The sequence below is a fragment of the Copadichromis virginalis genome, linkage group LG23 (genome assembly GCF_057382275.1).
Source record: "Copadichromis virginalis isolate Kocher_CV1m ecotype Utaka linkage group LG23, C_Virginalis_male_GT1.1, whole genome shotgun sequence".
NCBI classification, from domain to species: Eukaryota; Metazoa; Chordata; class Actinopteri; order Cichliformes; family Cichlidae; genus Copadichromis; species Copadichromis virginalis.
The window spans coordinates 6584667-7003414 of record NC_140639.1 but is presented as its reverse complement, the minus strand read 5'-3'; the positions used below and the strand labels follow the sequence as shown (position 1 = coordinate 7003414).

Here is a 418748-nt window from a genome sequence, read left to right as displayed (position 1 = left end):
CCAAAACCAAAAAAAGTCACACAATGATGATAAAGAGGAGAAACATGGTAAATGAGGGGTTCACAAATGTCTGTTTAAAATTTCATGTAAGCCCACTTCCTGAGATATTTCCATCTGTATCTGTGAGCTAGGCTGCTGCACTGGCTCCATGTGCATTTATTAAAATGAACATAGACACTAATCTATTTTTACTCAATCCCACATACTTCATCCTGATGCCTTATGCACTTAGGAGAGCACCATTGTTTAGTATCCCACAGCTGAAAACTGAAAGCTGCACATTCACATGTTAATTTTTGCCCAGCTGTTTAGGAAAATGATTGCATATGTGATTTATTTATGAGGGATATATTCATTTATATCCTTGGTAGGATTCATGTGACTTGGAATTGAGTTCCATAGATGAAGTTTAAAAAGCAGTAATCTTGACATTGCTGGTTTTAGTCTTTTCACTGAATTTTTAAACAATATATATATGTATATATATATATATATATATATATATATATATATATATATATATATATATATATATACACACACATATATATATACACATATATACACACATACATATATATATATATATAGCTGGAGACATGCTTCCAGTTTAGGTGCCTAACCCTTCCATTACCACTGGGACCATTATAGACTAGAACATCTGCTCCAGCTGATCCTTCAGCCCCTGATTCTGGTACTAATGATGCATCTGGATAATGTAGTGAAAATATTACTGTTTTTGGAATAAACCAGGTGTTTGAATCCTGATCAGGGTGTGCATTTAGCAAGTATCCACAGTGCTACTCAAGTATACCTTGGAAAATAAGTAAACATACAGCTAACATCACCCAGTCAGCTTCTTAGAGCACGTGTTTACCCTGAGAACTCAAAGCACATTTTACTACAATCCTCATTCGTCCAAACATGCACAACAGGAACCTTTCTATACACACCTTGTCTGACATTCACACACACACCTACACTATGATCTAGGATATTTTGACATGGAGACTGGAGAAGCAGAGGAGTGACCCACCAACCTCCTCTACCTCCTGAGCCAGATGAGCCTACATGTTGGAGAACCTTGACCATAGTTATGAGCAGTGAGCTGTTTTTATGTGTTCACAATAATGGACAAAGATATCCTGTTTACAGTGGTACATGCTCATTTTTCACATGTCAAATTATCAGGTCAGCATATGTTTAAGTAACCCAGTCAGCCTTCTGAGTGCTCCATGCACACAGGTTCATTTGGTTTTTGGGTTTTTTTTTTATTCTTGACTCTTTATGATGTCAAAGAGAGCCAATACTCATAGTATGACCAGACCTGCTACACATGTGTGGCTGTGAGCACCCTCAAACCTTTTTGTGAGAGACAGGCAGTAAAAGCTGTTTTAAAGCGAAGGAAGTGAAATAGATATTTTTTCTTGACAGGAGCTGCACCAAAGCAGCGTTAAATATAAATAAGGAACCCTTTGAACTGCAAAACACTCAAATATGTTAATGTAACACAGGATTATGTTAAGTACTCAAATGCTCCCTGGACAGCACTGCACATGAAAATATGATTTTGACCTTTTTCAGATTAGTCCTCTTTATGGCCAAGCTGAGCCATTACAGGCTGTAAATAAAATGTAATGTCCACATGTTCGGTCTCTTTATACTTAATCTTTTCTATCCATAGCATCCAGTATGGAGGCAGTCTGTGTGACTGATAGATGACTGTACTCTTGGCTCAGTTACATTAAAGTGATGGACTTGGACACAACCTGAAAATAAAGAGCCTTGGCCTTATAGCCTGAGGGATTGTGCAAATTGGGAGAAGAGTTACAACCATACTGAGCCACAAAAAGAGAAAGGGAGAGTGGAGTTATAGCTATATGCTCGTGAAAAGTGAGTATTTTCAGCTGTTACAAAAAGAAAAACAATTTGTCTTGTCATTATTTAGTCCAGCAATTTCTCCAAAGAAAAACAAAAAGATGTGAAGTAGTGGATCTGAAGGGAAAGGTGAGTGACACCTCTAATGGTAGAGGTAGTCCTCTCCTCAGGTTGGGGATCAGACGGTCTGTCTGGCACTTGACAGCTGACACTGAACACACCCTTATTAAAAAATAAAGATACGCTCACACACTCCACACAGGTGCACTGTCACATCCATGCAGACGAGCATGACACAGAGCGCATGCCGCTCTCACGTGACCGTACGAGACAAGACATCGAATGCCGCGTAGCCTGGACACATGATGTTCCCTCAGCTCACGCACGCATGCAAGCACATGGATGTACACAAGCCCCTTTGGAAGCTGACACCATTTTGAGCAGTCAGGGAGGAAAGTCACATTAATGATTCTGATCACCAGGCTTTACCAAGGCGGTTAGCCGCGAACACGATCCAGCTGGGCCATTTAGACAGAAACCCACGACAGAGGGAGCAGACGGGCCGAGAGAAACCGACACTGATCAAATAGGCTCATTTTTCTCCAGGCCGCTCAGGGCTCGGTGGAGCTTTACTTCAATAATCATACATCAGACTGGAGATAGATAACCATGCTGGACCACAATAGCTCTGAAATGAAAAGATGTAGGTGTCAGAGCTGTAATATTTTACAGCTTGTTATCTGTGTGAACTCTTATTATGAAGCAGCGCCTGCTTGTCTCCTCTGGCCACATGTTACTCGACTGACTTTCCTTTCTTAGAAAAATATCATCTTAAGGGGCTGTGCAATTATCCAACCAACCTTTGATCATTTATTCGCCTTCAACCTACTCGTAGCAGTCCTGACTCCAGGTTGGAAACCAGTTGGGCATTTGTAAATATGCTTTTTTGGGCTATGTTTTTAGATTTCAAGCCTCCCCCCCCCCAACAGCAGTGAAATAAAGGTCACTTGTCTTAAATACTGTTTTAATAAAAGTAACAATCTTATTCTTGTTTTCCTATATTTGATTAAAAAAAAGATTTACACTACTAGAATAACTTGAAATTGGGTTTCTTGGAGAATAAACTTTTTAGGATGAATAACAGATTTATCAGACAGTAGTGTCAGGATGCCTGGGTCGTTGACCCAGGGTTTTTGAGTTTATTATATTATTTATCATTTCTAGTCTTTGGTTTCTTTGAGTTCTGTCTTATGGTTTATGTCTCTGTCTTCTCTAGTTGCTCTGTCTCCCCTTGTCGAGTTCGCGTCTCTGTGTATCCTTAGTTGCTTTATCCCCGTGTCCAGTCAGTGTCTGTCTGCCCTGGTCCCATGTCTCTGTTCCCTCTGTTGCAGTGCCTGCATGTGAGTCTGTGTCTTTAGTTCAGTCTATGTTATGTTTCCTGTTTTACTTTGAAAGTCCGTGTCTCATGTATATGCGTCTGGTTTTGCTTCCTTTGTCTCGTTAGGCCTGATTTGCCCCAGCTGTGTTTCCCTCCTGTTACCCATTCCCTGATTGCTCCCCCTGTGTATTTAAGCCCTGTGTTTCTCTGTGTTGTGGTCTACCCTCATTTATGCTGTGTGTTCTGCCTGCTTGCTCATGTAAGTTTAGTTGGATTTTTGTTACGTTTGCCAGCAATAAAAGCTGAGTTTTGAAATAGTGCGTCTGCACTTTGGGTCCTCCTTACCACCACTCCTGCCTGCACACAGCCCTAACCTGACAAGTAGCTCTGAAGGCAGATGGAAAACAATGAGAGACCACAAACAAAGAAATAGTTACTGTGCTTGTAATTTTCTTTTCATTATTTTTAAATAAAAAGGATTAAATTTACTAATTTAAAGTTTTAAAGGTGTTGGTGTTTATGCTGATCTAACTGGCTCCTGAAAATTAATATTTACCCCTGACATTCTAATATGTTAAAGCTTCCAATGTTGTGTTGTTTTTTTTTTTAAACCAAGATTAAGGTTCTTCATTGATTGCAATAAAAATGCCACCAGGGTGTTTGTAAATCAAAGAACTCTGACTCTCTTGATCTCTGGTTTCATGTTCATACCAGATTGGGTTAATTCCATTTAAGATTGTTGAAAGTGGCATTTTATGCTCCTCACTTCATGTTTTCAGAAGAAACAAAAAATTTACGCTACATTTTAGACTCCTGACAGCAGTCACCTTTGACAAAACACAACCAGCTATTTCTTATATGCATGTTTAAGCTCCTGTTGTGGTTTAAATATGCTACTAGCTCAAATGAGGAAGTCCTGCCCTAAACCCTTAACCTTTGACCTGACATATGTTGGATAGCAATAGTGTTTTTGGGGTGAAACGGTCTTCCGTAAGAAAAATTTCAGGGCATTAGTATTGCTTCGTTTGAATTTGGATAGCTGACAAGATATTTGTACAAACTAAAATATAATTTGGGGTTGTTGTTTTTTTACTAGAAGCAAAGGGGATTTGTAGCTGAGCTGCAGCCAGTTTAACTACAGTTGGATTGATGAAGTCCATACCTCTATGTGACCCCTTAACGAAGGAGCCTTTGACCTAATTTCTCTGACTTTTGAACTATTTCCATCTCTGACACCTGTCGCATAGCTTTGCATAACACTTTTGCTTCACTCATCTCCCATTTGAAAGTGAACTTTTGAATGACACTAATGGGATGTGACAGTCAACATCCTGTCAACTTACTTCCAACTGTAAGACAACAAAACGTGTGGCATGTGGATAAGGGAGTGTGTGACTGCCTGACCAAATTAAAATCTGACTATGCCAGAAAAAATTAATAACTACGCGCGCGCACAATCCAATTTGAATGCATTATGTTGTCAACAAGCCGCTGGGGGAAAAGACAAGGGAGAAATTAGCCAGTGGACCACATGAGATAAGGCCTGTTAAATTTGTGCATGGCTAAGAGGCTGCTGCTTTCAGACAAGATTATGATTGAGTTGTTTTCATTATTATTATTATTATTATTATTATTATTTTTTTTTTTTTATGCGCGCACACACAAAAACACAACGGCACGAGGACTTTGAGTTTCACCGGATGGTCGGACGGTTTGCTCTCTGGACGTCTGGTTTTCTAAAGAGGGCAACACCTGCTGACGTCACCACTACAAATTGCCCATAGCCAACACACACACACACACACACACACACCACAAACTGGACTTTTGTGTGTGCAGAGCTGCAGTATACGCGCGGATGGAGAGTCAGAAAGGGAGGGCGCACAGAGCGAGACAGCATCAGTACAGCGCGGCAGTGAGCCACGGTCACACAGGGCTGAGTGAGCGCAGTGGAAGGACGCACTTTCAGTTGCACTCCTGAGGGAAAAACACGACTTGCCTGCTGGACGGTGGCGCACATCACTCAGACAAACACAGTCAAGGACACATGTGAGCCGAGTGCGTCTCCACGGAGAACATTTCGCGGACTCTGCGTTCAGGATTCAGGGATTTGTTTTAATTTAATTTAATTTTTTTTTTTTGCGTAAGTCATGGTATTTGTTTGGAAACTAAATAAACAATGCTCTCCGATGGAGTCGACTAATTCGCAAAGATGAGACTCGGAGGGGGCGATCGACAACATTCAATGGTTCTTTGGTCTCCTCAGGTGGGACAAAGTCCGATAAGCTGCACAAGTCTCACCCACTGAGCCTGAGAAGCGGTCACCTTCTGAAATGATGTCTGGTGGCGACGTGCGTGGTGCGCCAGCGTGCGTGTGAGTGACTGACCGATAGCCTTTCTGAGAAAGAGAGAAAGAGCCTGGATATAAACAGGAGCCGGGATTTCAGGCAGAGACAGCCAGATACTCACACCCATGCAGGATGCCCGGAGAGCGCCGGAGAGTCCTGGTCCAGCTCAGCCCGAGTTCATGACGCTCTGGGCGGCCTCGTCATGCGTCTCTTGCCCGAGCCCAGTGCCCAGTCCCTCCGACTCCTCTTCCTCTTTATCTTCGTGATGGGGGTGGCCCCTTCACCGGCTCTCACTGCCGGTTGCCCTGACAGATGCGTGTGCGACGACCAGCTGGTGGTCCAGTGCGCTGGCCAGGATCTTACCCAGTTTCCCAATGACCTCCCCCTGGCCACCCGGCAGCTCATAATCTCGAACAACCGCATCGGTGACCTACCGGCGCTGCAGCTCAACTACCTTTCCGATCTGGTCTATCTGGATTGTAGCAACAACTCACTGACAGAAATCTCCGAATCCACTTTCGGGAACTTGAGGAAACTCGCTTATCTGGACTTGTCATTCAACAACCTGCTGCAGATTGAGGACCGGACTTTCGGGCCCCTAGCGTCTCTGGTGATGCTCCGGCTGACGGATAACCCGAGTCTGGGGGAGATCCACCCGGATGCCTTTGCAGAGAACATGGCTCTGCAGGTGCTCGATGTGAGCCGGAACAACCTGACGACCCTCAACATTAGCAGCCTGATCGCTCTGCCTGCTCTGAGGTCTCTGGGGCTCAGCGGCAACCCATGGAGATGCGACTGTGACACAGAGGACCTCTGCCTTTGGCTGCAGATAGAGGGATACAAGTTCCAAGGTGAGGTTGTATGTATACACAAACGGGCATTTATGATGGTTTTAAACACTTAAAAAATGATAATGTATTTTTTACTTTTATATGGAACATAGCACAACACATAAATTGGTCCATATATGCATGTTTATTTTTCAGTTGGCAGCAGTCTTTTGTGAGGTGATCACTGTGCGTTTGGCTGCTCTTTCCTGGAAAAGAAACTACTCTTACTTTTAAGACCTAAAGGTTTCATCATTTGTGGATGGCTTAGCTCCTGATGATGGGCCACTTATTGCTCTCCTTTTATTCTGATATGTATACACACATATTTCCAACCTCCCCCAGGTGTGCACAGATGCACAGTCAGATGCTCTTTCTCTTTCTGAAAAGCACACACTCACAGAGAGAGAGAGAGGCTCCAGAGCTAAGAGTTTGACCTCAGAGTCAAAGTAATCTGAAGATTTTGTTCCCCTGCTGATCTCTGCAACACAGTCCCTCCAAACTGCCCTTCACGTCTCAGTAATACCTTGAGTTTACCCCAACAAATAAGCAGCCTCATGTTGTTCTTACCTGGAAGGCATCAGCACCTCGGCTGTAAAATCCCTTAAACACAGAGGAAGAATGACCCACGAAGAATTTGTGGACTTGTGACTTTCTCAGAGAGGACAAGCTCAGGTGATCTTTGCTCACAAAGGTTAATTGAGCTTAACTGTAAGCAGGTGAATTGGGTTATCGCTCGGGATAATGGATTGCTGTCTTACAGCTGGTGTTCATCCCATCAATGTCACCGCTTTGTTTATCTCAGTCCTGAAGGCAGAGATAATGCTAAGAGGATGATTGTGTCCTTTTGTACCTTTTTTTACTTTTTACTAACCTCCCCTGCTTGCACACACACACACACACACACACACACACACACACACACACACACACACACACACACACACACACACACACACACACACACAGACTTTAATGAACACACATGCAAACAAAGTGCCCACTTGGGTGTACTGGAGCTCACATTGTTGGGCCCCTCAGTCCAGATGGTTAATGATGATGCTCCAAAAAATTGGCCTCCTGTGCTCTTACTAAGGACAACACGTACATGTGTGAAGCGTGTGTGTTTGTCTGTGAGAGAGAGAGTGACTCACCCCACTTGCCCCAAACGCAATTTCATTGTTCTTGACAATGACAATAAATAAATAAATACTAAAAATACTAAATACACTTAGTGTGGAAGCTAGAGGTTAAGGGGGACCCTCAGGCCAGGACCCATAGGAAATTGAAGTATTAAGGGACACAGAGCTTTAGAGGAAGGCCACATAAAGACAACAAGTACCCAAAGTTGTTATCCACCTTTAGACATGCAGTTACTAAGAAAATCAGAACACATTTTCTAACCCGAGAGCTTCTGAACTGTAAGTGAAACAATCCAACACCCACAGCTGAGCCACTCTGCCTTAAAAACACTCACACCTGTAACAGTTAATAATTATGAAGTGACACTCATTCATCATCACACCGCTCTATAAAAGTTAGAAACGTGATCAGTGGAGTTCAGACTTTGTTCATTGAGAAACACATATCGCACATCCTCCATCGCTCAGGCTGACAAATCAAGTATGAACGTGGCATTCATAAACAAACACGTAACCAGTTTAACGAAGTGAACGGGGTCAAGCGAGCACGTGTGTGTGTTAGAGCATGTAGTTGTGTTTCTGTGGTCGTGAATGCCTCCTGATCAGACTGCAGGGCTGTGAGTCTAAAGCACAGAGACTCCAGCTGTCGCTACCTCTCAGTGTGAATATGAATCAGGTGCATGCAAGTGTGTATGCTTGTGAGAGTTCATCTTCAGACAGACACAATAACTAATTCAGGATTGTTTTCAGTTTTGCTGCTGATGATGTTTAAGGTTATAATACCTGGATTCAAACCAAATTTAGTTTGGTTTGATTGTTTTTGTGTTTCTGTTACAGATTTTGTGCTTTTTGTCGTTGTTAGGTATTTACATGCCCGTCATTTTTAAGAAAGTCACCCAGTTTTTCTTTTTGTTTGTGCTGGTTATGTGTGACTGACAAAGGCTGACATGACTTGACTCTGGCAGCCATAATAAAAGAGAGACAACAAGAGAGAGAGCGACAGAGTGATTGAACGAAGAGACACAAAGACAGAGTGGATGCGTTTCTTTAGTAAAGTCACGAAAAAAGCAAAAAGACAAACCGTCAGGAAAGTCTCTGTCACAGAGAACGAGTCTGAGCTAGAGGTGCAAGCAGTCGGGTTTTATGGTTGATGTTGTAAATTTCTTCCTGGTCAAGAAAGACTTCGAAAAAAAATGTTAGATAAAATGATATTTTCAGAAAGGGAAGCTTAATGTAATTGTGAAACAGCTGCTGTTATTAAAAAGGGTCTAAAATTAACCAAGAGAAAAGAAGTAAAGATACTTTTAGTTAATCATGTATAATATTTAGACTCTATATTGAAGGAGTTCTGTCATAATGGCGCTAGGCGTGGGGTTTGGCGCTGGGGGTTTCAGTTACAAGAGAACTGGAAGGAAGAAGACCAACAGCACCACCTGCAGATTTGCACCCCAGGAAATACTAATTTAATAAACCTTAATTATTTTGCAAATTGGTAGTTAAAGCACACAGACTCATTAGTGGCAAGGCAGAAGTGTGACAGATTAATTTCAATAGCTTATTTGACAAATCAGTCGCAGTGAGACACATTTGGTGAGTCGCTGGTTGCAACCCTGAGTGAGCCTTTCTCAGTGTAGATTGTCTCCGCAAGTGGCCCCCAGCTAGTTGTATTAATTAGTTATTTTTGCCTGGAGTGGTACTTTAATATGTTTTTTAGCTTTGTGACTGTAGTTGGCTTCTTTTATAAATATTATAATAAAGTAATATTTTAACAAATTTTGTGGGTTTTTGTGTGGTTTTTAACTTGTTTTCTTTTGTTGGAGCACTTATTTTTGAGTTATCGACTTGTACAAATAAAGTATTGAAATTCATCTGTCACACCTTTGCCTTGCCCGTAACAAGTCTGTGTGCTTTGGTTACTAATTGTTGATATAATTTGGGATTATTAGATTAATGTTTACTGAGCTGAAAAAATCCCCTGGTGGCGTTGTTGGTCTTCTTTCCTGCAGTTGTTTTGTAACTGCCCCCTGCCACAATGACAGACTTATCACTTAACTCAGCAGTTTCCTCAGCTCTGTGAAGCATTTTAGCATCTTTCAGCTATTTTGTTTTACATTCACTGATCACTTTATTAGGTGCACCTTGCTATTACTGCGTTGGACCACCTTACGTTTGCAAATATGCCGTACTTCTTCATGGGATAGATTCAACGAGGTGCTGGAAGCATTCCTGGGAGATTTTGGTCCATTTTGATATGACAGTGTCACACAGTTACTGCAGATTTGTCATGATAGTTGCACATTAATGCTGTCAATCTCCCGTTCCACCACATCCCAAAAGTGCTCTGTTGGATTGACATCTGGAAACTGTGGAGGTCATTTGAATATAGTGCATTGCCATGTTCAACAATCCATTTTGAAATGATTTGAACTTTGTGACATGGTGCATTTTTCTGCAGGAATCAGCCATCAGAACATAGGCACACTGTGGCAATAAAGAGATGGAGAGCAATGACTAGTCAGCAGCAATACTCAGGTAGGCTGTGGCAATGAAAGGATGCTGAGTTGGTACTAAAGGGGGGGGAAAGCGCGCCAAGAAGATTTCCCCAGCACTATTACACCACCAGCAGCCTGAACTGTTGAAACACGTCAAAACTAAGGCACGTGTTCATGTTTAGACTAAACTCTGACCCTACTGTCTGCAGGAGAAATTGAGTTATCAAACCAGGCATTTTCTAATTTTCTATTGCCCAATTTCGGTGAGTCGTGATGTCAATCATAGCCTCAGATTTCTGTTCTTAGATGATAGGCACGCCACCCAGTGTGGTCTTCTGCTGCTTCGAGGTCTGAAGTGCATTCCTCAGTTGTTGCAGGTGGTTATTTAAGATATTGTTCTCATGCTATAAACAGCAGTCTGTTCGTTCTCCTCTCGCTGGATATTTTCTCATTTTCAGGCCATTCTCTCGAAGCCCTAGAGATGGCTGTGTGGGGTAATGCCTGGAGATCAGTTTCAGTTCATTTTGCAGCAGTGAGTTGTAGAGAACCTGATATTTATAGAGCAAATGAATAAATCAGAGCTGAAAGGAAAAACAGTAAATGTCAGACTATCAGTAATCAGGTGGACAAGCGTGCAACTCCAATGTAAAAACAGCCAGTTGTTCGCTAATATGTTAGCCACATTCATCTAACAAAGCCACTTCTGGCATGTGTAAGCTGCACCCAAGAGAAAAAAATAATAAATGCAGTTTTAGGGAGAAACATGATATTCATGGAGAGAAAAATAACCTCAGTTTGTTACTTTGTTGTGTCGTGCACATAAAACGCTGTAGTGCGGAGACATTTGTCAGTCATGGACATAACTTCTTACATTACAGGCAAACTTCTCAGCAATAATAATAACTCATTCACTTTGCTGCACTTCACAGTGTGTCGGGTGTTGATTTTCTGCTTTTGGGACATGTGCTGTCTAATGATGCTGATGTTCACACGCCACGGTTTGCATGAAGTATTACATCCAGCAAAGAGGAAATGGGATTTTTTTCTGTTTATCTGTCAGTTTCACTAAAAGTGGAGTCTGGCTTAACATAGAAATTATTTAGATGTGGATACGGAAACTTTTTTACAGCTGCAAGACAGGGCAAGGTGCGAGAATATCCAAATCTTTGCAACCACGTATCAAACTGAAAAAACATAAAACAGAGCGATCACCTTGCTGCTCTGAAGAAGATATCAGAGAATAACCTGGATCCATGGACTTAATTCAGTTGAAGGTGTGCCGTCTCGGACTAGTCTTGTTTGTCATGGCAATAAATCAACAAGAAAAAGGTACGTTCAGGAAGATTTTTATATAACATTGTCTGTTTGGTCATGCGTTCCAACAACTCTGACTTACCTGTCATGCTCTGATCTCCATTCTCTATTATGAGTTGTCAGTACTCAGGGAATGTACTTTCCCTTGTCATAATAACATTTCAGCTTGTTAAATGCCTTGCTGTACTCACTGTAGGGTGATATTTGACAAGTGTCTCAGCTAAATACACAGACTTTGAGTGGCTTGTCCTGCCTTCGGGCTGGCAGAGCTTGTAGTGTTATGACTCCAGTGTTGGGGAAAGTATTTTCTGGCTGCTCATCAGTCCCCTGGATGGATGGGAGCCCAGAGGCAAAGAGCCAAGGCAGGGGGGCCACGCATGGGGCAAGAGTTAAATATTTATAAAATGAAAAAGACAAACAGAGGTCAGCCAGTTTAAAGATGTCACAGTGAAAGAAAGACATTAGGTTTCTCAGAAATTGCACCTGATTTTGACTTTAATGAAAGCGAATCTTTAATTACTGAAGAAATTAGATGAGATGAGAAGAGAGAGAACAGCTGAAGTAACACAGGAAAAGAAGAGAGGACAAAATGAGAAAGGACAGAAAGGGATAATAAATCGGGCAAAGAGATTAAAATGAACTTTGGGTACAGCAAGGAGAAATAAAACAAAAAAACAAAAACACACAGACTATTGAGGACTTACCAATCATCTATACCCCAGATCTGTCACTCAAACCCATTAAAACATTCATTATGACAAGGAGGCATCGATTCAATTTAATACAGGTAGATGATGCATTATTTATCAGCTGGAACCATTCCTCAGACCCATCTGGTGCAGAGAGGCATATCAAATTCAACTGGTCTCCTTCAATAGTGTAGCCTCTATGTATTTTTATGTCTCTGTGCATTTTACTGTGTGAGCTCGAACGCAGGATTGGTGTGATGCTTGTGTGGGTGTGTTTGTGATGTGATCACCTGAGGCACAGAAGGGAGATAGCACAGGTGTGTGAGTTCATGTGCATGACTGCGTTTACATGCTGCACGTATGTGCACGTGCGTGTGGCAAACCAAGCATGTAAGCCAAGAGAATGAAATTGGAAAAGAGAGCGGAGAGTGTGAAGATGACGGAGCAAAAAATAAAAAAAAACTCAGGGAAATAGGAGGATGTAGAAGATGAGGGAAACGGGGCTGAAGAGGAGAACAAATGCAAACGTGCTAGAGCGGGAATGAAAAGTGGAAGGTGATAAAGAGGGGGGCAGTGACAAGAGGTAGAGGAAAGAGAAGAGAGATGGAGCTGCTGCTATCTGACCTTCACTCTCTCTCTCTTTACTCATTCTCTGCCAAAGGAAGAAGGGATCATATGGAGAAATGATAGATAGGAGGATGGTGGTAATCTGACTAATGCCATATTTGAGAAGAGTGTGAAGGCGTGTGTTATTCAGCCCTAGTGGATGTGATGGAGAAAAGGTCAACTATTCTTAGTCTTCTTTGCCTTCCCCAGTATGATGCATTTAGCTGGCTAAACGGTGAGATATCCGAGCTTCGCCGTGAGGGGAGGGCCCCCAGAATGTCTTATGCTGGATTTTGTAGGCTTGTAATGAGCATGACTGGGAAAATTTGGAGATTTAAATATGTCTAGGCATTTTAGGTAAAGCAGTAAAAATCAAGTCTCTGTTTTCTAAATGGAAATTATAATGTATGCATCGTTCCTTATGTCTTATCTCGTGTAACTGTTATTTAAAGTACAGCAGAGTCTAAAGTCTTGATCCACTCCTCGTTTTTAAATATTTTCCTTTCAATGAGCCAGACTATCTCAAGCAATAGATCTCCAGGCTTTTTGAAGGGTTTTTCTTTCAAAATTGACTGACCAATTTCAGAAGAATGTTTTTTCTTTCCTTTTGCAACTTAACATCAACCTATGAATCATTCAACAATAAAAATGGGCCTACCTCATGAGCCAGTGTTGTGTCTACACAGTAGCAAATAACCTGTATTGAATTGTATCTGTAGGGACTTTATTATTTGCAGCCTGTTGCAAAAATACATTATTTGTTCCTTTTAAAAATACCAAAGAAAACACAAGCATACATTTATATTTTTCCACCAACAAGGTGATCCCGATAGAGCTATGTGAAAGGACCCAGAACGACTCAGATATGGCTGCTCTCAAAACTTTTATTTATTGTGCACTTTATTGTGTCTCTCTGTCACCTCGAACTCTGCTGCTGTCAGCTGCTTCAATCGCCTGCCTCCTTCCTCCGATCCTGCCGGCTACTGAAATAGGGAAGTCATCCACCACAGCTCCATCTTTATGGAGGTGCTTTCCAATACAGAACAAGCCAACTTTAGTAATTTCCATAGACTGTGAATGAAAGGTGGACATAGCCATACAGTGTGTGCAAAGCCCTTTTTCTGAACCCTTGATGTGACCCTTTTGATACCAGATATCTACAGCGCAGTATGGATCTTTAACATGCTTCTTGTCAGTACTGGGGCCCGTGATTTACAAAATTAACATAATTTTATATTCAGAAAGACTTAAAGTTAGTGAGTGGTGCCATAAAATCACTGAAGCAGTGGGGTGGTTTTCTCTTAGACTTCTATACAATGTGATTTAACAGATGTCTACTCTACTAATCATTAGAAAGAATTCAGGTTTTACGCCAAGATGGCGTTACTTTACAGAACCTATGCACACTCTATGATGTTGCCTCTGAGTACAAATCTGAGACATCAAAACAACACTGGTGAATTGCAGTGATGGTTCCGGAACAATTTTATTATCATAATATACAAATAACACAACAAATAACACAGTGATATCTGATAGTAAATCTGCAGGTTTTGCAGTATGGTCTAATTTTCACAAATCCCTGAATGAATGATAGTATGTATTAAGGACATTATTGTCCACTGTAATCTTATTGATTCATAAATAATTCTTCAAATTCTGTTCTTAGTACTCTTCCTCCACCTGGAGGTCAGAGGTCATAAAGGCAACAGAGAAGAATGGGTTGTCAGAGACGTATCATCAGGGTAGCTGATTAAAGGCTTCAGTCAAGGTGTCTGGTTGAATAGTGGCCTCCACTAAGCGTGTAAACACACAGAAATATGTAAAACAGACTTAAGTTAATTCTCTGTGATTGAAGGTATTAGAGGCTGCTCGTATCTACGGCTTCCACATGTACAGGACCAAAACTGTACTAATTACCATGTGCACTGGCGTAATTAATCTGTTTATAAATAGCTCCGCTCCTGTTTCACAGGATAGCATCTCTGCCCCTGCAGGGTAATAGCTCAGAGATCTGATCATACATGTGTGTAATGTGAACATACTGTAAATGCACACATGAGCTTAAAATGCAGACCTGCATCTTAAGGTCCTTTAAACTACAGGCCTCTCTTGTTTTGTGTGCATCCGCTGCTCGTTGCCGTCTTATGCGAGTGAGCATCAGAGACTAGTGAACAAGTTAGAGTGAAGTCAACGAGTCAACAGCATTTTTCAGCAGCATCTCATCCCCACATTAGCAACACCTCCGGGGAAGCAATGAGCCCGCTTTCCTGTCAACACCGAGCCTGGAATCTACCCAGCTGATGATTAGACACTGAGACTGTATCACCCAGGCTCAGTGACTGACACTCACAAACACTCATGACCTCTGATTACAGATGCATATGCACACACATACACTGCTTATAGTCACTGGATTGCTATATTGTGCACTCTTTCAAATAAAACAGGAAGTCTTCGTTCCCATTCACAATTCCTGGAAAGTTCTGCTTGATCTGAGGCTTTTAGAGAGGTGCTTACTCGTGTCTTGGGCTTGTGTGCCTTTATATCCGCTTGTCTATTTTAAAAAGTAAGGTGTTACATGATTGACTGCTTATGTTTATTTCCTCCTGTGATATTTTTATCCTTATAAGCACTGGCCAGGTGTCAGTGAGCTGCAGGGATTTGTGTCCGGTCATTAGCACACTGACATAACACGGTGACATTATGGCATGCACAGCAGACATAATTGGGTAAAAGGTACAAAAAAACAGGCAGGTGTACACCATGCAGGAAACCAAGAACCAGACAGCAATAACATTTTACCGACTGCATATTGCAGAATCTAAGTGTAGGGCAATATGAAACCACCTGGTTCAGGCCACACTACGTCATAATGAGTGTGTATGCCTTGCCCTGCAGCTTGTTTAAGGTGTGTTTGAAAAATGGGGAAACTGCAGTGCAGTGAGCATGCAAACTGTCAATTTTTCGAGGCTGCAGTAACTGTCCTGAAACTGCTGGAATTAGACTGCACTCAAACTACTCTGCAGGAACAAATAGCGCAGGCACACATCTCTTTATCTTTGTGCTCCACACTCGCTCTCTGCTCTCTCCGAGCCTTTCTCATGCACATCCACACAGTCCTTAACCTGAAAATACCCCTGGTTTAGCTCTCGGGGTATTTGTTTCATTTTGCAGAATTGTATAAGAGCTGCACCTACTGAGAAGTTTTAATGAGACAATGAGCAGGTTAACTGCACAGGCAAATGGAAAGAAGAGCAAATGTTAGCACAAGTTTGCAAGTAACACCCTTTTATACACATTTAAGTTTTCAAAAAGGTGTGCTTAAAATGAATTAGCACCTGTACTGAATGGGTACTATAACTGGACATTTAATGAAACAGTCTTCAGATTAGATATTAACCGGAGAGAATGGCTACAATGCCTAAAATGCTGGACTTTAAACAAGAAAATAACAGTTTTAACTACATTCACCAAAAGTACCAGTGCATATCTTATTAAAGACAAAATTCAGTGAAAAATAGCGACTGTGAAAAACAGGGACAACTACTGAAAATGTCAAGGGCATGCTGCCAGAGTGATGGCTGAGTGATGGGATGAGTGAGAAAACAGTGAGTGACAAGGAAACAGACGGTGAAGAGAGACTGAACACAGAGTGAATCATCCAGGCTGCCACCTTTTCCTGTATTCTGCAGTAATACTCACATTATTTTCTCTTATCTGGGATTGGAAGCGGCAGTGAATTATCTCCAAAGCGTAGCCACAAGTGTGCAGGATAAATGTATTTGTGGGCGGGAATTCAGACGTCTTCCTGTTGAACGACACAGAACCAACTGGTAAATGGCCTGTATTTGTATAGTGCTTTACTGGTCCCTAAGGACCCCAAAGCGCTTTACACAACCAGTCATCCACCCATTCACACATTGGTGATGGCAAGCTACATTGTAGCCACAGCCACCCTGGGGCGCACCGACAGAGGCCTTCTCCTGTAATCCGTTCCTATTACCCGTTGTATTCTAAAAGTTATTTCCTTATTACTCCCTTCCCTCCACCTGTGGCTTATCCTTTTTCTCTCCTCGTCTGTGTTTAGCCATTACTCGATCTTATCGTGTTCATCTCCTGCATGCCTCTCATCCATTTGGGGATCCTCTGCATTTTTATTTATCTCATTGTTTACTTATTTGACTCACTGCTCGACTTTGGTAAATCCTGCTCAACTCTGCAGTGCTTTTTGTGGTCATGTTCTTCCAAAATTTGCATTAAATTTACACCTTTCTTGTTTAACATCAGGCTTTGTGTGTGCTTTTGACAGAAGCCCTTACACATGACACCTGCCCAGCTCACACCATGTTACAGTCTAAAACTCTTAACTCTTTAGATTAAATACAACAGGCTACATACACTCGCTGGTCACTTTACACCCATGATGCACATCTCCTATTAGTCTATTGGATTGATATCTGATTATTGTGGGCTAATTTTCATGTTCAGAAACCAGTTTGAGATGATTGAACTTTGTGACATGGAGGGTTTTTCTGCTGGAAGAAGCCACTGGTGCGGTCATAAATAGATCAGGAGTCTCTTTAATTATTTGACTGATTCATTATAATCTGGGTGTTACAAGGGCATACAGCCAGTTTGTGGGAGTCAAAATTCTGGCTAGGTCATAGGGGATCAAATATTTACTTCACTCAATAACCTGCAAATTAATTTTTAACTTTTATGTTTTTTCTTCAAGGGCAGCACGGTGGCACGGTGGTTAGCACTGTTGCCACACAGCAAGAAGGTCCTGAGTTCAATTCCACCATCAGGCCGGGGTCTTTCTGTGTGGAGTTTGCATGTTCTCCCCGTGTCTGCGTGGGTTCCCTCCGGGTACTCCGGCTTCCTCCCACCGTCCAAAGACATGCAGTTTGTGGGGATAGGTTAATTGGATAATCCAAATTGCCACTAGGTGTGAATGTGAGTGCGAATGGTTGTCTGTCCTTGTGTGTTAGCCCTGCGACAGACTGGCGACCTGTCCAGGGTGTACCCCGCCTCTCGCCCTATGACAGCTGGGATAGGCTCCAGCGCCCCCTGCGACCCTGAAAAGGATAAGCGGTAGCGAATGGATGGATGTTTTTTCTTTTGACTTTTTTGGTTGATATTTTGCCTCTCTCCATTAAAATGAAACAGGGGGTCAAAGAATTATTTACCCCACTGTATGTCTTGTGCTAGGATGAACTCATTAAGTTCCTATGCTTGCTCATTTTAATTAAATGCAATACAGTTTTCTTCCATTTAATGCTAATTCACAAGCACTAACTCATGGCACTTTGCAAGTAAAAAACTAAAACTTACCAAGTGTTTATGAAAAAAGTGCAGATCCAGGTTACTATTACTGCCAGTAAATCTTATTGATCTGTATCATATGATCCTTTTGTCAATGGTCAGTTCTCATTTTGTGTTTTAATCAATGAGAAAAGGGCTGCTTTTCATACAAAATCAATTGGAAGACAATAAAGAGAGTCATGTGAATTGAATATGTTTTCCCAAAGTAAGACTTAACTTTTGCTTCTGTCAGGCTGCCTGATTATTGTTAACTTCACAGCTAACACTAAATAACAGGAACATGGTGGATGCATCGTACTTTCATGCTTATCTATTGTTTAAATATTAGAGTTTTCTGTTGAAAGATTGTTTTAGTGTGAGACAGTGTTCTTGTTTGTTCACTTTGCTCAGACGCACACAGAGGAATACAAGTGGAGCACGCTCAATCGGCATACTGCCTTTCATCACACTTTAGAGAAGAACAGGCAGCAGTACCATGCAGCCAAGAACTGTGACCAGAGTTTGAATTGTTACAAGACACATGAAATGTTGACGGAAGAAGAACAAACGAGACCCCAATACCCCGAGGGACCTGTTTGCTGTTGTGAGTCTGCACAGCCTCTGATTGCACCTCACTGTTCCAGCATCCGGTTACGAATGTTACATTGCAAGAGAGAAAAGAAAACACCTCACTGCATATACGCAGGAAAACAAATCCTCACACCAGCCTCGAGGCAAGATTGGCAAGGTAATGAGACAGAGCAGACCAGCTAGCTGTGCCAGAAACAGTGGAAGACGATGACAGAGGGACAGCCACGAACAGTGAAGACACATAAGGAAGTTTAGTGCAGTTTTCCAACATATGAAGACCTTTCAACATAAATAAGGTAACATGGATAAAAGATTAGTGACAAGCAGATTAAAATAATAAAATAAAAACAGAACTGACCTTCCATACTTCCTCCACAGATTATTTTGTCCTGAGCTGTCCTCAGGCTCCTGCTGCAGCCCTTCCAACGATACTAAGAGGCAGAATTTCTCAAGCATGTCTTGGGTCTTCTCCCAGTTAGAAATGCCTGAAAAACCTTACTTAGTAGATATCGGGATCCCAAAGGGTAGTCAGACCTTTATCCATGGAGCTCGGCTGGATGCAGCCCAAACAAGTGGGTCCATCGCCTGTAGATGTGCCATTGTGGCCTGCTGCATTGTGGCTTGGGCAGCAGTTAAAGGAGGCAGCAATGGTGATCTTATCCCTTGGGTTCACAGACAGCCTATTTAAGGCCTATATAGATTTTGTATTGTAATAGTGAATTACTGAATGACATCAAAAATCCTTTGCAACAAACAAAGGCCATGATTCATTTCAATCAGGTGTCGCCTTTAGTGTCTTAGTGGAGAACAATCCTCGAAGAGCCAGTAAAGTCTTGTTTGGGTGGGTTTAAAGAGCCCTGTCCCTGCTTTCTCCAGGACTTTCTGATAACTAATTTCCACAAAGGAGAAATATAAAAGAATTTCTTCATTACATTCAGGAATGCGCCTGTTTTACTTTCACATTTCCAGCAGTAAATTTCATCCGTCGGTCCAATTTTGGCCTATTAACTTACAGACACTCTAAGGTTAATGCCATTTACAAAACTACCAGTGCGGTAAAATACAAACAGCATAATTTCTGTGTCTAATAATAAAGTATATAATCTTGCCCTTTGTGTTGCCCACTGAACAATCGGCATTAACCACTGTATTTGTCCCCTCTCAGTATTCTCTCCCAGCTTTTTAAATCAGGTCTCTTTTTCATGCCGATCACTTCTACGATTACTTCTAAAAGGGAAGCGAGCAGAGACAAGAGAGGGGCGATGTAAAATCTCTGTGCGTCTATTTTCTGATTGACTGTCAAAGATGGATAAAGAAAAAAGGTGTTACATGCAGAATATGTTCCAGTTTATCCTCAGTTGTTTATTTGCCACTGAAAAATTGTGCACCTCTGACAACTAATCCTGTTTTATGGTGTTAAATACTAACTCAGTGACCTCATACTCTCAGCACTCACATGGACAGCTGTTAAAAAGAAAAAACATCAAAGCTATTTGGTTACAGAAGAATACCAATCCATCACTTGACACATGCAGCAGACTTGACACAACATCAGCTCAACTCTTCTTCTCAAAAGTGGGAGAAAGCCCCCGGGGAGGTGATAAGCAACGCTGTATTGATCAAAAACATAAAACCACTGCAGATATATGTGTTGTGAAAGTTCTCCCGAGCAGGTTTGGGAAACCTTTTTCAAAACACCAAGTTTGCTTTGTTTGATTCCACTTTTCTTACCACCAGTATAATGTGTCTCGTGGTTATCTTGGGCAGAATAAAACACTTTAGGTTTGAGGTTCATTTGGGCGTCCTTCTAGTTCTTACTTCAAACTGCTGCTTCTGCAAATCCCTGGCAAGTAGATCATATCCAGTCATTCTGTTCCCATTGCTCATTTCCATGTCCAGACCTTTGGCTTCATTGGTAGATGACTGCAGTTTAATTAACACTGTTAACAGCAATAATACATCAGAGGAATGGAGCGCCAGAGACTTCGCTCATATTCTATGTTCTGTCTATCTTGTGATTCCTATTTAGTGTGTGCATACACTCTTTCTCTGTGCATTTGTTTGCATTTTTCTTCCTCCGTCCCTGTTTTGTGCCGTTATCTTTCTCTCGGTTTTTAAAAGTGCTCATCTCGATTTGTCCGTCTATCTCTTTTTCGGTCTCTCATCTCTCTCGTTTTCCCCCAGCTTGGAATAAAGAAAAAGAAAAAGCAAAACAAACACACAAGCTCGTTCCCTTTATGTAGACAAATGCAATCAAGCATGCAGGGAGGGTGGGAATGAAGAAGCATGGGAATTAGCCGTGCTTCTAAAGTAAGATGAACTGATAGGAAACAGCGCATACTGTTCTTGTTTCTGATTACACTACTAGATGCATGCAGAGCGAGTCCCTCTACCCTCCATCCTCTCTCTTGTTAGCGCTGTGTTCATATTAATTGATATACACGAGGGTACTGTATATGCTAATGCAAATTCACTGTAGCAGAATGAACTGATTCAAGGAGGCTAGGACAAGCACGGACAAAGAGATTGGGACCTATCTGGCTTCAGTAGTTGACCCTAACCTTTGACCTCTCTTTTGTTAAATCTCAAACCCCATAAATACGTCATTTACTGTTTTAAAAGTGTCAGTGTTTCTGCTTTACTGTGTGGATGACAGTTACTCCGGCTGATTATCATTTTCCCATTACGAGCAGCAGATGTTTTGTCAGAGAAAACACTCCTTATCTTCTCACCAGTGCATAGTGATTTGCTGGTGTATAATGATGTACACGAGCGTAGGGGAGCGTTTATGTGCCCCAGGCTTGCAGGAAATCTGTTGTGTCTCTCGGGATCCTTTATCACAAAGGTTATCAGTGCATTTTTAAAAGCTGTTTGTTTGGATCCTGGCGTTTGATGTTTGCATACCTTTTTCTCCTGAGTAATTACATTTTTTCCCCTTTTCTCTCCCGATACTCTGCCCTTCATCCTCAACCACACACTGATTATTCTCTGCCACTGCTCTCTTTTATGATATGTCTTTCCTCATTAATCTCCTCTCTCATTACTCCTCCACTCTCTTTTTTCTTTTTCTTTCTCTCCTCACCTCCAGATGAGGGCCAGACAGTTTGCCACAACCCTCCGGAGCTGGCTGGCCAGCGGTTGGCGGAGGTCGGCATGCAGTTGCGGGCAGATTGCCACCAAGGCCTGGGCTACTGGGACTACCTCTTCTTCATCGCCATCGGCTTTGTCATCTTCTCGGCCGGTACGGTGTCGGCTTGGGTGATGGGCGTGCTAATGGTGCTGTACGAACGCTACAGCAAGCGAAAGAGCGAGGAACTGGACAGCGATGACGAGGACGAAAGGGGAGGGATGGGTGGAGGTGGGGGAGGTGGAGGGGGAGGTGGGAACCAGGGGAATGGTGATCTGAGCAAGCCTGGCATGCAAGTGTGACAGACTGATGTGAAACAACATTGGAAGAGGAAGAAAGAAAAGACAGAGAGGAGCAACTTGAAGTGATGAGAGGAGTCTGAGACCAAAGGCTCTGCTATGAACTAAGATCTGCCTGTCTCTCTTTGTTACAGATTTAGATATTGCAATATGCTCCTTAACATATAAGAAAGTGAGTGTGTATGCGTGCGTGTCTGCGCGCGCGTGTGTGAGTGTGTGTCTGCGAGAGAGAAAGAGAGACAGACAGAGACAGCAATAAGGATGACTATGCCTTCACTTCAGGAGAAACAGAATGACCTCTGAGATTATTGAGAGCAATAACCCCCCCACCACCACCACCCCACACACACACACACACACACACACACACACACACACACACATACAAACAAACATACACACACACTTTGCACAGATAGTCTACGGAGCTGCTGGTTTCTCTGAGTGGGTGGATGTACCTTTATACTATATGTAAAGTACTCTTCAGTAACACCCAGTAAAACAAGACACGTGAGTGACGCATTCAAACACACACACACACACACACACACACACACACACACACACACACACACACACACACACAGTATAATCATACAAAATACATAAGAAGGTACTGGGAGTCACAACGAGAGCTTTGCCTTATCTCCAAAGTTAAAGGGGGATCTAGTTTCGTATTTAAATGTGATTTTCCTGAAAGCCTTAAGGCAACTCACTTGAAATATTCTACAGTCACCGCTGTTTCCTATAGACAGAATATGTCCACAGAGAACAAACACATTTTGGGTCATAACAGATCGAACAATGTCAGAGACTGTCAAAATAATGTGAATGTACAAAAAAAGAACAAAGAGGTGGTCCAACTAAGCTTGCCGTGTTACTCTTAACATTAAAAGGCACCCTGTGGAGCTGTCTAAGTGGTAAATGGTGCTATGGAGCAACATTTTCTTTGGGGCGTTTGTCAGTTTTGCTGTACTGACTGACAGGTTTCTAGTTATCAATGCATGCCGATGTCTTAAGTCGGCAGGTATTTATATAAGTATTTATATAAGCCTAGAGGATAGATGCAAATGAATTTATTTGAATGTAAAAAAACAACTCCCTTTGTTGACAAGAAAACTGCACAGGGTGCCTTTACAAAGCAACTTAACACCAGCTGAAAATCAGACTTTGTGGTTACTATATCCAGACAGTAATGCAAATTTGTTGCACACTTTTTTCCTGAATTCCTGACCAGAGACCTTTTGGAGTGTTGGGACCAAAAATGTCTGCAAGAATCTGAAACACTTGTGACATCTTGAGAATGAGTTTCCACAACATATCCTTGATGTTGACCTAAAGAAAAGAAAAGAAAAGACAGATTAAAAGATGTTAAAGTGAAATCACACAAGCTGTAAAAGACAGAACAGTTTTGACCCTTTTAAAAAGTACTACTCAAACATTCTGGGAAATGTGCTGAATTAATGGTGTTAATTTCACCTATTTATTTAAAGGTAGCTACAGTTTCCCCAGTATTTCACAAAAATCTGATGTTGTCATTTCCTGCTGTTTCTTACTAGAGCGGATGGTTCACTCGACATTTAAAGACGTGCTTTTACGTGCCGTTGCCCCAACGTCTCCAACTCAGATAGGGGCCGTGCAGAACAGTGACTGAGGTGCTTTTCAGCCTGATGTTAAGTTGCTCCCAAAGCTCGTTTCTCTGTAATAACAGATAGGAGAAGTCTACCTATAGTGACACTAAGTGACTGTCAAATCTCATGTTTACTATGTGTATGTCTGACTTCATGTTTCTGTGTGCACAGTACATGGTTTGCCACACCGTGGGTCGCGCTGCAGTAGTTGCTTGCCGTAGTCTCCATCTTGCTATTGTGCTTGTGGGAGAAGTTTGTCTTTCTCTTTGTGGCAGGATGCCTGTTGTGAAAGTTAGACAGTGTTTGTCAGGCTTTCACCCAGGAAGTCTGTAGTTTGAGCCAAGTATTCAATTATTATTTTAAACTTAAAGTCAAAGTTTAATTAGTTGCATTTGAGAAAAGATGCTTTTGGTGGTTAAAGTACACATTGCCACAACATTAGCCACTTCTTAAGCTGTTTTCACACATGCACTGCAGCCCTCAGTTTTAACCCTGTCACATCAATCACTATACGCTAACTTGTGTGTCTGTGTGATGTCCAATTGCACACGTGAGAAAAGCGTAGGCAACTGCATGGTGAATTGACCGCGAGCAAGTTGATCTGCTGCTTCGTGCACGCTCTACCCTCATAGCACCTAAGGCTAATCTGCACAGAGTATTCCTCTGTAGTAAGAATTATTTCCTACATGTAAGAAAAGGCAGCTTTGGACAATGTCCCGACCTGATTCTTTGTGTGCACGTGTGAAAATGGCTTTTGAAAGCCCTGAAGCCAAACTTCTCCCGTGCTCTGTAGTTGTAGAAGTGGGGCAGGTTCATGGTGGCTGCACATGAAGACAGCACCAGGGTGATTGACTCAGTTGTACATCCACGGATGACTCTGCTTTATGTGGCTAGACATATCACTTAGTTGACCCCATATCACGTACGCAGATGGGCTGCAGCCCAGAGGTGTGGACTCGAGTCACATGACTTGGACTCGAGTCAGACTCGAGTCATTAATTTTATGACTTTAGACTTGACTTGAAAAAATGTTCTAAGACTTGTGACTTGACTTGGACTTTTACACCAATGACTTGGGACTTGAATTGGACTTGAACCGGTTTACTTGAAAAGACTTGATATTTTACCCCAAATATAAAATTTAACATGCATAATAGAGATTGAAAATGTGACGTCATTCACGGGTAGAACCGCAAAGGATTCTGGGAACTCGTGGCAAGCGGTACTAGCGCACACAGACTTTCAATTGAAATCAGTTATACAGCGATAAAAAGAAACACAAAAATGTCAAGAAGCTGTTGTATTATTAACTGCAATAGCCGGTCGCATGACAGCCACGGGAAGCCGACGGGTAAAGAGATCGGTTGTTATCGGATTACGTCGTTGAAGAGAAATTGTTCGAGCCATGTTTCCGAAGTAACAAAGACGCGACGGATGGCCTGGATTGCAGCCATTCAAAGATCAAATATAACGTCCCAGAACACTCCAGCTCACAGGTTAGTCTGCTCCAAGCATTTACACGAAGGTCAGTGTTTTTTAGTAGTTAATACGTCATTTTCATAACATAATTGGTGATATAGGTTACAAGCAAGTCTGGCGCTGAACAGAAATTGTCGCGCTATGCTCCTTTATTTATTGTGCATAAATAGTAAATTGTCCTGACACAATATTGCGTTTCGCTTCTGTTATTATGGTACATTGACAAAAACATATACTTTTATTCACAGGAGAAAACAGGTTTTTTGTATCACTAATTGCCCAGTACGATTACAGCATACAGTATTATTGTCACTGCTACATTTCTGTGATGCTACCAGAAATTATTTCCACTACTAATTAATTACCGTTGAGCTCAAAGGTCCTATTAATAAACGGTTAACGAATGTGTATTTATGACGACGATTTGTGAGACTGGTAAACTTATGATACGTACGATGGTCTTTCGTTCTACACGGTGCGTTTCAAGGTCCTGCACCCATCCGTCGGTAAACTGTACCTGGGCTTGTTGCAGTGACCTGAAGTTACTAAACTTCATGAGTGTATGCACTCACTCCAAGAACCGTATGCTTATAAATATGCATATAAATATGCTACGATGAGATAGCTGACTTCATCTAACTAGCAAATGTTGTCCAGGCTACGTTGGTGATGCAGTTTTTTTTTAATGTGTATGATATTTTTGTCATGCGATTTTAAAGCCGGTCCTACAACCGCATCCAAGAATGACATGCAGCTTATCTCAGAACTGTCGGTGAAAATTATTCTTGGAGCTAGGTTTAATTGAGCTGCATTTTAAAGAGGTGCAATTTCACAATTTGTGTATATTTTCTAAGTTCACTATTTTGTCATGTGTTGAGAAAAACACAGATTTAAAAATTACATGGTCTAATATTTACATTTAGCATATAACTGCAACATACTTTTTTTCGTTTTTTTGAATGACTCGAAAGGACTTGAAATTCAAAGTTTCAGACTTGTGACTTGACTCGGACTTTTACACCAGTGACTTGAGACTCGACTCTGACTTGCCTGACATTACTTGAGACTTGACTTGAGACTTGAGGATAAAGACTTGAGACTTACTTGAGACTTGCAAAACAATGACTTGGTCCCACCTCTGCTGCAGCCTATAACCTGACTGTCAGAATAGAAGTGTGCCTCTGGAGCAGTAGTAGTAGTAATATTACTGTTTGTGTTCATGTATGCGTAACTGTATGTGTTTAAGTGGGGTAGAGCGATCATAGAGCATCTCTGTTAGCAGCGTGGATGAGAGATTCATGAGCACAGACAGGTCCAAACCGATTCCTCCTTCATCCTGCTCCGCTTCCACCCTGTCTGTCAGAGACTGGATAGGCGGTTAGTGATAATAAAACTTTAGATAGAGGTGGGGTTGAGCAAGAGCGGGGTCACCATCTGAAGCAGGAATTCATCCTGACTGATGTATTTAGCAGCTGTATTGAAAGACTGATTGATAGCCAGGCTTTTATTGATGTTGTGGGCTAAGTGGATCCAATAGCCCGGGATGAATGGGCACAGTTAAATGATGAATCTCCAGAGGGTTTGGCAGAATGTACACGTGTGCGTCACTGTGTGAGTGTGTGAAAGAGTGCATGTTTATGTTTTTTTTTGTGGCTTGGTTTATGATCATAACAGTATATCCTAATGTGGGTGCAGATGAGCGACAACAGCTTTTTCATTTGTTTATTTATTTTTTTACAATGAGAGGTGAACTTCCAATGAAAATTTGTCACATCTTCACAGACACGCTTCCTCCCTCAGTCAATCACAGGAAGCTGCTCACCCTCCCATTTAAACACACACACATGCGCACACATAAATCTTCCTACATGCACAATAAATCTCAAGGGCATCACTAAAGTCAGAGCAGCAAGCCTGAGAACATTAACACTCCTGCTTTGGTCTCTCTTACCATGCATCACTACATCCTCTTATCCTTCCCCTTCATTCTCAATCCGACACTGTCATCAGCTCTCACATGACGCCAGCACACAAAGACACACGGATACACCTGGATCTATAATTTATCTGCTAAATCTTTAGGCTGTCAGTGCAGATTTTAAAAGGACCTGTGGAAGGCTGGTATCTATGTTTCATCACATTCATAAAAAGGCATGTGACCTACCATGGCATGACCTCGCAACCTATACCTAAACTTGCAGACAGCACTTTCTGTTTGGTGCGTACATCTGTTTTGCTGGGCTGATTGTCAGTTTTATGCTGCTGACAAATATAGAGCTGTTTAGCGGACAGAAAATGTGAGTCCTTTATCAGCACTAGGTCAGAGGAGAGGGGAGTCAGTCAGTGTGCCAAAAGGTGAGGCGCTATACTGGTGTGAAGTCGTCACAGGGCAGAGCACAGGACAGGGTAAAAATATCACTGATCTAAGAGGGCTTCTGTTTTGTGCACACATGTGAGCACCATCAGATTGTGTAATTAGCTGAGAGGCGAATGGAAGTTTAAAATGTTTGGTAGGAAGCTACTTTGGCTTATGAATCTCATCTTAAAGTCACTAATGCATCTAATGAATGAGCATGAGTTTGTGGAAAGGAGTTGGAAACAATTTAATATATTATTACTGATAAAATCACTGCAGTGGACTCTGTTCTGGGTGTAGCTGATCAAAGCAAGCGAGGAAAGAGAGGAGGGGGCTTCTTTGTAACTTCTCCCCTCCTCTCGTCATGTTTTTACACATAATAATAATAATAATAATAATAAACTTTATTTATAAAGCACACTAAAAAACCAAGGGTATACCAAGGTGCTTGACAAAAAATAAAATAGGAAAAAGGAGATGCACACAATTATAAAACCTTGACAATCATAATATATAAAAGTAGTTAACAAGCATAACGGATAAAAATGTACCAACGCACACCAAATGTTAACTAGGTGGAAAAGCAAGATTAAATAAATAAGTCTTCAGCCGTGATTTAAACAGTGGCATAGAGTCAGACACCCGGATAGGGCAGCTACAGCAAACGCACGGTCGCTGCGAGATTTCAGCCGAGAACAAGGTTGCTACAGAAGAAGTTGGGTAGCAGATCTAAGTGAGTGCACTGACAGGAGCGTGTAACCTAAGAAGCTCACTGAGGTAGCTCGGCGCCAAATTATTAATAATTTTGTAAGTGAAAAGTAGTATTTTAAATTGAATACGGTATTTAACTGGCAGCCAGTGCAAGCCAGCAAGAACAGGAGTGATGGAAGAAAACTTCCTGCTACCTGTCAAAAGGCGTGCCGCCGCATTCTGGACAGTCTGCAATCTAACAAGAAGGGAGGAGGAAAGGCCAATGTAAAGAGAATTGCAATAGTCCAACCTGGAAGTCACGAATGCGTGAATAAGTTTTTCCAGGTCATTGTGCGGGATATAGCGCTTTGCCTTAGAAATGAGGCGCAGCTGATTAAAACTAGACCTCACAACAGCAGACACTTGCTTGTCAAATTTAAACGAGCTATCCAGCAATATGCCCAAATTACTGGCATAATCAGAAGGGGAGCTAGCAAAAGGCATCAGAGCAGCACACAATTGGTCGCGGGGGATTTTACTATCGAACACCACGATCTCCGTTTTCTTTTCGTTCAGGACGAGAGAATTACTCTTGAACCAATCTTTAACCTTACGCATGCATTCACGAAAATAGTGAAAAGACATAGGTAGATCGTCAGTAATCTCAAAATAAATCTGTATATCATCAGCATAGCAATGAAAGGCAATATTATACTTCTCAAAAATTGCTCCAAGAGGGAGCAGATATAGTGAAAAGAGAATAGGGCCTAATACAGATCCTTGAGGCACACCACAGCGTACAGGTACCGAGGAAGATGAGAAGTTGCCCAAATTAACCGAGAAAGACCTGTCAGCAAGATAAGATTTAAACCAGTTGAGGGCAGTGCCTCTTATACCCACAGTATGCTCAAGTCTTAGTAGAAGAATGTTATGATCGACCATATCAAAAGCAAAGGAAAGGTCCAATAAAACCAGGACCACAGAGCGTCCAGAGTCAGTGCTTACAAGAAGGTCATTGAGAACTCTAAGCAAGGCCGTTTCAGTGCTATGCCGTGGCTTAAAGGCAGACTGAAATTTCTCTGCAATGTTGTTCGCGTCTAAATACGCCTGAAGCTGAGAAAGAACTTGTCGCTCCAGGATCTTGGACAGAAACGGTAGCTTAGAGATTGGTCTATAGTTCAAAAGATCATAACAATCAAGATTCTTTTTTTTCAGAATAGGCTGGACTACAGCATGCTTAAAGGCCAGTGGGACAGATCCAGAGAGTAGAGAAAAATTCATTAAGAACAGAATGCTCGGTCCAATTACATCAAAGCAGCCCTTAACAATGCGTGATGGGAGAATATCAAACACAGCATTGGTGTTTTTCAGTTAATCAACCAGCTGCTTCAGAGTTGAAAGTAACACGGGCTCAAATTGATGAAAAGTTGAATTTACACTCAGAGGAAAAGACGGGATAAGAGGCAGACGAAGAGGAAAGCTTAAGGGATGAAACCTTATCTAAAGAAAGAATTTAAAAACGCTCACAAAGAGCTTGTGAATACAGTAAAGGCATATCAGGACAGGGATTAACAACAGAATTAAAAATTTTAAATAGCATACGGGGGTTGTGACCATTAGCCAAAATGACTTTGGAAAGAAAAGATGCCTTAGCCATTCTAGCAGCAGTTTGAAACTGTGCGCGGCTAGTCCGTAACATGTCATAAGAAACCTGAAGTTTATCTTTTTTCCACCTCCTCTCATCACGGCGACAAACACGTCGTAAAGCACGTGTAGTGTCATTTAGCCAGCAATGAGAGTAGGTTCTAGGGCGCTTCATTTTGATGGGAGCAACAGAATCAAGAATAGAAGAACAAAAAGATAACAGGATATTAGCACAACCATCAACCGAGCAGAAAGAACAGTCGTCAGGTACAGCCAAATCAGGGGTAGATGAAAATAATGATAACAAAATATCAGCACAACCATCAGATGAGCGAACTGAGCAGCAGTCAGGAATCATAAACGCCAAATCTAAAAAAGACACAGCAAACTTTGACACAGCTTCAGAGCTGAGTACGCGTAGCGGACGAGAAAGAGCTCCAGGCTGCGGTCCAGCGGCAGATAAGCCAATATCAAAGGAAATAGGAAAATGATCTGGAATCCCAGCGTCATTTATATCCTTAATACAGATATCCAGGCCATACGTAAAGACCAAGTCCAAAATATGGCCTTTAACGTGGGTTGGTTCATTTAACCACTGAAGGAGGTTAAAAGAGTCCATTAAAGCAAGAAAGTCTTTAGCAAGCAGGTCGAAACCCAAGAAGTCGGCAAAGTCCGAGATAAAACAAAAATAAAAATATTTGGGTGGTCGATAGACCAACACACACAAAGTGGTCGTGGAAGCAGTCATCTCCAATAACTGAATTTCAAAACTAGCAAAGTTAGGCGAGGAAAGTCGCCGAACATTATATACGTTTTTAAAAACTGAGGCTAAACCACTTCCCCTACCAGAAAGCCTCGGTGAACTAAAAAAGGCACAGTCCAAAGGAAGAAGTTCAGAGAAAGGAATGAGCTCACCAGGGCGAATCCAGGTTTCTGTAAGGAAGAAAACATCAAGGCCGCTAGTAGAGAAGAAGTCATTGTAGCGTGTGAGGATGTATCTCTGTGTGTGGCTGGAAAATTCACAAGTTAATGCCTGAGAAAGCAGCGTTGGTGTGCTGTTTAGAAGTCAGAGGTGCTGTGATGGCTTGCTGTTGAAGCTGCAGATTGCAGATGTCCTCGAAGGCGACAGCACAGTCCCCAGTGTACGTGTGTGTGTGTGTGTGTGGGGGGGGGGGGTCTGATTTAGATTCTGACAGACCTGCTGATATACTGTGTATCATGTTTTTTAGTTCCTTTGCCATTTCTTTTAGATTTTTCTTTAGTTTTGTACATCATGGATCATAAGCAATAAAGAACTTAAGGATGAAATCTGGATGAAAAGTAGTTTTCTAAGATTTTACTTGTTAATACTGGAAAAATGACTTGAATTCTTGTCTTATATGAATAAAAACTACTCAGTTAAAAACTGTAAGATTTTTTTAATACCACAATAGTGGAGATCTTTTGTTTAACAGCGCTGAGTCCTGGATCCAGTGCACCTTTGCTGGATGTTTGCAGTATAACATAGTTCTGTTACTGATTTTCATAGCACCACCACCACATTCTTTATTATTGGCATTTTTATAGCACTCTCAATTTGGTTTACTCGTATTGTTTTTAATATTTCTGGCATATTCTGCCATTTATTAACTGAAATGTCCTGTCTGCTTTTAAAGCATTAAGAGGAAATTGTTTATGCATGTATACCAGTGTTTCCAATAATGTGGCACTGATATCAGCTGGCTTCTTTTTCAAATTCTCTGCAGTCGCTCTTCGGTTGTATTTCACAGAAAGCCCTAACGAAATCCCTACAGCCCCACCTGTGGGTGGTGGGTGCACAGCAGGGCAGATGCATGCAGTTGCTTTGGGTTGCTTGGGAGTAAGGCCCAGCCACCAGACCCTCACCCTCAATTCCCTACCCCATGCCTGGCTCCAGACCGGAACCACAGTGACTCTATTCTGTGCAGCGGGTCACTCTTGAATCCTCACCCAGAACCAGTTTGCCTTGGGAGATCCGACCAGGGGCAGATTGACCCACACAACATATCTCCTGTGATCACTGGACATGCAAATCCCTCCACCACGTTAACGTGATGATTCAAGGAGGGGACTGCATATTTAGAAGGTAGCAAACTGGCAACCATATGTTAGCCTACCATGGTTTGCTATTTTACTTCTTAACTATTATTTAGAAAATTAATAACACGTTGTATTCAAAGTGAAACTAGCAACTGAGACCATTATCTCATCAGGACAGTCAATAAGGTCACAAATCAAGTTAGCAGTATGTTCATTTCCTCATAAAAGTTGGCCCTGCCGGCCATTTAGAGAAAAAAACAGGTTCTCGTCCACATTGGCTTTACTTTTGGAGGCTAAGTCTTTGCTATGCGTATGGTTTATGAATGAGCAATCTGGGAACCCACTGGCTAGTCTGATTAATTAGCATCTGGAGACGATGCCAGCAATTCTGGGCTTATACTGAAGCCAGTAAAGATCTATTCCAAGATTTCCTGTTCCGGGCATCGTTTATGAATGCAGGTAAATTAGAAAAGGATGATGAGAAAAAAAATCAGTGTCAGACAATAGCTGATGGCTTTTTAGATTGCATTTCAGCATGCCATACCTCTTTTAATCTACACAAAAACGGTTCACTTGCATACATATTGGGAAGTTCTTTACCAAAACTCTGCAGATTTGGCATATTCATGCTCAGATATCTGTTTATGGAGATTAATGACAAAGTAGCAACTCAAGCTGTTACTACAATAATAACCACACAAGTTATTAAATCTACTATGAGTGAAATCCCGAAGGTTCTCACTTTAAACTGTGTAGTCGTGCTCTGGTACTGATGCGCAGGTGTGTGCTTTTGCTGCAATTGCCTGTGGGAACTCAGTTTCATAGATAGCTCAGTGAGGTTGGAAAGAGCAATCTTAGATTCAGTCTCTCGCTCTCTCACACACACACTGAGGGAAAAATAGAAATAGTCCATTCTCATAAATCTGAGCAATATTTGGCTCCATTTCCTATATATTAGACACAGTCCGTCTGTCTGTCATGTGTGCCTCTAGAGAATTTAGAGACTGCACGCCACACACATACACACTGCACAGTGGCAATGGGATAGCATCAGGGGCTTAGAGCAGGAAGCAGAGGCTCACAGATGACTTTGATGAATGCACGTATGAATGTTTTTTCTCCCCTCTCTTGCCTGACAACTTTTCTTTCTCCTCTTTATCTGTCCTCACACCCTGCTCCCACCTGCTTGGCTCGGAGCACCCCACCCTTCCACTTTCCCTTTCTTTCCACTCCCTCCTCCCTTCACTTCAGTTGTGCTGCCAACTGCTCAGCCGCTCCACTCACACCACTGGCAGAGAGCGAGCCCTAATCCCTCACACGGCCCTCAAAACTGTGCCTGCTGGATCTCAGAGCTTTGGTGCTTCTAAAAGCTTTCCATGAGAGAGACAGGAAGGATTGCGGGCTGACAAATGGACAAAGAAAGACCGACAGGCTTGCAAACAGACGGACAGAAATGGCAATTTTATACAATACTAAGAACACAAAACCCCAGAAGCACAACAGCAATGCAAGAGCCAAAACATTTTGTGTTCACACAACCATTACTGTGTGCGTTTGCATGCGTGTGGGTGGGTGTGCGCTTTAGTTTGTGTGTTCAGTCTGATCTGATCCCGTTATTTCTCTGAGGGTGAAGTTAGAGTGCAAGCATGAAGCACAGAGACCATCTAATGCAATAAGTCAATATTACAACCCATCACTGCACACACACACACACAGCACAAAATAGCCTTCCAGAAGAAAATGTGAACATTTTGTCTTTGCAGATCCTTTGAGTTTTATTATTCTCCATCATATTCCCTGTACTCACCACTGATGCACAGCTACAGTGGAAAAATTGTAAAAATCAAAGGAGGAATACTAGAATATGACCAGGAGGAGGTGATACATCAAAATCAACAACTGTTTATGCATCACTTTCAGCGCAACCCCACTTTAAGAGTGGGGGAGAATGCACTGTGACTTCACCCACAGGTTTTCCTACAAACACGTGACATAATGCCAACATAACATTCGCTCATAAATTTTATAATTTGCAACATTAATAAGTAATTAAGTTAACTGATGATGACAACATTGCTCTATGGCTGCAAAACAACCAGCGCACATGAAGCCCTTGTTTGCATTTTCATTGTTGTACTGCAATTTTACTGCAGCAAAACAATGACAATAGTTGTTTTATTTTACTAAAATAACTATTTTGCAATCTTGCCATAAAGTGCTTCATGTTATTACTATATAATGTTTCCACTATAATGAAACCAGCTTATCAGTCAATGCATGCAAGCCTAACTAACAAGCTGTTAGCATCTATAGACTGTAGGGGCACATCACACTGCAACACAAGTGGCTGTTCAAGGAGCTGTAACTTCTGTGTTGACTTCATTTTCCAACCAACACATTTATCAACCCAGACATGAGTCCGAATAGCTACAATAACGGGAACGAAACTCAAGTTGAACTGTAATTTTCCATTAACACCGGCCCTCTTACAAGAGGTAGGGTGCTCAGAAGCTTTGAAAAACATGACCTTTCAGTCAGTAGATGGATGTCTTTGAAACAGACCAGCCTATAGGTACTTGAGCAAAAGAGGAGAAAATAATCACCGTCACACTAGATGTCCATTCTAGAAAAAACATTATAGTACAATTAAAAGTTAAAGTGAGGACTCTTTTTTTATATAAATCTGTATTTGTTAGATTAAAAAAATCTTTAGATGAGCAAGAACTAGTCTTAGTTCATGTTTATGCTGTGATTTAAAAGGTTTAAGACTGGGGACTGGCACGATCTTAGGAGTTTCAGGCGTGTCAACCATCTTTTCTAGCACATCAAGATGTGACATAGTTGGGGTAGAGGTCAGAGGTCAAAAGTGGACCAGAGACAGATTTTAGTTTCATAATTATAGAAATGGCACACTTCGTATACACTAGATACACACAATGTGCTCTCACGCTAATAAATAAAAACAAGTACAATACAGAGCAGCAAGTTACCCAAGCCTTTCTGACACACACACACACACACACACACACACACACACACACACACACACACACACACACACACACACCCTGTTGATCGCTGGCCTATCTTGGTTCTCTCACTTGCAGTAGCGCTCTCTTTCTAGTCTCTCTTGGCTTTACACACTCCAAAACACCAACACACACACACACACACACACACACACACACACACACACACACACACACACACACAGACTATTGTACAAATCTTCACAGAACTTGTCTGTACTGTATGACTAGCAGTTCTGGCTATTTAATACTGCAGTAACTTATATTAAGTAACATTTTATCTTTTACTATCAATTAAATCAATAGACTGATGTTTAACCAATGTTTGTGCTTTCATTCCTTTTTTTAACAGTGTGTCTTCTCTGTTTGTCCCTTTCTTGGGTGTCCTATGGTGATGTGGAAAAAAGTACACATCCTATGTCAGCACAATGTGCAGCAGGAGAGCAAATCGTGATTGATTTAGCCTCTGCACCAACACCCTGGCGCTGGAGATGGCAGTGACAGAGAGACTGAGGGTTGGGAGAGAGAGAGAGAAAATACATAGCGTTGTACCTGCAACTTCATTCAAACAATGTCAACACTAAACTATATTTTTGTTTAGTTTATATTTCAACCTCTTCAAATTCCCAGTCAAAATTTTCCATCTCCTGCGTGTCCCCAGTGATTTTCCCTTCTCCTTCTTGCTCTTATTTCTTTCCCACTCTGCCTCACTCTCTTTGTCTTTACCTCCCTCCTTTATCTCCTCTTGTCTTTCTGGCAGGAACAGTGGTTTTATTATCCAACGTCACCTCTGCCAGGTTGGGTCAGATACTGCAGTGGAGCTGTCTTCACTTGGCACTTAACATAGGGAGAGGGAGGAAAAACAGATACACAGCTGAGGGAAGTAGAGGGAGTGACACGCAGGTGGAGAGTTTATCCCTCTGCTGCACAATCTGTAGGTGTGAAGGTTCAGGCTTCCAGCCCAGCAAATTGTGTAAAATGTTTGTGTTTATGCGTGATTGTGTCTGCATAGATGAAGTGTGTCTGAGTAGTGTTTGCTGCTTGATGAACGATGCGTCACTGTGGCTGTGGGCTTTCTGGGAAGAAATGGTTGACCAGACACAGCACGCCAATGCAAAAATGCCAGGCCTGGTCTCTACCGCCGGCTCGGAGGAGCCACAATCGATCCTGACAGCTCAGTGTGTCACCAGGTCACACTGCCACACTGTGGAACAAAAACAAAAAAACTCATTTCAATCAACTAAAGTGCACTTTTCTCTTTTAACCATTTTAAGGAGCAGAAGATTGCAATAAGAATACCTGTTCTGCTTTGTTCTTTCTGTCAATCCAGGTGCATTCTTAGTAGTCCATTACCTCAAGTTTATTTTGTACTTTCTGCTACAGCTACAAAGATTATGCCATCCTAACCAGATAGAAAATGATCTGTAAGAATGACTGTCTGATTTAGTTGCTTTAGACATTCCTTCTGTGCCTTTTTCCCGTCTGATGCAGTCGGGAAGTAAGAAAAATACTCCCCATCTGCACTGAGTAAATGGATGACCACAACTCTTACAACTGTTTCACTTCACAATATCTGCCAGACCAGTCTTTGTTTCAAAATCTAAAAAGTCTTTCATAGCTTAATAATTAAAAAATAATAAGCAGCATATTTGGTATGCTGTAGAGATCATGTCGGTCTAGGGGCTTGGGAATATTTTGGTTTCCTACCAGAGGATCTGTAAGAAAAGGCTACAGTAAGGCAAGTCTACGCATTTTGCTTTGAATGCTGCCTCTGCAACCCAGACCTTGACCCATGAATACATGGATGGATGAAGAATAAGAAAAAATAAAGTTCACAGTTCTCTAAATGCAGCTTATTTGCTCATATTTAAAGATGCATTGCTAGACGTCAGTATTTTGCAGATTGCTGTCAGCTGAGGTTTATTTTCGTATCCTTTCCAATTCACATGCACAATCCAAGCATGTTTTTGTGCTCACTTTATTTTTACATATTTCAACAACACATCAACTTTTAAGGTCCCAGTATAACTACCGCAATGGTCGCTTCGCTCATCTCACAGTCACCAAATCAAGATTTGCATCCCATGGCTGACGCGCCAAGATCGACACATGAGGTGATGTCAAAATCAGCAAGCATAATGGTCTCACTAGCAATAAATCAGGAAATAAAAATGAAAAAAAAACAAAAACTCCAGATATGTGCCAATAAAATATTTTGCAGCATTTTAAGTTTTTACACCTGAATGACCTCAAAAACTCTGGTCACCGTTCATCTTCAGTGAGTGTACGCTGTCAGCCCACTGTGAGCTGTCTATATACCAGATGTCCACATCGACTTATTCTAGAAGAGGCTGTAAAACTTTGTGAATGGAGTCCAGTACGAGACGATGAATCAGTGAAGCTCATTTATATCCGATGACATGGATACTCAGGTGAGTTGTTGATATCTTTAACTTCTCTGTCAGTAAGTGCTGCTGTTTATGCCACTATTAGCCTCAGCTAATTAAACGTTCCTTGAAGTGGATGTGACATTTGTGGACATTTTTGGAAATAAACTCTCATATTATGTGAAAATGTAAACAAACTGTTTATCATGCTTGAGCCTAACATCAGCTGGCATAATGTTAGCTTATAACCAGCTGTTGTTCTTGTTTAACTGGCTTAATATCAACTGTCCCGAGACAGAAGGGTTGCATGTCTAACCTGGTGACAGTACGCAACTGCAATAATATTATATATATGTATCTGATCTCTACTGCACACATATAACAAGATTTGGCAGAAATACCACGTCCATCTCGCTCACCTTATTCAAGATAGAGGAGCAACATGCAAACTTCCACAAACCCACTCATATGTATTTTGAACTGATTAATTACTCAGGTTGGTGATATTGGATCAGGTTTCTGGAAGGTGTAATTACACAATATTCAATATATATATTTGAGTACAGCATTTTCGCTCATAAAATAACCTTAAAAACGACTGAGTGTACCTTTAATATTTCATATTTAAAAAAATAATTACAGCCATTATGTATTGAAACTTTAAACTCATGAGAGAAATATTAAAGAAAGCAGAAACTGAGTCAATATTTAGACTTTGAGAACAAGCTAGTTTTGGGAAACTTATCAGAATGCAATACAGCAGCATGGAAATCACAGAATGTTATGGCCCTTGTATATAAATGCTGGTTTTGTTGTGCTCCTGTTCCCTTATTTCCATCTACGTTTGTCACGGCGGAGTGCGCCGATGTGTGTGGAAACAGGACCCAAAAGCAGATGATGACGAGGAATTGTAATGATTAACAGAAAGGTGAACCTTTAATGCGATGACGGCAGGGAAATGAACCAAGAGACCAAAAACAAACAGGCAAAACACTAAGAAACAAAATACTAAATGGTACTGAGACCAAAACCTAAACTATGACTGTGGTGGAAAAATAATAAACAAAGACCATGACTAAGACTAATAATACATAACAGATGAAAACTAGAACTATGACTGAGGTGAGGTAAACAGGCTAAGACCATGACTAAAACTGTGACCCTGGTGAGATAAACAGACGAACCGACAATGGCATGAAGAAAACAAAAGGCTTAAATACAGACATGAGGTGATCAGGGGAAGTGGGGACACATGGGGGAACAGCTGACAGACATAAACCTAATGACAGGACCAGGAGAGAAAGCTAAATACAATGAACAAAGAACACATGACATTGTCAAAATAAAACAGGAAATACTAACAACTAAACATGACAACACAACTCAACAGACCCAACACGTGATGAATAAATACCAAACCCCAAAACATAGAAAACCCAGGAACAATAACCAATAACTGCCTAAACTAAAGGCAAAATAGGAAATAACACAAACTAATAACATATCAAAAAATACAAAGAAAACTCAGAGTGCTGGGTCGGAGACCCAGCATGTGACAACGTTCCCTTTTCACTGTCCTATTGTTGAATGTCAGGCTACAGTGTTACATTTAATTACATCCCGTTTTGCTTTTTTCTTGTCTTTTTGAGGTTTTTAGCTCCTGCCCCCCACCTGTGTTTATCTTGTCTTATCTTCTGGTTGTTTTGTTAGATTTCCCGTGGTTGCATTGTCAGTGGCTTCCTATTTTGAGTGAATTAGGCTCTTTTTTTTAAATAAATTAATAAATCCACCTTTACTTTTTTTTTCTATTAAGCGTTTCCATTGCTTGGGTCTTCCTTTGCTAGAGGAGACCTCCAACTCTAAGGTATTCACATTTCATTGCATAATCTCACAAGATGTCACTGTTTATGATACAAGAGTCAAAACATCTTTTATCATCATTTATGATAGGTGTCAATTCCATTAAACTACCTTTATGTAAGTTATTACATTAAGACATTATGCACCAGTGTTTCCACTGTGTTTGCCATTTTAATTACACACATCAAACAAGCAGCAGCCGACTGTTTAGTTGACAGTAACTAGATGGCTGTCACCTTCAGCCATTACAGCCAGCTGGGATATGTTGCTCTGGGTTTTTGTTTTGATTTTATCTTGCTCCTGAAGTGTGTTGCAATTATAGTTACAGCCAGTGAGGGTAACCTAGAGGAATACCAGCATTTTACAGGCAAAACTGGCTTTATAAAAACAAAACAATATTAATATTTTTAATTTGAGCTTTGAGTCAGAGCACTATAAAGCTGCAAACAATTAAATGAAAGTAGGGATTTCTGTTTGGAAGGAGCTTTAAATTCACTACAAAAAGCCTGTGGTTGATATCATTGATTTATAATCAGTGGTATACCGCTTTTAGATAAATTTCAGACTCCAACTCTCCCTCCCCCCACCCTCCTCATCTGACTTTCTGACCTCGACCTACTGCCCTGCTGCCCTCCTGCAGACCTGATGGAAAATCTCTCTAAATGCCCTAAACTTGGACCTTTTAGCAGTTTGTAAGAAGTCACATGAAGCAGGATTGTCACACCTGATTTGATTCTTGAAGCTAAACTCAAAGATCTCCTTACATTATGGTGGTTGTCAAAGGGGGAGGGTGGGGGGAGGGGGTGTATCTGTGCTGAGCAGCATCAGAAGGTGAACCAGCCAGATTAAACCTCAGAATAGCAGCTCAGTGTTCCTAGAATAGAGCTCATCTTCCTCCGAGACTAACAGCTCATTACCACAGGAATGCCTCCAAGGACCCACCCCAACCACCTCACCCTGCCTTCATCACCAAACCCCCACCCAACAAAATGACCTGTTGTTGGGTGGAGCATCCGCATTGTGACGTGTTTCTGTATGAATACACCTCCACCTCCCCTTCACCACTATTATCAGTAATCTTAAGTAACTCCCGTTCCTCCTACTTTTGTATTCCGCCTTTCTCTCTATAAGGATAGCTGCCACCCTTATCTCAGACACATGACTCTTCTGTCTTTCACCAGAATCCCCGACAACCACACACACACACACACTCCCCTCCTTTGCCTCCGCTCCCCTCTGTCCCTTTGCAGGGTGGCTCTTGTCGACACCTTTCCTGATTTGGAAGCTTTTGATGAGAATTCCCCACCTCAATCTCTTCTGTTTCCCTACTTAACCCTCCCTGGGGCTCCTTAGATCTGCACACACTGACGCAGACACACACAAAAATGACTGGATCATGCCCAGTGCGTTGGCACGTACTGGAACATGAGCGTGCACACACACTTCGTTATAGCCTTAATGAGGTCTCATCATGTCTTTTACTCTCTCTCTCTCTCTCTGTCCTCTTCCCTCTCCCTCTTCTCTTAGCCCAGTGTCATAATTTTTATTCTGCTGCTCTACTGAGATGTCAAATTAAAACATTAGCTGAGACAACCATTTGAGCTCCTGAAAGACTTTAAATTAACATAACAAACTGGGTACTCTTTTGTCAGACTCACAGACTTTTCAAAGACACAAACAAACTCTGGCAGACTGACTAGCTCTCCCTATGAATGCAAACTATGTTATTTTATGCCTGGTTTGCCCCAACAATGTTTGTGCAAGGACACGCATTAATAAGGGTGTGAGTCTTCAGTGTGTGCATGTGTGCCTAACTGGGCAACCCCAAACCCCATAGATGGCCTCAGTGATATGGATGTTAGAGCAGTAATAAAGGGCATCCTTATAAAGGAAAGGGCCATGATGTGGAGGAGAATGCCTCATCATGAAGAAGTGGTTTTTCATGATTGATATGAATGCCTTGGCATACAAAAAGTACACTACAAGCATCATGGGTCACACCTGCCATCTGCTGCATCTCAGTCTCATTATTTGAACAGCCATGTCTGAGTGTGGACGTTAGTATGTCCTCTAACTTAAGGGTTTTAGAACAGAGTGTGGAGTCAGCATAGGTTGGTCTTATCCACACACTCCAAGGTAAAATATAGTTTTTATTAGTTCGTTTTTAGTTATTCTTTACTGTGGCTGTATGTTTAATTATATTTGTTTCCATGTAGTCTGGGCAAGGTGTCTCGTCTGCCCGTCCTGCTTACATGTGTCCCTGGTCTATCGTGTGTGTCCATGTGTTTCTGTAGCCCGTCATGTCTTGTTCCTTCTTTCCCATATCCCCTGTGTTTAAATCTTCCCCTCTCTCTCGTTCTCCCTCACTCCCTCTTTCTGTCTCTTGTGTCAAGCTTGCGTGTCCCAGTTTATGTCCCTCCATGTTTCCTGTTTTATTTTGAAAGTCTTGTGTCTCCATGTTCAGTGTGTGCAGTTTTGTATCTCCCTGTGGCATCATGTTCATTTGTGTCAGCTCTGTTCCCCATGTGTTTCCACTTCCCTCATTAACCTTCTGCGTATTTAAGTCCTCTGTTTCTCTTTGTTCATTGTTCGGTCGTCTATTTAATCTCGCTTAATGTCTATGGATAGTTTTCATGTCTTCACGCCCCTGTTCATGTTCATACTTTTGTCATAGTTTTCATGTCTAGCTCTAACTGTTTGCAGTTTGGTTTAGCTTTTGTTCTTTGACTTAGTTCCTTAAGTCCTTTTGTTTTCTATGTTTTGCTATCAGCCTAAATAAACATCTCGCTTTTTGTTACACTTCAGTTTTGTTTCCTGTGCGTCTGCTTTTGGGTCTGCTCCTCAAACACACCAGCTGCTCAGCCGTAACAATAAGACTTCCTATTTAGCATGAGACGTGCTTGGGCAGTGTGAATTGACCGTGAATTTATTTAATTTAATGATATTTAATAATTCTAAACATTAAAACATTTTTTTAAATATAGCGAGCACACATAGAAAGATTCAGACAATTGGGGTAACTGGGAATTTTCAGTTAACATATTAGTAATGTAGTGGATTGACATGAATGTTTTGCCAAGAAAATATCCTCCAGAATATTATAACAGCACCAGTGGCCTGAATGGCTGATACAAGGCATGATGACTCCATTTTTTCATGTTGTTTACACCAAATTCTGGCCTTACTATCTGAATATTGCCACAGAAATTGAGATCCTTCAGACCAGGCAGTTTTTTTCCTTTTCCTTTGTTTAATTTTGGTGAGTCTGCCTGGTGTGTTTTTAAGCAGATGTACCCACACTAACAAAGTAGTTGGTGTGTGTGTGTATATACAATTACAATAGTATATGCTCATATTACACATAGCATGATAAGTTTCAAATATTGAGGTCGGCACATGTGCAAGTATGAACTGTGTTCTCTCAACACAGTGGTGGGAGCTGGAAACAGCACCAAAGCCTCAGAAACTATTGCCTGAAGTGTAGGAAGGCTTACAACTACAGATTAAAACAGGAAATGACTTGAACAATAATGAAAAAAAAAATCCAAAATCATGTAAAAGTATAAGCGTCTCAAGCACACTAGCTGAGTGTGTCCACTTTGTATTTTTCATCATTGAGTGGGTCTGCACGAAAAGAAACACCCAACAGGGGTAAGCTGTTTAACCTCAGGGAATGTAACGCATTTATGCTTACCTTGCATTTTTGTCAAAACACAAATAAAAGACAGATTCTTACATGCCCTTTTCTCAGAAACTGCTGGCTTAGCACTTTGCGAAGGCTGGTTTAGTAGCTGGGCTTGTGTGATGGATAGCCTCTTGATCCTGTTCCAGGTAGAGGGGTAGTCCGACTGCTCCCAGGAGACACTGAAAATAGCCAAGTAGAAGCCCACTCAAATGAAACTGCACACTGGAGCTCAGAAGGTAAGAGTGAGATGGACAAACACAGCGCCGTTAGTCCAAGCTCTTGCATATCTGTCAGCACAGAATGGCTGAAACACCAGCGCAACACTCCTAATGTAAAGTTTTCTTATTAACCAGCAGTTTTCTGGTATCAAGGGAATACCGTCATGAACTCAGTACTTTTACTCCAACCCAATTTCCCCTTCTGTCCAAGTCCAAGTGGTGTGTTGATGAGTTTGACTGCAATGTTTATCACTTCCCAGGAGAACAAAGAGTACGCCCACAACAATCCACCTTGAACATGCTTACTGCTAACAACCTCCCTAAAGACGACGCACGTTCACCGCAGAAAGATGACACAATTCAAGAAACACCCAAGAAGATATGGACTATTACATTATTTGCAAATCCGCCTTTATTTACTGTGATTAATGAGAAGGAGTTAATACCTACTTAAAACACAGAGAAAAACATTCACTTTCACTTCATGATCAAGTGATCAGACCTAGGGGTAAAAATCCTGTGACCCAAAAACAAGATATAAAAAAAATTAAAGGAAAAAGGAAAAAGAAAGAAAAAAAAGGAGGGTCAAATATGATACTGGAGGCTGCAGCTAAAAACAGCCCTTTATGGATCAATACAGGAGAGCAGAACAGAAGATGCAAGGAAGAGAAGAAGTAGAAAAAAGAGGCGATGCAACTCTGCATTTCCTGCCATCCACATGAGCCTCCCTCTTTTCTGAAAGATGCCTTTCTATTGATCCAATATATGAACTCGCTCTCTCTTCCTCTCGCTCTGTGTGTGTGTGTCTGTTTTGTGAACCTAAAACCATCTACATAATCACATGGACACATGCCTCCGTGATGTAAATGATTCAATTTTAGGCCTAAAGGCACATATTAAAATTATGAAAAGGTTAAGGTTAGCCAAGTATGATAGTATGGTAAAGGTCAGAATAAACCTCTGGATGAATTCAAATCAGTGCCATCTGAAGTCATGGATACATGACTGTGTGTATGTGTGCATGCATGTAAGAGAGAGAGAGAGAGAGCGAGAGAGAGCAGATGCTTATATCTTTCGACAAGCCTGACTCAGCCAGTCTGAATCTAAAGTATGTTTGGAGTTTGTTTTTTGGCAATGAACTTCACTAGAAACCCAACAGCTTCACAAGCAAATTCAAATTTCTTCCCTACTAGAAATGTAATGTTCAACCGTAAGTGGTATTATTGCAAAGTGGAAGCATAACAACTCAGCTACAAAGTGGCAGATGAAAGTCACAGAGAGGGGTCGCTGAGTGCTGAGGCACATAGTACCAACGCTCTGCTGACTCACTAACTGCAGAGCTCCAAACATCTGGCAATAACATCAGAGCAAAAACTGTGAGCCTCGAGTTCCATGGCATGCATGTCCATGGCTGAACGGCTGCATGTAAGCTTTACATTTCCAAGCACAACATATCGGATAAAGTGGTGCAAAACATGCTGCCACTGGACTCTGGATCAGAGGAAACCTGTTCTGTGGAGTGATGAGTTATGCTTCTCTCTCTGCCAGTCTGATAGACAAGTTTGTGTTTGGTGAATGGCAGGAGAATAGGACCTGCCTGGTTGCAGTGTGCCAGCTGTAAAGCCTGAGGTATGGGGTTGCTCTGAGCCAACACTGCAAAATCAATCTTTATGCCTGCCCTTACTAAGGCAATTTGGATAATTCTGTGCTTCCAAAATTGTGGGAACAGTTTGAGAAAGGCCCTTTTTTTTATTTCCCACTGTGCCTATTGCACAACGCAAGGTTCATAAAGGAATGGTTGGATGAGTTTAGTGTGGAAGAACTTGACCGGCATGCACAGAGCCCTGACACAAACTAGAACAGATTTCAAACCAGATCCTCTCACCCAACATCAGCGTCTAACCTCACAAATGCTCTTCTGGGTGAACGTCCAAACTTCCAAGAGACACACTCCAAAATCTTGCAGAAAGTATTCATAGGACAGTAGAAGTGGATATAGCTGCAAAGGGGGAAACCATCTGCGTATTAATGCCTATGGATTTAGAAAGGGGTGCAATTTAAGCTCCCATAGCTGTAATATGTAGATGGTCCAATACTTTTTACCACAGGTAAGTAGAAGAATGTCTCCCTACAAGGTGGAGACATGAACATGATATGAACTCCTGTCATAAATTTTAAGTCATGTTAAACTTGGCTTGTTGGCCTTTTTACAGAAAAGGAGATGAGTTCTTCTGCGATGAGAGAGATAACTCGTGACTGCAGGCAACAGTGCTAATGGATTTAGGACAGTGAGTGCCTTCGCAGTGGAAAGCATTTGCATGCTGGAGCGAATTGTAGTGTAAGTTACATCTACTGTATTCTTATATTCTCCACCCACCTACTGTTCAGCAAACACACCAAAGGAAATTAAAAAACCCAACAACAAATAAAAAATAACCACAAAAAATACAACAAAAAAACGAGTTGACGGTAACTATTCATCAATCAGGTATAAGATTATGACAACCTGCCTAATACTCTGCAGGCAGGTGGTCCCCCTTTTGCCTGGAGGCATACAGTAGACGCTGCCCCCTTGATGCATCATTAGTTGTCATAACCTTGTCACAAAGGAGAAAATAATTTAAGAAAATCTGGCAAAATATCTTAGTAAAGTGTACTTTACCACCTTAAATGAGATTAATGCATCGATCATTTTAACTCCTAGTTACAATTGCACAAAATTAGATCCCCAATCAATGCTTGAATTTAGTGGCAGATGACGATTTATAACTGATACATAATTGTTACGGCCCTAGCTGGGCCTCCTGATACTGCCCTTGTGTGGGTGTGTGGGGAACGTAACAATAATATACATCGATCAGGTGTATAACATTATGAGCAAAAGAAGTTCCCCCTTTTTCTGCCAAAACAGCCCTGATTCGTCAAAGCATGGACAAAGCGTGGTCTCCATGGACTGGTCTTGTTTGTCCACATATGTTTGATTGGACTGAGAAATGGGGAATTTGGAGTCCGAGTCAACACCTCGAACTCGTTCTTGTGCTCCTCAGTTATTCCTGAACAGAGATGGGCAGTAGCGTGTTACTTGTAACGCGTTACTGTAATCCGATTACTTTTTTTCGAGTAACGAGTAAAGTAAGGGATTACTATTGCAAAAACGGTAATTAGATTACTGTTACTTTACCGTAAGCACGCTGCGTTACTGCGTTACTAAAACTGTGATTTTCTTGCGAGAATGTCTCATGACAATGACGTAAGCGAGCGCGACGTTCGTGACAACAGCTGTGTGCAGATCAACAATGGATAATATATCGAGTGCGGGAGAGAGTATGAGCGTGCAGCGTTTAAAGCGTGGAAGTACTGACCTTACTTTGAGTTTGATTCCATAAAAAGTGACAAAAACATTAGCGTCCGTTGATCACTGCGTGGGAAGAAAACTTCTTTTTACAGCGAAAAAAACCCCTTAACTTCCGAGCAAGCACCGAGTGCGCAACGACGTAACGTGAAATTCAGAGAGAAACTCGCGGATTCTTCAACTGCGGCACACCTGCACCAGGGCAAACCTCCGCCTACGCCACTCCTGCTTTATAGGTGAAAATAGAGCAACAGGACCGCTAGTCTTTGATGTTATTTATTTTCTGCTGTGTTTTACGTGCATCTATTTGACAGAGTGAGTGTAAACACAAAAAAATATTTTATTTTATGTGCTGGAATGTGCAGAAAATAGGTTTAAATGTTAAAGAAATTTCTTCCAGTCAGTGAATGTTGCATATAATTTAATGTTTGCTTGATGCATAAAGTTAAAAGATTAAAACTGATAAAACAAGTTTTAAAAAGAGACTTTTCCATTTGATTACATTTTGTATGATGGATTATGCAGATAAAGTAGAATTGGGCTGAAAGATCTATCGCTTTATTACCGATTCAGGTTGTAAATCGTGTTTTTAAAAAGTAACTCAGTAACTAAGTAACTAAGTATTAATTACTTTTGAAAATAAGTAATCAGTAAAGTAACAGGATTACTTTTTGGGGGAAGTAATCAGTAATTAGTTACTAATCAGTAATTAGTTACTGATTACTTTTTCAAGTAACTTGACCAACACTGTTCCTGAATCATTTTTGATTTGTGGCAGGGTGCATTAGACTGCTGAAAGAGACTAAAAACACAGCTAATATTGTAATAGTAACAAAAAATTTAGTCAGTGAGGTTAATTTTACACTTTAAACATCTCAAAACATTTCCAACGTGTAAAACATGATCATTCTCGCCTGGCCACGCAGTGATCAGTGCTTTCTTGGCTGTAAGAAAGTCCTCAGTGGAGGAAAAGTCAAGAGATAACTGAAGAATACAGAATTTATCTTCTGGAAACCATGAATGTGTGTACATTGTCCTCTCATCTGAAGGTCATGGTCCAATCGGATGATTTTCTGGTCTGCATGTTGACGGGAGATCCCCAAACTGAATTAACTGTGTATGAGTGTTTCCATGAAGTGATTTAAATGGTCACTCTGTTCAAATACAGTATAATCACTTCCAGTCGCTCCACTAACATTGCTAGAAATAGTTTAATAAAATCCACTAGACAACCCACCCAATCAAGTTACTAAATAAATAATCAAGTTACTAAATGATCAAGTAAGCATCTTGTACAAACTCTAGCATAAGCTGACACTGTATCCATAACTTTAAAACTCATTTTCTGTAACTTTCACATCAAAGTCATCTGTAATTTAAATGCTCAAACTGGTAACTACTTTGCAAGGCCTGCCAGCTAAATGTAGGAGTAGGCAGAGTGGTTTCTCTGTGTTGTGTCAGATTCAAGCACTCTCAGAAGTGCTCTCCAGCTGCGTTCAGCACAGGCACTCTATTTATAAAAAGTGCATTGAGGCGTGGGAGGAGAGCATTATGCTGTGTCAATATTTCAGATGGTATAAACCTCGACGATGTGTTACTCAAGTAAGTGAGTAGAGTGGAGATGCCTGTGTGTCTGGCTACACACAAGGACATACACGCACACAGTGGCCTGGCCTATAATCGTCCCTATTTAAATTGCTAATTTCCTCTCTCCCGCAGGTGCCTAACTGTGTTTGAAACTAAATTGCTCGTCATAGCAGGTCAATCTGAGCCTAATGAATTCAGCTGTTCTCCCATTACACTTATTGACGCTGAATGGCGAACGACAGGTGCGCTGAGTACTCAAGAGCTTGAAAGCAAAGCCTGCAGCCTCTTCTTGCCTTCTCAGTGGGTGCAGATGAAGTTCCACATCAGCCTGTGAATATTTAAGCATTTGGCTTGAATAAGATTTGACCAGCGAACATCTCCATTACTGGGGATATTTTACTTAGAGGTGATCATTGGCTCACTGACACCACACAACTAATCAGACTAAGTCACCAATCCCCAGAAGCTCCACATCAGCCCTGTTCTGACTTTAAGGACAAACACTGAACAGGATTTTGCTTTGTGCATATGCATGAAAATCAATTTAATTATGCTGGATTGCAGCCATACAGTGCAGAAGCAATGCTGCTTCAGAATGGAGCTCATTTACATGAAAATAAATCACAATGCACAGGCACATACGCATACTCCTAATTCCCATATATCATGTTGAATGCAAAACACCAGATTTAGCAAAGTGGATGTTAAATATAAATATAAACATGTGATTGTACCACCTAATGCTTTAGGACAATATTTCTGTGGTTTATCAAGTTTTACTTCTAGGTTAAAACACTTGTGCACAATCAAACTCCACACAGGCTTTTCTTTTTGTTTGCAGGTGACTGGCATAATACATTTTAGGTCCAGTATTGTTGCAAAAAGTCTATTACGTACACTTTAGAACTAGAAAAATGTTCCTTCTGCCGATTCAAAACAGTTAATGATAATTATGAATGAGTCCCATCCAATACGACAAACTGGGAGGACACAGGAGGACACCGCAGAAAGATGATCAAACTATTTTCTCTACAGTTCTACCTCCTTCAAAAAATCCTTCACGCATGTAGAAAGAGAGAACAGAAGAAGAGGAAAAGTGAAAGGCAAAGCTGAGGTGAATGATGTAATTTTTTCTCCTTGTGTTTCAGAGAAACGCATTAAGAGGCCTCACTCATACGTGGCAGATTTAGAGTTCATCAGCAGCTGTGATGTAACGCTTAATGCATAGCTATAAATTAGCTGATAAACACATATGTGTATGAGAGCATTAGTAGAGAGCAGAGATGGGCAGTTACTGTAATCCGATTACTTTTTTCGAGTAAAGAGTAAAGTAAGGGATTACTATTGCAAAAACGGTAATTAAATTACTGTTACTTTCCCGTAAGCACGCTGCGTTACTGCGTTACTAAAACCGTGATTTTTTTGCGAGAGTGTCTCATGACAATGACGAGCGCGACGTTCGTGGCAACAGCTGTGTGCAGATCAAAAATGGATAATATAACGAGTGCGGCAGCGAGTATGACGTGCAGCGTTTAACGCGTGGAAGTACTAACCTTACTTTGAGTTTGATTACGTAAAAAGTGACAAAAACATTAGCGTCCACTGATCAATGCGTGGGAACCCTAAACGTCCGAGCAAGCACCAAATAAGCTGCCGCTGGAATGTGAAATTCCAAAACCACATTCCAAAACAGAGAAACTGCCGTACTGCTGCGGCACACCTGCACCAGGGCAAACCTCCACCTGCCCCACTCCTGCTATACAGGTGAAAATAGAGCAACAGGACCGCTGATTCTTTGATTTTATTTATTTTCTGCTGTGTTTTATGTGCATCTATTTGACAGAGTGAGTGTAAACACAAAAAACTATTTTATTTTATATGCTGGTATATGCAGAAAATAGGTTTAAATGTTAAACAAATTTCTTCCAGTCAGAGAATGTTGCATATAATTTAATGTTTGCTTGATGCATAAAGTTAAAAGATTAAAACTAATAAAACAAGTTTTAAAAAGAGACTTTTTCATTTGATTACATTTTATATGATTGATTATGCAGAAAAAGTAGAATTGGGCTGAAAGATCTATCACTTTATTACCCATTTAGGGGATAAATCATGTTTTTAAAAGTAACTAAGTAACTAATTACTTAATCAGTTATTAATTAAGTAGTCAGTAAAGTAACGGGATTACTTTTTGGGAAGTAATCAGTAATTCGTTACTGATTACTTTTTTCAAGTAACTTGACCAACACTGGTAGAGAGCAGCAGACCAAGCAGCATGGAGCTCACTGCAATCAAACAATAGAAAGCGAGGAGAAAGGAGCGAGAACACTCCCCACCACGAATCGAAAAAGTACTGGTGGTTGCCAACTCCACTCCTCAGACTCCTAGTAGACGTGCGTATGGAGAAAATCCTACTTCTTCCTTCAGAAAACTTGACCTCTGATCTTGACCTTGAGGTTGAGGTCACCAGGATTTGAACTCATCTGAGATTGCACCTATAGTATGAATTTCAAAATCCTACATTGTCTCGTTCCCGAATTATTGCATTCACAAATTTGGGTGTCCACCCTGCCCTCCCACCCACCCAGTGGTATGACAACAGCATCAGATATTTACGGTTGAGGGGTAAAAATGGGTGCAGTATAACTTTCCTCACCACAAAAGAGGAATCAATCACTGCTCTTGTTCATGGATGTGAAGTATTATTTGGATTTTCAGACACCTTTCTCCTGGTTTGGTGCCATTTTCCACCAACCATGTCATGTTCAAAGTCACCTTAATTACATTTCTTCCCCATTCTGATGATCGGTTTGAGTTTCAGCAGGTCATCTCCATATAAGGAAAATAGGAAATAATGGCTTTGACTTCATCTTTGCTGGCTTGATATGAAGAGTTTAAAAAAGCCCCGACTCTGACCTTAAAGCAGAACTATAAGACAAGGACAATAAATAATAGCTCGCTCCTCATTCTGTAAATGTCGAATCCATAACCAATAAGATGCTCTCATTTCTTTCTCTCACTTAAAAACACATTTAGGGTTTTTGCTGCAGACTCGATCTGGTATGAGCAGCAGTTCATGCTGATGGCTCACGATAGCTGTTTTGGGGCTGAAGCATAACAGGCATTACTGAGTCTTTCTATTTTATCTCTGCTCCTGTGCCACTAAATTTTATCTCCAGTTTTTATTTTCCATAACTGTTGCTAGTAACCAAAGCAGGTTCATCCAAGATTTATAAAGGCCTCTTTTACTCCCAGAACTGAAGCACTGCTGTGTGTACTCCACAACAGCATAAACGTTCCATCTCAGTAGACACAGGAGAGTATTTTATATTGTAAATGACAACCACCCTCCGTTTCGTTTTCTGCTTCTTTTTTTTGTGAGGCTGCATTCCTCTTTTATGGTTCAAAGGCTGAAATATATCACTGTCTCAAGGAAATGAAGTTAATCTAAAAATGTGGATTATGTAAGGGGAGTCTTAGCTCGAACTAATCCTCTGCTGTCTGCCTGCCACCCTGTTGCGTGATGGCTCGGTTATTGTGGAGATGATGCGGTGTCAGGTGAACGTTGTTATGTTGTTGTCCAAAAGAAACAGAAATATTGCCGTTGCAATATCTTTAGCCTCACATTCAATAAATCTTAGTTGTTGTTGTTGTTGTTGTTGTTTTAAGTTTGCATATACTTGGATTTACATAAAAATAAATGATGGCAATACTTAAGTACATGTGCAAGCAACCCGATGGCATTTAGCACAAATGAAGAGTTTGCACACAGACAGATCAGCCAAATTCTCCCTTTCTGACAAACTAAATGTACACACTGAGATGTTCACTGCACTTTTACAGCTGGGGGAACTGAGCAGGTTTGCTAATGATGCAATGCACCTGATTTATTGATGTTTTAAATAGTACTTGTGCTTATTTTATTTTTTGTTGTGTAAAGAGGGTGGATTTCTAGTCTATTGCAGGTGGTGTCTGATAAGACAATTGGGCAGTTCTCCACTTACCCACCTCCACTCGCTTTCTCTCTCAGTATTCCCTTCTTCCCCTGCTGACCACTCCCTGTCCACAACCATTGGACTGCACAGGCACAGCTAAATAACCAATTGGCTGCAGGGAGAATTCTGATGCAAAAGACTAGTTAATTATGCTAAGCCAAGAAAGTGATAAGGAGGCGGTTTTAAAAATTTTAAACCTCCTAAAACACACAGATACACACCGAGGCAGTGTGGTTTAAAGAGAGGCAGACCTTTTGAGGAATAAAGTGAGACTATTTCGTCAGAATAAGCAAATATGGGATGTGCAGGAAATGGAGAAGAGTTATAATTAGGATCCTCCCCTTTTCTCATAAACTTCAACCTCGGTTATTTAAATGGTCAGTGTTAAATTCTCCCTTTTCTTTCTCAGTTTCAGAATAGCATAATAAACATTAAATTCAAAATTCCACTAAATTCTCTAGATGCCGGTCCTTTCCTCCCCCCACTCGGCTTTCAGTTCCTCCTCTGTTGCTGGTACTCTGCTGCCCTTTCCCCTCTCCTCTTGTTAGCTTATGTCTGTGGGCGGATAACACTGCTTCACTGATCCACAACTCATGAAACACCACTCATTTTTTCCTCCTCTTTTTCATCTCTGCCCAAAACTATCTGAGATTCAGATAATTTGTGCAGCAAACACATTAAATTACAGCCCAGAGTTGTTTTTCCATCTTTGGATTTTAGAGGAGCAGCATCCAGTATACTTTTAGCATCATTCCTCCTTGCAGATATATTCATAACTTATTTTATTTTTGAACTATTTAGAAAACTATGACAGATCTGAGAATCTGGGTGCTTCATGTTCTTGTTGATGGTTTTTGTTCGTGTTGTTGTGAATCATGAAAAGGGTTTTTTTTTTTTTAAACCATTTTACTGTTTCCAACAATCAAATCTGTTAAACTCAGTGAAAGTCCAAAAACTGCCTGTGTAGTTCTGCAAAAACACTGGAAGCATGAGAACCTGCTGGTGCAGTTCTGCCTGCAGTTCTGCCTGCCAACACGATCTGCAATGTGCTTTCCTGCAGGATACTGAACAGACGCGAAGGGAGAGCTTGATCATCAGGAGTATCTCCCTACATCCCGCTTGCTTGTCTTTTTGCTTCATTTCAGACATGCTCTGCTCCATATATGTGTTTTTTGCCAGCTGCAGAGAGGTGAGGCATACTACTCACCTCTAAGGACTCAGAAACCCGAGAGTTGGCTTCTCCCATTTTTTTTCACAAAGAAAATTACCCCTGCACCTCATCAGAATGACTATTCAGAACTAACCAAAGATGGAAGGAAAGAAGAGAAAATATGCTAGAAAAGCATCATTCTGCTAATGATTTCTGTGCTTGCTTCAGTTCTTGGTGTGTAAATTTGTGCCAAATATATCACCCGTGCTAAACATCTGCATCTGCAAATGTAGCATGCAGAATTTGCCTCACTTCAGTACAGCCAAAGATAAGTTACATAACTTTGCTTCACTAACTTTAACAGTAACTTGTCTTCTTGATCAAATTCAGAATTCAGAAAATCAAATGTTAGAAGCTCACAGTATGTTGGGCTGAGAAATGAAGACCCCTCCTAAAAAAAATGACACAGAGAAAGCAAGAAAAGGGGAGAGTGAGGTGGGATGGGATGGAGTAACAGTGGTGGGGGAAAGAGGAGCGATGGAGTATCTGTGGGAGTATAATTAACTCCATGGTCTGGCTCTCTGCAGGCCTGCGGCATACTGCTCTGAAATGCTGATTCAGTACACAGATAGACAGAATAGCACAGGCGGGAGAAAGGGGTGAGGAGAGAGAGGCAATAAGAGCAAAGGAGAGTAAAGGAGTCAGGGATGGGGTGTTGGATTGAGCATTAAAGAGGAAATTAAGCAATAGAGGGCTCAGTGGAGTAAAAAAGTCACCAAAATTGAAAGTAAAACATAGCAGAGAGTACAGCCGTTTAACTAAGAGTGAAAGAGTTGTCTGAGATTCACTGAGCTGTGTGCAAATGTATACTTCATAATCTGAGGCAGGTTATCTGCAGTCAGTACTTGACTTTATGAAGTGCTGAACATTTGCAGATGCTTCAGAAACAGCAGCGCAAACCCTCAGCCTCACGACAACAGCGACACCTAGAGGCGTAAGTGTAAACGTGACCTGGACTGAACCCGTACAGATGCAGTTAACCCCTCAGTGCACATTAGATCCTGTTGTACTCATTTCTCTTAAAAATAAACAGACAGGAGCAGATAAACCTGACAAAGTGAGAATTCTCGGGATCACAGTAGCATGCTGGGTGCTCACTCAACGTCACCGAGGTTAGTCACAGTTAAAGGTAGTCAGTCTGTCACCAGGCAGGTGGGCAGAGGCTGCTCACATCTATAATGCATCAGCTGAGTGTCAGGTAAACTAGAGACAAGGACAAAACAATGGAGCGAATGAATACTGGAGACAGATAACTGGATGGACTTTTTTGTTTGTTTGTTTGTTTTAACAAAATAATAATTTCTGACTTTGTGCTGCAATATTCAGCGTTGATTTTCTGTAAGTAGGTTCATTCAGTTTGAACTATAAACTTAAAGAAAAAGTCCTGTAACAAGTACACTGTTCTGGAAAAAATTACAGATGTGATCAATATTTTTCTCAAAGCCCTGCACAAAGACTGCATGCATGGATGGCATATATACAGGTTTACATCCTTCTTGGATCCAGAAGGAATATATTGTCATATATCATCAATACGTTGTCTTCTGCTTATGCAATTCAGAATTCAGGGTCGTGTGAGGCTGGTGACGATCCCAGCTGACATCACCAGTCTGTCACAGGGCTAAAACAGAAACAGACAACCATTCATGCTCACATTCACACCTAGGGCCAGTTTAGAGTTCCATTACACTAACCCCACGCATCTCTTTGGACTGTGAGAGGAGGCTTTAGTATCCACAGGGAATCCACGCAAGCATGAAAAGAACATAGAGAAAGACATAACACAAGAATTAGCATTGTTAAAGAATCCTTCAGATATTTCTCAGTTTGTTGGGTTAAGTCTCATCTCTGGACAAAAAAAAAGTAATATTCAAGCAACTATAATTTTTTGAGTCATACTGCTCACAGACTAAAGTGATGTTGCCATTTAGTCTCAACTTTTATTGCTTCACTGTTAAATCAAATAAAAACATTATACAGAAAAACAATAGTGTTCTTTTTTTAAATCAAGGCACTTGCATGCAGATTAAACATGCTGATGACACATGGCTTAACTCAATTTTCAACTTGAGTCATTCAAAATGTGAAGCAAAACCTTCCTGTTGCTACTTGGACACACACATTCTCTATTTTCCCGATAGGACACAACAAAAACTAAAGTGCATTACTATGCAAAAGCACATCAGACTGCAAACTCTGCTTTCCTGAACAGAATACTACTCAGCAAACATCCACTCAATAATATCAGCTATTACCTAATAATACAAGACGTAGAGGAAGCTGATATGTTACTGATATTTCCAGTAGTGTTAAACTTTTAAGAAAAAAACAAAACAAAGAATCAAACACATTTTCAACCCTGAAAAAGCAGCTTTCACCAAAAAGCCAAGCCTACATTAAAATCCCAGGTTTGGTCTCAATAAGAAGCTGTTTGATTAAAAAGGTGTTCAACCAAGACTTCATTTAAGTTCTAGATACAGCAGAGGTTTGAATTCAGAAAGGACAGGCGGTGCTTCCACAATTCACCCATGTCCAATTTCTTGACTCTGTGTGTCCGAGGTGGGTTCAGGTTGATTATTGTCACTTGGCAGATAGCCCCAAGCCCTGAGCAGAGCCACACGCTGGGCAGGAGGGGTGGAGAAGTAGTCCCTCTGTTTCTGAGAGTAGGTCTGGATTGGACTGATAATGTTTCGGTAGCTCCAATCCTGATGAGGCAGAATGGTGGAAAAATTCAGTTATACATTAATCTGACATACTGAAACTTCCCAAAGATTGGAAAAGTAAAATGCAGCTTCAAAAACTAACCAATGATATGAAATTTGCCAAATTTGTCAATTTTTAGCGTCATGAAATAGGAAACAGGACAACAACATGGGTCCTTTTCCACATCACCCCTACAGCGCAGTCAATTCTTCTCAGAGAACAAAACCTCCATCACAGAGCACAAAACAGTTGTTGGTGTCTATCTACAGTTTGTGTGTGATGCAGGTTTTATGACTAAAAGATGTTACCTGCCAGTGAAAGTTAAAAGCCTCCAGCAGCTTTATCCTGCCCTCTCTGGATGGCACACAGTCAGGAGGAACAGGCTGCACCAGCTCAGAGCCCACCGTGACATCTCCAAACACCAACAGAGCTCGGATGGCAAACCAGCCCCCAAACCACGGATGCACACACACTCCAAACATTTTCTGAAAGCAAAAGGAACAAAGGATCACAGCACACAAGAAAGGTAAAGACTGCCTTTAAAAAATGTGCCAAGGGAGCAAACAAGAATGTGATTACTTTTTCAGCCCAGGGCTGCTCCGTCACATCAGCCTTTTGGTAGTAAAAAGCTGCTCCCGATACGTGAGCTGCAGTCTGGGCCAAGAACTTGGGCTTCCTGCTGGGCAGTAGCTCATAGTCGTACCTCACATCCACCTTCTCTCCTGGAAAACACTGCAGGGCAGGATGAAGTAAGAAATATGTTTAAACGTGAGAAAAAGTTCATGAATATGATTATAGTTGCAATCTAAATAGAGTTAGCCAGCATGATGATGCTGTGCGACTGTCAGAGGCTTTCCCATAAAGTTTCATGTGCTATAGGCTTCCAGTAACCTTTACACTGTGTTTAAACTGTATGCACACGCAAACTGTAAGCTCACAAGCGCCTTAATCAAAATTATATTTTCAATTCTAAAATATAACTAAAAATATAAATTTTTGAATAAGATGCTAAATTATGGTTATTTTGAATGAAATCAAAAATTACATTTTGGTCACTGAATGTTACCATTAATGTTATGATTCATTTCTGACTTTGTTATTTGTCCAATAAATAACAATGCAATTTTTAATTTAAACAAGTTTTTGAGAGGTTTCTAAAGTATTTTGTTTTCTTGTTTTTATGACAGGTGGTCTAATAAATCAGCATTGTTCAGTCGTGCAAAACAAAACAAAAAAAGTCACATCAGTTTTTAGTAAACACGGTGCAGAGACAGATCATAGTATGGAAGCTTGATTCAGCACTGAAAAAAAGTTGTGTTTTTTTCATCCATAAGTCACCAGAAGTATGTGAAAATTTTGGGTTATTTTTCTCAACTTTGAGTTACTCTCTCAGAGGTGTGAGTTCGTAAGGAGACATTTCAAGATACTTGACTCAAAATGTGATAATGACAGAAAATGTGAGTTATAGATGGCAAAAAAGGATCTGCAGGTCAGGAAAAGGGTGGCCTTTTTGCAGTGGCAGAAACAAGCTTCCACCATAACCTATTAAATTTCAGTGAATCTGATAAGAAACAGGGTGACACAAGGCACATCCTTAGTGGATGACATCTCTTTAGATTTATAGGTATTACCCTGATTGCACAGCCTTGTTCAATAATCCAGGGGGCTCATCAAACACGCGACTTCTCATGTCAAGTACAGCCAGTCTAAGCTAAGTGACTTCAATGACTGCCTGGAAACTAACTGAGACTGAACATATAGAAAAATTTAATGAGAAACAACAAAAATGAAGGAGTGACTTAGACGTTTAGTATGTGAGTATTTTATTTTTTCATTTAATCCAACGTGAAGTTAATTAGAAATATTGGAAATAACAAAACTGCATGGAGAGCCCCATTTTCAGAAGCCAGCACTTCTGCAAAGGCTCTTTGATAATTAAAGAAAAGCTAATTATATTAGCCAAGCTAAAAAATGTCAAAAAGAAGGAATACATGTGGTTAAATAAGTGTCTAGAATTTGAATACTGTCTCAAAATAGCAGCGCTATACAAGACTGGCCTTCAGCAGAAACCTGCACTCCAAGGCAGGATTTCATCTAGCCAGGTAACTTTAGGGTTAACCCCAGATTAAAATCAAAATCAATAGGTATAAAATCACCGCCTTCTGACTAATCAGATCTCAGGAAAATAGCATTACAATACTTGGAAGACACCTGAGACTTCTGTGTATGGGGAATAGGAGGGTCTAAAGTTTTTCAATAGCATTTAAAGCCTTTGTATTTTCCCAGTGGAAATACCCATTGAGGTATACTGTAAGTTGAACTCACTTTGTAATACAGGCCTTAGGATGCTGGAAAAAGTCAGTCATAGTGAAAATGAATACAGACAAAAGAATGCAGGCGTTTGAGAAGAATTATAATTAGGTCACTAACAGTGAATGAACTGCAGATTGAAATTAAATGAAGTGAACCACTGAAACTGATTTTTGCAATCACTACCACCATTATTATAGCCAAGTATTTTTAACCATTTTTAGTGTATTCGCTTTAGTTTTAGTTTAATTTTTGATCAGTTTCAGTGCTACTTTTAGGTTTTCCTTTATTCAGAAATAAGTGGCATTTTTCAGAGGGAAGGAGAAAGATTTAAAAACAGTATGATTTTGGAACACAACTACGCAAACATAGACGTCCTGTTTTCAATACACATGTGCATCTGAGCTCTACACTACAAAGAAAGTTCAGCATACCCAGGGTATCTTTCCGTTGTCTGGACCCACTTAACCTAACAGTGGCGATCAGACTGAGCGGTCGCACGAAGCCGCTTATCAACTCAAAAATTAACTCAGGGTTTATCAATCCAGCTACGAGCATGTTCACATGAAAGGAGTGGTACTGCCAGCATCTGACAAATCACAGACATGGATAAGTGTGCTGGCAGCTGCAGACAAATCAGTGGTATGAGTGTAGACGCTACTGAAAAGCTTCAGACCCGCCAACAGCCTGAGGGATCTTCCAGAAGTGCTATTTTCCAGTCAACTGATTGATCAGTAGGTGGTAATTTTGTCCCTGTTGATCTCTAATTTGAAACATAATCGGCTTCAAAGGAGTTAGGCCTATGGTATATGTTACCATTTACCCTGGTAAGAGTTAGCCTTAAAATTAACTGGATAAGCCAAGATCCTGCATTGTAGTACAGACCTCAGTGGCTTCTCATGTTGGCTTCTCATTAATAAAAAAAAAAATGACTAAAACTAGAAATATTTCCTGTATATTTGTTATTATTATTACTGCTACTATTATTATCATTATTATTATTACTACATTTTCAAAATTTAGTTTTACTTTTTAATTAGTTTAACTAAAATAACCCTGGTCACCACTCCTCCATCCTCACCTGAGAGACAGCAGAGGTGATGCATTGTCTAACACACTGGTCTATGGGGTCATTAAGCCCCTGGTAGCACCTCTGCTCGAGGAAAGGCAGAAAGGCCTCTTCAAACATGGCGGGAGTGCTGAGCACCACCACAGCCAGGGTATCATCTGGATATGACAGGTGCAGGGTGGGAGGTAGCACAGAGTTGTACCAGCCAATCTGCAAACAGAGGGACATGTTAGGGAGTAAGAACCAAATATGTGCAGGTTACTCCATCACAAATCATCTGATTTGGCTGAAAATTTCAATTCAATAAAATAACAGAAAATAAAATAATAAAAGAACAGAAAAAAATGACAATGACACATTCCCTTAAAGGCAAGAACCAGTAATACGTCAGTAAACATGCAGTATTCAACCATCTATCGCTATTTTTACTTGTTGTAGCATGTTTAACAATTAATATTTAAACGTAAATATTTAACTAGGAAATATAAAAGAAATAGTTCTACGATCAGAATGATTTTTTCATACTTTTCAATATAAAACTATACAATTCATTATACCTTTAACGGGTAAACTTCAAATCCCAGATTTGTTAAACTGTCGTTTAACAGTCGTCTTACACTTTCCACGCTTACATTGGAAGCCGCCATTGTTGCATGTCAACGTTGAGCTTTGCATTGTGGGACATGGTGTTCTTTGGCCAATCAACGTCCTCGATGAAAAATCTTAGCTTCGGGGTATATTTGAACAGTTTTTTGTTTGTTTGTTTTTTGCTAACTAGAAAACGTTTAGAATGCAGTGTATTTTACTAAGTGAGTGTACATCGAGGATATCTCTGTAATTTTGAGGCTAAAAATAATTACGGACCTTTTGACTACAAAACCCAGAAGGCATGTGCCTTACGTCATACGCAATCACGTTATTGTTATGGGCTCCTGGATTTAAAAGTGGAGTCGGAAGGTTTTCTGTGAGTATCTCGATTAGCGGTAGGAAAATATGCTTATTTTCTTAATAATGTTTCAGAGACAGCATTAGAAACAATAAAGTTAACTCTATTTACTGTTTTAGAGTCGGAAATTTTTTTTTCCTGGCTACACGAATAAAAACCCGAGAGAAAAAAAAATGTCGCAAATCACGGCTAACGTCTAACGTTAGCGGTATTAACTGTAAAACTTGGCCTTTATCAGTTGATGTGTCTCAACATGTTTGTGTGCTGTGCATTTTGTCTATGTTAGGAAATGCTTGCTCTGCCCAAAGCTTCTCTTTCAAGCTTCTGTTCCTAGCAGCCGGACAGCGATATGCTCTCTAGTTCCTAGCGGACCTGCAGATCAGTTTAATAGGCCCATTACTTTATCGACCTACAAACCGTGGCGTGGGCGAAACATAATATAGGGGGAACGACGTTGATTAACCTGTGTGCAACCCCTGTAATTATAATTAGCACTGTAGCAGTAATGAAATACCTGAAATTGAATCCCGGATTCATCATTTTGTCATAAGGACATTTGTGGCATCTCCTGATCACATGTGGTCCCAGGTGCATAAAGGTTAATTGAATGTGTCGGACTTGTGATTCATGGACTGAAAAACAACAAAAAAAAAAAGATAATTGCACGTTTTTCGTCTTTTTCCAGAAATTAAAGTGACTTATACCTCAGAGAATTGAGGAAATATTCTCATATCTACTGCTTTACTATGAGAGAATATCCATCTTCCTTCTCGTGAATTATTAACAATAATTAGCGTAGGAAAATGTAATAAAAAATTTTTTTATTTGTCTCTCCATCCATCCATCCATTTTCTGCCACTTTTCTGGGTCTGAGTCCCATTGACAGGATTCGAAGAGAAGCCCAAACCCCTCTCTCTGCCCACTTCATCCGGCATGTATAGGGGGACACCAGAGTGTTTGTGTGCTGGGGCCTCCTCCTGGTGAACATGACCTAACACCTCAGTTAGGAGGCATCCTTGTCAGATGCCCAAATCCACTCATCTGGCCTTTTTGATGTTGATGATCATCCCCTTAGAATTTTTTTTATCTATAAAGTAGCCAGAAATGTTAGAAAAATGCACAAACTTCAGCTAAGTCAGGTAATAAGACTTTTTATTTTAACTGCATGTGAACCAGTTGTGTTTACGTTTGTAGTCATTCCCAACAGGCCTGTTTGGAAAACTCCTGCTCTCTTTGTAATCTGAAAATGAGCTAATACGCTGTCATATCGTGACATCCCATGTTACATTTTCCTGTGAAGCAGCTGATCGCTGTAACTAAAAACGTGCAAATGCACAGGGCTGCTGTAATTTAATCCCCCTCAAAGTGTAAGCTCTTAACGCAGCTGATACCTCGCCTACCAGGAATAACACGTGTCTAAGGTTGTGTCATTGTGGTCTAGTGGTTTTTGATGTAGCTTTAACCTATGTCAGGGCAGAAAGCTTCGTGTCAGATGATGCTCCTCGTGGATCAATAATCAGTTAAGCGACAATAATAATAAATATTTGAATTTGACAACTTCCCTTTTTGAATTCTCTTTCTAGTTCGAATGAGACATGAACTGGGACAATCAGCTGAGCTCTATTCTGTCTGTAGCAGATGGCAGTGTTGCAAAGATGAGGGTGAGTACATTTAAATACTTCTATTTGTACGTGTTGATTCATACTGAGGCAGGTTTTTTTTCTGCATCACTCTGAACAGTACTTCTGTGAAGCCAAAACAAAGTTCACATCACACAACGTTCATCAATCGCTGACAATAAAAAAAAAAAAAAAAAAAAAAGGCTGGGTGTTGATATTTACATAAATAAAGGTGCATATTAAAGCACAGTAGCATCTGCAAAACTTGTTAAAAACGTCATTTTATTTTATATATTTCACATGCTTGTCTGCACCCTGTTGTTTGATAAGCTCTGGCATTGACCACAGGAGAACCTTCTCTGATCCCTTGTGATCAGTTCCCATAGCGATCTGTAGATGGCAGCAGTGCTCTATTAAAGTGATTTAAATTAAGATAGCGTAGATAGAAGACTTTGGGAAGTACTCTTTGAATGTAAAAAAAACAAAGCAAAACTTCTGTCTCTAACAGGAGAGGTTGACGCCAACGGGGAAATTCTTCAAAGGAGGCGAAGGTGAGCGTAGCATTTTAAATTTCTCAATATGACTAGAAGGGGAAATTACCCTTAACTTGTCATTGTTTATGTTAAGTTGACTTCCTTTCTTTCAGAGTTAACTAAATACTGTAGGCGCAACAGTTGTTTGAACCATCTAAGTGATTTCCACTCTTCCTTTTCAGATTTGTTTCCAGTGCGCGAGAGAGGTTGTGATTCAGATTCAGACCCCCCTGCTCTTCCTCCTCGAGCACCACTTCTCCGACAGACTTCCCCAACTTTCAGTCCTGGTGTGCAGTGGGCAGACTTGGCTTCTGTCCAGTCACAGCTCCAGATACAGAGCAAGGTGTGTTTATTTGTTTAACACTGAGAACTAAATAGCAATATATTTATGGTATTTAACAGATTGTTTGATTTGAGCAGTGACTCATTTTCTCTTCCCAAAATCTTTTAAAGGCGATTGATTCCCTCACCCAGAGGCTCCATGATTTGGAAAGGGAGAAGCACTCTCAGCAATGTCACATTCAGGTGCTTCAAGGTAACCGTTACTGTGTCATATTACTTTTCTCATAAACACATCTCACTCCACTTTGTCAACTACAAGAAATTAGAGATGGCACGATACCACTTTTTTATGTCCGATACCGATATCATAAATTTGGATATCGGCCGATACCGATATGGCTAAACTTTGCTAGATCCGCCCCTGCACAGTTACCAGCCGTCAGCTACGTAGAAAAGGATCCTGGTGTAGAAAGTAATATTAAATAAATTCTAACAACAGATTATCAAGCTTAAACGTGCTGCTGTTGTTCAGCAGCTGGTTTCCTCTTTCTGGCGCAAAGTGGGCAATAAACAAACAAGAGAGACGGACTCGCGACAGAAAAGCCGATCAGCTGATCATTAATCAGTTTCACGATTGAAGTAGCAGCAGGAGAGGGAGGGAGAGAGAAGAGGCAGTCGCTCCATATATCGGTTGTTAAGCTTAACGCTGGAATGCTTTACAAACATTCAGAGATGAACTTACACACTTGCTTTACTTCTCTCTGAAATGCCGGTTTGGTAGCGAGGCTCCAAACCAGACCGCCGACAGGTCCCACACGCCATAGCCGCTCTGTCACATGATGCATTCTGCTCCGACGTGCTACGGTTATGAGCCGAGTTACGCCATGTCGCAAGTTTTGTGAGGTGATTTTTGATATTTAATGGATCGGATTACATTTTTTATTTCTCTCCGATATCCGATCCAGTAATTTAGGTCAGTATTGGACCGATACGTAATATCGGATCGGTCCATCTCTACAAGAAATGAACTGTTACCAGATTCAGAAGTGTTGAGAGTCATCATCCAAACTGAGGTGTCAGGTCACAAACAATGCGCCCAAAGCATGTAGCATTTTAATGTAAATTAGTTGTTACCACATAGTTTCTGTGTTGCTCTTCTCCATTTTAGACATTACATGTGATGAGCTTCAGATTACTGTACAAACAATCCTTGAATTTTACCGTTTTTACCTATCCTAAGGCATTTATGTTCATATATCCACTGGATATATCCAGTTTAACAAACTGTGGTTGGCTCATTAATTAGTTATGTATCCACGAGGTGAAGGTAGAATCCACCTCACCTTCTCAAGCTTGTTTCTCAAAATCTGAGGTTGAAGAGTTTTAAACACTCTAGAAAAATAAGAAAAGATAAACCGCATGTTGCCACCAGGCTTGTCCAAAAGAAATAAGTCTAGTGTTACCCTGTTATCCAAACTATAAAGGCTCCAGTGCATGCTCGACTTATGGTGTCAGAAAGGGAAAGAGTAGCCTCTGCATTGTCTTCATGATATGGGAAGTGGGGGTAAATGATCTGTAGTTGTTGATCACGGTCAGCTGCCTTGAGCACTGGCACACGGTTGGAACTCTTCTGAACTAAGGTTGAAGATAGTGTGCAGAGGCGCTGCCATCTGAGATACAGTCTTTAAATAGCCTGGGACTTACCACAGCTGCTTTCCTAGAGTGCAGCCTCCTCCGCTCTGCTTTCACCTCATTCACTGTAAAGAACAGCTGAGGAGAAGCTGGTGTAGAAGATGCTGCAGCTGTAGTGTGCTTAGTGAGGATGGTGCTGGAGATGCTGGACCGGCAGAAGTGGCAGAGTGCCAAGTTCAAACCAGTTATAAAACAGGTTAAACTCGTATGCTATGTCCTAGGGGCTGGCTACTCTTCCTCTTGAAGCCAGTCATGGTGTTCATTCTCCCACACATATCTTTGATGTTGCTGCATGGTAGTTTCCCCTCCAGCTTCCTGTTATTGTCTCCCTTTACCTGTTAAAACGTCCTCTCAGGTTGTGCTTCCTTTTTGTGGTTTAGTAGGTACTTGATACTGCTAGCAGATGATTTGCAGCAAACAGTTCTTACTGGCACAGCAACATCCCTGCAGGTTTATGTAGTCAGTTCTCTTTTACATTCTCTATATGTACATATTGGAAAAAACAACAACACTCAGACGGTGTAGCTGAAGTCTAAGATTGTGACTCACACAGATTACTTTGTAGACATAATGACATTATTTGACATTTTGACCACATTTAATATGATGATCAGCTTCTGTAACATTATATAACTGACAGAAATTAGGAAAAGCATAATATGCTTTTCCTAAAAAACTTGGAGGTGCTTAAAGTTTTAGTTTACATTAAATACAGTTTGACCCACTTCCACTCTACTCTAACTTAGCTGTCTCAGGAGAGATGCAGAAAAAGTTAGACAATAGCTAAACACTTGCAGCTACAGGAAGCAAGTGGATTTACAGGAAAATATGGTCTCAATTTTGTGAGCCATCAGCACTTACAGCACCGCTTGAAAGAGATGAGTCCTAGCAAACTTTATTTGTTATTGGCCCGCCTCTATTTTCTCTACTCACTATCCACCCTTTCTCTCTACAGCCTGGGAAAACTGCTAAGTGTATTCAGCCTTAATGGATTCATTCATAATTAAAGATATTGATGAATTATTCTGGTTTGTGTGCAAGGGTAATGGAAGGAGCTGTAAAGTAGAAAAAAAATCAGCTGGTCCTAGATATCTATCTATCTTTTCCAGACGAGGTTCACAGGCTGCATGAGGAGTTGAGAGAGAGGGATAGACAAAGGGAGGAATGGAGGAGAGGACAAAGCCCAGGAGCAGAGAGAAGGATGGAGCAGTGGAGAAGGGAAGTTGGACGTGAACTGAACAGTCTAAGGGGACACATCACCCGAGCCACGTCGCTAGGCAACCTGGAGGAGAGGTGCATTAGGGGTGAAGCTGGGGGAGGTGACTGGAGACTGAAATGATGATAGGTCCAACCCTAAATTGACATTAAAATGTTTACATCTCTTAATAAGAGATGGCTATTACAGAGTTGTGTGAGTGTCATTTACTTTCTCTTTTTCCCAGTTTTAGCTCAAAGCTCCGCCGAGAGGAGCTGGAACAGCTGCGCAGAGAATTGGACCAACTAAAAACACGGCTAAGTGAGTCTCTCTCTCACACACACACACACACACACACACACACACACAGATTCCTTGCATTCATTCAGCGAGACTGCACATGTCCTTTTCCACTGTTGGTCTACAAAGGAAAAGCAAGAACCATCTTGCTTGGAACATCTGCTCTTTCTTTTACCCTTGACAGGGAGGCAGGAGGAGGACATGTTTCTCCAGCAGGCACAGGCCAGTGAGACCAGGAGACTGTATGAACACAGCTGCAAGGTACACATTGTAACTCACAGCCAGTGTTTTCTTGTGGGTTTGTGGTTTTGATTCTTTCAGATGCTTAATCTTTCTCTGTGTGATTTATTCAGACTCTGGAGGAGCTGACAGACAGCTACAGAATTCACAACACTGATCTGACAAAGACAGTCTTACAGTATTCTCACACACAGCAAGAGGTTCGCCAGATCAGGTATATGTGTAACCATGTATAGTCTGTGTGTATCTAGTTTTTTTTGTTTTTTTTTCTTGTCTTGTACTACATATGTTACTATAAATCACTTACACCAGATCAACTGTGTCAGAACTGAAGGATGAGGTCAGAAGTCTTGTTTTCCGAGGATGTGAACCAACATCACTTCTGCCTTCAGCCCACACATCGAGTAAGTGCCATCCTTTCTGTTTCTGTTGAACACAGATGCACAGCATAATAAACCATGTTTGGGGTTTTTTTGCTGTTTGATCTAGGGGCATCACCACTCCCACTCTCTCACAGCCATAAGAGAGTGGTTAAAGTTGAAGAGGCGGACTCTGACTCAGAAGACCTTAGCCTGACCCCGAGCCTGGCGGAGATCAGCTCAGATGATCTCTCGTGGCTGGAAGACCCTGGTAAGGGCCTAGTGCACCCAAAGTCACAGCAATACCACATGTGTGCATGATAGTATTCTTGCAAATCAACCTTTGGTGCAAATACAGCACAAAGACATGTTCTGACAGTTAAACCACCTGTCACATCAACATAAAACGTTGGAAAAGCAGAAAAGGAAAGCAGATGTGCACGACCTGATGGCGGTTTTAACAAGATGAGACTACGTAGTCATTCCCTCTCCCGCCACTCTCCCACACATCTGGCTCAACCGTCAGTCTTATTCAACCCAGTAGGTGTGACTCAGTGCAGAGAGTACACTACAGTCTTTGCCAATTTAGCTTACAGTGAAATAAGCCCTGTTCAGACATGACTCCGTTCCATTGATCTGACAGTATACCTAAATCATGTGATCTGTTGAAGTCAGAGCTGCAGTCTTACTGGTTTGGACCTTGTTTTGGTATAATTGTCAATACAAGTCTGAACTGCACACAGTCATATCAACAGATAATCACTGACAATGCACATCTTTGTGAGTTGCCCACCACACTGGCCTAAACACCAGGTTTTTTTTATGTAGCATGCATAATGCAGTTTTTGTCAGCAATTCTGTTTCTAATTCACAAATACATTTATATATGGTGTATTTTCCCCAAAGAGAAGTCTCCCCCCCCCCCCCCTCCCCCCCAAACACACACGCAGACACGCACAAAACTTCACAAATATGGTTGAACTATATATTTGCTAGGGGTGCAACGATATTCGTATCGATATTGAACCGTTCGATACAGTGCTTTCGGTTCGGTACGCATATATATCGAACAATACAACATTTGTAATTTATTTTATCAACTTTCCTTCTGACGATGCTGTCTGTGTTGAGCGCTCAGTGGATCTGCGTTCGACTACTCCGCCTAGGGTCGACAGTGCAGCCTAGGCGGAGTAGTCGAACGCAGATTCACTGAGTGCTCAACACAGACAGCATCATCAGAAGGAAGAGCGCAGGGCAAGCTAGCGAGACAGAAGTTAAGCTCTCCTTACAACATGGACCTCCCCCACCCTCATTCAGATCTGGCGTTTGGAATTATTTTGGTTTTCATGTGACGTATGACCCTGAAGGTAAGCGAGTCATGGACTAAAGTAAAACAGTATGTTGGATGTGCCATGCAATGCTCAATTACATGGGTGGGAACTAGTGTGTTAGCGCAGTTAGCTCGTTAACGTGTTGGCCGTCTAGCCCCATGCACAGGGCGATCGGCGGTAGCTCGTTAACGGAGATTTGCCGTGTTGTGGCGTTAAGGTCATTTCAACGAGATTAACCTGAAAGCACTAGTGGGAACACAACGAATATGACTGCACATTTACGCCGACATCATCCTAGTGCAAAGACAAGTGGAAGCAGAAAAAAAACAAGCAAGCATGCTACTAACTTTAGCCGAGTCATTTAGACAGCTGTTAGCACATGATTCTCCTTATGCTGCTGAGAATATAGCCCAGAAGAAGCGGATAGTATAGCTTTTATTTTGGAAAGAGACATTTCTCTGTAATAAACTCTCTTTTCCAAAGATGAGTGATTCCTCAATCAGATACAGGGCTCGCAATATCGCTAGCCCAACGTCCCGGGGCTAGCGATTTTTTTCAGTCGGGGTACCAAAATCTATCTCTGCCCTGCCATTCGGCCTATCGTAGGAAGGAAAAATATATGTCAATGCTTTTGCATTCTTTCGGAAATGTAGCTGGGTAATTATGTCTTTGGCATCGGTGAGCCACTGTCAATATGTGACATATTGAAATCGCGTTTGAATTTGCGCTTGTTTTTTTGCTTTCACTTTGCAATCACGCGAACTGTGTATAGAGAGCGACAGCACTGATCTGTGAGTGATGATAATTTGCGCACCAATTCCTCTGACATCGTCTTATTAATCGTTAGCTTACTATGCAAACATGACAAGTGAAATCTCCCGCAGCTTAAACATGTGAGAGGTTGATCGCGCAGAGAATCGCTGAGCTTATGTGAGTCCGTGTGTAAAAGCAGCAGGATATATATTTTAGTTCTGCTGAGCCAAATAAGACAGGTCAGGGTGAAGAAGTGACAGCCAAAGAAAAGCTTACCACAAAACGGAGAAGTTATGACAAATCAGACTATAAGGCAAAAAGAAAGTGCAGCTTTATGGTTTCATGGACAAAATAATTTCTGTGGCTGCAATATGACGAGCTAAATAACCAGGGCTGCACATAAGTGGTCCGCAGGTGCGCATTCGCTGTCAAAATAAAAAACACGCACTAGGGTTAGGGTTAAATTTAAAAACTGTAGGCCTACTTTTGAGTTAAAATATATATTTATAATTTTAATAAATGACAAATTAAAAAGGCATGAACATTTTTTTTGTATCGAAAAAATATCGAACCGTGACACCAAAGAACCGAACCGAACCGTGAATTTTGTGTATCGTTGCACCCCTAATATTTGCTTAATTTTTTTTGTATATATGGCAAATATTGCTTTGTTGCTGTGGTGTGTATGTCTGCTCTGAAGCGATAAGGGATATAACATAAATATAGCCTATACCTGAAAGACTTCGTAAATACACTTTAATAGGCAGCAATAAATAACCCCAATTCCAAAAAAATTGGGACATTGTGTGAAAATGTGGGGGAAAAACTGAATGCAATGATTTGCAAATCTCATAAACCCATGTGTTATTCACAGTAAAACTTGGAAAACATCAAATGGTTAAACTGAGAAAATGTAGCATTTTAAGAGGAAAAAAAAAGGGTCATTTTGAATTTGATGGCATCATTTCTCCTCTGCTTTTACCAACAGTCCATAAACATCTGGGAACTGAGGAGAGGAATGTTGCCTCGTTCTTGTCTGATAATAGTCCGGGCTCTTCTTTGTTGTATTTTTCATTTCATGATGCTCCAAACCTGTATATACCTTTGAGTATTGATGTTGCATAGTGCCAGTGGCATAGGCGGTAATGCACCAGTCAGAGATGCAACATGAGCGCTGATAACAAGCGAGATGGTCCTGGCATCCGTCCTTTCCCAAAAGAATTTCAAATTTGGATTTATGTGGCAATAGAATAATTTTCCATTTTGCCTACGTCCATTTTCCATGAGCTTTGGCCCAGAGAATAAGGTAGTGTTCCTAGATCATGTTCACATGATATGGTTTCTTCTCTTTGACCTGCTTTTATGGATGGCATGGGGAAGTTCATGACAGAATCATGGCCCATTTTAATTCAGTGCCAGCTGAGAGCCCATAGATCATGGACTTTCAATATTGATTTTCTGCCTTTTTCCATGCGCACAAAGATTTCTCCAGATTCTGTGAATCTGTTGATAATATTGTGTACTGTAGATGAGGCAGTCCTTGATATTTTACATTGAGGAATATTAAATTGTTTCATAATTTGTAGACAGTTTTTTTGTCGATCTTTACTCCTGAGAAACTGACCATCTAAGATGCTCTTTTATATGATAATGGTAAATGGCCTGTATTTGTATAGCACTTTTCTAGTCCCTAAGGACCCCAAAGCGCTTTACACAACCAGTCATCCACACATTCACACACTGGTGATGGCAAGCTACATTGTAGCCACAGCCACCCTGGGTCGCACTGACAGAGGTGAGGCTGCCGGACACTGGCGCCACCAGGCCCTCTGACCACCACCAGTAGGCAACAGGTGAAGTGTCTTGCCCAAGGACACAACGACCGAGGGCTCGAACCGGCAACCTTCCGATTACAAGGCGAACTCCCAACTCTTGAGCCACGATTGCCCCTAATATTACTGACCTGTTGCCAGTTAACCTAACTAGTTATAAAATTTACCTCTAATTTCTTTTTTTAGTCCATACACGCCATACATAGTGAGTGTAGCATGTCACTGTCAGGAGGCTGGTGTCCTTCTGTGTTCTTCCGTCTGGAGAAAAAACACTAAAGCTCTCATTTCCTCTCCAACGGTCTCTGCAAAGCCGGTCATTTCTCTGGGAAATTTAGTACTCTGTGTGCCTGTGTGAGCTCATGCACTGCTTGCCCTCAGACTTACTGTAACAGAGGGTTGACGTTCCCGGAAGAGATTACCATCACTGCTCTAAATGTTTCCCAGAGTGATTTGGGACCACGAAGCCAGGATAATTTGACAAGTGTATCTGCACACACTTGCACACGCACTCGTGCCAGTGCATAGTTGTTAAGGGAAAACATTTGAATCTTTTCCAACCCAATCCCAGATGGTACCACAGCAATGCGGTACTCGCGTACACAAAATTAACCGCTCTTCTTTGCTCCTTATGTCTGCCAGCTCTTCATCAGAAGCCCAGAGCACGTCTGAGTATTCAGTCCAGGCGGAGTGACTTTGCTGGTCCTGGATCAGATGTGGATGGTGATGACAACGATGATAATGATGGTGATGATGATCTTGAAGATGATGTGAATGCAGATTTGGGATCTGACCTAAGTCTTGATGAGCTTTGACCTTTATGTGTTGTGAGTTTTTTGGAAAAGGTAAAGGCTGAGGAAGCATTCAGCAAGAAAAAGACAGCAGACAGCGTTGTTGCTTCGTCATTGCCGAGCGTGATGAGAAATTAAATGTTGTGCATAAAATGTGAGATAAAACTTGATAAATTCAAGAATGAGTATTGACTGTACATAAAGGAAAGCGAGTAATTAGATCATTTTACCTATTGCTGTTACAGAGCTGCTTGGATATGAGTTGGGGTTTTTTCTGGGGGGAGCTTTATTTGAATGCAGTTTAACAGTTTTTGTGAGAGTGCCAGAAGTGTTGGACTAAGGATAGATCACTAAGTGTGACGCTATTTTAAATTTCTTTTTTCTTTTTTTAAACTGGTCTCGTTTGAATCGCCCACTCTCCTTCTCGTTTGTTTGTTTAAAGTACTCATCATCGAAGCATTTTTTTTCTCCACTCAGTCTATTTAGTGTTATCAGGTACAGTTTAGGATTGTAAAATCTTCTGTTCCCATATGCGCAGACTGATAGGATGCTGGGAACCACTTGAGGTGACAGTCAGTTGTTTAAATAGTTCTTTGTATGACCTTTGATATAAAACCTTTTTTCTCCCATTATTGTGGAGCTTTGTGTCAGTATAGAAGCACTTTTGTAAGGTGCATTATTTTTGCAGTGTGAGGCACTAAAAGAATACGTTTTAATTGTTGCCACACCCTCTGCCCGCATGTTGCGCGCTACTGGCAGAAAATTATGGGTCCTACTGGAGTTAAGGATAGAACTGCTGCAATTGGTCTGCTAAACCACAAAGTTTGGCTTTAGGCATGACAAAATTAAAAATAGTTATGTTTAGGTTTGTTATGATTACAGATTGTTGGGGTTAGGTGAAACTTTGATGTGGTTAAGGTTTGGGCTGGACTCGCATCTTTGCCCTTAGCGACAGTGGGATGCATAATGAGACATAACTAATCACTTGGATTTGAAGAGCACACCACTGGTTTGCAAGCTTAGAGCACCGTGATATACTCAGATTGAGTTAAGTTGGTATTTTATAACTGGGACTTGGATCATTTTATAGACAGCTCTTGCGTTTAAAGTTCTGGTGAATGTCATGACTCTGTATTAAAAGTAACTGTAAGTCTTCTCTGTGAAACTGTAATGGATTTTTAATGGATTTTTCGTCTTGCATAATGCACTCTTCAGTCCAGAAGGAATCTGATGAGGGATGGGATTTTGGTTCCTGGTAATGTAACTGAAGTGAGGTAGGAGTGAAGTGAGATAAAATAAATAGGAATCAAAAGCCATTACCATTATCAAGGCGCCGGTGCCCGTCAGTCTCCACTTCGATCTCCATATACCCACAACTCAGCAAGGCAGTTGAAGGTCCCTTTATTGCTACAGTGTCTGACATGAATCACACTGCGCCAGGCTACGTGTCAAGCTAAATATTTCAGCTTCCAGACACCCCCCATCAAGGATCCCAGACCACAGTGCAGAGCTGCAGGCAGCTGACAGCCAGGTTAGGTGTTCAGTGGGGTGCATGCATTCAGGCTTCAACAGTATTGACCACATACACATTGTCCACCTCACTAACAAGACAGATTGTCTTAGTAGTCTGTAGTGAGCAATACAATACCTTCTAAAAAACCAGAGCATAGCGTATTTTTCACAATCCACTGTAACACTATCTTTGTATAGCTGTTAATTTTGTTGTGTAAGCCATTTAATGAAGAAAAGACTCATCTATTTGTTATTGTGTCCACATAATGGCTGATGAATCCGACCCTTTTACTGCCATTTTATGGTGTTTGCCAAGTATTGTGTGGTTAGGCTGCAGTAAAGCAGAGGACTGATTCGTTTATTCAAGATGTGTAAAAGAAATGTTTTACGTTTTGTCTCCAAAAATAAAAGTCTGTTTTAAAAGAAGAGACTCGTTTTCTATTGTGATTTATTTGGTGCTGAAGTGAAAAGTTGGATCAACACAGCCAAAAATGCTAATTAGGGAAATGCAGGGGATGGTTTCAAAATATCTTTAATCATAAATCACCAACAATCCAATAATTCACATCTGGCAGCAAAGCCTCAGGAAAAGCATTCGGCATTCGTTTTTACAGAAACCGACAATACAGGACTTAAAAATGATGACTGACTTATACATTAGATCTTTTTAAATGGTTATAGCATAACCATTACTCTCACCAAATAAAGGAATGAGTTTGAGGATTGATGAGAATTAAAAGTGTAGAATTTATGCCAAAGACCACTGAATCTTTTATGGCCTGACACAAATTTTCTTTCATTTTCCTTTTCGGTGGCACAAATACTAAACTACAAACACAGGTGTAGCTCAAACTTATCAGCATGATTTAAACCAGAATTTAACTTGTATCAGTGGACAATGGGTTTTTTTTGGTTTTTTTTTTCTAAATAAAGAGTAGTTAAAATGTGTTTTGTGTCATTGTGGGCGATTCAATTGTCCTGTTTGTCACATTTCCACCCATTATATTTTTTCCCCCACGTGTTTTATATCCATATTCTTTTGCTTGATGCAGATCAGTAGTATCTACAATACACAGGAAAATGAAAAACATTGTGTGGAAAGGCCACTAACGCACATCAGTCTGTCATTGTATGAAAGAGTGCCTTACGGTGAACATGCCTGAGGCTTATCTTCAAACACAGACGACTCCTAGCAGCCACTTGGCCCTCAGAGCGTGTGTTTAAATGGTTACTGGGAATGCATACTTAATCTGGAAATTAGTTTTTGTGGAATATGAAAACAATATACATTAAAAGCTGTTTGTGTACTGTGTAAGGCACTCTCTCCTGGACTTAAAACACTGCACATATCAAAATCAGGCAAAAAAGCCAGCAAAACCATTAAGGTAACAAAAAAAAGAAGTTAAATAAAACCTCCCATGCCTCTTTAACACACTTGCACACACAAACGTTCACCCAGCTATGCTGCCTATGTACACAAAAACCTTATCTTTAATACACAGAAAATTCTTCTACTTATGTTTTTTAATCTCCACTCCTAAAAAAAGTAAAGTGCAACCTTGTTAACAATATAATCAGGTGGTTTGTGTTGTTTATTTCTTCTCTTTAGCTTGCTGGCCTTTATTTCTGCCAGACTTTAACTGGTAAAGCAACATTAAACCAGTGAGCCACAGTAGGAGAGGCTCAGTCGATGGCCATGTCAGATGATCTTCTGCTTTGAAACAACCTATTTTCAATTCTAGAGAAATCAAATATATTACACAACCCCAGCAACCTTAGATGGGCTGAATAATGTAAAGTTTACAGTAATGAACAAATGAATGAATGGATGGATGAAAAATTGGGAACACTTGTGATAACAGACAAATTTAGAAAAAAAATCCAAAAGGCAACATCATGGATATTTTCTTCATTGTCCATTGCAGTTTCAATCGGATCCTTTTGCCAATGATCTGGGTAACTTAAAGCAATCCAGAAATGTGCTTACACCTACCCAGGATTCTTTCTGTTTGGTGCAGATTAAGGAAGAGAGACCAACTTCACCAACCACAGTGGCCTGATTCTGGAATCTGCGAGGGTATTTGGACATCAAACATCCTATTGTGCCTTCATCAGTAGCTGTACATGGACAAAGGTGTGTCCTCCATATCATCCTATAAGAAAAAGAACGATGTAAATGCTTACACCTATGTTTACACAGTCATACTCACACTTTTGCCTTCAGGAATCCCTTGATTTTAAGGCAGCAAATTATAACATTTTAATAGCTTTATTATTGGCTCATATTATTAACACTCCTGTCTGAGGGACTATTGGACTTTGGAAGCCACTAAAGCATTCATGAATCCTTCAGGAAGATGCAAGATAAACTGCTAAAAGGGTGTTATGGGCAGCAGAAGGAGGAGACCTAAGCCCTCGGGTGGGCTGGGGCTGTATACATGCACATAGGCTTAAATCATGGCAGGCTAAAAGTATCAGGGGCAACAGAGACAGGAGGAACAAAGGTGAAGACTGTGCAAAGAAGCCCAAGAGGCCGAATATTGTAGAAGGGTGGAAGATGCACGCCATTGCAGCTCACACTGAGAGACACTGCCAAGTGTCTGGGATTGTGCACAGGAACATCTGTGCCCAGAATGTCCAATGAGGCACATCCCAAAGCGGTTGAGAGCAGGAGAGCAAATGTTCTGTAAGACTTCCAAGTTCTAGACAGACAAGCTGATACTGGCTAACCAGCCAGATATAGTGGTAGTTAACAAGGAACAAAAGATGCCAGTAATCGCAGCAGCAACATCGGAAAGAATGAGCATGAGAAGAATGGAAAATGGAAAAGCCCTGTGGAGGGTAAAGTCCAAAATGGTCCCAGTAGTAATAGCAGCATTAGGGGCTGTAACCACCAAACTCAAAGAGTGGCTACATGAGATTCAAGGCACAACGTGTGGTTTCAGAGACGTAAAGGCCTAGAAATAACCCTCAAACTCCCAGGCCTATATTAGAAGCCTGAGGAAACGCTGTGAGTTTTAACTATATTAGGAAGAGCAGCAGCAGAAGTACATCTCCAGTCAGGCCAAATGAAAACTGTAACTAAGAGTGCATAACACATCTGTGCTTAACAACATCTGACAGGCTGAATATTTTCCAGTGTTGCTTGGATATGATGGGTGAGCTCACCATAGGTAGGTCCTGCAGCCTGCGGAACTCCGGCCCGTTGCCTCTTCGGCGCAGTTTGAGGAAGAGGAGCAGAGTGATGATGATAGCAGCAATGATGAAGGCTGATACCAGACCAGCCAGGAGGGGGTCTAATCCAGGAGAGTTGTGGGCTGTCCCTAGACAAGAAACACCAGAGACACATCAGCTGGGGCCATTTTTCTATTACCACACTGTATGCTGAGTAAACATGCTGGCAATGCAGCGTTTAGGGAGGATTTGACTTTGAAGTTCTGGTTAGAACTATATATAGACACTCCATGAGCCTGCTGAGTGTTCATCATCAAGCTCAGGACAGAAGTGTCAAACAGGATGTTTAAACTTGCCAGAACGATACTTAAGGTGAACAAGTAAAATCAGCAAGTCATTTTATTATTAAGGTATCATTTTAAGACCTTTTCAAACTTAACTAGAGCAGTGTATACAGCACATGAAGTATGTTACCATTTTATCCCAGGTTATTGTTTAATTTCAAAGACTAGCCTGACGTTTTCTTGGTTGTTTCTTTCCGCTAAGTATTTCTGGGCAGGAGGATTTCAGATCTGCGTTTCTGGCATCTCTGTATATGAATGTTGCTATGGAAGACTGTTTTGTAAACTTAGCTGTTTTTTTTTAATATCCTTTGGTCAAAAGTAACAACAACCACAGAGTCATGAATGCTTGCTGCTCCTCTGGCTTATGGAAAGAGGCAATGTGCCAAGCACCTAATAAAACCACACAGAGTGAGACAAGCAGAGAGAATTTTACACTTAAACTGCAGTCAAACAGCCTTGACAACTGAGATGAGTTAATCAGTTATTCATTTCTTTGCACCTATAGTCTGGTAAAAGTACTTTCAACGTGTTCAAATGAATGGTTTCTAAACCCTGTGTGGACTGTATGGACACAGAGAGAGCAACTGTTCATATATAAATCATTTAGTAAATAGAGCGACGGAGACAGACAAAAAGGAGAAAAACAGAAATCTTGAGGCTAGAGTCCCATGACTGCCTCTGTCCCTTTCTCAAACAAACCCATGATTGTGGAGTGCTTGGTGGTGACAGTGCTTGTAGAAGATGTAAACGGGGGGGGGGGGGGGGGGGGGGTTGCGTGGTGTGTGTTTGTGTCTCTGTGTGTACAGCCAAAGACTGGCTTGTGCTGGAAACAAAGAACAGCATCTCCTTTGTTGTTAAGCCAATTCACTTCTGGCTCTGTCAATATCCTGGAAGTGAACAGTCAAGAACAAATTCATATACCAGCACAGAAGGTATTATGCACTTACCGTCCCCGTCCACGTTGAGCTCTGATGGGTTGTTGGTGTGGGAGCTGGTCTGGATGCTAGGCTGGGTGGACTGTCTGTTGGACTGTGAAGTGTTTGACGTTGGCTGGGAAGTGGAGGCCTTTTGGACGGAGGCGGTGCTGGAATTTGTGTTGGACTTGGTGGTGGTGGCGTTAGTGATAGATTCAGGCTTTGTTGGTTCCGATGCTGGGGCAGAAGTAGCAGGGGGTGCTTTGGTCTCATGGTGTGATGCGTTTTGATTTAATGAGGGAGTCGGGGTGACCGGTGCACCTGCAGAAGTGTGCAGTACGTGTGTGGTGCCGATATTAATGGGAACAGCTGTGGTGGGGCTGCTCTGAGAAGGGGAAAGTGTCGTATTTGTGATGTTTTCATTTTTTGCTAATGTGGTCTTAATGGCGTGGTCGGTTACTATGGAAAGAGAGAGAGAGAGACAATGTTATTGTCAAAATGATGTAGTACTATCAGGTAAAAAAATCAAGTCATGCCTTTAGTTTCCTGTGTTTACATTTCTGCCAGCACACCCAATTTAATTTGACCTATTTTACTTTGTAAAATTTAAAAAAAGCAGTGAATCTAGCCTTTATTTATAATAATATTGATTATTTAAAATTACAGAAAATAATCTAAACAGTAACTATTACTATCAATTCACACAGGAAGTGGTTTTATTTATTTTTACGATAAACGGTGAAGAGTTCCAGGTGGTCTAAACATAGAAGATAAGATCAGTTTTTCCAAGCTCAGTATGGACTTAAAAGGCTTGCAGTGATAGCCAAAGAACTAAACCAGTCTCTAGAACCAGTGTGCAAAACAACAGCTTGCCAATAAGAGCCTTACAGTATATAACAACATATGCCTATAATACCTTTTACACAAATAAAATTTATTCATATAAAATCCATATAAACCTGAGGATAAACTTCATCCAAGGGCTTAAGGGTGGAGACAGAGATATGCAGATAAATCCTCTTACTGTAATCCATAATGGTGAAGCATATGGTTTCAATCAGAAAATTAGATCTACTTCTGTTAAAGAAGCAGATCTAATATCTTAACAAGACTGAATGATATTTGAATGTAAGCAAAACACCGGAGATAAATGAATTTGTTTCACATTACTGTAAAGTTGTATTTTTTAAAAATGTTTTGTTTTTTTTTACTGTATTTTCTTTCGAAGAAAAAAAGATTAGAGGACCAGGATTAAGGTCATTTCTTCTGAAAACAGATGGTTCAATTGACTTTCAGCTACTCTGACACCTTTTCGATAGACTGCCATGAAATCCGTTCAGGTATTCATGGTTTTTTCAGAAGCTGTCTCCTGAAACCTTTAGTGACCGCTTGAGGCTGATGAAATGAAATGATCGTGGCTGGTGAAATCTCTTGAGAACTGTGGAATTAAATTTTGTACAGGATAAAATATAATTACTCTGATGATTGTTTAACTTTTATGTGGTGCCATCATCACATATCTGCTAATGTAATGCGGTTCTCATCAGCCTCGGCTGTACTTCTGTGCTGAAAGCATTTTTAATTTAACGTTTACCATAAATCACTCTAAACAAGACTTGCTTTCTATTATATGAAGCAAATGTTATCTATTATACATGCTAAATATCAGTGAATTAATTTACCTTATCACCTTTCAAAGTTATTTCCAATAGAATATTTTTTTCTTAAAATATAACTAAATATACACATGCAAAAGGAAAATGTATTTTCCTTTTCTGTATGCTGCTTTTTTAAAGCTAAAAGTGCTCGGTAAAAGTGATATTTAAAGACAGAAGACTTCATACTTCTGGGTCTATAATAACTAAAACTGGCACCCAAAAGCTTCATGGAGAAACCTTATGATTACTTAAAAAGTGTGGATTTTAAGCTATTTGTAAGATCATATTGTGGCACGTTATATGGAGAAAAGTGCTGAGCAGATGTCTTCTGTCCCACTGTCACAGGTGGACAAAATCAGGCACCTAGCCATGCAGTTTGCTTTTACAAACATTTGTTAAAGAATGAGTTGTTTTAAAGAGCTTTCTGATTTTGAGTGTGGCATTGTAATAGGATGCCACTGTTACAGCTACTCAGTTTGCGAAATGTCTTGCAAAAAGGAAGTGTTTGTACTAGGATTCCACTGTTACAGCTAGTCAGTCTACGAAATGTCTTGCAAAAAGGAAGTGTTTAAGAACTACAACAAGGTGAGAGACCATGTAAATTTACAAAGTGGGATCAAAAAGTGCCGAGGAGCACGGGCATAGAAGTCAGCAGCGCTCTGCTGACTCAGTAGTTCCAGACCTCCTCTGACATTAACATCAGCACAAAAACTGTGCACCAGGAGCTTCATGGCAAGCTACTGTAGGTGGAATAAGAAGGTGGCCTGCGCTATAGGAGCAGATAAGGCCAGTAAGTGCTTTTGAAACTAAAAGGACTTCAATTCCGTTTTAATGGTAGATTATGTAAAACAGCAATTATCTGATCTGCTTTTCTTCAAACTCTGGCAGCAACATCCTGGATAACATGCAGTTTTGTAATTGCTGCGTTCAGTAGGTCAGTATATACTTTAAACAGGAGTAAGAAACAAAAGCTGGAACAATATTTGGGTAAGGAAATTCCAAAAAGTTGATTCTGTTCATCTGGACGTAGCGTTTTCAGTGGGAGAAACATTTCTTCACTCATCCAAGTGACTTCTTCAGTCTCCAACACTAGCTTTAGGCAGTACCTGCCAAAGTGGGTTAAAATGTCTTGATGCGTGCTCAATTAAGAAGCCACTTGGACAAGTGACGAATTCTTTCTCCCGCTGAAGATGAACAGAATCAACTTTCTGGGAAAACCTTGAACAAGCTTTTCAGCTTCAGCTGTGTTTCACGAATGGTAAACAGCAATTTTGTCCAAGAATAATTATTAGCTATTAAATAGATATCAGAATCAAATGTGTCACTTAAGTTTTTTCCCTTCTGATTACGTCTGTGCGGCTAAGATAAGATAAGATAACCTTTATTAGTCCCACACGTGGGAAATTTGTTTTGTCACAGCAGGAAGTGGACAGTGCAAAAGTTATGAGGCAAAAATTAGAATACAATAAGAATAAATACAGTACACAACTGTACAGAATAGAATAAAATAAAATACTATATGCAGAGATACTGACTCATGTAAATGAAAATAATTGCTATTTTTTACAAAAAGTAATTGCGTATTAATAAAAGGTACTCAGCCTACAGATTTACTGATTAGAAGTCTTATGTGTGGACTGTGTGTGTGTGTGTGTGTGTGTGTGTGTGTGTGTGTGTGTGTGTGTGTGTGTGTGTGTGTGTGTGTGAGAAAGGCAAAGAAAGAGCTATCCATGTCTGTCTTGGGGGAGAGGATTTCACTTCTCTTTCTCACCCCCATGTGAAAAGTCGCACAGCATTTAATCACTTCTCACCTCAGTGGCATCTGAATCACCTCTTTCTCAGCTCTTCTCCAACTATATTTTGCCTTTATTCTCCAATTCCTATACAGTTAAGCTAGTCACAGCTTCTTTGCACTGCTCTTCTTCACTGTTTTGCATCATCTTTGCATTTAGTGGCGTTTCCTGTTCTGTACTCTGTTTCTTTAAAGTCTTAACTGAGCTCTCTGTCCCTTCCTGTGTTGTGTTTGTGGAATTACAGTCAACACTTAAACCCTGTCACTAGCCCTGTGGCCCACTTCTGGACGTGGAAAACGGTGATAAGGACTCTGTTAAATATAGCTCCTCAACTCTGAGCCACCTGCTGTTGTGCTTCCTATAAATTCTTCTGAAGTCTAACAAAACTTCCTGTAATGGCAAACGTCAAACAGACAGAAACAATAACCACAACAGCGCATCAGTTTGTTGCAAGTTTGCAATATTAGGCCACTTCCTAAACACTTTAGCCTACCATCATGTTTTGTAAGTGAGCGCAGGAGTAAGAGTTTGGAGGTGCATGCTTACCATTATCTTTCCCTGGTTCGGCTATGATGGTGATCCTTGTATTTTCTGTAGTTGTGCTACTGCTCACATTGACTGTGCCATTGGAACTTGTGTTTGTCGCTGGGCTGCTCCCTGAATGATTGGCAGCATCCGGGCTCAAACTAGACTCATGGTCCAGAACTGGAGTCCCTGTAGTTTGAACAGTACTAGGAGTAGTTTTTGAAGAAGGGGTAGGAGTATGCTCATCAGCTGAAGAAGTAAGGACAGAAGCAAATGTGTCATCTTATTAATATCCTTAAAGTCACAAATTATTTGTTCATTATTCCAAATACATATGTAGCAACAGGTAGTGTTCACACCCCAAAACCATTGTAACAACTCAGGGTCAACACAGGCTAATGTTTAAACAACCGAACAATGGATACTGAAATTAAAACATGCACACATACAGCTGTGCAAACATTTTAAGCAACAACAGTAAGGTATTAACAAGTGATAATGGCATGAATACATTTTTGAATAAATGACATTATTATTCATTCATTTATTGAATAAGTGTGCACGTCTTCTCACTTCTTTTCAATATGTAAACTAAATCAAAAAAATGGAGCAATGTTGGAGTGTATTTCGCTTAATTTTTTACAGTATTAATTCTCTTTTTTCGTAAATAACTTTCTTTATATTGTTTACACGATCGAAATATAAACTGAAAACAAACAAAGTTTCCGCATGACCCCAGTTGTTGGCTTTTGACAGGGAGGTTTTTCAGCTTTCACAACGTCTGCTTACTTGAGATCAGAGATTTGCGGGGGTTGCAACATCCGCTCCAAAACTATTTGTTCATCTCGTTGCAGCAGGTTGCACTTTAAAAATCTTATTATATGTCTGGGATAAAACCCATCAGATGCCCTCTCGTGTTACTGCTGGAATCCAAAAGTCTAAAGAGCCCCAAACGTTTGCATAGTGCTTTATATGTAAATGTATCTGTCCTGAGTAAAGCCTCAAAATCATCACAACAATTATCGAACAGCTTCCCTGGATCAAACAAGGTTTTAGTGTCTGGCTAAAGAATTTGGAAAGAGAATCATCCAGGTAAGGAAATCCCAAAAAGTTGATTCTGTTCATCTGGATGTAGCATTTTCAGTCTCAGTGAGAATGAAAAAGTCATTTGGATGAGTGACGAAACGTTTCTCCCACCGAAAACGCTACATCCAGACGAACAGAGTCGACTTTTTAGGATATCAAGTTGTATTTGTTTTGCAAGTCCAGAGTTTCTTTTGCATCAGGAGCCATAAATTCCCAACCATTTTTCGCATGTGACCTTTTAAAGTAAATCAAAGTAAACCTACTTGTGACCTGTAGAGATGTGATTAGCTTAGCCAGTGTGTGATGTTCCCTTTTGGGAGACATCTTTAGAAGGCTGATATGACAAACCATCCATAATAAAAGTATATCTATTTTTAAAAAGTGTTTTACCAACTCAAGTTTAACCTTGCATCCTTTTATGAACTCTAACCTATAGGTCGTGAATTGCTAACTAAAGTGCACAGTAACAATGCCACACGAAAAAAAAAAAAAATAGACACAGTTTGACTGCCACTTTCAACTACAAGCCATATAAGTTGTGTGAACTAATGAAGACCTTCAGTCTTTTGCACTCTCTTTTCCCCCTCTGTGCTGACACATTTATCTCTACTGTACAAGGCTCCATTTCAGTTTCTCCCCTCCTTTGATGAAGACCAGAGCACTAATGTAATGTAAAGTCATTACCGTTCCATAACACACTGCCCTGATACCTTTCATTACTGCCATAATCAGTCACACAGCTCATCAGTAAACACAGTGAAAGCAAGGCAGTGAGACACAGACAGACCCAGAGAAAGAGAGAGTTGTGTGAACTAAATGATACCAAAACAGACACACTCATAAATAGACAGAGGTGCTTGGCTGTATAATACTGGCCTTGTTCCCTCACTTTAGCTCCATTAGCGAGCTTCCTAGGTCTCGTCTAGTAGGCTATGTCTGTTTTTGTACATGGATTTGTGTGCAGGGTAAAAATCATGAAGAGAGTCACTGTTTCCACCATTGCACACGCCCCTTTTTAGATATTACAAGGGCTTACTCACAATCTTTCAGGCCAATGCAGCATGTACCTGGGGAGATAGCTTTTGCCCATTTGTTGACCCTGCCAGCGAGAGAAACAGCCAAAAGTTTCTCTGTGAACAGATGTCTGCTGCTGCAGCACTGCTAGAAAAATATACTGCGATACAGTCTGTCTGAGACACATCATAAGCTCTGTTTTCTCAGCAAGTGGTTCTGGTGACATTTGAGCCAATACTGCTGAAGTGAGCTTTTTATTAAGTGAAACTGAAAGAGCTAAAAACAAACAGCTATGCACATGCTGCACTCAAACTGCCTACCATGTTTTTGGCTCTCGTTCTCATTCAATAGACCACATGTGAGAGCCTAAACTAACTATAGGTGTTCTGTTATTTTTTATGATAGCGAACTTTACTGGAGCATGCATGTTACACACCGCAGGCAAAAACTTCTGTCCTAAACTAATTTGCACCATAAAAAACCCTCCCAGTAAAACTTAATAATTATCCAGCTCAGGGAATTTATTAGAATTAAAAATTAAGCTCAATGAAATGAAACATAGGGATTTCTTGTAAATGGAAGCTATTAAAAACAGCCTTTTTGAAACCAGGCACCGAGAGAGCTTCAACTTATATCACAGTTCTGCTTCATAAGATGCTCTATCTGTAGTTCTTTTCCTGAGTAAATATGACACCATAGAAATGAAACTTAAACCCAGCTCTGTTATACCGTGTGCATATTATTGCATAGGTATGCTGGCTGAAGCATGATGTCAGTTACTGAAAATATTCTTACTTCTGATCTAATTTTAAATAGTCTGTCTATGTTACTCTTATGGATTTAAAACTTGTGTTTTCCACAGGAGAAAAGATCTGATTGATTGGTTACAAAAGAAGGCTATATGAGTGCAGCATTGCTCATATTCTTTGCTTCTTTGCTATGAAAACTCACAGGGCTTTTTTTTTATGGTGAATGCTAATAACCTGCCATCATCCCCTTCATTGTGTTTAATGCATACAGTACAAACTGAACCTGTTACCACTGAACCGCTTAAAATCTCTTCATAAAGTCTGCATAGTGTACTGCAGAGGCGAGCCAATTAGTAGGAACCCAGTAAAATGACAGTGTGCTGCTGCACATACGGTAATTAGAGGTGTCATTTATCACAATGTACTTTTCCTGCTAATTTACAGCCAATAAATGTTCTCCAGTGGAGCCGTGCTGTTTCCTATTCATTTGAATTTCAGCTCGAGGAGCTGAAGGGACAGTTCAGCCCAATAAAATCTTTTCAAATGTCAACAGTCTCATTGTCCTTTTATGTGAGAGGTGGTGATGGAAGAAAGAAAAGAGAAGGCCGGAGGAAGAGAGAAAAGGTAGGAGGGGGCAAAAAAACAGAAGGTGGGTTAAGAGTGAAAGACAGGATGTGTGAGAGGTGAGTTAATGTAATGCAAGCAGAAAGAGGAAGAAGGGGAGAGGGAGCAAGGGAGGAAGTGATGTGCGAGATAAAATGTGGCTTGCTTGAACAAAAAGTAGAGGCGAAGATGTGGAGTAGAATTTTTAAAATAAATCTGCTCAGTGTAAAAGCGAGTTCTTTGTTGCGTAAAATGAAAACAAAACAACAACACTGACTTCATCATTTAAACCCAGATGAGTTTTGTCATTTTAAAGCCGGACAGACATGACTAATAATGCCACTAATCCCCACTCTAACAACATCACAAGTGTCAGCAGGTGAGTTTGGCGTGAAAGACTATGTTTACTTTTTAGGCGCTGTAAGCATAAAGTTCGGGCATGTAGCATACAGAAATAAACTGCCCCCTACCGTGTACAGCGGATCCCAAGTAAATCGCTAGAAGCGCGCAAAGGGCAATCCAGAGTTTGGTCTCCATCATCTGTGTCCTGTGGCGACGCAGTAATAAAATCACTACACAAGCGTGGTTTCCTCTCCTCTTCTTCGCCCAGGACTCGCTTTTGTCCACAGTCGGACTGCAGACTTTCACAAAACAGTTTAAAAACCCGAGGCCGCTTTAGTGTCCTAACCGCGGCGGAGAAACAGTAGCTCTAACAGTGTGTGCGTGGCTGGAGGGACAAAGTTGAGGGAGGAGTGTGTGGTGTGTTCTCTCTCTCTCTCTCTCTCTCTCCAGAACCAGTGCCACGTGTTCTTGGTTCAAAATAGTCAGCGAGTCTGTGACGCACAGGCGCACAAGGCAACGACGACGCAAACACGAGCCACACAAATCACAAATGTATTAAAGATCTGTTACATTGCTATTTATAGTTAATATTTAAGCTCCATATTACTCACTTCAACGAACTTTAACGTTGTTTTTCTTCTGTCCTGTTTTTTCCTCTCCATTCATACCTAATTTAAAAATAACGTTAACAAATAAATTACTTCCTCAAATGCCTGTGATGCATTAGTAATATTGCACTGGCTATATAATATGTATTACTCCAGTTTTTTCCTCTCTTTTTTAAATAATAGGTTTTCGTAATGTTTGACTTATTGACGCCTTTAAATCTGCAACAAATCAATGTTTAAACTGGGACTATGTTAAATCATTGTCTCACTAAGGATTCAGCTATGCAACATTTTAAAAAAGCTTCACTCGTTCTTTTGGGTTTATAACTTTATGCTAAAGCGGAATAAAAAATAAGAACGTTCTCGCTTCTCGTGATTTTTAAGGCATGATGGAAGTTTTTCTCTCGTCCACATGGGGGCGCTGTTGCTTTAAAGTTGATTCTTATAACAGGCCAAACTGTAAACTGCAACACACTGCTCTAGTTAGACTGATAAACTGAAAGCCATTTGTCTCACACATTTCATGTAGATATAGAATTATACTAAGATATTAAACTGTTTTGGGGGTGGAATGAAGAATAGTAAACATATACACAGAGGGTTGTTCGGGCTGGGTTAGGGCTCTCAACTCTACTGCTGATTCACTGGTTTAAATAAGATTAGACTTGTGAGTCATTGATGTCCTACAACTCCTGATTCAATTTTAACTGCAATTTTCTTCAGTTGAATTGGATGGCTTTGTTTTTATTACTGTTTGCACACTATATATATATGTTTTAAATAGTTGTCTGTTGTCAGTGATGTGTGGTTATCATTTTGTCCAGGAAAAATTTATACGATATGCACTTTAAAAAGGATATATTGGTCTATTATATATTTTATTTGCATATAAAATAATAAACCTAATATGATACCTGGGATAGGCTCCAACCAGCTGCAGCCCTGGAATGGATAAAGGAAGAAAATGAATAGATGGGTGAATGAATGGATTTGCAAGCCAAGTTCAGTAAAAGAAATAAAGCCATTGTTTAAAAAGCACAACTTGCTTGAAAACCTAAAGATTAAGATGTATTTGAAAACACAGGGTGGCATGGTGATGCTGAAGATTGTCTATTGAAATACAGTCCTGGGCCTTTCTGTATGGAGTTTGTATGTTCTATCTGATACCCCAACTTCCCTGCAAAGAAGTGCATGCATTTAGGTTAATTGGTGATTCTGAATTGCCTGGTGTGAGTGTAAATGTTTGGCTCTGCAACAGTATCGGTATATTTAAATTAAGGTAACTGTGGGCTGTTATTATTATTATTATTGTTAGTAGTAGTAGTAGTAGTATTGGTAGTATGTGTAGTATGTGTACATAGATGTGTATTCCATCACTCGCAATCTATTTAGGGAGGAAACTGTCGCATTTAATGTTAATGGCTTCAAAAGGGCAACTCTGGACGATTTACATAATTTAACATTGTGATGACGCAAACAGTTTAGTAAGACTGATAATATATAACTAACTAATAGATTATAATAGCAAAATTCACTCTTTGCAGTAACGTATACATATCCTGTGCATTTAGTATTATGGGAATTTTACAAAACTGTTTCATTTGCCTTGTTCATTGGTTACGCTGCGATTTCGATATTTCCAACAACACGTGAACGTAGCAAAGGCTACTGGTGACGGAGCAGAGGCAGAAGAGCGGCGGGGAGCTGCCAGCATCGTCTCAGACCGTCGCAGGACAGAAAGGTGTGAAAATACTGGTCCACCAGATAGACTGGCGATAACACACTGAGATGAGATTGTTATGATAAAACTGTCACTCTGAAAATACCAGCGTCGCCGTCTCGCTTGGTTGAATTTGACACTAGGGTTGCGTCAAGTTACATTGCTACGTTAGCTAGTTTCGTGCTAGCACAGTGACGCTAGCAATCGCTGTAGTATTCTTACATAGTGGAGGTTAGCGACAGCTAGAAGAGCTAATGTTAGCTTGCCGGTTAGCCCCTCATGTCATCCTTATGACTACAATTAATCATATCGTAAACCTAACCTAAACATGCTCATTGCTGTTGCGGAATTATTATGGAAATTACACACTTTGCGGGGGAAAGTTTAACGAAAGCTGCTGCTGAATGTGTTGCTCCTCTTTGATCATTTGACAGCTCCGTATCAGCGGAGATATGGAGACACCGGGGAGAATAGCAGCCACACCGGACGCCCTGGACTTTACGGTGGAAAACGTGGAGACGGTAAGTTTTTGCATCAGTCAGCTCAAGAGGAAAAGCAGGGGCTGTGTTAAAGATAATACGGGCGAATTAAGGGGGAAAGCAGGACGCTTAAGTGCGCCTTGTAGCCCGCTGTAATTACTTTGGTTAAGACTTTTTCTTACAATGCTGGTTTATTTAGGGGACGTGATGTTGCTGTGTTTACGAGCTGACCTCACCTAATTTAGCCTCGACTAAATGCTATGTTTAGAAAGAATACTGAAGTGGTAACAGGTTGTTCCATGCACATTCTCCTAAGTGCGCTTCAAGGTTTTGTTTATCTTTGTCAGATTGGTTATATTCAGCTAGTGTGTGTGTGTATATGTGTGTGTGTACGTGCGTGTGCATGGCAGTGTTTGCAGCCAGGTCGCTGTGATAAATCTCCCTCCTTGGTGGCCGCTAACAGGGACACAAGGGGATGGGTGGGGAGGCGGTGGAGAGTGTGTGTGAGAGAGAGAAAGGTTCTCCTGGGGTGGATGAGAGCTGATGTGATAAAACTGATAGAGGGATGAGGTGAAGGAGGGAGGGGTCCATGTCGATAACAGTGCCAGTAAAGAAAGAGGAGGGGGTGAGAGGAGGTTGGGGATGCGACAGAAATGATTAGAGGCAGGTTTAAAGGAGAGAGGCAGATTCCTGTGGGGAAAATGCCTGGATAGATAGGTAGTGTGGTGTAATAAAAGCACAAAGAAGAATAACAAACACTGAGCACGGTCCTGTTCTGCCTTGGGATAATCTATTTTCACTTATTCATGTTTCATTTCTGCAAGTGGAGAGTGTATTGTTTTATTGACACACCAGAGGAAAAAGATACTCCATTCCATGGAATTACATTTTCTAAATTTAAAGTTAACACTAACATATATTACATGCACTCCTTAAAATGTGTAATTAATATAACTTGAAGCATGGAGGTAAATTTTTAGATAAAGTAAACTAAGTCCAAACTCATATGCTTAGATATTATCATAACATTGTTCTGTTTTTATTTTGGGTTTGCAATATTGAAGTGAAACCTTGCTTACCAAAAACCCTTCACACATGCAAAAACAATGCCTGATATTTAAAAAAAAAAATGGTGTGAGCCACATGCGCTACATTCAGCTTTCACTGACTCATTTTACTGTCTGAATCAGGTAGTCGTGTCAGGGTACTAATCATTCAGTAAATAATAGTTTTTAAAAAGTGTTTAAGAGCATCTCTGTAATGTCTTTGCAAATAACAAAATGTCATGTGTGGGTAGTGTTTAAGAATTTAAGGTCGTTATTCAGATTGTGTGACAGCTTGCACCAGCATTCAGTCTGTTCCAAGCCGTACAGCACTATCTGTAATCTCATGAACTAATATAGCATGCATACAGCACATAGCATCTGAAGTATAATTTCCCATAAAAGATATCAGCAGTTTTGTATTTATAGTGCAGTGGCATTTCAAAACTAATGAGATATTGTTAGTCTAAGGCTTGACTATATTTAGAAAGTAATACCGGTAGCTGAGATTTTTTTTTCTATTTTCTTATCCTTTCTTGTGAGTTTGGTGATAACATTTTGGTTATGGGATCAGTAGGATGCTAAGAGAATGGAAAGTGTCTTTTCCTGCTTACCTAAAAACATCCTTAGCATGTAAATCTGATATTTAACTTATTGTCTAATATGTTAGTGTCAGCAGTAAATTACCTACTGTACAGTAGCATATGGCTTATGAATAAAAAGATAAATTGTAATTTTATTGGAGCAGTTAAAAAAAGGAGATTGTAGATGCAGAATTTTCCCTTTGCTGCAGTGGGTGTTTGGTAGTGTGTGCTTATATTATAGATGGTGGTGGAGATGATGGTTCCTGGCCCAGTGTTTCTATGTGTTCCATAGAGTGCTCTTTGTTCAGTCTCAGCTCTGTGAAACAAAGTGTCACACTGTCAGGATCTTTGTGTGCATAATAAAAGGGGTTCGAACACTGGCGTACATTTCCGCCCAACTATAATTATCTTTGGAGTCACTATGTGCCAAGAAAGGGAATTTTTAAGAGGAAATTCAGAGCGCCACAGTATGTTTTTAGGATTTTGCCATTTTTTTAGGTCTCCCCTGAGACAAAATACTGCTGTACCACAGGAAAGAAGCCCAACACTGCACTGGATCGGCCCAATTCTTGCTCAAGGGAACTTTAACAGGGTGACTTTCTGTTACCGTAACTACCTGTAATCACCCCACACAGGATGCTGTGCACAGGAGACTGTCAAGGTCCATTTAGTATGGTTTAGCTCCCTGCCTCTCAGCTGGTAAAGCACCTCTGTCATTCAGTAACTGTAGGTAATTTCAGGGTGAGATCTATGTAGCAGCAGGTGCAGTTTTAAGAAGTTTTATCACATTTAAAGGCTGAGGAGACTATTCACCCAGCCAGCTAACATATTATAGAACATAGCAGCACCCTAAAATCTGTCACTGAGAAATTACACATGATGTATTAAATAGTTTTTCAGTAGTGAGAGTGTAAGAGTTTGATATATCTTCTTGTGCTAATCCAATGCCAGTATTAAATGAATAACCTGAATTACTCACTGTGAGAAAGAGACTGGGAATCTTTTTTTTAATGTTTACGTCTAGACATTAATAATTGGTTAATTAGCTCCTGTCATGTAAAGATACAAGTTAAGTGTTCTCACCCTCACCATCTTGGTATTTTGAAACAAAGAGCAGGAGAATCTGACTGTGAAACTAAGAACACCGTGCTTTCTCGCAGCTTGTTATTGGGCCAATTGTTGGCCAAAAAACCTTCCCTGGGTAGTGTTGTTTCTTGACTCTAATAATAACCATAATTTACAAAATTAACATAATGTTTTAATCAACAGTGACAGAAAATTTCTATTTTTTTCACCAGATGCTTCAATTTAGATACCCTTTTTAAAGTTATCAATTGTAATTCATAAGTACTTCTGTGATACTAACTCACTCTCAGAGCTGAAAGGTTTAGTACGTTTGAGTTCACACACACAGAGTTGTGCTGCAATGTTTTACAAACTGATTGTAGCTGACAGAGAGCCTGATTAGGAGTAGGTGCAGAGGAGTGGATCACAGTATCATCTGCATAAAAATGAAACTTTGCTTTAGTGATATTTTAATGGTCGTCAAACATTTCACATTTCTCTAGGGGCCACCGGCATGCAAAGAAGGCTGGCCTTACCTCGATGACACGTAGGCTCACTAGGCGAAATGACGATCCCTGTAAAGTCCAGAATACATGGCTTCCACTCGCCCAATCTTTACTCCGAAGATTTGGGCCAGCTTATGCACTCCATTCAGTCTTGAGTTGCGGTTCCTCACCCCGCAGACAGTTCAACACTTGGGTGATGAGACATAAAAGTAATCATATTCCAAATAAACAAAAAAAGAGGGAAGTGAAGCCTGTAGGTGCTTGAGTATCCTCTTCTTGAAAACCCATCATCTCACACCTGCTCCTGTCATTTCATGAAGGGCAATTTAGTATGCCTGGAGGCCCTTCAGACTAGGGCTGTGCGATATGACCAAAATCTCATATCCCGATATAAGAATTCTATCGTCCGATAACGATATAAATCACAAAAATGTATAATTTTCTGTAAATTCTGTGAATCTCGGGCAGCTCGACTTGCGGGAAGTGTTTCCAGCTGCGCGTCATGTAGCTGGAGTCGAGTGTTTTTACAGATGCATGAAACGATACATTTTTAGACATAAGTTGTAAAGGCCGCCGTTTTCTTTGTATTTATTACACGGCGTGCTGCGGGGAACAGCCTGTTCTAACGTTTGAGTCTAAGGTTTATTTTTTAGCACCTGGCGGCTCTTTTTTTTACTTCTCATCTGTAAATAATCTGCTCTTTCACCTGCTTCAGTTTATTTTGAAAAGTCTCAACAGGATCTTGAGCTTTATTGTGAAAGGTTTATGTGGAACATAAACAAGCGGACATGCGATGCTGTTACCGTCGTTGTTGCTAACCACAACGCATAAAAACAGGCGCTTGTCCGTCTGTAGTGTGGTTATATAAAATATAAGAGAAAGAGAGAACTTTAAGAAATTAATATAGCCACTACAGTGACCATCAAAAGGATGAAAAAATATTGCCGTAAAGAGTTTATTTTGCGACACCACGAAACAAACGATAGCGTAAAATGAAACAATAGACGTTTTTATATCGTCATCCGATATATATCGTTATATCGAACAGCCCTACTTCAGACCCATACCCTTCACATCCTTGTGGCCAAATCCTTGGGTGGGTGGTACTGTGACAGTATTATGGTTGTTTATATCTAAGATAAATGGCAACAATCTTAGAACTGAATCATGGGACGCACCTTTAGTTAGATGAAGTAAAATAATATTAAGGAAGTTGATCACAGTTACACCGAACATTAGCACAAATCACAGAGAGTGAAGTCAACAGGAAAAGCACACTTATGGGGTTTTTTCAGTTGTCATGTCTGTTAACTAACGTCAGCTCTAAATATCAGATAGATGCATTTCTATAGTAAATAAATATTATTATCCTCAATTCAGTATCTAAACCTCAGCAGTCCTCTGAAACTTTTCAGGAAAATAAATGGTTTATGGAACAAGGGACTGCATATGGAGACATTTGGTACAAGAGATTTTTTTAGTGTTCATGTGACTGAGATATAATCACTCTTGGCAACATAGTATTCTTAATTTCTATCTTGGCTGTATGCTGTCAACAGCCACCCGCGCACACAAACTATTGTTCTTTGTTCCCTCATTAATCATCATTCGTCTGCATGTCTCTGACTCTCGCAGTGTTATCATGGGTCAGTGATGTGATCATGCCTTCTGCATACACAACCGTAGCTGTTACAGTGACACTTGTGGACAGATGGCTTGAAAATACACTGAACCTGACCTGCTGTGTGTGAACACAGTGTGCAAAGATATTTCCAAAGTATGTGTGTGGGGGGTTCCTGCTTTTATGCCTTAAAAGCATGCTGGGGAAGAGAGATTTCTTTAGTAAAAAAATAAAAAGACTGCCTTTATTTTAGATCTGCCTGCCTCTATTAGTCCAAATCTGCTGCTATGCACGTTTTGTTATTTTAATAAGATCATTTTTAATTTGTAATGGCTCTCACCTCTTGGATTTGCTTCATATTTGGTATTTAGTAAATTATAGGTGAAGTATTATAGCTATTTGTTTTGGTCGTGAGGATTCAGCTAGATAGTGAATCTGTCTGATGGAGGCATGTTGGGTTTTTTTGTTTTGTTTTGTTTTTTACCTACACGCCCTTTCCCTTCCTACAGTGGTGAGGAGGCTAATGACCTTTGACAGTGTCTGCCAAGAGCTCGGCTTCCTCAGCTGAAGCCAGGTGGTGCAGGCATTTTGCGACCATCTGTAGATACAACTACCTCTATCAACTGCAAGTAAAATTGAGGGCCAGTGTTTTTAAGGATGTGGGTTTTCTTCTTTTCTTCTTGTTTTAAGAACCAGTTAACAGTAGACAATACAGTTGTTTGAGATTTTTGAGATGTCTCGTGTGATTTATAGGAAAAGACAAGCAGTGGTTCTTTGTCAACAGATTAAAGGAGCAAACTGAGCAGACTGTTTAGCATGGTGTGCTTTGATAATAAACCTCGGAAGGACAGAGCAGCTCAGACACAGCGCTGTTCAGGATTAAATAAGGAGAAGTCTGTGATCACACAGTGGAGTTAAAAGCTGCTGTTTATGACTCGAATTACATCAATGGCACAGTGGAACTGACTAAACCGTTTTTTATACACCCAATCTTTTTATGTTTGATCTATGTCTTAATTGGTATATGAGTTAAAGCTGGACCTGAATATTCATCTATTCAGATTTGCATTAACATTTTCCTCTTGGATGAGCAGTTCGCTCTCAGTTATGTATACCCTAGTAACTTCATAGATCTTGTTGTATTATAACTTTAACTAATAGCTGTCCCTGGTACCAGGCTCCTTGCACTCTTGCTTCTGTTAACTTTATTGAAGAGTAGTGTGTTTTCAGTTTTACCTAAATCCAGTAGTTTTGGGCAAATTCGCACATAAATATTTGTGTTGATTGTGAGATTTGTGAAGTCAGACACTTTTCTCTAGTAAAGCAAACTGCAATCCTCCCCTGAATTATCATATTTTATTCAGATAATGAGCACAGAGAAGCAGAGCTACTCCTAGATGGGTCTGTTGCTAGTGTTTGTATACGATCATGTGAGAAGGACAACAAGGTGCTGAGTGAAATGATTACACTCAGTGCTAATCATCAATAAAATGAGATTTAAATGGTTTAAAAAACAGAACATCATTAGAAGAAAGCTGGTCAGTTATTTGTGGCATCTCGCAAATAACTGAGATGCCACAAATAACTGAGTATATGGGAAACATTGCCTATTTTCCATATATGCTTCCCAGGTAATGTTTCCAGGAAAATACTGCCGATAGGTCTATATACATCACAAATGGATGGATTAGCTGATCTATATTAATATTGAAATTATTTTTCCTCTCTCTAAAAATGATAAATGTCCTAAGAATCCAGTTATAGTTGGGGCCAAATTGCAAAGATCCTGCCAAATCACAGCACAACATTCATTTTTCATACATTTTGCCATGGAGATTTTTCTACATCAGTGGTTCTCATATTTTCTAGCATGCTACACTTGAAGTGAAACATAGTTCACACCCCTCAATTTATAAGTTGTTAACAGTAATGCAGGTTGAATTATAGTTAAAGGTTAGCACAAAAGCAGCAGTAAACCGTTGTCCTTATTTTCCCTACAATTTATCAGGCTTAGTTTCTCTCCATGTGTCAACAGTCCTCAATCGTGGTATATGTGGTTTAAAAAAAAAGAGGTTTCATAGCCTGTTATCACTTATGTTTCTCTGAAACTGAAGATAGATGTTAAGTATGAGCTAAGAATAAGTAAAGGCCCCTTACCATACATATGGCTCCTATAGCTCTTGCTATAGCATCTGTACAGCTATGTACAGATGCTACCTGACTGTGCAAACAGTCAGCTCATTAACAGCCAGCAGCCGTGTTCAGAGTAGTATAGTGAGTAGAGACAGATAATTGCAGTGGAGGATGACAGACATTTAGAGAACATCACCTGAAACTCTGCCTCTAGTCAGTATTGACTTTGTATTGATAGTCTTTTTTCAGCTTTAGTTGTATTGTTGTCCTTTGTAACCTGTCATGTTTTTTTGCTGTATTGTTAAACCTTCCCTTTTCTACAACATTATATTTTGGGGTAAAATGTAAATCCTAGAAGAAATGTGAGGAACAGAGGCATGGGAAGAAACCAGATGGACAGTTAAGGCTCGAGGAAGAAAAATAGAGAGATGAACTGTCAGAGAGAAAAGAGGAGAGCATGACTGGTGGTGGAGGAAGTGATGTGAGCAGGCTTCAGGGGTAAAAGACAAGGATCAAAAGCTCACTGAATAGATTTTTTTTGCTTCCCTGAGACACTATGTGCTGGCAGCCAGCTGTTTCAGTTCAGTGAGCATGTATGTGTGCTAGTGCGCTTGTGTGCGAGACAGAGAGGAGGAAATAAAAAGGCATTTTTTGCAGAGTAGTGCCTCCGTATTTTGTCTAGCATTGTCAGGATTAGAGGTGTCTGTTTAATTAACACTGCATTTTATTTTCTTGTATTGCCCTCTCTCACACTCATCCCTTATCTTTTTTTTTTCTTTGGCTCTCTCTGCACTCAAGTACTCAAATTACTCAGAGCTACATTTCACAGAGTCCTGTTTTCAGGTCATTGCTTTCTCAACTCTTCAGATTTTGGAGGTAACCTGTCTATTTGGTGTTTATGTGTTGCCAAGTGAGAAAAGATTCTCATTTCTCAAGGCATCAAGGCCTTTCCAGCATATAAGCGCTCAAAGGAATGCATCTATTCGCAGCAGGTCTGTTTGCGGACACCCACTGTTGTGACTGTGGAGTGTAGTTGCAAACATTTCTCACAAGAAAGTTGTTCAGATCCTTCATGGTTCAAGACTGTATGGATTGGTTTCACTGTTTAGTATTATTCTTCTCTTTTCTTTTTCATAGGCACTCCACCAGTTGTACTATGACCCTAATATAGAAAACAAGAATCTGGCCCAGAAATGGCTAATGCAGGCTCAGGTCTCGCCTCAGGCCTGGCAGTTTTGCTGGGCCCTCCTGAGCCCAGAAAAGGTACATGGTACACAGACTCTCACAAAGACACACATAGATAGAAGAAACTAAGATATTTTCTGTAATTTGCATCCATCTTTTCTTCGTTCACAGGTTCCAGAGATCCAGTACTTTGGCGCTAGTGCACTTCACACCAAGATCTCTCGGTACTGGTCAGATATCCCCACAGACCAGTATGAGTCTCTGAAGAGCCAGCTGTTCTCCCAGATTGCCTGCTTCTCCTCTGGCTCCAAGATGGTGCTCACAAGGCTGTGTGTGGCATTGGCCTCTCTGGCACTCAATACCATGCCTGAGGCCTGGCCTGGCGCAGTGGCAGAGATGGTGCGAGTGTTTCAGGAGGACGGGGGAGGAGTGGACGGACGGGCACGCTGCCTTGCATTGCTAGAGCTGCTCACTGTCCTGCCTGAGGAGTTCCAGACCAGCCGTCTGCCCCAGTACCGGAAAGGACAGGTATCTCTCCAGGCACCCCTTTCTCCTATCTTTGCATCCACTGCAGGTTTCCCTATATTAAATATTTTTTTAAATTTTTAACTCTTTTACTCTGTCCATGCATCTTCAGAGTGTTAATAGTGCTTTATAAGATTTTTTTTGTTGTGGAAATGTGGAAAATTTAAAAAACTTAAACGGCTCACATGCCAGTAGCGACTTCTTGTAGTATTTTATGCAGCCCATGTATTCAACCAGAGTTCATTTTATGCTATGATATGACAACACAAGACTAAGAAAGCTTTAACATTTTTTGCATTTTAGCTACCTCACATTTCTTTCTTTCTTTTATTAAATGTTTTTGAACAACAGTTCTTTCTTTTGACTGGATTTTTTAACTACAGAGATGTTTGTGAGAAAACAATGGTTTATATTCCAAAAAGTATGGTATCCAAGTATTTTATTGCCACCAAAATAAAAGAGACAAATACTAGACCTAAACAAAGCTTTAGCAGTATTAACCCTTTTTATCATTCTCACTCTAGGTTCGGGGAGCCCTGGGACGGGAGTGGGGGTCAGTGTGTCCCTTACTGCAACAACTACTGCGGCGGACAGACAGCCCGGGAGCCGTGAAAGCTCGCGTGCTACGCTGCCTGTCATCGTGGGTGCTGCTAGATGTGCCCCTCAGCGAGAGTGAAGGCCTGGTGCACGACTGCTTTAGTGCCCTGCCCGACCCAGAGCTCTTCGACACAGCAGTAGAGGCAATAGTCAATGCCATCTCGCAACCCGACTCCCAAAGGTGTGTACAAATGTTTGTAAATGTGCATTTATGTTTACCCATTAAAATGGGATTATAACTATAAGACGACATGATAACTATACTGCTACACAAAAGGTTGTGAGGAACTGGTGAAAATACACTGGAGACAAAATGAAAACAGTGAAAGAGAGAGATGAAAAAATCAGTAGCTTAGGGCTGAGAGCAGACAGGGTGGGCACTGGAAGGGCACAAGGGAGGGATGGAAAGAAAGAAGGAAGGAAGGAGGGAGGGATTGATACAGGGCAATCTGACAGCCAGGGGGAGGAGAGCGGCATTTCTCGGTTGGCTGGCGTTGCTATGGTTACAGAGCTGGGGAGAGATGTCATCATGCCCCGGTTGATTCAGACATAGCAGGCACCCATTACCCCTCCCCTTAGAGACAGAAATCTAGAGGGAGGGGGCGATGGGGCGATGCAAAGAGAAGAAAGGATGCTAAGAGACAGGGGAGGGCAAGGGAAGATGTGAGATGTGTGGAAGGATAAAAGGCTTCATCCTCCATACCTCTGCACGGCTGCACAGACAGAGGGTTGGACCTGTGAAGTTACTGTTGACAATTTGTTTTAAACAACCTGACATTATTCCTAGCAGATGGTAGGAGGACAATTAATGGCAGTGGAGTTACAGGTAGAACATCTTCAGTCTCAACATGACACACACAGCATAAAATAAGTATTTCCAGGCTCCTAGAATAGACTGTTACAAATGTTATCCTTCTGATTTCTTCTGATTTCCTTTTTTTCAGTTATGTTTTTGTTTTTTCTTTTTTTAATGTCATGGTTGTCAGCTCCTCCCAGAAGTCATGTCTTATTAGAAGCGTCTCCTGAGACACATGTGGCCGCTGGTTTTGTTGGTCCATTGTTTAATCATAAGGTTAAAGTAACTCCATAAAATAGTATCTGTTCATTAATGAATGAAAGACAAGGAAACAAATAAATCTGTTTTTCCATTATCCCTTAAAATACTGTCAAAGCCCACATTTTTTTCCATCCTTCACAATCGCTTTTTTAATTCTATTTTATCGCTTCTCTCACTCTACCTCTGATTCTTTGTGCTCTTCCTTTCCCCTTTCTCATCTCTCTCATCAGCACTAAGCCCTCCTCCCTGTCTCTTGTTCTCTCTTTCTGTTTAAACACATTACAGTCAACTCATTTAGGGGGATGCTATTGGTCCAGCTGCATCCTGTTGCCAGGCAACCCATTTCCCCTGTCTCAGAGTGTTGCAGTAATTGCAGAGGGGATCAGAGGTGGGGAGAGGGATGTTGGGGGGGGGGGGGAGCTGGAATGAGAGGGAGAGAATGAAGGCGGAGTCAAGAAAGGCAGAACTTGTATAACATCATGGTAGGAGCTAAAGAGAAGAGGAGATAACTATAAGCGAGCGGAGAGGAGATGGCAGCAGGCTGTCTCAGAGGAATCTCCAGAATGTCATCTCAAGTAAAGGAAGTGGGGAAATGCATACAAATTCATTCTTCCCTTTTAATCACATGACATGCACACCAAGCCTTCCTTTTCTGAGCTAAAAGTGCATGACCTGCATTTGCAAAACACCTTATTAAAAATGAATGATCTTCTGAGTGCATTAGTGCAGTCTACCGGTCACATGTACACACACGCGTGCTCGCACAGTCAGTTAGGTTAAGTGCAGTTCTCAGTGCAACTCATAGCATTACTTAGACAGCTGAACACAGGATCTAGGCCAATAGATGTACAGGTATGAGATTATTAGATGGAGGCCATATTCATACACATGTGCTTCACAACAGGGTGGATCTCACTCAAGAAAAGGCTGAGTCAGCATGGGCAGCTTAATAGAGGGCTGGACTTCATACAGGACCATAGAACCATCTGCTTGACTCATAAAAGGGTCCTAAAGAAATTAAAATAATAAATCCTTTCTATGACCGCAGCAAGGGATACATTTAACGTGCAACACAGGAGGTACATTGCAAGGGGGGTCGGGTGGGTCTGGACACTTTTCCTGTGGCTGCTGTTAAATTACCACTGAGAAATATTTAATTAGTCAACATAGACAGGAAATCCATGTAGCTATCACAATTTAAAGATGACTTTTTTTTTGCGTATGTCAAATAGATGTTTTTTGTTATTGTTGTTTTTTTAAAGATTAAAAAAACATTACTGGCAGATACTGATAATGGAAATAATAGTCAGTTGTGGCCTTAGTGTGCTCTAATCTAACCTACAGTTGATTAGGTTGAAATATTTGTTGTTGTTTTTTTATAATTTTGTGTGCTTTTCCAAATGCCGGTATAGTCCCACAACCTTGCTCTGTCATTGATAAATATTCATCGACCTGGACCAACCTCCGTATTGACTTTCTCGTAAAAGATGAAGCACAGGCTGCATGCCACAAAAACCCAGTGGGACACACGTAATATGGTTTACATGTATAGCATTCACTCATGCACATAATCTTCTAGTTGACATTCAGGAGCCCTTCATCTCCAAATGTCACTCTTTTTCTTGCTGTCATTAAAGACGACAGGAGAACTGATGTTGTATGATGTCGTCACATGAGCAGCTGTGAGGGGAGCGTGTGGTGCCGTGTGTCACGTCATACGTGTCTTTTAGCCAGAGTGAGGGAATTATAAATGGCTGAGACAGCAGGAAGAGGACAGAATCAAATTTGACAGCAGTGAAGCTGTGAGAAGAAGCTCTGAATAGATTTTCTGGTGGGATTTTTACGGTGGGTGTGCTAGATCAGAGGTTGGACTAACTTGGACTGAGATTTGATTTGAAATAAACACTTGTCTTGGAAAGGAGCAATAAATACATCAACCTAGCTGTGAGCAGTGTGAGTCAGGTTGATATACACCAGTTGAGAGTCCCTAGCCTTGCATCCTGTGTTTTATCTGCTGTATTAAAAAAAAAAAAAAAAAAAAAAAAATCATTTTTATTAAACTTTGCAGTTTCATAAATACTGATTGTAGATGTTCTTTGTATTCGTTTGTGTTTATGGGTTGCAGATATGTGAACACTTTGTTGAAACTGGTCCCTCAAGTGCTGGCACTCCAGGAGCAGCTCAGAGAGGCTGTTCAGAATGGAGACATGGAAACCTGCCACGGTATCTGCCGGATCGCCGTCACATTGGGAGAAAACCACTCCAGGTGTGTGTTTATTATAGCACAAACACTTAAAAATAAAGTGATCTTGGTCAGTATTGTTGCTATTAATATTTCAAGAAATTACTTGCCCTTGAAATTTTGAAAGTGGCACTACCTTAACCTACCTTCTTAGGTTACAGGAAATACGAGTTATTTAGTTATTTTTTGAAGTGGTCTTTACCTTTTTGTGTTTCCACACATAAAGGTAAGCATGGTTTTGGGGGAAGGGACTTCTGAGTGGCCATGAAAAAAATCTTAAAAAGCACTTTTTGTTAGTTCAATTTAGATAAGACAAACAACACAAACGGTATTTAAAAGTGAATCTAGATTTAAAAAAACAACAACAACAACAACAAAAAAAACCCCTCTAATATTAATATAGAGTCCAGAGCAGCATTGGAATTGAAAAAGTGAGAAGAAGCAGGCTGTGGTGGTTAAGCAGCCTAGAAAGTGAATGAAGAGCAGAAGAGGTATTATACAAAGCACTGAATTGGAGAACTGCTTTTTATTTTCTGATTGGTTACTGCGCATATTCTAACACAGCCAACCCCAACACGGTCATCCTGGAAGGTGCAGCTTGCAGAATTTTCAGAGCCAAAGACCAGGCTTCATCTTCATTCTTTATATACAGGCCTCATCCTATCCTCAGTGGCTGCTTTGTGTGTCTGATTCGGTGCTGTCACGCAGACGTGCATCTCTGACAAAGACAGGGAACAGAAAAGAAAGATGGAGACAGCTGAGACATAACCTCATCACTTTTCTTTCTTTCTTTTTTTAAAATAAATTCCTGGGTGTGAAAACAGCTTCTACAACAATAGCAGACTAATTTCCATTTTCATGGGTCTTCAGTGCAGCAGAGTTGCACGAAAACAATGCTTTTTCAAAGTCTTTACAAAGTTATTGAGAAAAAAACTTCCTCCTACTTTGGAGTTGGGATGGGTACCGGTATCCGGTGCCATTATGGCAAGTGTAGTAGGCGGGCCCTTTTAGAGCAGAGCTACAGATTAAAAATGCCCAAGGTGAAGGGTCAAAGTCTGGCTGTACTTCACAGCAAAAGATGCAAACTCAGCAGCCTGCAACAAGTGCTTTAAGGTGATACTGTGCAAAGGAGGTGACTCCTCGAATCTGATGAAACACCTGGTGACTTATAGCATTTTGTTAAAAGCCGAGAAATGCGCCGTATTTGATAGCTTGCTGCGAGACCTCACATCGTGCACATCTACTGCGCATGGGTTGCCTGTGACCCGGAGTTAGCAACATCCCCCAAAAACCCAAAGAGGAGAGTCCTGGCCCCTAGCCCTGCCAGTGCAGCAGAAATGATGATGGATGATGATGCAGCAGCAGCCGTTCTTCTCTGCGTGAGTAGCTTAATGTTGTTCGTGTGTAATTTACGTTGAGTAGGCTAACCACGTTATTACATTAATGCACGTAAGGTGAACTAGCAAACACCGTCGTAGTTACATGCGGCTGTCTTCTTGTTTGATGGCAGATACTCCCTTCACCCTGGCCAAAAAGGCTAAAATGACCAAAGAAAAAGTGGAAAACAGTTAAACATGAGAGGTTTTTGGACGAAGTTTGTGTTTTTTCCATTGATTAAGCACTGCTTCCAGCCAAGAGTGATGCCATAAATCCCCTATAGCGGCAGAAAAGGCTAACATTGTTATCTTTTTACAAAAAAACAGCTGAACATGAGGTTTTTGGACCAATTTTGTGTTTTCCATTCTTTAAGCACCGGTTCGAGCACCGTTTAAGCACCGGCACCGTTTCAAAAGTACCGGTTTGGTACTGGTACAGATAAAACCTAAACGATACCCATCCCTACTTTGGAGGGGAATAAACCCCCAATTAAATCTTGGTTTTTACTGAGCTCAGTTTGTATGAAATAAATCATGCTTTAAACTGTCTTTACACTGTCAGCGTTTTATGTGTTGTTTAAAGAGAGGAGTAGTCTAGTTTAAATGTGTACTAACTTCACTGTGCACTTGCCAAATCACACCTTTCTTCTATCTCTTTCTTTTTCCCTTTACACTCGTCTCTCCCACTCTCTCCAGGACTCTGTTGGAGCAGGTGGATCACTGGCAGAGCTTCTTGGCTTTAGTCAACATGATCATGTTTTGTACAGGCATCCCCGGCCACTACCCAGTCAATGAGACAACGAGCTCCCTCACACTCACCTTTTGGTACACGTTACAAGTGAGTGATGTTCAAATCAGATCTGTACCTCAAGGTTAGATTCTTACAGTATATAAAATGTGTTTATGGGTAATCCCAGTAAGTCTAGATGTTTCTGCTAGTCATGTCTTTACTGGGCATTCAAAACCATCCCTTCCATTAAGTTTTGCTACCTCTTCCATAGTATCACAAAGCTTGCAATTCACTTTTAACAGACTTCATGAGAACATGAGTCATTCTGCACTTCATATTGCACAAATAAACTCTTCTTCGGGCTGTCATAGGTCTTTGTCTTCATTTTTTAAATTATTAATTGCAGCTCTGAAATCATTGGGTTTTGTCTTCTATATTATCTGTTTCATGGTTGGTTTCTATTTGCAGAGCTTGGGTAATTGTGTTATTATTGTAAAATCTAAACTATTAACCAAAATCAGTTCTTGTTTTTTTGTGAACTTTGTGTGAGTCAGATAGATACCTTGGAAGTATTTCAGTCATTTTATGTAAAAGACCATCGATTTGATTCTTCTTTATCTCTTTCTTCTCAGGATGAGATCATGTCATTTGAGTCAGACAAACAGGCCGTATATCTGCAGGTCTACAGGCCAGTGTATTTCCAGCTGGTGGATGTCCTGCTGCACAAAGCCCAGTTCCCCTCTGATCAGGAGTATGCATCCTGGTCCTCAGATGAAAAAGAGCAGTTCCGAATCTACAGGTGTGTTTGTTTGCTTTTGTGTTTGCGCATTTGTATGCATGGATATGACTCAGTCTATTGTACAAGCCCGTTTGTGCCACTGCTGTTGTGTGCAAGTGTTTCGGTGATGGTCTAAGAGTTTCAGAAATTACTCACTGACAGGATGATTGGTCAACAAATGAGCATGTATTCCTCTAATAGACTCTCACTGAACTGACAGCTGAGAGGGCAAAACCTGTCTTGTAAACAGATCAATGGATAAGGTTTCTAGAGTCCGTGCCCCTAAAATGTCTGTCTGTGCACGTTTGTCCTTCAGAGTGGATATCTCAGACACACTCATGTATGTGTATGAAATGCTGGGATCTGAGCTGCTGAGTAACCTGTATGACAAACTGGGAAGATTGTTGACTAATGCAGAGCAGCCTACATCATGGCAGGTGGGTGAGACATAGACACATAAACAAGCAAAGAAGTAATCTAAGCTATTTTCAGTTTCTTTCAGTGTTGCAAAAGAGCCTGGACTGAAAATGTGTCATGGCAGATATAATTCTTTTTTGAGGCTAGCACCTGTAGACTTATATAACCTAAATAGACGTAAAAGCGAAATGTGTAATCACAAAAACAAAAAACATTTTGATTTCAGTTTTGAATTATTTTTTCTTTCCAATGTTTTATTTATTTATCACTTCTTCTTCTTTTAATCCATTCCTTAAGCTATTATAATTGCGTCACCTTTCTTATTTTGTACACAAATACATTGATACGCTTCTTCTTCCTCCTTCAGCACACAGAAGCTTTGCTGTATGGCTTCCAGTCCATAGCAGAGACGATAGATGTGAATTACTCTGACGTTATCCCAGGCTTGATAGGTCTCATCCCCAGAATCAACATCAACAACGTCCAGTTAGCAGACACAGTGATGTTCACAATAGGTAAGACAATAAAGATAATAAAATGAATATCAAATGTAAATAATGGTAATTCATGTGACTAGACAGTTGTGGTGCATACAGAAAAAACACACAAATAGTTTGTTGATCTGTATCTGAATTCTAGGTGCTCTCGCTGAATGGTTGGCAGACCACCCAGTGATGCTTAGCAGTGTCCTTCCCTTGGTGCTACAAGCTTTAGGAAACCCAGACCTTTCTGTGTCTTCAGTGTCAACCCTCAAGAAAATCTGTAGGGAGTGCAAATATGACCTACCCCAATATGCGACAAACATAGTCGCTGTCTCACAGGTGTGTGGATATTATACGCTTGTGTACTTTCTTCCAAATTGTTCCAGGATTTAAGAAGTTGATAATCTAACTGCTTCCTTCTTCGTTTTTGGAAGCTAAGGTGTTGCAGATTTTTGTAATGTTCTTGTTTTCCAGAAATAAGTACACTTTGAACTGACTTCAGTTGGATTATTTTGGATTACTTTTTTATTGCTATTTTGAGATGTTTTTGTTGAGCTCTCAAAATCATACAGCCTTCTTTCTCTCTCTCTTTTTTTCCATCAAGGAGGTGCTTATCAAGCAGATACACAAGGTCAGTATTTACCGTGTCACGTTCAGTCTCTGTTTCTGTCTCTGTCCTGGCACTCAGTTTAGAAGTGACAATTAAATGAGAAAAGCTGTGAAAGGATTATGTGACATGTTTGCAGCCTGTTGTCTGAAGATTATGTGTTGTGCAACAATCTGTTAGCTATGTCTGTATAGATCTTTGTGATGATTTAAAGCTTGCTTAAACTAAAGCTAAACCTACGATTCCTTCCTCTTGCAGACAAGTCAGTGTATGTGGCTCATGCAGGCTCTTGGCTTTCTGCTCTCTGCTCTCCCCGTGGAAGACATCTTAAGAAACCTTCACTCTCTCATAACCCCCTACATTCAGCAACTGGAGAAACTAGCAGATGAGACGGTACGTATACAAACCAACGTGAAACGGCACACACAAACAGAGCGCAGGCACAGTTGGATTCTGGCCAATAGGAACAGGCCTTGTGTCTGTGTGGTGTCACTGCAGTGGAACATATCTCTGCGGGACCAGATTGGATTTGACCCTGCACCATGGGCTAGTGACTCACATGGAAGTAGCAAAGACACCCTTTCTCTTACTCATGGAAACATCCACAGGATAAAAGCAGAGTTGGGAAAATAAAATTGCCTACACCAATGTACTTACAGTAGGTCATGCTTGTGAGCAAACAGTCAGGCAAAAGAAAATTCATGACTCTGTTTAAATGTTACATCCAATAAACTGTCATACTGGATAGTACAAATATAGAGCTGTTCCTATCTAAAAATAGTCTGATATTTACTGTTTGTGGAACAGAACAGGTTTTCTCCTGATCGCTTGTTTTTGTGTGTGGTATTGTTTGTTTTTATCAGTACAGACCCTGGATGGGCTGAATAGAGATGTCAGTTTAGATGAAGCTTTTCATTTCTGTGTCTGTCTCTGGCCCTGTCTCACCTCCCATCCTTCACAAAATATGCACACACAGTCAAACCATGTCTTACCCATCCTCGTTTCCTCCCCCTCTTATTGTTTTCTGTCTTGCTTTTTGATGTATCGGCATTACATCAGACTAGGAAATCAGGTGGTGTCTGGTGCCGGACAAATAGTGGCACCTAGTGGGGAGACCTTCGGGTTGCATTACGTCAGGGGTGAATGACCATGACATGTGATGGGGGAATAAATAACTGATGGAGGCACTTGGGGGCTGTTGAGAAGCATTTGTCCATGAACTGTAGTTCAGCTGCAGTTGTTGCAGGATTAGCATGGGACTGTCAATGGATTTGAAGGAGACATAAAAGATGTGGCTCTTAGAGGGTGTGGCAACTACATGTTTGTTCTCTTTGTTGCAATTTGGTTGTTACATCTCCACCAAAAATGGCAATTATTAACCACTGCCTGTGAAACTCCTACTAATGTTTTTACCTGTGATGGTGTGTTTGTGCTAAGTGTGTTTGCATGGGTGGGTGTGATGATGCCTTTAAGAAAAGTGGTATGACAACAAGACAAAAAAAAATTTTAATTATTTTTTTCACTTGAAATTGTAATTGAAAATATGATAATTTAACAGTTTAATTGTAAAGATATAAATATGAAAGAACAAATTTAACCTAACCGTAACATTGAGTTTATTATTACTGAATAAATTATTTAGTGTCAAATTTCATTTATTGTTTTTATTTACACTTCACTTCTTACCGCCTTGAATTGTTGATACCTTTGAATCATTCTTAAAACTGTTTCTTCTGTTCGCAATTGTAATTGTGCCAACATGTCTTAGTTTTCAAGATTTGTTTGTGTCTTAAATAATTAAGCAGTTATAGATTTCAAGGCTGACACTAATGCTCTTAGTCAGTCTGGGTCCCGGCATTAGGTTGTAAATGAGCAAATTTCCAATTAGAAGTAATCTGTTTCTCTTTTTTCGTTGTTCCTTCAGCCTAATCCTTCTAATAAGTTAGCAATCATCCACATCCTGGGGCTGCTGTCCAACCTATTCACTACGCTCGACATTAGCAAGCAGGATGACGAGTCAGCGGACGGCTCAGCACCACCTGTCAAAACAGCCCCACCTCCACCAGGACCAAACCCGGTCAGTCACAGCACACAGTCATCACTTTAATTAGAAGTGTTGCGTGAATGAACAGTTTCTATGGCTGTCGTCAATGAGCTGAATCTGTATTTGTCAGATTTGAGCTAATATAAACACAGAGAGTGTACCATTTTACAGATTTATAGCATGATACACTCTAGTTAAGTAGACATGGAAAGCAGTGAGATGCATAGCCCTTGCAGCCGTTTGACTTTAATTCTGTACAACCCAACCCCGTGCTGTCTCCGTCACTGAACACATCAGGATGTCACTGAATAAACTCATGACTGGGGATTTATACTTCTATTTATAACAATAACAATCATAGCCGCACTATATGGACTCACAGATGTCAGCAGATTATGGTTAATGATGTCTGTGTGTTTCAGGTCGTGGTTGTTTTGCAACAAGTTTTTGCTCTCATACAGACGGTACTCAGCAAGTGGCTCAACGACTCACAGGTTGTAGAGGTGAGTTGTTAAGATGTGCAATGCATGCCTTTATATTTTGTCTATATTTTATGTAGCTAATCCTGTAATATCCCTCAGGCGGTGTGTGCCATCTTTGAGAAGTCAGTGAAAACTCTCCTTCATGACTTTGCTCCCATGGTTTCTCAGCTAAGTGAGATGCTTGGGCAGATGTACAGTACCATTCCGCAGGCTTCAGCCCTTGACCTCACCCGACAGGTACACACACATTTTGGTCAGAGATTTAGACATATATGAGTATCTTTTCATTTGCTTTTAAAGCTCTAATGCTTTGTTAAAAGTGGTAGTGTAGGAGTTACAGAGCTATGTGCCAGCAAGTCCAAGGTTAATGAGAATGCTAAATAACATTGTAAGTCATGATCCAGAGTTTTGGTATTTATTCATCACCAGACTTTCTAGTAGGATTTATGTTGCCACATAACTGAAACATGTTTTTATTACTGATTACATTTTCCTTCAGGAGGTTAAGCAAGAACACTATGAACCTATTAAAAGCAGTTACTGACAGTTTAGTGCTATTTATAATGTCAAATAAATGTGTTAGGTTTTTACTCCACAGAAAAAGGTCTGGTGTATTTATTTACAGATGGTATTTAGTCCGATTTTTTTATTATTTGCAGCTTCACAGCATATGTTTTAAGTTAAAGTTTGTAGCCTAAGCAGGAAGGTTTCTGCAGAAGAAACCTAATTTTTCTTTTTTCTTCCTTTTTTTTTTTTTTTTTTTGTCCGTTTCTTTTAAAACTCAAATGCAAGTCCAGTTGAACGTGTGAATGTCTACTTACTAAACAAGTGTCAATTATGCCAATTTCCACAGATAAGAAAAATCCAGAAATACTGGAGGAATTAAAAGTAATAATACAAAGCTTGTTTTTTATCTCTCCACTGGGTAACAGTAAAGAAAGAAAATAGAAGAATATGTGCTTGCCTTCTAAAATGAATCTAAAAAAAATCCCTCCAGTCCCCAGCCACTTTGTTCGGTACACCTGTTCAGCTGCTCATTAACACAAATATCTAATCAGCCATCATGTCAGCAGCTCAGTCAGTTTAAGCAAGTGGACATGATCAACATGACCTGCTGAAGTTCAAACTGAGCATCAGAATAAGGGGTAAAAAGCTGATCTAAGTGGCTTTGATTCTGGTGTGGACAAGCTGGTGCGAGTATTTCAAAAACTGCTGATCTACTGGGATTTTTGCCACACAACTGTCTCTGAGGTTTTCAGAGAATAGTCCAAATGCCTTGTTGATGCCTCAGGTCAGATGGGAATTGCTGGACTGCTTCAAGCTGATAGCAAGGCAACTCAAATTACCACTTGTTACAAGCAAGGTCTGAAGAACATCTCTGAAAGCAGAACACATTGAACCTTGAAGCAGATGAGCGTTTGCAGCAGCAGGTCACACCAGGCATCACTCCTGTCGGCAAAGAATGAGAAACTGAACATAAAATTTATAAAACAGTCTCACAAAAATGTCATGAATATGAACCAAAATCTCTGAGGAATGTTTCCAGCACCTTGTTTAATCTATGCCACAATTAATTAAAGCAGTTCTGACAGGAAAAGGGGGCCGAGCTCAATACTAGTGAAGCCTACCTAATAAAGTGTCTGGTAGTCAGTAATTATCTGGTTAGTTTGTTGCCTGTTTAAAGTCCTTTCTTCATACTGCAGCCTGTTTTCCTTTGAGTAACCCAGTTTTTTATGTGTAAGTAAAAATAGTTTTTAATGTGAGGCCCTGCTGTTTCAGATGGTGCATATCTTTGCCAGTGAGACAGACCACTTCCCACCCATCAAGGCTCTGTTTGAGCTGGTTACTTCGGTAACACTGTCCATCTTCCAGCAAGGTAGGGGGTCCTGCAGGGGCGGGAGTGTCAGTAATATAAACGGTTTCTGTTAAAATCAGGTAGGTTTTTTTCTGAAAAAGACAGAAAAGCTGCACATTATTTGGCTCTAATTTAATAGTTAGTTAATCTTTCCTTTACATTCTGCAGAGGTAGACCTTTAAATCGTGGACGTATAATTTTCACAACATATTGTGATTTATTTTGGGGGTTTTTTTTGTCAGGCACCTAAAAAAAAAAAAAAAAATTGCCTGAATGTGCACATGCTCCTTTTTTGAGTACATGTTTCTAGTCGTATTTGATTTGACAGTTTTTGATTTGGTTTAGCAGAGGTGGTTTTATTTCATGTCCATTGATGCTTCCTGCTAAGAATACTTGTGCAACATAGTAGATTTTGCTAACAGGTCAGCCTGGGAGCATAAAAAAGAAAACAACAAAAAAGGTTACAGGTCATCGGACTCCACAGTCGACCTTTAGACATTCACTCTAATTACTCAATAATGTGAGCGGAGTTGTCTGTCTGCTTGGTGTGTTGACAGAGAGTCATAAAAGCAGACCTTTTTTTCCACTTATGATTCAAGTCATTTTCAGATTATTGCTATCTGCTACTATCTTGTAACAGTTGAGATGTTGTCATGATTCTGTTCAATAGGGGAATTTATTTATTACATTTATTTGTCTTTTACATTTACAAACCAATGTAAGTATTTCATTGAGGAAAAGTTTCCTCATATGCGTAACCCGGGGGCTAGAGTGATTATTAAATATTTGACATAAATGGACATCTTCGAGTCGATATCTCCTCTTTCATTAAACATGGCTTTGAGTATTGTTGCCAAGTCTGTCTGATACTCCCCTTCCCTTTGTGTTGTCCCCTTTTCTTCTCCCCCTTTTCCTGTTTTGACTGATTAAGTAATGGCTGCCTCTCCTCCCTCCTCTAAACTCTTGTTTTCTGAGCAGGTGTCCTGCAGTAGTATTAGTACTGGATACAGTCACAGCAAAAAGACTAGCTTTTTTCAGTTGACATATAACATAGCAGGGAGGGCTTGCTCCATACGACTGCAACCACTGTTGTCCAAGAATTAGTCAGGCTCACTATCACAACCCTTTTGAATAATCCTGAATTGTCTCGGAAGTGTTCCTGTGTGGTAGTGGGCTGGAGGAGGGTATCGAGCAGGAAACTTTGTTTGGAGTCTGGGAACAGCCAAAGCTGGGCGCTCACTACATCTGTTTTCTTTTATCCAGAAAAAGAAAAAGTTGGAGTCCTTCCAACGTCAACCTTTCGCTATTGGATTGATCCCGAAAGTCAAAAATTTCAATGTGGATTCTTCCGCTTTTACAAGAGATGTGTGTTTAACTCTGCATCATATGTTTTCAGAGCCTTGTAGTCTGTGTCCAGCATAAAGGGAGGTCGTGATAAGTGAAGCTGTCCTTAATGTTAAATGTGATTCCTATTGATGCTGTGGGCTCTCATTTGAACCAATGGGGATGTTATTGACTAGTGCTGAATGGACCCTTTACAGTAACCTTCACCTCTGAGGTGCTCGTTTAAATGAGAGGAAATGCTTTGCTTGCTATTTGATGGTGTTGATGTCGGCGGCGCCTCATGAGGAGGAGATAAAAGAGGGTTCATTCTGGTTTGGTGCCTTTTTTTTTCTCCTTGTTTTTTCCTCCTCCAAGCTGTAACAGTAACAGAGGTGCCTCCTGGGTTCCCACTCCAAACACACTTTTGTTCTTTTAGGTTTGTTCTTTTTCTCTCGTTACTTCTTTCCGTTTCTCTCTCCAAACAGACCCATGTCTTTGTCTTCTGCCTGTGTTTTGTTTTTGGTTGGTCTCTTCTTCCAAGACTCTGCCAAAGCTTCATATGCCCCTCCCCCCCTTCTCCCCTTCGTTCCTTACTCACGTGTGAATTATTTCAATGAAATATTTTTGAGTTCTCTTTTATTTCCACATGACTGTTGAATCTATTAAGTTGCTGTTTGTATATTATTCTTATTCTCTTATGATTTCTTAAGTTTCATCTTTATTATATTTTAGGACCCAGGGATCATCCTGATATTGTTGATTCATTTATGCAACTCCAAGCTCAGGTGTGTTTTTGGTTTCTTATTTCATTCACTTTGGGTTTCTCTCTCTTTCTCTTTTTCTAGTTCCGACCTGTTTCTCTGTCCTCTTCTCTCTCTATATAAATATACCCTTTTCTGTTCTTTGTTACATAGGCAAGGCAGTGGAATGTAACACACGAGGGGAATGTTTGAAAACGGGACGTTTGTCTCTCCTCAAACGCTTTTGATTCTAACAGTCTCCTCACCACAAAAACATAGCGCTGTACTCATGTAGAGTTTTTATTTGCCCTGTAGAAATGAGCTTTATCTGTGCAGTGTGCCCAGTACAGTAAGGAAAAACAACCAAAATCCTTATTTTGTAAGTTCAGGTTATATTCAGGTAATCAGCTAATAAAACATTTTTTATGGCCTCTTGCAAAAATGCAGGATTTTCTCTTCTCACTGCCAAGTTACCATCATCACATAACCAGTCTTGTTTCAGTAAGATAACAGGGCATTTTTAAAATGACCCTGGGTTTTTTGGAAGGGTTTTATACCCTCTGATGTCTTAAATTCTCATGACACATGCCATGTAAACCCTTAACCAGTTACTACTTTATAACAAAAGATCAAGAGGACTTGTTTGAAGTCATTTTGCAATAAAATCCACCACCTGACACACTTAAATCGTATTATGTCTTTAACCATTTTCCCTAAAGTCAACACCAGGGTAGATTTCCTCATCTGGAAAAAATAAATCCACAAACTCAGAACCTCAGAGGAAATATTTTAGTTGATGCGGCGCTCATGGGAAGGATGATGCAACAGTATGAGTATCAGCATTGTGGTCTCAGGTGACTGATTAGTCTCTGAGCTGAGTCCTCCTCTGAAGTCATTCCAGCCCAGAGCCAATCAAAGCCCAAATGAATTAATATTCAACTAATATTAATCAGTTCAGACAAATTGGCTGATGGCTCTCCCGTTTTATATTTTTGTCTTTCGTCTTCATTCTTCTTCCTTGGTTTTCTATCTTTGGATAGATCTGACCTTCATCTCTCCCTTTCCCTTTCCCTCTCTCCCTCTCTCCTCTCCTCCATCCTGAATGAGTTCATTATTATGAGATGAGTTGTCTTTCTCTTTATCTGCACATGTTAATTACTTACACACTTCTGTTGCATATTCAATCCAGTCAACCAAAAACAAGGAATGTAATGTTTGGAATACAATTGAGTTCAAGAAACGAGCCCAAAACCACCATTGCTTTTAGTTTGACTTAAGTTTTCAAATGATTTCAAAGTTTGATTTTGTGCAATTTGTTTGTTACACCTGCTGACTTCTGCATTGGAGGATCTCTGTATGAGTTTGCATATAGTTCTTCCTAAACAGACGGAGAGAGAGTATTGCAGCCTGGTAGGCAGATCTGGCTCCTTGCCCGTGTTGCTGTCAGATCTGACTACCAGGCTTAGCGGGTATTGTTGATACCAGAAATTTGAAGGATCTTATGCAGTGGAATGTGGTGAAGCAGTACCGATTGGGTCGGGCCGACAAAAACATACTCTGTTTAATTCCTTTATCTGCTTTTAGGCCCTCAAACGGAAGCCCGATTTGTTCTTGTCTGAGAGCCTCGACGTGAAAGCAGTGTTCCACTGCGGTAAGTTTGCACATGATTTAGACAACCATACACACTGTTGTGTGTTTTGCTACAGTTTCTGTGAATGTGTGCTTGTCAGTACAAAGTACAAATTGTAAATGTTTGACACCAGCCTTCAGTAGTTTCTGTCTCCCACTTCTAGGAGTTCTGTCACTCAAATTTCCTGAGGCTCCGACTGTCAAGTCAACGTGCTTGTTCTTTGTAAGTACACACACACACACACACACACACACACACACACACACACACACACACACACACACACACACAGAGCTTAAACCATACGAGTGTGTTCAGAAGTGAGTCATTTGTCTTTAAATTTGACGATTCTCTCTGTGTTCCTGTCTTAGACTGAACTATTACCCCACTGCTCAGACGTGCCTCCATTAGCCAGAGTGGTGCAGGAGGACGGCAAGCTGTTGGTACAGGCCGTTCTGGAGGTGAGAAGCACCACATTCACACCACAGAAATGTTTCATCATTTCAGTGATCCTGCAGTTTGCTGTGTTATTACACTCCAAACTCTTCTTCCTCATTTACTGCGATTAAGTCCCTGATGTAATTTACCTCCTCTGCTCTCCCCAGGGCATTGGAGGTGGGGCGTCTCGGAGTCTGATGGACCAGTTTGCAGATGTGCTGTTTTGTCTGAACAAGCACTGCTTCTCTCTTCTCGCCGTGTGGTTGAAAGAGGCGCTGCAACCTCCAGGATTCCCATCATCACGGATCACAGCTGAGCAGAAAGATAACTTTTCACACCAGATACTCAGGTAACACCACTGGACACACACATCCATAATGTCATCCTTTTATTTGGTCTCACTGAGATTTAACATATGAAACAAATACAGAAACGCACAGTAAAATCGAGGGAGTGTGAGACTCACATCATATGCGATAACACTTTAAGAACAAGTAACATCACATTGACCAAGAGGACTGTTCTGCATCACCACCAACTCTGACAGTTTCAGGTCCTTCTGTAGATTATTCCAGAAAAAAGAGGTGCCATACTTCAAATTTCAAGTAAAATTCAAATTTTTTTTGTCACATAACATATGCATACACAGTATGACATGAGGTGAAATGCTTATTGCTGTGCCATGCCCGACCATTAAATTACCATTACTTGAGGCATTGTCACATCTGTTGTTCATTTACTCTGGTCCTAACGTGTTCACTGTGATAATTTGTCACTACAAACCACGCGAGACTGTTCAGTATGATCATTGGCTAGATATGTCTGGAGTGTGAGCAACAACAGTAAATACGGATGCTGTGTTCTGAACTGTTGGAGATTTAAGTTAAGTTCACAGTTGCTAGCCCGTACAGACCACAGCACGTATATTGGACCTTGTTACTTCCCAGAATACACGGCATACATGCGTTTTTTGCTCAAACTGGAAATTTACTCCTGGTAGTTTGTTCAGATTGAGGTCAAATCACATTCACACCATAAACGAACCACACAAAACTACCTCCTCCAAAGTGTCTCAGTGCGGTTGGTTTTGTCTGCACCCGAGCGCGATTACTGTGTCACAGCTACACAAAGGAACGGCACCAAGGGGGAAAACAAACCAGAGTTCTGCTCTAAGTTTGGAGACAAATGTTTGTAAAATATGAGACTTTACTGATTATGCTTTAAACACATGTTTGCACACAAAGAAGGAAGCAGCCCAAGGAGCAATTTACATATACTTTATAATTGTTTCTTTTCTGCCTTCTTTTCTTCTCTATTGTTAAACAGAGAGCGAGTGAACAAGAGGAGGGTGAAGGATATAGTGAAGGAGTTTACGCTACTGTGCAGAGGTCTCCATGGTACAGAGTACGCCGCTGAGTACTGAAACTCTACCCTTGAACTTTTACCTAACCATGACCTGTCTTCAGTGCAAAACAGCTGGATGCCACAACTACACAGTTCTCTTGAACCCCTTCAGCGAAGATATCATGAAATGATTGTAATGTAACCGAACCCGCTGCAGAACAAGACATGAAACCATTCCAGTGCAGACGCGCCATTGGATTAATGGACAAACATTAAATCCATGGCTCTAGAGAGGCCATGATTTCTTTTTTCTTTTTTTGTTATAACCTTGATTGTTTCTCTCGCCCACTTGCCTCTCTTCTCTTACTTAAAGGTCTTTTGTTAAGTCAAGCTTTGAGGAGAAGTGCTGCCACACATCTCCTTTTCTCTCTGTCTTGTTCTGCCTTTCTAGATCTTCCTGTGGTTCCTAGATTGTTTCCTGGTGATTAGCATCCATATGAAATGGTAGTGGTATCGTACGTAGCTACTTAACATTATTTTCAAAATGAATCAAATTAATTATATAAATGTATATGTATGCACATATATTAAGACAGTGGTTTTCAGTCCTGCTGCTGCTATAAAGAAAGGAGAAAAGGACCAATCTTAGGGGGAGAGGCGGGGGATTCTGCAGGAAGACTGACGTCGATATAATATTTAGTCCTACTCATGCCCCTTGTGATCTCTGCATTTGCCAAATTATCATGGATCTTTCATTTTTGTGTTTTGTTTTTAAATAAATGCCTTTTATGGGATTTATATGGAGACAGAAAGCTGAAGACCACATTAACTTGGTCAGTCTTGCCCTGCCCATTGTGTACAGGGCTGTACCTCATGTACATATGATTCCACCCAGTCATATTGCAGTCTCCTCAGGTTTGTAGATAGTGGGTAATGCAGTGGTCCCTTAGGTGAAGCAGGGCTGCCTACAGTAACAAAATGAAAGGAAAATAAATTGTAGTTGCTGGAAGAGAACGCGGCCCAAGATGTAAATGAAGAAGGGACTGCTGGGAGGGAATAATAATCCTGACGGTGGACTGCTTAGTCACTGTAATTGTGCAAAAATATTAATCAACTTGTGCATATTAACAGTTATTGCTGAACACTTATGTGTATTTGAGTGTATGCGTGTGTTCATACCTGTATGTATGAGAGGTTGTGCATGAATGTGTGCGCGTGTGTCTGCACAGATTATATCTTTTTCCACTTGTTTAGTGCACTTATATCAGAACTACAGTTCACATGCATCATTTCTGCCGGTTTTTTAAAGAAAGAGCCCAGTCATCCATTCGTATCTTCATACCACTCTTATTCAGCTTACTCTCTTCATTAAAACTGACCATGCACGGCCAAATATTTCACCTATGCTGCTCACCAGCAACCACACCCATCTATTAAACCTCCTTTTCATGTGGAAAATCATTGCTGAGATTCATCCGTCTTATCTGTTATTGACACCAACTACTGCTCTTAACGAACTGCTTGCAAACAAGCTACCCAGAATCCTTTTACCCACCTGGGTCACTGCCTTGGAGAGGACCGAGAAGGATTAGAGAGTTCAGTAACAAATTGCAAGACCGCTGAGAAAGTTTTTTTGAAACCGACATTCTGTGCTCAGCTAATATGCCTGAGACATTATTGGTGAAGTGATGCGAGGGCTGTAAAATACACTGTCTAGTGAATCAGCAGGACCAGCTGACACCTAATAACACTCAGCATTTGAAATGTACTTTGTGGTCTCTGATAAAACTTTATCTCAGTCTAATCCTTCTGTCTTATCCGCGGTGCCTGCAGACATGTAGCATGTATGTGTTTTTGTGGGGAGGGGGTGGGTGGGGGCGAGGTAGGGTAGAGATGCGATTTGTGGAGTGAGATCCGAGGCATGAATCGGCTTTGGAGTGAGCTGTTCTGCTTCAGAGTCTGATATGAACTGTGATGTCGAACGCCGATCCTCTGTCGGTGTTTCGCTCTTACTCTGAGGCGAGGAAATGAACAATGTTTGTCACAGTTTAAAGAACGACTTGTAGGTGGAGGGGAGGGAGGTATGAAATGTACTTGGTTTTTTTTGTACCTTGGCTTTAATTTATTAAATATATCTAAGACTGCAACTCTTGACTTTTTATGTGTGTGTGTGTGGGAGTATTTTTGTTCTTTTCCTTCAACACTTGCATTAAAATGTCTGCAACCTCCTGCATATATTTTCCAATTTTCAAAACATTTTACACAACTAAGAAAATGTCTTCAATTGCTTTGTTTTTTATAGCTTGAGAGAGTGAGCCTATTATGCGAATTTACAACTCCATATTTCTGTTTTTGGACTGCACCAGAGCAGCACTGTATTACTCACAGTTCAAAATAGTAGTTATTTACCTTATTCTGCTCCTGGGTGCAAACCCAGTGTATCCTATCCTCTCTCTTTAATGTCACCTTTAGTTAGAGCCAACTCTTTTCTGATTGGCTGTACCTGGTACATCAAGTTTAAACAGCAGTTGGGGGCTATTTCTTTACTCACAACATGAATTGTGTCCCTGAGATGACTATATTACCTGCACCCACAGCAGCTTTTTGCTTACAGGGTTTATTTGCACATATATTTGAATGGTAGCGTCAGAATTTGGCATAAAGAACATGAAAACATGGATCTACCCTGCCTTGTATCAGGCTTGTGATTGTGTTGTAATGATGTGGGCAATACTTTCTTGGCACACTTTGGGCCCCTTAGTACCAAATGAGCATTATTTTAAGGCCACAGCTGACCTGAGTATTGTACCTATCTTCTGATGGCTGCTTCCAGCAGGCTAGTTTGTGGTGTCACAAAATTTAAATGAACATGAGAGTGAGTCCTCTGTACTCAGATGGCCTCCACAGTCACCAGATCTGCAGCAGCTGTGTGATGTTTACTAGCTTACTGTGGACTGAGATCTCTGAGGAACTTTTTCAGCACCTTGTTGAATTTTTGCCACAAAGACCCGAGGCAGGAAAGATGTGCAGGGTGAGTTTATATGAGAAGAAATAAGGAAAACAGTAATTGGCTCCCTTGAGCTGTATACAATTCTTCAGGATCACCGGGACAGGATGTTAGAAATACTAAGATTAATAGTCGAAGTAAACCCCCAAAGTTTTCCAGCATGAAGATCTAAATGACATGCCCCCCCCCCCCCCCCCCCGTTCTATTAATTTCAGCTTGTTCTGAATCATTTTAAATAAAAAGATTCTTTTCATGTGTTTTAGAAATTTTAAAAGGAAAAGTACAAAATAATTTACAAGTTGCTTCCCTGTTGGCAGTTTTCACATTAAAAGTTCAAAGCCTCCCAAAATTCACTAACATCGCTGAAACTTCTAGTATGTTTGCTGATAATGATAAACAGACTGCCATCAACAGGATTTACAAAGAGGATTTATATAAAATAAAGAAATAACCTGTTTTGAAAGCATTATCCTCCTTTTGTCCTTTTTGCCCACTTAAAATATCTTTATAGGACTGTTGTGCAATTTCTGGTCCTGTTTGGCCAGAACTCGATTGAAAAAGGCATTTTTAATGGCAATGAGACTTTCACAGAATAAATTAAGGATAAATAGAAATCACTTTGCCAAAACAAAACAAAAACAAACAGATTCCAGCTTCTAACTTGTGACAGGAAAGTTCACTGTTGCTCAAAAGTAGTTGATATCATTCATAAGAAATATGGCTGAAATATGGGATAAAATTGACAGATTATAAGCCAAAAAGTAATTTACCACAGTTTAAATACTGGGGATCATCACTGAGCAAATACTGTAAATCACTCTTTGCTACGACACCCACTTGCGCATGCGTCTTGCAGTTTGAGTGGCTCACACGTGGGTGCAGAGGTCCAGCCATCCTTCCATCCATTCAGTCAGTCAGTGTGCAGACCGCAGCTAACCCAGCCGCTTTCAGTCTGTCCTGCAGGAGCAGAAGTCACTCCGGGACTCCAGCAGAGACCAGGTTTGATCCCAGACAGCGTAACTGCTGCTGCACGTAAGTTAGCTAATGTGCTTTCTGCTAACTCTGCTGCCTTTTAGCCGCTTAGCTTCCACACAGGAAACATGGAAAACTCCCCCAGCTCTTTTTAGACACGAGTCACTTATTAAGAAGTTGTATCCCTTATAATGTGTCGTTGTTGTGTTTCAGTCAGTTGACACAGAGGTGTGTGTGTGTGTGTGTGTGTGTGTGTGTGTGTGTGTGTGTGTTTATGTTGAAGGGGGTTGCAGTTTGTAGCGTGTTAAACACTAACAGAAAACTCCTGACCGTGCAGTGTGTGACCTGCAATCAGTGGGCCATTTGTCAGGATCAGGATTGTGTGTGTGATTTTATATTGGACATAGTTCTGCATTTATTATTGTAATGTAGGTTTTATTAAGTGTAAAATTAAGGAAGTTTAATAGAATGTTCACCTGAGCCACAGCAAATATATATAAGGAAATGAATAAATACTTTTGAAACCATGAAATCATAAGTGTTAATGACAAACATCTCTTATCTCTTGAAAATCTGATGACATGAATTATTTTTTAATTAGAATATTTTTAATGAGTGCTAGGGTACTGCTCATTTTTCTTTAGGGGAGCCCGGAATTTCTTATGTGGAGGAAAAAAACTTATTCTCTGCACATATGTCAATACATGTAGAGTACAGATCAAAGAAAACCTTCACATGTTGGTTTTCTAACCTTGCAAAAGTGTTATACATGTTTATAATTCAAACAACTTGAGTCTGGATCTAGACATTTTCCAGATGTTTTACCAAAAACGGATTAACTTTTTTTTGTAATTAAAAATTGGAATAGTTAATGACTTGAATACAACTTTCAAACTTTGTTGTGGTCCCTGGGTTGTATGTTCAACATGCTGATATCGTTGGCTTTCTGTGACGATTTGCAACCTTTTTCTCCTTTTGAATCAAACGTACAGTGGACTGAAAACTTTTAAAAACTACAAATAAATTGAGATCGTGCAGTATTAATAGTTGTTATTTGTTTTGAACTTAATGTACAGTAAATGAAAATTAGATTTCAGTGCGTTTTCTGCTAATGTAAATTCTTAGAATTTCAAATCAAAATAAAGTGATCTGTACCAGCGTTCTTCCTCTTAGCTCCTGTTCCACCTTTGTAGCAAATTTCATGAAATTCACCTCTGTAGTTTGTGTAATCTTGCTGAAAATCCAAAAAAAAGACCTTTAAGAAAAAGCCTAAGTCGGAGTGAGAATTTATCTTGTAACATCCTCTCTGTTCTGTGTGCCTTCGAGGTCCTTGGTACAAAATGTGCAGATTCAGCCTCCCTCCTCTTTCTTTTATCCCTTCATTAAATCGCTGACTCCATGATGATGAAATCCGGGCGCTGTGTGGCCCATAGCATGTTGCAGGACTCCAGTTCTTTTTCCTGTTTGGGTTCAGAATGACGTGTAGCCCAATCCTGCTATAGCGTAATGGTTTGTAATCAAAATATTTAAAGCTCTTAAAGCTTTTGAAAACTGCCATATCTAAACATAGATTACTCTGCTATACTGATAGATGGCTTTCACAGCCTCTCTGAGGTCTTGCGGAGGTGTTGGAATGGGTTGTAGGCTTTTTGCAGTATTACGAGTGGCCTGGTATCTCATTATTGGTTTGTCTTGACCTGAATCGATCTGGAGACTAGGGTCGGCACACTTAATATTGGTCATCAATTTCATACTTTGGACTCTGATTTAATGACTCGTTACTTCAGAAAATGCAGTTAGTAATAGGCTAAATCAATTCTATTGACAAATGATGCCTAAAATTCACCTTCTTTGACCCTCTACAATTGATTTGACTAATGCACTACCCTCTGCCTTTAAACTGGATTTGTGTATCTCTTCATCAGTCATGGCTGTCGTGAGGTTCTACAGTAATGAAGCTCTGAAAAGTCGGGCCTTACAAAGGGCAGCAAAGCTCTACCCACATCTGTTAGTCACGACCGAGCTGTGCTACAATGTGGAACTGACAGGTGAGTGTGTAACAGGCCTTGAAGATGCTAATTATTATGGATGTGGGTAGAATGAGGATTAAAGTCACTGAATTCACCTTAAAGGTTTCTTACTAGTCTACCACTTAAAATGTCACATTTACATCTGTTTATAATGTTTTGTCCTGCTGTGATTTTTCTCCTGCAGGCTGCGAGAGTCTCAGCGATGAGCAGAAGGGGGTTCTACTCTGGTTGTTTCGTCATCCTCTGCACGCAGAGCCGCTGTCTGAGAAACCAAACCTCACAGAGGGCAGTGGGGAGAAACTGGTGGAGATCGGGCCCAGGTACTGCTGCCTGGTTTTTAGAGATAATTCATTTGCATCTCAGTCTTTTTGCTTAGCACAAAACACACAGATGCCATCTGCAGTTGCTTTACCAGGCAATCCCTGCTCTTATTTCGAAAGTTCAGTCACTGCCAAGCAGCTAGCCCTGGCCTTTCCCTGTGAATCCTGACTTGATGAGGTCCTGGCTAGGTAGCAATCAGCTGCTTTACCAGCGAGGATCCGACATCCACCTCCACTGTTTTTGGATTGCAGCTGGGATTGCTAGTCCTTGTTCTTTTTTGAGATCCACAGCACCTCTCTAACTAAAATGGTTCAGATATTGCAGTCCTAGGCAGCAGGTCGCGATTACGAGCTGGAAGAAAGATACAAATCTGTACCTGTGCATTTTCAAATGTTTGTGTTCCAGGTGCTGTATGTTTGTTTTCTTGGCAGTTGGCGATACATTGTGCATTTCTATTTGTACTCTATTCTTTGACCACATATACCCCAACTTTTTTTCTTTCTTTTTTTTCCCTCCTGCCTTAGACATTGTCATTCTGTATGAATAAGATTCCAGTTAGTGAAATGAGAACTTAAGGTTATGAAATACAGGAAACAAAGAAGTCAAACTGGTAAACTGCAAACAAGCCAGGCCGTGAGGGTTCTGGCCAAGACGTTTGTGACTTCCTGTAGCATACATTAAAATAAATACCGTCTGTACTGAACAATGTTAGGCAGGTGTTCACTGTGACTAAGGGTAAGTAATATGGAAATCTTTAAAAGTGCTGAGCAGACTGTAGGCGAGCCTGACTTAAAAGTAAATAGGGAAACATATGGTACAGTTTTAATTAAAATAATTCTTTTAAATCGTTCATATGAGAGAAAGTCTACATTATAAAAAAGTCTTTTATGTTATATTTTCAGGTTGAACTTCTCCACTGCCTGGTCCACTAACGCTGTGTCCATCTGCCAGAGTGCCGGTCTCACTAATGTCACCCGAGTTGAGCTGTCGCGCAGGTTTCTCATCAAGGTGCGAACACACACACACAGAAAAATCTACGCATATATATATACTTTTCTTTTTTTTTTCGCGACTTTACTTTCTGGGTCTAATGTGAACTGTCTCTGCTTCAGCCCAAGACCGAGCAGAGTGTGAGTGAAATCAGTGGAGATGTAAAGAAGCTGATTGAGTGTCTGTATGACAGCATGACGGAGTGCATCTATCAACACCCCATCACCTCCTTCACTGTGGAAACAGAACCTCAGGCGGTGTTCGACGTGGACATCCTGGGGAAGGGTCGCTCAGCCTTGGAGAGCGCTAACGATGAGCTGGGTGAGAATTTATTCATTTTATATTTTTTTACACTTTAATAGAGTTTCCTTACTGGGGCTCTCTTAATTAATGGAGCATTATTGAGCTTCATCCTCTTTTAATCTCTGCTTTTACTTTCCTCAATCAGTCTTTTATTGCATTTAATGAACTGTGACCTGCCTCTCTCTTCTCTTTGTCTGCTCTTCCTTTATGCTGCTTCTCAGTCTTACAGTGGTCTGTGAGTACACTGCTAATAACGTCACATGATGCATGACATTATTACTTAGCTGGTTGAAGTCACAGGACGGCAGTGATGCTGCTGATTATCTTGCACGTGCACGTGTGTGTCTAATGTAAAACCCTAAAGAGATAAAGGCTCAGTCGATTGAAGGACTGAATAAACTGATCTGAGTGATATTTGAAGCCAAGATTTTTGTTTTGTTTGTTTCTGGTTGACTAAAGGTTTTTAGTCCTTGTACCTGACCATTTTCTTTGTTAGTTTGTTTGTTAAGGTTTGTAACACACAGAAAACAAGGGACTGAACCAGTGCTTAGTCCACACATGGCAAAAAACTTACAACATATTATTTTATTTTTTATCTTTAAGTGCTTAGTTACAGGCAGTATGTCATAAAATCCCAGTTTTACAGGCATAAAATGGTATTTTTGTACCCATGTGGTGATTCTTAATGAGCTATTAACTAAAAATTTGGCGTATCTCAGCATGGTGTGTAGTTTGTCCTTAAAAAAATTGAGTAAACTGGAGAACAAATGACTTATTGGCAGACCTAAAAAAAAAAAAAGGTGAATGGTATCTGAAATGGAGTAAAAGCAGAAAACACTGTCAGTCATGGACGGGCCTTCCCGGAGCCCTGACCTCAGCATCACTGAACACTGTGAGATCATCTTGTCATCGGTTTTATAACCGTACCGACTCTATTTTTGTCTTAAATACTATATTAACATTAACATGCAAATAAATTAGAAGTGGCTTGAGACATTACTGTATAAGATAATAAAAGCAGTTAAGTTATTTTCCTAGAAAAAGTTGGATGCAGCGGTTAATCACACTTTAAAATCATTTTTGTTTCCCTAGTGACGCTGATTTTATTTAAGGATCATTGCTAAGTTAAGGTGTGTCGTTTCTAAGTCGTTCTTGGTTTTAATATTTTCTTACTTAAATTATTGCTATTTACCGCTCTTAACGAACCATCTTTAAAATCCATTGCAGTCTGTCCAAAATGCAGCTGCACATCTTTTAACTGTTTCCAAGAAGAGATGTCTTGCATCTTTATTCACTCTCTGTTAGCTTTAGAGTCAATTTTAAAATTCCCGTTTTAGCTTTGAAGCTAAAGCGCTCCAGTATCTCGCACTCGGTGTCTCTCCTTCGGGTTTATGAGCCCGTTGTAACATGATCTTCTATTCGCCGACCTGGAGCTGCAGTCACACTGCGGTGAAAGCTGTAGGCTGACAGAAACAGCCAGTTGCAATTGTTTGACCAGACGACCCTGTGTCCTCTTCAAACTCCCTAATTTTTCCTTTAAATAATATTTAAAGTTCAAGGAAATCTCCTGCAAAAACAAGCTCAATAAATATGTGATGATTTCTGACTTGCCAAAATGATTAAGATTGCAGTTACAGCCCACAGTAAAAATACTTTTTGCAGCCATACGAACAAGTCAGTTCTGTCATCTGTGCGTAACGGCGATTTTCTGTGTAATGACCCAGAACTGTAAAACATTTCATGTGTCTGCACGCTGAGTGATTATTTCCTCCTAATAATGTGAACAGGTTTCAGGCTGACACCAGCCACAGCGACAGAACGTGGCGTGCGTTCTTATGTTCATGCTCTGCTTATTCGCTCAGCTTCATTAACATTCACAAGCAGCTCAAAGAAATGAGAATCATTTCAGTGCACGTACTTTGTAGGCGCCGCCATGCTCGGCTGGTGAATTGAGGAGATAATTAAAAAGAGGTATATGTGGAATTTGTTCTGACTACAGCTGCTTTGAATCCTTGTGAAATCAATTTTACACTCAGTGTTTTGGTGTTTAATAGATGGGACACAAGTTTGTTATGCAGTGTGGATCCTTGGAATACTAATTGTAAAGTGTTCATGCTAAGTACTGCTTAAGTTTAAGTGCAGTGGAAGTGATCAAATTTATGTATAAACGAGCCAAAGCCATCTCAGAGTTGTCGGATTTCTTGTGTTTTGAAGCATGTTTGAATGCATGGGAGTGTGTCGATTGATTTTTGTTTCGCCCGAGGGTTAGATGATATTTTTCCAAGTTTATATATAGAGAACAATTCAGGGGAAGAAATGCTGACCGAAGCGCTGTGCACCTTTTTAGAAGAGCACGTTTTGAATCGATAGTAAATGGATGGAAACTACTCAGTGCTCTTTAAATGATCTGGTGATGCCATGTGGTTGTTTTTTCAGTATTGAGAAACTTTATGTATGCACTTTTGTGGTTGGTGCAGGCTTGGCCTTTGACTCCTGGGATCTGGACTACTACACATCGATGTTCCAGAGGATTGAAAGGAACCCCACCAGTGTGGAATGTTTTGACCTGGCCCAGTCCAATAGGTGGGGTCGTCCGCAGTGAACAGATTGGCGGGACTGCTCTGTGTGTTGTGTGTTTTTGGTATTTATACGCTGCAAGGCTTTCTTTGTCCTTCCCAGTGAGCACAGTCGTCACTGGTTCTTCCGGGGGCGGATGGTGATCGACGGGAAGGAGCAGAAGGAGACTCTTTTCAGCCTCATAATGGACACGCAGCGGCACAGCAACCAGAACAACGTCATCAAGTTCTGCGACAACAGCAGGTAGTAGTGGCGACAGCAGGGGCGAGCACACTCGTGAGCGTGTCTGTCTATTTTGGCTCACTGTAAATTTTCTGTGTGTGTTCAGTGGCATCAAAGGCATGGAGCTTGAGTTCATTTACCCAAAAGACCCATCCCAAGCGAGCCCGTATGAGACTCGGCGCTCACTAAGACATGTCATCTTCACAGCAGAGACGCACAACTTCCCGACTGGTTAGGGCGCAAAAAGTTTTGTACTTATTTAAAATGCAAGTTTCTGTTTTTACCTGAGATTAATCGTGAGCTGGATGGACATTTTAGGTGTATCACCGTTCAGCGGAGCAACAACAGGGACTGGTGGTCGTATCAGAGATGTCCAGAGTGCCGGACGAGGAGGCCACGTCATTGCTGGCACTGCAGGATACTGCTTCGGGAACCTGCACATACCAGGTCCAAGACTCTATGCATCTAATGCATCTAACAAATTTCCCACGTGTGGGACTAATAAAGGTTATCTTATCTACTATTTAAGGGCAAGCTTTAAAACAGCTGTCCCCAACCTTTGTTGCACCATGGACCGGTTTAATGTCAGACAATATTTTCACGGACCGGCCTTTAAGGTGTCACAGATAAATAAAATAAAAATAAAATGATACAACTAAGACAAAAACTGTGGTGTTTTGTAAATACTAAACACGAATTCACTGTCTAACTTTAGTAGCAGCGTCCTCCTGAAATGCAGCAACAACATTGAGAGTAACGTCCTCCTCTCTCCCCCTTAATGCTCTCTGGTTGCTATGGTAACATGTAAATATTTCTTTCAAAATAAGACGCACAACTACAACACGGGAAAAGACCCAAGGAAACAGAGTTGACGATAAAAACCCTGAAAATCATAAATTTCACACCCGAGCATCAACTCTCGCGCCCCGGTACCAAACGACTCATGGACCGGCCCGGGGATGGAGGACCGCTGCTTTAAAACCTACAGGACAACAAATTAAAATCCACATATTAGAGTTGTGATATATTATAATAAGTCTTCACTTCACAGAAGTTTTAAATACCTAAATGTAGTTTTTATCGATGAGTCATTTTGGCACCATGTGAGGCTGCTAAAATGGTTTTGGTTAGAAGTTGATGTTGATCAGTGAGTTGCCAGTTGAGGAAAGTAAAAAGGTGGTTTCATTAAAGTATAATAATTTTCTCTTTTAAAGGTAAAATTGAAGAATTTGACCACATGCATTTAGATAAAGCTAGATGTCATCTGGATAACAGTTAAAAAGAATCTGAAAGTCTTGAATGATTTGCCACACACTTGGCATCTGTACAGAAAATGGATAATGGTCTAATAATGAAACCCTGAGGCACAACATGCCAAATGTAAAATAGATGCATTTTTGTTAATAAGGTATCAGAAAACATGGTTGGACTGTGCTGCACAGAAACTGACCTTGAGTCAACATGTCTTTCCATCTGTAGGATATGATCTCCCATGGGAGTGTAAAGGAGAGGGATGGGAGTATCCCTCCACCTTTGCCCCTCCTCTGCAGGTGGCCATTGAGGCCAGCGATGGAGCGTCGGACTACGGCAACAAGTTTGGAGAACCTGTCCTCTCAGGTAGGACGACCGTACACACTAAACACATAAGTTTAAACAAGAACGCAAATCCAATACTATCTCTGTTGTTGCAGAAAATTCATTTTGTCTCTTTTCCTCAGACTGCTTCCCAAAAACATTGCATCTTTAAATCTGTAACCTGTTTTCTAACATAACTGTACAAATTTATGAATGACTATCGAATTATTTTGGCACTTCTTTAACACATAACCTTCCTTTAGGCTTTGCTCGTTCCTTCGGCATGCGGCTGGCTAATGGGGAGCGACGGGAGTGGATTAAACCGATCATGTTCAGTGGTGGTCTCGGTTCTATCGAAGATCTACACGTGAAGAAAGAAGCGCCAGAGCCTGGTGATGCTTTAACACACTGTGTGAAATGACATTAATCAATTCAGAGGCTATATTTACACACATTGATCAGAGACTCTCTGCTGCTCTGCTGTCCATCAGGAATGGAGGTGGTGAAGATCGGAGGGCCGGTGTACAGGATCGGTGTAGGAGGAGGAGCAGCCTCTTCTGTTCAAGTATGGACACTACAATTAATCAATGACCTCGCGTGACGTGAATGTTTTTCAGTATTTAAGTACATGTAAACTTGTAGGTTCAGGGGGACAACTCCAGCGACAGGGATCTGGGTGCTGTCCAGAGGGGAGATGCTGAGATGGAGCAAAAGATGAACCGTGCTATCAGGGCATGCCTGGAAAGAAGTGGCGGAAATCCAATCTGCAGTATACATGATCAGGGGGCAGGAGGAAATGGTGAGGAAAATGTGGCTTCTTTAAGAGGTTATATAAAGAAAGAGAGAAAAACCAAGGTATTGAACCTATACTCTCATTTCTTTTTTTTAGGTAATGTGCTCAAGGAGCTCAGTGAGCCAGCAGGAGCTGTGATATACTGCAGTAGATTCAAGGTAATCACCACATGAACACAGCTTTCTGTTTGTGTTTTTAAACACATTTCTTGTATTTTCTTTTAAATAGATAAATGTCTGGATTTTTTTTATGCTTTGTGTTGTAGAAAGGTGACCCCACACTGAGTGTGCTGGAGCTTTGGGGGGCTGAGTATCAGGAGAGCAATGCCCTCCTGCTGCAGCCATCAGATCGGTCCTTCCTGGAGAGGGTGTGTCAAAGGGAGAAGTGTCCTGTTGACTTTGTGGGAAACATCACAGGAGACGGCAAGGCACGTTTTAGACTGGCTCGAGTCGATAAATGCACATCTATCATACCGGTCATTTCACCTTGTTGGCTAGGTCATAATGCCACAAGTGTCTCACTGAGTAAATCCACGCTCAGTGAATTACTGATTTCTCACTCAGATTGTTCTGGTCCGTGACGAGGGAGGAAGTGGCGATGAGGCAGACAGCGGGCGTTGTCCTGTGGACTTGCAGCTGGAGTGGGTTCTGGGAAAAATGCCGCAGAAGGAGTTTAAGATGGAGTCACTGGCCCTGAATCATCAAACACTGAGTCTTCCTGCTGGGCTGACTGTCAAAGATGCTCTGCACAGAGTTTTACGTTTGCCTGCTGTGGCGTCCAAACGCTACCTGACCAACAAGGTGTGTGTATATACCCGTCTTACAGTCTCTTGTTTTTAGAAATAACTTGTGCAGACACTGATTCTCTCTGTTGTCTCTCTCTCCCTCCATCAGGTGGACCGGTCTGTGACTGGCTTGGTTGCCCAGCAACAGTGTGTCGGCCCTCTTCACACCCCATTGGCCGATGTGGCTGTTGTTGCTCTATCACCTTTCAGCCTAGGAGGAGCAGCAACAGCCATTGGGGAGCAGCCAATTAAAGGGCTGGTGTGTCCTGCAGCAGGGGCTCGCATGGCTGTGGGTGAGGCTCTGACCAATCTGGTGTTTGCAAGGGTAACAGAACTAAAGGTGAGTAAATATGCAGAAACAAACAAGCTTAATTAATATATCGCAGATATGCAAAAATGTAAAAAGGTGTATTTTTAATCCCAGCATGATGTAATTATTGGAATTTTATTATTATTATTATTATTTTTAAAATCTTGTCAGGATGTGAAGTGCAGTGGTAACTGGATGTGGGCTGCTAAGCTGCCTGGAGAGGGGGCATGCCTGTGGGAAGCCTGCCAAGCCATGTGTGCAGTCATGGGTCAGCTGGGAGTGGCCATCGATGGAGGCAAGGACTCTCTGAGCATGGCTGCTAGAGTTGGAAAAGAGACGGTCAAAGCTCCAGGTACTCTGTGTGTGTGTGTGTGTGTGTGTGTGTGTGTGTGAGAGCTGTCTAAACTTAGCTTTTGCTCTGCTTCTTTTTCAGGTGCTCTTGTTATTTCAGCATATGCTGTTTGCCCTGACATCACTGCTACTGTGACGCCTGATCTCGAGGATCCAGATGGCAAAGGTATAACGCACACACCAAGACTCAAATCTGTCAGTGTTTTAATGGCATAAAAAATAAGTTAATTTTCCTTAGTTTTTTTATTTCTATTTTCATGCTTCTCTAACTCACGCTGCGCACATCGTGATCTCAGTAACAGACAGCTTGCCTCTGACTTTTTGTCCTCTGTCTGCAGGCGTGTTGTTGTGGGTTCCTCTCAGTCCAGGCCATCATCGTCTAGGAGGCTCTGCCCTGGCTCAGTGCTACAGCCAGCTGGGAGACTGCTCTCCTGACCTGGACCAGCCAGAACTATTGACAGCCTGTTTCAACACCACTCAGAAACTCATACACGGTCAGTTTGCACAGGGAAAACATCTCCCTGCCACAGAAAGGGGAAAAAGTTGGCATCGAATTATACTGGGAGCAAAGTTTTCTTCAGTGTGGTTTTTTTTTTTTTTTTTTTTGTCCCCCCCCCCCCCCCCCCCCCTTTCAGTTTTGTTTAAATATTCCTTTAAATTCTTACTGCACAGCCACAGCTCTGCACTGTGACGAGAGAGCCACCTAGTGGCTTGGAAAGCTCCTAAAAAAATAAGAACAACAACATGTAATCTATTTTGTGTCCTTTCAGATCGCCTGCTGAGTGCAGGTCATGACATCAGTGACGGAGGCCTTCTTACCTGCTTGCTAGAGATGGCGTTTGCAGGAAACCGTGGGATTGATGTTGAATTGACTTCACAAGGAGCTGGAGGTTAGAGCCTGAATGTGTTATTTCCCTTTCCTTACCAGTTAATTACACATACATAATGCAAAATAACTGTGTCTTTACAATCTTTTGCCACGTGCAGTCATGGAGCTGTTGTTCAGCGAGGAGCTGGGTTTGGTTCTGGAGGTTTCTCAGTCAGATTTAGAAACTGTGTGTCAAAGATACAGCGATGCAGGCGTCCAGTGCCTTCATATCGGCAGAACATGTGGCTTTGGACCAGAAGCCATGGTGAGATGTTAAACCTGGCACGGACTCGGGTCTTGTGTCTTTGTAAGGGATGACCGCTGTCTTTCATTGCACTTGTCTTCCAGATCAGGGTCCGTGTAGATGGAAAGGAGGTGCTGAGGGAGCTGCTGCCTGACCTCAGAGCAATGTGGGAGGACACGAGTTTCCAGCTGGAGCGTCTCCAAGCCAATGAGCTGTATATTAAACAGGAGGAGGAGGGGCTATCAAAGAGGACACAGCCATACTTTAAACTGACCTTTAACCCCTCTGAAATGCCCACCATCAGCCAACCTGGTATCAGTGACTTATTGTACTCCAGAATTGGAATTAATGGTTGTTTTTATTATGAAGTCAAACACTCTTTGATTATTTAATTGTCTATAAACTATAATTTAGCATAACAGTTGTACATGCTGTCAGAGGGTGTATCCCCACTGGGGAAGTCCTCCAAGAACAACAAACCTTTGAAACATTTTATTCAGTTCGCTAGTGTTTCAAACTGCCAGCAGCAACACTGAACTGATGCAACAGCTAGCCGCTAACTGGTAATGCATTGTCATCCATTGTTGTTTTTCTTTATAAGTCTGTTTTATCTTATGTATTTTCACTTTACATCATTTCCCAGTGTGCTGAATGGAATGAAACCATATTTATTTAGTGGTTGGACAGCACCACTAAATTCTTAATCATTTAAATTCATCAGGTTTAGTCAGATATAATCATTTATTAATACTCTGTGATTTTTTTATTATGTTTTTTTTGTATTTTAAACTGTTCTGCTCTTTTAGCATGTGTTGCTGTGGTCAGAGAGGAGGGCAGTAATGGAGATCGAGAGATGTCTGTCTCTCTGTACATGGCGGGCTTTGAGGTCATTAACAACAGCTTTATGAACCAGATATCTGCTCATCTAAATCTAAACTGTGTTGCATGTGTTCATTATTGAGCTTTGCAATGTAAATGTGTGTGTAGGTTTGGGATGTCACCATGCAGGACCTGTGTACTGGCTCAGTAACCCTGGACCCTTTCAAAGCAGTTGTTTTTGTTGGTGGTTTCAGCTATGCAGACGTCCTGGGATCAGCTAAAGGTAAATGCACTCGCATGCACTCAGACGTAAACCACTGTGAGGTACATATTATTTTTTTCCTGCGTAACAATATTACTTTTTCATAAAGGTTGGGCAGCTACTGTTGCCTACAACTCCAAAGCCAAGGCTGAATTTGATCGTTTCCGACAACGTGAGGATACAGTGAGTCTGGGCGTATGTAATGGTTGTCAGCTGCTCGCCTTGCTGGGCTGGGTGGGAGAGAGCGAGGAAGGAGTGGGTAAGAGGACATTGCAAAGAAATGTTTCTTGAAAATGTGATTGAAATAAAGCAACACAATACCTTAGTAGTGAATTAAAACAGAATTGTTTAGAATAATTTTTAATCCTGATGTTTGTTTGTTTTTCTTGGCTTTTTTATTCTCACCAGAATCTGAAGTGGTGCTGAGTCACAATAAGTCAGGCAGGTTTGAGTCGCGTTTTGTCAGCGTTGGGATCCAGGACTCTCCATCCATCTGGCTGAGAGGCATGGAGGGCTCAGCGCTGGGAGTCTGGGTTGCACATGGAGAAGGTAAAGTCAGATCAGCATGAGAGGTCTACTGCTAAGCAGGATTTGTAGTCAGGTTTAAACGAGCGTGCTTAGTATCATGACAGTGGGTCACAACTTACTAAACTAAATCACAGTGGTAACTTACGCTTAACTTAAACTCACCAGCAGTAAAAACAGTACCAACAAACCAGTTCTGTTCTATTGGAAAATGGTGTCTTAGAACAGCGGTCCCCAACCCCCTGGCCGGTACTGGTCTGAGAGTTGAGACTTAGGTGTGAAATTTGTGGTTTTCAGGGTTTTTATCCTAAAAACCATAAATAATAAACCATAAATCCTTTATCATTATTTTTTATTGTTTTTATCATTAACTTGGTTTCCCTGGGTCTTTTCCTGTGTGTCATGAATGACCCACATGTAAATAAGACTTCTATTATATGCACAATAAAGCAACGGTCCCCAAACCCCAGGCCGCGGACTGGTACCGGGCCACAAGAGTTGAGGCTCGGGTGTAAAATTCATGGTTTTCAGGATTCTTATAGTTTTTATCATTAACTCAGTTTCCCTGGGTCTTTTCCCATGTGTTGTGAATAAATCTTCTTTTGTTGGTACCGGTGCTGGTTTTATTTTGTTGTATTTATCCGCGACACCTTAAAGGCCAGTCCGTGAAAATATTGTTGGACATAAACCGGTCTGTGGCGCAAAAAAGGTTGGGGACCGCTGTCTTAGAAGACACTAGAGTAGGGGTGGGGGAACTCCAGGCCTCAAGGGCCAGTGTCCTGCAGGTTTTAGCAGGTGTCCTTGATCCAGCACAGCTGATTTATATGGCTAATATACATCCTCAACATGTCTTGAAGTTCTCCAGAGGCCTGGTAATAAACTAATCATTTGATTCATGTGTGTTGACCCAGGGTGATATTTAAAACCTGCAGAACACCGGCCCTTGAGGCCTGGAGTTCCCCACCCCTGCACTAGAGGATCCTATGGAGTTCAAATATTCAGAGATGATGATAGATCAGGAGTTGATCAACCAAACATGAACAAGCTTGGCCACAGGGCATCCTAAGCCCAGGATGTTATCAGATCAGATATCATCATGTTGCCTACCAAACATCAAGGGGCTAAAATGATCCATATGTAGCATTTATTCTTACAACAGCTTGCAACTATGTTATGACTAGGGATGGGTACCGGTGACATAAACGGTAGTAACCAGACCGAAAAGCAGCGCACATTTCGGTGCTTTATTTCGGTGCTTTTTTTTTCCTGAGCTGTGATACACTTTAGATTCTAGCCAATCATTTTACGTTTCCGAGGATAGTAGGCGGGTCCAGGTACGTACGTTCTTTTAGAGCAGAGCTACAGATTAAAAACACCCAAGGCAAAGCGGTCAAAAGTCTGGCTGTACTTCATAGCAAAATATGCAAACTCAGCAGCCTGCAACAAGTGCTTTAAGCTGATACTGTGATACTGTGCAAAGGAGGTAACACCTCAAATCCGATGAAACACCTGGCGACGCATAGCGTTTTTTGAAAAGCCGAGAAATGCGCCGTATTTGATAGCTTGCTGCGAGACCTCACACCGTGCACATCTACTGCGGGTGGGTTGCCTGTTATCGGACCCGGAGTTAGCAACATCCCCCAAAAACACGAAGAGGAGAGTCCTGGCCCCTAGCCCTGCCAGTGTAGCAGAAATGATGACGGAGGATGATGCAGCAGCAGCCGTTCTTCTCTGCGTGAGTAGCTTAATGTTGTTCATGTGTAATTTACGTTGAGTAGGCTAACCACGTTATTACATTAATGCATGTAAGGTGAACTAGCAAACATCATCATATCTACATGCGGCTGTCTTCTTGTTTGATGGCAGATACTCCCTTCACCCTGGCCAAAAAGGCTAAAATGACCAAAGAAAGAGTGGAAAACAGTTAAACATGAGAGGTTTTTGGACAAAGTTTGTGTTTTTTCCATTGTTTAAGCACTGCTTCCAGCCAAGAGTGATACCATATATGCCCCGTAGCTGCAGAAAAGGCTAACATTGTTATCTTTTTACAAAAAAAACAGCTGAACATGAGAGGTTTTTGGGCAAAGTTTGTGTTTTCCATTCTTTAAGCACCGGTTTGAGCACCGTTTAAGCACCGGCACCGTTTCAAAAGTACCGGTTTGGCACCGGTATCGGATAAAACCTAAACGATACCCATCCCTAGTTATGACTGCTCAATTTTCAACAGGCATAAAATAGTATTTTGCATCAACAAGGTGATTATCAAGGCACTATTAGCTGGCAAACTTGGCATATCTTCTCATGATGCACTGTCTCTAAAAACTTTGCAGAAACTGTATAAGTACAAAAGACGATGTGGCAGGCTTAAAAGCTATCTGCAGGAAATAGATAGTAGCTGACATTCATGTCCTTAAGAAATAGGGGAGAAAGAAAAGCAGAAACCTGGCATAAGACCTGAGAGATGACATGTTTCTCTTCAGCTGATCTATCTGCTGTTCACTAAACCCTCATCAGAAATAGTCTCGGTGGAAGGTTGGCTGACGAGAAGTCGTTTTTGAGGGAGGGAAATGGAAGTGGGGGAAAAAGCTGAGGTATATCAGATTACACAAGAGCTGGACCGAAAATCTGTCGCATCTGCAAAACTCGTTGGAGGCTGTCGTGGTTCGGCCCTGCTTTTCAGCCATGGTGTTGGGATCTTGTCAGAATGTATGGAATTATGAATATAGGAAAGTATGCACTAAAAGGTGGTCATAGCCAAAATGTTCTAGCTTTATATATTTCCATTAAAACTTTGCACACGTCAATAAATCACTCAGCTATTTATCATTTTTCTAGCAGAATGTACAGAAATGATGAGCCCCCCTCTTTAAACTTGCATAACATCAAAGATTAATCTGGTTGCCTAACAAGTCAGTGAGTCCGTACGCTCTGTAATCAGCACCTGTGTTTAGTATTGATTTTTCCCCTAACCTTTTTCTTTCCCGTAGGTCTTGTGCAATTCCGTAGCTCTCGGGCTCAGGACCTGATTATTTCTGGTGGACTAGCCCCCCTCCGTTACCTTGACGACCAGGGTCATCCCACTGAAGAGTACCCTCTCAACCCTAACGGCTCACCGCAGGGTATCGCAGGACTCTGCTCCAGGGATGGCAGACACCTGGCCATGATGCCCCACCCGGAGCGCTGCACCCTGAGCTGGCAGTGGCCCTGGGCCCCAAGGGACTTCAGACCTTCTCTCACACCTTCACCCTGGCTGCGTATGTTCAAGAACGCAGCTTCTTGGTGCAGCAATCAAGAGTGATATTCCTCCATTAACATGTTTCTAGTGCTGTCAAAGTAGGGTGTCAACTAAAACTGCCATGTCTGTTTACGTTTTGTTGCCCAGCTCTTTACTTACTGGGGTACGCTGGTGTTTATGCATTATTACTGCCTGTTATACTTTATTGACTTATGGATTAAACATGAATTCCATAGGTTTAATCTGCATATTGTACAAAACTGCAGGTCTGCTGTTATTAGTGTTGGTCTGCTGAAACATCCACTACTGAACTTGCTAACAATAAATGATTTAATACTGGAAAAACGTGGTGTTGTGTGACATGATAAAGAACAGCTATATAAATCAATAAATATTGTTTATTTAAACGATAAAAACTTAAATTTATACAATGTCAAGTATTTACATGGATGTCAATAATACAGTACTGACGTGACACATGTTCTGTAGCTTACTGGAACAACACGTTTGTGTACACTGGTACAGATTTTTTTTTTAAAGGGAAAACAAAGACAAGTCAAACACTTAAGGACTCAAGAAGGGTTAAGGATTTGTAACCACATCTGAACCTACAAATTGCATAACATCATATTTTTAGTTAGTTTAGCATGAACTCTGTAAACAGTTCACAAAAACACCTGGAATCTGAATCTACATTTAGGGAGGCTCAGACAACCTCTAACACCTTGACTGTTGCATGCTGTGCAGTTGTCAATATTCTTCTAACCACTAATCCAGCCAGAGGGAAGAAATTCAATAAAAGTCCATGTCTTAACAGCTTGTGCTGCCACGCTCCAGCTGCTCATGCTCTCTAAAGTGAATCTCCCATCACTCCCTGTGAGGTTGTAGCATTTCCAGGTTGTCCTCTCTCTGGTGTTATTTGCTGGTTGATATTGATAACACAGATAAGGAGCAGGATGACCACCACCAGGTCGTCCAGGAGACCTAGCAGTCCACAGAGAGAGGGGTCTGTTTCTAGGGTACTCGATGAAGACACTGCATCCAGAGCAGGGGAGGAGATGGACATCACGGTCCCCACGCAGCACAGGGCAACCCTGAACAGAAACAGCCACACGAGTCCTCCCATGGTGCCCAGGCCACGAACCAGTAACTGCAGAAGCAAGGGGGTGTCACAGAGGTAGTCCGTTACCTGGAGGGGTGAGTATGCAGGAGGACATCAGACAACCAGATACCAAACATTTCAAGTTGGCGCAATCAAAAATGATCCACAAGATTTTTGACTGAGCACTTCGACATGGGTCAGGGGTATTCTGCTGATTTCCTGATGCTGCATTTATTATATTTGTGTCTCTCTTAAAAGCAAGAAATAAATTATTCTAAATGTATAGTCAAAAGTAGTTCCAGTTCTTAAGCATGAACGCTACAGGATATGTTTTCAAAGAAAAAAAACACACAAAGAAGGTCACGTGGCTTCTAGGTGTGTCATTGTGAGCTGTTGAGCTCATACCTCCTTTGTCTATCACTGTTGGTTAAACAGGACAATAACTGCTAGGTTGCATAAGAGGTATTCCCTTTTCTAACTCTTCGAGGAAATAATGAAAGAATTCTTTTCTTCCCTTTCAGATGCCCTGATAGATACCACGGCTTATGATATCTTAGAATAATAATAATAATAAAAGTATTCTTGGCTCTTCGATAGGTGAGTTTGCTGTTGGGGAGTAGCAGTACAATATTGTTACCGATGTTTTAACAGAGTACTGACCCTGCGCGGAGCTCCAGAATAACGTTTGTTGTAGGCTGTGATTTCATCGAGAACTTCTTTTGACTGCTGGTCTGATCGGGTCTCGCTGAACAGGTGGCAGAGCACGCTGACCTGCAAGATTGCAAGCATTTTTATTTCACGTCCACGCTCGTAACACATTTATGATGTACAGTAAAAGAACTAGGAGAATAACGCACCTTCTGTCTGCAAAGAGGACAACTGATTGCATCTAACCATGACCCATGCCTCCAATAGGTGATAAGACAGAGAGCTGCAGAATCAAACACAACTATTTATTTAACTCGTCATTTAATCTATAATAGATAGTATCAAGGTTGGATGAGTGCATTCATGCCATAAATGTTACTCAAAAGCTACAGATATGAACATCTAATTGACCATCTCAGATATGCCCAAAGAAATTCCAGGAGAAACACTTCCTAATAGGAATTTGCAGAATTATCCAGAATTTCAGGTTCTCAGTTCTACTGTTTAGTTTTTTGTTTTTTTTAAAGCAATAAGTTTATGCACAGTCATGGTTCTGGGTCATAACTCTGCATAAACTGGCTTTTGTTGTTATACTTAAGCAATCTTTGGCTGCCACATATAAATATGAGATATTTTTAAAAATTCATATTGGAAACATGAGAGATCACCATCCCAAGTTTTGGATATTCTTCAAAGAATATTATGCGCCTTGAATATGAGAAGCTGTGAACAAAATATCAGTCCTCTACCTGCAAAAATGTGGTGTCTTTAGGTCTCCAAATCTGCTGGTAGAGATTGGACATAATATTTCAGGGATTTCAACAACAGTCATTATATGCTATCCACTCTTGAGACTTTATATTCATAGTGCCATGTTACCAGATATTTACACCAGAAAACTGAAGGATCTAGCTCAAGTTATTTAAAAAAAAACAATCCCTAAATGACAGAACCTGAAATGTATTCCCCATTGAGAAGTCAACCTTTCTCCTGGATTCTTTTTTTCAGGCAAATCTAAGGTAAATGACCCTGTAGCAAAAATTACAAGAGCCCTTCTCAAAAGCAGATTTGTAAAGACCTGAACATTTTTACATGGTTAGCCTAATATACGGATACGAGCTCTGTTTTTTTATTCTATGTATTATACACCTCTCAGGTCAACTCATAGCGCAACTCTCCTTAATGCTCCAAGTGTAGATTATGAATTTGGGTTAATGATGCTGAGGTTTTGCTTTCCTAGTAGCGGGCATAAAACCTCCATCTCGCATCGTCTGTGAACACATACCTTACTGTGTTTGGTCGTTTGCTCCTCTATCTACAAGTGTAATGGGTGGACCGTGGCAAACGTTAATTATTAAAAGCCAAACAGATGGGCCAAACAGATGGGCCTGAAACAGCTACAGCACACTACTTCTACACTGATCAGTGAATAAATCGCATAAACTAAGACACGAAGTGTGAGCCCTAATCACAGATGATTGACCGAACGGGTGTGTGCATAAAATAATTAGAGTCTGAGAAGATTTTGGTCAGTTTGTGTAAATGTGTGCAGGATCTCGTACCGCAGAACAAATGGCCGCAGTTCGTCTGGACTGGGAATCTGGCCGTCTGCAGGCAGACTGGGCAGTGCCAGTCTCGTCTGTTCGAAGACTGACATGCCTGCATGGATTCCTAAAAACAGGAGAGACGAGGAGACATAGAAGAGAAGACATAAGTGAAAAGTAGGAAGAAAAAAAAAGGACAATGACAGAAGAATCGATAAGCGTTTTCTATTCCTATTCCTGGTGTTCATGGATTTCAAGTGAAATAATCTTTGAAAAGCTTATACCGATGTAACGGTGAAACACAGAACACAACACAACAGAAAACTTTTGATTTGAGTCATGCAAGCAGTGACATCAACTTCCTCCACCAGACTGTGCCCCCAATAAAAGCAATAAATTACCTTTTTTATAACCCAGGAAGTGTCTTATAAATAATGTTTTCCCAGTTTCCGTGTAGGAGAAACTGTTTTAAAAATCCAAATTAATGTAACTCTTTAAGTTAAAGCATGAGATTCACCCAAGTGCTTCAGAGATAGTGACAAAGAGAAGTGTAACCCCCACTGAAAACAAGGAAATATAATAAGCCCCTGCATGACATGAGCTTTACTGTGAGTGTATGCGTTTGTGTGAACCACTCACCTTTAGGCAGCTCATATACATTGATGTTGACTGATCAGGTGTGCACAGCAAATACGTGGATTATCCTACAGGCGACCCTGACTCAGTGGAACTTCAGTCTGATCTGAAACACAACATGACATAGCAACATAGATAAACACACCTGTAATGCTAGTTTATCTAAATAATGATTTAATTATTGATGTGTGAGATAAAGAGAACAGAAGCTCAGCTCTTCTCTGTTTGCGGATTACGGCTACTGATGCTCCGACTTCAGCGTTCGGACTGCTAATTTAAATGGTTTGTAAAGCTTAGCCTGCACTAACAGGTGAAATATTTTTTTCAGATGGAAAGATGAAACTGTTAATAACAATATGCTCAAATCAAAGAAGGCTGCAGGTTTATAACAGATTTCATTTGTCAAATAACTTCAGTATCAATTTATGGCTCAGATCACCTAATGGGCTTAACATTAGGTCTGGTCTTTCATACAAATCAAGAAATCTGTAAGAAACACACTCAACAAATTCCCCCAAACCTTCTCTAACAATTTGGTAAAGCACAAAATCATATTTCTATTACAGAAAACATTGGAAAAAAAGACTCACCTGGACTTAAATCTGTTGCACGGGTGTATAGAGGTTAGGCAGATAGATAATCAGTGTCTTCTAGAAGGAAGTGAAGTGCTGCCCAACAGCATCACTGAACAAAATAAATTGAAGCTCCCTGTTAATGATCAACTACATTTTCCAATATCAGCTGGCCTGTGAGTCTTTCTACTTAAAGGGGACAGCATTGTCAGATCAATACATTGGTGCTTTGTACAAAACTCACTTACTTCCCTTTAAAATAGGCAGCTGTCAACCTTTAGTCTCAAAATAAATACAAAAAAACGAGAAAAAAAATCAACATATTTGTTCCTTCAGTCTGGCCAGAGGTAACCGGTTTGGGTCGCATGACCAGATCAAAGCCAGAAAAGATTCCTCCTACGCTTTGTTTAAGTAGGTTATATTTGAACTTGCCAATAATTTACCCAGAGTTTACTTAGCCAAAACCTTGTCCATGCAATGCTTTTTTATATTACTACACCAAGGGTACTTCAACTGATCCTTTGATCCAAATCCAAGTTGCAATGTGAAAGTAAGAAATGTCTAAATCGGTGGATAGTAAAACCATTAAAAACAGAGTACTACATGAACATAGCATTGACTTACTGTGGCAAATATTTGTGGCAAAGCAACCTGTCTGGTAGTGCCAAATGTTGTGACAGCCATCACGTACTTTTCCAAGGCAGCTATTGCAGAAATATCTTGTCAAATATTTGCCCTGGCACTTCACCATACCTTAAACGCTAAAAAAGGGAAGTTCATGTGGATCAAATCCTCTAAAAATAGCCACTATAGGGTCAAGGTCTGAGTGGCAGAAATCAGGAGATAAATGAGGTCCTCATCCAAAGAGAGTTTAATGGGTAAAGTCCAGAGTCAGTTCAAGCACGTACTATTTTATGAGTGTGTCAAATTTTAGCTTTGATTTGTGATCATTAGGTTGCTTGCTGAGTGATGTAACAATCCCTTTATAATAGGTGCTCTTTAAGATTTGTTTGTAATTTTCCATGGTGTGGCTTGGGAAAGCATGTGACACAGAGAAGATTTCATATCAACTAGACACAACCTCATGTGAGGCATAAAATAAATGGGTAACTTGAGAAATTTATAGCCTTCATGGGAAATGATTTACTCGCAGAGAGTAGCTGACATGCTGCCAGGGTTTTAGTGGCTCTTTGGGAACAGTGCAGATTACAGAAATACTTGTATAGCCAATAAAACGTGTCCTAGGGATTATCATTCCAACAGCATTTATCTTAAAGCTCTGCCTAAGAAAATTTGCTGTGCAGGATTTTTAATTTGTTGGGTGTGATAATAAAATATTTTAAAGCAGAGAAGCCAAACATGATATAAACTGCAGTGAATAGATGTTGGCTGAGCAAGCTTGAGCCACATTTATGTTTGGGCCACTATCTCTTGCTCAGTATCACTTTTTACATGGTTTTGGTTGTGGCTTGTTTCAAGCAGCAAATAGTTTGAAATATTTACCTTTGCCTGCAAATCTGATTGTTTTTTTGGGAATTCGATACTGTCTGGTTTCTCCTTAAGTTATCATATCAGTGTATAAAGACTTTAGTCACGATGCTGTAGCCTCGAGCAGGGTTTTTACTACTTAACTGTTAACTGCAGGTGAAATGACGACCTCATTTGGGGGAAATGGATACTGTAACCTTTATAGAACACAATAAATAATACTAAATTAGCCACGCTCCATTTTCTTCTAATAACTTTTTGTTTTCCTGTTCCCTAATATCGGTGGGCAAAGAAAACGACTGAACGGACAAAAAATGTGTTTATTTTGTGCAGATAAGTGAGGCGTACAGGAATTTCAAATCAAGCTGTCTGATTGGCCAGAGTGTGGAGTCACAGCCGTCAATCATCCCCGATCTTAATACCGATTGGTTTCTGCTTAGATACCCTCTCACTTCGCAACAACCCAACCTGTAAGCAAGAAGAAGAAGCTACGCTATTCGCGTACATCTTACGCAAACTTAAGTCAGACAGGTCTTCACTCGTCTTCAAAATACGTATCTGACGTTAGATAGCCACCTTTGGCAGCAGGTGAGGTCAAATGCTGAGGGACAGAGCGGAAGAGCTTTTTTGCCGACAGGTGGAGGAAGAAATATTTTAGCTTTAAGCTAAAAGGCAACAAATGGACGAAAACAAGACGGAGCTGGTCGAAAGCCTCATAATATGGGTGAGTCTATTTGTGAATGTGTCGCCGAAACCGCGGAAGGGATTTAAGTCACCTGTTTGTAGCTGGTGGGGGTGTCAACGAGAGAAAATGAAGGAAATCTGACAATTTGTTCGGACGGTGTAATGGCAGAATAAGGTCGTTATTAGAGAGATTAGCTTCTTGTGCAGCTGTTGTTCGTCTCTGTGACCCCATAGGTAGGAAATGTAGCTGGGGGCGGGGGGTCCTGCAGTCTGCTGAATGTAAAGTTAACACCTAGCAGGTGCAAAGATAACAATCCTCTAGTTTATGTGGTTTGGCAAGACTCGGGCTGCTAATCCAATTAACCAGGGGGGTATTTGCGGAATGTCGCGGTTTGGATTTTTGCTAATGTTATGTAACTGCTTAAATGTAGCAAACAGCAGCAAGTAATAAGGCACTTTGCGCTCACAGAGAACAAACAGTTTTGCTGCCTGTCTTGTGGTTAGTAATAGGATAAGCGCTGAGTTAATGAGATCTCGTCCAGGATCCACGATTGCTGTGTCTGTCAGTAAGCCACTTTGTTGAACCCGTAACTTTGAACAGCAGTGTCACTAAGTAACGGGTCAACTTACCCAATGCCAAAAACAAGAAAATGTGTAAAGGTGTCCCATGAAGGGAGTAAAACTTCCTATAAACTCTTCAAAACCGTGCTTGGTGGTCTTTAAATTTTATCGTGACTATAGCTGCACTGTTCTTGCGGAAGGATATTGATATTAGACTGTGAGAATTAACCGTACACCGTGGCTGCTGCTTGAATTATTTACATCATCATGTAAGCAAGAAAGCCTTTTTCTTTACTTGGGTCTGCGGTGGTTTCTTTGCCACTGTTGTCCTGTGTGTCCCTGTACATCCTGCCCTAAACATTTATCATTTCATCTATGTCCTAGTGCTGCTCGATTATGGGAAACGTTATACTTGGAATTGTTTTAGTCAATATTGAGGGTTTTTTTTTAACTCAGTGGTTTGACTTTGGAAACATTTTGCAAATGTAGAAAAGTAAAAAAACACTGCTATAAATGAGACAAACAAGACTAAAGAAGAACACAAATGAAACGGTGCAAAGTGATGATGTGTCTTATTCTGTCCTCTCATCTTTCCTTATTCTCTGTAGGGGTTTTGAAACAACTACAGTGCAGTGAAAACTATTTGCCACCCTTCTGATTTATTTATTTATTTTTTGGTTGTTTGTTTTTTTTTGTCCCATCATGTTTCAGATCATCACATTTTAATATTAGACAATGATAAGCCCAGTAAAAACAAAGATGCAGTTTTAAATGATGATTTCATTTAAGGGAAAAAAGTTTTCAAACCTACTTGGCTTATCTATGTTGAAAAAGAAATCCCCCCCCCCCCCCCTTCCTTTTAAATCATAATTAACTGTGATTAACCAAATTTTTTTGGAAGCCTGAGTTTAATTTCACTGTTAAATCACAAAAGCACTTAGATGGAACCTGTCTGACAAGGTGAAACAGGCTAAAAGGTCTCAAAAGGTAGCAGCGAACCACAGTGAGACCCATTATTCACAAATGGAGACAACTTGGAACAGTAGTGAACAGTGGTAAGCCTACCAAAATTATCATCAATAATCCATTAATGACTCATCATGAAGGTCACAAAAGAACCAGGAACCTGGAAGACTGCATGTTTCCCTTGCATCAGTCAAGGCTGATCTTTGCAATTAAGAAGGAAATTGAGCAAAAATGCCATCCATGGAGGTTCCAAGGAGAAAACCACTGCTGACCAAAAAGGAAACAAAGGCTTGTCTCACATGTCCAAGACTTTTGGAGAAATATACTGTGGAGTGACAAGACACATTGAACCTTTTCAAATGTTTGCATCCCATTACATCTGGCATAAAACTATCATACCATTTCAAAAACAGTACATCAAGTCGACAGTCAAACGTGGTGGTGGTAGTGTGATGGTTGCTTTGTTGCTTCAGGACCTGGACAACTTGATGGTGACATAAATTCTGCTCCGACAATTAGTTTGTGGCTGAATTCAAACAATTCTGCAAAAAACATTTGGCCAAAATTCCTCCACAGCAGCTGTTCCCAAAGTTAAGAGTGCTGCGGCCCATTTAAAAATGAAAGATTCCAGAGGGGCCTGCCATCATTAAATCTGTACTCTTTACAAAATATGAAATGGTGCTCAATTTCCATGAAAATTTTATAAAAATAAAATAAAATAAGTGGCTATAAATTGCTAATGCTACCAAGTCATATATGCAAAGTATAAAGGCCAACGTTTGACCCACTTGCCACTGCAGCACAAACTTCAATAATAATAAATTTAGGTCAGAGTAATGTTCTGTTACCAGTTTTAAATCACCTTTTTATATAAATAAATACATTTATATAAACATGTTACTGTACATACTTGAGTGAGTAATTTCACACTGAATTTCTGTTATTACTGTAGCCCACCAGGGGGCCCTGGCCCACACTTTAAGAATCACTACTGCACAGCAACCCGAGACACTCGTTGTCACTTAACACAAACACTTGCAGTTCTTGCTGCTAAGGGTGGCGCAACTAGTTATTAGGTTTAAGGGGCAATTACTTTTCAGGTATGTCCAGGTATGTTTAAATAGCTTTGTTCTGTTATTTTTTTTAAAAAAAATCATAATTTGAAGGGTTCTTTCTGTAATAATATTTGTTTGATCTAAAACAGGTAAAATCTTCTTTGCAAATATGCAAAGAAGTAAAAAATAGAAAGGGGGCAAATACTTCACAGCACTGTATGGCATCTCAGAATCTTTGTAATGTTGTAGTTAAAGTCTTTAAAATATATTTGCTGGTGCACTACTACATTATTCCCTTGGTTTATCAGTCATCATAATATTATTTTGTTTTCTGCCTCTCAGCTGCAAACTTTCAACACTCCTGCATCCTGCCAAACAGTGGAGGAGCTGACCACTGGAGCAGCAATGTCACAGGCTCTGCATCAGATGTGAGAGCACATGCTTTATTTATTTCCAGCCAGTAATTCATGTCACACATGCTCCTGCCTACTCCACGTTAGGTCAAACGTGCACTGCTGGAACAGTTGGGATAATGTGCTTGCATTTTTTTTGCTCTCACGCCCTCATTAGTTCCTCTACTATAGAGAGAAAGGGTACTTGTGCTTTAAAGTGCACACAAACAAAAAGAAAACTACTGATCTTATCTTATTACATTTCTGGCCAGCACCACATTGTAGTCATTGACAAGAACCCCTCACAGCAAGAACATTTTGGGTACAAAGTAGAGCTGCTTAATTATGGCAACAATCTTAATCACAATTATGATGAGGATTATTTATCACAAAAAGTTAACTTAAAATGAAGTGCATTTGTTAAACGTTTTAGTTTAACAGAGAGAACAGAGAAAGTGCCCCACTGTAAAGGAAAGGCAAAGTGAAAGCACCATTTCAAACACTTGTTGGAGGTTTTAATTGTAAGTGAATATCAATTTCAGTTATAGCAGTTACAGTTTGCACAGTTATAGCTTTGTGTGATATTTCTGAGAGCGAGAATGGAGTTTGCATGCTCTCACCTATCACATGTCAGATATTTCCAATAAGATAATATCTTACTCATATAATCCACAATCAGTGGGTTAGTTTAGAATTCAAACATTTTCTCCTATTACAGAAACAATTTTGCCACTTTTGCCTGACAGAGTTGTTCTAAAAGTCAAAAGTGTCTCTTCTATGGAAACTCATTTTCACCTAATTAAATTTTTTTCTGGCTCTTCCCCATGTACAACCCACAGCTGAATAAAAGAACTTGCCTGTTGTATCTCATCTAATGCTGGCAGTTGTAGAAATTAAACAGCTTGAGTAGAAAAGGTTGTAGCATTTATTTCAGAAATTTCATGCACATAACATGGATATCTAACAAAGAATGTGAACTGTACACTACTAAACAAGGACTCTTGTGTAGAATAAGTCTTATCATCTCTGTGCTTCAGAGACCCTGCATGGTTCACTGATGGATGGCTCAGTCGTATCAAAACGGATGTTGAAGACAACTGGAGATTAAAGGTACAAAGTACTACCATGCCCCATGTTTGCTTTTTGTTCACTTTGGGTTTTTCTTTTAAATGTTTATTTTTCTTCTAATTTGCTGAACCCTTTGTGTGCTAAATCCTTTGTTTGCTCCACACCTGCAAAACTGTCCTTGACACTGATCTCCAAGCTGCTCCAGGGGTTCTGCTTAAGCGTGCACTCTGACTCTGCGCTCTGACTCTTCTGGTGAAAGTGTGCATGTATGTTTGTCCAAATATGTCTGTAAAGTGTAAGGATGAAAAAAAAAAAAAAAAAAAAGCCATTTTCTCCACATTGATTTGGTTGTGATGCTTTCCCTGCTGCTGCCTTGTCCTCTTTCCTGAATGCTTTTTTTCGTGGACACATCCTTTATTGCAGCGGTCCCCAACCTTTTTTGCACCACGGACCAGTTTATGTCCGACAATATTTTCACAGACCGGCCTTTAAGGTGTCTCGGATAAATACAACAAAATAAAACCAGCACCGGTACCAACAAAAGAAGATTTATTCATAACACATGGGAAAAGACCCAGGAAACCGAGTTAATGATAAAAACTATAAAAATCCTGAAAACCATGAATTTTACACCCGAGCCTCAACTCTCGTGGCCCGGTACCGGTCCGTGGCCTGGGGTTTGGGGATCGTTACTTTATTGTGCATATAATAGAAGTCTTATTTACATGTGGGTCATTCATCTCAAATCTTTTGCCTGAACATTTCAGATTTCTTTTAAAATGTTATGGTCCAAAAATAAAAAATTCTTGTCATTTTCTTGATCAGTCCAGCATGAAAGTTGAATGTAAATAAGATTTTCTTAATATTTGTGAATAAGAATTTCATGTTAAATAGTATTCTTCTTGTTTTATTCATTTTTTTTTTTTGAATTATTGTTAAATACAACTCTATACTCTTCAGAAATTATCGTCTGCAATGTCCCTTTTTTTTTAAATTGTCGTGTCATAAAATATGGGACTTTCCAGAAATGTTTCCTTTTTTCATATTTTAACTGGCAAATATGCAAACATTTTTTATTTATGTGTCTCAAATTACTCATTCATTTTTATAGAGCGGCCAGTGAAAATTTTTGGCTTTTTTAGGCTCAAAATAGTTTTTGAGATATATTCAAGTTCAAAAATTGCCTCAGATTTCAATGTGCAAAAATAAGGCTTTACAGTAGATGGACAGGCCTTTAAAAAAAAAAAAAGAAAAAAAAGGATATTTATAGATAATTATCTACAAGTATTTGCTACATGACCTCAAGGTTGACTGCAATTGCTATATAATTTTATTTTTTAAACCATAAGATTTTCAGGCAAATCAGAGGTGGCTGAGCAGAAATTTGATGATGAGCGATTAAATGACCTAATTTGGTCTTAAGCGTTATCATTAACATTAACTTAATGTACTATGCAACTCAAAATATCTGCCATGAAAAAGGACATTTTCAAATGTGTGATTAAAAAGTTTCTCTCTTTTCTTTTGGTCTGCATGAACGTATATTGTTTTCCATTGTTGTTTGTTCATTTTGATCGATATAAAACAAATATGAGAATATTTTATATCTTTCCTCAGATGAACAACCTGAAAAAGATACTTCAGATGGTGGTTGACTATTATAATGAGGTATGGAGTATGTAATCCTTGTTTATGCAGAGATGTTAAGTCATTGGTAGAGTCGACTACAGAATCTGAAAACCTATAAACAGTTGTTTACGGCTTTTCTACATCTTAGTGAAAAGTTAATGTGCAGCTTTTATTTTCTGTGCACCTTCAGGTCTTATCCCAGGAAATTTCAGATTTTCCCTTGCCAGATGTGTCACTGGTGGCAGAGCATTCAGACCCCACTGAACTGGGGAGACTTCTGCAGCTTATACTGGGCTGTGCAGTCAGATGTGAGCGCAAACAGGGTATGTTGCTGCTTGTGTGTTACACATAATCTCTACACTCATGTAAGACCCAATTAAAGACATTTTGCATGAGCAAAATGTAAAAAAATAAAAATAAAAATGTTGTAACATGTCACTTACAAAGACTGAGTTTATGAGATTAGAAACCAGTGAGGACAGGTGCTGCATTTAGTAGTTTGACAAAATATTACAATGGTGTGTACGTTTGTGTGATTTTAATCTCCCTCATTATATCACCAGAATACATTCAATTCATCATGACCTTGGAGGAGTCTGTGCAGCATGTTGTCATGACAGCCATCCAGGAGGTCAGCCTGTTTTAATATAGCATTACTTGCTCTGACAAATTAGCTGTATTAAAGATACTCAGAAACAGCTTTGCTGAGCATTTCTGCCATTTTAAATAACAGTAACTGTTTCAGCAGCAGAAGCAATAGTGTATGAAGGAGGTTCGAGTATTTGCTTGCATATGGTGAAATAGGTTGAGGCTTTGCAGCTTTTTCAGTTAGTGTATGTAATAAACTCTGCTCCATTTTCCTCTTCAGCTCATGAGTAAAGAGACCAAGACCGCATTTGGAGCAGAGCTGTCCGGGGATTTGGAACAGCAGGTTAGTATTATTATTATATCCCACTCAGTCTGAAAGAAAGTGTGTTGCTAAATGCATTGTTAATGCCCATTTGGTGCGATATGGTGGATATGAATGCATCGGGAGGCAAATCGGGGTTCAGTATCTTGCTCAAGAATACTGTGACATGTGGACCGGAGCAGACTAGGATTGAGCCACCTACCTTCCGATTGGTAGACGACCTGATCTGCCACCTGAGTGACAGCCGCTCCTCTATTTCTTTGCAGTTAAAATGTTCCTTTAGAGCCGCTTGCAACCTCAGCGTTTGGCTCATAGATATTACTTGCACACATACTGACCTCATAATTTAAAACTTTAGTTGTATTTAATAATATGTTTTTTCTAACATGCATAAAGTCTAAAGTAGTTCAGCTTACTCTAATTTGCTTGTGCTAAGTCAAGCAAAGGACCTGTGTATGTAATTTAAATTGTTGGCTTGTTCAGCTTGTCAGTTTATTGACTTGTTCTTGGAGCGTTACTGTACCGTGCAAACTGCACAAGTCAGTAATGTAACTTTTGTCAGGCAGTTGGCATCGCAACTGCTGATAATATTGCCATTTCAAAGGAGTCCACCCAACTTATTTCTGTAACTTGAGCCTTTATTTTCCTTGACGTGTTTGCGGAAGAACGTTGTCACTGTGCAGAGACTACCACAGCTCAAGTACTGACATGAACTGCACATGTGGCGCTGGAGATCTGCATCTTCAATGGGAAAATGAATCGGGGAACATTGATGGGTTTTGTATTGATTTTATGAGTAATGTATTTTATGCTTAGTTCTTGAACTTAGCTTTTTTTTTTTTTTTTTAAGAAAAACTTAGCCATTTAATATTTGCTTTCTCTGATCCATGAGAAAATCACATCAGTGTCTCTTCGATAATTTAACTTCTAAATCCTCATGTGTCCAGCTGAAAAAAGCTCTTGAGGACCTCGCTGCACTTCAGACAGAGAAGGAAGCGCTAACCCAGCGATGTCAAGAGCTGGACCTACAGGTGAGTGCAGACCTGTTACACACAGCCAAGGTGAATTTCTATTGAGAAATATTCTTGAATCTGATTGACTAGCGCTCTTTTGCCTTACTATGCTGATATTCAGGTCTCTATGTCTCCACACATACATGTCTATGTACAGTATAAACAGGAATTGTGTAATGCTTTGCTCCATTGTGTGGAGCTGCTGTGGCAGAATGACCATGAGCTTAGAGTCTGGGCTCAGCTTGTCCTACCGTGCCATTCAGCCCATGCTCTGCCACTGCTACAAGGCCTCATTCATCACTGAACAGGCAGACTAATTTTAGCATAGGGACTGATCAACTGTTCAACTGGACTCTCGACAGATTGATTTGTTCTGTTTCCAGTCTTGCTCTTCTCTGATCGTAGCGAGGTAAGTATAACATGGTTGTCTGTCCCGCGCAACTAAACTCAACTAAACGAGCTGCTTAAATATTTGTACTCTAACTCTGCTAACAGACGGTTCAGTTGGGATTCTGTTTGACACAGGGCACACAATGCTTATTTAATAATTTTTACTGTTTTTCCAGTAATTAACCTAAAGACTTTGCCATATTCTTTTGAGAAAAGGAGCATTACATTATTTTGTAATGTATATGGGTCTTTTGTACTGATGTGCTGTGTTACTAATTATGTGTTGTTTTAAAGATTCAAACTATCAAAATAAATGGCTTTAAGTTAGCCTACAACAGGCCATACAGAGTTACTAAATTTTATTTTACATGGTTTTGTTTGGTGGTAGTAGATAAATTGAAAATGCATTTTGTAAATATTTTACACGCACAGTAAGAGGTTTTGACATCTTACATTGGTAGTAGGCTCCTTATCATTTACCCTTGCGTTTGGAAATGCTGTTGTCATCGAGGCCGCCTGTTGCCATGGGTGTATAGTCTGCAGCATCCTGCCGAAAGGTTGCATCAGTCAAAGAAACATGCACATGAAGGTCAGAATCAAAGGTCTACTAGCAGAACTCTGCACTATAACAAGATCACTGAAATTATTCTGTGCTTGACCTGTGATTTTTAGTCATGTGCCTGATTGGTATTCATAATAAGAAGAATAATAGTGAACATATATCTCAACTTTAGTTGTAGACAAGTTGTAAGGACGTTATGGGATAGGAATTTAAACAGTCATGTGTTATTCTCAAACTAATGTTTCATAAACTGGCAACCAGCTTTGAGGTACTGGTGAGTGAGAATGAAAACTAACCATGCATTAACATGTTTGCTTAAAGTGCACTTTGTCTGTGCTCTGCTTTCAGCATGGATTAACTGCACTGTTTGCTTTAACAGCTGGGAAAGTAAATTCTCATGGCAGTGGTGTATCTTTTGATGCGATGATGTTGTGACATTTTACTTTGCATGAAATAAATGAAGATATTTCATGTCATATTTTTTCCCCCGATGAAACCAGTTCAACTTTAAAACTACTTGTGGGAATGGCTCGCTCACCTTACTTTCCCTGCACAGGTGGCTGTTCTTCAAGAGGAACGGAACAGCTTATTGGCTGAGAATGACGTCCTAACAGACCGAGCTAATCAGCTGGACACATTTGATGACCCAAGCACGCCGTTGGGAAGAAAACACAGTCAGTTACAGCAACAGCTAGAAACACTGCAGGAGGAGAACTTCAGGTTTGTCCTTTCCTCTTGAAATGGCTGATGAACCTCCCTATGGTGAAAACAAAACAATGATGTGTTATGCATTTTCTAGGCTGGAGGCTGCTAAGGATGACTATCGGATCCACTGTGAGGAGCTGGAGAAGCAGCTGATAGAAGTTCAGCACCGAAATGATGAGCTCACCAGCTTGGCAGAAGAATCGCGAGCTCTCAAAGATGAACTGGATGTGCTGAGGTTTGTGTCTGTAATACAATAGATTCATTAAAGTATTAAATTGTTTAGAGGTAAGATCATACAAATTCAGTAAAATAAAAATGCATTTCAGGCTCAGGATTAGAAATTATTGCATCAGTTGGATAACTTAAATTGGTTTGGAGAAAAAGTTAGCGAGGCAAGGCTGAGATTATTTGGACATATGTAGAGGAGGGTTAGTGCTTACAATGAAAAAACGATGTTGAATATGGAGTTGCTAGGTGAAGGGAAAAGTGGATGACCACAAAAAAGATTCATGGATATAGCGACGGAACACACACAGAAGGTTGGTGTGAAGGAAGATGATGCTAGGGATACGCTCAGATGGAGACACATGATCTGTTGTGGTGACTTCTAAAGGGAGTAATCGAAGGACCGTTTACAAGCAGCCACTTTCTGTTGCTTCCTGCTGCAAAACTAGTAGAGGCAGTAAGGCCACACCCTTCAATGAGTGAAACTGGCTGATGTTTGCGTTTCTGACCTTAACAATAAGGGGTGTCATTTTGCTGGCATGAAATCGGCGTAACACCGGTACAGATTATCTCGTTCCAGTAAATGACTAATTCTTAATCGATAATGTTACAGGAAGTGAAACAATGAGATTTCGAATTTCTTTTGTAAGTGTCCTGAGACTAGATAATCAGCAGGTTTTTGAAACTAGAGCTCTTTGATCTCTCACGCAAGCACTGGGAGATCCTTTAAGTTCAACACAAAAGGTGCTTACCTTGGATCAAAATGTTCTACCTTAGCGTTATTTCTGAAGACGCTCTTGTTCACGGTTATAATGGAGACTCAAATGTGTGGTGACAATATTTTACAGTCCTTCATATTCTTGCGTAGGAAAATGTTTGTTTTACGCTATTTAATATGTAACTAATTAAAGAGGTAGTTTTAAAGTATGCAGTGATCTTAATATCTGTATTAAAATGTTGCTTATTCCAGGCACAGTAAATTGAGATATGTGCTGCAGTACTGTACATTTCAGTTTTCCTATGTGCTGTATAGGAACTGCTCAGATCGGGTGGTGATGCTGGAGGCTTCGGTGGAAACGTACAAGCGCAAGCTGGAGAATCTGGGTGATTTAAAGAGGCAGATGAAACTGTTGGAGGAAAACAACATGACTTACATGCAAAACACAGTCAGTCTGGAGGAAGAGCTGCGCAAGGCCAACGCTGCCCGTGCACAGCTCGAGACATACAAGAGACAGGTAAATGACATGCAAAAGCACAGCTCGAACTTTCATCCAAAATCCACACAAATTATAAATCTCACAATATAATCATTTGTTTGTAATACTAACATTTATTGGCATTTTTTGAGCAATAATGTGTCTGGTGGTGGATGAGTTTATATTATTACATTTTCATTTATTTAGGTCCAGGAGCTACACAGGAAGTTGTCTGAGGAGACGAGGCGAGCAGACAACCTGGCGTTTGAGATGAAGAAGTTGGAGGAGAAACATGAAACTGCAACGAAAGAAAAAGAGGTTTAACAGCATTTTTTTTTTAGTTAGCAATAATAAAGTAATAATTTTCTTCTAGCTGTGATAAAACTCCTAACATTGTTAAAAAATTTCTTCACCACCACAAGAGGATCATCATTGAGCGAGATTCTCTGAAGGAAATCAATGAGGAGCTTCGATGCACTCAAGCTCAGCAGCACCAACTCTCCCAAGCAGGTATCCTATAGGAAAGGTCATACCTGACATTAGTTATTGTGGTGTTGCTATGGTAATCTGAAATTTGCATGCTTATTTCATATAGGCATGCTTCCCTCTAGCAGCCCCAGTCATGATAACCTGGCTGCTGAGTTGATGCCCGTTGAGTACAGGTAGTATCTTACTGCTGTTGCTGCACTTAATAAGATTTTTACTTTTCCCACCAAACTGATGTGTGTGACTTATGTGTGTGTTATTGTTCAGAGAAAAGTTCATCCGGCTGCAGCATGAGAATAAGATGTTGAGAGTGCAGCAGGAAGAATATGAGCGTGAGAAGATCGCTTCTCTGCAGGCCCAGCTGGAGGAAGCACACAAGACTCGCAGTGAACTGGACACTGAAAACAGGTTTCTGTCAAGCACTGATAGATGTGATGGAAGCTGTTCTCTCCATACATTTAGTTTGATGTATTTTCATCATTTATCAAATGTATTTGATCTGGATGTTAACCTTTCATTCCTCTACATTCTGGTTAATCTTCAGACTGAGCCGAGAACGGGTCGGTGAGCTGCAGCAGCAGGTTGAGGACCTTCAAAAGGCTTTGCAGAGCCAGGCATCCAAGCCTGATGATGTAAGTTTGCCCAAATGGTCTGGCGTTAGTACAGAGAAAATGCAGAGTTAATGTTAGCCTGGTATATTTGATGCTGGCAAGGAATTACAAAAGAAAATCACTTTATATAAGGTAGGTAGATTGGTATTGGTAGAGAAAGATGTATGCACTGTAATTACAGCCATTTGTATACAATCACATAGCTGGTTTACAGCAAGATGCAAACCTCTGGTTAAATTTAAGAACAGGAAGGCCAAATTAACTTTTCCAGAAAACACCTTAAAGTGCCAGCACAGTTCTTTCAATCACGCCTTGATTGTTAGTTTTTACTTTAGAGTGAGTGTGTCAGGGGAAATCCTTTTATTTATTTTTGCCATCCAGAATGAAATTCCTTTACCACATTTAATCTTGTACTTCTATTTTCTCATTTTCAGTCAAACCTGAAGCGGAAACTTGATGCACACATGTAAGTGCAGCTGGTCTGAGCTTTGACAAATAACTGAGGGGTGCAAAATGAATTTCTATGTTTTCCAGTAGAGGGAGGTAAAGAAGCAGCATTTTTTCTTCCCCTTCAGGGTCCAACTGAACGAGGCCCAGGATGAAATCATGAAGAAGAAAGAGCTGCTGGAGGACCTTCAGCCTGACAACACTCAAACCTGTAAGTTGCACGTTTGCGTCATCATCAACACTAGACACAAAGTGATGGCTTAGTTATAAGTGTTGCTATTTTATTTGAAAGCTCTGAAGGTGGATGAGCTGATGGCTGCTCTTAAGAAGAAGGATGATGACATGAGAGCCATGGAGGAGAGATACAAGATGTATTTGGAGAAAGCTCGCAGTGTGGGTAATATTATTCATGTTTCGTTACTTTGAGTATTGTCTGTGTTAGTATTTCATTTCCTTTGTTCCTACTGTAGGTGATCCGAGCATTGGACCCTAAGCTGAATCCTGCTACTGCTGAGATCCAGGCTCTGAGGAACCAGGTTGCAGACCGAGACAAGCAGATTCTCAGCTTGGAAGTAAATCTGCATTTTAATCTTGTTCAAACTGAAGTTATATGTTTACTACATTTTTCCCTAAACTGAGTCAGTTTGCAGAGAAGAAACAGGTGTATCAGAATATACAGATATCAACAACAGTGTGAGAAAATTTATGTAAGCCATAAATTTCCAGGTTTTTGAATATGGCAGTCTCTAGCTTTTCCATTATAAAGTTCCAGTAATGTTTTCCCTTCTTGCATTTCCGAAACCAGTAAATAAGATTACCTCCCGTTGCCTCACTTTTAGGGCAAAGATCTGAAATTGGTTCATTTATCCTGTGGGGGTCTTTCTGGTGTGAAAGAAGTGATGTGGAAAAGCTTTTGATTGCTATATGAAAACATTACTGCTTACTGCTTGTTTTAAGTTGAAGGGTTGTTTATTTCATTTTATTTTACGTTTTCATTTAAACGGATTGACATTTTTTGGTTATTTGTCTCATAGCGTCAGTGTGAGCAGGCAAAGCTGAGAGAGTATGAGGAAAAACTGATTGTCACGGCGTGGTATAACAAGGTAAAGTAAAATGGTACATTGCCTGCAAGATGGTCAGTTACATATTTACCTACTGCCTCTTCTTCACTCAGTGTCTTCTTTCTGTACTCAGAGTCTGAACTTTCAGAAGCTGGCCATCGAATCACGTCTCGGGGGCTGCACTGCCTCCATGCTGTCTCCCGGTCAGTCCTTTCTGACACAGCAACGGCAAATCTCAAATGCCCCCCGCCGGGCACTTTCAATCAGCGTGCCTGCCACTACCTCCAAGTAGACTGTGTCACAGAGCCAAATGTCTCCCTTTATTCAGCTAAGGAAAAATCTATAAGCATCACTCCCTCCCATAAGTGACCTTAAACACATCTGCTCTCAAGACAGGGAGGGGTCAATGAAATGCTGATTGGGATCAGTGAGCATCGGCTCATCCAATAGGTCACCCACCTGATGATATTTATGCTCTCTTACTGTACATTGAACCTGGATAGAAAGTTAACCTACTGTTAACTCAAGCAGTGCACAATTCACCAACTCTAGAGTAGACTAGAACACATTTCTACCCTGTCTTTGCTTTGCTGTGCAGCTGAATACTTGTTATAATCAGCTCATTTATCTCCTGTCAGGACTAAGAGAAACATAACTGACTGCTTAACAATATTTAATATAGAGTTTGAGCCCACTCGTTTTAACGAATGTGATATTAATGAACACTAAAGCCGAGAACTTGTAACTTTAGACGGTTGTTGAAATACGTCCAAGTTGAACAGTCAAAGTATGCAGTGATGGTGACACGGTCATCAAACAGCAGCATCTGATGAAAAACACAAAGAAACTTTGGAAAATCAGTTCTGTGTCTGGTGCTGGCCACCAACTGCTTTTATGCTTCAGCCACTTAAAGATTTTTACTAAAATGGAAAAAAGCTCATCGTGTAAAGCTGTGAAAATCCTAAACCATTTAAAGTAAATCAAGAATATTTTTCTATATTCCCAGGGAGTGATGTGATCACAGTAAAAACTGCTGGGCCTTCTTGAATCATATTTAGCAGTGACTATCCAAGACTGTAGTCTCTAAATTTGTACAACTGTAATGTAAACATGATTTTAACACCAGCCTTTGATCCAAATGTCAGAATCAGGTTGAACATTTATATAGTACCTTCAAATTGTAACTTGAATTTTTTTTTCTTACTCTAATCAGGTTGTATCGTGAACATATATTCAGGCTCTTTAGTGTCAGCAGAGGTTAACAGCACTATAGAGGAGCAGAATTTGTCTTTCAGGTTGTTGGTTTCTGGCTGCCTGTTGTTACACCTTCTAGTTAAACTGCACTAGTTTCACAACACATAATTAGATTCTATTATAATTTTGTGTAGGAGTATCTAATATTGCTTTGATTTTTCTTTTGAGTGAATGAAGATTATAGATTTCTGATGTTAAAAAGCAGTGACTCCTAAAACTAGGTGGTATCAAGTGTAGCACAGCACAGAGAACTGTGAGTAAATGGATTAAAAATAGTGTAGGGGAAAGGCATTATAAACTTTCTGGGTTGTAAGCAGTTCAAATTTTAATGCTTTTGGATTTCTTGTGAATAAATGCATTTTGTTTTTCTAAACATGTATATTGTATTCTTTTAAGATTCGGGGGTGTACAGCTCTATCCTCATTATCCACACAAACCAAAGGTTTCAGATGATGTGGTCGGTGTGTGCAAATCATCGCTGTGAGCCAAAAGTTCAGGCTCCAGAATAATTCAAATTCGCATTTTGATACTGTATTTTTCACCCTGCTGTTGTGTGTGGATGATGCTAGATCATTCACCTGTAGCTCAGACACACTCAGATAAAATGGTCCCAAATACTTACTGTTCAAGCCTGTTGTTTGTGAATTTATCACCTCAGTTTCTACTTTCAGGTCTTACTGAACACTAGTCCAACCAAAGGCTGATATCAAAGAAATTGCAACAGTCTTCTTTGTTTGCTACACTTTGATAAATAGAGATTTCTTGGCAAGATTGTATAATTCAGCAAGCCTTGGCATAAACCTGGGAGTGTTCCGGTACATGTAGTTTGAGTCATTTTACTCTGTACTCAGTGGTCCCCAACCTTTTTTGCGCCACGGACTGGTTTATGCCCGACAATATTTTCACGGACCGGCCTTTAAGGTCCATCCATCCATTCGCTTATCCTTTTCAGGGTCGCGGGGGGCGCTGGAGCCTATCCCAGCTGTCATAGGGCGAGAGGCGGGGTACACCCTGGACAGGTCGCCAGTCTGTCACAGGGCCAACACACAGGGACAGACAACCATTCGCACTCACACCTAGTGACAATTTGGATTATCCAATTAACCTATCCCCACAGGCTGCATGTCTTTGGACAGTGGGAGGAAGCCGGAGTACCTGGAGGGAACCCACGCAGACACGGGGAGAACATGCAAATTCCACACAGAAAGACCCCGGCCTGATGTTGAATTGAACTCAGGACCTTCTTGCTGTGCGGCAACGGTGCTAACCACCGTGCCACCGTGTCGCGGATAAATACAACAAAATAAAACTAGTACCGGTACCGAAAAAAGATTTATTCATAACACACGTGAAAAGACCCAGAAAAACCGAGTTAACGATAAAAACTGATTGTTGAAACGACCTCCTCGGTTTTGGGGTAATAACTGTACATGTCTCTGAAATGTAGGCCTCGGATATTTTGAATAAACTGTAAAAACAAAATAAAAATCCAATTGGTGATGCAGAAGTTGCATTATTTAAATTTAGGAAGATAAATATTTTGATGACTTTGAACCTGTTTACCTTAAAGGAAATGTTGGTGCAATAACAATATAAATATCAACAATGATTGATAATTTTCACAAGCAAATTAAACAACCGAATGCAATTTAAAACTCACACTTAAGGGTCACGTAACACACAACTGTGTGTCTCATTTAAAGCTAATCTGCATATCAAATTCATCCTGACCTTTAATTATGTAAATAGAATTAGTCACCACAGCAAAACAACTGTAATTAAAAAAAACAGCAGTTGTAGTCTAGTATATCAGTTTGTTCGTAGCTTCCACACATCCAGCACTGACTAAAAAACATTTGGAAACAGTTATTGGCACTTTTGTGGAAAACATAAAAGGTATAGCAACAAGCAGCATAGTTGACTAATGTCTGCACACGTGCCATCTTATATAGCCTTACAAAATAATACTGTGGTTCAACTGGGCACGTGCATGTAGCTGTGTGTGTGTGTGTGTGTGTGCACACATTAGGGAGTATTCCAATGCTTAATAGCACTAGACGTCTGCTCAGCACATCATGGAAGCACTTCCAAACAGCCATGGCAACAATCAGAAAATGTTGCAGCAGATTTGAGCTACCCCCTACTGGACATATTCTCCTTTAAAGAAAAGTTTCAGTTTCAAAGTTAGCGCTGCCTCTTGCTTATTACATCACATTCGAGTCACAAAAATAGTGAAGATGCCAGCTTAAGGCTTTACAATGCACTTTGTTAACCAGTGTGAGGTCTATCTTTTATGTACAGTCTGTAGTCAAAACTCAGTATACGATAAATAATAATAATAATATAGAAAAAGGCATAGTCTCCATCTCACAGCAACACAACAATATTCATATTTGCTTTTTCTGTTGATTTGTTGGGGATGGTTCAGCGCGGCTTAGCGTACACCTTAAAAGGGTAGGGTGTGCGAGTGGCTCCGGTGACTCCTTCTGTACTCAGCTTGACTCCATCCAGAGTGGAAAAATTAAACTTCTGAAACAAACTGACAAAAAACAGGAAGAGTTCCATCCTTGCCAGCCCCTCACCGAGACACGCACGCCTTCCTGGGAAATGAAGGTGACTCTGGTTATCACCCCATCTAACCAATATCATAATTACAGTTTATATGTTAAAATTACCTGCAGAGAAAGGTAAAAATGCTCCCCTCCTCACAAACTTGCCCTCGCTATCTAGGAAATGTTCAGGATTAAAGGTGTCTGGAGTCTCCCATTTATTCTTATCAAACAGCACTGAAGTCAGGTTAGGCATCACAGAGGTCCCCTGCACATAGACGACAGCAGTCACATTCAAAGATGGTATTCAAAGTGCTGGTTTATACAGCTAGGCAATGTTTGTAAGAACAAATATAAGACAAAAAAAAGACCATTTTATCTTGAAAAAAGGACAAAGAACCCTGCCTAAAATCTCATGCAAGGGCTTGTTGACAGTAAACACTTGCTCATTGCTAACACTGTTAAGGGGGTTATAATCTGGGAAACGACACATACTGTTTTGTTAAGGTATAGGCTATATATTTAGCATGTATCATTATTAGCGACCTTGCTCTCTTTCAGAAAAAAATGTTTTCCCATTTTGGCATCTGCAATGCATTTGAAAGCAACATTCAGTTTTAAGTTGCAGTGTGGCTAGTGGAAAAATAGAAATCTCAGTCATTGTTTATTTTGGAAATAGAAAAGTATTTTTGTAAAAAGTGAAATTATTTTTGGCAAATGCAAACCTTGTTTTTGGTCCCCAACGTGATGGTTTACCTGGATGAAACCAACGCAAGAACTTGAACTAAGCAATTTTTAATCTTATGTAGGGGGCTTAAGCTGCTGTGTTCTATGAGCAGACCAGATGCACCTTGGGTATGAAGTAACCACCCAGGATTGTGTCCTTGGCGGCCATCCTGAGTCCATTGAGTGGAACGATGTTTCCCATCCTCTGGATCTCGTGGATGACAGCATCAGTGTAAGGCAGGTTGGGTTTGTCTGCCATGGTGGGCTGACGGGTCTGTCCGATCACTCTGTCTATCTCTTCCTGGACTTTACCTAGGAGTCAAATTATATTAACTTGTTAATTAGCAGGTATCTGTGTCATATAATTATTTTGATCTCTGACCTGGATGGTATTAAAAACTAGTTTTGTTCTGAACTTACACTGGATCTCAGGGTTCATGATGAGATAGATGAGTCCCCACTGCAAAGTCTTTGAAGTGGTTTCACTGCCAGCCAGGAACAAGTCCAGACAGCACAGAACCAGGTTTTCTTCCTCAAAGCCCAAATGACTGTTTCTGTTGTGCTAGCGAGCAAAGCAAGGTATCAAAAATACAAGTTAATGAACAGATTTTATTTATTACTGTTATTATTATTTTGGTTGAACGTAAACAGCATACTTTCTCCTTTATGAGGAAGCTGTCAATGTAATCTCTCGGGTTGTTGGGGTCCAGATCTAACTTATGTTTCTCGATCTCTTCCCTGATAGATGCCACCAAAGATTTGGAGCTGCTAAAGATGCGATTGTGAGGTCCCGGCAGGTGTTTCATCAGTCCTGGGAATGCATCATATAGCTGTTAGGGGAGGAAATTGAAAAAAATTATTCAGTGGTGGGTTACCTTTCAATATTTTCAGGAAGAAAAAAATCCCACTGTGTCTTACTAGAGCCCATATGGAACCTTCCAGATAGGCCATCTCAGTCAGATTGCTCAGCATGATCTGGAAGTTGTGGTCACTGTAGTCAAATCGTCTCCCAAACACTATCTTGCAGATGATGTTGGAGACAGCATTGTTTAAGAACGGCACTGGGTCGAATGGCTCACCTGAAGACAGGAAATGCGTTTAGTCACAGTACACTGTGTGTGTTTTGCTTTCACTCATTGCTGTCTCTTGACCTTTCTCCTTTTCCATCGCGTCCTTCAGATGTTGACTTTCATCACAAATACTCTGCTCTGTCGACTCCTTAGCTAAACCAAAGGTGCGTAAAGTAGTCATGGCAAAACGTCGCTGTCTCCTCCACACCTTCCCATTACTGAAGAAAAGACCCGCTGAAAGGAAAAGAAAGCAAAAATTACTGAGGTGTGGCTCAGAGGTTGACCTGACTGCTTTGTTGCTGAAGTATTGCATTTGTGTATTTTTTTTGTGTGATTCACCTGAGTTCCCTGAATAAATTCTGGTCACCATCGGGCTGTAAGGCCGGTCCACAAAGTTGTCCGCTTGTGTTACTAAAGCTTCCTTCACCATCTTCCACCCGGACACAAACACTGTTTTGTGTCTTCCCAGACGTATGCAGAACACATTCCCATAAAAATCAGCAAGCTGTGGATGCAGCGGCAGACAATAAGTGGCCTGTTGTCTAGCATGTGATTCTGATAAGATGCATAGCACAACCTGTTGTTAACACTATAACTTGGTATCTGCAAGGTATTTGGTATTATTTTATTATTTTTCCAGAGTGAAACATGAACATTTTCTTAACTTTATTATTAATGTTCTCTTTAAACTATTCAAGCAGTGATTCTACTTCAGATAAAAAAGTTTAACTAAAGAGCGTCAGTGTCAGTGGAAATCCTGAGGTTGCCCAAGTGGACTTTTAAGAAATGTGTAAATGCCACAATGATGTCAGCTTACCTTGGTTAGGTAAATATGAGGCTGTTTGGCATCAATGTTGAAGATGTTTCCTAAAATAGGTAGAGCTGGAGGGCCTGGAGGAAAGCCCGGTGGATCCTTATCCTTACGAAAATGAAAATATACCATAAGGAGGCCGGCAAAAATAATAAGCAGCTGCTCCTTTATATCAAGACAAAGAAACAAATCACGCAGCTGCATTGTGAAGCAGAGTAAAACTAAGTGATCAGGACCTCAGCTCCAGGATCCCTTCCTATTTAGAGATGGGCTGGTACACTGCTGACTCACAGCTTGGGTATATATAATGATCTGTGTGTGTGTGTGTGAAAGTTTGTCTGATACTGGGTCAGGCCTCAATTATTACAGATTCTACTAAAAAGTAGCACAAACATTTTTGTTTTATGTGAAATCTTTACATACATACGTGAACGGTTTTCAGTAAACTGATATAAGGGAGAAAAAAAACTTGAATAGTAACACAAATAGTTAAATGTACTGGTGCTTACATATTAAGTATAGCTGAGCATTTAAAGTGCTATCTACTACCAGCCTCATTCACAAAGCACTTTGATTATATACCTGAGCACTTTGTCTAGCATTCACGTGTATGCATACACACAACAATACTTTGACATGCAGACTAGAGGAGCACTGGCTTGTGAAAAAATCAAATGTTAAAATGGGAAAAGAAGCTAGTTGAATATGTAGTTGTGGCTTTGCATATACGGTTTCTTGTGTAACCAGTGAATTAAATCAGGTGTGCGACACAGATTGGCAAACAACTAGTTATGAATACATTTTATTACTAAAAGTGTACATTACAATTTGTCGTTATTGCAATTTAATGATGGAATATCCTTGAATTAAAACACAATATAGTGATTCGGATGCACATGTAAAGAAAATCAGGTAATCTTTGCAGGCAGCAGTGATACAGCAATGACATGAAGATATTAAAATTTAAAAAAAAATCCATCCTTCATTAAAATACTTTTTCTCAGTCTTGACTCTTAGTCGTTGGTTAAATGGCTCAGTGAGATTTATCGAGCCTTGGCGTGAACCTTGAAGGGTTCAGGCACACGTACAATTCCAGAAACTCCCTCTGTGCTCAGCTCCACTCCATCAGGAACAGAGAAAGTGAACTGCTGCAGCAAGCTGACAAAAAACAGGAACAGCTCCATCTTGGCGAGGCTTTCACCAAGACACACACGGTTCCCTGACAAATTTGCAAACACATACACGTGCAGGTTTACAACCTGTGGATGATGTTTTTTTTCTTGTTCAGGTTGTGCTAAAACAAAACACTCATTGTGGGGTTTTACCTGCAGAGAAAGGTAGGAATGCTTCTCTCTTCACAAACTTCCCATCAGCATCCAGGAAGTGTCCTGGGTTGAAGGTGTCTGGAGTCTCCCATTCAGTCTTGTCAAACAGCACAGAGGTGAGTACAGGCAACACACTGGTACCCTAGAAAAAAACCACAAGATAACAACAAGATACACTTTAACAACAACACCTGACAGAGCAAATATGTGAAGCTTAAAATGTATATTGCATGCACCTTGGGTATGTGGTAACCATCCAGGGTTGTATCCTTGGCAGCAACTCTGAGTCCATTGAGAGGAATAATATTTCCCATCCTCTGAATCTCGTGGATGACGGCATCAGTGTAGGGCAGATTTGGTCTGTCAGCCATGGAAGGCTGGCGGGTTTGTCCAATCACGTTATCTATCTCTGCCTGGACTTTCTCTGTGAAAGAGAATTAATAGAGTTCAGAAGAAGCCATATTTCAACACCTGTCTGTTACCATAGCACAATTATGAGTCTCAGTCTGTGCTTTTTTGGTCTGAGTAACTTACTCTTTGTTGTTATTCTTTATTTGTAATATCGTGGTTATTTTGTACACCTTTGTTTTTCTTGCTCATGATGTTTTCTTTTGCCACTAGAGAGCCACTTTACACACGGGACAAACTGTTGGTGGTGAGGACACTCATAATAATGAATGGAACACATTCTGTTCCTCAGAGACAAAGGGGGAGACAACAGGGCTGCTGAGCTGGAGCTAAGCAACCAAACACAAAGATATAAACTTTGCTCCAGCTGTAATCGCTGAGAGTGTGAGGTTCTTGGGCAATAAAAAAGGATGAGCTTAGTGCAGTGATTCAGAATTTAGTGCTATGTGCTTCATAAAAACTTGTCTGAAATGTCAATCAAGCCTTTTATTTGTCACATGCAATGTTTACACCTGCAGTGAAATTGGACCCCCCCCCCGACCATACATACAGTGGGGCAAAAAAGTATTTAGTCAGCCACCGATTGTGCAAGTTCCCCCACCTAAAATGATGACAGAGGTCAGTAATTTGCACCAGAGGTACACTTCAACTGTGAGAGACAGAATGTGAAAAAAAATCCATGAATCCACATGGTAGGATTTGTAAAGAATTTATTCGTAAATCAGGGTGGAAAATAAGTATTTGGTCAATAACAAAAATACAACTCAATACTTTGTAACATAACCTTTGTTGGCAATAACAGAGGTCAAACGTTTACTATAGGTCTTTACCAGGTTTGCACACACAGTAGCTGGTATTTTGGCCCATTCCTCCATGCAGATCTTCTCGAGAGCAGTGATGTTTTGGGGCTGTCGCCGAGCAACACGGACTTTCAACTCCCGCCACAGATTTTCTATGGGGTTGAGGTCTGGAGACTGGCTAGGCCACTCCAGGACTTTCAAATGCTTCTTACGGAGCCACTCCTTTGTTGCCCGGGCGGTGTGTTTTGGATCATTGTCATGTTGGAAGACCCAGCCTCGTTTCATCTTCAAAGTTCCCACTGATGGAAGGAGGTTTTGGCTCAAAATCTCACGATACATGGCCCCATTCATTCTGTCCTTAACACGGATCAGTCGTCCTGTCCCCTTGGCAGAAAAACAGCCCCATAGCATGATGTTTCCACCCCCATGCTTCACAGTAGGTATGGTGTTCTTGGGATGCAACTCAGTATTCTTCTTCCTCCAAACACGACGAGTTGAGTTTATACCAAAAAGTTCTACTTTAGTTTCATCTGACCACATGACATTCTCCCAATCCTCTGCTGTATCATCCATGTGCTCTCTGGCAAACTTCAGACGGGCCTGGACATGCACTGGAGTCTGACTGTTTGAGGCTGTGGACAGGTGTCTTTTATACAGATGATGAGTTCAAACAGGTGCCATTCATACAGGTAACGAGTGGGGGACAGAAAAGCTTCTTACAGAAGACGTTACAGGTCTGTGAGAGCCAGAGATTTTCCTTGTTTGAGGTGACCAAATACTTATTTTCCACCCTGATTTACGACTAAATTCTTTACAAATCCTACCATGTGAATTCATGGATTTTTTTTTCACATTCTGTCTCTCACAGTTGAAGTGTACCTCTGGTGCAAATTACTGACGTCTGTCATCATTTTAAGTGGGGGAACTTGCACAATCGGTGGCTGACTAAATACTTTTTTGCCCCACTGTACATAGCAAAGATATGACGTGGGTAGACAGGTCGGAGACGGGTAGTAATATGGAAAAAACAATGGGCAAGTGGAGGAGGGGAAAAAAGAGACCTGTAGTCATGCTGGACTCCTTATGGGAGGTCAGCATGAGAACAGAAAACAAAATGTGTTATTAGTTGTTAGCGTTAGAAGTATTTTGTCCCATCTCTCTCTCCTCTGCCCAATAGATGGCTGCCCCTCTCCAATTCTGGTTCTTCCCGTTAACAGTGCTTATTCATAAGGGGTCATCTGATTATTGGGGTTTTCTCTCTATTATTGTTTGTCCTTTTTTTTTTTTTTTTTCCGAAAATAAAGCACCATGAGGATACTGAGATGATGATTATTGAACTTAAATGAACCTCGTGCATAGATTAAAAAGGAGTGATAATTGTTTAATCATTTAACTCTATTTAACTTTGCCTGCTAGTACATGCTTCACATCACTTCCAGTTTTTACATTGTCCAAATCAATACTGACATCATTATTCAAGTTCAATCATATTCTCGCTGCCTTCATTGAGCCAATCATCATCCACTCTGTGTGCTTTAAAGCTCTGTACTCTTCTGTCATTCTCCCTTTCAGACTCCACACCTCCACCTGACCTGAGTCACTCTGAGGTAGACTCTGTCCTAACTCCCATCAAAACCAGGATTCTGTTCTGCCTGCCATGATGGGTCATCTGAGTTCAATCACCAAATATAAAATGATTAATTTCTCTGTCTCAATAAATCAAGTCCAGTACTCTCCTTAATGAACTCACACCTTCCTGGTTGACAGTACAACAGCCCCTGCAGAACATTTTGGGTGCAATCTGAGTGACAAGAAGAACGGTGAAGTAAATGCACTGTTGGTGAACAAAAAGTGGTGCAATCGTCAGCATGTTTGTGTGAAGAACTGTTTCTTTGGTCCACATATTGAATTGAAAGCTGCTGGATTGCATCCATACTAGTTCCTGTTATTGTTGTTACTGTTCACATTTACAATCATCTGATCCATTGCGGCATGACTCACGTCACGGCTAATCCAGTATTTTAGTGTGTTTATGATTTTTTCTGAAGACAGTTCTTGATCTGCTGTGTGCAAATGCTGCTAATGCATGCAGGGCCATTGCATTTCCCATCCTTATCAGATGAGATCAGAATTTGGTCCTATTGATACTGATGTAGGTGCCTCTTTTAAACAACATCCTGTACACACTACAAGTTGCTAGAAGATGGATAGTTGAACCTATGGAGATGTTGCAGAGCTACTTGGAGCCTGCAGACTAAAACCACATGGAGAGGACATTAACAGTACAAGGTGAACTGTGTTTTTCATTGTGAACAGTTACTCCTAGGAGCAATACACATTTCTGCACTCAATTTGAACTTGTCCGGTTGTTTGTATTAAACACCTGTAAAATGAACAGTGGCTTGTTTTGGCTGATGTTAGGATTTGTCAAAAGTAAATAATCTCACATTTGGTCTTTTGGCTATTTTAAAGCTCCATATAAGGGCTTATAAGCCACCCACCCTGGACATCAGGATGTCTGATCAAGAAAACCAGAGCCCACAGCAAAGTAGTGGCAGTTGTTTCTGTTCCAGCCAGGAAAAGATCAGCAGAGCACAAAACCAGGTTGGTCTCAGTGAAGCCCAGGTCAGATTCATTGAGCTGCACAGAGATATTGAAAAGTCACATTTGTCAATTAATATTAGAAAATGGTTCAGTTTTACAGTTCAGTTTGTGCAATGCAGTGTCCACATACATTCTCCATCTTGATAAGGAAAGCATCGATGTAGTCTCCGGGATTGTTGGGGTCCAGGTCCTCCTTGTGGCTCTTTATCTCCTGAGCGATGAAATCTTTGACTATGTCGAAATAGCTGAACATTTTGTTATGAGGACCTGGCAAACGCTTCATCACTCCAGGGAATGATTCATAGAGCTTGTTAATAACAAATGATAAGAGACAGTTTTATTCAAAGCATTAAAGCAACGGCCTAGTATTTACAGAGGGGAAATCTGTCAGAGAAAAAGCACAGCATGCATGCTTTTGTCATACTCTGGAAGAAGTAAATTGTTTTTGACTTACCTGACCCCATATGGAGCCCTCCAACTGAAGACTCTCAGACAGATACTTCAGGATGAGCTGGAAGTTGTGGTCACTGTAATCATATCTTTTCCCCATCACCAGCTGGCAAACTATATTAGACACAGCATTGTTGAAGAGACCTGCTGCACTGAAAAGTTTACCTGAAGAAGAAGAAGAAGAAGAGACAATTGTTACAGGTAACTTTTTGCTCCCTTGTGCAGGATTGTGAGCTTATGTTCCACTTAATGTAAAGCACCTTTCTCCTGCTCTATCTCCTCCTGCAGGTATCGGATCTCCTCACAGATACACTGTTCCATGCGTTTTTTCCCCAGGCCGAAGTCTCGTAATGCAGACAAAGCAAAGCGTCTCTGTGCCTTCCATTTCCCACCGTTGCTCTTGAACAGACCCTCTAAATACAAACATGCAGATTTGGGAGTTAATAACTGGGAAACAATTCCTGCACTGAATGAGAGGAAATAGAGAATAATTTCTTAACCTGTGGGTCCCGAGTAAAACCTGTCAGCCAGGGCACTGTATGGTCGATTCACAAAGTTGTCAGCTTGCGTCACCAGAGCCTCTTTTACCATCTTATATCCAGAGATCATTACCATTTTATTGCTGCCGAAGCAGAAACTGAACACGTTCCCATAGACTTCAGCCAGCTACAAAAAGCACAACAAACACAAAGGATGAAATAAATATGTTTGGTTTTATATGTGTAAACTGCTCTGCTCAGAAGCCAGAAATCCACACTCACAGTTTGACTAACAAATTTAAATATTCAAAATCCAAATCAAATCACATCAACTTTTGTTTTCTCATTGTTAAGAGTGATAAACAAAAAATACATTTTCGTCTTCAAAAAAGGAGGAGAACCTTCTTGGATGGGCTGTACCACACAGCAACATTAATAAAGATTTTTAAAAAGTTTTTCTAAAGTGCATGAACGTAGACCACAAGCGGTGTGCATGGTGTTGTGGGATTTCTCTTTAGCGTATTGTCCTTTATTGTATTGTCTTGATGAAAGGCCTTCATGTTACTTAGTTTAGTATGTCTGGTTCACACCTCATTCACGCTGGGAAACAGACGGTGAGAAACTGGTGAATGCCTCCCAGGAGACGGAAGCTCACACAGGAAGACTTGACCCCAGAGTGGGGGAGATTCACACAGGTGATAGAGAGTTTTTCTGTTTAGAGCCAAGGTGTGAACTGCAACTGTAAAAGCCTTTTGCTCTGTGACTGTGTTTAAAAGGGACCTGAACTGTTCATTGTCAGAGACGACTTTCAGTGCCCCCTGACTGATGTCTCTCCTCATGCATGGGAAATAAAGTGTTGGGTTTTAACTGCTCATCGTGTCTGCAGGCTTTGTTAATAAATTTCCACAACAATGGACTTGTTTCTGAAGTATTCTCTCCTCCCTGTGTTTAAGTAGAAATAAGAATTATTTGTGAGTGTAACATGAACATCTCAGTTTCTGTCTTGAAAGTAGAGCATGTAGACACACCAGCACACAACAATATGTCCAAATAAACAAAGCAGTACTATAAACACTCAATGACACTCAATACTTAGAATCCACTTAACATAATACAAGTATGACTTGACAAGTTTACCTTGGTAAAATAAATATGTGGGTGTTTCTTGTCCACAATCTGGAAATTCCCAATAAAGGGTAAAGCAAATGGTCCTGGTGGAAAATTCCTTGGATTCCTGTTTTTGAGGTGGTATGTGATCAGAAGGAAGAAAAAAATAGAGATTAAAACCCCCTCGGTGCTCAGCAAAAAGCTGGAAAACCACATAGTTAAAGAGAGAGACAGCAGCAGCAGCAGCTGAAAGTCTGTAATCTGTCTTTTCCAGGCACAAGGAAGTGGTTTTGTAAGCCTGTCATGCTTGGGGGGGGGTTGTTAGCCAGAAGCTCAATTACCTGAGTCTAAAGGTGATGGTGATACAGCGCTTTCACAACGGCCTGTGTTTAAAGAGCACCGCATTCCCTTGTGTCTACATGATGAAATCTATTCAGAGTCAATGAATGAACCTTTCATCTCATAGAATAGAACAGAATAGAATATCCCCTTATTGTCGTTGTACATGTAACGCACTGATGAAAAAACATAATCTAAGAGATTGATTCTGCAGTTTCATCTATCTATCTATCTATCTATCTATCTATCTATCTATCTATCTATCTATCTATCTATCTATCTATCTATCTATCTATCTATCTATCTATCTATCTATCTATCTATCTATCTATCTATCTATTGTTGGGAAATCAGTTTTACCCCGGTTCCTTTCATTCCTGGGGCCTCCAGAGATGCACCGGACTCAGTAGTCATTTTCACAAAAACTTTATTCATCTCTCTCTCTCTCTCTCTCTCTCTCTCTCTCTCTCTCTCTATATATATATATATATATATATATATATATATATATATATATATATATATATATATATATATATATATATATATATATATATATGGCCCGGATCCGGGCCATCAACACATACGCCCTGCCCGTGATCAGGTACCCTGCTGGGGTAATAAGCTGGCCAAAGGAGGAGATAGAAGCCACTGACATAAAGACAAGAAAGCTCCTTACCATGCATGGAGGGTTTCACCCCAAGTCCAGCACCCTGAGGCTGTACGCTAAGCGGAAGGAAGGGGGCTGGGGACTGGTGAGTGTCAGCACCACAGTCCAGGATGAGACAAGGAACATCCAAGAATACATTGGGAAGATGGCCCCAACTGACTGAGTGCTCAGTGAATACCTCAGGCAGCAGAAACCCAAGAAAGAGGAGGGAGATGAGGAACCATCATGGAAGGACAGGGCCCTGCACGGTATGTACCACCGGCAGATAGAGGAGGTGGCTGATATCCAGAAATCCTACCAGTGGCTGGACAAAGCTGGACTGAAAGACAGCACAGAGGCACTAATCATGGCAGCACAAGAACAAGCTCTGAGCACAAGATCCATAGAGGCTGGGGTCTATCACACCAGGCAAGACCCCAGGTGCAGGCTGTGTAAAGATGCCCCAGAGACAATCCAGCACATAACAGCAGGGTGCAAGATGCTAGCAGGCAAGGCATACATGGAACGCCATAACCAAGTGGCCGGCATAGTGTACAGGAACATCTGTGCTGAGTACAACCTGGAAGTCCCGAGGTCAAAATGGGAGATGCCCCCAAGGGTGGTGGAGAATGACCGAGCTAAGATCCTGTGGGACTTCCAGATACAGACGGACAAAATGGTGGTGGCTAACCAACCGGACATAGTGGTGGTAGACAAACAGAAGACGGCCGTAGTGATCGATGTAGCGGTTCCGAATGACAGCAATATCAGGAAGAAGGAACACGAGAAGCTGGAGAAATACCAAGGGCTCAGAGAAGAGCTCGAGAGGATGTGGAGGGTGAAGGTAACGGTGGTCCCCGTGGTAATCGGAGCACTAGGTGCGGTGACTCCCAAGCTAGGCGAGTGGCTCCAGCAGATCCCGGGAATAACATCGGAGATCTCTGTCCAGAAGAGCGCAGTCCTGGGAACAGCTAAGATACTGCGCAGGACCCTCAAGCTCCCAGGCCTCTGGTAGAGGACCCGAGCTTGAAGGATAAACCGCCCGCAGGGGCGTGCTGGGTGTTTATATATATATATCAGAGGTGTGGACTCGAGTCACATGACTTGGACTCGAGTCAGACTCGAGTCATTAATTTTATGACTTTAGACTTGACTTGAAAAAATGTTCTAAGACTTGTGACTTGACTTGGACTTTTACACCAATGACTTGGGACTTGAATTGGACTTGAACCGGTTTACTTGAAAAGACTTGATATTTCACCCCAAATACAAAATTTAACATGCATATTATATAGAGATTGAAAATGTGACGTAATTCACGGGTAGAACCGCAAAGGATTCTGGGAACTCGTGGCAAGCGGTACTAGCGCACGCAGGCTTTCAATTAAAATCAGTTACACAGCGATAAAAAGAAACACAAAAATGTCAAGAAGCCGTTGTATTATTAACTGCAATAGCCGGTCGCATGACAGCCACGGGAAGCCGACGGGTAAAGAGATCGGTTGTTATCGGATTACGTCGTTGAAGAGAAATTGTTCGAGCCATGTTTCCGAAGTAACAAAGAGGCGACGGATGGCCTGGATTGCAGCCATTCAAAGATCAAATATAACGTCCTAGAACACTCCAGCTCACAGGTTAGTCTGCTCCAAGCATTTACACAAAGGTCAGTCTGCTGTTGTAGTTAATGCGTCATTTTTCTTAACATAATTGGTGATATAGGTTACAAGCAAGTCTGGCGCTGAACAGAAATTGTCGCGCTATGCTCCTTTATTTATTGTGCATAAATAGTAAATTATCCTGACACAATATTGCGTTTCGCTTCTGTTATTATGGTACACTGACAAAAACACATACTTTTATTCACAGGATAAAACAGGTTTTTTGTATCACTAATTGCCCAGTACGATTACAGCATACAATATTATTGTCACTGCTACATTTCTGTGATGCTACCAGAAATTATTTCCACTACTAATTAATTACCGTTGAGCTCAAAGGTTATATTAATAAACGGTTAACGAATGTGTATTTATGACGACGATTTGTGAGACTGGTAAACTTATGATACGTACGATGGTCTTTCGTTCTACATGGTGCATTTCAAGGTCCTGCACCCATCCGTCGGTAAACTGTACCTGGGCTTGTTGCAGTGACCGGAAGTTACTAAACTTCATGAGTGTGTGCACTCACTCCAAGAACCGTATGATTATAAATATGCATATAAATATGCTAAGATGAGATAGCTGACTTCATCTAACTAGCAAATGTTTTCCAGGCTACGTTGGTGATGCAGTTTTTTTTAATGTGTATGATATTTTTGTCATGCGATTTTAAAGCCGGTCCTACAACCGCATCCAAGAATAACATGCAGCTTATCTCAGAACTGTCGGTGAAAATTATTCTTGGAGCTAGGTTTAATTGAGCTGCATTTTAAAGAGGTGCAATTTCACAATTTGTGTATATTTTCTAAGTTCACTATTTTGTATGTGTTGAGAAAAACACAGATTTTAAAATTACATGGTCTAATATTTACATTTAGCATAACTGCAACATTATTTTTTCGTTTTTTTTTTAAAGACTCGAAAGGACTTGAAATTCAAAGTTTCAGACTTGTGACTTGACTTGGACTTTTACACCAGTGACTTGAGACTCGACTCTGACTTGCCTGACATTACTTGAGACTTGACTTGAGACTTGAGGATAAAGACTTGAGACTTACTTGAGACTTGCAAAACAATGACTTGGTCCCACCTCTGATATATATATATATATATATATATAAAAGAATTTATTTAACTTTGTAAATTTGTAAATTGAAACTGTCAGTTATATGAATGAACACTTTTGCATAATCAGATGTGTTTCATAAGGTGTCTTTATTGTAAAGCTAAGAAGTTTTCAGTGTGGAATATGTATGTGGTCTGATTAAATTTGGTCTATTATGTACAGTTGTGTAATTATGCAGAGTTGTCATAGGACAAGAGATGTACCATACCTCTCACAGAGAGCTGTGTTCCAGCAACTCTGCAACCCTGAAATGGATAGGAAGAAGAAAATGGACTGATGGAATAATAAGCTGGACTGCCTTTCCCCCCTGATTCTGTATTATTTAGGCCTCCATGGTCTCCCAGGAAAACAGCTCAGTTGTAACAGTCAGGTTTCACAGTTGTAGAAGCATGAGGGAACCTTTCCCCCCTGTTCTTTAAAGGTTAGTGAATGGTAAAAACAAGCAAACAAGCAAACAATAAAACAAAAAGTGACATTCTGTGAGTATTGCACTCGGATGTATGAATGTCTGTGACAAAGGGGAGGGGACAGCCGATGATCTTCTGCGCTGTGTTGACCGCTCTCTGGAGCCTCTTCCGCTCAGCCTGGGTGCAGTGCTTCCCTTAGGTAGTATCATTTAAAAGGCACAGCATACATTTTCATTGTGATGTCGATGACACCCAGCTTTATTTGTCAATAAAGCCAATTGACACACATCAATTATTTAAATTGTAGAAATGTCTGAAAGGCATAAAGACCTGGATAATTTCCCGCTTTTAAATTCAGATACAACTGAAGTTATTCTACTCGGCTCAAAAGATATGGTATCTAGCCAGATGCTTACTCTAGATCGCATTAGCTTGGCTTCCAGTAACACTGTGAGGAATCTTGGAGTCGTTTTTGACCAGAATATGTTCTTCAGTGGTGACATTAAACCAATATGTAAGACTTTTCTCACAATTGCAAGAAAAATTTAATTCTCTTAAATCAGAAACATCCTTTCTCAGAGTGATGCTGAAAAACTAGTTCATGCACTTATTACTTCTAGGCTGGACTTGTGATTCATTATTGATGTGTGGTCCTAAAAACTCCTAGAAAGCCCTTCAGTTAAATTGATTTTAAAATCCTTCTCATCACATATAAGGGCCCATCGTATCTTAAAGACCTCATAGTTCAATATCACTCCAGTAGAGCACTTTGCTTTCAGACTGCTGGCTTACTTGTGGTTCCTAGGGTATTTAAAAGTAGAATAAGAGGCAGAGCCTTCAGTTTTCAGGCCCCTGTTCTGTGGAACCAACACACAGTTTGGATTTGGGAGGCAGGTATCCTTTCTTTCGAGTTTAAGTTTAAAACTTGAGGTGACTGTTGTCTGATTTGGCGCAGTATAAATAAAATTAAATGTAACTGAATTGAACTGTTAAGGGAGGAAATAAGGAAGTTGTTTTGCTGGTTTAACTCACAATATTCTCTATAAGAACGCACTTTCACTGGAACAATAACCACTGATCTGCATCAGTCATCTGAATCACACTGTGTCTCAGTAATTTAATTAAATGTGTACAAAAACTCTTACTTGTGGCTTTATGCTTGAATGTGGTCATACAAAATAGTTTTATTTGCATCTTACTAGAACCCATATGGACCATCCTAGAGTCATCTGAGTCAGATTCCTCATAATGATCAATGTATGTGTATCTGTGTATGACTTCCATGGCATATACTCTTTCCTTTTGGCCTCTTACCCAGACCAGAGGTATGTGATGTTGCCATGGCAAAATGTTGCTGTCTCCTACACACCTTCCCACTGCTGAAGAAAAGACCCACTGAAAGAAAAAGAAAGCAAACATTACCCAGGTGTGGCTGAGATGATGGTTTTACTTCTTTATTGCTGATGTACTGCATTTGTGTACAGAAGATTTACATGACTGAATCACTCCTTCCTAGTTAGAAATGGGCTGGTACACCGCTGACTTGGAACTGGTGGATATAATAATCTCTGTGTCTGTGAAAAAAGCTTTCAGCCACAAGAAACATATTTTCCAGTAAAAACTTATCAGTCTTCATTTGTTTAGAAGGCTAAACAGTAAAATAAAATAAAAATTGTTCAATCATTCTGGTATTTTAAGATATCCAAACATTTTAATGTGACTGCCCCCCCCCCCAAAAAAAAGAAATCATAATTGTTTTCTTTTTTTTTTTTTTTTTTACCTGAAGTCAATGTAGATTTGTGTCTTATAAAAGATGACAATACCAATAATAATTTCTATTTTTCGCACTGTTGTCCTGAGCCTACATGTAATACAATACATGGATTGATAAATACATGGAGAAAATAGCTTGAATGAGAACAAAAGCACTGGCTTGTAAATAAGTCAGGCGTAACAGACCCCCCCCCCCCCCCCCCCCCTCACTGTTCTAAAACCAACACAGCTTTTTTAACAAATGTTTTTAATAAAATGCATCATGTACATATCTTATAGCATTTATTTCTTAATAATACTGGTACTGAAGGAATATTGTTAAGGGAAGATAACTGGTTCATACTGAATAAAATGTACGGATAAAAAAATGAATCGCTCAATTTTAAAGGCAGCAATCATACAGTGATGACCCCCTACGCATGGTAACAAAAAACAGACATTTATCAAATTACTTTAATGACGGCTAACAGTCTTAGACTGTTACATGTTGGTTAACTGGAAAGATTTTTCAGAATCAGAATCAGAAACTTTATTGTCATTGTCATGAGAACAACGAAATTAAGAATGGTCCCCGATCATTGCATCATCCCTAGCAATATCAAAATATAAATAAAACAATAAAATTCAATAAATAAAATAGATAGAATACTTAAAATACTAATAAGATATAACAGTAAAACATTCACATACATTCCCACACACATGCTTCATAATTCAGCGAGTCTTGGCGTGAACCTTGAAGGGTTCAGGCACACGTGTAATTCCAGAAACTCCCTCTGTGCTCAGCTCCACTCCATCAGGAACAGAGAAAGTGAACTTCTGCAGCAAGCCGACAAAAAACAGGAACAGCTCCATCTTGGCGAGGCTTTCACCAAGACACATACGCTTCCCTGAAGAATTCACAAACACATACACGTGCAGGTTTACAACCTGTGGATGATGTTTTTTTCTTGTTCAGGTTTTGCTAAAACAAAACACTCATTGTGGGGTTTTACCTGCAGAGAAAGGTAGGAATGCTTCTCTCTTCACAAACTTCCCATCAGCATCCAGGAAGTGTCCTGGGTTGAAGGTGTCTGGAGTCTCCCACTCAGTCTTGTCAAACAGCACAGAGGTGAGTACAGGCAACACACTGGTACCCTAGAAAAAATAGACAAGAAAACAAAAAGATGCACTTTAACAACAACACCTGACAGAACCAACATGTGAAGCTTAAAATGTATACTGCATGCACCATAGGTATGTGGTAACCATCCAGAGTTATATCCTTGGCGGCAATTCTGAGTCCATTGAGAGGAACAATATTTCCCATCCTCTGAATCTCGTGGATGACGGCATCGGTGTAGGGCAGATTTGGTCTGTCAGCCATGGAAGGCTGGCGGGTTTGTCCAATCACGTTATCTATCTCTGCCTGGACTTTCTCTGTGAAAGAGAATTAAAGGAGTTCAGCTTTAACTGTGGGAGAAATGTTTACCTTTGCTGGCTTTATGTTTTGGCTACTTTAAAACATATGAAGCCCAGCATGTCACCCACCCTGAATATCAGGATTTCTGATCAAGAAAACCAGAGCCCACAGCAAAGTGGTGGCTGTTGTTTCTGTTCCAGCCAGGAAAAGATCAGCAGAGCACATAACCAGGTTGGTCTCAGTGAAGCCCAGGTCAGATTCATTGAGCTGTTCAGACAAATGAAAAAGTTACAGTACACAGTCACAGTAACTGGTAGAGTGCAGTTTGTGCAATGCAGTGTCCACATACATTCTCCATCTTGATAAGGAAAGCATCAATGTAGTCTCTTGGATTGTTGTGATCCAGGTCCTCCTTGTGGCTCTTTATCTCCTGAGCGATGAAATCTTTGACTATGTCGAAATAGCTGAACATTTTGTTATGAGGACCTGGCAAAAGCTTCATCACTCCAGGGAAAGAGTCGTAGAGCTGGTGATGAGAGGAAGTTAAATTTATAAATGATTAAGACAAATCCCACGCATGCCATACTGCTGTCCCTTTTTCACTTTCTGAAATTCACTTACCTGACCCCATACAGAGCCTTCCAGCTGAAGAGTCTCCGACAGATACTTCAGCATGAGCTGGAAGTTGTGGTCACTGTAATCATATCTTTTCCCCATCACCAGCTGGCAAACTATATTAGACACAGCATTGTTGAAGAGACCTGCTGCACTGAAAAGTTTACCTGAAGAAGAAGAAGAGACAATTGTTACAGGTAAATTTTTTGCTCCCTTGTGCAGGATTGTGAGCTTATGTTCCACTTAATGTAAAGCACCTTTCTCCTGCTCTATCTCCTCCTGCAGGTATCGGATCTCCTCACAGATACACTGCTCCATGCGGTTCTTCCCCAGGCCGAAGTCTCGTAATGTAGACAAAGCAAAGCGTCTCTGTGCCTTCCATTTCCCACCGTTGCTCATGAACAGACCCTCTAAATACAAACATGCAGATGTGGGAGTTAATAACTGGGAAACAATTCCTGCGCTGAATGAGAGGAAATAGAGAATAATTTCTTAACCTGTGGGTCCCGAGTAAAACCTGTCAGCCAGGGCACTGTATGGTCGATCCACAAAGTTGTCAGCTTGCGTCACCAGAGCCTCTTTTACCATCTTGTATCCAGAGATCATTACCATTTTATCCCTGCCGAAGCAGAAACTGAACACGTTCCCATAGACTTCAGCCAGCTACAAAAAACACAAGCATGAACAATATTGTTAGGTCCATAATTTATTGGACAAAGATGCAATTTTTGTAGATTTCCCTCTGTGCACAGCCACAGATCAAATAATCATTATGTGAAGTACAGACTTTAATTTAAGGGGTTTTACAAAAGCTTTGTATTTGTGTTGCTCCTTAGGACGTCCAGCCCATTTTATATTTGATTTGATATACCTTTATTAGTCCCACACGGGGAAATTTCACAAGGCTGCCGACCTATTGCACGCAATGGCGGCTCCATCTTACCCTCCGACCATACATACATTACACAAAACATCACATGGGAAAGACAGGTAAGAGAGGTATAACAATCGAAAATGCACCACATGAGGAAAGATAAGGGGGAAAAAAGCTCCCCCCAGACTGAGCTCCAGCAGGGAGATCAGTTTGAGAACAGAAAAAAACACCTCTGCACATAGCACATGAAAAAACTCTTAATACACCAAAGAAACACATGACAAGCAACAGGGGTGGGTAAAGGGTGCAGCATCGGAAGGGAATAAGCGTCGAAGGCGTTTGGAAAGGGATGGGGGTTTGAGTGTGTGCATATCAGTGTATATGTATGTGTGTGCGTGTCCAGAGTTCAGCTGAGACAGTGTCCTTCGCCCTGCTAGGCCAAGTAAACAGTCTTCCAGCCAACCCAGGTGGCGATATTCAGCCCCTCTTTCTCACTGCCTCAAACTGAATGGGACAATTGTCTGATAAGCCATTTCTTATGCAGGCGAGGCCTGTCCACTTATAACTATATGTTCATATATATATGTATATATATATATATATATATATATATATATATATATATATATATTAGAGAGAGAGAGAGATTGTTTCCGTCCAGCAGTGGAAACAAATCTGTCGGGGATAATTACCTTTGCACACCGCGGTAAAGTGAGCCGTCATTTGTGAGCCGCGGTCAAGCCAGCCGCCTCTTATCCGCTGCATAAATTTCCTTGCGCTTTTACACGAGTCTTTACGGTAGCGCCTTTTCGCTTTATATCCTGATTGAAAGCCTAGACTCGCGCACACGTGCGCGCGCGCGAACAGTCACACACGCGCGCGCGCGCACAAATTACAATGGAACAGCCCAATACAGCCATCGTGACAGTCTGGTTGCATATTCAAAAATTCATTAAAAATCATTCTTAAAAGTTGATGCCAAGCTTTCAACACAATCCTCTTCTCGGACACCTACTTTACCTCTGGGGCAGGTTTTACCCAGATTTACTGTAATATTACTCAGAAATCACAGTAAACTCATATTCAGTGCAATACAGTCAATACACTACAATTATGTTTATTTCAAAAAGTCATCCTGAGTAGTTGATGTCCAACTTTCAACAGATTCCTTCTCTGGGACACCTACTGTGCCTGTGTGCCAGGTTTCAGCCAGATTTACTGTAGAATTTCTCAGAAATTAAAGGGTACTTGTATCCAATGCAGTCAGCCAATACAATATAATTATGTCAATTTTCAGAAATTCATGAAAAATCATCCTGAGTAGTTGAGGTCCAACATGGTTGTTGTTCAATAATAAAATTATTCCTCAAAAATACAACTTGCCTAATAATTCTGCACTCCCTGTAGGTCTGTTGACAGAGCTCTGTACAGGTCTGCTCGAGCTGACCTGAAAAGGGATCCCACCTGTCCAGCAACAACACATGGCATGGAATAACAGACATCATAAACCACAGAGGCAGAACTGTGAAAACAGAAAACCTGAGTGTGCAGCTAGCAGAGGAAATAAACAGCTTCTTCGCCCGCTTTGAAACACCACAACAGCAGCATTCATCTGCCTCAGCCCTGCTCCCATCCTCATCCTCACCTGGTTCCTGCACCGCTCCATTCACTGTAACGGAGCACGATGTCAGATGTGTGTTCCTAGCAGTGAATCCCAGGAAGGTGGCCGGTCCAGACGGAATACGTGGTAAAGTGCTAAGACCATGTGCCCACCAGCTCACCCTCATCTCCACCAGAATCTTCAACCTCTCACTGGATGAAGCAGCCATCCCATCCTGTCTAAAATCAGCCACAATCATCCCAGTACCAAAGAAGTCTCCCATCACCAGCCTGAACTATTATTGCCCTGTGGCCCTCACACCGGTAATCATGAAATGCTTTGAGAGACTAGTCCTTCAGCACACCAAGGATTACCTCCCCCCAGAATTCGACCCCCACCAGTTTGCATACCGTGCAAACAGATTCAAAGAAGATGCCATCACCCTCCACTCAGTGCTGAGTCACCTAGAACAGCGGCAGAGCTACGCCAGAATGCTCTTTGTGGACTACAGCTCACCCTTCCACCACTCGCCCATTGAGAGCCTACTAACTTACTGCATCACAGTATGGTACAGCAGCTGCACTAAGGCGGATAGAGCCACCCTCCCAGCATGTTTGCAATGAGTAGGAGATGCTCTGTATCTCACTGTACAACTGTATAGTGACAAAGGTATTGGGTTCTTTTCTAAAAATTGCTATAAACAGAGGAACCCAAACTGATGAAAAGTGGCAAATATTTTTTTTCAAATGACTATTTTTAGTGGATTTTTGATATAGAAGCAGAATGACAGAATGTTAAAAGAAGTTACTTTTAGTCATTCTAAGCTGGGCATTGTGTTCTCTGGCTGTTCAAAGCCATGGAACTTTAGACTTTCCAAGCAAATAATGATGGCCATACTGATGTTCTTTTCAGTACATTTTACTTTGTGTTCATTTTCATTTTTATGATGTTTCTATTTTACATAATCCCACATAGCAAAATTGGTATGGCCTGGTTCTGTCACACACAATGTGCTTACACATGGCCTGCGTACCGCAAAGAATGACGGCCCTATGGTGGCCCAGATCTGGTTTACCAGAGGTGGCCCACACATGAGCCAGCACAAGGCCAGTTGCAGACACACTGCTGGCCCTGTGCTGGCCCAGAACAGTTTCAGCTCTGGCCCCAGATGTCAGCCTAATGTGTACCTTAGCCATGTAAGCCATGTAATAACAACATGTGCTGGAACATAATAGTGCAAAAGTAACATGACGAAACTCTGTTCAGACAGTGAATGGACTGATTCTTATACAGCACTTTTTTACTCACCCATATTACTCAAAGTGCTCTATACAACATGTCACATTCACCCAATCAGGCCAAATGTGGCATGCCATCACATAAACAGTGCCATCTTACCATGCCAGAAGTCAGCCAGCAGTGCCGGCTTGACACCAGATCCAGGCAAGACCCGTCTGCTATGTGGGATGACTTGTTCTTTCGGCACTTTAGTTGTGGATTATGTTTGGACTGTGTCTCTTGCCCTTTCAGTATTGTTTTCTTGTGCTTCTAAGTGTCCCTTTGTTTCTTTTTAGGTTATGTAGTATGGGTTAGAGATATTTTGTATGTTGTTTTTGTTTAATAAATCCGCCTTTTGGATTATTCCCTGATGTGCCTGAGTTCTGTTATTTAGTGTCACTTTGAAAGGACACACATCCATCATTGACATAGAATTGTTCTTTCAATTTTTGATAAAGATTACAGTGAATTGAGATGTAACTTGGCCCAGAGGTACGGTAGGACGCCCAGAGTAAGAAAGTGTTGAAAGTTGGACCTCAACTATTATGGATGATTTTTAATGAATTTTTGAAATTTCCATAATTGTAGTGTATTGGCTGTATTGAATTGCATATAAATGTCCTTTAATTTCTCAGGAATTTTACAGTGAATCTGGCTGAAACTTGGCACACAGGTACAGTAGGTGTCCTAGAGGAGGGATGTGTTGAACGTTGTACCTCAACTACTATGGTTGATTTTTAATGAATTTCTGAAAATTGACATAATTCTATTGTATTGACTGTATTAGATTGAATACAAGTTTCCTGTAATTTCTGAGGAATTCTAGAGTGAATCTGGATGAAACTTGGCAAACAGGTACAGTAGGTGTCCCAGAGAAGTAATCTGTTGAAAGTTGGACCTCAACTACTCAGGATGATTTTTCATGAATTTCTGAAAATTGACATAATTATATTGTATTGGCTGACTGCACTGGATACAAGTACCCTTTAATTTCTGAGGAATTCTACAGTAAATCTGGCTGAAAATTGGCACACAGGTACAGTAGGTGTCCCAGAGAAGGGATGTGTTGAAAGTTGGACATCAACTACTCAGGATGATTTTTAATGAATTTTTGAAAATTGACATAATTCTATTGTACTGACTGTATTAGATTGAATAAATGTTTCCATTAATTTCTGAGGAATTCTACAGTAAATCTGGATGAAACTTGGCACACAGGTACAGTAGGTGTCCCAGAGAAGTAATCTGTTGAAAGTTGGACATCAACTACTCAGGATGATTTTTCATGAATTTTTGAAAATTGACATAATTATATTGTATTGGCTGTATCGGGCTGTTTCATTGTAATTTGTGTGCGCGCATGTGCGTGCGACTGTTCGCGCGCGTGCACGTGTGCGCAGGGCTTTCAATCGGCACATAAAGCGAAAAGGCGCTACCGTAAAGACTCGTGTAAAAGCGCAAGGAAATTTATGCGGCGGATAAGAGGCGGCTGGCTTGACCGCGGCTCACAAATGACGGCTCACTTTACCGCGGTCCTTTGCACGACACCTGCATTCAGCTGAGACTGAAAAAGGTGTTTCCATGAGTGACCAACGAATTATCCCACAGAAAATTCATCCAGATGAACGGAATCCACTTTTTGATTTCCTTTCCTTTTCGAGCATGCATCGAGACATTCACAAGTGTTTTTTGGTTAAGTATTTTGTTCGCTGTGTGAAAACAAACTAAATTACGTGGAAAAGCTATACAAGCTTATTAACTGAGTTGGGCTACAGTAAAAACGCCCTTAGTTTTCATGGCTCTGATATTCTCTGCATCAATGCATGCAGTTGTCCTTCCTTCCGTGTTTCAGTAAAAAAAAAAAGAGAGAGAAGAGAAATCTGCCTCAAATGCGTATGATATCTTCCACAAGCGTAAACTAAGATTTACAAATGTGTACAATGATTTGGGTGTAACCTTTAAGGACAGACAAGCGCCTGCTTCACTCCACACACAAATCCACAGAAATCTGAAGACACGTTAAACTGTTTTACGGATTTGAAACCCTTTTAAGGCATATTTCCCTCCATAGAACATTGAATAAATATCTCAATTTCAAACACACCAGCACACAAGAGCATACAAACAAACAAAGCTATACTACAAAGTACACTCAATACTAAATGTAACAGAAGTGTGAATCAGTACCTCAGCGAAGTAAAGATGCAAATGTTTCTTGCCAATAAACTGAAGATTCCCGAGGAGAGGTAAAGCAAAAGGTCCAGGCGGAAAATTTCTTGGATTCCTGTTTTTGAAGTAGTATGCGATCAAAAGGATAAAGAAAAATGAAAGTAAAACCCCCTCAGTGCTCAGCACAAAATTGGAAAACCACATCGTTACAGAGAGCGAAGACGTGAGCAGTACACCATCTGTATTATGTGCGTCCTCGCGGATGCCAGAGGGTTTTATAACAACACGCCTGGTTAACTCCTTTTGTTAAGTAGAATTTCAGGACAGACCAGTCGTCACAAAGTTTATATATGAGCTTTATCTGTAAACAAAGGTGAATGTGATGTAGTCAGTAGCGGTCCTAATTGTTTGGCGCCCTGGGCGCCCTCTGGCGCCCCTCCCACACACAGAAAACATATTAAGGATTGTACATTAACATAAAACTGTTGTACACACACACACACATATGAAGAGAGAGAGAGTATGCATAGTATGCAAACGGCTACCAAACAGCCATCATAATTTGTCATACAATGAGAACAGCACAAATCAACAATTGACATTGAATTAATATTAAAATCTGTAACATAATGTATTGTTTGGAGTTTAGTCTGTTACTGTTGCTATTTTTACCATTTCTTCTTGGAGCAACTGTAACTCACATTATTTCCTTAGGGATTAATAAAGTATTCTGATTCTGATTGTTTCAGGATGACGTGCCATTATCCAATGACACACCTGCTTACCTGCATCTTTTGCTCGTTTCTCCTCCTCTTCTTTTCTACTTTTTTCTAAACTGAGCACCTGATGGCTTTGAACTTTTCTTGTCCATCTTCCACGGGTTTTAATTTTGCACTCTAGTATGAACACAAATCCCCCAACTCGAGGATCAGCACAACATAGCCTAACAGACCTACACCTTAGTTCACAGATTCTCTTTGTCTAAGGTTTATTTCTGAGATTTCACACAACCCAGGATTCAAATCATGAATACATAATGGGCTTGGATTTACAACATTATAAATGAAATGTGCTCTATTTGGAAGCAGCAGGGCCCCTCCCCTTTCGACGGGTTGTGTGTGAGACTTTAAATCATCAAACTGTAAATTTTAAATTGTTATTGAGCCCTTTACTCCTAGTCCTACAGTGTATATTTATTTTCTTACTCTTCTTATATTTATTGTTTGTTTACTTGCACTGCTGTAACTAGAGCCTCGTCGTCTCGTCTTTCTACATACTGGACTGTATGTAGCGGAGATGACAATAAAGTTTACTTTGACTTCAGCAGCAAGCAGGCGCAACGAGGGCTCTCGCGCTCACTTTTCGCGTATAGAATTTCGAAAAAACATCGACATTTCTGCAGTTTAACTAATTGGTGTGTGTTATCTGGCTTCATGGACAGACGAGGCCAGTCTTTATTTTGAAAAATTCTGGTCAACATAATTAGCCTTTGACTCAGGACTAAAGTGTCTACCCTAAAACTGGTGTGTTATATTGAAATCTGTGATGAGATATTATGTGACACAATTATGTGTCACTTAATATGTAAATTATGTATAATGTGATTACTTATTATTATTTATTATGAACTGAATGCGAGCAAAACCAAAGAGATGCTTTTGACCTTCTCCAGTAGGCAGAGGGATCTGGCTGCTTCAGTCACCACCACCATCCATGTGGAGGTAGTTGAGGAGTACAAATACTTGGGAACCATCTGAAATTCTCTGCCAACACAGAGGAGATTCTTAGGAGGTGCCACCAACGGCTACACCTCCTTAGGAAACTCAACTCCTTTGGAGTCAGCACACCCATCATGATGACTTTTTACTATGCCTTCCTAGAAAGCATCATGACCTTCTCCATTACCTGCTGGTTCCACTCCCTCAGCCTTCAGAACAGGAACAGACTGCAGCACACTGCATCAGTGTGTTCTAAAATCATTGGCCTGCCTGTCAGAACTCTTGCACACACAGCAAATTCAAAAGTGTTAAATTTTTTGGTGTTAATAGTCTCCTTGCAAAAGTAGAGTTAATTTTACTCTAAGCAGAGTCACATTTTTTTAATGTAACTCTGAGGTGTAAAATGATAGTAGTTAAAATCGAGTGTTAAAAATGAGTGTTTCTCTGTCAAATCTGGAGGTGTTACAATGGAAACATTAACTCTTGACCTCTTAACTCTGAACTCCTAGAGGGGCTATGACACCAACAGAGTAAATTCACAGACTCCGCCCCCAGCACGGCTCCAATCGAAGCTGAAGTGAAGCCGTTTCAGAACATTTTGCTCTACATATTTGAGTTGTTTGCCATGCTTGGTAAGTCATTTTTTCAAAGATTGTTTCAATTATTATTATGAGCTTTTACTTCTGTGGCTCTTTGGAGTTGAGACAAAGCTGTGTGAAAGGCATTAGCCATGTTGCTCGGTGATAGCATAATATTCTGTTTTAGCTAGCTGAAAGGTATTGTCTGCGGGCAAATGCCACAGCCTTGAAAAAAGCTTGCATGTGAATTTTCAGTCAAACTTTTGGTCAAATACACCTAAAACAATGTCTAGAATGTGAAATGTTGGTATAATGGTGCTACTTGAAGCCTGAAAACGATCGCCCATAAAAAAAAAAAACAAAAACGAGCAAACAGCAGTAGCTGACATCCTGACTGGATTCTACGTTAGCATTTAGATCCCTCCAGAGTTTTGTGCACACGGTTTAGGTAAAAATGAAAAAGGAAAATACTTTACACAAGTAATGGCTCAAAGAGGATTCCTTTTTTTTTTACTGTGCTGCAATTGTTTACTGGATTATTTGTGCCATTAATTAGTGTCAACTAATTTTTATTCGATCTCCACACAGGATATGCTTGTGAAGATGGAATATGGGGGAGAGCAGAAGTGCGTTGAAGTTCCACAAAGTGATGAATGAAGGACATGCATATTGTATTGAAGAAATAAGTGATGAGAATGCTGTTATTTGCATTTACCATGTCAGACCTTTTGATAAACAAAATTCTAATGAAAGTGAGAACATGTACACTGTTACATCTTTCAGAAAATGTTTTGAAATTGTGGTGCACAGTTCAGAATAAATGTTTTTCAAAAACCATTGCATCTTTTTAGCAAATGTTTATTTCCAAAAGAAATTTCTAGAAGTTCAGAACAGTAAAATTCCCGCTTTTTGGAATGAATTAGAAGATAACTCTTACGTAGTTAAACTAAAATACTCTTTGAGAGTTAATATATAAACTCTTAACACCGAGTGTTAAATTATCAACTCCAGACAGATTTGGTGTTTAACACTAAATCAGAGTTAACGTACCAACTCTCCAAAAAGAGTTAAATTAACACTCTCTGGTGTGGACCCATATAGACACTTTAATAGTGTTGAAATCAAATCTGACAGTGTTAATTTGGACATGCTGGATTTGCTGTGCAGGTTTTCAGCCAACAGGCCCTTAGACCGGCAGCCAAAATTATTAATGACCCCTCTCACATTCTTCACCCCACATTTCAATGGCTGCCCTATGGGCGGCGCCTCCGCTGCATCTCCTGCAGGACTGAGAGGAGGAGAGCCACCTTTGTCGCCAAAGCCACCCTGTTTTTTAACTCTTACACCCATAAACATAAAGACTCTTTTTTTATACCGCCGACACTTTATTCAGTTTTAGTCACTTACAGTTATTTATTCACTTATTCAGCCACTTTAATTTTAAAACTGTGTATATACTGTATATTCTAAGTTTTTTTAATTTTTTTTTTTATCTCACTGTTTATGCCCTGTCCTTGCAGACACACTGGTGGTCCTGTGCTGGCCCATGTGTGGATTACCTCTGGCAAACGGACTGCGGTATGTGGGTCATGTGTAAGTGGTGTGCAGCCACTGGCCAGTTGCATCACACTGCTGGTCCTGTGCTGGCCCAGACCAGTTTCAACTCTGGCCCCAGATACCAGCCTAATGTGTTCCTTAGTCAAGCCATGTAATAACAACATGCGCCGCAACATAATAGTGCAAAAGTAACATGACAAAACTCTGTTCAGACAGTGAATGGACTGATTCTTATATAGAGCTTTTCTACTCTCCCGAATTACTCATAGTGCTCTATGCAACATGCTACATTCACCCAATCACACACTTTCTCTAAACTGAGTGCTTCCTAACTATACACATTCGCACTCTCAACGTGCAGACTGGAGGACCCAGGGATTGAACTACTAACCTTCCGATCAGTAGGTGATAAATAAATAGTGCCATCATTACCGGAGCTGACCAACATCTGGATACACTCTGCCATGAAACCATTCGGTCAGAAGTGCCAGCTTGATGCCAGATCCGGGCCAGACCTGTTTTCTATGAGCCTGGGCCACATAAACCAAACCATAATCGGGGCAGATATGGCATGCCATCACATAAACAGTGCCATCATTGCCAGGCCTGGTCCATATCTGGATGAAATACCACTTACCATGCCAGAAGTCAGCCAGCAATGCTGGCGTGACACCAGATCCGGGCCAGATCTGTCTGCTACGTGGGTTGGGGATAAATAAAGTCTCTCTGATTCTGATTCTGAATTATACTGAGACACTGCAAAAGGTCATCCATCTCTTTATAAGTTGATTTTGAAGGTAAAATTCAACTGAAATGATGTTTTGCATATGTGAAAAGAGCTGACTACATTTGAAAGTACTATTTTGCGTTAACATTAATTGTAAGGCATAGTACCAAATGTTTGGTTGCATAACATGTGGCTTTAATAAAGTTAATGACACAAATCAGTCAATTATTTTCTGTGAATATGTTATTACCACAAACGTTCATACACATGACATTAACAATAAAAACAAAATAATCAAAACTTTCTTTTTTAATGAAATACATTTTGTATAGAACCTATAAATAGGTTTTGATTGATGACATTAATCATCAAAAATAGACGAAAAAAATGAACAGGTTAGTTTAATAGGCAGCAATTACACAGCAGATGAAGACTGATACTGAAAAATAATATCAACATTATTCCCACAAAATAAAAACAATCCACCCTTAATGAAAATTATCTCACTTAGTCTTGTCTATTACACACTGGCTATATGGAAAATGAGCAAATGTAATTCAGCGAGTCTTGGCGTGAACCTTGAAGGGTTCAGGCACACGTGTAGCTCCGTAAACTCCCTCTGTGCTCAGCTCCACTCCATCAGGAACAGAGAAAGTCAACTTCTGCAGCAAGCCGACAAAAAACAAGAACAGCTCCATCTTGGCGAGGCTTTCGCCAAGACAGACACGCTTCCCTGAAGAATTCACAAACACATACACATGCAAGTTTACAACCTGTGGATGATGTTTTTTTTCTTGTTCAGGTTTTGCTAAAACAAAACACTCATTGTGGGTTTTACCTGCAGAGAAAGGTAGGAATGCTTCTCTCTTCACAAACTTCCCATCAGCATCCAGGAAGTGTCCTGGGTTGAAGGTGTCTGGAGTCTCCCACTCAGTCTTGTCAAACAGCACAGAGGTGAGTACAGGCAACACACTGGTACCCTAGAAAAAAACCCACAAGATAACAAAAAGATGCACTTTAACAACAACACCTGACAGAACAAACATGCAAAGCTTAAAATGTATATTGCATGCACCTTGGGTATGTGGTAACCATCCAGGGTTGTATCCTTGGCAGCAACTCTGAGTGCATTGAGAGGAACAATATTTCCCATCCTCTGAATCTCGTGGATGACGGCATCGGTGTAGGGCAGATTTGGTCTGTCAGCCATGGAAGGCTGGCGGGTTTGTCCAATCACGTTATCTATCTCTGCCTGGACTTTCTCTGTGAAGGAGAATTGAAAGAGTTCAACTTCAACTAGCCCAAGCTTCTATGGAGCTACTGAGTCCCATAAGATGATTGTTTTTAGTTTGTATCTTTTATTTAATACCTGTTAACTCATTGACAAACTTTGGTTGTTGGATGTTAGACATGTCTAACAAATATGTCAAAGTTGTGGAAGGATTGCTGTAAAACTTTGCACTGACGCTAGTAATCTTGCAATTGTTTCATTCAATTTACTTAATGACTTAATATTCAAGTTTTGAACTTTTTTAAAAGTTTTTAAAATGTTTAGGAACAATAACACTGTTTTCCAGAAAAGTTATATAATTGTAGGCCTTTCAACGTTAATGCGTCAATGTGAATTAATCTGTCATTATGATTAATGCAATGACAATTTTTTAACATATTTTACCCATCTGGAGCACAGAATGACTCAAAATCCCCAAAATGTCTCTGTCAACGCATTTCGGGCAGTTTGTCCAAGGTTTGTACATTCTGCGCTCCAGATGGGGGTAAATGTGGTAAAAATTTTAATCACGTTAATCGTGATGATGCGTTTGCATTGACAGAACTAGAAAATAGACTTTATTGATTCTGGGGAACAAATTTCTCTCGCGCCATTTTCAGGTTCGGATTTACATTTTCCCAACTATTAGTTTTAAACACAAATAAAAAGCATTCCATTAGTAGTATATGTGGTCTGCTTTTGCTATTGTTAGCATTTATAGTAAATTGTATTAGAGCTACTAGTGTTATGTTCCAACTATTTTAAAGCTCCGGATGAAGCCCAGTACAATACCCACCCTGGATATCAGGATGTCTGATCAAGAAAACCAGAGCCCACAGCAAAGTGGTGGCTGTTGTTTCTGTTCCAGCCAGGAAAAGATCAGCAGAGCACAAAACCAGGTTGGTCTCAGTGAAGCCCAGGTCAGTTTCTTTGAGCTGTTCAAACAAATTAAAAAGTCACATTAGACACAACACAAATTGCTAATTTGTAGAGTGCAGTTTGTGCAATGCAGTGTCCACATACATTCTCCATTTTGATGAGGAAAGTGTCGATGTAGTCTCTTGGATTGTTGTGATCCAGGTCCTTCTTGTGGCTTTTCACCTCCTGAGTGATGAACTCTCTGACTTTGTCAAAATTGCTGAACAATCTGTTATGTGGACCTGGCAAACGCTTCATCACTCCGGGGAATGATTCATAGAGCTTGAGATTTGATGAGAGGAAGCGTTATTCAAAGGACGATAGAGAGAAGAAATCCAACACCCATGCCACAGTGCTGTCTCTCATTCTTTTTGTGACAGAAGGAAATTATTGTGACATACCTGAGCCCATATGGAGCCCTCCAGGTGAAGAAGCTCAGACAGATTCTTCAGCATGAGCTGGAAGTTGTGGTCACTGTAGTCAAATCTTTTCCCCATCACCAGCTGGCATGCTATATTAGACACGGCATTGTTGAAGAGGCCTGCTGGCCTAAAAAGTTTACCTGAAGACAAATAGACGATTGTTAAGAAAGCACAAATTCTTTGCTTTAGCACTGTTTGTGCAGGATTGTATGCTTATGTTCCACCTAATATAAAACACCTTTCTCCTGCTCTATCTCCTCCTGCAGGTATTGGATCTCCTCACAGATACACTGCTCCATGCGGTTCTTCCCCAGGCCGAAGTCTCGCAATGTAGACAAAGCGAAGCGTCTCTGTGCCTTCCATTTTCCACCGTTGCTCATGAACAGACCATCTCAATACACACAAGCAACTTAAGAACTTAACAACCTATGGAGAATAATTTCAATACTGAATGGTACATCAAATAGTGACTTCCAAACCTGAGTTTGCCGAATAAAACCTGTCGCCCATGGGGCTGTATGGTCGATCCACAAAGTTGTCAGCTTGTGTTACCAGAGCTTCTTTTACCATCTTGTATCCAGAGACGATTACCATTTTATCCCTGCCGAAGCAGAAACTGAACACATTCCCGTAGATTTCAGCCAGCTACAAAAAACACAACAAACATGAAGGATATACCACAACATTTGTAATCTACAGAAAGAAATTAGTGGGAAGTGCTGTAATTAGAGGCTGGAAATCATGGATACTGACTATCAATCAATATTTCATCTTATCATCCATTTTCTAGACGTACATCCAGGATTGGTTGCAAGTTTGTCACAGGGCTAACACAGACAGACAGGCAACCATTCACTTTGAGACTATGAGAAATTTCAATCAACCTAATAGTTAGCGAATGCCTTTTATTAAAGTTAAATCTAAACTTTACACTGTTGAAATTCAAGTGGACTGAAATTTACATAAATTTACATAATTAAAATTCTGGGATCCACAGTTTTTCCACATAATTGTTTGCTTGACCATATTTGAAGAAATTGCTTAGACCTACATCTGCTTATTAGCACTAAGTACCAACTCAGGGCTCGCAAAATCGCTAGCCCGACGTCCCGGGGCTAGCGATTTTTCCAGTCTGGCTACCAAAATCTATCTCTGCCCTGCCCGTTGGGGTATCATAGGAAGGAAAAATATATGTCAATGCTTTTGCATTCTTTCGGAAATGTAGCTGGGTAGTTATGTCATTGGCATCGATGAGCCACTGTCAATATGTGACATATTGAAATCGTTTGAATTTGCGCTTGTTTTTTGCTTCCACTTTGCAATTGCGTGAACTGTGCATAGAGAGCGACAGCACTGATTGGTGTGCGACGATAATTTGTGCACCAATTCCTCTGACATCGTCTTATCAATCGTTAGCTTACTATGCAAACATGACAAGTGAAATCTCCGCAGCAAGCTTAAACATGTGAGAGGTTGATCGCGCAGAGAATCGCTGAGCTTATGTGAGTGCGTGTGTAAAAGCAGCAGGATATATATTTTAGTTCTGCTGAGCCAAATAAGACAGGTCAGGGTGAAGAAGTGACAGCCAAAGAAGGCGGGGGTTTACGACACCAACTCTCTGCCATCTATAATCCAGTTTTGAGATCCCTTCCCAGACACCTTAACGCCCACTCACATCCTGGGCCATCTGACCTCAGGAATTCGCATGATAAGGTGGGGCCAGGTTTCACAATGAACACACCCGAAACTCTGGCTGATTGGGACCCACGCCCAGTTTCACACCTTGGCTCAGGCGATTAGAGGATCATCAGGGGGTCCTTTTGTCCCTCCGTGGGGGGAAACTCCCACTAGGTTTATATCTGGGACTCTCCACCATTTGACCTTAGAACTGAAGAAGCTTCTCAGATGAGAGGTGAAACGTCTTCAAGCAACTTAAAGAAGTCCAGACGCTTTTCTTTGCAAGCTCCTTTGACTACGATGACCTGGATGACTGAGAACCTTCACAGATATACAGCCAAAGAAAAGCTTACCACAAAACGGAAAAGTTATGACAAATCAGACTATAAGGCAAAAAGAAAGTGCAGCTTTATGGTTTCATGGACAAAAGAATATACGTGGCTGCAATATGACGAGCTAAATAACCAGGGGTGCACATAAGTGGTCCACAGGTGCACATTCGCTGTCAAAATAAAAAACGCGCGCAAGATAAGAAGTTGCAACGCGCATTTGCGTACATAAGATTTTCTGGAGGAGGACAGACATTTGTTTAGAACTCTTAAAGATGTCGAAGAAGCTCCTTTAAGCAATTACTTTGGTGTTCCTCCACCTCCAAAGAAATGTCAGAAGGAGTCTGAATCACAAAGAACCGCATATTCTCGGAAAAGTGGTTGCAGGAGGTGAGCTGCCTTCAAACACATGATGAATGCACAGAGATGTAGTGCAGAATGTGCCGTGAAAATCCCACTCTAGTGGACAAAAACAGTGCCTTTTATATGGACGCAAACGCGCGTTGCAACTTCTTATCTGGTGCGCGTCTTTTATTTTGACAGCGAATGCCCACATGCGGACCACTTATGTGCACCCGTGTAAATAACATAATGTTCTGCCGGGTGTGTTGTTGGTTTCCCTCGATTTCTGAGTCGACAAGCGCCTTTGTTACTGGGACCAGTAATTTTAAGAAAGGCCCCCATTAGAACCCATGAGAAATGTAAGAAATGCATTATTGCTCAGTCTGCAATATCTTTCCCAGAACAAACACCAATTGCAAATAACATACTAAAAATAAACCTGAAAAATCTGTTTAGAACAGCGTACTATGTTGCAAAGAGTGAACTACCACTGGCACAATTTAGCAGTCTTTGCAAACTTCAGAAAGCAAATGGCCTATCTTGGTTCCACTTACCTCTTACTCGTGGAAATTTCAAATTCAGGATCTGACACAGACTGATTCATGTTCTACACAGTTCTTACAAGTTCAAAGAAATGTCTGTTCAATTAGAATCAAGTATTTGAGTTGATGATTGTAATTTTTATACAATGTTGTCATTTGTGTTTCAACAATTTTTTGATTAATGTATAATATTGTAACGGAAACAAAACAGGAAACAAAACATCAATCAAAAAATTGCTCTCTTTTTTATTCGGGCTACTTAAATTTATTTTGGGCTACCAAAAACTGAAGAGTCCCTGCCTGAAGGGCTACCAGGGATTTTGAAATTTTGTGAGCCCTGCAGCTATAGTTAGTTGTTCTGATAATCTATTAGAGTTGTTTCTGAAGTATTCTCTCCTTTCTGTATTTCAGTAAAAAACAAAACAAAACAAAACAAAAAATCTTGCTGCAGTACAAAATCAAAATCTCAAAAATCAAAAAGTTTTGATCCTGATGACTGAACAATGCAGACAGAAGCACACAAGTATACATGCAAACAACAAATTGCACTCTATACTTAGAACCCCCCTGATATTATACAAGCATGAACCCGTACCTTGTTGAAATAAATATGTGGGTGTTTCTTTCCCACAATCTGGAAATTCCCAATAAAAGGTAAAGCGAATGGTCCCGGTGGAAAATCTCTTGGATTCTTGTTTCTGAGGTGGTACATGATCAGAAGGAGCAAAAACACAGAGAGTAAAACTCCCTCGTTGCTCAGTAAAAAGTTGGAAAACCACATTGTTAAATTCAAACAAAGCTGATTCTTTCCAATCTGGAGATGTGATTCTTTCTGGTAGAAAGTAGTGGTAGTGGTTTATAAACCTGATGCTTGATAAAATATTCATCTGATGCAAATGTTTGTGATGCACAGTACTAATACTTGTCTGTTCAAAGGTTCTTGTGATATGGTGGTTACATAACAAGCTGGGCTACAAAACACAATCCATTTGCTCAGCTCTGCAGGATGAATTTGTTCAAGGCTGTTGAACTTACATCTACTCAAAGTGTAAATACTGCCCAGTGGTAACAAAAGTCATCTAGTAAATTCATCCTGCAATTTCATATACTTCTGAGTGGAAGTCACATGAACGATGACCAGGAATCATGGTTTTACTGTTTCTTTTGCTATATAGCTAAGATATATTGTCACATTATCAGCACAAATATACATAGTATATATGTAGTATGTTGTCACATGGTTTTCATGGACAAAGAATAAAAAAGGAGTGCCCTTTGTCCTGATCCTGCATAAAACCTTATCTGTGATTAGATTACAGTGCACGTCTCAATTTCTGACTTGCAGGAGCAGGAGGGAAACTTTTTTTTCTGTTCTTCTCAGGTTAGTGATAAAGTGGTTTGTAAATGGACATACGCACGTTCCCTCACATTTGCACACACGACAGGTTATATGTTTTTGTATGAAGAATTTTTTATTGAACTTTTTATCCTGCGATGCACTCTGAGTTCATAGTTAAACACATTTGACCTTCCAAGGGATTCAGAGATTCAGCTGGATATTCATTAAAGTGACTGATTGCTTTCAAATAGTGCAATTATCCAGGGTTCTGCTCATGAATCTGCTTGTTGATATTTGCCTCCACTGAACATTATTTACACTGTGAGTAGATGTAAGGTCACAGAGCCTGATGGGTCTGGATTTGCTTTGCAGACCATTTCACAAACGCTGTTTCTCAAGCACCTTTGAACAGAGAATATTCTATATGAACTTTGTCATGACTGATTTATTCTGAAGGTCTACGTAGCAAAAAAGTCCATGAAGCATGAACAGGCTTATAAAACCGCTGAAAACCACAAACATACGACAAAGAGCGAAGGCAGAATTAAAATTTAAACTTGAATGCACTGTTTAACTGAGTCTATTGAATGAAACTCAAATATATTTAATGAAAGACCAATGTCACAGAGGAACTGGCTCCAATTTCTGTTTTAGAAGTGTCATACATGATGCTAAAAGAAGTGATAACATGAATAAGTTTGCAGAGTAGCAGCACTCCTAAGCAATGCCGTAGCTCCGCAAACGCACATAACGCACACTGCGTAGGGCACCAAATGGCCGGTAGGGCACCAAAAAAATCAGGGTCGTAAAAAAAAAAAAGTAAACCATATTAATACTATAAATATCATATGCATTAATATGGTTAAACAATACAAAAGCAACATAAAACAATTTTCCCGAGAAAAGGGGTGAATCTGCTTTGTGCCCTGTCTCCAGTCTCCTCCTGGTGCCCCCCCACTCCCAGTGGTCTGTTCTATAATTGGTAAACACCTGTTTGAACATGGCCTCGAAACGGCAACAGGAGTCGGGAGCGGAGAAAAGAAAGAAGAAGAGGAAGCGTGATGAAACTCAGGCGTCGCTTGCCGGTAAGGCAATGTTTAAATAATAATAATAAAAAAAGTTCATTATTGTAGCCCTTGCTTGCACGCTCATGTCCGTCAACTCTGTGATAGCTCCTGTTAGTAGTGTTCATACTGTGTTAACAAATGTTGCAAATGATTGATGTTGGGTAGTTTGTTTACGTTGTGGATATGAATATAGAATGGACTACTAAAAGCAACTCATCATGGTCACTCAATTGACGGTTTTCAGATAACGTTAGCAATCGTGAGTCACGATTGCTAACGTTATCGTGATTCGTGAGACTAGCATTTCCCTCCTCAGGTTGCTAGCTGGCTAACGTCATGCATGCTACTGATTAACCTTAACTTTGGGATAGGTCAGTGATGCAGTCAAGTATTATTATCAGATTAGACAAGATTACTTTGTATGTTGCTGCATTTCAGGATATCTATAAAGACGCATATCTTATTTATGCCATTGACGTCTGAACACATAAATAGTGCTCGTCTTTCTTTAGGTTCATAGATCAAGGGCGACATCTGTTGGTGAAACTGTAATATGAAACCTATATCTTCCAGTAATATAGATTTCCTACTTGCGCATTTATATCAAATTATGTACAGCATGTTTATATTGCCATTTGCCATTATGAAAATCTATACATGTAAAATATAGTTAGTAATTTTTAAATGTACCAGTGACTTACTTAATTTATTAGTCTTATAATGCAATCTTTCGTAGGCCTACTGTAGATTCAAAATTGTATTTCTGTAAAATCCCTGAATATTTTCTCTTGTATGCAGGGTCAATGCTTAAATATGTTCAAGGAGGATCTCAAGGACAGGATGAACCATCCAGTAGTAGTGCCATCCCTGGACATCAACCACCAGCCATTGTAGACCCTGCAACAATCCCTAGCCAAGAAGAACAAGAACCATCAACCACCAGTTCAGGTACAGTTCCATACACAAGTACCACTGAGAGTCCTGTCACTGAGAGACTATCAGAAAGTGACACTGTGGAGACATGTGTGCCCCCTTCAACCGATCCTGCTCTTTGGCCAGCTCACATTGTAGATGCTGATCGTGTCACACCACGCCTGCATTTTCTGGTTGTCAGAGTATGCCCTAGACTCTAGGGCATACTCTGACAACGAATTGTAAAAATGTTTAACATAGTTACTTAAGGAATGTGGCTTTTGTGTTCAAATTCTTATTTTTCTTATTTAAGTTTCTTATTTAAATTCTATTGTGAAACTATTTGTAAATATATTAATAATAATACTATTATATTATATATATTATTTTTTTATAAAAAAAATTACACATTATTGCCAGGCTCTTTGTTCTTGTTCCAATGTTCAATTTTTGTTTCAGTATTTATTTGTAACAGTATTTTTAACCTCCTTTAACCTTATTTATTTGTTTAACTGTCATGTTTGTTGTTATTTAATTAAACAAATTCCACTGAGAAATTCAAAAGTATTAATGTTTTTTTTTTTTTTTTTTTCAGTGGCGGGGGGGGCACCATAAAGCATTTGTGCTTAGGGCACCCAAATGGCTAGCAACGGCCCTGCTCCTAAGCAATGAAGACATAATATAATGGAAAATGTACTAGTATTAAACTCCAGGGTTCAGTGCTGTACAATGGATAAAGAAATTTAGTCAGTGTTTCATCACAGATATGCAATTCATTCCATCTTAACCCAGCCATTTTTTAGAACAGCATTGTTATTCCCTCCTTTAAGACAATTAAACTTATTTTAAACTGTGAAACATCTACTAATCATGTTTGTAAAATATGCCATAGAATTGGCAAAATCTATATTTTAATATACCATTAGTCACTGACAAATCAACCTGGGTATTAACATTTAAAAGACATTCTTAAAATCAGCAGAGAGTACGAGGAGTCCAAGTTCCAGCCTTTTATTTTCACACAAAGCTTTCAGTGTTATGTAACCTGACACGGGGGCTTGTTTTCCCAGAACTGCAGGTTCCACCCAAATAACATCAGACATACCAAAGCCCTGTCTGCAGAATCAGTGTGGTTCTCCACAAGGATCATCAATACTTTCACCATGGTTTTTCAAGCTCTTTTTGACTGTCTGAATTTTAGTAGTTGGCTGTTGCTTGCTTTTGTATTGCTGATTTTGTTTGATTTGATAAGAAACCGCAGACCTCGTAACTTTCCACCAGGACCCCGGGCTTTGCCTCTTCTAGGAAATGTTTTCACCGGAGTTGACTTCAAATCAATGATGAAGGTGAGCTTAACAGTCATGTAAAAGTAATGCATGCAACAGTATGCACATGCATTTTTTCCAGCAGAAGTTTGACTTACACACAACAACGTGGTCCACATGAAGTGCAAAAGAAATCACAACTGCAGAATAACAATATTGCAACTTAAAAGATTTTTAGTCATCACTGTCACACTTTCATACTGTGTCAGCAGTTTCAGTGGGGGATTTGGGAACTTCAATCTCTTAATGAAATATTTGTCATTGTCTACATATTGAAGGTATTACTTTGAAAAAAAAATGTTTGTGAAACATTTCTCCTCCTAATTTTTTCTGCTTGCAGCTGGCTGAGACGTACGGTCCTGTGTTCAGTGTGAAGAGAGGCAGTGAGAGGATGGTGTACGTTGCAGGATACAAGATGGTCAAAGAGGCTCTTGTTAATCAGCTGGATAGCTTTATTGATCGACCAGTTCTTCCTCTCTTCCATATTATCTATAAGGGTCTTGGTGAGTATAGGGGCATCAAGGTCTAGGAACTGCCAAACATACCCCCTCCCACCCGCACCACCAAGTGTCATCAGTCTGTCACTTTGACAAAAAGGGCTCATGATGTAACCAAGTATTCTAATTAAATTAAATCTAATCTCTAATTAAATACAATCTGAATATACTTTACTGAAGTATTTGCATTTTACAACTCATATTTTGGAGGGAAATATTACTTTGAAATATTACTCCACTACATGAAACTGTAGTTACTAGTTATTGCATAGATTTGTATTATTATTAAATATGTTTTGAGTATAAAGTATAACAATTATACGATTGTATACTATTAACTTTCCGTCATAAAATAAGCAGAAAGTAGACATAGCTGTAGCATGAAAGTGAAGTCACATTTGTTGTTGGAAAACATTTTACAAAGGACATCATATATATACAGCATATTTTTTGTGGGAAAAACAGAAGTATAACTGAGCAGAAACTAATTGTTAGTTATTCTATATAATATTGTCATAGGCATATCTTTGAGCAATGGCTACCTGTGGAGGAAGCAGAGGAAGTTTGCCAACACTCACCTACGTTACTTTGGAGAGGGCCAGAAGGCACTGGAGAAGTACATTGAAGTGGAGTGCAGCTTCCTTTGTGAAGCTCTCAAAGAGGAGCAAGGCAAGTAGAGTTCGGGAATTCACTCAGTTGGGCTGTTTGTTGTGCACTGAAATCATTTCTATAGCAGGATTTCTCTTGACCTGAGTTAAATTTGACATCTTCACAGGAAGACCATTCAACCCACACTACACCATAACAAATTCAGTGAGCAATGTGATATGCTGTGTGGTCTTTGGGCATCGCTTTGAATACACTGATCCAAATTATCGCAAAATTCTGGAGCTGGACAATGAGGCTATTGTGCTTTCTGGTTCAGCACAAGCACAGGTATTCCTTATGTAAACTATTGTAGTAATAACAAAATAAGCTGTGTTGGTCTATTGCTGTTCTGAGAGACTGTCGTCATCAACAGCTCCTTGATGCCTTTCCTGACTTGATGAAGCACCTGCCAGGGCCTCATCAGACTATCCAAAACAACTATAAGGAGCTTTTGGCATTTGTAAAGAAGGAAATAGAAAAGCACCAGGAGGACTGGAACCCTGAAGACCCTCGTGACTTTATTGATACATATCTGTCAGAGATGGAAAAGGTAATATGAAGGCATTTCTAACAAAGCTTATGAATCCTGTTAGGTCAAGAATTGCATGCTTTTGCATCCTTGAACAAAGTGAACAAAGCCAGCAGTTTCTGCTCAAAATAGATAGTTTAAAATTTAATTTATATTTACAACTAAAGCACATATCATTGTAAAGAAAAGAAACACACACACACACACACACACACACAAAGTTTTTTCTATGTTAATGTGAGAAAAATGTGAGAAAAAAAATGTCAAGACATAAATGCTGCATTACACTTAGTCAGTGCTAATATGACTGGCAAACAGCAAGCCCAGCTTGATAATATATTAACTATATTTTACAAATTATTTTTTCCCTTTATCCCTAGTTTGCAAAGGTACACTATGACATCACAACAGTGTGATTTGTCAGTTGCAACTTTGATGCAGGAACAGCAACAAAATGGGTATATCAGACACACCAAACTGTAATACAAGCAAAAACTGGACTAAAAAAGATTTAGTCCAGTTTCAGTGCATTACTTGCTGATGAAATTTGTTTAGTTCTTCACCAAAATACCACTTTTAATTCCCTAAAGAATTATTATCAGTGTCACTTGAAAATTGATAAAATATCTAAATGCTTATATGAACCAGGAGTTTCAATTAGCCATGGTGGTGAATACTCTGAACATGCTTCTGGAGAGTACACCGGAAAATCCAATTAGTTCCCAAAATGTAAAAAAATTGTGAAAAATGACATAAAGCTTACTTAAAATAACTAAGTTAGGGCAACTTATTCATTATGAGTACAATTTGTCAAGAAAATGTAAAACATACTGTTAAATAATAATATATTTAGTGGTGGTGTAAAATAGCCTAAATCAGCTCATCACTTTGAATAATGTCAGTACTTTTTTGTTACATTAGAAACAAATGGATCCCCAGGCTGGCTTCAACCTTGAAACACTGTCGTTATCCTCCCTTGACCTGCTTGAGGCTGGAACAGAAACAACTGCTACCACCCTGCGCTGGGCCCTTATAGTCATGCTGACCTACCCAGAGATACAGGGTCAGAGTCTAATCAATAACACTTAACATTGATGTATTTCAGTGAAGGACTGAGACTGTTGATGAGAGTTTAACCATGATGAGCAGTGAACTGTCTGTGTTAGTCCTTACTGTGCTTACATTTTCAGAGAAAGTCCAGGCAGAGATAGACAGAGTGATCGGACAGTCTCGCCTGCCCACCTTGGCTGACAGACCCAACCTGCCGTACACTGATGCTGTTGTCCATGAGGTCCAAAGGTTTGGAAATATTGCTCCCCTGGGATTCCCGAGACGTGCCACTAAGGACACTACACTGGGAGGATACTTCATTCCTAAGGTAAGTGACGATTTACCCGACTCACACAGAGATGGTTATTTCTAAACAGCTAATATCAAAAAGATTGTAAAACTTATTTTCAGGGCACAGCTACGACTATGATTCTTGCATCCGTGCTGTTTGACAAGAATGAGTGGGAGACTCCAGATGTCTTCAATCCTGAGCATTTCTTGGATTCACAGGGCCAGTTTCGAAAAAGAGATGCATTCTTGCCATTTGCAGCAGGTCATTTTAAATCTACTTTTTTTTTTGTTCTTTAGCAACAATAATCAGAATTCCCATTTTAGAAAATGAGTGCCACCAAAAACAAATACTTCTGTTTGTCACCCCACAGGTAAACGTATGTGTCTTGGTGAGCCCCTGGCCAAAATGGAGCTGTTCCTTTTCTTTGCATCTCTGCTCCAACGCTTCACCTTCACTCCTATTCCTGGAGAAATGCCCAGCATGGATGGTGTGTTGGGCTTCACCCACACGCCTCAGGAGTTCAGGATGCAGGCAGCGCCTCGCTGATGTCATTCTATCCAAACATAAAGATCAAGAAGCTGAACCTCTTTATGAGCATACTAGAAACCCAAAGAGAAGCAACACCTTTTATTATATATATTCTGACCTGCAACTGAAAAAAAGCAACTTTCTTAATGTAACTCTCTTTAAGTAGTCTTGAGGAATAGTTCTCCAGGCTTCTTAATAACATTCAAAAATCTATTTTTGATGTTGGCTGCCTTTTTAAAAAAATTGTCTAGAAGTTGTCGCAGTGTGCCTAACCCCTTATACTATCTCCTGTCACTGACTTTCAGTCGGGTTCTTAAGTAATTTACCTCAAGAATGACTTCTTGACATTGATTCTTCCACTATTTTGGAAAATCAGCAACCATATAACAAAAACCTTGATTTTGTTCAACAGCTATTTTATATACAGCTAGAGAACAAATATAATCAACAGCATAGTTTAAACTGGAGTGGCCACAGTGTAGTGATTAAGAGATTAAGGGATGGTGATTGCGGCAGGAAGGACATTTTGCGTAACAATTTGTTTTTTAAATTTGCCAAGTCAAATACACAAAACTACACTTTGATATCAAATATACAAAGCTACACTTTGAAGGTCATGGTCTAGTCGTGATCATTCTTTAAATATTTAGCATCTAAAACACATATTTGGTTCCATGAGACATTTCTTTTGAACTGTGTGTAATTATGAACACAAGATCCCATTCGATCATAGACAGAAGACAGGGCAAAATTCAAAAAATTCAAAAAAGTGAAAAATTCACACCTCGTAGATTAGACCAAAAAGTGGAAGATTTGTTTGTAAAAAATTAACTGATCTTCATATAACCTGGCATGCTGCAAATTGCTTTTACATGTGATTATATAGAAGACCCTGTATTTATGGGTATTAATTCAAATGTAGGAGTGCTGCTTTTCTATTTCCTGCTTATGTTTTTAAATGTATTAATCAACACATTAAGAAATTAAACAGTTGCATACTACGTGCTTATGATTGTCATTTTATTGGTGGCTTTCATGGATTTAGTTGTTGTCTAAAAGCCTCCAGTTCATCAACTATGCAAGGGAGAATATGTGTTCCCCTTTTGATTACTTTGATCATTTAAATATATTTTGTTCCCGTTATTATGTTAAATTTTGTTGAAAAGATTGTTTTTCATGTATTTTGGATAGGCAGAGAATTTTTTTGGTTGCGTGTCAGACACAGTAATCAAAGCCCGCCCTCAACCCATCACTGACATTTTGTTTGTTTTCCTGGAATTGCCACATGCACAACAAATGTAGAAAACTAGCTATGTTGAGTTACTAGTTTATTTTATAAGTTGAGTTCCACTTGAAAGCCATTGACTTTAGGTCCTGGATTTTCAGAATTCAGTTCTGCAAGGTTTGTTCAGTCCCGCGCTGACATTAGAACCCCTTATTGTCTTTGTCAGGATGTGTATTTTGTGAAAAAGAAAGTCCACCTTCTTCCCGTTTAGGTATGAGAACAAAGTAAATTTAAAAAAATCACCTGGTTAATAGCAGGTTGTAAAATTAGGCAAATACAACCTCACATGAAAAACAACACATTACATACAGCAGTGACTCATAAGTTATTTAACAAACATTAAGCTAAAATGCAGAAGCAGTTTGGAAAATTTCAAACATCTTTAGTGTTTCCAAATGAATTAAGAAGGTAAAGCTGGTGATCAAATGCACTTAGATGATCATCAGCAAGTATGACTATTTCTTAAAAAAAAAAAAAAAAAAAAAAAAAGCAGTTGTAGTACTTGTAAAGCATGAAATTATAATTTTGATGCTTTTATAATATTAGGTAGTGTCATTCATTGAAAAGAAAATTAGTTGCCATAATCTTGAGTTCCACATGTTTACTCCTGACTAAATTTACTAATATGAATCCAGAATTACTTACTGAGGAATATTCTCCAGCATATTCTGTGATTTATCTACAGCATTGCAACCTTGGATGAAGAGGTTGATTTAAAGATAGTATTAGTCTTTCTTGCTGATAGTGGATCCTGCTCTGTACAAACTCAGGGCCCTGTTACACAGGGCTTACTCATCTGAATCAGAGTCTGAAGACAATGAACAGACAAGGAGGCTCTTTGTCTTTGCTGGCTCCTTTGTGGTGAAATCTTTACACTGTTCCTGCAGGTCGGCCTCAAGGCTGGTCCAAACCTCTTCTCGCGAGAGAGGGTGAGATGTCGGCTGATCACCTGTGCTGACCCTAAACCGAGCAGTCAAAAGAAGAGGAAAAAGACGAAGATTGTTTAATATTATAACAACACCAAGCACTGGTACTGTGGATGTTTGTTTGTGATCACTGACTGGCGTTACTGTACTACAAAGTCATTATTTAACTTTTTAAAAATAAATTGTGATATTTGGATTTACACATACATATTTAATCTAGAAAACTATTTTAGTGAGTTCCAGTTGAAAGCCACTGTCTTCCACTAATTTCCCTATTTGTAAGTCCTGGATTTGCAGGTCTCAGTTATATTATGTACAATGTGAAAGCTACAATGCACAGTTTCAGAGTTTCATTTGTTCTTAAATCTAGTTTAGAAAGCTCTAGACAATGTTGAAGAAAGGCATCTAGCAGATAGTGGTGCTATATGTTTGACATCGCCAAAATAGATTTTGAGACAAGATGGGCACCTTAAAATATCTGTTAAACTACAACATTTTTTATTCATATACATCTGAAAAATTAGATTTTTTAAGACCATTTTGTATACCAGTCTAGTAATTCATTAAAAACTGTAATGTAAAGTGTAATAAATATATTTGCTTTACCAAATTACTTTGTTATTTGCTTCATACTAACAAGCTGTGCACATCACATGAGCTATTTTGCTAGCTTCAATTCTTTAATAGCTTAATTCAGTATGCTAATCTTTTGTCAGAAACCAAAATTAAGATATTGTGGTGGACCACTAGAGGGCTCCACTCATAACCAGTGTTGAGGAAGTGTGTTGCTGTGTTTTGTGGCGCGATGTGTTCAGTTGAAGTTGGGAGAGGAATAAAGAAGAAAGATACAGATACAGAAAGGGTGCTCTTCATAGAGGACTCACGCTCTGGGAGACGTTTTCTCGTGGACTCCGGCTCCCAGAAGAGCCTCCTTCCCCTGACCGTTGCCGACAGGCTAGCAGCAAACTGCGGGCTGCAGCTCATTGCAGCTAATGGCTCTCCCATCACAACGTTTGGGAAAAGGTTGGTGACTGTTTGTTTTCATGGCCAGGATTTCCAGTGGAACTTTGTTGTTGCCGCTAGCTCTGTACCTATCTTAGGTGCTGATTTTCTGTGTGCTCATGGACTGCTTGTCGATGTTGCTAACAGACGTTTAATTGATGATCTCTCATTTTCTTCGCTACCCTGTTTTACTCGTGCAGCCGAGCCCCTGATTCGGGCTAATGTAGTGACCACCAGTAATGCTTTTCAGCGTTTGCTTTTAGAGTTTCCATCGCTCTCTGTCCCTAATTTCTCTAGCATGGTAACGAAGCACGGGGTTGAGCATTATATTCCCACGGTCGGGCCCCCGGTATACACGTGCGCACGCCGCCTCAACCCCGCAAAACTGTCCGTCGCTCGGGAAGAGTTTGCAGCCATGGAGCGCCTTGGCATTGTACAGTGCTCGAACAGTGCATGGGCCTCTCCGCTTCACATGGTGCCCAAATCGGACGGTCGGTGGCGGCCATGCGGAGATTTCCGCCGTTGAAATAATGCCACGGAGAATGACAGTTACCCCATCCCCCACATTCAGGATTTTTCCGCCAATCTCGCCGGGACCTCGACCGTGCGCGCCTAAGACGTTATCCCCTTCGGCTTGTTCGAGTTTTTGCGCATGCCGTTTGGCCTGAAAGGTGCCGCCCAGACCTTTCAGTGGCTGATGGACTCCGTTTTGTGTGGGCTGCCGTTCGTTTTTGTTTACCTGGACGATATTTTGGTGGCCAGCTGCTCGGCGAGCCAGCACGAGTCCCATCTGCGCCAGGTTTTCCAGTGTTTGGCAGCGCACGGCCTGATCATCAACCCTTCCAAGTGCCAGTTTGGGTTGCCTGTTCTGGATTTCCTCCGGCACCGCTGAGGGTGTGGTTCCGTTGCTTGACAGAGTCCAGGCCGTTTCAGTTTTCCAAAGCTTTAAATGACATTCTTCCTTCCTGCATCATTAAGGATGCTCTGACTACTATTGGACCCTGTATCTCAATTTTAATGAACGCTTCATTGTCATCAGGCTGTGTTCCGACTGCCTTCAAACACGCAGTCGTGCAACCTGATATTAATAAAAGCAACTCTGACGGCAACGCTCTTTCAAATTACAGGCCAATTTGTAAACTTAACTTCATGTCTAAGATTTTTAGAAAATATAGTTATCCAGCAACTACAGTCCTTCCTAGAGACGGTGTCAGTGACAAATTTCGATCTGGATTCAAACCTTGTCATAATACCGAGACAGCTTTATTGAGAGTTTTTAACCATTGATTCAGGGCACCCTGTGGCTCAAGTTTTATTAGATCTAACTTCTGCCTTCGATATGGTTGACCATAATATTCTCCTAATAAGGCTGGTGTCACGGACTGCCGGGGCAGACCGTGTGGAGTGAGTAGAGGACCCAAGAGCAGACAGAGGCGAGGGCACAAAACTGGACTTAACAGCAAAGTAACTGAGGGAAAACCTGAACATAGACTGGGAAACTATGACTCTACTGAGATTTAGACTATGACTAAACAATATACAAACTATGACTTACTATGGCTGGGAAACTCTGACAAGGGGTAGGGGAGATAACACTGACACTGAACACAGCAAGACTGAGGACTAAATACACACATGAGGTGATCAGAGGAAGTGGAGACACATGAGGACACAGCTGACACACATAACCTAATGACAGGACAGGGGACGTGAAACTAAATGCAATGAACAAAAAACAGAGGACTCTTTCAAAATAAAACAGGAAACATGATGAGACAGACCAAACAACATGGGCTTGACAACATGAGACGTGGAACGCAAAGGGCAAATGAGACTAAGATCCAGGGGAAGGGGAAATGAGGAGCTCCAATAAACAGAACTAAGGCTGAACAACTTAGGGGTTTAAGAGAGGTGGATGAGCTTAACCCAAACAATAAATGACAAAACACAAAGACTCAAGTTCTAACTAATGCAAAAACAAGAACTTAACATATCCCCATACTAAAAACAGAAATACACAATATATAATGAACTCAAAATGCTGGGTCACAGACCCACCCATGACAGCTGGAAGATGTAGTTGGCCTTAAAGGCAAAGTTCTTTTATGGTTTAAATCGTATCTAGCAGACAGATCCTTCTCTGTCACCATGGGGAAATACTCTTCCTCTTCTGCCCCGGTTAACTGTGGTGTGCCTCAGGGATCCGTATTAAGCCCTACGCTGTTCTCCTTGTACATGCTGCCCTTGGGACTCATCTTTAAAAAACATAACATATTCTACCACTGCTATGCGGTTGATATCCAAAGCTACCTTCCTCTAAACTTGGATGCCCCATCTCCTCTCTTGCCTTTGTTTGACTGTCTGCGAGAGGTTTAAAATTGGCTATCCCAGAATTATCTTGTCTTAAATGAAAGCAAAACAGAAATGATTATTTTTGATAGCCACATTCCCCAGGGCCAGCTAACCAATACACTGGGGTCTTTCACCAGCCACCTCTCTCCTTCTGCCAGAAATCTTTGAGTACTCCTGGATAGTTCTTTTAAATTAGAGAAGAAATCCACTGTGGTAAAAACTAGCTTTTAACAATCATGGCAAATTTTCAAAGCTAAGCCCTATTTACCACATAAAGAACTCAAAAAACTCATCCATGCCTTAATCACTTGCAGATTGGACTGTTGCAACACTCTTTACCTGGGCCTCCAACTCTCCCTCCTTCAGCGCCTGCAATCAGTCCAAAATGCGGCAGCTGGCCTCTTAACCAGCTCTAGAAGACATGAGCACATCACCCCCATACTCCCTAACTTGCACTGGCTTCCTGTCAAATATCACACTGATTTCAAAATCCTTCTGCTCACTTTTAAAATTCTAAAAAACTTGGCCCCTAGCTACCTAACTGATCCCCTTGATCTGTACAACCCAAAGAGAGCACTAAGATCCTCCAGCCAACTGCTTCTAATGCAACTAAGGCCTCGTTTAAAAACCAGAGGTGACCGTGCTTTTGCCATTGGCACCCCTAGACTCTGGAATAATCTTCCAGTTGATATCTGTACATCGGAATCAATTCAATCATTCAAATCACGCTTAAAAACACACCTGTTCAACTTAGCTTTTGAAGCATATAAGTTCTACTTTCATTCTGCCTGCACTACACCATGTAATGTAATTTTAATTGTAACTGTACTATTTGTTAATTGTTCTACCCGCTTGGCGGTTTTATTGTGAAGCACTTTGATGTACACTAGTCTTTTAAATGTGCTATAGAAGGGGATGGATGGCAAGGGAAGTGTACAAAAATGGAAAACAGTTTCAGACAGTAGATGCCCTTCGTGTGGCCATCACCACTTGGAGAAATGTTCCCACTAATCTCATGGAAGCACTAGCGTCAAGCATTCCGCAATGAATTTTTGAAGTGATCAACAATAATAGTGGAACTATTCATTACTGAGTTCATGTTTGAAACTTTAATTTCTGTTTTAGAGGAGTTTATGGGGTTTTTTGAGGTGCGGTCCTAAACTTTTGATCAGCTGTAAAACAGTCTGTTTCTGTTGTTTTCAATAAATTACACGCTCCAAAAATGTTTTGTCTCATTCCCATTTCTTTTTGTTGCATGTTGAAGCTCTACTTGGAACCTTCTTAGGATCCAATCATGCAAAATTTGAGTTTTTGCCATTTTTCAAGTGGACTTAAACTTATTTTTCAAGTGGACTTTTGATCGGGACTGTATAAATCTTTACTACCATTTCAACTTGGTTGTCAGCACCGGAATAATCACTGCCAAGAGTAGAAATAACACTTGATTTTGTGTGGTTCATTCATTTGTCTAATATATTTTTGATTAATTTGTTGGTGATTGTAGAAGAGGTCTATCAATACAAGAAAACTTGTATGATTTCAGTCAGTATTTAAATAAATTCAATAGGACAAATTTTTTTAATGGAGTTTACTGGGGTTATAGTGACTTTATTCATTTATATAAAAAAATAACATTTTGCCACTGAACTTGGACTTAGAGAAAATACTTTCACACTGGCATTGAGGAGACAGAGGTGCAGCAAGCATGTGTAGGCCTTGCTTATAGATAAAAATAAGCAGAGTTTTATCCACACATCAAACATTTTTGTGAATTTAAAAACAAAGGATAATATCTGAAGTCCTTTGTGTTAAGAAAAACTCAAGTGTTTCACAATAAAACAAGAAATAAAAGCATGGCAACAATTAGGATTGTAACATGCATATAGTGTCTCAATATGTAAAATTTTCATTAAATCTTTGGTGGTCCCATAAAGCTTGTAGAGTTTCAGTTTATTCATCGTTGTGTTTGCCCGACATGACATCAGCGAGGCGCTGCCTGCATCCTGAACTCCTCAGGGGAATTGTTGAAACCCATCACACCCTCCAAGCTCGGCATTTTTCCAGGAACAGGTCTGAAGGTGAAGCGTTGGAGCAGAGATGCAAAGAAAAGGAAGAGCTCCATTTTGGCCAGGGGCTCACCGATACACACACGTTTACCTGTGGGAAACAGAAGTTTTTATCCTGCTAACCCTTGATATCAAATGTACTCTTAATGGAAACCTAATTACACGCCATAAAATTACCTGCTAAAAATGGCAAGAAAGCATCTCTTTTTTGAAATTTGCCCTCTGAGTCCAAGAAATGTTCAGGATTGAAGACATCTGGAGTCTCCCACTCATTCTTATCAAACAGCACAGATGAAAGTATTGTAGTAATAGCTGTGCCCTGAAATAGAGTTATTAGATGTTGTTATTAGCTATTTATAAATAATTGACACACTTATGAATTGAATTTCTGGCTCAGTCTGGTAAATAATCCCTTACCTTAGGAATGAAGTATCCTCCCAGTGTAGAATCTTTACTGGCCATTTTTGGTAATCCCAGTGGAACAATATTTCCAACCCTCTGGGTCTCGTGGATAACAGCATCAGTGTAGGGCAGTTTGGGCCTATCGGTCAAGGTGGGCAGGCGAGACTGTCCGACTACTCTGTCTATCTCTGCCTGCACTTTCTCTGAAAGGGGAAACAGTAACAACTAAAAGTCATCACAATATGCCATATTATTAACTGAAGTAAAAGTGGTCCCAAATATTAAAAACAAATGTCAGCAGCAGGTTTGCTATAACAACAATTACCGATGCAGTATTTATATTTAATTGGTGTTGTGTGAAAATGAGGCTCTGAACCAACGATGTCTAATTTTTTGGGGGGGGGGGGAAATGCCTCGATGCCCCTCCGGTCTACACCTCCTTCATTTTCATCTTTGGAGACTACACAAGGAGAGTAGTTGGGAAATTGAAGGGGGATTGATTAATAAGGGACTAACCCTGTATTTCTGGGTAGTTGATCATAAATACTAGAGCCCAGCGTAGAGTGGTCGAAGATGTCTCTGTCCCAGCCTCAATCAGGTCAAGGGTACAAGCCAGAAGTGTTTCAGTATTAAAGCCAGCATGAGGATCCTCTTTTTTCTAATGTAACAGAAAAATACAGACATTATCCACAGTACTGGGCTCATTTAGGTAATTTACATTATTACCAGTTAATCTCATGATCATAAGGATTGTGTTTTTTGATTAATGGATTCATTTGGGTGGCTGAAGTCTCAGAATTTTTTAAAGACTTCTTTTGAATGCCAATAGGGATCTGCTAGTGGCCAGCAATGACATGAACATGATGAATTGTTATGGTTTACATGAACATATGCCCCCATGGCTATTGTTGCTTTTTTTGTTTTTGTTTTTTTAATAAAGTGAACATAACAGGATTCATTTTTGTGTTACCTTCTCCATCTCTGACAGATATGCATCAATGAAATCACGAGGGTCATCTGGGTTCCACTCTTCCTGGTGCTTTTCAATTTCTCTGTTCAAGAAAGTCATGATCTCCCTGTAGTTGGCATGGACAGTCTGGTGAGGTCCTGGCAGGTACTTCATCAAGCCAGGAAAGGCATCATACAGCTGGTGAGGATGATAAACTCTTAGTAAAAGACCAACAAGAATATCATAAGCGATCATCACATTGTAGTTTAAACAACGAGCACCTGTGCCTGAGCTGAACCAGCAAGCAGAAGGGCATCATTGTCCAGCTCCAGAATTCTGCGAAAGCTGGGGTCACTGTATTCAAAGCGATGTCCGAAGACCACAGAGGAGATGATGTTACCCACTGCATTTGTCATGATGTAGTGGGGGTTGAATGGTCTACCTGTGAAGACGTCAAATTCTACTCAAATCAACAGAAATCCTGCTACAAAAATGATTTCAGTGCAGAGCAATCCCTTCAGTCATGTGAATTCCTGCAGCCTACTTGCCTTGCTCCTCCTTGAAAGCTTCACAAAGAAAGTTGCACTCCACTTCAATGCACTTCTCCAGTGACTTTTGGCCTTCTCCAAAGTAACGCAGGTGAGTGTTGGCAAACTTCCTCTGCTTCTTCCACAGGTAACCGTTGCTCATAGATATCCCTTGGAGAATATTATATTAAGTTAATAATAAGGAAGCCTTTGCACGGATGTACATTTTGTAGGGGACTGAGTACAATGTGAGCCAAAACAAAATGAAGTTATCATTAAGGACTATGTGACAGGCAAGGCAAGACCCAGTTGCAAGACTCGGAGACAAAAGGGTAAACTAAAAGAGGCAGCTTTATTGCTGTAGCTTATACACTTGAAAATACAAAAAACTCAGGTGAGAAATAAAACTAGAAACTTAAGGAACTGATGAATTAGGAAACTAATGACATGGAATTCCAGAAGACAGCTAGAGAAGCCGACACCACAGAGAACAGAGGGAGACGCAGACAGTATGCACGCAGGAGGAGATTGGGGTAGAGTGGACACACCTGAAGAACACAGCTGAACAGAATCTGAAGATATGAAAGACTGGTGAGTAAAGGGAACAAAACACAGAGAGATGAACATGGAAAGATTAAGGGAGAAAACAAACAGAGAGGACTAAAGAAAGTATTAACTGGACACAAACAGAACAAACGTGAAGAAACCAGAATTGAAGAACTATAGTATAACTAATAAACCCATCCGCACAGGAAACTAACATACTCAGGAACTAGTTCATAATTATCTTATTATGAAATAATAAATAGGTCCAAAATGAAACTCAAAAACTGGGTCCAAGACCCAGGACTGTAACAGCACTAAAAAATAATTTCATTATATTTTTACATTTGATATGCTTTTTCAGGGTTTGTTTTGAGAATTGGGCCATACAGAGACGTGATATAATGAGGATGTACAGGTATTGATCATTTCTAGTTTGATGACAATCTAATACAGTTTAAGACTTGGGGAAGGAGGTTGGTACAGCAAAAAATATAGGCAATAGCACATGTTTACATGCACGTGTTTTAACTACTCACCTAAGCCCTTTAATATAACATGGAAAAGAGGGATGATTGGTCGATTAACAAAGTTGTCCAGCTGGTTGACAATAGCCTCTTTGACCATTTTATATCCTGCAACAAACACCATCCTCTCACTGCCCCTCCTCAAACTGAACACGGGGCCGTACTTCTGAGCCAGCTGCATTTAGAAATAAATCAAGAGAAATGTTTCACAGTTGGCATTCCTTTAGAAGTAAAGACTTTTTGTCAGATTAAAAACCCTTCAAGTGGTAGACAATAACATAAACACAGTATTGAAAAGAATCTGAGCTGGAGTTACTAATAACTCCCTGAAACTTTTAAATGTTTTTAAAGTTGAAGTCCTGCTATTATCTGTTGTTTTTCCATGTGCGCATTATATTGGCCAGTGTACTACGTGTACACTAAATTGCACTGTAAGGATCTTCTCCTCCTCACCTCATGCATTGTTTTGTAGTCTACTCCAGTGAAGATATTTCCTAGCAGAGGCACAGCCCAGGGTCCTGGTGGAAAGTTGCGAGGCCTCCGGTTTCGTATTACATCACTTAAAATTAACAATACAAAACTGAGAAAAAACCAACTAGTAAAATTCATACAATCGAAGAAAGCTTGAAAAATCATGGTTGAAGTATCAGAAATCTCTCTGCAGAGGGATTTCTGATACTTCAACCATGATTTTGTATCAACCATGATACATCCTAATTTTCAGTCAGTTGCTATAATGCATGCACATTATTTTTTCAAGGTTGTCTAACCATTATTATGTATTATGTAAGAAAACTTTATTGTTTTATATAGCACTTTTCACAGAAAAAACTCAAAGTGCTTCACAGTAAAAGACAAGAAATAAAAGTACAACAACAGTTAGCACTGTGACATGCACATTGTGTCTTACTATGTGAAATGTTCGTAAAATGTTTTACAGAGTATATTTTCTGTGTTTCTAGTATGCTTTTTCTGTATGCTGTGATTTGGTGATCCCATAAAGCTTGTGGAGTTTCAGTTTATTCATCTTTGTGTTTGCATGGCATGACCTCAGCGAGGCACTGCCAGCATCCTGAACTCCTCGGGAGAGTAGGTGAAGCCCATCACACCCTCCAAGCTCGGCATTTCTCCAGGAACAGGAGTCAAAGTGAAGCGTTGGAGCAGAGATGCAAAGAAAAGGAAGAGCTGCATTTTGGCCAGGGGCTCACCGATACACACACGTTTACCTGTGGGAAACAGAAGTATTTATCCTGCTGTTCATTTTGCTATCAAATGTACTCTTAATGGAAACCTAATTACACGCTATAAAATTACCTGCTGAAAATGGCAAGAAGGCATCTCTTCTTCGAAATTTGCCCTCTGAGTCCAGGAAATGTTCAGGATTGAAGACATCTGGAGTCTCCCACTCATTCTTATCAAACAGCACAGATGAAAGTATTGTAGTAATAGCTGTGCCCTGAAACAGTGTTATCAGATGTTGTTATTAGCTATTTATAAATAATTGAAAGACATATGAAATGAATGTTAATTTCTGGCTCAGTCTGGTAAATAATCCCTTACTTTAGGAATGAAGTATCCTCCCAGTGTAGAATCTTTACTGGCCATTTTTGGGAATCCCAATGGAACAATATTTCCAAACCTTTGGGTCTCGTGGATAACAGCATCAGTGTAGGGTAGGTTGGGTCTGTCGGCCAAGGTGGGCAGGCGAGACTGTCCGACCACTCTGTCTATCTCTGCCTGGACTTTTTCTGAAAGGGGAAACAGTAACGACTAAAACAGACAACTTAATAACCATCATAGTCAGACTGGCCTAAAATCTATATTCTTCAGGCTGTTCTCATTTTTCTTGTTTGTGCCTGCCCATCTGTCCCCCCTCATCCTGCTTGTGACCTAAAATCTCATGACAATACACCAATGGTTTACAATTCTTAAAATGCATTTGACAGACAGAAAAAAGGGAGTTCTCTCCTTTGGAGTTACAGTCAAGGATGCAAAGGCGTATCCATTATGAAAGTGGCCCACCTAGAATTTAACCCACAAATTCTTCTTGGAGGAGGAAACCATCCTTTATTTGCTTTCAGCTGTTTAAGATTCTCAAGCTTTTTGACCTTCACTTTTTCTTCATGCGATGTTAAAGGAGAGTTGAAAGCAGGGATTGAAGATATGCAATCTGGGATGTGAGAAAGGGGGATAGAGTAATAAGTTACCAACCCTGTATTTCTGGGTAGTTCATCATAAATACTAGAGCCCAGCGTAGAGTGGTGGAAGCTGTCTCTGTCCCAGCCTCAATCAGATCAAGGGTACAAACCAGAAGCGTTTCAATATTAAAGCCAGCACGAGGATCCTCTTTTTTCTAATGTAACAGAAAAATACAGACATTATCCACAGTACTCGGTTCATTTAGGCAATTTACTTTATTACTAGTTAATCTCATGATCATAAGGATTGTGTTTTTTGATTAACTGATTCATTTGGGTGGCTGAAGTCTCAGAAACTTTTGAAGGACTTCTTTTGAATCTAAACACAGTTCTGGCACATTACAAATGTGACCTATTAGTGGCCGGTATAGACAATTGTCATGGTTTACATGAACACATGCTTATTGTTTCAATTAATTTTTTAAAATCTAACAGAATAGTATTCATATGCTTCACTAGAAATGTTTTTGTGTTACCTTCTCCATCTCTGACAGATATGCATCAATGAAATCACGAGGGTCATCTGGGTTCCACTCTTCCTGGTGCTTTTCAATTTCTCTGTTTAAGAAAGCCACAATCTCCCTGTAGTTGGCATGGACAGTCTGGTGAGGTCCTGGCAGGTACTTCATCAAGCCAGGAAAGGCATCATACAGCTGGTGAGGATGATAAACTCTTAGTAAAAGACCAACAACAACATCGCAAATGATCATCACATGGTAGTTTAAACAACGAGTACCTGCGTCTGAGCTGAACCAGCAAGCACAACGGCATCATTGTCCAGCTCCAGAATTTTGCGAAAGCTGGGGTCACTGTATTCAAAGCGATGTCCGAAGACCACAGAGGAGATGATGTTACCCACTGCATTTGTTACGATGTAGTGGGGGTTGAATGGTCTACCTGTGAAGATGTCAAATTCTACTCAAGTCAAGAGAAATCCTGCTACAAAAATGATTTCAGTGCAGAGCAATCCCTTCAGTCATGTGAATTCCTGCAGCCTACTTGCCTTGCTCCTCCTTGAAAGCTTCACAAAGGAAACTGCACTCCACTTCAATGCACTTCTCCAGTGACTTTTGGCCTTCTCCAAAGTAACGCAGGTGAGTGTTGGCAAACTTCCTCTGCTTCTTCCACAGGTAACCGTTGCTCAGCGCTATACCTATTAGAATATTATATTAAGTTAATAACAAGGAAGTCTCTGCATTAATGTACATCTTGTAGGGCACAGGGTAAAATGTTTTTGGACTGTGAGAGGAAACATGGGAGCTAATAAAGCCCATGCAGATACAGGGAGAACATGCACACTTCACAAAGAAAATCATCAACTACCAAATTCACTGCAGTGAATCAACCCAAGGCGTTCTTGCTGTGTGTAATGTGTCTAATGGAGAACACATTAAAATATGTACCTAAAGTTTCTAGAAAGTAGGTAAAATTTGACTTACTAGTTGCATTTCACCACAGGACTTCTCATTTAATGCTATGCCAATGATATATTGGTGCTTGTCATTTCCAAAAGGCAAAAATTTAATACAGTTTAAGACTTGGGGAAGGAGGTTGGTACACCCAAAAATATATGTGATAGCACATGCTTTCGTGCACGTGTTTTAACTACTCACCAATGCCCTTGAATATAACATGGAAAAGAGGGACAATTGGTCGATCAACAAAGTTGTCCAGGTGGCTGACAAGAGCCTCTTTGACCATTTTATATCCTGCAACAAACACCATCCTCTCACTGCCCCTCCTCAAACTGAACACGGGGCCGTACTTCTGAGCCAGCTGCATTTAGAAATAAATCAAGAGAAATGTTTCACAGTTGGTATTCCTTTAGAAGACCTGAACTCTTCCACGGCATACATTTTTAATTTCTCTTTGATATTTGGGCTGAATGGGACCAGATGAATGTAAAAACAAAGAATTACCAGATTTTTTTTTTTTTTACCTGATTTTTGTTTCTAAGAAAAATGAGAGCCACATATAAGGATATTTGTTTAAAATTTCGATAGAACAGTAGCAGTATAATGTCCTTGTAAGTGGATCTCAGGCCCTTGGAGAGCAAAATTGAGTATTTTGGTCTAAATAACCCAAAATGTGAAGTCCACATATATGGATGCCAGGTCCTAGGAGGTTAAAGTTGAAGTCTTGTTATTATCTGTTGTTATTCATCGTGCACATTATATTTGCCAGCCTACTGTATGTAAACCAAGTTGCACTGTAAGGATCTTCTCCTCCTCACCTCATGCATTGTTTTGTAGTCTACTCCAGTGAAGACATTTCCTAGCAGAGGCACAGCCCAGGGTCCTGGTGGAAAGTTGCGAGGCCTCCGGTTTCGTATTACATCACTTAAAATTAACAATACAAAACTGAGCAAAAACCAACTAGTAAAATTCATACAATCGAAGAAAGCTTGAAAAATCATGGTTGAAGTATCAGAAATCCCTCTGCAGGAGAAGCAGTGCGATCCAGCAAAGAGTGCTGTGGTATGTGTGGTGTTATCATCAGGCTGCAGAGTGCTCAGGAAAAGCGGCCCCAAACATGTTGCATAACACAAATAGACTCTTGGGAACTGTCAGAAGCTGGAATTTGAACTGTTTCAGCTGAGTGATGACTGTGAGCTTGTGTGTTAAACATAGATGCGTAAAAGATATATTATTAGTTTTTTTTTTGGTTGCACAATAACTTATTTTGTGGTGTATTTTCAAAATGCTTCACACTTGAAAAATGTCAGTATTACACAGTTTACAATTATGAAGTGAAAGGTAATGCGGGGGTGGCCATCTGGTAAGATAAACAATTCAGGCAGGAAGTAGTAATGAGGAAAGAGACAAAACTCTTCCAAAGTTCATTCAGGAACAGCTCAACTAACAGCTCAAAGAATACAAAAGCTCTGCTTCAGTGAGTACTGAGACTGAAAACCCAGCAGTGCTCGATGGGGAGTCAACATATGGAGGAAACAGATTAGATGATCCATTAAAGGCTCGGTAATTCTCATATGTTGTATTTGTTCTCCTCCACCCTGCAAATCCATGCACACAGTGTCACATTGTTTACTGTGTCTCCAGAGAGTTCAGGACAAAAATGCTCGGGCAGACATTCTCCGTCTGACTGTGCTCTCTACTTAAAACACTACTCTCTAGTTACACAATCAACAAGTGATGGTGTAAGTTACATAAAACTGTGCATTTGTGCGCATGCGTGTAATTTGAAGCGCTGATGTGAGGAAACTCTTTCTGGATGTGGACAGTAAAAAGCAAACTTCCTTATTCTGATGAGATTAGTCGGATGTGGCACTTCAGTAATGCGATGCTAGAATAGATATCTTTGCTTTACTTTAGTAGTTGCCTGATAAACTATTCCCTTGATTGTATTAAAATGTTGCAAATAAGAGAACTCAGTGTTATTGACTCTAATCATTCAGGTAAATAAATCCTAAAAGCTTGATTCTGTTCATCTGGACGTAATGGGAGAAACGTTTCGTCACTCATTCAAGTGATTTCTTAAGTCTCCGCTGACTGCAGGTTTCCCCAACATTATAAACAGTACATTTGCACAATGACTGAAACTAGCACCACTGAATGAATGGGCTGAACAGAGAACAGAATCAACCTTTTGGGTATTACTGACTTTAAACTCAATCCCCCTGTTATTTTTTTCACATTAAAACCATAATAAATTAAAATTGATCTGCATTTACTAAGTCTATGCATTTGATATGTTTTCTAAGTTCTATTGCAGGGGTGTCAAACTCAATTGCACATGGGGCCAAAACTCAAGGCACACTTTAGGTTGCAGGCTAAACAATATAAACATTTATTGAACACACTAAAACAATGTTTTTTAAACATAAATATGAATAAAAACAGAAAGGAATATTATTCCAGATTAAATAAACTTAAAAAAAACAACAACTTTAACTTTAAATATTTTGCTCTTCATAAAAATATATCCTGTCAAAATTGTGCAAGTTAGAAATATGAACATGCAGCCAAAAACCCCAGAAAAAATAAATGAAAGCATACACAAGGTTGGAGCCGCATGTCGACAGAGCTGGGCATTGCCTCAGGAATGGAACTAATAAACTGTGTGGGCCATTCAGTGTTGTACTTTCCCTTGAGGGTATCATTACACTGCAGCTCCATCTGAATCTGCACAGGTGCAGTTCAGCATCACACATGCCATGTCCATGAACTGACAGATTTCCTTGCTGAGCTCAAAAACTCTATTGAGAATTTTTATACCAACTCAGCCAACAGACCTCAGTACGATAAGGAATGTCGGCAAACTCTGAATCTATTTCCCACATAAAAGACTGAAATTGACGGTGATTTAAACTTTTAGCTCAGATAAAATTTACGGTTTGCGTTAGGGTGATCATTACATGCTCGATTTTTAGGACTTTACCACACAGCCTTTCCTGGTGTATGATCAGTGATATGCTGTTAACTCACCGGTACAGTTCTCCTCCTGCATCTTTACTCGCATCCTGCTGACTAGTCCGCTTTTTTCACCGCACAACACAGGTGTCGTGCCAAAGTAGGTATCCCCGACAGAATTTGTTTCCCCTGTGCTGGGAGCACGCAGGGAGTACTGATGTTTTCATTTTGTGAAAAAGTGAAAAATTTGTATCGTTACATTACCATTCAGTTTGAGGGTTACAACAGAAAATGATATATTTATTGCTCACGGGGTATCAGATGGGATTATTTTAACAAACCATTAACATTTTGGCTGATAACTATTTTTATATTTTTATTCTCCTATAACTTTACTATATAAAGAGCTAAATCCTCCAAAGTTTCAGGAGTAATGCGTCATAATAAGAAGTGTTTGTGAACTAAAAATCAGCAATGTGGGATACTGTTTGTCAGTGATTTACACAGGGGGAACAAATTGTGGCAGGATCAGCCTGATATTATTTGTATCCCACTATAACTTCGTTGTATAAACAATGTGGGATACTGTTTGTCCGTGATTTGGACAGTCCAGCGTGTGCTCCCGACGGAGGGGAAACAAATTCTGTCGGGGATTCCTAGTTTGGCACGACACATGAATGTTCCCAGTTAGCCTAGCGTCCAGCAAGGAGGCTGCAGCACCACATTATGGGATCTGTAGTTTGTATATTAGGAGCACCTCATATTGCCGGGCCATGCATAACTATAATAGTATATCTATATAAAATCATCTCACGGGCCAGATACAAATCGGATTACTCACCCCCTACCCAACCCTGTGGCTAGTCACGTGTTCCATAATGTTGTGCTGTGGACATTTATGTGCTTTTTGTGCAGAGGAGCTTGTTTTGTTTTCTGTTCTCATGCTGTCCTCCCATGGGAGCCCAGCATGAGCAGAGGTCTTTTTTTTTAACTTTCCCATTGTAGTGTATATTTCAGTGTTTTTCTGTAATGCTACCGATCTCCAACCTGTATCCCCATGTGATGTCTTTGTTGTGTGTGCATGGTGGGGGGGGGGATGTCCCATTTCACTGCAAGGCAACCTGCATGTGACGAATAAAGCCTTGATTGATTGATTAAATGTACGCCGGCCCGGATGTGGCCCGCGGGCCTTGACTTTGACACATGTGTGTTAAACTTTGCACTTTGTTCACAGTTCACGGTTCAGTGTGAGGTGGGACACCACAGTCAGTGCTGTTTATCTGATTGTGTTTGTCCTCTGTTTACTTGTAGTGGGACAGATGAAGAGAAGATATGGAGTTGATATACAAGGTTCTCGGCTTGGAGTGGATAGATGGCAAAATTATTTTAATATTTTTGACTGTTTCTCTACTGTTGACAGATTTTCTGAAGAACAGAGTGCCAAAAAACTTTCCTCCTGGACCCCGGGCTCTTCCTTTCATTGGTGACCTTCATCGCATCCAATCTACCAGACTTCACCTGCAGTTAACAGAGGTATGAGTCCATTCCTAAATAAAAAGTTATTATATTATAATAAAATTAAAAAACATTTGAAATTGAAAAAAAAAAACCCTTCTTTCAACCATACAGATTTCACCTGCAGCTCACTGACTAATAATAAAAGCAGAAAAATAATGTGAAAGGAAACAAACATGTGAAATGAATCACTGGAGTGCAAGGAGGCATAATTTACACCGAAGTAGACAGAGTCGTTATTTAGCTTCTATAGAAATACTTTGTATTTGTATTGCATTTAGCTTCCTCCCGTGCCCATGTGGGTAAAGTGAAGGGTTCAATAAACCTAAGAGGTTCATTGAACCCTTCACTGAACTGGTATTTATTGCTCACAAGTTTAGCTATTTAACTGAATATTAACTTAACGGCCTCATTACAGGTAGGCTAACACCTGATATAGTGACATTTTCATAACTATAGGAACTTGTCTTAATGCCAAAGCTGTTCTGAATTCCCCACTCTGCTGAATGCAGAATAAGGATATTTTATTAATCTCAGAAGAAATTAACTGTGGCCTACTAACTTAAAGCAGTTCTGATATTAAGTAAAAAACAACAAAGACCTTTTCTTATATAAATTGCAAAATATGAATATATATAATATATACTACTCCTACTTTCATCTCCGTAATAATAACCACCTTCGTCCCTCACTCACTCCACACAGTACCACCATACTTGTCAATGCTCTTGTCACATCTCGTTTAGATTACTGTAATTCTCTTCTCTATGGTCTACCTCATAAATTCTCCATAAATTGCAGTTAGTTCAAAATATAGCTGCTTGTATTATTTCCAGAACTAGATCCACTGAAGTAGACAGAGTCGTTATTTAGCTTGCATGAGGCTTGAAGCAATTGTATCATGTTTAAGGCTATATTTAGCAAACTTTTTAAATCAAATGGACACCAGTATATCCTGCATTAGAAATGAAACTGAATTAGTCCATTTAAATAAATGGAATAATTGTACATTTACATCAATGGGCAATAATCTTTAATAGTTTTTTAGTTTCTTTCTTTGAGGTTTGGACTGTTGGTTTAACCAAAAAAAAAATCATTATCATTTTCTTGCTTGGAAATTGTTATTTACTTTTTATCTTAGTTTTTTGTTTGTTTGTTTGTTTGTTTTTTACTAAAATTCTACTGAGAAGTGAAATGATTGAGAAGTACTTTGTATTTGTATTGCATTTGGCTTCCTCCCGTGCCCATGGGGGTAAAGTGAAGGGTTCAATAAACCTAAGAGGTTCATTGAACCCTTCACTGAACTGGTATTTATTGCTCACAAGTTTAGCTATTTAACTGAATATTAACTTAACGGCCTCATTACAGGTAGGCTAACACCTGATATAGTGACATTTTCATAACTATAGGAACTTGTCTTAATGCCAAAGCTGTTCTGAATTCCCCACTCTGCTGAATGCAGAATAAGGATATTTTATTAATCTCAGAAGAAATTAACTGTGGCCTACTAGCTTACAGCAGTTCTGATATTAAGTAAAAAACAACAAAAACCTTTTCTTATATAAATTGCAAAATATGAATATATATAATATATACTACTCCTACTTTCATCTCCGTAATAATAACCGCCTTCGTCCCTCACTCACTCCACACAGTACCACCATACTTGTCAATGCTCTTGTCACATCTCGTTTAGATTACTGTAATTCTCTTCTCTATGGTCTACCTCATAAATCCCTCCATAAATTGCAGTTAGTTCAAAATACAGCTGCTTGTATTATTTCCAGAACTCAGAGGTGTGGACTCGAGTCACATGACTTGGACTCGAGTCAGACTCGAGTCATTAATTTTATGACTTTAGACTTGACTTGAAATAATGTTCTAAGACTTGTGACTTGACTTGGACTTTTACACCAATGACTTGGGACTTGAATTGGACTTGAACCGGTTTACTTGAAAAGACTTGATATTTTACCCCAAATATAAAATTTAACATGCATATTATATAGAGATTGAAAATGTGACGTCATTCACGGGTAGAACCGCAAAGGATTCTGGGAACTCGTGGCAAGCGGTACTAGCGCACGCAGGCTTTCAATTGAAACCAGTCACACAGCGATAAAAAGAAACACAAAAATGTCAAGAAGCTGTTGTATTATTAACTGCAATAGCTGGTCGCATGACAGCCACGGGAAGCCGACGGGTAAAGAGATCGGTTGTTATCGGATTACGTCGTTGAAGAGAAATTGTTCGAGCCATGTTTCCGAAGTAACAAAGATGCGACTGGATTGCAGCCATTCAAAGACCAATTATAACGTCCCAGAACACTCCAGCTCACAGGTTAGTCTGCTCCAAGCATTTCCACAAAGGTCAGTCTGCTGTTGTAGTTAATGCGTCATTTTTCTTAACATAATTGGTGATATAGGTTACAAGCAAGTCTGGCGCTGAACAGAAATTGTAGCGCTATGCTCCTTTGTTTATTGTGCATAAATAGTGAATTGTCCTGACACAATATTGTGTTTCGCTTCTGTTATTATGGTACATTGACAAAAACATACTTTTATTCACAGGGTAAAACAGTTGTTTTGTATCACTAATTGTCCAGTGCGATTACAGCATACAATATTATTGTCACTGCTACATTTCTGTGATGCTACCAGAAATTATTTCCACTGCTAATTAATTACCGTTGAGCTCAAAGGTCCTATTAATAAACGGTTAACGAATGTGTATTTATGACGACGATTTGTGAGACTGGTAAACTTATGATACGTACGATGGTCTTTACTTTCTACACGGTGCATTTCAAGGTCCTGCACCCATCCGTCGGTAAACTGTACCTGGGCTTGTTGCAGTGACCGGAAGTTACTAAACTTCATGAGTGTATGCACTCACTCCAAGAACCGTATGATTATAAATATGCATATAAATATGCTACGATGAGATAGCTGACTTCATCTAACTAGCAAATGTTGTCCAGGCTACGTTGGTGATGCAGTTTTTTTTTAAATTATATTTTTTTAAAAATATCATTTATTTATGTATGATATTTTTGTCATGCGATTTTAAAGCCGGTCCTACAACCGCATCCAAGAATAACATGCAGCTTATCTCAGAACTGTCGGTGAAAATTATTCTTGGAGCTAGGTTTAATTGAGCTGCATTTTAAAGAGGTGCAATTTCACAATTTGTGTATATTTTCTAAGTTCACTATTTTGTCATGTGTTGAGAAAAACACAGATTTAAAAATTACATGGTCTAATATTTACATTTAGCATATAACTGCAACATGCTTTTTTTCGGGGTTTTTTTAAAGACTCGAAAGGACTTGAAATTCAAAATTTCAGACTTGTGACTTTACTTGGACTTTTACACCAGTGACTTGAGACTCGACTCTGACTTGCCTGACATTACTTGAGACTTGACTTGAGACTTGAGGATAAAGACTTGAGACTTACTTGAGACTTGCAAAACAATGACTTGGTCCCACCTCTGCCAGAACTAGAGCCACTGAACATATAACACCTGTTCTTAAACAGCTCCATTGGCTTCCAATTCACCTCCGTGTCAATTTCAAGATCCTGCTTCTCACTTACAAAGCGCTTCATAACCTAGCTCCTCCATATCTATCCGATCTTCTCCATACATACTCACCCCCGTACACTCCGCTCTTCTTCAGCTTCCCTTCTGTCAGTTCCACCTGCTCACCTGACTACCATTGGACTCAGAGCCTTTAGCTGTTTTGCCCCAAGACTTTGGAATGCACTTCCACTTGTTCTCCAGACCACACACTGTCTCACCACTTTTAAATCACGTCTCAAAACTCATCTATTTAGAATTGCATACACCTGATCTGTCTTAGTCCATTTTTACCTGCTCAGTTTTTATACTTGCCTTTAGACTTTTATGACTGTTTATGTCTAAATTTTATTTTACCATGTTTATTATATATACATATATTTTGTAGGTTAATTGGTTAATCCAAATTGCCCATAGATGTGAACGTGAGTGCAAATGGTTGTCTGTCTCTGTGTGTTGGCCCTGCGACAGATTGGCGACCTGTCCAGGGTGTACACCGCCTCTCGCCCTATGACAGCTGGGATAGGCTCTGAACGGCGCCTATAAATAAAATGTACTATTATTATTATTATTGTTATTGTTATTGCTATTGTTATTGTTATTATTATTATATATAGCCTCCTCAGAATGTATCATGCTCCAAAAACAACAATATACTGTCTGTGTTCAGTTTGCAGAGAAATATGGAAACATTTTCAGCCTTCGACTCTTTGGTGGTAGGATTGTGGTCGTTCATGGCTACAAACTTGTGAAAGAAGCCCTGGTTCACCAAGGAGAAGACTTCGTGGATCGCCCAACTATGCCCTTATTTGAATCAATTATTGGGAATAAAGGTAGTGTTGGCATTTTCCCTCCAAAATTCCAAAAACTTGATTGAACTGATCACATCAGGTCTAATTTAATTTTTATTTCCAAAAGGTCTTGTGATGTCAAATGGTTATCCCTGGAAGCAACAGAGGAGATTTGTTCTTCACACATTCAGGAACTTTGGTCTGGGGAAGAAGACCCTGGAGTCATCCATCCAGCAGGAGTGCCAGTATCTCACAGAGGCTTTCACAGATCAGCAAGGCACAAAGAAAAAAAAACAATATAGTTACATGTTATCTATGTTTAGTATGTGTGTTTATAAAATTTAAATATAATTCACCATTGCTGACATGTTTATAAGGTTCACAGTACTAAAGCACATGGCCTAAAAGGTTTCCTTAATAATTGTCCCACTTTTCATTACCTGTAGCTCATCACCTGATTTATGCTTTAACAAGGAGTTCTAATCAGAGGCCAAACATTAAAAACAGCACCCACTCTGTTTCTCCACTTGTTGACATGCATTATATCCTGTTCATTTGATTTTAGTTTTATTGATATAGCTCCAATTCTTTGTTAAGATTCACAATTATTTGCTGAAATGTTCTGAAACACTCGGGACATTTCCCTAATCCTTTATACCCAAGGGTGTCAAATAAACTTTGGTATAAAGTTTATTTGACACCCTTGGGTAAGAGTTGGAGGTGCATTTCACTTGCAATTTTCAAGGTCCCCTTTGTTCCCAACTATGTATTTGAATTTGAATTTAATTAATTAATTTTTTTAATTTTATGGATGTTTTTTCTCCTCATTTTGCAGGCAGACCCTTTAATGCTAAGAACCTGATTAATAATGCAGTCTCAAACATCATCTGCTGTTTGGTGTTCGGCAATCGATTTGAGTACACTGACAAGCAATTCCAGTATATTCTCCAGATGTTCAATGACATTGTTCGATTACAGGGAAATTTGACAGTACGGGTGAGTGCATGTTATTCACACACTCATGTACTTCTAGTTCCAGTCTCAAACATGGATGTAAATGTGTGCTTAATCAATTTGCATATCTATCTGCTGTGATGTCCACTTGGCGGTTTTTCACCACTGTGCATTACAAGTGAAATACACTCCAGAAAGGATTATTTACTGAATGTGGATCTACAATACAGCAGTATCAGATTTACCCATCGCCGTAAAAGCCAAACAGAACCAATTCACCCATTCATTTTCTAACATTTCCTGGTTAGATACAGTAAGGGCAACAGTTTAAGCAGAGCTGCTTGTTGCTATTTTAAAACCAATCACACCGTGATGATGAGTGTAAATCCTAATGAATGAAGCCTTAGCTTGACACCCCTGACTTCTAGCCTTAAATTAATTCACAGTTCCAAGCAAACAGCTCAAAAAGACTTTTTAATAAACTTCATTGAGCCTTTTTTACTTTGACACATTTACAAACATTGTGGCAGTGATATGTTTCACACTAAAAACGTTCGAACCATTTTAAAAATGAAGAGAGACGGACAGGTCACAAAGCTGTGTGACTTCACTCTTAACTAAATTGGCCTTTTGTTTTCTTTGTTTTGTTTTGTTTTCTTGGTGCATGCCCAACTTGTGCCCTGTATAGAGGTGCCATCCAATAATAAACACACTTAATATGAAAACAAACAAATGACCTACCTAATTACCTATACATAAACTAATTCAACTAAATAATTATCCCACCTTTAAGTTATTACATTAATACGGTGGCCCTGAGAGGCCAAACGCACTGCAACAACAAAAAGGCTGCAAAAGCAGTAGGGAGGGCCTTTCTTGCAATGATACAGCTGCAGGTTTCAAACCTAAAATTCATGAACACACAGTAATAATGATCTTTATTATTGCTTATGTTAATACGGCCAGTCAATTAGATAATCTGGTTACTGTCTTCCTGCTCTGCAGATGTACAATACAATACCCTGGCTGATGAAGTGGCTGCCTGGATCACACCAGACGATATTTATCTTGACAAAGAAAATAGTTGAATTTGTAGAAATTAGGATCAAAGAACACCAGGAAAACTTTGACCCATCATCACCAAGAGACTACATTGACTCCTTTCTCAAAGAAATGGGAGAGGTTAGTGTTTTAATGTCTATCTCGATTTGCTTTAATAAAAAAAATTAATTCCCCTCTCGCCTCTGCAAGTAGTCTATCCTTCAAGCTCAGGTCCTCTACCAGAGGGCTGGGAGCTTAAGGGTTCTAACTCTAACTCTTCTGGACAGAGGGATCTGCTGGAGCCATTCACCTAACTTGGGAGTCACTGCACCTAGTGCTCCGATTACCACTGGGACCACTGTTACCTTCACTCTCCACCTTCTTCAGCTCTTCTCTGAGCCCCCGGTACTTCTCCAGTATTTGGTGTTCATTCTTTGAGATGTTACTGTCATTGGTACGTTTATCAGTACGTCTTCTGCTACATCTTCTCCTGCTTGTCTACAACTACTATGTCTGGTTGGTTAACCATCACCATTATGTCTGTCTGTATCTGGAAGTCCCACAGGTTCTTAGCTCCGTCATTCTCAACCACCCTAGGGGGTGGTCTGTCCTCAGTGTCTGCAATGTTTCCTTCTGGTAGTGTGATCCCCTCCGTTCTGACAGCCTTACCTCTCTGAGAGGATTTAGGTCTATGCAGAACATCAGTGTGGACAGTGCATCTCCTTGGTAGATCCTGTTGGTCTCTAGTGTTGTTCGCCACATCCCTGTTGAGTTCCTGATGAAGGCTCTTAGGGTCCTGTTGATCTTGCACTGTTACGGTGCACTCGGTGCAGTGACCCCGGAGCAAAGCAAGTGGCTCCAGCAGATACCAGGAACAACATCCAAGATCTCTGCACCTTCATGGGGGCGAGAGGGGAATTTAAAAATTTTTATTCTTTACTTTACAAAACGTTTTGATAAGATGGTTTGTATTTATATTGTGTACATAATCAAATATAACAATTTTCTCTTGTATCATTGATAGAAGGAAGATAAAGATTCTGGGTTTTATCTCGAAAATTTGATGCCTTGCACAATGGACCTGTTTGGTGCTGGAACTGAAACCACAACTACTACTTTACATTGGGGACTTTTATATATGATCCACTACCCTGATATACAAGGTGTGTCAGGGTAATATCTATCAGGGATAAATATTTGTGAGCTTAGTCAACTGTGCACAACACTTATTTTCCTGTTTTCTGTGTGTGCAGAGAAAGTCCAAGCTGAGATAGATGCTGTGGTTGGTTCATCCAGGCAGCCGTCTACAAGTGACAGAGAAAACATGCCGTTCACTGATGCAGTTATTCATGAAATCCAGAGAAGTGGAAATATTGCCCCACTTAACATACTTCGCGTGGCAAACAAGAACACAGCTCTGGATAAGTACTCAATCCCAAAGGTACACAATCAACCAGTAACAAATGTTTGCCAGTTAAAAAAAACCAACTCTGAGATAATCAGATGTGTCAAAGGTACATACTAATAATGGATTGCATTTATATAGCGCTTTTCTAGACACTCAAAGCACTTTACAATTCCACTATTCATCCACCTTTCCCTCATCCACCTGCTGAGCTCAGTGGAAGCTCCGCCATAGCCACCACCAAACAACTGAGTTATTTTTACATTTTACACATCGGCCAGCTTCTGGCCAGTCCACCACCTTTCGTTGTTTATACTGTTACAAAAAAACGAATCAACAAACACACACACAAAAAACCCCATCGGCCCATAAAAACAAAAACTCCCCATTGGCCCACCGGGCAGATGCCTGCTATGCATGATCTGATGGCCAGTCCAGCTATGGCTCCAGGAGGTTTTTAGCGTACATGATGTGATCAGCTGACCTGCTCTTCTCTGTAGATTTACACAATTACACAACAAGTGTAGATGTGTTTTTTCATCTATCCTGGCAGATGTCTATCCCCCTACACTTTATACAGAGTTGCTATAAAGTTTAAATTCAGTGAAGTAATCTAAGCATGATCATCTAAAATGCAAAGTCGCTGCTACACTTGATGTAACCTAAATCTGACTAGGAGCACCACAGCTACTGTGCACCAGTCCAACACTGTAATGCAAACTAACCTGTTTATCCTGGACAAAACTACCCAGTATTTCCATGCAACATTTGAATAGCACAAAGTTAATATAGGTTAGTTTGTTTTGCAGGACATTTTACGACAATGAAAATACATAACTTATCAAAACATATCATACAAAGTTCCAACATGTGGTTAAAATAATGACATTGCATGTAAGCTTTAAATTTTCTGTTTAAGCGTCACTGTGCAGTCTCCAGCTTTAAATCTAACCTCTCTTCCTCATCTCCTGTCGGGTTTTTCTTCCCAAATCTTTATCCATCTCCCAGTGAAGTTAACTCTCATTCTCTTCTCTCCCTGTGAAATCCATCAACTTGACCTTTAGCTATGAACGCACTGTGCGAAAAAGTGCACACAAACAGCTTGTGTGTTTTCTGATGTTTGCTGAGCTAATAGAAACTGTCTGTGAAGGAAACTTAAAGAAGTCCAGACGCTTTTCTTTTCAGGCTACTTAGACTGATAGAAACATTGATTTTTAAATTGCATGCAACTTAAAAAACACTCGCTTCATCCATCCTCCTTATCTGTAGCACTAGCTAGATGCTGAAGTACCACCAACACAACATACAGACACCTGCCTTATTAAAGTTCCGGCCAACTTTAACCCCTGAGTATAAACGTTATAAATGATAACACTGAACGTAAAGTAATGAGCATTTTCTGAACACGTAAGGAGTAGAAAGTACAGATATTTGTTTAAAAATGTAGGGAGTAAAGTACAAAGTTGTCAGAAGAATAAATATTCAAATACAGATACCTGAAAACTAGACCAGGTGACCCTGAATCCCCCCTTAGTTATGCTGCAATAGACATAGGTATGGGGGATTCCCATGATGCATTGAGTTTTTCCTTTCCAGTCTCTTTTCTCACTCACTATGTGTTAATAGACCTACGTCTAGCCTACGTCTATTGCAGCATAACTAAGGGAGGATTCAGGGTCACCTGGTCCAGCCCTAACTATATGCTTTAGCAAAAAGGAAAGTTTTAAGCCTAATCTTAAAAGTAGAGATAGTGTCTGTCTCCCGAATCCAAACTGGAAGCTGGTTCCACAGAAGAGGGGCCTGAAAACTGAAGGCTCTCCCTCCCATTCTTCTTTTAAATACTCTAGGAACAACAAGTAGGCCTGCAGAGCGAGAGCGAAGTGCTCTAATAGGGTGATATGGTACTACAAGGTCATTAAGATAAGATGGGGCCTGATTATTTAAGACCTTGTATGTGAGGAGCAGGATTTTGAATTCAATTCTGGATTTAACAGGAAGCCAATGAAGGGAAGCCAAAACAGGAGCAATATGCTCTCTCTTTCTAGTCCCTGTCAGGACTCTTGCTGCAGCATTTTGGATTAGCTGAAGGCTTTTCAGTAAGTTTTTTGGACATCCTGATAATAATGAATTACAGTCATCCAGCCTGGAAGTAATAAATGCATGAACTAGTTTTTCAGCGTCACTCTGAGACAGGATATTCCAAATTTTAGAGATGTTGCGCAAATGGAAGAAAGCAGTCTTACAAATTTGTTTAATATGTGCATTGAAGGACATATCCTGGTCAAAAATGACTCCAAGGTTCCTCACAGCATTACTGGCGGCCAAGGTAATGCCATCCAGAGTAAGAATCTGGTTAGATACCATATTTCTAAGCTTTTCAGGGCCGAGTACAATAACCTCAGTTTTATCTGAATTAAGAAGCAGAAAGTTAGCGGCCATCCAGGACTTTATGTCTTTAAGACATTCCTGCACTTTAACTAATTGGTGTGTGTTATCTGGCTTCATGGACAGATAGAGCTGCGTGTCATCTGCATAGCAGTGAAAATGTATGCTATGTCTTCTAATGATGCTGCCTAAGGGAAGCATGTATAATGTAAACAGAATTGGTCCTAGCACTGAACCCTGTGGAACTCCATAATTAACCTCAGTGTGTGAAGAGGACTCTCCATTTACATGCACTAATTGGAGTCTATTAGATAGATATGATACAAACCACTGCAGTGCAGTACCTGTAATACCTACAGCATGTTCTAATCGCTCTAATAGGATATAATGGTCAACAGTCGAATGCTGCACTAAGGTCTAGAAGGACAAGCACAGAGATGAGTCCACTGTCAGAGGCCATAAGAAGATCATTTGTAACCTTCACTAAAGCTGTTTCTGTGCTGTGATGAACTCTGAAACCTGACTGAAACTCTTCAAATAAACCATTCCTCTGCAGATGATCTGTTAGCTGTTTGACTAAAGCTGTTTCTTTGAGCAGTTTTGTAGGAATGGGGTCTAAAAGACACGTTGATGGTTTGGAGGAAGTAATTATTGAAGTTAACTCAGAAAGATCAATTGGAGAAAAAGAGTCTAACTTAACATCAATGGTACTAAGAGTAGCTGTAGATAATATTACATCTGTGGGATGATTATTGGTAATTTTTTCTCTAATGATAAAAATTTTATTTGTGAAGAAGTTCATGAAGTCATTACTAGTTAACGTTAAAGGGATGGTTGGCTCAAAAGAGCTCTGACTTTTTGTCAGCCTGGCTACAGTGCTGAAGAGAAACCTGGAGTTGTTCTTATTTTCTTCAATCAGTGATGAATAGTAAGATGTTATGGCTTTGCGGAGGGCTTTCTTATAAAGCAACAAACTATTTCTCCAGGCTAAATGATGATCCTCTAAATTTGTGACACGCCATTTCCTCTCCAGATTACAAGTCATCTGCTTTAGGGTACGTGTTTGAGAATTATACCACGGAGTCAGGTACTTCTGATTAGAGACCTTAGTTTTCACAGGAGCTACAGTATCCAGAGTCGTACGTAGTGAGGAGGTGAAATTATTAATAAGATAATCGACCTCTGTTGGGGTAGCGTTCAGATAGCTGCTCTGCTCTGTGTTGGTACAGGGCATTGAAGATGATAACAGTGGGTAAATTATATTCTTAAACTTAGTTACAGCGCTTTCAGAAAGACATCTGCTTTGATAAAGTCTACTTTATCAAAGTAGATGTCTGTTTTTTTTTGTTTTTTTTTTTGTCTGTAAGTAATGAACAAAGAACAGTTACAACTCAAATACTCAGATACTCAAATACCAAGTGTATTAGGGGGGTCATAGGGGGTCATATGATTGTTGGGTTTTCTCTGTATCTATTATTGTACGATCTACTGTTCAATAAAAAGCGCCTTGAGGCGACCGTTGTTGTGATTTGGCGCTATATAAATAAAATAGAATAGGATAGAATAGAATACAATTGAAAATTCTAGTTACAGTAATAAAGTTAGTTTGTTACTTCCCACCTCTGGAAACACCCTGACACGGGAGCATAAGTAATGAACAAAGAACAGTTACAACTCAAATACTCAGATACTCAAATACCAAGTGTTGATGCTAAAGAACTGTAGCCAATGGGAAGTTCAAATCCTGCAATTTGAACAAATGGTATTTTTCAGGGCACCAAGATCTTGGCTCCATTGCACTCTGTTCTACATGATGAGTCTATGTGGGAAACTCCACATTCCTTCAACCCTCAACACTTTCTGGACCAGGATGGAAAATTTAGGAAGAGGGAGGCCTTCATTCCCTTTTCTGCAGGTTAGTCATCAGTTGCAATCTGTTAGGATGCCTGGGTCGTTGACCCAGGGGTTTTGAGTTTATTATATTATTTATACTTTCTAGTTTTTGGTTTCTTTCAGTTCTGTCTTATGGTTTATGTCTCTGTCTTCTTTAGTTGCTCTGTCTCCCCTATCACCTGCATCCCCTTGTCTAGTTCGCGTCTATGTGTATCCTAGTTCCTATATCCCCGTGTTCAGTCAGTGTTTGTGTCTGCCCTGGTCCCACGTCTCTGTTCCCTTTGTAGTGCCTGCATGTGAGTCTGTGTCCTTGTTCAGTCTGTGTTATGTGTTTCCTGTTTTACTTTGAAGGTCTCTGTCTTTTCTCAGTGTGTTCAGGTTACGCTTCTTTGGTCTCGTCAGTTCTGATTTGCCCCAGCTGTGTTTCCCTCCTGTTACTCATTTCCTGATTGCTCCCTCTGTGTATTTAAGCCCTGTGTTTCTTAGTGTCTGTGTCGCGATCTACCGTTTATTTTGCGGTGTGTTTTGTCAATCCGCCGGTGTTAGTTTATTTTTGACCTTTTTTCCCCAGTTATGTTATGTTTGAGTTCAGCATTAAAGCTGTTTTGGTTTAAGTTCTGTCTCCGGAGTCTGCACCTTGGGTCCTATTCCTGTCTGCACACAGCCACACCTAACACAATCCTTTAAAACTCTGGTAAATGCTGTTTTAGGCAGAAGTTTAAAAAATGCTACATGTTGCTGCTTATGGTCAACTTTTTGTATATGTAACATTTTATTTTGATTATTTGTAGCATAATCATATTTACACTACTCAATACAGTGATAAAGTGGTGAAGTAGATACAGATTAGCAGATACTCTGCTGCTTGTTCCTTGCATTAAATTGTGTGCTTTTAAATGTTCTTGTGCTTTATTTGTTGATCTAAATGAATACATAACTGTTATAAGCTGTGATTAGCGTGGAAACCCTGTAAATTATGTATTTAAAACATGTAGTCTTGTGTATTCTCAGGTAAGCGTGTGTGTCTTGGGGAGCAGCTGGCCAGGATGGAGTTATTCCTGTTTTTCACCTCCCTGCTGCAGAAGTTTTCAGTTACTGCACCTGCTGGAGAGAAACCCAGTCTGGACTTCATTTTGGGAGCCACACGCAGTCCCAAACCTTATCGTCTGTGTGCTGTGCCACGTTAGAGCACGAGTTATCCTCAGCTGAGCATGTCTGTTTCTCTGTGCTTTCAATTACTGTCTTCTGCTATTGTTTTTGATGCAATGCATAAAGAATATCTGCTTTACTGTTCTCTCTGTCTATCTCTAGCGCTCTAGTGTAAGTAATTAATAAGTAATATATATTTTAAATTGAATTTGAACGTATTTTAATTTTGCACGATTTTTCTGAATAAATATGGACTCACAAATAAAATAATCCTGATGCAATAAAATCCACAGACCATTACCTCTCAAGGGAATCACCAAAACGTCGTACTTATGATATTTTCTCTGCACATTGGATTTGTTGAACCTGTAAATAATTTATTTAGAGATTATTACACACATAAAATACTTTTTTCAAATGATCACTTACCAAAAGAATGAAAATCTGAAAATAATAGCAGAAAACCAGCAAATCTTCACACAAGTCCATCTTTGAGATGATGGACTTTTGAAATTTTCTTCTTTTATCTATATAATTTTTTAAATGGTTCTCCGTGAGAGAAGTTAAACAGGTGAGATGCCTTCCTCACCTGTATAACTACTGGTCAGTGCACCTTATTGTCCTTCCTTGTCTATGGAGATTCAGTACAGCATCTTGTAACTATTTTTTCTTACTGATACTTTGTTTATGCTTTTGTTGTTGAATCTCACGTGTAAAGGAGATTTCAATCTCAATAAATTACTTCATAAAAATACCCATTTGCTATTAGAAAAGGATACTTTTTTAAACGAACTGCCTTTGCATTCAGTTATGTGAAAAAGAAACGTTTCACAGGACACTGCAGTACTTTAAAAAACAAAAACTATCTTTAGCAACAGTAACTTTAAATATTTTCATTCTGTATGACTTGTCTCTCACATAGTTGTAGAGAAATGTTGGCCCACTTTTAATAACTCTTTGTCATCTTCCATCCCAGACAGTAAGCAGACAGAAGCAAATCATCATGTCCCACTAGCTACAAGTGCTATGTTGATAATAGAATAGAATAGATCTATGTACAATGAGATTGAAAGAAACTTCTGCCCAGTGGAAACATGCAAAAAAAAAAAAAAGAAAAAAGAAAAGGTAGAAGTGCACAGTTCTCCGGTGCTAAGTACATACTCAAGAATAAATATGGATTTTATATATACAGTAATATATAACATTGCACATGTTACATATTGCAAAGTGATTAGGATTATGACTGGATTCAACTTTATTGTCATTACACAGCTATGAATACAGGGTAACGAAATACAGTTTGCATCTAATAAGAAGTACAAGAGTAGTAAGTGCAATAAGAGCAGATTACATACAGATATGTTAAGCAAATATACAGATGTACTACAGGCAGATGTACGGATATACTAATATATACAGATAAGGGTACTACAGTGGCTTGCAAAGGTATTCACCCCCCTTGAACTTTTCCACATTTTGTCACATTACAGCCACAAACATGAATCAATTTTATTGGAATTCCACGTGAAAGACCAATACAAAGTGGTGTACACCTTATCCCTGACCTGTCTGGTGTGTTCTTTGGACTTCATGGTGTTGTTTCTCCCAATATTCTCTTAGACAACCTCTGAGGCCGTCACAGAGCAGCTGTATTTGTACTGACATTAGATTACACACAGGTGCACTCTGTTTAGTCATTAGCACTCATCAGGCAATGTCTACGGGCAACTGACTGCACTCAGACCAAAGGGGGCTGAAAAATTACCCAAACAAAAATGTTTGGAATCATGTATGATTTTTGTTCTACTTCTCACGTGTACAACACTTTGTATTGGTCTTTCACGTGGAATTCCAGTAAAAATGATTCATGTTTGTGGCTGTAATGTGACAAAATGTGGAAAAGTTCAAGGGGGCCGAATACTTTTGCACGCTACTGTATAAAGGGTGGAATGGTTATGAACAGATTATGTACGGAGAGACGAAGTATACAGATGAACTCTGAGTAGACTATAATAGCTAACAGTGTATGCACTGTACCAGAGAGCATACTATGTCAGTGTCCTAAACTACAGTATTAACCAATATGAGCATACGGTGAATGTTACAAATGAATGTGAATCATGATCATGGTCCCTGAGAGGGATAAGGGGTTATGGATGGAGAATTAGTGTGGATGGAAGCAGAAGGGGACTGAGTTCAGTAGGGTGACAGCTGTGGGGAAGAAGCTGTTCCTAAACCTGCTGGTTTTAGTCTGTAGGGTCCTGTAGAGTCTTCCAGAGGGGAGGAGCTGGAAGAGTTTATTGGCAGGATGAGAGGAGTCCCTGAGAATGAAGTGTGCTCGGCGTAGACATCTCTTCTTGTGGACATCCTCAATGGCAGGAACATGAGGGAAAGAGGAACAGGTGGCAAGACAGCTGGAACTAATTGGGCAAGACAAGGAAGTAAAGCACAATACAATAACATGAGACAAAACCTTCAAAGTAAAAAAAGAAATCCACAGACTAAACCTAGAGGCACAATGCTAACACGGAACAGTGGGAACACAGAACCAAAACCTAAGAACTAACTAAGACACATCAAGAAATCAAAGAGTAATAATACCAAAAAGGAAAAGACTGCGTCGCCGACCCAAGACCGTGACAAAAGAAATAACTGGGAACAACCATATTACAATCCTCTGTAATGCACATTGAACCTTTAGGGCCTTCTAAATCTAACTAATGCAAATAAATCACACTGAGGTTTCTTTACACTGAGAGATTTCTTTGTGTTAAAGTTTGCACTTTGCTCACGGTTCAGCATGAGGTGGGACTGCAGCGCTATCAGTGATTCAGGTTACAAGTTAACCTGTGACCTGTTCTCAGGATGTATCTAGTCAGAGATAGATCATTAGTCATAGTTGTTCTGTGTATATGTTCCTATTAAGTGGATTTAAGATTTATGTCAAGTTTAAAGCTAAGGCATTTGGAGGATTTATTTAATGGTTCCACAATATGACTTACCCCAGACAGGCTGTTGTCACAGAAGAGCAAACATGTCCTCTTGTGTTCAAAGTTGACCATGAAAAGTTGAACCTTGACACACCTGGACATGTCTGCTGTTCACTTGTAGCAGGAGAGTTGAATAGAAGATATGGAGTCGATATACAATCTTCTCTGCTTGGAGTGGATAGATGGCAGGAGTATTTTAATATTTTTGACTGTTTTTCTACTGTTGACAGATATTCTGAAGAACAGAGTGCCAAAAAACTTTCCTCCTGGACCCCGGGCTCTTCCTTTCATTGGTGACCTTCATCGTATCCAGTCTACCAGACTTCACGTGCAGTTGACAGAAGTATGAGTCCTTACCAAAATAAAAAATAAAGGTATTACATTTGAGGTTTCAAAAACCTTCATTCAACCAGACAGATTTCACCTGCAGCTGACTAACTAGTAATAAAACAAGAAAACTAATGTGAAAGGAAACAAACATGTGAAATGAATCACTGGAGTGCAAGGAGGCATAATTTACACTGGAGTAGACAGAGTTGTTATTTAGCTTGCATGAGGCTTGAAGCAACTATATAATGATTAAGGCTTTATTTAGCAACCTTTTACTGGCTTGTGCAAGCCCTACATACAGGGTTAATAACGAGTAAAAATATTAATTTATAAAATGGAATCGTCAACCTAGAAAAACAAATCTAGCACAATTCATAAATTAAATGGGCCCTAAAATATACTGCATTAGAATTGTAATATTTTAGTTTATAGACATAAAATTAGTTAATCTGTAACATTTTAATCAATTACATTCAGCAATGCACTAATTCCAATTTCTCAAAAGTTAATTTTTGAAATATTTGTGTAATGGGTTCTGTGATAGTAATTTGGGTTCTTCTTTTGAAGTTTGGACTGTTTGCTTAACCAAATACGCGTTATATGTATAATGTACTTGTACGTGCTTGTAAATAGTTATTTATTTTTCTTTCTATTCAAATATTTTTAACAAGTGAAATTATCACGACAAAAGGTTAATTATTTTTAGTCGCATTCCTATGTGTATATTTGGCTTCAATCAACCTAACAGGTTGTAGCCTACTATGACTAAATTTTAGCAGTGCTGATATTTAGTAAACAAAAAACAACAAGAAGTATTGATTGTAGAAATGATAAATATAAATAGCCTCCTACGAATGTATCTTGTTCCAAAAACAACAATATGCCGTCTGTGTTCAGTTTGCAGAAAAATATGGAAACATTTTCAGTCTTCGACTCTTTGGTGGTAGGATTGTGGTCGTTCATGGCTACAAACTTGTGAAAGAAGCCCTGGTTCACCAAGGAGAAGACTTCATGGATCGCCCAACTATGCCCTTATTTGAATCAATTATAGGGAATAAAGGTAGTGTTTGATAAAAATGGTTGCATTTTTCCCTCTAAAGATCTAAAGATCAGGTCTACATTATTATTTTTTATTTCCTAAAGGTCTTGTGAAGTCAAATGGTTATCCCTGGAAGCAACAGAGGAGATTTGCTCTTCACACATTCAGAAACTTTGGTCTGGGGAAGAAGACCCTGGAGTCATCCATCCAGCAGGAGTGCCAGTATCTCACAGAGGCTTTTGCAGAACACAAAGGCATACATTCTTTTTTTACAATATAGTGACATGTTATTTATGTTTTTCATGTTTTATAAAATTTAAATATAATTTCTCCCTGCATACCATATGACATTAGAGGATTCGGAGTACTAAAGACTTTTCTTTACCTGTGGCTCATCACCTGATTTATGTTATAACAAGGGGTTCTAATCAGAAGCCAAACAGCAAACAGCACCCACTGTTTCTCCACTTGTTGACATGCATTATATCCTGTTCATTTGATTTTAGCTTTATTGATATAGCGCCAATTCTTTCTTTAGATTAACAATTATTTGTTATGTTTTGAAACAATCTTTCTCTAATCCACCAATGTTTATTTCTAGGCCTCATGAACTGTGTACATTTTGCAATGTTTGAACCACTTGCAATTTTCAAAAATTAGGTCCCATTTGTTCCCAACTGAGCCCTGCCATGTAGCTGGCCCCCATCATCTTCTAAAAAAGATTCTTTATTATTTTAGTATATTTAAAGAGGTGTTTTTCTTCTCATTTTCCAGGCAAACCCTTTAATGCTAAGAACCTGATTAATAATGCAGTCTCAAACATCATCTGCTGTTTGGTGTTCGGCAATCGATTTGAGTACACTGACAAGCAGTACCAGTATGTTCTCCAGACAATAAATGACATTATTCGATTACAGGGAAGTTTGACAGTACGGGTGAGTGAACTTCACTCACACTCTCATGTACTTCTAGTTCCAGTCTCAAGCTTGGATGTAAAATGTGTACCAAATCGATCTGCAGGTCTATCTGCTGATGATGTCCCCTTCAAAATAAGAGAGCAGCTGAAATTGTATAAGTACTATAAGTACAATGCTTGAGAAAATATACTTACTGTTTTTCACCACTTTGTATAACAAGTGAAATATACTCCAGAAAGGATAATTTACTGAATGTGGATCTACAACAAAACAATAACAAGTTCATCCATCACCTGTAAGAGCCCATTAGAACCAATTCAACCATTCATTTTCTAATGCTTCCTGGCCTGAGATAGAGGATGCATCAAATAATGTAAAATGTAACTCAGATTTACATCTAGATATCCTTTCCTGCAAAGATACTGCTGTGCTGTGGAACACGTGAAAATACAGTAATAATGATCTCTATGAATGCTGTTGATACAGCCAGGCAATCAGATAATCTGGTTACTGTCTTCCTGCTCTGCAGATGTACAATACATTACCCTGGCTGATGAGGTGGCTGCCTGGATCACACCAGAAAATATTAACCTTGATAAAGAAAATAGCTGAATTTGTAGAAACTAGGATCAAAGAACACCAGGAAAACCTTGACCCATCATCACCAAGAGACTACATTGACTCCTTTCTCATAGAAATGGGAGAGGTCAGTGTTTTAATGTGCTTGTTTCTTGCTTGTCTTATATAAAAGATGGGTTTATGAGATTTAAAAGTGTCCCATCATTTTTGGTGTGTGTGTGTGTGTGTGTGTGTGTGTGTGTGTGTGTGTGTGTGTGTGTGTGTGTGTGTGTGTGCAAATAATGCACTATGCAAATAATCAAATATCACGATTATCTGTTGATAGAAGGAAGATAAAGATTCTGGGTTTTACCTAGAAAATTTGAAGGCTTGCACCATGGACCTGTTTGGCGCTGGAACTGAAACCACAACTACTACTTTACACTGGGGGCTTTTATATATGATCCACTACCCTGACATACAAGGTGTGTGTATAAGTAATATCTACCAGCAATATATAGTTTGTGAGCTTAGTCAACTGTGCAACACACTTGTTTTCCTGTTTTCTGTGTGTGCAGAGAAAGTCCAGGCTGAAATAGATGCTGTGGTTGGTTCATCCAGGCAGCCGTCTACAAGTGACAGAGAAAACATGCCGTTCACTGATGCAGTTATTCATGAAATCCAGAGAAGTGGAAATATCATCCCACTTAATGTGGTCCACATGGCAAACAAGAACACAACTCTGGATAAATATTCAATCCCAAAGGTATACAATCCACTAGTAACAAATGTGTGTATTTACAAAACAAATTAACCTGATAGAAGACCATAAATAATGAATAAAGAATAATTCTGAGATACTCAAATCGCAGGCTTGATGCTAAAGAACTGTAGCTAATGGGAAGTTCAAATCCTATCATTTAAAGAAATGTTTTTGTTTCAGGGCACCAAGATCTTGGCTACATTGCACTCTGTTCTACACGATGAGTCAATGTGGGAAACTCCACATTCCTTCAACCCTCAACACTTTCTGGATCAGGATGGAAAATTTAGGAAGAGGGAGGCCTTCATTCCCTTTTCTGCAGGTTAGTTATTAGTTACAATCAGAGATGGCAAAAGTACAGACTTTCTTTACTTAGGTAGAAGTAAAGATAATTGTGTTAAAAAATACTTCACTAAAAGTTGAGGTACTGAAGCAACAATTTTCTGTCACGTAAATGATAGAGGGTGATTTTGCCGCCACACCTAAACAGTAATCACAACTCAGTAATTTCTAACACGAGCCTCAGTAGGTTTTCTTAGTGGACAGGCTGTGATCAGCTGACCTGCTGCTCTTTGTGGATGTACACAAGTGAATTTAACAAGATGTCAGCAGTTTCCCGAGCTATCTTGGCCGATGCCTATCAGCTACACAGACACTATACTTTTTATACTATCTTTATACTAGGCCTATACAGTCGGCATGAAGTGGGAATTCAGTGAATGAATCTAAGCATGATCATCTTAAATGCAAATTCATATCTGCTGCACTTGATGTAACCTAAATCTGATCAGGAGCACCACAGCTACTGTGCACCAGTAATTTCACCACATTAATGCAAACTAACCTGTTTATCCTGCACATAACTACCAAGTATTTTCATCAACATTTGAGTAACATAAAGTTAGTATAGCTTAGTTTGTTTTGAAGGACGTTTCACAAAATGAAAAACCATAATTTATCAAAACACATCATACACAATTCCAATATGTGATTAAAATGATGAATGTAAGCTTTGAATTTGCAGTTTAGTAATTTTTTTAACTAACTGTTTAGTAACAGTTTTTGTGTTGGTTCTTCTGTCACCTGACAAACAGGACATACATGACAATAAGAATAAAATGTGCAGCTGCTTCAGTGTTTCTGTCAATTTGTGCAGATCTTGACTCATCAGTAATGTTTGTAGGTTGAGTGCATTTTTACAAAAATTTGTGCAAACTGCACTACAAGGTGGAATATTTGCAAAATCGCGACTACCTCATGATATTTTGTCTCAAAAAGTAACCCTATGAATATGTCAGTGCCATTAGGATGAAATTATTGTGTCACCAACATTTTGACGTTAGACATATAACTTTAACAGCCTGTGTAAACTAATATCCTGGCTTGCTCGAGGCTGCCGTTTTCTCTGACAGTTTCAATCAAAATTAGAAATGCTACTTGGGAGACTGAGATAACTAATAGTGCTGCCTGTTGTGCAGTTAGTTTCCAAAACACGTTATTCATGGTTACATACAATTTTAGGGACGATCTGATTTCCTCGTGTCAGCGTTGTTCCCACATCATCATAATTAATGTTGTTCCCGGTTCAACATTGCAAGTGACCAATCACCTTCTTGTGACGTCATTCCTTTGCGACTTCGAAATACCCGCCTTCGAGTATTTCGAAATACAAGTGAAGAAGCGAGAAACCGCCGCCTGTCCGCCGAATTTGAAGTCAATTCGCCTGTCCGCCGAATTTGAAGTCAATTTAGGATACTTTTCTTTAATAAACGTTAAGCATTATACATATGTTCCTCACTTGGCTTGCTGTTTGTTTGCTAGTGATAGGCTACTTGACGACAGCATTAGCTAACCAGTGTTCGCTAGACCAGCGTTCCCCAACTTTTTGGGTGTTTCGTGGCCCGGGGGTTGGGTCAGGCAAAATTGCAGTAGCTTCCCTGATCATTTTACAAACATAAGTGAAGAGAATCTGGACTAAAAGGCCTAGACTTATGGTTGTGTGCTGATTCTATGAATCAAACTATCACCTGGAAACATAATTAACTGGTCCATAGCTGTGAAACTGGACATGAGTTCTTGATTCTATGGAGATTAACAGTAATCCAGAAATTTACAAATTTGTCCCTAGGACATCGCGTAAATGTTGTCCCTGGGACATCGCGTAAATGTTGTCCCTGGGACATGGCGTAGAAGTTGCCAGAGACATACCATATGAAAGTTTAGCTTCTTTTAGCCCCTGTTTGTTTTATTTATATATATATATATATATATATATTTTTTTTTATATTATATTTAATATTTACATTGTATTGCAAAAAACCCCAAAACAAGTTAAAATGAATTAATGAATATTGACTAATTAAACCTTCGTTATTTTTCCACCAGAAATGGACGATATAATTAGAAGAAGTGTTCTGAATGACGAAAAAAAAAAAAAAAGAACTGGAAAAGATACACAACTTTGTGTGCATGTGTCACAATGCCAGGAGGACCCATTCAGTGTTGTGTTAGAAAAATTGAACTCATTAACCCTTCATGGACATTATAAATGTTTAAATGTTGCCTCAGGTAAAGACAGGAAAAGAGACTATTACAAATTCAACTGCATCAGAGCTGGGAAAAAAAGTCGAAACAGCTACAGAGCAGTGGGCTGTAAGGCCTATGTTTCATTTAAAGTACTCAAATGTTGGAAAGACCACACAGTCATCGTGCAGCATACATATGATAAGCATGATGGGCATGATCCTTCGGACCCAAAAGACGCACATTTCAACAATATTTCCAGTGATTTGAGGAGGAAGATTGAGGAACTGCTTTCCCTTGGAACTAAGCCAGCCATCATACTAACCAAATGTCATAAATGGGCCAAAGAACATGGACACAGAGATCTTCACAACAGAGAGCATTTTGTCACACCACGTGACATTGACAGTGTTAGAACCTGCATGATGAGGAAGAAGCACTTTAACTGTGGAGACAGTCAAAGTGTACATACCTTACTTAATGGAAAACATCAAGAACATGTTCTCTTCTATCAACCATACACATCTGACCAAGAACTAATGATTGTTTTACAGACACCTGTAATGAAATCAAACATGGAGAACTATGCAAAACAGTTAGTATTTGTTGACACCACGCACTGCGTTAACCAGTATTCATTTCCCTTATTCACACTTGTTGTAAGAGATGATCATGGGCATGGAGTCCCTGTGGCCTATGCTATTGTCAGCAACGAAAGTCAGAAAACCCTGGAAACTGTTCTTGGAATAGTTTGTGAGCATTTCCCAACTTCCCCGAGGTAAATAATACATTGACAGCTATTAATTTTGAAATAATTCCTTTTCAAAAAAGTTATAACATGCCAGAATCTAATGCTATAGCTGCAGCATGGGCTGCAAAAAACTTTCCTTTCCAGTTGTTAAAGTTATTCCTATAGGCTGTATGCAGTATTTTATATATCTACTTGTGAGTTGAAATGTTTAATTTGGCATTGAAGTGGTGCTTTGAGATAGCAAAAACATTTTCATACTGTTTAATCTCATTTAGTGTTTTCTTTTTTTCTGTAGAGCATTTATGGTTGACAAAGACTTTGCGGAAATAAATGCTTTGCAGAAGGTTTTTCCAGAGTCAGCTATCATTCTATGCTGGTACCATGTCTTGCAGGTAAACCACATTGTTTTCTTTTCACGTTGTCTAAGGTGCACCTGAAACACATTTTTACAACAGGGTCCTGTTGTTATGATTTGCCTCATTGTGATATTCACCTACTCAGGTTAATGAATATAAAGGGATAAAATGTTGAGTGACTTTGTCCATTCATTTAAGACCACAGTGCACTCATCTTCTGGTGGCTGCTTCCCAAAGCTCTTTTTGACATTTAAAAATATGTTTGCCTGGTTGATTTCTGTAATGCACAGGTCCTCTTGTCCAGTGAGTGACAAAGTTATTTTTGGAAGTCAGCTTTCTTTTATGCTTTTTGTACAGCTGCTCCTCTGTCTCTCTCCAGATTAACTTTTTTTCTCTTACATTCACAGGCTGTTAATCGATGGCTTTCAAAATCAGAGTCCGGGGTCCATGGGCTTTCTAACACCCAAAAGAGAAATGAAATCATTTCTTTCTTTTGTAAGCTGAAAGCTTGCACATCTGTAAGTGTAATTTGTCTATTTCACATTTTGATTTCTTGATTACACTAAGAGCATAATAACTTTCAGTTGCTAAAAAAAGTTACAGAGAGATACAAAATAGCTTTTTGAAACAATTTCTAAAACTGGCTTCTTATCTTGCTTATCAAAACAAGTACTTAAGCTGTGCAGACCATCATTGTGTCACCCACTGTGCAGTAGAACTTGTGAGTGGGATTCTTTCACAGACAGATGCTGAAACCAAATATGCTTATAGGTTTAGTGTTCCTTCTTAGCCATTGTAAGGGAAGAAATAATTGCTTCTTAATACAAAAACACGACATATTATTAATAACTTAAAATTCTTAATGTTATTCAATAAAAGGAAAAGGGCTTCAATACATAATATTAAAGATTTCAATAGGTCTGTTAAATGGATTGAAATATATTCTGTTGCATCCAATTCTCTTAGGAGGACGACTTTAAAGCCACATCAGCAGAGTTCTGCCAGACATTTAAGCAATACCCTTTGGTGTGCCAGTATTTTCAGAAGCACTGGGAAGGCATTGGCCACATGTGGTGTGACTACGGCCGTCACTTCAGTCACGCTCGTTCTGAAACAAACAATGTGATTGAAAGGTATGATTTATTATTTTGACCTCATTCGATTGTATTGCTGAAAAAAAGATATTATGCTTTAATCCAAGAGGCTAAACTGAGTAGGTTCTTCATGTCATTGCCAGAACAGGTTTTAGGCAAATCCTTTAAATTCTAGCAGCGTTTTTTATGTTATCACGACAAAAAACAGAGTAGGTGGATTTGCCTAAATCAGCTAAACCGGCACAGAGCATTCCTTTATAAAAGACGTGTGAAATAGGTATTCCAATTTTTAAAAAAATAATACAGTCTTGGTTAAAACTTTAAATTCCTTCAATTACAGTTACTAATCATTTCAAATAACTGTTTTTCAGATTTTTCCACCGCCTGAAATACCAGTTTTTATCTGGCTACAAGAATAGGCGTCTGGATGATCTGATTGAAGTGCTCCTAGGGAAGGCCGACGACTACTTCTCAGTCATAAAAACCCTGCAAGATGTGGGCCGCATGAAAAACAGGTTTGCTGACACCTTGTCTCAAGTTTCAGACTCTGCTTCAAGACTGATGGAAAGTGGTTGGGCTCTTAAAATTACAGTCAAGAACAGCCATGGAGTTAATGCATATCAAGTCCCATCTGAGTCAAGAGAAGACATAGTGTATGATGTCTGCCCTGTTGAGTCCTACTGCAACTGTACATATGGCTTACGGGGACTTCTTTGCAAGCATCTAGTGTTACTTGCAAAATTAGCAGAGGTTGACAATGACATCTATCCAAACATGGAAACAGACATTTCTACCTTGGCAAGAATTGCAGTGAAAGAAAGGCATTACTTTGTACACTGTGAGGACTTGAAAGTGATAAAAATGCCAAGTTTGTTTGGAAATCTGTGTTTTTTTGCATCGGCTGAAACACTTCAGTGCACTTGTTGTACGTTCTCTCACTATAACACATGTGCTTGCCTGAAGGTGGCTTGTAGCCATTTTAAACAAATGAAAAACTCTCTGAAAAGTCCTCTATCAACTTTGAATGACACTCCTGTAGTTGAAAGCACAGACAAAAAATGCACAGAAGATGCGGTTGGAAAACTAAATGCTGTTTTAGACACAGTTAAACAGTGGGCATTCATTCCAGAGGGTATTACTGCAATGATAGATGAACTGCATACAAATGTCTTAAAAACAAAACAAGAAGTAGGCAAAAGTATATGCCAGTACGAAATAAAGATGATGCACTCAAAATTAGGCCATTGTATTCTAGCAAGAAACGTTCGGCCAGCATCGACATTCCAACAGTCTGTGAAAATGAATGTGAACAGTCGATAACCACTGAAAGAGAGACATCCTCTGGAAAAAATGAAAACCTTTTGAAATACAAAACAAAAAAGAGAAGAGTGTTATTCATTACTTTGGCTTGGTTGCTGTTTTTGATACAAATTCATCTGTGCCCATTGTAATATTTTCATATGTTACTATTTTTATATTGCTATGCATTATAAATAAAGGATTACTTATTACTATTAAAGGTCTGCATTTGTAATTGTTGGTATTATTTATAAAATATGCGCTCTTAAGTTTTTTGCTCCATAAAACGATACCTGTCACTTTTTGGACATAGAGTATCAGCTGTTGAGAACCCCCGGCTCATACAAAATAGAAGTAAAAGGTTTCAACATCCAGCCTTTTTATGATTAAATACAAAGTGTAATAACAGAGTTATTGGGGTGTGATTTTGTTAATAGTTAGTCTTAAGTATAAGTTTAATAGTAATGATGAGTAAGAAAATATAGCCAGAATAATGGAATGAGACTAACACCTGACCTCACACTGAGATTTGGTATGAAGTGGCATGTTTGTGCTAATGCTGACATTGGGGCTCAGAGTTCCTCTGTGTGTATATATTTGTGAACGTTAACTTGGCTAATGTCCAAGGGTTTGACTGCTTTCCTGTTGGATTGTATCACAAAGAACAGGGATAAGAGCACCAGTGGCCGTGCACACCCTCATCTCTCTCCTTCACCCGATCATTAGTGTTGGAAACCGGCATTAGCTCAGAGTAGATTAGACTTCAGTATATGCAAGTGATTTGATTTTATGATTATTTGATTCAGTTTTTTCTGTGTTCAAGCTCAATTACTTTAATAAAATATGTTGAATTCAAACAAATAAATAAACAAATAAACTGTGGACATTACAGTTTGAACAACATAATATCACGTTATTACAATATACATAATTATCACGTTCGTATAATATAATATTTATATTGTACGAACGTGATCCTATATTGTACGAACGTGATAATTATGTATATTGTAATAACGTGATATTATGTTGTTCAAACGTGAAAAGTATATTGTACAAACATGATAGTATATTGTACAAACAGGAAAAGTATCTTGTTAGAACAATAAACCTTTCACGTTATAACGTGATACACTTTTTTTTTCTTTGGCCTGGGTGGCAGCTCTACGCTTCCGTAATAAACAGCACTATATCAATTTAATTGTGAAGAGAAATCCCCACAATACGACACAGTTATGTCTAAAATAGTTTTGTGTAAAAACTGGATCTTGAAACGTCCACTTTAATTACACAGTCCTGGTGTGCAAAGGCAAAATTACGAAAAAAGATTTCACTTTAAACATTTTTGGACATTGTTTAGTTATATTGTGACTTACTCTCACAGAAGATACAGATGCCACAAACAGACTTTGAACAACGCATGTGCTTGTATGCACCACATTTCTGGCACTGCACCTGTGAATTAAAAAAAAAAAAAGAAGAAGAAATAAACAAACAAAAAACAAATGAACAAAGTCCATTATATAAACAATCTATATGGCTAAGGACATGTCATAGTGTACCCGGTCTTTGGCTGCAATCACACACCAGCACTGACTGCACTTCCTAGTTCGATCTGCAAAATATAATTTGTTTAAGTACAAGTTACATTTTCCAATGTTAGAGAAAAAGAAGGCAGCTAATTTTATCTTTACCTATTGAGGAAAATAAGTAGTGGCAAAGTCGGGACCTGAGCTTTGTGATTTCAGTGTTGTACTCCTCCACTTGTGTTTTACCGTCAATGAGAGATTGGGCAAACTAATAATTGACAAAGAAGAAAAAAAAAAAAAAGAACAAAAAGAATTAGATTAACAAAGAAATGTTTGTTTGTTTTTTAACCCCCCCCCCCGAGAAAAAAAAAAAACAGAGCAGCCAAAGCAAAGCATTACTGCTGAAATGGTTCAATCTACAAAAAAAATTGAGATTTTACCATCCTGCCTCTAAGGCTTTAAAAACTGAATAGGCAACAATGTAAACATTACTTATATAGGTTAAAGCTATAGTTTTCAGTACCATTATGACATGCACTCCACATGAGTTCCCATCCTGTTGATGTGGGTGGCTCACATGTGACAAGGTCCACTCTCCAGTGCAGCCTCTTGCTGAAGCAAATGAGCTGAGAGATCGCAGTTATTACAAATAAAAAGCATATAGAGAAATCAATAACCACGTTTGGTAATGATTTCAATTAAATTAAATATGTTATGTTAAATATGTTAATTAATTACCTCCAGTTTTTCAACACCGCACTTTTTCTGACCTCCGACTCGCCAAATGAATTCATATAGACTATGGTCCTCTTGGGTATGTCACAAAACTGTTTTGTAAAAAGATGGATATGGTAGGCTTGGGCCTTGAGCTTTCCTAATGAGGGACACTGAAAAGTATCATGCACTAGAGAGAGTGCAAAATCTGTGCAACTTACAAACAAGGTCCAGTGGCTGCCGTTTTCCAGACAGGCTCCAATCAATTTCTCATACATCTGAAAGATGTTTTTCTGGAAATGAAAAGAATGTGACAAGTATGTTTTTCTGTCAAGAATGACACTGCAAAACTGCGAAATCTTGTCAGATGAGACTTGTAATTAATTCTGCAGATACACAAACATATAGAAAGTGTCATTTTTTGTTTACATTAATTAATTTCTATAGTGTGTACAAAACAAATCAAGACCACAGACTCAACACGCACCACTCAATTTTTGGTGTTCTTTATCAGTTGACCAAGACAGAAATGTTTTAATCTGTGTGCATTGCTTTTGAGCAAGTCTTTACACAGAAAAGGTTTCAGAAAGGTATTTTTCAGGTTCTTCTGACAAGGCTTCAATTTTGGAAAATGCTGTTTGTTTATAGTGGCAACTTATAAACCCTTTGTGATAAGAACATAGTTACCACAGTCCAAGTCATACCTTCAAAAAGTATGCACTTTGTGCTCTTGTGGACCCATCCAAAATTTTTCCAGTGATTTGGCTTGGTATTGGATAAATGTGAGGGAAATTCTATAAAAATAACATAAATACACCTATGTTTTCAAATACATTACAAAAAACGTAAACATGCTATGTCATTATGATCAAACAAGCTTTTCAACATACCTCACACTGCAAATAGATTAGGCCATCTATTACCTTATAAAACAAATAAATAAATACATATAAATAAAAACAGAACTAAGGAATACGATTCATTAAGTAAATTGTACAATAAAGTGTATTTAAAGCAGAATTTAACATTAGTTTTATGACAACATAAAAGGATTTTTATGTCAAGAGGTACCTCATCTGAAATGTTAGTCTGGTCAAACATGGATTTCAAACTATCGGGTTGTTTTTCTTTACTCGAAGAGATCAAATTATTGGTGGGGACAATTCAATAATCGCTCGATGTTGGTAGGGACACGTCCCTTCCGTCCATGCCAAATCTACGCCCTTGCAGTGGTGTTTAACTGATTGTGTTTGTCCTCTGTTCACTTGTAGCAGGACAGATGAAGAGAAGATATGGAGTTGATATACAATCTTCTCGGCTTGGAGTGGATAGATGGCAAAATTATTTTAATATTTTTGACTGTTTCTCTACTGTTGACAGATTTTCTGAAGAACAGAGTGCCAAAAAACTTTCCTCCTGGACCCTGGGCTCTTCCTTTCATTGGTGACCTTCATCGTATCCAATCTACCAGACTCCACCTGCAGTTAACAGAGGTATGAGTCCATTCCTAAATAAAAAGTTATTATATTATAATAAAATTAAAAAACATTTGAAATTGAAAAAAAAAACCCCCTTCTTTCAACCATACAGATTTCACCTGCAGCTCACTGACTAATAATAAAAGCAGAAAAATAATGTGAAAGGAAACAAACATGTGAAATGAATCACTGGAGTGCAAGGAGGCATAATTTACACCGAAGTAGACAGAGTCGTTATTTAGCTAGCATGAGGCTTGAAGGAACTGTATCATGTTTAAGGATATATACTGTGTGTGTGTGTGTATGCATGTGTGTGTATATATATATATATATATATATATATATATATATATATATATATATATATATATATATATATATATGGATGGGTGCAAACTGCATTTCGTTGCTCTGTACATGTGTATTTGCAATGACAATGAAGTTGAATTCTATTCTATTCTATATTTAGCAAACTTTTTAAATCAAATGTACACCAGTATATCCTGCATTAGAAATGAAACTGAATTAGTCCATTTAAATAAATGGAATAATTGTACATTTACGTCAATGGGCAATAATCTTTAATAGTTTTTTAGTTTCTTTCTTTGAGGTTTGGACTGTTGGTTTAACCAAAAAAAAATTATCATTATCATTTTCTTGCTTGGAAATTGTTATTTACTTTTTATCTTAGTTTTTTGTTTGTTTGTTTGTTTGTTTGTTTGTTTTTTACTAAAATTCTACTGAGAAGTGAAATGATTGAGAAATACTTTGTATTTGTATTGCATTTGGCTTCCTCCCGTGCCCATGAGGGTAAAGTGAAGGGTTCAATAAACCCAAGAGGTTCATTGAACCCTTCACTGAACTGGTATTTATTGCTCACAAGTTTAGCTATTTAACTGAATATTAACTTAACGGCCTCATTACAGGTAGGCTAACACCTGATATAGTGACATTTTCATAACTATAGGAACTTGTCTTATTGCCAAAGCTGTTCTGAATTCCCCACTCTGCTGAATGCAGAATAAGGATATTTTATTAATCTCAGAAGAAATTAACTGTGGCCTACTAGCTTACAGCAGTTCTGATATTAAGTAAAAAACAACAAAAACCTTTTCTTATATAAATTGCAAAATATGAATATATATAATATATACTACTCCTACTTTCATCTCCGTAATAATAACCGCCTTCGTCCCTCACTCACTCCACACAGTACCACCATACTTGTCAATGCTCTTGTCACATCTCGTTTAGATTACTGTAATTCTCTTCTCTATGGTCTACCTCATAAATCCCTCCATAAATTGCAGTTAGTTCAAAATACAGCTGCTTGTATTATTTCCAGAACTAGATCCACTGAACATATAACACAGCTCCATTGGCTTCCAATTCACCTCCGTGTCAATTTCAAGATCCTGCTTCTCACTTTCAAAGCGCTTCATAACCTAGCTCCTCCATATCTATCCGATCTTCTCCATACATGCTCCCCCCCGTACACTCCACTCTTCTTCAGCTTCCCTTCTGTCAGTTCCACCTGCTCACCTGACTACCATTGGACTCAGAGCCTTTAGTTGTTTTGCCCCAAGACTTTGGAATGCACTTCCACTTGTTCTCCGGACCACACACTGTCTCACCACTTTTAAATCACGTCTCAAAACTCATCTATTTAGAATTGCATACACCTGATCTGTCTTAGTCCACTTTTACCTGCTCAGTTTTTATACTTGCCTTCATACGTTTATGACTGTTTATGTCGAAATTTTATTTTACCATGTTTATTATATTTCTCTTTTTTGTTTCCTTCTCTTTCTTATGAGGTAATAGATAGCGCTAGAATAATTTATGCATTATGTTTGACGACACAGATTATAAATCATATGATTTTGAAGTAGGTATTGACCCTGAAAGGAATGTGCTTAATACAATTAATGTCACATGTGATTATTTTACAGAGGAGCAATTCAGGGATAAGGTTGATATAGCCAATACATTTTCTTTAATTCATATTAACTGCAGAAGTCTTTATAGAAGTTTTGCTTCGATTGAAGATTTTCTGTATAGTCTGAGAGGCAAGTTTCAAATAATTGCTCTGTCTGAAACATGGTTAGATGAGAATAAGGGTTGTAATTTTTGTATTGAAGGATACGATTTGTACTTTGTGAATAGAATTAAGACAAAGGCAGGAGGGGTGGCACTTTTCGTTAATTGTGATTTGAAATGTAAAAAAGTTGAATGTATGTCTGTTGTTATGGATGATTTAATGGAGTCTGTGACAGTAGAATTGGATATAGAAAAGAGAAGTAATATAATTGTAACGTGTATATATAGGAAACCGGGATCACAGATTGAGTTATTTACAGAAGCAGTAGAAAATTTATTGAGTAAGGTTAAGGGAAATAAGACTGTATGTTTGTGTGGTGATTATAATATTGATCTTTGTAAAGTGACAAATGATAAGGCTTCGTCAGATTTTTTTGAATTATTATATGGTAAAGGATTTTATCCTTTAATTATAAAGCCGAGTAGAATAATGGATAAATCAGAAACACTAATTGATCATATTTTTATTAATAGTTTGGAGAATAATATTGAAAGTGGCCTCATCATAAATGATATAAGCGATCATCTACCAGTCTTTTTTATTTTCGATTTAAATATGAAAAGAAAGAAAGAAGCTAGTTTTGTGAGTTATAGAAGGTTAAGAAATGATGAAGCAATTAATAGGTTTAGACAAGATCTCATGGAAACGGACTGGAAGGAGGTTTATGTTAATGAGGTCAACATTGCATACGGAGTATTTCTAAATATATATTTGGCCTTGTATGATAAACATTGTCCATTGATATCATTTAAGCATAAGAAAAAGAATATAAATATGAAACCTTGGATAACTAAGGGTCTTGCAAATGCGTGTAAAAAGAAAAATAATTTATATAGGGAGTATATAATATATAGAACTAAAAATGCGGAAATGAAATATAAACTATATAAAAATAAGTTGGTATTAATATTGAGGAAAGCTAAGAAAGATTACTATAATAAAGTTTTTCAGGAAAACAAAAATAATATTAAGGGCATTTGGAATATTTTTAAAGAGGTATTGGGTAATAAGAACACACCCATAGTTCGGCCTAATTATTTTATTAATAATAATCAAGTTGTTAAAGATAAGACCGAAGTAGCAAACGAATTCAATTCTTTTTTTGTAAATGTTGGACCTACCTTAGCAAATCTAATCAGGAAAAATGATGATCCAGGAGATGAGGAAGCCTGGATAGGTGATAATAGAATGGTTAATTCCATATTCTTAGCCGATACTACCATAAAAGAAATAGTAGCAATCGTAAAAAATTGTAAAAATAAAAAATCTACTGATTGTGAAGGTATAGACATGGTCATAATTAAAAAGACAATAGATTGTATAAGTACTCCTCTTTGTTATATTTTTAATCTTTCGCTACAGTCAGGAGTATTCCCTGACAGAATGAAAGTGGCAAAAGTAATACCATTATATAAATCAGGAGATAAGCATAGTTTTAACAATTATAGGCCAGTGTCTCTTTTATCACAGTTTTCAAAATTGCTAGAAAAACTCTTTGCACAAAGACTTGATAGTTTTATTGAAAAATATCAACTAATACATGAAAACCAATTTGGATTTCGTAAAAATAGGTCAACGGCATTAGCGTTGTTGACTTTTATTGAAGATATTTCATCTGCAACACATAATAATAAATACACAGTGGGAGTATTTGTTGATTTAAAAAAAGCTTTTGATACGATACAACATTCTATTTTGATTTCTAAATTGTATAACCATGGAGTGAGAGGAGTAGCATTGAATTGGTTAATGAGTTATTTAGAGAATAGGTTGCAATATGTTTATTATTTTGGCAATACTTCTGAAAGACTGAAGATTGTATGTGGTGTTCCTCAAGGTTCTATTTTGGGACCTAAACTCTTTAATTTATATATTAATGATATTTGTGACGTATCTAAAAGGTTAAATTCGATTTTATTTGCAGATGACACAAATTTTTATTGCTCTGGAGAGAATTTGAAAGACTTGGTTGAAATTATGACTTCTGAGATGTTAAGAATAAAAAAATGGTTTGATGTAAATAAATTATCTTTGAATCTGACAAAAACGAAATATATGATATTTGGCAATCGTGTAAAGGAGGATAAAGTCATTATGTTTATAGAGGAAGAATTGATTGAAAGAGTTACTGAATTTCGTTTTTTGGGTGTAATAGTGGATGAGAATTTGACATGGAAATCTCATATTGAACATATTAGAAAGAAAATGGTCAAAAGTATTTATATTCTGGGTAGTATAAGAGATTTATTAAATTATAAAACAATGCGTATTTTATATTTTTCTTTGTTTTTTTCATATATCAACTATTGTGTTGAAGTTTGGGGGAATACATATGAGAATACCATAAAACCTTTAAACCTATTACAGAAGAAAGTTATACGAATAATTCATAATGTTAAATATAGAGAACATACAAACAAATTATTTATAGAATCAAAATTATTAAAATTAGGAGATTTAGTGAAATTACGGACATTATTAATTATGTTTAAGGCTAAAAATAATATTTTGCCTTTTAAGTTACAAAGAGTATTTTTGATGTGTTCAAGGGGAGAAGAGAATAGAAGGAAATTTTATTTTAAACATCAGTTAGCCAGGACTACACAAAGATTAATGAGCACAACGGTTAGGGGTATAAGACTGTGGAATTCACTTCATTATAATTTAAAGAATTGTATAAATCTACAATGTTTTAAAAAGTGTTATATGTTTAAAACGATAACTCAGTATGAAGAATGCGAATGAATGTGATGTTGGTTTGGGATTCGACCGGAGAGAAATGTCAATATTAGTTTGTTCCTGATTTTTGGTGCCCATCGGTGATATAAGTTCGACGGTAGATAGGGGGCAGGGTTTAATAAGAATATTTTCTTCTTCCTGCTCCTTTTCACACATGGTTGTTGTGTTTTGTTGATAGAAGATGTGGTTGTTTTGTTTGATTTGTAGTACCAAGTGTGAAATAAATAAAAATGAAATGAAATGAAATGAAATATATACATATATTTTTTAATGTTTTTTTATGGTATTGTTCACGTGTTATTGTAAGGTGACCTTGATTATTATTATCATTATTATTATTATTATTATTATTATTATTATTATTATTATTATTATTATATATAGCCTCCTCAGAATGTATCTTGCTCCAAAAACAACAATATACTGTCTGTGTTCAGTTTGCAGAGAAATATGGAAACATTTTCAGCCTTCGACTCTTTGGTGGTAGGATTGTGGTCGTTCATGGCTACAAACTTGTGAAAGAAGCCCTGGTTCACCAAGGAGAAGACTTCGTGGATCGCCCAATTATACCCATATTTGAATCAATTATTGGGAATAAAGGTAGTGTTGGCATTTTCCCTCCAAAATTCCAAAAACTTGGTTGAACTGATCACATCAGGTCTAATTTAATTTTTATTTCCAAAAGGTCTTGTGATGTCAAATGGTTATCCCTGGAAGCAACAGAGGAGATTTGTTCTTCACACATTCAGGAACTTTGGTCTGGGGAAGAAGACCCTGGAGTCATCCATCCAGCAGGAGTGCCAGTATCTCACAGAGGCTTTCACAGATCAGCAAGGCACAAAGAAAAAAAAACAATATAGTTACATGTTATCTATGTTTAGTATGTGTGTTTATAAAATTTAAATATAATTCACCATTGCTGACATGTTTATAAGGTTCACAGTACTAAAGCACATGGCCTAAAAGGTTTCCTTAATAATTGTCCCACTTTTCTTTACCTGTAGCTCATCACCTGATTTATGCTTTAACAAGGAGTTCTAATCAGAGGCCAAACATTAAAAACAGCACCCACTCTGTTTCTCCACTTGTTGACATGCATTATATCCTGTTCATTTGATTTTAGTGTTATTGATATAGCTCCAATTCTTTGCTAAGATTCACAATTATTTGCTGAAATGTTCTGAAACACTCGGGACATTTCCCTAATCCTTTACACCAAAGTCTATTTGACACCCTTGGGTAAGAGTTGGAGGTGCATTTCACTTGCAATTTTCAAGGTCCCCTTTGTTCCCAACTATGTATTTGAATTTTAATTTAATTAATTAATTTTTTTAATTTCATGAATGTGTTTTTTCTCCTCATTTTGCAGGCAGACCCTTTAATGCTAAGAACCTGATTAATAATGCAGTCTCAAACATCATCTGCTGTTTGGTGTTCGGCAATCGATTTGAGTACACTGACAAGCAATTCCAGCATATTCTCCAGACAATGAATGACGTTGTTCGATTACATGGAAATTTGACAGTACGGGTGAGTGCATGTTATTCACACATTCATGTACTTCTAGTTACAGTCTCAGGCTTGGATGTAAATGTGTGCTTAATCAATTTGCATATCTATCTGCTGTGATGTCCACTTGGCGGTTTTTCACCACTGTGCATTACAAGTGAAATACACTTGTAATGCACAGTTATTGACACATTTAATTAATTATTTATGTATTTCACATTTTAATTAATTATTGACACATTTAATTAATTAGGGGACATGGGAGAAAAAAAATTAAGACGGACTTTTGCGAGATCTCGCAAAACATTTGCAAGATCTCACAAAACTAACTCGAGATCTCTCAAAACTTTCTCGCGAAAGTTGAATTCCAACAATGGCGGCAGCTACTTAGTTGTAATATTACTCTTTCTGGGTCACAAAATACACTTTTAAGATATTTTGAGGCGTGAATGTAGTTGTGTAAATGTCAGATACCTGCTCGGTTTACAAGACATCACATATTTGCAAAAGTGCTCCGACATTTTTGGAGATCTGACACCCACTAGCTCGAAGCTAACGAGAGGTCTAGACCTACTACAGCCGGGAGGAACACCGCTTTCCCGGCACATCGTGCCTCGACCTCCCAGTCGGCTTCGAGCTGGCGGCCTCCGAAGAATGCGGCTAAAACTTTTGCGAGATCTCGCAATACTTTTACGAGATCCCGAGTTTGTTTTGCGAGATCTCGCAAAAGTCCGTCTTAATTTTTTTTTCTCCCATGTCCCCTGCGGGGCTCCGTAATTATTGACACATTTAATTAATTATTTAATGATATATTTATTTATTTCATTTTGGCAGTCCTGGCGCCTATGGAACGCCAGGACTGCCATAATGAATTAATTAAATGCACCATTAAATAATTAATTAAATGTGTCAATAATTAATTAAAATTGGAATTAATTAATTAAATAAATAGTTATGACACATGTAATTAATTAATTATTGACACATTTAATTAATTATTTAATGATATATTTATTTATTTCATTTTGGCAGTCCTGGCGCCTGGCTCTCATCTTTTTTTTTTTTTTTTTTTGTGTCCCGTTTGGATCTATAGCCATCAGAATTGTTGTCTTGAGGCCAAGAAAGATGCCAAGCGGATTTATTTTACCAAGTGGATCATCATGGCCTTGCCATATTGGTCCATTTGATTGACCTTTATTATAATTATGAATTTATTTTATTTTCAGTTGCAAACGGGACAGACATAACTGTGGGATAGGACAGGGGGAAAGAATGAAAGAAAACCAAAGGGGAGAAGAGACGGTGAGAAGGGGGGGAAGAGAGAAAAAAAACAAAAAAAACAAAAAAAAACTCCTGGGTCACCTGTATGGAGAAAAAAAACCCAGAGGAGACAGCGAACAACAAAGAGCAACATAATAATAGAAAAAAAAAGCACCATCACAATAAACTAGCTAGCCATAGATATCAATAGTTACTAAATAATAAACGATATTGTGCAACACTCAAGATAGACAATGCACAGTGTGCTTTGAGGCAGCAGCCAAGAAAGCTGTAGTCCGCGTCTGTGAATATCCATGTGTACACCTGTGTGCATACCTGTGTGGATCAGCATGCTTGCATTCCAAAGGTTTCTCCATGTAAAGATCTGCTAGGGAGTGTGGGGAGCCACAGCCCTGTCCTTTATGGTATCAAGCAGGTATGGAGGAGATCAAAACTCCAGACATCCAGAGGCCCCCAGAACACAAGAGACCAAGGAAGACCCACAGAGGGGCAGCTGCGCCACTGTCCCAGTAAGAGCTAAGAGCCTGGCTCTCATCTTGAAATAATTTTATCTGTCAGCCTCACCCATCAAACTCAGGGGGCGGGGTTAACGCTGATCGAGTCAAAACCATTGCTTTGGCCTGGTGGCCATTGTTTCTAGCACACAACAACCGGCATGTGGAAGCTAACAGAACTGAACTTTGAAAAACCCTGTTTGTTTGTCACCAAATACCGTTTTAATATTTTTTTAGCCGAGAATGTAGTGGTTTAATCTTCATGTGTCTGGTCGGTTTGTCAAGATAAAGCCTCTTTGCAAAAGTGCTTCGATGATTTCGGAGATGTCTGCCCAGTCTCACGGCAAAGCGTGGGATAGACCCGCTCGCCTCGCAAGCAATCCCACCGACAAAGCGCAGGCCCCGGTACACAGCTGTAGTAACCCCCGCTGACTTCTTTTACTGAGGTTATATTTATCGGTGTTTTATTTCCTGATGTTCTTATGTGTCCTACGCGTTTCAGTCGCCAATTCTGAATTATAACTAACATTAAAAACATGTTTAAGGAGGAGAGAGAGCAAATAAATCTGTTTAACATCTGATCTTTGGGTTTTTGTTCAGTAATCAGCGTGACCTGTGTATAAACGCTTAAAAGAGATAACGTTGGTGTTTCTGTCATGTAGTAACTGCTGGCTTTAACTGTACAAAGGTTGTTCGACACTATGAAACACATACAGACTTCATGATGTTCGGCTAATATTTTTATTGTGAATATTAATCATGAGGGTAAATGGCCCTGTACACCACGGAGCGAGGTCAGCATATCCACGATATCCTCAGCTCCATGAGTTAGCACAGAGTTTCTCAGCTGACTATCTAACTGCCAACTATTCCAGAGACGTGAAAATATACAGCATAAAGAAAAGTGTAAGAGACTCAGCAGCAGATTAGAATAACAATTATACATTTAATAAATCACCAAATGAGTCCAAGAAACGAGCAAACCTGTTCCGACAATTTGAGTTTGTATTCCTTCAGCTGCAGACTCGCTGCTGTTTAAATGTTTGAAAAGGAAGATTAGATATAAAAAAACGTCAAACATAGACTCAGTCTGCCTTCACATTTGATATGAGGCCAGCACGTATAGTGGCTGTGTCCTGTTTTAAGATCATACGTGTAAAATTGTTGTCTGACTTCCGTCGATCCAGCCGCTCAGAGTCCGTGGTTACCATGGTTACTGCATAAGCAGCTATAATGTTAACAGCTGGCACTGAGGAAACCTACCGGCAGCATGGGTGTTTATGTTTTTCATTGCAAAAGAACTGTCTGAATGGTTAAGTTAACTTGGATAAATTATAGTTAAGGAGTATCACAGATAACGCCCACGTGAGCTGTGTGACTGTTCACCACTACACTGAAATCAGTAGGCTATTACTGAAATACATGTGCTATATCATAAACTGTGATATAAATAGGGAGGTCCTATTAACATGTTAAGTTTTAAAGGACACCTTCCTGCCTTTAGTCTCCTTCATGAGCAGTATTAGTTTTCTTCTAACATCCAGAAGTCTGCACGATGCGTTTCATAGTTTGTAACAAGCCTTTGACAGGTAAACATAACATGACCGAAAAAGCAGAAGAAAAAAAAAAAAGAGAGAGAGAGAGTGTTGACATATAAAGAGAAAATGATCTCAATTATGGAGACAGGCAAATGGTTCATTTATGTTTGATGTGTGTTTATTCCTCCCTAAATATCATCGGTGAAGTTTGCCATGCACGTCAGATTTTCCTGCGCATTTTTATACCTCTGCCAACAGAGAGAGAGAAAAAATCACATTCTAACAGACAGCTGGTGCTTAGAATACAGTTGAATAACTATTAAAAAACAGATGATATTTAGATGATAGTTCAGTCTAACACATGTGCCAGTGAACCATTAAACGTCTGTGAAACTATGCAGTTATGAAACGTAACTTTAACCTCAGCCAAACCGATTTGCTCAGTTGTAAATAAAACAGCGAAGTAAACGTGACCTGACAGACAGAACCTGAGTGAATGAAGTCCAGCGTTTAACCACTGAGAGCTAAAACTCAGCTGAGGTTTGAAAGCTGTGTGCCGGTGATTGGACATCAGCCGCTGATAAAGCTGTTCGCCTATAAAGTGCTCTGTAAGGAAACAAGCTCCAGCAGCTCTGCGCTCGGGGAAAACACTATATTTACTTATCTTGTGCAGAAAAATGCGCTGACATTGCTTTATATCAAGCACCGGCTGCCCAGTTAAACTGTGACTATCACCAGGTAACGTAGGCGTGTTTCTTGAATTAGCAGCAGGTGTTAAACAGCTGACAGGTGAGGAGGAGGATGCATGCAGGTAAACTGAGGGTCTGTTGAGCTGATCGCTGGTTTCGTGAGAAAAATGTCAGCTCGTTCTTTATGTTACAGAAGCACAGAGACACAAGACCAGGCGGAAAGAGACGATCGTTCGGTGAAAATGAGAATCTGCGAATGCAACATGTGGAACACGGAGAGTGGAATATGTAAACAAACCGGTTAACGTAACCCCCTGGGTGCACTCTGCATGCTAACTGTTAGCAGAGCTAGTGAAATCTCTGAAAACATCTGAGCACTTTTGAAAACATGTTCTATGTTGACAACCTGACCAGACATATGGCGCGACATTCGCGGCTAAAACACTGTTAAAAGTGTAGCAGATAAAATTATTTCAAGATGAGAGCCAGGCGCCAGGACTGCCAAAATGAAAAAAATAAATATATCATTAAATAATTAATTAAATGTGTCAATAATTAATTAAATGTGTCAATAATTAATTAAAATGTGAAATACATAAATAATTAATTAAATGTGTCATAACTATTTATTTAATTAATTAATTCCAATTTTAATTAATTATTGCCACATTTAATTAAATATTTAATGCTGTATTTAATTAATTCATTGTGGCAGTCCTGGCGCTCCATACAAAAAGACTTTTTAATAAACTTCATTGAGCCTTTTTTACTTTGACACCGAGCTGTTTACAAACATTGTGGCAGTGATATGTTTCACACTAAAATGTTCGAACCATTTTAAAAATGAAGAGAGACGGACAGGTCACAAAGCTGTGTGACTTCACTCTTAACTAAATTGCCCTTTTGTTTTCTTTGTTTTGTTTTGTTTTCTTGGTGCATGCCCAACTTGTGCCCTGTATAGAGGTGCCATCCAATAATAAACACACTTAATATGAAAACAAACAAATGACCTACCTAATTACCTATACATGAACTAATTCAACTAAATAATTATCCCACCTTTAAGTTATTACATTAATATGGTGGCCCTGAGAGGCCAAACGGACTGCAACTTAAGAAAACACCAGCAATAACAAAAAGGCTGCAAAAGCAAACAAAGCACAACGGAAACAGGAAAAAGGAAAACACAAATAGGAAAAATGAAAACTGATTTCCAAAAGCACAAGAGAAGTTGATCTGGGGAGACAATAACCCGATGGACCAGTTGCAGGAACCAAAATATGCTAAGAATTGCGTTGGGAGACGCTTAAAAAAAGTTATTTTAAAAAAAGCATTTAAGCTCTTATAAAGAGAGTAGACCAGAAGTCCAATAACAAAATGCCACTCGGGTTCATACTGGGAGGGCCGTTCTTGCAATGATACAGCTGCAGGTTTCAAACCTAAAATTCATGAACACACAGTAATAATGATCTTTATTATTGCTTATGTTAATACGGCCAGTCAATTATATAATCTGGTTACTGTCTTCCTGCTCTGCAGATGTACAATACAATACCCTGGCTGATGAAGTGGCTGCCTGGATCACACCAGACGATATTTATCTTGACAAAGAAATTAGTTGAATTTGTAGAAACTAGGATCAAAGAACACCAGGAAAACTTTGACCCTTCATCACCAAGAGACTACATTGACTCCTTTCTCAAAGAAATGGGAGAGGTTAGTGTTTTAATGTCTATCTCGATTTGCTTTTATGAAAAAAATTAATTCCCCTCTCGCCTCTGCAAGTAGTCTATCCTTCAAGCTCAGGTCCTCTACCAGAGGGCTGGGAGCTTAAGGGTTCTAACTCTAACTCTTCTGGACAGAGGGATCTGCTGGAGCCATTCACCTAACTTGGGAGTCACTGCACCTAGTGCTCCGATTACCACTGGGACCACTGTTACCTTCACTCTCCACCTTCTTCAGCTCTTCTCTGAGCCCCCGGTACTTCTCCAGTATTTGGTGTTCATTCTTTGAGATGTTACTGTCATTGGTACGTTTATCAGTACGTCTTCTGCTACATCTTCTCCTGCTTGTCTACAACTACTATGTCTGGTTGGTTAACCATCACCATTTTGTCTGTATGTATCTGGAAGTCCCACAGGTTCTTAGCTCCGTCATTCTCAACCACCCTAGGGGGTGGTCTGTCCTCAGTGTCTGCAATGTTTCCTTCTGGTAGTGTGATCCCCTCCGTTCTGACAGCCTTACCTCTCTGAGAGGATTTAGGTCTATGCAGAACATCAGTGGGGACAGTGCATCTCCTTGGTAGATCCTGTTGGTCTCTAGTGTTGTTCGCCACATCCCCGTTGAGTTCCTGATGAAGGCTCTTAGGGTCCTGTTGATCTTGCACTGTTACGGTGCACTCGGTGCAGTGACCCCGGAGCAAAGCAAGTGGCTCCAGCAGATACCAGGAACAACATCCAAGATCTCTGCACCTTCATGGGGGCGAGAGGGGAATTTAAAAAATTTTATTCTTTACTTTACAAAACGTTTTGATAAGATGGTTTGTATTTATATTGTGTACATAATCAAATATAACAATTTTCTCTTGTATCATTGATAGAAGGAAGATAAAGATTCTGGGTTTTATCTCGAAAATTTGATGGCTTGCACAATGGACCTGTTTAGTGCTGGAACTGAAACCACAACTACTACTTTACATTGGGGACTTTTATATATGATTCACTACCCTGATATACAAGGTGTGTCAGGGTAATATCTATCAGGGATAAATATTTGTGAGCTTAGTCAACTGTGCACAACACTTATTTTCCTGTTTTCTGTGTGTGCAGAGAAAGTCCAAGCTGAGATAGATGCTGTGGTTGGTTCATCCAGGCAGCCGTCTACAAGTGACAGAGAAAACCACTGATGCAGTTATTCATGAAATCCAGAGAAGTGGAAATATTGCCCCACTTAACATACTTCGCATGGCAAACAAGAACACAGCTCTGGATAAGTACTCAATCCCAAAGGTACACAATCAACCAGTAACAAATGTGTGCCAGTTAAAAAGAAAAACTCTGAGATAATCAGATGTGTCAAAGGTACATACTAATAATGGATTGCATTTATATAGCGCTTTTCTAGACACTCAAAGCACTTTACAATTCCACTATTATCCACCTTTCCCTCATCCACCTGCTGAGCTCAGTGGAAGCTCCGCCATAGCCACCACCAAACAACTGAGTTATTTTTACATTTTACACATCGGCCAGCTTCTGGCCAGTCCACAGGTTTGTAGCTTGAACCTATTCGCTGGAACGTTGAGGACAATATAATTACACAGCAAGCAAGACACGAAGTAGGCAAAGTTCTTCTTGTTACTCATGCATGAGGGAGACCTGCATGGAGCCAAGTGTCGTTCCACCACTTGACCTCCGTCAGACTCTCAGCCAGGTTCCCCACAGCACTCCTTTTATTGTGGTTACATGAATATGCATAGGGTCATTAACATATAACATCTTACATAGGTATACATGTGAACAAAGAATTGTGTGTGTGTGTGTGTGTGTGTGTGTGTGTGTGTGTGTGTGTGTGTGTGTGTGTGTGTGTGTGTGTGTGTGTGTGTGTGAGGTCAAGATGTGACCCTGTGAAGACTCCCCAAAGCTGGTGCCAGGAGTCTAGCGGGTCCATCTGAACAAAAGGCTCTTATACTTAAAGAGATGTACGTGTGTTTGCTATACCATATATCAACAAAGAGAAGATAGGACCTCTCTTATGTTCCTAGGATGTGGGTGTGCATTCACACCAAGCCTTTGTAGCCTGCTAAAGATCACACATCCTATCACTACACAATTGATTATACACCTCTAAGTGTATATGGTTAAATATTTCTAAGCATAAATGACAATCAACAATACAAAACCTAACATCCACCACCTTTCGTTGTTTATACTGTTACAAAAAAACCGAATCAACAAACACACACAAAAAAGCCCATAAAAACAAAAACTCCCCATTGGCCCACCGGGCAGATGCCTGCTATGCATGATCTGATGGCCAGTCCAGCTATGGCTCCAGGAGGTTTTTAGCGTACATGATGTGATCAGCTGACCTGCTCTTCTCTGTAGATTTACATAATTACACAACAAGTGTAGATGTGTTTTTTCATCCATCCTGGCAGATGTCTATCCCCCTACACTTTATACAGAGTTGCTATAAAGTTTAAATTCAGTGAAGTAATCTAAGCATGATCATCTAAAATGCAAAGTCGCTGCTACACTTGATGTAACCTAAATCAGACCAGGAGCACCACAGCTACTGTGCACCAGTCCAACACAGTGCTTTACTGTAAATTCAGCCCTGTAATGCAAACTAACCTGTTTATCCTGGAAAAAAACTACCCAGTATTTCCATGCAACATTTGAATAGCACAAAGTTAATATAGGTTAGTTTGTTTTGCAGGACATTTTACGACAATGAAAATACATAACTTATCAAAACACATCATACACAGTTCAGAATCAGAATCAGAATCGTGTTTATTGGCCAAGTGTATGTGCAGACACATACAGGGAATTTGGTTCCGGTAGATGGTGGCTCTCAAGCACAGTAATGTAAATCACACACACACACACACACACACACACACACACACACACACACACACACACACACACACACACACACACACACACGTGTCTATATATACACATTACACATACATACACAAAGCTGTGTAAACCAACTATAAATAACGAATCTAAACTTATATACATAAAATACGGAAATGAATGAGGTGGAATGAATACTACAAAATGTACATAAGGTGCAGCTGCAGTCTGGCAGTGGGAGCAGTGTGACAGGTCAACTGTTAAGAAGGGAGATGGCGAGGGGAAAGAAACTGTTCCTGTGTCGGGTGGTCCTGGTCTGCAGGCTTCTGTACCGTCTGCCAGAGGGCAGCAGATCAAAAAGTCTGTGTCCAGGGTGTGAGGGGTCTGTGATGATTTTCCCTGCCCGTTTCCTGGTTCTTGAGAGGTACAGATCCTGGATGGAGGGCAGGGGGGTGCCGATGATCCTTTCTGCTGCCCGTACAGTCCGCTGCAGTCTGCTCCTGTCCTGTTTAGTGGCTGCTCCATACCAGACTGTGATGGAGGAGCACAGGACAGACTCAATGACCGCAGTGTAGAACTGGATCAGCAGCTCCTGTGGAAGACTGTACTTCCCCAGTTGTCTCAGGAAGTACATCCTCTGCTGGGTCTTTTTGAGGATGGAGTTGATGTTGGTCTCCCACTTCAGGTCCTGGAAGATGGTTGTACCCAGGAACTTGAAGGTCTTCACAGTTGACACAGGGCTGTCTGGTATGGTGAGGGGGAGCAGAGTTGAGGGATGTCTCCTGAAGTCCACTGTCATCTCTACAGTCTTAAGAGTGTTCAGCTCCAGATTGTGCTGACTGCACCAGAGTACCAGCCGCTCAACTTCCTGCCGGTATGCAGACTCATCACCATCTTGAATGAGGCCAATGACAGTGGTGTCATCTGCAAACTTTAGGAGTTTGACAGCCGAGTTCTTGGAGGTGCAGTCGTTAGTGTAGAGGGAGAACAGTAGTGGTGAGAGGACACATCCTTGAGGGGCACCAATACTGAGGGACCAGGTTTCAGAGGTGATCTCCCCCAGCCTCACTTGTTGCTTTCTGTCTGTCAGGAAGCTGGTGATCCACTGACAGGTAGCTGGTGACACACTGAGCTGGGAGAGTTTGGAGGAAAGAAGTTCAGGCACAATGGTGTTAAAAGCCGAACTAAAGTCCACAAACAGGACCCTGGCATAAGTTCCTGGGCGGTCAAGATGTTGTAGGATGTAATGCAGCCCCATGTTCACTGCATCATCCACCGACCTGTTTGCCCGGTAGGCAAACTGCATAGGGTCCAGCTGGTGGCCTGTAATGTCTTTCAGATGGGCTAACACCAGTCGTTCGAAGGATTTCATGACCACAGACGTTAAGGCGACAGGTCTGTAGTCATTCAGTCCTGTGATGGTGGGTTTCTTGGGAACAGGGATGATGGTGGAGCGTTTGAAGCAGGAGGGAACTTCACACAGCTCCAGGGATCTGTTGAAGATGCGAGTAAAGATGGGAGCCAGCTGTTCAGCACAGGTTTTGAGGCAGGAGGGTGAGACGCTGTCTGGTCCGGGGGCTTTCCTGGGCTTCTGTTTCTGGAATAGTCGGCTCACATCCTGAGTGTGTATTCTGAGTTTCAGGGAGGAGGAAAGAGGGTTGAGAGGTGTGGTGGAGGTCGTTGAGTCTGGATTGGAGAGGGCGGTGGTGGTCGTTGAGTCTGGATTGGGGAGGGTGGGGGTGGTCGTTGAGTCTTGATTGGGGAGGGTGGGGGTGGTCGTTGAGGCTGGATTGGGGAGGGGGAGGGTGAAGGGGGGAGAGGTGGAAGGTGTGTTGGGGTCAATATCTGAAGCAATGTCCCTGGGGAGGGGAGGGTGGGGCGTGGGAGTCTGTCCGTCTCAAACCTGCAATAGAAAGTGTTTAACTCGTTGGCCAGGTCTTTGTTTGCTTCAATAGTGGGTGGGGGGCGTCTGTAGCTGGTGATTTCCTGCAGGCCCCTCCACACTGACGCAGGGTCGTTGGCTGAGAGCCGTTCTTCCAGCTTCTGGGAGTAGATGCTTTTAGCTGCTTTGATCTCCTTGGTCAGTGTGTTCCTGGCTTGCTTGTACAGGGCCCTGTCACCACTTCTGTAGGCGTCTTCCTTGGCCTTACAAAGATGTTGGAGTTAAGGAGTGAGTTTATTGTTGTTGTATGTGCAAAAGGTCTTTGTTGGCACACACACGTCTTCACAGAAACTGATGCATGATGTCACAGGGTCCGTGAGCTCATCTAGGTTCTCAGATGCAGCTTCAAAAACAGTCCAATCAGTGGAGTCAAAACAGTCCTGCAGTTCCTGCTTTGCTGCGTTAGTCCACTTCTTCACAGTTTTGACTACAGGCTTGGCACGTTTGAGTTTTTACCTATAAACTGGAATAAGATGGACCATGCAGTGATCAGAGTGTCCCAAAGCTGCCCGGGGCACAGAGCGATAGGCATCTTTTAGAGTGGTGTAGCAGTGATCCAGTATGATGTTGTCCCTGGTGGGGCAGTCTATATGCTGTCTGTATTTAGGGAGTTCGTAGGTTAGGTTTGCTCTGTTCCAACATGTGGTTAAAATAATGACATTGCATGTAAGCTTTAAATTTTTTGTTTAAGAGTCACTGTGCAGTCTTCAGCTTTAAATCTAACCTCTATTCTTCCTCTCCTGTCGAGTTTGTCTTCCCAAATCTTTATCTCCCAGTGAAGTTAGCTCTCATTCTCTTCTCTCCCTGTGAAATCCATCAACTTGACCTTTAGCTATGAACGCACTGTGCGACAAAGTGCACACAAACAGCTTGTGTGTTTTCTGATGTTTGCTGAACTAATAGAAACTGTCTGTGAAGGTTTTTTCTCATCCGAGGTGAAACGTCTTCCAGGAAACTTAAAGAAGTCCAGACACTTTTCTTTTCAGGCTACTTAGACTGATAGAAACATTGATTTTTAAATTGCATGCAACTTAAAAAACACTCGCTTCATGCATCCTCCTTATCTGTAGCACTAGCTAGATGCTGAAGTACCGCCAACACAACATACGGATACCTGCCTTATTAAAGTTCCGGCCAACTTTAACCCCTGAGTATAAACGTTATAAATGATAACTCTGAACGTAAAGTAATGAGCATTTTCTGAACACGTAAGGAGTAGAAAGTACAGATATTTGTTTAAAAATGTAGGGAGTAAAGTAAAAAGTTGTCAGAAGAATAAATTTTCAAATACAGATACCTGAAAACTAGACCAGGTGACCCTGAATCCCCCCTTAGTTATGCTGCAATAGACGTAGGCATGGGGGATTCCCATGATGCATTGAGTTTTTCCTTTCCAGTCTCTTTTCTCACTCACTATGTATTAATAGACCTCTCTGCATTGAATCAAACATGTTATTAACCTCTGTCTGTCTTCCACAGCATGTCTTTATCCTGTTTTCCTTCTCTTACCCCAACCAGTCGCAGCAGATGGCCCCGCCCCTCCCTGAGCCTGGTTCTGCCGCAGGTTTCTTCCTGTTAAAAGGGAGTTTTTCCTTCCCACTGTCGCCAAAGTGCTTGCTCATAGGGGGTCATATGATTGTTGGGTTTTCTCTGTATCTATTATTGTACGATCTACTGTTCAATAAAACGCGCCTTGAGGCGACCGTTGTTGTGATTTAGCGCTATATAAATAAAATAGAATAGGATAGAATAGAATAGAATACAATTGAAAATTCTATTTACAGTAATAAAGTTACTTTGTTACTTCCCACCTCTGGAAACAGAGCAAAGAACAGTTACAACTCAAATACTCAGATACTCAAATACCAAGTGTTGATGCTAAAGAACTGTAGCCAACGGGAAGTTCAAATCCTGCAATTTGAACAAATGGTATTTTTCAGGGCACCAAGATCTTGGCTCCATTGCACTCTGTTCTACATGATGAGTCTATGTGGGAAACTCCACATTCCTTCAACCCTCAACACTTTCTGGACCAGGATGGAAAATTTAGGAAGAGGGAGGCCTTCATTCCCTTTTCTGCAGGTTAGTCATCAGTTGCAATCCTTTAAAACTCTGGTAAATGCTGTTTTAGGCAGAAGTTAAAAAAATGCTACATGTTGCTGCTTATGGTCAACTTTTTGTATATGTAATATTTTATTTTGATTATTTGTAGCATAATCATATTTACACTACTCAATACAGTGATAAAGTGGTGAAGTAGATACAGATTAGCAGATACTCTGCTGCTTGTTCCTTGCATTAAATTGTGTGCTTTTAAATGTTCTTGTGCTTTATTTGTTGATCTAAATGAATACATAGCTCTTATAAGCTGTGATTAGCGTGGAAACCCAGTAAATTATGTATTTCAAACATGTAGTCTTGTGTATTCTCAGGTAAGCGTGTGTGTCTTGGGGAGCAGCTGGCCAGGATGGAGTTATTCCTGTTTTTCACCTCCCTGCTGCAGAAGTTTTCAGTTACTGCACCTGCTGGAGAGAAACCCAGTCTGGACTTCATTTTGGGTTTCACACGCAGTCCCAAACCTTATCGTCTGTGTGCTGTGCCACGTTAGAGCACGAGTTATCCTCAGCTGAGCATGTCTGTTTCTCTGCGCTCTCAATGACTGTCTTCTGCTATTGTTTTTGATGCAATGCATAAAGAATATCTGCTTTACTGTTCTCTCTGTCTATCTCTAGCGCTCTAGTGTAAGTAATTAATAAGTAATATATATTTTAAATTGAAATTGAACGTATTTTAATTTTGCATGATTTTTCTGAATAAATATGGACTCACAAATAAAATAATCCTGATGCAATAAAATCCACAGACCATTACAACCTCTCAAGGGAATCACCAAAACGTCGTACTTATGATATTTTCTCTGCACATTGGATTTGTTGAACCTGTAAATAATTTATTTAGAGATTATTACACATATAAAATACTTTTTTAAAATGATCACTTACCAAAAGAATGAAAATCTGAAAATAATAGCAGAAAACCAGCAAATCTTCACACAAGTCCATCTTTGAGATGATGGACTTTTGAAATTCTCTTCTTTTATCTATATAATTTTTTAAATGGTTCTCCGTGAGAGAAGTTAAACAGGTGAGATGCCTTCCTCACCTGCATAACTAGTGGTCAGTGCACCATATTGTCCTTCCTTGTCTATGGAGATTCAGTACAGCATCTTGTAACTATTTTTTCTTACTGATACTTTGTTTATGCTTTTGTTGTTGAATCTCACGTGTAAAGGAGATTTCAATCTCAATAAATTACTTCATAAAAATACCCATTTGCTATTAGAAAAGGATACTTTTTTTAAACGAACTGCCTTTGCATTCAGTTATGTGAAAAAGATACCGGGACCTGGTATGTCAACAGCACCGCCTACAACTGCAAAGCTCTCCAGCGAGTAGTGCGGTGCTCTGAACGGATAATTGGAGGTGAGCTTCCCTCCGTCCAAGACATCTACAGGAAGCGCTGCCTGAGGAAAGCGGGGAGGATCATCAAGGACTCCAGTCACCCCAGCCATAAACTGTTCAGACTGCTTCCATCAGGAAGGAGGTTCTGCAGCATCCGGTCCCGTACCAGCAGACTGAGAGACAGCTTCTTCCATCAGGCCATCAGACTGCTGAACACTTCATAGACACCTCAGCTTCACTACTGGAACTTAAACATTATGCACTACACACTGTACAGTAATGCCACTGTTTTGCACATGTCTCAACTCTGTATATTTTTATATATTTTATTTTTTACTATTTAATTTGTAAAAATGTGTATACACACACACACATACACACACACACGTAGAAAAACATTTAGTATACACATCCAGAAATGCATACACTATTATATATTGTACATATATTTATTAGTTTCAGGTTGGCAATTCTCGTATTTTGCTCGTTTGTGTTGTTGTGTTTTGCACATCTCTGTTGCTTGTGGGGCTCGCACACAAGAATTTCACTCGCATGTGCTGTGCCAGTGTGCCTGCACATGTGATGTGACAATAAAAGTGATTTGATTTGATTTGAAAAGAAACGATTCACAGGACACTGCAGTACTTTAAAAAACAAAAACTATCTTTAGCAACAGTAACTTTAAATATTTTCATTCTGTATGACTTGTCTCTCACATAGTTGTAGAGAAATGTTGGCCCACTTTTAATAACTCTTTGTCATCTTCCATCCCAGACAGTAAGCAGAAAGAAGCAAATCATCATGTCCCACTAGCTACAAGTGCTATGTTGATAATATAATAGAATAGCATAGCATAGAATAGAATAGATCTATGTACAATGAGATTGAAAGAAACTTCTGCCCAGTGGAAACATGTAAAGAACAAAAAGGAAAAGGTAAAAGTGCACAGTTCTCCGGTGCTAAGTACATACTCAAGAATAAATATGGATTTTATATATACAGTAATATATAACATTGCACATGTTACATATTGCAAAGTGATTAGGATTATGACTGGATTCAACTTTATTGTCATTACACAGCTATGAATACAGGGTAACGAAATACAGTTTGCATCTAATAAGAAGTACAAGAATAGTAAGTGCAATAAGAGCAGATTACATACAGATAAGTTAAGCAAATATACAGATGTACTACAGGCAGATGTACGGATATACTAATATATACAGATAAGGGTACTACAGTGGCTTGCAAAAGTATTCACCCCCCTTGAACTTTTCCACATTTTGTCACATTACAGCCACAAACATGAATCAATTTTATTGGAATTCCACGTGAAAGACCAATAGAAAGTGGTGGACACCTTATCCCTGACCTGTCTGGTGTGTTCTCTGGACTTCATGGTGTTGTTTCTCCCAATATTCTCTTAGACAACCTCTGAGGCCGTCACAGAGCAGCTGTATTTGTACTGACATTAGATTACACACAGGTGCACTCTGTTTAGTCATTAGCACTCATCAGGCAATGTCTACGGGCAACTGACTGCACTCAGACCAAAGGGGGCTGAAAAATTACCCAAACAAAAATGTTTGGAATCATGTATGATTTTTGTTCTACTTCTCACGTGTACAACACTTTGTATTGGTCTTTCACGTGGAATTCCAGTAAAAATGATTCATGTTTGTGGCTGTAATGTGACAAAATGTGGAAAAGTTCAAGGGGGCCGAATACTTTTGCACGCCACTGTATAAAGGGTGGAATGGTTATGAACAGATTATGTACGGAGAGACGAAGTATACAGATGAACTCTGAGTAGACTATAATAGCTAACAGTGTATGCACTGTACCAGAGAGCATACTATGTCAGTGTCCTAAACTACAGTATTAACCAATATGAGCATACGGTGAATGTTACAAATGAATGTGAATCATGATCATGGTCCCTGAGAGGGATAAGGGGTTATGGATGGAGAATTAGTGTGGATGGAAGCAGCAGGGGACTGAGTTCAGTAGGGTGACAGCTGTGGGGAAGAAGCTGTTCCTAAACCTGCTGGTTTTAGTCTGTAGGGTCCTGTAGAGTCTTCCAGAGGGGAGGAGCTGGAAGAGTTTATTGGCAGGATGAGAGGAGTCCCTGAGAATGAAGTGTGCTCGGCGTAGACATCTCTTCTTGTGGACATCCTCAATGGCAGGAACATGAGGGAAAGAGGAACAGGTGGCAAGACAGCTGGAACTAATTGGGCAAGACAAGGAAGTAAAGCACAATACAATAACATGAGACAAAACCTTCAAAGTAAAAAAAGAAATCCACAGACTAAACCTAGAGGCACAATGCTAACACGGAACAGTGGGAACACAGAACCAAAACCTAAGAACTAACAAAGACACATCAAGAAATCAAAGAGTAATAATACCAAAATGGAAAAGACTGCGTCGCCGACCCAAGACCGTGACAAAAGAAATAACTGGGAACAACCATATTACAATCCTCTGTAATGCACATTGAACCTTTAGGGCCTTCTAAATCTAACTAATGCAAATAAATCACACTGAGGTTTCTTTACACTGAGAGATTTCTTTGTGTTAAAGTTTGCACTTTGCTCACGGTTCAGCATGAGGTGGGACTGCAGCGCTATCAGTGATTCAGGTTACAAGTTAACCTGTGACCTGTTCTCAGGATGTATCTAGTCAGAGATAGATCATTAGTCATAGTTGTTCTGTGTATATGTTCCTATTAAGTGGATTTAAGATTTATGTCAAGTTTAAAGCTAAGGCATTTGGAGGATTTATTTAATGGTTCCACAATATGACTTACCCCAGACAGGCTGTTGTCACAGAAGAGCAAACATGTCCTCTTGTGTTCAAAGTTGACCATGAAAAGTTGAACCTTGACATACCTGGACATGTTGTCTGCTGTTCACTTGTAGCAGGAGAGTTGAATAGAAGATATGGAGTCGATATACAATCTTCTCTGCTTGGAGTGGATAGATGGCAGGAGTATTTTAATATTTTTGACTGTTTTTCTACTGTTGACAGATATTCTGAAGAACAGAGTGCCAAAAAACTTTCCTCCTGGACCCTGGGCTCTTCCTTTCATTGGTGACCTTCATCGTATCCAGTCTACCAGACTTCACGTGCAGTTGACAGAAGTATGAGTCCTTACCAAAATAAAAAATAAAGGTATTACATTTGAGGTTTCAAAAACCTTCATTCAACCAGACAGATTTCACCTGCAGCTGACTAACTAGTAATAAAACAAGAAAAATAATGTGAAAGGAAACAAACATGTGAAATGAATCACTGGAGTGCAAGGAGGCATAATTTACACTGGAGTAGACAGAGTTGTTATTTAGCTTGCATGAGGCTTGAAGCAACTATATAATGATTAAGGCTTTATTTAGCAAACTTTTACTGGCTTGTGCAAGCCCTACATACAGGGTCAATAACAAGTAAAAATATTAATCAATAAAATGGAATCGTCAACCTGGAAAAACAAATCTAGCACAATTCATAAATTAAATGGACCCTAAAATATACTGCATTAGGATTGTAATATTTTAGTTTATAGACATAAAATTAGTTAATCTGTAACATTTTAATCAATTACATTCAGCAATGCACTAATTCCAATTTCTCAAAAGTTAATTTTTGAAATATTTGTGTAATGGGTTCTGTGATAGTAATTTGGGTTCTTCTTTTGAAGTTTGGACTGTTTGCTTAACCAAATACGCGTTATATGTATAATGTACTTGTACGTGCTTGTAAATAGTTATTTATTTTTCTTTCTATTCAAATATTTTTAACAAGTGAAATTATCACGACAAAAAGGTTAATTATTTTTAGTCGCATTCCTATGTGTATATTTGGCTTCAATCAACCTAACAGGTTGTAGCCTACTATGACTAAATTTTAGCAGTGCTGATATTTAGTAAACAAAAAACAGCAACAAGTATTGATTGTAGAAATGATAAATATAAATAGCCTCCTACGAATGTATCTTGTTCCAAAAACAACAATATGCTGTCTGTGTTCAGTTTGCAGAGAAATATGGAAACATTTTCAGCCATTTTCAGGAGAGAAACTCAGTCTGGACTTCATTTTGGGAGCCACACGCAGTCCCAAACCTTATCGTCTGTGTGCTGTGCCACGTTAGAGCATGAGTTATCCTAAACTGAGCATGTCTGTTTCTCTGCTCTCTCAATGACTGTCTTCTGCTATTATTTTCCGTTGTTTTTAAGTCAACTCCAGTGAAAACATTTCTTGAAAAAGGCTGTTTGGGAACTAAGGATGCTGGTATTTTACAGAATAAAAAAAACAGAACATCCACCAGCTAGCAATATTCACACATGGCTTGGAAAGTAACGATAAAAAGATCTCTACCAAATTTACTTTTTTCATATATTCCACCTCTAAGTTTCAGGATGGCTGCTAGGTTTTGTGTAACAAGCATAGGAACAAATGAAGTGTGGACATAAGCTCCTCAGTGCAGGCTCCAACCATGTTACATAAGACTGAGGACATCTTGGGAATTCCAATGTAAATAACAAGTCAGGAGGTTGAGCTCTTCCAGCTGGTTACTATGGAGCTGATTGTAAATTGAAGCTTCAAACTTCAAAATGTATTTAGCTCCAAACTTCTTAAAAGTCTGCTTTGATATTGCTTTTCAAGTCACAGATATTTGCAGAGTTTTTAATGTAAATCTAAATGTAACATAAACATGTTAAGTATATGTGCCAGTTCTAAATATTATTGGTTAAATCTAAATGTTATGGGAAACAAATTTGCAGTATTAACAACCCATTCATTCCCATTTGAGTGTTTCAATACAGCTGGATGATGCAAAAGACTAAAGTACACAAATAGCAATTTGGGGGGCGCTAGCCAAGAAGTTTGCTCAACTGTCGGCCTCAATGTAATAGCAGGAATACACAAACCTGCAAACAAATTGTTGTATAGAGATTAATTATTGGGCAGCATTTAATGACTGACAAACGACTCTGTTACTTTAACTTCCCCTTGTTCAGTTCAACTTGCTTTCCCCCTTTTTTAAAAAATACATTTTAAACAATTAATCACTATTCTCTTAAGTCAGTGTATAAAAGCGATCCATTTGAATAAAAGGCACACTGATATCTTTGTTAACTGTATCATTTTAAATAATTTTTCTTTAAAGTTCTCCTCATTATTCTTCCCACATTCCAAACCAAATTAGGAGTCGGGTTTCAAGATAAGGTGCCAGTGCCTTTAACCTACTGGGCGGTTTAAACGTTTCACACACTGAGTGTGTTGTTTTCTTTGGCTCTGAATATGTTATGTAATTATGGCAAGAACCCAAAGGTCGACAGAAGAAGAATACCAACTACTGTAAACCATACAGGCCAGTAGAGGTCTGAAATATACTGCTCAAAAACTGATCGTGCTTAAATCACAAATGAGATCTTTGTGAATGAAATATTTAATAAATATATTACGTAATTTTTTGAGAAAAAAAAACAAAGTAGACAGTCAGTGAAAAACAAAGCCATAAGCTTTCTAAATTTAACTAAAAGGTAAAAGTTTTATTTCTCGGGTGTTTTCTTAATTAATAAATGTACGAAAACAATAATCCTACACTGAAAGCACACCGTGTGTCTAAGACCTGAAACAAGCACTGTTACCTGTGTTCCTCCTAAACGTAGCCCTAAATTTTCCTAACTTCATACACTGTTACAACTCCGATTTTTCTTAACCACCTGGTACAGGTGTAACAGTTGTAACAGAGTGTCTTAGAGATGTAGTGTAATTTTACATTGGTTAAGTCTTATTAACCACGCGCTTTTATTTTGAAAGCGTCTTTCCACGTCCTCTGGTAATAAAACAATCATCGTCACATTTGCAGATATAGCCCATCTCAACAAGCGACAGCCTAACTAAGCGAAGACATGGAGACATTATACAGCCTTCTTGGCTCAGAGTGGATAGACGGCAGGAGCATTTTAATCTTTTTGTTTGTTCTTCTGCTTACGACTGAAGTTTTGAAGAACAGAGTGCCAAAAAACTTTCCTCCCGGACCGAGGGCTCTGCCTTTCATTGGAAATCTTCATCGCATAAGACCTGATAGAATTCATCTGCAGTTTGCAGAGGTATACATACTGCTACTGCTACTACTAATTTTTATTAATAAAATGTCATGTTATAAAAATAAAGTGCCCCAGGCATTAAAAGTGGTATTACACCGAATTAAGACACGTAGGATACGGTGAACAAGTGGGTCTTCAACTTAGCTTTAAAAAGCTCCACAGAGCATGCGTTGAAGGAGGTTGTTCTACAAAAATGGGACAAGAAAAGAAAAAGCACGCTCTCCAATAGTTTTTTTTCTGGCTTTAGGAACATGTAGAAGGCCAGAATCCTGACATATGACCTCTTTATTGGACAAGAGTGTAACTATCAATAACCTTACAAATATCAATTTCATTTTGTACAAATCTGGCCTACTGTCTGAAGTTTGTGTGGTTTTCCATCTGAGCAGATGAAGCTTTCTGCACCATCTTTTCAACATCCTAATTTGTTTATGTGCTAAACAGAAATAATTTCCTTTCTTGTTGCTAAAAACTCATTCTGAAGTATGCTTTCACTAACTCAGAGGGTATAACAAACGTGGCAGTTTGTCGTGAAACAACTACTGTAATCTCCACATTTTGACTTTTTCCTCTAAATAGACTTTTTGACTTTTCCCCCAGAAACATAATTTCGCCTTTTTTCAAAGAACAGTATTTTGACTTTTTTCTCAAAATACATTCTTGATCTTATTCTCAAAATGATCAACAGTATTTTTTTTCTTGCCCTAATACTCATAGAACGCAACCATTATCATGAGTTACTAGTGGGCTGGAAAGTAATAAACAAACAGACAGTGCATTTATAAAGCAAGTAAATTGCTTTTAATTGCTTTTGAAATGTGCAATAGAGCACAACAGTCACAGAGTTTAACATTGTCTTAAATATTTTCTTATATAAAATGCCTACCTATGGTATGAATAAAGTTTTTGTTATCTTGTCTTTTTGGTTATTTATTGAGAGAAAGGGACATTGCTGTATGTGAAGCTGTATTTTATTCAGAAGAAGCTGTATTAATATTGGCTTTTTTAAGAGGAAATAGCCAAAATTATGAAGCGGTCACCCAAATTAGGCAGATCCCAACCCAACACTAAACAGAATCTTCTGTTCATGTTCAGTTTGCAGAGAAACATGGAAACATATTCAGCCTTCGATTCTTTGGTCAAAGAACTGTGATCATTAATGGCTACAAGCTTGTCAAAGAAGCCCTAATCCAACGAGGAGAAGACTTCATGGATCGCCCCAGCCTACCAATGTTTGAAGAATTGATTGGGAATAAAGGTGATAATTTTACTTAAAAAGTTTTTTAAAAGTTTTAATAAGACCAGCATCACTAGCCTGTCACCTTTTTAGCAATGTTAAAACTTAAGTCAATATGTTTTTGACTTTGATTTTAAGTTACTTTGCGTCTAACGCAGTTTTGTTTTTCCAAAAGGTCTTGTGGGTTCAAATGGTTATCCATGGAAGCAACAGAGGAGATTTGCTCTTCATACACTCAGAAACTTTGGTCTGGGCAAGAAGACCCTGGAGTTATCCATCCAGCAGGAGTGCCAGTATCTCACAGAGGCTTTTGCAGATCACCAAGGCACACACAGACACACAAACACATTAAACTCACACTTTTTATGATGACACAGTAATAATACTTTTTTTTTTTTATCTTCGTTAATAATAACCATTAATGGTTAATATGGATATATCCTTTTACTTTACCCCAAACTTCTGCATGACAACGTAAACCCACACATTACTACATAAGACTCTAAATCCAACTATTCAAACAGTCATAGTGAAACACACAACAACTTCCTACGTTTTAAACTTAAACATAAGTCCATGTAAAATTTGTTTTAAAGTATCTAAAATTCATTAATATAAGTTTACTCAAATTTTTTGTCTAATGGCCTCTTTCAGGAAATCCTTTTAATACCCAGTCACTGTTAACCAATGCTGTGTCCAACATCATTTGCTGTCTGGTGTTTGGGAATCGATTTGAGTACACTGACAAGCAGTTTCAGTCAATTCTGCAGCTCTTCAATGAGATAGTGTGCTTGCAGGGAAGCATGTGGGCACAGGTGAAACTCTTTTACATACTGTAGTTGTTGTTTGACTCAGGATTCATACAGAACATATATAAAACCACTTTAACTGAACTTTTTTGTGCAGCCCAAGCTGTTTTTGCAAACGGAGCAGTTAGTGGAGCATAACTATTGTGCATATTAGACTCCACCAACGCTCTGCCTTTTCTCAGATTCTGTCACTGATATCCAAAAGCAGAAATATTTCAATGTTGAGTTCATTTAAAAACAGTGGAGGAAGAAAGTTACATATTTTGAAATCTGGTGCAATGTAAAACTGATATTAATTGCAAATAAAGTGCACTTTAAAATTGTGTTTAAATGAATTTGCTTGGTTACTTTTCATTACTGTCTATCACAGTTTAAGCCTACTTTTGTCCAATTTGAGCTACTTAACAGTAACATATTGGTTATTCTGTTTACTTCTAGTAGGTTGCCATGGGTAGTTGATAAGTGAACTGCAGAGACACCATGTGATGTAATATCTTTGAAAGCTAACTGTTTCCAGGGTGTCAGATGCTTTATTGGCTGTCTTCCTGTTCTGTAGATTTACAACACATTACCCTGGCTGATGAGGTGGCTGCCTGGACCTCACCAAAAAATATTCACTATAACCCAAAAGATAATTGACTTTGTAGAAGTCAAGATCAAAGAACACAGAGAAAACTTCAACCCATCATCACCAAGAGACTACATTGATGCTTTTCTCTTAGAAATGGGGGAGGTAAGTGTTTTCAAAATGTGTTCTTGTTCATTTACATTTTTTAATGAAACATGTTTCCCACTTCTGGCTTTTGTCACTCTGATAGAAAGAGGACGAAGACTCTGGTTTTAGTCTCAGCAATTTGTGCATTTGCACCCTGGACTTGTTTGGTGCTGGAACTGAAACCACTACAACTACTTTACACTGGGGACTGCTATACCTGATCTACTACCCTGACATTCAAGGTGTGTGTATGAACAATATTAATCCTGAATACACACTTGTGACCATCTTTCTATTAGTTTTTTTCAGGGATTTCTCACAGATCTTTCTTATGTTGGGAGAGAAAGATGTGTAAATTTCCCCCCTGGTTATCTAAGCAGCATAAACATCAGTTACTTTTTTAATAGTGCGAAATTGCAACAACAGCCACCAGTTTGTTTTCCCACTATGTGCAGAAAAAGTCCAGGCTGAGATCGATGCTGTGATCGGTTCATCCAGACAACCGTCTATGACTGACAGAGAAAACATGCCATATACTGATGCAGTCATCCATGAGATCCAGAGAATGGGCAACATCATTCCCCTCAATGTGGCCCATGTTGCAAACAGGGAAACGACAGTGGATAAGTACACAATCCCAAAGGTACACAAAGCAATTGTGAAGAGAAATTTTATAGCACTTTTGCATTTTCTTTTTTTTTTTTCAGATAGATTTTGAATTAAAAACTAGGAAAGCCGTCCTTTTATTGTCTAATGCCAGGATTCTCAAAGTTGGTTGACTGAAATAAAGTTTTGTTTTGAATTCCAGAACATCCTAAACCTGTTGTGTTAAGTTAAACAAGCCTATATGTCACGTGAGAACACTGTAACTTCCATAAAAAGCTGCCCCAACTTCACCACAAAATGCAGAAAATATATCCAGTAAAATGTGTTTAAGCTAGAAAATAAAAGCTAGAGCAAGAGTGAGAATGGGACACAAATGAGATGGACTGAGATGCTGAGACATCCCAAAATATACTTGGGGCCTAAACATTAAACACAGTATGAATATAGTTAGTTTCAATTCAATTTTATTTAGATATCACCAAATCACAATAACTGTCACCTTGGGGTGCTGATTATTGTTAAAGTCCAACAATCAACATTATGCACTCCATACTGTACAGTAATGCCACTGTTTTGCACATGTCTCAACTTTACATATTTTATTTATTGACTCTATTTAATTTGTATAATATGTGTATACACACACACACACACACACGTAGAAAAACATTTAGTATACACATCCAGAAATGGTTTTTTTTTTTTTTTTGCATATACTATTATATATTGTACATATATTTATTAGTTTCAGATTTAGCCATTCGTATATTTTGCCTGTTTATGTTATTGTATTTCGCACAACTCTGTTGCTTGTGAAGCTCGCACACAAGAATTTCACTCGCATGTGCTGTACCAATGTACCTGCACATGTGATGTGACAATAAAAAGTGATTTGATTTGATTTGATTTGATCAGATGGCTCCTTTTAGGGAATTACTTGGGAACAGTAGGAAGGAAAAACTACCTTTAAACAAGAAGAAACCTGCAGCAAAACCAGCTTCAGGGAAGGGCAGCCATCTGCTGTGACCAGACGAGGGGTGAGGGGAGGAGAAAGGAACAAAAAGACACACTGTGGAAGAGAGCCAGACATTAATAATAACTAATGATTAAATACAAAGAAATGGATGAACACATAGAGAATGAAAAAAGAAAGGGAAGGGGAAGGATTTTAAATTTAATTCTAGATTTAACTGGAAGCCAATGAAGAGAAGTGAATATGAATGAAATCTGTTCTGTCTTTCTAGTCCCTGTCAGAGCTCTTACTGCAGCATTTTGGATCAATGCTCACTGAAGGCTTTTCAGTGAGCATTTATAGTGACCTGGCACTAATGAATAGTCTACTGTAGAAGTAATAAATGCACAAACAATTAGCAATACCAGAAACATGTATGACAAACTGACTAGCACAAACGCTAAAGAGACACAAATAAATAATGCTTCTAACTGGCTGTATTTTCTCAGGGTACAATGATCATACCTGCTCTACACTCGGTCTTAAATGACGAGACAATGTGGGAAACTCCAAACTCCTTCAACCCTCAACACTTTCTCGACCAGGATGGTAAATTCAAGAGGAGAGAGGCCTTCCTTCCTTTTTCTACAGGTTAGTCAGTTGTTGCAGTTCCTCAAAATCCAGTTAAAGGATGTTTCAAGCCAAGTGTTTTAAGAAGGCAAGATTAATAAAGTAGTATGTCTTGCCATTAATTGTTTGACTTAGCAGCCATTTACAGTTACAGCCTTAACTTTGGTAGGGGATCGGTCTGTTAATGGTATCTCTGTTAAGTTCCACAGCTGCAGCAATAATCTGTGATCAAAGTGATTAACTTCTAAATTGTGTGAATAAAACTTGTGTCTCATTGTGTACTCAGGCAAGCGCTCATGTCTTGGAGAACAGCTGGCCCGGATGGAGTTATTCTTGTTTTTTACCTCCCTCCTTCAGAGGTTTTCATTCTCTGCACCTGCTGGAGAGCAGCCCAGTCTGGAGTTCAAGTTAGGAGCCACTCGCAGTCCCAAACCTTACCGCCTCTGTGCCGTGCCACGTTAAACCACCAGTTCTTGTAAACCGAGGGCATATCTTTCTCAGTACAATGAATCACAACTAATCACTGTCTTCCATTATTATTACACTGTCTTCCAGCTAATCTATTATATTCTATTATATTTGTTGTAATGAATGATGATCTCCTATATTACAATTTTAGAATAATGCCAGTTGTGATTTTTTTGTCCTCTCTGTATTAAAGGACTGTTTTCAAATATGCAGTAAATACATTCTCTTCCAACTCTCTTAAAGTCTTTTCCAAACCACATTAAATTTGTCAGACCTACCAGACTCAATGTGCTTAAATAAATCACACTGTCATTAGGATTTGTGTTTAAGGTCACAATATAGTTTCAGAATCGGGTGTGACGGGTGGGAGTACAGTTAGTTTCAGTGCTGTTTATCAGTTTGAGAGTGCATGATGTAATCGGGATACTTCAAATGGGTTTTGTGAAAATAAAATTTCAATAAACACTTTACTCTTTATTTAAAGGCTTTCAGAGTCACTTGTTGTCTTCATGAATAAAACACCACATTCTGGCATGTGAAGAAGTAAAGAACTTTTCTTGGGTGTAAATCAAACCTTTGCCTTTGCACACAAAGAAAATTCTGAGGTGTTCTTTATCTTCACATGTGCATGATATAAAATAACCAGTGAGAGAATGTCACCACGTCTAAAGTAACCATGGTGAGGCAAATATTTAAATCCTTAAGTGGAAGCACTATTACCACACAAATACTATTAGTGACCAATAATTCAGCAATCTTAAGATTATAAACAAAGGATAATTATAGGCTGGATGTGAACCGCATTGCTGGCTGGAGCTTTTGTGTGGAATCTGCCTGTTCTTTGTACAGACACACAATGGGACACACCTCTAAAAGTGGTTGAAAACAGCAAGTTTCAGATTGGTGACAGTAAAATTGTGAGATTAAGAGGACTGAGGTACAACTGGAGCAGGTTGAGAGGTTGAATGGGTGCATTGGAGGCTTCAACCCCTAAACTGGGAGAGTGCATTCAGCAGATTACAGGTTCTGAAGTTCAACTTCTGAAGTCTCTGTTGAGAAAAAATCAAGTTCTATGAACATCTACAGAAACTAAGGGATCTGGTTAAACCACCATTACAGCCAGTGAAGGTTTTACTATGCTAATATGCGCTTTTCAAAGAGAAATCTGTGTTACTATATTGCTTTTTGGCCATTGGACCCCTCTGCAGCAGCTGCAGGTACAACAAGAGAGCACTGAGCACTGTTTTCACAACCTAGCATGCCCCAGCTGCATGCTTACCGCATGCATTTGGTACCAAACCTCAGATCTGTTGTGCTGGCGCAGTTAAGAGTGTTATCCCATCCCTGACACATCTGACGAATAAGCGGAGTAAACGTTCTCACGTGTTTTGTAATGAAGCATTTGGTTTCTCTTTTTTCTCTTTGTGAAAAGAAACCAAAGCTCGAGGGGGAGTTAACAAATCGATCAACTGATTGTTACCTGTAAACGAACTACAGGTCAGCACAAACAACTGAAGACATGGAGACATTATACAGTGTCCTCGGGTTAGAGTGGATAGACTTCAGCAGCATTTTCTTATTCCTGTGTGTTTTTCTGCTCCTGACTGATTTTTTAAAGAACAGAGTGCCGAGAAATTTTCCTCCTGGACCCTGGGCACTTCCTTTCATCGGCGATCTTCATCGCATCAGACCTAGTAGACTTCACCTGCAGTTCGCAGAGGTATGACACTATACATAAGAATAATATGTTATATTAAACAAATTGCTGACAGGTTAAAGTAACACTCTAGTTTGACCGCTTTTAAAATACACATTTATTGTTTTCATTAGAGGATTAAACTTAAAGATTTTATGCTAAGTTTAGAGTTTAAGATGAAGACACCAGGCCTGCCCAATAAAGTCGCTCTGCCTCATTAACTGAATTGTACTGATACACTTTAAGTTACACTAATCAAATGTGCAAGTTATATTTTGTTATTCGATTCGCAATAGCTTTGTGCTTCTGTAGGTCAGACTGTTCATTCAGCAGTTCATGGAGCTGGTTTTATAACATTACCGACAATGAAATAATGTCACTCCTGCTTTGCTTTTGCAATCAAACACAAACATTTTTGCATTTCTCTGCGGTATGAGTGTGCTATGCGTGTGTAGTTCTAAATCTGCATAGCGTGTTTAAGTGTATGGAGGGCTTGGAGTGTCAATAAATACATTATTAAATATTTAATTAAATGTATCATTAATGAATTAAAATGTTAAATATTTAAATAACAAAAATATTATTAATTAATACAAAAAATAATTAAAAATGAATGAGTTATTAAATTCTTTAAATGATGATACTCGATTTTTAAGTAATTCTTTATATATGTAATTATTTTCAAATATATATTTTTACATATTTATCATGTTGGCAATCACCTTGCAGCATGTAAAAATGACCTTGGATTTAGCCTTAAGCATCATTTCATTTTCATTTCAGAACTGTAGCATGTTATTTATATCCATAAAAGGCAGGGGCGGCTCTAGAAGGGTGGCATGGGGTGGCAAGTGCCACCCTAAAATGATCCCTTGCCACCCCAAGTGCCACCCCAGTTTTGCATATGACGGTGTTGTTTATTAAAATAAGATAGCATTAACAGTTTTTATCGTAGTTACAGTCAACAGTGAATATAAATGCTAAAACTGAATATATTGGATAGTGTTCCACCCCTGCACCATTAACAAATGGTTCAGCCCATAGCAGGACCAGCTTTTTTCTTGTTTTCAGTAGCAAGCCATGCTTATGATTGTGCCAGAGCACATTTTAAACAACACCATGGGAATTTTGGATTTTACACAGGTGGTTGGATGTTACACTCTGGAAATGGAAGGAAGGTGAGTGTTATTAACCCTCCGTGGTCCACGGACACGCTGCACCTCCAAATCACATGACTATTTTAAGCTGACATAGCAAAAAGCTGCAGCCATGCTGAGTCTCTATTTCAGCCCACATTGAAAGTTCGGACTTTAAAGTTTTTACATTTTAATTACAGGCCAGTAAATCCAGAGTTATGATAATATATATAAGCCATGCTTTTTTTCTAAATACTGTCGTTACGTTTTTGTGTGTGTGTGTTTTAAGCATTTTCTAAGGACAGCGCGAAAACGGTAAAGAAAGGGAAAAAAACACCTCTTTCCTATCGGTGGAAAAATGTACCATGTCGACCAATTTAAAAAAAAGTCAACATGTGGGATTTGGTTGTTTGGGAAGAGGGAAAAGTTTTGGGAATGACGGTAACGGCAGCGAGACAGAGCAAGCGAGTGAGGGAGAGTTTTTAGATGTGGGAGATTTGTGACGTTTAGTGTGGAGTGTATACTTAGTGTATTGTGTTGTCTTGTGTAGCTGTTCTGTTGTGTAGTCGTTTTGTTTTGTGTGTCAGTGAGGGCACTAATGAATGTCACTAAGGCACATTTGCAATGTAAACACTGTCACTAAGTAGAAAACCAGCAGAGTGATACACCTCCTGTTGTCAGGCCTGCAGGTTTATCCCTGTGCTGTTCTCCTCTGTCTTTTGGTGGACAAACTTTTTTTTATTGGCACACATCATTTGTGGAGCATCTTATTGCAACACCTGATTGTTCTCTCACTTTAATTTTAGTAATATTTTTAAATGGTTGTAGAAAATGAAAAAAACAAACGGCAGGTGTATTGGCTGCATTTTTAGATAAATAGTTGTATATGTTTACAAAATGAAAAATAAATGAACAATTTATATTTGCATTTCAAGTTATAAAAATTTACTCAACATGTCTGTGGGGTTTTTTTACAGTAAAAAATACTACTAGGATTTTAAGTTCTTTGTGTGATTTCAGATCAGTAATAGTACTATTAATAGTAATAATAGTACTAATGCAGTATGTCAGTGAAAAAAACAACTAAATTCAGTTGAGCTGAAAAGAATGATACCAAACAAGGCAAGGGGGAAAAAATAAAATGAAACAATTTGAGGGTGAAATACAAACCGAAACTCAAAAGGAGTCAAAAATGGCCGGTTGTATTTCAGACCTCAGTGGGTTAATCCAACAAATCATGAAAAATTAGGTTTAAATTTTTGTTCATGACAGTGCAGATTTCTGACATTTTGTGTAATTTAAGCTGTAACAATGTGATTGTTTTCTAACAAAAAACAGTGTGAAACTTAAGTTAGACTTGTGTTTGTAAATGAACCACCCCATGTTGTGTAGCTTTCTGGATTTTATACTTATTGGGCTACATATTTATTTATTATACAGGCTATACAGTACATAACATCAAAACTCACATGTTTTATGTAACTTAAGTGTGTAATTATGTGGACTACAGACAATAATTAAGTTATAGACTATATTTATTTGAAAAATGTGTATACTTACTGCATTTGAATCATTTTAACCATATGTAACCACCTGCATATGTGTTTGGGGGGAAAAAAAGGCTTTGATTTTGCCACCCCCATTTGATTTCTTTGCCACCCTAAGAAAATTTCTCTAGATCCGCCCCTGATAAAAGGTGAATTATAAATGCCTTGCAACCACCTGGCAGTGGGTTAAAAAAAAAGATCAAATAAACAACATCTACCACCAGTGTGATTAGGATATTGTAAATTCCTGCAATAATACAGAGAAAACCCCAGAAACCATCAAGCACATGGCAACAAACTGCATTTTAGCAGAACGAAATCTCAAGCAGCACCAGGCTCGGGGACGGGTAACTATCTGCCGCGACTGGTTTGGGGTGAGGGGATGGAAACAGTACGAAAACATAGCGTGCAAGAGAGTCAGAGATGAATAAAAACGAATGTTTAAATGCAAAGCGATGTATAAAAACACAGTTGTCATCCTCACTAACACACCTGTCCACTTTCTGTGTTCAGTTTGCAGAGAAATATGGAAAAATTTTCAGCCTTCGACTCTTTGGTGGAAGAGTTGTGGTCCTTAATGGCTATAAGCTTTTGAGAGAAGCGCTGGTACAACAAGGAGAAGATTTCACAGATCGTCCCGCAGTACCCATATTTGAAGACTTATTTGGGAATAATGGTGTTTTTTTTCTTTTCCTTTTTTCCCCCAAAAGAATCTCATTAGCAGCAATTAGACCAGCAGCATCAGTGTGTGTGTGTGTGTGTGTGTGTGTGTGTGTCCAAAGGTCTTGTGATGTCAAATGGGTATCAGTGGAAGCAGCAGAGGAGATTTACTCTTCATACACTCAGAAACTTTGGTCTGGGCAAGAAGACCCTGGACTTTTCCATCCAGCAGGAGTGCCAGTATCTCACAGAGGCCTTTGCGGATCATCAAGGCACACACAAACACACGCACACACACTTAGAAATTGCACAAACATCATTACGCAACAAGCCTTTTACTGCCTCGTATTCTCATTGTCTCTTTATTCTACAGGAAAGCCTGTTAATGCCCAGCCACTGTTAAACAACGCCGTGTCAAACATCATCTGTTGTTTGGTATTTGGGGATCGATTTGAGTACACTGATGAGCAGTATCAGTCTATTCTTAATAACTTTACCGAGATAGTACGTTTACAGGGAACCACAGTGGCACAGGTAACCTCCTTTAAAAAGGCAACAACATTTATTAATCTTATTACATCACAACATGTCCTAAATACATGTCATATATAGTTAAGTAACAAACATCACCTTATTGAATTCAAATGTCTTGATCTAAAATTTATTTTTTTTACTGAACATCCATAATTGGAAAGTGTGTTAGTAATTATCTAGATTAACCTTTAATTTCAGTGGTCACTGAAACATAAACTGAGTGTATAGAATCACCAAACTGAAATGGTTTGTTGACTTTGCTCCAAAATAAGGTTTTGAAAGATTTAATTTTTCCCTGGATGTTAGACTTCCTTCAATATCTTTGGATCTGTGGAATTCCCCAACACAAGTTAATTCAGGATCCTTTTAGTACCACATAGAAATACACAAGTAGAAATGTCACAGTTGTTACCAGGCCATCATATAATTTGGTAACTGTCTTTCTGTTCTGTAGATGTACAACACAATGCCCTGGTTGGTGAAGTGGCTGCCTGGACCTCATCAGAAGACATTAACTTTAAAACGACACATAACTGATTTCATAAAAATGAAAATCAGAGAACACATAGAAAATTTTAACCCAGCATCACCGAGAGATTACATCGATGCCTTTCTCATAGAAATGGGAGAGGTGAGTGGTGTGCTGTGTTTTCCGTTTTGCATTTCAAATGAAATATGTCAACAGTTATTTATTCCTGTCTCTGCTAGAAGGAGGGCAGTGATTCAGTTTTTGATCACAGCAGTTTAAGTGCATGCACTATGGACCTGTTTTTTGCTGGAAGCGAAACTACAACCACTACTTTACACTGGGGACTACTTTACATGATCTTCTACCCTGACATACAAGGTGTGCATAATATCCACCATGCCTGCATACTGTGTAATCATCTTGCCATCACATATTGATTGCAGGTGGAATGAGAATTTTCTCCCCAGTTAACTGTGCAGCAGACAACACTCAGTTATTATGGCTTTTAAGTTTTTTTTAAGTCTCACTCATTTCAGTTTAGTTTTAGTTTTTTAGTTTATTTTCATCTTAAGCTTTATTTTTAAACTTGTTTCCTGTTTTCACTCCGCAGAGAGAGTCCAGGCTGAGATCGATGCTGTGATTGGTTCATCCAGACAGCCGTCTATGACTGACAGAGAAAACATGCCCTATACTGATGCGGTCATCCATGAGATCCAGAGAATGGGCAACATTATCCCCTTCAATGTGGCCCGCAGTGCAAGCAAGGACACTGCAATTGATAAGTACACAATCCCAAAGGTGCACAATCCACTAATAATTTTAGTGCCTTTTATTTTTCCAAGTCAGACTTTCTGGCTTAGCATTTTAAACCTCCAGGAACCAACCCAACCCCCCAAACATAAAAAGCAAATAAATACACAATACACAAATAAACGCCAAAACGAAACAAACAAACAAACAAACAAACGGACAAACTGTTGAAACAAGGTGATTACCACGTCCTTTCTAAGTATTCAGGAGATCCTACACTTGCTCTTCGACCTCAGCTTTGTTATTTGTCCATTTTGGACTGTTGTTGATACTTGATGATGCAAACATTGTTTATTTTTTTTGAAGTTGCACAAAGTTATAACTTTAATTAAGTAGCTGTTCACTCTAGTTCATACTAGTGTTTCAAGTATTGTATGGGAAGACAGAAATCATGTGTTTATGTGAGCTTGAACCTGTAGGTGAGTGAGTCTTTCGAATATTGTTCAGAAAATGATCTAAATTCCTGATAAATTAGATGCATTTATTATTAACTGTGGTTATTGGCTAAAATATATGGAAATGGGATATTTTGTGAGATTTAAATAAGAACAGAATGCAGTGATTTGTAAGTTTTATAAACCAACATGTAACAGAAATATATTAGAAAACATGTCAGATGTTTAAATTGAGATATTTTACTATTTCATAAAAACTATCAGCTTATTTTGAATCTGATTACAGAAACATGTCCTAAAAAGGTGGGATAGTAGAAGAGTCATGAAACAAAAAAATATCTAACAAATAAAACTCAAGACTGCCTAACAGCTAAATTCCTATATCAGAAAGGATGGGACATTTTCTCCAAAAAAGTCCAGCACCAGGTCTCCTCAGTTTGCAAATGAGTAAAAAAATGAGTAACAAGATGATATAGTACACAGTGGTAAACACGGTGTTGTCCCAATGAATTTTATTAGTTTAAATATCTGATATTTTCTCTTTCTTCTGATTTTATTTAATTTTTTTTATTTATTACACTTGTTACGACCTGTCTAGGGCCAGGCAATAACATGAGTGAGGCACTCGCTTCCTCCCCAAGACCCAAGCAGCCACAGCAAACAAATCCGTTCGTTATAATGTGATTTATTTACAATGTGGAAAAAAGGAACAACAAAACGGGAGTGTCAACACTTCAGGGTGAGCCAAGGCCAAAACAATAAACAAAACAAATCTACACAAATCCCGCACCCCTGCCCTTACCAAAACAAAACCCAAAAAATAAAGACAGAGTCTGAGCTCCTTAACTAATTCAAAACAGGAGAAAACGGGTGATCAAAAGAAACGGCAGCTCACCCCTACCCACTCCACTTCCACAACTTCTAAGCCGCACTGCAGCCAGCGGCTGCCACAGGTACACTGCTGGATCATGAGGAGAAACGCAAGGACCTCTCCCGCCATAGCACTCCAGTCTCCTTTTAATGGGCGGGTCCTCCAGCTGGGACCAGTCACGTCAGGGCGGTGTATCCACGCACCAATCGGAGCAGGGCCCTGGCACAGCTGAATTAACATAAAAAGATACATCACCTGCACAAAACAAACACATGAACATGCAAGTTCGTAACACACTTTTGATTATTTTACAATTTTAGCATCTCAGTTTTTTGTGTCATACTTCTTCAGGGCACCATAATCCTGGCTACACTTGACTCGGTCCTACATGATGAGTCAATGTGGGAAACTCCACACTCTTTCAACCCCGAACACTTTCTGGACCAGGATGGTAAATTTCGCAAGAGAGAGGCCTTCCTTCCATTTTCTGCAGGTTAGTTGGAAGTCAAAACCTTTTCTATTCTAAAAAGAGCAAAATGAAAAACCCATACTATGTCTTTCCTTGTAATCATCTTGCCACCACAATGTCTTTGTTTGTGCAATATTAATCTGTGATAAAAGTGACTATTTTATCTAACATAATAAAACTGTATGCTGTGTATTCTCAGGTAAGCGTGTGTGTATTGGGGAACAGCTGGCCAGGATGGAGTTATTCCTGTTCTTTGCCTCCCTCTTTCAGAGGTTTTCATTCTCTGCACCTGCTGGAGAGCAGCCCAGTCTGCAGTTCCAGCTGGGAGGGACTCGCTGTCCCCAACCTTACCGCCTCTGTGCTGTAACACGTTAAACCAGCAACTATGACAAAGTGAAAATGCCTGATTCTCAGCTTGATGAATCACTGTTTTATCACATTTATTATCTAATACAGTATCTACCCCTCTGTATTTTTCATATCTCATAGTGTGTGTAAAATGGGATTTGTCATTTTTGTTCTTGTCAGCCGGTATACCAGTTTTGATAAACTTTTACACAGTGAATCTTTTATATTCAAGTATACATTTTAATGTTAAACCAGCTAAAACTGAGATTAGTTTATCCTTTCATTCTGACATTAAAGCAAGTGAAAGCATGGACTGAGTCCCTTTGCTGGCTAACAATTTCATAGTATATGATACCTGCCTGTTCATTGCTTTTACAATTCTGAATTCTGTCATGTTATGATGAGAAAAGCTTGTTTCAAAGAAAACATTATAAAAATTTCCACTTTATTTGAAGGCTTATAGAATACTTGACCTTAAACAAATAGTAACTCTGAAAATTTGTCTCTTCTGAAGCTTGACTTTTCATATCTCTATATATCAGCATGTACCCAGTCAAAGTTTTTTGTTTTACCTGAACTGTGTTTGAAGTGAGAAAAATCTAGGGTGGCAAGGGATTCTTGAGTAAAAGTGTTATTGCCACATTTTAGAAATACTTCTCAAAACCAATAATTTAAGCTGTATTAAAATGAGCAGCAGGTGTGCCATGATGGTTGCAGTACCAAAAGAGTATCGAATACAGGGTATAAAGGACTTGATTTGCATCATGACTTCTTTGCTGTGGGGAGTGTTTGGGTGCAACTGGGCATCCAAATTGACACCATTAAGTTTAGGATTTTGGTGCAAGAAAGACCTCTGTACCTCGGGAGTATTGCTTCTGTTATTAGCTCAATAAGATGCAATACTTGAATGATCCTTTAGAAATTTGGAGTTCTGATTTTACAATTAGTTTTAAGATTTTATTGTGGACTTTTAAAGCCCTCTCTGAGCTTCCACCAAAGTGTATTTTAATCTGACATCGTACCTGGTCATAAGGTCCTCAGCCAAAACTCTGCTGGTCGTCCTATATTTTAGGTGAGAAACGATGTTACCAGGCTTTTTCTGTCAGGGAGCTGACAGCGAGATCACTTTTATCTTTTAAATTCCTCTTAAAGACAGATTTTTATAACCAGGCTTTTTCACGAGTTATTTTTATCATTTCTGTGTTTTGAGTTTTGAGTTATTTCTATGTTGTCTTTTCGCTTCATCAACTTTTTCATTTTTAATGTACTTTAATTTGATCATTCCTAATGAATTTAATTTATGCTGTCAGCATTCCTGTACATGTAAAAAGCCAAACTAAGGTCCTTTCCACCAGTTGGAGACAAGCTAACAAAAAAAAAGGAATGGTAGCCAAGTAGTACAAAACCCAGGGTGGTGATCATGAACATTTCTTTTATTTACAAAGAGCAGGATTGCAGGATTGCTCTCCCCCCGCTTCAGGACACCTACACCAGGAGATGCCGGTGCAGATACTGAAGGACCCGTCCCATCCTGGCAACAAACTGTTCCAACTTCTGCAATCTGGTAGAAGGTTCCGCATCATCCGGGCAAGGACAGAGAGACTCAAGAGGAGCTTCTATCCCCAAGCCACCCGGGCCCTAAACAAACACACACATCCGCCCTCTCACATCATCTATAATTGACTGAGACAGGACTCTCTTCCAGACACTCTAAACCAAGGCACAATGTACATTCCAAATTCCTTTAATTTTAAATATGTTTATATTGCCTATTCTGTAAAATAGTCAGATGTCTATTCATATTAATGTACAGAATTCACCTGCTTGCTGCTACTACTGCACATTCACCCAATGTATATAATATATATATATATATATATATATATATATATATATATATATATATATATATATATAGAGAGAGAGAGAGAGAGAGAGAGAGAGAGAGAGAGAGAGAGAGAGAGAGAGAGATAATGTTCTTCCTCTACCCCCCTCCCATTTCTGCACATGTCGAGGAGCGTGTCAGGCTACATTTCACTGTGTGTTATACTTGTATAACTATGCATGTGACAAATAAAGAACCTTGAACCTTGAACCTAAAAACAAGCCCAGGCCTTAAAAAACAACAACCAGAGATAGTCCAACATTATACACATAGGTGCAACAGTCTTAACACAAAGGTTCTAGGATTATGTCAGTATAACCGGTTATGTCTCACTGAGAACGGCTTTTATTGGATTTAACGCCTCCTCTACATCTGGAACAGGTTCCACAAACAATTATTTCCTTCTGACCTTGAATATTTTAATATTTTATGGCTATCACTGAATTCTCAACACATCAATAAGCAGAGGCACACCATTTGGGAGCATTCATGCATCTATAGTTAGGCAGTATACTGTATACTGCTACCTTGGAATATTATATAATGTGTATAAGTAGTACTGTTATTTCTAGTATTGTATTTCTTTTGGTCTCTTTCACAGCATGTCTTTGTCCTGTGTTCATCCCCTCAGCGGTCATGGCAGACGACCATCCCTCATGCTCGTTGACTGTCATTGAAAGGACTTAAATTGTGTAAATAAAGAAACGAAACTCAGCTGTGTTCTTGGAAGCTATATATTTTGTTTGTTTTTTGGCCCGTCCATGGTTGTGAAATGGTATGAAGTAATTGGACGTTGTTTACATACTGTATTTTTTCTTTAAAAAGTGGGTAGGCTGTGCTAGTGGCTTATATTTCTTTGTTTCACGCAGGAAATAAACACTTTTCGCTCAAACACTGATATTGACACTGGTGAAGTAATCTGTATTTAATTCGTGTAATAATGTTGCACATGCGAAAATACAACCCCTCCATTATCAGCTTTTATTTTGAAGTCCAGATGCGGGAACACGAGTCTTTCCTTCACCTTTGTGTTTAAGGACCCATTTGTCTGATCGCACTTTGTTTCGTGGTAGCAGCACAGTTAAAACACTACAGTAATCCAGCATTCAACATTAAGAACTTTAAATGGAGACATTATACAGTGTTCTTGGCTTTGAGTGGATAGATGGAAGGAGCATTTTAATATTTCTCTGTGTTTTCCTGCTGTTGAATAATATTTGGCAGAACAGAGTGCCGAAGAACTTCCCACCTGGACCGTGGGCTCTCCCGCTTCTCGGTGACATTCATCGCATCAGACCTGACAGAATACACCTGCAGTTCAGAGAGGTACGAGCCCTGGGCTTCATTCTTATCTTTGTATAATCAAACAAGACACACTCAGAGAATGCAAACCTCCACCCGGCAGTTCATTCTCTGGGTAGTATTTACTTTGAAGTGAATATTATTTTATTTTTACCATATTGATTTTTTTTGTTGTGGTCTTTTTAAAAGTACAGTAACGTTCACATGTGCTCTCAAGCACCAGACGTTTTGATCTCACCACGGTTGTATATAGGTACAGGAACACGGGCGTTCACCCCATGGAGGGTCACCGCTCCTCTCCAGCTCCGAAAAACAACAACCAGAAACCCCTCCCACACACTCATTGGCTTTTCCTGCAGCACAACCAAACATCTCTCTTAATAAAGAAACAAAAGTGAATAGAGATAGTCAATAAGGTTGTCCGTTACAGTACTTACTGTAAGATGCAAGTGCAGATGGTAGTGCAGTAAAAATCAGATGAAGGTAGCATGGCAGAGACTTACTTTAATTACACAAACATTATGTAGGAGTAGGTAATGGAAAATAGGTATTGATTTTTGAAGAACTGCATATAATAATAAGCTTATTATGCAATATAAAACAACATTATGTAACATAATGTTGTTTTATATTGCATAATAAGCTAATTTATGTTTCTAACTAACCATTCTCTTTCTCTTGATAAAACTTTTGTTAAAGATATAACACATTTTAGGGTCAAACTGAAAGGAAGACAGATGTAAAATCTAAAAGTGAGATCAGAGGTCAAATATGACAAGATATTTAGATTCAGATGTTAAAAATACATTTTATAATTGCGCTATCATGTTCACAAGCAGTGTATAATTGGATGTAATAGTTACTAAAATGACCTTTTACCTTTTTGAAGTAAAGCACAACAAGTTCGGGCAAGCCCTTATTTAAAACTCTTGCAATCATTGACTCAGTGAACTTTATCTAAAGTTGCCTTTATTCACACAAGAGAGAAGCTTGGGTTCTACGAGATATAATATTAGTGAGGCAGCATTGCTCAATATTCTATTATCTGCAGTCACTACGGATGTAGAAGCAGTATTTATTCTCTGAGTACTGTTGAACCACAACATCTACCTGCTGTCTTTGTTCAGTTTGTAGAGAAATATGGAAACATTTTCACCATCAGAATCTTTGGTGGAAGAACCGTGGTCATTAATAGCTACAAGTTTGTGAAAGAAGCCCTGGTCCAACAAGGAGACGACTTAATAGATCGACCCACCGTACCACTGTTTGAAGAATTATTTGGCAATGAAGGTTCTGTTTTTCTCTTTTTCATTAAAAATATATATATAGTTAGTGTTTAATACAGCCAAATCAGGGCTGTAAGCGAATGCTTGTTACATTCAGTGTAATTCGGTGTATTTGTGTGTTCAAAGGTCTTGTGATATCAAATGGTTACCCATGGAAGCAGCAGAGGAGATTTGCTCTTCATACACTCAGAAACTTTGGTCTGGGCAAGAAGACCCTGGAGTTATACATCCAGCAGGAGTGCCAGTATCTCTCAGAGGCTTTCACAGAACACCAAGGCATAAAAAACATCTGTGCTATTTTACTGTGAAAGAAATTGCAAGTTATGAGGCTGATTGGTACAATTCAATAGAGTTTGCTTGCTTTGTTATGACACGGGGTCCTTCTACCCCGCATTTTCTGTCTTCTTTTGCAGGAAAGCCCTTTAATGTCCAGCTACTGATAAATAATGCTGTGTCGAATATCATCTGCTGTTTGGTGTTTGGGAATCGATTTGAGTACACTGATCAGCAGTACCAGTCCATTCTTCATGACTTCAATGAAGTTATGCGCTTACAGGGAAGCATGTCGACACAGGTGAACCTCTTCCTACCGTGCTACATCATGCAATAATCATATTACATCACGATTTACAGAAAATACACAAGTTGCATTTTAGCGTCTTAAATAAATGTACTTTAATAATCTACTGTAACATCACAACTTTCTTAAGTCAATTTCAGTTTTAGTGGAGTGTGCATCCCAGAGTTATGTTTTTGGGAGAACAGTCTCCTGTCAAAATTTCTAATTCCAAATCAGTTGTGAGGAGCCAAAACAAAGACTGACTTAAAACACACTAAAGGGCAGAGATGAGGTAACTAAGGCCTGGGAAATATAAAGCCCCCAGAGATAAACAAAATCTCAGAGAATCAGCCTTCCTGACCTCAACCTATCTCATCAAAACAAAAAACAAACAAATGTTTGCTGAATTTGCCCTCAAATATTTTCCCTCTGGTTTATATTTCTACCATCAGCTTTGCTGCTGTGGAAATCTCTGTTAGATTTTAATCCAGAATTCTTTGAATGCACAGCCTCATATGTAGAGCACACATATGAATGTTTATTCAGTCATTAAAATATGGTTTATTCTATCTTCCTATTGTGTAGATGTACAACATAATTCCCTGGCTGATGAAGTGGTTACCTGGACCTCATAAGACAATGTTCACTCTGACACAAGTGATAAAGGACTTCATAGATATCAGGATCAAAGACCACAAAGAAACCCTTAACCCAGCGTCACCGAGAGACTATATTGATGCTTTTCTTATAGAAATGGCAAAGGTGAGTGTTGTGCTCGATCTCCATCATGTTTGTTCATTTTGGTCTTGTAATGCAAACTGAAATATAAGATATTTTAATTTCTGCTGCTTGGACCGTTGATAGAACGAGGAGAACGATTCAAGTTTTTCTCTCAGTACCTTACACGCTTGCACCATGGACCTGTTTTTTGCTGGAACTGAAACTACTACCACTACTTTACGTTGGGGGTTGCTTTACATGATCTACTACCCTGATATACAAGGTGCGTGTGTAATACCCAACAGTACTATGTATTGGTCTTTTCCTGTTTCATATTTTAGGCTATGCTCTCTCTATTTTTGGTAATTCCACGCTGGTGGAAACCCAAACAAGACATGCATTAAGAGGCTCAAATGCCTGTGTCTCAATTTCGTGTCTCATAATGACGTGAAGAAATATTTTTTAAAATTAAATGAAGGCAACAGGCAAAGCGTTACAGGCATTGCCCTAAAGAATGTAGCCTAATGGGCACTGTAGTCCGTGCTGCTGCAGGGAGAACGGACGGCCATACCCGTTATCGTCTGTGAGCACGAGGGAGGCACAAAAAGGAAAGTCGAAAAGTGCGAGTTGTCACCGACCAGAAACGGGAGATGGAATCATGTAAATATAATAATACCCACTGCAGCCAAAAAGAGTGCTTGACGAGCCCAGTTGTAAGTAGCCTATTAAGACTTCACTGTACACTGTGTTCGTGTTTTCCTCTGAAACAATAAGTTCAGTTGGAGCAGCCTTTCAACGCCTCTCTCTGTCTCTCGCTAGCAAAGTTGACCCAGACAACAGAGTAAAGCTAGTTTTCAGCTACGAGCCCGACACGGAACCCGACTTATTAGCCAGAAGTTCTTTTACTCGCAACTTCTATCATGATAAATGACCGATGTTAAGATACCAACGTTATCTTAACAGCCGCAAACCTGTTTTATATACATGCAAAATAGTTTTCTATACGAGATCGCTGCAAAAAGCGCAGCCTTACCTAATGTCCACCCTACTGTTTCTCATTTATATTAAGATTTAAAAATCTAGTTGGTATTGGTATGGCGAGTAACCTTCAGTAATAGTAGTAATAAATCACACAGCAATAGGACATTCATGTAGTTGTAAAAAAGCATGGTAATATATTAAGCAATCCAAAGTATTCAGAATACGTTACTGTCATTGAGTAACGTAATTGAATACGTAATAAAATACATTTTGGGGCATGTATTCTGTAATCTGTAGTGGAATACATTTTAAAAGTAACCTTCCCAACACTGTATGTATGTAATACTCAACCGTATTGTGTATTTTGTCACGTCAGTCTTGTAGTGGTAAATGAACTGATTCACCCATTCACACAAACACTTTTTTTTCTATGCTTATTGGTGCTTTCTAACTAAAATTCATACACAGTCATTGGAGAGCAACTTGGGGTTAGTATCTTGCCCAAGGATACTTAGCGTGCAGACTCGGGCAGCCAGAAATCGAACCACCAACCTTCCAATCACCAGATGACAATCTTGTAATTTTGGGGGCATTTTTAGCATGCTTCAAATTTTTGTTTTGAGTTTGGATTCCATTAATTTCCAGAGTAGATCTAATTCTTTAACTTAGTTATTGTTTCCCAAAATGTGCAATTTCGTTCTTTTTTAATTTTTTTTAATAAAAGGGAAGTAGTTATCAGAAAACAAAAAGTCCAGCAGATGTATTAAATATACAATATAAAACCAGCATTTTGTAAAGATTGACATTTATTTTGACTTTCCACCTTTTAATAGATATATGTTCGAATGTCTCGTTGCTTGTTGTGTTGACAAAAGTTAACAAATTCATTCAATGTCTTGTTCATGTTTCTATTTATATTTAGTAGTTTAATAAGTAGTCTAATAATCCAATATTGGTATTAATGACTTGGAATGTCTTTTTTTACACTCACTTTTAGCTTCTCATTTAGTGTTAGGTAACTGTAATAACCTTGATACACACTCTGATTGTGTCCTGTTTTCACTGTGCAGAGAGAGTTCAAGCTGAGATCGATGCTGTGGTCGGTTCGTCCAGACAGCCCTCTGTGAGTGACCGAGAAAACATGCCCTATACTGATGCTGTCATTCATGAGATTCAGAGAATGGCCAACATCATTCCTCTCAATGTGCTTCGTATGACAAACAAGGAAACTACAGTGGATAAATACACAATCCCAAAGGTACAGTTTAGCTTCAAAGGTCTTCAAAAGCAGTTTAGCCTATGACTGAGGGCAAAATTCCCCTTTAATAAAATGGAATTTCAATTACTTTTACTTGAAATTGAACTGCAATTACATTTACCGACAAATACTTAAAGGTATATACACTAGAATAAGGTGGTAACTAAAAAAGGAAATAATTTAAAAAAAAATACTGTAAGTATATTTCAGTACACAGTGATATTTTGGTAAAATTTATCCTTTTCATAATAACACTCATCTCCCCAAAAATAAAATGCATTTATGATGTAAGATGGGGAAATATTGTTTGGTTTTCCTCAAAATTGTTAAGAAATTTTGTAGTCCTAAAAATTACTTATGTAATACTTTACTTTCTGTTAACCTTTATGAGTACCAATTTAGATGTTTTGTTTGTTAGTTTGTCTTTCAATTTTAGTATCTCGGTTCGTATGATTATTTTGTGCAGGGTACCATGATCGTGGCTACTCTGGACTCAGTCTTACATGATGAGTCAGTGTGGGAAACTCCGCACTCTTTCAACCCTCAACACTTTCTGGACAAGGATGGTAAATTTCGCAAGAGAGATGCTTTCCTTCCATTTTCTGCAGGTTTGTTGTACATTAAAGCCTCTTGTACTGATTTAGCCAAATGGCATGCATCCTTAGTTTGTTGCAGAAGTGTAGTAAACTCTGCAATATAGTGAATGTCTTGTAAATTGTTTGAATAAAACCCATTTCCTATTGTTTATTCTCAGGTAAGCGTGTGTGTCTTGGAGAACAGCTGGCCAGGATGGAGTTGTTTTTGTTTTTCACCTCCCTCCTTCAAAGGTTTTCTCTTTCGCCACCTGCTGGAGAGCAGCCCAGTCTGGAGTTCCAGTTGGGGGGCACGCGCTGCCCTAAACCTCACCGCCTCTGTGCTGTACCGCGTTAAGCCATCAGCTATGACAAACTGAAAACATCTGTTTTCCATCGCATTACCTGCTAAATAATTTCACCCTTACAGCATGAGTATCTTATCATTTTTATTTTTTCTTCTTCTCACCATGGAGACCATTCCCCTGAACCATTCAGTCTACTGTATTCAACAAGTAAAAGTGTAAAGGTTTACAATATTAAACTACAACTTTTTAAGAGATCTCATTTGACTGCCTATGCATAGAGTAGAGTTCTCTTTTTTCACCTACGTACCCTACTGCGTAGTACCTTCACTGTTTTTCTTTACGGTACCTGTTCTGACCTGGGCTTCATCATCAAGCAAAAGTTAACAATGACTTTGTCTTTTTTTCTGTTTGCTTTGATGGTGACAAATTTTTGAAGGTGTTCTGCTAAAAGTGTTAACCCATCTCTTAGATTTCCCAATTTCTTTAAGAACATAACAAATCACTTTTTATTCTACAGTAGACTCTATATGATGTAACCTAATGAGCAGGTTGCTTGAATTTGTAAAATTTGTAAAAAGCAGGTTGCTTTTTCAAGCAACTTAAAGAAGTCCAGACGCTTTTCTTTGCAAGCTCCTTTGACTAATGAGCAGGTTGATTACCAACGATCTCTTGTCACTCTTAAAAAAAAGGGCCTTTAAAATTCCCAAACTGTTTTGAGAAGTATATAAGTTTATGTTTATTTGGATATCAAAGGGATGCAGACAAGCCATGCAAAGTAGGTGGTGACACCACTCATACTTTTCAATTAGTATGAGTGTTTTTATTTTTCATGCCACTGCTTGTTATAAAATGCACAATGTCATAAATAAATGGACTTTCTACATATGCTTGCCTTTTTCATTATGAACTTGTATGAGCGGTGTCACTTTTAGTGTTTGCCTTGGCAGAGGGAAGTAATGGACTGACAGCTATCACTGACAGATTGTAATCACCCTACCTACAGATTGTAATCACCTTACCTCAATTGTTAAATAAAGTTATGTGGAAACATCTGGACTGATGCATTTATGTTTAAAGAAAATATTTTAACCATAATTTTCAAGCTTGTAGGTTAGAGTCATTGTCTTAACACTGTGTAGAAATATAACGGTGCTTGGTGCTGTTTGTGGTTCAGTGCTAGCTGCTTTAAACTTTCTTATGCATTTGTTTGGCAAGTGAAAGGTTGTTGGTTCAGTTTGAGCAAGAGACAGAAAGCCCCTTTAGGGATGCTTCAGAAAGAATATCTGATGTTAAACGCCCTCAAACATGGAGCTTCTACTGTGGTGAGCCTTTGTGACAAGAGAGTAGATAAAAAGTTTAAATTTTAAAAAAATATTCCACTCAACAGATTTCTAGGAAAACAGTCTGCTTCCATGACCAACTGCCTTAAGTTTGTCTGTCGCAATCTGCACATGGAGAGCGGTGAGGACCCAAATGCAGACAATTGGAAGGCGAAAGTAAGCGTTAACAATCAGCAAGCCATTTATTTTAGGCAGTACGAGACTGAAAACAAAAGCCAAAAGGAAACTACAACTAAACACTAAATCCTAGGAACAGATTCTTGTTCAACATCACTCACGCCCTGTGGCTGCATTTGGATCCTTCTCCTCTTTCCACTGCCATTGCAGATCATGACACTTTAACTTTGTATGCAAAGCAAATTTTGAAAAATTTATAGTCTTACACTTGAGGTGTTCTTTATCTTTACCTTCAATGTCTCTGTCCATAAAATTGAGCTGCATCCACAGAAGAGAGGTCTAAGAGATGAAGACTCTGATTACCGTTCAACCTTAAACTTCTATATAATATAAGTTTCCTTTAATTTCTGAGGAATTTTACAGTAAATCTGGCTGAAACTTGGCACACAGGTACAGTAGGTGTCCCAGAGGAGGGATGTGTTGAAAGTTGGACCTCAACTACTCAGGATGATTTTTAATGAATTTTTATATAAAGCGAAAAGGCGCTACCGTAAAGACTGGTGTAAAAGCGCAAGGAAATTTATGCGGCGGATAGGAGGCGGCTGGCTTGACCGCGGCTCACAAATGACGGCTCACTTTACCGCGGTGCTTGTACAGGTGTGAACACCTTAATCGCGGTTCGGACCTCCGGACCAAAACCACCACACCGAGACTATTTGGAGGTTCTAAACAGACGTGATCTGAGCCAACTACCTGGTGTACGCTGCAATTTGGAGCTAAACGCTTTCCAGAAGCCGTAAAGGCTTTACATTCCGGGGTGCGGTAAGATACGTTATACGTACAGAGTTCAAACTGTCACTTGAGACTACCGACTAACCATAAAGTTTATGTAACCCATTTCTGACTCATCTGACCAGCTGACTAAACATTCTCACGTGGTTTGTAATGACTTGTTCAACAGGAAAGCTACAGGTCGTCACAAAAAAGTGAAGACATGGAGACAGTATACAGTGTCCTCGGGTTGGAGTGGATAGACTTCAGCAGCATTTTGATATTCCTGTGTGTTTTTTTGCTCCTGGCTGATTTTTTGAAGAACAGAGTGCCGAGAAATTTTCCTCCTGGACCCTGGGCACTTCCTTTCATCGGTAATCTTCATCGCATCAGACCTGACAGATTTCACCTGCAATTCGCAGAGGTATGACCTATTTTCACAATTTATTTTCAAACGCTTAGAATTTCACATTAGTTTTACATGGCGAAATGGACCTCTGTCTCTCTAGCTCAGAGACAAAAGGCTTCAAAACCCAGACCGCAGCCATGTGAGCCCTCGGTGTGGAGTTAAAGTCAGCTGCACTGCCAGCTTCCCCTACAATGTTGTTGCGCTTTTCTTACTTATATTATGGTACGGGTGCCGACTGTTTCACTATTTAACTGCTCAATCCACTTAGAGTTTTGAAATATTAGAAATTCATGTGTGTGTATGTATATATATATATCCCCTTATCTCCAACTAAATAAAATTGCAGTACTACAGTACTTAATGTTTAAAAGTCTATTTTTTCATGTTAACTGTTAGGTGATGCAAATATTTCATTGGATTCTTACTTTGTGGGCCACCCCCACTTTTCCTCTTCTGGCTCACAGCTCAGTGAGCTGTAGTGTTTCACTGAAAATTATAGATGGAGAGATAGATCAATACTGCATTGTTGTGTTACAGCAGCATGATGAAGAGTGAAAATAGTACAGTCTACAAAAAATGTCAAACAAAAATTCCCACCTACCCTCGATACACCAAGTGTAGTGTGATAGGAATTATCTACCTGTTGCAGCATGCTCCACTCCTAAAGGGTTGGTAAGCAAACTGTTGTTTTTTCAGTGCCTTTAATACCTTCCAAACAGTTCTGCGGAGAGGCAAGCTGTTCAGTATGGGTGTCTCCACTTCTACTGTCTTCTGGATTGCAGTGGGTCTATGCCCATCAAGTGGAGTGAGCCTTAAGTTTCTGTACCTTATTGTACCATCTCTAGTGCAATACCCCCACCCAAATTCCTCAGAGAAGCGGCCTCTCCCTATATATCTGTTAGTGTCTGAGTGTAACTACCTAAATCCAAAAGTATTCTACAATACATATCTGTGTGCAGTAAAGGATAAAACATAAATGTATGATATAAAAGACGAGGTAATTGTATAACATAAAATAATGGGGATTTACAAGCATTAAAAATAAATAGATTCTAACAGTATACATAAGAATAATATATTTAAACAAATTTACTGCTTAGAGCAACACTTTATTTTCACATTTAAAATTTTATGTTGAAACATAAAGTTTTAGACATTTTATGTTTACGTGACATTTTAGAGGGACTATACGACGTTTTTGGGGAAGCCCCTGTGAAAAATATTTACTGAAGTGCAAATAATGGACTATTCTATGTTCCTTTTATTCCCTGTTATTTTGCAGGTTGACCTGGTTTTTGCCTTTAGCATCCTGACGTTTTAATTTCAGAACTGTAATATGTTATTTAAACCCATAAAAACTGAATTATAGATGCCTATCAACCATCTGGCAGTGGGTTAAAATTACCCATTCTTCCCATGTAAACAATATCTGCCTCCTTTTTTTTCTTTTGCTGGGGCAAGGTCCCTGCAATAATACAACCACAACAACGCCTCTATGAGCAAGCTCTTGGCAATGAGAAAGAAAAATTCCATTTTAACAGGAAGAAATCTCCTGAGGAACCAGGCTTGAGGAGGGGCAACCATGTGCCTCGAACAGCTAGGGGTGAGGGGGGGGGGGAGGGGGGAGACAGGACAAAAACACAGTGTGCAAGAGATTCAGATTTAATTGATCACTAATTATTAAATGCAAAATGATGTATAAATACACAGTTTTCATACGCACAACATTACCTGTCCACTCTCTGTGTTCAGTTTGCAGAGAAATATGGAAAGATTTTCAGCCTTCGACTCTTTGGCGGAAGACTTGTGGTGCTTAATGGCTACAAACTTTTGAGAGATGTGCTGGTCCAACAAGGAGAAGACTTCATAGATCGTCCCACATTACCCTCATTTGAAAACTTACTTGGAAATAATGGTGGGTTTTTTTGTTTGTTCATTTTTTGTTCAAAAGAATCTCCCTTATAATTAATGCCCAAACAGCATCAGAATTGCCAAAATAGGGATATTAAGATGTTCTAATTAGTTTCTATTACCTGTGTGTGTGTGTGTGTGTGTGTGTGTGTGTGTGTGTGTGTGTGTGTGTGTGTGTGTGTGTGTGTGTGTGTGTGTGTGTGTGTGTTTGTGTTCAAAGGTCTTCTGATGTCAAATGGGTATCAGTGGAAGCAGCAGAGGAGATTTACTCTTCATACACTCAAAAACTTTGGTCTGGGCAAGAAGACCCTGGAGTTATCCATCCAGCAGGAGTGCCAGTATCTCACAGAAGCTTTTGCAGATCACCAAGGCATAAAAATATCACACTGTTTTTCACATATTTTTCTGTTTGATACATATGCATCATTTTGTGTTTCTTCCAACTTTCCAACAGACAAGCATGCATTAAGAGGGGCTGATGGCGCGATATGGCAGCCTCGCTTCTGTCAGTCTGCCCCAGGGCAGCTGTGGCTACAACTGTAGCTTGCCTCCACCAGTGTATGAATGTGAGAGTGAATGAATAGTGGCATTGTAAAGCGCTTTGGGTGCCTAGAAAAGCGCTATATAAATCCAATCCATTATTATTATTATTATTATTATTATTATTATTATTATTATTATTATTATTAAAGCATTAGTGTAATCATCAGACATTGCGAAACATCATTACTCTTGCAGAGCTGAAACAAGCCTTATTCACATTGTACTCTTTATTTTACAGGAAAGCCTTTTAATGCCCAGCCACTGTTAAACAACGCTGTGTCAAACATCATCTGCTGTTTGGTATTTGGGGATCGATTTGAGTACACTGATGAGCAGTATCAGTCTATTCTTAGTGACTTCATTGAGATGGAACGCCTACAGGGAACCATAGGGACACAGGTAAACCCCTTTTAGACACGTGTCAAGAATACATAAAAATTACAAACATCTCCTTATTGAATCAAATGTATTGATCAGCGCCTCTAGAAATAATTTTGCTACTCAGGAGCCATATTTGGAAATTGTATTAATCATTATCTAGATTAGAAAAGGTTTGTTGGCTTTGCTCCAAAATAAGGTTTGGAAAGATTTTATTTTTCCCTGGACATTAGATTTCTATAACCATCTTAGGAGCTGTGGGATTCCCCAACACATGTTAATTCAGGGTCCTTTGAGTACCATAGAGAAATACACAGGTAGAAATGTCACAGTTGTTACCAGACCATCATATAATTTGGTAACTGTCTTTCTGTTCTGTAGATGTACAACACAATGCCCTGGCTGGTGAAGTGGCTGCCCGGACCTCATCAGAAGATATTAACTTTGACGAAACACGTAACTGATTTCATAAAAACAAAAATCAGAGAACACATAGAAAACTTTAACCCAGCATCACCGAGAGATTACATCGATGCTTTTCTCACAGAAATGGGAGAGGTGAGTGGTGTGCTGTGTTTTCCTTTTTGCATTTCAAATGAAATATGTCAACAGTTATTTATTCCTGTCTCTGGTAGGAGGGCAGTGATTCAGTTTTTGATCAAAGCAGTTTAAGTGCATGCACTATGGACCTGTTTATTGCTGGAAGTGAAACTACAACCACTACTTTACACTGGGGACTACTTTACATGATCTTCTACCCTGACATACAAGGTGTGCATAATATCCACCATGCCTGCATTTGCTGTAATTATCTTGCTATCACATATTTATTGTTAGTGGTATTAGGATTTTTTTTCCAGCCATCTTTGCAGCATAGTTTTGAATTTTCTAAGATTTAAAAATTTATTTTAAATTTATCAGTTTCAGTTATCACTTTTTTGTTTTCACATTTTCTGTTAATTTAAAATGAGTAGAACTTGTAAGGGAACAGGAAGACCAGAATCAGGATGACAATGTCAAAACCATGTGTGAAGGTATTTGAGTGATTGTCCTGTAGACTCCTCATACTTGCTGTGTTAACAAAGAGCAACTTAACAAAGACAATTTTTTACTTTTCTGAGTTTATTCTTGATAGCTTTAAAAGCACACAGTCGTTTCAGTTAGTTTACTTTGTTTATTTTTAAACTTGTTTCCTGTTTTCACTGCGCAGAGAGAGTCCAGGCTGAGATCGATGCTGTGATCGGTTCATCCAGACAGCCGTCTATGGCTGACAGAGAAAACATGCCCTATACTGATGCGGTCATTCATGAGATCCAGAGAGTGGGCAACATTATCCCCTTGAATCTGGCTCACAGTGCAATCAAGGACACAACAATTGATAAGTACACAATCCCAAAGGTACACAATCTGCAACAAGTGTTTGTTTGTTTGATTATCACGTCCTTTCTAAGTGATCAGTTTTTGTGTCATACTTCTTCAGGGAACTATAATCCTGGCTTCACTTGACTCGGTCCTACATGATGAGTCAATGTGGGAAACTCCACACTCTTTCAACCCCGAACACTTTCTGGACCAGGATGGTAAATTTCGCAAGAGAGAGGCCTTCCTTCCATTTTCTGCAGGTTGGTTGGAAGTTAAAACCTCTTGTTCTACTCTAAAAAGAGCAAAATGAAACCCAATACTGTATTTCCTTGTAATCGTCTTGCCACCACAATGTCTTTATTTGCCTAAGCAATTTTTTACGTATTGTTGGTTGGTAGGCCATAGGTGTTCACTGTAACCTTAGTTTGTTCCAGAGGTGCACTAATAATATGTGGTACGATTTAATATTTTGTAAATTATCTGAATAACGCTGTCTTATGCATTCTCAGGTAAGCGTGTGTGTATTGGGGAACAGCTGGCCAGGATGGAGTTATTCCTGTTCTTTGCCTCCCTCCTTCAGAGGTTTTCATTCTCTGCACCTGCTGGAGAGCAGCCCAGTCTGGAGTTCCAGCTGGGAGCCATTCGCTGTCCCAAACCTTACCGCCTCTGTGCTGTACCACGTTAAACCATGAATTATCACAAACTAAAAATGTCTGATTCTCAGCTTGATACATCACTCCTTTATTACATGTTTCATCTAATGCAGTTTAGTTTTTGTTCTTGTAGTCCAGTAGACCTTTTTGACAAACCTTTACAATGTAAATCTATTCTACTCTTAACAGAAATTTCTAAAAATGTTAAACCACTGAAAAACTGAGATTAGTTCATCCTTTTTACTCTGACATTAAGGCAAGTGAAATAATGGAGTTGGTCTCTGTTCTGTTTAAGGATTTCAGAGTATATGATACCTGCCTGGTTCATTGCTTTTACAAGTAAAGTGGATTCTGTCCCTTTTAAGGACAATCAAAGTAATCTGTTAGAAAACTTTCCACTGTATTTGAAGGCTTACAGAATCATTTCTTCTAAATTGTTACTTTAGCTGAAATTAATGTTAATTCTGAACAATTACCATTAAAAAAAATCTCAAGCATAACTTTTCATTTCTCTTTACACCATTAATACACAGTCAAAGTCGTTTGCTTTACCTGAAGTGTGTTTGACGTTAGAGACGGAAAATGACAAGTAAGAGAAAATGAAAAAAATCTAGGGTGGCAAGAGTAGAGAGAGCATTGAGATCCTTTTAGAAATGCTTCTAAAACTAATCATTTGAAATGTAAAAATATATGAGCAACAGGTGTGCCATGATGGTTGCAATACCAAAAAAGTATAGAATACATGGTATGAAGGACTTTATTTGGATCATGACTTCCTTGTCATTGTGAGAGTGTTTGGGCTGCAACGTCTTTGTTAAGATCCTCTTGCAAAAGCTGTCCAGAAGGGAGCTTGGACTGGAGGATCCTGCACTACTGTCAGCTTTGCAGGAAATGGATGAACTGGTCACAGGAGCTGGAGCACTCCACTGCCAGATGCTTAAATCCTTCTGACATTGGTGACATCACAGGAGCACAATTACTTAATTTATAGATGTAAATGAAGTAGACTATGGCTCGATGACCTCACATTCTGGGCTCCTTGCTTATAAATGTGGGCTAATGTTGTAAAAACCTCAGCATAAATAAGCATCACTGTCAATTTAGTCCAAACTTGCTCTATCTGGCTTAGGCGACTTATTAGGTTCAGCTCAATTTGATCCAAAGGAATCTAGCTATGTGCCATGCCATGCTTATAATTCCTCTTTGTTAGATCAATGCAATTTGTTATACATTTGCTTGAACCAAACACAAACTACAGCTGTTCCAAAATGCGGCACCACACTCATATTTAAGCTTCTCTTCACTGGCTTTACCTAGTGATTATAGAACTAGTTTTAAGAGTTTTTTGTTGACCTTTAAAGCTCTCTATGAGCTTCAGCCAAAGTATATTTATCACATCTCCTGTCATCGTACACCACTGGTCATAAACTAAGGCCATGAGCCAAGGCTCTGCTGGTTGTCCCACAGTTCAGGTGAGAATCAAGACTAACCGAACCTTTTCCATCAGGGCAACCATTTCTGTGAAAAACCTCCCTGAGAAGTTTAGATATGTTTTCTTTCCTTTCATCACCTTCTCCAGTGATCAATTTTAATTTGATCATTCTTACTGTATTTGAATAACTTTATACTTGCTTTTAATTTAAAATTTTTGAATCTTCTTTATTCCTCACTCATCATCTCCTTGTGCTGCCAGCATTTATATCACTAAATAAATTTAAAAAATTTAAAAAAAAATCCTTTCCATTGGTTGGAGAGCAGCTAAAAAATAGAATGATAGCCAAGGAGTACAAAACCCGCAGTGTGGTGATCAAGAACATTTCATTTATTTACAATAAAAACAAGCCTGGGCCTTAAAAAACAACAACCAGGGCTAAAAATCACCAAGCTGCCATTTAAACATTACATGGGTGCAACAGTCTTAACATAAATATTGTAGGAACATCCCAGCATTCACCGGTTGTGTCTCACTGGGAAAGGTCTTTTACTGGGTCCACATCCAACACTAGTTCAAACAATTCCATGGCCAATCCAAGGTCTCTTAAAGGAATTTAAAAAGGAAACTCATTCATAATCTTCGTGTAGCCTTTTTGCAAGCAATAACGTCCCACATGTGAAAACACTAAAAATAAACCCACCATTACCAGCTTTTATTTTGAAGTCCAGATGCGCAAACACGAGTCTTTCCTTCACCTTTGTGTTTAAGGAAGTCCACCCATTTATCTGATCGCACTTTGTTTCTTGGTAGCATCACAGTTAAAACACTGCAGTAATCCAGCATTCCACATTAAGAACTTTAAATGGAGACATTATACAGTGTTCTTGGCTTGGAGTGGATAGATGGGAGGAGCATTTTAATATTTCTCTGTGTTTTCCTGCTGTTGTCTGATATTTGGAAGAATAAGGGTAGCTTTAATTACAAAAATGTTATATTTATGGTTATATTAATGGATAATAGGTATTGATTTGTAAAATCAATTCAATTTTATTTATATAGCGCCAAATCACAACAACAGTCGCCTTAAGGTGCTTTATATTGTACAGTAGATCATAGAATAATAGATACAGAGAAAAAACCAACAATCATATGACCCCCTATGAGCAGCACTTTGGCGACAGAGGGAAGGAAAAACTCCTATTTAACAGGAAGAAACCTCTGGCAGAACCAGGCTCAGGGAGGGGCGGGGCCATCTGCTGCGACTGGTTGGGGTGAGAGAAGGAAAACAGGATAAAGACATGCTGTGGAAGAGAGACAGAGGTTAATAACAGATATGATTCGATGCAGAGAGGTCTATTCACACACAGTGAGTGAGAAAGGTGACTGGAAAGGAAAAACTCAATGCATCATGGGAATCCCTGGCAGCCTACGTCTATTGCAGCATAACTAAGGGAGGATTCAGGGTCACCTGGTCCAGCCCTAACTATATGCTTTAGCAAAAAGGAAAGTTTTAAGCCTAATCTTAAAAGTAGAGATAGTGTCTGTCTCCCGAATCCAGACTGGAAGCTGGTTCCACAGAAGAGGGGCCTGAAAACTGAAGGCTCTCCCTCCCATTCTACTTTTAAATACTCTAGGAACAACAAGTAGGCCTGCAGTGTGAGAGCGAAGTGCTCTAATAGGGTGATATGGTACTACAAGGTCATTAAGATAAGATGGGGCCTGATTATTTAAGACCTTGTATGTGAGGAGCAGGATTTTGAATTCTGGATTTAACAGGAAGCCAATGAAGGGAAGAACAGGATAAATATGCTCTCTCTTTCTAGTCCCCATCAGGACTCTTGCTGCAGCATTTTGGATTAACTGAAGGCTTTTCAGGGAGTTTTTAGGACATCCTGATAATAATGAATTACAGTAGTCCAGCCTGGAAGAAATAAATGCATGAACTAGTTTTTCAGCGTCACTCTGAGACAGGATATTTCTAATTTTAGAGATGTTGCGCAAATGGAAGAAAGCAGTCTTACATATTTGTTTAATATGTGCATTGAAGGCATGTCCTGGTCAAAAATGACTCCAAGGTTCCTCACAGCATTACTGGTGGCCAAGGTAATGCCATCCAGAGTAAGAATCTGGTTAAATACCATATTTCTAAGATTTTCAGGGCCGAGTAAAATAACCTCAGTTTTATCTGAATTAAGAAGCAAAGGGTTAGCGGCCATCCAGCTCTTTATGTCTTTAAGACATTCCTGCAGTTTAACTAATTGGTGTGTGTTATCTGGCTTCATGGACAGATAGAGCTGGGTGTCATCTGCATAGCAGTGAAAATGTATGCTATGTCTTCAAATGATACTGCCTAAGGGAAGCATGTATAATGTAAACAGAATTGGTCCTAGCACTGAACCCTGTGGAACACCATAATTGACCTTAGTGTGTGAAGAGGACTCTCCATTTACATGCAGAAATTGGAGTCTATTAGATAGATATGATACAAACCACTGCAGCGCAGTACCTGTAATACCTACAGCATGTTCTAATCGCTCTAATAGGATATTATGGTCAACAGTATCGAATGCTGCACTGAGGTCTAGCTGTTGGATGAGAGCTGCTCCATCCAAATTGGGATGGATGCCGTCTCTCCTAACAAGAACTGAAAGAACTGAATATAAATAACTTGAGCTTATTATACAATATGATACTACAGTATATTTCTAGCTAATTTTCTCTTTCTCTCAATAAAACTTTCTTTAAAGATATGACGCATCTTGGGGTCACCCTGAAAGAAAGGCAGATATGAAATGTATAAATTACATTCGAGGTCAAAATATGACAAGATATTTGGCTGCAAATACATTTGCATAACAACAAAAACAATAAATAACAACAAATTTTACTATTGAGCTTTCAGGTTTACAAACAAAATGCTGGCATGCATGGATATAAATGCTACCAAAAACATAACCTCCTCCGAAGAGTTAATAATAAAGTATCCAAGAATTAAAGGAGCATCTTTTTTCAATACCCATTACTTTTCCACAGTGGAAGAATATTTGTAATATGGATAGTAAAAGGACCTTCACCTTTTAAAGTACTAAGGACAAGTTCAGGGAAGTTGCCATTTAAAACTCTGGCAATCATTAACTCAGTGAACTTTATCTACAGTTGCCTTTATTCACACAAGAGAGAAGGTTTGTTGCTTGAGTTTGGTTTTTGAAGACCACCTCAAGAGGGTTCAGTCAGAGCTGCATTTTCAGTTATATTCTCTTTTTAAATATTTTCTCATGTGTTTGCAGTTTGGGTTCTTGTTAAGAGATATAATATTAATGAGGCAACATTGCTGCAATCTTATAGTATCTGTAGTAAGGATGTAGAAGCAGTATTAATTCTCTGAGTACTGTTGAACCACAACATCTGCCTGCTGTCTTTGTTCAGTTTGCAAAGAAATATGGAAACATTTTCACCATCAGAATCTTTGGTGGAAGAACCGTGGTCATTAATAGCTACAAGTTTGTGAAAGAAGCCCTGGTCCAGCAAGGAGACGACTTCATAGATCGACCCACCGTACCACTGTTTGAAGAATTATTTGGCAATGAAGGTTCTGTTTTTCTCTTTTTTCACTGAAAAAAAAAAGATATTTAGTTAGTGTTGAATACAGTGAACAGCATAATTGAGACACCAAATCAGAGCTGTAAGCATGTAGCTAGTGTTTGTTACATTCAGTCTAATATTGTGTATTTGTGTGTTCAAAGGTCTTGCGATAGCAAATGGTTATCCATGGAGGCAGCAGAGGAGATTTGCTCTTCATACCCTAAGAAACTTTGGTCTTGGCAAGAAGACCCTGGAGTTATACATCCAGCAGGAGTGCCAGTATCTCTCAGAGGCTTTCACAGAACACCAAGGCATGAAAAAAACATCTATGCTTTTTTCCAAAGAGTCCAAAGATCACCACCTTTCTCTGCGATAGAAAGGCTTATTGCCACCATTCAGTAGTTTACCTACTGTTATGACATGGGTATTTGTCCCCCATGTGTCAGGGGGCTTTGTCTGTGACCCAGCATTTTGAGGTCTTAGTTCTTTTGTGAATTCAATGTGTTTTGGAAAGTTTTAGTTTTCTTCTTTTTTTTTTTTTTTTTTTTTAATTAAGATGTCACTTAATTAAAGGAAAGTTTTAGTTTTCTCTTATTTAGTAGTTCTATGCTTTGGCTGTATGTTTTGTCATATTTATTCCCATGTTGTCTGGGCAAGGTGTCTCATCTCCCCTTCCTGTTTACATGCCTCCTCATGTTCTGTTCCATGTCTCCCCTCTCTGTTATGTTTGTCCATGTATGTTTCTTCAGCCCAACATGTCTCGTTCCCTTTTGCTGTATCCCCAGTGTTCAAATCCCCCTCTCTCTCATCTTTCCTCCCTCGCTCTCTCTCTGTCACTCATCTCAAGCTTGTGTGTCCCAGGTTATGTTTTCCCATGTTTCCTGTTTTTTGGGTTTTTTTGAAAGTCTTGTGTTTCCATATTCAGTGTGTTTAGTTTTGCTTCCCCTGTGCCGTCATGTTAATTTGTGTCAGCTGTGTTCCCCATGTGTTTCCACTTTCCTCATTACCCTTCTGTGTATTTAAGTCTTCTGTCTCCCTTTGTTTAGTTTCAGGTTGCCTGTTATTCTCACCTCATGGTCCATGGATGTCATGTTTCTCTAGTCTTGGGTTTCTCATGTTCATTTGTAGGTTTATAGTTAGAGCTTTTCCTTGTCCTATGCTAGTTTTTTCCCCAGTTTAAGTTATTGTGTAGTTTTTCACCTTTGTTTGCTTGTGCTTTTGTTTTTGTTGTAGTTATCAGCCAAACTAAATGGCTCGCTTTTTGTTAAATTTTAGTCCTGTCCCTTGTGTATCTGCTTTTGGGTCCGCTCCTCAGACACATTAACCATGACACTATATTTTCTGTCTTCATTTACAGGAAAGCCATTTAATGTCCAGCTACTGATAAATAATGCTGTGTCAAATATCATCTGCTGTTTGGTGTTTGGGAATCGATTTGAGTACACTGATCAGCAGTACCAGTCCATTCTTCATAACTTCAAAGAAGTTGTGCGCTTACAGGGAAGCATTTCAATACAGGTGAACCTCTTCCTACCGTGCTACATCATGCAATGATCACATTACATCACGATTTATCGAAAATGCACAAGCCAAATTTAAGCGTCTTAAATAACTAAAATGTGCAAATTAAATAACTGTAATTAAATATTGTGACTATAAAATGACATCTTTGTCATCGTTGTCAGCTTTGGTGGAGTGTGCATCCTGTCTCATTAAAACAAAAACAAACAAAAAAAAGTTTGCTGAATTTGCCCTCTAATATATTGCAATTATATTTCTACCACCACTTCTGCTGCTGTGGAATCCTTCGCTAGATTTTTATTCATAATTTTCCGAATGCACAGCTTCATATGTGGAGCACACAGCCACATGAATATTTATCCAGTAATTAAATATGGATTAATCTATCTTCCTATGGTGTAGATGTACAACATAATTCCCTGGCTGATGAAGTGGCTACCTGGACCTCATAAGACAATGTTCACTCTGACACAAGAGATAAAGGACTTCGTAGATATCAGGATCAGAGAACACAGAGAAATCCTTGACCCAGCGTCACCGAGAGACTATATTGATGCCTTTCTTATAGAAATGGCAAAGGTGAGTGTTGTGCTCGATCTCTATTATGTTTGTTCGTTTTGGTCTTGTAATGAAGTTTGATAACAGATTTTAATTTCTGTTGTTTGGACCGTTGATAGAACGAGGAGAAAGATTCAAGTTTTTCTCTCAGTAACTTACACGCTTGCACCATGGACCTGTTTTTTGCTGGAACTGAAACTACTGCCACTACTTTACGTTGGGGGTTGCTTTACATGATCTACTACCCTGATATACAAGGTATGTATGTAATACTCAACGGCACCTTGTATTTTGTCATGTCAAATTTTTGTTTAGAAATAATAAAAATTCTGTTAGTTTCCAGAGAAGATCTAATTCTTTAACTTTAGTTTCTGTTACTCTAAAATGTGCAATTGTATTCTTTCTTTTAATATAAAACAGCAGTATATATCAGGAAACAAGAAGTCCAGCATATGTGTGACAATATAAAATCTGCATTTTGTAAAGATGGCAGATTAACATTTATATTTTCACTTTTTAATAGATATATGCTCGATTGTCTCCTCTTGCTTGTTGTGTTGACAAAGGTTAACTAATTCACAAATGCTAAAACTAAAAATATATTTCCTGTTCATGTTTCTGTTTATATTTCATAGTTTATTAAGTAGTCCAGTAATCCAGTATTGGTATTAATGACTTGGAATGTCTTTTTTTACACTCACTTTTAGTTTCTCACTTAGTGTTAGGTTACTGTAATAACCTTGATACAGACTCTGATTGTGTCCTGTTTTCACTGTGCAGAGAGAGTTCAAGCTGAGATCGATGCTGTGGTTGGTTCGTCCAGACAGCCCTCTGTGAGTGACCGAGAAAACATGCCCTATACTGATGCTGTCATTCATGAGATTCAGAGAATGGCCAACATCATTCCTCTCAATGTGCTTCGTATGACAAGCAATGAAACTACAGTGGATAAATACACAATCCCAAAGGTACACAATCCATAATACTTTCTGGCAGCTAGCTGTAGACTAAAGTATTCCTTTTCTACCAATTCAACCACTTGAGGCTGACTTCAAAGGTCTTCAAAAGCAATATAGCCTATGACTGAGGGCATAATTCCTCTTTAATAAAATTGAATTTTAATTACTTTTACTTGAAATTAAAATGTAATTGTATTTACTGACAAATACTTAAAAATAGCCACACTAGAACAAAGAGGTAGCAAGTCAGATTTTTACAGGAAACACTGAAAAAATGTCAAAAGAAATTTAAATGTAGCTTGTCTAATATGAAGAGGAAGATTGTTCCAAAGCAACGGGGCCACAATAGAGAATGCCCGGTCTCCTCTGAGTTTCAGCCGTGACTTAGGGACTGAAGGGAATGAGTGGGAACATAAGGCTTCAACAAATCGGACAAATAGATGGTTGCCAAACCATTGAAAGATTCAAAAACAATTTTCATAATTTCCACTAGGGATCAATGAAGTATTCTGATTCTGATGATTCCGAAAAACCAATAAATGAACTTTAAACAGGATCCTAAATTCGATTGGAAGCCAATGTAGAGAGGCCAAAACCGGAGTGATGTGGTCGAATTTCCCTCTACCAGTTAAAAATCGAGCCGCAGCATTATGCACTAATTGTAAGTGTGACAAAGTGCCCAGCCCCTATTAAAATGGAATTACAGTAATCCAGGCGTGAAGTAATAAAAGCATGAATTACAATTTCTAAGTTACGTTTGGAGAGAAAAGGGCTTGACCTTCGATAGACGTCTGAGGTGGTAGAATGCTGATTTTATCACCCCATTCACGTGGTCATCAAAGGTAAGTGCAGAATCGATCTTTACTCCAAGATTTGTGATTGAACTCTTCAAATAAGAGGTCAAAACAGTGAAATTAACATCTGGAGGGTTGGAAAATCGATTTGGGCCAAATAAAATCGCTTCCGTTTTAAATAGCTCTTTTAGATCTTTTGACAATGTTACATGGCCTTTTTCCATCAGCTCACCTCACTAGCCTTTTAGCACCTAATAGTCCAGGCTCCATCCAACTCCTTTTAAACTGCCTTGAAGATTTCAAGGCTTGGATGGCTCTCAACCTTTTGAGCTTCAATGAAAGCAAAACAGAGGTAATTATATTCAGGCCTAATAATACCTCATGCACCCCACTTAATTATGGTTGGCTTGGGTCATACATCAAATAGAATGTCACAAATCTGGGAGTCATTATGGACTCTGATTTTAAATGTAATAAACAAATCAGCTCTGTCTTGAAAAAAGCTTTTTCCAGTTAAGGCAAATAGCAAAGCTTAAGTCAGTTTTGTCAAGGCGTGACTTAGAGAAAATAATGCATGCCTTTATCTAAACTCGGCTTGACTATTGCAATGCACTTTACGCTGGAGTCAGCCAATCATCCCTCTCACATCTTCAGCTTATTCAAAATGCTGCTGCCCGTCTCTTAACTGGTACACACAGGCACGAACATATCTTCCCTATCCTGTCCCCTCTTCTTTGGCTTCCTGTTTATCACAGAATGAATTTTAAAGTCCTAATCTTGACTTAGAAATGCCTAAACGGTCTTGCTCCTCCATACCTTTCTGATGTACTTCAACAACCAGATGATTTTGGTTGTCCCAAAAACTAGGCTGAAACTTAGAGGAGAACAAGCTTTTTCAATTGTGGCTCCCAAACTTTGGAATATGTTGCCTTTAAATGTTAGACAGGCATCTTCACTTCCTGTTTAAGTCTCTTTTCAAAACACATTTATTCAATAGCGTCTAGACTGGTGTGAGTTGATATGCTTTTTATGCTTTTATGTTTTATGTGTTTAAATGTGAATGTTTTTATCCTTCATTTTATCTATTGTTTTGTTCTTGTACAGCACTTTAGGCAAACTTTCTGATTTTTACCCCAAAACTTGATTCTGCTCATCTGGATGTAGCATTTTCAGTGGGAGAAACGTTTCGTCACTCATCCAAGTGAGTTATTCAGTCTCTGCTTACTGCAGGTTTCCCCAATCTTATAAACAGTACATTTACATTTGGATTTTGTTGAGAAGATGAGAGATGTCATTATGGAGGTGGATGAAACCATGGTCTCGTACGATGTTACATCTCTCTTCACTGTTACATCGTACGATGTTACATCGTGGCTCAAGAGTTGGGAGTTCGCCTTGTAATCGGAAGGTTGCCGGTTCGAGCCCCGGCTTGGACAGTCTCGGTCGTTGTGTCCTTGGGCAAGACACTTCACCCGTTGCCTACTGGTGGTGGTCAGAGGGCCCGGTGGCACCAGTGTCCAGCAGCCTCGCCTCTGTCAGTGCGCCCCAGGGTGGCTGTGGCTACAATGTAGCTTGCCATCACCAGTGTGTGAATGTGTGTGTGAATTAGTGGATGACTGGATATGTAAAACGCTTTGGGGTCCTTAGGGACTAGTAAAGCGCTATATAAATACAGGCCATTTACCATTCACTTGCATCCCAGTCACGGAAGCGTTGGAGGTAGTTTGTAAGAGATTACAGGATGACCCAAACCTCAGCAACAGAACCACTCTCAGCATTGACCAAGTGTGTTTGCTTTTGGAACTGTATCTTCATTCGGCCTACTTCACATACAAGGGTCAGTTCTACAGGCAGGAACATGGGTGTGCATGGGTTCCCCAGTTTCATCTATCATGGCCAATTTATACATGGAAGAAGTGGAAAAGAGGGCTTTGCTATCCTACCCTGGAACACCACCAAGTCATTAGTTCAGATATGTGGATGACACCTGGGTGAAAATCAAATCTCAGGACGTACCACAATTCACGGATCACGTGGACCGACACATCAATTTCACCAGGGAGGATATGAAAAATGGCAGGTTAGCCTTCTAAGACTGTGAGATTTCCATCAGTAATGGGGGACATCTAAAAGCTGATTTGTACTGTAAACCTGCACATATGAATCGGTATTTAAGGTTTGATTCTCATCATCCACTGGAGCATAAACTGGGTGTCATCAGGACGCTACAACACAGAGACATAACACAATCCCCACAGACACAGCGACCAGGGAGGCAGAAGAACATCACATCAAGAAGTCCCTGAGTAAACGTAGTTATCCCAGCTGGACTTTTGTCAAAGATGGGAAGGCACCAAAAGAAAGCTCCAGCCGATCCAGGAGAGAAGGACAACTACTGCCTAAGTGAAAACGCTGGTTTGAACGCGGAGTCAAGGAGGCCATTTACGTGAAAAGGGAAAGACCACCTCTTAATCGAGGAGGGGGCCTAAGGGTACATCTTTCGCCATCGTACAATGCTGTGATTGCAGCCATTCCCCAACTGGCCTCCCAGCATATTGTTCCTTCAGTGGGCTGGTTTCAGTCATTATGTAAATGTACTGTTTATAAGACTGGGGAAACCTGCAGTCAGCTGAGACTGAAGAAGTCACTTGGATGAGTGATGAAATGTTTCTCCCACTGAAAATGCTACGTCCAGATGAAAAGAATCAAATTTTGGATATTTACTTACCTGGATGAGCATGCATCAAGATGTTTCTGTTTTTTTAAAATGCTATATAAATTGGATTTGGATTCTGTCATATGGCAAATTAAACCAATTTTCAGTAACAATTTAGATTTGTTTGTTTGTTTACTTGTTGGTTTTCCAATTTCAGTATCTCAGGTCTTAAGATTATTTTGTGGGGTTTTTGGGGGTTTTTTTGTTCAGGGTACCATGATACTGGCTACCCTGGACTCAGTCCTACACGATGAGTCAATGTGGGAAACTCCACACTCTTTCAATCCTCAACACTTTCTGGACAAGGATGGTAAATTTCGTAAGAGAGATGCTTTCCTTCCATTTTCTGCAGGTTTGTTGTACTCTTTTAGCCAAATGGCATGCATCCTTGGTTTGTTGCAGAAGTGTAGTAAAAAAAATTGTTTGAATAAAACTCATGACTTACTGTTTATTCTCAGGCAAGCGTGTGTGTCTTGGAGAACAGCTGGCCAGGATGGAGTTATTCCTGTTGTTTACTTCCCTCCTCCAAAGGTTTTCTCTTTCGCCACCTGCTGGAGAGCAGCCCAGTCTGGATTTCCAGTTGGGAGGCATACGCTGTCCCAAACCTTACCGCCTCTGTGCTGTACCACGTTAAACCATCAACTATGGCAAACTGAAAATAAATCACTCCTTTATTACATTTATCATCTAATGCAGTTTAGTTTTTGTTCTTGTAGTCCAGTAGACCTTTTTCATTAACTTTTACAATATAAATCTATTGTACTCTAACAGAAATTACTAAAAATGTTAAACCACCAAAAAACTGAGATTAGTTTATCCTTTTTTTCTGACATTAAGGCAAGTGAAAGGATTGAGTCTCTGTTCTGGTTAACGATTTCAGAGATACCTGCCTGGTTCATTGCTTTTACAAGTAAAGTGGATTCTGTCCCTTTTAAGGACAATCAAAGTAATCTGTTAGAAAACTTTCCACTGTATTTGAAGGCTTACAGAATCATTTGTTCTAAATTGTTACTTTAGCTGAAATGAATGTTAATTCTGAACAATTACCATTAAAAAAATCTCAAGCTTGACTTTTCATTTCTCTTTACACCATTAACACACAGTCAAAGGTTTTTGTTTTACCTGAAGTGTGTTTGACGTTAGAGATAGAAAACGACAAGTAAGAGAAAATCTAGGGTGGCAAGAGTAGAGAGAGCATTGAAATCCTTTTAGAAATACTTCTAAAACGAATCATTTGAAATGTAAAAATATATGAGCAGCAGGTGTGCCATGATGGTTGCAATACCAAAAAAGTATAGAATACATGGTATGAAGTACTTGATTTGGATCATGACTTCCTTGTTGTGGGGAGAGTGTTTGGGCTGCAACTGGGCATCCAAACCTCTGTACCTCTGGGGTATTGTTTCTCTTTTAGTTCAATTTACAATACTTTAACTCTCCTTTAAGAATCTGGAGTTCTGTTGTCCTCTTTGTTAAGATCCTCTTGCAAAAGCTGTCCAGAAAGGAGCTTGGTCTGGAAGATACTGCACTACTGTCAGCTTTGCAGGAAATGGATAAACAGGTCACAGGAACTGGAGCACTTCTAGGTTGCCAGGTGCTTAAATCCTTCTGACATTGGTGACATCACAAGAGCACAATTACTTCATGTAAGTAAAGTAGACAATGGCACACTGACCTTATTCATATATAGCTGGGCTCCTTGCTTATAAATGTGGGCCAATATTGTAAAAACCCAGCATAAATAAGCATCACTGTCAATTTAGTCCAATCTTGCTCTATCTGGCTTAGGCGACTTATTAAGTTCAGCTCAGTTTGATCCAAAGGAATCTAGCTGCCATGCCATGCTTATAATTCCTCTTTGTTTGATCAATGCAATTTGTTATACATTTGCATGAACCAAACACGAACTACAGCTGGTCCCAAATGTGGCTGCCAGAAAAAAGAATTCCACAATTTATGACATATATATTCACATATATACTATGTAATCATATATACTCGCGTACACTATATATATATACCTACACTGGAGTGTTTTATATAACGGAATCATTGTGATAAGCATCTAACCTACATGTTTAAATCACAAGACCCACATATTTAGGTCAAATATTATCTACAATTACATTAATGAAGTGTGTGCCACTTGTTGTATGAGGACATGTTGACCAATACTGTCTCAAATGTAGTAATTAGGATCAATAAGTAACCTTTGGTTGTGTTATGGCCAACGGTGATAAGTCCAAAGAAAGGGTTAAATAAACTCAGCCCTGCTAAGATGCACCTGGGAGGCTATCTGCCCGTCTTCGCTGTCAGAAGGTGATGCATCACCCATCTTTAACCAATATAGTAAACAAACTTGGCCTGGCTGAGAGTGGACCTGGGACTCTTTTTGCCCGTCTCAGTTGACGAAGGCTGAGAAAAACCCTTCCTTAATGGATATAGTAGCATACCCCTGGCAGTAAACACCACAAAGTTGTCAGGAGGATTAATTGTTTTCGCTCTGCAGTTGCTTTGATATCTGTAGTTTTGCGGACTTTTGGACTCACTCTCCCTCAAAACTGTCAAAGTCTATTATGCTAACACAACTGTGTCACTAGCGATCAAGTAGCACATCTTAATATTTTACAGCTAGTCTAACTTCAGTAACCCTACAAGCATCACTACTGTTTAGCTTGCTGTCTTCCTCAATGTTCGCAGATAGCAGAGCTGTATATCTTAATTTTTTTCAGAAATCCCTTTCAGAACCTGGTATATTATGTTTAGGTGGAAACTAGCGAGCTAACTTGACAGGCTCAGAAAAGTCAAAAATAGTGAGATATCTTGCAGAGGGATGCAGCAGTCTCAAAATTGCAAAGCTTCTGAAGCGTGATCATCGAACAACCAAGCGTTTCATTCAAAATAGTCAACAGGGTCGCAAGAAGCGTGTGGAAAAACCAAGGCGCAAAATAACTGCCCATGAACTGAGAAAAGTCAAGCGTGCAGCTGCCACGAGGCCACTTGCCACCAGTTTGGCCATATTTCAGAGCTGCAACATCACTGGAGTGCCCAAAAGCACAAGGTGTGCAATACTCAGAGACATGGCCAAGGTAACAAAGGCTGAAAGACGACCACCACTGAACAAGACACACAAGCTGAAACGTCAAGACTGGGCCAAGAAATATCTCAAGACTGGTTTTTCTAAGGTTTTATGGACTGATGAAATGAGAGTGAGTCTTGATGGGCCAGATGGATGGGCCCGTGGCTGGATTGGTAAAGGGCAGAGAGCTCCAGTCCGACTCAGACACCAGCAAGGTGGAGGTGGAGTACTGGTTTGGGCTGGTATCATCAAAGATGAGCTTGTGGGGCCTTTTCGGATTGAGGATGGAGTCAAGCTCAACTCCCAGTCCTACTGCCAGTTTCTGGAAGACACCTTCTTCAAGCAGTGGTACAGGAAGAAGTCTGCATCCGTCAAGAAAAACATGATTTTCATGCAGGACAATGCTCCATCACACGCGTCCAAGTACTCCACAGCGTGGCTGGCAAGAAAGGGTATAAAAGAAGAAAAACTAATGACATGGCCTCCTTGTTCACCTGATCTGAACCCCATTGAGAACCTGTGGTCCATCATCAAATGTGAGATTTACAAGGAGGGAAAACAGTACACCTCTCTGAACAGTGTCTGGGAGGCTGTGGTTGCTGCTGCACGCAATGTTGATGGTGAACAGATCAAAACACTGACAGAATCCATGGATGGCAGGCTTTTGAGTGTCCTTGCAAAGAAAGGTGGCTATATTGGTCGCTGATTTGTTTTTGTTTTGTTTTTGAATGTCAGAGATGTATATTTGTGAATGTGGAGATGTTATATTGGTTTCACTGGTAAAAATAAATAATTGAAATGGGTATATATTTGTTTTTTGTTAAGTTGCCTAATAATTATGCACAGTAATAGTCACCTGCACACACAGATATCCCCCTAAAATAGCTAAAACTAAAAACAAACTAAAAACTACTTCCAAAAACATTCAGCTTTGATATTAATGAGTTTTTTGGGTTCATTGAGAACATGGTTGTTGTTCAATAAAAAATTATTCCTCAAAAATACAACTTGCCTAATAATTCTGCACTCCCTGTAATATTAATGAGGCAACATTGCTGCAATCTTATAGTATCTGCAGTAAAGATGTAGAAGCAGTATTAATTCTCTGAGTACTGTTGAACCACAAAATCTACCTGCTGTCTTTGTTCAGTTTGCAAAGAAATATGGAAACATTTTCACCATCAGACTCTTTGGTGGAAGAACCGTGGTCATTAATAGCTACAAGTTTGTGAAAGAAGCCCTGGTCCAGCAAGGAGACGATTTCATAGATCGACCCACCGTACCACTGTTTGAAGATTTATTTGGGAATGAAGGTTCTGTTTTTCTCTTTTTCATTAAAAAATATATATATAGTTAGTGTTGAATACAATGAACAACATAATTGAGACACCAAATCAGGGGTGTAAGGTAGTGTTTCTTATTCAATCTATTATTGTGTATTTGTGTGTTTAAAGGTCTTGTGGGTTCAAATGGTTATCCATGGAAGCAACAGAGGAGATTTGCTCTTCATACACTCAGAAACTTTGGTCTGGGCAGGAAGACTCTGGAGTTATACATCCAGCAGGAGTGCCAGTATCTCTCAGAGGCTTTCACAGAACACCAAGGTATAAAAAACATCTTGGTGACATGATTGCCACCATTCAATAGAGTGGGCTTGCTTTGTTATGACACTGGGTACTTGTCCCCATATTTTCTGTCTTTATTTGCAGGAAAGCCCTTTAATGTCCAGCTACTGATAAATAATGCTGTGTCGAATATCATCTGCTGTTTGGTGTTTGGGAATCGATTTGAGTACACTGACCGGCAGTACCAGTCTATTCTTCATAATTTCAATGAAATTTTGCGCTTACAGGGAAGCATATCGATACAGGTGAATCTCCTTCCACCATCCTACATTATGCAGTAATCAAATTACATCACAATTTATATAAAATCCAAAAGTCACATTTAAGCAACCACAGTCTCCCTACAGGGTTTCTAATTTATAATAAGGAGCAAAAACAAATACTGATTTAAAACACACCAAAGGGCAGAGAGGAGGAAGCCAAGTCCTGGCAGATGCAAAGCCCACAGATATAAACAAAATGTCAGACATTTAGAGATTTCTCCAGATACAGACAGACAAACTGGTGGTAGCTAACCAACCGGACATTGTAGTGGAAGACAAGCAGAAGCAGCAGACAGCCGTAGTGATAGACATAGTGATACCGAATGACAGCAACATCAGGAAGAAATAACACAAGAAGCTGCAGAAGTAACAAGGGCTCAGAGAAGATGTGGAGGGTGAAGGTAACGGTGATCCCAGTGGTAATCAGAGCACTAGGTGCAGTGACTCCCAAACTAGGCAAATGGCTCCAGCAGATCCCAGGAACAACATCAGAGATCTCTGTCCAGAAGAGCGCAGTCCTAGGAACAGCTAAGATACTGCACAGGACCCTCAAAACTCCCAGGTCTCTGGTAGAGGGCCTGAGCTTGAAATTCCCCCCACCTGTAGGGGTGGGGGGAATTTCTGCAGACATATATATATATGTGTGTGTGTGTGTGTGTGTGTGTGTATATATATATATATATATATATATATATATATATATATATATATATATATATATATATATATATATATATATATATATATATATATATATATATATATATATACACATACTTCTGCTTGTCTTCCACTAAAATGTCCGGTTGGTTAGCTACCACCAGTTTGTCTGTCTGTATCTGGAGAAATCTCTAAATGTCTGTCTATTATTTTTAAATGTTACTAGTACTGAGATGAGACCTGAGTAATTGCATCTCTTTCTATCACATTTTCTTCATGATGAATAACAATAAAGGATCCTTAATCCCAATAGACATCATATTTGTATACGTGTGTTCACAAGTAGTATTTGTACCTAAGTAGATTTTTTTTTATAACAATCAGCTTATATCGGGTAATATGTGGAGCCAAGTCTCTTCAAGTGCTTTTTGAAAAATGTCTTGAAACTTCTCATCTATATGACAACTCCTCATTTTGAAGCATTATCTAAATCAACTTAAATTTCAGTGAACACTGGGGAATATGAACTTGATCTCTCTCATTAAAACAAAAATCAAAAAAATGTTTGCTGACATTGTCCTCAAATATTTTTCTCTTGGTAATTATATTTCTACCACCAGCTTTGCCACTGTGGAATTCCTGTTAGAAGTGTGTTAGATTTCAATTCAGAATTCTTTGAATGCACAGCATGATATGTCCAGTCATGAAAAGATGGTTTAATCTGGCTTCCTGTTCTGTAGATGTACAACATAATTCCCTGGCTGATGAAGTGGTTACCTGGACCTCATAAGACAATGTTCACTCTGACACAAGAGGTAAAGGACTTTATAGAAATCAGGATCAAAGACCACAAAGAAACCCTTAACCCAGCGTCACCGAGAGACTATATTGATGCCTTTCTTATAGAAATGACAAAGGTGAGTGTTGTATTTGAGCTCCATCATGTTTGTTCATTTTGGTCTTGTAATGCAACCTGAAATATAAGATATTTTAATTTCTGCTGCTTGGACTGTTGATAGAACGAGGGCAAAGATTCAAGTTTTTCTCTCAGTAACTTACACGCTTGCACCATGGACCTGTTTTTTGCTGGAACTGAAACTACTACCACTACTTTACGCTGGGGGTTGCTTTACATGATCTACTACCCTGATATACAAGGTGCGTGTGTAATACCCAACAGTACTATGTATTTTGTCATGTCGGTCTTGTACTGTGAGAAAAAGCATGCAGGTTGTGTTAGTCATCTACATAATACACAAAACAGAGTTTATGATAGTCTCATCATTTTTTTTTAGCATGTTTTGATTTCTAGTTGGGAATCAGTTAGTTTCCAGAGTAGATCCTGGCATTATTTATCAGAAAACAGGAAGACCACATATGTGGTCATGAAGCTGACAATAAAAAATCAATATGTGAAGATAGCCGATTGACATTCATATAGACTTTCCACCTTTCAATAAACATATGTTTAAATGTTTCGTAGCTTTTGTGTTGACAAATATTAACAAATTCACAAATACTAAAACTGAAAATATATTTCCTGTTTATGTTTCTAATTATGTTTGATCTGAAGTTAATAATTCAGTATTGGTAGTAACTGTTTTTTCTTAAGTACGTTTTTATTTTTACATTAATAACCTGAAATTGTTTCTCACTGTCAATTTTAATTTTTCATTTACTTTTAGATAAATATAATAACCTTGATACAGACTCTGATTGTATCCTGTTTTGACTGTGCAGAGAGAGTTCAAGCTGAGATTGATGCTGTGGTTGGTTCGTCCAGACAGCCCTCTGTGAGTGACCGAGAAAACATGCCCTATACTGATGCTGTCATTCATGAGATTCAGAGAATGGCCAACATCATTCCTCTCAATGTGCTTCATATGACAGTCAAGGAAACTACAGTGGATAAATACACAATCCCAAAGGTACACAAACCATAATACTTTCTGGCAGTTTCGCTGTAGAATAAAGTATTCCTTGTCTACCAATTTAGCAACTTGAAGCTGACTTGAAAAGTCAATCCTAATGTTACACTTAAAATAACCAATGAAGCAGCTTTAAAAAGCACATTTAAAGCCTGGTATAAAAATAGTGTAACACTCACTATCAACTGTACTCTTTTGATGTATGATCAATCCTCCAGGTAAGTAAATCCCAAAAGGTTGATACCACATGGACCCGGAAAGTAAAGTGTATTTGTGATGTAAGATGGTGAAAATATTCTTCTTCCTCAAAATTATCCAGATATTATGCAGTCCTTAAAATGACTTATGTAATGCTTAAATAATTCACAGTACCATGCCTGTTTAGACTTCTCAACAATATATGGTAACTTCTGACTCCTAAAAAGTAACATGGCAGCAACCAAAATGCTAACCCATCAAAATGCAGAGTTTTGTAACTACACAGTGGCTGAGTCCATTTTTAGTCTGTGGTTATGTGCAGAATAAATACATGAGGTCCAAGAATAGATCTCTGTGGCACACCTGTGCTAATGGATTACATTAGTATTACATCAGGGCTCTGTATTACAGTGATTCATGACTACACATAAGGATACTCTTATGGCCCTGCATAGACTGCCTTTTGTCCTGCGACAGATAGAGTAGATGTCAAATCATACGGCCACTATTTCATCAAAACAGCAATGACTTAGCATGGTTTCTCTCTAGTTTCTCTGAAATACTGTATGTAATGACAATGCAACTTCAAATCAAATAAAAAGGTCAGCTTCATTACTGTTCTCATATTAACTCAAACCAATAACTGAAAGTGAGAAATTAATGTGAATAGACACCAGAATATACACTTGTAAAAATTAGAAATTTTGAGAAAACAGATTAATTTTTTAACACCTACGATTAAAGGTTAAAAACATCTAAAACAACCATTGCACTTGTCCCTGGTTCTTAATTAACAGGCATTATACACTTTGTAGTTTGACACAATTGCATACTAAAAAGCTCTTTTGGACATTTTGACAATGTTACGTTGCCTTTTTCCATCAGCTCACTTTCTGTTATATGGCAAATTAAACCAATATACTTGAATAACAATTTTAATTTTTTTTTTTATTTCTTTCAATTTTAGTATTTTGGTTATTTTTATAGTATTTTTTGTGCAGGGTACCATGATCGTGGCTACTCTGGACTCAGTCTTACATGATGAGTCAGTGTGGGAAACTCCACACTCTTTCAACCCTCAACACTTTCTGGACAAGGATGGTAAATTTCGCAAGAGAGATGCTTTCCTTCCATTTTCTGCAGGTTTGTTGTACATTAAAGCCTCTTGTACTGTTTTAGCCAAGACAAAATGGCATACATCCTTGGTTTGTTGCAGAAGTGTAGTAAACTCTATGATATAGTGAATATCTTGTAAATTGTTTGAATAAAACCCATTTCCTATTGTTTATTCTCAGGCAAGCGTGTGTGTCTTGGAGAACAGCTGGCCAGGATGGAGTTGTTTTTGTTTTTCACCTCCCTCCTTCAGAGGTTTTCTCTTTCGCCACCTGCTGGAGAGCAGCCCAGTCTGGAGTTCCAGTTGGGAGCCGCACGCTGTCCCAAACCTTACCGCCTCTGTGCTGTACCGCGTTAAACCATCAACTATGACAAAACTGAAATTGTCTGATACTCAGTTTGATGAATCAATGTCCTCCATCATATTTGTCATATGAAGCATTATCTATACCTGCTAAATTCTTCTCACCATGGAGACCTTTTAAAGGAGCCATTCCATCCATTGTATTCAACAAATAAAAATTTGAAAGGTTTACAATATTAAATTACAACTTTTTAAGAGATCACATTCCACTGCATATGCATGATAATCGCTGTCATAAGCAAACATTTACAAGGACTTCAGTAAAATTTTGACAATAAGATAAATACAGCTGGACAAAAAAAACAGTATTCTGTTTTTAACGTTTAATAGTACTGCAGAGATATTTACATAGGATTCAAACTTTAATTTATTAAGTTTAATCTACACTTGAGTCAGTGTCTACATTGAAAACAAAATCCCACCATATCTTGGTGGATTTGCTTGTATGTCGAGGATCAATAACCTATTTTAGTTCAATTATCCAAAAGATGATTTCACATAATCTTTAAGTACTCTATGAAACAATGCTTATTTGATTCAGTGTTTTGAAGTTGCTCAGTGCTTGAGGCAGGAATGCAATTCTATAATTTTGCACCACTGTGCTTGATGATTACTCTTAGATTCTGTCTTTGTGTTGCACAAAACCACTCGCTGTGTTTAGTCAGTTTTGTTGGCACTGACGGACCCTCATGAAACAGTGACCTCCTGGTTAATGAAGCTAACACTCGTCAATGATGTGTTTAAAGTATTTTAAGATTCTGGAAATATATCAGAATAGTAAAAAAAAATTCTGTTTGCTTTGATGGTATTTTGAAGGTGTTCTGCTAAACGTGGTAATCCTTATCTTGACTTTCCCAATTTCTTTAAAAGAACATAAGAAATCAGTTGTTATTCTACAGTAGACTCTCTATGATATAACCTAATGGGCGGGTTGATTACCAACAATCTTATGTCACTCTTAAACAAGAAGGCCCTTTTAAATTCACAAACTATTTTGAAAAGTATATAGGTTTATGTTTATTTGGATATCAGAGGAATGCAGGCAAACCAGGTGGTGACAGGGTGATCTTAATAACCATAATAATTTATTTCAGTTGGTGTGAGTGTTTTTATTTTTCATACCACTGCTTGTTATAAAATGCACAATGTCATAAATAAATAGATTTTCTGCATGCACTTGCCTTTTTCATTATGAGCTTGTGTCAGTGGTGTCAGCTTTAGTCTTTACCTTGGCAGAGGGCAGTAATACAATGAATGACTGGACTGACAGCTATCACTAACAGCTTGTAATCTCCCTACCCCAACTGTTAAATAATGTAGAGGAACTCCCCCAGAAAATGTCTTTCTTTACAAATCAGCTGAGTTGTTTAATTTGATTAATGCTTTTTCGCATCCTTCACTGCTGATTGAAACAAAAAGCAGTGACAAATAAATTACAATAAGTACAGGAAACACGTGACATGCCAAACAAACAGAGAATGTATCATTTTCAGATGTATGATCAATTAATATAACATATAGGAAAATCATAAAAACTGTTAGATAACGCTTGTTAAAGCTATACATGTTAATAATTTCTGTATGTGTGATGATGTGACATGCAACGTTTCCTTTACACTGGGCCATCAGTTAACAAGGAAACATTGTACACACACACACACATAAACACGCTACGATCATCGTAGTAAGATACTTGTTATTGATTTCATGTTTTTATTAAATGCTTTTATTTTGACGGCCAGCTATCGAACCCACTTGGTTATATAATCACCCACCATTTTATCTAGTGGTGAAATCAAAGTTAAAACAGTAAAGTGACACGAATGAGCGGAACTATGGAGACATTATACAGCGCTCTCGGCTTGGAGAGGGTTGACGGCAGGAGCATTTTATTTTTTTCCTGTCTTTTTCTTCTGCTGGCTCATGTTCTGAAGAACCGAGTGCCGAAAAACTTTCCTCCCGGACCGTGGGCTCTCCCTTTTATTGGTGATCTTCATCGCCTGCAACCTAACAGATTCCATCTGCAGTTCGAAGAGGTGTGATACAAAGTAACGATTATTATTATCATTGTTGCTGTTAAGAAGAAGAATATATTCATATAGAAAATGGGGCGACTCGTTTACTGCAAATAGGTAGCTAAATGGTGCTATAGGTTCCCTTTATTCCTCCGTTATTGGTAATCATTTAGACTTAGATTGGGCTACATGGGGCAGAGCAGTTTTTTTTATTAGACTTTAAAACATTCGGTAACATAACCAGTGTTGCCAATTTAGCAACTTTGTCGCTATATTTAGCGAGTTTTCAGACCCCTTAGCGACTTTTTTTTTCTAAAAAGCGACTAGCGACAAATCTGGCGACTTTTTCTGGAATTATTGGAGACTTATTTATGACGACTTTTTGACGTGAAAGGGCGTGTTGCTCTTACTCTCAACAAGCAGCGGTGCTGCCGTGGGCACCCCACGGGCGGAGGATAGTCCTCCCCCAGCTGCAGGAGATGTTCACACCTGTGCGTCCAAACTGCAAATGAATCGCGCATGAGCGAAGCCGCTGCTCCCGCACTGTCTGTAACACAGTCAGTTCTTCTTTTACTGTTATGCTGTTTTGTGGATCACAAGGTTTAAAACTACTTATAAACACACACTCTCACACACAAAGTAACTCCACCAGAGTGCCTATTTCGGGTCACTTTTGCCGGTCGAAGCCCGAATAAAGGAGCAGGGTTGGAATTGTGACATTAAAAAACAATAATTGCTAAAAGAAATTAAGTTTGTAGTTCTAAATAAATTCTAAATGCATTTAGGACGTTTTTTGCTAACTTTATGTCTCTTCCACGATGTTATTTCTCTCTCCAACAGCGTAGGTTATCATTATATTAGCATGACCAATTATGCATATTAGGTGATGACGTCATCTAGCAACTTCTAGCGACTTTTAGGACAGCCAATAGCGATTTTCCTTACTGAGGAGTTGGCAACACTGAACATAACTAACAGCCTACAAGCTTAGTGTGAGCTGCATTTCAAGTTGCTGCTATTGTCCTTTCAGCTTCTACTTTTTGCTGCCGAGTGTCCCGTAAAGAGACATTAAATATTTGTAAGCAAGCATTTCTGTTTTATTTTATTAGCTGCTTTCAGTTCTTGTTTTTTGTTTTTATTTGCTTGTTTTGTGGTTGTTATATTTTTTGGGACATGGTATCACATGTCACACTTATCACAGCTGCTACAGTCTTAGTTTTCTTTTGGTAGAATAAAAATGTAAAAGTCAGCTGTATCAGAAAAGTTATTTCTTTTTAAATTATCCTAAAATATGCAAGTGTTGAATAACAAGCTAAATCTACTGTCGATTCAGTTTTCAGAGAAATATGGAAACATTTTCAGCCTTCGAATCTTTGGTCATAGAGTTGTGATCATTAATGGCTACAAGTCTGTAAAGGAAGCCCTGGTCCAACGAGGAGAAGACTTTGCAGATCGTCCCATAATTCCTTTGGTTGACGATGTATTTGGAAATAAAGGTGATTTCATTTCTTTTAATTACACACTTAATATTGGAGTATCAGATGGGCACCAAGTTAGATTTATTAGCGTGACGATGGTGATCAACATGCCTAGTTTCTCTTCCAGTCAAAATATGTATATTTGTATATGTTTTTTCACAGGTATTGTAGCTTCCAGTGGTTATCCATGGAAGCAGCGGAGGAGGTTTTCTCTTCAGACACTCAGAAACTTTGGTCTGGGCAAGACGACGTTGGCAGAATTCATCCAGCAGGAGTGCCAGTATCTCACAGAGGCTTTTGCAGACCAGCAAGGCATTTAAAAATCACACTGTTTGATAGTCTGAGGAACTTGGAAAGAAAAGCGTCTGGACTTCTTTAACCCTTTAGAGCCGATCGGAGCGGGCACGCTCTGTTTTGCGTAACTATTTTTAAATCCCAGTAGCACTGCAACCACTTAAGCTAGCGCAAAAATTTTTTTTGCATATGAAACCGGAGGAGTTGTACTTACATCTTATGCCATCAGCTTGTCCTAGGTCACGGTTTCCTTCCACATAAAGCTTTGCAAAAACTGCATAAAAAGCGCTTGCAGGAACAAAAACATAATATTCCAGAAACACGCTTTGCCGATCCGATCAGCTGTTCATAACACTTCCTGCGTTGGAATAGACGTCGGCGCGAACTTTTGCATTTCCGCCATTACCTGCCCGAAACCGGAAGTGACGTAATTTTCGCGGAAATGTAGTCTTTTTTACCCTCAGGGCCTATACTGGTCTTTTTAAAAGTTATCTTTGACTTTATGACTTTCTGTGTCGTTTCTGGGATGCTTAGGACTCATATTGCACTGCTGGAAATAGTTTATTTTGATGCATATGCTGCTTTTTTGCAAATTTGCAGTATAATATTTATTTTCGTTTTTCCTGCAGTGTATAAAAATTGGCGTATTTCAAAAATAAAACTATGAAGACGCTCAAAATAAATTTCCTGTGGTGGGAAACTATTTTGTGCAACTTTTTTGTATTTACAGTTTTGAGGGATAAGCCTCCTAAATTTCTCTAACTACAAATATATGTTAAAAAAGCAAAAACGATTTTCAATTTTTTTGTAGTTTATTGCACTTTTTTGCAATTTATGTAATTACTATGCACTTAATGAATACATATTATTAAAATCTGGGCTATAATGGTTGTATTGGTGTATAGCAACTTGAAATGCTCCCAAAAATGGCTCCACAGCATGTAAAAATATAATATAAGCTCTGGCGGCCTTGGCTCTATGGTAGGTCTTAAAGGGTTAAGTTCCTTGAAGATGTTTCACCTCTAATCCGAGAAGCTTCTTCAGAATTGAAGAAGCTTCTCGGACTTCCAAGCTCCTTAGACTATGATGACCTGGATGACTGAGAACCTTCACAGACACACACTGTTTGATGATAATTTTTACATTTTAAATGTTTGATAATTGCTTATGACCTTATCTAATTTTCTGCTAAACATATAAAATATGAAATTGCTAATTTTTCTTATATAATACACGCTTTTTTGGTAAATATCAAGCAAGTTTGTCTTCTCTTTGGACATGGAGTCCATTTTCTGTCTCACCCACACTTTATTTTTATTTACAGGAAAGCCTTTTAATGCACAGCCATTGCTAAACAACGCCGTGTCAAACATCATCTGCTGTTTGGTGTTTTCAAATCGATTTGAGTACAGTGATGAGAAGCATCAGTCTATTCTTCAGGACTTCAATGAGCTTTTGTACTTGGAGGTAACCATGTGGGCACAGGTGAGCCTCCTTTAAACCAGGATTCAGTAATCTAATTAAAAGGATTTATGCAAATGCATGTGTCATATTTATTTGAATCACATTATTATAAAAGGCTCTCCTTGAATTGTTCCCTTCCTGAATTGTTCTGTGTCCCAGTGATTTGTATATTTGTAATTCATACATAGAGACCACTGATTTAAAGCATCTAAATCTTACTTGAGTCCAGCTTTGATTAGGTTGTTTTTTTGTTTTTGTTTTTTTAATCAAGTTTGACTATTAGTATAATGTTCTTTTAGGAAATACTGTGTTAGCTTTATGCCATATGTTGTCTCATCTATATATTTTTCTAAAGGTCTTGAGGATCATCAAGATGTTGACAAATGTGAAACAAGCCTTTTGTGTTCTTTTTGGGCAGCAGTGGTTTTGACAGTGAAATTCCCCCATGCAGTTATTTAGGTGTTCTTCTGGGTTCTTTTGTGACCTCCTGGGTGATCAGTGGTGCACTCTTTAAGTCATTTTGGTAGGCCGACCACTCCTATGAAGGTTCACTACTGTTCCAAGTTTTCTTCATTTGTGGATAAGGGCTCTGATCTTTTTTGTGGAGTCCCAGCGACTTAGAAATGTTTTTATAAGCCGTTCTCAGGTGCTTTAAGATCTTTTAGCCTCCTTTACTTTGTCAGACAGGTTCTATTTAAGTGATTTAAAAGGTCTTTACAAAAAATGGGATTAATCATAGTCAATTCATGATTTTACAAGAGAGTTCTTTACTTTTTCGCATAGGGACATACAGTAATGTGGATCTCTCTTTGAAAGCTAATTAATTTAGTAGATTTTTATTAAATAAATAGAAATGTCATAGATATATCCATGCTGTCTGACAAGTTAGTGACTGTCCTCCTGCGCTGTAGATGTACAACGCAATGCCCTGGCTGATGAAGTGGGTGCCCGGACCTCATCAGAAGACATTTACTCTGGTCAAGAATATAAATAATTACATAGAAAACAGGATCAGTGAACACAAAGAAGACTTTAACCCATCATCTCCGAGAGACTACATCGACTCCTTTCTCATAGAAATGGAAAAGGTGAGTGTTGTCCTGCATCTCTGCTGTTTTTGTTCTTTTTACATTTTTAATGAAATGTCATCAGATTTTTTTTTTTTCATCTTTGCCTCTAACAGAATGAAGGCAATGATTCAAGTTTTGATCTCAGTAGTTTGAATGCTTGCACCCTTGACCTCTTTGGTGCTGGAACTGAAACTACTACCACTACTTTATACTGGGGCCTTCTGTATATGATCCACTATCCTGTCATACAAGGTTTGTGACTGAGTAATAGTCACTATGACTACATATTCTGCAAGTATCTCAACTTTATAATGACAGCGGCCTCTTATAGGTCAGCCATTTATATAAAAATTGATTGTTTCTGATGTGACATTGTAATGTGTGTCTCTGTTTAATTTTGTCTCTGGATTGGGTTTTCTCTCAAGTCTATTTTATATATTTACTTAGATTTGAATTGTTTTCTCAACTTTAAAAATCTTGACGTAGACTCACATTATTAACTGTGTACAGAAAAAGTCCAGGCTGAGATCGATGCTGTGATTGGTTCATCCAGACAGCCCTCTATGAGTGACAGAGAAAACATGCCTTATACCAATGCGGTTATTCATGAGATCCAGAGAATGGGCAACATCCTCCCACTGAGTTTGTCACACATGACAAACAAGGATACAATATTGGATAAGTACACAATCCCAAAGGTACTCATGCTAAGAATTATTTTACCAAAGCCTTTTGCTTGTTTTTCTGGTTTCTGGTCATATAGCTACTGAATAACTCATTAAATTCAGCAATGTTTTTTTTTTTCAGTCACTTTAAAGCATAGATAAACTCAGAAAGACAGTTTTTGCGCAATATTTATGATGGAAATATCTTAATTAATTGCAGTGGGCTAATGGTTAAACATAAAAAACAACCACTGCATTTTGGTGCATCTGTTGTTAAATAACAAGTGTTTTACAACTCATAATACGATACAACACATTTAGTAGCTCTTTTGGAATATCCAAATATTAATTGCTCAACATATGTAATGATAATTCGTTTCTCTATCAGCTGATTTTCCATCTAACCTGTTTAATTATTTTGTTCTTAAAAGTTGAGATAATTTTTAAACAAACACAAATTAACTTACCTGTTTCTTCAGGGCACCATGATCCTGCCTTTATTGCACTCTGTACTCAATGATGAGTCAATGTGGGAAACTCCACATTCCTTCAACCCTCAACACTTTTTGGACCAGGATGGTAACTTTAGGAAGAGAGAAGCCTTTATGCCTTTTTCTGCAGGTATGTCAAGAGGGCAGTTTATCTCAGTGAACGTATTCTGTTGATGAATATGTAGGCAAAACAACAAGAGAGGTGTTTGAGCAAGATATGGTAAAAGAAGTGTTACATGTTTCTGCTTGCTGTTAACTGTTCGTGAGCACCGACTTATATCTACAAACAATTTCTTACATCACTGAGTTTGCAGGGGATCGGTGTCTCTTTTGTGTGTTTCAGAGCTGTAGTAATAACCTCTGTAAGATGAAAGCATAGTGACTGAAACTCTTATTGTGTATTATCAGGCAAGCGTGTGTGTCTCGGGGAGCAGCTTGCCCGAATGGAATTATTCCTGTTCTTTACCTCCCTCCTTCAGAGGTTTTCATTCTCGGCACCTGCTGGAGAGCAGCCCAGTCTGGAGTTCACACTGGGAACCACCCGTTGTCCCAAACCTTACTGCCTTTGTGCCGCGGCACGTTAAATCATCAAGTATAAGCTAAACACGTCTATTTCTTACAGTGTACATTTGTCTTTCATTACATTTTATAATGTCAAGCAGTTTCTGTTTCATCATTATCTATTTCTATTATGTTATGAGCCAGAATGCTGTTTAATAAAACCTTTAGAAATTACATACATATATACTGAAATTACATATCTGCTGTATACAAACTGTATAAAATTCTGACATTATACTAAACACTTTTTAATGATTCATTGTTGAGTGATAATCTATGTGCCACTGTGAAGCAGTGGTTTTAAATGTGCTGAACAAATAAACATGACCTGACTTGAAAATGTGTGCGTGAGTAATATATATTCATCTTTCACTTAATCCAGTTTTGATTGACCTAATCCTTCTTATTCAGTCTGTTTTTTTATTGAAGTTCACACTGCTATCAGTTTGAGATGTCCATGGCATTTCTCAGTGTTTGTATTGTCCAATACAGTTTTGTATTCCTCAGCCATTACCTGGCAACAACACAGTTACAACACTATAAAATGCCCATGTGAATCTGATGTAGTAGTTCTACTCTTCGAGGATCAAGTTGCAGCATGATAATAGAGAATATCTGACTTCATAGTATGACTCGATTCATGCAGCTCAGCGTCATTTAGGGTTCATCGTTTTTTTGTGGTCTCTAACCTTTTCCAGTATCGACTGTATGATGTGTGTCATATGACAGTTTCCATTATCTAAAGGTCTCTGCATGGCTGAAAGGTGCCTTGAAAGTGTGTCAGCAAATTCAAGCAGTTTTCAAAGACATACTTTGCCTGTGCATTGAAGTTTGCTATTCTCATTAACAAAAAGCCATTGCAACAGTATCCTTTCAAGTGTGGAAACAATGGCTTGTGGTCTATTTGGGTAATGAAATGTACAGGCTAAAGTTATTTTGGGAGCGCTCTATATGCCTAAACCACAGCCAAGCACTCCTTTTTGATCTGTGCATGTCTGATTTTGGTACCTTTTAAGGTGGCAGCCTCCCTCGTTGTCCATCGTGGTCCTATAGGAGAATCCCTTCCCAGCTTATTGCACAGAAGACTTAATTATTATCACAAAGGCTAGTACGGGTGCATCAGTTAAGAAAAAGGACCTTTTAAATCCTAGACCTTTGCCAGACATGCGTCACTGCCTGGTTGTGTGTTTTCTGCTAAGTCATTCAACTAGTGACCCAGATCATGTACCACACCCTGAACAGCTCTGTGGTTTGTGGTAGCTAAATGTTTCTCATGCCACTATCTTTTGTGGCATCAGACCTGACACAGAAAAAGATGCGCATGCACATTCACACCAGTATTGTACTTTCACATCACGAGCATCCACGTGTCTCCTTGGGTCTGGGCATTGTAAATTTTGTCGTCAGAGGGTTAACGCAAGCCGTCGCTGTGCTTTCATGGGTATTGTGACCACAAAGTTGTCCAAAGAAAAACTGCACTACATAGGTTAACAGAAGTCACCCAGGAATTCATGGTGTAAAAATCTGGAAGAATGGAAAGTCTTGTGAATTTGTGTGCTGATGACTTGCTTGTCTGAACCAACAGTGTTTGTCCCCTATCTCCTGGAATGTATCAAATCATTTAGCGTGCTGTCGGGAAATTCAGCTGTAGTAAAAGTGAATTTATGCCACTCATAGATGATTTGGGGGTACATTTCTGATTTTTCTGCTGTTCACATTCCTTGTTCTTAAAACTCCCTGTAAACCCAAACTCTTGAGGACTCTCTTATCTTATCCATTTTTCCACCAGTGTCATTTATTTAAAAAACAAAACAAAAAAAACAACTGGTTTAATAGTTTGCATTTTCATCAGTCATATTTTTATCACTACCTTCAAATCAGACATTTTGGATGGAGCTCTGTTCCCAAATTCATGCTTTTTTTTAAATAAGTCATGTTTTTTATGACCTCTTCTCAATGCCACAAACTCCCAAACATTTAGCTTCCAGTTTTCGTTATGGCAGTTAGCACAACCATGTTAGTGAAGCCTTCACCAATTAACTGAAGTGTGATTTCAGATGAACTTTCAAAAGAGAGCCTGTCCAGTATTCAAAGGTTTTTTGTCAATTCCAGGTTGATTGAATTTAAAGTCTTGCATAAGCTCCACTACGCCAAGACTTAACAAAACATTTGGCACTGTCTCCCCCATGTGTGACAAATGTGGTATTGCAAAAGTGTCAGTGTCACACATGTTGTGGTCCTGTCCAGATATATTTGGCTTACCCAAACAGTATGGTGTGTTCATTAACCTGGAGTGTAATCTGGAGATATTTGGCTCCTATGATGGGACACTCCCACTCCCATTTAATCAAAGACAACTTCTGAGGGAAGGCATCATTGCTGCTAAAAATATTCATTTTGCTGACTCCATTATTTATCTCCTTGGTTGGGTTTTTGTATTTAAAAAAAAAAAAAGGATAATGAGCATAGACATCCGGTCACTGTATGACAAACCACAGTTCTGCTAATTTGAGTAGCAGAACTAGACGTTTCATTGCTGTTTATGGTGCCTTTTGGAAAGAGATTTTTGACATCTCTTTGTTTTTTTTGCTGCACATTTTGGCAGAACAACCCCAGGACACAACTTTGGGGTGTTTTCACCTCCCTCCTTCAGAGGTTTTCATTCTTGGCACCTGCTGGAGAGCAGCCCAGTCTGGGAACCACTTGTTGTCCCAAACCTTACATCCTCTGTGCCGTGGCACGTTAAACCATCAAGTATAAGCTAAACACATCTATTTCTTACAGTGTACATTTGTCTTTTATTACATTTTTCATGTCAAGCAGTTTCTGTTTCACCATTGTCTATTTGTATTATGTTGTGAGCCAGCATGCTGTTTGATTAAACCTTTAGACATTACATACACTATTATACTGTATACAAATATAAGATTCTGACATTAAACTACACACTTTTTAATGATTCATTGTTGAGCCCTGACTGTGAAGCAGTTTGAAAGACCTTCTGTGGTTTTAAATGTGCTGAACAAATAAACGTAGCCTGATATGAAAATGTGTGTGTGAGTAACATATATTCATCTTTCACTGAATCCAGTTTGGATTGATCTAATTCTTCTTAGCCTGATTTCTTTTAAGTTCACACTGCTATCAGTCGGAGGTGCCTGCCCTGGGCATTTCTCAATGTTTGTATTGTGCAATACGTGTTTTGTGTTCCTCAGCCATTACCTGGCAACAACACAGTTACAGCACAATACAATGCCCATGTATGGTGTGTTCATTAACTTGGAGTGTAATCTGGCCATATGTGGCTATTATAATGGTGCAAGAGCACTCACATTTAATCAAAGACAACCTCCAAGGGAAGGCATCATCACTGCAAGAAATATTCATTTTACTGACTTCATTATTTATCTCCTTGATTGGGTTTTTGTATTTAAAAAAAAAAAAAAAAGATATGGGCATAGACATCCGGTCACTGTATGACAAACCACAGTTCTGCTAATTTGAGTCACAGAACTAAATGTTTCACTCAACTTAGGGGAGAAAAACAAACCAAAACCTTGTTTCTAACAACTAGGAGTGTAATCAAGGCTTTATCTGGAATTTGGGCTGGGTTATGTACTCTCGGGCATTGGGTTATATAATATTCTGTCCCTGTAGCTGAACACTGAGTTACTTTTGCATAACAGAGTAAAGCTATGGAGAGAATATACAGCGTGCTCGGCCTGGAGTGGATTGACGGCGGGAGCATTTTACTATTTGTGTGTGTTTTCCTGCTTCTGACTGATTTTTTGAAGAACAGAGTGCCAAAAAACTTTCCTCCTGGACCGTGGGCTCTTGCTTTCATTGGTGATCTTTGGCGTATCCAACCTGCCAGGCTTCACTTGCAGTTCGCAGAGGTATAGAAATAGCTTTATTGCTGTGTAGTCGAAAATAAAGGGTCAGAAGCGTAAACAACACTCAGCTATATCACACTGCACTTTTTGCGTATTGATTTAAGTAAATCAGTAAATGTGAGGTTTTGTTTTTTAAAAAAAAGTCCTAAACATGTCAGGTAAATAGTAAATTATTAACTTAAATGCAAGATAGCCAAACTGAACTCTATTCCAGATTCCCCTTTGTTCTCTTTACTGGGGGTCGGGGTGGGGGGCACAATATTGATACATGCTATTAATTTTATATTGTTGATTAAGTAATTTGTCCTCCAGATTTTAAAAAAGGGTAACTGAAAAATCCAACCAGCATTAGAAATTATACTTTTAAATAGATTTCAGCAGCTGATAAGAAACAGTTAAACTTGGGGGTTAAAACTGAAATGGGCAATCACATGACAGTGACTTCTTAAAAAATATGTCCACTCAGTGGTCAACCACAATGTCAATGCCTGTGTTCAGTTTGCAGAGAAGTATGGAAACGTTTTCAGCCTGCGACTATTTGGTGGAAGAATTGTGGTCGTGAATGGCTACAAGTCTGTGAAAGAGGCCTTGGTACAAAAAGGAGAAGACTTAATAGATCGTCCTGTCATACCCATATTTGAACTAGCAGAAAACAGAGGTGGAGTTGGTTGTATTTTCATATTTGAAGTTGAGCAAGATCAGGCTCAATTTACACCATTTTGGAGTTAATGTTTCTGTATGTTCCTAAAAGGTCTTGTGATGTCAAATGGTTATCCATGGAAGCAACAGAGGAAATTTGCTCTTCACACTCTCAGAAACTTTGGTCTGGGCAAGAAGACCCTGGACTTATCCATCCAGCAGGAGTGCCAGTACCTCATAGAGGCTTTTGCAGATAAGCAAGGCACAAAAAAAATTAACTCACACTACCTTCAACTTTGAAGACAAACGCATGCACCAACAGCTACATACATTGTGTACTTAGGTATCATGACACCTGTTGCATGCGATTCATATAACATGCGTTGTCCAGTGACTCATCATATTTGATGTTTTGTTTGTGATGTTTTGGGTCCCAATTTTCTTTATTATTTTGACATGATGCAAGGGTTCCTCAGTCTTTTTTATGTATTTTACAGGAAAGCCCTTTAATACCCAGTCACTGATAAACAACGCTGTGTCCAACATCATCTGCTGTTTGGTGTTTGGGAATCGATTCGACTACACTGACAAGGAGTTTCAGTCTATTCTCCAGAAATTCAACAAGATTATGCATTTACAGGGAAGTTTGTCAGTACAGGTGAGAATACATCCAATAATTTTATTCATTATTTTATTCTGTAACTAAAATGTGTTTAATTTGAAACATTGCCAAAGAAATTTTATTGAAAACGAATACAGTAATGTCAGTCTACTAAAACTAAAAGGTGCGTATTCAAACTATGAGTCATGTAAATGTACACAAATATTATTGTGTGAAATCTATTTTATGAATCAAAGGTAAAAGTACTGATCTGGCACTAAAATTGTCCGTGTTGCTGATATTGTTAAAATTAACCAGTCGTATTTTTGCTGCAATTGTAGGATCCATAGTGTAAAAGTTTACACAGTCACCAAACAAGCAAAAGATTATTTTATGTTTGAAACATAAATCCCATTGAAGTTGCATAAATAAGGACATCCGACTTAAAAATCAGCTAAATCAGTCAACAAGCAGCCAACAGTAGCTTTATTTCCAATCCAAAAATTTCTGTATGACATGAAACTGTTGTTTCTAGTTAAGGGGAAGTTCTATTTATGTTTAGTTAGATTAGGCAATTGAATTCAGCTCTATTTACAACACTATATCAACAGTCGTCTCCAGGTGCTTTATGTTGTGAGGTAAAGACCCCTACAATAATACAGAGAAAACACCTAAAGGCAGATGATCCTCTATGAGCAAGCACTTGGTAACAGTGGGAAGGAAAAACTCCCTCTTTACAGAAACAAATCTCAGAAAGAACCAGGCCCAGGGAGGGGCCACCACCTGTTTACATTGCCTTACTCTAAACCTACTCACCCACCCCTGTTGCTTGTCACGTGTTTTCATGGTCTTACGATGTGAAGATTCATGTGCTTCTGTGATGAGGAGTTTTTGTTTTCTGTTCTCATACTGATCCCCTATCAGGAGCTCAGTCTGAGTACAGTCCTCTTTTTTCTCCTCCATTGCCCTTTTGTCTCGTACATTTCATTGTTTTTCTTTACGCTACCTGTTCTGACCTGTCTCCCCAATGTGATTTTTGTTTAATGTATGTATGGTTGAAAATCTCCCGTGACCGGTTGGGGGTGACTGGAGGGAGGACAAAATATACATTAAAGGACTAGTGTGGGGAATCTGAAAGGAGGTCAAGAAATTTATATCTTCACTTCTTAAGAGAAAAGAAAAACAACCTCAGTTCTTGTTTACATCTCCTTGTGTTTTGGGATCTAATATTTCATGACATTTGAAGGGGTTTCCAAATATCTGTAGTTCTTGAGTTATCTGGTGTAAAAGCCAGTAGTCAACAGGTGTACCTGAAACTGTCTTCGAACTCTGTAGATGTACAACACAATGCCCTGGCTGATGAAGTGGATTCCTGGATCTCACAAGGAAATATTATTTCTGGTACAACAGTTAATTGAGTTTGTAAAGGTAAAGGTCAATGAACACAAAGAAAATATTGACCCTTCATCACCAAGAGATTACATTGATGCTTTTCTCATAGAAATGGGAGAGGTGAGTAAAGTGCTCCTTGTCTGTTGTCTACATTTCTAATAAAATGTGTGATTTGTTGGCATGTAACACATTTTTGATCCTCTCTCACACTTATAGAAGGAGAACAAAGAATCTGGTTTTGATTTACAAAATCTGTGTTTTTGCGCTCTGGATCTTTTTGGTGCTGGAACTGAAACTACAACCACTACTTTACACTGGGGACTGCTTTACATGATCTACTACCCTGACATACAAGGTGTGTTTATGAATCACATCCACCTTTACTACATATTTTCTAATCAATTTGCCATCTCTTTATATTCTCAGGGGGTCCCTAAGAGATCATATGTATTGTGAGAGGATGCGTGTAAGATGTGTAAACTTTCCCTGTAAGTCATCTATGCTGCACACAGACTCACATTGTTTCCTGTTTTCACTGTGCAGAGAGAGTCCAGGCTGAGATAGATGCTGTGGTTGGTTCATCCAGACAGCCCTCTATGAGTGACAGAGAAAAAATGCCCTATACTGATGCTGTCGTTCATGAGATTCAGAGAATGGCCAACATCATCCCCCTCAATTTGGCTCACATGACAAGCAAAGACACCACACTGGATAACTATGCAATCCCAAAGGTATACAGTTCATATGTTATTTCCCAAGTGAGGTTTTTGTCATTTTTTGAAATGACCTATCCTTTTATCAGATAATTAAGAATGTTTTTAGACAGATTAAATGTAATAATAATAATCAAAACCAAAAACATGCTGGGAATTTGGGTATTTCACTTAAAGTACTAAAAATCCTCCTTTATACGCCAACTCTAGAGGCGTATAAATATATAAATACATTATCTCAGGAACTTCTTTAAGTTTCTTGAAGATTTTTCACCTCTCATCTGAGAAGCTTCTGGTGGAGAGTCCCGGATTTAAGCCATATTAGGAATGTCCCTTAAGAGGGTCACTGGCCCACTATTGATCATCTGCCTAATCACATGAGCCAAAGGTCTGAAGTACACTAGGATGAGGTGTTTGGAGAAGTCTCTCCTGAGTTTCTCTGATAAAGGGATGATAGGAGATGACAGTGCTGACAATGCTATTCTGTTTTCCTTCTGTTTCTCCCTAGTTGATGTCTGACCTTTTTTACAGTATCTTTGCTGATTCGATAACCACATGCTTTAAGAGCGTTCGTTACATCTGTGTGCTCCTTCTCTCTCTCTTGTGGCTTGGAGGGAACATTTTCTGCCCCGTGTTGCAGGATCCTTCAAGAAACTTAGAGAAGTCCAGTCGCTTTTCCTTCCAAGTGCACTAGATTACCATAACCTGGATGACTGACAACCTTCACAGACATAAATACATTATATTGTCAAAAGTAATTACTTACTCATCCAAATCACTAAATCAAGGTCTTCCTGGCACTTTAATGGCCACAGGTGTATAAAATCAAGCACCTTAGCATGCAGACTGCTACTACAAACATTTGTGAAAGACTGGGAGCTCTCAGGACCTCAGTGAATTCCAGTGTGGTACCGTGATAGGATGTCACCTGTGTAACAGGTCCAGTCATGAAATTTCCTCATTACTAAATATTCCACAGTCAACTGTTAGTGGTGTTATAACAAAGTGGAACCAATTGGGAACGACGGCAACACAGCCATGATCACATAGTGGGGGCCAGCAGATGCTGAGGCGCACAGAGCACAGAGGTCATCAAATTTCTGCAGAGTCAAACAATCAATCACTACAGACCTCCAAACTTCACGTGGTTTTCAGATTAGACCAAGAGCAGTGCACAGAGAACTTGATGGAATAGAGCTGCAGCTGCAATCTTGACATCACCAAGAGCAAAGGAAACCCAACAGATGCACGCTGCGAAAAGCACGCTGCCACTGGACTCCAAAGCAATGGATACGTGTTCTCTGGGTTTGTCAGGTGCCAGCATTGTGCCAAGTGTAAAGTTTGGTGGAGGGGGGATTATGGTGTGGAGCTGTTTTTCAGGAGTTGAGCTCTCCCCCTTAGTTCCATTCAAAGGAACTCTTAATGCTTTAGCATACAAAGAAATTTTAGACAATTTCATGCTTCCAACATTGTGAGAACAGTTTGAGGTTGGATCCTTCCTGTTCCAACATGACTGTGCACCAGTGCACAAAGCAAAGCCCATAAAGACACAGATGAGCAAGTTTGATGTGGAAGAACTTGATTGGCCTGCACACAGTCTGACCTATAGATAGAAAGCCTTTGGGATGAATTAGAGCAGAGATGGCAGGCCAGGCCTTCTCATCCAACATCAGTGTCTGACCTCACAAATGTGCTTGTAGAAGAATGGTCAATAATTCCCATGAACACACCTTTAAACCTTCTGGAAAGTCTTCTGAGAAGTGTCCAAGCTGTTATAGCTGCAAAGGTTGGGCCAACATCATATTAAACTTTATGGATTAAAGATGAGATGTCACTCTACTGTAGCACAGGACGGCAAGTTCCAACATTCGAGGAGGGCTCAGAGTAGATTGCTACTCCTACCTGTCAAAAGAAGCCAGTTTAGGTGGTTCGGGCATCTGTAGGATCTGTAGTACTGAGTGATGTGTCTTAGGCATGCCCTGTCAGGAGAAGGCCTCGGGGTAGACCCAGGACAGACTGTAGAGATTATGGATGGATGGATAATTGTGTAATGTAACACAATAATCCATTTAATAGCCCTGCTCTTTAGTTATAGGAATTAGCTTCTTCCATGAGCTGATTTTCCACCAACTAGCAAATTAACACAATTAACAATTGCACATTTTATTATTTTTGACATTTTTAAGTTTCTAAATTCTTGAGAATTCTTGATTCTGTCCAAAACTTTGTTTCAAAACTTGCATTGGAAACAAACTAGTAAAATCATTTACTTCAATTGTATTTTTTCAGGGTACCATAATCATAACTTTACTGCACTCGGTCCTGTGTGATGAATCGATGTGGGAAACTCCACACACCTTCAACCCTCAACATTTTCTGGACCAGGATGGTAAATTCAGGAAGAGAGAAGCCTTTATGCCTTTCGCTGCAGGTTAGTCAGTAGTTACTCCACATATCCTGTAACACAGTTGCATGTTTTTTATGGGTATGTGTTTACAGGGGCACTATAAAATGTTATAGCTTCGTGGAACACCAGAAAGGGTTCAGATAGGAAGCAAAACACCAGTTTTCCCACAAAGACTCTTATCTGTTGAAGACCTTCCCTGATTGAAGTGCATATGCATATGCAAATTTCATAGCATTAAACTTTAACCTGCCGGGTTCCTAGTACAAAAAGTGTGCATTTTTTTTTTTTGTGCTGGCACCCTTCTTTTAAATAAAGAAGAGTATTTCCAGTAATGTGTCCCGTTGTGTGCTACACATGAGATATGGAAAGTTTAGCCAGTGTCCTGAAATGCTTTTCCCAACATTTTACAGACTTCATGTGTGAAGAACTACAAAAATATCTGTGAATTAAGGTGAATGTCCTTGTGAATGAAATCACTCAACTTCTGGTGTATTCGTAGGTAAGCGTGTGTGTCTTGGGGAACAGCTGGCCAGGATGGAGTTATTCCTGTTCTTTACCTCCCTCCTCCAGAGATTTTCATTCACTGCACCTGCTGGAGAGCAGCCCAGTCTGGAGTTCAAGTTGGGAGTAGCTCGGGCCCCCAAACCTTATCGCCTCTGTGCTGTACCACGATAAAGCAATAAATGGCACATAAAATGCCATGTTTCTTTGCATGTATCTTTATCTATCTCAAATTTGAGGGTATAGTTTATTCAGGAAGGAGGGCTTTCTGCAATCTAAAATATTCAAGTGTGCAAAAGTAAATAAAACAAACTCCTTAAAAGAAATCACTGGTATGCAATTTCCTGCAGTCGCTTCCTCTGCACATTGTCTTTGTAGTTAAAACGCGACGTCCTTGAATAAACTGTATGTTTCTCATTCAGACCGCTATTTGTTAAATTTCACACTGTGGTTTTATTCTGAGGTTTGGAAGTTGAAAAAAAAACACAACGTGCCGCTCTTTACTGTCGCTCTCTTAAAATCACTGTAGTTTAAAGATTGATTATTTAAAAAAAAAAGTTCTGTGGAGCATAAAGTTTATGTGAAAGAAAATGAAATGTCAATAAAAGGTTGAATCATTTAAAAATTTGTGTATTTTTTATTTATAGTATTTGTGTTAAGAATACCAAATTTTGTCATGTCACTTGTGAAAAGTAACACTTTCAGAGAGTTTCTGAATTTGAACCATGAACATGAAGGAGTATTAATTCTGAAAACTGCCTTAAACCTCAAGCCACCTTTATCTCACGAACATGCACCCCGTCAAACTTCTGGGTTTTCCCTGTAAACCGTTTGAAGTTACAGATGGAAAATATCTTGTGAAAGAAAATCACAAAAGCCAAGATAGCTAGAGACTTTTAAACAGTTGAGGCTGAAGTACTTTGCGGGACTACAAACGCTAGCAAACGGGCTCAGTGAGAAAAGATGTTCGAGTGCAAATCGATTTCTCTAAAGAGTTCTCTGTGAGTTTCTTTTAAAATTTTTCTAAAACACATTTAAGATCCAGGATGTGTTTAATTTCCATGTCACTGAGCAGTTTTCTGTTATGTCATTAAAAAAAAAAAATCTTTATAACCTTTATTATGTAAGTCTGTCCTTCAGCACATTTTGACTTATTGTGTCAAATAACCAAGTTGTCAGCGTGCTTTTCAAAGTAAAATGATTGATGTCACCGTGTCGCTTGCTCGGTTGACCACTGGATTATGTGCCAGCAGCAGCATGTTTAATGAGAGCAGATGCTGAGAACACTGATGTTTCAAGTCAACAGAATCGTTGTGGTGATGAAAAACAGGCAACAGAAGTAGGGCAACAAACTACTCAAAAAAAAATGATCAAAGTTTCTGCATTTGCCAGAATACCACAAAACTAGGTCACTGGCCTCTTTAAGACATTTCACTCCCATGAAAGAGATCACTTTAGTCAGGTGCTCCTCACACAGCAAGTCGTCTGACGATCGATTCACAGCAAAAGCCTTTTTGGATGGTATCTTGATAAGAAAACCCAGACAGGATGGAGTTCTGGTGAGCGTTATCTCAATCTTTCGCCTATATGTCGAAAGTGATGGTATGTGCAGTCTTTGAGAGACAAAAACATACAGAGAAACACGTTACAGTCGTTGATCGCTAGGAGACTCTCCTTGTGGGATAATGCAGTTTTTTTTTCTCTCCCTATTCCTGTCCTGTCTTTCAGGTTCTGCGTGCCGCAGGTGAGTAGCGATAAATGGTAAAAATGGTAAATGGCCTGTATTTATATAGCGATTTTACTAGTCCCTAAGGACCCCAAAGCGCTTTACATATCCAGTCATCCACCCATTCACACACACAGTCACACACTGGTGATGGCAAGCTACATTGTAGCCACAGCCACCCTGGGGCGCACTGACAGAGGCGAGGCTGCCGGACACTGGCGCCACCGGGCCCTCTGACCACCACCAGTAGGCAACGGGTGAAGTGTCTTGCCCAAGGACACAACGACCGAGACTGTCCGAGCCGGGGCTCGAACCGGCAACCTTCCGATTACAAGGCGAACTCCTAACTCTTGAGCCACGATCGCCCGTAAGGCTCGTTAGCCACCGGACCAAAACCAACGTGTCCCAACAGGCTGCTGGCAGCGAAAGAATTGAAAGTTAACATGCTTGACGTGAGGAAATACTTAATCTCAGTTCATCTCAGTTGTGTCAGCAGGATAGAACATTGACAGGAACGTGTTTTCTCTTATCTGCCACGGTTTTGTGACGCTTGTACTTGTTAATGTTATCAGCTTCAAGCTTGCACTGGAAAGAATGAGACATTCAGTTAAAAGCTCTTCCTCCGCCTCATGTTAGGCAGCTCACTCCAGTGCTCCCGCACGCAGATGACTGAGGTAGGCTTTGAAGATAATTTTGTGAAAGGAAATTTCTTTTAAGTGATTCGTAAGAAGTAAGAAATTTGTCATTTTTCATTTTGTTTCCTAAAAAAACAACCTGTTTTTCTTCTCTTCTCATTTCTTTGTTCTTACAGCTGCTGAAGGGGTTCTTCGGGATTCAGAAAAATGAGCTGAGATGACTGTCTCCTCAGTCATTTCGAGATGTATTATTGTACTTCTTACTTTTTCTATCAATTGTGAGTGTTACAGGTTCCAGCTATTTAAAAAAACACACCGCCATTACTCTGTTTCTGCTTACTGAGATCCCTTATCACACTTTGGTAGCTCTTGTGGTTTTGAATTGTAACCCTTGCTTCGGCTTTTACCACAACTTCAACCCAAGTGTTTCAGTAATTAAATTAGCAGATACATAGTCATGGAAAACACTTTTACTTTGTCTGTTCTTGGCATTCCTTCTTGCACAAAGAGGATTTTTTGGGATCTCCCACTCACACATTACAGCCAATGAATGTAATGATCCACTTGGTTTTTATAGTAAATGGGTTTTGCTATACATAAGGTATTTATTGGAATGGTCTAAAATTCACTTTCTCGACTAATGCTGTGGGGAAAACTTCATGCATTTGTCTTTTCCGGACAGACTTCCCTCTTCTGCCTGTTGGCTGCCAACCCCGGTATACTGGGTACCTGGTTGTAGAGCCAGCTCCACTCTTTCTCATGGGCTCAAATCTGACCGTGTACTGCCACACCCATAAATGTGATTGGAGGTGGGAATCAGAACAATGCTACACAGTATTCTGCCATGCATGAAAATCTCCCTGCTGTGTTTGTAGCTATCAGCTTTATTGGCTCATATTTGATAACAGAAAATTTGTTTTTAGACTTCTTGTCCCTCTCCACCAGTTAGGAAATGATAATTAAAAGTTTTCTTTTTTACATGCAGAGCCAAGATATACATGGTGCTAAATGACAAGCCTGTGGATAAATGGGAGAGAATCAACTGCACTACAGTGAAATTCTATCTGCCCAGCATATGGATCCCACTGTCTGCAGCGATCTGCAGTAATTATATGCATAGCGTTGTGAATGGAGTGGATCTACGAGCTGGCCGTATGTACAGTTTACAGCAGCTGCAAAAGAAAATTTGTGTGCAAGTGCAAAAAATAGAAAGAGAGAGTAAGACACAAATTTACAACACTGCCTATAAAAGTGGCATAATAGTAAGAAAATGCAGTGGGGTTGTAGGTAAACTTGGTTTGCAGCAGGCTAAATAAATCACAATTGTTGTTTTTTTGTTTTTCACTGCTGTCTGTTACGGCTGATGTTGAGCAGAACTTGGAGGCTGGGTTATTGGAACATAGTTTCTTTTTTATTTATTAATTTTTCTTGTAGAAGCTAACCAAACAGTACAAAATAAAAAATAAAAAAAGCAAAGTGAAAGGTAAACCCATGGGTACCTTGTAGTAATGGGAGCAGATGTGCTCAAACTTTAATTACTAAAATATATATTTTTAGGAGAAAGTATAAAATTATTGAAAATATGCATTTGCTAATATTTTACACTTTGAAATTTGTTTATAGAAGTGACACAGAAAGCAAATGACTAGTTTTCATTTTCCAGCAAATGTAAAAACTAAGGTCTGTTTTTTTTTTTTTTTTTTGTTTCAATCATGTGCTTTTAGTGCCTCCAGATAAACCTGACACTATAACATGTGAAACAGCAAAGAGCTCATCCTTAATAAACTGCTCGTGGACGAGGGGGCAGGAAACGTACCTCCCTACTCTCTACAACATTTCTGTAAACAGGTATGGTGTTATGTTTTTGTTTTGTATTTTCTTGTTTATCCAAATCTCATGGTTTGATTTTTTTAATGTTCTATTTTTAGGGAAAATGGGAGTCAGATACGTCTATTTCAAATCCAGGATGCTGACAAAATCACCATACCACGAAGCATGTTTGATGAAAACACTACATACCTGATCATTATCACTGCTTCCAACCACTTTGGAACATCACAATCCGATCCAGTTGTCCTACGTGTGAAGGACATAGGTAAACCTGTGCTTCTGCAATACTTACACAGATCTTGAATTTGAATACTTGAATACTATTGAATGTTTTTTTTTTTCACTTGTTAATTTCAGTCTTTCTTTTTTTTTATTAGAGTCATATGGTTTCTCGAGAAATGCGTCATCACCTGATGTATCATTTTTAGAAAGTTTTTTTTTTTATGGTCACAGTTTGACTAATTTGACCTTCTTATCAGCAAACTGTTTTTCTGTTTGTGTAATATTTATTTGAAGAGAAATTTACCTACGCCCTCGGATGAGCTCTGTCACTATTTCAGTAAACTTTAATTGCCCAGAATTTCTGTGCCATTACAGAATATGTAGCTGTTTCTGTCTCTATCATTTGTGAGCACTATATTTGGTTTCCTTTGTCTTGCAGTGATTCCCGATGCACCTATTATTATGCAGATACAGTTTCCGAGCAATTCCGTAGCAGCCACATTGCAATGGAAAAGCAATGAATCCTCAGTTTATCTCAGACCTCATGTCATGCTGCGCACAAACAACACTTCCTGGGTAAAGTTTTATTAACACTCCTCCAACGACACTGTGGGGGGTTTTTACAGCAAAAGCCTTTATCTGGCACCATGAAGTTGATCTAATCTCTCAATGTTTTTAGGAAATGAGAGCGGGCGTGGAACTCGGTAAGAATCTGATACGGGTAGATAATCTAACACATCTGACTGAGTATGAGTTCCAGATGAAAATATGCAACACAGCGCCTGTGCCGACACATACCAACGCAAGTAGTATTAGCGCCAGAAAAGCATTGCTTTGCAGCAAATGGAGCCCGTCTGTGAGGAAGAAAAGCCCTGGAAAAGGCAAGCTCACTGTTCTTGCTTATCATAAGACAGATGCAATGTAAATGTGATGATATAAGAATTTGTTGTTTCTAATTCATAGCCCACAACTTATTGTCTACCCTCCCCTCAGGTCCATCCCAGCAGTTGCAAGTTTGGAGGAAGGTGGAGAGGCAGGGGACAGACGGCCAGAGGAACGTGACTGTTTTGTGGAAGGTAATAAGTTATGGCCACTCATGAGCCCTGGCTTTTGTTGTTATGCTGACAATTATGAATCCCAAACATCCATCAAATACAAGAAATGTTTTTTATAATGCATCAGTTTGGTTATAACACAGAAAGCCTTCACTGCTGATTGGTTAAAAGGAATCATTTATCATTTTGTAAATTGCAACCACTTGATTTGCTGCGGAGACCTTTTTGTTGTGCATTTTACATGAAAGAAAAAACTTTCTCTTGACAGCGACTTCCTGCACAATACCTGACCACAGAATAATCTAACACAAAGCCTGTCTTCTGGCAGCAGTAATTTCAATTTATACAGTAAAATGAAAGTGGTGTCAGACCTCTAATCTAACTTTTGGATAATAAGCAAGTAACTGTATTTCAGACTGGCAAACTATATTACTATATTACTAAAAATGAGTAATATAGGAGTGCAGGTAGAATTTCAATTTCATTTCAGTTCTAATTTTTTATCCATCACAGCAAAGTGCAAAGAAATATAACAGCCTCTTGGCTAACGCTAAACAAGGGACAGTTGCAAACAGGAAATGCCATCCTCTGATCAGAGGTTTTACAGACACCAGCTAAATTATTTTACATAACACGCAACCCTAAAGAACTTAATCTGCAAATGACAAATGTAAATATTAAGTGATGACTGGATTTCTTTCCCAGCCTCTACCACGAGAGGATTTCAGTGGCAAGGTGATTGAGTATGACATCTTTCTGGATAATGGTCAGAAGCTTAAAACCTGTGCTGCCGAGTGCATCCAGTGTTCAGTTCAGCTACCAGCAGAGGTTAGCAGCCTGAGCATCAGTGCGGTCACCACATATGGAAAGTCGCCACCAGCTGATGTAATTCTCAGACAATCAGGTATAGCAATACTGCACACAGAAGATTAAAACAAAAGTACGGTTAAGTTATGGAGAAAATGAAAACTAAATGTCTTCACTGTTCAGGTGTCCCTGGATCTCTTCTGATCAAATTTAGCCCTGCTGCTGATGGCAGTGCTGTGTTTGTTTCCTGGTCGTGGACAACAGGAAACTACCCATCGACACAGGAGGAAGAACTGCGGTATTACGTGATAGAAAGGACAATTGTATCTGGAGAAGGGCTGTGGTGGCAAAAGTTGGCCAAAGATCTAAACAGCACATCAATCACAGGTAGACTCACCACTGAGCCACTAGGGAATCTGGCTGTCCACATACGAACAGCAAAAATATTGCATCACATAAATGCAAATTTAAATTTATGAAATGATATAAAGACACCAGGGCTTTAAATGAGAGAAAACAGTGGCCTCTTGTGGCCATTTGTTGTATTACACCAGCACAAGCACAGAATGCAGATATGGTCTTTATATACCTTAGCTCTGTAATTGTGAACTAATCTTCATATTTGCAAAATAAATAATATATTTTAATATAATGTAGTTTTTTTCTGGCTTTGCTTCAGGTTTGGCTCCAGGTGTGAGGTATAACATCTCTCTGTATGCTGTGACCACCAGAGGTGTCAGTGCTCCATCATCCATACTGCTCTACTCCAAAGAACAGAGTAACACTTCTTCAGATTCTTTTTTAAGAGAAGTTTATTTCTACATTTTTGAAGATTTTTTAAAGCATGTGCTAGATTTTGTGAATCTATACCTGGGCTTCAGGAAACACTTACCGTACCCAACACATAGTCTTTGCATCACTGTGTGTTTCAGAGCCACTTTCTGGTCCAAACCTCTCTGTGCTGGCCCACGAGGCCCGACGCATCCAGATCCAGTGGGAGGAGCTGCCCGTATACCAGCAGAGGGGTTTCATCACAAAGTACAACATCTATTGCAAAACACCGGAATCCAAAGACAAAGAATTAAATAGTGAGTATCAAACTGTATATGCCAATTGATGGGATGGGCATTTTTTCACAATCAGCTGTTCGACGAAAAAACATCATATTAACTGATAAATTGAGAAACCGAAACAGACATTTATTGGTAGGTTGTCTATAAACATTATCGGGTCACCTTATTTATCCTTTTAAGGCGGGTCCAAAATAAGTACCTGGCATGCTTTGGTGTGACAGAAAAGGTTTAGTTATATGAGCAGGCTGTTGCTTTAAAGAAAAAGTCTAACTTTTTTTTTTTTTAACACATGTTTTTCAGCTGCTTTTTCAGATCAGTATAAACACATGTTGATTTGCACTGAAGGTTTAGAGGAACCACAACTTTGCGCTGTGTTTCCTGTTCTTCTACATCACGAGCCCTGCCTTTTATGGGGCACATGTAGGCATACGTTTTGTGTCTGTATTCCACCTAGGTCAGACAAAGTCCTCCTGTGGGCGCACACATGTGGGAAATTTATGTATGCAATAGTAAATTTATGTAAGCACAAATTGTGTCTGAGCAGAAGACTTGTGTTACAAAATGGAAAGTGTGCAACCAGGATTCCATCGATACTCCCCTCCCACAAAGATGCAGTGCATCAGCAGGGTTTTTCACCTCTCGCTTCCAGTAATGTCATGAATTTGAAATGTTAAACTGCTGCATGTGGATTATGTAGCTATTATGTTAAAAATACTTTTTCAAAAAAAGCTAAAAGGAGGGGACAGCATCACTGTCTAACATGACAAGAGACCTTTTTGGTAGTTTTCTCTGAAGTCCTACGCATTTTGTATCTATCTTAGATCACCTTGGTGATTGATTGTGTATGCCGAGATCTCACCTAAGAAAAAACAGTTGTTTGTCGTCATTTTCACAGAGTCTTCAGAGTTTTCTAGAACTGGCTTTGACCACAAACAGGAAGCCATGTGGCTATGTGCACAAATGCATCCGTAAACACAGTTACAAACCAGCCTGCTTTGTGCACTATTTTTGGAATGTCAGCTTTAAAGCACCTGAGAGCGCACATTCTGCTCTCTCAAATGTGCTACGTGCAGATACTAACTATCAGTGTTCTTTGAGGTATTTCAGATAATTACTTCAGTGATCTACTTTTGTCTTATGCCATTTTGCTCCATTACTCATATACTGTGCCAAAATATAACCTGCAGCCAGATCATGCTAAAATCTTTTATTGGCAGTTAATCCTCTTACACTGCACTGAAAGTTGCAGCTTACAAGAGAAAGTCATGTGGAAACTGGTGAGATCTTTGCACTCAGAGACAGTCATGATCTGACTCAATGTTCACTATCTCTGTTTGGTAGAAACGTTTAACTGCAAATGATTTGCACAAACACACCAATACATGAGTGGAAAAATACTGGTTAGAAAAAGTTTGATGGGATTGTGGCTTTAACAGAGGAAAAAGGATCAGACTGACGTTTGGCCAATGAAGTCCTTGACAAGTGAAAGAGTCTCTTTGTTACAGATTTATCTTGTTTTTTCCTTCATTTTCTGTTTTGCAATAATGTGCAAAAGTCTTGAGCCAACCCTCATTTCTCTCTATTTTTCATGGAAAAATGAGAAATGGGTGCTGTGGCTTATTAATTCTTTATTCTTCAGCACAGCCTGAACTCTGTTAGAGAGCTTTATGGCAAGTAGTTTTCAGGTGCAGTGTTTTGAAGGGCATTCAAAGCTCTTCTTTGAGTGTTTTCTGCCTTTTGTTCCGCTCTCTATCAAGATGATCCCGCACTGCTTCAGTAACGTTAAGGTTGGGGTTATTGGATGGCCAAATCATGACTGATAGTGTTGTTGTTTGTAAAAAAACGAAAACAAAAGCTCAAGCTGGGCAAATTAAGCTAGCCACAGGCCTACCAGTCAACTATGGACAAATGATGTAGTTATTGCTATTTATTTTTATGTGCAATCAACACTTATGGGGACGTCATCAGTGTAATACACAAGGTCTGGCTAGACCACTAATCAAAACTGGTGTTTCAACAGAACTGAAAGTACTAGGGTGGCAAATTCCCCATCAGTAATTGAACCTGAAAATAAACGTTTACTCATAAGAAGTGTATTTTTTCCCAAAAACCAGGAAATTATTTTCACCAGTATCCATTGTTACAAGTGTACAGTCAGCAATCCACAGACACCCACTTCCCAGAAAGCGTTGGTGCATCAGAACCATTTTTAACCTCAGTAGTTCAGCAGAGCCAAGCAGGTTTCAAGCAGCACATAGGCCACACATCCTATGATCATGCTTGTTGACAGTAGGCTGGAGGACGCTGACTAAAACCCCCAACTGATATGTTATCTTTACAAGAGGACGAGGCCAGGGAAGTAGTGAAGAAACAGAGGGATCGTCCATCTCATGCAAAAGAAGACATGTTGATGTTCAAATAGCAGCATTATGCCGGTCTTCTTCTTAAGGCTACCTTAAAAATATTGTGCTTGCTTAAAAAAAGAAATATCTCTCATTTGCTTCTCTACACAGAGACTGTGTCTGCACCTGGTCCAAGGCAGGAGTGGTTGAACTGTCCTGAAGGAAATGTGGTTCTGCAAATGACTGCATCCAACTCAGCAGGAGAAGGACCGCGAGGGCGCCGGATCTACTCTCAGCCTGCAGCTCCTCCAGGTCAATATTCTATTGCCACAAATACTAAAACATATTTAAGCTTTTAACTCTCCTTTTGTATTTTGAGGACAACTAACATCAAAATAATATTATTTTCATAACTCATAAGTGTTGTCTTTCTTTTCTTGTCTCCTGTAGTTGGCCTGGTGGTTGTGTGTGTTTTCATCGTTGCTATCTTCATTGCGATCATAGCCAACCTGATGTGCTGGAGATGCGTGAGGGAAAGGTATTAATCATTTATGCTCGAAATGAACAATTAAGCTCGAAACAACTGTTGTCCGACAGACACAAAACAAAACCTAACAGCCAAAGTATTTCTAAGGATACCACATCAGGACCTTAAGTTTTGTTTTACTAGTAACAGCGATGGATGCCATTGTGGTCGGCTTTATTAAAATGCCACACCGCAACATGAACAGATGAACAAGAAGCCACAGATTTAACACGAAGAGAAACTTAAACCAACACGTGTAGCCTACTAAATGTGGTCAAAGCACTCTTTCCCAATCTGGTGGTTTTACCTGCGGAGAGACTGATTTTGATTTGCAGTAGTAGACAGCTGTAGTAATACACACATGCATCAGTTATTTTGTCTAGTACCTCAGAGGCACAATAAGGAGGTTTTGTTGTAGCGTTTTAATCAAAAACTGAAAATCTAACTGTTTTCTGTCTTAGGATCAAACAGAAATGTATATCCTGGGGACCTGCCTGGCTAGTTGAAAACTTGCCAAAACCTGGACACAGTAATGCCATCAGACTATTGGAGGTAAACAAAGCAAGCATGTCCACTGAGATGACATTCATGCTCATCAGCCATACACTGTACATAAAAGATGAATATAGCTACTATAACATGACATTTTGGTTTGTGAACTCTGCATTTTAAAGCATCGTGATACGCTTTAAAATATAACATTTCCAAAGTAGAATTACTGTGGCGATCACTTTAGTCTCTTTGTGCCGTTTTTCGTCTCTGCTTTGTGCTTTTGGCTTAGCTAAATGCTAAGAGAAAGATCATAGAAAGTTCATATCTTCATTAGGATAGGGATTTATAATAGTGTGTTGGACTATAGTAGGCAACCATCCCAACACTGATCACAACAAAAAGGGGAAATGCCTCCCACACACACAAACATTTCACACAGCGTGCAGTCAATTTGCATGAATGCATTTGATAGGCTGTTAGCATTTGTGGAGCCAATGAGAATCAACAAGTGATCAAATCGATAACTGATATCGATAATGGAATTAGAATCTCCACATTTTTCATTGTTCCCATTCCTAGTCCCAAGTAACGTAGCACTGGAGTCTAATAGTGTTAACTCACTTCTGATGCCAGCCTTAGCGGATGCTCCCAAGTCCAGGAACTGCAGTTGTTGACCCTTGGCACATATTGGCTTCATTTTTCAGCCAAGGAGACTACATCTTACTGTCAGCATAATGACCAAAAGAGAAACAACTAGCAAATGAAACAACTCCACCAGTGCCAGCAAAACAAAGAAATCAATTTGCCAGTTTTGAGCTACACTAAAAATAGCCTACTATTAGTTTCTAGACATTGCTAGCCTGAACTATCGTAGGAAGTCAATGCTACTTCCTGCTTTCGTTCTGAGAGATTTAGATACTTTGTCTTGATGACACACATAACTCTGAAACAATTGCATTGTATTTATCTCTCTAGATCTAAGTATGGATTTGATTTGTTTGTTTTGTGGTCCACAGCACGATGGAGTCGAACCATTATTCTCGTGCACCCACAATGACCCTCCACTGTCCCCCATCACTGTCATCTCCCAGGAGGAGAGGGATGAAATCTACCCCAACATCCATGTTGAAGAGTCCCAGATTGGATCAGGACCACTCACAGTGAAAACATCTTTCCTGATGTCAGATACTGAGAAAATGCTTGTTGACAGAAGGCTCGAGCATGTTTGCTACAAACCCCAGATTGGCATGATGACTTCAGAAGAAGAGGAGGTGAATGAAGTGGAGGAGAAGCAGATGGACGCTCCATTAAATGGGGAGGACGGCAGTTGTTCAAGTGTGTTTGAAGGATTACTGAGTGGCTTGTTGTTGAGTGTGGATGTGAATTCCTCTTATTCATCTCGGGAACGTACTCACGGCTTTTTGAATGATCGTCTGAGGCCTAAACCTCCTGAACCAAGCACAATATCTAGAGGCTTTCAGTTCTTACAACAACATAGAGGGACTGTGGATGAAGTAGAAACAGACTCTCCATCTCTGGACTTGCCACAGGATGAGATTATGACTCCTGACACAGCAGACCCCAGCTTGTCTCAATGTACTGGTGAGATAATACTGTTTGGCGGTTACTTCCCTCAGATTGCTGCCGTCAGCAGTGATCAACTGTAGCATGGACGATGGGGACAACACAAAGAAAAAAAGATAAACCTGCACTACAAAGAAAGCATTATCAAACCACCTTATCGCTTGAAATGATGATTTCAGTAACTTTGTGCGATCAGAATAAAAATCTGCCTGAAATTGTTGTCAAAAACAAATTCATGAAATAAATTTAAAGCAAAAAAAAACTTTATCAAGTTTGCTGAATGTCAAACATCAGAGTGACCTGATGGCAGAATGGTTATGACCACATGAGGCCAAAACGTCTCCTGAATATATGAATAGATATAACACTACCCCTCCAAAAATGCTAACAGTGGAGCACACTCATACATAAACAACTTTCTTCCATGCAATTTGGACTCATGGGATCATCGGTCTGTTGCATGGAGACGTGTTAGCCCAGGAGTCGATTTAAAATCACTACTGTGAAAGGAAGCCAGAGTACCTGGAGAGAAAACGCACATTCAGAAAGGCCCCAGCCTGGATTTGAAACTAAACTCTTCTTGCTATTTAAACAATGGTGCTAGCCACTGTACCGCTGTGCTTGTAAATAGCATCATAGAAAAATATTTTTAGTATTTAGTGATTCACATCTATCTAATTTGTTAAGAAAATGATTTATGTTTCCAAGAGAATTAAACCAGGTAACAAAAAAATAGCATCTCCTCTGTTTCCACCATCCATCTTTTAGTGATGTTGTCATCTCTTTTAATCTTTACATTTATCTGGTAGATTGTTGTCAACTTTGGTAAAACAGACTGAAGGTGTAGACAAGATGTTTCCCACTTACTTAAAGAATGAGTTAAAAACTCATCCACTCACTGGAAGATCTGTCACTATAGAGACATTCATGGTTTCTCTGGATTGAACTGTAATATTTTGTTGATCCTCCGATAAGCATCATGAATTTCATGTTCTTGTGCCTGCCATAACATCTATGAGGTGGAGATGGTGGAGGATTTGCAGGCTGACATTAGAATTTAGCATTAGCATTCAAAACACTGTAAGTAAAGTGTCACAGAGATGCTAGCGTAGCTTGTTTTTATTATTAAGCTTGTTAAAGAAAGTTTCCCAAAGAAACTGTAATCTGGGTCCAGATTTTAGACTAGACTGAGAGACTAGTGTCTCAAAAGCATACGTGAAGCTTAGCGTACTGCAGTCTGTCGCCTGATCTTTTAGCTAACAGTGCCTGTAGTTATATTAACCTCATGATTTATTGATGTACAGAATTCAGTTTGAGGTATTTAGCAGTTAGACTCGACAGTCCATCACAGCAGGAAAGAATCCCAGCCGTGATAGGGATTCGGGTAGGACAACCCAGGAGTCTAGACAATGGTGGTGGAGATGAAGATGGAGGCTCGAGTGATGAGAGGCGGTATTGGGAAGAAGGTGGGTTGCACAAAGGTGGCTGCAAGGAAGAATGAGAGATGCGCATTTAAAGTATGCAGAGTGAAGGAATAAGATTCATTCGCAATATCAGTTCTCTATTGCATCACAAAGAGTCAAGAGGAAGAAAAACACTTCCTATGAGCAAGCTTTTAGTAATTTCTTGCTCATAGGCTCATACATTGACCTGATTAATTACATGGTCATCCACTATCAACAGTATGTGACAATCACAAAAAAAGAGCCTGGAAACCAAACTGTGCTTGCTAATAAGCTAAAGATGAAACCACATCCAATTAATCAAGCAAAAAACAAAGTAATGTTATCAACTTTGATAGTGCCTTTATCCAGAAAAATCCAAATGCTTGCATCAGGTCAAACTCACACATTAGGGCGCGACCCCTGCATGTTTCTAAGTGCTGGCACCACACTTGGTGAGTAGAAAAGCAATGAGTGTGAAATTATTCCAAAACACACCCAGGCTAAAGCCTTCTGGGGCTTTCCCTCTGCAGTCGGTGGCTCACTGTCGGGTTTTGTGAACCTTCATTTCTACTCATACATGCACCACCTGCAGTTCAATGCCATTTTTATCACTTCCTGAGAGCCGGCTCACTTCCTTAAAAGAAAATCAACATTTCACGACAGTCTCTCCTTTACTGACATACTACATTTTAGGAAGTCTCCGGGTTAGAGATATCTCGTTATTCTTGCTAATTTAACCACTACAGGCATATCCATTCATCTTGAGTCTTGTGTTGTATTTCCGAAGAATGCGATGCCACATTGGAAAGTCCCCCATTGCACCACATGGAGATGTAACAGAGGGACTGAAAGACTTTGGGCTGCATGGAAAATCTGATAATGTAACTCGTTCTGAGAGCTTGTTGTGCTTTTGCAGGTCCTTCTTTTCAGGAGGTTCCCAAGCATCATCTAAACAGCAGCTCGAAGAGACGCCCCCCATAAGATACTAATCAATATTTGCACCTTTTATCGCACAATAAAGTTTTGCTGATCATTTATGCAATCATTGTCACGTGTTGTTTGTCCGTCTGAATATGCTAAACACCACAAAATGCCCCACCCAAATCATTTATATATATTTTTTTTACTTTACAGTTAGTACTTTTGGTAATAACTGCAATAAAATAAAAATCGTGATTGAATGATTCGCTAAATCTTGGATGCACGTATTAGTAAAACAGACAAGTAGGCAGTGCTGATGTGCAGCCTGGGTGCGCACAGAAGCCTCTGTGGTTATCTGGCTTCAGTGATAATTTCTAAAGTAAAGGTAGACCAGTTTCAGGAGTTAGTTACCTCACATCAGGGGCGGCAGCCAGCCAACACGGAGTCTCCGCTCTCACGTTACCACCGCAGTGTGGACGCTCTCTCTCTCTAAATGAAGATGTTTAGGATCCGATACGAAGACGGCTAGAGCTACGAACAGCTTAGACGGTAACTAAAAGTTAAATTTGATGTTGAGATGTGATATTTGGGTGACTTTCAGGATCGTTTCTCCTGTTTTTAAACTACTATTGACTATATACTGTCCTCTGCTGCACTTGAACCATGCGTGTGATTACACTGACACTGGTACATGCCTCACAATGTATACATTTTATAAGTTACGACCTTATTGGCTGTATGAAGTGAACATTTCTAATCAATAATGTTATTTTGATTCCTCCCACCTCTACAGTCGCTGCATCGAAAGCATAAGAGATCGCAGGCATTTTTTTTTTACTTCTCCTTTTTAAGGCGAAGCAGCTCCCGTGGCAATGGAAGAGACACTTAGGCTGCTGTAAAGTTGCTGATGACTCGTGGCAACAATGTTGCAGTTACGGTCGGTCTTCGTCGCCGTTGCCGTGCTGGCCGTGCAGCTTTGCATTGGTAAGCTTAGATAAATGTGTGGATTCAGTTTTCTAACATATCTCTTATTTTCTCTTTATATATGTTGGTGATAAAAGTTCGATATCAGCAACACGATCAGTGGGTTTGTTTGGTGTGTTTTTTAAAGAAGTCTTAAAGGTAGTGATCTAGAATCTTTCCCATTGTCCGTCGTTTGTGAACCTTGTGGTTATGTGATAGTTTATATATGATAACTAATGTGATAACTGATATCCCGAAGAATATGCCTAGAAGAAGAACGTGTGGACAGTGTTTTTGTGTGCAAATGTGAAGATTGACATTTGAAATTATAGTTAAATCAGATTTTCACATAATCCAGATTAGCAGTTAATGTTTGGCTGTTTCTGCAGGTTCCTATGAGCCAAATTTGGCCTTGACTAAAGACATTGACTCAGACTGGCTCATCTTACATGAGCCAAGTGTCAGGCATAGCCCTGATTAACCCCAAATGTATCTGCCATCTGGGATATAACTTTTTTCACACACACACACACACACACACACACACACACACACACACACACACACACATATATGTATATATATATATATATATATATATATATATATATATATATATATATATATATATATATATATATATATATATATATATGATCATGTTATTACAGTCTGTAAGCTGTTCTTTCTGTTTTAGGTGACAAATCCTGCGTCATCAGGTCGAGTACTGACTCTGTAGTGCAGCTAGGCTCCAGTTTTGAGGTGTTCTGCATCTTTAACCTGATGTGTACGGGTTCCATGTACAGTGGCCAAGGTCCCACAAAGCAGAAACACAAAGCACTGAATTCTACAACCATACATTTTAAGGTGGTGAACATAACAGAGAACAGAACATACAGCTGTCACTGTGAGAACCGTAAAGATCTGGACCCCTGTGGACTTGACATCTCAGCTGGATGTGAGTATTCAGTGAGCATGAAAGTCCCCTCTACTGAGACTTTTAGCCCAGGTTCATGGATTTTAGGCTCTCTATTTCTAATTAGAAAAAGCCAACAGATTGATGTTGAATAGACTGAAAAGTCCTGAGCGATGCTCTGCAGGGCAGGACTTGTCTTTCAGCTTGAGAACTTTTTATTTTAGGGTATGTTTAGCACTTCTAAGTTACAAAAGCTGTCAAAGGGTCATTTGGTTCTGCTTTTTTGTCTTTACATAATGTACACTCTGGTTGCATGTTAAGGAGTGAGCACAGCTAAGTGTCAAAGTTAGCTATGATAAGTTTCTTATTTAGTCTATATAGGATTTGCTAACTCAAGTGTGAAAATAAACTGTTTTTGGTTGTTGTTGCTGTTTCTGACACATGCAGCTTGACATAAAAAGACAAATTACTACTTTTAGTATTGTTTATGCTTTAGCTCTCCGCTCAGTACTCAGTTGAGTATTTTCTCTGTCTTCTTTGATCTCCAGACCTACCAGATCACCCTAAAAACATTTCATGCATCTACAAAATCGTAAAGAATGAAAGTGGAGTTGTGGTCTGCATTTGGAACAGAGGACGGGACACTAATCTTCGAAACAGTTCAGCGCTTTGGTGAGTCACCACCATACTGCTATAAAAACAAATATTCTGCTTGTCAGTTTTGCCTTCAAAACACATCGATAACAGTTTTTTCTGTCAACTGAAACTTTCAGGGTGAAGGGGGTCTCTGGAAGTCACTCGGATGGATCAACGTCATACAAAGTCTCCGATAAGGGAACCGAGTTGCTGTCGGTGAATTTCACTGTCTCCAGATCAGTCGAGCTCATCTCAGTGTGGGTTCAAACTGAAAACCCACTGGGTTCTGCAAACTCGTCCATCATTAACTACACACTCAGTAAAATTGGTAAGACTCATATAAGTTACCATCAACTGGAGACCAATGACTCCAGAGATGAAACTTGTGGGAAAAAAAAAGAAAAAAAAGCAAGAAAAGATTTTCAGGTTGACTGAAGGGTGTGACAACGTAATGATGCTGTGGGTAGAATTTCACGCCAACTCTGCAGTGGAAACTGTTCTATACTTCAATCTTGAAGTTTATGGTTACTGATGATCACCCATGCTCTTTTCCAAATCCTGCCAATAATAATCCAGAGGAATCCCAGAAAGATGATTCTGCTCACACCGATGTTACGTTTTTAGCTCGGGAAACGTTTCGTCACTCATTCAACGGATGAGGGATGAAACACCTTTCCCACTGAAAACGCAACATCCAGATGGATTTCCTTACACGCTGGATGGAGCATGCATCAAGACAATACATATATGGCAAATATTAGGAACCTGTTTTGTTTTAGTGCTGTACAAAATGTTTGTTTTTGTCATTTATGTGACCACTTTGCGTTGATCCGAACAGTGATGCCGTCGACTCCCGTTCTGGGCAAGCCAGAGTGCTACTCCCGGAAGTGCATCATGAAAGTGGAGCAGCCTGTGAGGACTCAGCACTTGGAGATCCAGTACAGGGCAGAAAAGCAGACATGGACAACTTATCAGGACTCAGTAAGACATTTTAACTCTTCAGAGTTTGAGAATTTAGGGACTTTCAGTGAGAAAAGTAGAAGTCAGAGATATCACATGAACCTTTGAAGATATACAGTTAGACCAAATAGGTCTGTTACTGATTCAGATCGAGAGGCATATATGAGTAGCAGGACTGATATGAGTATAAGTGAATTGACAATGATGCTCAAGTCGTAAAAACAAGCTGGAATTTGTCCTTTTATCTTCTCTCAGGTGTTCTTACAATGGGTTAATTCGCGGATCACTTCCACATGCAAAACTCGTATCTATATGGCAATCTGAGGTTATATAACTGAAAAATATGTATTTATTATTAACTTACAGGTTGTGCAGATGAATTCCTCCCACTGGTCCATCTCTTCTCTGGAGCCCTACAGGTTGTACCATTTCAGAGCCAGATCTAAATTCAGCACCGGCCTGTGGAGTGAGTGGAGCACAAACATTTACGCATGGACTCAAGAGGAATGTAAGTACTCATGTGTTAACCTGCAGCTCCGGAAGGCTGTTTTAAGGTCTGCCTTTGCGTATTATGAAGCACTTCCTGACACTACACATTCTGTCTAGAGACGGATAATAAGGTACAGATACAGTATATCTGTGGCGCTTTATCTGTGCAGACCATCAGATAATACAATTGTGCTTCCTCTCGGTTTCTGAGGCACTTATCTGCTCACCACTGGCTGAGCCACTGAAATGGGTCTTACTGTGCTGAGAACAAAAGCAGCTACTTCCAATACGATGTATGCATGTTTTCTTAAATTGCTAATTTAATAAATATCTTCAGGAAATATTTATTGAGTGTAATTATAAACAAGTTCAATAGTGAGGCACAGGGAAGAAAGGTGAGGCTGTGAAGAAGACCATGATGCTTTATGGGAAGTATCGCTGCATTTTTTAATACTGATGGTGTGAAGATATGCAGGCCTCTGTACATATATGTAAAACTATGAATGTACAGCAGTGACAGATCATCATTTTCCATGAACGTCAGTTTGACAGAAAGGTGAAGCAACGTTTGTGAAGAGTGTCTTGCGCGCCTTCTTCGAGCGTGTGTGCATCAAACACATTAATTGCAGTTTGTCTTTCTTCCTCATTTTTCTGGACAGCAACGTGCTCTCTGGACCTCTGAAGAAGGCTATTTTGACTCCACACATTAAATGACCACAGATGATTATTATCATGACATCAAAGGCACAATGAAAATCAGCTTAGAGAGAAACATGACCCAATATGTTGCCTTTTCTTGTGAAAGTGGATCATTTCATAGGTGTTTTCATTTTTGCACTAGGCAGTGCTGTGATATCCTTTTTTGTGGTTGGTATCTGTATTTGAAAATATAAACACTCTGAATAGAAACAACTGAAACTGGCATTTAAAAAGTTGCAAGCGGCCAACCCTGAAATCTCATTTTACAACAGCACTTGAACTCATCAACAGGGAACCATTGTGACCATGTGACTGCTGTGTGTTCTCATTAATACTTAAATTTTCCTTCTTTTGAGAAATTACTGGAAGTGAAAGAAAGTAATAACTGGCAGTGCACTTTGGAATAGGGTTGACGCTAGCATACATGCGTCTTCTAGGAGGCAATGTACAAAGCACTCCCTCTAACCTCATTTACATTTATTTTACCACATCTTCCTACATTTGTACACAAATGACAGGGTGAAGTGACCTTTTCTTCCTCACTGGGTTACAACATCTCATGTACGGTCACACACTGCTGCCAGAGTTACTGTAGAGGAAACCACCCTCCCCTGTGTAAGACTTTAGCAAGTTTGGTTTAGACAGAACTTTCCAAAAGCATCACAGAGTTTGTGAATAAAGCCTCATAGAATTAATTTTAATAATGAATAACCACAGTTTGCACCAACAGACCTTTTAACCACACTGTTTGTGCATTATTTTCTTTTTTTAATTAGATAAGGACTTTGATTCAAATAACACGGGGTTTCTTGGAATTGCTACTCATTACTGTCAGAGTTAAGATGGAAAGTTTAACAGAGTTGTCACTTTTTAAAATATTTCAAAGCATTTCATCACTGATAAGGAACCATCACACCGTTGATGCAGATGCGCTCATTTACTGAAATGAAAACCCACCCAGTTTACTAGCTTCTCTTGCATGAATTGAGTTAATATGTCCTGGTGACTTACTGCAGTTTGTTTTGTTTTTTTTAGCCCCTGCCAAAGAGCTGGATGTGTGGCTTGCATCTGATTTTAAACACATGAAAGTTTACTGGAAGGTAAGTCTTATTAGAAAACTTATACAGTTTTCACTGTTTATTATCCTTAACATGTTTGCTGCAGAGCTGAATTACATGAAATTGCACTGCACTTGACACATAGCACATAGCGCTGCTGTGTGTGCTTGAGTCTGAGGGTTTGAGGTCTACATGTATTCCCCTCTCCCCGTTCTGTGTGTCTGTGTGGGCATGTGACATTGTAACCATAGTAACACTTTCTGATCTTTGTGCTTTACTACTACTACTTTATTCTGCAGACTAAATGTCAACAACTGACCACCTCTGAGGTGTGACATTCACACTCACACAATCACCACTCTGGACCATACACACACACACACACACACACACACACACACACACACACACACACACACACACACACACACACACACACACACACACACACCTCGAAACTTTCAATGTCACATAAAGACACTGAGAGACAAGTGAAACCTGTCAGCAGATACCACAGTTTCAGTTTACAAGAAAGAGAGGAGCTGAACAGAAATGATGTGTCTTACATACTCATCTTGCTGTGATGTTGATTTTGAGCGGCATCTAAATCCCAGGCTTGTGTAATCATTTCCTTTGTCTGGTCTGCATCCTCATCAAAAAAACTGATGTGATGCTTTTTTATTTCTTTGATTTCAGGAGATGAACGTTTCCGTCTCTAGAGGGAAGATCCTAGGATATGAACTCAGCATTTCTAGCTTTAGTGTCATCACCAACGTCAGTGCCAATGAAAGGAGTTGTCTAGTTGAACTTTGTGCCAGCTGTGATGTGACAGTGAGGGCTCGCAACTCCAAAGGGCTGTCCCCTCCTGCCAGAGTAACAACCCGTCGTACTGAAGGTAAAAAAACAAAGACATTTGACATATGATTCAGTATCTCTTTTTCCATCGTCTGTTCTGCAACCAGAGCTTCTGTGCTGAAACACTGATATGTCTTTGTTTGTAGTTATCTGGTTCACCAAAAACATATTTGGAATATGCTCTTCAAGGACAGATCTGGTCTAAAATTAGACCAAATTCGACTACAGCAAAATCCCCCCTGCAGTTTGAGTGAATGGCACTGATGGTCTCGTTACAGTGCATTCAGGCCACAGTGTCCTCACCTCGCCACTGAAAAAGCTGCTCACGAACAGCTGGAGGAATGCAATAAAGAGTCTGTCATGTTGACCTAGCATTCAAACTCTCCAGATCCCAATCTTACTGAGCACCCATGCAACAAGTCCGGCCCAAGCAGTAACCCTAGAGTGTCCAGGTGCCTGTGGCTGTAAAGCATTTTTATTCCTCATCCCTTGTCTCACACAATAAAACAAAGTCCCAAATTTTCATTGCCTTTAGTTTTCAAAACTCAGCATGGACACAGAGACTTCTCTAAAGTCTGGCTTTAACTTAGCGGCTCTTTAAGATAGTAAAGAAAAGGTGTGATTTGGTGGGTGGGACCACAAGGAAATTAAATCCAGCTACACCAAAGACAACTTGTGACTTGGGGGAAGGGCGTAGAAGGTGACTCTCACTCCATTAGTTCCTTTTTCCCAGGAATTAATTTTCAGTTTCGCATAGGGAAGATATGACACAGTGTATGTTAATGTCACCCTATAGATTAGATATATGACAATTTTAGTGTTCCTGCGTGCATGTTTTCTGGGTCAGATCTGTGTTGATGGCATGCTCGATCTGCTCGTATCAGGCCAGGTGGTTGTAATGTTGTGCATTATCAGCGTACACCAACATGTTGAGGCCCTCCACAAAACAGGGGCAGTTATTTATGTAATAATTCAGGTTGCAGTTTACCTTACACGTCTATTTGTTGCAAAAAATAAAACAATTCCTAACTGCCCTCGTGAAAAACTTTTCCCAGATGGTAATTCTGCCTTGTTTCTTTGTCAGGAAAATTATAAAAATCCACAGTCTGGTTCCCTTTCTTTTAATTTTAAGTCTTCTCATTAAAATGTTACAAATGTATTAGTAACACTGGTCTATGCATTTGTGAATTACGTGACTACATGATTGCCTTGTTTTCGCTTCAGCCAAATCCCCTAACAACTTACAAGTAACAGCCAACAACTCCAATATCACCATCTCCTGGACAAAACCTGAAACTGCACCACCACCGACCACATATGTAGTGGAGTGGTACCCAGATGGCAACAAGTTGGAGGAGCTCAGATGGGTCAGGCTGGGCGAGAACAAAAACCACGCTGTCATTTCAGGTAGGAAGTGAAAAATGAAGCAGGAGAAAAGCAAAGCCTCTAATGAGTGATCTGTCACTTTTTTAAAACACACATTTTGCACATTTCTTTTTTCTCTTAAAGTGCTTCTGTCCTCCTTTCTGCAGATGTCCAGCCATATGAGTGCTATGACGGAGCGGTGTATGTGCTCTATAATGAGAGTTCCATTAGTTGGAAATTTAAAGGTGTTGCCATTTTGGAGTCAGGTAAGACATACAAAACAGTCAATATTCCTTATTAAATATTAAATATTTTGTTAATGGTCATCATATTAAGCAGTGTTTTGGGTTGTGCTTGTGGTTTGCAGCTCCAGAAGCTGCCCCACGTGTCCAAGAGAAGGTTGAGGGAAGAAACAACGTGAACATTACCTGGAGTGAGCTTGACAGGAGTCAGCGCAGGGGTTGCATTACCAAGTATACTATCTATTTGGAGACCATGGGGAACACTAAAATCTGTAAGGAAGAGTTAAACTGCAGTTGTTTTATTTTACTGACATTTTCAGAAAAGGCCAAGGTGAAGAAAATGAGAATGCTAAATCGAAGGGACCACATTAATATTTTATTCAAAAGCTTGTTATTTCAATATGGTTCCAGGCATTAAAGCATTTTTCTTGTGAAGCGATGTAACCAAATGAAACATAAGAGAACAGATGATTAAAAAAGCATACAGATCATACAGAGGATTCATCAGCCATTAGTTTGTGAAGTTCAGCATTTCTTCTGTTGCCAGCATGCCGTTTGGAAACCGGACACAATGAGTGAAGGGTGGGCCTCACAAAGAAACCACAGATTGCATGTGCATCTATAGAGTTGTGACTTGTGAATCACAAGACAGCCACACCTTAAAGTGTAACATTTACCCAGTTTGTGCTACTTAAACGGGTCAGTGTAAGCATAGACAACCAGACCAACCTCACCCCGGCCGCCTCCTCCAGCTCTTCTGAAGAGGGATGCCAAGCTGTTCTCAAGCCAACTAAAATATATAATCTCTCCTGGGTCTACATCAGGGCCTCCTACAAGCTGGGAAGCCCCAAAACCTCACACCTGTGAGGCACCTTAGCCAGACTTCCAAACCACCCCAGCTGGATCGTTTCAGTGTGGAGGAAAAGCAACTTTATGCTGAGTCCCTCTCAAATGACCGAGCTCTTCTATATACAGTCAGTGACTGAAACATATTTAACAGAAACTATGCACACTGACAAAATGTTCTGCCTCTGCTGTATGTGTTTATACATTTTCAGACTCTACGCCAGCATCAGAGAGGACGTATATAATTAAAGACCTGCCTCCAGCAGAGTACAGACTGTGGATGAGTGCTTCAACAGCTGCAGGAGATGGTCCTGCAGGTCAAAAGATCAAGTTCTTCATTGCACGTAAGCAGCCTCTTTTTTACACTTAGTTTCTTTCAGGGAGGAGTTCAATCCCACTCTTGGGTTTGTAGAGTAAATCTGAAACTGCACTAGTGACACGGTAAAATAGGAGGTCTGCATGCCATGCAAGCTATTTCCAATGCAATCATTTTGCTAAGCTAAGCTAAGCTACCTGGTTGTTGAGTGTTGCCTTGAATTTAACAGGTCTGTAAGAAGTTCATGTCAATTATCACATCTGTAGTACTGTGTTAATATTAAATAAATAAAAAATAAAATATTAAATAACTTATTATCACTAAATTTATTATATACAAGTAATTGTAAAGTTTCACATTAAAGCTTTGTTTTAAGTGAAACTGTTTAAAAACACACTATTATACTAGTATATACTATACTATACTATACTCAGACTGTTTGCTTTTTGGTTTTCAATCCAAGTGATCTTCGTTAAAATAGTCCCTGATACTGATGTATAATTTTTTTTTTAAATGTACATATACAGTAATGAGGAAAATAAATTAGTCACAGCCTTCTATGCAGTCCTGTGAGAAAATAAGTCCAAACAATGACTTAGTGTCTCATAACTATTATAAGCAGCAGTAAACCTATTTTCTGTATGACTCTTCTTTTTAAAGTTGCTTCAGTTCATTGAAACTTGGCATTTATTTATACTTAGCTTTCTTGAAGTACTTCCACCGCATCAGTTGGGTGGAGAACTGGACTGTGGGCCTTTGAAATACCTAATGCTTTTACTTTTCAGCCATTCTGTTGTAGATTTGCTGTCCTGTTGCAAGAACCTGCAAAGAGTTAAGCGTCCTAGACGCGCTGTAACAGAGGAAATAAAGGTGTATTCCGTGATCTTACATCTTTTTATTTTGTTGCCACTGTTGCAGATGACACCCAAGCGTTCCTCCTACCGGTGTGTATTATCAGCTCCGTGGCTGTGGTGATTCTTGTGTGTTTGTACCAGAACTCAACCGTAAAGCAAAGGTACATGTGCAACATAAACTCTATAACGCAGTTACACCTTATTATTTTGTTGCTATAAAAAGTTTTCTCCTTCTCCCTCAGGTCTTGGGAGCTTTTTCAGTGTTTCATGCTAGATGTTGTGCCAGATCCTGCAAACAGCAAGTGGGCCAAAGAGTATACCCAAGACAAGGTAAACGTATAAAAGTTAAGAAGAATTCAGGTTGGACTGCATCTCTTATTGTTCGTCATTTGAGCTCGTGTCTCTGTTCCAAACAGGGCAACATGAACCTGCCGCTCCCACCATGCAGCTCCAGTGAACCCAGGGAGGAAGAAAAGCTCATCCTGGTGAATGTGGAGGAGCTACCCAAGCAGAACAGTGAATCTAGAAAACCAATCTTGCGTATGTCTCCTTCAACCAGGCTGAGCTCTGAGACTGAGCCGGAGTCGGTCATTCCAACCACGTACATTAAGAGTTTGTCCCACGACTCAGACAGCTCCGATCACACGCACACGTCTCTGGACACAACTGTTGATTATATTTCATCACACGAGCCTGGAAATTTGGACGAGGAAGATGATGAGGAGAAATGTGGAGAGTTTCTGGACATGCCTTTCATCTCCAATCACAACATCTTCATAGAGCCGCTGGTGTTTGGAGGGAAGCTGACTCTGGATGCAGTGAAAATTGACTGCAGTGACTTCTTTCAAAACGCTTAGTAAAACTGAAAGCAAATGAAACCTGCTTTTAGAGGACGAATGCTGATAAGCCAACAGCCCAGAAACAAAGAACTGCATGAACTACCTCCATGCTCACTGAAATCAGAGAACTTTTGCTTAAGTCTGAGCTTCAGTTATGCAGTAACAATTTTAAACCTAAAGGGTATTCTTTTCATGTCATGCATTACAATTGTTTTCTCTTCAAAACGGCAATGGACACACTAATCGCTTGACTACAATTAACAGGACAGGCTTGCAAGAGATGTTGTCATTTCTGATCTGGCTGAAGAAATTTCCAAAGGCCCAATCAGACGTTTCATAGAAGGAGAAGCAGAGAGATAACTTGGTTCCTGATGCAAAAATAGATTTCAGACATAATCTGCTTTTCTGTTTGTGCTTTTCCTGCTATGACATGTAGACATGTCCTCTCCTTTGTAAAAGATCATCCCAAATGCATACTCTGTTATAGCCTTGACTATCCCGTGCATATGCATTTATCCTACCTCAGTCTTAGCTCATCTACAAAAGGAGGAGGTTAAACTGGACCATTTGGAACTAACTGCAACTTTTTAACTTGAGACAAATTCAACAGCCCAGCAGTGTTGAGAGACAATAGCTAATATTAGCCTGACAACACAAAGCCAGTAAAAACATGCTGATGTTTATAGAATATGATTACTACACTCAACAAACACTTCATTAGAATATCTGTATATCTACTTGTTTGTGCAGTTATGGAATCAGCCAGTCAACTTGGTACAGCATACACTCCTGCAGATAAACATTCAGGAGTTTCAGAATGAGGGAAAGTATGATCTTTGAGACCAAACACGATTCTCTGTTTCAGGTTTTCAGTTTACTCTAATACCAAAAAATCGTGGGAAAAGCTTTATCTTATCTCTGCACTGAGCAGAAAACCATCTTAGACATGTCGGATTTCTGCATCAGGAATCAATTCTGTTAGCTGAAAACAGAAATCTGAAACTGCAGCCAGCACAGGCTCACCAACACTGGTAAACACCGTGTGCCCTGACGATTATTCACATCTGCTGAGGCAACAGTTGTAGGATTCATGTTCCCAGCTTGCTTTGAGTCAAACACCTGACAACAGTTGCGCAGTGACTTTGGACCCTGCAATCATCTCAGGACTTTATGGTGTGCATCTCTTTCTGGTCACAATTTTCTACTTTTAATGCTAAATTCAGCATGTCACAAAGCAGAAGTTACCTTTAATTGTTTAATTAACGTGATAAATTTAGTGGCCTCCCCAGTCCCCAGATCAACATCCAGTAGAACACTACTAGCTCATTAAGAAAAGGCAAGTAATAGCAAGAATATGTATCTGATTAATATAAAAATTATGTGATGCATTTCTATCAAACATGGCAGAAACAAAAAAGGGATACTTGTAACATCCACATTTATCAGTTCTATCTTAATTTAAATGACAATTACCACTGAACACAAAGTAAAGCTGAATCAGATACATTTTGCAAAGATGTAAAAGTGACAGATGCCATCAGAAATAAAGTCTTTAAAGCCGCAAACATGAACTTCATGAGAGGGTGAAAGAAAATCAAAACGAATATATTTGGATGTGGATATATTTCATATATTCATTTATATTTTCTGTTGTTCCAGGGCTGGCATAGCAAAGAAAAAAAAAAGAGTAAAATTTGATGAATGTACAGTGCTATTCTTTTATGTTTTTCAAAACAATCTTGTGTTTTGAGTGACCTCTTTGATGATTTTGCACCCTTTGACTATGACTGTCTTTATATGGGAATCGGCGTAGCTCATAAATATATACTTAATTTACTTCGATGTCAATACCAATAAATGAGTTCATCATTCAGACTTTGTATGGGGTTTTTTTTCCTGGATGTCATATGGTCCACTGACTCCAAAGATTATAATTGTGGTGCCAGAGTCGTACAAAGCAAACCTAGTTTAGTAACAAGAACACCCAGAGAGCACTTCTCTGATGTTTAATCATATATTTATCACAGTATGATGACATCATCTGTTCTCTCATCATTTGTGCTGACATCAGCATTGTTAATATCAAAATCTAGTTTAGTATATTAATCTTTTTATGTCATTAGGAAGTCATACAATGTTAGATTGAAAAAAATGTTTCAAAGAATTCAAATAAAGACTAATTTAGTATATTCCTGGAAACTAAAAGCTTTTTCCTAATTCATGTGACCCTAAACGTTGATCTAGGACCTTGAAGCATTACATACAGAAATGGTGTATTTTACTATCTTTACCCATATGATGGGAGCAATATTTGGCTTCTAAAAGCTATAAAGGTTGAATAATGAAGGTCAAGGTCAAATGAAGCGTACAAGGTTGAAATCTCTGCTCAGATTCAGTCAAATCAATCTGTCAAAATAAAAAGAAGCCACGAGTTTCTCATGGTAAATAAAGTAATCAGTAATCATTGAGTCAGTAATCTAGTCTCATGATGCACTGAGGGGTTTTTTCTTCCGTCAGGTGATGTTCTTTATACACTTCTCTGCATTTAATCACTGCTTATTATTCATCTCTGACTCTTTTCCATAGTGTGTCTTGGTCCTGTTTTCGTCCAGACCCCAAGCCGTCACAGCAGTTGGCTGCCCTTTCCTGAGCCTAGTTCTGTTTGGTTCCTTTTAAAACAGTTTTTCTTTCTCACTGTCACCAACGTGCTTGCTTATAAGGTGAGTTATATGAGTGTGGGGGTTTTCCGTGTTCTTTGCTGCTATATGAAGGAAACTGAATTGAATCTCATCTTAAACCAAGCACTTTGCAACCTGTTCTAATGGAGCCTACCTCTTATTTTGTATACATTTTTCCTGTTGTTTATTCTTGCTGTCTTACTATTTATATTTTAAACCTGCACAGCTGGTGTTGAGCACTCACAATTTTGTTGTACATGGACAATGACAGTAAAGGGCCTTTCTATTCTATTGTAGAGTATGCCTTCCACTTACTAAATGCAAAAGAACCCACATAAGCAGTAACTGAAGCTGCTGGCAGAATCTCTAAAGGGAGGAGTGTTTTTATTTTTTTTTTTAATATTTTTATATATATATATATATATATATATATATATATATATATATATATATATATATATATATATATATATATATATATATATATATATATGTTTTTTTTTTTTAATTTATTTATTTATTTAGATTTAAAGCAGTCTAATTTTGAGCCTCTGAAAAAAGGGCCTATTATTTATTAAAACAGTTAATGAAATACTTTTGTTAAATTCCTCAAATTAAAGCTGAAAGTCTGCTCATCATTAACAAATATCATTAACAAATATCTGAGTATTGCACTTGCAGCAAAAACACAAAAGCTGTCTTGCCCCAACAAACTGCATTCTTTAAAAGCAGTAGCAACAATTTCCCTTCAGGGACAAGTAAAGTATCTCTCTACAAACTCATTTCAAACATGGTCAGGGTTTTAAAAATGTTTCTGTATGTAATAGTAACTCCAGAGCCAAAAATACAGGATGCAATCTGATCTACATGTTTGGTTTCAGACTATAAGGACTTCTGGCTTCATCTCAGCAAATTAGCATCAAATGATTATCCCAGACACCACGCTGGGTCTGTGCACAGGCAGCCAATTTGTTCACATCTTTTGTTTGCAAAAGCCAACCTTCAGGACAAAACTGGCCTAAAGGAGTGAAGAAATCAGGTTGTTTCAGAAAACTGAGGGGCTACACTAAGGTCCAGCGCAAGTCAAATGACTAGAGTAACAATGCAACACTAGCCTAGTAGGGCAAGGTGAAAAAACAGCTAGATATCATAACAGGTCCCCCTAATTGAACACAGTGGTAGCATACATTTAAAAAGTGATGCGGTCAAAAGGGAATTTAAAAGAAATGTACAGCAAAAGCGTAAAATAATAGTGCCTTTGTGCAGGCAGGACAAAAAAAAAAGAAAAGACAATGCAAAAAAATTTATCGACCACCTTTATTTACCGACAGAGGTCTCCAATAGCAGGGCTAGAATTCACACATTTGTAGAGAACTTCTGTTGTTCCACACAATGGACAACTGTATTTCTTTCAGAGCAATTATGCAGTGGTGCCACTGTGGAAGCTACAGGGCAAGTCAACAGTGGAGGAAAATATCAGCACAGAACAGACTGCAGAAACAAACTGAAGCTGGGCTGAGTTTACATCTGTAAAAGGATACCAGAGTGGAGTGTGTAAACAGTTGGAGAGGGTCAAATCTCAACTGTGTAAAAACACTTCCTCCCCTTATCGCTCTAAAGTAAAAAGAAAGGCATTAATTGACTCGCACATGGCCAGTGATCAAAGATGAAATGGGCAAGGAGGAAGATGCATTAGACCAAGGATTGCACTTCAAATAACAAGTAACGAGAAAATGTGAAATATCTTTGAGCTAATAAATTCACCTGACCAAAGTTTCATGATCAGCGCAAATTTAAGAGTCATCACCAGCGTGCTCCTCCAAAATGACCTAATGTTACTCCTTCAAAACATCTTCAGTACAAAAAGAACCTTAAATTCAGATTTAGGCGCCATTTCATCAATGCATTCAAAGATAGGTAGCACCTTTTGACCAAAGATCAAGGTGCATCCTATTTGCACCATGTGAAATACAGTCTCTGAAAGAATCTATGAAAATAGTTACGATTTACAGGCTGAAGATCATACAAGAATAGACCTCCTGTACAAAATATAAAACAATATCCCAGTGGTAAAGAAAAAAAAAATCCATAAATCTCAATGACTGAAGCTGTAACGTCATCTGAAATACCTGGTGTGTCAGAGCTTATGAGCTTGGGTTGGAGCTCCACAGTGCCTAGTTTAAAGCGAGAAAGCAATGGCACACACCACACTAAAGATACTCTTTCAAAATGCATATTTTCAAGCAGCAATTACAAAAATTTATCAATGGACAATGCATAACCTCTGAAAAAAATACTGTATGAAAACATCCCTGCTACTTTGTTTCCAAGTACAAAACCTCTACCAATAAGTTGCTCCAGAGTAGCAAGAAGTCCTTTTATTTTTTTGTTTTTTTTGTTAATTTCTGTTTTTTTTTTCCATCTTCGTTTTGTTTTTATTGGGTAAAACTCAGTCCTCACATTGAGTGTCATAGTAAATGACAGTCTTCTCCATTGGTTCACTCTGCTGAAGGATCCAGGAACATGCAAGCCTCGTAGTGGAGGTGCTCAGGAGGCTCCTGTAGGCCTGAGGATTAGCAACCATGGCTTAAGCCAGGGCTGGGAAGGCCTCTGGGTCGTCCACGTTTGGCACAGACGTAGATGACTGTTAGAAAAGGTGGACAACAAGTACAAGTTAGAAAAGATGACTGATTAATGGAAATGGTCCACTGCAATAATACAGAAATAAATTGACTGCCATCAGTCGTAAAATGATTTAACAGCAGAGGGCAATCTGTTCTTTAAATGAAGGGCTGTACCACTTCTATAAAAAAGGACGTTCTATATGACAAAAAGAGCAAATATCAGAATCACTGGTAATTTAAACATTTCGTGTTGTGCATCCCAACTTCCTGCGCATAAACCTGGTTGTTGCTGATATAACAGCAACTAAGCTGTGCTTAATGCCCCATACCTTGTCAGACCTTCCACCACGCATTGGCCTGGTGGCTTCGCCGCGGCCACGACCACCTCCACCTCCACCTCCACGGCCACCACGTGGTCCACCACGTCCACGGCCCGGACGGCCCAGGTCTCCAAAGTTGATCTCCAGCTGTGACGTAATGTCATTGGCTGGCTTCCTGCAATGGTGCTCATCATCTCCCTAAATTACAAAAACAAGGGTTAAAAATTAAGTTTTATTGTTTTGGTATATCTGCAACATAAATGTTCTGCTAGCATGCATGTCTGGATTTCATATACTCAGAGTACATGCAACTGTAGAAATTTTACCTTCGGCTCATCAACCTCAGGTTCAATCAGATCACCCTTCTTATCCTGCAGTGGACAGGTACAAAGACACAAGCCAACATTAACACACTGATCAAAATAATGTGCTTCCACCAACAAATTCAAATCTCTTAATAAGATAATACAGTTAATATAAAAACATCCTGTCGATTCCCGTTAAAAATTTATGACTCACACCTATAATGTGAAACCCAGTTTTAGTGACATGTTCTGCACATTGACTGAAAATCCTATGATGGAGTACTGCCTTAGAAAGTGAATACTGGCTAATACAATTTTGCACAACACTTTTTTTTTTAAAGGCATATTGCAAAAATAAAACTTGCATCATTGTCTGATAAGTACAACTACTTCCTGTTCTATGTTGAAGTTCTGACTTTGAAGTGCAGCCATGAAAACCTTTTGCACCGGTGCAACACTATTAAAGTCAGTTTCATCTCACGGAGAAAGAATATTTAACATAACCTCCAACACATGGGAGTTTCCATAATCTTCCCTAATTCCTGGCTAAGCTGTTGTCTCACCTATTTTGGAAGTGTCAATATACTACATTGGAAGAATAATTCTTGAATACTGGATACCTGTTAAAATGTAGCAACAAATAATTTCTCCAACCGAGAGCAGACCTTTTGTTTTTACTCACTTCTGCCTTGGACTTGTGGAGCACAAATCCTTTGTTCCAATCAGCTCCCTCGTTGGGCTTGCGGATGTTGAATTCTACCTTGGCGCGGTCCTTGTCCTGCATGGCCTTCCATTCATCCAGAGTCATCTCCTTGGGGCCTTCTTCCTTCACTTCTTCAACCTCATTCTCCCTTCAACATGAACACACCCAGATAAGCGTTAGAATTAATAACACTGTCTTTCAGTGTAACTGATTTAGTATGGATGTGCATGTGTGGCTACAAAATGCACATCAAAAGTTGTGAATCTTTTCACAGTGAAAGTGAAGTCTCATTGAGGAACACAGCAAGGTGAAAAAAATTACTTGTTCTCAGAGTCGGCAGCTGGATGCTCCTCTCCTTCAGGGTTTTCTTCAGTGACGTTTGATTGGTCAAGCTCACTGCAAGGAGGGGCAGGGAAGCCATGAAAATGAGGATTGCTCTGCATGCATCAATTTTAGTAAGCTTTACCCAGAACAGCACATGTGTCACCTAAGAATGGCATACTAATAGATCATTTAATGTATCTCTTGCAGACGAGAGAGTTATCGCTATCAAAGCGTAAAGGTGTTATTTAACTATCACAGAAGTTTCTTCTGTTCCTAAAGTAAGAACTTACTTCAGTTCATCCTTAACGGTGCCCCAGTTGTGAGATCCACTTCCACCACGCTTCTCTTCTCCTTTCAAACTACTGAAACAACATCTGGATTAGCCAGGATCATAACATGATCACTGCATCACAACACACACAAAGGTCTTAAAACCAGATGCATTAAGGGTATTTCAATGAAGCGATATATAAGAACAGTGAGCGGAAAAAAAAAAAAATATTACTTACGATTTGTCACTGCCGCTGTGCCGATCAAATTCACGTTTTCCTCGGGAATCAAAGCCATCGCTGCGACCCATGCCGCGACCCCTGCCTCCGCGGCCTCCCCTACCGCCACCACGTCCCCTCATTGGCCTGTCGCTGACGGGCCTAAAGAAATTAATGCAGAACAACTGTTACAATCACAGTCTGGCCAAGGTCCTTAGCCAATGGGGAAAACATTTTTATTGTCCAGTTGGGGGCAGTAAAAACAAGTTTTCACCATTACAACATAACACTCTTATCTCCGGTTTTGGTTTCTACAAACTCCTGAGGGAGTCCTGAACAGCTAACTGTGTCTACTGCTTGGTGCTAAGCTTTCTGTTTGCTTGGGTTTTTTGTTGTTTTTCCTTTTCCTGCTGCCTGCTGTAAACAAAAACTGAGAATATGAAAGTGAATCAATCAGCTGAGCAATGACCTAAAGCTCCCTGTAAGACTCCATACAACTGAGTGGGACTGCACATACAACTGATTTTTTTTTTAAAAGGTTCATAAAAATCCTGATAGTAGCTACTTAAAAGTTGATTTGCAGATGACTTTATTTTTTTCAGTTTCCTACACAGATTTTTGTGACAATAAAATATATGTGCCTGCCGCAGTTTGGGCAAGACTACAGTCTCTTATCATGGTAAAAAACGCCTAAACAGTTGTAGTCCCACCCAATAATGACAACTATTTTGTGAAAGCAGAAGACACCCTGTTGGAAATTAGTCTGCTCAGAAAATAAACTCACTTCTCCACTGAAAATTCACCACCCTCAGGCTTCTCGCCAGAGTCGCCAGCAGGCCTCTCGAAGCGGCGAGGTGGCCGCCTGTCCGCTGGCCGTCTGTCTGTTGCGGGGCGTCCTTCTCCCTGGCCGCCCTGGGGTCTGGACCCCTCACCCTCCGGCTTCCGGCCCATCCTCCTCATTCCAGCACCTAGGATTGACCACAACAGGAGGATCAGATGACCATTAGCAGTGAAAGTGACAGATTGGGACCAAATGCCGAGTGTGATAAAAGACAAAGAAGATGTGTTTGTTGTGTTTAAGTGGAGCAAATAATTCCAATTAACATGCAAAGGAAGTTGACCTACTTTTGTTTTCTAACCTGGAAAGCCATCTGATAACTTAATCACTCGTTACTCCTTCCTTTCACAGGCCAGCCATGTGAATTAACACCTACACAGTGTTTAACCCTGTATGGCCCATCTAACTGCCACTGACCCAGTGTGACACAACACCACCCACCCATTGCTTAACTCACCAGCTACCAAAATAGACATCCACCACTACACAGGAGCAGCTGGTTGCACCATAGTCAGCGCACCTGTCTCATCTTCTCTCTTGCAAACAGATATGAGCCTACTTGGCAGCCTGAAGTGAAGATAATGGCAAACTAACCTCCTGGAACTAGGTCAAATCCTGACGCTGGAAAATTTAAGACAAACAAGTTGTAAAACAAAAATATATTGAATGACTTGTTAACTATACATGATGTTATATATGACAATTAAATATCTGGGGGAAAATGGAAACCGGAGATACAAGCGCTGTGAATGTACGTCGACCGCGTGCATCGCGGCTGCATTATGTGCCAATGGGAAGTGGCGGGTTAAGAGCCTGTGCTTTAACACGCCCCACACTACAACCACGAGGTTCATCCGCGCGAGAGCAGTGCAGGCTCCGAGGTCCAATCCACCTGCCGATCCGCCACGAGCGTACACATGTACTCATATTACGTTACTTCAATCATTGCACGTGCTAAACTTCCTTCTCCTTAAAGCGCCTGCCATTAATATACAGAAAGATATTTTTCTTTTATTTTTAAAATAATTAACTGCTTCCTAAAAACTGCTTTCTGGGTCAGCTCAGCCACAAGTGGGGGTCTCTGGAAGCCCATCGTGGCAAGCATAAACGTATAAACCCGGAGATACACCCCCGGCCAGTCAGGCTTTCAGGTTCTACCCGCTCAACAAGGCCCACTGGAGGGGGGAGGGCAAGCCAAAACACGTCGGGCAGCAAATTTTTTAAGCCCAACGGATCCCACTGCAGAACACGTTTGTTTAAATGTCATTGTTCGGGTAAATGACAGCCAGCAGGGGCACACAACAGCCATGTGGACCGCATGTCACGGGGAGGGTGGCTTGTGAACCATTGCTAGCTAGTAATCAAGCAGCTTAGCCTGTTAGCTCAATGTTAAGCATCTGCTTTAACTGTGCGAGACATGAAACGTGAAAATTATATTTTACCATCTTTCTTGAGCGGGACGGCCTGGGTCTCCTCCTTCTTATCGGTCAAGGGGGTCTTTCTCTCTTTCTGAGACTCCTTTTTAGGCTGCTTGGCAGCCTGGGCTGCAGTCTTGGCGGCACCAGGGGCAGAAGCCTCCTTCTTCTTCTTTACTTCGGCTTGCTTCAGCAGCTCAAACGGATCCGACTCGTCGTCAAATAACTGGTCGAACCGATTGGTTATGGCACAGCCAAAACCTTCTTGCATTTGTCCGGGCATGATGGCGCCCCTTCAGCAGGATTTTCCTCCGATTCTACGAGGCTTGGTGCGAGCACTTCGCTAGGTGAAGCCACAAGATGGCTGGGAAAGGACCGTCTTCTCTTCCGGCGCGATAGACATCCGGGACCTCTGGGTTGGCGCGGGTGGGGTGTGTAGTTTCTTTGGACGATCAAATCACTAGACTGGGTTACTGATAGGCAATTGAAGAAACTCGTTTACCCACAATGCAAGAGGGGCTAGTGTTGCTATCCGGTGTAGTCTGTAAAATAAAGCATGAGTGCCCTCATTTACACTGCGTGCTCTTGTTTTGACTTTTCAGAAATGTCCCCAGTTCTCGAAACTGTCTTGAAAAGCACTGCAGACTGGTTTCCACACTAATGAGGGCCCAAATATTTGGTCAGGCTTATTATATATTGCCTCACATATCTCGAAGGGAAACAGCAGGTGCTCCTCTTAATAGAGGCACTATAGTTTTGTTGGAAAACAAAAGGAAGTGGTCAAAGATTTCACTTAAACTGTTAAAGTTTAAGTTTACGGTAGAGTTAATATACAGAGTATAGGTATGTTAGTACAGCTCAGAACAAGCATTCGCACAATATCGGGGCCTAGCCCCCATTTAAAGCTGGCAAGTAGCCTACTGCAAGTATAAACAGCACTTCACATTTGTATTTAGAGATAGCTTTATCAGCACTGCCTGATGTAGGTGAGGAAACCTGCAAACAGTGCTATACAAAAATGCATTGTGGTGGTTTAAGACTGTAACACAGGGCTACAATTAAAAATTATTTTTCTGCTTCCTGATCACTTATTTTTTTGCGTATCTGTCACACTTGCATGTTTCAGATCATCAAAAAAAAAAAATTTACACAAACATAACACAAGTGAATATAAAAATCAGTTTAAAATGATGTTTTCTTGTATTAGTCTAAGAAAGCTATGCAAATAAACCTGGTCCTGTGTGAAAAGGTAATTACCCCCTGGACCTAATAGCTGGTTGTGCCACCCTTTGCAGCAAGAACCAAAATCAAGCGCTTGTGATAACTGGCAATAAGTGTTTCAGAACGCTGTGGAGGACATGTGGCCCAACCCTCTTTGCAAAATTGTTTCGATTCAGTCACATCGGAGGGTTTTCAGGCATAAATGGCCTGACCTTATGTGTATGTTCTTTAAGGTCATGGCAAAACAAAATGCAATCAGATTTAAGTCCAGATTTTGACAAAACCTTCATTTTGTTCTTGTTTAGTTGAGCTATTCAAGTAGTATATTTGCTAATGGTTTTCAGATTGTTCTGCTGCATAACCCAAATGTTCTTGAGCTTCAGAACATAAACTGATGGTCAGACATTCTCCCTTAAGACTGTTTGGTAGAGAGCAGCATTTATGATTCCATCAGTTAGGACAAGTGATCCAGGTCCAGAAGCAGGAAAGTTGCTCCAGACCATCACACTACCACCACCATATTTGACTCTTGAAATCTTGGAGATCACTGAAATGTTTTTGACATTGAGAAGGAAAAGTGGGAAGGAAAAGCTCAATTTTAAAAGTAATCACTGTTCCAAGTTGTATCCATTTATGGAAAATGGGTCCCTTTGTGGTTTGTTGGAGTCTCAAAGACATAGAGATGGTTTTCCAAGACTTTCAAGACTGATAGATGTCAGTGACTTTGTTTCTCAGCTGCTCCTGAGTTTCTTTAATTTGTGGTATGTTGTGCTGTTTTTTGAAATCTTTTAGCCTACTTCGCTTTGTCAGACAGGTTCTGTTTAAGTGATTCAACAGGCCTGATAATCCCGCTTGGGTGTGGTTGGTGAAAATGAACTCAGCTTTACAAAAAATGTGGTTAAAGAAAGTTAGTTCATGATTTAACAAGGAGACTAATTAATTTTTCACATGGGCGCAGGAATGTTTGGATAACCCTTAATAAATGAAATGATCATTTAAAAACAGCATTTTGTATTCACTGAGATTATCTTTGTCTAATATTAAAATGCATTTGATGATCTGCAACATTTTTGTGACATTTTCTTTTAATCAGCAGCTGTTCCACAGCACAGAATGAGTTATTTTCACCACCATGTTTCTGGTTCTGATATATTGTATTTGTTTACTTGGAAATTGAGAAACGGACACATTAATAAGGAGACAGTGAGTAGTTGAGCATCATGCATCATCAAGAAAATGAAAACATTTAGAGTTTTAGTATGATGTAAGACTAAACACATGCACCAGTCTCAGTCTTATTTAATGTGTGGCTGGGATTAAATTAAAAATAACAACCTATACCTTAAAAAATATTCTCCAGTTTCAACATTTAATATGTTGTCTTGTCTGTAATATTTTCATTAAACAAACACGTTATAAATGATCTCTAAATTCCTGCACTTTTATGTGCATTTATATTTTGCAGTGCCACGTGGTAGTTGGAAACTTGGTTGTGCTTCATGTATGATTATATATATATATATATACCCTGTAGCCAATAAGCAAATATTAAATAGGCATATGTAATACTGTGAGTGGCTGAAAAGACAACCGAACACAAAGCAAGACCACACATTAAACAGAAGCTTGATGTTTTGTTGCTGGTTCTCCTCGGTAGTCTTAAAAAAACAAAAAAACAGTAACTGTTTATATCGAAATTTTGAGAATCTTAAAAACTCCCATAATAGTTGACTTTAAATCGTCCGGGAATTTTTTTTCTTCCTATATCTGTCTCGCGTTTCTGAGTGGTCCAGCTCGAACGGTGATGCCACTTTTGCTGACTTCCCCCTCGCGACCAGACTTTCGGTAGTCCGTTCAGTAACTCCTGCATATGCGCAAAATGACGTCCGCAGTCACCAAAGCTATGATAGAGTCCTACGCGCTCATGATTATGGTCATGGGCACGTTTTTCATCTATTTCTGCGGGATGGTTTGGGCTTTTTGCAATCCGAAACTGAGCGGAGCAGAGGAGGAGTGCGAGACTGGAGACCAAACAATGGAACACGGAGATGGCTGCTGGGTTTCTGCCCCAGATCCTCCGGAGAGGTATTTCGAGAGCGCTTGTGCGCACCTGCCGGCACCTCCGTACACCGCCGAGAGGCTCACACGAAGTACCTATATCAACTTTTGGGAAGACACAGATAGTCTGCTGTCAGACTGCACTGCGTTTTGCCGTGAGGACCATGGGATTAACAACCAGATTGGAGAAAGTGGAGAAAATGCATAGTGGTGATCACATTTATTTCTGTGTATTTAGACTCCAAAACTGTGTTAGTAGCTGTGTTAGTAGGTTCTGATAATTTGTTAAGTCTCTGAATAAGAATTAGTGCAACAGGCAGTGCTTATTTGTATTGTTAGATGAAAATGTGTGCTGTCACAACATGCACCACACTCATCAGTTCCCACTTAAAATTCAGCCTTGCAGGTTGCTGTGACAGGTAGAGGTGTGTTATTTTTCTGACAGCCAGAGCACATAATCCTCCTAGGAGACCTGTGAGACGGGAATAAAATGTTTTCCATCCAGAACTGGGTGATCTGCATCAAGATGATCCTGCAGGATTTGGGGGATCACGGTGGGCTTTCCTTTTGTTCGTCCTTCAGTTTCTTCCTTACTTCTCTTTCTAGCTGCAGTAATTTCTCATACAAAGACTCCGATGTCTCCAAGTCAATGTCCATCTGTGAAGAGACACAGAAGACATATGTGGAACTACATTACAGACTGTTTTGACTCAACATTAGTTTTTAATGTAAATTTTTACCCGCCGTACCTTACGGGGCTGTGTGTAGTTGTTCCCTAGCCCAGATGTTAAGCTGTGATACTTTGCATATGGGTCCAGCGATTCAGGCTTTTGTTTAAATAACCAAAACTGAAAATAAGAACAGAATTGAGAACATGAATTTCACCTGAACTGTGTGTTGGAAGTGTGAATTTCTGTTTTACTTTCCAGAACTTCAGCTCCATTATAAGGTGTCAATGTGAAAGTGTTTGTGAACATTCTTATCTGTGAGTTTGAAAGAAATACACATCTCAGATAGAGCCAAACACCCAACTATGCATTTGTAACAACTGTGTCACTCACAAGCCAGAAGATAGGCGTAAACAGTGTCCAGAGGAATGCTGGGAAGGAGGGCAGGATGTTGTAGGTCAGATTGGTCATCACAAAACCAGGACAAATCACAGATGAGTACAAACCCTAAAAAAATAATGAGCACCAGGGTCACTTTCATCAAAATATTAGGAGCTTAAAAAAAGAAATGCAATTTCTGGTGTGAGTCAGTCATGGCATGTGAGGTGCATGAGCTGACCTGTTTATTGTAGTGTGTGTTGAGTGTGAGGCTGAGCAGGTCAGAGGCATATTTGGAAGAGCTGTAAGGCTGAGTGCCTTTTTTATGTTGAATGTCTTCGAGACTAAAGGCCGAACGATGAGCATTACTAGAGGAGGTCCAGACCAGCTGGGAGGTCCGGCCTGCACGGCACAGCATTGGCTCCAGCTCCCTGACCTTTATCATTAAAAGCAGGACACAAAATCACAGAAAGATAAAATTAAAACTTGCACTGCAGTTTGTCCAAAAAAGAAGCTAAACCCAAGGTAACTGGGTGAACTGTGTGAGAACAGATGAGATTACTGCATGTACTTAAACACATCTGTATATTAAACTGGATGCTTATGCAGCAAGCTGACATAACACTAAAACCAGCTGATATTATATAAGTAACCAAAATAACTTTAACAAAATAGTATGGGCAGTGGAACCTAGGGTCCAGTGGGCTGTAGGGTTGACTGGGCTTGTTCTAGTTATTGATCTTGAAGGCCTTGGACTCTGTTCTTTTAAGCATTCGAAAGCAGTTTTGGGGGTTTGACAATGTGCACAGTCCTACAGTTGAAGGCCAGTTCTGTTTTGGGTGTCATTACTGTCTCTGTTTGGTCTACAAAAACATTTCTATGGGAGGAATGTGCCAAACTAATCTCCACATAAATGCCAGTGCCGAATCAGCCTTATTCTCTTTGCCTGGCAGTGGTTTTAATGTTGTGGCTAATCTACCGTATGTAGATTTTAAAGAAACTGAATGAGCATTTTAAGAAGATTCCACCAAAACTGTTCACTCTCACTAAAAGTGAGAGTGAACAGTTTTCTTAAGCGCACTGAAGACTGTTTTATAATTGCTGAAAGTTTAAACAAGAACTTTGAAAAGGTTACTTTGATGGCAGCCCCAATTTAGCCGAAAATGCAAAGTGAGCAGAATATTACCTGCTGTGACCTTATGGCTAGAGCAGTATGTGCTGTTAATTTTTAATGAGCATAGTTGCTAAGTGACAGACAGATCCAGTATCACCTATATTTGTTTCATCAAGGACAACCGACCAGCAATTAGTCTTCCTTCAGAAAACTATGACAAAGCACATCTCAGTACAATATTTTATGAGCAGATCTGTCTAAAATATGAAGATTATTCAGACACCAAATTACAAAAGTGACTCACAAAAAGAAAGTGACCAAAGAGATTTGTCATAAAAACTTCCTGGAGGCCATCAGGGGTAACACCATCCTGCTGTGTCAGAATGCCCTCACCGGTGGCAAACATTGTGATGACATTTCTGCAATACAGGTTTATAGAAATTTGAGGCAAAAGAAATGCAGCATGGGACACAGTTGAAGATGATGAAATATAAAGAAACTGTGATGCACTGTAGATAAAATTGAGGATTCAGGCACATCTAGAGTTACTAGTTTACCTGGAAAAGAGGCCTTTGAAAAAGGCATTTACATCAAACCGTGGATTTGGCATGATTCCTGCATTCAGGTAAAGGTAGTCCAGCCGGTCGTACCTGCAGATAACAAACAATGGTTGTCTATAGCACATAAAGAACTATCAGCATAACTGGTGATCAGTGATGATTTATCAAGTACAGATTTGATTTCTGTGTTTCTGAGTTCATCTTCCCACCTCTTTTTGACCTCCTGTGCAGCACTAATGACGGAGGAGATGCTGCTGGTGTCCACCTGCAGCAGGGCCACCTGGGCTTTGGGGTGAGAGGTGAGGAGAGCTGAGTGAGCAGCTTCAGCCCTGCGCATGTTCCTGCAGGCCAGACAAAGCTGGAGACCCTCTGTGTCCACTGAAAGGAGACGCTCACACAGTGCCAGGCCAATGCCACTGCAGGGAAATCCATATTACTATTACTACTAGTATTTACTACTACTACTACTACTACTTACAACAATACTTTACTACAGTATTACTGTTTAATACTGTGGATTAAATTCACTGCAAAAATGACATTTAGTCAAACATTTTTGTAATATAACTAGTAGTAAGTTCACTGAACATATAAAGTTTCCTGATTTGAAGGTTATCATTTAAAAAACAAAAACAGTGATTACCTATTGGCTCCTGTTACCAAAATCACCTTATTCATCCTGTTAACTTCAAACTGCCAATATAGAAAACTACATTTGCTGCCAAATGTTCTTTTAAGTCAGTTGATCCGTGCAAAGTCCTAAGAATGATTTCCTGATCTGTGAAGTAACAGTTTTCGCCCCACCTCTGAGTTCTGATTGGATGCTGTAGCAGCACTCCGCCAATAAGATCCACATGGTTGTCAGCTGATCATCTTTAGGGACAGCCCACTCAGACACAGCATGAAATATTCAGCTCTGTTCATGAATAAGACAAAAGCTCTCAAACAGATTCAATTTCCAGTTTAATTTTTATTTAATGAACAACTTTTGCTTACAGAAATATATAAAATATTCTCACTTAAACATTTGAGTACAAAGATGAAATGAATCTCAACATATTAGGACTTCATCTGCCTGCACTGAGCTGATGGAGAATGCCATGAAATGCTTTCTTTGTCTTGTGAGAACATCTGCAAGCTTCACAAATGTATCTTTAAACCAAATATCAGATTTAATTTGTAGAATGTCTTTGCCCAGATAGGGATAAGTTGAAAGGGCAATGATCTGAGCTTTCTCTTGATTTACAAAGAGGGACAAAGACCTGCAAAAGCAAAGCCTGTAAACACAGTTAAACTATCTGAAAGTCAGCACAGACGTGGACAAACAAACAAATCGAAGAGGAAATAATACAGAAGAAAAAGCCAACTGCAGAAAGCTAAACCTGTAGATGACTCATCAGATATTTATTTTTCATTTGCTTGTATAAACTACAGTGAAAGCGTTCACTCATAGGCATCTTATGGTTCTTGTCAAACACACCATTTAGGATGAATACCTACATTTAATCTGCTTTCAAAAAAAGACTTATTTTCTCTGTCATTTGTTCAACATCCACAGCACTCTCAGTAACATCTTTCCAATGACACTGACTGTAAACACATACTGTTGAACCAACGCGGCCTGGATTGCTGATAAGCATCTTCCAATATCTCATCGATTATCAATCACAATGGTTTAGAGCTTAGTGTATGATCAACTCAACAGTTTGCAGCAGGATAAAAGATAACGTAGAAATCCAAAATGTAACCTAGAGAATTATTGCATTGCATCAAATACAATACTCCAAATAAAGAGCATATTAATGCACAAACAAAACCAACGGAACAAACACATATTAACATATAAATACTAATACAAAATATTGATATTTGAGATTTAGAATTATCTGTTTAAAATACAGAGTCATATACATTTAATGTTGAAACCACGTCAAGGAGATGTAAAAGATGGTATTTCCTTGTTATTCTCGTCAATCTAAATGTGTGGTGATTAGATACTTGAGATAAGATGAACTGTAACAGTGATGGTTTTTCTGGACTTTCCTCCTCTACATTCAAGCAGTCTTCCAAGAGAAAACACTAGAGAGTTCAGTTGCATTAGTTTTGTTGTCAATATGAAAATTGCTGTAACATAGGAAATTTAAACCAACATTAACAAATGCAATTAAAATATATTTTCAAAAGTGCCAAATGTCACTTGCTACATTAAATTAGGCTTCATCGACATGAGTCAGAGCCTTAGGTCATGTTCTTAAGCATGTTTGAAGAATAGCGTAGTATAAAACAGCACTGTTTTTTTGAGGAATATTTCTATGCATATAAAACATCTTAGCCAACTTGTTTTTGCTAATAACTGACACACACTCACTCTTTTGGGTAGTACATAGTGCCCCCAACCCTGTTACTCTACAGAGACAAGCTTAAACCTGGATAATGTCTGCTGTTATTGCCATATTTTCATTTACTTCCAGAGATGAGCAGACTGGAAATCACTGTCTTTAACACTGCACTGGCTTAAGATTGTATTTCCAAGATGGCCCTGTGTATCTCCTGGAAGGACGGCCGTTCTTTTGCATTCCTCCTCCAGCAGCTCAGCATAATCTTGTAGAGCGAGTCCGGGCACAACACAGGTTGAGGCAGGTAGATCTGCACAATATGGATGAGATATTAACTCAGGGAATCAAAAGAGTTTACTGTTTTAGCACTTTAGACTGTTTAGCTGTTTCCTTTAATTGAAAAATACAATTTATTAAGTAACTTACACTTTGGGTTCAGAGCAAACACATTCACTTCAATGGCTGTAATAATGGAACTAATAGAAGTTTATGGCTAACAAGAAATACACTGTGGAGGTGTTGATTGACACTGGCAAATAAAAAAATGAAGTCAAATTTATGAAATTAGAAAGAATTGTATCAAACTAGATTTTCAGCTGTGATTTTTAGACTAGTGGCTCCATTAGCTCACGAGGAGACACAAATCCATAGAAGGATTGTGTCAGGAGGCATCTGGTGTAAAAAAAATATGCTAAATCGAATATATAGATCGATTTGCTGTAGCTACCTTTTGTGAATAAGAGAGAACAACATTTTGTTAGAAGGCTCATTAAAACAATATGGAAATAAATATCTGAAACCAAACTAAATATATCTCATATCAAAACTAGTACATTTACATCATCATTCCCTAATATCTCCATAAATGACCTACTGTGTGAAGGTATGGGTATGTAGTACTTGGTGTTTGTTTGGTGAAATCCAGTGAGAAATTTATTTTCCTTTAGAATAGGATAAAGCTTCTGCTAACTCCTTTTCATTCATTCATTTGTGTTTTTCCCATTTTAATTGAATTCTTTGTCGTAAAACAGTTTGTTTAATTTCTTATTTTTTTGTTTTGTTCAAAAATGCTGATAATAACTACATTTTTCTTATTTAAAAAGAAACAATGACAAAATGCTTCTGGCAGCCCTCACCTGTCGTTTCTGGTCCCTGAAAAACTCTCCCGTGTTTTCTATCACCTGCTCATCAGTGAGCTGAGAGTAGGGCTGTTCCTTGCAGAAGTTTAGTATCTCCCACAGGGTCACCCCGAAGGCCCAAACATCGCTGGCTGTGGTGAACTTCCCCTGCAAAGCAGAAGATTGCAAACATGTTTTTTTTCTACTTTTTAATAATCACTGTACAAATAACAGCATTTAAACTGATAATGTTTACTAATCAGTAATTGACTTGAAAGCTATCTGCTATCTGTTTTACAAGTAGACAAATAAATAGAGCATTAGACAGATAAGTAGACAGATGAGGTGTTGGTGACGTAAATCACACGATTGTTGTTTCAGCTGAAATTGGCAACACTGATGAGTAACAATCACAATAACATGTATCAACAAATACTAAATTTTTGTTTCAGTGTCAGTAGAAAAAAATAATACAGTATATCATGTCTATAAAACATTTTATACATAATGTCATAAAAATAACCGACAATCTATGGTATATGAATTATCATATAATTGTTTTCTTTTATACTAAATTAAGTATTTACTAAAGTTTAATTAGATATCAATTTACAATTTATCAGTAACGGTTGAATAAAGTGATGTTTTTGCAGGAAGTCCTCACCAGCAGGATGCTTTCCCATGACATCCAGCGTATAGGCAGCACTGCCCGGCCCTGGATGCGATAGTAGTCCCCACTGTACAGGTTTCTGCTCATGCCAAAGTCAGCTATCTTTATTGTGTACTTTTTGCCCACCAGACAGTTTCGTGTGGCCAAGTCTCGATGAACAAAGTTAAGTGAGGATAGGTACTTCATCCCCGAGGCTATCTGAGTGGCCATGTAGCAGAGATTACTGAAGCTGGGGAGGAGAGAGAATAAATATTCATATAATTTGCTTGAAAATCATGTTTACATGTGTTTGCATATATTAGCCCCCTTCCTACCTCACAGTAGGTGCATTGCTAAGCAGAGCAAGATGTCCCTCTGGTTCGTGGCGGGACAAGAACTGGTTGAGATCTCCGTTCTCCATGTACTCTGTGATCATGCAGAAAGGGTCGCTGTGGATGCACACAGCTAGGAGGCGAATGATGTTGGGGTCCTTCAAACGTGACATGATCTTTATTTCTTTAAGGAAGTCATTCCTTCCAATGGAAAACAATTTGCAAGTTAAAGGTGAGAAAAATAAAAACTTCACATGTACACTTGCAATTTCATTTCATTTAAAGGGTACAAGAAGCACCGGCACACCTGGCATTTTTATTGGCATCTGAACGGAGCATCTTCACAGCCACCAAGACGGGCTCATCTTCTGTGATGTCAAACAAAAACTCTTTATTCATAAACTCCTGCATTCCTTCTGCCTCACACAGGTGGACCTAGAAGAGAAACAGGGAGCGGGGAGAGTGCGATTCAAAACGTGACTTGTGTTTTATCTTATGCAAAGCTGTAACCAAAGCTGTAACCTGCACCTCTCCAAACTGGCCTTCTCCAAGCTTCTCTTTAAATGTGAGCAGTTTTCGTGGGAACTCCTCCACAGCAACATCCTTCCCTGACAACAGGTCCATAGTTACTGCAGGGATGGCATAGGTGTTGCTTCCAGTTACACCTTGTAGGTTTACAACATCTGCCTCTGCGTAGTGAGGGACGCCATCTTGGACTGCAAAAGAGGCAGTGGATTTAGAAGCAGAAGTGCTGGTCGAACCTGAAATGCAACATGGTAACTATAAATCAGTGCAAATGAATATAAATACTTTGAATTTGTAAGTACCCGTGTTTGCCTGCTTACTGGGCTCTTCTGTTCTCTGTGAAAACTCCGGCAGCTTACTTATGAGGCGCGAAGGTTCCTGGTAGTCTGGACCGAGAGGAAAGATGTGCTCATAGGTGGAATTAGACTCCTGTGCATTGGTTGTATTCGACTGGTTGTGGGTGTGGTAGCCCAGTGTTTCACTCTGTATTGACAAACTAGTAGTTAGTTCGTCATCCAGCATCTGACGAGAGGCCTGAAATAAAAGATATAGAGGTGAAGAAACAGAACTGATCGCTTCTCAGAAGAAAGCTTCAGCTGAAATGCACAAACCGTGTGCTCACCTTCTCCAGCATCTTCTGCCACACCTGCCTCCACAGCATAATCACAATTATGGCTACAAGGATAAAGATAATGGCCACTAAACAGCCAATCAGAATGCGGGTGTTGCTGTCATCTACTTTGTGTGTGGGGTCATCTTCTGCAGTGAAACAGAGAGAGAGGCAAGAGTTGAAGATTTTGAAGTGGAGTGTGCTCTTGCAGACCAGCCCAGGCCTTTCACCCTATGACAGCTGGACGGACCTGCTTTTGAGGGTTAGTTAACATTAATTTTGTGAAAATATCCATTTACGGCACTGCATATCTAAAACCTGCTTAAATCAGTTTGTAAAATGCAAATGAAACATGGAAGTAAACAAATAATAATAAATCTCAATTGCTTTTCATTGATTGGAATAAGAAAACAGCAAAGAGACATCAGTAAGTTAAACCCTTGATAGTTTGCATGCTGTGTTGGTGCATTCATTATCACTGCCAAATGCTCAGACCAATGTCGTTGGGTGTTGCCACAGATTTTGTAACTGATAGGTGTATTATTAGTGTAAGTGAGGTGAGTATTGCACTAACCTGGTGGTGTGTTAGGTGTTTGCTCGGGTGGAGCCAGCGTTGTGTTGTACATGGCTGTGTCTGAAAGGGCAGATGGCACAGAGTTGATCGGAAATTAGCCGAGCTTGTCAACTTTTTATTAAAGCATAGTGAGAAAATAGTAGTATTTAGTATTTTTTCAGTAATTCCAGACTTGCAAAGAGAGGAAGTGGTGCCCTCAAGCACTTGGTGCTATTTGCAGAAGTCAAACGAGGGGCAGCCAATCAGAAGAAGGCAGGCTTATATGAGGCAGGAGTGAAAGCTACTTGTTTCAGACAGTGGATTGAAGAAAGGGCTGCACAAAGCCCACTATAAAATCCCAGTATGGCATAAGTATTTTTTTTAACCATATGAAAGTACTTTAATCAATAAAAACACAGAGCTTGAAATGAGCATGACAGCATACAAACCTATTCTAAATACATAACAGACTAGCAGAGAGCATCACACAGCTCTCAAATGTGTACCTGACTGGAAGGTGATCTCGCTGAACAGCATCCAGGCATCAGCAAAATAGAACTGGCACTTGATGGCACTGGCCATGTGATTAGCCAGGTTGACGATGACGAAGCGGGCAGTCGGATTCTTCTCATCCGCCGCTGGGCTGAAGGAGAGTGGCGTGGCCTCCCAGTCCGAGTCAGAGCGGAAGTAACAAACCACCTGACGGAAGGCTTTGACGTGTCTCGAGAACATGTTGTTGCAGTGGACCTGAGCGGGGAAAAAGCCACCCGGTGAGATGTGTGGAGCTGAACAGTCATGGAGAATTTCAGCTTTTCTGATCACGAACCTCACCTTCATCGTGGTAAAGTTTCGTATGCGGTCAAACTCAAACATTATTTCTACAAATCCACTCGGGAAGCTCTCATTGTTCCAGCCCACGTAGTCATATCCTGGCCATCCATTGCGTTCATGACTTACTGTAAAATCGTCCAGGCCACACACTCCATCAGTCAGCTGGCCCAAGCCCTCTGTCATACTGAGAAACAGAGAGGTAGAGCATGCTTAATGCTCCGATCTTAAATTCTATGGAGCCTCATACTGAAGAATAACTGTTACTACAACTGGTTACTAAAACAGAAGTTGAAGAAACGTCTTTTCAATGCATTTAGCCGAGAGATTAAAACATTTGGGGAAGAGGTCAGTGTGACATGTGGTGTGATTAACTCAGAAGAAATTCCACTTGATCCAAAGGTATTTGTGTTTGGCTTGTAACTAAGGACGTCACTATATTTAAATTAAATAAATAAAAAAACAATACAACAATGAATCTTGAGAGTAAAATATCATGTTTCAAATGCCAAAAAGCTACAGGCATTGTTTTGAAGAGAGAACTATTATGCACTGGATAATACAAATTATATCACAATATAAATCTGAAGGGCAAAAATAAATAATTTTTGGAAAGGTTAACTAGCCCTAGTAGGAACACTTTTCATATGTTGATCCAGCACTAGGTGGCAGCATTGCATAAATCATTTTTTAATCTTTGGCTTTTGGCTTTGATATTGTAATATGGTCCATTTTCTTTTCCCTCTGCCCTTTTTCCTTGACAGAGAAAAGAAGCTTTGTGTCATGGAGGAGATTATTCACCCTACCATAACCCAAACATGAATGTCAACAAAATACTCAGATTGGTTCAATCTGGTTTTGTAACTGTGTGAGCGGGCTTGACTCAATTATTCCCATGAGGTATTGCCTAACAGTAAACCACCATGGCCCACTCACCACTGTCTGTCTCTGCTGTCACCATAGAAACTGGACAACAACATGGCAAAGGGGAGGATTGTAAGAAGGTGGATGTAAAGTGAGAGGGTTGTGTGTGATGGAGGAAAATGACAAAAAAAAAACCCAATACATTAAACAGTCACACACCTGTAGATGATCGCTCCATCATACACAGAGTCATTGAGATAAACAGGATAAGCGGGCAAATTCATCTGTTCTCCCACTGGAACGTTGTATGAAACAAGGCCGTCTGCAAAGCAAAGAAAAATTATTCTTTTCTCTTTTTTAAGTGAGAATCCCATGGACTTTTATGAGATCCATCATTCACGTCATGCAGAAAGCCTTTGTTGAAAACCACAAAGTTTGTTTTACATTGTAGTTCAGATTTTTACCAAAATGTCAAGCGTCACAAGAGACGGGTGGAATTTTCCACTTTGGTAGCAGTAATAGTCCTCGATGAAGAGGCAGAACGAGGAAACGAAGAATATAAATGTAATGTTTAGGAGCAGTATGGGAGAAACGGGACTGTTTTGCCAGCGCTGAGAAAAGAAGGACTTTATGTAGCACAAGGAATGAACAAAACCGACTGAATAGCACTTTTACTTTAAGACACCCCCTTAAAGCTTCTAACAAGCTGGAGGTAAAGTGACTTTTAAAAAGCAGTTGCTTTCTTTTTTTCTTTGTCATCCTCATGCGAGCAAAACAATCTGCTAACATGACCAATAAAGTCTGCTTCACAAACATTTCACTACTTCATATTCAAAACCTATTCAGCCATGCAGTATTATTTCATGCACTAAAATCTGGAAATGTTTCAACAAAGGCACCTTTTTCATGGGACTGTGTAAAAAAATATGGCAAAATACGTCAAAGGTTTATTCAATGTTGTAGTTCAATGCATTTAATCAAAACTGAAAGTGCATTTGCAGGAGTAATGTCATTAATTAACCAGCTTTTTATTGATTCATTAGCTATACACGTGAATTTTAAACAAGGATGTGTTCACATGAGCATAAGAAGCATGCAGGGTTTCAAAATAATACATCATGGCATTTGTGCCAGTTTTAAAGCTGGTTTTGGGCATTGATTTTTGCATAATATTTAAGGGAGCAGAGACAGAGAAAAAGTGCTTTAAAAAGTACACGTTGGCTCTTTTTTCACTGATTAATAAAAAAAAGTTACCATGTAAAGGGACTAAAGTGCCTATAAAGTAGATGTTTAATATTTTTCTTGCCATATACTCATTAAGGGCACCAGTGTTTTTCAGACACTGCCCTGCCTGTCATTAAAAAGCAACAGATCCTCAGCTGATCCTCTCTATCTTTATGGGCTCAAAGATGAGGAGGATTTGTTGAATTGCCTTTACAGTTCTTTGCACATTATTCATTATATTTCCCACTTTTCCCTCTGCACGGTTTTCCCTTCCACCTGATCCACCACTTACCCAGCCATTCACAGCCATAGAGCTCCACTCTCATGCAGACATTCATGGAGTGGTCTGTGACTGGCATGAAGCGGACATAGCGAGCAATTATGGGCGGTTCGAGGTCCTTGAGGACAATGTCGTAGGCGTTTCTGTTTCCCTCAATCACCTGGAGGTCAAACAAATGCACTGTTATGGCAGACACTAATGACTGAGAGTCACAGAGTTTATAGATAGCAAAGCCATTGCATCACTTTAAACGCAGTCATAATAGGTCCAAGTAATGAGAGGCACTAAAAGGGTAAAATCAGTACAGCGTTATCATTTGCTGTAAAGGTCCAAATAGATATGACTGCCAAACCAGAAAAAGATGTAATTTCACCTGATTTACTGCAGAGGACAAACTCTATGGTGCATTTACCTGCTTGCCCTGTCTGTTTCTCCACGAGATCCAGCGACTGCCATCACGACTGTACTTGATCTTGTACATCTGGGCAAACTCATTACCCATGCCTCCTGCGTGACGACCTTGGGTGCCCACGAGCGTGATAAAGTGGAGGGAGCGCAGGTCAATCTGGAGGAATTCCTTCAGGTTGTCTGGCTCCACTGTTATCTCCGGACACCACGCGCCATCGCCCTCCTCAAAGTCCAACCTGGAGAAATAAATGGAGGGAGAGAGAAAGACAAATAATAGTAGATGTGCACATTAGAATTACAGCCGGAAAGGGAGCAATAGAGCAGAAACGTTAGGACTTGACAGAGAAGAAAAAGGTGAGAGGAAAGTAAAAGTGAGTTCAGTGTTGGATTTCAGTTCCTGCAGCCTGCTATGAAAACACTTTTGGTGAAAGGCTGCATCGTAAATTCATCTTAAAGTGTTAATTTCAGGCAGGGGCCTGGCACAGGAAAGACGGCGCTGGGCAAGACTGAAACTCCAGCCAGGATGGATGGGGAAAGTATATTACATCATTATCCTGATACTTACTGAGGGCCACCCAAGTTCTAGAGCAGACACACACAGAGACACACAATCATGCGGCTGTAGGTTAGAACTGATACCCCAGTCTGTGGTTAACTGCAAATAAACAGGCACAGGCACCTTGCAGGATAAACCACCCACACATATACACACACACTCACTCATTATCAGGGTACACATGCCATGAAACACGTATGTAAGAGTTTGTAGAGAGATACCTACCTGCCGTATCTTGCAGCTGTGGATTCAGACCACTGACTAGAAGCAGAAATGTCCTCATCCTGTATCTGTCCTCCTGACATCCCCAGAGGATACCGGCACACACCTGAAACACCACAACATCCATCAATTGAAATCACAAATATGCAAGCAGACAGACAAAGCAGCCTGATGTTTTCTCAGCCATAAACACCACCGAGCCAGTGGGGTGCATGTGGCGGGGGGATGGGGGTTGCTGATTACAAGTACTGCTGTCAATGAGAAGCTTTTTCTCTTTACTAGCACTTGTGAAAGCAGTAATTCTCTTTTAACTTGCTGTGAGTCCACTTTTGATTATGCAATTATGAAAAGGCCAGAGTTACACAGTAGCATTTTGGTAACGACGCAAGCAGGAAAATATGATTTTTCCACTGGTTTCCTTTTTTTCAGCCTATTAAAAATTCTGATGAGGGAAAAATGGAAACCAGATTGGTTAGTATTACACAGCTTGCAGAAAGTAACTTAGTACATATACTCAGCTACTTTAGTCAGGAAATGTTTGTAGTCTAACGTTTTTTGTAATTGTGTTTATCTACTCTGAAATTGTGTATTTTTAACAGCACTCAAGTTGCTCTGTGTCTTTAGCTACAGTTTCTTTTGTCATCGGTTTTGAGTTTTTGTGAGCTCATGTTTTCTTTTGTTTTGAGCATGATTCATATTTTGTTTGGGTTTTGTTCTTCATTTTTGTTTAAATTTAGCTTTCTGTTTTATTTATTATACCTTCCTGGTGGTCCTACTTTATATTTAGCCTGTCATTTGAGTCTTGCTTTTTAGTTTGTCTTTTTGATTGGGTTTGTGTGTGTGTGTCTAGTTTGCACTTAGCTTTCTATTCATTAAGGTATTTTTTTTTAATTATCTTGTGCTTAGAAGCCTTGTTTATTTTCTGATGCTTTGTATGGGCTCTTTATGGTCTATTTCCTACTTTTGCTGTTTAAGACTGAAGTCTGTTTGCGTTCCTTTATTTGTTGAGTCTTTGTTACTTTTGGTGGCATTTATTTTTAAATTAATTTCACCTCTATGCTCCTTCTCTGTCCCTCCATAACTCTGTGTTTGCCCTTTTACTTTCAGTGTTCCTGTTTTCCTTCTCATCTCCTGTGTCAAGTTAGTTTTTTTCTCGTTTAGTCTTTATTTCCCATTTTATTTTGGTCAATGTTTAGCTTTCTGTATTTTGTCTAGTTTTACTACACCTGCCCATTGTCTTGATTGTTTTCAGCTTTGTTTAGTTCCCCAACTGTGTTCTCTTCCCTCATTACCTCTTCTGTATATATGTATGTATTGTCTCAGCCTTCCTTTGTCACATTGTATATTTAGCTGTATATTCTCTGAGCTTGGTTTTCTGTATATTTGAAGTCCCTGGATTTACTTTCTGAATAACTGGGTATGGACTATCAGCATTAAATGTCCTCTTTGTGTTTGCCTTCTGTGTTCCTGTGTCTTGCTGCCTATGTTGGAAATGAATCCATATTCCACATGTGTGTCTTGGCAGAATGACATTTTAAAGAATGACAACATCAGATATAAAGCATAATGATACATATATAAAGAAGCTGCCTACATATTGATGCATTAATGAAAGAAAATACTAAAACACTGACACAGACAATTATGTTTTCATAGTGGAGTAATATTTAACTATATTACTTGGCTAATCCTAACTCAGATGTGAGTGGTTTTCTCAGTGTGACGATGTCCCCATCCAGTGGATGCGAGGGTGTCACTGAACAGTTTGATATGTGCACAATGTAAATCACACTCTCTGGCCTTTCCAGTAATCAGACCCTAACCAAACTGAACACCCACAGGAGACTGTGGACCAGTGACAGTGCTTTCCACCACCAAAAGCACTGTCATGACAGAAAAATGGAAAAATGTTTTTCCAAGCTTCCAGTAGAGCCACCCACCACCTTGGTAAGACACTCTTTATTGGGTTGTTTTCTCTTTGTTTGTCACCCATTTTTATCAGCCCTTTGAAAAAAACAGTTAGCTTTAAAAACACTAATACATTTAGCTCAACCTCAATATATCCTCTTGTTTAAAAAATGAAAGGTTTTTCAGCCCAGCTATTTTTGAATTCTTGGAATTTAGTAGAGGTTCCTTGTAGTTAGAATAATCCTCATGATGGTCTTTGCTATAGCCGGTCAGTTCACCCACTGATTGGCCGCCCCTCACAAGCAGAAGGCTAGAAAAAAGCAGGTTTATGGCACTTCTGTGCTCACAGCCAGAGCTGTGTGTCTGAAATAATCATTTTTAGGACATCCACTCTCAATGAGCAGAAATCCGTTTAAAACCACTGATTAGGAGCTAAATTTTCTCAGTCTAGAGTATGTGCTTTTGTACACAAGCTTACTAACAATATATATGATCAAAATAAGAGAAACTATAATAGGTCCACTTTAAGAAGACTCAAAGCTAAATATCTCTTGGCCATGTCTTTACAAACAGCAGTAAATATTGTATCAATCTTCTAGTCTAACTCGTTCCACCTCTGTTAAACCTGCAGTCGCACCAACATATCATCACGGTATTTTTTAACTTGATAAGAGGACCACTTCTACTTAAGTGTTTCTTTTTAAGCAGGAATTTCCTGGGAGACTGTCCACCTCCTGTACTTAAATCAGTTATCACACTGTTAAGCAAACGTCTCCCCTAACTCTCCCCAGACCCTCCGCAGTGCTCGACGGTGATGAAAATTCAAACTCGTACTCAAACATTCACCAGACAGAAATATTTCATTCCCAGCTTCTGTCAAGAAACCTGAAAAACTTGATGGATAGTGCTGGACGAAGGGGTGGGGCAGTGCTGTGGGAGGACTGCACACATATGCATGCGCATACACACACGACTACACACTCTGTGCCCTCAAATTGTGGTTCCTTATTGAAATAATAAGCTGTATCCATTCGGTGTTTCTGCCAGTGAAAACAGCACTGGTATCAAGCACATGAGGATTGAGTTATTCTATGCATGTGTGTGTGTGTGTGTGTGTGTGTGTGTGTGTGTGTGTGTGTGTGTGTGTGTGTGTGTGTGTGTGTGTGTGTGTGTGTCTATGGTCAGAGTGACTGGTGCCCCCACTGTGCGGTCAATAAAACCATTATGCCCATCGTTTCCTACATGGCCCTCCACCCCCTCAAGCTCCTTTCTTCCTCTCTCCCCTGTGTCCCATCCTGTGTGGTCCCTCCTTGCTCTCCTCTGACCATCTGAGTGGTTAAAAGAGATTAAAGTTAACAGCATGCTTTACAAAATCTTCATCTCATTAAGACTCAGTGAGCTAGAGGCTAACTGAGCGTGATCCAGCCAACATGGCATCTATTAACTTTTATACGCCTCTGAATGAATTAAGCGATTTATGGGTGTTTTCAGAGGCCAAAAAAGGGGCACTCTTGACAGGTTGGGAGAGATACTATGTTTGGCTCCTAGACTAATTCCACCTAATAGGATATGACCACCATGCAACCTGTTTTGAACCATGTATGAAAGAGTCTTTGAAAAATTTGATTTCTGCATGTGTGATAGCATCAGGTCGCAGCCTTTAGCTAGGTTGGAGGTGGAAGTTAAAGGGAGTCTGATCAAGTTCGCCTGGCCCCTTGTTTCACAAAAAAACCCTTTGAGAAGATGCCAGCAAGAGCTTGAGGTCCAAGGCCTCCTGTGTCCTCCTCTTGCTCTTTATGTCTCCCTGTTATTCTTTCTTCCTCTGATCCTAATCTCCTCCAAATATTTGCTTAATAGTCGAGATGGGGAGACGCCTTACGTTTTGGAAGTTGGAGCGCGCACAGATACACAAAAGAGCAAGAGTAGATGAAACCACAAACACGCATGAAAGCTTCGTTTTGGCAGTGACACGGTGAAGGAAGCACAAACAAAAACTCTTCCAGATGTCTACATTTACCTCCTCTGACCTCCTCTCATCTTGTCCTCACTAACCTTTGCTGCCCTCCTCACTCCATCCCGCATCATTTATCCCCTACTGTTTATATCCCTCCCCTCCTACAATTTCTCTCCATGCACCAGATCGCTGTGGCAATAAACAGACCACATCAACCAAAACCATCCTACTCGTCTCATGTTCCAAGTAAATTAGTGGTATCCTTCGATGCGTAATTACAAAACAATTTCAGGTGCTCGAACTGCACGAATGACAGCTGGAGTAAAGGGGAAAAAATAATCAAACCTCCTTCAAGATGAACTGCAGAGATGTGTAATACACGAATCCCAATCCAGTCAAAGAACTACACTGTTTGAAAACAAACGATGAATAGTAATCACTGGTTTCAGACTGACATGTAGCTGAAATCTGTCCTTTTGTGGCAGCTCAGTCCAGCTAGATTAGGGGGTTTGAGGTGGTTGGCGCTCCCGCACTTTTGAATGCCAGTAGAGTCTCGTTCGCACAGAGGTGAAGAGTGTAAACAGACACTGAGGTGGAGAGTGAGTGAGCAAAGCACAGCAGCTCTTGTTATTTACTTTAACTGTCTCTGCTATGAAACACAGTCAAAAGTTAAGAGAATACTTTCAGTGACCATTTTGAGGTGAAATTGCCCAAGACGCAACGAATGAAACAGGAGCCATTATCAGACCCTTTAACCACATCCCAGAGAGAGTCAAAGCGAGAAAGAGGCGGGTTTCAGTACGCCCTGCCGGATGTGTGACCGCTCTTCCAAATGTTGGTTTTTGCTGTGTTTATTTATCTACCCGACCCACTCAGAGGTGACCCCCGGGGTGAGTTGTGGGGGCAGTCCAGTGTGTGCATTTGGATGTATGGACACATACCCCACTCCCCTTATGTGCACACCCACCACCACCATCACCACAACCCATCAGGCTTCACATTGAGCTGCGCTATCTAAAAATATCCCCCGTGAAAAAAGGTGGAAAAATACTTGCCTTGTGTGGTGGAGGAATAAAGAGAGAGAGCGATGAAGAAGCAATGGACCAAACCTCTCGCTCACCTCTTGATTTTTACCGCACCCTGCACTGAAAGGCAGACTTGTTCTTTAGCTTTTGCAGCTCAACCACTGACTGCACAGACACACACACACACACCGCAGTCATGAAAGTTTATGTTCACATACCTGTCCCTTATGTGTCAGTCATGTTTTGGTTTCATTGCCTATAAATAAGCTGTCTGCTTTATTGTATCTCCGAGACCATGACCATGTAAACTTATAGCAGCCACTGTGGCCACAAATGGGAATTTACATGGTTATGGCTCAAGTCAGTCACCTAAGTCAGTTGCTTTAAAGCTGAATTAATCAATATTTCTATCAAAAAATTGCATGTGATATGAAAGGTTTGCTGTGCATACCATTTTAGCAGCTTCTGGGTCAATGGTGGGCAATTAATTTCCCCAAGGACACACATTAGAAACTGGGGCTTTAGTGGAAGTTTGCACCGGAAGGTTGCCGGTTCGAGCCCCGGCTTGGACAGTCTCGGTTGTTGTGTCCTTTGGCAAGACACTTCACCCGTTGCCTACTGGTGGTGGTCAGAGGGCCCGGTGGCGTCAGTGTCCGGCAGCCTCTGTCAGTGCGCCCCAGGGTGGCTGTGGCTACAATCTGGCTTGCCATCACCAATATGTGTGTGAATGGGTGGATGACTGGATGTGTAAAGCACTTAGGGGTACTTAGGGACTAGTAAAGCGCTATACAAATACAGGCCATTTACCATTAGCATCCAGGCTGTAAATATAAACCATTAACCAAGTTATTTGACTATAAGCTTCTTGATATTTAGGTTGCAGCAGCAAATTTGCAAAGACTGGCATTTAATTAATTCCTCACCTCACATAATTTATATTCTTATTGTAGTGAAATTCACTTTTATAAGCTCTCAAATTCGACTGCATTCATTCATTCAAGACTTAAACATCCTCAAAAGAAGAAGCCCACACAATAATAGTACTGCCCAATATTTGGATGCTCTGCCCTGGCCTGTGCTCGTGTCCACACTTCCTCCCCGCCCTCCTCCTCTCTCTACAGTGAAATAAAGTTCGCCTACTCACGATTAAAATGGGAAAAACAGGGATGGTATAACTCCATTGCTTGGGAATTTTAAACAGGGGAAAGTTGGCATCACTCAGCATCTTAGCTCCACTAAATTCAGCAGTGAATATTTCCACACAGTGAAAAAACGACTCACTTCTCAATGCAGCACAAGTAAAGCATTAGACAGAATTATAGGTGGATATGTCCTGCTTCCGTTTATTACAGCAGGTTGAGATTTGAGTTTTTAGCGGAGGACAGTGACAGCGGATGTGAATGCTTTAAACAATGGTTTGGATCAGATTTTAAACGGGATCAAAGGTCTTAAATGGTGAACTTGTTGAACGCTGACAACGATCAGATACACAAACAGTCTTTTCCTTGACTTATAAGTGGTCAGATACTGGGAATTGCACACCCCACAGACACACACACACAAACACAGAAATGGTGGGGAGAAAGACAGAGCCTATTTCAATGGACTTTCCTGCTGTCAGAATGTCTGGTATGCATTAGCCACAGACTCCAGTGGGATAGCTGGATCACAGCATGCGTGTGCATGCGGGTATATGCATGCAAGCAGGCGCACAAACACGCACACATGCATTCACTCACTCACAAAAACAAGGAAAGAAGACAGACAAGAGGGAGAAGCTTTAACAGAGTCAAACACTCAACGTGTAATTGAGAAGATGTCTCATAAGACATGTTTGAAAGTTTTGGTACTGAATCCTGAAAAGGCTTTCACATATGGCTATATAGGTCAGAAATGCAGCTATTAATAACTACGTATGAGGAAATGCTTGAAAGTAACCACAGCATGCAGGCACTATTTTACTTATACTCCTTGACACCCTTTGATCTCAATTGCAACCAGGCTGAATTTATTCTGTTGTCTTTGGATTGATGAATAAATGAGTGCCAGAGTGAGTCAGGTTCAAATGTGCGTTTACCTGTGATGTGGTTGTGTAAGTATTTGTGTTTGCCTGTGCAGTTCAGTGGTGAGAATGAGAAAGAAACATGTAGAAAACAGCTGTTGTTTAAAAAAAGGAAAAAGAAAAGTTGTGTTTCTTAAAAAAATACTTTGGTTTGGTGGGTTTGAAAAATGTAATGTTTGTAGTTTTGTTTCAGCAGTGTCCATTTGAGAGAGCAGAAAACCCCCAGGCCTGTCATCATGACCTCATGTTTGCTTTTACTTTCATACTTTCTCAAAATAAAATTGGGTTTACGGTCTTAAAATGCTGCAGAACATCATGTAAGAAAGTTTTATTTTGAAAGTGGAAGTGGGGTGTAGAAAGGCTGGAGGATGTGGAAGTGATGGGGCACTTTTTTTTTTCCACTGTTGTTTTTTTTTTTTTAACATTTCTTGGCAGAGCTGTCGGGATATAACCTGTAAACCCTGTTTTGAACTTTTCTGACAAAACCATTATTAATTACTGTTATTAGATCTGAAATACTGTGGCATATATGTCATTCATTATTCTTTCAACAATAAAGAAAACTGAACCTGATGACAGAAGCTTTGAAACTGAAATCATAAACAGTAGCCAGCTCGAGGTTTTTACTGGCAAATATCTGCTGCATTTCTACAATTTCAACAATAACTAGAAAGCTCTCTTTGGTTGCTTTTTGACTCAATCTTTGCCCATTAAATGTTGCTACCCCATTTCCTTGTAAAAAAAATTATTGGTCCCTTTTCATTGACATCACAAAAACCACACATACATTGAAGAGAGAGCTGGAGAAAGGCGTGCATGCTGGGATCAAAGAGGCCAAACCAGAAAGAGAGGACCACATGGCTCCCACAATGCAGCACTTATCCAAAATCTGAATCAGTTGCAGTCTGGACTGTTGGGCTGCAGCACTGAGTCCAAAAATCCCCACTCAAAACTCACAAAAGTGGTTTTATAGTATTCACAAACTCTTGAATATGACCTTATTACACCCTCAGACACCCAAGGACAGAAAAATGGGAGCTCAACACAGTACGTCATCTCATTTTGCACACACCTGGGTTGACCTGTGACGTGACGCCTCCTAACAAATAGACAAGGATGAGCAGGAGGAAGTGAATGTCCCACAGGTGCTTCATCCCAAACACGTGCAAAGAGACAGACTTCCAACCTGAAAGACAAGATGGAAACAGCGGGTTATGCAAACACCTGAAAGACAGTTTCATAAACTCGGGGATAAAACTGTGAACTCTTTGGTGCCTGCAGGATGACCAGATTACATTTTGTACTAACTCCTCCTGTATTCATGGGAACAAAAACATTTGTTTAGATATATAAGAGGAAAATGGCAGTTTAATTGGAAACATGTTTTTATTTCACTCAATAAAAAACACAATAACTGCCACCGAAAACTGGAATTTCCCTTTATTTAGAGCTTTATCGCTCTGTGAAAGAGCTATTAAAATCTAACTGTAGGGATGTTTAAATTTCAGCCAAAGAAGACAAAATAGTCTCAGTTAAAGTTGGGTTTTTTTATGATTTTACATAATGCACACTAATTATAGGAAGAAATGAGGAACGAATAAACGAAGGGACAAATTATGAAGCGAGGGGGAAAGAGACGTTGAGGCACTGAGTCACAGACATGACCTCAGCTGGAAGGCCGCACAGCCAACCAGCCGCCTCCAACTGACCAGTCCATCCAACAACAGAGAGAAACACCTAGTTTCAGCTAGTTTCTCACCAAATCCAATTCATAATCAGCCTTTATTTGTAGCACTTTTTAGATTACATTTACAAATGCTGTGACTGTGCAAATGTAAAAGTGCAAAAAGTGATGAAAGAGATCAGTGAAATGCCAGCGTGCTTGATCTTTTTAAAGGAGACTATTAAAACTCTGAACAGCTTCGCCAGCATTAGCAAAAGCTTCCACTTATGTTTCCGCACTAAATTTGCACATTCCTGATCACCGTGTGTCTGCTTGAAGAAATCAGAACTTAACACCTGAAGTCTAGTTTTGCTTTAACATTTTACAGCGTAGAATACTCTACACGCTGTTCAGCTGTTTGGTAGTAGAGGAAATCAATAAAGCAAGGTTATCTCAACTAAAACACACGTGATGCAAAGCAAAACTAAGAGAACATTGTGGGAATTTTCATAAAGAAACATCACAGTGAGTGTGTGTGTGTCTGTATCGAACATTTCCTGGTCTTCGTCTCGGGCCAAAAGCAACATATTCCTGACATTCTCCCACTGAAATAACAAAAGGAGCAGCAGTCTGGTCAATGAAACAGAGTTTCACCACAGTGCAGGCCTCTGTTCATTTTATTTCATGTTCAATCTGCTGTCATCTGTTTCAAGATTTGCTGAAACTTCAGTTTGTCCAAATCAAACATATATGCGGTACAGGATCTGTCCGCCTATAGATACGCCTGCACTGCAGCATGTGTTTCTAAACATTACCTGACTAAGACGCACACAGGAACAAGTGCACTCAGATTGGACATTAAATGTGCAGGTAACGATAACAGGTAACGATAAGATAAATTCAAAGATAGTGAGCACTCCTCCTGTGTTTTTCATCCTTCATTCAGCTCTGTCACCTAAATCAAACAGTGTATTTTCAGTTTTGAGGATAAATGAGGAGTGTAAGGCAAGGCAAGTTTATTTATATAGCACAATTCAACAACAAGGTCATTCAAAGTGCTTTACAGAGACATTAAAAAACAAAAACAAATAAAAAAAAGCATGATTTAAAATTGATTAAAAAAACAGTAGATAAAATCAGAACAGTTGATAAAATCAGTAGCTAAAATGTAAGTTTTGAAATTTAAGCTTAAAGTGTGGATTTGGTGTTTTATTCAAATGCTGCTGAGAACAGGTGAGTCTTCAACCTGGATTTAAATAAACTGAGTGTTTCAGCTGATGTGAGGCTTTCTGGGAGTTTGTTCCAGATATATGGAGCATAAAAGCTGAATGCAGCTTCTCCGTGTCTGGTTCTGACTCTGGGAACTGATAAAAAACCGGATCCAGATGACCTGAGGGATCTGGAAGGTTCATACTGGGTCAGGAGGTGTAATATAGCTTTGTAGCCCTGAGCTTACACTGTTTTTACAAGAAGTTTAGAATCGCGCCTTATGTTTAAGAACAAAATCCTATCAAAATGCTTGATTTAGCATTAGTTGTACATTAGTTATGAATTCTCTGATTGCTTGAGCACAGAGAACAGAGAGTCCACCCAGTGCATGTTGTGAAACTTATTACACCCTGACTTGCCTCTTTCATTGTACCTTCACACATAATCTCATTGCTTTTTCTTACTGCTATTTCCTGCAGCTTCATGTTACGGCCATTTCCCACTGAGACGCTTTTGCTAAGCTTAATTCCTCTTGGCATTTCGTAGCTAATGAAACACAAACACCTGATGGCTTGCGTGTATGTGGCAGTCAAAAATGTGTTTACCATGTGCTGGAGAACATTTATGTAAAGACTGCCTGTATTGTATGTCCGGGAGGAGAACTGACTTTTGGTTATACATTTGGAGACTCTCAAAGGAGCATACCAGTGTGTTTGCGTGCAAACATACATTTCACATTACTGCTCACCAACTATCAGACAGTCTGGAGCGCTTTAGATCTAAACTTAAATATGTGGACTGACAAAACTGAGCACAGAGAGGCTGAATCCCCAGACCATGTCTCCTGTTGATAATTGGTGGTCCCCTGAGTTGTAATCAACAGATCAAAAGGCCAGCCTCTGAAACACCTCCAAAGCACTATCTCTAAAACTAATGATCAGATATACTTTCAGTAAGCGAGCAAAGCACGCTGTAATCACAGATGACTCCTGTGGATAAAGACAAACTTGAAAAACCTGCAGGTTTTACACAAATAAAGGCGGGGTACATTTGACAAACACAAAAAGTGAGTCTGAAATGTCTTTAAATGGCAACAACACCAAGAAAAACATGTTTTAGATAATAATGGCTTTTTATTCTCTTGCCAAAAGTAAAATGTCTAGCTTTCATTTGTTTGTTGTATGGGGATGAGAGGCCCTTTAAGATGCTGGAATTTTGCATGTTCGCTCCATGTCTGCATGGGTTTTCTTCAAAAACATCCATGTTAGGTAAACTGATGATTCTAAATTGGCCCTGTGTGTGAATGTGAGCATGCATGGTTGTCTAGATCTCTGTGTTAACCTTTCAGAAGACTAATGACTGACACAGGGTGTACCTGTGCAAGTCATTTGTGTACCTAGGAGTACCTGATGTACCAAGGATAGACTCCAGTCCCACCACAACCCTGAATGGATAAGCAGAGGAAAATGTATGGCCTATTATTTATTAAAGTTTTTAACTTTTTCTCAGCTTTAAACATCATTTTTTTAAGGTTTCCTCATATAAATATTCCAAAGTTTAATCAGTAACAGCTTCAAAACTGCAATTTGAAAATGAATACATTTGGACTCTGCTGCTCTGGAGAATTTGGGCAATAAATTTCCTTATCACTCACTTGATACAACTGAACTTCCCCTAAAACTCATTACATCTTTACTCTGCGAATGTGATACAACAAAAATGAAACACAAATAATCATATAACTGTTTAGTCAGTTATAAAAACCCCAGCTCTGTTTTTACAGCAGACGGATCCTAATTCCCGATTCACGGACCTTCAGAAAGTTAGAAAGTGTTGAACAACCACAGATCTCGACATAATTTACTTTAAGATTTAATTGCAGAGGTTTGGAAAGTGCTTAATATGGTAATAAAGACTACTGTGAAAGCTCAAATTGTAGTAAGAACACCGGGAATCTGAGTGAAAAGACTCGGCTCAGCAGCAGCCTGGATAAACTACGTATGTTGTGACAAAATCAAATCTAGAAGGCAAAAAAATGTAACTATAAAGTCTAATCTATAAAAATTAAGCCCGTTTTTTAAGAGTTGTTTGCTTCCCCGGAATACAGCTACACAACTTCCAGGTGTGTTTTCCATACCTGTATTAATAAAACAGCTTTTATTCCCTGTTATAGTAACATCAGATCAGTCCACAGTGCTAAGAACCCAGCACAGGTCCACATTTCTGGAAAGTTCTCTCCGCTCTCCTCTTACAGGAACACGGCAGGAAAAACTTATTCATATCCTATCTCCGTTTCAAAAGGTATCCTTTCCAGGGATTTTTCCTTTGCACTTCCAAAGAAAAATTTCAGACTTTCATGTGAAAAAAATAAAGAAAAACAGAAAGTATCTCATTAAACTATTACTAAACCATGTAATATGATTAAAATATAATTGGTGAGTAATTTTAAAGTGTACTATTATTCATCATATTATGTATATTTAACATTTTCCATAAAGAGAAAATTAGCTGTCTCATTTCATGATGAAATACACAAGTAGCAATGGTGAAGTAAAAGACGGGGAAACTGGAGACCAGCTGCACAAACCCTTCAGAGGTGAATTTATTCTGATAGCTCCTGAGAGACACCACAGGAAAAAGTTAGGAGAGCTGGGTATACACAGACACCCCCACCTGTACATATGCAGAACAACCTCCAGGCCCTTTGTTATTCAGCCTGCTGGAGCACACACGGGATTCAAATTCTCTGAGGTGAAAATGGAAATAGTGTCCCCTTCCAGGTACGATATGTCTGCCATTTTCCTGCTAATTAAACAATCCTTCAACACTAGCAGGCAGAGTTTGGTTTGGATATCACTGGTCTGAGGTAAAGTCTGCTCTCTACTGTGACGATGGCGCCCAGGTAAACCGGGTCCAAATTTGGCCTGCATTTTTCACAACATGCAATCCAGTGTAAACAGCGAGACTGAGAACCACGGGAGGGGAGAAACGAGGTGAGGATGGAAGCACAAAAGAGGTGTTGGATGAAAAAGGGCTATGATTCCATAGAGGACATGTCAACTCATAAACGGAGCTCTGAGGAAGAAGGAAAGCAAGATGAATTATAACGAGCGTGTTTTACGGTTGTTGTCATGGTGTAGTTCTTAAAGTGATGTCCAGAGGCCTCGCTTTGGGATCGGTTATATGTAAAAGATGGATGTAGCCACCGTTACATCACCCATTAGTTAATGAAATCCTGTTATGAACTGTTAGGGTGATCATTTTTACCAATTTGCTGCAATTTTGGTGTTGTAACCACACTGACGACTGAGAGGCGGGTCTGACTGGGAAACTGAGGGATAATGCACCTTGCCAAACACAAGGTGGACTCCACAAACAAAGGTGGATATACCCTTTTACCCTATTAGGGGCTGTTTTCTTAGGAAATTATTATTATGAAGTGTTAAACTTGTTAAAATGTTTTTAAGAAGGTCTAGGGCCATTTTTCTTAGATCTATAATCCAGTGTATTTTCTCAACATGGCCACAAAAAGGTAAGTTTAATTTATCTTTCACACTTTTGGAAGGAACAAACATCTTTGATATACAGTTTGTAGTCTGGTACTGTATTTCTGATCCTTCTTGCCTTATAACTTTCTCACTTTGAACATGACTTAGGCATATCAAAGTATCTGTGTGCCGCCTCACGTTTTAAATTCATAGACATGAGAGAGTCTACACCTCTGATCACCTATCTTTTAAGACAGCTAACCTTCAGGAAAGTCTATACCGGTGCAAGGCCCGCTCAAGGTTCACATTTCTGAAAATAAACTGCGGACACTTCCAAAAGCTTTCAGAAAAAGAACAAAAAATAAACCTGAGCAGAAAGTGTATAAAGCAATCAAAACAAAAGGCTTTAGAGTAGCAGGCATGACACATTTCAATGTGTCCGGGGAAACTTTCCTGTTACAAGTTATTCTGTAAAAGCATACAAATCTATAGTAAAAATATAGTCCAAAGAGGCCACAAAATTTAGGAAAAAAAGTCAAATATATGACTTCACCAGTTTATAATTGTCAAGAGTGACAAGATACATAACAGAGTGGTGAGTTTCACATCAGTTCCACCTTACCGAGCTGTATCTCCAGACTATAAGTTATAAATGCCGAGGCAATAGCTCAAAAGGAAAATTGGCCTCATTTACTGTATTCCAACTCCAAAAGTTTCCTTTTTCCCTGAGTGAAAATGTTTAGCCATCGGTGGGATGAAGAGTCCCTGAGGATGGCCTTTTTTCTGGTTTCATATGCTGCCATAGACATAACTATTTAGCATATAAAAAACAGAAAGCATGGAAATTTCTTCTTTTAAATACATCTGTGTGCCTCCCCTAGGACTGCAAACATCCATCCATCCATCCATTCGCTTCCGCTTATCCTTTTCAGGGGACTGTAAACATAATATGCTAAATGTCATAATGGAGTGCTCTATCTTCAGTCACAATATTAGGCAAGAACCCGATTTTCAGCTGAGGTTAAACTCATCTGTCATTATTAGTGTCATTTTGAAACTCTGATTGTTTATGAAGAAACTTGTTATAATTCCACATCATCAAGAGTTACATTTACATACATATTCCCCATGCAGGAAATCATGACCGCGAGGGGCCTCACCCTCAGGTCGGCTGAGACACAGGCTTACATGTTCAGCCCCTCATGGGTCGATAAGTTAGCCCTCCTGGTGAAAAGAATACTTTGACATGTTGGGAGACATGTTATTTTCCCTTCCTGCAAAGACTTAGATTAGACGATAAATACTTTTCTCCTATGTGTCTCTTTACAAAAAGCTGCTGTCAGCCACTGGTTATATTAGCTTAATCTAATCTAACTTGTTCTGTTTTTCTATTTGCATAGATGTCTTTATAAGTGTGAAAATTGGGTGCTAGCAGGCCAGAAAAAGGCTATTTGACTCCCCAGTCTTGAGTGTTTATCCTATGCTAAGCTAAGTAGATACTTGCAGTAAATTCCTACTGAGCTGTGCGTTCACATGTTCTCCAGGAGGATGAATTTCCAGAGTCAGAAGGTCATTCTTCTGACGTTGTGTTCAAGTGCTTTAAGTCAGAAAATGGAAATAACATGGATGCTACAATGAGAAACTGTTTCTTGCATATAATAAATAAAATAGTTTTACTTGAATTGTTTATGTATTCACTGATAATAAGCTTTCTAGCTAGTCTCAGACAGTGTAGATGGATGGCAAGTAATGTTACAATCTAATACAGTACTACAGATTAAATGATACTATAAAAGTGGTCTGCAATATGTGAATTTCCACGATTGACCAAAAGCTGCTATAGCCAACAAAACATTTCCTTTCATACTCCGCGTGTGCTTTTATGACGTCAAGAACTCGGCAAATCATGTGCAGAACTTGGAAAAGTTGTTGTTCCAACTTGAGGGGGTGTTTTGGTGAACTTTTTCCAGCCGGGAACCTTTTTTTTCCCGATTATTCCAACACCAAATGAATCCACAAAAGAGCTGGATGTCCTCAAAACAGATTCAAATGCAATACTTTAGCACCAATAATGAATTGTTATTTTCCTCTTGACTTACAATATAGTCCAGCATAACAGCTATTTATACATACTGTCTTACCAAGACTCAAATATGATAGAAAACGTGCTTTAAATGTTCCTGCTCGCACTGGGAGTTTTTGGGTTACTTTACATTTTACACAAAATCTTACATGCTAGAGGCTAGACCCCACTCAGGACAACATCTATGGCCAAAGCTATTCAGAGTTATTGCATGTTAGAACAGACATTATGTTTTTTAGAAATAATGACTTTCAGCCTCTGTGATAGGGCTCTAGCCTTTGATTGAAAACAGGTTGTTATAAACCAAGCGGTGATCAGCAGCAAGCAAAGTTTATTATCTAGCTGGAGCAGAACGTTCCTGAATGGAATAACTGTTTGCTCAAATTTCTGTTTCTGGGGTCGATATCAGGTCTCTCTTGGCTAGTTCAGGAAGTGGTGAAGGACAGATATTCCACTCAGAAACCCACAAGGCCGCAGAAAGAAACACACGCACAGCACACACATTTTTTAACCTGAAGGACGTCTTAAATACCTTTGAGGTAAACTGATGAGTCTGGACAATTCAGAAGAATAACTATTCAACCTAAATATTAAGGCAGTCTCACAGGCGCTCATGCACTGATTGCAAAGTCCTCCTGCAGAGCACTCACATTGCCAAAGAAAAAAAAATGCACAGGGATTTTATTTTGTTTTCCCAGGCTTTATATGTTTGTGTAAATAATTTAATTTGCTCGGGAGTAACGGGCAAAGCACACAGAGTAACACTGGTGCACCAGGGCCTGCAGCCTGGGAAAAACTGTAAAGTCAACACACAGGTTTACCTGGCTCTACTCCCTGCCTCTCTCACATACAAACACACAGCAGCATCAACATCTGAGGTTTTACAGGATCCCTCGCATCCCAGGCGAGGCTGGCACGGTTGAGAAAGACTGAGAATTTCACCATCCAGGCACCAAAAACTGTCCTGCCAATATCAGTGGCCAGACAGAAGAGGAGGGGGTGAAGGAAAGCACAAAGGCCTGAGGCTAGGGAGGCACTTAGAAAATTATATCTTCTGTTTTATAATCACAACGCTAAAACACAGGCCATAATTTCTGTCAAACTGTATGACTTCACGTTGATTAAAATATGAAATTTAACTACAGTGCTTTTAGAAAATAAAAATAACTGCATGACAGGTTAATTTCCAGGGTAAACACATTATAATGTCACTGCTCAATTCTCGCTTTTCCATTTGCTCATATTTTACTCTGCTTCCTAGATATCGCCCCTTGTCCCGACTGACTGCACAAAGGCTCTTGATTTAAGAAGCACAGGAAGGATGGAGCGTAATCTTATGCTAATACTAAGCCCACTAACATACGGCAAAGTGGCATGTCTTGATTTATGAGATGAATCGTTATCAGTTTGCCAAATCTGAACACATTTTAATGGCCACTAAATCATTTTGATCTTATGAATAAAACAATAAAACACATCTATTAGCTACCTTGTATTTTTAAACTGGGTTTTGTTGGAGACCTGGAATGTAATGGAGCCTGTCTTTAAAGCACTTCTATTGTTCAAATGGTATCAATAGTAGACTGAAGTCTGAAGCCCAAGATTTGGGCTCATAAGGATTACTTACACACATGCTGATCTCATTATCTATTATTAACTTTGGTCAGATTTAATATGAGTAAATACATAAGGCAGAAAATAAGAAAATGCTTAAAAGTCAACCATTATTTTTCTTATCTATTATTTTCCCCTCATTTTTGTTTTCTGTGTTAATGCCAGGAAACGTGGTAGAAAAATTATGAGCATGAGTACCAAACTGGTAATAAGATAATAAGAAGCACTTTTGCACCGAGAGCCACGCCCTGCATAGAGCACATGTACTAGTGTGAGTGTGTTTATGTGCACAGGTCTGATTGCTATTCAGTGCACCCGTATGCTATGCACCATAACCATCCACATGTGCTTTCTATTATATCCTCTTGTTTCTCCCTTAAGGCTGTAATATAGAATCACAGATATTTTATTTTTATGGAAAAGTATGGAATCCGAATTGTATTTCACAACCAGACCCAGGTGGAGCCATGTAAACACACAGCCGTAAAATCTTAGAATGAGGAGCAGGGACATGCATGGAAGAAGGCCCACACACACACACACACACACACACACACACACACACACACACAATTAAATTATTGTGACTGGAAAGGAAAAACGCCACGGAAAACAATCCTCTATTGTCCACATAAAATGTTGTGACATGTGGGGAGAAGTCCTTAGTTACATGCTTAAATGTGGGATATCTTACACCACATATGCAAATGTGACACGGCAGACTTTAAATGCTGCTCTGCGACACTGTGGATGAATACAAGATTCCGCTTCCTAAGCAATAGTTTTACAGTAACGTGAAACCCAAAGCTGAAAAGCAAAGGTCCTTCACTGCTTCACTGGTTGGAGACAACCTCTGCCGGATCTCTTCACATAAACAGTCTGTTTTTTGTTGCCTTCGTGTTGTTTATTTCCTTTAAAAAGCTGTGCAGGGGAAATATTATGTGTCACATCTTGTGTCGAGGCGTCTTTTTTGTTTTTTCTTTATTACTGAGTCACAAAGCTGCTTTATTTATTTATTTATTGTTATCCTGGAACAGCAGTCACAAAGCGCTGTAGAAGAAACACCATATCACACGCAGCTTTGTGACATACTGTCATATTTCACTTTGTTTTAAGCTTCGCAGAAATTTCTCTATTTAAAAAAAGCCAGTAGTCAAACTCCACAGAGCTGGAGTAAGTGGTTCAAAGCATAAGGCAACCTGTCTTCGTACTGCTTGCTGACATGATGGCTTAAAGGCTGCGTAAGGCGGTTGTCCCACCAATACACTATGTAATAAAGCAAAGGGGTTTTTCTTTTACAGCATAACTGTGTACAACGCATTCAGCCAGGAGCACACCTGTTGGAGTACGCCAGCGATGGTGCCACTGGGGACTGAAACTTGCCTGAGGACACGAACTGTTCAAGCCAGTGTACAAGTGCTTGTAAAAAAAAGGCTGTAAAAATGGAGAAAGAATGTGAGAACCTGCAGGAGAGACTGAAGCGTCATTTTTAGCACCCTCAGGCTGACCGGGCACAGAGTTTTACCTGCAAACTCCACCAAAATATTTCGACAAAGGCACAAACTGTTCATTGTGAATATTGTGCAGCTACAGGCTGTGTTTGTTATGTAAGGAGAGTAGCCCAAAATCTATGAGTGGAGATCCAGTTTGATTGAATATGCAGGCCCTGAACTTTACAGCTACACTGTCAGATTGGAAAAACAGCATCTCACGCCAATTTCCATCTCCCCCGTTAAAGCAGAGCTCTATCCGCCACACGGCGCCCAGCTCAAGAGCACTTGTGCATTGAAGCCATTTGACTGTGGCAGTTGGGGCTGTCTTAAATTTAAACAGCACACTGACTCACAAATATCAGTGACTGCCACTGAAGTGAATAATATATAAAAAAAAATACATTCACTGCCACCCACTTTCAAACTGAAAGCGCATTCTTGTCCAAAAGGTCACTAATTAAAACAGAATGATTTCAATAAATTCTTTTGTATTTTTTGTAACAGGATCAAATAAAAACAAGTCGACACAGCAGAGCAGATAGCAGTGGTTCCAGAAAAAAAGGCCGGCGTTGTCCATGCAGTGACAACTCAGCAGTGACAACTCATTCAAAGCCAAGACTGTCATTTGTACCCAGCAGCAGCAGGCTGCAGCGAGTCATGAGGTTTTTCTCATGTTGAGATATTGCCTCAGAGTGTCCCTGACACTCTGTAATTAGGGAAGGCATGAGAGAACTGAGGTGAAGAGATGGATGATGAGCATCAGACAAACAAACAAACAAGAAAAGACTTCCACATGTAAACAGGAGAAGGAGGACAGCTGAGGACACGTGCAAACAGAAAGAGGAGGATTTCTGACTGCTTTGTGTTAATGAGCACCTCTAGCTTGGCTCCTTTATAATTACCTAGCTTTCATGATACACATCGAGAATAAGCTCTCTCTGGACAAAAGCAGCGAGCTTAATAATTATTCTACAGCGGAAATTAAATATATGTTTTCCATGACTGAAGACAAATCAACATATAGTTTTCAGAGAAACACCAATTAGACATACTCAGAAATAAGAAGGACAAAGGTAGACTTCTCTGGGTTACACGTTGCGTAATGCCCCTCAAAAGAAAGGTGATGATATGGGTGGTGGTTTGGGCAGGGTCGAAGTTCAAGCACATGTGGGATTACAAAGTCAACAGCGCAGTATTTTAGCCATGACGTTCCCTGAAATGGATCTATTTATGCCAAATTACAGCATGCACCTCAGCTAACGAGCGCACAGCTGGTTTTCTCCTGCCAGAGGCATTGATTTGAAAACACTTCCAATCAAACAAGGTCAGTGTCGGGTTACTGCTAAGCTAAGTAAGCACCGGGTGCCTCTAGTGCAGTGTTTTGAAAGTAGGGTTGAAATTACAACCTTTGCTGTGGTGTGTGATTTGGGTCTGTATGTGAGGATGTCAGTCAGCGTCAAAGCTCGAGACAGAAGGGTTGCTAATTGAAAGGGCGTGCAGGAGAAATGCATAATTCCTCCTGTTGCTTCTTTTATTCTCTCTATCTGGGTGTGCGCCTATATGCATCTGCACACAGCTGCTCATCAGATACTGACATATATGGAGAACAGAGTGATGGCATGTGCTTAAACCAACAGTCTGAGCAAGTAAAATATATGGGTCCACTCCCCTCTTGCATCAACCACAAGTGTTTCATATATTTCAACGTAATAGGAAATAACTTCTTTTAATTCTGCTTTGGCAAAGAACTCAATTATTATGATAAAGATGGTTTCCTATTAACACAATAACACGCCAAGCAGGGACACAACAAAGAGAGCTTAAAGGAAAAAGCCACACCCATATAGTCTTACACTGCAATAAATCCACAGTTTGTTGTAATCAGTACATTCCTGGACTTAATTTGCGGTGATGTTATGAAATCTGACTTATTGCTTTCTTTTGTCTGTTCCTACTCTATTACTTATTTGGTCCTCACAGAGAAAGTGTCTGATCTAATAGCAGAGATAGCATTTGCAATTACAGTCCTGCACAGAAGTCACAGCCTTGTGCCATCAACAGTGTCTCAGCAATCAGCTCTAATAAAATAGTGCATTTTTTTGTCAAATCACTTCAGATATTATGAAGCCACTGGGGTCAGCATCAGGTTTTTGCATTACTGGAATGAAAGTGCTTGTCCAGAAAAGAAATCCATCCCCATATTAGACCCAGACTACATATGCATACCTGAGTGTCAGCGTGACCTTCCTCTAACAATTATTCCATTGATCAGAGCCACCTCTCATGACTGTTCACCTCAGCTGGGCACCGTGGTTCAAATGTCAAAGCTCTGAGCTCATAGTCCATATCCTGCGCTCTTCAGCAAAGCACAAAAGCGACCTCTGTGTGAACATCTATTACCCACATACCGCAGGATGATACCTACATACCACCTACGTAACACCTACACCGAAGTACACACATCACCTCAGTGACACAAAGGCGTGTTTTTTTTTTAGAAAGCTGCAACTTCAAATTTCAACATTTCACCAGGTGACCACAGAGAGGATCTAAGCAGCATGAAATGAGTCAGTTGTTTTAGTTTTCCAAAACTTCCAGGCCACAAAAACACACACAAAATATGTGTGAGTTTGATGCACGGCAGTAGAAAAGAAGTCACATCATTTTTTCATTAGCTATGCCCGTAAAAATAATACGCACAGTCATTCGGCACAGAAGAGAGGGGTTTGTATGATGAAGTCAATACCGCAACAAACTCCAGAATTATATTTAAGCCAGTCAACAGTAGACATGTGTGTTGTCTTAAAGTTACAGTAAGCACATAGAGAATAAAAAATACTCCACATCGGAAGATCTTAGCCTGCAAAGAGAAGTTTGCATTATATTCTTTCCTTCAATTTTAATTTCCATTAGAAATAAAAAGATTTTTAGGAGTGAAAAGAAGGAATTGGCCTCAATCACATTTGAAGTCAACCGCAGCAAAGCCAAACGGTAAGTAATAGCTTCTGTTGAAAACAGCTGCATCCACTGCAGAGCAGACAGGAGTCTGAATGCGGCACCGCATCGCTCTGTTCTGCTGTCCACGCTTCTCGTCTGCCATGCAAACAGAAGCTGCTTCAGTCACAAAAGTACACAGAAGTCTGGATCGCGTGTGCAAACGGGCCTCCCAAGAGGAAATAATTCAAGGAGAGAGCCAAGAAAGCTGATCAGTCTTAACAGTCCTAACATAGAGAATAAAAAGTTGTTGTTTTTTTAAAGTAAAAGAAATGAGTGACTTACTTCTAAGAAGGTTTTATTTTCATTTCAAACCATTTGTTCACTGATGGTTTTAGATTATTCCAGTGAGACGCAGGCGGCTGGATGTAACCCTCCAAACCTTGCTCTCTGTTGCTCGCTCACTCTCTGTCCGTCAGTTGCCTTCACCAGGACTCACTGGGCTGATGTAAGACACCCCTGCAAATAGGGGGGGGAAAAAGAGGGAGAGAAGAGAAACAGAGTAAGAGAGAGAGAGAGCGAGAGAGGGAGGGAGGAAAAAAATCACATGCTGTGGATTCCTGGGAGTTTGCCAACGTCCCAGAATTCCACATGCCACACATAAGGTTTCAATTAAAGACACACACAAAAAATCCAAAGCTCAATCAAAAAGCTTTCTTCCTCCTGAAAGGAACCTT

The 418748-nt window shown here is 39.6% G+C and overlaps 32 protein-coding genes, 3 long non-coding RNA genes and 1 pseudogene across 60 annotated transcripts; 23 read left to right on the top strand and 13 right to left on the bottom strand.

Annotated features, from left to right (window-relative positions):
• Window positions 1-5475: 5475 nt before the first annotated feature.
• lrrc52 (leucine rich repeat containing 52) lies at window positions 5476-22331 on the top strand. Its single transcript, XM_085449129.1, has 2 exons — window positions 5476-6455; window positions 21661-22331. Exons 1-2 carry the CDS (start codon window positions 5807-5809, stop codon window positions 21999-22001), a joined length of 990 nt encoding a protein of 329 aa, XP_085305255.1. The 5' UTR covers window positions 5476-5806; the 3' UTR covers window positions 22002-22331.
• Window positions 22332-55095: 32764 nt separating this feature from the next.
• mmachc (metabolism of cobalamin associated C) lies at window positions 55096-59962 on the bottom strand. Its single transcript, XM_085447421.1, has 5 exons — window positions 59819-59962; window positions 59274-59471; window positions 56462-56614; window positions 56191-56367; window positions 55096-55884 (listed from the first exon to the last, which is right to left on the bottom strand). Exons 1-5 carry the CDS (start codon window positions 59906-59908, stop codon window positions 55702-55704), a joined length of 801 nt encoding a protein of 266 aa, XP_085303547.1. The 5' UTR covers window positions 59909-59962; the 3' UTR covers window positions 55096-55701.
• Window positions 59963-60143: 181 nt separating this feature from the next.
• LOC146680156 (uncharacterized) lies at window positions 60144-71221 on the top strand. 2 transcript variants are annotated; one of them, XM_085447418.1, is made up of 12 exons: window positions 60144-60225; window positions 61791-61868; window positions 62335-62377; window positions 62542-62702; window positions 62813-62894; window positions 65443-65626; window positions 65776-65849; window positions 66013-66089; window positions 66182-66282; window positions 66381-66472; window positions 66558-66698; window positions 70983-71221. In XM_085447418.1, exons 2-12 carry the CDS (start codon window positions 61803-61805, stop codon window positions 71153-71155), a joined length of 1194 nt encoding a protein of 397 aa, XP_085303544.1. In that variant the 5' UTR covers window positions 60144-60225; window positions 61791-61802; the 3' UTR covers window positions 71156-71221. The 2 variants fall into 2 exon arrangements, with proteins under 2 accessions (XP_085303544.1, XP_085303545.1); XM_085447419.1 differs by having other exon boundaries at window positions 60178-60244.
• A 1936-nt stretch (window positions 71222-73157) lies between these two features.
• LOC146680155 (uncharacterized) lies at window positions 73158-85268 on the bottom strand. The gene is made up of 5 exons (XM_085447420.1): window positions 84974-85268; window positions 81073-81300; window positions 77109-77534; window positions 75812-75966; window positions 73158-74796 (listed from the first exon to the last, which is right to left on the bottom strand). The coding sequence occupies exons 1-5, from the start codon at window positions 85041-85043 to the stop codon at window positions 74755-74757; spliced, it is 921 nt and encodes a 306-aa protein (XP_085303546.1). The 5' UTR covers window positions 85044-85268; the 3' UTR covers window positions 73158-74754.
• A 1840-nt stretch (window positions 85269-87108) lies between these two features.
• Window positions 87109-116689, top strand: LOC146680154 (importin-13-like). 2 transcript variants are annotated; one of them, XM_085447403.1, is made up of 23 exons: window positions 87109-87194; window positions 87608-87694; window positions 95742-95867; window positions 95961-96317; window positions 96839-97092; window positions 100094-100234; window positions 102283-102424; window positions 102949-103115; window positions 103411-103531; window positions 103879-104026; window positions 104151-104332; window positions 104598-104624; window positions 104859-104993; window positions 106525-106677; window positions 107067-107147; window positions 107226-107363; window positions 108906-109002; window positions 111037-111089; window positions 112629-112695; window positions 112838-112896; window positions 113046-113135; window positions 113280-113461; window positions 114439-116689. In XM_085447403.1, exons 2-23 carry the CDS (start codon window positions 87626-87628, stop codon window positions 114533-114535), a joined length of 2886 nt encoding a protein of 961 aa, XP_085303529.1. In that variant the 5' UTR covers window positions 87109-87194; window positions 87608-87625; the 3' UTR covers window positions 114536-116689. The 2 variants fall into 2 exon arrangements, with proteins under 2 accessions (XP_085303529.1, XP_085303530.1); XM_085447404.1 differs by lacking the exons at window positions 111037-111089; window positions 113046-113135; window positions 113280-113461; window positions 114439-116689.
• Window positions 116690-118048: 1359 nt separating this feature from the next.
• Window positions 118049-135031, top strand: pfas (phosphoribosylformylglycinamidine synthase). Its single transcript, XM_085447940.1, has 28 exons — window positions 118049-118495; window positions 120361-120483; window positions 120650-120785; window positions 121689-121794; window positions 121899-122097; window positions 124557-124662; window positions 124759-124899; window positions 124985-125109; window positions 125197-125325; window positions 126358-126495; window positions 126717-126845; window positions 126945-127018; window positions 127096-127252; window positions 127343-127404; window positions 127512-127673; window positions 127810-128046; window positions 128140-128370; window positions 128512-128692; window positions 128774-128857; window positions 129030-129185; window positions 129462-129581; window positions 129679-129824; window positions 129908-130115; window positions 130610-130689; window positions 130791-130905; window positions 130994-131143; window positions 131293-131433; window positions 134397-135031. Exons 2-28 carry the CDS (start codon window positions 120363-120365, stop codon window positions 134705-134707), a joined length of 3945 nt encoding a protein of 1314 aa, XP_085304066.1. The 5' UTR covers window positions 118049-118495; window positions 120361-120362; the 3' UTR covers window positions 134708-135031.
• On the bottom strand, window positions 135025-140940 carry LOC146680152 (E3 ubiquitin-protein ligase RNF170). Of its 5 annotated transcripts, none has more exons than XM_085447941.1 (7): window positions 140779-140940; window positions 139165-139258; window positions 138578-138680; window positions 137957-138065; window positions 136604-136677; window positions 136407-136517; window positions 135025-135833 (listed from the first exon to the last, which is right to left on the bottom strand). In XM_085447941.1, exons 3-7 carry the CDS (start codon window positions 138596-138598, stop codon window positions 135495-135497), a joined length of 654 nt encoding a protein of 217 aa, XP_085304067.1. In that variant the 5' UTR covers window positions 138599-138680; window positions 139165-139258; window positions 140779-140940; the 3' UTR covers window positions 135025-135494. The 5 variants fall into 5 exon arrangements, with proteins under 5 accessions (XP_085304067.1, XP_085304069.1, XP_085304068.1 ...); XM_085447943.1 differs by lacking the exon at window positions 140779-140940 and adding an exon at window positions 140650-140771; XM_085447942.1 differs by lacking the exon at window positions 140779-140940 and adding an exon at window positions 139771-140626.
• A 140-nt stretch (window positions 140941-141080) lies between these two features.
• Window positions 141081-156222, top strand: hook1 (hook microtubule-tethering protein 1). The gene is made up of 22 exons (XM_085448392.1): window positions 141081-141358; window positions 144243-144328; window positions 145330-145402; window positions 146978-147028; window positions 147180-147312; window positions 147553-147620; window positions 147858-147920; window positions 148847-148930; window positions 150421-150584; window positions 150664-150804; window positions 151828-152029; window positions 152198-152308; window positions 152413-152500; window positions 152586-152652; window positions 152744-152884; window positions 153021-153108; window positions 153522-153553; window positions 153663-153745; window positions 153827-153927; window positions 154005-154106; window positions 154569-154637; window positions 154729-156222. Exons 1-22 carry the CDS (start codon window positions 141314-141316, stop codon window positions 154885-154887), a joined length of 2151 nt encoding a protein of 716 aa, XP_085304518.1. The 5' UTR covers window positions 141081-141313; the 3' UTR covers window positions 154888-156222.
• A 1187-nt stretch (window positions 156223-157409) lies between these two features.
• Window positions 157410-161209, bottom strand: LOC146680150 (cytochrome P450 2J6-like). Its single transcript, XM_085448394.1, has 9 exons — window positions 161012-161209; window positions 160534-160699; window positions 160276-160428; window positions 160043-160203; window positions 159781-159954; window positions 159545-159686; window positions 159249-159436; window positions 158525-158666; window positions 157410-158449 (listed from the first exon to the last, which is right to left on the bottom strand). Exons 1-9 carry the CDS (start codon window positions 161207-161209, stop codon window positions 158274-158276), a joined length of 1500 nt encoding a protein of 499 aa, XP_085304520.1. The 3' UTR covers window positions 157410-158273.
• Window positions 161210-161801: 592 nt separating this feature from the next.
• LOC146680149 (cytochrome P450 2J6-like) lies at window positions 161802-168451 on the bottom strand. Its single transcript, XM_085448393.1, has 9 exons — window positions 168209-168451; window positions 167093-167258; window positions 166853-167005; window positions 166597-166757; window positions 166273-166449; window positions 166040-166178; window positions 162567-162754; window positions 162331-162472; window positions 161802-162224 (listed from the first exon to the last, which is right to left on the bottom strand). The coding sequence occupies exons 1-9, from the start codon at window positions 168392-168394 to the stop codon at window positions 162049-162051; spliced, it is 1488 nt and encodes a 495-aa protein (XP_085304519.1). The 5' UTR covers window positions 168395-168451; the 3' UTR covers window positions 161802-162048.
• Window positions 168452-174339: 5888 nt separating this feature from the next.
• LOC146680148 (cytochrome P450 2J4-like) lies at window positions 174340-182454 on the bottom strand. The gene is made up of 9 exons (XM_085448322.1): window positions 182090-182454; window positions 176648-176813; window positions 176408-176560; window positions 176157-176317; window positions 175885-176061; window positions 175664-175802; window positions 175365-175552; window positions 175129-175270; window positions 174340-175023 (listed from the first exon to the last, which is right to left on the bottom strand). The coding sequence occupies exons 1-9, from the start codon at window positions 182273-182275 to the stop codon at window positions 174848-174850; spliced, it is 1488 nt and encodes a 495-aa protein (XP_085304448.1). The 5' UTR covers window positions 182276-182454; the 3' UTR covers window positions 174340-174847.
• A 1634-nt stretch (window positions 182455-184088) lies between these two features.
• LOC146680147 (uncharacterized) lies at window positions 184089-185204 on the top strand. Its single transcript, XR_014917922.1, has 2 exons — window positions 184089-184421; window positions 184956-185204. It is a non-coding gene; the product is annotated as an uncharacterized LOC146680147 (long non-coding RNA).
• A 1620-nt stretch (window positions 185205-186824) lies between these two features.
• On the bottom strand, window positions 186825-193064 carry LOC146680146 (cytochrome P450 2J4-like). The gene is made up of 9 exons (XM_085448321.1): window positions 192747-193064; window positions 189741-189906; window positions 189500-189652; window positions 189241-189401; window positions 188945-189121; window positions 188718-188856; window positions 187727-187914; window positions 187490-187631; window positions 186825-187384 (listed from the first exon to the last, which is right to left on the bottom strand). The coding sequence occupies exons 1-9, from the start codon at window positions 192930-192932 to the stop codon at window positions 187209-187211; spliced, it is 1488 nt and encodes a 495-aa protein (XP_085304447.1). The 5' UTR covers window positions 192933-193064; the 3' UTR covers window positions 186825-187208.
• Window positions 193065-194276: 1212 nt separating this feature from the next.
• LOC146680145 (uncharacterized) lies at window positions 194277-196485 on the top strand. Its single transcript, XR_014917921.1, has 3 exons — window positions 194277-194575; window positions 195356-195505; window positions 196065-196485. It is a non-coding gene; the product is annotated as an uncharacterized LOC146680145 (long non-coding RNA).
• A 73-nt stretch (window positions 196486-196558) lies between these two features.
• Window positions 196559-201339, top strand: LOC146680144 (cytochrome P450 2J2-like). Its single transcript, XM_085448323.1, has 9 exons — window positions 196559-196815; window positions 197135-197297; window positions 197811-197960; window positions 198067-198227; window positions 198313-198489; window positions 199390-199531; window positions 199659-199846; window positions 199930-200071; window positions 200181-201339. Exons 1-9 carry the CDS (start codon window positions 196633-196635, stop codon window positions 200354-200356), a joined length of 1482 nt encoding a protein of 493 aa, XP_085304449.1. The 5' UTR covers window positions 196559-196632; the 3' UTR covers window positions 200357-201339.
• Window positions 201340-203510: 2171 nt separating this feature from the next.
• LOC146680143 (uncharacterized) lies at window positions 203511-209799 on the top strand. The gene is made up of 2 exons (XR_014917923.1): window positions 203511-203572; window positions 209360-209799. It is a non-coding gene; the product is annotated as an uncharacterized LOC146680143 (long non-coding RNA).
• Window positions 207475-211622, bottom strand: LOC146680142 (cytochrome P450 2J2-like). Its single transcript, XM_085448325.1, has 9 exons — window positions 211371-211622; window positions 210930-211092; window positions 209865-210018; window positions 209602-209758; window positions 209342-209518; window positions 208888-209029; window positions 208387-208574; window positions 208147-208288; window positions 207475-208060 (listed from the first exon to the last, which is right to left on the bottom strand). Exons 1-9 carry the CDS (start codon window positions 211620-211622, stop codon window positions 207885-207887), a joined length of 1551 nt encoding a protein of 516 aa, XP_085304451.1. The 3' UTR covers window positions 207475-207884.
• A 343-nt stretch (window positions 211623-211965) lies between these two features.
• LOC146680141 (cytochrome P450 2J2-like) lies at window positions 211966-215645 on the bottom strand. Its single transcript, XM_085448324.1, has 9 exons — window positions 215349-215645; window positions 214729-214891; window positions 214115-214268; window positions 213852-214008; window positions 213592-213768; window positions 213129-213270; window positions 212478-212665; window positions 212232-212373; window positions 211966-212143 (listed from the first exon to the last, which is right to left on the bottom strand). The coding sequence occupies exons 1-9, from the start codon at window positions 215529-215531 to the stop codon at window positions 211968-211970; spliced, it is 1482 nt and encodes a 493-aa protein (XP_085304450.1). The 5' UTR covers window positions 215532-215645; the 3' UTR covers window positions 211966-211967.
• Window positions 215646-218721: 3076 nt separating this feature from the next.
• On the top strand, window positions 218722-232951 carry LOC146680140 (cytochrome P450 2J2-like). Of its 2 annotated transcripts, none has more exons than XM_085448320.1 (9): window positions 218722-219018; window positions 223250-223386; window positions 223498-223628; window positions 224206-224366; window positions 225330-225506; window positions 226390-226528; window positions 226619-226806; window positions 230929-231070; window positions 232060-232951. In XM_085448320.1, exons 1-9 carry the CDS (start codon window positions 218818-218820, stop codon window positions 232233-232235), a joined length of 1452 nt encoding a protein of 483 aa, XP_085304446.1. In that variant the 5' UTR covers window positions 218722-218817; the 3' UTR covers window positions 232236-232951. The 2 variants fall into 2 exon arrangements, with proteins under 2 accessions (XP_085304446.1, XP_085304444.1); XM_085448318.1 differs by having other exon boundaries at window positions 218723-219018; window positions 223250-223412; window positions 223498-223647.
• Window positions 232952-234156: 1205 nt separating this feature from the next.
• Window positions 234157-239129, top strand: LOC146680139 (cytochrome P450 2J2-like). The gene is made up of 8 exons (XM_085447723.1): window positions 234157-235530; window positions 236415-236577; window positions 236661-236810; window positions 237331-237491; window positions 238003-238179; window positions 238378-238516; window positions 238610-238797; window positions 238975-239129. Exons 1-8 carry the CDS (start codon window positions 235330-235332, stop codon window positions 239119-239121), a joined length of 1326 nt encoding a protein of 441 aa, XP_085303849.1. The 5' UTR covers window positions 234157-235329; the 3' UTR covers window positions 239122-239129.
• Window positions 239130-241130: 2001 nt separating this feature from the next.
• Window positions 241131-245041, top strand: LOC146680138 (uncharacterized). The gene is made up of 5 exons (XM_085447705.1): window positions 241131-242095; window positions 242364-242460; window positions 242832-242942; window positions 243391-243557; window positions 243890-245041. Exons 1-5 carry the CDS (start codon window positions 241182-241184, stop codon window positions 244836-244838), a joined length of 2238 nt encoding a protein of 745 aa, XP_085303831.1. The 5' UTR covers window positions 241131-241181; the 3' UTR covers window positions 244839-245041.
• A 962-nt stretch (window positions 245042-246003) lies between these two features.
• Window positions 246004-248167, bottom strand: LOC146680137 (uncharacterized). Of its 2 annotated transcripts, XM_085447721.1 has the most exons (9): window positions 248132-248167; window positions 247951-247983; window positions 247765-247854; window positions 247282-247353; window positions 247085-247173; window positions 246870-246972; window positions 246512-246614; window positions 246380-246432; window positions 246004-246272 (listed from the first exon to the last, which is right to left on the bottom strand). In XM_085447721.1, exons 1-9 carry the CDS (start codon window positions 248159-248161, stop codon window positions 246174-246176), a joined length of 672 nt encoding a protein of 223 aa, XP_085303847.1. In that variant the 5' UTR covers window positions 248162-248167; the 3' UTR covers window positions 246004-246173. The 2 variants fall into 2 exon arrangements, with proteins under 2 accessions (XP_085303847.1, XP_085303846.1); XM_085447720.1 differs by having other exon boundaries at window positions 246005-246272; window positions 247085-247353.
• Window positions 248168-248307: 140 nt separating this feature from the next.
• LOC146680136 (cytochrome P450 2J2-like) lies at window positions 248308-268747 on the top strand (annotated as a pseudogene). Its single transcript, XR_014917861.1, has 9 exons — window positions 248308-248553; window positions 253816-253978; window positions 254064-254213; window positions 254748-254908; window positions 260429-260605; window positions 261489-261627; window positions 261718-261897; window positions 267361-267502; window positions 267853-268747. The product of XR_014917861.1 is annotated as a cytochrome P450 2J2-like (transcript).
• Window positions 268748-271531: 2784 nt separating this feature from the next.
• Window positions 271532-280901, top strand: LOC146680135 (cytochrome P450 2J4-like). 3 transcript variants are annotated; one of them, XM_085447710.1, is made up of 10 exons: window positions 271532-271996; window positions 274970-275000; window positions 276093-276255; window positions 276410-276559; window positions 276889-277049; window positions 277600-277776; window positions 277862-278000; window positions 278214-278401; window positions 279826-279967; window positions 280233-280901. In XM_085447710.1, the coding sequence occupies exons 1-10, from the start codon at window positions 271827-271829 to the stop codon at window positions 280406-280408; spliced, it is 1497 nt and encodes a 498-aa protein (XP_085303836.1). In that variant the 5' UTR covers window positions 271532-271826; the 3' UTR covers window positions 280409-280901. The 3 variants fall into 3 exon arrangements, with proteins under 3 accessions (XP_085303836.1, XP_085303835.1, XP_085303834.1); XM_085447709.1 differs by lacking the exon at window positions 274970-275000 and having other exon boundaries at window positions 271532-272027; XM_085447708.1 differs by lacking the exon at window positions 271532-271996 and having other exon boundaries at window positions 274712-275000.
• Window positions 280902-281688: 787 nt separating this feature from the next.
• LOC146680134 (cytochrome P450 2J2-like) lies at window positions 281689-291209 on the top strand. Of its 5 annotated transcripts, none has more exons than XM_085447714.1 (9): window positions 281689-282134; window positions 285307-285469; window positions 285576-285725; window positions 285827-285987; window positions 286442-286618; window positions 286696-286834; window positions 287067-287254; window positions 288884-289025; window positions 290795-291209. In XM_085447714.1, the coding sequence occupies exons 1-9, from the start codon at window positions 281934-281936 to the stop codon at window positions 290863-290865; spliced, it is 1392 nt and encodes a 463-aa protein (XP_085303840.1). In that variant the 5' UTR covers window positions 281689-281933; the 3' UTR covers window positions 290866-291209. The 5 variants fall into 5 exon arrangements, with proteins under 5 accessions (XP_085303840.1, XP_085303842.1, XP_085303839.1 ...); XM_085447716.1 differs by lacking the exon at window positions 290795-291209 and adding an exon at window positions 289201-290544 and having other exon boundaries at window positions 285307-285443; window positions 285576-285706; XM_085447713.1 differs by lacking the exon at window positions 290795-291209 and adding an exon at window positions 289201-290544 and having other exon boundaries at window positions 281690-282134; window positions 286699-286834.
• Window positions 291210-292238: 1029 nt separating this feature from the next.
• On the top strand, window positions 292239-299272 carry LOC146680133 (cytochrome P450 2J4-like). Of its 2 annotated transcripts, none has more exons than XM_085447707.1 (9): window positions 292239-292560; window positions 293664-293800; window positions 293949-294079; window positions 294236-294396; window positions 294967-295143; window positions 295246-295384; window positions 297153-297340; window positions 297807-297948; window positions 298095-299272. In XM_085447707.1, the coding sequence occupies exons 1-9, from the start codon at window positions 292360-292362 to the stop codon at window positions 298268-298270; spliced, it is 1452 nt and encodes a 483-aa protein (XP_085303833.1). In that variant the 5' UTR covers window positions 292239-292359; the 3' UTR covers window positions 298271-299272. The 2 variants fall into 2 exon arrangements, with proteins under 2 accessions (XP_085303833.1, XP_085303832.1); XM_085447706.1 differs by having other exon boundaries at window positions 292242-292560; window positions 293664-293826; window positions 293949-294098.
• Window positions 299273-300277: 1005 nt separating this feature from the next.
• On the top strand, window positions 300278-305887 carry LOC146680132 (cytochrome P450 2J2-like). Of its 2 annotated transcripts, XM_085447717.1 has the most exons (10): window positions 300282-300499; window positions 300639-300872; window positions 302610-302772; window positions 302989-303138; window positions 303550-303710; window positions 304071-304247; window positions 304325-304460; window positions 304900-305087; window positions 305170-305311; window positions 305561-305887. In XM_085447717.1, the coding sequence occupies exons 2-10, from the start codon at window positions 300672-300674 to the stop codon at window positions 305734-305736; spliced, it is 1494 nt and encodes a 497-aa protein (XP_085303843.1). In that variant the 5' UTR covers window positions 300282-300499; window positions 300639-300671; the 3' UTR covers window positions 305737-305887. The 2 variants fall into 2 exon arrangements, with proteins under 2 accessions (XP_085303844.1, XP_085303843.1); XM_085447718.1 differs by having other exon boundaries at window positions 300278-300872; window positions 303015-303119.
• Window positions 305888-307920: 2033 nt separating this feature from the next.
• LOC146680131 (cytochrome P450 2J2-like) lies at window positions 307921-318339 on the top strand. The gene is made up of 10 exons (XM_085447722.1): window positions 307921-308139; window positions 310376-310386; window positions 310526-310728; window positions 310883-311032; window positions 312079-312239; window positions 312645-312821; window positions 312920-313058; window positions 313581-313768; window positions 317480-317621; window positions 317728-318339. Exons 1-10 carry the CDS (start codon window positions 308002-308004, stop codon window positions 317901-317903), a joined length of 1485 nt encoding a protein of 494 aa, XP_085303848.1. The 5' UTR covers window positions 307921-308001; the 3' UTR covers window positions 317904-318339.
• A 1208-nt stretch (window positions 318340-319547) lies between these two features.
• LOC146680130 (cytochrome P450 2J2-like) lies at window positions 319548-327671 on the top strand. The gene is made up of 9 exons (XM_085447460.1): window positions 319548-319588; window positions 321432-321661; window positions 321803-321952; window positions 322058-322218; window positions 323637-323813; window positions 323916-324054; window positions 324637-324824; window positions 326024-326165; window positions 326318-327671. The coding sequence occupies exons 1-9, from the start codon at window positions 319548-319550 to the stop codon at window positions 326491-326493; spliced, it is 1404 nt and encodes a 467-aa protein (XP_085303586.1). The 3' UTR covers window positions 326494-327671.
• A 593-nt stretch (window positions 327672-328264) lies between these two features.
• On the top strand, window positions 328265-334871 carry LOC146680129 (cytochrome P450 2J2-like). 2 transcript variants are annotated; one of them, XM_085447496.1, is made up of 9 exons: window positions 328265-328535; window positions 329848-329994; window positions 330171-330285; window positions 331611-331771; window positions 332662-332838; window positions 332934-333072; window positions 333331-333518; window positions 333965-334106; window positions 334385-334871. In XM_085447496.1, exons 1-9 carry the CDS (start codon window positions 328323-328325, stop codon window positions 334558-334560), a joined length of 1458 nt encoding a protein of 485 aa, XP_085303622.1. In that variant the 5' UTR covers window positions 328265-328322; the 3' UTR covers window positions 334561-334871. The 2 variants fall into 2 exon arrangements, with proteins under 2 accessions (XP_085303622.1, XP_085303621.1); XM_085447495.1 differs by having other exon boundaries at window positions 328266-328535; window positions 329848-330010; window positions 330155-330304.
• A 3279-nt stretch (window positions 334872-338150) lies between these two features.
• On the top strand, window positions 338151-345302 carry LOC146680128 (cytochrome P450 2J4-like). 2 transcript variants are annotated; one of them, XM_085447498.1, is made up of 9 exons: window positions 338151-338433; window positions 338929-339082; window positions 339199-339312; window positions 339567-339727; window positions 341006-341182; window positions 341279-341417; window positions 341606-341793; window positions 344065-344206; window positions 344682-345302. In XM_085447498.1, exons 1-9 carry the CDS (start codon window positions 338233-338235, stop codon window positions 344855-344857), a joined length of 1452 nt encoding a protein of 483 aa, XP_085303624.1. In that variant the 5' UTR covers window positions 338151-338232; the 3' UTR covers window positions 344858-345302. The 2 variants fall into 2 exon arrangements, with proteins under 2 accessions (XP_085303624.1, XP_085303623.1); XM_085447497.1 differs by having other exon boundaries at window positions 338155-338433; window positions 338929-339088; window positions 339182-339331.
• A 1152-nt stretch (window positions 345303-346454) lies between these two features.
• Window positions 346455-359462, top strand: il23r (interleukin 23 receptor). 2 transcript variants are annotated; one of them, XM_085447493.1, is made up of 17 exons: window positions 346455-347083; window positions 347221-347322; window positions 347727-347853; window positions 348030-348196; window positions 348769-348892; window positions 348973-349139; window positions 349536-349672; window positions 349776-349977; window positions 350090-350172; window positions 350857-351055; window positions 351142-351345; window positions 351638-351736; window positions 351891-352046; window positions 354545-354685; window positions 354824-354911; window positions 355361-355451; window positions 356408-359462. In XM_085447493.1, exons 2-17 carry the CDS (start codon window positions 347262-347264, stop codon window positions 357056-357058), a joined length of 2697 nt encoding a protein of 898 aa, XP_085303619.1. In that variant the 5' UTR covers window positions 346455-347083; window positions 347221-347261; the 3' UTR covers window positions 357059-359462. The 2 variants fall into 2 exon arrangements, with proteins under 2 accessions (XP_085303619.1, XP_085303620.1); XM_085447494.1 differs by lacking the exon at window positions 346455-347083 and having other exon boundaries at window positions 347261-347645.
• Window positions 359463-359742: 280 nt separating this feature from the next.
• On the top strand, window positions 359743-372252 carry il12rb2 (interleukin 12 receptor, beta 2a). The gene is made up of 16 exons (XM_085448754.1): window positions 359743-359890; window positions 360135-360325; window positions 361002-361262; window positions 361769-361892; window positions 361994-362184; window positions 362695-362837; window positions 363183-363324; window positions 365040-365104; window positions 365759-365957; window positions 367142-367324; window positions 367450-367548; window positions 367650-367796; window positions 368583-368714; window positions 369605-369701; window positions 369783-369870; window positions 369957-372252. The coding sequence occupies exons 2-16, from the start codon at window positions 360265-360267 to the stop codon at window positions 370395-370397; spliced, it is 2373 nt and encodes a 790-aa protein (XP_085304880.1). The 5' UTR covers window positions 359743-359890; window positions 360135-360264; the 3' UTR covers window positions 370398-372252.
• Window positions 372253-374356: 2104 nt separating this feature from the next.
• serbp1a (SERPINE1 mRNA binding protein 1a) lies at window positions 374357-380471 on the bottom strand. 4 transcript variants are annotated; one of them, XM_085447897.1, is made up of 9 exons: window positions 380102-380471; window positions 378606-378789; window positions 377843-377983; window positions 377624-377695; window positions 377331-377405; window positions 376989-377160; window positions 376328-376372; window positions 376011-376199; window positions 374357-375701 (listed from the first exon to the last, which is right to left on the bottom strand). In XM_085447897.1, exons 1-9 carry the CDS (start codon window positions 380355-380357, stop codon window positions 375645-375647), a joined length of 1191 nt encoding a protein of 396 aa, XP_085304023.1. In that variant the 5' UTR covers window positions 380358-380471; the 3' UTR covers window positions 374357-375644. The 4 variants fall into 4 exon arrangements, with proteins under 4 accessions (XP_085304023.1, XP_085304026.1, XP_085304025.1 ...); XM_085447900.1 differs by having other exon boundaries at window positions 377624-377692; XM_085447899.1 differs by having other exon boundaries at window positions 376989-377157; window positions 380102-380470.
• Window positions 380472-382579: 2108 nt separating this feature from the next.
• On the bottom strand, window positions 382580-386841 carry hsd17b7 (hydroxysteroid (17-beta) dehydrogenase 7). Its single transcript, XM_085447902.1, has 9 exons — window positions 386717-386841; window positions 386283-386489; window positions 386071-386163; window positions 385818-385932; window positions 384641-384835; window positions 384415-384528; window positions 384281-384336; window positions 384103-384202; window positions 382580-384010 (listed from the first exon to the last, which is right to left on the bottom strand). Exons 1-9 carry the CDS (start codon window positions 386749-386751, stop codon window positions 383903-383905), a joined length of 1023 nt encoding a protein of 340 aa, XP_085304028.1. The 5' UTR covers window positions 386752-386841; the 3' UTR covers window positions 382580-383902.
• A 182-nt stretch (window positions 386842-387023) lies between these two features.
• ddr2a (discoidin domain receptor tyrosine kinase 2a) lies at window positions 387024-418518 on the bottom strand. Of its 3 annotated transcripts, none has more exons than XM_085448684.1 (17): window positions 418357-418518; window positions 404600-404713; window positions 396582-396684; window positions 395805-396036; window positions 395405-395552; window positions 394108-394210; window positions 393028-393211; window positions 392703-392943; window positions 392218-392277; window positions 391656-391792; window positions 391336-391567; window positions 391037-391224; window positions 390816-390943; window positions 390512-390709; window positions 390192-390426; window positions 389546-389695; window positions 387024-388719 (listed from the first exon to the last, which is right to left on the bottom strand). In XM_085448684.1, the coding sequence occupies exons 2-17, from the start codon at window positions 404679-404681 to the stop codon at window positions 388588-388590; spliced, it is 2553 nt and encodes an 850-aa protein (XP_085304810.1). In that variant the 5' UTR covers window positions 404682-404713; window positions 418357-418518; the 3' UTR covers window positions 387024-388587. The 3 variants fall into 3 exon arrangements, with proteins under 3 accessions (XP_085304810.1, XP_085304809.1, XP_085304811.1); XM_085448683.1 differs by having other exon boundaries at window positions 391037-391269; window positions 391354-391567; XM_085448685.1 differs by having other exon boundaries at window positions 391354-391567.
• Between the last annotated feature and the right edge of the window lie 230 nt (window positions 418519-418748).

Bases quoted from the DNA above. Each gene is read 5' to 3' on its own strand.
- lrrc52 (XM_085449129.1), top strand. From the start codon at position 5,807: ATGCGTCTCTTGCCCGAGCCCAGTGCCCAGTCCCTCCGACTCCTCTTC. The intron at 6,456-21,660 runs GTGAGGTTGTAT...CCTCACCTCCAG, and splicing joins AGAGGGATACAAGTTCCAAG to ATGAGGGCCAGACAGTTTGC.
- mmachc (XM_085447421.1), bottom strand. From the start codon at position 59,908: ATGGCGGCTTCCAATGTAAGCGTGGAAAGTGTAAGACGACTGTTAAAC. The intron at 59,472-59,818 runs GTATAATGAATT...CTCTGTTTGCAG, and splicing joins TTGAAGTTTACCCGTTAAAG to ATTGGCTGGTACAACTCTGT. The intron at 56,615-59,273 runs GTGAGGATGGAG...CCTGCCCTGCAG, and splicing joins TCACCTCTGCTGTCTCTCAG to TGTTTTCCAGGAGAGAAGGT.
- LOC146680156 (XM_085447418.1), top strand. From the start codon at position 61,803: ATGAACTGGGACAATCAGCTGAGCTCTATTCTGTCTGTAGCAGATGGC. The intron at 66,283-66,380 runs GTATATGTGTAA...CACTTACACCAG, and splicing joins CAAGAGGTTCGCCAGATCAG to ATCAACTGTGTCAGAACTGA. The intron at 66,699-70,982 runs GTAAGGGCCTAG...TATGTCTGCCAG, and splicing joins CTCGTGGCTGGAAGACCCTG to CTCTTCATCAGAAGCCCAGA.
- LOC146680155 (XM_085447420.1), bottom strand. From the start codon at position 85,043: ATGATGGAGACCAAACTCTGGATTGCCCTTTGCGCGCTTCTAGCGATT. The intron at 77,535-81,072 runs GTAAGCATGCAC...CTCTTTCCATAG, and splicing joins CGAACCAGGGAAAGATAATG to TAACCGACCACGCCATTAAG. The intron at 74,797-75,811 runs GTGAGCTCACCC...TTTTTCTTATAG, and splicing joins GGCTGCAGGACCTACCTATG to GATGATATGGAGGACACACC.
- LOC146680154 (XM_085447403.1), top strand. From the start codon at position 87,626: ATGGAGACACCGGGGAGAATAGCAGCCACACCGGACGCCCTGGACTTT. The intron at 103,532-103,878 runs GTGGGTGAGACA...TTCCTCCTTCAG, and splicing joins AGCAGCCTACATCATGGCAG to CACACAGAAGCTTTGCTGTA. The intron at 107,148-107,225 runs GTGAGTTGTTAA...AATATCCCTCAG, and splicing joins ACGACTCACAGGTTGTAGAG to GCGGTGTGTGCCATCTTTGA.
- pfas (XM_085447940.1), top strand. From the start codon at position 120,363: ATGGCTGTCGTGAGGTTCTACAGTAATGAAGCTCTGAAAAGTCGGGCC. The intron at 128,371-128,511 runs GTGAGTAAATAT...AAATCTTGTCAG, and splicing joins CAAGGGTAACAGAACTAAAG to GATGTGAAGTGCAGTGGTAA. The intron at 129,582-129,678 runs GTTAGAGCCTGA...TGCCACGTGCAG, and splicing joins GACTTCACAAGGAGCTGGAG to TCATGGAGCTGTTGTTCAGC.
- LOC146680152 (XM_085447941.1), bottom strand. From the start codon at position 138,598: ATGTATATGAGCTGCCTAAAG. The intron at 138,066-138,577 runs GTGAGTGGTTCA...TCCTGTTTTTAG, and splicing joins TGTATATGAGCTGCCTAAAG to GAATCCATGCAGGCATGTCA. The intron at 136,678-137,956 runs GTACGAGATCCT...TTGATTCTGCAG, and splicing joins CTGCGGCCATTTGTTCTGCG to CTCTCTGTCTTATCACCTAT.
- hook1 (XM_085448392.1), top strand. From the start codon at position 141,314: ATGGACGAAAACAAGACGGAGCTGGTCGAAAGCCTCATAATATGG. The intron at 147,313-147,552 runs GTATGTTGCTGC...TTATATCACCAG, and splicing joins CAGATGTGAGCGCAAACAGG to AATACATTCAATTCATCATG. The intron at 150,805-151,827 runs GTTTGTGTCTGT...TGTGCTGTATAG, and splicing joins GATGAACTGGATGTGCTGAG to GAACTGCTCAGATCGGGTGG.
- LOC146680150 (XM_085448394.1), bottom strand. From the start codon at position 161,209: ATGCAGCTGCGTGATTTGTTTCTTTGTCTTGATATAAAGGAGCAGCTG. The intron at 160,429-160,533 runs GTGAATCACACA...TTTTCCTTTCAG, and splicing joins AATTTATTCAGGGAACTCAG to CGGGTCTTTTCTTCAGTAAT. The intron at 158,450-158,524 runs GTAATTTTAACA...TTCATTTCCCAG, and splicing joins ATTTTTACCTTTCTCTGCAG to GAAGGCGTGCGTGTCTCGGT.
- LOC146680149 (XM_085448393.1), bottom strand. From the start codon at position 168,394: ATGTGGTTTTCCAGCTTTTTGCTGAGCACCGAGGGGGTTTTAATCTCT. The intron at 167,259-168,208 runs GTAAACTTGTCA...TGCTTTTTGTAG, and splicing joins CACATATTTATTTTACCAAG to CTGGCTGAAGTCTATGGGAA. The intron at 166,179-166,272 runs GTATGTGGACAC...ATCTCTGTGCAG, and splicing joins TCCTTATCAAGATGGAGAAT to CTCAATGAATCTGACCTGGG.
- LOC146680148 (XM_085448322.1), bottom strand. From the start codon at position 182,275: ATGTGGTTTTCCAATTTTGTGCTGAGCACTGAGGGGGTTTTACTTTCA. The intron at 176,318-176,407 runs GTGCTTTACATT...CTTCTTCTTCAG, and splicing joins GGAGATAGAGCAGGAGAAAG to GTAAACTTTTCAGTGCAGCA. The intron at 176,062-176,156 runs GTAAGTGAATTT...TCTCATCACCAG, and splicing joins AAGGCTCTGTATGGGGTCAG to CTCTACGACTCTTTCCCTGG.
- LOC146680146 (XM_085448321.1), bottom strand. From the start codon at position 192,932: ATGTGGTTTTCCAACTTTTTACTGAGCAACGAGGGAGTTTTACTCTCT. The intron at 187,632-187,726 runs GTGCATGCAATA...GTTTTTTTCTAG, and splicing joins ATGGTTACCACATACCCAAG to GGTACCAGTGTGTTGCCTGT. The intron at 187,385-187,489 runs GTAAAACCCACA...TGAATTCTTCAG, and splicing joins ATTCCTACCTTTCTCTGCAG to GGAAGCGTGTCTGTCTTGGC.
- LOC146680144 (XM_085448323.1), top strand. From the start codon at position 196,633: ATGGTTTTTCAAGCTCTTTTTGACTGTCTGAATTTTAGTAGTTGGCTG. The intron at 196,816-197,134 runs GTGAGCTTAACA...TTCTGCTTGCAG, and splicing joins ACTTCAAATCAATGATGAAG to CTGGCTGAGACGTACGGTCC. The intron at 199,847-199,929 runs GTAAGTGACGAT...ACTTATTTTCAG, and splicing joins GAGGATACTTCATTCCTAAG to GGCACAGCTACGACTATGAT.
- LOC146680142 (XM_085448325.1), bottom strand. From the start codon at position 211,622: ATGGTTGATACAAAATCATGGTTGAAGTATCAGAAATCCCTCTGCAGA. The intron at 211,093-211,370 runs GTGAGGAGGAGA...TTCTAAATGCAG, and splicing joins ACTACAAAACAATGCATGAG to CTGGCTCAGAAGTACGGCCC. The intron at 209,030-209,341 runs GTAACACAAAAA...CTGTTACATTAG, and splicing joins ATCTGTCAGAGATGGAGAAG to AAAAAAGAGGATCCTCATGC.
- LOC146680141 (XM_085448324.1), bottom strand. From the start codon at position 215,531: ATGATTTTTCAAGCTTTCTTCGATTGTATGAATTTTACTAGTTGGTTT. The intron at 213,271-213,591 runs GTAACACAAAAA...CTGTTACATTAG, and splicing joins ATCTGTCAGAGATGGAGAAG to AAAAAAGAGGATCCTCGTGC. The intron at 212,144-212,231 runs GTAATTTTATAG...TGTTTCCCACAG, and splicing joins CTTCTTGCCATTTTCAGCAG to GTAAACGTGTGTGTATCGGT.
- LOC146680140 (XM_085448318.1), top strand. From the start codon at position 218,818: ATGGAGTTGATATACAAGGTTCTCGGCTTGGAGTGGATAGATGGCAAA. The intron at 225,507-226,389 runs GTTAGTGTTTTA...TATCATTGATAG, and splicing joins TTCTCAAAGAAATGGGAGAG to AAGGAAGATAAAGATTCTGG. The intron at 226,807-230,928 runs GTACACAATCAA...GGTATTTTTCAG, and splicing joins ATAAGTACTCAATCCCAAAG to GGCACCAAGATCTTGGCTCC.
- LOC146680139 (XM_085447723.1), top strand. From the start codon at position 235,330: ATGGAGTCGATATACAATCTTCTCTGCTTGGAGTGGATAGATGGCAGG. The intron at 237,492-238,002 runs GTGAGTGAACTT...CCTGCTCTGCAG, and splicing joins AGGGAAGTTTGACAGTACGG to ATGTACAATACATTACCCTG. The intron at 238,517-238,609 runs GTGTGTGTATAA...CTGTGTGTGCAG, and splicing joins CCACTACCCTGACATACAAG to AGAAAGTCCAGGCTGAAATA.
- LOC146680138 (XM_085447705.1), top strand. From the start codon at position 241,182: ATGGACGATATAATTAGAAGAAGTGTTCTGAATGACGAAAAAAAAAAA. The intron at 242,943-243,390 runs GTAAGTGTAATT...CAATTCTCTTAG, and splicing joins AGCTGAAAGCTTGCACATCT to GAGGACGACTTTAAAGCCAC. The intron at 243,558-243,889 runs GTATGATTTATT...ACTGTTTTTCAG, and splicing joins ACAAACAATGTGATTGAAAG to ATTTTTCCACCGCCTGAAAT.
- LOC146680137 (XM_085447720.1), bottom strand. From the start codon at position 248,161: ATGTTTGACCAGACTAACATTTCAGATGAG. The intron at 247,984-248,131 runs GTACCTCTTGAC...TTGTTTTATAAG, and splicing joins AGACTAACATTTCAGATGAG to GTAATAGATGGCCTAATCTA. The intron at 247,354-247,764 runs GTATGACTTGGA...TTTCATTTCCAG, and splicing joins AAAGTGCATACTTTTTGAAG to AAAAACATCTTTCAGATGTA.
- LOC146680135 (XM_085447710.1), top strand. From the start codon at position 271,827: ATGGAGTCGATATACAATCTTCTCTGCTTGGAGTGGATAGATGGCAGG. The intron at 276,256-276,409 runs GTGATAATTTTA...TTTTTCCAAAAG, and splicing joins AGAATTGATTGGGAATAAAG to GTCTTGTGGGTTCAAATGGT. The intron at 276,560-276,888 runs GCACACACAGAC...GGCCTCTTTCAG, and splicing joins GGCTTTTGCAGATCACCAAG to GAAATCCTTTTAATACCCAG.
- LOC146680134 (XM_085447712.1), top strand. From the start codon at position 281,934: ATGGAGACATTATACAGTGTCCTCGGGTTAGAGTGGATAGACTTCAGC. The intron at 285,726-285,826 runs GCACACACAAAC...TTTATTCTACAG, and splicing joins GGCCTTTGCGGATCATCAAG to GAAAGCCTGTTAATGCCCAG. The intron at 287,255-288,883 runs GTGCACAATCCA...ATACTTCTTCAG, and splicing joins ATAAGTACACAATCCCAAAG to GGCACCATAATCCTGGCTAC.
- LOC146680133 (XM_085447706.1), top strand. From the start codon at position 292,360: ATGGAGACATTATACAGTGTTCTTGGCTTTGAGTGGATAGATGGAAGG. The intron at 295,144-295,245 runs GTGAGTGTTGTG...GACCGTTGATAG, and splicing joins TTCTTATAGAAATGGCAAAG to AACGAGGAGAACGATTCAAG. The intron at 297,341-297,806 runs GTACAGTTTAGC...TATTTTGTGCAG, and splicing joins ATAAATACACAATCCCAAAG to GGTACCATGATCGTGGCTAC.
- LOC146680132 (XM_085447717.1), top strand. From the start codon at position 300,672: ATGGAGACAGTATACAGTGTCCTCGGGTTGGAGTGGATAGACTTCAGC. The intron at 302,773-302,988 runs GTGGGTTTTTTT...TTGTGTTCAAAG, and splicing joins AAACTTACTTGGAAATAATG to GTCTTCTGATGTCAAATGGG. The intron at 305,312-305,560 runs GTTGGTTGGAAG...ATGCATTCTCAG, and splicing joins CTTCCTTCCATTTTCTGCAG to GTAAGCGTGTGTGTATTGGG.
- LOC146680131 (XM_085447722.1), top strand. From the start codon at position 308,002: ATGGAGACATTATACAGTGTTCTTGGCTTGGAGTGGATAGATGGGAGG. The intron at 310,729-310,882 runs GTTCTGTTTTTC...GTGTGTTCAAAG, and splicing joins AGAATTATTTGGCAATGAAG to GTCTTGCGATAGCAAATGGT. The intron at 313,059-313,580 runs GTATGTATGTAA...TTCACTGTGCAG, and splicing joins CTACTACCCTGATATACAAG to AGAGAGTTCAAGCTGAGATC.
- LOC146680130 (XM_085447460.1), top strand. From the start codon at position 319,548: ATGCACCTGGGAGGCTATCTGCCCGTCTTCGCTGTCAGAAG. The intron at 319,589-321,431 runs GTGATGCATCAC...TCTGCAGTAAAG, and splicing joins CCCGTCTTCGCTGTCAGAAG to ATGTAGAAGCAGTATTAATT. The intron at 321,953-322,057 runs GTATAAAAAACA...CTTTATTTGCAG, and splicing joins GGCTTTCACAGAACACCAAG to GAAAGCCCTTTAATGTCCAG.
- LOC146680129 (XM_085447495.1), top strand. From the start codon at position 328,323: ATGAGCGGAACTATGGAGACATTATACAGCGCTCTCGGCTTGGAGAGG. The intron at 331,772-332,661 runs GTGAGCCTCCTT...CCTGCGCTGTAG, and splicing joins AGGTAACCATGTGGGCACAG to ATGTACAACGCAATGCCCTG. The intron at 333,073-333,330 runs GTTTGTGACTGA...AACTGTGTACAG, and splicing joins CCACTATCCTGTCATACAAG to AAAAAGTCCAGGCTGAGATC.
- LOC146680128 (XM_085447497.1), top strand. From the start codon at position 338,233: ATGGAGAGAATATACAGCGTGCTCGGCCTGGAGTGGATTGACGGCGGG. The intron at 339,728-341,005 runs GTGAGAATACAT...CGAACTCTGTAG, and splicing joins AGGGAAGTTTGTCAGTACAG to ATGTACAACACAATGCCCTG. The intron at 341,418-341,605 runs GTGTGTTTATGA...TTCACTGTGCAG, and splicing joins CTACTACCCTGACATACAAG to AGAGAGTCCAGGCTGAGATA.
- il23r (XM_085447493.1), top strand. From the start codon at position 347,262: ATGACTGTCTCCTCAGTCATTTCGAGATGTATTATTGTACTTCTTACT. The intron at 347,323-347,726 runs GTGAGTGTTACA...TTTTCCGGACAG, and splicing joins TCTTACTTTTTCTATCAATT to ACTTCCCTCTTCTGCCTGTT. The intron at 354,686-354,823 runs GTCAATATTCTA...TGTCTCCTGTAG, and splicing joins TCAGCCTGCAGCTCCTCCAG to TTGGCCTGGTGGTTGTGTGT.
- il12rb2 (XM_085448754.1), top strand. From the start codon at position 360,265: ATGTTGCAGTTACGGTCGGTCTTCGTCGCCGTTGCCGTGCTGGCCGTG. The intron at 361,263-361,768 runs GTGAGTATTCAG...TTTGATCTCCAG, and splicing joins ACTTGACATCTCAGCTGGAT to ACCTACCAGATCACCCTAAA. The intron at 367,549-367,649 runs GTAAGACATACA...TGTGGTTTGCAG, and splicing joins TGTTGCCATTTTGGAGTCAG to CTCCAGAAGCTGCCCCACGT.
- serbp1a (XM_085447897.1), bottom strand. From the start codon at position 380,357: ATGCCCGGACAAATGCAAGAAGGTTTTGGCTGTGCCATAACCAATCGG. The intron at 377,406-377,623 runs GTAAGTTCTTAC...CCCTCCTTGCAG, and splicing joins ACCGTTAAGGATGAACTGAA to TGAGCTTGACCAATCAAACG. The intron at 375,702-376,010 runs GTATGGGGCATT...CTTTTCTAACAG, and splicing joins GTGGTGGAAGGTCTGACAAG to TCATCTACGTCTGTGCCAAA.
- hsd17b7 (XM_085447902.1), bottom strand. From the start codon at position 386,751: ATGAATAAGGTGATTTTGGTAACAGGAGCCAATAG. The intron at 385,933-386,070 runs GTAAACTAGTAA...CCTGTATTGCAG, and splicing joins TTCAAAGGCCTCTTTTCCAG to AAATGTCATCACAATGTTTG. The intron at 384,529-384,640 runs GTCAGCTCATGC...TTATTTTTTTAG, and splicing joins ACACACACTACAATAAACAG to GGTTTGTACTCATCTGTGAT.
- ddr2a (XM_085448683.1), bottom strand. From the start codon at position 404,681: ATGAAGCACCTGTGGGACATTCACTTCCTCCTGCTCATCCTTGTCTAT. The intron at 395,553-395,804 runs GTAAATGCACCA...TTTGACCTCCAG, and splicing joins GAAACAGACAGGGCAAGCAG to GTGATTGAGGGAAACAGAAA. The intron at 392,278-392,702 runs GTACACATTTGA...CTGCCCTTTCAG, and splicing joins CGAGATCACCTTCCAGTCAG to ACACAGCCATGTACAACACA.